At 42.6% G+C, this 522663-nt stretch overlaps 3 protein-coding genes and 1 long non-coding RNA gene across 16 annotated transcripts; 1 reads left to right on the forward strand and 3 right to left on the reverse strand.

Annotated features, from left to right (window-relative positions):
* Positions 1-6376: 6376 nt before the first annotated feature.
* On the reverse strand, positions 6377-140434 carry BCLAF3 (BCLAF1 and THRAP3 family member 3). Its single transcript, XM_073616474.1, has 13 exons — positions 140278-140434; positions 75240-75404; positions 65600-65655; positions 63795-64349; positions 62993-63685; positions 58324-58440; positions 56175-56347; positions 42086-42206; positions 41226-41292; positions 32295-32410; positions 28125-28239; positions 20014-20100; positions 6377-6869 (listed from the first exon to the last, which is right to left on the reverse strand). Exons 3-13 carry the CDS (start codon positions 65638-65640, stop codon positions 6840-6842), a joined length of 2115 nt encoding a protein of 704 aa, XP_073472575.1. The 5' UTR covers positions 65641-65655; positions 75240-75404; positions 140278-140434; the 3' UTR covers positions 6377-6839.
* Positions 107225-159177, forward strand: LOC141128872 (uncharacterized). The gene is made up of 4 exons (XR_012241743.1): positions 107225-107349; positions 110198-110256; positions 115019-115141; positions 158758-159177. It is a non-coding gene; the product is annotated as an uncharacterized lncRNA (long non-coding RNA).
* A 22533-nt stretch (positions 159178-181710) lies between these two features.
* MAP7D2 (MAP7 domain containing 2) lies at positions 181711-402749 on the reverse strand. Of its 13 annotated transcripts, none has more exons than XM_073616481.1 (18): positions 402498-402749; positions 281252-281329; positions 280334-280497; positions 243773-243884; positions 243058-243144; positions 237752-237862; positions 228998-229123; positions 224495-224643; positions 222218-222345; positions 210369-210598; positions 207127-207259; positions 202705-202909; positions 200118-200222; positions 197088-197141; positions 196555-196624; positions 195199-195388; positions 191463-191584; positions 181711-187101 (listed from the first exon to the last, which is right to left on the reverse strand). In XM_073616481.1, the coding sequence occupies exons 1-18, from the start codon at positions 402556-402558 to the stop codon at positions 187070-187072; spliced, it is 2157 nt and encodes a 718-aa protein (XP_073472582.1). In that variant the 5' UTR covers positions 402559-402749; the 3' UTR covers positions 181711-187069. The 13 variants fall into 13 exon arrangements, with proteins under 13 accessions (XP_073472582.1, XP_073472578.1, XP_073472577.1 ...); XM_073616477.1 differs by having other exon boundaries at positions 191430-191584; XM_073616476.1 differs by having other exon boundaries at positions 191320-191584.
* A 47165-nt stretch (positions 402750-449914) lies between these two features.
* On the reverse strand, positions 449915-462289 carry EIF1AX (eukaryotic translation initiation factor 1A X-linked). The gene is made up of 7 exons (XM_073616490.1): positions 462065-462289; positions 456770-456853; positions 455966-456069; positions 453888-453938; positions 452581-452662; positions 452393-452484; positions 449915-450532 (listed from the first exon to the last, which is right to left on the reverse strand). The coding sequence occupies exons 1-7, from the start codon at positions 462078-462080 to the stop codon at positions 450527-450529; spliced, it is 435 nt and encodes a 144-aa protein (XP_073472591.1). The 5' UTR covers positions 462081-462289; the 3' UTR covers positions 449915-450526.
* Between the last annotated feature and the right edge of the window lie 60374 nt (positions 462290-522663).

Below are 522663 nucleotides of genomic sequence, written 5' to 3' on the forward strand. Positions count from 1 at the left end.
GGGGACGTCCTAACCCTTTTGCCAGCTTCCAAGATGGCGCCGGAGTCGTCGCGACGCTTCTGCTCATAGCGTCATTTTTGCCGCGACGGTGGCGGTCTATTTAAAAAAGGGCTCTGGCTTCAAAGAAAGCAAGTTTGGTGTTCTGCTCGCTTTCTACTAACTTCTTTTGCCATCTTTTCCCCTGGGACCTGGTAAGTGCTCTAATCCTCCTTGATTCATCATTACAAGGGTTTTCCTTATTTTAAAAAAGAAAAAAAAAAAGTGTTATTATTTTGTCTAGATATATATATATATATATATATATGTATATATTCGTCTACCTCTTTAACCCCTTCCAGACTTCTTCTGTTCCTGCCTGCCTTCTTCCTCTCTGCTCATGGAGACCACTGCCCAAGCAGACCATCCACGGCTGATAAGGTAAGGGGCTGTCTGCATTTAATGGTTAGTATTGAAGAGAGAAAAAAAGAGCGCATATCTTCTGACAAAAACTCCTTCTAACAGCCCTTCCAAGTCTGAATCAAGACGCAAGGAGAGGTCAAGCCATACCTCAAGCAGAAGATCCCGCAGAAGCCGATCACGATCCTCATCTCGTCGCAGGCACTCACGCCATAGCCATTCTCATCATGGTCACTCACGCCACAGTCATTCTCGATGTAGCCGATCACATCATAGAAGATCATCTTCATCACGTCACAGACAAACCCAGCACACCCGTCCTGCAGCCAATTGCTGCTGGGTATGTGGCGCCACCGCTTTGCCAGATACATTAGCATGTCGCACGTGCTTCAATGAAGCTACGAAGGAAAGAGAATCGGACGTCAGAGAAGTAACTGACCTAATTCGGGAATCAGTAAGAGAATCCATAAAGGAGTCAACTGCACCCCTGCCGGCCAGGTCAGACCCAGGTACGTCTATGGCTCCTCCTCGCTCAGGAATCGAGGTAGGGACAGAACCAGAATCCCCTTCAGAGAACGAAGATCCAGAAGTACCAACAGGTTTTGACTTCACCTTGGTCGAACCTTTTGCAAAATCTGTCAAAGAGGCCATAGGTTGGGAAGAATCTGAAGAAGCACCTCAGAAAACGCGGAAATATTTTCCAAACCTGAAGAGGGATCCAGAAACCTTCTCTTTCATTGAGGAGTTGAATGATTTAATCAAGGATGAATGGGAGAGATCCGACAAGAGGCCTAACCTAAACAATAGACTTGCAAAAATGTATCCTTTAAAAGAACCTAAAGTCAGCTCCTTAATTAATGCCCCGGTTGTGGATGCCTCCTTGATGCCTCTGGCAAGACATGTCACCCTACCTATTGAAAACGCTGTCTCCTTCCGTGACGTTCTGGATCGAAAAATTGACCTAGAACTTAAAAAAGCCTACTCCACAGCGGGGGGCGCTTGTAGACCAGCAGTCACCACAGCAGCGGTTGGTAGAGCCATCTCGGGCTGGACTGTCAATATTGAGAAATCTCTCCAGGGGGAAGTAGACTTGGAGAAAGTAATTACGTCCCTACAGAAATTAGCAGGCGAAGCCTCCGTGGACATTATTAGGTGCTCGGCCCGGGCAATGTTAGCCTCGGTTATGGCAAGACGAGCTCTGTGGCTAAAACCCTGGGTAGCCGACGCAGCATCAAAAACAAATTGGTGCAAAATTCCCTATGATGGTTCCAATCTCTTCGGCTCCAAATTGGATACAGCAATTTCTAAGGTGACGGGGGGAAAATTGGGCCTCATTCCCTGACAGGAGACCCAAGAGATCAAGAGGTCCTGCTTACAAAGGTAACTTTCCCAAAAGGTACAGAGAAGCCAAAGCCTACAGACCAGGCAAAGAGTTTAAGAGGAACTGGAGGAACACACAGTCATCCCTTCCTGAGGATGCGAAAAACCAAGGCCACCCCTTCTAACGAGCAGCAGAAGTCCTTTTGAAGGTACGCCCGCTCATCTTCCAAGGGTGGGCGCCAGACTAAAGAGATTTACACAAATATGGTCAGAAAACATCAGGGACCCTTGGACCATTTCTACGATCAAGTTCGGTCACAGGTGGAGATTCATGAACAAGATCCCCAGGAACCACTTTCTGCCAACCAAACTCCCGTCTTCTCCAGACAAGAGAAGGATCCTTCTGAAATACATAATGGGATTAAAACAAAAGGAGGCAATTTTGGAGGTTCCGCTATGTCAAAGAGGCAGGGGATTCTACTCCCCTCTGTTTTTGGTGAAAAAGAAAACGGGGGATTCCAGTTCCAGTGCCTACCCTTCGGCATCTCATCAGCTCCCAGGACCTTCACCAAAGTTCTTCTGCCTCTCATCGCACACCTCAGAGAAAAAGGTCTAAGAGTACATCATTATCTGGACGATATACTAGCAGAAAGTCGCCAGGTCTTGATACAACACCGAGAGATCTTACTATCAACTCTGCAAATTTTCGGTTGGCTAGTGAACTGGCAGAAAAGCAAGCTTCAGCCCACTCAGAAGATGGTTTTTCTAGGTTACACACTTACCAGCCAGAGTATGTATGAGTGTCCTGGGTTCCATGTCTGCAACTCTGCCCATGATCCAGTGGTCCCAATGGCACACAAGAATCTTACAGAATTCCTTTCTGAGGCAGTGGAATGGAGTATCAATGCTTCAGAGAATCTACATACACAGGTATGTGAAACAATCGATGTGGTGGACACGACCCAGCAATCTCAAGAGATACAAACCTCTAGTTCCTCCACAGCTAGAGGTGGTCATTTCGGATGCCAGCCAGAGGGGATGGGGAGCTCATTACCAGAATCTGGCAGCCCAAGGGCAGTGGAAGTTTCAAGCCCATGGAGTAGTATCCAATATACTAGAACTCAGAGCGGCTTTTCAGGCACTTCTGGCCTTCACTCCATACCTGGTGGGGAAAAACGTTGTGATCCAAATGAACAACAGAGTCGCTGTAGCATATATCCAGAGGCAAGGGGATACGAGGAGTCGCACATTAATGCAGGAGGTACGCCCTATCATGGAATGGGCTCAAGTGCACCTAATAGACCTGAAAGCGGAATATGTCCCAGTAGCTCAAAACATGCTGGTCGACTATTTGAGCAGGGAACTTCTCTCGAACAACGAGTGGTCATTGAGCCAACAGGCTTTTTCCCTTCTTTCGAGAACTTGGGGAGTACCAGAGATCGACCTAGCAGCTACTCCTGCGAACACCAAATGTCGAAGATTCCTGTCAAGACGAGCCTTCCCATCAGCCGAGGGGACGGATTGTCTGACCCATCCGTGGAATTTCAAGCTGGGTTACATTTTTCCACCAGTACCCTTAATTGCGAGGTTCCTATCCAGGCTTCGGAAATCATCGGCGACAGTAATAGCTATAATTCCTTTTTGGCCGAGGAGGCTGTGGTTCACAACCCTACTACAATTCAGCCTACAGCAACCGCTTCCTCTCCCAGTAACATCGGACCTCCTGTCCCAGGGTCAATTCCTACACCCAGCTCCAGAAAAGTTACACTTGACAGCATGGAAATTGAAAGGACTCGGCTGCTAGAGCAGGGATGCTCGCAGGAGGTCATTTCTACTCTTTTACAGGCTAGAAGAAGCACCACCAAGACATACTCGCAAGTCTGGAATAGGTTTTGTTCACTGGCCCAACAAAAAAAATGGAACCCAGTATCACCAGAGCCACCGCAAGTTCTGAAATTCCTTCAGTTGGGTATTACTAAAGGATTAAGCTCAAGTACTCTTAAAGTCCAGGTTTCTGCCCTCTCGGCTAAAACGGGCATTAGATGGGCCCTACATCCTCTAGTGATTCAGTTCATGAAGGCTTGCTTAAAAATCAGACCTCCAAAAAAACCCACATTTCCGGCATGGAATCTCTCTACAGTACTCGATGCATTATCTAAACCTCCTTTTTGGCCGGTTGAATCAATTTCACTTTGGAACCTGACTTTGAAGGTAACCTTCCTTATCTCCATTACATCTGCAAGAAGAGTTTCAGAACTTAAAGCACTACTGATAACATAACCATACCTAGTCCTCTATCCTGATAGAGTGGTATTGAGACCCTCGGAACATTTCACTCCCAAGGTATCATCTTCTTTTCATTATAATCAGGATATCAACCTTCCATCCTTTACTAACGACCAGGGCGAACCTCATGCATTGGATGTTAAAACTATCATTACCAGCTATTTGAAAGCCACAGCTTCTTTCAGAAAGTCGGATATTCTTCTCATAATCCCTCACGGTCCTAGGAAGGGTCATCGGCAACTTCCCGAACGATCGCATCCTGGCTGGTCAACACCATAAAAAAGGCATACTCGTCTCAGCAGCTAGCTATCCCGGAAGGCATCAGGGCACACTCAACCAGGGCAGTGGCAACTTCATGGGCAGCATACTGCAGGGTTTCACCAGAAACAATCCGTAAAGCAGCAACCTGGTCATCAAGACATACATTTACTTCTCACTACAAAATTGACTCTGCGCAACTAACTACAGCAGACTTTGGCAGATCCATTATTAGAGCCAATTCCACAGCTCTTTAGAAACTTTAATTTTTTGGACCCTCCCGAATGGTGAGTTATTTCCCAGTGTGTGCTGCCATGAAGGCGTCAGGAAAATGGAAAATTGTATACTCAACTTTCCGTAATTTTCCTTTCCTGACGCATCTTCTTGGCAGCACACAGATTCCCACCCTGTTCTTAGATGATATATACAGAGAATGGTGGGGGTCATCTCTCTTCAACTTTTATAGCTAGACCAATCCTGTCAGGTTGTGGGGACGGAGTCACAACCCAGTGTGTGCTGCCATGAAGATGCGTCAGGAAAGGAAAATTACGGAAAGGTGAGTATACAATTTTCCATTTTTTGGATGCCTGTGTCCTGTTGAAATTTTCCTTCACTTTTTGTCCTGTAGACACCGACAGGAATGAAGAAGAAATTTTCCCAAAGTAAAGAAAAACTTGTATGGTAGGAAGAAAACCAAACAAATTGTACTTGACAACCACCACTCCAGTTTTGTTCAATAGGTGTTTTTGTAACATTTTTACACTGGATGAAAGAGGGATCACACTAATGTAAACTTGGTGAATGATTGTGCCTTGATAATGGTGGATCTCTCATGGATGTTAAAGTATATCAAAGGCCAAAGTTTTTTATTTTTAAACCAAAACCTTTAAAGTGTTTGTTAACTCACTCATACAAATGTACATAAGCCTGCTAGTTCCCTAATGACAGGCACTCCTTTCTCTGTGTTTTATAAAAAAAAATGCCTTATCTACCGGATTTCAGAGCGGTTCTCCACGATCACTTCACCAGTCGGCTCTCTCCTCTACCCGGCTGACAGATGCAGTGGGCGGGGCTGAGATTCCCCCGCTGATGTCAGCCGGGACGCGAGGAGGAGAGGAGAGAGGCGGCTGGTCACATGACTGCAGGGAGCCGCTTTAAAATACAGTAAAGGAGGCATTTTTTTTAATTAAACACAGAGAAAGGAGCACCTGTTATATAGCAGGATTATATACAAATTTTAAACAGTTATGAGAGCATCTGGAGCGGAAGGGGCTGGGACTGACACAGGGGCAGACAGACAGGGATAGGTGGGGGGGAGGAGGACACAAGAGCACATAGGAGGACAGGAGAACTGCGGATGACGGAGGCATGTAAACGGACCACGGTGTCAGGAAAAAGTAGTGAAAACAACTTTTGAAATTGCATTGACATGTTATATGAGATTTTAGTGATTGCTTTTAGATCTACTTCAAGGGTTCATTCCCACTGAAGTGCATTAGATTAACATATGTGCCACAACATACTTTATTGTGTATTATGGGACACTGCATTACCGCTGCAATTTTGTATCATAGCCCACCTCAAAGCACATCTTGTGTTGGGGTATATTGTAGGGTAATCGCTCTGTAGATGCATTGGGGTGGAAATAAAATACTGCGAGATCACACTGTGCTTGAATCATTATGGTAACTTCTTCTAGGCACAGTTTACCACACTCTACTCCAAAATGATGGTGTGAACGGGCTAGAAGTGTGTATATGCCCCTAAGAACAGGATTCCAGCAGCCATTTTTTTAAAAAATGATATAAAATGAAAGTCAACACCTGACTGTTAGACGATCATCACACACCTCAAGCTGCCCAATCGGTCCTTCGTCCTGTGAGACAGTTAGGTGCCTAAGCCCACTCCCACTCTGTACAGCGTTTCCATGCAAACAAATGGGCTTCACATCTATGATGTCATTTAGATCCGATCTGGATCTGGCAAACGCTGCATCGTTTCACCTAGGGCCCTATGTGTGCGCCCCGTTTGTTTTGCACCTGACTGGTTGTAATAGGCAACACAAAGACATACACCTATGCACGTCTGAGTATTAAAGCACAGAACCCAGCCAGCATCAAACAATTCAGGCACTTTATTAACATTAATAATACACAAACCATGAAACAGAATTTTACAACTAACAAACAAACAAAACAAAAAAAAAAAAACAGTATGGAGAAAATCCAAACAAAAACATGCTCTTATTGAGGAATATGCACAATAAATAGGACAGCTCCACAGGTGGGATGATCACTGCTTGAAAAACATTTTTTTACTGCTTTGCATATCTTTTTTGTTTTCTTGCAAAAAAAGTAACAAGGAAACTAGTAATCTTCCATCTCAATGCTGTCTTTACAAAAATGTGAAAACCGTGAAAAAGTTGTGCAGCATTCTACTACCGAAAAATAGTTATTTTCTTTTATCAAGACTATTGAGCTTGTAATTCCAATGCTCCTGAAAGTCACATATCTAAATCTAGAAGTCCTTTTTTGTTTGTTTTTTTGCAGCGCAATCTCTATGAAATCCAGGGAAAAACATTATATTCTTGCAGCGGGGTTCCCCCATCCCTGTGGAGAGAAATGACAGAATACATGAGTAAAATATTATCCAGCTAGTATGAAATACTGATTCATAGTACAGTCTTGCTTGTCTATTTTAATGTAATAGGAGGCCCAGCGACAGAAGGAGCAAACCCAGCTGGCAGCCAAACGGTGAAATGCTGATCAGCTCTGTAGGTGGTAATTGAAGCGCTCATGTAAACTATGTGTGTTTGTACACAACATTTAGCAGGAAGGTCAGACAGGTAATGATAAATACTTCTGGTAGGTGGAAAAAGTACACTTTTACTGGTTTAGAAGGTAAAGGAAATTTTTACTCTTTAGTCTCGTGATCCTGGATTTCCATCTCTGTAGCCTGTAGATACCTTTGGTGCCCAAAGCAATACCCCTCACTAAGATTACCTCTTTCACACCTAATTTACTTACCATAGCTACTATGATACCGAAAACCATATATTAGATGACATTTCTACTGATGGGAAAAATATGTGGCTGATAATTACACAGGGCGCCTTTTCGCCTACTGTGCCCAAAAGTAAATCTAGTCCAGGGTTTAAAAGCCCACCATAGACGATACCTGCAAAGATTTAGCTTTTATTGCTATGGGGTCTCCTACGACTCCTCCCCCCTAAAAACCCATAGCGGAAATGTTCAATTGCCTTTATTTTCCCTAGTATGTATGACTACAGTAGAGATATTGAGCTGTAAGCTTGTAGATGGCAGGGACTGCACCGTGTTGCAAAGTTTTCTGGTGCTTATAAATTTAAAAATGATGCCAAAAGCACTGTGAAGGAGACCTGCCAGAATAGAGATATGGAAGCTGCTACTGATGACATGTCAGCGAGGGAGCAGGCTCCAGGTAGACATATTTAGCCTTGCTTCACTACTTTGTCTTCCAGAAAGAGCATGCATCAAGCAAAGTGTTGGGACACCTAATATGCACATAAGTGTAAAAGTTTTTTTTTTTCTTTTTAGCATACAGTCCCTGGTGTCCAACATGTGGCTTGCTGGTGCTCAGTGCGGGGCCCCAAGTGCAGGATTGTTTATACTTCCACGAGAGCTGCTGTCAGAGCTCACCATCATCTTGTTAAATTAGGAGTGCTGCTCCTCTCCTGGTCATCTCCTCCCACCTTTGAAGCTGTTCCTCTCTTGGCCATCCCCTCTCCCCTATGAAGCTGCTCTTCCTCTGGCCATCTCCTCCCCTTTGAAGCTGTTCGTCTCCTGGCCATTCCCTCTACTCCGTGAAGCTACTTCCCTCCTGCCAATCTCCTCCCTCCTGTACAGCCTCTCCTATCCTGCCAACTCCCCCCATAGAGCCACGATAGATAGATAGATAGATAGATAGATAGATAGATAGATAGATAGATAGATAGATAGATAGATAGATAGATAGATAGATAGATAGATAGGCACAGGTTATAAAATAAAATAATGTCCTTTCCAAAGTAAAAAAAAGGGCCGTATTTGCTGCAATACTCTCCTAATCCCTGCTGCTGTTCCCCACAGACTTAATACTTTGTGGTCCAAGGCTGCTCATCTCTCAGGTTGAATAGTGGCTATTATCACCCAACCCTCTTCTTGAATGCCTAGGCTGTAATCGACACACCCTTGATAAAACGTCAGCCAATTTACAAAAACAAAGCTATTTTGCCACTCTCTGTACAGGTCAGGAGCCGTGCTTGGAAACCACTGTATTAACAAAGTTGACTGCCACTGTTTTAACCCCTCACCACAACAGTGCAAAAAGCTTTAGATCTGGCAATTTTGTCAGCCGGTCCATAAAAGAATGCATCGGCTTCCTGATTCCTCAACAAATAGGTTTTGCATAGCTTTGAAATATGCATCAGATAGTTGACATTCTGCATGATGAAATTAGCAACAATCAAGCGCTGACTACAGGGAATGCAAAATGTAGTAATCTTTCCGATTCTGTGTTTCTGCACAAGTCTCCCACTTTACCAATGCAGTTGCACCCCAGTACATGTTCTCCGTAATGCTTAACAGACAAATTATTTACTCCTCCGGCATCCTTTAGACTGGTTCTATGTCCCATATATCTTCTATATCTTCTAAACCCAAACACCTAAAGCGTAAACTCATCTGACCATAATACTATTTTCCAGCATTCATTCTGTGGGCTCTTTGACTTTTTTATTTTATTTTTAATCTTTTCTTGGCTTTTTCTTTATAACTAACCCCAGCATCAGAGAGTTTTTTTTTTTTTTTGCACAGAAGATAATACTGGTTTTGGAAGAGACTATTCATGGAAGCAGCTCAAATAAATTATAATTTAAAGGCATTGTAAACCTTCAAACCTGTACCCTGTGTTTCTCGCCATCATAAGGTGCACATTGATCATGTAAGATGTTGGTGTCATTTGTTGCTCTGTACGCACAGTCTATAGTGGGGTAAATCTTCACATTCCTGTGTCAGCAGTTTCTGTTCAAACATTAGTCATTTACAGGTTACATGGAAACATAGAAGACTGAGGGCAGAAAAAAAGATCAAGTAGTCCATTCAGTTGGCCCATTTTTGTTTTTGATTTGTATATGTGTGTGTGTGTTTTTTTTTTTTTTTATATTTCGCCCAAGTATCTAAGAAATCTATGTTTGTTCCAAGCATGTTTGAATCCACTTACTGTTGCCTGGTTCACTTCCTCTGCTGGAAGTATATTCCAAGCCTCAACTACTCTTTTGGTAAAATAATGCATCACTTCTGTCTGTAGTTTAAGAACTGACACTTCCTGTGAACAAAACTACATATACCATAATCCATGGGTCTCTCGGTCTAGCACTGGTGAGGGTGAAAGCCAAATAGTATTTAGATCTGACACAGACAGAAACAGGCAGAGCAATTAACAGAGAGCTCACAATGCTGGAAGAGATGTGTTTTCATCACATCACCCTTTCCACATTCGTGATGAAACACAGAGGAAATGGTGTGGCATGGACTGGATGCTTTGAGGTTGATTTACAAAAGCAGTTCTGCATAGAGACCAATCAGCTTCCATGTTTTTTTTTTTTTTTTTGTCAAAGCCTATTTGAACAAGCTGAAGTTAGAAGCTGATTGGCTACCATGCACAGCTGCACCAGATTTTGCACTCTCCAGTTTTAGTAAATCAGCCTCTGTGTGACCCAGAACAAGAAGTTGTCTGATTAGGGAATGGGACAAGCTAGCTGAATGAATACATGGCACAGGGGAATCGATCAGCCATGACTCTACAAACTGCAGCCACAATATGTGAGCCCATCATTACAAAGTAAGACAAAACAATACAGGGAATAGAACTACACTAATACCTACCTAATAACAAAACATCCAAAAATGTACAATGCCTTTAAACATTGTTATTAAGGTATAAGCTAAGAGAGTTACATTAGGACACACAGCTGCTAAAAAAGGGGCTTTTCAGTGATACAGTATGTGAATAAATGCAAGCTGTTTGTCTACAGGTTGTTGAATCACATGTAAACTGCTGCCTAATACTTCATGTGACCAAAGCACTAAAAAAGTTTATAATTTTTATTACCCTTTTGAAAAAATATTTTTGATAATACCATAATTATTATGGGGATTTTTAATATTTACAGCCACAATGATTAGTTGAAATGCATTGCTAAACCATGCCTGCCATCTACTGGCAATATGCAGTATTTTACATTTTTGCTAAAAACTTTTAAATTCATGTCTTAAAAAATACACTATACAATATGATCTGAAACAATTTCCATCCAATCTCCTTTTCATTTACCAAGCTAATATGAGGGTAAACCTAAACAATACTTTAAATTTGTATCCAAATCAAACAGGCTCTGGTACTACATGGTTGATGGTAGGTATAAAGGAGATTGTATACTGTATGGTTCACGCAGGTTTCAACTAGTGTAAAGGCTTGTTTACACCAGCTTTGCCTTCTGAAAAGCAACTCGTGTTTGGATTGCTCATCAGAGCATTTGCCAGGAATTAGGGAAGTGCCTGTTTTAATCTACTAAATACTGAAAAACCATGCCGCAACCAGGTTGTGGGACGGGTATACTTCCTGCTGCGAAGCAAAGCATTGAAGCCGCAGTATGTGTACACCACCGACCGCAGTCTCTGCATCAAATTGGTTTTACTGCCCCCCCCCACAAATCCCAAGCGTAAACAAGTCCTAAGAGCACTGTGAAAGCAAGCTTTAGAGAGCTTTCAGCAAACTTTTTCAAAGTAACTTAGCTCATGTTAGGAATGGTAAACCTTAATGGGAAAGCTGACTGTCACTTTAAACAAGCAGCTAACAGGCTTCAGAACAATGTGACGCTTGTTAAAACCGCAGAGGTGATCAAATACCACCAAAAGAAAGCTCTATTTGTGGGAGAAAAAAACGACTCAAATTTTGTTTGGGTACAGCATTGCATGACCGCGCAATTTTCAGTTAAAACGACGCAGTTCCAAATTGTAAAAAGTGCTCTGGTCAGAAAGGGGGTAAAATCTTCCAGGGCTGAAGTGGTTAAAAAGTTACATTTGCGGCACGTGCCAGCAATGTAACTGTCACATTGGCTGTGCTCTCAAACAAACGGTCAAACCATCCAATGGCTGGTGTCATAACTGATCACATGTGCAGCATCATGGCAGTTGTAGATCAAACAGAGGCCAAGATGGCAGCTTCCTTGGCTGGAAACGCTAGGGGGGTTTACTCCATTTTAAGGGCCCAACATTTCTAATATGAGCTAAAGGGTGCTTTAAAGAATGCATCTCGAAGCTTGCTGAAAGCTTCAAAAATCTGTTTTCACTGCTCTCATACAGGCTAAAGCCCATGTGAACAGGGCCTTACAGTGTTCTTGAAAAGCAATATCATGTAGGAAAGAAACATAAAATTGTGCCCCTGACTGGAGGTGGGACTGAAATCTGAATATAATAAGCCCCATAAAGAGGACTAGTGTGGCTTAAGCCTCCTACTGCCTGATCACTATGATATTCTGGAAAGCTGAAAATTCTAGTACACAAACAACTTAAAATAGGTTTTTGGAAGAAGTTTCCAGACACGGTGGTGCTAAACTCTAACAGACATGACTAAAGTTCTGTTGTAGGTGTGGGCAAATATCTGTCCAAAGGGTGTCTTCCCTCTTTAAAGGCTTGGTTCACAATGCCGCGACTTGTCATGCGACTTGAGAGTTCAAAGCCGCATGACACGTTGCACCCCCATTAACTGCAGTGGAACCATTTTAATTGGTGAAACTCAACTAGCAGCAACTTAAAAAAAGGTTCCTGAACTACCTTGGGGTGACTTCAACACTCTTTGCATTGACTTCTGTTAATGAAGTCGCAAGCAAGCTGCAATGAAGTCTTGTGGAAATATCGTAACTTTTTAGCTGCGGTAGTGTGAACCCAGCCTTAGACCAAAATGGCCCAAGTCTCACAGTAAGGCTTAATGTACACGGGACTTTTTACAACCTTCCCTGAATGATTTAACTTGACAGATAGTAAACGACGTTTAAAAACATCAGTTTTGCCGCGTTTACATTTAGAAGCGTATTTTTTTCAAATAAAAATTTTAAACGCCTGTAAACAAAACATGGCTAAATGCGAGTTACCGCATTTACACGCTGTTACGGCATTTGGCGTTTCAAATGCCTCTGAACATCCGTCCTGAACGCATTTTTTTGCTTTCCAAAAAAAGCTTCTAAACTGCCTAGAAACGATTATAAACGACCCTGTGTACATGTACAGAGAACAGAGGAGAGTTCAGGAGCAGTTGAAAAAAAAAAAAAACGTCCAACTGCTCCTAAATGTCCGCTTACCAGCAGCAGTGTACATGAGGCCTAAATACCAAAAGTGAACTGTGTGTCAATTAAACCAAAACAATGAGCTGGTAATAAGTGCAACACATAAAAAAAATGTAAAATCAGAGTGCATCATACTGCCAAATCTGTTAGGCTCCGTTGAAATGTGAGACAAAGTGCATGGAAACCAGCATCGCTTGTGGTGCCATTAATTGTGGGGGTATCAATGCGGGTAGCAATGCACGTTTGCAGCACAGCAAATGTGCCAAAATGTGCGGTACAAAACTTGGCAAAAAAAAAGATTTTGAAACATCTTCGTGCCATTGGTGGTGTATAGGGCAGCCTATTCATGTGGCTCTAAGCATGACCAGCGGAAACGCTCCAAAACGTGCAAAAAACATGCAGGCAGGAACTCAAGTTCTTGCTATGCTGAGATGTGAACCCAGCCTTAAAGTGTTTGTTACCCCAGCATTTCATATTCCTAATATGTACCTGCTGTACCATATACTTGTATGAATAAGTATCCTGTTCTCTTTGTATTACTTCTTCTGTGTGAAATCAATGGTGTTTCTGCTAGTCCCTCTGCTTTCCTATTAGAAACTGACCACATTAGGCATGAGCGCTCAGCGTTGTTAGTTCTTTAGCTATGCTGGGAACTTAGCTCCAATGATCCTACTTGTCCTGACATGCCCCCGCTGCACAACCATTTACTAGGAAGTTCAGTGTTCTGTTGTCCCCCCCCTCCCTCTATGCAGCTGAGAACAGAGGGAACCGAGGAAATGTGATCATGTCATCTCAGCCATGTTTTGCTATCTTTGTACCAATTTCTGCAGAAGTCTCTTCTATAATAGTTGTAATCAGTCTTGGATAGGAATAGGGAGTATCTCCATAAACACAAAAAGGCCCTCCAAGTTGGTCTTAAACCTCACAGTAAAAGAGGAATAGGCCTTGCGAATGATAAAAATAAGTGCATAACCCCATCTGCTCCGTGGGTGATTCAGTTTCACAGTTTAGGCAGCTCGATGTATCGGTTTTGGGGGTTTGAAAACCGCACTGTTTTTCCTCTTCTCTCCCTAGAGAGCCCAGGACGGAACAGAGCGATGGCATGTGACTGCACTGACCAATCAGAACCACTTTGATACGACCTGGCATCCCTAGGGAAATAAGAGGAAAAGCAGCGTGGTTTTCAACCCCCAGGACTGCTACACTCATGGAGGTAAGTCCATACTGGTGTATGGTGTTCACCATTTTTTCAGAAAAGGTTAACACACATTTTAATGTACGTCTTTACATAAAATGATCTAGATTTCTCCATAACCACTTGACGACCGCCGCACGCCAATGTATGCCCCCTTTTTGAGGATGGATATCGTTGTTATGGCAACAGCTAGCTGCCATAACCCCGGTATCCCCGTTTTTGGGCGGCGGGCAGGTACAAGATAAAAGTGGTCTCTGCGGCGAATTCGCAGCGAGACCACTTTTATCGGTGGCAGGAGTGGGCCCCCCCTCCCGCCGCGATCCAGTGCCCTCTGCCGCTTACCGGTGCCGTCTGCAGCGGCGGAGGCGATCGCGTCTGTTCCCTAGATGTGCATGGAGATGAGTGAGGGGAAGATGGCACCCACCAGTCTCCATGACACTGCAGGGAGGAAGCGACGTCATAACGTCACTTCCGCCCATACCTCTTAAAGCCACATTTTTTCAATGTCATTTTTTTTTTTACTGCATTTAAGTCCAAATATGAGATCTGAGGACTTTTTGACCCCAGATCTCATATTTAAGAGGACCTGTCATGCTTTTTTCTATTACAAAGAATGTTTACATAAAAGTAACCCAAATATTTTTTTTAAAAAAACAGTGTAAAAATAAATCAAATCAAATCAAATAAATAAGAAAAAAATATTTTTTTAAAACGCCCCATCCCGACGAGCTTGCGCGCAGAAGCGAGCGCATCTGTGAGTAGCGCCCGCATATGAAAACGGTGGTCAAACCATACATGTGCCACGATCTAATTAGGGCTAATTCTAGCCCTAGACCTCCTCTGTAACACAAAACATGCAACCTGTAGAATTTTTTAAACATCGCCTTTGGAGATTTTTGAGGGTAAAAGTTTGACGCCATTCCACGAGCGGGCGCAATTTTGAAGCGTGACATGTTGGGTATCAATTTACTCGGTGTAGCATTATCTTTCACAATATCGAAAAAATTGGGCTAACTTTACTGTTGTCTTATTTTTTTATTCAAAAAAGTTAATTATTTCCAAAAAAAAGTGTGCATGCAAGATCGCTGCGCAAATACGGTGTGAAAAAAAGTATTGCAATGACCGCCATTTTATTCTCTAGGGTGTTAGAAAAAAACAATATATAATGTTTGGGGGTTCTAAGTAATTTTCTAGCAAAAAAAAAAAACTGTTTTAAACATGTAAACACCTAAATTCCATACCTGGTCTTTAAGTGGTTAAAGTTGAGACTCTGGTGTCTCAAATGTCATTTTCACATCACATCACTATAACCTTGTTCCGTTTTTTTTTTTAATGGAACAAATATGCTGTATTCTAAAAAAGATTTATTTTATACAACTGTTCAGGCTACTGACAGCCAAAAGCCTAACAAAGAACATCCCAATAAAAAAATACAGGCTATTAGTGTATGTGTACATTGTGTGTGTTTATAGCTGGGCACAATAGAGATTAACCGGTTTTCTCTAATACAACAGTGCCACCCAGTGACAACAGAATGATGTTCCCTCATCTGCATCAACGTTTATTTTTACCTACAGTGCACTTTAACATGAGTGTTTTTCACATTTTATGGGGTAATGTGGGCTTTTCTTTCCTTTCCTGGCTAAAGATGTGACAGTAGTGACAGTCTATACCAGTAACAGACTCATGCATCACCCATTCCATTCAATGCCAGATTTATTGTGGTCAGATGAAAGCTAATAAAAAAATAAATAAAATGTTAATGGCTATTACTTTTCTGCATTAAATTGAGCAGAACATTGAGAAATGTCTAAGCAGGTGAACGTAATGTCTGTGTGGCGACTGCTGGGTGGGGATGAGGCAGTAAATTGACTTGGTAAGGATGGAAGTCCACAAAATAAGAGACATTAGATACATGAATTACAAAAATAATATACTTATTATGTCATCAATAGTTTTTGGTGCCTGGAAAGGTTTTTTTATTTTTTATTTTTTTTTAAACAAAGTTTATAACATTAACTCCTAGCACCAACATGTTAACCACTGTCAATATTTAGGCATTTGAAGCCCGCGTTTAGTTAATTCTTTTTTTTTTTTCAAAAAAGGGACGCTGTGCTTCTGGCTCCTGTTTTCGTTAAAATCTTCCATTCTCCGATGCGCCCCCCAACTGTGGCATGCAGGGGTTAATAAAGCCAAGGGACTTTTTCTATGCACTTATCAAAAGTGCCAACTATGCCTGCCCTTCTATGGTTTCCATGAATTAAATGCAATCTTTGAATGAAGATTTCAACTAAAGCAAGAGCCAGCAGCACAAGGGACACATCACATTTACTGTAAGTAATGTCCCTAGTGCTGATTTTTTTATTCTTTTCTCACTAATCTTAGGCTATATGTTTATGCTGATTTTGAATATATATTACCTATGATCTGTAAGATGTTATTTGGATCGAGTCACTATTTGCTAATTCTACTGAGATTTTATTTACAGCTATTTTGCAACAAATGAATCAGTTATAGAGATCACAATTGCAGTGATTAGACTGGAGGGGCAGAACACTCCCATAAATCATACCCTTCTACTTTTGAAAGATGGCCTATCTGTGTTCTATAGAATGTTTGCAGCCTCTCTATCGTGTTACACATACATTATTGCTTGTTTGCCTTTATAAATTTTGTCCATGCCTCACTCCATAGCTAGGGGTTGCTCTATGTAGATAGTCCCACCATTCTTCTTCATGCTTTAACATCTATTTATCACATGTACTGTATTCTGCTAGAGCTAGACACACTATGGGGTTGATTTACTAAAATCGGAGAATGCTAAATTTTTGCAGCTGTGCATGTGCTTCTTACTTCAGCTTGTTCCACAAAAAACGTGGAAGCAATTGGTTTCTATGCACAGCTGCACCAGATTTTCCACTCTCCAGTTTTAGTAAATTAACCCCCATGACTTTTTTATACCTATCTGATGTTCATCTGTTATGATCTGCACAAGTTTTGGATTAAAGCTTCCTATGATCTGTAAGATGTTATTTGGATCGAGTCACTATTTGCTAATTCTACTGAGATTTTATTTACAGCTATTTTGCAACAAATGAATCAGTTATAGAGATCACAATTGCAGTGATTAGACTGGAGGGGCAGAACACTCCCATAAATCATACCCTTCTACTTTTGAAAGATGGCCTATCTGTGTTCTATAGAATAGAAAAGGACTGTAAACACTGAGATCCACCTACTTTAAAGCAAAGACTGATAATCGTTTATAGGCCTGTGTTGTATACACTTGATAGTGTATAGATAGCGTTATAACAATTAGGAAAGGACAGAGGTTTATTTTAGAAAACCAGTTACTTAAATTATAAATGCTGAAGTCCAGCAAAAGAAGAACAAATACACTAAAGTATACACCAATCAGCCATAGCATTGAGATCACTGACAGGTAAAGGGAATATCACTAATTATCGCATTACAATGGCATCTGAAATTGGGTGGGATATATTAGATAGCAAGTAAACATGTTGTCCCTGAAGTTGTTAAAGCAGAACCAAAATTTGTTGTGTATGGGGCTATGTAGGCTATGTAGCTGCAGCCCAGTCAGGGTTCCCATGCTGACCCGTGTCCACAACCAAAAGTGCCTACAATGGGCACATGAGAATCAGAACTTGACCACGGACCAATGGAAGATGGCAGCCTAGTCTGATGAATCAGTTTTCCTTTTACATCATGTGGATGGCAAGGTGCATGTGTCGCTTACAGGCAAGCCGGTAAGGGCAGTGTGATGCTTTGTGCAATGCTCTTCTGGAAAACCTTGGTTCTGTCATTCATGTGAATGTGACATGTACTATCTACCTGAAAGATTGTTGCAGACTAAGTACACCCCATCATTGAAACAGTATTCCCTGGTGGCAGTGGCCTCTTTCAGCAGGATAATGCACCCTGCCACACTGCAAAAATGGTTCAAGAATGATTTGAGGAACACAAATAGGTATTGACTTGGCCTCCAAATGCTCCAGATCCCAATTCATCGTAGCATCTGTTGGATGTGCTGAAAAAAAAAATTCCAATCCATTGAGGCCCCCACCTCACAATGTACAGGACTTAAAAAATCTGCTACTGACGGCTTGTTGCCAGATAACACAGCATACCTTTAAAGGTCTAGTGGCGTCCAAGCTGCGACGTGTCAGGGTTGTTTTGGCAGCAAAAGGTGGACCTACTCAATTTTAGGTGGGGCATAATAATGTTATGGCTGATTGGTGTATATGAACATATTGTACATACATATACACATATATACACTGCTATCTACCTGCCAAAGGATTGATAATTCTCTGCATTCACCAATGCCTGCCAGACTTCAACCAACTCCCAGTTTGCTGAAAGGACAATAACCACTTGCCGACCACATAATGCCATTATATGACGGCAAAGTGGCTCTCCTGTGCTGGATCATGTACCTAGTACACAATCCGGCATTTCCGGGTAGGGGGTGCATGCGTTCCGCTTGTGCTGTGATTACTCACAGCACAAGCTGATCACCGGGTGCAGGCCAATGGATGACCACCGGCACCCTCAGATCAGCGAGGCAGAGCACTGTCCTGTCAGCGAGGATGTACTGGATTTTGTTTCCCTACAAAGCAGGGAGTAAAAACCGGCACATCCCTTAGTAAAAGCAGCACATAGTAAAAACAAAAACACTGGTTTGGCACATATTTAACCCTTTGATTGCCCTAGATCTTTAATCCCTTCCCAGCCAGTGTCATTAGTATTGCGACAGTGTATATTTTTAGCAGTAATCACTGTATTAGTGTCACTGGTTCCTACAAAGTGTCAAAAGCGTCAGTTAGTGTCAGATTGTCTGCCACATCAATGCAGTTCCGCTATAAGTCGCCGATTGCCGCCATTGCTAGTATAATAGAAATTCCAGTATATATACCATAGTTTGTAAACGCTATAACTATTGCGCAAAGCGATCAATATGCTTATTGGGAGTTTATACCACATATATGTAGCAGAATTCATACTGGCCCCAATTTTAAAAAAACGTGATTTTTGCAATAATTTTTATTGAACGTTTTATAGCAAAAAGGAAAAAATATTTTTTGTTTTTAAAATTGTTGCGTAATTGTCAGTTAAAGTAACACAGCACCTTATAGCAAAAAATGGCCTGGTCATGAAGGGGGGCAAATCTTCTGGAGGTCAAGGAACAGCAGCAGCATGGCTCAGCTCTCAGCTCTCTCCCTTAGCATGTTTATTGCCATCACATGTGAACTGCTGCAGAGCTTAAGTGACCCTTAGTCTAGGTTCACACCTATACGTTTATTTGCTCATTGTGCAAAAACGCACCACAGTCTATTTCACATGTTTTCCTATGGGACACGTTCACATCTATGCTTTTTTCAACTGCTGCATTTTTGGAAAGGGTCAGGGACTTTTTTCCCCACAGCAGATTGTACTTTGCGCGTAATAGACTTCAATGGACCCACACCAAAGTGTTGTGTTTTTGATGCAATTTTTTTGTCCTTAAATTGTGAAAAGCTGGTTGTTCAGGAGCGTCCTTAACAACTGATGACCCCCGCTGACAGCTAAATGTAAAAAAAAGAAAAGAATTGCAGGCAAAGAAATAATAAGGGAAAAAAATGGCGTGCCCTATCCATACAAGGCCCTACGGAGGAAAAAAAATGACGTGAGGTTCCTCCCAAAATCAATACCAGACCCTTATTGGAGCATGCAGCCCGGAAGGATATTTAAGAAAAAGGGGGGGGGGGACAAGCGAGCACCCCTACTCATTCACCAAATAATGTGTCAATATGTCAATAATAAATTAGTTATTTTAGAACTGTCAGACAGCGGAGCTGTCAGATGGTGGGAGTGGAATTGCATTTGGTCATATGATATCTGCTAAATGGGAGGATTAGACTAGACTCTGATCTTTAACAGAAATCACTTGTTTGAATGCCAAGGCTGAAGGAAGCCCGGGAAAAACCTTTTCTCTGGGAAAGGTAGCTATTTCAGTCTTTAAAAGAGCCTTTAAAAGAGATTTAAGTAGCATTTTATCTTTAATGTGAGACAAAAACTAGCAATTGTTTTTAAAGTATAGATATCCACCCTATAAAGTACAGCAGCCATTTATTTAACCTTCAGTAACTTGAAATGGTAAAAAAAAAAAAAAACTTGAATGTCTCTAAAATGTTACCTTGTAAGGCTTTCTAATCTCATCAGTGTCTTCAAAATTGTTCAGTGAAGAGTGGTACTGGTTGGGATTTCCTCTGTAATACGCACCCTGCAATAACCAAAGAATGGAGCATAACATAAAATACATGAGATAAAATGTGGTATATTTGTACAGAGTACCATGTCATAACACAGTATTTGATTTACTTGAAGGGACAACTATATCTTTGGCACAGCTGTCATAATCAATTGCACCCATGCCCCTAAGTACAGCACAGTAGATCAAACACTTGCCTTCTTTTTGACAAGTAGTTAAGCTGGCGGGGTGGGGGGAACCGAATAAAGGACAGTAGCAAAGGTACAGATATCTTTTAAGCAGTAGAGATTGGTGTTTAAAATGTATTTAAGATTTATTGTATACTACTAAGTCTGCAGGACCTACACCAGCTTGCAATCCAGTTTCTTTTGGTGCCAGAATTTCAGTGCTTCAGAATGGGATTGCAAATTCTTGGTACAAAGGTTCCTGCTGCTGGATAAGAAGAATAGAAAGGAATTAGTGTAAGGGCTTCAAAAGTTTTTGGGATTAAAACTGAAGTTCTGATGTGGCTTTTTTTTTTTTTGGATAATTACATTGGTCCAGTCTTGACCAACATAAGTATGCTTGTGCCTTACCTGGTCGATTCCTAAGGTAAGGGGATCCCCTGAAGGCTGGCACACACACTGGAGGCCTGCTGGTTATACTGAATCTGCCTGGGGTTATCCAAATAATTCATAGACACTTGCATCATTAACATTTACTTATCAAGGATCACAATGATATTCATGGCTTTTGTCCCCGGTGGTTGTCCCTTGAGCCAAATGTGGACAGTTTCTGTAGTCCCTTGTGTGTTCATTGGCTGTTACTGTGGACTCTTTGGTGTTTATAGGTTTGAGATGGTATTTTTTTTATTGTTCTGACCTATGTTTGCTGGTAACATATCTAAGATATTCAAATACCTTTTTCCCCTTGAAGATTTACAAAAAATAAATTGAAACGTGTTGTCTTCCTCTGGCAGGGGGTATTTCATGAAGAAATTCTATTGGTGGATATATATGTATGGTCCGCCCTGCCAGTGGGCACATGGGTATTGTGATGTGTCAGGGTCACCTTTTTGGTGAATGTATCAGGATGTCAGGGGTTGAATTGGATGGACTTGTGTCTTTATTCATCCAGACTATGTAACTATATGTCGGAACAGTTGTTTTTTTTTTTAATTTAAAACAACTTTTGTACAAATAAAAATGTATTCTTTTATACAACTTCTTTCCTCTTTGCCGCAAGAAGTATGGGAGAATACTGTATTGTTTGAGGTACTTTGAAGCCAGCAATCCCAGCCATAGGGCTAGAATTGAGGTGCGGCTTCCATTCTGGACACTGATAACAACAGATATTACACTTGATCTCAGCCAAAAGGACAAAAAAATAGGATTTTTTTCATCATACTTACCTGTAAAATCCTTTTCTTTGAGTACATCACGGGACACAGAGTGAGGCTATTATTCCTTACTTACTGGGTTATACTCCATCTCCAGGTGAATGGACACTGGTAGACCAAAGGTCTTTAGCCAGGAAGTAATCTCCTATATAACCCCTCCCATACAGGAAGTACTTCAGTTTTGTAGCAAGCAATTAATCCTCAAAAAGAGAGGAGGGACCTCTGTGTCCCATGGTGTACTCAAAAGAAAAGGATTTTACAGGTAAGTATGACGAAAAAATCCTATTTTCTTTATCATACATCACAGGACACAGAGTGAGGCTATTATTCCTTACTTATTGAGACATCCCAGAGCAATAGCCTTGAAGGGAGTGAAGACACCATGCCAAACCAATATCTATCAGACCTATACGGCAGCCCGCAGTACACTGTGGTTGAAAGCTGAATCCTCGGCTGCTCGACTTGATAAAATTTTGTGAACATATGCACTGAAGACCAGGTTACAGCCTTACAAATTTGAGCCACAGATACCTGATGGCGAAAAGCCCAGGAGGTTCCTACACCCCTGGTAGAATGAGCTCTCACCCTCAAGGGAGGAGCCTTACATTTCAGACCGTAGGCCTGAATGACCAATTGACTGACACAATGGGCAATGGAAGCCTTGGAAGCTGCCTGCCCCTTCTTGAGTCCTTCTGGTAAAACAAAAAAGGAGTCTGATCCTCGGATCTCTGCAGATCTAGACAAATAAACGCTGACTGCTCGCACTACATCCAAGGAGTGCAGTCGTTTCTCTTTCGCCAAACGAGGCTGAGAGAAAAAAGAAGGCAAAACAATATTCTGATTCAAACGAAAGGCCGACACCACCTTAGGCAAGAAGGATGGAACAGATCGTAACACAAACCTGTCGTGGTGAAGGATCAAGTATGGTTCCCTGCACGAAAGGGCCACCAACTCCGACACACTTCTAGCGCGAGGTGATGCCCATCAGGAAGGCTAGCTTGCATGACAGCAAGACTAATGGAATTTCCTTGATAGGCTCAAACGGCTGTTTCTGTAACACAGACAGTACCAGGTTGAAGTCCCAAGGACACATAAGTGACCTAATGGGGGGAAGCAAACGAGTTACCCTGTGCATAATGGTTCAGATCAGTGAATGGGAGGCTAAGGGCCTTTGGAAGAATACTGACAAGGCTGAAATCTGACCCCTGATTGTACTCAAAGCCAATCTGATTTCCACAGCCGACTGTAGAAAAGAGAGAATTCTCCCAATCATGTATTTCCAAGGATGACATTTTCTGGCTTCACACCAGGCAATATAGGCTTTCCAGATCCTATAATAGATCTTCCTAGTGACCGTTTTTCTGGAATTCACTAGGGTAATCACCACCAGTCCCGAGATGCCATGATCCTTTAACACCCTGGCTTCAATAGCCATGCCGTCAAATTTAAAGGATGTAAATTAAGGTGGAATATAGGACCTTGAGACAGTAGATTGGGGCGGCGCGGAAGCGTCCATGGCCCGTCTATTGCCAATCTCACAATCTCTGGGAACCAGGACCTTCTGGGCCAGGCTGGTGAAATCAGGATGACTGGGACCCCCTCTCTCCAAATCCTGCACAACAAATGTGGAAGGAAAGAGATCCGGGGGGAAGCAAAAACCAGGGAGAACTGGTACTATGGAACTACTAGAGCATCTGCTCCGATTGCCAGGGGATCCCTTGTTCGAGATACAAACTGCTGTAGCTTGCTGCTGAACCTGGATGTCAATAGATAGACCTCTGGCCATCCCCAACACTGGCAGATTTCCCAAAACACATTCGGGTGTAGGGACTATTCCCCCGGGCAGATCTGCAGGCGGCTGAGATAATCTGCCTTCCAGTTCTCTACTCCCGGGATATGACCGCCGATAGAACCAGCACATGTCCCTCTGCCCAGGTTAATATGTGGTTCACCTCCTCCTGAGTTGAATGGCTCCTGGTACCACCCTGGTGGTTGATATAGGCCACTGCAGTGGCATTGTCTGACTGAACCCTGATGGGGCAGTCCTGAAGCTCCACCGTCCAGGACCGTAGGGGCATCCATTTTGGCTAACAGCTTTTTCGAATGGATCCGAATGAAGTCCATGATTCTTAATATAACCGTACAGACCTCCAAGTATGCTCCAAGAGCACATGTATCAAATCAGTGACCACCACCTTACAGACAGTGGCGAAAAAACGGAGGTACTTCCTGTGTAGGAGGGGTTATATAAAGGGGGGACTTCCTGTCTTTTGGGTGTGCCAGTGTCCATTCACCTACACGTGGCATATAACCCAGATAGTAATTACTATAGCTGCTGTGTCCCGTGATGTACGATAAAGAAAAACAATATAGAATGTTTGGGGGCTCTAAGTAATTTTCTAGCAAAAAAGAAAAAAAAAAAAGAAAAAGATTTTTAACTTGTAAACACCAAATCTCAGAAAGAGGCTCGGTCCTTAAGTGGTTAACTTAACTCGCTGAACTGCAACTCAATTTATAACATTTGAATTATGTGTTTTTTCTGGATTTTTGGTTGATATTCTATCTCTATCATTTAAAATACACCTATGATGAAAATTATAGACCCTTAATTTCTTTGTAAGTGGGCAACCTAACAAAATCTGCAGGGGATAAAATAATTATTTTCCCCACTGTATGTATTGACACGGAAAGACGAAACCAATCTCTAAGACCAAAAGCTTGGATGTTGGTCTACCTGTTCCATCAGGACAGGGCTGTCTTTCACATGGGCACCGCCCAGGGGCCCAAGGTGCATGGGGAGCCCCTGAAGTCCCCCCCCAGCAGGGGAAAATGCGTGTGGACACTAGACAGAGCAGGTAATCAGTGCGGCAGATGGGAAAAATAACAGGAACTGTCTTTTGTAGTTCACCCTGCAGCTTCTGAAAGTCGGCTGCAAGGTGAGCCACAAAATAAATCAATTCTAGCCATTTCCCCCACCCGCAGCACTGATCATGATCGGATTTCACTCGCTGCCTGGGCCCCCCTCCTGCAGCCCTGTTGACATTCCTCCTCTCCCAACGGCAGGAGCTGCAGGCACACAGGGAGAGTCCCAAGATCTTCAGGATGGAGTGTGGGGAAGGGGCTGGTAAAAATGTAATTTAACGGCCATTTCCTTTTTTAACTGAACACAGTGAGTGATCAGTACCGATCACCCACTGTATTCATTCATAACTGAAGCATAATAAACTGTGTTCACAATCCTTCAGTTTATGAATGAATAATAGCCTCTGTCACCTGTTAATGCATCTGCAGTGCAGCTGAGGCTGCAGAGACAGGGACTAGGGAATGTGTTTCTACAGTACCTTTCTCGGTCTCAAAAGTGAGACTTCAGGGGTCTGTTTAGACCCCCGATATCTCACTAAAGACCCCCCCCCAATAGTTTTGTGAAAAATTAAAAAAAAAATATTAAAATTAAAATGAATTAAAAAAATGTAATTAAAAAAAGAAAAATTGTAAACAATCAGACAAATTACTAATCAGACTAACAGCCACGCCCAATTTGTAGCAACATTTAGCCACGGCACGCTATGTACACCTCAGGTCATCATATCCCTGGCAGGAGCCCCAGTGCATTACTTTGCCCAGCGGCCCGTGATGCTGTTAAGGTGTCACTGTATCAACAATGGGCCCATCCAGGATGATCAAAAAGCAGTCAAAAGCAAATAGATGGGAGACACACAGCCTGAACCATGGTCTAACAAGGAAAATAAGCTCATCTTGGTAAGCTGGGGCCAGACAGACTGACTGAGCACAATGATCTGGTTGTGAAAAGGATCAGAACTGCCCTAAGTTGCTTAGTAGAAGGTCCTAGGTCTAAACTCCTGATTCCGTTACAAGCCCAGACATGATACGAAAACCAGAATAGTACAAAAAATGTAGCCACTGCCCCCACCTATAACTGGCCTTTGCAGCAAGGAGCATTGGAGGGCAACGTATGTCAAAAAAAACCCTATTAAAAACAGGGGTTTAGTCTGCACACATTTGCAAATATATGCGTAAGCTACAGGCCCCACCAAGGCACCCTGTTACCTGTAGTTCCTACCTCTGACTTTTAAGAGGCTCCACAGTGGAAGCACATGCATTCTGATGGATAGATAGAGAGCACATGGACTGGAGGGAGCCCACCCCTCCTTAAAGTTACAGGGACACACTGAACACCCAGCACTTAGCACATGTCGGGGCCTGTAGCTTACGCATGTATTTGCAAATGTGTGCAGACTAAACCCCTGTTTTTAAATGCATACTGTTAGGCAGGTTAGTTTGGTTGGTCGCAGGCTGGTCGGTAAGTAGAGCTTGGATTTTTCCTTGGCCTTTTTTTTTGAAAAACCAGAATAGGTCTTTTGATGCATACTCAAACACTTAAAATTGCCCAATCATTCATGTTTCTGCCGATTTATGAGGCAAGCAGATACAGGCCTACTGGATTATCTCCTAGTGAACAAGAGTGACATGACAACCCAGGAGGGAAAGATGTTAGTGTCTATTTGTGCCATAAGAGTTGGTCACATTAGGCACCTTTTTTTCGGCAAAGCTCATTGCATGCCTATGGCCAAGTTCAGAAAGGCATATCAGGTTAACAGCATTACATCTTTGGAGCCAAGTAAGGAATAGGACAAGGTCTAAAAAACAAGCTACAACTTCACAAAGGCTGCTATGACTCATTAATAGGTGGTATCCAAAATGATTTCACTATGCAATGCCACTAAATCCTGAAATGACGTCCCCCCACCATAAAATATGATGAATGTTGCCGCAGAATAGGAAATACTGAATATGAATACACTTCTCAGAATAAAATACAGGATATGTCTGGGTGTATCATATGTCTGTCATTATGGAACAATCAGATAATTTTCAAAGAATTAGAAATGAATGGCAATAACCTAAGACTTGAACATTTTTCCATATTAATTATCAATCATTTAACATTTGGATAAACAAAAAGCTCTATTGTTTGAGGGCATACATACAGGTGAAAAAAAGAAGGGTGCCCTAACTTGATATCCCAGATTCAGGCCAAATGATGAGCTAACTCATTTCCATGAAAACACAGGAAGAAACTTAGTTTATTGGTTAACAAAAACCTCATAACATATTATAAGCTATGCCAAGGTATATAAGTCTGTCTTCTGAATATAAACCATTTTCATACAAGACTACTAAAGTCTGGCCCTGTATTCATTAAAGTTGAACTCTGGGGAAAAAGGACCCTTGCAGTGGGACAAGGGTTAAATGTTTTTTTTGTTTAGAGAGAGCATGAACAGAAACTTTACTTCCTGTATTCTATGCTCACACAGGCTTCCACTAAGGCTCCATTCAGACATTTTTTTTCTTGTACTGTCAACAGCCATTGTCCCTGATCACCACCACACCAGTTTTATGATGATGCTATGCACTGCACTGGTGACAGTATATAAAAAATAAAATAAAAATTGTGAATTGTGAACATTTTTTTTTTTTTTTACATTTCTTCATTCTCCAAAAAAATGACAAAAAATTACAACTTGAAAAACTTTGGCATGTGGCACCAAATACCTTGGACTGTCTACTTTCCAAAAAGGGGTCATTTGGGGGAGTTTTGTACTGTCCTGACATTTTTGGGCCTCAAGAAATGAGGCGGTCCTCAGTACATTGTGATTGATCTATTTTCAGATATATTGTATATCCCATAATTTGCGTTGCCTGTACCCGTTTACCCATGTAACCCAATAAAGGACTTTTATTCAAGAGCATCCGAGTCGCCAGCCCTTTTCTGTTTCAAGTATCCCATAATTTGTGGATTCTATTACTTTCCTACAGACTAAATATACACTGATTTGGGTTATTATCACCAAAGAAATGTACCAGAATACATTTGGAGCCTAAATTTATGAAGAACGATTATTTATTTGCAAAATCTTATAACAAAAGTGAAGAAATACATGCTTTTTTTCCCCAAAATTTTCAGTATTTTTTCGTTTATTTAGCAAAAAGTAAAAAAAACAGTGGCGATTAGATAACACCAAAAGAAAGCTCTATTAGTGTGAAAAAAAAGGATAAAATTTTGTTTGGGTACAGTGTTGCATGACCGCGCAATTGTCAAAGTGTGACAGCACTAAAAGCTGAAAATTGGCCTGGGCAGGAAAGGGGTAAAAGTGCCTAGAATAGAAGTGGTTAAAGTTAACCTCACACAGTAAGATTTTACAATGTGAGAGACCTAAACAATCCACTCAATTTAGACCCCAACTGGATACAGCTATTAGGTTGTCGTGTTAATTTGACAAATCAAATAAGGGTCTGTGCTGGGTAACTTCCTCTGCATGTGAGAGACTGTAAGGAGCCTACAGCAGATATGTTTGGGAATACCTCCATGCTCCCTACTGCACACAAGTAAGCAAAAAGTAAAGTAAAGTAAAAAAAAAGGGTTCTCAAATCAACAGGAAGAGGTAATGGGGTGGACTGGTATACTATTACAACACCTGGGTAAAAAACAGAAGAAGCACTGAGCAGGTAGGTAGGCAGGCTGATTTGGGGTTTTCTGTATGCATTCCAAGGCTTAATTTCTAATTTTGGCAGAAGTAATCATTTAAGCAAATTTAAAAGTAAGGATTTCTACCTTGAGGAAAAAACATTAACTCACCCTAACTGGAAGTCTTCCTGTTGATATTCGGAAAGGTGGCCTGCTCACCCTGGATGAACTCTGGAATTCTCTGGTTTCCTGGTATGGATGTGTATAACAGCTGCTTGAAGCATCACTTCAAAGGACAAAGGGAACACTGTCAGCTCTTTGCAATTGATATATTTTACAGAAACACCAACACAAAGATAAGCATCTCAAGTGGTTAAACCTTTGCAGAATGGAATTTATATTACCACCAGAGCACTTGATAGATAAACAATGCACCAGTTCTTTTCCAGCATCGACTGGACACATAGGGGCTAGACGCCTAATGTGCAAGAGCCCAACCTATATAATTTGTCTTTGCACCTCAAGCCTCTTACTACATTATAGGGGTGCTGAAATTAATCGCAGCATCGATGCACTGCGATTCGGGTGCCCCCGATGCGGCATCGATGCTGGAACCCTCATAATCGATTGGCGGGTGACATCATCCTGACTTGCCCCACCCCTCCTGGGAGAGCGATCAGAGCGTACTCTATAGGTGTTAAAATAAATTTGTCTTAATGAATCCCGTCTTATAGTACATTAAGTGCTTCACTGTATGTGTTTTTAAAAAAATATGTAGTTATATATCGCATTTCAGAGTGTCCACGCCGCTGGTCACTGCCTGGCCCGCTTCTCTTCTGATCTGATAGCTACAGTCAGCGGGCAGGGCTGAGAATCCCCAATGACGTTAGCCGGGACGAGAGAGGAGAGAGGCGGGCAGGGCAGTCACATGAGCGGCGTGGGCACTCTGAAAAATGCAGTATGTAGATACATATTTTTTAAAAAGCACATACAGTGGGGCACTTAATGTATTGTAACAAGGGATTCATTAAGACAGAGTTATTTTAACAGCAATAAGTAGAGTACATATGAGTTTGTACTCTACATACACCTGGTACACGCTCAGTGCTGACAGTTTCCCTGGGCTTCCCTGTTTGCACATTCCACTGTGTTAACTCATAGTGTGCTGGAATGTGCAAACAGGGAAGCCCAAGGGAGCTCTAAGCATGGAGCCAGTAAAGTAAACTTCACAGGGCTGTTTGTCAGCTGTGGATTCTATCCCTCCTGACCTCCCAGCAGCAGTGCGTTTTCCTCCTATGTGAAGCCTGCACCAGATTAGTGCACTTTGTAAGGGAGATTCTTTTTAATTCAAAGTGGAGTTCCAATCTATTTTGTTTATTATGGGCACTTTCACACTGAGCCGCGGACAGCGTTAGCGGTAAAGCGCCGCTAATGTTAGTTGCGCTTTACAGCTGTTTTAACGGCGTGGCGTTTAAAACCTGCTAGCGGACGACGAAATGGTTAAATGCGCCCGTGTAGCGCCGCTGCCAAATCGCTTTGCAGGCACTTAGGAAACGGTGCCCATTCCTTTCAATAGGCACTCGGGCATTCATATTGGGGTGGCAGGGGCTTGGGTTTTTCAGGCGCTATTTTTAGCTCTTTAGCGCCTGAAAAACGGCTCAGTGTGAAAGGGGTCTAAAAGTCAGCAGCTTCAAAAAGTGTAGCTGCTGACTTTTAATAAAAAAAGACACTCACCTGTCCTAGGATCCAGCGACGTGGCCGCCCAAACCCTCCATTCTCTCCCCTGCCTGTTCACGGCACCGGCAATACTAGCGTGGGCTATGACAGCTTGCAGCTTCACGACTGGGTGCACATGTCTCACTGCACTGTCCTGAATGGTCAAGCAATCTTCTCGGACCTGTGACATGTCCCAGAAGGATGCAGGGAAGGAGGAGCCGCCTAGGCAGCCTGAGCAGAAGTGGGAGCAGGTACCTGTCAAAACTAGGTAACCCCCCCTCCTTCCAAAAAACATTACATGCCAAATGTGGCATGTAAGGGGTGTCAGGACTCCTTAAAGTAGAAGTTCCACTTTGATAAAATATGTTTATACAGAAAGCACTATGACATCCCCAACCCTGGACTCCAGGAGGAGACCATCACTCCCCCAACCCTGCCATGTACCCTGCAGGACATGATGACCATCTTACCATTGTTCCCTTTGATTCTTCCATCCTTCTGTCCCCCCTCACCACCACCATTTTAATCTTTGAACTCTTCCATACTTCTGTTCCTATCCATGGATTCATCCATCTCCATCCCTAGCCTCTTCCATCCTTCTGTTCCTAGCCATGGATTCCTCCATCCCCATCCTTTTCCATCCTTCAGTTCCTATCCCCAGACTCTTCCATCCTTCCTTTCTTATTCAGTTCCTACCTGCCTTTTATCCTGGACTTTTCCATGTCCTTGTCCTGCTATATACAGGGAGAGTCCTTTTTTTTTAAAGCAGATAAAATGAAAAAAAATGGAGTTCTTCTAAATGCCTGAATTTTTTTGACAGAAACCATCGTCAGTAATCGTGATGCATCGTGGAATCGAATCGTATTGAATCCTTGACCAGACAATCGTAATCGAATCCATGAGACCAGTGAAGATGCGCACCGCTACTACATCATAGTTATTGTTTCCATACACTGCACTGTTGTTAGTCAACAAGCCTGAAATAGCTGGATGCAGTTTGGAATAAATGGCTCTATAATATTAGGCTATATCTGTACTATATACATTCACAGGGCCATAAATATTTTGCTGATGTTATTACACGTGTATTTTCTAGGAGAAAATTTCCAGCATAATCAGCAGTAAAATACTTGCGTTAAGATGCGTTTAATGCGTACATAGTGATAATTTTTCCTTCCCCTCTGTGTAGACTTAAAGTGGTTGTATAGGCTCAAGGTTTTTCACCTTCATCCAGCTCCCCCTAAAAAATTTACCTGAGCGCCATCTCGATCCAGCAATGTGCATGAAAGTCTGAGCGCTCCCGAGTTGCTCCTTCCTCATTGGCTGAGACAACAGTGGTAGCCATTGGCTCCCACTAGTGTCAATCACAGCCAGTGAGCCAATGAGGAGAGAGTGGGGGCAGGGCCGAACTGAGCTTCGTGTGTGAATGGACACACAGAGCAGCGGCTAGGGAGTGAGCCTGCTCGGGTGCCCCCATAGAAAGCAGATTGCTATGGGGGGCAAAAAGGGAGGAGGGAGGGGCCTGGAGTGCTGGCAGCGAGGATTGGGGCTGCTCTGTGCATAACCATTACACAGAGCAGGCAAGTATAATGCCCCGTACACACGGTCGGATTTTCCGATGGAAAATGTCCGATTGGAGAGTGTTGTCGGAAATTCCGACCGTGTGTGGGCTCCATCGGACATTTTCCATTGGATTTTCCGACACACAAAGTTGGAGAGCAGGAGATAAAATTTTCCGACAACAAAATCCGTTGTCGGAAATTCCGATGGTGTGTACACAAATCCGACGGACAAAGTGCCACGCATTCTCAGAATAAATAAAGAGATGAAAGCTATTGGCCACTGCCCCGTTTATAGTCCTGACGTACGTGTTTTACGTCACCTCGTTCAGAACGATCAGATTCTCCGACAACTTTGTGTGACCGTGTGTATGCAAGACAAGTTTGAGCCAACATCTGTCGGAAAAAATCCTAGGATTTTGTTGTCAGAATGTCCGAACAAAGTCCGACCGTGTGTACGCCCTATAACAGGTCTGTTATTTAAAGAACAAAAGAAAAATGAACCTTTAATATCACTTTAATTCACGCACTTACAAACGCATATTAATACTTTTATATTCGTAAGCGCATAAACTGCATGTTCTTAGATGCAGATTTTTGGATTCTGTGTTACAGATCTGAATGCAGTGCATGTATATGCACCTGTGTTAAATGGCTCTGTTGCATAATTAAAAAACACTTGCATATGCGTTTTTTTTTTTACGGTCATGTAAATGAAGTTGAAATGTTCTGTATGTACAGTTTGCCAAGGAACATAAAAGGAATGATTTGCAAATCTCTAATGACTAAAACCTTTAAAAAACCTTTCTTCTGGAAATTGTGATGGAAGTGAAACAAGTTGATACCTTCTGTTTTAAGAAGGCTTTGCTGTGCTTCATAAAGTGAAAAAACAAAAAAAAAATATATACAGTATAAATGATATAGTTAAGTGCTTCTCAAAAATATAAAAAGAAATACAAAATAACACATACATGTTATAAAAGTGAACAAGTAGAACTGATGAGGATTATATAACATATGTGACCAATCGTCAAGGTTGAGTTGTTTGTAGGTAGATAAGACTAACCTGCTACCATAGCTAGTATCTGCAGTACCATTCTGTTCACTGTGCAGTCTCTGTTTGCGCCTCCTCTCTATATCATGCCGTAAGTCATTTGGGTCTTCAATTAGTCTGTGGCTTCCCTAAAAATAAAAAAAGCGGCGGAAAAAGATAAAGTGTATGCAAACTCAATCAGTAAAATCTCATAAAAGCTTTAACATGCAAAATTCATTAAAGCAGCCTTTCTCCTCAACTAGGGTTGTGTTGAATTGTATGGTTCATCCAGAGTTTGCTAGGGGTTTCTTGAGCAAATAATTTCGACCTCTCCTAGAAATGACCAATGACACATAGCTATGTGTATAGGAGGCATTCTTCTCAATGACCACCAGCATAAAGGGATCTTTCTCACACTGATCACAAATGTAAAGCAACACTTCTTCCACTCAACACCAATGCAAGAGGGTCCTTTTCCCACTGACCACCAGTTTAGCTATATTAAGGGTTTCTCCGAGTTAGAAAGGTTGATCCTGCCATGATGGTTATTGTGCAGGTAGTTTCTGCTACAGGGTGACAATTCTCTGTCTTTCTCCCAATTAATCTCTGGAAAATTCTACCTGTTTCACACTCTCCCAATTTAGGCAAGTGGCTGTGCTGCAACACATTATGCAGGCACGTTCCATTGTTGTCACCATCAAGAATCCTGCCCTGAGAAATGACATGCAGCAGTTGCTGGAGTACATGCGTGTAAATAGAAAGTGGCTGCAATGAGGCTGTGGAAAATCAACATCACTGAGAAGTAACTAAGGATGAAAAGAATAAGAATTTTAAATATGGTCAGCTACCAAGAAAACCTCCTTCAACATTTTGCCTACAGGAATTTCTTTTAGGGCCCATTCACACTAGAATAAAGGGCTTCCCGCATCGCATTTCAATCGCAATGCCCTTGCGATCTGCTGCAGGGGTCAGTGCAAAGTTAATGACACCCCAAAAGCAGGTCACAAATGCAGGATTGCATGGTACAAAAGCCTTGAGTTTCAAAAAGTAGTGCATGCACTACCTTTTGTGCGGTGCTATTCCTGCCCATTCAAAATGAATAGGATTGAAATCGCACTGCACAGAACTGCATGTGAATCGCAGAGGAACACTGCATTCAGTTTCTAGTGTGAATGGGCCCTTAAAGTTATTTTTCAATGCCACAAAGCAGACAATTGCTCATTCATGGAAATCCCCTCTACTGAACTTCTCCACTCTCCCAAAAAGGACACCATAATAAATGAGAAACTCAGCAATTTCTTCCGATAAACATGAAACATTCCTGAGTCCCCCTGGATTTCGCACACCCATCCTAATCTGTGAGCATAATAATATTTTTAACATGATATCTTGTTCACGTCATCTGTGGGGGAAGAGAGCGTATGACACCTCTCTAACCCCAATTCTTCCTCAGCCCCCCGCCCCCCCCATCCTTTTTCCTCTCTTTCCATTCCATATTTTATCCACCACTCTTTTCTCTTTGTTTTCTTGACTGACGTATTACTCTACCCTCTTAAATCTCATAGTCCTGGACGTGTCCTAAAAATACTACTGAAATTGCTTTTGATAGTTAATATTTTTCTCTTTTCCTGACCTGTACTGTAATGGGTTTGCAGCTGCTAAATATGTTGATCTGTATTTTATAATTATGACATGCTCTGTATTATTGTACCTACTTTTGTCATAAGAGAATATGGGGTCAATTCACTAAAGGTTACCGCATGCGATATTAAGGTCAGGTGACTGATTTTACAGGAATAACGCACAAGATAAAAGAGAGCCAATTCATCAAAGTAAAGTATTGAATGTTAGGTAAATACCGCAAAAAAAAAAAAATAGATGAATCATTAAAGTCAATTCACTGAAAAATACACACCTTTGTTATTCATCACCTGGCAGAAGGCAGTCGGTCTTTTATAAATGTACAAAATAACAATGAGGGGAACTCTGCACCGGCCAGCAAATGAAAAGTATACAATGTATCAGTGTGAAAATGTTCCACGAGGGGTAGGCAACCTTTTGAGGACAGTGTGCCGAAAAATTTTTTCAAAGAAATTGAGTGTGCCGATTTTATTACAAAAACATTTCAACTTCACACTCTCAATGATGAAAATTATTTTTTATAAAGTAAATGCTGTAAACTACTTTAGTAGTGAGAAATTAACATCCTGCACTCTCATGCCTCAGCTCAGCCCCAATTCCTGCAACTTCACACCTCAGATCACTGTCCCCCCTGCACATCTGCCCCACCACTGTACTACCCTGCACATCTCCCTCAGCTTTGTACACCCCCTGCTCATCTGTCCCACCACTGTAACCACCTGCTCATCTGCCCCACCACTGTAACCCCCTGCTCATCTGTCCCACCACTGTAACCCCCTGCTCATCTGCCCCACCACTGTAACCCCCTGCTCATCTGCCCCACCACTGTACCACCCTGCTCATCTGCCCCACCACTGTTACCCCCTGCCCATCTGCCCCACCACTGTAACCCCCTGCTCATCTGCCCCACCACTGTTACCCCCTGCCCATCTGCCCCACCACCGTACCACCCTGCTCATCTGCCCCACCACTGTTACCCCCTGCCCATCTGCCCCACCACTGTAACCCCCTGCTCATCTGCCCCACCACTGTTACCCCCTGCACATCTGCTCCACTGCCGTACCCCCATGCTCTTCTTTCTCATCGCTGAACCATCTTCTCATCTGTCCTAACACTGAATTTATCTGCTCATCTGCCCCACCACCACCACCCGTACCTTCTTTCTCCTCTGTACATCTGCCCCACTGCTGTAACCCCTGCTCATCTGTCCCACCAATGTACCTCTTTCCTCCTCTTCCCACTGTACCCCCCTGTACATCTGCTCCACCTCCGTACCCCCTGCTCTTCTGCCCAACCACTGTAACCCCCTGCTCATCTGTCCCACCAATGCACCTCCTTTCACATCTGTCCTACCTCTGTTCCCCCTGCTCTTCTGCCCCACCACTGTAACCCTCTGCGCATGTGTTCCACCGATGTACCTCCTTTCTCCTCTGCACATCTGCCCCACCGCTGTAACCCCCTGCTCATCTGTCCCACCAATGTACCTCTTTTCTCCTCTGCCCACTGTACCCCCCCTGTACATCTGCCCCACCCCTGCACCCCCTGCTCTTTTGCCCAACCACTGTAACCCCCTGCTCATCTGTCCCATCAATGCACCTCCTTTCACATCTGCCCCACCGCTGTACTCACCTGCTCTTCTGTCCTAACGCTGAACCCCCTTCTCATCTGCCCCAACACTGAACCCCCCTTGCTCATCTTTCCCACCATTGTAACCCCCTGCTCATCTGCCCCATCACTGCACCCCCCTGCTTTTCTGTCCCACCGCTGAACCCCCCCTTCTCATTCCTCCCACCACTGTTCCTCCTGCATATCTGCCCCACCACTGTACCCCCTTGCTCTTCTGTCCCAACACTGTAACCTCCCTGCACATCTGCTCCACCACCAAATTCCCATGCCCTTCTGTATCACTACTGAATCACCTTCTCATCTGTCCTAACACTGAACCCATCTGCTCATCTGCCCCACCAATGTACCTCCTGCACATCTGTCTCACCTCTGTACCCCCTGCTCTCCTGCCCCACCACTGTAACCCCCTGCTCATATGTCCTACCAATACACCTCCTTTCACATCTGCCCCACTGCTCTACCTCCCTGCTTTTCTGTTCCACCACTGAACCCCCTTCTCACCTGTCCCACCACTGTAACCCCCCTTCTCTTCTGTCCCACTGCTGAACCCCCTTCTCATCTCTTCCACCACTGTACCTCTCAGCACATCTGCCCCACCGCTGTATCCTCCTGCTCTTCTGTCCCACCTCTGAACCCCTCCTGCTAATTTTCCCCACCGCTGTACCCTCCTGCTCATCTATATGCGTGATATGCAGAGTGGTGAAAGGAAGCAGAGATGAGACACATCTACCTGTCCTGGCACACTCATCCTGCTGATCCACCTCTCACATCCACCCCATGTGCTTGTATCTGATGTATGGGATGTCACATACAAGCATCTGGGATGTCACATACAAGCATCTGAGCTCATGTCAGGGATATTTTCTAAAAGCAGTGGGCCTGTGTTCAGGATCATAAGTTGGGCCCCCGCAGCTGAGAAAAAGTGCGACACTCTGCGCCACAGAAAAAGGTTGATTGTGATGTTCATTGCCCTGAATACTGGCTGTGGCTTAAAGGGACAGAGTGCAGGGGTTCAGTAGTAAGTGACGCAAAGGTTCAGGAATAATTTCAACAAAGTTCCCAGATGCGCAACAGTAATTCCACAAACTGTTACCTCATTGTAGTTTTCTCAATCACAGTGAAATCCCTTATTTCTGAGATTGGTAGGGGCAACCAAGCAAGCCATCTTCTTCCAGATGGTGGACTGGGCTAGCAGGACTGTGATTGGCTTTAGCAGTGGCCTATGACAGTCCTCCTTCTCCTGGATACAGGGACGCCCCCCCCAAGCAGAACTGCACCCAATCTCTTCCCCATCACAAATGCTGACGATTGCAGCCACAGCAAAGTTAGAGAACCAAACAATGTTTCCCATCTTTTACAATGTGTAGGGGCACAGTGCCTCCCCTCAGTGCAGGTGCGTCGTGGAGAATTATGAAACTAGAATGCATTAGTGTCTCACTGACACTTCCCTGCGCTGCTCTGCTGATGGGAAGAAAGTCGAGTGCTGGCAAAAGAGGCTTTGAGTGCCGCTTGCGCCACCCGTGATGGGGGTTGCCTACCCCTGGTTCTACTCTGAGCTCCGGAAATAAACATAAACTGTAATTTCACCAGAGGGAGATGGTTCTGTGAATGAAAGCACACTAGAATGTTTTCGTAGTTTCCGAATATCCCTGTGTGCCATCTGGTGCAGTGTTCGCCTGCAAAAATAAAAACTACAAAATGCGGGAAAAAAAAACCCGCCAAAAATAACGCAAAGTTTAAGTGCTAAATATTGCAAAACATAAATACTTAACGTGTTCGGTAAATAACGCATGTTTTTTAGTGAATTGACTACTTTTTAAATAAATACTGCATGAGTTATGTTAACTTAATTCATGCGGTACTTATCTCCTAGTGAGTTGACCCCTGTGTGTTGGGGCTTTAATGCCTTCTTTTCCCTTCTGTATTGAAACCTTAATAAATATAGGGAACAAGAGAAAATGAAAATGTTGACTTACCTTGTAAATTCCTTATCTTGGAGTATTGTACATGATTTATATTCATAAAAAATGGATAATACGCAAATGACCTATGAATATAAGTCCTGTACTGTTCGACTGAGATGATGGAAATTTTGACTAACCTGTAAATTCCTTAATTTGAAGTACAGTACAGGATACAGGACTTGTATTCACAGACTATGGGTTACATGCAGGATATCTATGGTCTATGAAGTCCTGTACTGTGCAATTAAAATAAAAGGTGCAAACCATATTTTACAAAAGAAAAAAAAAAACAAAAATACATGGCGACTGTTTATGATACATTTCACCTTAGAAAATGAAAGGTTTACATATACTTTAATATTTCTAATGTGCAAATTTAGTACAACCCCAAACATCATTTTAGTGAATTTGCTGGTGATGTAGATATTCAATATCTGAGATAAGAATAGCACAAAAGACAAATGTTCACATAGTCCCTTTTAGATTGTAAGCTCTAACGAGCAGGGCCCTCTGATTCCTCTTGTACCAAATTGTAATGTGACTGTAATGTCTGCCCTCATGTTGTAAAGCGCTGCGCAAACTGTTGGTGCTATATAAAACCTGTATTATAATAATAATAATATGGTATACTGGGAACTTTATTAAAATTATTTAAAGTAATAAAAAAAAATCTTAATCACATCAGTTGGCACAAATGGGAGTCATATCAAGAGGAGTGGAGAGTAGAGGACAAAGTCCGTGCTTAACTCTGGCTTACCCATACTTTTCATCCTCTATGGCAAATTCCAAGGAGTCTGCAGTCCCAATGGGGATTGTAAATCCTATAGAATGTCCTGAATCCTATATAAAGTCCTATAGAATGATCCCAGAAGCCAACCTACCAGTTTTTACTCTGTTCTGTTTCAGTCATCCTGAAATTGCTTATTTCACATTGAAGTTTCACACTGGGCATCAGATAAAACCCAATATATGCAGAAAGAAATTATTCCTAGACACATACTGTACATTAGAGACTGATACAGAATCTGAGGCTTCTTTTATCCAGTTTTTTCTACATAGCAAAGCACATTTTCAACTAAATATTTATGGGAGCTGCAAGCTTCAGCATTTGCTCTGTGCCAGATATCAATATCAGCATTTATTATTTACACATACAGAATATTTTGACATTCAATTACTACTACATGTTGCATAAAATATATCAGTTTCTCATTCTGACCTGACAGTTGTGACAAAGAAAAAATAGCAGTCATGCTATTTAAACTAACCTAGGGGGTTAACCAGTAAAACAATTTCTAATGGCATGCTTACTTTATTTCATTTGGCTAAAGGGCAAACTTCAGACAAGTAAAGTTGACATATAAAAAGCTAAAGAAGTCACTTTGGCTCAAGTCATACGCTGATGTCTAACCAAGTGTATAGGCAACAAGCTGACATTCTCTGTTAAGGAATGAATGACATGATATGTCTGATTGCAGCTACAGTATATGGTTATGTTTAGCTAAAGTGAAGTACATGTGGCAGTCGCACGCCATGCCGGCCAATTACCGTTAAATTATTTGCGGGTTCTGTAGTGCGTGAGGGGATGTGAAATCAACAACAAAAAAAATAATCATCGCTGGCATACCTTCTTCGTAAATAAGGATGGCTCTTTATTACAACGTCACTAGAGAGAAAGTACCACCAACCAACATTTCGAGAGCTCGCAGGGCCCTTTTCCCAAGGTTAAACGATGAGATAGGGACTCCCGAAATGTTGGTTGGTGAGATATTCCCTCTGATGATAATCATAAAATAAAGAACAATCCTTGTTTATGAAGAAGGTATGCTAGTAAGGATTGTTTCCAATGTGTAGCTAAACTCTCTTCTTTGCATTTCTATTATCAAGCATTACATACTGTATGTTAACATTTATTTTTGGTGTAAAAATTCAAATAAAGCTGTACTAGCTGTGGACCTCATAAGGAAAAGTATCTGGAATAATAACTGTCATACATAACCTTAATGTTCCTTCCTGCTATTCTTTCATATTGCACAGACTGTGATGGGTGACCCAGACAGTTTCTGTTGCTCCTTGATAAATGAGGACCATGTGTTGTTGCTCAAAGGCTAAGTTCGCCTTTTACAGAAATTAGCCTATGCAGTCAAAGGGCCCAAGGCGGTAATAAAAAAACGGAGCAGCTTTTGAAAATGTTCAATAATGTAAATACAATACCTGTAGACTATTTGCAACCCCTCCCCCCCAAGCCCAGAAACCTGTCCGAAAAACATTCATAGCTATCTGTCCTCCATTCTGTCCTACTCCTAGGATGCTGTAGCCATTAGTCGCTTGCCCCCAGCATCACTGGTGTGTATTTTTTGTTCAAATACATGCACATGCGCTGTGCGCTCTCTACTAAGAATGGGCTCGGGCATGTTCAGATCGCTGGCACTGCACACCACCAATCATAGGCAGTGTGTGTATGTGCAGCTGCCGGTTGGGAAATGCCTCACTGCCTATGATTGGCAGTGTGCAGTGACGGCTTCCTGGCGGGTTCGTTTCGACCATGCCCGAGCCCATCACTACTCTCCATCATCACTGCTAAGCTAAATTTGAATACCTGATAACTCCATTATTATATAGAACGGTCAATATCGCAATTATAAGACAATGGTCTCTAATGCCTACGAAGTTTGTCAAGCTGGGTGGTGTTGGCAGTGACCAACTTAACTTCCCTTTTAAATGGGCGCCAAACTGTAACGCCAACTCTGCGGTGTGTGGCAGAGCAGCAGCAGCTTCCAGGCAATCCTGTCACCTCCTGAATGCATGTTTTTTTTTTCTTTCCCAATCCCAAGGAAGTTTTTGGATTGAAATACTGTATCACAATCACAAACGAAGCATCTGTGCTGCAGACCCATTGACCTTAATGAGAGACTGACAGGTGGTCCCATCTGTCAAACTGGACAAGCCCAGTTAAAATTTGCTGGCCATGTTTACTATCCCAGGTGCCATGGTAGCTTTAGGTGGGTGGTCAGGGTGCAGTAACAATGCAGTTCAACCGTCTGTTTTTTTTACCAGTCATGGGAAGACCCACGAACTCTAACATTTCCATAAGACTGATAGAAAATGAAAAACCAAATGCATATATTGCCTGCATTTCATAAATGTGCACGTATAAGGCCCTGTTCAAATCTTACGTAGCAGGAATGCAGGTTCCCACTCACAACTTTTTTTGTAAGATTTACATACGCCCGAGTGCGTTGCACATAGGGCAGCCCATTCACTTAAATGAGCTGCCATATGTGCATTTGTCGCAGCAAAGAAGCTCAAGGGCCAATCGTCCCTGAGCCAGGCACGTTTTTAACAAGAACATTTTGCCACAATTCTTTTGTTGTGGTACCACTGTGGCAAAGTCACACCGCATTTGGGGTGCCATTAAGGATGAATGGCATTCAAACCTGCATTGAGCATTTTGCAGCAATTTTAGCACTAGTTGAAAACGCGGGCAGAATCGTGATGATTCTGCCCGCAATTCCAAACTGCTTAGGGTGGATGGGGCCTAAAGGAACATAAATATATGTAAAGATCAGTGTGACTTGACTGTTAACACTTATTCGTGTACACTCTCCTTAATTGAATTAATAAATATAACTAGAGAGAAAAGGAATAGAAAGGGAGAGAGATACTGTGGCTATGTATAAGATCACTTGGTCTGCGTCTTTACACTGACGCTAAATATTTTACAAATACTTACTGGGGCAACTTCCACTGTTTTGTGGAGAGATTTGCTCTGAAGTTCTTCCAAAGAAATATCAATTCTCCTAAAAGATAGAGAAAAAATATAGCAAAGGTTTATTGGCAGCAATGTACCGATCATCAAATGAAGAAAAAAAATTAAAAATTTGATATTTCTTATCCACTAAAGACTTGTGTATAAATATTGTTAGGACCATCAACAAAAAGAGGTAAATATAAATTATCATTAAATAATTTGTTTCACTTAGCAAACTAGGTATATTGCAAGTACCGATACCGTTGCTGTGCGATCTGAGCCCATACAAAATGAATGGCCTCAAATCGCACTGCAAGGAATCGCATGTGATTTGAACAGGAACGCGGTGGTTTTCCCCACCACACCTGTGTGAACCCAGGCTGAAGTCACTATGACAAGAAGCGCATGTGATTCAGGCAGGAATTGCATTTCACCACAAAGGTATAGGTTTAAGGTATCAGAGCATTTTCATGAGTACTAGTGAAAATACTCGGTATTGGAACAGATACTAGTATTGGTGCAACCCTAATATTTTTTATTCAAGCTGTACATGTTTGTTCAATTATTGTAACATTTCCTTTATCTCACATGTGGCAAATATATCTGCGAACAGAAAAATTCACAGAACATTTTTTTTTCAGATTTATAAATAATTTCAATTTGTTCCAAGCTATGTTATTATGGACTGGCAACAATCTGTTGGAAGGCTACTACTGCTGCTTAATAAACATTGGGGTTGATTTACTAAAACTGGAGAGTGCAAAGTCAGGTGTAGCTCTGAATAGAAACCAATCAGCCAATTCTAGGCATTGTGGTGTTGCGTCTTCCCCAGATCAGCTTACCTGTGAATCTCTGGATTGATTTGTGGTGTAGGGTTAAGGTTTAACTCCTGTTTATTGCTCTCTTCTTGCAGCTTGGAGAAGCGTTCATGAAGTGACAATCCAGTTGACCTGAAATTGTTTGCTAGAAATCGAAGGGCAGAAAAGAAAAAAAAAAAAATACACATTTATTTTTTCTTCAATATTATTCTGAATACCCAGTCTTAAAGTGTATACAAACTCTAACAATAAACCTCTCTAGCGTGTTGCCCTTCTCTGGTAAACATACCATTGAAAGGGTTAGGTTACATTGGTTCAATAAGTACAACATATACCTGTTGATCATGACACAAAATCTTGTCAGTCGATATTTAGTATTGTTCTTCCCAATTCTCTTTGTTAAGTATAGAACAAAGCTCCCCCTTCCCATGTCATTGGGAGGAGGAGATGGGGAGGTGTTCTGTAGTCTTAGCACACTTCCTATCCTGCTGTGACAGTGCTGCGCCTTCATAGATACAGTACAAAGAGTATATGTATGTATGTAAATGTTGTCACTCTATGATAGCAAATGTGTTACTGGCATGGTCATGAAAAAAATAAAATAAAACTAATGCAACTACCACATCTAAGAACTGGTAAACTACAATAAGTAACATTTTTGCTCTTTTCTTTTTGGATGTCAAAACACATTTAAAGCGGTAGTAAATGGCAGGCGATTTTTTTTTTTTAACCTGCAAGGCAAAAGTTATAATGTGCTAGTATGCATCACATACTAGCACATTATGTGAAACTTATCTTAGAACGAAGCCCTTCCAGCGGCGAGCTGTCACTGCTGACAGGGCTTCCATCTTCACCCATCTTCTTTCCGGGTTCGCGGACACCAGCTGTGTGAGTAGCCAGAGCTGCAATGACGTCACTCCCACACATGCGCGGGGGAGCCACCGTTTACGGCACAGGACTCTGAAGGAAAGGCCCGGGTGGCCGGTCCCCCAGAGTGCATGCGCCCGTGATGTCACTGGCTGCATGTACAGTGAAGATCTCCTAAACAGTGCATGTTTAGGAGATATTTACAGTACCTATAGGTAAGCCTTAGTATAGGCTTTCCTATAGGTAAAAGCCAGAGGTGGGAGTTTACTCCCACTTTAACACGGACTCCAGTTGTTATATTGCTTTTAGCGCCGCTCAAACTAGAGGTGAAAGCATATCCATGTCCCAGAGCATGGGGTGCAGGCCTGTCCTAATACCAGTCAAGGGGGTTAGTAAATGTAAAGAGGAAAGGATCGGCACTACTCCCGACCAGCCAAGACGAATAAACAATAAGGCATGGCCTCAGCCTGCATGTCTCCACCAAACCACATATTCTGATGCATTTCGACCCGGCCACTGGGGCTTAGTCATAGGCTATGACTAAGCCACAGTCGGCTGGCGAAATGCGTCAATATGTGGGGTAGGGTTGCACCGATATTGGTGCTGATACTAAGCATTTGCACGAGTATCGGTACTCGTGCAAATACGCCGATACCTGAAATGGATACCTTCAGGTTCAGCTCTTTCATCTGTAAGCGCGATTCCCCCGCTGGCAGATGAAATGTATACAAAAGAATACATGCAGTCATTAGTTGTTAGGGAGTGGGGCCGCCACGTCCTTAACAACCAATGACATATCAGCTGTCAGTGGGGATTTCCCTTTGTCGCAGTGGACCCGCCCCGGCTCCGCCCCTAGTGTTGGCTCCGCCCCATCTCACGGCGACTCCTCCCCCTCCCACACAGGCTCCGGTTTTGGTGTCCTCTGGCGATGTGCTTCTCCTCCTCAGGCTCCTCTGCGAGTGGATGCGGGGTGATAGATCTGCCTGCCTGGCGAGTAGTGTGCCCTGCACTGAGCCAGGCTTTGCTGCTGCAGAACTTCTTGGAGGGGGAGGGCAGGTCTAATGGGTGTTGTAGTGTAGCGAATGGGTTCCCAAATACCCCCTTCCCCTCCCCCCTCTCTGCCCAAAACAAGCCCACCTCTCCACCCAAAACCATAACTCCACCTCTCCACCCTAAACAATAACCCCCTCCCTACCTCTCCACCAAAAAAAGGTATAAAAATGTAAAAAGAAAAAAAATAAATAAATAAAATGTAAAAATAGGTATCGTAATCGGTATCGGCGATAACTTGAGGAAAAGTATCGGTACTCGCACTTGGTCTTAAAAAACTGGTATTGGTACAACCCTAGTGTGGGGTTACGTTGAGACATGTAGGCTGAACCGCTCCTTATTGTTTATTCAGTCCAGTTGTACTACATTCATACATTCTACTCTATGCACCGTATTTATAAAAGAAATAAAATCAAAATTACGTCCTATGTGACGCAAAATAATTTATGAACGTTAGCAATTCAGTTTTGTGTTCTACCTATTGACTGTTTTGCTATATGATTGTGTTAGCATGTTTGTAATTTTTGTACAGTGAATGTTCCTGATTTTAATATATGCAACCTCTGCATAGCAAGAGAACATGTGCCTACAGGCTGGGACTCTTGATAAGAAAACGCGTAAGCTCTTGGAGAACATATCTCTCAAATTTAGAAGATCTTGGCTGTGCTATCAAACACAAAGCTCTTCCTGAAGCAAAACAAGATCCTGGCTGCAGAACCTTTCCTGGGAGTTACCTAGACTTCTCACCCAAATCTGCATGGACAATGCTTCTATGACACTGCTAAACAAAGGCCACTACAGCTCAAACCATGGAACAGGAAACTATCTGGGCTACATTACAGAGGAGGGGGGTGCGAGGAGAACACAGTGTTTATTGAAAGTGGCTACATCCACAGGCAATATTCGCATGTTAGAAATCCAACATATAGTTTGTACACAAGTCGATAGGTCCATGCTGAACAAGCCGAAATTCAAACCATTCTCTTAGATTGTACGCTCTAACGAGCAGGGCTCTCTGACTCCTACTGTATTAAAATGTATTGTAGTTGTACTGTCTACCCTGAAGTTGTAAAGCACTGCGTAAACTCTCGGCGCTATATAAATCCTGTATAATAATAATCTATTGCCAGCTTAATACAAAACCCTCTACTTGAACATGGATGGTGGAGAGAAAAGAACCACAATTCAGGCTTGCAAGGACTTTATTAACGAGAAACATAGATCATGATGGTGATTGCCCTTCAAAACCTTACTCCTGAAGTCAAATAATAACATTTATTTTTTTTAGAACACTAAAACCTTATACCTTGAGTCTATCTTGCCAAAAAAAACTTAACTTTATTAATTGGTATTATCCAGGTTTTTCTTCCACCTTGTCCTACCCAGTGAGGTGGTATAAGCTTTGGCTTGAGGTTCATATAGTACTTTTTTCTATTAGGATGACCCTTGTGACTCGACCAACAACAAAAGTTGCAATCACTTCTCCCCTGCTTACTACTTCTTAAGGCTTTGATGTATATCCTATTTCAAAAATGATTTTATTTTCACAAAGCCCACCAAAATCCTTGGATCCAGACTTCCCATCAGGAGTGACACAGGACAGCAATAAAATTTAGTGTCACATTATAAAATTTCAAACTAAATGACAAATGTCTGAAAATATCACATATTTTACTTTCTGAGGCCTAATCTGTAGGGCTGTATGAATAAGCAGGTGGTGATATCAATATTTAGGTAAATAGTAGGCAAATATGCTACATGACCCTTTGCAAAAGAAGTAGTCAAAGTGATCTTTAATATTTCCATTAGCTACAAAGAGCCCATTATATTGTACTAGAAAGAATCCATAAAATTCCGCGGATTACAACTTTAAAGTGTTAAACCCAGGACCCTGCATTCACTATATCTGGCCTCGCACAGTACACAGAACATAGAAATGTAATTATTTTTGTAAATATAAACTGATAAATACCCTTTCTCATCAGCAGTATATAGCAGTCTTGTGACTTCTATCAATTCCTGGTGAAGCTTGTAGGAGGAGTTTTCATACTGCACTGGCTGTCCTCATGATCCAGGACCCCTGACACTATCTGGACAGTGCTAATTGGCCCTGTGCTGATCACATGCACTCTCCCAAGTAAAAAAAAAACTCTCTAGCAATACACACCAAACTGATCATGTGCAGCCTGACTCCATAAATATCAGGTTATTTTTTTGGAGTCAGCGGAAGAAGGAAATGATTTGTGCATGCACGATCGAACAGCCTTTTTACACAATGCAGAGGATTAACCCCTTAGGTTCCACCGTGAGTATAACAAGCATGCTCTACTGCATGTACAGACTGATTTTACTGTTGTGGGTTTAGTAACACTTTAAGCTTTTGTATTCTACCTGAACGTATTATATATATATATATTTTTTCAGGGCATATGGGACCTAATAGCAAATTTGGATACATATGGCCGTGGCCCTATGCCCGAGACAGATATGGAGCACATAAACATGCGACAAGACATACAACATAAATAGACCTGAAGTGTGCCTTGGTTGTCTGGTCAATATGCCAAGTAAAGGGGGCATACCCAAGACAAGTAATGGGTAGTTTATGGAGAAAGATGTGCTGAGAAGTCCCTGAAAAAGGGAAGGGCAGGAGGGTATCGCGCACTGGAACCGACAATGAGCATGGGTAAGTGGGCTACTTAAATACCCTCTGGGCTCCTCCCATAAATTCAGGCCACCATACTGGCCTTCTTATTTATGGTCGTGGCCCTATGACTGAGACAGATATGGATCACATAAACACGCGACAAGACTTACAACATAAATAGACCTGAAGTGTGCCTTGGTGGTCTGGTCAGTATGCCAAGAAAAGGGGGCAAAAAACTCAGATAGGGAAATAACTCTTTATTGATTCTTGTGGTCATTGAGCCATCTTAAAGGCATGTGTCATTTCCACCTGAGGATTTGGGACGTATGTGGCAAAGCAAGCGGACTTCCATCTGCCTAATTTTTTGATTACGAGGTCTGGTACTGACGGGGGTTGAAGCCCAAGTTGTTTAGGAGGATGCTGACATGCCTGATAAACTGAAAGGGTAGCAACGGGCTACCTTCAGATTGCCTGGATAGATGGGACAGTAGCCGGTCGAGCACCGTCACTGGGCACCAGGCGTTGTTAGTCTGAGACAGGTTGATGTCAACCCTGGGGCCGGTTTGTTGAGTTTGGAGACTGAAGGGTGTAATGTTTCGAAAGAGAGTCAGGTGGCGTCGGAACAGTGTCTGACTGCCGGGGTCATTGACGGCAAATTCCCTAGGTCATAGGAAACCGTAGAAGGCCAAAACTAGACTGGGCAAAGTCCCAAACGGAGACATGTCTCTGAAGATGGCATTCGTGATAGGTAGGTGTGTGGCAATATGATATGAAGGCTAGGACGTGTCCAACGTCACCTATCGCTGCCCTGGAGCAAGAGGCCAAAAACTTGCGGTAAGTGTTCCAAACTGTGCGATAGGCCTTCAGTATGTAGCGTGTCAAGGTTTGGTTGATGAGCTGGGTTGCGTTGGCGAGGTGCGATTTTAGACCATCAGCAGAGGCCAGGGTGGGACAGGAGTAGTCGTTGGGTCAGCTCCAGGCTCCTGCTGAAATAAAGTAAGCTTGAAACGGGACAGCGCATCAGCTGCGATATTGCAGTCCCTGGAATATGTCTACAGAAGATATTAAACTGGTGATGGAGTGACAGCTGCACGAGCCTGCGCAGGAAGGACACGATGGGGAGTGACTTGGATCCACCGTTATTGATTATGTCAGTGGTGGCCTGATTGTCTGTGGTGAGGAGCACAGTCTGTCCTGTCCAAGTGTGGCCCCAGACCTGGGCAGCTGCCACGATGGGATACAGCTCGAAGAGTGATGAAGACTGGGTGAAACCAGGGATTAGGAGAATTTCTGGGGGCCAAGGTTGGGCGAACCAGTGGTGGCCACGAAAATGGCCGCGAAGCCCGTGGAGGCAGCAGCATCGGTGACCACCCATGGTGACTCGGCTGACACTGTCGGGATGAACATTGAAATGCCGTTCCGGCTGGTAAAGAACTCGTCCCACATGCTAAGTCTGCTACTGTCGCTTGGTCTAGTTTGAGAATTTGGTCTGGCTCTTGCACTGGTGTGAGAAAGACTAAACACAAGGAGCGTCCTTGAGGAATAATCCTCATTGTGAAGTTCAGCATCCCTAGTAAGGATTGCAACTGCCTCCGGGTGCACCCTTGTGACCAGGTGAAATCGTGGATAACTGTGACACCTAGGAAGGTGCTAGAGTGTGGCGGGCCTTCCATTTTATGCTTGGCTATGGGCACGTTGAGGTTGCTAAACACTATTCTCAACCTGTCTAGATCTGCTAGGGTTGTCCTGGTTGTTCAATGAGCAGGAAGTCATCGAGGTAGTGGATGACTGTCGGACAGTGGGCCTGGTGTGACAGAATCCATGTAAGGGCCTGAGCGAAGATGTTGAGGAGCCATGGGCTGCTTTTAGACCCGAAGGTTAGTTTGGTAGCAAAGTAATAAGACTCCCTCCACTTAAAACAGTGCCCCAGCCAGAGGGATGGCTTGATAGGGAGAAGTTTGAACACATCTGAGATGTCTGCTTTGGACAGCCAGGCGCCAGGACCTATCCCAATAATGGCCTAGATGGCCAGGTCAACTGAGGCGTATTCGAGGGAAAATTCCTGCATTCGTGGGTGGCGAGTGGTAAGGTGACGAGGCCAGTGTGGACCCTGCTGTGAAGCTGTGCACCAGAAATATGGCCAGTGAGGGGATGGGGTGTGTAGAGAGGTAGAACCCCAACCAACTGACATCTATCTGGCCTAGTCAGGATTTCCCATCTTGTTTCAGTAGACAGGTGGCCTTCGGTGAGCTTTATGGGGCACAGAAACTCAGTTAAGAAAAAGACCCGTGAACTACACACCTGACTGGTGCCCTATTAGCGAGATCCTGGGACAGATCAAGACTGGATCGACCGGAAACCTGTGGTGAGGGTGACATAAGTGTAACATGTATACTCCTTTTGCCTGAAATGAACTGGCCCACCCCTGTCATTACCCTGGTAAAAATGCAAACTGTACGTTCTTCCCCGCCTGTTTATTTATTTTTATTACTATTTTTTTTTTTAACCTGGGGAGATACAGTCCAACCTGGTGCAGAATGGAAACCTGAACTGACCTCAGGGAGAAAGACAGAGAAAAGATGAGTGGTCCACATGCCAGTGGAGGTGAATGGCCAACTGGGTGCAGCTGCAAGATTGTGTGGTTGATTGTGTATTTGCAAGTTAGTTTTGTATGCAGGTTTGCATGTAGGTGCCCACATGCAAAGTGTTGGTCAGTCAGGTTGCTGAGATGATATTGCACGGTTGCAAGGGTCTCGATGAGTATGAGGTTGTTTTGAGACGATATTGCGTGGTTGCAAGGGTCTCAGTGAGTGTCAGGCTGCTGGGACGATATTGCGTGATTGCAAGGCTCTCTATGAGTATGAGGTTGTTTGGGACAATATTGCGTGGTTGCAAGGGTCTCAACGAGTGAGAGGCTGCTGAGACGATTTTGCATGGCTGCAAGAGTCTCAATGGGTGTCGGGTTTGCAGAGACGATATTGCGTTTGCAAGGGTCTCAAAAGAGTGTCAGGTTGCTGGGATGACATTGCGTGGTAGCGAGGGTCACGAGCGTGAGGTTGTTGAGACGATATTGAGTTTGCAAGGGTCTCAACAAGAGTGTCAAGCTGCTGAGACGGTTTTTGCATGGCTGCAAGGGTCTCAACGGGTGTCAAATTGCTAAGATGATATAGCGTAGCTACAAGGGTCTTCAAATGGGAGACGGTTTACTGAGACTGTTTTGTGTGGTTGCTGTTAGGAGGCTAAACCATACCTCTAAGCGGGCAGTATACGGGATAAGGAGAACGTCCATTCGATTTGTAGGTTCCCTAGGGGGAACTGACGAATGACATGGGAGACAACGAATAGTAACGAATTGATACAACATAATTATGTGGTAACGAATCTTACCTGCGACAGTGAGCCATGCGAGTAAGTTTGCATCGGACTGTAGCAGGAGTGCAACGTATCAGGAAGGTGAGGCATGGTGCCGTGCACGAGGCAAAACATCAAAAGTTTGGTCTAGTAAAATAGACGAGAGAAGAAGTGCGTACGAATGATTCGCAAGTTCCACTGCAGGAACCAAACACATGGTACGAGCGACACCGCAAGTGGCCATGAATTTGACACAAAAAAACATGGTAATGAATCTGACAGTGACCGGTCGTCTGGGTTCGCATCGGACTGAAGCGGGTGTGCAACACATCCGAAGAGTGTGGTGTGGCGTCGTGCACGATGCACACAAAATAGTTTTGGTTTGGTAAATAAATGAGAGAGGAACCGTGTACAAACAATTCGTAAGTTCCGCTGCAGGAACTGAAACACACGGCATGAGGGATACAACGGATGGCAATGGTAGAAAGTATGCAATGTATCTGATACTAATCAGTTGTAAAGAGAAATGACTCCGATACGAATCAGTTGTAAAATGTCTGAAATGAATCCGATACGAATCGGTAGTAAGGAGTATTAAATGAATCTGATACGAATTGGTTGTAGAGCGTATGCCACCCCTTACTCTGAAACCGAACACATACCAACCACCCAACCCATCCATGCTAATCAAAATGCAGACAAGGCACCAGGTGGGTCTAATTACCACCTCAATCAGCCACAAAACCCATACAAACAATACATGCTCATCTCCAAATGGATGAGACGGCAACCCCACGGACAGTGAATCCTATAACCAGTGAAGCCTATGTCGAGTGATATCGGACAATGACCAACAGCGGCTCGGAGGCTTGGATCTACAAAAGAATCGTATGTTTGTATATGGGATGACAAACAAGGTTTGAATCCCAACTCCAACAGTGAGCGGGAACCGCCGACGAAGACCACAAACGGAGAAGCAGCAACATACTTGCGATCAAATGCACAGACTCACGAACATGAGGTGAGCTGGGAAGAGTGAGCCTAGTGACGTGTAGTATCACGCACTGGAACCGACAATGAGCATGGGTGAGTGGGCTGCTTGAATACCCTCTGGGCTCCTTCCATAAATTCAGTCCACCATACTGACCTTCATATAATTATATATATATGCTGTGCTCAGACCATAATACGCAGCACACTGCATCAAATTGGTCTGCATGGCTGTTGTCCCAGAAGGAAGCCTCTTCTAAAGATGATGCACAAGAAAGCCTGCAAACAGTTTGCTGAAGACAAGCAGACTAAGGTCATGGATTGCTGGAACCATGTACGGTGGTCTGATGAGACCAAGATAAACTGATTTGGTTCAGATGGTTTCAAGCCTGTGTGGCGGCAACCAGGTGAGGAGTACAAAGACAAGTGTGTCTTGCCTACAGTTAAGCATGGTGGTGGGAGTGTCATGGTCTGGGGCTGCATGAGTGCTGCTGGCACTGGGGAGCTACAGTTCATTGAGGGAACCATGAATGCCAACATGTACTGTGACATAAATAGTTTGATAGTACACACAACCTAGATCGTGTGAGAGGCAGTGCTGCAGAGACCAGCAGTAATCTCCCACGGTTAGCTCAAAAGTGCCATTTAGTTATGTTGGTCAAAAAGTCCGAACAAATGTCTCATCCAAAATGCTCGGTAACAATGTTGCAAAGATCTTTCTCAAAATGCAGTATGTGGTATCTCTGTCAGTCAGTCAGGCACGAGAAACACTGTCCAGGCGCAAGCAAACCGCCACTGTCTCCAATATGTATGCAGGACACAGGTAAGGAATCCCCCCTAGAGATTCAATCCTTACCAGACAGTAGCGGGTTAGAAGGCATAAAACAATCATGGACTCGTATTAGCCGACTTCCCTTCAGAGGCACCACTGACGATTAGTTGCTAGCAGGTGGATCGGGTCACTATCCAGATCGGCTCATTCATGTGGAAAGGGGAAAATAAAGAGCTCCATAGCATAATCTCGTTGGTAAAAATTTATTAAATATCTCACCCCCCTGTAGCAAGTACACTTACAATTTAAAACAGCAGTTAAAGCATAATGTACCCAGTCATATCCTTTAAGGAGATCGCGGAGTTGAACAACAGTTGTGCAGCGCGATTTTCAAACAGTGGCTTAACTTCACGATAGAAATGATTCAAGGCTAGTCGTATAGCCACACCCAGGGTCTGTTGTTCAACTCCGCGATCTCCTTAAAGGATATGACAGTGTACATTATGCTTTAACTGCTGTTTTAAATTTTAAGTGTACTTGCTACAGGGGGGTGAGATATTTAATACATTTTTACCAACGAGATTATGCTATGGAGCTCTTTTTTTTCCCTTTCCCCATGAATGAGCCGATCTGGATAGTGACCTGATCCACCTGCTAGCAATTAATCGTCAGTGGTGCCTCTGAAGGGAAGTCGGCTAATACGAGTCCATGATTGTCTCATGCCTTCTAACCCGCTACTGTCTGGTAAGGATTGAATCTCTAGGGGGGGGATTCTTTACCTGTGTCCTGCATACATATTGGAGACAGTGGGGGTTTGTTTGCGTCTAGACAGTGTTTCTCGTGCCTGACTGATTAACAGAGATATCACATACTGCATATTGAGAAAGATCTTTGCAACATTGTTACCAAGCATTTTGGATGAGACATTTGTTTGGACTTTCTGACCAGTATAACTAAATGGCACTTTTGAGCTAACCGTGGGAGATTACTGCTGGTCTCTGCAGCGCTGCCTCTCACACGATCTAGGTTGTGTGTACTATCAAACTATTTATTTCTAGCTTGCCTTCAGCAAGTGTTTACGGCAGCAGCTCAAATCGTGGTTCTTTAATTGGACATACATTACAATATGCATTTCATTTGTTATTATCAATTTACACACCAATTGATATATTAATTTATATACTTCATTCAGGAGCGCTCATTATTTGTAGTCGGTGGCTTTTAGGGTATCTATAAGTGTTTATATATGTACTGTGACATACTGAAGCAGAGCATGATCCCCTCCCTTCGCTGACTGGGCCGCAGGGCAGTATTCCAACATAACGACCCCAAACACACCTCCAAGACAACCACTGCCTTGCTAAAGAAGCTGAGGGTAAAGGTGATGGACTGGCCAAGCATGTCTCCAGACCTAAACCCTATCGAGCATCTGTGGGGCATCCTCAAATGGAAGGTGGAGGAGCGCAAGGTCTCTAACATCCACCAGCTCTGTGATGTCGTCATGGAGGAGTGGAAGAGGACTCCAGTGGCAAGCTGTGAAGCTCTGGTGAACTCCAAGCCCAAGAGGGTTAAGGCAGTGCTGGAAAATAATGGTGGCCACAAAAAATATTTATACTTTGGGCCCAATTTGGACATTTTTACTTAGGGGTGTACTCACTTATGTTGCCAGTGGTTTAGACATTAATGGCTGTGTGTTGAGTTATTTTGAGGGCACCGCAAATTTACACTGTTAGACAAGCTGTACACTCACTACTTTACATTGTAGCAAAGTGTCATTTCTTCAGTGTTGTCACATGAAAAAGTGAAGTGCCATGGTGAACTTCCAGTGACCAGTATGAGAGAGTGAGAGCGATGACACCAAATTTAACACACCTGCTCCCCATTCACACCTGAGATCTTGTAACACTAACGAGTCACATGACACCGGGGAGGGAAAATGGCTAACTGGGCCCAATTTGGACATTTTCACTTACAGATGTACTCACTTTTGTTGTCAGCAGTTTAGACATTAATGGCTGTGTTGTTATTTTGAGGGGGCAGCAAAGTTACACTGTTATACAAGCTGTACACTCACTACTTTACATTGTAGCAAAGTGTCATTTCTTCAGTGTTGTCACATGAAAAGGTATAATAAATTATTTACTAAAATGGGGTGTACTCACTTTTGTGAGATACTGTATATATCTAGATATATAGATCTATATCTAGATCTCTCTTTATATATATATATATATATATATAGATAGATATATCTATCTATCTATTAAATATATATATATATATATATATATATATATATATATATATATATATATATATATACACACACGCACACACACACACACACAGTATATACATATATGGATATACACATACACATATAGACACACATTTTCATTTATTTTTTCCCCAATATAATGTTTATGTAACCCCATATTTGCCATACAATATAACTAACAGACCCTCCTGATTAAAATTATATCACATTAGCGTGACTTTTATGTAAGTTAGGGAAATGGTAGAGCTCAAAGTGAATGTATGCTATTTACTTCTGGAGAGCTTTATTCAGAGTGGCAATGTACTGAGAAAAAAAAATAGTCTGCATAAATTGTTATAAGATTTAGGGAAGTGGACAAGGGCACATATTAATATAACGGCGACTTTTTCAAAGGTTTGCAAACAATAACAATTTGAAAGACATTGGGCTTGATTTACTAAATGCATGGAAATGTTCCTTACGGCTTAGTAAATGTGGTGAAATTTTACTTTGCCCCATACCACATCACAAAAAAAACGAAATAATTTTGTCAACCCAGCTGGCTGAATGAAAAAAACTGGACAGATCGCTGTACTAATACACACAATGTTAGTGTGCCAATCTCCCCCGCTGTGCCTTTGTGTCCTAACAGGGAGACTTAACCACCCCCCCAAGAACACAATAATCAGCGATCGCAGCTGCAAGTGCTGATTGGAGGCTGGATTTCCAGCATGTCCATTGGATAAAAGCCGGTCAGTAGAACCGGACAATATGTGGCTGGTGTGTTCCCAGCCTTAGGATCCAGATCTCCCTGTGCAGAAGCAAATCACTTCTAATAGTGATCTGTGCAACAGCACTGCTAGAGTCTCTATAGTGACAGGAAGTGCTGTGATGTTACACACTCCCACTGTAAACACATTTGCATCTACATTGTGTGCTCCTAGGGAACTATGTGCTTAACCGGTTCAATACAGGGCATTTTCACCCCCTTCCTTCCCAGGCCAATTTTTAGTTTTCAGCGCTGTCGCACTTTAAACAACAATTGCGTGGTCGTGCGACGTTGTACCCAAAAAAAATTGACGTCCTTTTTTTCCCCACAAATAGAGCTTTCTTTTGGTGGTATTTGATCAGCTCTGCGGTTTTTATTTTTTGCGCTATAAACAAAAGAAGAGCGACAATTTTGAAAAAAACACTATATTTTTTACTTTTTGCTATAATAAATATCCCAATTTTTTTAAAAAAAAACAAATTTTTTCCTCAGTTTCGGCCGATACGTATTCTTCTACATATTTTTGGTAAAAAAAAAAAATCGCAATAAGCGTATATTGATTGGTTTGCGCAAAAGTTATAGCGTCTACAAAATACGGGATAGATTTATGGCATTTTTTAAAAAAAAATATTTATTTATTTTTTTAGCGGCGATTGCGATTGTTTTTCGTGACTGCGACATTATGGCGGACACATCGGACACTTTTGACACATTTTTGGGACCATTCACATTTATACAGCGATCAATGCTATAAAATTGCATTGATTACTGTGTAAATGTGACAGGCAGTGAAGGGGTTAACCACTAGGGGGCGGGGAGGGGTTAAGTATGTTTCCTAGGGAATGATTCTAACTGTAGGGGGAGGAGGGGCACAAGGGGAGGAGACCGATCAGTGTTCCTCCGTTCTGGGAACACAGATCGCTCTCTTTAGAGCTGACAGGCTGTGGATCTGTGTGTTTACACACACAGATCCACGGTCCAGCCCGGTTAACGGGCAATCGCGTGTGCCCGGCGGACATTGCGGCCGCCGGGCACACGCACCGGGTCCCGAGCAATGCGGCGGGCGCGCGCGCGCCCCCTAGACGGCCGGGAATCCCAGGACGTCATATGACGTCCACCCAGGATGGGAGATCCCATCCCAGGACGTCATATGACTATAGCTGGGTATTGAAGTGGTTAAACATTGGAAGCCTACTAAAAGCTCCTGGGCTTAATGCTGAACCCTAGCAGTTCCAGTGCTAGTTCCAGCGGGGGGGGCCTAAAGGAGCTGATGAGTCCAAATGCCTTTTTACAACTGTGCTGGAACATACATACAGCTGTTGTCCCAGATCCATTTTCAAACAGCACCCAGGACTGAAAAAGTAAAAAAAAAAAAAAAAAATCTTTGAATCTAAGGAGATGTCTCCTTACCTTTGACTTCATGAATGATGGTTATAATTTTCTTAGTAAATTCAGAATTTGTTGCATTAGCGCCACCCACCAATGAAGATTCTAGGTGTTCAAACACTGGATGGAATGTCTCCTTTCCAGCAACAGCTACAAGATCGTGAGATAGCTGTCTGTCCTTGGAAGTAGAATTACTCCTGTAAAGGGTAAAAATTGGATTAGAAACTCAAAACATAGTTTTGGCAAACATTCCATACTAAGACTGTAGGTAAATGCAAAACTCTGAGGAGATGCATATTTGCCAGCAGTAGCTAAGAGCTAGGACCAGTTCACCCAAAATGGATCATTTACTTATAGATGGTGGCTGGAAAGGGGCATCATCCCTGGGTTTAGAAGATACAATAAGGTAACAATTCTGCTGCTGCATTCTCCTTAAGGAACAATAAATTTTACCCCCTTCATGACCAGGCATTTCTTTGTTCAGCACCAGGCATTTCATTACTGTGCTATTTTAACTGGCAATTGCGCGTTCATGCAACACTTTATGCAAATTTGTATTATTTATTTTTTTTAACACAAATAGAGCTTTCTTATGGTGGTATTTGATCACAACTGTTTTTTTTATTTTTTATTACGGTATATAAATGAAAAAAGTCTGAAAGTTAAAAAAAAAAAAAAAACTATAAATTTCTCATTTCTGTTATAAAACATATCCAATAAAAAAAAAAAATTAAAAAAAAATATAAAATTTCTTCATAAATTGAGGCCAAAATGTATTCTGCTACCTGTCCTTGATAAAAAAAAATCCCAGTAAGTGTATATTAATTTGTTTGTGCGAAAGTTATAGCGTCTACAAACTGTGGAATATATACTTGAATCTACACAGCTATAGATGCTATACTATAATAGCTAAACTAAACGCTAAACTATAATGATGGTAATCAGCAACTTATAGTGGGACTGTGATAGGGTGGTAGGCGATCTGGGGCTAATAGATACTATCTGGGAGGGTCACTGACACGGACGTTCCTAGTGACACTAATACAATGATCAGTGATAATACTGTACACTGACACTGTACTAATGACACTGGCTGGGAAGGGGTTAACATCTAGGGGTAAACCGTGTGCCTAACAATGTGTAATGTGTGCTGCCTTTACTTTACTATTTGGCTGTTTATTCTCCCTACTTTTCAGGGAGAAGAAACAGCCAGATTGCTGTACTTATGCGCACATAGTTCTGTGTATTGGTAATTCTATGTGTGATTGGACACAGTACGGGTCAGGGAAAAGAAAGTGTCAACATACATGTACGCAATTGTACCTGCCACCTGCTCGTAGTGTAATTACTGTGAGCGGTTGGCGGGTGGCTAAAACAGAACTGATCAACGTACTTGTTTTGGGTCACTGACCAAGAAATTATTGAATATGACAGCCAGGTAATAAAAGTTTTTTTCAGACAGCTAGGCTAGCAATTGACAGCCTTCGTAATACACATTCGTAAGGCAAAAGCCTTGCCTCCAGTGTGCCTGTTGCAGTGGCGTGTGGGCAGTGTGCGCTGAAAAAAAAAAAAAGTACTGTGGGGTTTTTTTTAGTGCAGTGTGAGGCAAGCCACCTCATCATACCACAAAGCTGGAAAGCTGGCAGACAGGAAATTTGTTACTGGCCAGATCACCAGGTGAAAAAAATAAAAAGAATAAAAAGTTTAAAAGGAGAAAACGAATACAGCCACCACATTTAAGGATTGGTAAGATGCAATGCATTATTTATTTGTTTTGGATTTTAGAAAAGCTTTAGGAATATGTAAATAGTTGACTGTCCATAGCCTGGCCACAGTTTTATTTTAAAATGGTTGTAAACCCCAGTCCTGGATTTTGAACTAAGCACATATATCTGTAGTGTTTACTTATCCCTCTCCAAAGCTCTAATTGTCATTTCTCTCTGGTTCTTCATTCCTCTGTTATCAGCATGTTGACTTCATTGGGTATATGTAAGGGTTTACAACCACTTTAAGTATTATTCTCTGATTGGAACAGCCCCATCTACTGGTTTATACTACACACTTACTATACACTCAAAATAAAATTGGTGTCTTCTGCATAGAGCTAACTTTTGCTTTTCATAGAATAAAAAACTATATTTGACTGCTAATATAAAAGCACAAAAAGTGGTACCTTTTCTGTATATCCCCAACTAAAATCTGCTTATCTTCTGGAAACCCCTGTCCTTGGGTGGGGTTAGATAGTGATGGTGGCAGGTGTTTGGGTTTGTTCCTTTGCTCATGAGGCTGTCTAGAAAAGAGACAAAGTCCATGACATCTGAAACTCCGCAACATATTTTAATATGCAAATGTGTACACAATAACATATAATGGAACTAAAACTGGAGCATGTGGGTAAAATGTGCTGCAGAAGGTGTTTATGAATTGAAGATGGTTAAAGAGACTACAGCTGTGGTCAAAAGTTATCAGAATTACACAAAAATGAAATATCACAAAGTCTGCTGCTTCACTATTTTTAGATCTATTTTCAGATGTTACTATGGTATGCTGAAGTATAATTACAAGCATTTCATAAGTGTCAAAGGCTTTTATTGACAATTACATGAAGTTTATACAAAGAGTCAATATTTGTGGTGTTGACCCTTCTTTTTCAAGACCTCTGCAATTAGCCCTGACCACATCCTGACTGATGGCATCCCATTTTTGCATAATCAATGCTTGGCATTAGAAATTGTGTTTTTTTTTGTTTTATTGACCCACCTCTTGAGGATTGATCACAAGTTCTCAATGGGATTAAGGTCTAGGGAGTTTCCTGGCCATGGACCCAAAATGTCAATGTTTTGTTCCCCAAGCCAATTAGTTATCACTTTTGCCTTATGGCAAGGTGCTCCATCATGCTGGAAAAAGCATTGTTTGTCACTAAACTGTTCTTGGATGGTTGGGAGAAGATGGTCTCGGAGGATGGTTTTTGTACCATTCTTTATTCATGGCTGTGTTCTTAGGCAAAATTGTGAGTGAGCCCACTCCCTTGGCTGAGAAACAACCCCACACATCAAAGGTTTCAGGATGATCTACTGTTGGCATGGCACAGGACTGATGGTCCTTCTTTCTTCTCCAGACAAGGTTTTTCCAGATGCCTCAAACAATCAGAAAGGGGATTCATCAGAGAAAATGACTTTACCTCAGTCCTCAGCTGTCCAATCCCTGTACCTTTTGTAGAATATTAGTCTGACCCTGATGTTTTTTTCTGGAGAGAAGTGGCTTCTTTGCTGCCTTTCTTGACACCAGGCCATCTTACAAATGTCTTCACCTCGCTGTGCATGCAGATGCACTCACACCTGCCTGCTGCCATTCCTGAGCAGGCTCTGCACTGGTTGTGCCTCGATCCCACAGCTGAATCAACTGTAGGAGAAGGTCCTGGTGCTTGCTGGACTTTCTTGGGTGCCCTGAAGCCTTCTTCACACATGTAGTGGAAATGTTTTTTTATGGGATTTAGTTCATTTTCATGGCAAGGAGGGACTTTGCAATTAATTGCAATTCATCTGATCACTCTTCATAACACTCTGGAGTATATTCAAATTGTCACCATAGAAAAGGCAGCAGACTTTGGAAAATGAATATTTTTCATTCTCAAAACTTTTGGCCATGGCTGTAGAGAAGATGGTTATGGAAAAGCTTACAGAATTGTAATATTGTCAAGAGCTTAAGAAATGTAAAAAACGTCAGGTTAGCAAAAAAAAGAAAAAAAAACTATTGTAAAAATAATTTGTGTTATGTTTTAATGAACACATTATTTTTTTGTAGGTGTTGGCTCAGAAGCTGTTCCCTTATGAAACTTTGCTTACTTTCACTGTTTTTAACCTCTGCCATTAATAGAAATTGCAAGAGGTCTGGAAAAAATTTTTTCATGCAAAATTTTCAAGACAGGTCACCTCTTTGCAACAACAACCAAATGTGCATTCAATACTAACTGGAGGTAAGCAATGTTCCAGTCTCAAACCATTTAATGGCAGCACAGAGAAGATTTGGGATCCAGTGATAAACAAATACCAAAAAGCTTTGTTCCATAAGACAAATCAAACTATGAGACCAACCCTTTAAATCAGCGGTCGCCAACCAGTGGTCCGTGGACCACGGATAGTCAATGAGAAAATTTTTGTGGTCCCCAGGGGTTCTGCTGCAAATCAACATTGTGGCGGATGTATACCGCCCAAAGTTGTTTCCAATGTTGTTCTCAATGCGCACTGACAGTCAATACAGTCAGCAGTAGGGGGTGCAACGGATCAAAAAACTCATGGTTCGGATCGTTCCTCGGATCAGGAGTCACGGATCGGATCATTTTCGGATCAACAAAAAAAAAAAAATTAATTGAATTTACAAAAACCTGTGAAAATTCCACCACCATATAGTCCCCACTGTAATATCCACAATCTCCCCACTGTAATATCCACAATCTCCCCCCACTGTAATATCCACGTCATCTCCGTCCCCACTGTAATATCCACGTCATCTCCCCCCACTGTAATATCCACATCTCCCCTACGATTGTCTGCTTGCTTGCAGTTGAGGCGGGTGATGATGACGTCAGCGTGTCGCTCACCTAGGCCGCCACCGGGTGTACCAAGATGGCCGCCGCTCCGGAGCTAGGCCGAAGCTGCGGCCTCTCCTAAGGCCGAGGCAGCGGAGCGCTCTGCGGATCGCGTGTGTGCCGATCCGAACAGGTTGAACCGTTCGGATCACAGATTGGTGACGATCCGTTGCACCCCTAGTCAGCGGACACTGATACCCAATGCCACTTCTGTTGTTCCAATAGTGCAGCGGGAAGTGAAGGAGGAGGGGACTTCCAATGGCAGCCCTGATCACAGACTGTGGGAGGGAGCATGGAGCTCGAGCACATGGCTGGACAAGGTGGTGAGATCCAATGATGAGTCTGTGTAAAACAGAAGTGTGATGCAGAGGCTGGGGGGAAGGGGTGGTCAGAGAGCCTGATCACTATGCGTTTAAAGCAGCAGTGTGATCCAAGAGGAGGGGACAGAGAGCCGGAGCATTGTGTGTATAAGGCTTGTAAAATTCATGTTAGTCGTCCACGGAATTCAAAATTGTGAGTTTAGTGGTCCATGAGGTCCGAAAGGTTGGCGACGACTGCTTTAAATAATAGTTGCTACATATACTTATGTTCAATGATAAAAAGGTATGGAGTTTGATGGTAACACAGAAACAACCACTTACCTAGTCATCAATTCTTGCTCTTTCGGGTCACAAATAGGATCCAAATTGTTGATGTATATTTACACAGCAACATATGAAGCCAACCAATTATGAAATACTATATTAGGATTTTTCTGGGATTACATGTTTTAGTGGTGGTGGGAATCGGCACATTAGATTATTTCCTACTCTACCAAAAATTTGTGAGGCGAGAAAAATTTCATGCGACTTTCAATGCAGCCTTGTTTTCTAGGGCCATTATCAATGAATATAAATTGCATTGTAAGGCTGATCTCAAGTATAAAAAAAAAAAAAAAAACGTACAATTCTTTAGTGTATAATTTTTATCTGATATTCAAACAAAATGTGGCCTTATGGATCTTGTTCTCTAATCTAAAGATCATGCCTTCGTATTGATAGAAAGACATGGTCAAATAATGTCTCACTTGTTCCGGTGTTAATATTAGGTTCAAAGTCAATATAAAACTCAAAAGCATAGATCATTTTCATTCAATCCAGATTTCTTTCCCTTGTGCTCAGTAAACAGGTTCCTCCTAGTCATGGTATTCGCTGTTTCCTAACTTGTGATAAAATTTTTAATGCATTTTCTGAAAGCCAACAGACTTTTATCTACAACAAATAAGGTCATGGGCTAGTTGGACAGAGTTCAAGCAGCTGAAAAAATGTAAAGAAGCAAGCTTCTCTTCTGTAACATGGGCAGCTCTCATTGAACCAAAACTTGATGTCAGGACTTCATGACTTAATCTTCCTAAATAACGAACCTGTTGTAATCCAAAATACTCAAGGTTACAACAGATATGAGAACAACTGGCAAGATAGCAGATTTCAGTCAGTTTAAAGAGTTTCAAGCAGCAATTTCTTCTCCTCAGACATGGTTTGGCCCATCATCCAAATCGTACTTGATGGTGCGGCCAAAAATAAACAAGGTAATTAACAATGATGACTGTACAAGAGTTAGAATCTTGCTTTTAGAGTAAGACCATGTTAGCACGTTGCAAAGTTTCCACATATTAGAAAGAATTTGATTGACATAGTCTACGATTCATTTCCAGCAGTCCACCTCATGGAAACTTTTGTAAAATTTCTCCCTTTCTTTGGGGAATAAAAAAACAACATTTATTCAATCATCAAATCTTTAAACTGCTTTCCAAAGGTTAATTGGGGTGTGAAGTCATTGGGCGCGTAGGCCATTCCCAAATATGTTTTCCGCAAAAATTGTTAGGCTTGGATGGAGACTGTTCATATGATCCGCGTGTCACGTCATGTATGAAGGGGGCATGACCTTTTAAGTAAATATTTAGAAGTTCTTGATTTCTGTTTTAACTTGCTTGAAAGACTTTGATTTTCTTCCTTGACACAGATTATGCTTCGTTCTTTTATAATGAACCCCGCTTTGCGTTAATAGCTCCGATTTTTAATGCTTCGCTGCTACAGTGCCACCACTCACTGAATTTTTTTATCCATGTGTGAACATTTTTGCATGGTGCCAGCATGTTTTAAAACAGGATATTTCTCCCATCTTCACGGGAGAAAGAAGCATGAACTTTTACCTCAGCCTCACATAAAACCCAAGAAAAAAAAAAAAAATCAAGAATGGGATTAAGCGAAAATACCTATACTTATCCGACGATTTCTTCAAATCCAAATTAACAACGATAGATTCTTTTTCAGAAGTGATCTTCAATACACCTTTTGGGTCTGGAGTTTGGGGACTTTGACTTCTCAGATGGAGTGGAGATATTGGATCCTTCTGGTATTCATCTTCTTTTCTCCCGTGGTAATCACCTTCTTTTATCTTTTCCTTGTGCTTAGGGCTTGCCTGCTTCACGTCAATACCATTTTTGGAAACTATATTATTGTCATGTTTTTTTGAACTGTATTTGGACAATGGCTCCAAAGACCTATCATCATACCTCCTCCTTTCTCTGCTACTATCTGATGTTTTGTGGTATTGAGAAGTCTTGGTAGATTCATTTTTTCTCTCTTCATGCCGATTGTGCCTCTCAACATGGCTGTGCCTTTCGGCGTGTCCATCTTGCAACATAGGCTCAGTATATACATGTGTTGGTGATTGATGACCATAGTCATATTCGATTTTGATTAAGGCTCCTGAATGTTTCTCATGAACAAATGGAGTAGGATCTCTATGCTCCATGTCCTTTGACCACTCTTTGGTATAATATGTTCTTTCTAGATGGCCATCTTTCCAGTGGGAACTTTTCAGAGGTGGTCGGAAGTCATGACGCTCTGCTTCTCTGGCTCTCTTATGATGTGGTTCATGTTCTCTGTAATCATCCTCAGGATACCTATTTACACAAATCATCATTACATTTGTGAGCAGAATTAACAAAGATAATTCAGTGTCTATGTTTCAGCAAATATGGCTAGAAGGAAATAGCTATGTGCATATGTTACCTCTTCTGAAATGACTTTCGTTCATGTTCTTCAGGTCTTCTTCTATGAGGTGACAAATACTGGTTTGCTGGATCATGCTGATTCCAACAGCCATCATTTTCATGCCAGTTCTTATTATGGTCTCTGTTGTATGGTCTGTGAAAGTTGTTCTCGCGTCTTGCTGCTTTAAAACCGTTATTATGTACCATGGGATTATCACCATTTCTTTCATGATTTCTGTGGTTATGGAAGTTTCTAGTATTTTCTCTGTAATTTGCTTCTTCAGGAGATTTTGGTGGGAATCTTCTATTGCTTTCTCCCCTTCGCTCAGGGGAGTACGCTCTCTTCAGTCGATTTATTGCCTCGAAAGGGGATCTTCTTAGATTGGTGTCAAATGTACCTTGTTCAAACAAATTATCACCAAAGTGACTGTAGGAATCAAATCTGGAATTGTTTTGCCTATGCTGATCATCCTCCCAGTGTGTTGATCTCCTTGAGTCTCTATGGAAGTCATTGTTATTGTGGTAATAATCTTGTCTATGTCTGTTACGCTCTGGACTTCTCTGTGAGGGTGGTCTACAAAAAAAAAAAAAAAAAGTAATAATTAGGCATCTGTTCCCCTGCATGTGTTGACATTTACTGCGTAATATACTGTTCCATATTGTCTGCAGTATTTTTATAAGCAAGACACTCAAACATTATTAAATAGTAATCCTACCCCACACATTACAAAATGTGAACATTTGCCACTAGTCGCAATGGATACCTAAAAGAGTGATCCGCCTAAAACTATCTAGGAACTTGGCATTAAAGACCCCACCTTAGGTCTGTATGTGATAGAAGGCACTTTGCTGTCAGGTTAGATTTCTGCTCTCCATCGGGAGACAATCTCAGTATACTTCTACAGAGATTCCATGTGGGGGCCTGGAATGGACATGGCTGAATCACGTTTGTTCTATTTTCCCCAAAAGGATCTGACAGTGTGATTGCTTTGCTCAGTTAAAGCCGAACTCCAGGTATGAACTTTATTGCATTTATTCCAACATGGACCAATGTAAGCATGCATATCTCATACCCGATGGACCACCGTTGAAGGTGACAATACATTGATTGTCACAGTCTTTAGGCATATTTACATTGACCCAAGCTGGACCAAAGTAAAGACTGTATGCTATAAAGATCATAGCTAGAGTTCAGTTTTGAAACTGGCAATACACTGATCGAAATTCGGACGGTTCAGCAGAGACCGGGCAAACTTCGATTAGTGTGTGGTCATCCCTGCTCGCCAGAAGTCAATAGTTTTGATCAACTTCTGCAGCCGCTGAACAATGTTTTCTGACAGCAGCTCCCGCTCTCAGAATACAATGTCCCAGTGGAGGGGGGACATTCCTTCATCCACCTTCTTTGTATATATGAAAGAATCCGTTTTTTGTTTTGTTTAGCACACTGAATAAAAATTAACAGTGTGTGGCCAAGTTAAGGTTAAATAAACAGAAATGATATTCCTTGATATTGTGAACCCCTGTGGTAGCTCATCTCTTCCAAATCCAAAACCTTTTAGGCATTATTTGTAATTCCTATTAGGAGCATTGAAATAAAAGTGATCTGATAGGTAATAGGTTATGACAGCTAGCATCAGGCTCAGTATTAGGAATGTTAATCTACACGGTTTATGACAGAATAGAATATATTGCACAATTCAGCCATATTTCCTGACCTGCAGATGGTTCACTGATTATATAATGTAAGGAATCCCAGGGGAGTCCATGTCACTATGCATTGTACCCATGCAGTATATAATTCCCTTTTCCCTTGCTCTTATTTACCTGGGTTTCCACATGGGGGATCTTGATCGCGATTTTGCCATCTTCTAAATTATGACCTGAAAAAGAAATGTCTTTAACATTCATGAGAAAATTTCCCTGCAACAGAGCTTTAACCACTTGCCTACAGGGCACTTACAACCCCTTCCTGCCCAGGCCATTTTTCAGCGCTGTCGCACTTTGAATGACAATTGCGCGGTCATGCTACACTGTACCCATATTACATTTTTATATTTTTCTACAAACAAATAAAGCTTTCTTTTGGTGGTATTTAATCACTGCTGGGTTTTTAATGTTTTACTAAAAAAAAAAAAAAAAAAAAAAAGAAGGGGGGGGGGGGCAAAAAATGTGAAAAAAATTTTTTTTTACTTAGTTTCTGTCAGTAAATTTTGTAATTAAGTAATTTTTCTCCTTCACTGATGTGCACTGATGAGGCGGCATTGATGGGCACTGATAGGCTGAACTGGTGGGCATTGATGAGGTGGCACTTATGGGCACTGATTAGGAGGCACTAATATGCCGCACTTATGGGCACTGATATGTGGAACTGATGTGCACTCATAGGCGGCACTGATGAGCACTAATAGGTGGCACTGATAGGCGGTTCCTATGGGCCTTGATGGGCGACACTGATGGGCATTAATCCGCAGCACTGATAGGCGGGACTGATAGCCAGCACGGACTGGCATCACTAATGGGCACTGATTGGTGGCCACTGATTGCTGGCAGTGGTGGGCACTGATTGCTGGCACTGGTGGGCACTCATCGCTGGCACCAATTTGTGGCACTGGTGTCACCATTGTAATCAGGGCAATGATGATCAGTGCCCCGATTACATGTGTAAATGTCTCCTGTGAGGAGATGCCGCTGATCAGCTCTCCTCGCCACACACTCTGTCAGTGTGAGGCGAGGAGCGCCGATTACCGGCATCTCTGTGTTTACATGTGACCGGCTGTGATTGGACACAGCCGATCACATGGTTAAAGAGCCGCGGACGCGGCTCTTTACAGGAGATCGGGGTCGCGCCGTGTCCTAGCAACACAGTGCGGCAGCTGCGCCCCACGAGAGCAGCCGTCCAGAACGAGCGCCGCACCCCCCCGCCGTCATTTGACGGTGGGCGGGCGGCAACTACTTAAAGAACATAAAATAATATAAAAATATAATTATTTGCATGATTCGTGTATACTGATTATGTGGGCAGGATAAAAAACAAAATGTTAGTAAGTGCAGAATTAAGTAATTTTATATGTCAGCACAGTTAAAGGAAATGAACTTAATTTGTAGAAAAAATATATAATATAGTTTTTTTTTTTTACTGAATACATTTTATGATACTAGCCCGCATGGATTTGAGAAATATCAGTTACACTGCAGTGAGCTTGGCATGTTGCTGCCTTTTGTTTTCAACCACCAGTCACCCATAATCTATAGATTAACATTCTGGAGGTACAGTTCCCTGTGCGTTGGGAACTTTAATTCCAGTCGAGAACTAGGAGCTTGCATGTGTGGGTGATCCTAGTTCTAAGAGTGTGATGCCACCGACTACTATAAGTCTCAGACTAATGATCGGAAATAAATCAGAATGGTTCCCGATCATGTAAGAAGTACAATATTTGAAAATCATTAGTGTATATAAATAAAACCTGTTTTGTGTAAATGCGAATTAAATTACATTTTTCCAATTTTTGTCCTTTTTTCAGCTTATAATAAAAACCATAAGCATAATATTAAAAGTAAGTGAACCAAATAAAAATTTTATGTCTTTCAAAACACTGTAAACATTATTTAGGTAAGCAAATTAGTCCTAGTCAAGTTATAGATGATACTGAAGTTGATATATTTAGCCTGGGCATCTAGACACTATATTATTATAGTTATTATTATTATACAGGATTTATATAGTGCCAACAATGTGCACAGTGCTTTACAACATGGTGGCAGACAGTACAGTTACAATCCAATTCAATACATGAGGGAATCAGGGGGCCCTGCTCGTCAGAGCTTACAATCCAGAAGGGAGGGTCAAGTGGAACAAAAAGGTAATGGCTGTGGGGGATGAGCAGGTAAAGAAAATGAAAACATAGTTGTTAGGTGGGGGTAGGATAGGCTTTTCCTAAAGAGGAGGGTTTTCAGGGATCATCTGACAGCTAAGACTAAGAGATAATCGGACAGATTGGGGTAAGGAGTTCTGTAGGATTGAAGAGGCTCTGGAAAAGTCCTGGAGGCGAGCATGAGAGAAGCTGATAAGGGAGTTAAAGAGCAGGAGGTCTTGAAAAGAATGAAGAGAATGATTGGGTTGGTATTTTGAGACCAGGTCAGTGATGTAGTTTGGGGCAGAGTTGTGGATGGCTTTGTAAGTAGTTGTTAGTATTTTGAATCTAATTAGTTGGGTGAGCGGAAGCCAGTGGAGGGATTGACAGAGGAGTAGCAGACACAGAGCGATTGGTAAGGTGGATGAGTCTGGCAGCAGCATTTATGATGGATTGAAGGGGGGATAGACTATGTAGAGGTAAGCCAATGAGGAGGGAGTTGCAGTAGTCGAGGCGAGAGATGACCAGGGAGTGAATTGTTGTGTCATTGGTTAGAAAGGGGCGTATTTTGGGGATGTTGCGGAGGTTGAGGCGGCAAGATTTGGACAGTAATTGGACGTGGGGCTTAAAGAAGAGTTCAGAGTTCACAGGACTACACCTAGGACCTTGGCATGCGGGGATGGGCTAATAGTTGTGGGTTGAGGGGGAGGAAAAAATAGGACTTTTATAACAGCTTACCTGTAAAAATCCTTTTCTTGGAGTACATCATGGGATACAGGGCCTTAAATAATTACTTAATGGGCTATAGGCCACCTTCAGGTTATGGACACTGGTATACCCAATCCAAGAAGTTCACTTCCTATATAACCCCTCCTCCTTCCAGGAGCACATCAGTTTTGGTAGCAAAGCAATATACTTAAATCCCAAAAAAAGAGGGGAGGGACCTCTGTGTCTCATGATGTACTCCAAGAAAAGGATTTTACAGAGAAGCTGTAATAAAAATCCTATTTTCTTTATCGTACATCATGGGACACAGAGCCTTAAATAATTACTTAATGGGACGTCCCATAGCAATGCTACTTGAGGGGAAGGAGACATAACCCGGAGGGTACCCCCAGACTTGAGGACCTATACTGCTGCCTGCAGCACACTGCGCCAAAGGCGATATCCTCATACCTCCTTACATCCACCTGATAAAATTTTGTGAATGTATGCACTGAAGACCAAGTTGCGGCCTTAGAGATCTGAGCCATGGAGGCCTGAGGACGCACTGCCCAAGAAGCACTAACAGCCCTGGTAGAGTGCGCCTTAACTTGAAAAGGGGGGATCTTACCCCTTAAATCATAAGTTTGAATTATCACTTGCCGAATCCACTTAGCGACAGAGGATTTCGACGCTGCCTGTCCTTGCTTTGGACCCTCTGGCAGAACAAATAAGACATCAGTCTTACGAATCTGAGCACTTGCCTTTAAATAGATTTTCACTGCTCTCACCACATCCAGACAATATAGTGACTTTTCTTCCCTGGAACATGGTTTTGGAAAAAACGATGGCAGGACAATATCTTGGTTCAGGTGGAAACCTGAGACCACTTTTGGTAAAAAACCTGGACAAGGGCGCAACACCACTCTGTCCTCATGAAAAATCAAATATGGCTCTTTACAAGAATGAGCAGCCAATTCTGAAACCCTCCTTGCTGAGGATATAGCAACCAAAAATACCAACTTCCTTGTCAGAAGTATTAAGGGAATATGTTGTATCGGTTCAAATGGCTGTTTTTGTAACACAGACAAAACAAAATGCAAGTCCCAAGGGTTCAAGGGAGGTTTAACGGGCGGATTAAACCACGTTACCCCTTGCATAAAACCCCGGACTAAAGAATGTGTAGCAAGTGGTTTTTGAAATAAGACCAATAAAGCAGAGACTTGGCCTTTAATAGTACTCAAGGCCAATTTAATTTCTACCCCTAATTGTAGAAAGACAAGAATTCTGCCTATGATATATCTCCGAGGGTGCCAAACCTTGGATTCACACCAGGAAACATAAGCACTCCAGACTCTATAATATATAGTTCTGGAAGCTGGCTTCCTTGCATTAATCAGGGTAGAGATAACTGACCCGGAAAGCCCACGTTTCTTCAGAATGTGGGTTTCAATAGCCAAGCCGTTAAATTTAGAGACCGTAAGGAAGGATGGAATATCACTCCCTGTGAGAGCAGATCTGGCCGTAGTGGGAGGGACCATGGGCCCTCCACTGCCATCTTTACGATTTCTGCATACCATGACCTTCTGGGCCATGCTGGTGCTACCAGAATTACCGGTTTTCTTTCCAGCTTGATCCTGCAAAGAAGTTGAGGCAGCAACTGAATAGGGGGGGAATACACAGATCAGTGAGAACTGATCCCATGGGGTCACAAATGCATCCATTACGCATGCGAGTGGATCCCTTGTTCTGGCCACAAAGTTGACTAACTTCATGTTGAACCTGGACACTAGAAGATCTACGTCCAGAGTCCCCCATCTTTAGCAAACAGACTGAAATATGTCGGGGTTAAGAGACCATTCCCCTGAGAATAACTGCTGGCAACTCAAGTAGTCCGCCTGCCAATTCTCTACTCCCAGAATGAAGACTGCCTATAGGCATGGAACATTCCTTTCTGCCCAAGTTAGAATATGGTTCACCTCTCTCTGCGAGACTCTTGGTGCCCCCTTGGTGATTGATATACGCCACCGCTGTGGCATTGTCAGATTGAATCCTGACAGGACAATCCTGTAACCTTGAAAGTCCAGGCCTTTAGAGCCAGACGCACTGCCCGAATCTCTAGGATATTGATGGGAAAGGTTCTTTCGGTTCTTGACCACTGTCCCTGGACAGTTGTCTTTTCTAGTACTGCTCCCCAGCCTAAAAGGCTGGCATCCGTCGTTACCACCTTCCAGATAACTGGTCTGAAGGATTTTCCTTTCAACAGATTCTGGGTTATTAACCACCAAGTGACGCTTTAGGACACTCGTGGGGACAGCCGCATTGGCAAGTCTAAAGCTTGAATTGTTCTGTTCCAAGCAGACAGGATACCGTTTTGCAACAGTCTTAAATGGAACTGGGCATAGGGAACTGCTTTGAATGAAGCCACCATGGTTCCTAGCAACCTCATGCAAAGGCGAATGAGGGATCGCCTTTTGACCTGACTATCCGCACCGGCTCTTTTATGGAGTTGATCTTTGCCTGAGGCAAGAACACCTTTTCCTGGGCTGTGTCTATGATCAGACCCAAGTACTCCAGCCTTTTTAGCGGTATTAAGGAAGACTTCTCTAGGTTGAGAATCCAACCCAAACTTTCCAGGTATTTGGTTGTAGTGCGTACGCTTTGCTCCAAACGAGCCACTGACTGGTCTATTAGCAATAGATCGTCTAGGTACGCTACGACTGTTATGCCCTGTGCCCTTAACCTGGTTAGAGGTGGGGCCAGCACTTTTGTGAACACCTGGGGTGCTGTGGCTAGCCCGAAGGGCAGGGCTACAAGCTGGAATTGCTGCTGTTCTAACTCAAACCGCAGAGACTTTTGAGGAGCGGGAAATATAGGAACATGCAAATATGCATCCCTGATGTCGATAGATGCCAGAAGTTCTATTCTACTCCTAGAAGGAAACTATCGACCTGATTGTCTCCATGCGAAAGGAGGGGATCTTCAGGAACAGATTTAGAATGGGTCTGACATCTCCATTTGGTTTCAGTACCATAAAAAGGTTTGAATAGAACCCCAAACCTTGTTCTTTTGTGGGGACCTGTATGATCACCCCTTGAGATATTAATCGGTCTAGTACCTGAAACAGAGATTGTCTTTTCTCTGGATCTTTTGGAACGCTTGACCTCAGGAAACGAGACAGTGGAAAGAACCCAAAATTTCAGTTTGTACCCCAGCGTTACCGTGGAGATGACCCATCTGTCCTGAATTTCCTCTTTCCAGACTTCTGAAAACTGCAGAAGTCTTCCCCCCACCTTGGTGAAGGGGGTTGCCTCTTCATGATGAGGCTTTAGGATTCTGCTTTGCAGGTTTCCGACCCCAGGACTTCTTTTGAGCCTGGGTCTTACCCTGAGGTTTTCCTCTAGAGTCTGACGGCGGAGGCCGTCACCACTGCCTAGAGGCGGAAGCCCCTGATGCAGGGGGAAGAGCCAGTTTAAATGAAGGGCGTTTATACTTTCTTTTGACTGACCAAAGAGTGCTTTTCCCACTAAAAATTGTTTGGATATATTTGTCCAAGTCATCTCCAAATAGCCGCTTCCCATGAAAAACGAACCCAGTTAGGTGGTTTTTACATGGTGCTTCAGCTGACCAATTGTTTAACCATGAGATTCTAAGCATATGCACAAGCATAAGCGTAAGGCGGGATGCCTGGTGAATAGAATCTTTAATGGCATCTATGGAAAAGCATAATGCTTTTGGTAGTTCAGCCAAACCCATGTTGTGCAGGAAGCTCTCTAAGGGCCTGTTTAAATAGGTCCTTTAGGGATTAACAGACGCCTATTGCAGCGACTGCAGGCTGAGCAACGGCACCTGCCATGAAAAAAGAATATTTTAACAGCGATTCCAACTTTTTATCTGTTGGATCCTTAAGCATTTGTGCATTGTCTACAGGACAAGTTAGGCCTTTATTCACACTGGAAATCGCAGCGTCAACTGCTGGTACTTTCCATTTTTTGGAGAATTTCTCCTCCAGGGGATAAAGAACTGAAAATTTCTTAGGAGGGAGAAAATGCTTATCCGGGTGATCCCGTTCAGCAAAAATAAGCTGTTCTAATAATGCATGTGCAGGAAATGCATGCAAAGGCTGAGAAGGTTTTAAGGAACCCAAGGAAGAAACCAAGCTTTCAGGAGACTGCGTTAGGGTAAGATGAAAGTGGAACGAACTATCTACGTAAGAGTTTGTATCAGCAATTTCTCAGATTGTGAGGCTGAAAAAGGTTCATCCACCGTTGTTTCCTCCACAGATGAATCATCGGTTTGTTTTTCCTCCTGATTGACTGAGGGTAACACCTCATCCTGAGCCCACTGTTCCCCTTGCAAAGGTTCTGAAGTGTGGGAGGGTGATCTAGCACGCTTCCTATCCATTTGAGTGGAGGATGCAATTAAAGCCGCTAATCTTCCTTCCAGACCCTGCAGGGAGGAGGAAAGGACATCTTCAGTCATGTACACAGGGGTTGAGATGTGAGAAGCAGCTGCACCATCAATTTGTTCCAATGGCTCACCCTGGCTTGCTATAACTGGTAATTCAGGCGAGGATGACAGCATGCGGGGGTAATGTAAGGGGGGTACACCGCTGATGTACCCCTAACCCCTGGTCCCTTCAGGGGGGAGAAAAGAAAACATTTGGCAGATTTCTTTTACCTGAGAGGAATCTCCCTGCACGTGCTGCTGCAGCCATAAAACAGACTGACTGAGCTTTACAGTGAAAACAACAGAGTAAGGTATGTGCATAGACTCCCTCTAGTGGAGAATTAAGGCATGACAAAATTTTTTCCCTAATGGAAGAATACATAGGTGTTTTTAGTACCTAAGTTTCTTCCCTTACCTTACCCCCGCCGCAGGATTTGCTGAATTAATAGACAATACCAACCTTCACCCATCACGGCGGGCTGCGTTTAGCAAACCTTCAAGGACCGGGTCCCTAAAATGGGGTTCCAACTCCCTTGGACCTGTAAAGCACCCCATCAGGCACTTTGGATGGATCTCGTCTATGGAGGTTATTTAAATCCAGCATGGATCCCTCCTGGAGCTCCTCAGAGCACATCTTCACTTGTGACCAACACACTAGCGAAAAAACTGATGTGCTCCTGGAAGGAGGGGTAATATAGGGAGTGAACTTCTTGGATTGGGTATACCAGTGTCCATCACCTGAAGGTGACCTATAACCCATTAAGTAATTATTTAAAGCTCTGTGTCCCATGATGTACGATAAAGAAATGATAACTTCAGTTTTGGATAGATTAAGTTTGAGGAAGTGGTGCGACATCCAGACTGATATATCTGATAGTAAATTAGTGATATGTGAGGAGACTGAAGGAGTGAGCTGAGGGGTAGAGAAATAGATTTGGGTCTCGTTAGCATAGAGGTGGTATTGGAAGCCATGGAAGGCTATCAGCTGCTCCAGGGAGGAGGTGTAGATTGAAAATAGAGGTCCAAGAACAGAACCTTGGGAGATCCCAACAGAGAAAGGAAGAGGAGAGGAGGAAGCAGAATTGTAAGTCAGCGCTAAAGGTGCGGTTTAGGTAGGAAGTAGGAAGAGAACCAGCGAAGAGTACAGTCACGGAGACCAAAGGCGTGGAGTTTTTTGAGGAGGAGGGGGTGGTCAACCATATCATAGGCAGCAGAGAAGTCCAGGAGTAGGAGTACAGAATAGTGTCCATTGGTTTTGGCCCTTAGTAGATTGTTTGTTAGTTCTAGGAGAGCAGTTTCTGTGGAGTGTTGAGGAGGAAATCCAGACTGAAGGGGACTCTTTTTCCATGTTTGGATACAGTAGGGGAAATTTAAAACAGCTGCCAGTTTTTGTCTCATTAAAGAGATTTCCTCCTTCTTCCTGCCCTGTGATTTCAAGAGGAAGTGAGAGTACATATGGGAAGGTTGTTTTTAAAATGGTCCAACTCGGAACAGTTCCTACTAATACATAAAAACTAACCGGTTGGAATCCCCCTAAATCAGGGAATCTGGATTGTGACTATTTGGGGTCGCATTTAAAGTGTTACTAAACACAGGACCCTGCACTCACTATATCTGATCTCCCACAGTACACAGAACATGGAAATGCAAATATTTTATTAAATATAAACTGCTAAATACCTTTTCTCATCAGAAGTATATAGCAGTCCTGTTACTTCTATCAGTGTCTGGTTAAAGCTTGTAGGAGGAGTTTTTATTTTGCTCTGACTGTCCTATGAAGCTACAGAACCCGTGAGCCTCTGTTTTCCCAAGAAAAAAACAAAACAACTCTTTAGCAATACACACCAAACTGAGCATGTGTAACTTGCCCCCAAGGCACTGTTCTATCAGAAGATGGATTGGGGACAGTGGAAGGGGAGGATCAGAGAAGACAGGATCAAACAGACTTTTAACTCAATGCAGAGGATTACCCCCTTACGTTCCACAGCGAGTATAACAAGCATGCTTTACTCCTGCATATACAGACTGATTTTACTATTGTGGGTTTAGTAACACTTTAATATCTACTTATCTAGGGGTCCTTTCCCCTTCTTTATTTGTTAGTTCCCAAGATGGACTATGGGACCATACAGCGGTGCCCATGATCGCAACTAATGTGCCCTGCTTGTTCCACACAAACAAGGGAAGGGTAAAAGCAGTGGTTTGGGAGCTCATGCAGAATGTTACAAGGTGGTTAAAAAAAAGAGCAAGCAATGATTTCATGAAAAATAGATTACAAGGCCATTAGGTAGTGTATGTGTATGGATTATTTTTTATTTTCAGTGTCATTTTAATATTTAAATTTGAACCTACAAAAGACATTAAATACCATATATGGCCGGTGTCTTTATGATTATATTAATTGTATGCTGGATCTATGCATTACATACAGCATATCTGATGTTTATGGGATTGTGTCTTACCTCCGTTGACAGGCTATGTGCAAGTGTCACAGCTGTCAAGGTGTCTGGCAAAGGATGAACTTCCTTCATCGGGACGTTGTGTGCTGCCTTAGTCTTCAGCTATTCACAGTCAGCATGCCAGGGACAGGATCACCACAGGGGCCTTGTGTTGTCTTAGCTCTCAGCCTGTACAAAATAATAATAAGAGTAATTTAACAGCAGGTAATATTTCTCTTCATAACAATGAATGTTTATACTGTCTGAGAAGAGAACCATGCTCTGCACTGGGTAGAGCAGGCATTAGGAGAGATGTCTGGCACATATGAGAAGCTTTTTAGCTGTGCAGTATGCGGATACATGGAAGGCTGCTGACCTTACAACTTGCGGCTAGAACAAACATGCCCTTTATTGTCATGGAAAGACATTTGTACACAAGATATTGAGTTATAGGATAAGTACACATATAAAAAAAAAACTAAATAAATAAAGTCACGCTCATGGCCAATGTCACTGTCATGCCACTCTGCCCTGGAGCAGATTTCATCCCTCTGTCAACTGAGTTGAAGACACCAACTTGTCATATCTGTACAGCCTTTATCTCTGCTCAGACAGGTACATTCACACAGGACTTACAGCTTAGACCTTGTTTACATTTGCAGCCGGGAGGTGATAAAAAAATGTGCCTGTTTTTATCGCCCCTCAATCACTCCCCTGTAAAGGCAGCGGGCAAGGTTGTACACCTGCTGCGACCGCAATGCTTTGCATCATGGCGTAGAAAAAAAAATATTTCCCTCACTCCCACTCTGCAGACAATACCACCTGCCAAATGCAATCCATTCAACTGAATTGCACTGGAAGTGTGAGTGGTGCAACATAACATCTTCTCACTGCCTGTTAAATGTCCTCTGAAAAGCAATCCATCGTGGATCACTATTCGGAGGGATACGCTTTTGCGTAAACAAGCCCTGCCGTCTTGGTACCCATTTTTACCCTACAGATATTGCACCCAGGCTAAGGACAGGGAATGGCCCTGCTGGGCTGTAGACTGAAAAATCATAGGTGAGGCTGGGAAAAGAAAAACAACTTTTCTGATCATACACACATAGTTACATAGTAGGTGAGGTTGAAAAAAGACACAAGTCCATCAAGTCCAACCTATGTGTGTGATTATATGTCAGTATTACATTGTTTATCCCTGTATGTTGCGGTCATTCAGGTGCTTATCTAATAGTTTCTTGAAACTATCAATGCCCCCCGCTGAGACCACCGCCTGTGGAAGGGAATAACACATTCTTGCCGCTCTTACAGTAAAGAACCCTCTACATAGTTTAAGGTTAAACCTCTTTTTTTCTAATTTTAATGAGTGGCCACAAGTCTTGTTAAAACTCTCTTCTGCGAAAAAGTTTTATTCCTATTGTGGGGTCACCAATACGGTATTTGTATATTGAAATCATATCCCCTCTCAAGTGTCTCTTCTCCAGAGAGAATAGGCTCAGTGTTTGCAACCTTTCCTCATAACTAATATGCTCCAGACCCTTTATTAGCTTTGTTGCCCTTCTTTGTACTCGCTCCATTTCCAGTACATCCTTCCTGAGGACTGGTGCCCAGAACTGGACAGCATACTCTAGGTGCGGCCGGACCAGAATCTTGTAGAGCGGGAGAATTATCGTTTTATCTCTGGAATTAATCCCCTTTTTAATGCATGCCAATATTCTGTTTGCTTTGTTAGCAGCAGCTTGGCATTGCATACCACTGCTGAGCCCATCATCTACTAGGACTCACAGGTCCTTTTCCATCCTCGATTCCCCCAGAGGTTCTCCCCCAGTGTATAGATTGCATTCATATTTTTGCCACCCAAATGCATTATTTTACATTTTTCTACAATGAACCTTATTTGCCATGTAGTTGCCCACCCAATTAATTTGTTCAGATCGTTTTGCAAGGTTTCCACATCCTGCGGAAAAGTTATTGCCCTCCTTAGCTTAGTATCGTCCACAAATACAGAGATTGAACTGTTTACCCCATCCTGCAGGTTATGAACAAATTAAATAGGACTGGTCCCAGGACAGAACCCTGGGGGACCCCACTACCCACCCCTGACCATTCCGAGTGCTCTCCATTTATCACCACCCTCTGAACTCCCCCTTGTAGCCAGTTTTCAATCCATGTACTCACCCTATGGACCATGCCAACGGACCTTATTTTGTACAGTAAACGTTTATGGGTTACTGTGTCAAATGCTTTTGCAAAATCCAGATACACCACGTCTACGGGCATTCCTTTATCTAGCTGGCAACTCACCTCCTCATGGAAGGTTAGTAGATTGGTTTGGCAAGAACGATTCTTCAGGAATCCATGCTGATTACTGCTAATGATACCTTTCTCATTACTAAAAGCTTGTACATAGTCCCTTATCATCCCCTCCAAGATTTTACATACTAATGATGTTAGGCTAACTGGTATGTAATTCCCAGGGATGTATTTTGGGCCCTTTTTAAATATTGGTGCTACATTGGCTTTTCCCCAATCAGCTGGTACCATTCCAGTCAGTAAAAATTAGGAACAATGGTCTGGCATTACTTTACAGATATCCAGCGCTGACCTAATAGGGCCGTAAATAAAACTGCTAGCAAACACAAAAGGCTAATTCAAAATAAAAACCTCGGATAAACTTGTACATGAAAGAGTGCTGCGCAACTAAAAGTCCATGACATTAAAAAATAAAGCAATCCCAGTTGGCAAACATGTATATGACACTCCATAGAATGTCCATAGAATATAACAGTCCCAACAGGTGTGTGGAAAGAAACTGCAGTATGGCTAAAGTGCAAGGGGAAAAACCTCAATCCAGTGTCTGTGATCCCTCCACCACACAGAATGGCCTCTCACCTCCAAGATTCGACCTGAAACAGGTCACATAACAGTAATAGAACACCAGGCAGGGAATCCTAGGTTGGAGATCCAAGACTCGTCCACAGTCAGTGAGATGACAAATCATGTATGAGGAAAAAACACAGCGATCTAGTGCTCTCTGTATGCCGACGTATTAAATTAAAACACAATGAATTGCACTTACATGTATCTGCACTCAGTACCGAGTGCAGGCAAACGAGCGTGTAGTAACATGTGTAGTCTCAATTTTAGAGTTAATCATAGACTGTGCATACCCTCTCCACTGGGAGGAAGACGTTGTATTCCATGACACCCCCCCCCCCCAGTTATCATGTTACAAAAGGTACATAGACGATTTAATTATGATTTGGGAGGGGGGATATGCCCAGTCTCCAGTTGTTCATGAACAAACTTAATAACAATGATAAAAACATTCAGCATACCTGGACTATCGACCATCAACAAATTACCTTTCTTAACCTAGAAATTTTCAAGAGTGAGGTTGGTTTCCAGACTAGAAACCATTTTAAGGCTACTGACCGGAATGCTTACATTCCACTAACTAGTTGTCACCATAGGTCATGGCTATGTAATATCACCAGAGGACAATTTATCCGGCTTATGGGCAACTGTACCACGGAGGAGGAGTTTTTATCACAATCCCAGATCCTAGCAGCAAGGTTTAAGGAGAAAAAGTATGCACAGTCTATGATTGACTTTGAAATTGAGAAAATCAGACTCACAGATAGAAATACCATTGTGGCAGATAAGATCAAGACTTCTGATGCTAAAGACAATATGTCAGGTTTCAGAATTTTGTTGGATTATAATATCCAATAAAAGAGATTAGAGAGAATCATAGCCAAACATTGGCCGATTCTTAAATGTGATCGGACCTTGGGACCAATTCTTCCTCAAAATCCCAAGTTTATCTACCGCAAAGCACTTTCCCTACGGGACCGTCTGGCACCTGGAGTAGTGGACCCACCTAGATTGACGGAAAATAAACTTTTTAGTTTCCTGTCTGGTTTCTATGCGTGCGGGAGATGTGCTACCTGCAAGAATGCCAGTAGAAACATCAAGAAACGTAAAGAATTTGTGTCAAGTGTCACGCAGAAATGTTACCAAATAGATAGCCTTATTACATGTACATCTACAGGGGTGGTATACATGCTTGAGTGCGATTGCGGCCTACAGTATGTAGGCCGCACTTCAAGAGCTCTGCATGTACGGGTGGGTGAACATATTAGCAACATAAAAAGGGGAGTGAAGACCCATAGTGTCTCCAGGCATTTCAGAAGTTGTCATCAAAGAGACCCCAAATGCCTTAAGTTTTGGGGTATAGAAAAGGTCCCCCGTCACGGGAGAGGTGGCCACTTTATCAGACAGTTGAGCCGTAGAGAATCCTTCTGGGTTTATGAAACTAAGGTGACACCTGCAGGAATGAATGTGGATTTCGATCCCAACTGTTTTATTTCCAACATATAGTGTTTTTTTGGTCATTTATTTATTTTTGTCCATATTTTGATGTGTTTTAAATTTAAATTTTGCATATTTACTTATATGGATTTCTGAACATTTTTATTGTTGATTTTTTATATGTGGTGTTTACATTGAGACGGCCGTGGACTGACGTCTATTTATATATTAAAATTTTTTATATATATAATTTTATATACATTTTTAATTTTATCTATATTTATGCAAACTGAGGCGCTCGGTTTCTTTTTCCTTATCTTACACAATTTTTGCATCTAAGCGGAATAATCATTTCCTATATGCATTTTAAATAAATTAGCGTTATTAGTTGCATTTATATATATATACCAGTATTGTGTACGTTTCTATATTCAGTGTAAGTCAGAAGGGTTTCTTTGTATTGAAATCGGCCATTCGACCATTGTGTCCAGTTCCCCTATTGGCTCACTATAGGTTACTATAGCAATAAATATAACCAGCGGGCCATCTGCGCATATCCTACCCCACGCTGAGGAAGTCCTGCCTTTGGACGTAACACGTACGGAGGTAAGGGGTCAGGCATGACATCACCCGCGGTCGTCTCGTTGTTACTACACGCTCGTTTGCCTGCACTCAGTACTGAGTGCGGATACATGTAAGTGCAATTCATTGTGTTTTAATTCAATAAATCGGCATACAGAGAGCACTAGATCGCTGTGTCTTTTTCCTCATACATGCTTTGTCATCTCACTGACTGTGGACGAGTCTTGGATCTCCAACCTAGGATTCCCTGCCTGGTGTTCTATTACTGTTATGTGACCTGTTTCAGGTCGAATCTTGGAGGTGAGAGGCCATTCTGTGTGGTGGAGGGATCACAGACACTGGATTGAAGTTTTTCCCCTGTGTGTCACTTGCACTTTAGCCATACTGCAGTTTCTTTCCACACACCTGTTGGGACTGTTATATTCTATGGACATTCTATGGAGTGTCATATACATGTTTACCAACTGGGATTGCTTTGTTTTTTTAATGTCATAGACTTTTAATTGCGCAGCACTCTTTCATGTACAAATTAATAATTAGGCCCCATTCACACAGGCAAAGTTTGCTGCTGCATGGTGCTCCGATCGATCCTAATGTGTAGGACAGTATGCGCCCAGGATAAATTCTCACAACGCAGACTGCTTGCGTTCCAGGCGATTGTCCCTGGGCACATACTGCCCTAAATGTTTGTGCACTGTCCAGCTACATGCAGCCACAACAGCTGTCAGCCTCTCATTGAGTTTTAAAGGCTTCCACACCTAAACGCCAGATTCGTAAGCCTTGTACACACTTCATCTTTTTTTTGTTCAACCCAGCGGGCTGAACAAAAAAAAAAAAACAAAAAACTGACAGATCAGGTCAGAGCCGCTGTAATAACAATCTGATATTGGTACAGCAATCTCCCCAGCTGTGCTATTTTGTTTGACAGGGGGATGGCCCCCCTCTCCAGAACACTCCAGTCAGCACTCAGCCATTGGCTGGAAGGGCTGATAGGGAGCCGGCTGGCTTCTGTTGGACCGATCTCGCCCGACATTTGGCCCGTGTGCACTGGGCTTTATCCGATGGTGCTAAATGCCTATTGTGCACGGGGTCAAAGGCAGCACAGTCAGCTCACACAGAAATTAAGGATCTTGCTGGGTATATGGTGGATCAATAAGTATTTTTCTGTACTTTGAAAGGTGCATGCATTTCAGAGATACACTGACTGTTTTCCATTATTCTTTCCCCAGATATACACTATGGGAAAAATTTACTAAAACTGGCGCACACAGAATCTAGTGCAGTTGTGCATAGTAACCTATCAGCTTCCAAGCTTACAGTGTTACTAAACCCAAAACAGTAAAATCAGTCTGTATATGCAGTAAAGCATGCTCGTTATACTCACTGTGGAACCTAAGGCGTTATTCCTCTGCATTGTGTAAAAAGGCTGTTTGATCCTGTATGCACAGATCTCCCCCTTCTTGCATTGCCCCCAAAACATGTCCGACTAGGACAGAGTAAATGGAGTCAGGCTGCACATGCTCAGTTTGGTGTGTATTGCTAGAGAATTGTTTTTTTTTTTTCTTGGGAGAGTGCATGTGATCAGCACTGTCCAGGCAGAGTGTCAGGGGTCCTGCAACCTGATAGGACAGCTAGTACAGTATGAAAACTCTTCCTACAAGCTTTAACCAGGCACTGATAGAAGTCACATACACTGCTGATGAAAAAAGGTATTTAGCAGTTTATATTTACTAAAATGATGCATTTCCTTGTTCTATGTACTGTGGGAGACCAGATATAGTGAATGCAGGGTCCGGAGTTTAGTAAACACTGTAATTGAACAAGCTGAATGCTTACTATGCACAGCTGTACCAGAGTCTGGGTGCACCAGTTTTAGAAAATCAGAGAGAAGAGGAACACGCAGAGGCTAGAATGCAAAAAAATAAAAAACAAAATAACCAATTAAGCCTTTGACACCACAATAACCTCCTCATTGTTCTAGCACGCAGAAGCTAGAATAAAATAAACCTTTCCAGAGGGAGGCCTAAAATGTTTTGACAAAGAAGGAAGCAGTGATTGAAATGGGAGCAGTTCCACATTCTTCAATGACCCGAGGAGATCACACCCACTTAAGTCATTTACAAATGATTGCGCAGAGTGACAGATCTCCCAGACATTTTCTACACATGAGCTACAGCAGCTGCTCAGAAAATCATACTGGAAAAACAGGACGCCACAATTCACAGACTTGGAACGATCAGTTGGAGATCAGATTTTCTGCTGGTCACTGAGGCCATAAGTAAAGCTTCACAAGACAAGATTTATGACATACTAAAAATCATCGCCATGCACTACATTCAGGAGTGCCAGTAAAATAAATCCAGTCAAAGGAATAATAATAACTGCTGAAATCCTGAACCAGTAAGCACTTTCCTTGCAATGGGAGAGTAGTTCATATAGAACTGGAACAGCCTACTGGCTAACTAGTTAGCACTCCAGTCTTCAGCACTGGTAAACAATGTTCTATTACCACCAAACATTCTCTGTCTTAGTTGCGGCTTCACTTGTATGTGCAAATGAAACAAAAAAAATAAACTCTTTTTAACATAAGATGTTGAACATGATATCACAACATCATTTTTGTCACATTGGTGATATGTGAATGTGTATTTACATACTGTCTAACAGTATGCGTTAAAACAGGGGTTTAGTCTGCACACATTCGCAAAGGGGTGGGCTCCCTTCAGTCCATCTGCCCTCCACCTACTCATCAGAATACATGTGCTTCCACTGTGGAGTCACTCATCAGTCAGTGATAGGAACTACAGATACCAGGGTGCCTTGACGTGGCCTGTAGCTTACGCATGTATTTGAAAATGTGTGCAGACTAAACCCCTGTTTTTAAAAGCATACTGTTAGACAGGTTGATTTGGTTGTCCGCGGGTTGGTCGGTAAGAAAGCTTGGAATTTTTCCTTGGATTTATCTTTGGCCTTGTTTATATTTTCTATTATGTTGCATTTCTCTTTTGTGTTCATGTTATTTTTAACAAGCTGAAGGGGGACTGTTGCAGCCCCCGAAACGCGTTGTTCATAAACATCTTGAGTTAACTTGATTAAAGACTAAAATACAGGTTTTGGCCCCTTTCACATGGGGTGGACTCCAACAGCAGATCCACCTGCTCAGCAGGGAATCTGAATGCTGAGCAGGTGGATGACAGGTCTGTGTCCCCTCCGATGATGCAGAGCAGACGTGGACACAACACCACTGTTCTTTATGGGTTGGTGGAATGTAAATGGCCCGCCTGTCCGTTTCCATCCGACTGTTATCCAATCGGATCTGCCAGACGGATGGGGTCAGAATTGGATGCTGACGGGTGTCAGCAGACATCTGCCGCTCCATAGAGAACAATGGATGGTCCGATTTGATCCGTCAATGTGAAAGGGTCCTTGGAGAACCTTAGTTTGTTTGGACCAAACAAACTATTTTCTTCACCAACACATACAGCTGTTTAATAAAACAGAGTTAGGCTTTAAGGATCAAGATACTTTTTTTTTCCATACTCTGCAATCTGGCAGCTTGTTTGGCACTCATATTGTTTTGCTTTTGATATGATAAGATTATGAAATCCTCCAAAAAGCAAGTAAATAAATGCATTTACTTTATGTAGAAGCCACTGGAATATTGATACAATGCAAAGAGCAGAGACCGAAATGTTTTAATCATACATCCAATCAGGATTTTTAAAAGTCTAGAAAAAAAAAAAAAACCCGAAAACACATAATACAACTGTAATATGATCACCAATAAACAACTAATGCACCTCTATAAAGAAAACTTCTAGTTAAATGTTTGGGGAAGGAAAAGTGTTTTCTATTCTACAAAAACCAATGCTGTACAAAACAAAGTAAAAGCAATGTCACCATTTGTCTCACCAAGTTTATAATACTTCTTTCTTTCTCGGTGGTGCAACTACAGGACTGACATCTCAAATTATGCAGGGAATTTCCCACTCAAAAGCAATGCTTAAGGGCCGTACACAGAGGCCAAATATCGGGTGGCATCGGCCAGTTCAATAGAAACCAGCCAACATTCCACCTGTGTGTACAGCAGCCGGTCCGACAGAAGCCTCCCAGCTATTTGGGGTTTTTTTTCGTTCAGCCCGCTGGGTTGAACAAAATGAAAAACAAATAGTTTGTACCAGGCTTTACTCCAGAGATTACACCTATCAGGTTGCAAACCGAGAGTCTCAGATACAAGAAACAAAGAACTGTGACAAATAGCAATTTGAAATATGTTGTTTACAGAGAAAAAAAAGAAAGAAAGACAGAAAGGGTGGGCAGAGTCAGGCTCTCTTGATCAGTGCCAGTGCCTGCTTCCAGGATGTTCTCAGTCTGCAGTGGTCAGGACTCAGGAGCCATCAAAAGTTGACCAAGGAAGGAAAACCGGGGAACCGGGTCATGGACAGCCAAGGCTCATTGATAAATGTGGAAAGTGAAGGCTGGCCCATATAGTCTGATCCAAGAGAAGAGCTACTGTAGCACAAATAGCTGAAAAAGCTAATGCTGGTTCTGACAGAAAGGTGTCGTAACATACAATGCATCACATTTTGTTGCATATGGGACAGCGAAGTGGCAGACCGGTCAGGGTGCCTATGCTGACCTGTGTCCACAACCAAAAGTGCCTACAATGAGCACGTGAGCATCAGAACAGGACCATGGGGCAATGGAAGAAGGTGGAGTGGTATGATGAATTCAAGAAAGCTTTGAGGTATTGACCTGTCCTCCAAATTCTCTTGGATCTCAATCCAATGGAGCACCTGTGGAATGTACTGTCTGATCCATGAAGGCCCCACCTCGCAACTCATTGGACTTAAACGATCTGCTACTGATGCCTTGGTACCACACCATACCTTCAGAGATCTAGCAGAGTCCATGATTTGATGGGTATGGTGGATGGTCATAATGTTATGGCTGATCGGTGTAAATCTGTGGCAGATTTGACAGAACTGTAACAAGCATCTCCCTTGTGAAATGGCAGAGTTTTACAAGCAGGGAAGCGAACTGGAAAACAATTAGCTTAGTCCTCTCTTGATCCAGCACTGCTTTTTCTTCTTCTTCTCCTTCTCACAGACTACATTGAGAGCTGCTGTCAGTAAAATCATGTGAGGAAGGAGCAGGGGGCATGGCTAAGCCATGCTGTGTGCCTGTGGATGCAGACAGCCTGGCTCGGGACCACGCTTGCATGGGTACCTCCTCAGCACACTCAGAAGAGGAGGAGGGGAGAGCCGGTGGGGGACTCCAGAGGGGAGATAAGGGACCACTCTGTGCAATACTACTGCACAAAGCAGGTAAATATATTTTTTTAAATTTATTTGAAGAAAAAAAAAATGTGCCTAGAACAAATTCCAATATAAGTTCAAGAGGAACTGAAAGTGGACAATAAAAGTACTGATCTTCCTTACACAGGTTAGTCAGAACAGGCGTTAGGAGGGAGCATTTCATAAACCTAACTGTTTACAATTTTATACATTTTTCTACTCCAGCTCAGCCCCTTGCTGCCATTCTCACCTAGACGGGAATGCCATGTCCCTGCTCCTGCAGCCTCCTGCTCCTGGGATATCCCAGTCACATATTATCGGGGGCTGACTGCAAAAACCTGAAAGAGAGAGCCAGCATTCTATGTCCTCAAAAAAGAAGGCGGTGTGGGATCCAGGCTTTGGCAGGGAATTGTAGTCAGACAATGCTGGATTTGCTAGGCAGGCAAGTATGTGACTTGAAAACAACCTTGGATGAAATCAGGTACCCCCTCCAAAAAAAAAAGGCATTCCAAATATGGGAGAGAAGGTGGGAGGAGGAAAAGCAGAACTTCCCCTTTCGGGTGAAGTTCAGCTTTAATCCATCTTTACCTTTCAGGCAGGAACACAGACAAGCCATAAAAGCCCTATAAACAATCTAAAACTGCTGAGCGTAGATAAACATCTTTAGCACTAGTGCTATGTCCTCAATACAATATTGTTATTTATACACATTCATTTCATTAAAGACTGGACTGACTGGTTCTGGAATCCTACAACAATTTCACATCTGAATTATAAATAATTTCACTTAATTTAAACAATTAAAAGTAGAAACATTTATTTTGGTGAACCATATCAAAATTCAATCCCTTATTATTTCTTCGGCGCTGTGCCATATTCCTAGGGACAATCCACCATAGGGTACACATTAGAGTATGTTTATGCTCTGTACCCTCTAGGGAACTCTTGAAAGGTATCTATGGAGACTTCACACATGTCTGTGACAACAGTAGCTTAGCAGACAAGCTTAGCCTAACACAGTTGTCCCACAGGAGGTAGAGAGCTCTATGCTAGCATCTTAAATGTCAGCATAGTCCTGATGCAAAAATCAGAGCTTACTACGCCACCAATAATACCTTCTTGACGTGATCATACATATGATACAGTAATATGATTTTATGTTAGATCTGGTTCCATCAAGTCAAATCACTAATTACAACACATATCGCAAATCTACAGCTAACATCTAGTGGGGACGAATACCACGGACAGACTAAGCTAAGGGTGGAAAAACAATTATTTCATTTCTCCCAGATGTGAGGTTGGCACTGAATCAATCCATTGCCAAATATTTACATATCTCATAACTGGATTAATTTTTCAATCATACATATGATGCGGTTTATTTCCTATTATGTTGCTTGGCGACAATTATAAATAGACCTATTACGCCATATATACTTGTTCGTGTTAGATCCCTGTTGAAATATAGTCAACCAAGGATCAAACGTTTTCTTGGGTATAAGTCCCATGTTTGTAAAGCAAAATGCCAGCCAAAAATAGCAAGAAAAAAATGCATAAGTCCATTAAAATATATATAAAAAAACAGCTTTAATTGCAATAGTCATTTTCTGGTGCTCTTATTATTAATATAATAGGATTTATATAGCGCCAACAGTTTGCGTATCGCTTTACAACATGAAGGTAGACCATACCAGTTACAATACAATACCCTGCTCATTAGAGCTTACAATCTAGGAGGAAGGGTCAAGTGATACAAAAGGTAATAACTGTGGGGGATGATCTGATGGATAAAATAAAAGTACAGTTGTTAGGTGCTGGAGGATAGGCTTCTCTGAAGAGGCAGGTTTTCAGGGAGCATCCAAAAACAAGCAGAGTACGAGATAGTCGAACAGATTGGGGTAGGTAAATCCTTAGGATAGGAAAGGCTTGGGAAAAGTCTTACATGGGAGGAGGCGACGAGGGAACTAGAGAGCAGGAGGTCTTGGGAGGTACGAAGGGAATGAGTAGTTTGGTATATTGAGACTATCTTAGTGATGTAGCTGGGGGCCGAGTTGTGGGTGGCTTTGTAAGTTGTTAGAATTTTTCATTTCATTTGTTAGGTGAGTAGATGCCATTGGAGGGATTGGCAGAGAGGGATAGCAGACAGTGAACGTTTGCTAAGGTGGAGGAATCTGGCAGCAGCATTTATGATGGACTGAAGTAGGGATAGCCTGCGTAAAGGTAATCCCATGAGGAAGCAGTTGCAGTAGTCGAGGCAAGAGATGACTAGGGAGTGAACTAAGTGCTTTGTGGTTTCATTGGTTAGGAAGAGGCGTATTTTGGAGATGTTGCGGAGGTTGAGGCAGCAAGATTTGGACAGTGTTTAGACGTGTGGCTCCTACCCAAAGTACTTATTTTAATGCCACACGATGCCCTCAGTCTGATGACCAGCTTCATTTAATCAACATCTGAACCCTGTACCCTGGGCAGTGAAAGCTGAAGCAGCACAGCAATAGGTTCAAATCTTTGTCACTGTGCTTTTTCCTCCTAACTTCACAAGAGAGATGGTTGCCAGGGACTCTAAGAGGCTGATACTTGGTCAAATTCCAGAACACAGACTAGCCATACACTTTGATTCCTCTCGTTCAGCCCGTAGGATAGAAGAATCTCTCTGGCCGGCTGTTGTATTCATGGAAAAGTAGGAAGGATGGAGTGCCCAGTATGCAAACTTGAAGGTTTATGGAAGGTACTGGGAAGCACATCAATCCAACACATTTCGGGGGGAAAGGACTCTCCCTTCTTCAGGGCTGTTGCTACATGCTATTAAATGGAAACAAAATCCAAGCCGGAGGTGTGTTTGCAAAGTGTCAAAGAGCTGGCTGACAGAGTGACAGCTGTGAAGGCAGGTGCAGCAAGGACTCCTACAATAACTTCAATAAACACCTTTTAACCTACCTTTAAGTTTGCATTCCTTTTCAACACGGGCGCTCCTAGCTTCATACTTTTCCAAGTCTACATGTGGAAACGATCATAAGGCCGTACCCAAAAGGCAGCAGTCCAAACCCCAAGAGGGTCCATCACCATTATCCAATACTGGGTAAGACCTGTGAAGGATCCCCTTTCTACTTTCCAACACAACCATCCACCCATGACTAGTGACTGATCCAGTCAGTCCAGCGAGGTCTCCAGCACAAACGAGGTTGTTTTCAGACAGCCGTAGCACCTGCCGCTGTCGGAACACCCAATCACTGACTGCATCTGATTGGATGCAGTCATTGTTTGGCTAACATATTTTTTTATCAAGATGGGTGGTGCAAACAGAGCCACGCACAGCCTGAACTGCAGCCAATTCAGTAGGAATTGGGTGAAATTTTAGCTGTGTACAGCCAGCTTTACACTGCTGGCATTAAACAAAAAGGTAATATGCACACAATGACTGGTATCAGAGGGATTTTTGGTTTTAACAAATAGGATAGCCACAACTAGATACAAAATATAATGGGGCAGACCTATAAGGCCCCTTGCTCCCTGGAAATCATGTCAATCCTATACAAAACTGTCTGCATCTGAATACCAGCTGATCATGCCTCCAAGTGTGACTAATGCAGCTGCAATTGTGGGAATGGCTTAGGGCTTAGTGAAGAGAGAAGAGCAGAGCAGAAGGGATGGGAGTGGGACTTTAAAAGAGTGGGGCTTTCATCAGTGAATAAATACACATTACAGACACAGATTTAGCATTTACCTTAAGGTGTGGTGTATCGAGACAAGATTACTCACCCCATCACTGACTTCATCAACTAAGTAATAGAAAACAAAATACAAAATTCTCTATAAGTTAAAGTGGTTGTAAACCTCAGACATGAAATATGAACAGAGAATATCCCTCTATAGTGTGTACCTGTCTCAATGTCACTTTTGCTGCTTCATTCCTCTGCTATCAGCATGAAGGACTTCTGACAAGTTTTCCTGACACCAAGAGAAAAAAGGTGACAGGGGAGGGACCTACAGCTGATTGACAGCCTCAGCTCTGTTCCTGTGTGCTGTGTGAAAGGGGGTGTGCCTTCCCTCCAATCAGCTCTCAGAGCTCTTCTCGCTGAGATCTACAGTGTGTAACTTCAGCTCTCCGCCCCATTTTTCTGAACCCTCAGAAAAGCTTTACAATTCAGCACTTTGCGTGACTATAGAGAACAAAGGGCTGCACATAGACAGGTACAACGTATGTAGAAGGATTTGTTCCATCTCTGTGTGTCACCTGAGGCCAGTCACTTCACTGGGTGTATGTAAAGATTTACAACCACTTTAACTACTTCCCGACCAGCCGCCGCAGTTATACTGCGGCAGGTTGGCTCCCCATGCGCGAGCCGTTGTAGCTGTACGTCCACTCTTTAAGACGCTGTAGATGGCCCGCGTGCGCAGCGTGCCCCCGGAGCCAATGCGCGTGCTCAGCAGGCACAATGTCCGCCGGGCACCTGCGATCACTTGTGACAGAGCGAGAACCAGGATCTGTGTGTGTAAACACACAAATTCCAGTTCTGTCAGGGGAGAGGACAGAGATCGTGTGTTCCTACTAAGTAGGAACAACGATCTCTCTCCTCCTCTAGTCAGCCACATTCCCCCCACAGTTAGAACACACATAGGTAACACAGTTAAACCCCTTGATCGCCCCCTAGTGTTAACCCCATTCCCTGCCAGTGACATTACATTTATACAGTAATCAGTGGCCCTGCAGTGGTAATGGGCATAGAGTGGGTGTCTTAGGATGGATGTCTCTGTAGGTGTCCCGCTTCTGCTCCGCTCCTCTGTGGGTTTGCACCAGCAATCCGATTCAAGATTCCCGACAGACGTTCCAGAACTGGGCTCCTCCGTGACTCAGCACCACCAAACTTTCTTTTCCTATTTCCATGTGTTCATCTTCCATGTGTTAGGAGACGAACACATGGAAATAGGAAAAGAAAGTTTGGTGGTACTGAGTCACAGAGGAGCCCAGTTCTGGAACGTCTGTCGGGAATCTTGAATCGGATTGCTGGTGCAAACCCACGGAGGAGCGGAGCACAAGCGGGACACCTACAGAGACATCCATCCTAAGACACCCACTCTATGCCCATTACCCCTGCAGGGGTGACTGTTTTTGGTGAGTGGGGGAACATTGGGGGAGCACTTGGAGTCACCAGTCTGTATGAGCACAGAAGTCACCGTTCTTTATCCTTATTATCTTCTGGATTGCATATGGTGGGATCCCGGTTCAGTTTTTTTATAGAAACCCCCTTTTTTTCACAGAGACTCTGGTTGTTTGTTTGTTTTTCACAGAGACTTTTGTTTTTTCACATAAAATTTGTCACATACAGCCTATAAGAGGTTACATTAATCACTTAATCGTATACATAGTTGGTCTGGGCTTTTTATATACATATCTTGTCTATATATCACATGAGGCTTATTGGGGCTCAACTATATGATTACACATATTCACGGGTTTTCCGGGATTTCACTGCCCATCTCATTAGAAACAGCAATTATTGGATATTAATATTAATATACACACTGATGATGCACTCTAATTTTTTATCACTGTTGTTTTCCCTATAGGGGTGATACACTGTTACAAATGTATGGTTTTTTATAACTAGTGTGTATACTGTATGCCTAATTCACCTCTATGCATGTATATGGTACTTACCTTAACATTTGTCAATTGCACTGGAGTTGCACTATTTATATCTTTATCATGTTCATTTTTACTTTTATTATTTTTTTGATTTTTATTTCTATTGTAATTTAAACACTATGTTATAACAGGGTATCACCAATTTCCCCATTTTTTCTTTATATACGTCAATAGCTCCCAGTGGGAACTAATTAGGAGGAGGCAGCAACCCTCCATCTCCTGAGCGCGGACTTTTAACCTATTAGCTATAACTTTTGCGCAAACCAATCAATATATGCTTATTGCGATTTTTTTTTTTTTTTTTACAAAAAATATGTAGAAGAATATATATCGGCCTAAACTGATGAAGAATTTTTTTTTTTTAATTTGGGATATTTATTATAGCAAAAAGTACAAAATATTGTGTTTTTTCTTTTCTGTTCTTTTTTTGTTTATAGCGCAAAAAAAAAAAAAAAAAAAACGCAGAGGTGATCAAATACCACCAAAAGAAAGTTCTATTTGCGGGAAAAAAAGGACATACATTTTGTTTGGGTACAACGTTGCACGACCGTGCAATTGTCAGTCAAAGCGACGCAGTGCCGTATCGCAAAAAATGGCCTGGTCATTAAGGAGGAAAATCTTCCGGGGCTGAAGCGGTTAAAGAGATTTAAAAAAAAAAAACTTCTTCAATGAGAAATGTTAGCCCACAATGCACCACAGTTTGCTGTCTGTGTACCCACTGGAGAGATCTATCCACTCTTTGTCCTTGGTGACCAGAAATTTACTGTTAGCACTTGAGGGAAAATCTTCCAGCAGGGACACTAGTTCCAGTGACAGCTGTTCAAGAGTGGACTTCCCCTTACTATTAGAGAGATTTCATTTCACTTCCAGTTGTGTCTCCCTCCTAACAGGGGTTTTAGCCATTCTACAGCCTAAAAACTAAAACCAAACTAAACTAAACTACAAAAAAGTTGGATATAGACACAAGAACAGAATATCAGAGTAGAGCAGGGTAGAGCGATGGTGGTGGAAGACTGGAGTACAGATTCATGTTCATATATGGCGACGAGTGAAGATGCAGATCTGAACACTAATGGAAAGTACAGAAAAACATTAAAGGATAAGTTCAACTTTCATAACATGTTACATGTTACACTCATATTCAGGGTAAAATATGCAACATGTTATGAAAGCACCAGCCCCCACTCTGACAGCTAGCAGGGGATCTTCTCCTCCCCACTAGCTGTCAAAAAACAAAAAACAAACACGTGGTCGTGCGGGGCTCCACCTGCCCAGCCGCATCATTCATTCACAGTACTCTGTGAATTGAAAAGTCCCAACAGCCTTAGTGGCTGTCAGCTTTTAGTTCTCAATTAACTACCACGGCATTGTGGAGCACTGTGGTAGTTCAGTCATGCTTCCACTGACAGGACTGCAGGAGACCTGAACTGCACCAGTGATCTGCTGCTCACATAATTTGTAATAAAAACATCTTTGCCATTCTGAAGCTTCCCTCCAACCACTTTGCATATTATTTTATATATACTGTGATTCTGTACTTGCCAAATATGGTGCAGAAATCTCCCTCTACTAAGTCTGGCTGCAGCCATTTTAACTGTGGGCAGCTGAAGCTGCTGCCTGTTCACTTCCTGGATTTACACAGACACATACCTCCAGCTCTACAGCTCTCATTGGCCCCCTTATGACTCATCCCTCCTCCCTTCCTGGCAAACTCTCACGAGAGTGAGAACTGTGCATGATGTCATAAGCCTAGGATAATGACCAGACAAAAAACAGGGAGTGGGCTGTATAAGATGGCAGAAAAAAAAATGCTTTACTATACAAAGTTAAAACAACAAGAGCAGAAGATTTAATAGACGAAAAGTTGAAAAAAAATGACTGAAGATCCGCTTAAATGCTGTGGAAATGACACATACGTAATACAAACTTATGGAATAATTTCAATTATTGGAAAAGGTTTATGGTAATGTGACTGCAAAGTAACACATGGCAGTCAGTGTAGACTAGATATCAGGGACATGAAGGACACTCGAGTTATATTCGGAAATATGATAATCAGTCACAAAAAAAGGACAGATCTGCTGTGTAAACACTAACACATTGTGTCGCTGCAAAGGACAAGTAAAATGTCAAGATCTCTGGCAGCCTGGAAGGTGGGGGCGAATACTATATACTACAGTCAGCAGTCTGAGACTCGGAACATTTCACTATTTGTCCATTAGGTCTGCTACTTATTTCACTTCTATTGCTGTAACACGAACCTTGGAGTTTTTTAATATATCAGAAAACTTTTGTGAAATATTATGTGTATATTGCTGGCTTTAAATATAATTTAGCTGAAGATCAAATTTTAGGAGAATTTCATGCCAAAAGCCAGAACTTTCCTAAGGCTGGTCATACATGGATTTAAATTTGGCTGGTTCAACAGGGGCCAGACTAAATACTTATTCATGTAATGGCTAGCTGGTTGTACATAAGTCCATCTATTGATCAGCTTGTGTAAAATCAGCCTGTCAGGTTTTGAACATAGTCACCGACTATAGCTGGCAGAATACAACAGCTGATTCCCCCATCCACATTGAGAGTGTGGATGGGGGAAACAGATCATTTTTTCGATAAAAACAAATGTATGGCCTGGCTTAGGCCTCCTTCACAGGGGCAATTACTTGCAAGCTGCGAATTCCAGCAGCAAGAGTAGGCAGATTCCAGCAGCAAGAATCACAGGCTGCTCAGTCTATACAAAGAAATGCATACAAAAGAGAAACAAATCCCAGTATCTCTACTGAGATCAAAAAATGGCTACTTCGGCAACAAATAGTCTACACCTGGGTAAGTTTATAGAAAATTACAAAATTTATTTGATCCATCTAGGAACGTGCTGCAATAATCATAATTAAAATGCACCCGAGTTAAATAAGAACAGCTAAACACTGCATGCTCCATCGGGTACAACCACAAGGTCACCCGGGCAAGCAGGATTATGGTGAAAACTAAAGGAAACAGAAAGGAAAAAACATGCACATCACATAACATACAAAAAACATAAAAACAACCATAACACAGAAGGTCCGGACACCAGTCTGCCATTCACAGTGACATTGTGGTGCAATGAAATCGCATAGATGTATAAAACATGTATGAAAGAGAGAAAACTGGGAATAATCCCTAATTCTCTTATCCCAAATGGGATTTCTAACAATGTCACCGTGAGTGGCCGCCCGGGGGTGCCTGAGGCAAAATTTCAATGGTTGGCTGATGTTTGGTGTGCAAGGTTGGTTTTGGTGAGTGATGCTATTTTATAGATGTTGGAAACACTAATAGATTCTGTGTGTTGCCTTAGCGTTATATGGGATTATTCCCAGTTTTCTCTCTTTCATACAGGTTTTATACGTCTATGCGATTTCATTACACCACAATGTCAGCTGCTGCGGTTGGATGGGGCCAGGCGTTGCACCTAACAGTAGGTACATTTAAGGCAGTATGCACCCAAGAACAAATGCTCAGAATGCAAGCAAACGCCCAGTGTGCATAAAGGCCTTATGCTGTTACAAATGGCAGCATCACTGTTGTTACAACGACAAATTCAGTCACTGGAGGTGTATCTATATGCTGTGATCCGATTGCCATATGGAAACAACGATCACTTTATTTAACTGTGTTATATTTATCTAAATATATTACTGTATTTCTAACACCTCTGTGATACACAAATTGCTGCCTTCGCAAATTGCACAGCGATTTTTACATTCTTTTATGACCTGAGACAATGAAGGTTCTACCTGGTTTTGTACTTTTAAAGTGTTAAAATGGCTATACACACACACACACTTCAAATTTCTCTGAGAGAAATCCATAATCAGCATGGATAGAAGGTTAGCTACTGCAGCGGCTGCTGAATACCCATACAGTGCTTGTATATATGACTGGATGCAAGCGCTGGTCAGCCGAGAATTTTCAGACTGAATCCTTCGACAAGTTGATAAAAAAAAAAAGAAACCCCCAAAAAATGATATTATATTATTTATATATATATATATATTTTTTTTTTTTTGTTTTGTTTATATATATATATATATATATATATATATATATATATATATATATATATATATATATATATACACACACACACACACAGTATATCTCTCTCAACTTTTGTCAAGTAAAGGGGGAGGCAAATAGGCCACCCGTAGCTGGAATGTCAGCCAATTCAGTAGATAACTGAAAAATCTGAGGAGTACAGGATGAGCTTAAGGCGTCGTTCACACAGGCGTACCATTCCATGGCATCCATCTCCTGTACAAAGAGCCACCTTCAGCCACCTAGGATGCACAGTCGTTCCATGCAAGGACATGCAGGCAGCCTATTAAAATCAAAGAAAGGCGGCCAGCTGCACAGAACTCCATGTGTACATCCACATGGGTCTAATGCACAGATCAGGACACAGTCAAACAGCACCTGAACCATGCATTTGGACCCACACAGATGTGTGCTCCAGGATGCACATGGGGGTCCATGCAGCAGGCCACCTGTCATTGGTTTCAACAGGCTGCCTTGCAAGTCCTTGCATGGAACACCGGTGCAGCTAAAGATGGCCCTTCGCACAGGCGTATGGATGGGAATACCCATGTGAATAAGGCCAAAGTTACACCTTTCAGCAATTTACAGGACTACGTTATTCCCACTTGGACCGGAATAAAACTAAAAATGTCTCTAACTTTGCCTGCACAGAACACTATCTCTTACCTAATCTCTCAACTTTGTTTGCCAAAGCACTATGTCTCAAAAAGCAAATGCCATTTTTTTTCTGATTAAGAAAATTAATTATTTATTCGTTTCTTTCATCTCAGCGCTGCTAATATTCTCCAGCCTCTTTTTAGTCACTTCCTGTCCTCGTGTACTCGTTTAGGCAGCTACAGCACACTGTTGCCGGTGATCAGCTTCCTGAAGTTGCCGGCAATGGAAAACAGCTGAACAATGAGTATCCACATGGGTGCTTATATTCTCCAAAGGAAGGGCTTGTGACAGGGTGACAACACGGGAAAGTAAATGGAGATGGGGCCAGAGTGTTGTCACCCCATACGAGCCTTGAAGTGGCTGAACAAGGACTTGATGGTGAAAACTGTAGATTTATAAACACAGAAAATAACTTTTGAGACCATATAAAAATTATAAAATACCAAATGTTCCCTCTAAGGCCAAAATAGATACATTGAGGATATTGAAACCCCATTTAAAATGTCTTAAAGTTCAGTATAACGTTCACTCCCCTGGCAGCCATCTGCACACACAGAAGACTACTCTGTGGGAGAGCAGTTGTCTCTGTATAGTGGTCTGATACGCCCCCGCTGACTACAATGCTTGGGCTCCCTGCTGGTTGTGGGTGCGGCAGTGGCAATGGGTGCGGATCAGACCGCTATACAAAGGCCATTTTTAGCTAAGCAATGGAAAATCTTTTCTTGTGCAAACAACCTTTGTATGTGTCTATATTAAAGCAGAATACCAGACAAAAATAACAGCAAAAAAAAAAAGAGCCACCCATTAAAATCTAAATATAACAAAAACAACCTTTGGCTGGTCTGGAGGTTTCCCTTGCAGTACTTTTTTCTGCCACTAGATGTCCTCAGCCTGATCACCAGCATCCACTTCCTCTAAGCCAGCACATGAGCTGATTGGCCTTTTGTGCTGCTTCTACCTCCATCACTCAAGATACGCTGTACACAGGCTTTAAAATGTCAAATTCATATACTTACACTGCTTGCATTTAAAAAAAAAAAATGAATGGCCTATAGCAGTGGTTCTCAACTCCAGTCCTCAGGACCCACCAACAGGCCAGGTTTGCAAGATAGCTGAAATACATCACAGGTGATATCATTTGCTGCTCAGTGATTGCAGTATTCTAGTCTGCAACTCCCCAAGGTAATACTTAAAATCTGGCCTGTTGGTGGGTCCCGAGGACTGGAGTTGAGAACCACTGGCCTATAGCTACCTGCAGACTTTAAGGTCTTATTGACATGGGCGGATCAGGGCTGGTAAAAACAGGTGGTTGAACCAGTGTTACCACCCTCTGACCGCCCACCTAAAAGATAGCATGCCACAGTTTAGGATTAAACCCACACCATGCTGCAATGCTTTGCAATGGTGGCAGCAATTATACCTCCCAACGCATTCACTGAGGGACACCAGCACCAAATTCAAGTAAATGGGGCAGGGTCGCACCTGCAAGCCAAGCTTACTTCGTACTTGTGTGGCACAGTATTGAAATATAAAATCCCAACTCAGCTGTAAAAAAATAAAAGGCATTCAGGAGGCGGTAGTCCATAATGGCAGGCAGCCACGGTTCTAATGCCTTCTGAAAAGAGTTTCATTTCCAATCACTTTTCAGAGGAGAAGGACTGCCGCCCATCTGTAGGGAGCCCTAAGGATCCAGCTATTGAACGAGCCTTCTAATGGAAGCCTATGGTTCAGATACGGTAGACATTTCAAGCATCTGCCTCTCTTGAAGAAGCTTGGGAAGAGGATGTCATGCAATGGCCAGGTATAGCCTACAGACATACAAACATTCTCCAATCTGACAGTATATGCCAAGTTAAGCAAACGCTGACTGTTAGCGCCTTTAGACATAGCCTTTGCTCCCAATGCAGTAAAAACCTTTACACTAGAAACACCCTAATAATTATATGCTTTGTGAACACAAATTCCTACACTGACAAGTGATCAGGTCATATGCTTCTGTTCAGGAGAATTGACGACCAACAGTGGGAGTTGTCACAGTAGCGAAGCATGTGGGAACCAAGGTGCCATACGTGACATTTCCAGGAAGGCACCAGTTTCAAAACATTATATACAAAAATGTGAATTTTAAAACAAATGAGATGTCAGTATGATCTATAAATACAGACTTTATACGATAGGAAAATAGAAATGTGTAACTAGGAACACCATGGGCACCTGCACTCTAATGTTAGCCGCGCACTTTCCAAATTTTTGGAGTGATAACACCAGCTTCCAACCACAACTGTCACCCATGGATTTGTTTTCCAGTTCCTAGAGGCCCAAAACCAAATTGTGATGCAAATCCATCTAAAATACATTGAAATGTCTGTGTAAAAGAATATTTAATCAGTTTTGATGCCAGCTTAGAACAGTTCAATTGTCCTCTGCACTGAAAGATAAGTCCAAATTGCGGCACTAAAGTCTCATGAATTTATTGCAAGCTACAAAGATACCAATCTAAGACCCCTTTCACACTGGGGCCCCAGCAAAGCAATGCTCCTTTTAGCGGCACTTCACCGCTGTTTAAGCGGCGCTTAGCGGTGCTTTTCGGCCACTAGCGGGGCGCTTTTAACCCCAAAGAAGGGGTTAAAAACTCCTGTGTTGCGATGCTTCCGAAGCGCTACCCAATCATTCCAATGGGCAGGTCCCGCAAGCACATTGCCCGAGTGTGAAAAGTCACACTTGAATGAATGAGAGGAGATTTGCAGGCGCTTAGCAGAGGCTATTTCCAGCGCTACAGCGCCTGAAAACCGCCCCATTGTGAAAGGGGTCTTAGTGCATAAGAAGTGAAAAGAATAGTCCCGGAAATGTAAATAGAAAGTTCAAACTGGTGAAATTATTGTGAGAAAATCTTGATAACTGGATGCTCCAAACATCAAAGTGTCACATGACACTTTGTCAATATGTCACCTGTTGAAGAGCATGGGCCAACTCTAGGTCTCCATATTTGGTCACCAGAACACCTCATCTAATAAAGCAGGATATTCAACAATAACATACAAAGAGAAAAAAGGATGCCAACATAGTTTAAAACTGTACGCAAAAACTTTTATGTAAAAGTACTAATTAGTCACATAATTAAAAGACAATAAATGCTCAGCTGTGTAAAATTCTGATCCTGGGAATCGAACCAGTCACTTCATGGTATTTGCGTGCGTGGTGATGTCACGAGCGGTAGCTCTTCCCTACGCGTTTCATCACGTGATGTCAGCCCTCTGCACTGGCACCACAACAATTAATTGGATTAATTGCTTTTATCAGTTGATTTTTGATTGCTAGGAAGTGGCAAATACCTGATGTATGGGTGGAAAACATCTTCAGTACACACAGACATCTTTTTAGTCTGAAAAGCATCACATGTGGAATTATAATATCAGTTTATCTGCACCAAAGGGGATGCTCTTCAGACAACAGCTTACAAGCCAAGATGATACAGAGCTGTGTCTAACTCTGAATTTGTAACTAAAGGATAAAGCACTTCCACGTGGAAATAATAACACAGATCATGTGATCAGCCATTCGGAAATTAATCAAGTGAAGTCAGTCATTCATGTGCTCGTAATATATTGAGCTTGATATGGATATTAAATCAAAGTCCATGTGAAACATCAATGGGCACAAAAAGGCCATACAAACATTCTTTTAGGGCTAGTTCATACCACATGCGTTCCAGTGATTTTTTTTCTTCATCCAAAATGCATAGAAAGCAAGTTACATGGTTTTCATTGGCATAGTTCACACCAGTACGTTTCAGTTACAGAAAAAAAGTAGAAAATGCGACATTTTCCTGCACAGAACTGCACTGGAATGCAGTAAAGCGCATCAAAAACGCAACGGAAAGCACCTACACGCATCAAAAATGCATCAAATATGCACTGAACCAAAGTACATTGAAAAAAAAACAAGAAAAAAAGCATCTGGAATGCACCCAGAAATGCGACAAAACAACGTTCATATTTCTCCCACTACAGGTTTTCCTTTAACATTTGAATATTTGCACTGAAAGCAGTATTAAAACCAAAAATGTAATATATTGTAGCTTATCAATCATTAGATGTGGTAGCTGTATTAGTTTTCTTATTTAGGATTTTTCCTTCTGTTTTCACCTGGTGATCTGGCCAGTAACACACCTCCTGTATTAGAGTGCCCTCACTCTGGATGAAGGAGCACAGGGACACAGCAGACAGCAGCATCGTCCATCGGGAGGGGAGTGTTGGATGGAAACGGAACCCAAACTCCAGCAAACACTGCAGGTACAGCAACAGTTTTTTTTTACTTTTGGGATAAATGTTTTACATGAATAAATAAAAGCTGACTAAGGTGTGTCACCCCTGTCAGTGTTAAATGGTTTGTCTTAACACTAACTACAGTTGTAGAACAGCTTGTTCTGTTGAAAAAAAAAAAATAACAGACTTGCAGACTGGTTTACCAGATGAAAATTAATAAAATAAAGACTAAAAAAATAAAACGAATGTAGCTATCACATCTAAGAATTGGTAAGCTTCAATATAATAAATGTTTGCTTTTAGGTTTGATACCACTTTAACTACAGTAATGGGGACAGGCTCAACTGGTAGTGGCAGTGGGCAAACCATGCATGAGACAAGGACACACAGATATAGTCCAAGCAGGTTTGTGCTGCACTTTTCAGCAATGCAGCAAACTGACACAGTACAATGTAGGAGGTATAGCAAGTTAATTGCATAAAACAAATATCTGCTCGCCTGAGCCACCTTCTAAACTTTGGCTAGTTTGTGACTAACAAGGTGCCTCTTAATACATGCCTCAAACAACCAAGCAGCACTTGTACCTTTTTAGTATTTTGTCTACAGTCAGCCCTTTCACCCAACAGCAGAGACAGTAAACGAGAAAGAGATTTGAAAATCTGTCTGCTCACATAATAAAAGGCTTGTGGCCCTACAGCTGTTGTGGAACTACAAGTCCCATCATGCCTGTGGGAGTCATGCTTGTTACTATCAGCCTTGCAATGCCTCACAGGACTTGTAGTTACGCAACAACTGGAGGGCTGCCAGTCTGACAACTGTAGGTCTTAGACTAATGAACATGGTAAGGTAAGATGTGGACCAAAGATGCATGCTTTATCACACTCAAAGCTCTGCAGAGTCCCCAGGTCCCACTAATCAAACCAGATTGTATTAGGATCTAAAAAAAGAAAAATAATTATCGCCACATCAGACACAAACTCTCAAGCCTCCATAAGCCAGAGGTGGGCCATGAAGCAGGGTGCTATCACAAAAGGCTAGAAAGCCAAGTGTTCCAGGAGAGCTGACAACACAGTCAAAGGGACTGGAAAGAGGAGCAGCAGTGCTGCCAATTAGTGAGCCGGGTGGCTTGGTATTTTAGTTTGTGCATATTGTGTTGAAGAAATTCCTGTGTGGGCAACTGCTGTACACGTGAACTTTTACATTTATTGATATAAAAGTGGGCTGCCATGCCCTAAAAGAGTTTACTACTCATTGTAACTAACCTACTGCTTGAGTTTAATCACCCAATCCCACAGAGTTTACAATCTAAGGTCCTCAACTCACATTCATATACTAAGGGCAATTTAAGCAGGAGCCAATTAATCTACCAGCATGTCTTTGGAGTGTGGGGGAAAACCGGAGTACCAGGAGGAAACCCAAGCTAGGACAGGGAGAACATGCAAACTCCAGGCGTGCAGGGTCATAGAAAGTACTTCCATTTGGTCTGAGCGAAGCTTGGTAGAGTCCACTGGACTGAAATTAACAAAGCCGATTAGGCTTTCAAAGTTTAATATCTACACCGGTAGTGCTCATCTATGGCAACCGGACATGTCTGCCTCTTAGTCCTAGCTCTTAGGTGTGCAGCAAGGCTTGGAAATAGTGACATATGCCTCTCCAGGACAAAATCCATAGGCTCATTTAATATGGGGCAACTGACAGCCACCTTTGCCAGTCCATAGCACTGTAAGCATCTAATATGCTGTTTCTCTCTCAAGGAAGAGACTGCTTATGTTGGAAGCCCTTTATATCTGGCACCTACTTGTTTTCCCCCAACTTCAGAAGCCTGTTTATCCCTTGGGAAAAAAGCATCAATCTCATCCCATGGTTGATGTTTTCCCAATTACAGAGGTTACCAGCTTAGCCCTACCCAGATACCCCTAGGTAGCACTATGAGGTTTCATAATAGACACAAACGAACAGTCCAAGCAGGTTTGAGCTGCAGTGCAGGAAAAACACTTTAACACAAGAGGACTTTGTAGAGCAAGTTCATTGCAAAAAAATAAAAAAGCAAACATCTTCCTTAAGCCGCTAACTACTTAGATCAGTTCTGGACTAACCAGGTAACCTCTAACAGGTTCCTAAAACAAGCAAGCAGCTCATGTACCTTTTTAGTGTTCTGTCAGCATTTTCACCCAGCAGCAGGCTTTTACATCAGAGATAGTGGTGGAGAGTTCCGTGAGCATCAGTCAGCTCACATATAAAAAAGCCAGTGTCGAGTTGAGACTAATTAGTGACATCTGGCTAACAGGTAAGACGTGCACTAAGGAAAAGAGCCTTTATCTCACCCAAAGCTATACAAAGCCTCTATGCTCCAGGACCCAGATCAGAACTTAGTGGGCCTCCTTCACATGAGCGGTAACAGGCAAACACCAGATTCTTGTGACTGCGATGACAGGTGTACGTTAAAAGCAGCAGCCGCTCAGCCTGTACAAAGCAATAACAGGCTAAGAGCAGCCATCATTGTTTGCACATATCGGCATAGCAGCAACTCCCCTCAGCCTGTCGTCATTACCTTGTACAAGCTGAGTGGATAGCTGCTGTTTGAATATACAGGCATACCCCGCTTTACGGACACTCACTTTACGTACACTCACGAGTACAGACATACCCACCAGGGTACGTAAAGTGTCTCCCAAGTACGGACAGTGGCGTCGCACCTGGGTGACTCCAGGCCCACATGACCTAACAAGCAGGGCGCACTCCCAGGCACCAGCATTAGGCAGCCACATTTCAGTCTCACATTCTCCACCAACGTCCTCGGCTGGCCCCTCTGTCCTGCCCCATAAATTGCCGCTCAGTCCAGTATCCTCCCCAGTTCTGGGACCCCTCGATTCACCCCATTCCCTCCTTTGCACAAAGCCCCCCAAAGTGCATACTCCTGCTGGACAAACTTCCAGCACACTGGTGCAGCCTATAAGAGCCGGCTTCACGAAACGACGGAGGACAACACAGGCTTGTCTCCCAGCCCTGCCCCTTCACGGACATGTCCCTTAGAGAGCCCATGGAGATGTGGCCTCCAATGCTGATCATGCGCTCTGTGCTGCAGCTGAAGGGAGCAAGTGCTGGGAGGGCAGCCAGCCGCAGCACTCCTACAACAGCCAGGTGGACATAAGTGCCATAGCCAGACCATGCTGGCCGGAATCTACACCAACCTGACCCTGCACCATGGTCACAGTGAGTGAGATCACCCCACCTCCTCTGGGGAAAGGAACCACCCCACTTCCCCTGGGGACAAAGACCACCCCATCCCCCCTGGGGACAGGGACCACCCCACTTCCCCTGGGGACAAGGTCCACCCCATCCCCCCCTTGGGACAAGGACCTACTACAACATATTCAATTTTTGGGTTGGCCAGCTTGCCTAGGTAATCAGTTAAGCCTGTAAATGACTACTGCAATGCAACACATGCATTGAGAAGTGAAAAAAGGTATTGCTTCACTTCAAGTACATTTTCATTTTACATATGCTTCACATGCTTTGGTCCCATTATGTACCTAAAAGTGGGGTATGCCTGTACCTGTCATCCCAGCCACAAAAATCTGCTAATTTGTGCAGCTGCAATCTAGTATATTCATGTAATCGCTGTATAAAGGAGGCCCTCAGATCTGAGAAACCAAAAATCTTGTTTATTAATATATCAGACTCGAAGAATAATTGAGAAACCTACAGTAGGTGACATATACACCGTTCACCATCCAGCAAGTTAATGGCTCACACTACATAAACATTTATGAAGATACATTTATTTCTTGATATTTGCAAACCTCTGCCACGTAACTGAGGTCAAACAAATTTATAATCTCAAAGCAAACAAGAAAAAAAAAAAAACTAGTTAATAAAAGAACAGCTATGCAGCCTGAATATCAGCTCAAATATGAAGTGACTCAGGCTGATGATACACTGGTAAAACCAGAACAATGAGCAGTGCTTGTGCGTCCTCTGATCACTGGACTGCTGGGACTATGTGCAATTTCCTATTGGTTAACTTTACTATGAGGCTGTTGCAAGGTGATTTAACCACTTCAAAACCAGCCTCGTTTTGGATTTTAGGTGTTTAAGAGTTTAAAACAGGTTTTTTTGCTAGAAAATTACTTAGAACCCCCAAACTTTATATATTGTTTTTTTTCTAACACCCTAGAGAATAAAATAGCGGTCATTGCAATACTTTTTTTTGCACCGTATTTGCGCAGCGGTCTTCTAAGCGCACTTTTTTTGGAAAAAATTCACTTTTTTAAAAAAAAAAAAATAAGACAACAGTAAAGTTAGCCCAATTTTTTTTTAATATTGTGAAATATAATGTTACGCCAAGTAAATTGATACCCATCATGTCACGCTTTAAAATTGCGCCCGCTCGTGGAATGGCGTCAAACTTTTACCCTTAAAAATCTCCATAGGCGACGTTTAAAAAATTCAGAGTAAGTCTAGGGCTAGAATTATTGCTCTCACTCTACCGGTCGCGGTGATACCTCACATGTGTGGTTTGACCACTGTTTTCATATGCGGGCGCTACTCACGTATGCGTTCGCTTCTGCACGCGAGCTCGTCGGGACAGGGAGCTTTAAAAATTTTTTTTTTTTTATTATTATTTATTTTACTTTATTTTATTTATTTTTTCACTGTTTTTTAAAAAAAAAAAAATTTGGATCACTTTTATTCCTATTACAAGGGATGTAAACATCCCTTGTAATAGAAAAAAGCATGACAGGACCTCTTAAATATGAGATCTGAGGTCAAAAAGTCCTCAGATCTCATATTTAAACTAAAATGCAAAAAAAAAAAAAAAAAAAAGTCGTTTAAAAAAATGACACAAAAAAAAATTGTGCCTTTAAGAGAAGTGGGCGGAGCCGTCGTAATGACGTCGCTCCGGCCGTCACATGGTATAGAGACGGGTGGGGGCCATCTGGGCCTCACTCGTCTCAGTACCTCAGCAGTGACAGGTCCCGATCTTCTCCGCCGCTACCGACGGCTCCGGTAAGCGGCGGAGGGCGCGGGAGAGCGGCGGGAGGGGGGGTGGCACCTCTCCCGCCGCCGATAACGGTGATCTCGCGGCGAACCCGCCACAGAGACCACCGTTATCGTGTACAGAATCGCCGGCCCTAAAGATGGATACCTCGGTTGTGGCAGCAGCTGCTGCCGTTACCGAGATATCCATCTTTAAAAAAAAAGGACGTCAATATACAGTGGGCGGTCGGGAAGCGGTTAAAGTGTATCTAAAGGCAGAACCTTTTTTTCCCCCATTTTGAATAGAGTAAGGGAGAGTAATAAATCCCTTTCATTTTTGTTTCCCCATCTGTGTCCCATAGGGAAAATTTGCCTTCATTTCCTGTCGCATAGCCAAAACAGGAAGTGAGAAGAAACCCCTCCATAATGAGGGAATCCCGGAGTGTCAGCGAGGTCACCATAAGTAATGTCCCCATTGGAAGTTTTCCCCTCTATTCTTGTTATGGCAACAACCCAAAATTTGGGGATTTTCCTTTTACTTTCACACCAAACAGGACAAATATAGAAGGTGAATCTCCCTAATGAAGGCACAGACAGCAATAATTGGATTAATGTTCTAATCCCTCTCCACTCTATCCAAAACAAAAACAAAAAAAAAGAAGAATTTGCATTTAGGTACACTTTAAAAGTAAAACTAAACTCTCTGGAAGCTGTGCTAACAAAAAAAGGCAAGCAGAGGGCATAGGGCCAGTCACCAGCATGGTCTGTGGCCTACCTTCAGCTGATCTGTCTTGTTCTGTACTGAGTCCCGAAGTGGAGGCGGTCATCTTGGTGTAGGCAGGGTTTTGCTTCCTTGTCTCAGAACCTCCAACAAGGAGAACAATGAGCAGTACACAGTAGTGAATCCACCAAAACTCACCCTAAATAAGGTGAGACTAGCAGTCAGAGGCAGCAGTGTCCTAGATTTCACACTGCAGATATACAGCTGCAGGCCCAGGAATGCCAGACACACTTACATACCGGGAAGTATACTGCTATTTTTAGGAAGAAATCAAGGCAGTGGAACACTTTTTGGGGGGTATCACTTAGGCACAATTAACATTTCTAAAAGTTTCCAAAAACATAGCAAGTCTTCACTTTTTGAATTCAAGTGCAAATGATATAAACTGAAAACTGAAGAGTTTTAAAATAGCACGTTAGAAGTATAACACTGCTTGTTATTTTTGCAATCCTCGCTCAGGAGAGAAAGATTACTGTTCACTGTATTGAAGCAGCGGTCTCTCTCCAGCGGTCTGACAGGCCCCTCGTGCAGAGTCAGACCTACAGCACTGAAATCACCAAAACTCATGCTCTGTTCTTGTCAGAACATTAGTCCGTATTCATATGTGTGTGTTGCAGTTAAAGATGCATCTTACTATGCATTACTGAATCCACAAGTATATGCGCATGGAGGTGTGCGGCTATTCTTTTTGAATGGTACAAAAAGCAACTGTGCTATAGTGCACCGAAATGCGCAAACATGCATACCTTGTGCATCGTGGTACAATGCACTGGCAAAACATTGCAGGGGCATTACTTTGTGTTGAGGCACACTGACAGCCCATTCAAAATGAGGCTGCCCTAATACAACGTGCCTTATCACACAACATCATATGTTACAGCATGCACAAATAAGAATGGCCCATAAAGCACTTTAAGGTAAACCTGTACTTTTCCAATTAAGGGTGTCCACTACTGATACTTGCCTTTCACTTGCTACCTCTTCACTTGATTCACCTGCCCAAAATTCCTCTTTGGCTTGGAGTCAGATCCTACACTCCCCAACATGCTAACAACTAGGCCTGACAATTAGGCATTCACGAATCCAGCACTGCAATAAAGAAGGGGAGTTGTATGTCCGCCTGAATGTTCCCTGGAATCTCCCTAAATTTTAAGGGATCTCGATGAGTGAACAGGGCAGTGGACAAGATAATTGAAGTAGTAGCAACATAGTTGTCAGGCTGAAAACGTCTGAGGGTCGAAGATCATCGGACATTAACGTGTTGAGTACAACACCTTGGGTGATTTCTATACAAAGTGCCTGAAGTTCAAAGCACAGGACGTTACAAGGACAGAGCATTTTTGCCAAGATCGACCTCACTCGCAGAAGAGAACTAATAAACACATCTAAGGAGTAGGAGAGTTGAAGGAGACTCATATCTTACACCGCAAACACGGAAACAACCAGCTGAAACAGGAGGAGGCCATTTGTTTGCTGCACAGTGGCAGATACTGTGAAGGCGTAATACCCCTCTGCAGGGTGAATTGTTCCGGTGAGTGTATTACCTATAGGGGAATACAGCTTATGAAGAGCACCTTTCACTTTTTATTTTTCTGCTATTTTTCACTTTTATGGCATATGGACTATTTGTGCACATAGTATAATCTACTATTCGGTACCGGAGGGTATCACCATAAGGATGTCAAGTTTTTTATGTTCTCTGCGTTTTAAACACAGGCACTGTCGTTCACATACTTATGGGACTGTCTGCATTTTTTTGAATGTTTATAAGCCACATGGAGATGTTTAAAATTGGTGCCACACCAGATTGTTAAATTAGAACATAGGTCATTTTCAATTAATTTTTCTATTAATTTGGATTTATTTGAGGCTATTTGATTAATGGCACATTAGATTGTTGTATTAGGATACAGGCTACACGTGCATTGGGTTTTCACACTTTATATATCTTTTCACGTTTGGTCCCAAAGTAGGGATATTTCTCATTTCAGGGGTGTAAGATATTCCACCCCAGAACAGCGCCACTTCTACCCTCCTATTTTTACATAGTTGTCAGGCTGTCCACTAAACCTACCACTTCCCTCTGAATGGGCAAGGTAGGAGCTTGCTTTCACTTCATCTTATATTATCTTCTCCAACTTCATTTCATTCACTTGGCTTTAGACTACTAGTTGCAAAGATTCTTCAAATTTTTTACATAAGAATAATTCCGGGCAAAGCTATATTTTACTTTGGCCCCGCACTGGTCCTTTGAACGCAGGAGGTTGGCTATTCAGTATGGGCGCAATTCAGAGAATGCAAAGCGTTCTCTGATTGGACAAAGTGAAGAGGTTGACATCACTGCCCTGCCTCTCTGCCTTGTCTAATCAGAGAACGCTTTGCATTCTTTCAGTAAATGAAAAGCAGTCTCTGAATGGCACCCATGCCCAGCGGAGAACCTCCTGTGTTCAGTAAGCGGGAGTGCAGGCGCTAAGTGTGGGACCTGGTAACAGTGACTACTTCAGTGATTTCCAGATTCTAGAGACCAGGCCAACTATGATATATACATAGTTATATTGGTCCAAGCTGAACTAAGTAACTATGAATAATAAATCCATGCCTGGAGTTATTCTTTAAAGTAAAGCCCCAGCAAACATAGCAAAAAGAACAGTGGGAGTGTAATGAGTTAGTTACTTACCACCAATGTCCTTTCCATGAATATTTTCTAGCGCTCTCCCCTCAGAGCTCTCTGATACGGTCCTTTATATATAAAGGCTCGTGCATAACGCAACTTTTTATCAGTAAACTTTTTTTTTTTAAGGATGTATAGTTCAGTACGCACACAACTGTGAAAAGATCAGTAAACTTAGGCTGCATACAGATTTGAAAAAAAAATGTAATTTATTTTACAAATCTGCATCCCATAGCCAGTAATTTAGGTGTGTACTATGTGCTTGAGAAGCGCCTGTGTCCTAGCAAAGGAGGGATGCTAGATGGTTTCCTTGAAAAGCTACCTCTGTTCTTGAGATGGAAGGACAATAGGCCGCTTCCTTGAGAAGTCACCTACTTCCTAGTAATAGAAATATGCTAGGTAGCTTCAATGAAAAGCAGCCTGCATCCTAACAACAGGGCTATGTACAGTGTATATGCTGTACATATGTAAATGTTGCTTTTACACAGGATAGAACTGCCAACTTCTGCGTGCAAGAGCCCGCATACTAGTTGCCATACTTTCTTATGACCGTGTAAAACATACCAGCAGGTTTGTTTCATTCAACACGGCAATTTTTTTCACAAAATGAAGACTTCTTTTGTATACTGTGCTTCACTTAGCTGCCGTCAGTAACCTTGATACATGGAAAGGGGTGGCCAAAAAGCTCAATTTTGGTCTCATCACTCCAAATGACTTTGTGCCAGAAAGTTTGAGGCTTGTCTCTGTGCTGTTTGGCGTATTGTAAGCGGGATACTTTGTGGCATTTGCGTAGTAAAGGCTTTCTTCTGGCGACTCGACCATGCAGACCATCTTTCTTCAAGTGCCTCCTTATTGTGCATCTTGAAACAGCCACACCACATGTTTTCAGCGAGTCCTGTATTTCACCTGAAGTTATTTGTGGGTTTTTCTTTGCATCCCAAACAATTTTCCTGGCAGTTGTGGCTGAAATTTTAGTTGGTCTACCTGACCGTGGTTTGGTTCCTACAGAACCCCTCATTTTCCACTTCTTGATTAAAGTTTGAACACTGCTGATTGGCATTCTCCTTTCCTTGGATATCTTTTTATATGCCTTTCCTGTTTTATACAGTTCAACTACCTTTTCCCACAGATCCTTTGACAATTCTTTGGCTTTCACCATGACTCAGAATCCATAAACATCAGTGCAGCACTGGATGAAAGATGCAAGGGTCTGTCAAAAGTCCAGAAACTCATTGACCTTTTATACACACACACTAATTACAAGCAAACAGATCACAGGTGAGGACAGTCACCTTTAGTAGCCATTGAAACCCCTTTGTGTCAACTTATGTGCATGTTATCAGGCCAAAATCAAACTTACAACTGTAATATATATATATATATTAGAGCTGCACGATTAATCGTTAAGAATCATTATCGCAATGTTTTCCCCGTTGTGATCTTGACAAACTATTTCCTGATTCTTTCTATGCAGAGAATTCTCTCTGCTCAAGCCCACAGCTGTCAAAGGAAAGGGGAAAAAAACTGGGCAGTCTGCCAAGAATCACAACATTCTTTAGCAGTGAAACTTAAGTATAAACATTGTAACAATTTGTCCTTTAGATCAAAGGAATACACTTTGGTGTGTAAATGAGGGAACCCCTTCTACCCTGTGCCTTTATAATCAATACTGTGCCATATTACCAAATATATACTTTTTTCATCCTAGGTACATTGTTACACACATCCACCCCTGAAGAGCGAGCTGGATCTCGCGAAACTAGTCAGGTAGTATGATGCCCGTGTACTATGACTGCCATTACATCTATGTACCAATATCTCTTGTTTACGTATCTTTTTTAAATTGGCAACTGTTGGTTTTATCTATGCATGTAAACAATTTTACTTAAATAAACCTTATACTGTATTTAGTACTGTTATGTTTACTGACAGAAACAGTACCCACTTCATTTAAAGTCCCGGGGCGAATCTTCCGTTTTATTAAATGAGGGAAGTTTAACCACTTAAACACTAAACCTTTTTCTGACATTTATTTGTTTCAAGCTAAAATCTTTTTTTTTGCTAGAAAATTACTTAGAACTCCCAAATATATATATATATATATATATATATATATATATATATATATATATATATATATATATAAAATATATATATATTTTTTAGTAGAGACCCTAGAGAATAAAATGGTGGTTGTTGCAATATTTTATGTCACACTGTATTTGCGCAGCAGTCGTTCAAATGCAATTTTTTGTGGAAATATTACACTTTAATGAAGAAAAAAAAAACAAAACAAACAAAAAAACAAGAAAAAACAAACAACCAGTAAAGTTATCCCAATTTTTTTTGTATAATGCGAAAGATTTTACACCGCGAGAATCGTGAGAAAATCGTGATTCTCATTTTGGCCAGAATCGTGCAGCTCTAATATATATAATTTATTTTATTTTATTTACAAGCAACAGGGGACATTAAAAGGTGGAGTAAATTAGTTAAAAATAATGAAGATCTATTACAGTAAAGAAAACTAACACATATATACTGCCTATTTCATGAAAACTTACTCAAAGATTGCCTTTACTACGAGACTATAAAATAGTTATTTTACTCATACTGCTGCTTCTAACTACAGTTTCCATTAAAATTAATAGACTTTTACTTTTCAGTGCAATGAAAACCACATTACTAGCAGATTGCATCAAATGAAGCAAATGCTTTCACTGTAAAGCAGTTAATACAAATAGTTTAGGCTACCTGAATTTTCTTTTCAGACGCACAGACTGAATTCCAATACATCTGGCTTTCCATGGTGATGGCCACATCAAGCATATGTGGGCAGTGCAGGTAGGTGACAACTGCCCAAATCAGGTAGGGGGCAACAGAAATGGTTAAAGTGCATGTTTACCCTAAAAATAATCAAATCTAGAATGAACATCCATATGCTACGTGTACCTTCATAAACGTATAGCACCAACTTTGGATTGGCCGGGCTCCCCTTTTTTACGGAATCAACCTGTAAAAATGTCAGCTACTATCAGTGACACCATGCAACTCATGGCATCACTCAGTCTCTCTCTTGCCATCAACGTCCTGTGACTGACACCACAGGTGTAAAGAGGAAATCTTGGTCTATTGACAGACATATGTCCCTAGAGATATAAACTAAGTGGGTATGTAAATATGATGAGGACTCATGGACTGTGCTACATTTGCTATTCATTGCTTGTTGGGTTTATTGCAGGGAGTGCCTTTGTCATCATGTGCCCACCTAATGCTTTCCGAAAGCAAAACAAAGCAGATTATGGACTAATTGAGAATGCTACCAAATAAATACAAGTGCAGAAATCAATAAATTGAATATGTGGGCAGGGCTTGACAAATTTGCTTTGAATCTAGGAGCCAGCTAAAAAAGTTAGGAGTCAGTTTTTTTTTTAAACTAACAAGACTTTAGGATGCAATTTCTAGTCACCGGCAAGCCCTGCCCTAGAGAATAAAATAGTGGCAGTTCCAATTACCGCAAAGGTTTGAGTAAAAAACATATTAAAGTAAATTTTAGGGGGCACAAAATGCAATAAATTAGACATGAGAATAAAAGGATTTCACGCATCGAATCTATCACCTGAAGAGTGAAAAAACATCTAACACATATGCATGTGCAAAGTATAAAAAGAGAGAATTATACACAAAATATAAAAAATAACTAAAATAAAATGTACTAGGTATCAATACGTGAATGAATGAAGGAAAAAAAGTTCATATATGGTGGATATCCTCAACTGGGACTATGGAAAAATATGTAGATGATAGCGTTGATCTTCTTATATAGAGTGCCGGTCTATTTAGGCTCTCAGAACTCTCACCTTAAGAGAAGTGGATACAGGCATCGATGGGTCTCTTTAAGTTGACACTAAACGTTGTGGCGTAATGGTTGTCCAAAATAGGAATCTACTGATGGCTGAATGTCTTCTCAGTAAGGGGATAGCCTATAGACCAAAAAAAAAAAAAAAAGGAAGGAAGGGAAGGGGGGGGGGGGGGTTGCCTAACCAGGCTCCACCAGCCCGGTGGGGTAAAGACTAGGGGTGCAACGGATCAAAAATCTCACGGATCGGATCGATCCTCGGATCAGAGTCACGGATCGGATCGATCCTCGGATCAGCATAAAAAACAAAAAAAAAAAAAAAAAAAACACACAAATCTTGTTACACCCACCGGAGTTTTAGATTTAAAAGCCATTTTCAACACAAAACCGAGCTTATATGCATAAATACAGTATTTGTGCATATAAGCTCAGTTTTGTGTTGAAAATGGCTTTTAAATTTAAAACTCCGGTGGGTGTAACAAGATGTCCGCTTGCCCCCTTCTCACTCTATCATTATTGTAGTGTGCAGGAGTGTGGGGTGTAGCAAGATGGCGGCGACGAAATGTCACTTCCTGTCGAGACAGCGGCCACTTCCGGGTGTACCAAGATGGCCGCCGCTCCGGAGCTAGGCCGAAGCCGGGGCCTTTCCTATGGCTGAGGCCCGAAAAGTGCTCCGCGGATCGCGGGTGTGCCGATCCGCGGAGGGTGATCCGTACGGATCACGGATCGGCAACGATCCGTTGCACCCCTAGTAAAGACAGAAGGGAGGAGAGAGAAAAAGTCTCCAATAGTGTAGTACGTTTGAATAAGGTATTTATTAAAGTCTAAAAGGTGGTCTCGTACATTGAAAATTATTAAAAACAGCATATAACAGAAGGAGCGGCGTCTGGGGCGCCTCCTTACGTGACTTCCGGTTACATCTGCTCTCTGCCACGCCCTACGCGTTACGTCACTGCTCGTGACTTCATCTGGGGAACCGGATTGGCCCGAGAGGGATGTCATTTATATTAAGAAATCGGAAATAGTGCGGCAGCCATTTTGGTTGTGGTTAGTCTATCTGTAACATCGCAGCCATCTTGCAGGTGGCATTGTGTGTGGACCGCGGCAATTCTTTGAAAGATCAAGTTAAAATGACCATATAATTGTACGCAATTTCTAGAATTTTTCTGAAATAATTTAGATATCGATTGTTGATCTGTGTGTATGGGGGTAATAAAATTTATACTTATAAATGTGTGGTTCTCAGACTGTAAATGATGTATGGTGAATGTTATAATACAGCGGCCATTTTCTTGTGGTTGGTTGGTATGTATTCATGTAGCCATCTTTATGGTGGTGACCCCACTCTGGTGGCGGCCATTTTTGGGTGGATAAAACCAATAAAATATGGCGTACTGCAGTACGCAATGAGGTGAAGGCTTTTTAAATGTGATTTATCAATTTATAACAGGGAAGTATAGAACTAAAATTAGAATGGGCTCTAGAATTTATAATAGGCTCGTCAGTCGTACACCTTGGTACTTAAGGAGATGCCTCTTACACATATATATATATATATATACATATATATATATATATATATGATAATATTGCTAATATATCAAAACATATTCAAAATATACAAAATTGACAGATGTATATTATGTTGTTAAAATTCAATTAAATAACAGTGATAGCCAATATGTATATATCTCCTTGCTTAAAATGAATTTTGTCATAGATCAAATAATAAAATCTATAAAATGTTAGAAATTACTTAAAAAACAATTTAGGTCGAACTCCACGTTCATACCTCTGGGGATTAATGTACGCAATGTATGTATCCAATATGACTCTCTTTGACTAATACTCCTAATCTTGTGACTTCCTCTCCATAAACCTTTGTACCTTTCTATCCCCCAAAATTGAAGGTGTATAGGATCCTTATTATGTACTGTTGCGAAGTGTTTTGATACGTTATGTTTTGGGTTACCCTTTTTGATGTTTTGGATATGTTCCTTAATTCTAACTTTAAGGGCTCTCTTGGTCCGTCCTACATATTGTAGTTTGCAACTGCATTGAAGCACATAAACCACTCCTTCCGTGTGGCATCCTATGAAATCGCTAATTTTATATGTTTCTTTTGTGGTGGTAGCTGTGAATTCCATCCTTTGACCCAAAAATTTCAGAGCATGTTGGCACGCATAACAATTTCTACATGGAAAAAACCTTTTCCTGAGAAGAAGGAGTATGGTGCTTGTTGTGGGGGTTCAATAACTGATTTTACTACCATATTTCTAATGGTCGGAGCTTTCTTATATGTAATATTTGGCATTTTTGGTAGTATTTTGCTAAGGTCCTTGTAATTTTTTAGGATGTGCCAGTGTCGTTGAATGATTTTTGATATTTGCTTATATTGTACACTATAGTCTAAAATTAGACTAGGTGTTTCCTGTTGAAGCATTTTTTTAGGATGTGTTTCCAGCATTTTGTCCCTATCCATATTGTTCACTTCTTCAATTTGTTTATCGATCCATGTGTGTTCATATCCTTTTTCTCTGAATCTGGATCCAATTAATTGGACCTGTTCTTTGTAATCTTCTTCTTTCGTACAGTTTCTTCTGATTCGGACAAATTGTCCCTTTGGTATATTATACAGCCATGATTTGTGATTTTTTTTTTGGTCTATAGGCTATCCCCTTACTGAGAAGACATTCAGCCATCAGTAGATTCCTATTTTGGACAACCATTACGCCACAACGTTTAATATCAACTTAAAGAAACCCATCGATGCCTGTATCCACTTCTCTTAAGGTGAGAGTTCAGAGAGCCTAAATAGACCGGTACTCTATATAAGAAGATCAACGCTATCATCTACATATTTTCCCATAGTCCCAGTTGAGGATATCCACCATATATATCCTTTTCCTTCATTTTTTTCCTTCATTCATGTATTGATACCTAGTACATTTTATTTTAGTTATTTTTTATATTTTGTGTATAATTCTCTCTTTTTATACTTTGCACATGCATATGTGTTAGATGTTTTTTCACTCTTCAGGTGATAGATGAGATGTGCGAAATCCTTTTATTCTCACAGCTATTTGAGTGTAATGTGAACACTTTTTGATTTTGCTGCAGTCACATTAGACATCATCACAGTCAGTTCACGGATATATATTATCATTTTTGTTGATTTGTTGTCACTACGTTTCTTTTTTTCACATTAGCGCGAAGGACACTATCACTAATAAATTAGACAATATTTCGTAAAATATACAAGCTGAGGTTGCACCGAGTAAATAGATACCCAACATGTCAAACCTTAAATTTGCGTGCACCCGTGAAATTGCGACAAACCTCAGTACCCTATATTTTCCATAGGCGACACTTTAAAATCTCCGTATTGGTCATCAGTTTAGCGTTATAAAGGAGGTCTGGTGCTAGAAATATTGCTTTCACGCCGGCGTGCGCGGCGATATGCAGCGTGTATTGCAATCAACATTTTCAGGAGTAGGCGTCCTGATGTGTGTGTTTATGTTTGTACATGCGTATATGTTGGGGTGGAGTCTTTTTTTTTGGGGAAGGAGATTTTATGCGCTTGGATGTAACTTTCGTTTTTTACAATTAGAAACTTTTTTTATTTACTTAACTTTTTTTTCATCACATTATTGATTTTTGGTGATTATTTTTTAATGAGACATCCAGTGTCTAAAAGGATGGATGTCTCCCCTGTGCTCCACAGAATGTAATGAAACTGTCAACAGGGACCCGGAAGTGACATCATACACAACACTTCCAGGCCAGCGGCACCTGCTATGCCAGTCTCGGGCCTGCAGATGGGCAAGAAAAGACCGGGATACATATCGCGCGGGGGGGGGGGGGGGGGTTGGAGCATGGGGAGTGTGTGGAAGCGCTCACCAACACCCTTGCAGCTCATTGAGAACTACAAGCCATCAGCAGTAATGGCTGATAGTACTTGTAGGAAGAGGTGCCAACAGATGGGCCCTAGTAAGTCTTTGTGTGACACCACTGCTCCCAGGCATTACCAGCCATTGTTGAGTGCTCTCTGCTCATCCCTGTAGCTGGCGCTGGATGACACAGGGGATGTGACTGCATCAAAGCAACCTGAAAATAGGTACATATACTGATCTTTCCCACTGAGATTAGTCAGAATAGGCATCAGGATTTTTCTGTATATCCAGTCCTGAGATTTACACAGCCCCTTCTCAATGCAAAGTGAGGAGGAGGACCTGACTCTCTCTGTTAGAGAAATACAGTGTTGTCATCTCTCTAACCCCAGTCTGCTGACTGGACAGTGAAAGAGCAGCAGCAGATTGCTGAGGTCACCCCTTTGATCTCTCTTTCAGCATGTTCCTCGTCAACAGATCTGCATGCAGCCACCTTGTTGGCCCCAAGTGATCTCCCTTTCTCTCCCAGTCTGAATGCTGTCATACGGTACATCAGATGACAAGAGGCTAATACCAAGTCAAAAACAGCACTTGCACCAGTTGAATGATCACATACATGTGCTTAAAGTGGAACTTCACACTTCCAATCAATATTGGCTATTTTAAATCCTTATGCTGCTAGCAATAGTAAATGGATAGGAAAGTATATCAGATTTTTGCCTGGGCAAATTATGTCATACATGCCAGGACTATGCAGGAAGGGGTTTTCTCAGCTAAGCACACCCTCCTGTCTGCATGCCTGAGCTAAGGGCAGATGGAGTCCAGGAAGCAAATACTATGGCTCAATCTGCCCTTATCCAAGATGGCAGCAGGCCAGAAATGCTAGGGGGTATTTTTCTAAACGATTTCTCAGTGAAATAAAACACGGAGAGACATGGATGGATAGGTGAGTTTGCATTTTAAAAATGAATTAAAATAGAGCTTTTGGTTTGTGGTGCTCAGATACGGAGTAGTTCAACTTTAATATTGGTAGGGAAAATTTAAAACAAGTTCCCTCTACAAAAAAAAAAAAAAAAAAAAAAGGAACGGTGTATGGTCTTCATAAAGTAGATATATAGCTAACCCCCACCCCATCAACCAAACCACCTTGTCACATTCTTTTTATAAGGGAATATAAGTCTTGTACTACTTACCTAGTGCTGAAGAAAATTCTGCTCTGGTTGTACATGGTGGCTCGTCTAGACATTTGGTCCAATGTTCCTAGCTGCAGGGGCTTAGGGATTGACATCCAAGTAGAGATGGCCAATCAGTGACTCTGCCTGAACCCTGACCCTCCCCTCTTCAGAGATACTCCCTGAAGCTGCATTTTCTAAAGCAAAAGTATTACAATACTATGATTATCTTTTACAAGGTAGCAGAGCGGTCAAGATGGGAGCCAGGTTGTGTCTTACCTAGAAAAGTTTGTTTTACCCAAGAACTCTTCCTGCGTTCTCAATAAACCTACCAGCTATAGACTAACCACTTTAAGCAATCAAAGTGATTCCCACAATTAAGGGATTAATGATGCCCTTAGAAGATGAATCACAATAAAAAGGGGTGGAAAGAAAAAGGTACTTTGCACTTCTGACACACAGGCGCGGTGACATATTAGGACAATGACAAAAGGAATGTGTGGATAATGGAGATGATTAAAAATAGCATTATGCCACACCACTGAACATACCTACAACTAACCACTAAATGTAAAAATAATCTTACAGTTATTGATTTTGAATCAATCTTGTAAGACAGGGCTAGGTAACTAAGCTAAGCAGGGCGATAACTTCTCCGCAGGATGTGGAAACCTTGCAAAAAGATCTGAACAATGTAGAAAAATGTAAAATAATGCATTTGGGTGGCAAAAATATGAATGCAATCTATACACTGGGGGGAGAACCTCTTTGGGAATCTAGGATGGAAAAGGACCTGGGGGTCCTAGTAGATGATAGGCTCAGCAATGGCATGCAATGCCAAGCTGCTGCTAACAAATCAAACAGAATATTGGCGTGCATTAAAAAGGGGATCAACTCCAGAGATAAAACGATAATTCCCCTGCTCTACAAGACTCTGGTCCAGCCGCACCTAGAGTATGCTGTCCAGTTCTGGGCACCAGTCCTTAGGAAGGATGTACTGGAAATGGAGCGAGTACAAAGAAGGGCAACAAAGCTAATAAAGGGTCTGGAGGATCTTAGTTATGAGGAAAGGTTGCGAGCACTGAACTTATTCTCTCTGGAGAAGAGACGCTTGAGAGGGGATATGATTTCAATATACAAATACTGTACTGGTGACCCCACAATAGGGATAAAACTTTTTTGCGGAAGGGAGTTTAACAAGACTTGTGGCCACTCATGAAAATTAGAAGAAAAGAGGTTTAAACTTAAACTACGTAGAGGGTTCTTTACTTTTAAGAGCGGCAAGGATGTGGAATTCCCTTCCACAGGGGGTGGCCTCAGCAGGGGGGGGGATTGATAGTTTCAAGAAAACGATTAGATAAGCACCTGAACGACCGCAACATACAGGGATATACATTGTAATACTGACTTATAATCACACACATAGGTTGGACTTGATGGACTTGTGTCTTTTTTCAACCTCACCTACTATGTAACCTTGGAGAGGAGGAGTTCTCTCCAAGAAAAACATAAAACACATCAAAGATCTCCAGGGTGAAGCGCTTCAAAAGATAGACTAGCAAGAGCCAATTAACAAGTAAGGGAGGTTTTCCGAAAAACCTAAAACAGATGTTGCTGTAAAAATATGAATGAATTCTACCTTCAGTGAAAAACTTGGCATTCACAATTATGGTTCATGTCTACAGAGTAATTCATTACCCCAAGTCTAATGCTGGAGTCCAGGCAGTAATCTGTCGGCCTGCTCCCATATTTGTTCTGATCCAGCTGGCTGGGCTGACATCTGGCCTGGCTGGTTGGGCTGGGTTTGGCCTTTCGTAGGTATACATTGTGATCAGGACAGTGCGGGGGTCCAGAGTAAGTAACACAGAGTTCAGAGGTCAGAAGTAATGCAGAGGCCGGAGTTAACAGTGTGTATTGCAGAGTTCAGTAGTTTGTATTGCAGAAAGAAGGGGTCAGGAGTAAGTAATGCAGAGTTCACAGGTCTATAGTATGTAACGCAGAGTTCAAGGGTTAGTAGTATGTAAAGCATGGTTCATGGGTCAGGAGTAAGTAGTACAGAGTGTAGTGGTCAAGAGTAGCACAGAGGCCAGTAGCATGTAACGCAGAGCACAGGGGTCAGTAGCATGTAACGCAGAGCGCAAGGACCTGTAGCATGTAACGCAGAGCGCAGGGGTCAGTAGCATGTAACGCAGAGCGCAAGGGCCTGTAGCATGTAACGCAGAGCGCAAGGGCCTGTAGCATGTAACGCAGAGCGCAAGGGCCTGTAGCATGTAACGCAGAGCGCAAGGGCCTGTAGTTTAGAACGCACAGCGCAAGGGCCTGTAGTATAGAACGCACAGCGCAAGGGCCTGTAGTATAGAACGCACAGCGCAAGGGCCTGTAGTATAGAACGCACAGCGCAAGGGCCTGTAGTATAGAACGCACAGCGCAAGGGCCTGTAGTATAGAACGCACAGCGCAAGGGCCTGTAGTATAGAACGCACAGCGCAAGGGCCTGTAGTATAGAACGCACAGCGCAAGGGCCTGTAGTATAGAACGCACAGCGCAAGGGCCTGTAGTATAGAACGCACAGCGCAAGGGCCTGTAGTATAGAACGCACAGCGCAAGGGCCTGTAGTATAGAACGCACAGCGCAAGGGCCTGTAGTATAGAACGCACAGCGCAAGGGCCTGTAGTATAGAACGCACAGCGCAAGGGCCTGTAGTATAGAACGCACAGCGCAAGGGCCTGTAGTATAGAACGCACAGCGCAAGGGCCTGTAGTATAGAACGCACAGCGCAAGGGCCTGTAGTATAGAACGCACAGCGCAAGGGCCTGTAGTATAGAACGCACAGCGCAAGGGCCTGTAGTATAGAACGCACAGCGCAAGGGCCTGTAGTATAGAACACAGAGCGCAAGGGTCTGTAGTATAGAACACAGAGCGCAAGGGTCTGTAGTATAGAACACAGAGCGCAGGGGTCTGTAGTATAGAACACAGAGCGCAGGGGCCAGGAGTATATAACGCAGAGTGCAGGGGCCAGGAGTATATAACGCAGAGCGCAAGGGCCTGTAGTATAGAACGCAGAACGCAAGGGCCTGTAGTATAGAACGCAGAGCGCAAGGGCCTGTAGTATAGAACGCACAGCGCAAGGGCCTGTAGTATAGAACGCACAGCGCAAGGGCCTGTAGTATAGAACGCACAGCGCAAGGGCCTGTAGTATAGAACGCACAGCGCAAGGGCCTGTAGTATAGAACGCACAGCGCAAGGGCCTGTAGTATAGAACGCACAGCGCAAGGGCCTGTAGTATAGAACGCACAGCGCAAGGGCCTGTAGTATAGAACGCACAGCGCAAGGGCCTGTAGTATAGAACGCACAGCGCAAGGGCCTGTAGTATAGAACGCACAGCGCAAGGGCCTGTAGTATAGAATGCAGAGCGCAAGGGCCTGTAGTATAGAACGCACAGCGCAAGGGCCTGTAGTATAGAACGCACAGCTCAAGGGCCTGTAGTATAGAACGCAGAGCGCAAGGGTCTGTAGTATAGAACACAGAGCGCAATGGTCTGTAGTATAGAACACAGAGCGCAAGGGTCTGTAGTATAGAACACAGAGTGCAGGGGCCAGGAGTATATAACGCAGAGTGCAGGGGCCAGGAGTATATAACGCAGAGTGCAGGGGCCAGGAGTATATAACGCAGACTGCATGGGCCAGGAGCATATAACACAGAGTGCAGGGGCCAGGAGTATTTAACACAGAGTGCAGGGGCCAGGAGTATATAACGCAGAGTGCAAGGGTCAGTAGTACGTAACGCAGAGTGCAGGGTCAGTAGTACGTAACGCAGAGTGCAGGGGTCAGTAGTACGTAACGCAGAGTGCAGGGGTCAGTAGTACGTAACGCAGAGTGCAGGGGTCAGTAGTACGTAACGCAGAGTGCAGGGGTCAGTAGTACGTAACGCAGAGTGCAGGGGTCAGTAGTACGTAACGCAGAGTGCAGGGGTCAGTAGTATGTAACGCAGAGTGCAGGGGTCAGTAGTACGTAACGCAGAGTGCAGGGGTCAGTAGTATGTAACGCAGAGTGCAGGGGTCAGTAGTACGTAACGCAGAGTGCAGGGGTCAGTAGTATGTAACGCAGAGTGCAGGGGTCAGTAGTATGTAACGCAGAGTGCAGGGGTCAGTAGTATGTAACGCAGAGTGCAGGGGTCAGTAGTATGTAACGCAGAGTGCAGGGGTCAGTAGTATGTAACGCAGAGTGCAGGGGTCAGTAGTATGTAACGCAGAGTGCAGGGGTCAGTAGTATGTAACGCAGAGTGCAGGGGTCAGTAATACGTAACGCAGAGTGCAGGGGTCAGTAATACGTAACGCAGAGTGCAGGGGTCAGTAGTACGTAACGCAGAGTGCAGGGGTCAGTAGTATGTAACGCAGAGTGCAGGGGTCAGTAGTATGTAACGCAGAGTGCAGGGGCCAGGAGTATTTAACACAGAGTGTAGGGGTCAGGAGTATGTAATACAGAGTGCAGGGGTTAGTAGTAACACACAGAGCAGAGGTCAGTAGTATGCAACACACAGAGCAGGGGTCAGGAGTGCTTGTTAAAACAATTATGTTCTTTTTCCATTGGCCACGAGCAATTAGGAATGTTATGCACCGACCAACCATCCCACTGGTTAAAAAATGTCCTTCTGTACTGAGCTTCCACATTCCCACCAGCTGGACTGACCTACTACTGTACATTTAATTCACTGCCATCTAGCAGTCCCCATAGGCACTGCAGGAAGTGGTCCCAGTGGGGTTTTGTGCACAGAGTCGCCCATCCAGAGCAAGAAGCTGAAGGAAGAGAGTGCGATTCTAATACTGTGAGTTATCAAGCACAGTGTGTTTGAGATGTACCTAGTACAGATAGTCCGGAACAACCAGCTGACGACCCTCAATGTAGGATAAAAATGAGATGAAAATAAGTGACTTTTAAAAAGCATAAAACCCAATTACAGAGATCATATATTTTGTAGGTATATGCACGGTATGTTTCCCTTTATTGTAGATATCAATTTAAGCACGAGCCAGGTAAACCAGACACCTCAGCACTACTATAGATTTACTGGAATCATTTATTTATAAAACCACCAAGATAATGCACAGCACAGCAAACCCACAGGAAGAGCGAGGAGCCGCGCTCAATATAGTTCACAAACCGTCCTTTTCCCCCAAGGTCTACACTGCTTTGACACAGCAGAAAATAGTTTATATTCTAATGTAATACCATAAAATACAGGAACATAAAAACACAAACATGCGTCATAGTCGAGATCAGCGATCCATAGTTAGTGACTAGCAAGTTAAGTGCCTCTTGAGTACAATGTATTTCAAATGAGCACATATATTAAACAGTGTTTGTTTTAAACCTGAATGCCACCTTTCCTGTGATTTTAATGTGATTTTCACATATTTAATTGCTTATTCTTCCCTGCTGTATTAGAGCTTTGTAGATGAACTTCTAGAGTACAAGAGGGAGCCCTATACTGTATTTGACTTTTATTGGTTTGCTTAAAGCCCAATTCTGGATTTAGGCAGCCCATAGAAATTTGCACAACTCTCCCATCAACACAAACAGTGCTGACAGGGGAATCTCTCCATCCAAGACATTGTCTTCTCCTGGCAGGGGGGCGGGGGAAACCATCTCCCCCGGGAGAAGACAGTGATTATCGCTAGGGGCTATAATGGCCCCTAGCGATAATCACAAGTACAGTGGGGACAGAAAGTATTCAGACCCCCTTAAATTTTTCACTCTTTGTTATATTGCAGCCATTTGCTAAAATCATTTAAGTTCATTTTTTTTCCTCATTAATGTACACACAGCACCCCATATTGACAGAAAAACACAGAATTGTTGACATTTTTGCAGATTTATTAAAAAAAAAAACCCTTTGCTGTGACACTCATATATTTAACTCAGGTGCTGTCCATTTCTTCTGATCATCCTTGAGATGGTTCTACACCTTCATTTGAGTACAGCTGTGTTTTATTATACTGATTGGACTTGATTAGGAAAGCCACACACCTGTCTATATAAGACCTTACAGCTCACAGTGCATGTCAGAGCAAATGAGAATCATGAAGTCAAAGGAACTGCCTGAAGAGCTCAGAGACAGAATTGTGGCAAGGCACAGATCTGGCCAAGGTTACAAAAAATTTTTTGCTGCACTTAAGGTTCCTAAGAGCACAGTGGCCTCCATAATCCTTAAATGGAAGACGTTTGGGATGACCAGAACCCTTCCTAGAGCTGGCCATCCGGTCAAACTGAGCTATCTGGGGAGAAGAGCCTTGGTGAGAGAGGTAAAGAGGATCCTAAAGATCACTGTGGCTGAGCTCCAGAGATGCAGTCGGGAGATGGGAGAAAGTTGTAGAAAGTCAACCATCGCTGCAGCCCTTCACCAGTCGGGGCTTTATGGCAGAGTGGCCCGACGGAAGCCTCTCCTCAGTGCAAGACACATGAAAGCCCGCATGGAGTTTGCTAAAAAAACACCTGAAGGACTCCAAGATGGTGAGAAATAAGATTCTCTGGTCTGATGAGACCAAGATAGAACTTTTTGGCCTTAATTCTAAGCAGTATGTGTGGAGAAAACCAGGCACTGCTCATCACCTGTCCAATACAGTCCCAACAGTGAAGCATGGTGGTGGCAGCATCATGCTGTGGGGGTGTTTTTCAGCTGCAGGGACAGGACGACTGGTTGCAATTGAGGGAAAGATAAATGCGGCCAAGTACAGGGATATCCAGGACGAAAACCTTCTTCAGAGTGCTCAGGACCTCAGACTGGGCCGAAGGTTTACCTTCCAACAAGACAATGACCCTAAGCACACAGGTAAAATAACGAAGGAGTGGCTTCACAACAACTCCGTGACTGTTCTTGAATGGCCCAGCCAGAGCCCCGACTTAAACCCAACTGAGCATCTCTGGAGAGACCTAAAAATGGCTGTCCACCAACATTTACCATCCAACCTGACAGAACTGGAGAGGATCTGCAAGGAGGAATGGCAGAGGATCCCCAAATCCAGGTGTGAAAAACATCTTTCCCAAAAAGACTCATGGCTGTATTAGATCAAAAGGGTGCTTCTACTAAATACTGAGCAAAGGGTCTGAATACTTAGGACCATGTAATATTTCAGTTTTTCTTTTTTAATAAATCTGCACAAATGTCAACAATTCTGTGTTTTTCTGTCAATATGGGGTGCTGTGTGCACATTAATGAGGAAAAAAACATGAACTTAAATGATTTTAGCAAATGGCTGCAATATAACAAAGAGTGAAAAATTTAAGGGGGTCTGAATACTTTCCGCCCCCACTGTAAAACCATCAGGCAGGCTGTACCCAAGTTGATCCATCGATCAAATTGGTACATTCAGCATACCCACACACGATTCGAATGTCTATGCCCGGCATTAGTCCTCCAATCCCCCAGAGGGCTACCACAGTGTATGTTAGCTTTACTTATTTATACTTTTACCAAATGTCTTCAGGATGCTTATGTGACATGCTGGGTATTTTTAACAACTTTCAGCCTGGCTCTCTGCTTAAAAACATTTTTTTTTTAAAAAAAAGAAGGGCGCTGGGGTTGACACTACACTTGGTGGATGTCATGATGCCTATTTATTTTTAGTATGGAATGAACAAAGCTGTCATTCAAACAGGAACACTGAGGACATCTAGTGGCAGAGTAGAAGTACCGTGTGGGACATCTCCACGCTAAACGTGATTATTGCAGCCAGAGCTGCTTTCTTATTTTGTACGGTGTCGTGGAGCCAATTTTATGAATATAAAAATACCAGATTTGGGATTTAGCAGTTGCTTTCTGTGTGATAGCCAAGTCCTAGGCTTGCATTATGAAAAAAAAAACAGTAGAAGCAAAAACAGTAGAAGCAAAAACAGAAGAGTCTGTGTACATAATGAGAAAATGCTGCTGCCCAATGCACACATATTTATATTCCAATCTGTTTATTAAAGCGGGGTTCCACCCAAATTTTGAACAATATCTATGTATTCTCTTCCTTGCCTAGATGCTGACATGCCGTTTAAAAAAAATTTAAATCGCCATAATTACCTTTTATTTTTCTATTCTTATTTGCACTTCCTGGTTCTCCTCCCATGGGAGTAGGCGTGTTTCTAGGCCTCTCCCAGACTCCGCACAGTCTCCTGGGAGCTAGTCTCAGGCTTCCCAGGATGCCACTGAGCATGTGCGGGAACGAGCGGTGAATGCTGGGAGCACAGCATTCACCACATCCAGGAAATAAATGCTTGTGGGCTTCAAATGCCCACAATGAAGATGGAAACCGCCTGCAGTGAATAATATAAGTTATTCTTTCCGACGAAATCTGACACAGGCGGACATATTACACACAATATGTGAGTATGTAATGCTGAGAAGAAAAGTTTGTGAATGAACTCAAAAAAAAAAAAATTGATAGATAGGTGGACCCCCGCTTTAAGTTTTCAACATGTACAGGGTTAAAAAAAAAAAAAAAAAAGAAGACATTGTCTGACCCAAAAGAGTCACATAAGAAAAAACAAAACAAAACACAAGAACATATCAAAATAGACAATAATCAGTACAATGGGAGAACACAAGGCAGCAAGCATCGGTATCTAATAGGCCTTTACCTCCTATTATGGTAAATAAACTAAATAGACCACGCCCCCACTCACAATGTGATTTCTCAGAGCAGAACGTTCCATGCGGTGGGGAGGGCCAAAAGTTGTTTTCCTGGTTATACTGACCAACAACAATAAACTCAGTGTACCGTATATACTCGGGCTGAAAGTGCCCCCCTCGACTTATACTCGAGTCACCGCCGTCTGCCTACATGATCAGCGTGTCATGCAAGCAGACGGCGGCCAGCGCGTGCTACATAGCACTCGGCAGCCTCTCACTGCTCAAAAGCTGCGCCTCCTCATCTGCGATAGGCAGTCAGTGTACAGCCTATCACGGACATTTTCTTATCCTCGTCCGTGGTATGAGGATGAGAGAATGTCCGTGATAGGCTGACCGCTGACTGCTGGGAAATTGAGTTTTCTGCCTATCATGGACGAGGAGGAGGTGCGGCTTTTGAACAGTGAATGGCCGCCGCACACGCTGCTCGGTACAGAGCGGCACACGGAGGATGCACAGGACACAGGTAGGATGCACACAGGTACATATACACATGACACATGCACACATACACAGGACACAGGTACATGACACATGCACACATACACAGGACACAGGTACATATACACAGGTACATGACACATGCACACATACACAGGACACAGGTACATATACACAGGTACATGACACATGCACATATACACAGGTACATATACACATGCACATATACACATGACACATGCTCATATACACAAGACACATGCACATATACACAGGACACAGGTACATGACACATGCACATATACACAGGACACATGACACATGCACTTATACACAACACATGCACATATGCACATATAAACAGGACACAGGTACATGACACATGCACATATACACATGACACATGCACATATACATATATACACGACACATGCACATATGCACAGGACACATATGCACAGGACACATATGCACAGGACACAGGGAGGTATACAGCTGCAGATGGGCATTGTTGACCCTCTTTTTCCACTTACAGTAGCTGCTGCATTTCTCACCCTCGTCTTATACTCGGGTCAATACGTTTTTTCCATTTTTTTGTGGTAAATTAGGGCCTCGACTTATACTCGAGTATATACGGTATTCTTGAGAGACCAATGGTAATTTAAGGAATCAAAACACAATGTCCATTGGTTCTTTCATTTCATTTCATTTTCTTCTCCCACTGGCCACGGTTCAGCCCCCCACCCGCACCCAAATTTGAAGGACGGTAAAATGGCCCTTTGTGGATTAAGTTTGGAGACCCCTGGTCTAGTCCATTTAGGAATGGTTGAGCCTAATTTCTGAAACAAGGCCACTTCTGGAAATTGGGATATATTCCTGCCCATAACTGACCAGATAAAGGTAAAGAATTTTATCCATAATCAGGTTACTTTGGGGCATTGCCATCAGACATAGTACATAATACTCACAATATCTAAAACAGGCTGAAGATGTCGATGGATGCATTGGAGCGATCCTGACTGGTATTAGATACCATCGTAAAAGAGTTTTATAATTAGCTTCTATTAGGCCTCATGCACACTGGACGTTTTTACAGCTGCTGTTCTTGGCCTCAGCTGTTTTTTCTGCAGCCAGTAAACTGCATGTAATCCTATGTGTCCATGTACACACTGGCTGTTATCAGCGTTTTTTTGGCAGGTGTGTTTTCTGGTTGGGAAAAACCTCCCAGAAACTAGTGGGTTTTAAGAGGCGTTTTTCAGCTGTAAAAATGCTCTAACTCTGATAAAAGCTTAAAAACGCTGAAAAATGTGGCTATTCTGCGTTTATCAGCGTTTTTGAGCCATAAGCTTTTGTGGGAGGATAGTTTTGTAGAAAAAAAAAAAAAAAAAAAAAGGTACAAAAACACTACAGCTAAAAAACACATTCTACAGTTGCAGCTTTTTACAGCAAACTCTACTGGCAGTTTTATAATGTCCAATGTGCATGAGGCCTAAAACCCACTAGTTCTGGGGGGTTTTTCCAGCCAGAAAATACCCCTGCCAAAAAAACACTGATAACAGCCTATATGTGCATGGACACAATCAGAGTTGATCTGATCTGTCCAGAAGCTGGCTGAAGTGGCTGTGAGGGTGCCGACAACTCAGTAACCCCGGAGGCAAGTACAGAAGGGAATAGGGGGGTGGGGAGTGTGCCCGCTGTTAGTTCACCCTTACAGTAAAATGTAAAGGTGAATTAACACTTTAAGGATAAGACTCCTTTCACACTGGGGTGCTTTGCAGGCGCTACAAATAGCGCCTGCAAAGCGCCCTGAAAGAGCCGCTCCTGTCTCTTCAGTGTGAAAGCCCAAGGGAGCAGTGCGTGGCAGGACAGTAAAAAAAATCCTGCTAGCAGCATCTTTGGAGCGGTGTGTATACCGCTCCTACCCATTGAAATCAATGGGGCAGAAAGGCTATACCACCCGCAAAGCGCTGCTGCAGCAGCGCTTTGCGGGTGGTTTTAACCCTTTTTCGCCCGCTAGGGGGGTTAAAAGCGCCCCGCTAGCGGCCGAATACCCCAAAAATACGACGTTAAAACGCCGCTAAAAATAGCGGCGCTTTACCGCCAACACCGTCCCCACCCCAGTGTGAAAGGGGCCTAATACATAACTTGGGAGAGCACAATTGCTTAATATTAGTCCTTATGCCTTGCAGTACTGGGGTTCTTGGATGGAATTTCGGCCACAACATTTTCTGCATTGAGTTTGCACATTCTACCTGTGCTTGCGTGGGTTAACTCTGGGTACTCTGGTTTCCTACCACATCCCAAAGACTTGCCGATTGGCTTCACTTTAAAGCGGAGTTCCACCCATTTAAAATTGACTTTTAATTATCAGACACTCACCTGTCCCACGGTCCAGAGATACGGGCGTACAAAGCCCCGCTCCTCTCTGCGGCACCGGCATTGTAAATGTGAACACACTGCGCATGTGCGAGCTGTGCTGTGATTGGCCGGGCAATCTTCTGGGTCCTGTGACGTGTCCCAGAAGATTGCAGGGAGGGAGGGGGGAAGAGGTGATCTACCTTCCAGGGAGGAAGTGGAAGATGGGTGCCTCTAAAAACAAGGTACCACCCCCCCCAAAAAAAGAACGACATGCCAAATGTGGCATGTCAGGGGGACACCTGCACTTAAAGCGGACGTTCCATCTTTGAGTGGAACTCCGCTTTAAACTGGCCCTAGTATGTGTGTATAAATTGCCTATGCATATGCGTTTTCACATTCTGCATGCTGGTCCCAAGCATGTGCAAATGGGAAAAGCTGAGGCAAGACCTGAAAAACTACCTTGCAAAAAACTTGCCAAATAAAATATTTTGGAAAACGATCAAGCATATTGAACACGGTGGCCAGAAAGTTGGCACATAAAACCATTAACAAACAAACTTGAGTACATCAACCTTGATGACATACTGCCTACTCATCCATTATCGCAACACACATTAATGCATACCTCTATGTGCTTTGCCAATAGCACCCAGAATACATACACGTGAGCCAACTCTGCTTTGTGGCATCCTGTGTTGAAAAAATGTGTAGGTGTGTTAAAATGGTTCTAAATCCTCTGACATAAAATACAGTATGAACAAAACATATCCCTTTAGAGCAGGGGTCTCAAACTAACGTCCCTCCAGCTGTTGCGAAACTACAAGTCCCATGAGGCATCGCAAGGCTGACAGTTACAAGCATGACTCCCACAGGGAGAGGCATGATGGGACTTGAAGTCTCAAACAGCTGGAGGGCCGCCAGTTTGAGACCCCTGCTTTTAGAGTGTGTACTTGTCTCAATCCAGAGCACGAAGTGTCATTTCTGTCTGCTGCTTTGTTTCTCTGCTTTCTGCATGAAATGGTGATGGGAGGGATCTCCAGCTGATTGACAGCCTCAGCTCTGTTCCGGTGAACTGTGTGAAGGGGGGTGTGTCCCTTCCCTCCAATCAACTCTCAGAGCTCTCCTCACTGAGCTCCCCAGAGTGTAACTTCAGTTCTCTGCCCCCTTTTTTTCTGAACTCTCAGACAAGCTTTATAATTCAGCATTTTGAACAGATGTAAAGAAGAATTGGCTACAGATAGAAAAGGTACATAAGTAGGAGCTGTTTCATATATCTAAGGGTTTACAACCACTTTAAAATCTGCATGGCTGTGCATTGACAGCACAATCGAAGTAATAGGCATAAACAAAACACAATGTGTAAATCCAGGAGCTGCCTTTCTTAACCAGGGTTCCTTGAGCAATGACAACCTGATCTCCTGGCAGAGACAGCAGCAGTGTAAAAATATGTGAGGGCCACTCATTCTAGGAGTACTGTGAGATAACATCCCCAAGGGGTGTCCTTGGCAGCATGGATTTACAGGGAGTGAGAGTTTGATGCTCCTGGACCATCAGTCAACGCAGAAGAGGACCAGCAAACGAACATGGAGCTTTTCTGTGGAGCATGGAGAGCGTGAGTTATTTGGACTTTTTTTTTTAACTTGGGGTGTTTTTTTTTTAATATATTTTGGGGTAAGTTTTTTTTTTTTTTTTTTTTTAGATTTTGGGGTAAGTTTTTTTTTTTATATTTCGGGTTAATTTTTTTTCATAAAAATTGACTTTTGCTTTAGTGTTTTTCAGCACTTGGCCCATTTTATTACATCCTCCAGCAACATTTGTTTTTGTCTAAATCAACAAATTTGGCAATAAAATTGAAGAATAAAAGGGGACATATTTACAAAGGGTAGAGTAGTCTAATACATATACTGTATTGTTCTGCACTTTCACAACAGACCATACACACACTAACTAAGGGTACATGTTGATGTTTTCATTAAAACACATGCAGCCATATTTGAAAGGAAAAGTCAGAATTCCACAAGAAAAGACTGTGCTTGACCTACAGCTTAAACGCACCTAGGACATGCTGTGTCCAAATTCATAAAGCGCAATGCAAAGCAGGTTAAACGCAGTCTGTAAACGGTCATGTGTACTGTTCCGTTGGTAGAATTTCTGACAACGAAAAACAATTCCAATTGGCGTAAACCCTAAAGATTGCCACGCTTCAAAAGTAATAGAGACAAGTTCCCAAATCCAGCAAGTTGAAAAAACATGTCCGATGCCTGTTCTTCTATGATGACACTGGCACCACTGTCAGCCGCCCATTTGAAAAAGATGCCCTTATATAACAGCAGCTGAAAAGTGATGTCTGCTGCCATTATTTCCTACTCAGAATTTGAAGTCAGCAACTCTGAATACTAACAGGAGGTGGAATTCCTCCTAGGGAAGCAGCATGGGGTAAATTCCAAAGAGCAATACAACCTCAACACAGCCCCTAAGGATACACCTGGGTACTATTACTCTGCTATATCTCTGTAGTCACTGACACAGAACCTTAGCTTACATGCACACAGATGTTATAAAAGCATATTACAGAGATGGTCCTTGTAAGGAATGCATCTTCAGCCATGGCCAAAAGTTTTGAGAATGACACAAACATTACATTTTCACAAAGTCTGCTGCTTCAGTCTTTTTAGATCTATTTGTCAGATGTTAATATGGTATACTGAAGTATAATTACAAGAAATGGGCGAACGGTTCGGCCCAAGCATGAGTTCGGGCCGAACTTTGGTTGTTGGGACGTTCGGCGAACATTATGCAGTGTTCGCGGCAAATTCCAAAGCCGCGGAACCCTGTAAACGGGTGACCTCATCTTCTTCTGATGTCACATGGTGTCAGAGGAGGGGCCGGGTCACCTGTTTACGTCACCGAGTGGCCTCGCCCTCAGCTATATAACAGCTGTCACCGAGAAGATGCATCACTCGGCGGGAGCCTCCCATGGAGGCTGAGATGTTGCGGCTTTTTTTTTCTTTTTTCGGTCCATCGGGCGATGGATCTATATCGCGGGACATTTTTATTTTTTAATAAAGAACTTGTCCCAAAGTGCCTCCTGTCTTTTTTTACTGTTTTTGACACTTTGTTTTTTGTGAAATGGTAGGGGTACAATGTACCCGTTACCAATTCACATAGGGGGGGAAGGCTGGGATCTGGGGGTCTCCTTGTTAAAGGGGGCTTTCAGATTCCGATAAGCCCCTGCCTGCAGACCCCCACAACCACCGGGCAAGGGTTGTGGGGATGAGGCCCTTGTCCCCCATCAACATGGGACAAGATGCTTTGGGGGGCTACTCCAATGCACCCTCCCCATGTTGAGGGCATGTGGCCTGGTACGGTTCAGGAGGGGGGGCGCTCTCTCGACCCCCGACCTCTTTTCCTGTGGCTTGCTGGGTTGCATGCTCAGATAAGGGTCTGGTATGGATTTTGGGGGGACCACTACGCCATTTTTTTTTTATTTTGGCTAGGGCTGCAACTAACGATTATTTTCATAATCGATTAGTTGGCCGATTATTGTTTCGATTAATCGGTTAATAACATAACTTAATTTAGTTAATATGTAAAGTTTTTTTTTTAAAAAGGCAATTTATATTTAAATATCTCTATGCAGTGGTAAATATAAATAACCAACTATAAGGTTAGGGAGCAAAATATCTAATCCACTCTGAGAATAACAGACAGAAGATATACTGTATATACTATTAAAGAGTAAATCTGGTAAATATCAGACTCGGAGATCAAATTTTTGTATTAAAAAAAACAATGTTCCTTCAAAAATAAATGTAATTTTAAGAACTTCGTTTTCGATTTTCTAATTGTTAGTGGGGTCAAATTGACGTTCATTTTCAACCACAGTGACGGGAAAATTTGGAAATAATAGAAAACTTCTTGGTCAAAGGAATTTTCAGACAGTGTATGTGGTTTTCGTTCAGAAATTACATTCATTTTAAACAGAAATGTTAAAAGCAAGTGAAAATTTCAAACAACATTCTTTCATTCAGCGAATGTATAAAGATTTTTCGTATGAATATTCTCGTCTGAAAACTGATTGGTGTGGCCAGCATAAGGCTCGGTACACACCTATGCAGTTTGCTTGTGATCTGTTTCTGCTGTGCTTTTTGATTTTTGCGCACGTGATTTTGCTGCAATTTGCATTTTTGCATTTTGCTGGCCAATTTGTTGTTGGGCAGATTAAAAAACACAAATTGCTGCAAAAACGCATTACATGCTTTTCTGCAGCTTCTCCATTGAAGTATATTGAACCAAAAAAGCACCGTTAAAAAAAAAAAGTCCCTAACCCTTTCCAAACACGCAGTGGCTGAAAAAAGCATAGATGTGAACGTGTCCCATAGGAAACCATGTAAATGAACTGTAGTGCATTTCTGCAGAAAACACCAAAAAACACACATAGATGTGAACCAGGAAGTTTAGTAAAATAATGGGGTTAAAAAAAAAAAAAAATTAGCCCTTTATAGTACAAAAAAAAAAAAAAAAACAGATAATCACTACTGTAAGAGGTTAACTTTTTTACTGTAGAACTGTGAAAGTAATATTTACAGTAGCAATTTGCTCTTTTTGTAATATAAAGGGCCCATTTTAGGCTTTTTTAACTCCATTATGTTATTGGCCGATTAATCAATTATGAAAATAGTAATCGATTATTTTCATAATCGATTAGTTGCCGATTAATCGATTAGTTGTTTCAGCCCTAATTTTGGCACAGGGTTCCCCTTAAAATCCATACCAGACCTGAAGGGCCTGGTATGGATTTTGGGGGGACCCCACGGAATTTTTTTTTTTTTTTGGTTTGGGGTTCCCCTTACTATTCATACCAGACCCAAATGGCCTGGTAATGGACTGGGGGGGGGTTGTTTATCTATATTGCCGAGACCCGACAATTCATTACAGCCACGATCAGTTTTAAAGGACATTTTGCTGCGGTACTGTTCTAAACACGGGAAAAATGCGCCACTTTACAGGCATACTATAGACACCCCCTAGGCACGATATTTAAAGGAATATTTCATTTTTATTGTTTCACTTTAAGCATTAGAAAAGAAATGTTTAGGTATCAGTATAGCACCCCCCCCTTTTTTACCTACCTAAATCCTCACTCGATCCAGTGCTGTGTCTGTCTGCAGCGGCTCTGGCTTTTCTGAGGCAGCGAGAACCACTGTCGGTCAAATCATGTGACTAGGGAGCAGGACTGAGCTGTCTGTGTCTATGGCCGCAGGCAACGCAGCTCAGGATCGAGGCTGCAGGTGTCCGCTGTTTCTTATGGCAGCACACTGAGAAGAGTAGGAGCACCGGCGGGGGAACCAAGAAAAGGGGGTTTGAAGCTGCTCAGTGACTATAATATATATATATATATATATATATATATATATATATATATATATATATTATATCTCTTTCTGAAAATGCCAGGAGCCGGGCTGTCTTTGGTTTCTTTTTCTTCTTAAAAATGATTGTGAAGAATCTTAAAAAAATATATATATATATATATATATATATATATATATATATTTATAAAGAAGAAAAAGAAACCAAAGACAGCCCGGCTTCTGGCATTTTCAGAAAGAGATCAGCACAGGTCTCTTTAAATAATCTAGTCAAAAGTAAACATTTTAAAAACACCCCAACAATGGCCAGTATACACTGCCAAACAATTATTGTAAGCTCTTGTCAGCCTGGCCCCTCCAAACCCTCTTGTCTTGAATTGTAATGTAACTGTACTGTCCCCTTATATGTAAAGTGCTGCAAAACTGTTAGCGCAATATAAAGCCAGTATAATGTTAATACTAATAAAATTATATGTGCATCATTGCAGTTCTAGGGGACAAAATCTCCAATGTGATTCGTTCTACCTAGAAACCCCTTCTTTGGATTCCTATAGATCTATCTGCAGCTCCCTGGGCTCTAAACACCGCATGACTGCTGGATGTGACACAAGTCCGTCATGCATGAAGAACCTTCCATAAAGCCTAGTTTATACAATATGAGGAGATATATATAAACTGCAAAACAAAAGGAGATGAGAACGATGACAACCATACAAAGAAAACCATCACATTAATAACAACTAAAGGAACAAAAACCACTAACCGCAAGAAAAGAATAGAGAAAAAAGGCAAATCAGGAAAGAATACCCCTAATCAAGGAGGCCATACACATAATGATCTGATCTAATCCAAGGATCTGATCTGAGGATTTTTCACACAATTGGAAAAAAAATTAAAAATCAGATCTTAGAGTTGTCAAACAGACACAGTGTTGATTCACTAAAACTGGAGAGTGCAAAATCTGGTGCAACTCTACATAGAAACCAATCAGCTTCCAGGTTTTTTGTCAAAGCTTAAAGTGGACCTTCAGTCATTTTTTTCATCTTTCCATCTATTAAATCTTCTGCCCTTGTTGTTTTAATTTTGAATAGTAAAACATTTTTTTCTGCCAGTAAATACCTTATACAGCCCACTTCCTCCTTCTTGTCTGGTCATTAGCCTAGGCTTATGACATCATGCACAGCTCTCTCTCACTCTTCTGAGAGTTTGCCACGAAGGGAGTGGGGGGTGAGTCATAAGAGGGCCAATGAGAGCTGCAGAGCTTGAGGTGTGTGTCTGTGTAAATCCAGGAAGAGAACAGGCAGCAGCTTCAGCTGCCCACAGTTAAAATGGTTGCAGTCAGACTCAGTGTACGCCGATGTACGTCGGCAGAATGGCACGGCTGGGCAAATGGACTTACAGGTACGTCCATTTGAATTCCCCGCCGTGCCATTGCGTGCGCGCCGGCCGGGAGCTCTGTGAGTTGGGTCGCAGGTCCCGCGGACTCGATCGCCACGGGGATACCCGCGATCGCCTCACGGAGAGGACGAACGGGGAGATGCTGATGTAAACAGCATCTCCCCATTCTGCCTAGTGACAAGTATCACTCGATCTCTGCTCCCTGTCATTGGGAGCAGAGATCAGTGACGTCACACACCAGCCCATCCCCCTACAGTTAGTAATCACTCCCCTAGGATACACTTAACCCCTCCCCGCCCCCTAGTAGTTAACCCAGTTAAGCCAGTGTCATTTACACAGTAATCAGTGCATTTTTAATCGCACTGATCGCTGTATAAATGACAATGGTCCCAAAAATGTGTCAAAAATGTCCGACATAACGTCACAGTCACAATAAAAATCGCTGATTGCCGCCATTACTAGTAAAAAAAAAAATTATTAATAAAAATGCCATAAAACTATCCCCTATTTTGTTAACGCTATAACTTTTGCGCAAACCAATCAATAAACGCTTATTGCGATTTTTTTATCCAAAATTATGTAGAAGAATACGATCGGCCTAAACTGACGAAAAAAAATGTTTTTTTATATATTTTTGGGGATATTTATTATAGCAAAATGTAAAAAATAATGCGTTTTTTTCAAAATTGTCGCTCTTATTTTGTTTATAGCGCAAAAAATAAAAATTGCAGAGGCGATCAAACACCACCAAAAGAAAGCTCTATTTGTGGGGAAAAAAGGACGTCAATTTTGTTTGGGAGAGACGTCGCATGACCGCACAATTGTCAGTTAAAGCGACGCAGTGGTGAATCGCAAAAAACGCTCTGGTCAGGAAGGGGGTAAAATCTTCCGGGCTGAAGCGGTTAACTGAACAAGCTGATGTTAGGCTGGCCATACAAATTTTCTTTTACATTTACCATATAATAGGAGGTCAAACCTAAAAACATTCAATTGTATGCAATCAGGCAGGCCCTTGCACTACATAGTTGAAGGTAAATCTAAAGGAAATTGAATAAGGAAATTGTATAATGTATACCCAGCTTAAGAAGCTGATTGACTACCATGTACAGCTGCACCAAATTTTGCACTCTCCGGTTTTAGTAAATCAACTCCACAGTGTGTCATCAATCAATTCTGAGCAAAACTGCATGATTTTATCCAAATTATTCTCGACAGAAAATCTGATTGTAGGAAAATAGTTGACCGAATATGATTTTTGAGAGTTTGGCGCATTGAACAATTTTTTCGATTTTCAAGGTGTATTTCTGATCAGACAGTAATGGTGGCCATACATGGAACAATTTTAATCCTGGTACATTTACTGCCTGATTTGAAATACAATTAGAAGATCAAAAGAGATAACTGAGTGCCTCATATACTTAATGATCACATCAAATTATCTACTTTCCACGTTTAAAATTTCTATTCAGGCCAATCAGAACAATTTGGAATAAATAGATTGGTTCTGCTTGAAGTAGATGCTTACAGTATGTGTCTTTCCAATGAATCATAAATCCCAATCATATTATCTGATTCTGAAAAGATAAGATTGTTATGTGTGTGGCTACCATAAGTCTAGGTTCACAGGGGTGGGCAACTGCAGCCCCTCCAGCTGCTGAAGAACTACATGTCCCATGAGGCACTGCCCACCCTGCCTAGCTCAGAAAAGGGATTTGTGGTTGATCATTTTTCAGTTGCTCTGGTGTTCAAGAGGTGATCCCGCTGCCTTCATATTTATTGTTTTACAATAGGACTAAGGCATTGCAGCCACAAGCCAAGCATTTAGCTTGTGGTTGCTGTGCTGCCCTGTTGACTTAAATTGTTACTAAAACCCAGGACCCTGCCTTCACTATATCTGATCTCCCACAGTACATGGAAATGCAATTGTTTTAGTAAATATAAACTGCTAAATACCTTTTCTCATCAGCAGTATATAGCAGTTGTGTGACTTATATCAGTGTCTGGTTAAAGCTTGTAAGAGTTTTCATACTGCACTGGTTGTCCTATCAGGATGCAGGACCCCTGACCCTCTGTCTGGACAGTGCCGATTGGCCCTGTGCTAATCACATGCACTCTCCCAAGAAAAAAACAAAAAAACTCTCTAGCAATACACAACAAACTGAGCATGCGCAGCTTGACTCCATTTACTGTGTTTTATGCAGACATGTTTTAGGGGCAATGCAAGAAAGGGAGGATCAGAGAAGACAGGATCAAATAGCCTTTTTAGACAATGCATTCCGCAGTGAGCAAGCATGCTTTAGGCCCGATTCACACTTATGCATTTTTAGCGCTTTTTGCAGATTTGCACTACAGTCCATTTTACATGGTTTCCCAAGGAACACGTTCTGTAGTGCAAATCTGCAAAATGCAAAAAGCCCTAAAAACACAAAGGTGTGAATCAGATCTTACTGCACATACAGACTGATTTTACTGTCGTGGGTTTAGTAACACTTTTAATGGCCCAGTTTGACAGGCAATGGAGCCCATCAACTCAACATGTCAAATTAAATTTGCTGTGGCATAAAGCATGACTGTATTGTGGTTGGTTGGGGGGGGGGGGGGGGGGTTTAAAACCACAGCTCAACTATTATTACCGCTCATGTGAAAGAGGCCTAAATATAAATAGAATACAGTTGTATATAAAATCGTCCTGTGCATGGCCACCACCAAAGTTATTAGGATCATACGAGGGAGACAGAATTCTGACTGTAGAATGAGATCCGGGAAAAATCATAAAAGTTCTTCTCCCCAGAAACGCCATGCAGACAATGGGCAGAGTGCAGGGGTGAGAATGATGATCTGATAGGATATGGTGAAGATGATGATCTGATCTGATATGATATGAGGACGATGATCTGATATGATATGAGGACGATGATCTGATATGATATGGTGAGGATGATGAACTGATATAATATGGTGAGGATGATGAACTGATATGATATGAGGACGATGATCTGATATGATATGAGGACGATGATCTGATATGATATGGTGAGGATGATGAACTGATATGATATGGTGAGGATGATGAACTGATATGATATGGTGAGGATGATGAACTGATATGATATGAGGATAATTATCTGATCTGCTATGGTGAAGATGATGATCTGATATGATATGAGGAGGATGATCTGATCTGATATGAGGATGATGATCTGACATGAGGATGAGGATTCTGATATGATATGGTGAGGATGATGATCTGATATGATATGAGTAGGATGATCTGATATGATAGGAGGATGATGATCTGATATGATGATCTGATATATGATATGGTGAGGATGATGATCTGACATATGACATGGTGAGGATGATGATCTGACATATGACATGGTGAGGATGATGATCTGACATATGACATGGTGAGGATGATGATCTGACATATGACATGGTGAGGATGATGATCTGACATATGACATGGTGAGGATGATGATCTGACATATGACATGGTGAGGATGATGATCTGACATATGACATGGTGAGGATGATGATCTGATATATGACATGGTGAGGATGATGATCTTGATGATCTGATATGAGGATCTGATATGGTGAGGATGATGATATATGATATGGTGAGGATGATGATCTGATATGGTGAGGATGATGATCATGATGATCTGATATGAGGATCTGATCGGATGAGGATATGATCAGGTATGTCAATTATATGATATGGTGAGGATGATAATATGATATAGTGAGGATGCGCTCCGGCGTGTTCGCACACCCCACATGCAGAGCCTCACAGGAAGTCGGCATTGCGCTAATCACAGGCAGTGAGACATTTCCTGATCTCTGCAAGCCGCACATCGGGAAAATGTCTCACTGCCTGTGATTAGCGCAGAGCAGTGCCGACTTCCTGGCGGTCTCTGCATGTGGGGCGTGCGAACACGCCGGAGCTCATCCCTAATGGTGAGGATGATGATATGGTGAGGATGATGATGATGATATGGTGAGGATTATGATGATCTGATATATGGTAAAAATGATGATGATCTGATATACAGTATGGTGAGAATGATGATGATCTGATATATGGGGAGGATGATGATGATCTGATATATGGTGAGGATGATGATGATCTGATATATGGTGAGGATGATGATGATCTGATATATGGTGAGGATGATGATGATCTGATATATGGTGAGGATGATGATGATCTGATATATGGTGAGGATGATAGATGTCCCTCTACATGACACCACTGATCAGAAGATAGATAAAAGTTTGCAGTCACTGTGCTGGAATGTGCATGCCGCTGCTACATATGGTAGAGAGGTCAGGGGGAAGGGGAACAAAAGGAAACTAGAAAAATGAAAGGAGAGAAAGCTTGCAGAGTGGAGGAGGAGATAACACGGGGCGATCCGACATACCAACACTAATGGGATTAGAGGAGGAGGGGGCCCGCACCGGCTACAAGGTGATCTTCCCACCCCAGTCCTCATGGGAGATCAGCGAGCACCGGACTATGTGCTGCAGCAGGGATCAGCCTGTCAATGCCCCGTATAGAGCACATCACCGGGGTGATCCGAAGACAAAGTACAGGGAAACACCCCACTACAGGAGAACACTTACCTGTGCTGGGGGACCAATGCGATCCGTGGACTGTGATCCAGTGTGGGGAGTCCAATGATCCGATGTGATCACAACTGTACTACAGCCTTGTGTGTGCGAGAGAGTGTGTGTGAGTGTGTGTGTCCTCCCCCGGAAGTGAAAGCTGAGCTCAGCCCCGCACTACACACTGCAGAGACACACCGAGTACACTGCGGGCTGCACTCTACGGTGTGATGGACACTGCGGTCATTTCCCCGGTGTCCTGTCACTTTCCATGTGCAATGGCTGTGTTCAGTATAAGGGGAAACCTCTGCAGCCCCAAGGACTGCTTAAAGGGACTGTCCACCCCAGAACACCATTCATCCTATAACAATGTACCCAAATAATAAAGTACAAACACAATATTCCCCACGTTCCTGGAAATGCCTATTTGTTATTCCTGGGTGCTGTAATGACCACAGGCTGAGAACCGCAGACAATCCAAGTGAAGAAATGTCACCAACACACCAAGGATTCCTCCAAATGGGTCCAAAGCTTTATTTACATGGTAAACACAAGGCAGGGCCCCTTCGTCATGTGAGGAAACGTGGCCTCGTGTTTACCATGTCACCACAACAATATAGCTTTGGACCTGGTTTGAGGAATCCTTGGTGTGCTGGTGACATTCCTTCACTCAAATAAACAAAATACATCACACGGATTGTGCAAAAGTTTAGTCCGCTCCCCCTTTATTCATTTTGTAAAGCACCGCATATACTGTTGGCACTATATAAGGCTTGGTTCACACCTGTGCATTTTTTAGTGCGTTTTCAGAAACACACTACAGTCCATATAACATTTTTTCCTATGGATGTATTTCACATCTGTGCATTTTATGGAAAGGGCCAGGGTTTTTTTTTCTGGTTTTTGGTTCCATAGACTTTAATGGATTAAAGGTGTGTATTGAAAAATGCAAAATTCACCTGCAACCTGCATAGGTGTGAAGCAGGCCTTAATCCTGTAGGGTCACATATATGCGGTAGCGTGAAGGCATGTGAATGGCGCATGCTTCTTCTTTTTTTTTTTTTGATACTATGTTATTAAAGTTTTGGACGCAGTTTTGGAGAGCCTGGTGTGCTGGTGACACTTTCTTCTCATGATTGCAGTCGGTTCCAGCCGTCGGTCATTTCAGCACCCAATCTAAGATACAGCCGTTTGTGCAGGAACGTGTCTGTTGGGAGTATTGCATTGGTGGCACATGATCAGGCACCCGCAGCCAAAAATAGCTTCTCTTTAAAGCCTTGTACACAATTAGAGTTAAACAAACTTTTCAGTGGATTTCTGTCCAAAGGGCGTTGGCTGTGAATATGTATTGCATACACACGGCAGGACTTTTTAGGCAACAAACACGAACGTAATGACGTTTCAATGTACTGACGACACTTCAAAAGAGGACGTTCAATTCTCTGACGCTACCCTTTGGTCAACTTCTGTATTGTTGTCTGATCTTTTGCATTGGTTCTGAGCATGGGTGTTTGTACTTTGTACTAAAGTCCGATGGTTTTGTGTACACGCGATCGGACTTGCCGACGTCGGACTTTTGTTGCTGCCAAGTTTGTCTGTTCGCACAGCCAACATTTGTCCGATGAAAACCGAAAGCTTGTCCGATGGAGCGTACACACGGTCGGATGTTGCCTTGAAACAGCTAATTTGCATGTTGTCAAAAAGTCCGATCAAGTGCATGGGCCTTTACAGACATGCAGAGGTTCCAATGAACCTTTTTTCCTGTTTTGAATAGAGAGGAGAGGGATTAGAACACCTGTCAGGTTTTTATTGCTGTCTGTGTCCCCCTTAAGGAGAGTCACCCTCTCTATTTGTCCTGTTTACCATTATCATTGAAAGTAAAAGAAAATCCCAGATTTTAGGTTGTCCCCAGAAAAGTAATTGAGGGAAAATCTTCCAATGGGGACACTAGTTCTGGTGACCTGGGGGCTCCCAAGGTATTCCCTTAAAGTGGAACTTTATCCATAACATCTTGATACAAATATAATGTTCTTTAGTAAGGAACCTACATTAATAATTATACTACCAAAATCAATGTGGGCTGTAAATTGACTCCAGCATTGCTCCTGTTTCTTCTTACTGGAGGCTGCCATTTTGCTGAAGCCCAAAGCCATAGCTCCTAACTATCCCTGATTTCGAGGGACTGTCCCTGATTTGGAGCAATGTCCCTCTGTCCCTTATTCCTCCTCATTTTTGTCTGATCTATATAGATGTATATAAAATGCACTTTTTATCTATCAAAAAGTGTTTGCCAGTACTTAACCTTTCATCTGATTTCTAAATTGCTGCATATGTAAATTCCAAAAGCCAATATAAAGGAATAGTAGTGGCAAATAAAGCACCTATGGGTTTAACCAATCTTGTTTTTTTTGTACAATTCTACTTTAAGGGGGCGTGGCAAGGGGTGTGTCCTATGCCTGCATACTTTTGCTGATAGGTGTCCCTCATTCCCATATCAAAGGTATGTGAGGTATGCCAAAGCCCCAGCAGTAAATCATAGAGTGGAATTAAACCCATAGATTTATCGGTTTAAAACATTTACGTTCCTAGAATGTTGGAAATGGTCACATTTGATTGTGTCTTCAACCAAACTTTCAAACCATCAAATGGCTGGTGTCATAACTGATCACATGTGAGGCACCATGGCAGTTGCAGTTCAAACATAAGCAGCTTCCTTGGCTGCAAAGGATAAGAAGGTTTTATTCTGCTTTAACCGCTTCCTGACCTGCTCCTGTATATATACGAATCACCGTATATATACACTGCGGCTCCTTTAAGAGCCATAGCAGGCGCACCCGCTGCATGACGTGGGACCTGATGCACGAGGCCGGCGGGCGCGATCCCTGCCAGCCACAAGCGATTGCAGGCACGAGAGCAGGAACAGGGATTTGTGTGTGTAAACACACAAATCCCTGTCCTGTCAGGGGAGGAGAAACAGATTGTGTGTTCCTACTAAGTAGGAACAATGATATGGCTCCTCCCCCAGTCAGTCCACTCCCCTCACAGTTAGAAATACACATTTAACCCCTTGATCACCCCATAGTGTTAACCCCTTCCCTGCCAGTGACAGTTATACAGTAATCAGTGGCTATTTTTAGCTCTGATCGCTTTATAAATGTCAATGGTCCCAAAAAAAGTGTCCGATCTCTCTGCCGCAATGTTGAAGTCCCGATAAAAATCGCAGATCGCCGCCATTACGAGTAAAAAAAAAAAAACAATAAAAATGCCATAAATCTATCCCCTATTTTGTAGACGCTATAACTTTTGCGCAAAGGACTCAATATACGCTTATTGCATTTTTTTTTTACCAAAAATATGTAGAAGAATACATATTGGCCTAAACCGATGAAGACATTTGTTTTGGTTTTTTTTTAAGAATTTTGGATATTTATTATAGCAAAAAGTAAAAAATGTGTTTTTTTCAAAATTGTCGCTCTTCTTTTGTTTATAGCGCAAAAAATAAAAACCACAGAGGTGATCAAATACCAACAAAAGAAAGCTCTATTTGTGGGAAAAAAGGACGTAAATTTTGTTTGGGTACAACGTTGCACGACCGCTCAATTGTCAGTTAACCGGTTCCCGACCGGCTCCTGTACTTTTACGTCAGCAGAATGGCACGGCTGCGCAAAGTAACGTATACCTGTACGTTACTTTGAAATAGCTGCCGTGTGCGCGCGCGCGCCTGCCGCAATCTCCGTGAGTCGGGTCGCGGGTCCCGCCTGACTCGATCGCCGCAGGCATACCCGCGATCGCCTCACGGAGAGGATGAATGGGGAGATGTCATTGTAAACAGCATCTCCCCGTTCTGCCTAGTGACAAGTATCACTCAATCTCTGCTCCCTGTCATCGGAGCAGAGATCAGTGACGTCACACACCAGCCCAACCCCCTGACAGTTAGTAATCACTCCCCTAGGACACACTTAACCCCTCCCCGCCCCCTAGTGGTTAACCCTTTCACTGCCAGTGTCATTTATACAGGAATCAATGCATTTTTATAGCACCGATTGCTGTATAAATGACAACGGTCCCAAAAATGTTTAAAAAATGTCCGACATGTCCGCCATAACGTTGCAGTCACAATAAAAATCGCTGATCGCCGCCATTACTAGTAAAAAAAAAAAATACTAATAAAAATGCCATAAAACTATCCCCTATTTTGTAAACGCTATAACTTTTGCGCAAACAAATCAATAAACGCTTATTGCGATTTTTTTTTACCAAAAATATGTAGAAGAATATGTATCAGCCTAAACTGAGGAAAAAAAAAATTTTATATATTTTTTGGGGATAATTATTATAGCAAAATGTAAAAAATAATGCGTTTTTTTCAAAATTGTCGCTCTTATTTTGTTTATGGTGCAAAAAATAAAAATCGCAGAGATGATCAAATACCACCAAAAGAAAGCTCTATTTGTGGGAAAAAAAGGACGTCAATTTTGTTTCGGAGCCACGTCGCACGACCGCGCAATTGTCAACGCAGTGCCAAATCGCAAAAAACACTCTGGTCAGGAAGGGGGTAAATCCTTCCGGGGCTGAAGTGGTTAAAGCAACGCAGTACCGTATTGCAAAAAATGACCTGGTCAGGAAAGGGGTAAATTCTTCTGGGGCTTAAGTGGTTAAAGTAGAAGAAAAGTCCGCTACAATTTTTAAAAACATTTTTAAGGCCCCCCCAGGTGGGTTATGCCCAGGGCTTTTTTTCTCAGATAATGGGTGCAGGAACTCCCCCTTTCCAAGTCACACCTTTTCTCCTACCCACCTCTGAGTACCATTCCTTGGTTCCACCCCTACCCACCTCTGAGCACTGTCCCTTGCTTCCACTCCTACCCACCTCTGAGCACTGTCCCTTGGTTCCACCCACTACCCACCTCCCAGTACCACCCCTTCAGAGAATACAGAACCAGGTATCATTTTGTGGTGTCATTTGTATGGAATTTGGTAATAAAAACAAGAAAAGCAGTTAAATAGATCCCTGCAGCCAGTAACAATATGCCACCCCCCCCCCGGCAGCAACAGATCCCCCACAGCCGGCAACAATAGACCCCTCCATCAACAACCGACCCCCTCAGTAATATAAGACCCACCCCTAGCAACAGTATGTCCCCCAGCTTTGGCTGGACTTCTCCTTGAAACAGTATAAGCACTTATTTTTAAGTGTTTTACATTGCTGTACCTGCAAAAGGGGTCAGCCTGAAGTGATCTAGCAGGACTTTATTTTCTGACTAAAGTTCCACTTAAATTTGCAGGGAGTGAAGGGAAATCTGCGCAATGGGACACAGATGGTGGAAAAAAATTCCACAGGGGTTATAACCCTTCCTTGCTCTATCCAAAATAAAACGTTTTGACTATAGTTCTACTTTAACCACTTCCCGCCCGGCCTACAGCAAAATGAGGGCCGGGCGGTGGTTCAGTTATCCTGACCGGGCATCATATTAAGTCCAGCAGGATAAGTGCCGGCGTGAGCCCGTGGGGGCACGCAGCGCGGCGATCGGTGGTATGGTGTGTCAGTCTGTCACACCGCTACACCGATCTTGGTAAAGTGCCAGTCAGTGCAGCCCCATCAGTGCCCGCCAGTGAAGGAGAAAACGTACTTATTGACAACATTTTATAAAAGAAACAAAGAAAAACATTTTTTTTTTTTTCAAAAAATGTGGTCTTTTTTTATTTGTTGCGCAAAAAATAAAAACCCCAGCAGTGATCAAATACCACCAAAAGAAAGCTCTATTTGTGGGAACAAAATGAGAAAAAATTTGTTTGGGTACAGTGCTGTATGACCGGCAATTATCATTCAAATTGCGACAGCGCTGAAAGCTGAAAATTGGCCTGGGCAGGAAGGGGCGAAAGTGCCTGGTATTGAAGTGGTTAATGGCACCTCCATGCAACAAAAATCGCAGCATGTTTTTAGGGGTGCAAAACCACATGGTGCCGCCGTTCTGTGCAGCTGCCCTGCGGGTGTTTTTGGGAAAAGGTTCAGGGACTGCTGGGAATGGCCTGCGCAGTACAAAGATGTGAACCTAGCCTACTTATAATTATGAAATACACTTTAAAGTGGGAGTAAACTCCCACTGAAGGATTTCTACCTATAGTAAGGCTTACCTATAGGTACAGTAAATATTTCCTAAATGTGCACTGTTTAGGAGATATTTACTTGTGAAGCCACCAGTGATGTCATTGGCGCATACGCTATGAAGGAACCGTATACCGTGCCATTGCTTCAGAGCCCTGTGCCGTTAACAGCAGCTCCCGTGCACATGTGTGGCTCCTCCAATCAAAGGACTGGAGCCCGCCAACCTTGAAGAAAGACCAGGTGAAGATGGAAGCCCTGTCCGCGGTGACAGCGCGCCACTGCAGGGCTTCGTTTTATCGTACGTTTCACATATGTGCTAGTATGCGATGCATACTACCACATTATACCTTTGCCTTGCAGGTTTAAAAAAAAAAAACGTTGATTTACTACCGCTTTGAAGTGGACCTTCACCCTTCTCGTGAAGTTCCTCCACCTCTCAACCCCATTCTCCCCAACTCCACACCAATATGTTTTTGTTACCTTTTCTTTCCTTCATAAAAGCGCCTAGACGAATGAAGCGCATAGCCTTAAATCTTTCATTCAGCTAGTAGGAGGGGGGCGGGCAGCGCGTCAGAGGCCCGTCGGCTCTTCCAGGTTTAGATGGGTTCATATGCAAGATGGCGACTGAGCTGTCTCTGGTCACAGAAGGTTACCTGCGGGACAATGCTGGATCTGGTGGCTGGGTGAGTATCCATACTGTGCCTACAACACCACCAGGTAAGCAGGGGTATAGAAAAAAAAAAAATGAAAGCAGGGGGTATAAGCTGGATTTCCTCTTTAACCACTTCAGCTCCAGATTTACCCCCTTCCTGACCAGACCATTTTTTGCGATACTGTACTGCGTTGCTTTAACTGACAATTGTCGTGCGACGCTGTACCCAAATAAAATTTATATCCCTTTTTCCCACAAATAGAGCTTTCTTTTGGGGATACTTGGTCACCCCTGCGGTTTTTAGTTTTTGCGCTATAAACAAAAAAGTTAATATTTTTTACTTTCTGCGGCAATCAGCGATTTTTAGCCTGACTGCGACATTGCGGTGGACAAATCTGACACTAAGTGACACTTTTTGGGGACCAGTGACACCAAAACAGTGATCAGTGCTAAAAAAAAATGCACTGCCACTGCATAAATGACACTAGCAGGGAAGTGGTTAACATCAGGGGCGATCAAAGGGTTAAATGGGAGTGGGAGTGCTTTCTTACTGTGTGGGTGATGGCTTAACTGAAGAAAGACCGAGATCAGTGCTCCTGCTTAGCAGAAACACAAGATCTCTGTCTTTCTTACTAGCAGAACGGCGATCTGCCTGGTTTACATAGGCAGACCTGCCTTTCTACGAATGATCGGCAGGTTCCTGGTGGACATTGCGTGCGCCGGATCCGCTGATTAGCTTCCACTGTGTCCACTCACAGCGGGACCATGTCTCCAGCGGCACGCGCCCCAGACCTGGAAGAAGGAATCATGTACAGGTACGTGATTTTGCCCTCAAGGGCCATCGTAAATGTACGTTGGGTGGTCCTTAAGTGGTTAACCTGTATTACCAAACATAAGCATTAATATGTTTAGTCACAAAGACCCCAATATCTTACACCAACCACAGTTTACCAACCACTGTCTGCCCACAAAATGGGTGACGTTAACCCATAAAGAGTCAACACAAGGGAAAAAAATCAATCCAAGGGGAGTTTGAGAGGTTTTGCAGGTCAAAGGATCCAAAAGGAAGGGTGAAGATAACCCAGAGAGGAGTTCAGATGACAGACTTGAGGAAACCGCACCGCATTCCTGTGCAATTCACATGTGATTCAGTGCTGTGCGATTTGAGCCGTTCATTTTGAAGGGGCTCAAATTGTACCATATCACATAAAAAAAAAAACACAGGCACCTTTTTTTGGAGCCGCATCGCATGGTCATTTTATACTATGCAATCTGGTGTGGGCGAACCGCACTCTGTGATCCTTTTGGGGTGTCGTTAACTTTGTATTGATACCCACAGCAGATCACAAACACTGTGCGATTGCAATGCGGTGCGGGAAACACGCAGGGATCGCAGTGTTTCCAGCACCGCATATGTGTGAACCTAGGCTGAAGAACAAAAAAAAATAAAAATTTAATTAAAAAATTGAAAAATAAAATCTTACACACCTAGAAAACATATGAATGCCCAACTATGCATGTTATTTTTTTTAGTCTTTATAAAAGGCGGGACATGCGTAAAAAGCCGGGATGGATATAAAGTTTGAGGCTGGATTCACATTAGAGCACGGAGCGGCTCACAGAAGGGGGTTCAGTACGTCTCCAGTCACTGGTTCAGGTCTGATGTCATACCGAATTTTTGGCAAAATTTCGATCTGAAACAGACCAAAAGATGCACAGGGCTCCTGAGCAATTTGCACCGGAGCCTCTCCGGAGATGTGTAAACCGGCTCCATAGAGAGCTGGTCACAGTCTCCTGACATGCAAATTGGATGCGGGGAAACTCACATCCAATGCGCAATAGTGTGAAGCCAGCCTAAATCTAGAAGACATCTATCTACCCAAACACTGGATGCAAGCATGATGCGTTCCCAATGTAGCAGCTGCATATCCTGCACCATTAGCATCTTTAAGACCCCTTTCACACTACGCCGCCACCGGCGTCAGCAGTAAAGCGGCGCTATTTTTAGCGCCGCTTTACCGTCGTTTAACTGTGCTGTTTGGCCGCTAGCGGGGCCGGGTTTAACCGAAAAGGGGTTAAATCCACCCGAAAAATGCGCCAGAGCAGCGTTTTGCCGGCGGTATCACAGCGCTGCCCGATTAATTTCAATGGGGAGCAGCGGTGGAGGAGCGATGAGTTCCCGGCTCCAAAGAAGCTGTTGGCAGGACTTTTTCTGACGCCCTGCCAGCGCGCCGCTCCAGTGTGAAAGCCCTCGGGCTTTCACACTAGAGTGAATGGAGCAGCTGTTTTAGAGCGTTCTGCAGGCACTATTTTTAACGCTATATTGCCTGCAAAACGCTCCAGTGTGAAAGGGGTCTTAAGGACGGAATTTATTATTCTGATAAAGGAGAGTCATCAAGATGTGAAAGAAAAAGAAGGAGAAGCCTTGTGAATAGTTAAAAAAGCTGCAATAACTCTAATGGGCAATGTGAATAATGTAAGGCATGAAAATGTAACTACCTACCAAAGAAAATGCAAACACTTTTGTCCAGCAAGTTAACAAGCCTACCTGCAACTAAATTAACTACTTACCGACCAGCCGCCGCAGTTGTAATGCAGCAGGTTGGCACGGCTGCGCGAATCGCTGTCATTGTACGTCGGTCGCTTTAAGAAGCTATAAGGGGGTGCGCGCCCGTGGCGCGATGCCGGAGCCGATGCGATGTCCACTGGCCATCCGCGATCACTCCTCAGAGAGTCAGAACGGGGATCTGTCAATGTAAACAGACAGATCCCCATTCTGACAGGGAAGTAGAGAGAGATCTGCTGTTCCTAGTGATCAGGAACAGCGATCTCTCTGTACCCCCAGTCAGTACACTCCCCCCACAGTTAGAAACAATTCCCTAGGGAACACTTAACCCTTTGATTGCCCCCTAGTGTTAACCCCTTCCCTGCCAGTGACATCTATACAGTAAATCAGTGGCTAGTTTTAGCTCTGATCACTGTAAAAATGTCACTGGTCCCAAAAAGTGTCCGATCTGTCCGCTGCAATTTCGCAGTCCTGCTAAAAATCGCAGATCGCCGCCATTACTAGTAAAAAAAGAAAATAAATAATAAAATGATATAATAAATAAATGGATTTCTAAGGGTGTAAATTTTTGATTTAACTCTTCACTGCCTATCACAGTTTCGGAGGCCATGGAATGCCCAGGTGGCACAACCCCCCCCCAAATGACCCCATTTTGGAAAGTAGACACCCCAAGCTATTTGACGAAAGGCATGGTGAGTATTTTGCAGCTCTCATTTGTTTTTGAAAATGAAGAAAGACAAGAAAAAAAGTTTTTTTTTCTTTTTTCAATTTTTAAAACTTTGTGACAAAAAGTGAGGTCTGCAAAATACTCACTATACCTCTCAGCAAATAGCTTGGGGTGTCCACTTTCCAAAATAGGGTCATTTGGGGGGTTTTGTGCCACCTGGGCATTCTATGGCCTCCGAAACTGTGATAGACAGTGAAGAGTGAAATCAAAAATGTACGCCCTTAGAAAGCCTGAAGGCGGTGCTTGGTTTTCAGGGTCCCGTATGCGGCTAGGCTCCCAAAAGTCTCACACATGTGGTATCCCCGTACTCAGGAGAAGCAACAGAATGTATTTTGGGGTGTAATTTCACATATTCCCATGGCATGTTTGAGCAATATATCATTTAGTGACAACTTTCTGCAAAAAAAAAAAAAAAAATTGTCTTTTTCCCTTTTTCCTGCAACTTGTGTCACAATATAAAATATTCCATAGACTCAACATGCCTCTCAGCAAATAGCTTGGGGTGTCTACTTTCCAAAATGGGGTCATTTGGGGGGTTTTGAACTGTCCTGGCATTTTATGCACAACATTTAGAACCTTATGTCACACATCACCCACTCTTCTAACCACTTGAAGACAAAGCCCTTTCTGAAACTTTTTGTTTACATGAAAAAATTATTTTTTTTTTGCAAGAAAATTACTTTGAACCCCCAAACATTATATATGTTTTTAAAGCAAATGCCCTACAGATTAAAATGGTGGGTGTTTCATTTTTTTTTTCACACAGTATTTGTGCAGCGATTTTTCAAACGCATTTTTTTGGGAAAAACACACTTTTTTAAATTTTAATGCACTAAAACACACTATATTGCCCAAATGTTTGATGAAATAAAAAAGATGATCTTAGGCTGAGTACATGGATACCAAACATGACATGCTTTAAAATTGCGCACAAACGTGTAGTGGCAACAAAATAAATACATTTTTAAAAGCCTTTAAAAATCTTTACAGGTTACCACTTTAGATTTACAGAGGAGGTCTACTGCAAAAATTACTGCCCTCGATCTGACCTTCGCAGTGATACCTCACATGCATGGTGCAATTGCTGTTTACATGTGACGCCAGACCGACGCTTGCGTTCGCCTTAGCGCGAGAGCAGGGGGGGACAGGGGTGTTTTTTTTTTTCTTTTTTTTTTTTGCTTTTTTATCTTATTTTTAAACTGTTCCTTTCATTTTTTTTTAATCATTTTTATTGTTATCTCAGGGAATGTAAATATCCCCTATGATAGCAATAGGTAGTGACAGGTACTCTTTTTTGAAAAAATTGGGGTCTATTAGACCCTAGATCTCTCCTCTGCCCTCAAAGCATCTGACCACACCAAGATCGGTGTGATAAAATGCTTTCCCAATTTCCCAATGGCACTGTTTACATCCGGCGAAATCTAAGTCATGAAATGCTCGTAGCTTCCGGTTTCTTAGGCCATAGAGATGTTTCGAGCCACTCAGGTCTCTGATCAGCTCTATGGTCAGCTGGCTGAATCACCGGGCTGCATTCTCAGGTTCCCTGTTGAGACAGGAGAGCCAGAGAAAAACACGGCAGATGGTGGCGGGGCATTCCCTCCCACTGCTTGTAAAAGCAATCTAGAGGCTAATTAGCCACTAGGATTGCTTTTACATGAAAGCTGACCGCTGGCTGAAAAGAATGATACCAAGATGATACCTAAACCTGCAGGCATCATTCTGGTATAATCACTCAAAGTTGTGAATGGCGTACCTGAAGACAAAAAATGGTTAACAATAAAACACAGTAAACGGTAAAGTATAAAAAATTGCATACCTGAAAAGCAAACATGATAAAACATAATAACAATAAAACATTGCAGAATAGAATACAGTAAAAAAGAGCAGAACAATAGAGAGAGAATAGAGAGAGAGAGAGAGAGAACAATAAAACAACAACTATTTTTTTTTTTTTTATATATTTTTTTTGTGGGTTTTTTTTTTTTTTTTCACACTTTTTTTTGTAACTAACTTTTATAACTGTAACCAGTTCCAGGTTAGGGTCTCTCAAAATGCGATGGCATCTTGGGAGACCCTGTGAAAGTGTGCCTAGTTTGTGCAATGCTGTACCCTACGCTAATACTCAACTAGTGTATGGTAGCATTCAAAACATTCACCAATGCAAAGACCAGGATTGTCAGGACAGGAGGGACAATAATAGCGGGTGTCACGCCTATATCCGCGCTTGCTGCAGACACAACATCTTTTTTGGGGGGGTTCATTGGGTAGGGGTACTTGAGAGGACATAAAGAAAATGTCTCTCATGCAGCTGACTGCATTTGGTTGGGGATGTGAATGGGGGAAGTACGGGTGCTGCAGAAGTGGTGGGTTCCTAATTAGGATTGGCGAATGCAGCAGGAAGGGCATTATGGGCACGACGGGCCTGTGTTTGTCTTCTTCTTGGTGGCAGCGGGACACTACTTGTGCTTGCCACCTCACCAGCTTGAACTGCACTTATGGGACTCGCCACGTCACCAAGTGTTACTGCAGTGCTGGTTTGACTACGAGTCCGACCGACTAGGCCGCTGGTGCTTGCCAGTTCACCAAAACGCTACCAAAAAAACTGTTAGCGATCGCAGTTATCAGGCTTGACTCTGTGAACGCTGCAGTTATGCATTTAGTGTTTTGTAAGTGACAGTGATCGATCGATACTGCACTTGGGTGGGCTGGGCTGGGCTGGGCCGGGCGGAGGGGCAAAACGCAGGTGCTAGCAGGTATCTGGGCTGATCCCGCTAACACTGCGTTTTTGGGAACCCTAAACTGCTGGGGACGCTAGTATAGATCTGATCGGATCAGATATTGATCCGTTCAGATACTATACCACTAAGGGAGGTGCACGGTGCGTGCATGGGTGTTAGCGGTACTGGCGCTAACCTGACGCTGCCTGGGGCTGGTGCTTGCCAGTTCACCAAAATGCTACCAAAAAAACTGTTAGCGATCGCAGGGATCAGGCTTGACTCTGCGAACTCTGCAGTTATGCGTTTAGTGTTTTGTAAGTGACAGTGATCAATCGATACTGCACTTGGGTGGGCTGGGCCGGGCGGAGGGGCAAAACGCAGGTGCTAGCAGGTATCTGGGCTGATCCCGTTAACACTGCATTTTTAGGAACCCTAAACTGCTGGGGACACTAGTATAGATCTGATCGGATCAGATATTGATCTGTTCAGATACTATACCACTAAGGGAGGCGTATGCTGCGTGCGTGGGTGTTAGCGGTATTGGGTCGGGGACACACTGGACACCTTTGCTGCCATTGTGCTCGTGCTGGGTGTCCAGTGTGCTCCTGTCCCTTTAAGGGGGCTAGGGCCACCTCCAGGCTCACCTGTTTCACACCTATCCATTCAATGCATGTGCTTCCACTGTGGAGACACTTATAAATTTAGTAGTGTTAGGACTGCAAGTAATACAGGGTGCCTTGACGAGGCCTTGCAGCTTTCACATGCGTTTGCAAATGTGTGCTAACTAAACCCCTGCTTTTAACAGATGGTTAGACAGGCTAATTTGGTTTGTCAGCAGACTGGTTGGTGAGTTGAGCTATGGAATTGTCTTTGTCTTACGTGGGTGTTGGCGGTACTGGCGCTAACCTGGCGCTGCCTGGGGCGACGCATATCACCGCCGGGCGATCAGGGGGCTAAACCTTTATTAGGTAATAAACGGCGGGTGCCCTGACACTATAAAAAATAAACAAACTAACCAGCGTCACCCATAACAGTTATACGGTGATCACTGGTGAAAGGGTTAACTAGGGGGCAATCAAGGGGTTAAAACCTTTATTAGGTAGTATATGGGGGTCCCTGACGCTATAAAACGCTGACGGCGAACCTAAATATTTACCTCCCTAACTAGCGTCACCAGTGACACTAATACAGCGATCAGAAAAATGATCGCTTAGTGACACTGGCGACGGGGGGTGATCAAGGGGTTAAAACTTTATTAGGGGGGGTAGGGGGGTACCCTAGACCTAAAGGGGGCTAATACTAACTGCCCTACCACACTGTCACAAACTGACACCAATGCAGTAATCAGAAAAAAAAAAAAAAAACTGCTTGGTGTCAGTGTGACGGGGGGGGGAGGGGTGATTGGGGGGTGATCGGGGGGGTGATGGGGGGTGTAAAGTATGCCTGGCATGTTCTACTGTATGTGTGTGTGTTGTGCACTCACATTGATGTCTTCTCTCTCCTCGACGCCGGAACGGAAAATACCGAGCCAAGGAGAGATGACATAATTTCCTCTGCTGCTGTTTAATATACAGCAGCAGAGGAACGATTCTATTGGCCGGGAGCGTTCGCGAGGGGGGGGCCCCAAATGGATGGCCTCCCCCTCACCTCCGATCGCCGGTTGACAAATGCCGACCGCCTCGGGCACCAGGGGGGTCCGATCGGACCCCCCGCCGGCGGGAGGCGCAGATCACGTACAGGTACGTGATTCTGCCTGCCCGTGCCATTCTGCCACGTATATCGTCGTGAGGCGGTCGGCAAGTGGTTAAAGCGGGATTCCGGCCGTAAAAAAACAAATTTAAAAGTCAGCAGCTACAAACACTGTAGCTGCTGACTTTAAATAAGTACTTACCAGTCCTGGGTGCCCGCGATGTCGGCCGCCCGAGGCCGACCCGTCCCTCGGCTCTCGGGTCCCGGCACCGCCATCCTAGGTAAGGGAAACAGGCAGTGGAGCCTTGCGGCTTCACTGCCAGTTTCCTGCGGCGCTGCGCTCTGTGAATGGCCCCGTGGTGTTCTGGGAACACACACAGTTCCCAGAAAACAACGGGGCCACTCACCGAGGAGCAGAACAAGCGCGGAATAGGAAGAGACAGATTAGGAAGACTGCCTAGCAACAAGGGTTTAGGTAAGTTTTTAAAACATTTTTTTTTTTTCAAATTTTTTTTTTTAGGATTTTTGGTGATTTTTTTTTTTTTCAGGGTGGCCTTCCACTTTAAGTGGTTAAAGTGGTAGTAAAGTCTCTTCCTGTATTTAAAAAAAATGGTCTCCCCCCCCCCGTGCAGGCTTAGGTCATAATGTACTAGTATGCACTGTGTACGAGTACATTATGACAGACTTCCTTCTGGGTTCCAGATCTTCAGGCGCTTGAATGGCCGGGCTGCAGGCGACATCACTCCCATGCATGTGCACGGGAGTCACATCGCTGCGGCGTGCAGAGCGGGTCATAAATGTGGTCTGAGCTGCGCATGTGCAATTTAGATCGCATTACCTGCTGACAGGCATTAGGGTCTCTTCTGTTATAAAAAGCCTGCCTGTCAATGGATTTTCAATTCCAAGGGTTTACTACCACTTTAAGTGAGGCAGTTTTAAAGTGTTTTATATGCAGAAAAGCTTGCTTCCATAGCAGTAGTGATATCAGCTGACATCTTGAGTATGTAAACACTGCTCACAGCCCTTTCAGGAACTGCTGAACCAAAAGGGAGAATTATATGCAAAACCATTGTGCATCTTTCCAAAGAATCTAAAATCTAATTTCTTCATAAATCACAGGCCAAAATGTATTCTGCTACATATTTTTGTTAAAAACAAAACCTCAATAAGTGTACATTAATTGGTTTGTTTGAAAGTTATAGCATCTGCAAACTATGGTATATACAGTATATTTTAAAATTGATCAAGCCTGATGTACTGAAGGCCTGTCTCATTAAGGCCCCAACATGCCTGGACAGTACAAATACCCCCCAAATGTCCCCTTTTTGTAAAGTAGAGTCTGAGGTATTTAGTAAGAGGCATGGCGAGTTTCTTGAAGTTGCAAATAAAGAAATGAAAATAATAAAAAAAAATTTTCACACATACTGTCACTAGTGCTGTACAGCGTCATCATATGACTGGTGTGGCGTTGATCAGGGATACTGACTGGTGACAGTATATAACTATTTTTTTTTACATACGTTCATCAGAGTAGTTCAGGGTCACCATAAGAACACTGTATTACCAAGTTTTTGGATGTGGAGGAGTGGGATTATAATGGTATCAACAACTGAATCAAAATATATTTAAAATTGTAGTTAATTTTATTAGTACAAATAACATATGACAAACAACAAACAGGATATACCAATATTTGTTAAAATCAATAACTGAGCATATCTAGTACAATGGGTTGCTGGCGGCCCAGAGGAGAAGAGAAGAGTGGTCACAAATGAGTGTTAATTCCCAACATGTTTCGCCAGTGATGTCTTCCTCGGGGGATAAATGTGAGACCACCACACTAGTAATCCAGCTCTAACAAAAGAAAAAAATGACATAAGTAAAATAACAAACATGACAACAAAGTTGTCATGACCTCCAGTAAACGCACAACACATACCTCTATGCGTCCGGAACCACGGATAGAAAAGGCTCTGTTGCTAATATGCCTCCCCCAACTGTACTACCAAGGATTTTTTTTTTTTACACATTAATTGCTGTTACAGTGATGATCATTGTAATAGCAATGTTATGAACTGGCATGAATGGGATACATTCATAGCAGCTGCGATTCACTATTGTGTGCTGTAATTGACCCACAGCTATCACATTGTACAGTGTGCTGTGATTGGCCCAAGTACGATGGGATAGCTGTGGGCCAGTCAATAAAGGAAACAATGCTGGTATGAATGAAATTCATTCATAACAGCTTTGTTGACATTGTGATCACATAGCAATCACATGATGCCCTGGCTGTTCAAAGACCAACTCTTTTGGTGTAAAGAGAGAAAACCAGACTCAGACAGATTTTGCGAAAGTGTTTTGTGTGCATTCTAAAAGTGGGGCAGCATTCACCACTTTTAAAATGTATAAGAGACATTTATGCAAAATCTGCCTGCGCCAGTCTTTATGAATTCCAAGGAATGTGTAAAACCAAAAGGCCAAGAACAACTGAATGAGATGAACAGTATACCAGTTTCTGAAAGCATTAAACATACCATACACACAGGAACAGAATAGGTGCAGGAACTTCCCTGGACTTCGACCCCCTACCCTCCTCTGAGCACCGGCCCCTTGGTTCCACCCCCTACCCACCTCTCAATACTGCCCCAGGTATTACCTTGTGGTGCTAAATAATTTTTATGGAATTTGTTTTTGTCTAATAAAAAGATGAGCAGTAAAGTAGATCCCCTGGAGCCAGCAACAATAGATTCCCCAGCAACAATAGACCTCACCCCAGCAACAATAGATTCCTCACACAACAATACACTTCCCCAGCAACAATGGACCCCACCCAGTAACAACAGGTCCCCCAGCAACAATAGACCCACCCCAGCAACAATAGTTCACCAGCTGTATATCCCCTGCAGGGGTAACGAGTAGTCACAGTATGTGCCACTGTGCAGCAGTGCTTGGCAAGACCAGGACCAGGATGATATCATAAGGACATAAGAAGAAAGGATTCCATAGTGTGAAACCGTTTAAAACCACTATTTATTAGGTCAGATAAAAAGGGTACTCACATTGTAATGGAAAAAATGAGCGGTGTACAATGCTTACAAAGATGTTCCTAAGCGTCAGCTTTGCAGGGAGATGTCAGCAAGGCATTCAGTCAAAGGCCACGCCGTGGCCTTTGACTGAATGCCTTGCTGACATCTCCCTGCAAAGCTGACGCTTAGGAACATCTTTGTAAGCACTGTACACCGCTCATTTTTTCCATTACAATGTGAGTACCCTTTTTATCTGACCTAATAAATAGTGGTTTTAAACGGTTTCACACTATGGAATCCTTTCTTCTTATGTCCTTATGATATCATCCTGGTCCTGGTCTTGCCAAGCACTGCTGCACAGTGGCACATACTGTGACTACTCGTTACCCCTGCAGGGGATATACAGCTGGTGAGTCTCTGCACAATCACAACGCGAGACACCAGCACTGGATTAACACCTGTTGTATGCTTTGAGGAATCCCACAAAGGACGCCTTTTTTCACTTATAGTGCACCGGGGACTTACCCATATGAACTGTTTACTATCATAGAACCATTTGCATGGCACGTGTGTTTAGCACTTTTCAGAGTGACCTCTTCATAGGGCACTTGTCACTTTGTTATTTGCAACATTTGTAGAACAACATTTTAATATTTATTTATTTAGCACTAGACACTTTAGAATTTTTTGCATGTCACGTGTGATGTATTTATTGCAACTTTGTGTTTTCTAGTGTTTAGACACAGACCGCTTCATGCTCTTAGCAATGGTTAATACTGTTTTTTCCTTTTGAGGGAATATAGCACTAGACACCTTGGATGCGATTTATTGCACTCATTATGCTTCTCATGTTTAAATCACCAGTCACTTTATTCCACAGGAGTGGTAATAACTGCCATACATATTTCACTTAAAGGAATACACACGTGACACTTTTGATAAAACTGTATATATGCAGACATTTCTTCTGCAACTTTGGGACAGCGCCACACTCACACACTTTTCTTTTTTCAAGGATCCAGAGATACCTGTCGGAGCCATCTGAGGGTCCCGGTCTATCTTGCAGAGCGGAGTGGTGTAACGGCGCTGGCTGGTGAGGAGCAAGACTGAGTGCACCGGAGCGGAGCTGTTCTATTCATTCTCCAGACCTGGTTAGGTGAGAGGGCTCCCACCCACAGTTTAACGCACTTTTATACACCTAAACTTATAACACAGTGTTGCTGGGACCTGTAGTCCCACAGAGAAGATCTTAAGCAAAAAGACTGAGTTTGAACAGGCCTCAAGCCTATCCTTCACTGTACTACTGACACCGTGTTACTAAAAGCCAAATTGCAAGTTGCAGGTGTACTGCACTACAAGAATAGTTCCAGCATCCATTTTCCTTTAATCCTGGTTTGTTCAACTGTTGGATTACAATTAGCATCACACAAATAGCTAGCAGAAGACAGAAGAAAGAAAGGACTGCATCTCTCACTACAAGGCCTTGCATCCTATTAATGATAAGAGGGACTGCATTATAAAGTAGGGGGAGCGCCCTAGAAATTGTGTTGTGCATGATTGATTAACTTTGCATTTCTGTGGTTACCAAGGTGTGCTGGAAAGGGTTAAGGCGTCTGTGCTCTGAGCATTAGTCCCACTTGGAGACGCACTTTCAGGGGTCATCTAAGACAACCTTATATGTACGAACTGTTGGGAAAACCTATTGAACTGTTGCATTACATTTGTGTGACAGTGCAAACAAATGTAATTACCATTTTATATCAGTTCCAGTAAAAATACGTTCCTAGTTAAGTACAATTGGTGTGGAGTGTTGTTCCTTTTCCAGCAGGTGGAACATCGGATACCCAGGTAATAACAAAGGTATACTATTGTTATATTGCACATTGTGGGATTATCCTTTACTATTAGCTTCACATCAACACTGCACCACAGCTGTGTCAAGTGGATTGAGTCAAGTAATTGGGGGTGTAAGAGCAGAGTACAGGCCCAATCAAATACCATCAGCTCCTTCGGGGGTCAGTGCTACATGTATATATTGAATAGACACAGGTTTTTATTTTGAAGAATATACCTATATTTTTATTCTTGTGCATTTGTTTTGCTATTTTTTTGTGCGTTTATTCTATAAAGACTCTTTGCATACAATTATTTTTAGATTTGCACATATTGTACTTTATATTTGCACATATAATAATATACAAGTATCAATACATACACTATATTACCAAAAGCATTGGGATGCCTGCCTTTACATGCACATGGACTTTAATGGCATCCCAGTCTTATGCCACGTACACAAAAAAAAATGAAGTTCAATAGCCAGAGCGGGTCTTCTGCTCTTCTGCGTGGAATTTTGTACGTCGGAATTGTGTACACACCTTTGGAATTTCCAACAACAAATTGGAATTTCCAACAACAAATTTTGTTGTCGGAAAATTTGAGATCCAGCTCTGAAACAGTTGTTGTAGGAAATTTCAACAGCAAATGTCCGATGGAGCCTACACACGGTCGGAATTTCCGACAACAAGCTCACATCGAATATTTGTTGTCGGAAATTCCGACCATGTGTACGCGGCATTAGTCCACAGGGTTCATATTGAGTTGGCCCAACCTTTGCAACTATAACAGCTACAACTCCTCTGGGAAGGCTGTCCACAAGCTTTAGGAGTGTGTCTATGGGAATGTTTGACCATTCTTCCAGAAGCACATTTGTGAGGTCAGGCACTGCTGTAGACAAGAAGGCCTGGCTCGCAGTCTCTGCTCTAATTCATCCCAAAGGTGTTTTATCGGGTCAAGTTCCTCCACCCCTAACTCGCTCATCCATGTCTTTATGGACCTTGCTTTGTGCACTGGTTGGAACAGGAAGGGGCCATCCCCAAACTGTTCCACAAAGTTGGGAGCATGAAATTGTCCAAAATGTCATGGTATGCTGGCACCTTAAGAGTATCCTTCACTGGAACTAAGGGGCCAAGCCCAAGCCCTGAAGAACAACCCTACACCATAATGATACCATACATGACACCATAATTCCAAATGATTTAGAAGAGTGCACAAAGTAAGGTCCATAAAGACATGGATGAGCGAGTTTGGGGTGGAGGAACTTGACTAGTGACTCTGACATCACAGGGCCAGTCAAGGCTGGGGAAAGATCACAACCATGTGGTCGGAATCCACCTAGATGCCTGGACTGGCACCTGGCTCAGCATCTCTGCAAGCCGCTCCTGCCTCCTCCACAGCCCAGCACTCCAGCGAGCGTGGGGGCAGAGCAGAGAGTGGTGACTGACCGTGCTCTCACTCAGAGAAGGGATCAGTGGTCCTTGAGCCAGCAGGGGACTGATGCAACATCCGCCTAGGTAAGTATGTTTACTTTTTTTGTTTTAAAAAAAAAAAATCAAAATTGACAACCCATAAACAGTCCGATTCTTGAAAAAGGAAATAAATAAAACCCTTCCGGAAAGCTAGTAATGTTAAACTGACTGATCAACCTGTTAGGTACACATTTAACCAGGGTATCACTTTTTCAAGCTCACTGGTGCTGATGGAGAGAGGGGCCTTTCTCGGCCTGAATATTTTTGCATAGTAGCTCCTAACTATTCAGCCTGTGTGCTGACACTTCTAGTCATTGGTCCTACTCTTCTGGCCTCCAACAACTCCTAATGGCCACCTGGCCCCAGCAGTGATGCAATGCTCAGGTACTGCTCGTTTTTGTCTAGGGCAGAGGAGAGCAGAAATATACTTACCTAATCCTCCCAGCACAAGAGCACCCCCACGTTCCAGCAGTCTTAAATATTGGACTGCCCTAAGCAGGCTGAATAGACCAGGAATAGAACACCGCTGGACAAGGGGGAATGCTGTTTTCCAGAGGATCGAAGGATCAGACGAGTATAAACTTTGTGCTCACCCCTCGACTAAACGAGCTGTTACCTATGCAGTGCAGGCCCAGCCCCACTGCCCCACTGCATAGGAGAAAAAAAATTTGCCCAGAGATGGGCTTTAATGGATTTTGATATGGGTTTTCAACCCATTATGTATATTGGCAATATAGCGGTCTTGTGGCCAGTCCCTCCCATCCATGAATGCGTGGCCTCCTCTGGGCAGAGAAGTGGTTGTGCCACCAGGATCACCAGAATCCCCTTTACTTTTATAAAGAGTAACAGTCAGAGCAAAAGGTTTACCAGTGGATAAGCTTATATCAGAGTTTGCATTCCCACTGAGCCACCAATCATTAATGCATCCACCACTTCTGCCCATGGGTCCTTTGACTTTGCTGACATTTTGATTGAGGCATATCACACCAGAAGATTACATCTAGTGTTCCCTGTCACTGGCATATTTGTTAAAAGACTTCCAAATGAAGTCTACTCTCCCTGATCCAGTCCAGTGGTCCAGGTTTTCAGCTGTTCAACATGTCCCTTCCCTGAGCTGTTGATTGGAGTGCAGCGGGTGTATTAAACCACTGAAGACTTGGACCACTGGGCTCTTATAAGAGCAGCCGTCCGGCTCTCTAGCAAACAGCTGAAAGACAACAGCTTGTTTAGTCGAGGGGTGAGCACAAAGTTTATACTCGTATTCATTTGTTATTGTTTTGTGTTTACAATGTGTTTGTGCTTAAACACATTGTAAACACAAAACAGACTGCAGTGCGCTGGGCCTGTCTGTTTTGATTCTGAGGCTGGGAGTGTTTAGAGTAACAGTGGGTGTGACCACCTGGCTCCAGTTCTGAGGCGCCTCCCCTGCTTCCAGCCAGAATGTTCTGGAAGAGGAGGCTGGGCCTAGAGCTGGAGTGGCAGGCAGCACAAGTGGGAGCTCTGACCAATCCCTAACTGGCATTGGCAGGGGGCCGGCCTCCTATATATGCTGAGGTCACATGCTGCTGGAGAGGAGTAGTCGACTGGGTTACGTGAAGAATGGAGTGCTAGACAGCCGCAGGATCACATCCCCATCTGGGGGGGTGTGGGATCGCAGGAGAAGGCCCGGGGAGAGCTGTGAGGGAACATTGCCTTCACACGGTTGTTGGCAATGTCTCTGTCACCACACGGTCGGTGGCAGGGAGCTCCTGGAGCAGAGAAGGCAGGAGAGACTGTCGGAACGCATGGTCCAGGAAAGTTCCTCATCAAGGACTCAGGGCTGGAAGATTTGTGAGTGTTACCACAGTGGATGGCTGGAGGTGCCAGGGAGTCTGTGAAGGGAACTCTGTTGGTACACATTCACTAATAGAGTCTGCATCAATACACATGGTGGATGATGGAGAACCCTGGATCAGAGAAGAAACTGTAGGGATGTGTGTATCAAATCAGTGTGGCCGGGGAACACGTGATTTGCAAGTTGGATTGGCTGGGAGCAGTATTTCATTTCCTAGAACATAGACTTTAACCTACTAGGCCTCCGGGAGAGGTTCTGCAGGCCTCAAGCCTAGTAGCAGCGAGTCACCAGAGCCAGTAGAGGGGCTTATTCAGAGTGAGTTCTTCATAACCATTAGAAGAGGATTGTTATACCCTAAAGTAATTACAAGTTGCGCAGGAGGAAACCAAGTGTGCAAGGAGAAGCAAGTTTGGGCAGGTGGTGAAGAGAACTAAGACCGTTACTTTTACACGGCCAAAAGTGATGTTTCTGTTCCTCACACGGTGATGGATGGAGAACTCTTAGTAACAGCAGTCTGCATGGAGATGCAGGGAGCAATAGTCTGCATAGGAGATGCAGAGGGAGTAACAGTCTGCAGGCAGCTGCAGGAGAAGATTTCTACTTAGTCAAGTGTACACATTCAATCTTCAGGCTCTAAACAGATCACAGTATACTGAAACCTGTAAATATGATGGCAATGATTAATTCTATGGACATTCCATATCCCAATCCCTATCCAAGTTGTACCCCCCCCCCCCAATAAAACAACAAAAACAAAGCTCGCAAATGACTGTTCATTGTCTCTGGAAAGGATGTATGAAGTCTGGCAGTGGGGTGATTTGGCGGATTGTTTGTCAGTAGTGCTAACACCATGGCTACATATACTTTAACTATATACTGCTTTGTGGAATTCTATTGAAGTTGACTGATAAAAAAGATAGATAGCAAGATTTGCTTCTAAGAAAAAGATGTAAATTAAACGGTGGCCTGTATTTAGTCCACGCTTCTGACATGGTTACTATCACAAAGCTGGCTATTACAGTGTTTGCAGTTTCACACAAATAAATCATGTGAAAATTAATTTGACAAGCTAATTCTAAGAGATTGGGTAGCCCTTGTTTCCTATACTATACCTCCCTCTAGTGGCCAAACAGGGTCCAAAAAAGGCATTTCTAAGCTATGAAAGTCATCTATGTTTCTTTAAGAATAGGAATATCAAACAATACTAAATAGCATTTATGCATAAAATAGTTTTGGTCGGTTAATAGTTCAGGTCTAGCATGAATAGGGATGGGGTTCAGGTTCACTGCTACCCTGGATTCACAGCAAACACCTGCAAATCTCAAAATTTGAGCCAAAAAGTTCATAGGTTAGCCTCCAGAAATAAGGAACAATTTTTAATTATAAAGACAGCGCATAGCCTTTTCTTCCAGTCAGCCAATACATTGAAGGAATGGGTAATTGGGCCCCTTGCTGTAAAAGTGTACTCACAGCAGCCGTATTGTCAGTGTGTGCTGGAACGTTTATGGAGCATTCACAATTATGTTTAAAGAGAGATATTTTTGATTATTGTTTGACAATAGCTTGCTTATCATTCCTACAAATGGACTTAATTCAAAAACAAGATTCACTCCCAAATTCTTCAATGAGGTTCTGTCAGACACCATAAACCAGGCGGAGACAGAAAATGCAGTTAAAAAAATTAACACACCTTTAATGGAATGGCAAAAATAACAGTTTAGGAACATAGTCAAAAACAGAAATTAAAAAATAATGTGTCTGCGCTAGAAAAAAATCACTACACTCAAAGTGCAGTATTAATAAACATAAGCAACCTGAGTGTTGAAATAAAATATAAAGTGCACAATACTATATAAACAGAGAATGTGAATGATCAAACAAAGTGACATATCAATTAAAATAATAAATAAATACTGGAGGGTATAGCAAATGGTGAATAAATAAAGTCCAAAAACGTGAATATCCAATGATGTAAAAGTGCCCGAATAAATTAGTCCCAAAATTAGGTGATTTTCACATATTCTATCTTCCAAAATGTGCCACCAAGAAACATGCTGTAGTGTCTTCCAGCCGCCCCCACAGGTGTATATGCTCACCTTCCTGTGTGTGACACAGCGATTAAACTATGCCAAACAAAGCCTTGGAGCCACTCCTGTGCTCATTAGGAACCAGCTGTGTAAACTTCCAATGTTCTCAAATGGAGATGGTTTATGCAAGAGAAAAAAAAAACTCCATAGCGCAATATGTAGGTATAAAGCATTTAATAAAATAATTAGCTCCCCTGTCTGGGGTACTCACATATTGTGGGTGCGTGAGTGCACCAACCATATCAAGCATAAAACGGATAATCTCCCGGTGTGGCGTGCGGTGTAGCGTGTGTAACGAAAAGACTCCTTCTCTCTCTCTGCTGACAGCTCCGTCCAGGCCCCTCCCCTACGCGTGTTCGGCACCGGGACCACGTGCCTTCTTCAGGGGGACTAATTTATTCGGGCACTTTTACATCATTGGATATTCACGTTTTTGGACTTTATTTATTCACCATTTGCTATACCCTCCAGTATTTATTTATTATTTTAATTGATATGTCACTTTGTTTGATCATTCACATTCTCTGTTTATATAGTATTGTGCACTTTATATTTTATTTCAACACTCAGGTTGCTTATGTTTATTAATACTGCACTTTGAGTGTAGTGATTTTTTTCTAGCGCAGACACATTATTTTTTAATTTTAATACTATACACGAATATGGAACGTGATTGAGTGTTTGCAGCTGGACTCCACTGTTCACTTATTACTCTATAGGCATTTGTCCGTAAGTGGCTCGCAAGGTTTTTAGCTATTATTCTGTAGTCAAAAACAGAAGCCAGGGTTTTGATGCCAGAGCGGGTAATCAGACGAGCCGGGATCAGGAAGCCAGGAGTCAGCTAAGTAAGCAGCAAAATCAGGAACAGGTAAGGGAAGAGAAATCAGCCAGGCCAAATCATACATAGGGACACAAGCAGGAACACACAGGAGGTATTGACTACGCAATGGCGAGGAGAGAATGAGCTAGGCTGCATAAAGGGGTTGTAAAGGTACATGTTTTTTCACCTTAATGCATTCTATGCATTAAGGTGAAAAAACATCCGACGATTAGCGGCCCTCCAGCCCCCCCCCCCCCCGTTTACTTACCTGAGCCCTCGAAAGTCCCGCGTTGTGAACGCGCTGGCTTCTCGGCTTTCATTGGATGATTGATAGCAGCGCAGCTATTGGCTCCCGCTGCTGTCAATCAAATCAATGACGCGGCGCGCAAGGGGCCCAATGATACAGTACAGGAGCGCGCCCGCAAGCTAACCCCCCAGGAGAGCGCTTCCCCAGAGGGGGGTTAGCTGTTGCGGGGAGGAGCCGAAACAGCCTCCGAGGGACCCCAGAAGCTGAGGATCAGGGCAACTGTGCAAAACGAACTGCACAGTGGAGGCAAGTATGACATGTTGTTTGTTATTTAAAAAAAAAAAAAAGAAACCTTTACAACCCCTTTAACCCTTTTGTGCCTAAGGGTAAAACAAATCTAAATGCTTAAGCACAATTTTGCAACATTTACATGTGTTAGTAAAACCGTACATATCACAACTACTTTGTGCATCCAGGTGGATTATACCTTGTTTTTTTCAGGACAAATTGGGCTTTCATTTGGTGGTAAATGGTAATGGATATCTCCTGATTTATTTTTTTGATTATCAAAAGGAAAACTGGCCCAAAATAGTAAAAAAAATATTTTTAAAAGCTGTATTATTCTCTGTACTACCATAACCTTCCACCAAAGAACAACCCAAATTTAATTCTCCTGATCCTGACGATCACATCGGACGTACAGCCCAAAAACAATAGTGAGCATTTTGCTTTTTTTATCCTACCTAAAGAACAAACTGACACTGATACTACAAAAAAGTAAAGCATTCTGTCCAAAAAAAATACTGACCCTGACCTTGACCTAAACACTAACCCTGGCACTGACCTAGATCAAAGCTTGACCTAGGTTTTTTTTTGTCCTTTTTTTATTATTCATTTTTTTATTTATTTTTATTTTTTATTTTTACACACACTTTTTTTTCTCTGCAAAGAGAAAGAAAACACAGGGGCGGGCTTCACGGTGACTGATCACTGTGATAGCCAATCAGAGGCTGTCACAGCGATCAGGTGACCAGGAATCGGGAGTTACCAATCCCCACAGAATAAAGCACAGTCTAGTGAGGCTGCATATTTGTGTTACGTCAGGGTGAAGGGGGTTAAGTAGCCAAAAGGGGTTGGCTGTGGGCTGGACTAATGAGGCAGGTTAATGGTAACCAGGTGAGTCACTATGGAAATGAGTGGCAGTAATTAACCAACAGCTGAGCAGCTCTAAACACTGAAAGAAAAGAGCTGCCCGTAAGTAGCAGAAGCCAACCTTGACAGGTTCACTGCAATATTTGTGAACTTTGATCAAGATTCACAAAACAGCCTCTCACCTTTTGTTTTTCTACCAAAACATAAATAGAAAAAAAGGTAATCTATGTTTTGACTGAAAAAAATCCATCCTTTTTGGCAATTAATTTTTACGGTATAAAACGATATTTGTGGTGAAGCCCTTTTACCGACCCCACGTGGCATTGCTCTCTGTCCTCCCTGGATCAATCACCAAGCAAAATCCTGGCTTTTACTACACTTTTCCTTGGCACAAGTTCTAGTTGTCACTTTTCCAAATTGTGCGTGGCAAGTCTCTAGCAAGAGCAAAGTTGTAGTGGTGAGTCTACAGCAAGAGCTCTGCAAATCACAGTGACCCCTGTGGTGGGATGATTATTGCACAACATAACTGAACCAGAACTTGCAGCAGACTTACAGAATGTGTATAAAGAAAGTTAATCTGGAGTCATGCAATGCGGACCTGTGAAGCCTGGCAAGTCTAGCAATAAGCTTAGCAAGTCATTTTCAAATGTGCAGCTCAATCTTGCTTTCTATCTGGGATGTAATTTTTCCATTTAACCTCCTTTTACATTTATTGTCCTTTTTTATATGCTATTTAAACCCTTTTTTCCCCTCTGCAGTAATAATTGACATAACAAGCAAAACACGATGCTCCCGTAGTGACTCAAGTATGGACTCCTCTCTCTTTTTCTCCTTTCGTGCTCTCTTTTTGCTGTCTCATATTTCTCCCTTTATCTTATCAGTTTATATGTGAAAAATTGCGAGGCTCATCACGACCTATAGCGTATAAGCTTTGTATTATATGCTATGGTAACATATGTTCATCTTCACTAGTCCTTTGGCTTATTTTGATCCATGATTCAGGTTGCTTTGCCCTCCTTATGACCGTTTTCGTATGTAGTGCCATCTTGATATATACTTTGGTATGCTACATCATTTATGACATTGTGAGCCACCTATCTTATCGTACGTTTGACCTGCTATGTTCCCATAAATATATATTTTGGCACTGTCACCACAGTACACTTAATGGTACAGCATACCACGTCCTAATTATTTCTGCAAGACCTGCTATGTTTGTTTCTTCTTCCATAAAAATATATTCAACCTTAAACAAAAGGGTAACACCCCCACCGCTCCACAGGGTAGCAGAAACGCTTGAGAGTCCCCTGTGTGTATTGTTACTTGCTGTTCATATGTACATCCTTTCTCCCTCCCCCCAATCTTACATCCATACCCTAAAATCATCAGTCCATATGGAGCATCAGCAGAGGTTTTTCTCTACTGAATCACATCGTATACAACACTTATGCAGATATACCAACCCCCATCCCCCTTATTTCCTGGTAACCGGACCACAAACAGGCAAGGCAGCCATTCTTATTGCTTGATAACAAGTTTAAAGCATGTTAGACCCTAAAAACAAAAACGTATCGCAGCTTACCAGTCCCTAGATGTGGTTGCTGAATTTGTTTTCTTTTATAGGCTTTCTTCCCTTTATGTTTACCTGATAATGCTGTGAATAATCATGACAGCTTGGCGAACTGATACAGTCTAAAATACATCAAATTGCAGTGACCTTCACATGAAAGCTGGAAAGAATAAAATCGGGCAATCATCTACGTATCAATTTACAGTACAACACAAAACATAACTAAAAACAGGTTAATGAATCAAAAAGGCATTGGATGACAATAGTCTCTCTGGTGAAATCCATCTCTGCATCACTGCTTTTGCCAGAAGTATTTTTAGAAGAGCCAAGCCAGTTAAAAATACTCTGACTCCTAGCCATCTGCCAAAGTCAAGCATTAGATTTAAGGCATGAATAATACGTAGCTGTATGTGTAGTCATCTAAATGCTTGCCTTGTAATACATAAAACCAATTCTTTCTAATCTTTTGTCAATGAGGAGATTTTTACATGGATGATTTTATCATCGGATATATATATTTTGTCAATATCACTTCTTCAGTACCAACATTTCATATCCTACCTTCAGGGCCAATATGTGGGCTGAACATCGAAACCAATTGTCAGATTTAGCTGATGTTGCAGACATAAAAAGAAAAAATTCCAAGATCATAGTATATCTGCACATCAGTTTTACTGATGGTTTATGCTTACAATACATCAGTAAAACTGAACCTGCACCATTACTTTTTTTCAAAACTTTTGTTTATAAAGCCAAACAGACTTGCTTACTGGCTAAGTAGTCAGAAACAATTAAGTACTGTCTGATACTTTTTTATTTGCACTACAATTTTTCAGGACAAGCTTTCAGGGTGAACCCCCCTTCTTCAAGGTCCAAGCAGTACTAACACAAAGTTTTAGCAGAATGGGGGGGGGGGGGGAGAGACATCGTCGGTTAAAAAAAAAAAAAAAAAAAAAATGGCCGACATTCAGCCGATGTGTATGTTGGTCTGTCTGACAGAAGCTGACCGTTTGGCCAGGTTCTGCCGGATGAGCATGCTGGAAAACCGGCAGCCGACCGACTCCTGATCAGCGCTCTCTGCCATTGGCTGATCTAAGTGTTCTGATGGGGGGGGGGTCCATCCTCCTGTCAGAACACAACAGCTTAGCGGGGGGAGATCACTGTGCTAATGTCAAATGGTTAGTACAGCATCTCCGACTGGAGCTGGCAGCTTTTCGTTCAACCCGCTGGGTTATATGAAAAAAAAAAACGTGTAGTGTGTACCTGGCTTAAGAGAACCCAGGTCTAGATTTAGGCCATTATCTTTTGTGTCAAATAGAACCATCATTCTTCGTTCAAAAGTTTTCCATTCCTGAATAATTTTGAAATTCCCTTTAAGAACTAAAACATTAAGGTCTTCCATAGTGTGGTTGGTCCGGTTGTGATGGCTACAATCAGCTCAAGCAAGATGGCCCAGTAGTGTAACTCAATTCCAGATTCCATTGCCCTGCCCACTTTACTTTATGTCATCAGTGGCATGATTTTATTTCCTTAAACTAAATAAAGGTGTAGCGCTTATATAACAGAAATCAAATATATAAAACTATTTATATTCTACCACGTGTTGATATCACTTGTAACATTTAGGCCTCATGCACACTGGACTTTTTTGCAGCTACTTCTGGGGGCATCAGGCATTTTTTTTTCCTGCCTCTAAACTCCCCTGCATGTTATTCTATGTGTCCATGCACACAAGCTTTTAGCAGCATTTAGTGGCACGGCTTTTTAGAGGCAGGGAAAAAAAAAAACACTGCCTTTGCATCCAGGAGCAGCAGAGTTTGGGCAGAAAAGACTCTTGGCACTGCTAAACACACCTAAACACTAGGTGCCCAAAAAGCTTGTGCATTAATTCATTTCAATAGCCAGAATTGATTATTATTCTGGCCAATTAAATAAATTAACGCCCAAGCTCTTAATGCCTGTAAAACATCCCTACAAGCTTTAGACACTTTTACAAGCGTCAGGCTTTTTTTCTGCCAAAACGCTGCTGCCAGAAGAAAAGGCTTCTAGGAGAGTCTGCAAAATGGTCTGTGTGCATGAGGCCTTAATGTTCCACATGCAAATAGTCTCTCATATAGATCACTTAAATCGTTCCACCACAACAATCAGTGCACGTCAGTTCATTAACCATTAATGATTCCACCCAAACTTGTGTCTTCCACCACTCCCCCACACCGTGTACCTAATTTCCATCAGATGGGCTCTCACCTGATAGATTTGACCTGCAAAAAAAAGGAAGGGTCAAATAAAGCTTATGTCCCTCTTTAAGTGGGATCAGCACTCCTTCATATAGATAGGTGTTCTTATTCAATAATCATAGCAATAGCAATGTCGTTTTGTAGCAACACTCCTGCACTCAGGGGCATACCTAGAGCATTTGGCACCCAGGGTGGATCCTATATCTGGCACCCCCCCCAACTTTAAAATGTAAAAACACCCACAAAAAATTGTAATGTTTTTATTTATTGCACAAATTTGTAAACTTAAGGTCAACTTGAAAAAACAAAACAATGAAAAATAAATTATTAACTTATTTACTTAAACTTATTTAATTTATTTAGAACGTTTACTGAACAGATAACACTGTTTTTTATAAACAAAAAACACAGATCCAAAGTCCAAAGTGACCACTCAGTCTATATTGAAAGGATTCATTCACATCCTCTGCCTTCGAGCTTTCCGTTCCGCAAATCGATTAATCACTGCATCAAAGTTAATCTTCTTGGCATATTCATGTTTAATTGAAAGTATGACCAGATTTGTCAATCTTGTCTCACTCATGGTGGAGCAGAAGACGTTATCTATTCATTTTGAAAGCAATGGACACACAGAGTAAAAAAGACAAGTTAGGCAAAGATTCACAAAAATCCCATTTAACAATGAACTGCAGGAACTGCAAAACCATCCAGGTCTGTGCCTCTTTAACGCTGATCGTGGCAGCTTCCAAATGCCTCCGAAGGCGTTCAATCCCCACACAGATGTCTTCATTTGAGAAACCGTCAAAAACCTCAGTCAGTTTTGGAGAATAATTGCGAAGTTCTTTTTCTGTTGCAACAACAAGTGTTTGGGTGAATAACAGCAAACATTGAATTAATTTTTTTCAATTGCCTTAGTATGAATTTCCAACTCCTGGTGAAACCGATCAAAGGCACTCAAACATAGCCCTTTTAATTTCCTCTGGCAATGCGAGACCAGCATCCTTTGCCTTCTCTCCTGGCATTGTTTTCTGGAGCTTTACTCTCCCTCTTCTCTTTATAGAAATGCCCATTTCCTCAGACATGGTAGTTGCAAAATTAATGGCCTTTTCCACAATTTAATTTCACTGATCTGCAAGAAACACTTTCAGAGCTTGTAGCTTCACATTGTACTTTTCAAGAGCGAGTCCCACTGTTTGCAAATACTTCTGTGCGATATTAAATTCTTCCAGAACGTCATACCCGAAAGAAAGATAACACAAAAAAGTAAAAATCACATACGGCAGGCAGCAACATCTGAGCGGATCCTCTTGTGTCCACATTTTCTTTGGGATCACACGGCTTTTCAAGGGCTGAAGTCAGTTTTTCTAAATTTGCCCTCACTGGCTTCACAGCATCATAATGAGCACTCCATCTTGTTTGGGGAGGTCTTTTCACTGTCACAGCTAAATTCTCCAGCAGCAATTCTCAACGATGTGTAGAAACTAAAAAGAAGGAATACACTCTCTCCAATGTTCCAAAAAAAGTCATACAGGAAGCAACACTTCCAAATGAGTGCATCCCACAAAGGTTCAGAGAATGGCTTGCACATGGGATAAACAAAGCCTTGGGATTAATCTTTGCCTGAACATAACTATGAATCCCTGCCATAGTTGAAGCATGGCGAAGGCTTATGTCCAGTCCATCTTCCTCCAGATGCTGCAGGATATTTTCTGTGAGCTCAGCAGCAGTCTTTTACTTCAACATTATCACCTTCAATATGGACATATCTGATCACTTAGGGATCACAGGGATAGCACTAGAGCCCACCTAGGTATATGTGCATAAAATGTATGTTTTTTATAATTACTGAATTTCATGTAACTAACTTTGGTTAAACTGCGTCTTATATTTGTTATCTATCCGCACACTCCGGGAGTGCCATTTGATCTGCACATTTACCCATTGTATTTATGGAGGAGAGGGGCGGGTTCTTAGGCACAGTGTGGAGGGTATATTTTGGGTGAGTGCAGCGTAACCTCCAGCTTTTGGAGACGTCACGTTGATGATGAAATGCGTCAAGATGGGACGCACATTGCATTACATTGTACAGAGGTGGAATGCACGCTGACACCAAGCGGGTCCTGCTTCCCCTGCACAGTGCGGATGTTCGCACAGGAGGGATAGTTAGCCATTTTTGTATGTATAGCCTACTATGGAGGCTTTTAATAAAGCTACCCAAAACTTTTTTACGTTATGAGTCTGTACTTTCTTCTGCCATTGACATCCCACACTGGAACCTTTGACCGCCTCAAGGAGGGCACACTGGGAACTGGCTGGAAGATTAGACTTTGGTCACGGAGACCACCAAAGCCTTTACTGATCCTTTTTGTCATAACACACAAGACAGGTCAACATCTGGCGAGTGCCGACCTTCACCTTACTTTTTACATGTGGCGTTTCCTTTTTGGAGCTAATTATTGAAGTAATTTGCTGATCACTGCAGGAAAGATTCCACTTACTGGATGTCACAAGATTATTTTGGTACTTTGCGCTTTAATTATCACTATATGGATTTCACTTGTTTCTGTTTTTAGTCCAATTTGTGTTTGTTCCATAAGGTGTAGAATGTTTTCTTCCCTTTAAGCACATTAATATACGTCACTTTATATATATATATATTTCTTTAGTAGCAAGCGCTATTTTTTATAGCACATCACTCTTGCGGACTATAACTCAGTTTTAACCATTAGGTTTGGGAAAACAGCTGCAAGTACTAGATTATTAATTAGTGCAGGTTTATATGTTTTTCACTATTGGTGAGAGTGGATTTACATTTTGCACATATCTGATCACTTCACACACCTGATAAGTGTGTGACACATGAGGAGTGCTGTCAAAAAGAATCCCAAAGTACTTTGCTTTCTTGATATCAGCCACTATTTTCTCTTTCGCATGATTCCCCAGAAGAAAAATGAATTCATTCTGAATTTTTGGAGAGAAATAAGAAGTCATTCTCTTCCCAGATGCAATAGGATGTTTCAGCCTTATGAAATGTTCCTTTGAAAATGGATCATAATTTGAGAGCAATTCTACCAATTCCAGGAAGTTTCCTTTGCTGATGACATGGTCTCTCTATGACCACGAAAATGGAGATTCTGGTGAGCCAAAAACAAGGTTACAGCCAAGAGGCGATGCAAAATATCCCTCCATTTCTTTTTCTATTTCACCACCGTTTGGTGGACACCATCAATGCATTTTTGTAGCCTCAGTCCTGCTCTCAAAGTCTTCCATTTCTCCAAGCATGTACAGTTGCAATAAAAAGTATGTGAACTCTTTTGGAATGATATGGATTTCTGCACAAATTGGTCATAAAATGTGATCTGATCTTCATCTAAGTCACAACAATAGACAATCACAGTCTGCTTAAACTAATAAAACACACAAATAATTAAATGTTACCATGTTTTTATTGAACACACCATGTAAACATTCACAGTGCAGGTGGAAAAAGTATGAACCCTTGGATTTAATAACTGGTTGAACCTCCTTTGGCAGCAATAACTTCAACCAAACGTTTCCTGTAGTTGCAGATGCAGTTCAGCAATATTCTTGGGATGTCCGGTGTGAATCGCTTTCTTGAGGTCATACCACAGCATCTCAAATCGGGTTGAGGTCAGGACTCTGACTGGGCCACTCCAGAAGGCGTATTTTCTTCTGTTTAAGCCATTCTGTTGTTGATTCACTTCTATGCTTTGGGTCGTTGTCCTGTTGCAACACCCATCTTCTGTTGAGCTTCAGCTGGTGGACAGATGGCCTTACGTTCTCCTGCAAAATGTCTTGATAAACATGGGAATTGATTTTTTCTTTGATGATAGCAATCCGTCCAGGCCCTGACGCAGCAAAGCAGCCCCAAACCATGATACCTCCACCACCATACTTCACAGTTGGGATGAGGTTTTGATGTGCTGTGCCTCTTTCTCCACACATAGTGTTGTGTGTTTCTTCCAAACAACTTCATCAGGGGGATCATGAGGAGTGTGTATATTTTAAAAAGGTGTGACATCACGATGTGGGGTGGGGCGGCGGGTTGCTGAGCAGGAAAGGGATCAGGTGGCTGGTGCACAGCGCTGTCTGGGAGGATCTGTTTGCATGTCCAGAGGGCTCCTGTGCTGACTGCGGGATTAAAGGGATCCGGACACCTGGGATGGGATCGGCATCACTCCGAGAAGTCCAGACTGAGCTCTTGGTAAGGAGGCAGGGTGCAGTCATTGGAGGTCATGCACTGGCTCCCCAATGACAGCCATCTCCTGCTGAGAAAATTAGCTTAGGACACAGCTGGTGGAAATCATCCCCATGACTAATCCATGGGAATACGCATGGGCCGAACACCCCCGGTTCGATTCGCATCAGAACACCTCAAACAGGCAAAAGTTCAAGCGAACATGCAAACCCTATTAAAATCTTGGGGACATGAACATGAGAAATCAAAAGTCCTAATTTAAAGGCTTATGTGCAAGTTATTGCCATTGAAAGTGTGTGGGGACCAGGGTACTGCCCTAGGGGACATGTATCAATGCAAAAAAAAAGTTTTTAAAACAGTCGTTTTTTCAGGAGCAGTGATTTTAACAATGTTTAAAGTAAAACAATAAAAATAAAATATTGCTATAAATATCGTGCCTGGGGGGTTCCCTTAGTCTGTAAAGTGGTGCATTTGTGCGATGTGTAGAACAGTGCCGCAGCTATAATGACATTTCTAAAGGAAAACATTTTATATAAACTTGCTTGTGGCTGTAATGTATTGCCGGCTCCCGGCAATATAGATGAAAAATCAATAAAAAAAATGGCCCTACCAAAAATCCATACCAGACCCTTTATCCGAGCATGCAGCCTAGAGGTCAGGATTGGGGGAGGACAAGCGAGTGCCCCCCCAAACCATACGAGACCACATGTCCTCAACATGGGGGGGTGCTTTGGGGCAGGGGGGCTCTGCCCTCCAAAGCACCTTGTCCTCATGTTGGTGGGATCACGGGCCTCTTCCCAACAACCCTGGCCGGTGGTTGTCGGGGGTCTGCGGGTGGGGGGCTTGTCGGAATCTGGAAGCCCCCTTTAACAAGACTTGAAGATGAAGATCAGATCACATTTTATGACCAATTTGTGCAGAAAACCATATCATTCCAAAAGGGTTCACATACTTTTTATTGCAACTGTAAGATGCTGCTCAGAAGCTTCATGATCAGACACCTTTGAATTCAGCTTCAACCACACCTGAAACCCGGTAACAAAACTGGATGTTACGGTTACTTTTTCATCAAGAGGAAAAAGTCTGCAGCAAAAACTTTCTTTTGCTGGCGAGTATACTATCCTCATTCTAAGAACCTTCTCACCATTTGGCAGAGCCTTATAGAACCATACAGTGGTGAGCTGTCGACTTTTCCCTTTTGATTTCTCTTCTGGTCTTTCAACAGCACTGAAAGGCCCATCTCTATTTTGGGAAAGGTTCACTTCCCCTCTTAATAAAAGGTCCACTCTTAATTCATCTGGAACTGGCCAAGCAGCAACATCAGAATAAACTGGTAGTTTCGCCTCTTCTTTTGCATGAGTCTTGCTGGGGGAGGCTTCTGCTGGCATCTAATTCCTCTACATAACTGCTTGGAGATAAGTTGATCTTTTCCAATTCTTGTCTTTTTACATGTGAATGTTCTTGAGAAGATGCTTCTGGAATTTTCCCCTTGAATTCACCAGACTGAATGCCTTCAGCACTTTCTCCTACTGCAGTAAATTTTGAAGGCGTGACATATTTTAAAATGGATCCAGACACTGCCTCAGCTGATTGTTCTTTTGACTTCTTCATTTTTGTTGCTGAAACCCACTTGGTCGATTTTGACTCATATTGGTGTTTTCTGAAAAATATACTTTGACTCGATCGTAGCCCCATGACGTTTTTTTGTTTTATTTGCTATTTTTCAGGTCCGTTGTGCGGCGTGATTGACGGAGGTACATAGCGGGACACTTTTCTCTTTTTTAATAAAGGAATTGTCAAAAACTGTCTCTCGTGTTTTTTAATTTTTGACACTTTTTGGTGAATGGGTAGGGGGTACAATGTACCCGATACCCATTCACATAGGGGGAGCCAGGATCTGGGGGCGCCCTTGTTAAGGGGGGCTTCCAGATTCCGACAAGCCCCCCACCCGCAGACCCCCGACAACCACCGGCCAGGGTTGTTGGGAAGAGGCCCGTGATCCCACCAACATGAGGACAAGGTGCTTTGGGGGGCAGAGCCCCTCTGCCCCAAAGCACCCCCCCCATGTTGAGGACATGTGGTCTCGTATGGTTTGGGGGGGCACTCGCTTGTCCTCCCCCTATCCTGACCTTTAGGCTGCATGCTCGGATAAAGGGTCTGGTATGGATTTTTGGTAGGGCCATTTTTTTCATTGATTTTTCATCTATATTGCCGGGAGCCGGCAATACATTACAGCCACAAGCAAGTTTATATAAAATTTTTTCCTTTAGAAATGTCATTATAGCTGCGGCACTGTTCTACACATCGCACAAATGCGCCACTTTACAGACTAAGGGAATCCCCCAGGCACGATATTTATAGCAATATTTTATTTTTATTGTTTTACTTTAAACATTGTTAAAATCACTGCTCCTGAAAAAACGACTGTTTTAAAAACTTTTTTTTTGCATTCATACATGTCCCCTAGGGCAGTACCCTGGTCCCCACACACTTTCAATGGCAATAACTTGCACATAAGCCTTTAAATTAGGACTTTTGATTTCTCATGTTCATGTCCCGAAGATTTTAATAGGGTTTGCATGTTCGCTTGAACTTTTGCCTGTTTGAGGTGTTCTGATGCGAATCGAACCTGGGGTGTTCGGCCCATGCGTATTCCCATGGATTAGTCATGGGGATGATTTCCACCAGCTGTGTCCTAAGCTAATTTTCTCAGCAGGAGATGGCTGTCATTGGGGAGCCAGTGCTTGACCTCCAATGACTGCACCCTGCCTCCTTACCAAGAGCTCAGTCTGGACTTCCCGGACTGATGCCGATCCCATCCCAGGTGTCCAGATCCCTTTAATCCCGCAGTCAGCACAGGAGCCCTCTGGACATGCAAACAGATCCTCCCAGACAGCGCTGTGCACCAGCCACCTGATCCCTTTCCTGCTCAGCAACCCGCCGCCCCACCCCACATCGTGATGTCACACCTTTTTAAAATATACACACTCCTCATGATCCCCCTGATGAAGTCATGTGACCCTGTGATGAAATGCATAGGGGCGGGGACCATAGTTGATGATGTAATCAGGCACAGAACAGCAAGGAGAAACTGTATTTGTCAGTGTAGCTGGAGTAAATATAAAGTGGTTCTGTACATATTTAATGCTTTGTATTGGTAGTACACTGGAGCACATTTTAATGTGAGTGACATTTTATGGAGTGTGTGCATATTTAAATAAAAGGTGAAGCACTATGCGATGTTTTTTCTTTATATGATATTGAGTAGAGGAATAGAGCTGGAGAGTTGGAGACATTGGGAGCCAATTTAAAGTTAAAGTGCTGCTACAAAACGACAGAGGGCTTATTGCCGAGTACCTGCGTAACAGGATGGGTAATAGCTTGAATGAACATATAGAGTATAACTGTAACTTGCAGTTTACCAAACAGATTAGTTAGAATTATTATTTCAAAACAGGGTCAGAATGGCAAAGAGTATGCATATACTGCAGAATAATAGAAAACCGATCATAAAAGCCGCACAAATATGGACTCTTCACAGCACTGTTTCTGATACACAATTAGAGTAACGTGGTCGCATAGCAATGAGACAGTTGAGAACACAGAAATAGTTTATACACACACACACACATACACTCTTACAGTGGCAGGGCCTTGTACTCTCACAAGTAGGGAAAAAAATTGGGGGCCTCTGTTCCACAGCGTGTACGTACCACTTTAGTTTGTTTATGCAGGGATCCATCAGATGGAATTACAGGCTGGAATTTTCAAAACCTTCTCCACAGAGGTATCTGGATTCCAAGAAACCAGGACAGTTTTTTTTTGGCTATGATATACCTCCTGGAGGTATAGTAGCTGTAAAAGAGGGCAGTTTGTTCGCTAAAGGCCTAGCGAACAGAGTACAGAAATGAGTGCCTGCAGGCCATCGTGAAGCATTTCTTGCAGAATTGGGGTTGCATTTACGCACATGTAGTTAATTTTGTGATCAGAATAATTAGTTGTTTTAATGCTGAAAAATACAGGCAAATACTCATCCCTTATGCAATACTACCAGGGAAATGTCTGATCGGTCCAGCATTCATTTTCTAGCACATTTTCAGCATATATATCAAAATTGATCAATCCTGATGTACTGAGGATCCAATTTCTTGAGGCCCCAAAACGCCAGGACAGTACAAATACCCCCCAAATTACCTTTTTGGAAAGTAGACAGTCTGAGGTATTTATTAAGAGTCATGGCACTTTTTTTTGAAGTTGTAATTTTTTGTCACTATTTTATTTTAACTTTATACTTTAAATGTAATTTTTTTCTTCAATTTTTAAAAATATTTTTTTATACTGTGACCAGAGCAAGTGTGTTACCATAGCAACACTATACCACTCTGGGGAGTTGATGAGGATTTTATTTTTTAACATACGATACTTGCTTATAGCAGTGAATTTCACTAATACAAGTAAATATTTTTACTGAACAACAGTGTGTAGACACAGTCTATTGTGATTAGTCACATCTAATCACATGGTACAAATGGGCTGAGATTGGCTCTGTCTGTACCATGTGATCGCTGTGACATATCACAGCTAGCAACGCAATTGTATACAATGAATGGCATGAAAGGAAGCCATTCATTGTTTACAACTGTCATGTGATCTGCTGTGATTGGTCACAGCGATCACATGATACTGGCAGCTGGCCGGTATAGTGATCAGTCACCCGCTGTGTCCAGTAGACGCAGTGGGTGACAGATCGTGCTAGAGAGCGGCCACACTAGGCACGTTCTCGGGAGGTTGTCATTTGACATCCTCCCAGAACAATTGGGTTCCCACCTGTCTGTCCAGTGTCACAAAGTTGGGTCTCCATCAGAGGTCATGAATCTTACAGCAGGACAATGACCCAAAGCACACATCAAAAAGCACCCAGAAATGGTTAAAGACAAAGCGCTGGAGAGTACTGAACTGGCCAGCAATGAGTCCAGATGTAAATCACATGGAGCACCTGTAAAGAGATCTCAAAATAGCAGTTGGGAAAATAAACCCTTCCAATCTGAGGGACCTGTTGCAGTTGGCGAAAGAAGAATGGTTCAAAATTCCAGTAGAGACGTGTAAAAGTCGTTGATGGTTACAGGAAGCGATTCATTTCAGTTTTTTTTTCCAAGGGGTGCCAATAATTTTATCCAGTCCATTTTTGGAGTTTTGTGTGGAATGTGTCAGATTTAGTTTTTTGTTTCTCCACTTTTTTGTTTTATACCAATACAAAGAACATGAGAATGCCTAAACATTTTTAATTGCAACAATTTTCTGTACAAAGTGGTGCATTATTAGAAATGTAGGGGTACCAATATTTTTGGCCATGACTGTATATATATATACACACACTATACTATACTTCTGTTCTCTAAATGACTCATGTTTGAATGTTGTCTGAGTGTATGGCCACCTTTAAGGATAAGCTGCAGGCAGATACACAAATAATTGCAGTTCTATAATCTTTAAATGTATGTTAAGCAAGCAGTGCAGTTACCCGAATTTGACTTGGCATCAGCCTTTTGCAGTTCCTATACAGCAAAGCTCAGACTGGGAGAGCTAGTCAGTTGAGCCGCAGAGCAAAGGGCATGATGATAGAGAGCAGAGCGAGAGAGATGAGCTCATCAGACTGCCATTTCTTCTTTCACTGTCCTGTTGCAGAGTAGGAACACGACCTGCAAGTGAAGTTACAGCCAAGAAAAATCAGGTCCCCTAAACAGTGCTATGTTAGAGAGCAGTGTAAATTTTGGGCCCAGATTGGCAGAAACACAAAACCTTTGGTAGGTAAAACAGCATATCATATGCATATCATTTTTGTTTTAGCTATTTGCTAAACAACGTGAATTTCATGCTGATCTATACATGCCATACACACCATGGCAACTATGACTCAACAATGTATAATAAACCATCACATAACAGACAGTTTTTGAAGTACAGTATAACACTTATAAACATTGAGCGTTTTATTTTCAATATCAACTTACAGGAACATGCTTAAGCTTTACAGCACATTCAGCAAGATTGTTACCAACAGCATGGGTATATCAGGATGCTGGCTGTTTTACATAGAGATGTGTTATTAAGACAGAGCCATCGCTTACATTTGAATCTGGTGCAGTTTTGCAATATTTACACTGCTGTAATTAACCATGACACAGTTCCAACTTCACTTATCATTAATATCATTACAGTCATTCCTGGTTTTTAAGTATTTGCCTTGTGTTTGCAAAGTGGTGACTGCTAACTCCAAGAGCAAAAAAAAACACCACAAGAAATAAAATCAGCTCAGAGGTTTCCGGTTTCATTATATTCTGACTGGTCGCATTGGGTTATAGATCATTGCTCTTTACATGGGATTATTATGACCAAGAGTGCATTACGGTTTTTGCTTCCTTGCTTTTTTTTTACCATGAAAATCTTCTTGCATGTCACAAATTTTAAGGGCTTATAGCAAGCCTGTCAGAGAAAAAAAAAAAAAAAAAAAAAAGCTTAAAATGTATTGCAAGGCATGCTAGCAGTAACCCATATGTGTCTAAACATACCGCCTTGCCGTAGTTCCTGGCACGCACTACAAGTGGAACAGCTACATTTCAGTTGTTTTACCCTATTGCTGCCAAACTTCCCTGCTTCTATTCCATTGGGGGTTGTGTGTACAATGGGGTATTTTATAGCCATATGCAGTATTAGCCCAATTTGCATTATGGAGCAGCACATGAGCTAAAGCCCTCAAATCCACCAAGTTTCCCGATTTGTATACAATGCACATTAGAAGGTCCCGGTGAGCGTACACAGACAGTATTTCATAGAAGCAAAGGCAGATATATATAAACCTCTGGGTGGCAACTATCACAGTTCATAGTAAAATGACATTATGACTTGTTACAGGTCCAACTAGTAGTAATTAGTCAAATTTAACTTGACTTTTGCAATGTTGAAGACGTTTCATAGCTTATCCAAGCCACTTCTTTAGTTTCAATGAGAGTTGGGATATGCCTCAGCATTCTTATCCACACAAGTAACACAGACAGCGGGTTTTGTCCAACAAGATGGGAAATGTAAAAGTCATCAAAATAAATTTTACCCTTTGCCATGTAAATCGATGCACACTTCTTGATACCAAGGATATGATCATGTAACTTGAACAGGTTGGGAACACAACTTTTGCATCTCCCATTCTGTCCTTGGACAATCAGCATCTGGTTAATTGGATTAAGGCTACTTTCACACTGGGGCATTAGCTGTAAAGTGCCGCTAATTTTAGCGGCGCTTTACCGATGTAATAGCGGCGCTTTTCGACCGCTAGCGGGGTGCTTTTAACCCCCGCTAGCGACCGAATAAAGGGTTCAAAGCACTGCTGCCGAAGAGCTTAGAAGGCGCTCCGGCAGCAGTGCCCATTGATTAAAATGGCAGTGGTGGTGGAGGAGCGGTGTATACAGCGCTCCTGCACTGCTCAAAAGATGCTGCTTGCAGGACTTTTTCTAACGTCCTGCAAGCGCACCGCCCCAGTGTGAAAGCACTTGGGCTTTCACACTGGGGCTGCAGGGGAGGCATTTTTCAGATGCTATTTTTAGCCCAAAAGCACCTGAAAAACTCCCCAGTGTGAAAGGGGTCTAATGTGTTTGTGCTACCTGTATAATGCAGGGGTATTTTCTTGACACTCACCAGAACTGAAGTTGCCTGGATGAGTTACAAAACGTCTTCAACAGGACAGAACAAATCCAGTTGAATGTGGCTACTACATATATCATACTCTGGATAAAGTTGACTCTTCACAGACATATTGTTACAGGTTTATTTTAATGCTCATTATAACGTAGCTCACTAAATCTTTATGACCCAGAACATTATGTGCCTTGGTCATGTCACTGCTTCTTTGTGAATGGATGTGCTACATTGTAGTGAACATTACATTAATACAGTATGTACAGTATATATATGTACACAAGAGGTTAAACTAAAGTCCATCACATGCTGGAGACCTGTTCTCCAATTACAGCCTTGTATGCAATGGCAAAGCCCCGGTCATATTGCGGCTGGCAAAAAAGTGGCATTAGAAAGCTCCACCTTTTGCCATCAATGGTCGGGCCATAAACAGTGGTCCTGCTGCAATTTAAACAAAAAATAAAAAAACAAAAACAAAAAATTGGATGGAGTGACCCCTTGTATTATTACATAGTCTGTTCTTTAGGTGGTGTGAATTTACCCTGTATAGCCTATTTAAACTGCTTCCAAAGATTTGCACCATCTAGCTAGAACAAAACTGTATCTTCACTGAGGTAAATATGCTGTGGTTTAGTTGAATGACAAATAATAATATAATATATACAGCTTAATGAAGTAACCAGCTTACAGAAACAAAATTACATTTACATCTTATGGCACTTCATATTTATACAGTATACATTCTTATTATATTAGATCTATACATTAATTTAATAGGCAGTGACATCACTTACTGTCATGTGTTGCTGGTTTAACCTTTTCCCCACTTTTTACAGCAAATGTATACTTTCTTTTTGAAGTATTTTTTTAAATTTTCATTTGCAAACTAATTGTCTAATTTGCCAGTTAATCATTTCTGAGGATTAGTATGGTATATTAGATCGATTTTTGAACAGGAAGTGTAGGCTTGTACTTTAATATGAAACCTAAAGGAGAAAGGTTTCTGTCTTTCTATAAGTAGAGCCGTTTTTGTGAATATATTTACTAAAGTGAAACTTTAATGTTTTAATTTGTAAATGCTTATCTGAAACATAACTTATGTCAGATTGTGTGGGGAAAGATCTCGGTCTAGTTTTTATTGCTGTGTCCCCATCAGATGTTTCCCCTCACTTTCCGACCAGGTGGAAATAGATATGGAGAAAGGAGCTAAAGGAGATCTCCCCAACGGGATAACAAATAGCAATGAAAATGTGATAGCGGTTCAAACCCCACTATCCAAAACTAAAAGGGCTTTGGTCGGGGGTTCCAGGCCTTAAAGCAGTGGTTCTCAACCTTTCTAGTGCTGTGACCCCTTGATAAAATTTCCCAAGTTGTGGGGACCTCTAACAGCAAAATTATTTTCGTAGAATGGGTTGTCAGCACCCAAGGCAAGACAAGTAATTTGCACCCCTAACCCACGGACATTTAGCGTTCCTTGAGTCCCTTCCACTCGTGCAGTATTAAAACCCCTTTTGGTACATTTTAGGATCTACAACTCTTTATCTTTGTTCTCCTTACTTTCCCTTTTATCTCTATCCTAATTTCTTTTTTGTTCCCCCCCCCCATCCCTCTCTCTAGCTATCTTTCTTGTTCTTTTATTATTTCTCTACCTTTTCTTTGTTCTTCCCCCTCTTTTCCTCTCCCTTCCATGTATTCTCTATTTTTATTCCTTCTCTTACTCCTTGGTGGGGGGTCAGCTGACATTTCTCACCAGTCAGCCGACTTCTAGTCTCTGCCCTCTAGCCATGCCGTGAACTGAATGGGCGGCTGCGAAGAGGCTGAGTGGGCGGCCGCGGGCTCCAGGAACAGCCCAGCTGGGAGGCCACAGGCTCCAGAGACGGCCCTGCTGGGTGGTCACAAAAAGGCTGGGAGAGCAGTGCAGGCTTCAGGAACAGCCCAGGATTCGGTGACCCCTGGCAAATCCTCATTCGACCCCCAGGTTGAGAACCACTGCCTTAAAGGGTAGTTTAAACATTTCTGGTAAATTCTGGTGGGGTCAAGTCAGCAACAGAATTGAAGTGTATGTAAAATCAGCTTAACAACACTAAGACACTGACTCAACAGTAACAACAGCATTGTCAGACTGCCGCATGCAATCTTTTAATTGTTGGGCTATGAAATAGCCAGCAACTCACTTACTGAAGGAGCTTGCACGGCAGGCTGCCGATGCTAATGTAAATTTTGAGGCAGTGTCTTATTGTCAGTTTGCACCAGAAGTTCTATTACTGTCAGAATCTCCAGTTGAGAAACGATACAACATATTTACATAAAATTAAAAAATGATTTTCTTAAAAAAAAAACAAAATAAAAAAAAAAAACCAGCATACAGTTAGGCATGATGCCACACATTGAAAAAGAGATTTTGGATTTACATACACCAAGCCTATGAGGGAAATCTGTCTCATAATACCCAAGTGCCTGTTTATCCAATGCAACTAGATGGTCTCACTTTTACATCATCCAGAATGCATCAAGAGGAATGATAGTTCATGGCAGTAATAACCAAACAAACTCTAGGAAGAGCTCAGCTAAAACAGTTGGAGAATCACCAGCATCTACCTATAACGGCCATGTCTGTACCTGGTAGAATGTTCCCACCTACCTATTTAGAGGCTGAACCTAGCGTTACTGTTTACATGACATTTGACTATTATATTATTAAAATATACTCTTTATGGACACGGACTGGTTTATTTAAATTCATAATAACAGTGCAGTATGATACGAGAATATCCAGATGTCAGCTCAGCTAATGATTTCCGCATTCAGATGGTTGCTGTGGATTACTACAAATGAGGATTGTTTACTCCATGTTTTTAACCTTTGTAGGATTAGTAAACAATGCAAAGTTCTCTGATCTCTAGCAAGGAAATGCCTGTCACTTTTCATAACTAAAAGACAATTGCCATTAAGTTGCTATAGAATGGTGCACATTACTTTATGCCAATTGTCTAATGAAATAAGCTTGATTGGGTCCAAAAAACGTAACCGTTTAGTAATTCAAAGCACCTAAACTGGAATCAAAAACAGTACCTTCATACAGCAGCACTTGAGTGCTACATTTTTTGCAAATCTCAACTTTTGCAAGAAAAGCCGGGCTCAGTCCAATTCCACATCTCCCTATTGATTCCCCAAGGTGACTGACACCCTTAATTACCAATAAGAAGAGAAGGGAGTTGGGAGGGGCAGGCCACCAACAGACAATATTTGTAAAGGTTGATGTTTGCACATTTAAGCTCCTGGGCCACTCAGGAAAGCATTTTAATTTGCTTTTATGCCATATAATGACATATTTGGTTTGTGACCTGCCATCATATATCCTATGGTGTTCTCAATGGTGCTACCATAAACCACTGCTACTGTCCTGCAGCATCTGAAACAAAGGTAAAAGAAGGTTAAACAGATCTACATTTATATCAAATACCAAGTTTCAGTCTTCAGTACAGTGACTGAGAACCACGAATGTAGCACTGTCTAAAATATCAGGTTTGAACTCTCAACATAGCCATTAATATGAACATGTTACTATCTCTGTAAGGTTTGGTTATTAACATTCGTACCACTTAAGCATCTGAACTGCACCAAAATGCACAATTGAAAACTTTAAAACAGTCCATATTCTTAAAAAGAACAATGCCATAGAACATAAAACGTATATTAGACCTTCAACTTAAATAATTTAATAGTGGCCTTTCAGGGATTGTAGGGCTACGATATCCATCTTCTACTGGCTGGGTAATAGAATGGCGGTAAAGTCCTGTTCAATCATAATGCTTACATCAGTTTGTTTCAATGATCAAACTATTTGAACAGTTTCTTTATAGAAGTCCGCACTCTGTTTTGTATTATTAATACACAACTTTTACTTTTCCTCCACAGAACAAGTCAACCAAAAGTCCAATACACGAGAAAGTAGATCCAGTGAAAATGTATCCTCTAACATGATGAGCTGTAGTCACAATCCAATATCAACGGTAATACTCCAGAGAACTGGTCGGCTTGGTCCTTCGCCGATGCAAACATTTGTTATGGTATAGATAAAGACTTGCAGGTTATAGTTGGCTCTGGAGTAAAATCCAGTTTCAGCTCTAGCTTGGTGTTTTACTGCCAGCAGCGTTTGTTGCTTCAAAGCTTGTTTGCTGAATTATTCTGCCAATCTGTCAAAAATAGACAAAGAAGTTACATTTATACATCTCCCAATTTGCCAGGACAGGTTTAACATTCTAAAGTAGTGCTGAAATCTAAAGATGAACTACTCCAGTGTATTTAAAACATACAATGCCATTTTGAAGAGAACTTCTCATTAGAAATATCCTATCCATCCATTTACTGTAAGTTACAGGCATGATCTATTTTACTTTTTTTGGCCAAAAAAAGACTTTAAAGTAGAATTCCAAGATAAACATTACTAGTCTTAAAAATGTCCCCTTCCTCCTAACACCTCTGCTGACTAACCTGTGAAAGAAAGATGTATATACTTACCCATTTTCAGCCTGCACCAGTCTGGTCACGCGAGGGAACATTTTTAAGACTAGTTGGTTTTGGCCTGAAACTCTACTAAAAAAAAAAAATAACTCCAAGCAAGACACTAATACACAATTGAACTATATTTACATTTTTGAATTTCTATTATCTCCTTTTAAAAAAAAAGACATTAAGGCTACTTTCACACTGGGGCGCTTTACAGGCGCTATAGCGCTAAAAATAGCGCCTCTCCTGTCACTCCAGTGTGAAAGCCCTCGAGCGGTGCGCTTGAGGGGCATTAAAATAAGCCCTGCAAGCATCATCATTGAGGTGCTTTAGGAGCGGTGTATACACTGCTCCTAAAGTGCTCCTGCACATTGAAATCCATGGGCAGCGCCGCTGAAGCGCCTGCAAAGCGCCACTTTTAACCCTTTTTCGGCCGCTAGCAGGGGTTAAAAGCACCCCGCTAGCGACCGAAAATCACCTCTAAAATGAGAGTAAAGCGACGGTAAAACTAGCGGTGCTTTACCACCGACGCCCCCACGCTTCAGTGTGAAAATGCCCTAATAATTTAGGGTTTTGTACACTATATGCCCACCATCACAATAAATATATATAGCATCTAAGGCAGTGGTTCTCAACTCCTGTCCTCAGGACCCACTAACAGGCCAGATTTTAAGTATTATCTTGGGGAGATGCAGACTAGAATACTGCAATCACTGAGAAGCAAATTATATGACCTGTGATGTATTTCAGTTATCTTGCAAACCTGGCCTGTTGGTGGGCCCCGAGGACAGGAGTTGAGAACCACTGATCTAAGGGAACTTTTGGGAACCATTTTTTTTCCAACATAATGGAACAATGAAGCTGAATTTGAGGAATTCAGACACTTTGTAAAATGTGCTTGATTACTAGGTATTAAGTCCAATGAGGCTCATGCCACCACTTGGAATTCTCTATTTGCAATGGACACTTTACTGAGCCCTCGGAGCATAGCTATTACTATATTTCTGGGGCTCTGACACTGGACTTTCTTGAATCAGCTTCTGTAGCTGCATGCAGCTGCTGTGCCCATCCCTCCCCTCCTCCTGCCCAATCATAGAGAGTTTTGGATTTTATGTAAACTCATTCACAAAAAAAAGGCTTCTGTGAATGAACAGCAGAGGGGAGGGACAGGCAGAGATGCTGTGGTGTGAGAAGACAGATAGCCCCAGGAGTGTAGTGATAGCTGTACTCTAGGAGCCCCATACAACTGTCAGATGCAAATTAAAAAGAGAAGTCTACAAGGTGGCATGTACCTCACTGGACTTAACTCATTGTAATTCAGCACATTTTACAAAATGGCTAAATTCCTGGAGTCCAACTTTAAATTTCAATTTGTTTATTTGGTTGATCCAAAAGACATAAACATTTATAATGGAATAAAAAATAAAAAAGTATCCAGACTCGCTAGCTGTCAGATAAGCCTCTTTTACAACAACTTATTACAACATCCTAATGTTTATATTGTATTCCAGCTCCAGTCCCCCAGGAAGCCTCATTTACCTTTACCAGATTCAGCAAATATCACCCAAGCAGCCATAGAATTAAACTCGTTTGAGGCAGGTTATGCAATCCCAAGGATTATATGTACTCTAATGCACTTTAATAGGGATATATTCTATCTAAAATGTAAAAAGCCAGTTTATAGTAGGATACACTGTCTCCATTCTAAGAACGTGCTGACTGCGAAGAATTATTTCTCATATATTGTAAGTAAAAAAAAATGGTGCACAATTGTCTCCCTTGGTGCTCTATATGATCACGTTTACTGGATATGTAACTTTGTGCAGCCAATCTTGTGTTTTACGCACTTTTCGCATATTGCACAGCTGGACAGATGACATCTGTCCAGCTGTGCTTTATCAAATCACTCATATCAAATAATTCATCCTCATGATTTAGCAATTTTGCTTTCTAGATCTCCTCTCTGTCTCCTTATTGGACAGTGAATCAGTACCCTCGGAGCAGTCCAGTAAGCAGGGAGAGAGATGACCTACAAAGCAGTAATGCTAAACCATGAAGTAGCATATTGAGCTTTAAAGGTAGAACACTAAACATATACAGTATATAACTAACAAAATATCTTTTTAATAGTTGGCCCATCTCTCAGCTGACAACTTGTCTTTTGTATCCGTTTTAAGGAATACTTTCTACCTTCCCTTTATTTCTGCCACAGCAGTGAATAAATCAACTAATGTCAGTCGGTGGAGAAGTGGAGCCTGAGACTGATCATTAGCATAAGGCTGAACTCCAGACAAAAACTTTAAATATATTCCATTGATAGCCCCAAAGAATACAAATCTACTTTGTGTGCACTAAATACTTTTGCAAACCCAGATATTACTTGAAAAAGTAGCGGTGACATAATCGGTGTGCTGATCGCCTATGCAGAGCGCAGAGCTGTGGGTGGGACTCAGTAGGCCCACCCACCACAGGCTGCCTTTAGAAAACCATAGAGAAGGTCTGAGACATTTGGATTGAATCTCCCTCCACTACTACTACTGAAATCTGATATGTGTCTACTCACTATGAAAATTCCATACCTACTTTTCTAAAACGAATAAACTATCTTTAAAAAAAAAAAAAAAACCACATAGGGGTGGACACAGGACTAGTCACGCTACACAAGGAGAGAGCGCAGCAGTGACTGGTCTGTATTCCAGTAAACACCTCTATGGCTTCTAAATACTAATATCTGAAGATGAAAATGCCTCTAAAACAGACAAATTAAAAAAGGTAAGCAGCTAATTTGGATTGGAAGAGTATGATCCTTTCATAAATGACTCCTCTGCTCACCTACTCCATAACATCATTATGGCAGAAAGCATAAAGCAGCTCATGCGCTGCTTCATTGGAGCAGATATGTTTTCCTTATATGTTTTCATGACAAACATTTTTTTTTATAAAAACAAACTTTGTTTAGACCTTCCTATTCTATAATAAACTGAGGATCAAAAGTGCCTACACACAGATAACATTCTTGTACAAGTACAAAACTGATGTACGAGATTGTCACGATAACATAAAACCCAGCTCCAGCCAAAAATGTTTTTATTCCATTTTGGATTGTGCAGGGAAGGTTTTTACTTTTGTTGCCCTGCCAAATATTTTAACCCTTTCCCACTTTATCAAAAACACTAAAATAAACGTCAGGCTTCAACAATCATGAAATAAACCTATGGTGCAGGCTTAGATTTGTATTCATTAACCAGTCGCCGGCCGGCAGCTACAGGCTAAGTGGAGTACCAGTACGTCGCCTAGCACACGCACACAAAACACAGCAGATTGCAATCATTTGATCACAATGTCAACAAACCGGTTAAGAATGAATTTAATTCACAACAGCTGTGTTTCCTATAGTGAGCGGTGATTGTCCCACAGCTATCACATGGTACTGAACTTCACAGTAACAGCAAAGTGTAAAAAAAAAATCCTTGATCATGCCCAGATAGTAGTGCAGTGTTATTATGGTGACACTGAACTACTCTGATAAAAGTATAAAAAAAAGAAAATAAGAAAAAAAAAAAGAAGAGGTAAATATAGTAAAAAAAAATGTAATAAAAAAAATGTTAATTTTTTTTTTTTTTTTTACATACTGTCACCAGTAAGTGTCCCCGATCACCGCCACACCAGTCATATGATGACAATGTACTGCACTGTATGTAAAATAAATTTTGTTAGTTTAGCACCACTAGTGACGCCATAGACGTCTTAGAAAAAAATGTAAAAATAACATTAAAAAGTAAGTAGTGAACAATAAATGTGACATTGTGCCATACTTAGAAGACAACGATCACAAGATGAACGTATATTCCTAAGTGGATTTTGTCTTTTCTCTACATGCATAAGTACACTAAATTAAACATTACCCATATTACAGTGTGCTGTGTAAATCAGCAGATTGTGTTAAGTTTGGGTTCTTGTCCTGGACTGTTAAATCCATCAATAAGGTTTCTATTACAGTCATCAATGTGTATACTTTCGCTCGAGATCTTGGAGTAAGTGGCCTGACCAGTGAAATCCAGAAGATCTTCCAAGGCTCTGGAATTATTAGTCCCATTCTCCAAACTTGGATTGAGGTCGTTCAGCGGTGAAAATTCTGGGATGGATATGAGCTCTTCTTTAGATACTGGACTGCGAGAAAATATTGACAATTACTTATAGAGATAAACATTGTACAAAATGAAAGTGTTCATGTTCTATACAAAAGAAAAGGGAAGAAAAGGTAGGCAGCTGCATATATTAATTATATAGGGGTTTTATGATACAGTATACTTGAAGGAAATTAAACCCTACATCCCATACCAATCAGGTCCTCACCCCATACTTGGTAAACTCTACCTCTCACCATTTAAATAAACCTAGCATTAATTAAATACAGGAAACATGCGTTTTCAAATGCCGATTACCTGGTGGTTGTGCTGAGCCATTGGCTTCAATATTCTTCAAGTCACTGACCTGTACCAGGCATGCGGATAAGAAACCAGGATTCCACATCTGCATGCGTGTTCAAGGTCTGTAAATCGACTGGAAGGCTGACAGGATCACCAGGTATTTTTGAATTTTGTGGTTATATTTATGAATTTTCCTAGGAATACGTGGCAAATAGTTCAATTAAGTATAGTTGTACCTTTCAAGTATATATGGAGATTTTTCAATTTCCAGAATAGCTGTACCTAAAGCCCTACAGTATGGATATGGTTAATATATGGAGGTTAGGCTGTAATTTAAAATAATAAAATAAAAAATTACATACAGCAACTGCTTTAACCATTAAAGCCAGCCTACAGGAAGGGCTATATCTGACTTTTCCAATAAGCTCTCTTAGCATCAGGTCTTTGGGAAAATGGGGACAGTTGCTTTCAGGTAAGGTATATTTACTAAGCATTTAGTGGAATGTCAAGGTAGAGTAACAGTAACCATTTACTGGAGCTGTCCTCATCTCGTGCTCAATTTATTCAGATATATTTTCTTAACAAAAATTGCCTCTCCACCCCATTGTAATGAAGTGACGTAGTCTAAAGATTCTCAAGGGCACTGCCAAAGAACTCCAAACCCATATGCACTATACATGCCCAGCCTTTATTTCTGATATCATGTGTAAATTCAATTTAAGTTACACAAGGAGCTCTTGCACGGACCCTTCTGTTTCTAAACTTGTAATGGAAAAAACACATTTGAAAACTGTCTGAATGCTATAAGCAACAAACGTTTATTTCATGATTTTTTCCATACATGGTCCATTTTAGGAATTCTGCACTCACTTTCACCAACGCAAAAGCATTAACATTTCACATCATGCGGTGATAAAACAAATCCTCATCCAGCCAATTATCCTTTTAGGGCTTACTTCTAAAAGGCCGATACTGGTATTCTGACAGGTAGTATAACTGTCTTTTTATTAAATAATAATAAAATTATAGAGAAACAATTCTGAGCATGTAAAAAAATTTGCTCAATGTTAAAGCTGAAGTTTATGTATGGACTATTTTGCATAGTTACATTGGTCCAGCTTGGACCAATGTAAGAACAGTGGCGGCCTGTCCATTAGAAGCGCCAGGGCGCCGCCCCTTCTATCCATGCCACCTATATGGTTAATGGATAGATTCATGCATAGCATGAATCTATCCACAGCCGCCGCGGCCACCCCTTATTCATGCATTCAGCCCCTTTCAGGATGCCGGGTGACCGGAATTACAGTGACAGGGGTGTTTTTTTGAAGCACCCGATTAGAGCCATAGGTTCTAAAAGGCTTCAAAATAGGGTGGGCTCTGAGCGCAGAGCAGTGCGCCATGAGCCCACCCAGGTAAATGAACATTTGCTATTGTAACACTGATCCTCAATCCGGCCAATCAGAAGCAGGTCTGAGACCCATTTTCCGATTGACCGTAAAGAGAAGACTCCCAATTGGCTGCTGAGGAGAAGGGAGAAAACGGAAGCCGCCGATGCCCGTGGAGAGCAGAGTAAGGGAAAGCCGTCTCCGCTGAGCAAGGGAAGCCGCCGTTGAAGCACTGCACAGATGGGGTAAGTGCACCAGAATCACACGCTAACCGACGGGGGGGTGTTACTGCTTGCCGCCCCCCCCAAAAAATGTACCCTCGGCTACCGTTGTGCAAGAATGCGTGACATACTAAAGCCTCGTTCACGTGGGCTGAATGTTGGGAATGTTGGGAGACATTGGGCGGTTCAAAATAAACAAAACAAAAAACGGCTGAAATTCGGCCGTGTGTATGCCACCCTGTTCGACAGCTTCTGTCAGACAGGCATGCTGGAGAACCAGCAGCCATCCGACTCGCGATCAGCGCTGATTGGAGTGTTCTGGAGGGGGCCATCCCCAACAGCTCAGCAGGGGAGATCACTGTGCTAACCTTGCATAGTTAGTACAGCGACTCCAACCGGAGTCGAGTGTTTTGTTTTTTTTTTTTTTCAAAGAAAAAAATACTGTGTACCAGGCTTTAGCTAATCCCTGTGGAAGCTGAAAATCACTGTAGTAGGCACTTCTACTACAGCTATCGCTGCTAGCCTCCGGGTCCTATGACGAGCACTGCCCTGCTGCCTAGTGAACACAGGTGGTCACTTGTGTGGCCCAGGCACCATTCAGAAAACACTCTGCGGGTGTTCTCTGAAAGGACCAAGGAGAGATCATGACAGTACTTCAACCTCCACACTTTACATTCATTGAGAAAATACATGTTCTCAAAATGTGTTCTTGAAATGGGACCCGTGCATATGCAAGTGATGTCCTGTGTATATTAAGCAGCAGAGCAACCTGGCATGGGGCCCGGAAGCTAGAGGCCATCACTGTAGTAGCAGTGCCTACTACAGTAATTTCCAGCTTCCATAGGGATCAGCCAGGTATGCCACATACATCATTATTCATTTTACATTATTATATGTATTATATATATGTATTATATTTTTCCAGTTTTTAACATGGGAAAACTTAAGTCTCCTTATATATAATTCTGTTTAGGGCAACTTATCTACAAATTTTTAGCAGATTTCTGCATGCAAAAATAATTCAGTTAAATGTAAAAAAAAAGTGTTACTAAAGACAATACATTTATTTCACTTAGGGTTTATACCACTCAAAGCGAAGTCTAGTGTAATCCACTATTTTCCTCGGTGAGAAACTGGAGTGGGGGCTTTCTGTAGAGCAATGTAAATTGTATCCCCCTTCACAATTACACCACATTTCTCAAGTTTTCTACTTTTTTGCCAATGTCTAATTTTGATCTTTTTTCTATACACTTAACGTGAATATCAGAGCTTTCAGTTTCAAGCTTTTATGAACTGCAGGAGAACAAGCACATTTATTAGTTTCTCAAAATGAGAAATCTCTAGGGGATCTTTATAAGAGAAACAGAGCCCCTTCTGTGCTAGATAGAGAATTTCACAAGGCACAGGGACCAAGCATTAGTCTCAGTTTTCCACTCCTACAGAATCATTTTTATTTAGGCTTCTATAGGTCAGACCCTATTCTTCAGAACTCCCTATTCTTCTCCTCTCTCCACCATACTGGACCCATCTTGACATATTTGCCTTCTAACCTAACCAATTTTTATTGTGCAACTCTCACTACCTTCTGTCACTGCCATTTCCTATACCTAAATGATATAGTGCCTTCATTACATCATCACCTTGATAATACGCTTGTATAGGAAGGGCCCTCATCCATCATTGCCTGCAATCTAAATGAGTGACATTTGGTAGACATGCAGTGTATTATGTTGCTGCTTTTTAAGTACCTCACATCCATTGACTGAACTTCATCCGTGGAATCATCCAGACTGTTACACTTCCCTTCAAATGCATCAAGTTGTATAAGGCTAACATTTGTTTTCAGGCCACTGGAGAACAATTCTTTAGGCTTTGTTTCAATGATTGCAACAGCAGGTTTCATATCTTCTGTATGAGAGGATAACCCATTGACTTGCACTAAAATACCAGCAGCAGGGGGGAAAACGATAAAAGAAATCAGCACCAATATATGTGTCGAATTGTAATTGTTATTTACAACACACCCCACTCTACTGAAGGGACTACCCTGTAAGTTATATTTGTTCAGGTTGTTGGTGCAAAACAGGGAGCACACATGGACTTTCTGCGACCGTACATGGGAGAATATTTCTCATTATGGTGGAAGGTGTCTGTGTGGCTGTTACTGGAAGTATAGTGAAGTACTTAAATAGAACTCCCTGCCCTCCTACAGCACCAAGGAACAGATCTCCAGTGTATTTGGGGAAACAGGTTTGCAATAGAACTCCACCTGTTAAGATATTATAAAGAAGGCAGTAAAATAATACAGTTTGTAAATGGTATTTTCTGCTTCTTGGGGCTTGTTTCAAGTTTGAAAATACTTTGTTTCTTACTACATGGATCTGTCCACAGGTTCCTACATAAATGCAGCATTCCATGTGTCTACAGATTACCCCTGGGCACTTAGGATCGGTTCACATATGTCTGGCCGCGGTTTCAGTACGGCTTTTAAAAGTAGTCCAGTGCAGTTTTGTTCACCGGTTCAGGTGTGATTCGGGTGCAAAGTATTACTTGAAATTGCACAGGACTCTTTTTTTTGAAAAACAGACCATGGCCGGCCTACAGATGTGTGAACAGGCTCCATAGAGAAAACCTGAACTATGTAGGGCTGTATGCCCTCCTGCCAGCTTACATTTCTTGAGGACTTCAGATATTTTTCTACCATAGTTTCTGGAATGGTTCTCAGCCACCTTTGCACTTAGAGTGTTCCCACTCATCCTAAGGCATTCTTCATATTATATAAAAAATAGATAAAACTTTTAACAAGGTGAGTGGGACAACTTCTTGTAACAGTAACAGCAAATGTGAATCTCAGGAAATAGATCTTGCCTCCAGAGCTCCTAACAGGTGTAAGAAACCAATATCTAATTGAAATATAATTGTTGGGTGGACTTTCTCCCTAAAAACAAAGGATATCACAAAAGCCAACAAACACTTAAAATATAAATTACTTATACTACAGTAGCCTGTGTGTCCCCAAAACATTTTTATATCATACATTAATTTCCTGTTCCATGGTATACTATCTAATGCTAAACAGTTTTTTTTTATCTAAAATTACCAACCTGTTTTATTATCCTTTGGTCTATTTTCAGAATTTAAAGATGACAGAACCTCTGGTCTTGGATCATCTTTCTGGAAAAATTAAAAAAAAAAAACTAGTGACAATAGAAAAAAGTGGAATGGGACAAATAAAGCTTTAACCGTATGTAGTATATTGGTTATTTGTATGTTTATTAACTCAGGCAATTATACAGAATTAACAAATCTAAGGTGGTAAAAAAAAAAAAAAAAAAATGTATTTACTGTACATCTTAATCAACCATTCACATCTATGCCTGCCTAGATGAGCTTACAAATGAAAATACTGACAACCTTACAAGCACCTACACAATCATTTTAGAGGTAATTGGCAGATTTTTGAGCTAGCAAAAATATACCCGTTTGGGCATAGGAAAGGCATTCTGGGGTTTGGCAAGTCACAGCCTACAGCCTGCAATTGGAGGGGGAAACCAATGGCAGATCAACTTAATGTTTTATTTTATATAGCAGTTCAATGTTCTGAAGAAAACCTAGAAGCCATCCCAAGGAAGCATACCTTTGTTTCTTGACTGTCGCCCCTCCTTGTCCTTTTCATGATCTCGTCAATTCTCTGTATAAAAAAAGAATTATCATCAGAATATAGAAAGGTGGACAGATGAGGTCACAATCTCCACCTCAGCCAATCAGAGGAAGATTTGGACCCAATAACACAAAGTTGCTCGTGAACGGCTGAGCAGATCTCAGACTGAATCGACTTTGTATGAAAATGAGAATGAGATGGGAAGGTACCGTATTGCTGCCGAAACGCAGCGCTGTAAACTGTATTTCCCTGATGCAACCTACAGTGCTAACAGCCACTGCATCGATTTCTAAAGGAAATAGCCAGCTTGGTCCAAACAAAATATTTAAAGTCATAGTATACTTGGAGTTAAGCTTTAAAATCAACCTGATCTGGCCTACAAAAAGCAACCAACAGCACTAAAATACACGCTATTATTACTATTTGGTTCCCACAAGCATTGTGGCGACCTAGGGGATTAACCAAATGAAGTTTTAATTTCCTCACTTTGGTCAAAATGTAAGAATGTTTTGTGAAATACCCTTTTCGAAGATGCATTGAAGTCAATTTGAAAGGTGAAGGGTGGTTTTTAAGAGTGTGATAGGCATTAAACCACTTGCCAACGGGGCCCTAGTCGAATGACTGGTACAGCACGGTCGGATAATTTTGGGAAGGCGTACAATGACGTCCTCCCAGAATCACGCTTTTTGCGCGCCCCCTGGGGCACGCACACGGGACTCACGGATCGGGGTAAAGGGCGTCACAGATCGGGGTAAAGGGCGTCACAGATCGGGGTAAAGGGCGTCACAGATCGGGGTAAAGGGCGTCACAGATCGGGGTAAAGGGCCAATCCCAGCAGGCCTTTACCATGTTATCGCTCCGTCCAAACTGTCAACAAACTGCGTCATGTCCGGTTCTCTCTCTCCTCACACCGATCATGTGAGGAGAGGGAGAGAGAAGCTGCAGCGTGAGGCTGCTTGATTTTTTGTTATTCATTCCAAGTGCCCAGCAGTGCCACATCTGTGCCTCTTCTGTGCCCCATCAGTACTCTACAGTGCACCATCTGTGGCCATTTGTGCCCCAATACAGTGCCCATCAGTAAGTGCTCATCAGTGCCACCCTATCAGTGGATCCTCAACGGCGCTGTAAAAATGTGTACAAAAAAAGCGTAGAAAAATGTGCTTATTTTCTTTCCATTTTCCAAAAACTTGTGGAAAAAATGAGATGTTCAAATAACTCATTGTGCCTCATAGAATATACGTTGGGGTGTTTTCTTTCCAAAATTGAGTCATTTTGTGAGTGTTTGCATTGTCCTGGTGCTCTAGGGCCTTCAGAAGTGTGATAGGTTGTTTGGAAATGGTGTGTAATTTATGTCCCTAGAACACCTGACGGTGCTACCTGCATGTTGGGCCTCTGTATGTGGCCAGGCTGTGTAAAAGTCTCACACATGTGGTATCACCATACTCGGTTTTAAGTGTGTATATGCCATGTGAGAGAAATAACCAGACATAAAATAGCCTAATAATAATAGAAATAACCTAATATGACAATTTTGTGAAAAAATGTAAATAAAAAAATAATTCCTCATTTTGCAAAGAATTGTGGGAAAAAAATGTAAACGTGAAAAAACTTGCTATGCCTCTTACTAAATATCTTGGAATGTCTACTTTCCAAAAAGAGGTCATTTGGGAGGTTTTTATACTTTCCTGGCTTGTTATGCCGCGTACACACGGTCGGACTTTTCGACCGGACTTGTCCGACGGACGCCAACATGCCAAATCCGGCGGACAATCTGATCATGTGTGGGCTTCACCGGACCTTCAGCGGACTTTTCCAGTGGCAAATCTGACGGACTTTAGATTTGGAACATGCTTCATATACAGTATTTTCCTATTGCCACACTTTTGCACGTTATTTTATCACAATTTGTCTGATTGTTGTGTTGGCTGCTCTCCTCACCTTTTGGGTTGGCGCATTATTATTTTAGATTTTTTTCAAATCTTTACGTCGTAACTCCGCCGGACCCAATAATCCGCTCATCTGTATGCTAGTCCGATGGACAAAAACCAACGCTAGGGCAGCTATTGGCTACTGGCTATCAACTTCCTTATTTTAGTCCTGTGTACGTCATCACGTACGAATCCGTCGGACTTTGGTGTGATCGTGTGTAGGCAAGTCCGGTCGTTAGAAAGTCTGTCTAAAGTCTGTCGGACGGGCTGTCGGACGGGCTGTCGGACTTTTGTGGCTGAAAAGTCCGACTGTGTGTATGTGGCATTAGTGTCTCAAGAAATGAGATAGACCATCAGTACATCAGGTGTGAACAATTTTCAATGATTGACACCATAGCTTGTAGACTAACTTTGACAAAGTCCAAATAATATACACTGATTTTTACGAAAGATATGTAGCAGTATAAATTTGGGCTAAATTTATGAAGAAATTACTAATTTGCTAAATTTTATAATGGAAACGAAGAAAATGCATTTTTTTTTTTTTTTTTTACACAATTTTCAATCTTTTTTTATTTATAGCGCAAAAAATAAAAAACCCAGTGGTGATTAAATACCACCAATAAAAGCTCTATTTGTATGAAGAAAAGGACAAAAAATTCATATGGGTACAGTGTTGCATGACTGAGTAATTGTCATTCAAAATGTGATAGCACTGAAAGATGAAAATTGGCCTGGTTAGGAAGGGGGTTTAAGTGCCCCCTTCCTAAAAGTAAATCCAAAACCCACTAAATGAAATAAGCTAAAACTAAGCTACATTCACTTAACAAACCGGAACCCTCTAAATAAATGAAATTTTTTTTTTTACATAAGCAGCTCAATGAACGAATATGAAAGCGGAGGTTAAATTTCACCAATGGTAAAATTGGTAAATATGCCAAAATCACTCTGTTCATCCCTACATTCCTATTAGTCATATTGATCACCATGGACTGATGTAATCATTATGCTGTGACAGGGCACGATAATGCTGATGCTGTTCTGCCAAAACATATCCAGTAAACAACAGAAGGCTTACCTTCTTTCTCTCCAGTCGTTCTTGTTCAATCTGCTGTATGATCTGTTCTCTCTCTACTCTCATGGCTTCTGCTGCTTCTCGGGCCCTCATTTCAGCCTCTTCTTTCTAAGAGTGACACAAAAGTGAGTCACAAATATAACACTAGGTTTAGCAGGCTCTATGGTGGTTATATGATTTATGAATACCATTGTATCATATTTATTAGGCTGAGGATGGCATTTTATCAAGCTAAAATAATGAACTGAATCTTTGAGAATACATACCATCTATATTAAAAGGGAAACAAAGGTTTAAGATACATTTTATTTTTTTATTTTTTTTAATGTTTATTACACATACATACATATATTGATCCACACACACACACAATCTGAAAATAAAAACATGCAGGCAATAAGCACAGCGTACAGGCCAGATTTTCATATATAACAGTGTACTAAGCTTTCAAGTGACATTAGAGTTATAATGTACAGTATTGCAGGAAATGCTTCCAGAAAATGCCAATAGCCTGGCTGTCATGCAGACCCATTATCTTGAAAAACCAAGGTTTCCTGAAATGGGAAAAATACTTTTTTTCTGGATTTATAATTACAGTGAGACTAGGTGCCACCATCGGTTTAAAAAAAAAAAAAAAAAGTCCTCTGTGCTTTGCAACGGTTTAGTAGAGGTCTTTATGGTTGAATTTTTATTCTGCGTCCAAAGTGTCAAAACATTTTATGACATGTACTGTATAAATCATTAAGGCCGGGTTCACACTGTAACCCGCTGCGGATCGCACAGGAGTGATGTGCGTCCCTGTTGCCCATTTCAGGAGAATCAGGGCCAATTCTATGCCTGAATTCGGCCCTGAAACGGAACCAAAGACACACAGTGTTTCTGTGCAGTGCGCTCTGCAGCCGCAACGGATTTATGTGACCCGGCTCCATAGGGAGCCAGTCACATTCTCCTGCTATGCGAATTGGATGAGGAAGAAATCCGCATCTAATTCGCATAGGTGTGAACCCGGCCTAAAATACCACCAAATTGATCCCAAGCAGGATTTTTTATTTTTATATAATTTATGAAATGCACATAAACTAATCTTTGTAAAAACAAAACGAAAAAATGCAGGAAAGCAGCCATAAACTGACTTCTCAAAGATTTGGATCTAGCCTAAAAATACAAAACTCAGTAACCAGGGAAAAGCCCTTTTACTTACCTACACCAGGAGGCTGCTAGACTGGTCCCTGCAGCCTCTTTTCCCTTGCACTCCAGCAGTCAAATGCCCCTGACATCATCAAGACTGATGCAAGGACCAAAGCCAAACATGAGGACACTGAGGGACAGTCAACTGTTGAAGCATGGGGGAGAGCCGTTTACTGGGGGAGTGGGGAATCAGGTAAGTAAAGGTCCTTTTAACACCCCCTAAACAAACGAGCAGTGAGCCCCCAGGCTTAAAAAAACAATGGGTGGCAAAATGTTTTTTGTTGCTGGTGCTGTGCCAGCATTCACCGGATTGGAACTATTGCTGCAGCTGACCACCTCCTTCCAGGTCTCCTTCCCCACCACTGAATGAAAGAAATATTGCCCTACCTCTGCCTCCCCCATATATGTGAGCAAGTAACACTTGAAGAAGTCACCCACTAAAGGTTCTGTAAGCAGGAATCCAGTGTACAGACACTGGCGCCGGTATGTAGAAGGTTGGTATTTTTGAGGGGGTGGAGGGGGGCCAAGACTATAAAAGCAAAGCCTCATATGGAGGAAGGTGCAAGGATCACTGATGAGAAGGTACTGGTTAAAAACGACTTTTCCTCACTATGGAATTACATTTTTTTTTTTTAGGGCATGTGACTGATAATTGTCTGCTTCAGACTGGTCTAAAGTCTGGCGCTAGAAGATTAGAAAAGAGCTCTGCACAGAATTGGAACTTGCTGCAGGTATGGGTGGGGCATTATACTTTGTGTGCATAGCTGGGCTCATTCTTGCAGGGAAAAAGATCTATAGGCAAAAGTTTTTTCATTTTGGATAGAGTAAGGGAAAATTATAACCCGTCATTCCTTTTGCCATCTGTTTCCAATTCAGATGATTTCCCTTCACTTCCTGTCCCATAAACCAAAGCAGGAAGTCAGAGTAAATCTCAGCAAATTAAGGGAATCCATTGGGGCCCTCCAGGTCTCTAGAACTAGAGTCCTCATTGGAAGATTTTCCCTCTATTACTTTTCTGAGGACATCTCAAAATCTGGAATTTTCGTTTACGGTCGTTTTCAATGATAATGGTAAACAGGACAAATAGAGAGGGTGAATCTCCCTAACAGGGGCACAGACAGCAAATAAAACATACTAGGTGGTCTAATTTCCACTCTGTCCAAAACTAAAAAAAAAAAAAAAAAAAAAGTTTTTAGTTCTACTTTAAATGCCTCGCGTATCAGGTGCAACTTTGGGGAAACATATCAGTACTTATATACAGGCCTGCCATGAAAACAACAGCATTACGCAAAGTCCTTGCTCTTTTTCAATTTCAAAAATGTGAAAGTGTGTGTTGCACACACAATCACTTTACCAACAATAATCAAAAGGTTACCTACGAAGATGCCATTATATCATGTACCTGCTTTTCCAGATAGGCCTGCAATTCCTTTTCTTGTTTTTCCTTCAGGAGTCTTTCTTCCTCTGCTTTTCTGTTTGCTTCTTCTTCTGCTTTCCTTCTGGCTTCCTCCTCTTCTTGCCTTTTCTTTTCTGCCAGCAAAGCTGCTTCTGCTTGTAGACGTTGCCTCTCCTCCTCTGCCTTCCTCCTTTCCTCTTCCTTCTTCAACCTAGAAGCACACAGTACAATACAAGAAAATTAGATTGGTTTTACAGGGAAGAAATAGGAAACATCTTGTGAAAGAAACATCAGTAAAATGGAATTGGGTAACCTGAAACTTTTATTACTGGATCGGTTCATATCTAAACTACAAAGTAGTCTCCTTAAGGTGATCACATACAAAATGTGGAGCTTAAAAACCCGGTATGAGAAAAATGAGGAGACTGCTTTTGCTAATACTTTGTCTTAATTACGTTGAAATCACTGGCCTGGAACAAGTATTAAGATATGAAGAGCTAACTTATTTGCTGCATGCATGTGTCAGGTCAATGACACAGAAGTATCAATAGCCAGATAGCTATCATCTTCAAAAGAAGCAAATGGAATCCAATTTCCCTCATAACAGGAGAATAAAGCAAAAGATTAACTTTATATATCAATAGTTTCTGATTTGCTTAATCAACCCTTTATTGATTAAGGCTATATACATCAATAGTTTGGATAAGGAGATATTGATGATACTTGGCCCACAGATTACATTTTTGTAACTATGAATCCCTGTTACTAGAATAGCCATCGTTAACACTTGCTAATTTTTAAATTTTATTTAGCTGTATTTGGTAGAAAGGATCTGTGGGCCAATTATTATCATCAATATTTCTTTATCCAAACTATTGATATATAAAGCCTTAATCAATAAAGGATTGATTAAGCAAATCAGAAAATCAGGTTAATCGCCAGCATAACATAAGAATATATCAGAATAAGGACAATAGTTATCCAAGTAAGTACAGGTTGTTCAAATAATGATATATACAGTGGATCTAAAAAGTCTAACAAAATGAGACAAAAATAAATCATTTCAGAACTTTTTCCACCTTTACCAAGTTGAACAGCAAACTGAAATCTTTTAGGTGGAGGGAAGTAAAAATAAAAAAATAAAATGATATGGTTGCATATGGTTGCACCCTTAAACTAATACTATGTTGAAGCACCTTTTGATTGTACTACAGCACTCAGTCTTTTTGGGTATGAGTCTATCAGCATGGCACATCTTGACTTGGCAATATTTGCCCACTCTTCTTTGCAAAAAACACTCCAAATCTGTCAGATTGAGAGGGAATCTCCTGTACACAGCCCTCTTCAGATCACCCCACAGATTTTCAATCGGATTCAGGTCTGGGCTCTGGCTCAGTCATTCCAAAACTTTAATCCTCTTCTGGTGAAGCCATTCCTTTGTTGATTTGGATGTATGCTTTGGGTCGTTGTCATGCTGAAAGATGAAGTGCCTCTCCATGTTTGACTTTCTAGCAGAAGCCTGAAGGTTTTGTGCCAATATTGACTGGTATTTGGAACTGTACATAATTCCCTCTACCTTGACTAAGGCCCCTATTCCAGCTGAAGATAAACAGCCCCAAAGCATGATGCTGCCACCACCATGCTTCACTGTGGGTATGGTGTTCTTTTGGTGGTGTGCAGTGTTTTTCGCCAAACAAATATTTTGGAATTATGGCCAAAAAGTTCAACCTTGGTTTCTTCAGACCATAATACATTTTCCCACATGCTTTTGGGAGACTTCAGATGTGTTTTTGCAGAATTTAGCCGGGCTTGGATGTTTTTCTTCGTAAGAAAAGGCTTGCCACTCTACCCTATAGCCCAGACATATGAAGAATACGGGAGATTGTTGTTGCATGTGCCACACAGCCAGTATTTGCCAGATATTCCTGCAGCTCCTTGTTGCTATAGCCTCCCTGACCATTTTTGTTTGTGTCTTTTCATCAATTTTGGAGGGATGTCCAGTTCTTGGTATGTCACTCTTGTGTAAGGATGAGCTCCGGCGTGTTCGCCAGGAAGTCAGCACTGCGCTAATCGCAGGCAGTGAGACATTTCCTGATCTCTGCAGCCACGCATCGGGTAAATGTCTCACTGCCTGTGATTAGCGCAGCGCAGTGCTAACTTCCTGGCGGGCTCTGCACATGGGCTGTGCGAACACCCCAGAGCTCATCCTTACTCTTGTGCCATATTTTCTCCACTTGATGATGACGGTCATGGCTTTTGCTGTAGGATGCGACTAAGAAAATGTAGGGAAAGACCTACTAGAACAGCTGAACTTTTTTTGGGGTTAATCAGAGGAACTTTAAATGATTGCAGGTGTGTACTGACTCATACTTAACATGAGCTAAAATGCGACTTAATTCTGAACACAGCTACATCCCCAGTTATAAGAGGGTGTGCACACTTATGCAACTACATTAATTTTAGTTTTTTTATTTTTACTTTCCCCCTAAAAGATTTCAGTTTGTAGGTCACATTAAAAGGTGGAAAAAGTTCTGAAATTATTTATCTTTGTCTAACTTTTTTACATCACAGAAACCTGACATTTTAACAGGGGTGTGTATACTTTTTATATCCACTGTATATATAATGAACAATCTGGAAAGTCAGGTATCATATAGTCAATTTGTCAATAATTCCAACTTCTAACAGTAGTAGTGATTAGGTGGAAAACCACAGGAGTGGTTAGGATCGTTAAAGTGATTGTAAAGTTTTTGTTTTTTTTTTCTTTAAAAATAACAAACATGTTTTACTTACCTGCTCTGTGAAATGGTTTTGCACAGAGCAGCCCAAATCCTCCTCTTCTTAGGTCCCTCGCCGGCGCTCCTGGTTCCTCCCTCCTGCCGAGTGCCCCCACAACAAGCAGCTTGCTATGGGGGCACATGAGCCGAGCCGCAGCTCCGTGTGTTGGGGGCATTTGGCCCCACCCCCTCTCTCTCCTGATTGGTTGACTGACTTTGACAGCAACGGGAGCCCATGGCACCACTGCTGTGTCTCAGCCAATCAGGAAGGAGAGTCCTGGAAGGCCAAGGCATCCGTGCAACATCGCTGGATAGAGATGGGAATCAGGTAAGTATTAGGGGGGCTGCTGCACACAGGATTTTTTTTTTATCTTAATGCATTAAGATAAAAAACCTTCTGCCTTTCAACCACTTTAAAATACCAGAGAAGGGGGGACCAATAAAGGGGAGGTAGAAAAAGGGACAAGAGGTTAATGGTTATAGGAAAAATGGTGTTCCCATGCCTTAAAATTACAATCTTAGTGGGAATCCCACAGGGTCCCGCAATCTTCATCAAAGTAAAAGTAAAGAAGAAAACAAAGTGAAGAAAAAGGAAAAAACAAAAGGGGGGGTTAAGGAACTGGCAAGTACCAAATCCATGGGTCAGACGTGCTGTCAGATTTCTTAGTGTTGTTATGGAGAGTAGAGGTGGGTTTGTCATTGACCAGAATCCAATAAAGAAAGATAAAAAACAGTACAGTGCTGGACTAATTACAAAGTGAATGGATGTGTAGTTAAGTGAATATGAGAGAGTGGAGGAAGGTGAAGTTGGAGCAGTGGCTGCTAGAACTTGGCATTTTTACACTATGGAAGTTTCCTTCTTTTTCTGGCATGGTCTATCTCCGCTGGACTGTTTGCTGCTATGAGTCATTTTGTCATCACACTCTCTTGAGCATTCCCAATTGCCACAAAGGAGACATCCGGAAAGGAGAAAGGAGATCTGAGGGCCAACAACTGGTATCCTGTTGCGATTCTTTTGGTAACCTACTAAGCCTGTACTGACGCCCCTGAGTAAGGGCGGTCGCAGGCTTTCTGGTAAGCCTCCATCTTGTTTTTCACCTGGTGACGGGCAGCACAAATAAGCTGGAACATCAGATTTGGATCTGCTTCACCTTTATATTATCACATTTGTGGACTTTTGTTTGAATTCTTTTTTCATTTGAACATTTTTTTTGGCACTTTTTGGAACATTTAAGTGTAATAAGTGTTGATACTTCATGACCTTTTAATATTATTATTTCATATTTATCATGTATTTTTTCTAGTTTTTTTTATATATATCCTATTATTAATTTTCATATTCACTTAACTACACATCCATTCACTTTGTAATTAGTCCAGCGCTGTACTGTTTTTTTATCTTTCTTTATCTATGTGCCCTCGTATTGGGGTTATAGTACGTAGCTGCAGGACCTCCTTCATGGTTCTTTGATTTAGAGAAATTTTATTTCAGCACCTAGCGCAATTCTTCTTTCTTTTATATCAGAATCCAATAAAGCTTATGTTAATACATATATATCACACACACACACACACACACAATATACGCATTTGTAAGTTTATTCTATACGTCCTTATTATATTTTGCCTTTCGATCATCAACCTGACCCACCTCTCTGCCTCCTCACGTTCACGTCTTTCTTGCTCTTCTTGTTCTTTCTGGAGTCGTGCCTGACGCCTCTTCTCTGCCAGTATCTTTGAAGCCTCATCAGCATCAGTTGTCCCTGCTATGATCTTTCCAGAACCTGGAACAGGAAAGGAATATAAATTGCAGACAGTGTATAAAGTCCCTCCAAACCCCTGTTGATAGGGAATGTGTTGTTGGCGAAAGTGCAGCAGCAGTTTTGTAAGGCTAGCGCTGTCCACAGTGCTGAACCTGCTTTTTTTACATTTCTACAAAAAATATGTAAAGAGTCACATAGGCACCTTACTCACTAGTGTGTACGAGTAGGCAAATCGTAAAAAATGTAAATTTTATTAATTTAGCTTCAATATATCTGCCGATGTACAGAATATCTTGTGTTAGATCTCCGTCAACCATTCCTCTACAGAAACCTTAAAAGTACAACTATAGGCAAAAATGCTTTTTTCATTTTGGATAGAGCAAGGGAGAGTTAAAACCCGTCAGATATTTTTCCCCTATCTGTGTCCCATTGCAGAGCTTTACCTTCACTCCCTGTCCCATAGCCAAACAGGAAATACCTGCAAAAAGAAATTCTTTGGGACCCTCAGGTCACCAGGAACTAGTATCCCCATTGGAAGAGTTCCCCTCCATTACTTTTCTGGGGGGGGCAAAACAAAATGTGGGGGTTTCTTTTACTTTCAATGATAATGGTAAACCTGACAAGTAGGGAGGGTGAATCTCGTTAACGGGGACACAGACAGCAATAAAAACTGACAGGTGTTCTAATCCCCCTCCACGCCATTCAAAAAAAACAAAAAACAAAAAGAAGTTTTGCCTTTAGTTATACTTTAAAGCAGTGGTCTCCAGCCCTTTGCTTGCTTTTATCCACTGATACCAACAATGGGGCATAATTCCCCTCTACTGAGACCAGTGAAGGGGCACAATTCCTCCCAGTTACACCAATGATGGGGCACAATTCCACCCAATGACATCAACAATTGGGCCAAAATGACATCAATGATGGGGCACGATTCATCCCTCCGACACAAAGAATGGGGCACAACTTCTTACACCGACACCCAAAGATGGGGCACAATTCCTCCCAATGACACCAAGGATGGGGCACAATTCCTCCCAATTACACCAACAATGGGTTGTTGGTGTCCCACTGACACCAACAAAGGGGCACAATCCCTCCCACTGACACCAACAAAGGGGCACAATCCCTCCCAATGACACCAACGATGGGGCACAATTTTTCCCAGTTACACCAATGATGGGGCACAATTCCACAAAATTACACCAACAATTGGGCACAATTCATTCCACCGACACAATGGGACGCAACTCCTTACACCGTTATCCAACGATGGGGTACAATTCCTCCCAATGACAACAATTGGGCCCAATGACACCAACGATGGGGCACAATTCCTCTCAATGAGACCAATGATGGGGCACAATTCCTCCCAATGACACCAACCCCTCCCACCGACACCAAAGGGGCACAATTCCTCCCAGTTACACCAATAATGGGGCACAATTCCACCCAATGACACCAACAATTGGGCAAAATTCATCCCATCGACTCAATGGGACACAATTCCTCCCAATGACAACAAATTGCCCAAAGACACCAACGATGTGGCACAATTCTTCCCAATGACAGCAACAATGGGGCACAATCCCTCCCACTGACATCAACAAAGGAGCACAATTCCTCCCACTAACACCAACAATTGGGCACAATTTTTCCCACTGACACAAACTATGGGGCGTTGTTTATTCCCACTGATGTCAGGACCTTTTCTACTCCCAATGGCTACAGTCCAGCCCCCCTTAAGTTCGAGGGACAGTAAACTGGCTTATAAGGTTTGGAGACCCCTGCTTTAAAGTATAACTAAAGGCAAAACTTTTTTTTTTTTTCTCTTGAACAAAGTGGAGAGGGATTAGAACATTTGTCAGTTTGTATTGTGGTCTCTGCCCCTGTTAGGGGCAGAGACAGCAATTTGTCCCATTTATCATTATAATTGTAAAAGAAAGCAAAAGAAAATCCCACATTTTGGGTTGTAACCAGAGAAGTAATAGGAGGGGACGTCCTCCAATGGGGACACTAGTTCTGGTGAATGCCTTCAATTTGCAGGAATATCCTTTCATTCCTGTTTGGCAATGAGACAGGAAGTGAAGGAAAATCTCCAAAATGGAACACAACTGACAAAAAAAAAATATCTGACAGGGGTAATAACCCTCCCTTGCTCTATCTAAAAAAAAAAAGTGTGAAATTGCCCCACACAGTTAGTAAGCACCTACCTAGGGAACATTTAACCCTTTGACTGCCCCTGGTGTTAACCCCTTCCCTGCCAGTGCCATTAATACAGTAATTAGTGCATTTTTATAGCACTGATCACTGTATGTGTGACACTGGCCCCCAAAAAGTGTCACTCAGTGTCAGATTTGTCCGCCTCTATGTCGCAGTCCCGCTAAAAAATGCAGATCACCGCCATTACCAGTAAAAAATAAAAAGCCCCATCTATCCCAAAGTTTGTAGATGCAATAACTTTTGCGCAAACAAATATACAGAAATAACGTGGTTTACGAGCGTTTCGCAATACAAGCAATTTTTTTAAAATCCTGACTCTGTTTTCCGAGCGTTGTCTTGCAAAACGAGCAGGGTTCAAGCCTCTGGGGTGTGCAGTACCACATTTGCCCAGAGGTGCGGGGGCGCCGGTGACACTCTGAGCCGGTCAGAGCTGCTCGGAAAAACTCAGAAAAACACTCCGTTCGAGTGTCTCTGAGCCTCTGAGTGCATCCGAGCGACTCCGAGAGCTCGCCAAGTGTTTCTGAATGTCTCCGACATCACAGGGAACTCCAGAGTTCCTTGACCTCTTACTGTTACTTGGCAGGAATATAGTTCACTTCTCCACTGGGGTCTGAGATGTGAAAAAGGATGCCTTTGCTGTACCAGTCCTTTAGGTAGGAGACACATTGGGGTTGATATACTAAAACTGGAGAATGCAATATCCAGTGCAGCTGTGCATGGTAGCTTCTAACTTCAGCTTGTTCAATTAAGCTTTAACAAACAAACCTGGAAGCTGTTTGGTTTCTATGCAGAGCTGCACCAGATTTTGCACTTTCCAGTTATAGTAAATCAACCCCAGTGTGTACACCTTTATATCTCTTGTGAGAGATCCTAGAAGTGTCATTATAACACGGAAAATGATATTACTCACTTTCATTAGCATCTTTCTTCTCACTAGGGGAGAGACTTTTCTCTAGTTTGGATGATTCTGCTTTCGGTACCACAGAATGTTCCTCCGTTTCAGGACTTGTTTTTGGTTTCTCAGATCTCTTTTTAGGTGCATCTTGGCTGGAATTTGGGCTAGATCGAGTTTTCATAGGAGATGCTGGGAACGGCTTGTTGTTTTTCACTGGAGACTGTGCATATGACTTTGAAAGTGATCTGCAAATAAAAATATATGTACAGGAAATGAACAAACATTTTAATTTAGTCTAAAAAAAACCTAAACATTTGAGTTTACAGTGATGACCTGGAATTTAATAGAAGCAATAGCTTATAGCAACCGATCAGATTTCAACTTAGTGTCTTTTCTCTTTTTTTCACATAGCTTAGAAACAAAGCATACAGTATCTCACAAAAGTGAGTACACTCCTAACATTTCTGTAAATATTTTATTATATCTTTTCATGTGACAACACTGAAGAAATTACACTTTGATACAATGTAAAGTAGTAAGTGTACAGCTTGTATAACAGTGTAACTTTGCTGTCCCCTCAAAATAACATCACAGCCAGTAATGTCTAAACTGCTGACAACAAAAGTGAGTACATCCGTAAGTGAAAATGTCCAAATTGGGCCCAATTAGCCATTTTCCCTCCCCGATGTCATGTAACTCGTTAGTGCTACAAGATCTCAGGTGTGAATGGGGAGCAGGTGTGTTAAATTTGGTGTCATCGCTCTCACTCTCTCATACTGGTCACTGGAAGTTCAACATGCCACTTCATGGCAAAGAACTCTGAGGATCTGAAAACAAGAATTGTTGCTCTACATAAAGATGGCTTAGACTGTAAGAAGATTGCCAAGACCCTGAAACTGAGCTACAGCATGGTGACCAAGACCATACAGTGGTTTAACAGGACAGGTTACAGTCAGAACAGAAATCGCCATAGTCGACCAAAGAAGTTGAGTGCAGGTGCTCAGCGTCATATCCAGCAGTTGTGTCTTTGCAAAATAGACCGATTGTTGCAGGGGTTGAGGGGGTGGGGGGGTCAGCCTGTCAGTGCTCAGACCATACGCCGTACACTGCATCAAGTTGGTCTGCATGGCTGTCATCCCCGAAGGAAGCCTCTTCTAAAGATGACGCACAAGAAAGCCCGCAGTTTGCTAAAATACAAGCAGACTAAGGACATTGATTACTGGAACCATGTTCTGTGGTCTGTTGAGACCAAGATAAACTTATTTGGCTCAGAGGGTGTCAAGCGTGTGTGGCAGCAACCAGGTTAAGGAGTACAAAGACAAGCGTGTGTTGTCTACAGTCAAGCATGGCGGTGGGAGTGTCATGGTCTGGGGGTGCATGAGTGCTGTCGGCACTGGGGAGCTACAGTTCATTGTGGGAACCACAAATGCCAACATGTACAGTGACATACTGAAGCAGAGTATGATCCTCTCCTTTTGGAGACTGGGCCGCAGGGCAGTATTCCAAAATGATAACGACCCCAAACACACTTTCAAGACAACCACTGCCTTGCTAAAGAAGCTGAGAGTAAAGGTGATGGACTGGCCAAGCATGTCTCCAGACCTAAACCCTATCGAGCAACTGTGGGGCATCCTCAAACGGAAGGTGAAGGAGTGCAATGTTTCTAACATCCACCAGGTCTGGGATGTCATCATGGAGGAGTGGAAGAGGACTCCAGTAGCAACCTGTGAAGCTCTGGTGAACTCCATGCCCAAGAGGGCTAAGGCAGACCTGTAAAATAATGGTGGCCACACAAAATATTGACACTTTGGGTCCAATTTGGACATTTTCACTTAGGGGTGTACTCAATTTTGTTGCCAGCGGTTTGGACATTAATGGCTGTGTGTTGAGTTATTTTGAGGGGACAGCAAATGTACAAGGTTATACAAGCTGTATACTCACTACTTTACATTGTAGTAAAGTGTCATTTCTTCAGTGCTGTCACATGAAGATATAAAATATTTACAAAAATGTGACGGGTGTACTCACTTTTGTGAGATACCATATGTTTAATTGCTGTAGGCTCTACCTCCACCTAAGGTACAGTTTAAAACTCCACATCCCTTTAGTCAAAACCTATTTTTATCCATGATGCAGCCATCTTTTTCATGTCCTGCTCCTTTTACTGTCTCCAGTGGCGATTCTGGTGAAATTATTAAATGTCTAGCACTATTTTCAGCCTACGTTAGGGCATCCATTTTCCAATGTGGTAGAATAAGCCCCCTCTTCACTTTAGTCTGCTGATTTTAATAATGGAGATATTGCTATACTCCACAGTAATACTCATAACCAATCTGCAGGCAATACTGTATATTGCCTGTATCGGTATATACCAAGCATCTGTTAACAAAATGAAAATAAGAGTTACTATTTTATAATAAAGTTTGTGATTTTAACTAATACACTATGGGAGGTCACTTAGCTTTACTTTAATAAATGAATACTGCGTGGTGGATGGAGCCTTAAAAAGGGACCACAACAAGGGAATTACCCAATATCTCGAAACGCACCAGGAAGACCAGAAACCAAGCCAGGACAGGAGGAACATCGCCTTAAGTACCAATAGGATTGGTGAAACATCACCCTGAGATTCATAGTAATCAAAAAGCGCATTTGATTACTCACGAATGCGAGAGTCCTGTGAGCACAGAGGTGTCAGCAGGAGGAAAAACACCACTGCGTGATGAGCACAGGTTTGGGAATAAGTGATCATCCAGCCATATCTTCACTAGAATATAAACTGTCACATATTTTGAAAGCTATTCACTTGCACTTATAGATGGACTGCACTATTATGCACTTTATAGGTTTATACCACAGTGTACGATACTATATATGATTTCATGTTACACACTACAGTTTAGAGTGTGTGCAACTTAATTTTTTTTTACTATAACATTGTTCGAACTGGAGGGAAAAGTGGGAGGTTGCAGCAACTCGCCTATATATTTATATATATTTTTATTTGATATGTATCCTTTATTTTTCACGAGGACACCTTATTTGGATCATTATATTAGCACAGAGGTAAACATTTACCTTTTATCATTGAACAGATAATATCCTTTAGTTCCCTCTGTTTTACATTGCAGACTGATTATGCGCTTCCATGTTTTTTCCCCTCCAAACTCCCTTCATTTTAAAGGGGAAGTGGATCACAGGAGTGCAGATGTCAGGTTGCTCGGTTCTCAGCCTTAGAGCTGGCAGGGGAACAATGCTGCATCCACCTAGGTCAGGGACGTGCAGTCAGGTGAGGCAGAGCCTCACCAGCCATGAACATTAAAAAAATTAAAAATTGAGCTTTAAGGGTCATAGCTCGGCGACCTGAGGTCACAGAGACCCCAAATTTGGGGGGGGGGGGGGGGTAGGTAGCCTAAGTCCTACCCCACCACTGGGACTCCCATGACCTATGGTTCCGGAGATACAGGGCTCCTTTTTCAGCCTGCAGAAGCTACATACAGAGCGGCCAGTTTAAATACAAGCTGGCACACTGTTTGCAGCAGACTGAGAGGTTGAGCTCACAGTGCCTCTCCTCACTTCTTGTCAGAAGCACTGAGCTCAATGGACAGCTTGGAGTCTTGGATTAATCGTAATGGTACCATTAGCCCCAGCTGTCCAATAAAACTGCGCAGTGGAGGCACACCTCTCACTGCAGTGTCATAGAAGGGGCATGAGGCCAGCCCAGCCCTCCTAACTACAAGGAAATACATGGGTTTACGAGTATAAGATTTACCGACAATCCCATGTTTTTTTCACGCAGTTAAGAGGGAGAATGAGAATCTGCTGCTGTTGAAAAGGTACGGTCAATCAAGCTAAATCATATTTATATGCTATATGTTATAACACAATAATTTATTTATTTACTGTGAAATCACTGGTTTGAGTTATAACTTCAAACTTCAGTATTTTGTCCGTTAAGCCACATGCTTGAGTACAGCTTTTGAAAATATAGTAAATTACCTTAAAAATAATATATAATTATTTGTATATTACTTATAATAATTAACCCCTTGACACCCAGGCTAATTCTGACACTTCTCTCCTACATGTAATAATCATTTTTTTTTGCTAGAAAATCACCCCCAAACATTGTATATATTGTTTTAGTAGACACCCTAGGGAATAAAATGGTGGTCGCTGCAACTTTTTCTGTTGCATGGTATTTGCACTTTTTCCACATTTGTATCTGGCTCTGATACTAGCCAGTGCCTCACCAGCCACTGACCTCACCGCATGTCCCTGACCTAGGTATGATTTAAAAAAAAAAAAAAAAATTCCCATACTTTTAATAGCACTCCACCAGCTTCCCTAAAGCCAGCAGGGCAATAAGCTTCTTTGTAAAAACACATTTGTACTTTGTAAATGTAATGTGTATATATCAATTTTATTTAAAGCAGCAGTATGACCATGTTGAGACCACGCCACAGCTTCATAAATGCCCTCCATCAGGTCAGAAACAGGAAGTAAAGGCTCTCTTTAATGGAGACATGAATAGTAATGTTTAACTACCTCCTGCCCGCGCTATAGCCAAAAGACGGCTACAGTGCGGGCCTCAATTACCGGGAGGGCATCCATGTACGTGCTCCCATTCATCACAGAGCTTGGGCACGCTCTGTGATGAACGAGTCAATGAGACTTGGCTAATCACAGATCGGAGTAAGGAGCCGATCCTGTGTAAGGGGCCCGATCATGTGATTGTTGTCACATGTACCACGCAGCCAGTACTTGCCAGATATTCCTGCATCCAGTTCTTGGTGATGTCACTTTTGTGCCATATTTTCTACACTTGATGACTATCTTCACTGTGTTCCAAGGTATATCTAATGCCTTGGAAATTCGTTTGATACATTTTCTTGTACAAAGGTTTTTATTGATCAAATAAGTCAACATATCAATACAGAGAGACAATGAAAGACACATTTTGGGTACATGTTTCGGAAAATGGTAGGCTGACAATTATAATGATCTAGAAAATTGGAATCTGTGACAGGGCATCAAATTACAATTGACTGCATATAAAATCAGCATTCACTAGTACTCGAGGTACCAGGGTCTGCCACATTGCAAATATAATGGTAACATTTAATGTAATGTATATAATACCGACTGAAAATAAAAAGATGAATTTAGATAATGACTCAATAATGCGAAAAGAAAAAAGAAAAAAAAGTGGCAAATATTCATAGGATAATTCACAATATATGTCTGAGCCCGGCAGGACAAGGTCTGCGGGGTATAAGGGCTTAAGAGGGAGGGGGTAGAAAGGGGGAAATTACAGAAGATAGAACCCGAGAGAAAACAAAATAAGAGTAGAGGGTGTAGAAAGTGGGAAAGTATCAGAAAAGGGAGAAAGGCGAAAAGGAAAGGAGGGATAAGGGTAGTCCACAGGGTGGGGAGGATGGAGACATACTAAAGGGAGAGTAAAGTGGAATCAAACCGGGAGGGGTGGGAATATGTTACCCACGGTTGCCAAACCCGAAGAAACTTATCATGTGTGTCTGATGCCACTGCCATCAGCTTTTCATTAACCATAATGTCATTTATGCGATTTTTAACTGCCTCGAAGCTGAGAGCCGGGGTTTTCCAGGCCTTTGCTATGGTTAATTTAGTTGCAGTAAAAATATGGGATGCCAGTTGGCGTTCTGGTCTTAGCAGTTCCATGATCGGTTTCCCCAAGATCGCTTCAAAAGGATTTCTTTTTATATTGGCATGGAAAAGGTTGCGAAGCAATGCATAGACTCTGACCCATAATCTGCAGACCCTGGGGCACTGCCACCAGATGTGTGCCATCATACCCTCCCGGGAACACCCGCGAAAGCATAAGGGGGAGTATGTTGGAATAAAACTGGCTAATCTGGCTGGAGTGCAATACCATCTGTATAATACCTTGTAAGCATTTTCCAAAAAAAGTACATTTTTGGAACACTTAGACAGTGCAATAGTCACGACCTGCCAGTCCTCTGGGTCCAATCTCTTCCCCAATTCCGCCTCCCACTGAAGATGGTATGGTCGCAGGGGTGGTCCTTTGGAGCGTATGATAGCTGCATATATTAAGGAAATCAAGCCCGAGGACTGGGGTCGCGATCTACAAAGACTTTCGAAGGGAGTTAACGTGTAGTGGGTGGATTGAGATTTTATGAGGGTGTGGAGGAAATGGGAAATTTGTACATAGCTGTAGTGCTCTCTAAGGGGGATATTATGGGAGGAGCATAAGGCTGCAAATGGGATGATCTTAATAGGGGTAAGCATGGAGTGAACATCAATAAGATCGTTCTCAATCCACCACGTAAATTGTAATGTATTATCACGGCCTGGAGGAAATAGTGGACATTGAAAAAGGCGCAACAGGGGAAGGTGCGGAGAGATCAAGCCCGCCGAATATTTGAGAGTGGGCCAGGCATGGACCACTAGTGGTTGGACAATGGACTTGAGGGAGCCAAGGGAGGGAAGCTAGAGGTATCGGATATGTATCCACCAGATCAATAGTGGCCTATAGTGGCATTTGCTGCTTTTCATGAAGATGAGATCATGGGGCAATAGCCGCTGCCGTATAATAGGCGTGCAAGTTGGTTACCGAAAGGCCACCATTGATCCTATGGGCATACAACACCTGCCGATTAATCCTGGGTTTTATGGAGCCCCAAATAAATTGCATGATTTTGCGTTGATGTACACGGAGGACATATGAAGGGACCTGGACTGGTAAGACCCGAAAGTAATATAGTAGCTTCGGAATATATGCCATACGGATGGTCGCAATCCTACCGAACCAGGATAATGGAAGAGTGGACCAGGAGTCAAGCATGGCCGTCAGTTTACGAAACAGTGATGGGTAGTTGGCTTGGTATAGATCAGTATATTTTGGAGTGAGCCGGATCCCAAGGTAGGGTAGCGCTTCCAACCATTGGAAGGGAAATGTGGATCGTAGAGTCCCTAACACAGAGGGGGATAGGTTGACAGACATTGCTCTGGATTTAGTAGGGTTGACTGATAGGCCCGAGAAGGTGGCAAAAGTGTCTAAAAGTGAAAGCAAGTTCGGGAGGGAAATTAATGGTTTAGTGATGGTCAGCAGGATGTTATCCGCAAATAATGATAACTTATGCGAAGTGCCTGCCACCTCCACCCCCGCTATGTCGGGGTGAGATCAAATGGCCTCCAAAGGGTTCCAGTGCCAGGATAAATAAAAGTGGGGATAGTGGGCAGCCCTGGCGGGTACCCCTTGTTATAGGAAAGATAGTTGATTCAAACCCGTAATCTTTCACCTTGGCTTGAGGGGAATCATAAATGGCAGAAACCCACCGCATAAAGGAGGTACCGAATCCATAACATTTAAGTACCTGTGTCAAGTAGGGCCATGACAGTGTGTCAAAAGCTTTGTTGATATCTAATGACAAGAACATTGTTTCTAGGGACCTGTTATGGACAATATGCTGTATTTGAAGGAGGCGTCTTATAGCGTCTCCAGCCTGTCGTCTTGGGACAAAGCCCACTTGATCTTTTTTTATTAAACGTGGTAAGAAGGAATTGAGGCGAATGGCCAGGATTTTGGTTAAAATTTTCATATCAATGTTGATTAGTGAAATTGGTCTGAAGTTAGCCCACGATGAATGATCCCTGTCAGGTTTAGGGATCATAACCACGTTGGCAGTCAACATATTGGGTGGTAAATGAGCGACCATTCTTAACTGAATTATGCATATTAGTTAGGTAAGGGGCAATGACATCTGCTAGTTTCCTGTAATAAAGTGCCGTAAAGCCATCTGGGCCGGGTCTTTTACCCACCTTCAATTCCTTGATACATTGGAGGACTTCCGAGACTTGTATGTCTCGACCCATCAGAGATGTGTGGGTTTCAGACAGGGAAGGTAGTGATAGGTTTGTTAAAAAGGGGTCAATGCCTTGAGGGGAAGAACGCTCGGGTTCAGAATACAGTTTAGTAAGGCGGTACCGGAATTCTTCCAGAACTCGCTGGGGATTGCCAGTAAGAGTATTGACGGGTACGTAATGTAATGGGAGCAAACTTGGGTGCAAAGGTTCGCAGTCTGTTAGCCAACATTACACTTGGTTTGTTAGCCCTAACATACCACTTTTGTCGTGCCCAACGCAAAGTGCGTTCCGCTTTGTCAGTCAAGCATAAATCAAGCTCTGTACGTGCCTTATCTAAAAGTTTGCGGTTAGCAGGGGTAGGGAATTGTTTGAATGTGGTTATCAAAGCCTCCCACTTCGACTCCAACTCAAGACGTGCTTGTGCCCTCTCTCTTTTGCGTTTGGACGCTAGGGGAATAATTTGGCCCCGTAGCACTGCCTTATATGGTTCCCACAATATAACTGGAGATGACACAGAGCCTGAGTTAAAGTTAAAATATTCTACCGAGGCCTTATGGATGTCTTTTAGAATTTCTTTATAGGACAACAGAAAGTCATTCATCACCCAGGGGGAGAATTGTGGTTTACGGAGTAGAGAATTACAGACCGTAAGAACGGGGTCATGGTCCAACCATGGAGCCGCCAGTATAGAGGTTGATCTTATTAGGGGAAGGTGTTTGCGGAGAACAAACATGTGGTCTATCCTAGATTGTGAATGATGAGGGTGGGAGTAATGTGTGTAATCCCTGCCCAAGGGGTGAAATTCCCTCCAAACATCAACTAAGTCGCTATTTTGTAGTGAGTGTGAAAATTTTTTAGCTGCTGGGGAAGGGGGTTTATGATCCGAAGGATAATCATCAAGGGAGGGATTCAATGACACATTAGAGTCTCCTGCTAGGAGTAGTGTCCCTCTCAGGTGCGGCTTCAACAGGGCGCAGACATGGGTCAGAAAGGGGCCCGGGTTTTTATTCGGGGCATAATAAGTCATAATCCTAACCTCGGAATCTTGGATAGATCTCTGAAGGATTAGATACCTGCCATTTGGATCTGCTATTTGTTTACTGCAAGTAAATGGGATGGATTTGCGTAGGGCAATCATGACACTCCTCTGTTTAGTAGGGGCATTGGCCAGAAAAACGTGGGGGTAATCCGCTGCAAAATATTTGGGACATGAGGAGGAAGCAAAATGTGTTTCCTGCAAACATGCGATGTCAATTTTTTGTTGTTTGAGGTATTTAAAAACCTTGACTCGTTTCTGGGGGGAGTTCATGCCCTGGACGTTCAGGGACAACCAATTAAGGGTCATTTGTGCGGAGGGAGATTCGTAGCATTACTCCAACCAAACACCCGTGGACTAGGGGAAAAGAAAAGAAAGAGGGGAGAGAAGAGAAAGGGAGAGCGAGAGCAAAACAAAGAAAAAAGACAATTGTATTGTGGAGAGCTCGGATAAGAGCAAACCATAACAATGTAGATGCAACTTTTCGTGGGTTATACATCCCAAAAGTGGGTGGGACATTTGCTGAGATTACTATCTCAGCCAAGTGCCAGCACATGGGGGGGAGCATTGATCCGACGGAACCACCGGCCTGGTGTGCAATATTGTAAACATTTAAGATATATTGTGCACAGAAACTAAGAAATGGCTAGGGAAACATTAAGCTAGATCCAGCATGAACAATGAAAAACCAAAAACCCTCAAAATAAAACATTTAAAGATAACTTTATATGAAGCCCCCAGGCACCCGGAGAAGGCAGACAATCTGCCTCCACCCCCGGGCGGACAGGGAGTCCTGCCCGACGCCACTACTCTAGCAGCTCCACCCAGCCCACAAACAGAGCTGGGGAGCTGCCACGTAGAAACCAAAGCCATCACCCGATTGATAGACCTATATTATCACCCCTACAAAATATACATACATGACCCCCCTCCCCCACATTTATTATAAAAAAAAAAGTCACAAAACGAAAAAGAAAATAACAGAAAAAGTCAGTTAGGAAACTTCAGATTATCTTTGGTGTGGAGGGGGGGTCAAACGGATCTGCCATTATCCCAAACCCTGGGTTCGTCCTAGAAATAATAACGCACACCCTCCACTGCCATCTCGCAAGTGGGGTGGCCTAATGTAGGGTGTTTAATAATTCCTCCTGGGCAGGGGGCTGGATACAAATCAAGGTGCCAATAAATCGAGGGGGGGGGGGGGCAATCCAAGTGTTCCCAAATGTCTAGGGTGATAAGCAAACAGGTAGGCTTTAAACCTCGGCTGAGGCCTATGGGCGGGCAGTGAAAGAATTCCAGAGTCACACAAATATAAGCAAAGTACCTTCAACCATTATTAGACTTTTTAATGCGTTGAGCCTGTAGGTCCCTCAATGCCTGAGATCCTGGCTGAGAGCGCTGTGAAGATGGTCGTGGAGGCCTAGATGGTCCCGGCCTGGAAGAGGAGGTCGTCGCTTCCGTCTGGGACATGGGGAGGTCCAGCTGGAGGTCCTGGAAATGGCGTTTCAAGACGGATGGGGAGGTAGCATGAAACTGGAGGCCCAAGTAGGAAAAAGACAACTTAAAGGGGAATCCCCATCTATATTTAATCTCCTGGGACTGAAGAACTTGAAGATAAAGTTTAAGTCCTCTCCGTCTGGCTATGGTGACCGGAGATAAATCAGCAAATAACTGGAGAGAGTTGCCTTAAAAGGAGAGGCTTTGTTGGTTTCTTGTCGCTTGCAATAGTTTCTCTTTGGTGCGGTAGTAATGAAATTTTATGACATCTCGTGGGGGGCCATCTGAGGGTTTGGGCGCCAAGGACCTGTGAATGCGGTCAAATTCGAGCCTCTCCACTGGAATCTCGGGGGCCAATTCTTGAAAAAAGGCAGTGGCTGTGCCCTGTAAATCCTTGATATTCTCTGGGATACCGCATCCTCAAGTTTATCCTTTAGGGTCTCTATCTCGGCTGACATTTTATCCACCTCCTCCTTATGCCCTTCCAGCACTGTAGTATAGCAAGATCCATGCGTTGCTCTAATTGATTGGTGCGATGACCTATCTCCTTAAGGCCTCTCACCAGGTCTGAGGAGAGCTTACGGGAAGCTGCAGTAATTTCATCCCTCACCATGCTGTGGATCTTCTCTAACATGTTTTCTGGGTCCGTGGGGAAAGGACTCCGCAGATCCGTCGGGAATTGGTGCAAGCTATCCGCCGGGGACGCTGGATCCTCAGCTGAAAACTGAGTGGCGTCGTCCGACTCCGGAGGCTCTGACACCATCTTGGATTTCCCTTTGCTAGGGCCTGAGGGGAGTCTTTGGGGCTGCCGGCTCTTAGGCTTGTTTTTGACAGATCGGTACATTACCGATCGCTGCCTGGGGAGTTCCGGATCCCGGGGAGGTATGTGGAATGTGTCCCCGCTTAGTCTGTGCAGCGTTCGGCCGGTCTCAGGTTCCGTCGGCACGGAGCGAGTGGATTAAGCGGCCATCTCCGTTTGATACATTTTAACAAAGGAGATCCCTATAATGCTTTGGAAGCTCTCTGCAGACTATGGCTTTTGGTGTAGGATTTGAATAAATGTCAGCAAAGACCTACTAGTACAGCTGAACTTTATTTGGGGTTAATCAGAGGCACCTTAAATGATGGCAGGTGTGTACTAACTCCTATTTAACATGAGTTCAAATGTGATTGCTACATTCTGAACACAGCTACATCCCCAGTTATAAGAGGGTGTGCACACATTTTAGTTCTTTATTTTTACTCCCCCCCTAAAGGATTTCAGTTTGTCTTTCAATTGAGATGTACAGTTTATGGGTCACATTAAAGGTGGAAAAAGTTCTGAAATGATTTATCTTTGTCTCATTTTTTTTACATCACAAAAACCTGACATTTTAACAGGGGTGTGTAGACTTTTTTTATCCATTGTATAAAACCTAGCAAAGAAGAACATAATACATCCATAGTGCTCTATCTGAAATCATACTTTGGTGTTGCTGGAGAAGATGATCTTTTGGACAAGGTTGCAGGTGATTCAGATCTTCTAAGAGGAGAACCCAGGGCACTAGCTTGTACAGGAGTTGTAGCTCGTTTTTCTTTCTTTAACTTTTCAGGCTATAAAATTAGAAAAACAAACTAAATCTGGAGCACTTGGGAAAAGAACAATTAATATAAAAACCACAAATCTTTTAAAAACTGGTCATGGTTACGGTTGAAAATGAACCACGCAATAAATGTAACGTTACATTTTAGTACAATCACATAGATCAAACATCTTTTCACAGTCAACATAGGGTGATCCCTCACCTGGATAGATGCAGCCTGATCTTCCCTGGATCAGGTGATAGTTGACATGTTTGCGCAGATAGAAAGCCATATAATCTTACATGGAGGAAGTAAAAGTGCACTAAAATGTATAACTGTCTAAATTCCAATAAGGAAAATATGGTAAAGGGCAAAAACAGGAAAAGTCTACTAATGAAAGATTATTATGAAGTTAATGTTAGGTAAAAAAAAAAAATCCATTTCTATATTCTATGATCCTATAATAAATGATTTACATTATTTAGCTAAAATGTGTTCAAGCCCAATATTGGCGGTCCCCTAGTTACAAACATCCGACTTACAAATGACTCGTACTTACAAATGAAGGGAGACAACAGGAAGGGAGAGGAAAATCTACCCCTAGGAAGGGAAATTTACTCCTGTAAGAGTTATGGGAAAAAGGTACCTCCGTTGATGCTTTATCACCAAGGCTTGTTTCCAGAACAACCCAACATTTTCAAAATCCAATTGTCATTGGGACAGAAAGGAAGGTGAAATATTCTGAACAGGGGCACAGACAGCAAAACAAACATTACAGGGGTGTTAACCCTTCCTATGCTATCCAAAAAGCTTAAAAATAGTGTTTTAGGCTGGAGCTAAACTTAAAAAATGTACCTGTTCTGACTCTTACAAACAGATTCAACTTAAGAACAAACCTACAGACCCGATCTTGTTTGTAACCCGGGACCGCCTGTATAAGGTTCTGCTCTATTGTCTTATGTGAGCGAGACCATAAAAGGCAGATTTTTCCTGAAGTGCAGTAAACCATAAAAACTATTTAGAACTCACTCTTCTCAGACAAGATGAATTTTTACTTGGTTGCTGTAAGCTACTACACTGAATAATAAGTACTCCTGAAAAAGACTAAAAATGCTCATCTCAGTAAATCTGTATTTGATTGTTCGAAAACACCACTTACTGTCTTAACTGCCAATCAAAAACTCCACATAGCCATAATACAGGAACATGGGAGAAATTCCTCCCTGCCACCATTCCTGCAAGTCTCGTTTTTATAAATACCAGAGGGTATATCCAGCAAAATTGTGATCATACCCACCCCTATAAAACATAAATATAAACCTAGGTGACCCAAGATTATTCAGTATCCGAGCTATAAAATTTTAAAAAAATTATAAAATGTATTTCTTAAACCCAACCTCTCTCTTAATCTTAATACAAACTATAAACCAACATTGTTAAAATTTACCACATTTCTAAACCTAAGATAAAGCAAATAGTTTAATTAAGCCCTCTGGTCCTTGCTTTGTTAACATTTGATTAAAAAGACAAGATGTGAGGAGAAGAGTCAGATTAGCTGACCAAACTAATCTAATAACTTTATACATGAGCTGGTTGAGTCACAGATCACAAGACATGATATGGACTGGCTGTCAACTCACTATGAAGATCAGATGATGTATAAAGTGGTAAACCTTGTTGCCATGCTCATGAAAACAAAAAAAATAGGCATGCCTAACCTCATAGCATAGCCATTACTAAAGAATCACACAATTAAGGCAACACATTGACCCATTTCAACGGATATGCCTGAACTGAACATATTACAGGTATTGGCAGACAATTACAATCAGGCTTGAAGTCAAGAAGCCATCTTTTGATTCTATATATGATAAAATAAATTAAAGAATAAAATTTAAGAAGCAACCATGCCTGTTAAATTTTCACTGGATAAAATCATTTTAAATAATTTTATGTGCAATAATTTTCTCTAGGTACTATCATGCTATAAAGCTTTAGGTGATGCATTTAGTGTGGAAAGCAGCTAGGATGTTCACATGTACACACAGCACTTGGTGTGTCCCAAACAAGACTACTGGGCAAGTTGTGACAGCATGTAGAAATGTAATGCTTTGTTCAAACATATATAAGTAGGATGTTTCAGGGTGAAATGAAAGCAGTAAAGAATAAAATTGTTCACCTGTGCCTCTGGGGTAGTTGGTGTCTTTGCTCCATCTGTTGCGCTAGGGGACGGCAGGGTCTTCTTCCGCTCAGTGCTCCGTGAAGGGGAAGACTTGTAGGGAGATTTAAGAGGACTAGCAGGGGCTACACGAGGACACACATGATAGACTAGAGAGTTAGAGTGTAAAGGCAAGGAACACAAGATGGTAAAGTGGGAAAATTACAGCAGAAGGAGGAAGGAAGGGCAAATACAATAATATGTTAAATTCCTATATCATAGAACATATGGTCACTATCCACCAGAAGAATGTCCTACAGACAAATCAATTATGGAAACATATCATGCTTATTTCACATTTCACTAGTAAACTTATGCTTCCATGATATTGATTTTGTATGTGAATCAAGTAACCCCACAGCTTTGGTTAACAGACCGCCAGAAGAACGAAAAAAGGAAATAGTACACAGCAACTACGGACAATGTTAGGTTTTCTTCTTGTTAATTAATTAAATGCACTCACCATTAATTCAAGTGAAAATAACACTTGAGATGCTTTTTCCTGGACACCTAATATTAAATTACATCTCCCAAAGAGCCTTTTTCATGGACTCATAATTTTTTTAATAATAGAAACGGAGAAGCCAAAAGGGCCAATAAACCCAGATTTCAGCTTGTCCAATATAAAAAAAAAAAGATACATTTCTGACATTCACCCTGTTTTCAGTTATACTTGGTAAGGCAGTGTAACCATTATTTGTAGAAGGCAATCAAAAAAAACAATCTACAGTAATGGCCCTTTCACACTGGGGCGGTTTTGCAGGCGCTATTGAGCTAATAGCACCTGCAAACCGACCCAAAACAGCCGCTGCTGTCTCTCCAGTGTGAAAGCCCCGAGGGCTTTCACACTGGAGCGGTGCACTAGCCGACTTTTACCGCCGACGCTGCCCCCGCCTCAGTGTGAAAGGGCCCTTAGGGAACAAAAATACATTCTGATTTGTTGTTATGCATTACTGCACTTGTTTCTTGACTAAATAAATCTAAAATGTTAAAGTGGTTGTAAAGTAAAAAGTTTTTTTTTCGCCTAATGCATTCTATGCATTAAGATAAAGTCTTCTGTGTGCAGCAGGCCCCTCTCACACTTACCTGAGGTCCCTCTCTGTCCAGCAATGTCCACAAGTTTCTCAGCCATCTGAGAGTCTCCCTCCTGATTGGCTGGGACACAGCAGCAGCGCCTTTGGCTCAATCAAAGTCAGCTAGCCAATCAGGGGAGAGAGGGGGCAAGGCCCATGAATGGACACAGGGAGTTGTGACTCGGCTCTGGTGCCCCCATAGCAAGCTGCTTGCTGTGGGGGCACTGAACAGGAGGGAAGGGCCATGAGCACAGAAGAGGGACCCGACAATAGGAGGATCCAGGCTGCCCTGTGCAAAACCACTGCACAGAGCAGGTAAATATAACAGGTTTGTTTTTATAGGGGAAAACAAAAACGAGACTATACAATCACTTTAAATACCTTGCTGGTATATTGCTACTTTTACAGACGAGCTACAAGTTTATGAAATGTAATTTGTATGATGGGAAAAAAATGATTAGGTCTACTGGCCCTTTTAGAAATGTTAAATAAAAAACATGAATAAATTACAACAAAAAATGAAAATGATGGGTTGGAAAATGAAATGAAATAAGAAAACCATCAACTGTGATCAACTGTATATGCAGCTTACTATACACCTTAAAGTGGATCTGAAAATTTGCTATAATAGGTGCCTTTTAGAAATGTCAATTGTGGATAAAAAAAAAAAATGATGTAAAAACATGGCACGCCTATATGATATGTTATCATATTAAACACAAGGCCTTAACCTTTCCCACTGATCTACAGCTACCTGACTGTGATAAGAGGTTGACCCATAGAATCTATGCAAATCCTCTGTCATCCTGACAGGGGACTCTGGAAGACAAGAGAAGCGGGGTGCTCTGGAATAATGTGTGTGATGAACTGGAATGAAGAGAGTGAGCCATATTTACAAAATCATCCTACCCCTGTCAAACACATTGTGCAGTAATCTTTTAATTAAAATCATCACACAAATTAATGTCAAGTTTAGTCTTAATTGAATTTTTGTCTATTAATCAGTTGCATGCTGTAACCTAAAATAGGGCATATAAAGAGGATTTTGTGAAGGAACACTGTTAGGAGTTATAAAAATGCTGCATCTTATTGTCTGTTACAGGTTAAGCTGTTCAATTTAAAACCCAAAGTATATAAACCTATGCTGTGTGAACATAAAGGTGAATTAAATTAGGAACTGCAGCTGTGTTCAAATAAAAAAAAACATTAAAAAGGTGTGCTGTCCCTTTCAATACAAAAAACTCAATAGGTGTAAAAAAAAAAAAAAAAAAAAAAAAAAATCACCAAATCATAAATGCATAAACATTTAATCAATTCATAAGGTGCTTTTCAGAAATAAAACAGACGTTAAAAAAAAAAATTACATAAATATACACAATTCATATTCATTATACGTAGACGTGAAAACAGTCTCAATAAGTGAAAAATCAATTTCCCAAAGTTCAAAAAGGGATGTATTCCCCAAAAAGTGATCAGCTTCTGTATAGACATATGGAGAAAAAGGTACCTTCGGGGATAAAAGACGTGCCACAGGACTACTCCACAAGAAACGGTTAATAAGCTCTTTACCGAATGGACAGGGAGATCATTAAGTGCGCTGTTCCTCTGCAGCCACTAGTGCCATGGTCTCCTTAGAAATAGCCAAGCCTCTATTCGATAAGGAGCTAATTAACCCTTTCTACTGGAGTGGTCCTGTGGCATGTTATGCCTGGTGGTACCCTTCTCTCCAAATGTCCATCCAGAAGCTGATCACTTTTCGGGGATCACATCTCTTTTGAACTTTGGGAAATTCAATTTTTACTACAATTAAATATGAATTCTATATATTTATGTCTTTTTGAAGCGCAATTTATGAATTAGTTAAATGTTTATTCAGTTATGAATTGGTGATTTTTTTTTTTTCATTTTTACATCTATTTATTGAGGTTTTTGCATTTAAAAAAGGCACAGCCCCCGTTTAACACTTTTTTTTATTAAGTTGTTTAATTTTTGAAGATGACTACATCAAAATCTGATAGATCAGTGTTGTGTGGTTCTAGGCGAGTTGAATCACATTCTTGCTCCTTAAATTTCCTTAGCACTTATTCCTAAAAGAGCGTGGCCCAGCTACTGTTGCCATTCAGATCTTCGTGACTGTAGTCTAAAGCTGCCCATAGCTTAACCCAGCTGAACAAAAAAAAAAAATTTAACAGATTCCCCCATCCACACAAGAGAAGTGCATGAAGGAATCCTTACCGCTGTACCATTGTAGTGACTCCCTCGACTGGCTGCATCTGCTGATCAATAAAATTAGTCCAGTATTCTGGTTTTACAAAATTCAGTCATAAGACAGACGAGCAGGAACGGCTGTAGATGATCAAAGTTCATCATCTGGTTCCTGCTGAACTGGCCAAATATTGATAAAGCTCTAGCAAGGTATCTTGTGGCAGAAGCAAGACTCATTTAATTATGGTCTTGTGCGAGAAGCAAAGGCACAAATCGCTTAGCCATTGTGCCAATGGAAACTGAAAATCATATGAACAGCCATGCTAACCCATTATGTGGAAAACAATTCTTTGGATGAAGTTAGTTTTAAAGCCCAATGCACTTCAAAACCATAAGCATTAGCATGCCATGGTTTTGTTGTTTCTCAAGTCACACTTTATTTGCCTGCACAATGTGGCAGATAAATCTATATAGGAAATTAACGTCTTGCTCAAAACACTGTTAAAGTGTATATAAACTCTTTATAAACTTGACTTAACTTATGTGCTCCCTTTTAGTCTGTTAAATATATCAATTGAAGGGTTTTGATATATCTGTCGAATGAGTCCGAAAAAAAAAATACCTGCTGATCTTGCCAGAAATCTTTCTGTCCGTTAATAAATTCAAGTGCGCTCTGCCTATGCTGACTGTTATTAAAGCGGAGGTCCGCCCACCGCTGAAAAAAACAAAAAAACAAAAAACACAGCAGCTACACATACTGCAAGGTGCCAATTGTGGCACCGGAGGGGGGGAGGAAACAAATGAACGGAAGTTCCACTTTTGGGTGGAACTCCGCTTTAATTACATTGTTTTTTGACAACTACAGAACCACATCCTCCTACGTTATCGACAATAAACGAGGGGCAGGGCTCCATAGTCTTTTCTGGTTTCTGCTCTCCTGCTACAGAAGGAAGGGAGAGTGAGTGTTGTCACACTAGGACTGGAATTGGTAAATTCACCAAGGGAAAATAAAGGAAAAAAGAAAAATAATGCTGCCACCACCAAGGATTGGTTGATGTGCTTGAAGGACTAACAAGAACAAATGTTTGGAATGAACTAGAGAGCATACATGTCTCCCTCATTTACTTTGCAGGTCAAGATAGCATGGCTGTTCACCTAATCACTTCTATTTTCTTTAACACATTACCTGACATATAATGGCTTGACTCATTTAGCACGGCTGCACTCCTGCTCCTGGATAAGGAAGAGTGCGTTGGAGTCAGCAGTCGAGTAACAATGAAATTTTCCATGGGACTAAGATACAAACGATGGGCTGAAGGATGGAAGCAAATGAATGTTAGAACAAAAAAAAACAAAAAACAAACAAACAAAAACAAAAAATTAAACGCAATGAATGGCAAACAAAATCAACTGATGAAAATAAACAGAAAGGAAGGATGATATATAACATGTAATGAAAGGGCAATCAATTTCAGTATTTCAATCAATTTCAGCTATGTGTTCGTTAGCTACATTTCCAAAATTCTAATTTTACAATTAAATTTAGTTCCTATACGAAGGACAAGTGCTCTAACTAATGTATCTAGGAGATATATATTTATTAGTTAAAGCGCTTAGCCTTCACTTTACATACCTGCCATACCAACATAGTACATAATTAAAGAAACCTGTCCCAAGAGAAACCATGGAGGCCACCATTGCTGATTTCATATGCTGCAAAAGTGAAAAATTCCCAAATTTTGGTTTGTCACTGGAACAGGAATAGAGGGGAAATCACTAGTTCTGGTGACAACCAGGTATTTCCGTCACTAGGGATTTCTTTTTTCTTCCTGTCATGGCTAGGGGACAGAAAGTGAAGGGAAACTCCCCAATGGGATACAGGTTGCATAAAATAAAAAAAAAAAAAAAAAAAAAAAAAAAAGTTTATGTATTCTATTTCCTTAAATACAGGGCGTACTAGGAGTGAGAATCCTGTATCCATTGATTTCTGTAATATACAATAATGGCTATACATGGGACCACCACTTGTAAAGTGAAATAATACATTTAGCGTAGCTGTAATTCATAGCAGAGCAGGTCTTGATAATCTAGAAAAATGCACTGCAGTTTTGGCTCCTGTACAAGCTGTCTGAGTCCGAGTCCAACCTTCATTCCGGTCTGCTGCACAGCACCAAACAATAGCACTTTGACACACCTAAGCAAGGGAGACGTGTGTACTCTGTACTGCAAGGTCACCTGTCTCGTGGCAAAGATACTTACTCTACAAAAACAGAAGCCAATGTAGTATTTCTTTATGATCAGGTCTGGTACACTACCTATTCCGAGTAAAGAGGAGTGCTATTTAGCAAAAAGAATGTTGATCATTTATTAAATGGATATCTAAGGCAGAAAATCAATTTGGAAAATATGGTATATGCTTAATGCAAACATTTCAATTTGACTTAATTACAATTGCTCTGATAGCTTCTGACACTCTGGAGACATGTCAATATTTACAGAGCTGACCTTACAACTTCATGTAGCACTCCAATGCCGCGTACACAAGATCGGACATTGATCGGACATTCCGACAACAAAATCCTAGGATTTTTTCCGACGGATGTTGGCTCAAACTTGTCTTGCATACACACGGTCACACAAAGCTTGTCAGAAATTCCGAACGTCGAGAACGCGGCGACGTACGACGAGCCCAGAAAAATGAAGTTCAATAGCCAGTGCTGCTCTTCTGCTTGATTCTGAGCATGCGTGGAACTTTGTGCGTCGGAACTGTGTACACACGATTGGAATTTCCGACAACGGATTTTGTTGTCGGAAAATTTGAGATCCAGATTTCAAATTTTGTGTGACGGAATTTACAATGGAGCCTACACACGGTCGGAATTTCCAACAAAAAGCTCCCATCGAACATTTTGCATCGGAAAATCTGACCTTAAGTACGGGGCATTAAGCTTCATGTACACATAGCCCACTTTGACTGCCGGCCGCGGGAAAATGCAAAACCTGGCAAAATCACATTGCGATTTTACTGCAATTTTGCCACGTTTTAAAGGCCAGTCAAAAGGTTCCTATCACAGAAGAATCACGTTCAGGAGATGGTGGTTGAATCCCCTTTGCGTTTTCCCGTAGCCGCCGTAAAAGACAACTAAGTGTGCATGAAGCCTAAAGCTGCTTATAGAGGAATCCTTTTTTTTTTTTTTTTTTTTTTTAAACATGGAAATTGGGAAAAAAAAAAAAAAAGACTCAATTCCCCCATTCATGCATCATGCATTCAAGGTGGATGGGAGAATCTTCCTCGCAGAGCTATTGTATCCAAGACTTCCCTACCATCAGAATACACTGATCAGAGGTGCTTGCTTTAGCCTGCAGTGCTCATGAAGAAAGAATAACCCATCAGAGTGGTTTTAGAGAACTAATTTAGTAGATCGCCTTGTCTACAACCCCCCTGCCCATACATGGATCGAAAAGCTGTAAAATAAGTCAATTGTACTTACATGCCTGGTCCCATATATACAGTGAGGGGAAAAAAGTATTTGATCCCCTGCTGATTTTGTATGTTTGCCCACTGACAAAGAAATGATCAGTCTATAATTTTAATTGTAGGCTAAACAGTGAGAGACAGAACAAAAATATCCAGAAAAATGCATTTAAAAGAAAAATCAATCAGCAAGATTTCTGGCTCCCAGGTGTCTTCTATACAGGTAACGAGCGGAGATTAGGAGCACTCTCTTAAAGGGAGTGCTCCTAATCTCCGCTCGTTACCTGTATAAGACACCTGTCCACAGAGGCAATCAAAGTCCAATCTCTCCACCATGACCACGTCCAAAGAGTTGTCCAGGGATGTCAGGGACAAGATTGTAGACCTACACAATGTTGGAATGGGCTACAAGACCATCGGCAAGCAGCTTGGTGAGAGGGCGACAACAGTTGAAATGATTATTCTCAAATGGAAGAAACACAAAATAACTGTCAATCTCCCTCGGTCTGGGGCTCAAGGCAATATCTCACCTCGTTGAGTTTCAATGATCATGAGAACAGTGAGGAAACAGCCCAGAACTACACAGGAGAATCTTGTCAATGATCTCAAGGCAGCTGGGACCATAGTTACCAAGAAAACAATTGGCAACACACTACACTGTGAATGACTGAAATCCTGCAGCGCCCGCAAGGTGCCCTTGCTCAAGAAAGCACATGTACAGGCCCATCTGAAGTTTGCTGATGAACATCTGAATGATTCAGAGGAGAACTGGGTGAAACTTATGTGGTCAGAGGAGACCAAAATCAAGCTCTTTGGCATCAACTTAGGAGGAGGAGGAGGAATTTTCCTATGACCCCAAGAACATCATCCCTACTGTCAAACATTGAGGTGGAAACATTATGCTTTGGGGGTGTTTTTCTGCTAAGGGGACAGGACAACTTCAATGTACTGTCAAATCTTGGGTGAGAACCTCCCCCAGCCAGGGCATTGAAATTGGGTCATAGATGGGTATTCCAGCATGACAATGACCGAAAACACATGGGAAGGGGTCAAATACTTGTTTCACTTATTAAAATGCAAATCAATTTATAACTTTTTTGAAATGCGTTTTTCTGGATATTTTTGTTGCAATTCTGTCTGTCACTGTTAAACTAAACCTACCATTAAAATTATAGATTGATCATTTCTTTGTCGGTGGGCAAATGTTCAAAATCAGCAGGCGATCAAATACTTTTTTCCCCTCTCTATTGTTAGCCGTAGGCAGACCATACAGGAACCAAATTTCTTTCCTGCAATCACGAGTTCCATCTCAATTCCCCCATCACACAGAGAGTGTTGAAAGGGGAATATCTCCCACCAAGCCATTGTATTCTCCTGACGGGAGAAGACAGAGACTGTTGCTAGCGGCTATACCAGCCGGTAGCGATGATCGTATGTACAATCCGGTACATTCAGTCTGCCCCATACATGGTTAGAATCTTGGCCGGTTCCTGCTGAAGCGGCCAAGATTCAAACCATCTATGGCTGGCCTTAGCCAGTGCAATACGCACTCATCACATACAATGCAACTAGACAGCATCCAACTGCATGTAGGCTTTTTATAGTCAGATCTATTAATTACTAAATGTCCGAGATAGGTTATCACACTTTGTACATCACTGTTTTTTTTATACTGGTATATCCTGGGGCAGCAGTGACATTTTGCCACCATTGCGCCTAACCTTGGTTTCAACTTTTTGCTCTCTCCCACTCCGCCTACAACAGGAGTATTCCCATTCCTCTGCTAGCACCCTCCATAAAATACAAAATCTAACAAGGTGAGCTTTCAACCTCAGTGGCACCTGTCTATATCTAAGATCTCATTACTGAGGTCCATGAGAGAATTAAACTGTGATTTTAATTTACCCATAAATAACTGAAATATGCAAACATCACTTAGTGTATAAGCAGAATTATTTTTATTACACGGATGGCTATTCTTTAGAAAACCGCCTCTAATGTCTGTTTTCTTATCAACTAGTGCTAAAGTCCACACAGTCGACATGCCCTTATACAAGATAACCTACATGTACACATGACGCGATTTCTTCATAACCTACAAAGAGGCAAAAGATCTATTAATAGTATAATATGCCGAGTATAAAGGGACATATACTGTGCCTCTGCTTCCAACATTTTGGTATAAGCTGCACAAAGAATTTGAATTGTATGTCAGAGTGCCACCTAGTGACAGAACTGTGAACATCATCTTGAATCAAACCTCACAACAAGTTAAATGACACTGAACAGTTTCCTTATTCTCCAAAATAATCTATACACATCTACTACTTAAAGCGGAGTTCCACCAAAAAATGGAACTTCCGCTTTTCCGATTCCTCCCCCCCTCCGGTGTCACATTTGGCACCTTTCAGGGGGAGCAGATACCTGTCTAATCCAGTTATTTGCTCCCACTTCCGGGCATAGATCGCTGCAGGCTCCGCGGCTATCTACGCCATGTCCGGCCCCTCCTCCACCCCCCCGCTCTGTCTTCTGGGAGACACACAGGACCCAGAAGACAGCAGGCACCAGTGAGGACGCGCAGCACAACTCGCGCATGCGCAGTAGGGATCCAGGCTGTGAAGCCACAAGGCTTCACTTCCTGATACCTTTACCGAAGATGGTGGCGCCTCCACCCGACAGCCGAGGGACAGATCGGCTTCGGGTGAGGACATCGCGGGCTCCCTGGACAGGTAAGTGTCCATATTTAAAAGTCAGCAGCTGCAGTATTTGTAGCTGTTGACTTTAAAAAAAAAATTTGGGGCGGAACTCTGCTTTAATGGCCTTCAAATCTATTTTTCATGAAACTGGTCCTTACTGTGCTTTCTGATTCTTTGTAACATCCTCTGATTTCCCAAAACTCTGCTTTTGCACTTGGTTTGGAACGAGCAGTGCACAATAGTTGCGGATATGTATATGACACTGCTCTATGCACACTACAAATCCGATAGTCCTTTGTTCCCAGTCCATGTCAGAAGCAAGCAAGAGAGAGTGGCTGCTTTCCTACATACACTGTGGCCATGGGGTGCCAACGTAGCCACCCTCTAACAGTCCGATCACACCAGCTCAAAAGAAAAAAAAAAAATAAAAAGGAATTTGGAGATTTGGAGGAGGCTGAGAACACTAAAACATGCTTTTATGAGTTAATATTTAAAAAAAAAAAAAAAAAAGGCTTTTTCTTTTTAAACCGGAGTTTAGAGTCACTGTAATGCTGTTATGTTGCATAGAATTTGGAATGGTTAGAACCCCTATTTAAGCTTTTATTGCTGTCCGTTTCCCATTAGGGAGATCCACCCTCTATTACTCTTTAAGACCATTGACACCAGTACAGAAAATAAACTCCAACATTCACAGCTGTAAGCTCAACAGGAGGTAAAAGGGAAAACTTACTATAGGGACACCGGTTGTCATGAACAATGGCTTCAAAGGGTATTTCACTGATGTCATTTTGTGCCCCCAGGACAAGTTATTAAAGTGGTAGTAAATGCTTTTTTTTTTAATTCATACTTACAGGTAAAAACCTATAAGGCTCACCTGTAGGTATAGTAAATAAGATAATTACTTTAGCAGTGCCAGTGATGTCGCCAGCGCATGCGCACTGCGCGATGGATGGCGTGCGTTCATAAAGAGAGCTGTGCCATGGCCGTGACTCCCACGTGCTGGAGTAATGTCAACGTGGCTTGGCCAGTAACGGTGGCTGCTAACGGTGACGTCACCACGTCGCCCCAACGAGGAGGACGGGAGTTTGTCTGTTGCCGGCCGGCATCGTTTTATCCTGTGTCGTTTAAACATAAATGTTTGTAAGTGGATTTTTACTTTTATAATAAATTAGTTTGTACGATATCACACTATTTTGGCATTGTTCCTTTTTTTGGGATTGTTCTAACATCGTGTGAATCATGGAGCCCACAGTTGAGGCTGTAGCGACGGAACATCCACCTCATTCAATCAGCTGTACATTCATCCGGCTGACCATCAATTTGCCTTTTGGGATCTGGCATCTGGTAAGCAGGTCCATTGTGCGGTGGTGGTGCCCTCTCTGTACAGTCACTGATTTAAGATCGGTTCAAGACCCATACTATTGCAGGACTCACTACTTATTATTTATTTTCTGGTAAGCAGGTTCTCTGTCAGGTGTTGGGTGCACTATGGATCTTCTCACTTGCAGCTGATTATACTCACCTATATGAATTTCACCTATTAAAAGTTATCTGGTAAGGAGGCCTTTCGGGTGGCATCCATGGTTATCAATCTTTATAAACACCGGGTGTTTAATTAAGAAAAAAATATTTTTTCCCATTCACTGTGTGAGTGTCACTCTTTTTATTTAATCACCTATTTATATGTCAGTGTTACGCTATGTTTTCACTTTATTTTTTGGGATAAATGCATTTCCGTGGATTCAACATACACCATATGTGAGTGCGAATCATCATCCCCCACTGTGACTGGTCTGCATCAAAGCCCAGGCTGGGTTAAGCCACCTGCCCGTTTTGGCTTACAATCTGGTAAGCACGCCACTCATCGGTTGGGTATTTTCACATTTTGTTTTGACATATTCCTGATTGTTGTTGAGCGGATAATTGGGACTATTTTGGACTTTCAGCAGCCTACTATCACCCAATAAGGCTTTCCAAGGAGATTAATATAACTTTAGATCTTTATTGAAGTCTCACTACATGGACTATTGATTAGGATTTGATTATCCTTCACTAATTTTTCATATAGATTTTAGCGCGGCATTTATTTATTATTTTACCTGTAGGTATAGTAAATAAGATAATTACTTTAGCAGTGCCAGTGATGTCGCCGGTGCATGTGCACTGCGCGTTGGATGGCGTTGGATGGCGTGTGTTCATAAAGAGAGCTGAGCCGTGGCCGTGACTCCAACGCGCTGGAGTAATGTCATCGTGGCTTGGTCAGTAACGGTGGCTGCCCGTGAACGCGGTGACAGCACGCCGCTAGAGAGCTTCGTTTTCAGGCAAGTCTGTCATAATGTGCGATGTATACTAGCACATTATGACATTACATTTAAGGGAGAAGATTTTTTTTTTTTTTACTTTTTTTGCAGTTTACTACTGCCTTTAGGGAAATCTCCCCAATAGATAATAGACCGCAAAACAAAAACTGACAAAAGGTCTTATGATCCATTCATTCATCCACTTCAAATCGAATTCCCTATCTAGAACTGAAAAATACAAATACTATTTACTCTAGTTACACCACGTGTATAGGAGACTCAATGATATTAATCCCATGACCAGCCTGTGTCTGCTTTGACCAGTGATAATAGTCAACTGTTGCATTGTATAACATTCAAGCATGACTTTCATGCAACTTTTGAGGGTTAACATTGAAGTCTATGGCCCTCAAGATGTATTAAAGTTAGACCAAAGTAGTGCATGAACTACTTTGAAGTTGCTGCAACGTTAAGTCGCACATATGTGACAATTGAGCCTAAAAGAAAGTCATAGGTGCCCATTAGAAGCTTCCTAGCCAGGTTACTTCCAGATTAAACAAACAACCCTTTGCCTGTTTTTTTACCCTTGTAGCAACAACGTACACAGATGCCTTACCAGGATCCCCAACGCCAGCTTACTTAAGTATTACCACATCCAGCTCGTTACTGAGGCATAAAAAAAATCCAGATGACGGCACTCCAATCTTGATTTCATTAAAATGGCAGGCAGAGTTCTCATGTAATCAGTTAGATTGCATCTAACATTGGAGTGTATTTAGAGACAACATGAACACTACACAACCTGATGAGGACAGTAAATGTAAAATGATTTTCCTGTAAAATCTCTAGTTTTTGTCTCTTTAAAAAACACTTTTCAATAATGTTCTGCAAATTCAAAATCCTGATGTTTAATAAAAAAATTCACTTGATTAAAAAAAAAAAAAAAAAAAGTGCGTTTTTTTTTTTATCTACAGATGCATGACATAATAGGATACCATGTGTAGAAGACTTTAATAAATAAAACATAACATAACATTCAAACCAGAAAAGCACAAGAAAAAAAAAAACAAAACAAAAAAAAACACAACAAGCCAAAACTTGACTTTTTGGGATTATAGGATGTAACCTCAGACTTTTGCCAATTACCGAATTACCTTTTTCTAGCTTATTTACAGTAATAAGCAAGTCATAGGGCATTGACCCAAAGCAACCAATCATATTTTATCCTTCATTTTAACTTCTACAGCTTGGCTCCTATGGGTTAATGCAGCCTGCACTTTTTCACTGATGTTTGTACTGCTTATGTGTCTGAGAAAATACAGCAGCACACCAGAACTTTTATTGACAGCTTTTGGAGAAGGATAAGGAATCCAGAAGCAATACAGGCATGACAGCTGAGAAAGCTAGGGAAATGTGGAAAAGAAACAAGCAGATGGATAGGCAGGGGGACAGCTGGTAGGTACACTTGCCTCGGTCAGGGGAATGTGTGATTGCTGCGGTGGAAGCGGAGAGCCTCTTACTGATTGGCGAGTCCACTGGCCTTTGCAGACTCATAGTAGATGATGACATTTTGTCACAGGCTGCAGAGAGATGTATCAGACATTCAGGTAAGAGATTACTCATGTAATGCAAACACTCCTTTTAAACAGCCCATATTACATTCCTGTTAAGAGTTACTGAGCAGCAATGCCACAGAGAACTTTGTAAGTTTAACAATATTACCATGTAGCAGCCCTGCTCCAGAAGTCAACCGCCCGATATATAAAGTGCTATAGAAGACATATACCATCTAAGCCAGGGGTCTCCAAACCTCTCAGTACAAGGGCCACTTAAAATATCTTACAAATATTTGTAGGTCGAAAAAAATAAAAGAAATCAGTGAGCCCCCCTTAATTATTAGAGTCCCAATGTCCTCCCCCCCTTACATTAGGGTTCCAATCAGAGTCTCCCCCTTACATTAGGGACCACAACAGAGTCCCCACTTACATCAGGGACCACAACAGAGTCCCCCCTTACATCAGGGACCGCAACAGATTCCCCCCCTTACATCAGGGACCACAACAGAGTCCCCCCCTTACATCAGGGACCACAACAGAGTCCCTACCTTACATCAGGGATCACAACAGAGTCCCCCTTATGAAAGAAATGCTTACAGTGTGGCTGTAGCAACAGGGCGGGAGGCAGGACAGGTCTGGACAAAGAAAGTTCCACCTTCCAGTGAGTGCTGGGGCAAGAATGTCACTGGCTCCTAGTACACCGATGGTCTTAAAAACCATGGATGGGAATGAGGACAATGCAGGCAGACCAGACAGCCTCTGCTGACCTGAATGCTCAATCTGTGCACCACTGAGGACATGCCACTGATCCTAGCTGTGGACCCGATTAAATATTGTAGCGGGCCAATGTGGCCTGTGGGTTGTAGTTTAGATCCCAATCCAAGCTACTGTTATATTAATCATTATTGTTTTAACCAGTAGGAGGCGCTCACATAGTGTATATTGTAATTCATTGACTAATCACAGGAGGAGCTATAGTCATAAGAATGCAGCACTTCATTTTACCTAAAAGCATTAAAAAGGTGGCTCCAAAGACAGGGGCACAAAGATACAAAATGCCTCTGTGTAAACTGACAGACTGGATGCTCATGAAGATTAGATAAGCCAACATGATAGCCGCCTCCATGGCGTTTTAGGCAACCTGCAGATGGATGCTTGCTGCATAACTGAGCATAGGAGAATTTTATTGTTTGCTAAGCAGTGCAAAGCAGTAAGCAACATGGCGCATTATAGGCCAATTAATGAGCAGAAATATGAAAAACCAAATCACAATATAGTCATTTGATCGACTTGTGTTGAAGGGACATGTTGGAAATTTTTTTTAGATCAGCATATTCCGACAGGGGTGGGCACTGCTATCAAAATGCAATGTCCCAGAGGGGGAATTCCTCCATCCACCTTGTTTGACTGGATGAAGGAATCTGTTATTTGTCTATTTGTCTATTTCATGGTACAACTAGTGCCATGGTCGCAGTAGCAGAGTCATTAAGGCTACTCCAAAAAAATTCACGGAGGCTCCAAATGCACATGCTGTATGCAATTATGTCATCCGGCTGCACCCATGATTAATGTCATTATCCTCTGGCTACTTCGGTTTCCTCCCACAATCCAAAGACATGCTGGTAGGTCAACTAGCGCCTGTCTAAATTGGCCCAAGTATGTATATACAGTATGTTAAGTGCTGTGTCAATTGTCAGTACATGTAAATGTCTAATATTAAATATTAATAATATTTATGCTGCAGTCACGATTATGTCCTCGCTGTACCAGGGACCATAAAACCAAAAGTATCTTCTTGGGCTCAGTTTGTTCTCTATATAGTGCTGTGACAAACACTGGCAGTAAAGCATGGTAAAATAAATAGAATAGGATTATTTTAGCCGACACAGATTAAGTTTCCCATAATATTCATCAAAATAAAAGGCCTATATTGATGTGCAGAGTTTAAACCTCAACAACGTCAGTACCAGAGAATACAATAGAAAAAAAAAATGAAGGTAATCTCTGCAGTCTAAGCAAAAATTATTCATACCACATTATGCATTAATTGCTCTAAAACCTCAGATGGAGATTTTTTTTCCTTTTTTGCATCAAAGTTTGACAACATATCTGTAAACGGATTGCTGGATTCTGTGCCAGTGACATAATATGGTATGTTTTACATTATTCAACAGATAAAGTCATGGGGGATGGAAGAAGGGATTATGACTAGGCAGGAAATCCTGACAGGGAAAATTAATTAAACCTACAGCAGAGAACCAGATTTATGTACTGTAATACACAAATACATACTGTATACACTGCAAAATATTTGTGTCAAGGCAATCTAGGATTTACTCACAAAGTAATAAAACAGGGATATGCAATTAGCGGACCTCCAGTTGTTGCAGAACTACAAGTCCCATGAGGCATAGCAAGACTCTGACAGCCACAAGCATGACACCCAGAGGCAGAGGCATGATGGGACTTGTAGTTCTGCAACAGCCGGAGGTCCGCCAATTGCATATCCCTGTGATAAAACAAGTAAGGCCTCTCTACAGTTTGTCGCTGCCTCTCCTCTACCCTGAAGTGACGCTGGGAGCCGATCACGTGACTGGCATCTTTCCTTTTACAGGGTAAATAGAACAGTCATAGAAGGGGGGTGGAAGAAGATTTAGGCCTAGTTAGAATTTGACTGGAATTCCACTTTAAATATGATTTATGGTAAGTAATATCTGGCAGGCCTAAATTGTTCTGTAATTTGTGGCTCAGGACTCCCATAGAGTCCTATAAATTAACTTCTCGGGTCTATAGGGAAAAACCTCTTTCTGAGGACTCTTAACAAGAAAAATGAGAACTGATGTCCCATTTTTAAAATATTAGGCACCACTGAAAGTGCAACACTTAATGATATAATGCTCAAAGAGATCATCAAAAATTCCCAACAACTAGAAAAGGGGATTAGGCCTAAGCGTTCCTTCACACAAAAATAGATTTGTTCTTCCATGTGGCAGCAAAATGAGGGCTTAAGGTCTCATGCACACTGGACGTTACAAAAATGGCAGTAGATTTAGCTGTAGAATGCACTGTTAAAAATGAGTTTTGCCGCATTTTGCATTAGCGTTTTTTAGCAAAACTATACTCCCACATAAGCTTATGGCTCAAAAATGCTCATAAACGCAGAACAGACGTGTTCTTCAGGGTTTTTGATAGTCGGAGCGTTTTTACAGCTGAAAAACTCCTCTTCAAACCCACTAGTTCTGGGTTTTATTTCCAGCCAGAAAATGCCCCTGCCAAAAAAACACATTTAACAGCCTATGCATACATGGACACATAGGATAGCATGCTGGGGAGTTTTCATGGCTGCAGAAAAAAAAAAACCCTGAAGCCGAAAACAGCAGCTGTAAAAACGCCCAGTGTGCATGAGGCCTTATACTCAGTATTTAAAAAAAAAGAAAGAAAAGAAAAACTAAAACCCTCTGATTGATACTACCCAAACTTCATCTAACCCTGGCCTTTTTGAACCTTTATAATCTCAGGAGGAACCCTTGAAATAATGTTCAGGTCTCAGGAAACCCCTGCTACAATCAATTCATCAGGGGTCAGTGTGAAGAATGCCATACGGTGGTAATCAATGGGGGGTACGCTTCCCTTACAGTACTGGCCAGTGGGAAAATTGTCCCCCTTACAGCGGTGGTCAGAATGCCCCCTTACAGTGGTGGTCAGGGGGGTATGCTTCCCTTACAGTAGTGGCCAGTGGGGAAATTGTCCTCTTTACAGCGGTGGGAAGAATGCTTCCTTTAAAGTGGTAGCCAGTGGGAAGAATGCCCCCTTTACAGTGGTGGCCAGTGGGAAGACTGCCCACTTTACAGGGGTGGCCAGTGGGAAGAATGCCCCCATTACAGTGGTGGCCAGTGGGAAGAATGCCCCATTACAGTGGTGGCCAGTGGGAAGAATGCCTTCCTTGCAGTTGTGGTCAGTAAGAATGCCCTGTTTACAGTGGTGGTCTGGAAAGAATTCCCCCTTTACAGTGGTAGTCAGAATGCTCCCAGTACAGTAGTGGACAGTAGGAAGAACGTGTACCTTACAGTAGTGGCCAGTGGGAAGAATGCGTCCCTCAATAGTGGTGGTCAGTGGAACAAATGTCCCCATTACAGTAGTGGCGAGTGGGAAGACTGCACCCCTTTACAGTGGTGGCCAGTGGGAAGACTGCACCGCTTTACAGTGGTGGCCAGTGGGAAGACTGCACCGCTTTACAGTGGTGGCCAGTGGGAAGACTGCACCGCTTTACAGTGGTGGCCAGGCGGAAGACTGCACCCCTTTACAGTGGTGGCCAGGGGAAGAATGCCCCCCTTTATAGTGGTGGCCAGGAGGAAGAATGCCCCCCTTACAGTGGTGGCCAGTGGGAAGAATGCCCCCCTTACAGTGGTGGCCAGTGGGAAGAATGCCCCCCTTACAGTGGTGGCCAGTGGGAAGAATGCCCTCCTTATAGTGGTGGCCAGTGGGAAGAATGCCCTCCTTATAGTGGTGGCCAGTGGGAAGAATGCCTCCCTTACAGTGGTTGTCAGAATGCCACACTTACACACATCTAAAAAGATCACTGGTGTCATTCTGCTGGCTCTGGCAAGTGGCATTGGACACAGAATTATGCAGGCACCAAATGGGCGGTCAATCAGCCACAGCTCGAGGAACTCCTTGCCGACTCTGGAGGAACCCGGATCAAGAATGGCTGTCCTAACCTGCTGCCATAATGCTTTTGTCAGAGAGCTACACCTGTCATGAATGTATATACAGTGATAGCACATGTTACAGAGTTGGGCTTTTTCCAGATAATAGAATATCCTGACTATGTTTCAGCAAACTTTCACAAAAGTTGCCAACTATAATTAATTTCAGATACATAACAATAACAATATACTGTAGATACTACAGCCATAAATGTCAAAACTATGAAGTCACCAATGTCACAAGCCATGTTTTCAATGATTTTTTTTTCATAAGCAATGGAATCATAAAGCACATGTCGGTGATGGCCAGCATGATATGGGATGCATCACAGGACAGCAACGTCATGCATGATGTTCTGGATCCATTTGAAACAGTAATGTACAATGTGGTACACAATACACTTGTGTGAACACTAGGCTATACACCGTTTAGGGTAGACAGCTGGGCTGATGATGAAGTTGATGTGATCAAACACTTAGACACACAGTGGTTCTGGGGTTCTCATAAAATACCATTGGAAGACTCATCAGCGGCAGCAGAGGTCACAGGCTCTGTGTCAGTTAAATCTAGCACAGGGGGTGGGGGGGTTTCTGAGTCACCTGCACAGCACAAAACCAGAGCAAGACAAGAATGGGAAAGAATACGTGATTTTGCATTAAAACAGAAATACATTGTGCTAAATATGCAGATAAAAGGTTCTAGATGTAATAAAGATGATATATACAAAGCCCATTGTTAACATAATGAACCCCCAGCTTTTAAAAAGTAATACAAAGGAGGTTGAAAGGAGTAGCCTAGAGACAATTTAGATGATTAAATTATATAAATAGTAAATGTAGATCAACACTGTTCACATCAAAGGATCATGCACCGCGATTCCATTACATCACCTCTATCTTTTTTTGCAGAGTCACAAGAGTTTAACCCATCAACTGCAAGGCACACCTTCCAATGGAGAATCAATGCCTCTGCTGTAAGGATTTAACTCCTTGATGACTATTCTTACAAGGATTGCAAACATACAGGGAGTACTAGTCAGCACAGAACAGTAGTGAAACATGTCTGTATGTCTACTTTTTAGGACAAAATAGAGGAATATACTAGCCAACTAAAATACCAGTCCAATACATATAAGAGAGGATATAGGTCACCCCAACACAAACTATATAGCTGTATCCTTTTGCATGTAAAATGACATTAACTGCAATGCAGGCTGGAAGCACTCACCGTCTTTTCCAGATCCAGCTACCAGGGCCCCACCCCAGGACCATCTCTTTTGCTTCTGTTCCAGCTGCTGGTTGCGTTCTTGGGACCGACGCATCATAGCCTCAAATCGCTCCTGAAAGGAAACAGAATAAAAAGATAGTTGCTTTGGTAGTCTATCCAGCTGTAGATTCAAGTGAGGATTCTAAGTGCCTTGAAGGTGACAAGTGCTGCCGATAAATGACTTACAGTCTAAAATCTGAAGGGAATAAGCTCATACCCAGCAGAAGAAAAGAAAAAGAGGGGGTGGCTACTTTTGTTCATCGTCACTGGCTGTCACTAGAGGGGCTGTAGGAAGTAAATAATATAAGTTGCATCACTGGCTTTAGCATCTGCTCCCTATGGCATTGCAGCCAATGATCTTCGCAATCTGATGAAGGATACTTTACAGCATTAACTCATTCCAACCACACACAGCCTGCTACACAGCATAGGATTGTCACACGAACCTGCACTTTCAGTTGTGCAGAATTAGACTGTACATCAAAGCTTAAAGTATTTTTAAACCCCCAAGTACCAACAAAATATAGATCATGCCAATGCCCTACACTGAAATGAAAAGTATGTTACACAGCAAAATAAGTGACCCAAATACATTTTTGAAAAGATCATATACCTGATCATGTGATATCTCTAAATTGCACCCCCCCCGCACTGTGGGACCTGGAGGAGGTGCAAGGAATAATCCTGTCTCACAGCTAGAAATGTCACTTTAAGAGAAGTTTTCCCGGTGTTGATGATTTTGCGGTCACATGATAGATAAAAAAACAGAAGACAAAAAAAACTTTATAATTTGAAGAAGAAAAAAAAAAAAAAAGTTTCTTCTGAATCTGAATGAGAGACCTTTTTTTTTAATCAATCAGCTGATGCACTTGCAGTGTTCTAATTTGCAGTGCCCTTTAGAAGTGATTAGCTATATGGGAGTGTCTCACAAAAATAAATTTTTATTACAAAGAACACCTAAAATCTGACTTGCATCTTGGTGCAGAGTTCTATTAAAAATCAGTAAGCCAATCAAGCAGGAAAATTACATTGGAAGGGGGGGTCTGTACATCATCTGTGTACAGAACGCCTCCAGGTAGCCATATTGCATTGCATTTTACAAAATATTACAGTGCTGCAGTTTGCAAAGGTAATTTTTAATGACATACAATTATAATATGACGCGTGTAGCAATTGTATATGCCATATTAATTTTTTTACCTGCCATTTGTTTCCCCACAAAAGCGGAGTTACCCTTTAAGCAGGTTTTATTTTCAAGCATAGTCTTGTTTGCATTCGTTTGCACATAACCATGGAATCTGCTAAATTAATGCACCTTTATCATGTAGTCCTACTCTAAATTATGAGTCCTCCCAGAGAGGGACTGGTAAATTGCAAGACTGATTTTTAGTATTCTCCAATTTCTTTATGAAAAAAAGGAACAGAAAGTACAAAAAATGTGCCTACGAAAAACACAGACAATTTAAGACACCATAAATATATCAGCTGGAGCGCACAGCCCGGCCTCACAGGGCCCAGTTACAGAAAAAGGGTCAAAACATAAAAACCTCTTTCCCCCCCTCCCCAGCTCCCCCATGCAGTACCATCCCAACTTCGATAAATATAATGTGCTGGAATGTATAGGCAACATCACAAAATATGCATTGTTTAGCAAGGGTCAAAATTTCATCAATACACAGGATATCGCCAAAGGCTTAATACAGGGATCACTTTTGGCCTGGAACAAGGTTCTGAAAAATGGAGGAAGAAATGAGCAGTAATGCCAAAATGACTGTACTGTATCAAAAGAAAATGATAGGTTGAGCAAAAAATTTCATGCATTTGTGGACAGGGCAGACAACCAAGACTGCCAGACTATGTCAGTTCAACCCGTATTCAAATAGATAGCCGTATAAAAAACGGTATAATAGAACTGACCAACACCTTCCAAAAATCTAGTGTGGTGGCTGCTACTTTTTCAAATGTAGTATAGTATGATCACCTTAAATGCATAGTATAATAAAATGTAATGTTCTATCCTCTGTAATGAAGGCGACATTCTCCACCAATCCTAATAAACAGAAATAGTCAAGGTGATTGGCAAGGTCAGAAAGCCAGTTATGCACTGAGACACCTCACACCAAAATTGCTGGATTAATAGACAATGCCAAAATATATGACTAAAAGTGACCAAGGAGTAAACTCAACGCCAACATTCGGCCAAAAGGGAATTATATATTCTGGATAGTTTGGCAAGTGTTAAATAAAAATTCAACAATAAAGGTGATTTCGCGCAGTGATCCAATATGCTAGGGATATCTCCTCTAAGTGTGATACAGTGAGAAATGATAACAGGTCTGCAAAAATCGCATAAAGTGCATTCAATAAAAAGAAATCATAAATTCATAACTAGTAAATATATTATATCTCTCTCTCTCTATCTATCTATCTATCTATCTATCTATCTATCTATCTATCTATCTATCTATCTATCTATCTATCTATCAAAGATCACAGCAGTGCTAGTGAAGTGATGTAGATAAAATATTAATAATAATCAATCAAGTGAAATATTAATAATCATATATATTATTCAATGTGCAGTAAAACTAAACAGTCCAAAAAGGAAGGGATGGGTGGAAATGCACCCCTCCTTTTTGGACTATTTAGTTTTACTGCACATTGAATAATATATATGATTATTATTAATATTTCACTTGATTGATTATTTTATCTACATCACTTCACTAGCACTGCTGTGATCTTTACTAGCCCATATATATATATTTTTTTTTAACTAGTTATGAAGTTATAATTTCTTTTTATTGAATGAACTTTATGCGATTTTGGTAGACCTGTTATCATTTCTCACTGTATCACACTTAGAGGAGATATCCCTAGCATATTGGATCACTGCGCGAAATCACCTTTATTGTTGAATTTTTATTGGTGTCACTGTGAACACTTCTGATTTTGCCGCAATCTATATATATTTTATATATATATTTTTAACGATCTATTTTTGATGTAATACACATTCTAGATAGCGCGAAGGCACATTTATCACTTTAGGTGTTAAATAAATTCTATTAAAAAAGTTTATAATGTATGAGACAATCTCCAGCAGAGACTAGACACTAGATGTTTTAACAGGTAGTCCCCTATTTCTTCCGGCAAGGAAACACTGAGGGTGGAACAGTGCCTTATAGACCCTGACATAGACATATGTATATGTCTCACTTGTTGGTGCTCTTATAGATTAGGGGTAGGAATTTCACAACAAAAAAGGCATCTTGTATTTTTCATGTAGCATATAAAAATGTGTCAAACCAGAGCGCTTTTAGGTAGGTCCTCTTTATTGGTTACTAACTTGAAATTTAATAATTTTCTATTACCCAGTGAAGAAATACTAACTCTAAATTTCCAGCTCAATTGCAGCAGTTATGAAAAAGTTCCCCATTCCAGTAGCCTCTGGAGCAGGAGGCAAATTAACGCCGCTCCTAAAGTGCCCCTGCCCATTGAAAACAATGGGGCAGTGCCGGCAATCCGCCAGCAAACCGCCACTGCAGTGGCGATTTGCGGGTGATCTTAACCCTTTTTTGGTCGCTGGCTGGCGCCACTTTACCACCGACACCCGCCCCAGTCTGAAAGTAGCCTTTTCCACTCCTGCAAATAAATTCACACTCTGATTAGATGCGAGAACCCCAGCAGGGATTCTCAGGATTAGTTGCAGGAGGCAACCCCATTGGAAACAATAGGAGGTTTGCAGTTCCTGCAGTTAATCGCGGACACTCACATGAAATCACTCATGCAGCAGTCACATGTGAGTGATCGCTGCATGAGCGATAATATGTAAGTGGCCTCAATTAACTTCAGGAGCTGGCAGCCTCCTATTGCTTGGAATAGGGCTGCCTTTCGCAGCTAATCCTGGGGATCCCCACTGGTGTTTTTGCATTTAATCCGAGTGTGGGTGTATTGCACCCTTAAGTCATTTCAATGGTCTCAAAATTTAGGAGTTACCAACGGATAACAAATAAGCACATACAGTCATGGCCATAAATATTGGCACTCCTGCATGTCTGTCAGATAATGCACCACTTTGCCTAGAAAATTGTTGCCATTACAAATGTTTAGGCATTCTCATGTTTATTTCTTTTGTTTGTATTGGTAGGACACAAAAAGTGGAGAAACAAAAAGCCAAATCTGACATTCCACGCAAAACTCCAAAAATGGACTGGACAAAATGATTGGCACTTTCTCAAAATTGTAAGAAATAGTTGCATATTTGCATTCCAAGTTTGTGATGCTCCTGTAATTTGTAATTAAACTCACCTGTATCAATTAAGTTCCGACAATATAAAAATCACATCAACAACCAGTTAAAAATGGTGAAAAACAGATTCAACCTCTCTGTTGTGTGTCTGTGTGCCACACAGAGCATGGAGAAGAGAAAGAGCAGCACAGAATTGTCAGAGGATTTGAGAACATAAATTGTGGAAAAGCACGGACAATCTCAAGGATACAAGTCCATCTCCAGATATCCTAATGTTCCTGTGTCCACTGTGCGCAACATTGTCATGAAGTTTACAGTCCATGGCACTGCACATAATCTCCCAGGAAGTGAATGAAAGAGAAAACTTGAGCAAAGATTGCAACAAAGGACTGTTCAAATGGTGGATAAAGAACCTTGATCAACTTCCAGACAAATTCAAGCTAACCTTCAGGCACGGAGTACAACTGTGTCAGCTTGCACTGTACGTCGCCATCTGAATGAAAAGGGAGGCTATGGTAGGAGACCCAGGAGGACCCCACTGCTGATACAGAAACATAAAAAATTCAGATTGGAGTTTGCCAAAACTTACGTGAGGAGCCAACATCCTTTTCAGTCATAAAGCCTTATTCTATACAGTCTTGTTTACAGCCTACAGGCGGCTCAGGGAGTGAGGAGGTTTTTATGCTGCCACTGGATCTTCATTAAAAACTCGATAAAAAGTACGACATTTAAAAAGTTGTGTTTTCCTGCACCATCAATTTAAAGTGATACTAAACACACAAATGTTTAAAAAGTGTTTGTAAAAAGTTTAATGGTCACTGGCAGCCCCTCTCTTGTATCCAGGCATAATGCACTCCAAGTGTTTTTTTAACCACTTCCCGCCCGCCATATAGCAAAATGACGGCTGGAAAGCTGTTCCAATATCCTGACGGGGCATCATTTGACATCCAACAGGATAACCGGGGGCGCGCAGCAATTGGTGGTGTGTCAGTCTGACACACTGCATCTCTGATCGCGGTAAAGAGCCTATGACGTATGTCACCTCATCAGTGCCCATCAGTGAAGGAGAAAACTTATTTACAAAGTTTAACAGAAACAAAGAAAAACTTTTTTTTTTTTTTTAATTTCGGTCTTTTTTTTATTTGTAGTGCATAAAATAAAGACTCCAGTGGTGATCAAATACCAGCAAAAGAAAGCTCTATTTGTGGGGAAAAAAAATGATAAAAACTTTGGGTACAGCGTCGCATGACCGCGCAATTGTCATTCAAAATGTGATAACGCTGAAAGCCGAAAATTGGTCTGGGCAGGAAGGTGTATAAGTGCCCTGTATTGAAGGGGTTAAACAAAGCCTCCAAATACATTTTTTCAGCTATATTCAGGCCGGTCACACAACTCCTGGCCACTTTGCTACTCTGATTCAGGGCTACAGCGGGAGGGTTCGGGTTGCCACGTCCCCAGCTAACAGAAAAAGTTCTCGGCCCCTCCTGCCATAGCCCTGGATCGGAGTAGCAGAGCAGCCAGGAGTTACGTGAGCGGCCTCAATATAGCTGGAAAAAAAAAAAAAAGTATTTAGAGGCTTCGTTTAAGAAAAACACACAGGTTGCATCATGCCTGGCAGTGACATTTTTTACAAGATAATAACCACTTTAAATTACATTGTCCCTTCTATTTCTATATGGATGATGGCACTGTAATTATTCGTTACATGTTCACAAAAAAAAAAAAAAAAAAAAAAAATGGGGGAATACAGAGTAGAAATAAATAATATTTATTATATATAATATAAAATGTTTTAACCACTTCAGCTCCTGAAGGTTTTACCCCCTTCCAGACCAGGCTATTTTTTTGCGATGCGGCACTGCGTTGCTTTAACTGACAATTGCGTGGTCGTGCGACGCTGTACCCAAATAAAATGTCTGTTTTTCCCCCCCAAATAGAGCTTTCTTTTGGTGGCATTTGATCACCTCTGCGTTTTTTATTTTTTGCACTATAAACAAAAAAATACCGATAATTTTGAAAAAACCCTATATTTTTTACTTTCTGCTATAAAACACAGCCAATAAAAAACAAAATTTAGGCCAATATGTATTCTGCTACATGTCTTTGATAAAAAAATCCCAATAAGAGTATATTGATTGGTTTGCGCAAAAGTTATAGCATTTTTAATGTTTTTTATTACTAAGGGCGGCGATCAGTGATTTTTAGCGGGACTGGGACATTGCGGCGGACAATTCTGACACCAATACAGTGAACAGTGCTAAAAAAATTGCACTGTCACTGTATAAATGACACTGGTAGGGAAGGGGTTAACATCATGGGTGAGTGCTTTCTAACTGTGGGGGGAATGCTGTGGCTGGAGGAAAACAGAGATCCGTGTTTCTGCTAAGCAGAAACACAAGATCTCCATTTCCTCCCTCACAGAATGGTGGTCTGCCTTGTTTACAGAGGCAGACTGCCATTCTGCCTCACCTGTAAAGGATCGCGGGTGGCCGGCGGCCATCGAACCCACTGATTGGCTCCTGCTGTGTACAATCACAGTGGGAGCGGGGCTCGGGCGGCGCTCACACCCCAGAGCCAATCACAGGAATCAGGTACAGGTATGCGATTTTGCGCTGAAGGGCCGCCCTGCCGCAGTATATGTATGTGGGGCGGTCCTTAAACCCGAGAGCCAATCACAGGAATCACATACAGATATGCAATTTTGCGCTTAAGGACCACTCTGCCGCAGTATATGTACGTGGGGCAGTCCTTAAACTGTTAAATTGGCATGCAAATATATATATTTGAAATCAAATACTTATTATTTTTGTGGAAATAACATGGTATGGACGGATTGCTGCCAGTCACAGGCTGTGTCACTCCCCTTCAGCCTGTGTTTTAGATTAATAGTGGCAAAGCCACTATTAATCTACATGTAATATCCTGCCCCCATTGTGTTTAGCTGGTTAGTAGGCATTGAGAAGAAGGGCGGGCTGTGATTTACCACTGTGTATACACCCACGTGACTCTATAGTCACATGGGCCGCTCAGATGTGATAGGGAGGAAATACTCAGCATAGAAATGCACTGCAAACGAAGCATGTGCAGAGTTGCCACCACAGCTGCAAAATCCAGAATACAGAAAATGAATCCCATAGCGACTGAGTATGAACAGCATATAATAGAGCATGTATTGATAGTTTTTTTGTGGGTTTAGGGACACTAATTAACTTAAAATTTCCAGTTCATTCTGAGTGAAAGCACAACTGAGCTTTTAAATATTTTAAATTGATAAATTCCCCTTTACATTTTTATATGGAAAGCAAGGATCAAAATCAAACTGACATTACCAATAAGCATTTTAAACAAATAGGAAAAAAAAAAAATCAACTTGCAAAAAAACTTAAATAGAAAAATACCTGGCAAATTTTTTTCCTGGACTACTTTAATTGTTGCTGTGATTATTTGTTTCTAATACACTCAATCATTTTTGTTCTTGTATCAGCAGATGGGCATCCTGGCAAATCTACAGTTTTTTACAGGTTACTTTGCACACCAAATTCATCGCATCAAAAAGTTCCCTTTTTAATACCAAATTTCCTATTACGTTCTACACGATCTGCTCTGACAAAAGGACAGAGAAAGGTTAAATGTGATGTCTCCGGGGAGACCAAAGAAGCCTGAAGTTACCATGACAGCTTCACACACCATCAATGATTTTTTAAAGGCTGGCTGGAAGAGCAAGGAAAGTCCCAGGAGAGTATAATGCTAGCATTACAGGGAATGGCTAGGCCTCTGGGAATGTAGTGTTGCTTTTAGTTAAGGCTTCCCTGAAAAGCAGAATCATTCGCATACTGATGAGAAGCAAGAAACATTATGTACATCTACTGAATGACAAATTAAGCTGATACAGGAAAGTAGAGGTGGATACATAAAAACAAAGGTTTCACAAGTAGAATTTGGCTTATCTGTTGGTTATATCCATGTCCCATATACAACATGGCTATTTTACTTGGAGCAGCAAGACTAATGATCAGTTCAACAGAAAATGGCCGACATTGGGCAGTGTGTACGGCATCCTGTCTGACAGAAGCCGACTAAACATCCAGCTTCTGTCGAAAGGACATGACATGACCATAAAACATCTGCTGATCAGCATCCAATCAGCGTTCTTAGCCAATGGCTGTGAGCACTGACCAGTGTGTTCTGGCAGGGAGACGGTCCTTCTGTCAGAACACAATAGCTCCACGGGGAGATCGCTGTACTAACATTGGATAATTAGAACAGTGCGCTCCACTCAAGCTCCTCTTTTTTTCATTCAGCCTGCTGGGTGATGGTGTGTACCTAGCTTAACACTAGCACATAATATGACACTGCCAAAGCTACAGATAAGAAAGAATGTGAACAGCGACTGGAGAGAAGATTTTGCTATCACTCTGTCTCTTTCCATTTCTAATGTAAAATTTCAGTTTTTGTGAAGATGAATCTAGACTATACAGTAAGAGGTCACCACATACAGTACAGTCGAAAAACTGTTGTAGCACCCTCTTAGTATAGGTGCTAGAATATAAATAGTTAGATTAGTGTAATTTTCTCCTCCGCCTAATGGTGAAGCTAGAGGCAAATCTATCTTCGCGTGTCTGCTTAACATATAAGGAGAGGTGTAGCGCTAAAAAAATAAAACCAATAAATAAAAAGTTAATCACAAATAAAATTGGTTGAAGATGATCGAAACAAAGTCCTCTAGTTGATCATTCCTGATAGGGGCGTGTGCGAGGATCTAATTTATAGGGACAGGCCGACTTGAACACCGGAAGTTAAGGGTGTTCCACAGGCCAAATGTTACCTCCATCGCAGAAACCGGAAACCACACAGAACTCCGATACCCGTTACACACGGCTAGTAATGTAAAAATATGCTGCAAAAAACATTAAAAATCAAATCACTCAAAAGTGAATAACAAGCAAAAGGACAATGTGAATGTTATACTAAAAAGAATTAGATTAAAAAAAAAAAAGAAAGTAGGACAAACGGACTCGGGAAGCGGCGGCATCTTGTGGTGAAAAGGAATTATTACACCAACATATAGTAAGGGGCAAATTTACACAGAAAATACAGGGTAATTCATTACAAAAAATCTAAAACAGTTGATTACAAACCAAGGGATGAAACTACTATACATCATAAACAATTTACAATACGAGCATATATATGAAAACTACAAACATTTATAGTGCAGAAAATAGCGCCAACATAGACTGCAATAAATTCTATCCATTCTTGATAAAGGAATTTATATCCCATTCAACATTCATTCCAAACGGAGTTAGATAGATCCACCTCGTTTCTAGTCTGGAAACCTCTCTAACCATATTACTCCCTCTCCAATGGACAGAAAACTTGTCAAATTCCCAGGAAGGTAGTACCTTTAGACCCCTATCACGCTGAGCCGCACTGGGCGTCAGCGGTAAAAGCGGCGCTATTTTTAACGCCGCTTTACCGGCCGCTAGCAGGGCAGTTTTAACCCCCCGCTAGCGGCCGAAAAGGGGTTAAATTCGCCCGCAAAATGCCGCTGCAGCTGTGCTTTGCTGGCGGTATAGCAGCGCTGCCCCATTGTTTTCAAAGGGGAGGAGCGGTGTATTCACCTCTCCACCATTGCTGCAAAGAAGCTGCTGGCTTTCACACTGGGTTTGCAGCTGAGGCTTTTTTCAGGTGCTTTACAGGCACTATTTTTAGTGCTGTAGTGCCTAAAAACGCCTCCAGTGTGAAAGGGATCTCTTGGTTACAGTCATGCTTAAGAGCATAGTGCTTAGAAAAGCTGTGCTTAAGGAAACCTTTCTTTATATTGGCAATGTGCTCCCCCAATCTGGTCTGCTTTGTTCGATCGTCTTCAACTAATTTTTTTGTGATGAACTTTTTGGGGTTTTTTTTAGCGCTACAGCTCTCCTTATATTTTGTATCATTGCATCCAGCAATATAGTGACCCTGGTGCTTCCGGTGAGCTGACTGAAGGGGAGCCATGCCTAAGAGGATCTGTTTGTGACTCCTGCAAGTACAGACCCAAGATCTGTGGGCCTGTTCTATTTGGCTACCCCCTTGTGCTAGTACAGTTAACCACTTCAATACCGGGCTAATTCTGACATTTCTCTCCTACATGATAAAAATCATAATTTTTTTGCTAGAAAATTACATAGAACCCCCAAACATTATATATGTTTTTTTAGCAAAGACCCTAGAGAATACAATGGCGGTTGTTGCAACTTTTTATCTCACACAGTATTTGCGCAGGAATTTTTCGAACACGTTTTTTTGGGGAAAAAAACTGTTTTGTATTTAAAACAAAAACAAAACAGTAAAGTTAGCCCAATGTTTTTGCATTTTGTGAAAGATGAAGTTACGCCGAGTAAATAGATACCTAACATGTCACGCTTCAAAATTGCACACGCTCGTGGAATGGCGCCAATGTTCGGTACTTAAAAATCCCCATAGGCGACGCTTGAAATTTTTTTACTGGTTACATGTTTTGAGTTACAGAGGAGGTCTAGGGCCAAAATTATTGCTCTCGCTCCAACGTTCGCGGCGATGCCTCACATGTATGGTTTGAACACCGTTTTCATATGTGGGCGGGACTTACGTATGTGTTCGCTTCTGTGTGCGAGCACACGGGGACAGCGGCGCTTTAAAAAATTTTTTTTTTTTTTTTTATTGTTAATTATATTTTATTTTTTTTATTTTGACACTTTTTTGAAAAAAAAAAAAAATTGATCACTTTTATTCCTATTACAAGGAATGTAAACATCCCTTGTAATAGCAATATGACATGTCAGGTGCTCTTAATAGTGAGATATGGGGTCAATAAGACCCCATATCTCATCACTAGGCTGGGAAGCCTGAAATAAAAAAAAATAAATAAAACGATCGCCCCTTTCCCAGCCGAAGCGGCGCTGTTTTTTTGAATGGAGAGGCCGGGCGTGACGTCATAACATCGCGCCCGGCCTCCGACGATCATAGAGACTCCGGGGACCATCTGGTCCGCCGGAAATCTCTATGATCTACATCCAGCGCCCTCACTGATCGTAACGGTGAGTCGGAGCAAGCACCGGAGGGCGGCGGGAGGGGGGGGGGGACGTCCCCTCTCGCCTCCCATAGGAACGATCAAGCAGCGGAACGGCCGCTATAATCATTCCTATGGTGTAGAGATTCGCCGGCTGAAACCGGCAATATCTGAATGATGTCTGTAACTACAGGCATCTTTCAGATATACCCGCCCAAAGCCCAGGACGTCATATGACGTCCATGGGCTGGAAGTGGTTAATCAAGGGTCCAACTAAAGGGATCACTGGCTAGTGATCCGGAGACTCTGTCTATCTGTCCTTCACTACAAGAGACTTTGCTTGTGCTCTTTATTTCTGCACTGCTGCACAGGGGGAGAAGTCTGCCATGTGCTCACAGCAAGGGACTTCACCTATTGCTCAATTTTAGATCAGCTAGAGCCCTCAATCTATGCAGAGTTTTGTTCTGGAGTATCCTACTACAAATCCCCTACCTTATCCAATTTCCTCCAAAATAAATCTACTAAACATCCCCTAGACTGGTCTTTGACTACATCGAGCCTATGCTTGTGTACCTGGCTGCAGAAAATACCTTGTGCCTGGCTGCCTCCTACAGGGGTAGTGTTACACAGTTATTGGAGCAACCGTTCATATCCGCTGAAAAAAATGGACAGGAGGATCTGAACGGTCCGCACGTGTGAAAGACCCCCAACTTTCATTCACTCTGACACCAGTGTAAGCCATGAACTTGCAGCTCTGAAAATACTTATTCCTGAAGTGCAAAAAATAGGAATTTTTACTTACCTGGAAATTCTTCATCTTGGAGTACAGTACAGAACCTGGATTCTTAGACCATGGTCATGCAGCTATCTTCAGGTTTTTTGGAGACTGGCAAAAACTGCTAGTGTCTGCAAAAGCAAAATGATATCACCCTGCCCACTTCATGAAGGCTCAGAAGGAAAGACCCGTGTCTTGTACTGTATTCCAAGATAATGAGTATACAGGCCAGTCAAAATTCCTATTATCTTAATCTTACAGTACAGGGACTTGTATTTATAGACCATGGAACATGCTCAAGCAATAAAACGAGGCGGTGAGCAAAAATGTACCAACATAGACGTGCTAACAGGTCCATAAGAAACACAAGGGTTTAAAGAGCCCAAACAAAATACTCAGGTAACAAGTTTCTGTACGAGGAAGGATAAGGCTGAGACCTGTCCTTGAGGCCAGATGCTTGAGACCAAACTGAAGGCAGGCCACGATTCGAGTAAGAGTATTCCTTGGGATTCAGCCTTCTGTCCTCAGATCATGCAAAGAAAGCCTTCAATGTGGGCTGTTAAACCTAGCAGGAGTTGGATTATCTTGCCCTGAGTAAAATGAGAATAACCAAATCGGAGTTACTTCCTCAAATCTAAGCGTTGCCAGTCTAGGAAGTCTACCTGCCAATTATCTACTCCAGGAATGTGGATGGCCAAGAAAGATGGAATGTAAGCATCTGCCCATGAAAGTATTATACTTTTTTTTTTTTTTTTTAGGGCTTCTAAGTTTCTGGTGATTGACGATTTATGTAGGTCATTGCTGTGGCATTGTCTGTCTGTACTCGGACTGGGCGACTTTGCAGAAGGGAGAGCCAATGTCATGATCCAAAATGCCATGGAGATCTTTGTTTTGCTTGGCAGAAGTATTGTGAGATCCAAGGATTAGATTTGCTTGTTCCATTTCGTGAGGATGTGGGATTAAAATGGGTCTGGATTTCAAATGGACAGAGGAAACTTCCTTGAAGGAGGCCACCATAAAGCTTACAATACTCATGCAGAAGCAAAAAGGGGTGTCGCTGTGACTCGAGGGACCAAGAGCTGGATCTTAGGTTGGCAATCTTCTCCTGAGGAAGATTCCGGCTTAAGCAGTCCCCAAGATTAAACCAGATGGTGAGGGAAAGATGATTATCCAGCCAAAGGTTTAAAGGAACTGGAAGGTCCTTTGGATGTTGGCAGATAGGGTGCTGAGAAGTCCATCAGAAAGAGGTCATCCAGGTAACCTGTAACACGAATGCCCTGGGCTCGTAGAAGAGCCAGAGTTGGGCAAGCACTTGTGAACATGTGGGGTGCAGAGGAGAACATGAATTTGGGGAGCAGAGGAAAGCACAAACTAGAAGTACTGGTCTCCTAGAGCAAAATGCAAAAAGTGTTGGTGTGATGGGGAAATGGGAATATAGAAATAGGCATCTTGTATGCCTACTGACGCAAGAAATCCCACTTGTCTGAGAGAAGCAATGTGGGGTTTTGGATTTTAAGTCCCAATATTGGGTGGAATTCCCCATTTGGTTTTAAGATTGTAAAACAGGTTAGAATAGAAAAATAGGTTTGGGCTTCGAACTTTCTGGGCACAATAATCACTGTAGTATATTATATTAAAAATTAGATTTATTCAAAATTAATTAAAAAGCGAGAATACAAAAAGGACAAATACAATACAAAAACAATAAAATGTACCTGGGGAGGTGGGAACGGAACATCTTTTCAGATGACTCATTAACTCTCTTTACTGACCACGCCCTCACTTGGCGACGTTATATTGATGACATATTTTTGGTATGGACAGGCACCCAGGACCTACTTGATAGATTCATTCAAACCCTTAACCAGAACTGCCTTAACCTCAAATTTACGGTCTCCACTAACCTCCAACGGATAACATTTTTTAGACTTAACTATCTTCAAAGACAACGAGAACTGCTTAGCCTCCACCCTCTATAGGAAGGAAACGGCAGGGAACACCTTGCTACATGCAAATAGCGCCCATCCTAGACCACTTATCAAAAGTATCTCATACGCACAATACCTAAGATTGCGTCGCAATTGCACTCACATAGAGGAATTTAAATCCCAAGCTGATGTGCTTCGCATCAGGCTCTTGGCGAGAGGTTATACAAAAACGTTACTACGTAGCGCCTACAATAAAGCTATATGTCAACCAAGAAGCTCCTTACTATACAAAAAGAAATCAATCGCTACTAACTCCCCGTTGAGATTTATCACGAGATTCTCGCAACAACATGAACAACTTCGTGGTATTCTAAGCAATCACTGGCCGATCCTTCAAGAGGATCCCATCATCAAAAAATATATCGGTCCTTTTCCACAAATCACTTTTAGACGGGCTAGATCCCTAGGTGACAAACTAACCTCCAGTTACTACTCCACAACCCCTAAACACAAACTCAAACTCAAACAGGGGATCTCACAATGTGGCAAATGCTCATTCTGTCCATGGATAAAAGTAGGTAAAACATTCATACTCCCGAATGGTGAAACCTTCACCCCAAAATTCCATGTAAACTGCGACACTGAAGGAGTTGTGTATCTTATGTTATGCCAATGCGGTGCCTTTTATGTAGGCAAAACTATTAGACATCTACTATGCAGAATAAAAGATCATGTCTACTATTCAGCGGAAGGCAAGATGGTTACGGCAGTCAGTAGGCATTTAGATTTATACCATAAGTTTGACGTATCTCTGATATCATTCATTGTATTAACAGTGGTCCCAAAAGATCCCAGAGGTGGAAACTGGGACAAATATATTTGTCAAAAAGAAACCATGTGGATAGAACGCCTTGGCGCCTTATACCCCCCTGGCATCAATGAGGCTCACACATACAAGCCTTTCTTATAGTATACCTCTTGCCACTCTAGTTCCTTACTGCAATTTTTCCCCATTTGTCCTCCTTTTCATAGTTGTCTATCTTGCTCTATATCATGCAAGCTAATAGAATTAAATTATGGCAACTTCTAGATATCTCAGGGACTGCTACTTAAATATTGCTTATTGTGTCTACAGTTTGTTTTTTATTTGTTTTGTTTCTAAAATCCTGATTATTGTTATTTAAATATAGTCGCTTTTAATATCAATACTTTGTCACACTGGTCTATCAAGTTTTGTATAGATTTACTCTAATTGTGATCCTGCTATTATTGCTGGCTTAGTAACCCACGATAGGTGTACCCTGCATTGCTCTGGTTCAACTTCATCACTATGCGGCCGCCCAGCGCCACGCCCCCTCACTAGGGTGGTAGGCGCACTATGGTAATACTGGGCTATCCAGTATACCTGGGGCTGCAGCCGTTCTCTCCCTGTCTCACGCGTCGGCGGTTTCCATGCCGACACTGTGAGCTGGGACATGCGCGGTATGCACCCGGCAGCCGGCTTGGATGACGTCACATCGGCTCCTCCGATTGGTGACTACAAGCGGGGCGTGTGTACAAAAGACGCCACTCAGCATCCCTTTATCCACGCTCTACACCGCAGTCGCTCTTTAACCGAGCGGCTGTGTGGACGCCATTCCTGGCTACAGGTGTCTGTCTATATTGAATCGCCAACAGGTAGGTGTCTGCATAGCAGACACCTAAGTCAGTGTCTATACTTTAATATGCTATTCTGACATTTTTTCAGTTGATCACTACTATTTCCCTCTTTTGGTTTCGCTTGTTCTCTCCATCAGGAGATACTTTCCTTGTAAACATTTTAGCTAATTTATATTATGCACCCCCACTAAATAATTGCTATATGCTCTGCCTGTTTGCACTACAATCGGTTCGGTACTACAGCCAAATGATCTGGATACCGAATCATCCCCTAACACCATACACATAAGCGAGGCTGACTGGATGCCTGACATACTCCTTTTTCCGTTTTTGGCCAGTGCAATTGTCCTTTTTGGCTACATGTCTTGCTGGATCACCCCAGCAATAGACTGTTGAACTTAAAGACACATAGTGAAGACTCTTTTTATCAATACCCGCTGTTCATATATGTTTCCAACATACAAACATGATAATGGTAAGTGAAATTTATGTTCAAATTAATTATTCACATTGATATCCAACTGGCTTGATATCCAGACGAATATCTAGAGTACATCGAAAACCTAGAGCTAATATTTACATCTATTTCATAATGTTTTGGTTATATATTATGTACCAGTTATTTAAGCAATTCATTAACATTAGCCACCAAGGAAACTGATGGGGTTGTGAGTCTCTGCTCTGTTTCAGAAGAAAAAAAATTCAATGGTTTAAAAAATAAAAATACCTCTCTGGAGCAGAACAGGTTCATCACTCACTCAAGGACACTAGCAAAAAAGGTTACATGGCAAGGTTATATGGGTATGGTCTAGAGGCAGCCCTAGCAAAAGTCCATAATCAAGTAATTTGTCCTGTACGAGTACTATAAAAGGACTTTTGTACTCTGTAAAACCTTTTCGGTCACAATCTGAGGCTTGGAAAATCTGGGACTGTAAAACTCCAGGTCTAGCGGGGCAATAGGAACGACTAAACGGGTGTACCGGTTCTAGAAGATGCAGGAGCAGTGTGACTACACACAGAGGTGTATTAAAATCAGTTTCTAAGGAGCCACTGGAGGTTGCATTGCGAAGCAGCTCCCAGGTTACGAGAGAGAGAGAGAGAGAGAGAGAGAGAGAGAGAGAGAGAGAGAGAGAGAGAGAGAGAGAGAGAGAGAGAGAGAGACCACAGCAACAGAAAACAAAGGGATACACAGACACCTATAGGAATAAGAGTGGACCAAGAAAGAAAAACAATGGGAACAGAGACAAAACCAAACACACAGAATACAAGTGTAGTAAAAGCACAGCAAACGCCATTGGAACAGGGAGGTCCAGCTTCAGTGTAGAGACACATTGCTCGATCACTAACCCACAGGGGCAAACGCTTTACTACTTACCGACCAGCTGCCATCATTGTACTGCGGCATGTCGGCTCGTTCCTGTGAATCGGCGTCATTGTACTTCGGCTCAGGAATGCTAGCTAGTGGGCGTGCGCGCGCCCACTGGCCAGCGGGGGAGCCGAACAGGTGGGGTGGAATCGCTATCCACCGGCCACTCGCGATCGTTCCCTGCAGTGACATAACAGGGATCTGCCTGTGTAAACAAGGCAAATCTCCATTCTGACAGGGGAGATCACACAGATCCCATCTTTCTGCTATGCAAGAAGACAGATCTGTGCGCTTCTTCTAACTGTATGGGGGGTGGACTGTTTGAACACACATGCAGGGAACATATTTAACCCCTTGATTGCCCCTGATGTTAACCCCCTTCCCTGCGTGTGTCATTAGTACAATAACAGTGCATATTATAGCACGGATTACTGTAATAATGTCACTGGTTCCCAAAAAAAGTGTCAAAAATGTCAGTAAGGTGTCCGAACTGTCCGCCGCAATGTCGCAGTCTATTACTAGTAAAAATATATATATATATATCAAAGCAACCTGAGCTTCCATAACATCTCAGCAGTGCCAAAGGCTGATCACCTCCATGCCACGCCGCATTGATGCAGTAATTCATGCAAAAGGCCCCCGACCAAGTATTAAGTACATACTATACTGTACATGGACATACTTTTCAGTAAGCCAACATTTCTGTATTAAAAATCCCTTTTTTTTATTGGTCTTATGTAATATTGTAATTTTCTGACATAAAGAATTTTAGGTTTTCACTAGCTGTAAGCCATAATCATCAAAATTAAAAGAAAGAAATGCTTGAAATATATGTGTGTGGAATGCATCCATATAAAATATGAATTTCACTTTTTGAATTGAATTACTGAAATAAATTAACTTTCATGATATTCTAATTTTATGAGATGCACCTGTAAATACTTTTTTTCCCTTTTTTTTTATAAGTGATCACATTTCCTCTGTTCTCCGCTGCATAAGAGCTGGGGGACCGAGAAGCAGCATCACTCTGAGCTTCCCAGTGAATGGCTGTGCAGCGGGGGCGTGTCAGGACAAGTTGATAATTGGAGGAGACCACACTGAGTTCTCAGCCTACGTAGGAGAATGGACCAGTGTGTTCTCCTGCTTATTGTGGTCAGTTTAATAGGAAAGCAGAGAGACCGGCAGGAACATCAGGGATTACACACAAAGGGAGCAATACAAAGAACAGGAGACTTCTTCATACAAGTACATGGTATAGCAGGCACATATCAGGAATATGAAGTGTTGGATGCAATGCTGTAGTGGACTTTCTATAAAAACGTTTTTGTTAGAATAAGGCTTGTAGTGTTTTCAAGGATAGGAGAATAATATTAAAAGCAGACAACATTATACGGAGAGAACATTTTGTTTTTTCCTCCATCAAGGCTGTTAACAAATGAAATTCTGCCTCCTCTAGAAAACTAATACCAAAAGACAGACTGTTTACAAAGTACGGTAACCCAGACACCCACCAAGAACTCCGTTAGTGAACACACCCTCTGGGCCCATTTACACATCTGTGTCATGGTAATGCATGTGATCTGTGTTTCTGCATTGCAGTGCCATTCATTTTAATTGGCATCCCAGTGCAAGAAGACACATTGACAAACCTGCGATTATAAGCATTAATATTTATAGGACATTTTTAATATGTATAGTTTGATTTTCAATGGAAAATTTCAAACTATGCCTTGACCTGCATTTTGGTGCGTTCAGTTTGGCTGCATTTAGAGAAAATAGGTTTCTGTGCGTCCAGTTTAAGGTACACAAACGCATACGTTTACATAAACGCATAAAAACGCAACAATGACAATTAATGCAGGATAACATAATTTGGGATGCATAAAGTTTGTTTATTTTTTCCACATAAATTCTCCTCAATTTAAATAACCTAAATGCAAGTGGCATAAATGTAGTCCAAGGCAATGCACCTATGTTGCAGCACACTGCAATGGATGGTGGTGTGTTGCGTTACAAAAAAGGGCCATGGGCAATTTTTATTGTGATGGGCTGTATTGGCAGTCCCTTCATTTTCAATGGGCTGCCTTAACATAATACACGTTACAGCGCAAAGACGTAAATGGACCGATCTGTGAGATTTGTAACAGGTGCAGTATACGTTGTACTCTCCACCAACTGCCCTGGTTAGTAGATACTCAAATGGAAACAAAAAAAAAATAGAAAACAAACTATGAAGCTAGCTGATCTGGGTTATTGGGTTATGTTGTGGTTCCCAATTCTGCATTCTCAATTAAAGTGCAACTCCAGTCCATTTTAGGTTTTAAGCTATGGACAAAGTGGGAATGAGAATATCTGCCAGGTTTATTGCAGTCTCTGCCCTCCTCATCAGGAATTCACTCATTTCCTGAGGGAAACCTCACCAGGGGAGAAAGAGAGCAAGACAAAATTTAAATCAGTCCAATCCACCCATTAACATACCCTTCTCACCCCTTAGGGGGTGCATGGCCAACAGTGATACCATATACAGTGCCCTGAAAAAGTATTCGTACCCCTTGAAAATTTCCACATTTTGTCATGTTACAACCAAAACCGTACATTTTATGTGATAGACCAACACAAAGTGGCACATAATTGTAAAGTGGAAGGAAAAAGATAAATGGTTTTCAAAAGTTTTTTACAAATAAATGTGAAAAGTGTGCCGTGCATTTGTATTCAGCCCCCCTGAGTCAATACTTTGCAGAACCACATTTCACTGCAATTACAGCTGCAAGTCTTTTTGGGGATGTCTCTACCAGCTTTGCACATCTAGGAGAGTGACTTTTTAACCCATTCTTTGCAAAATAGCTAAAGCTCTGTCAGATTGAGCGTCTGAACAGCAATTTTCAAGTCTTGCCACAGATTCTCAATTGGATTTATGTCTGGACTTTGACTGGGCCATTCTAACACATGAATATGCTTTGATCTAAACCATTCCATTGTAGCTGTGGCTGTATGTTTAGGGTCGTTGTCCTGCTGGAAGGTGAACCTCCGCCCCAGTCCCAAGTCTTTTGCAGACTCTAACAAATTTTGTTCTAAGATTGCCCTGTATTTGGCTCCATCCATCTTCCCATCAACTCTGACCAGCTTCCCTGTCCCTGCTGAAAAAAAGCATCCCCACAACATGATGCCACCACCTTGATTCACAGTAGGGAAGGTGTGTTCAGGGTAAAGTGCAGTGTTAGTTTTCTGCCTCACATAGCATTTTGCATTTAGGCCAAAAAGTAAAATTTCGGTCCCATCTGACTAGAGCACCCTCTTCCTCGTGTTTGCCGTGTCCCCTACATGACTTCTCGCAAACTGCAAACAGGACTTCTTATGGCTTTCTTTCAAAAATGGCTTTTTTCTTGTCACTCTTCCATAAAGGCCAGATTTGTGAAATGCACAACTAATAGTTGTCCTGTGGACAGATTCTCCCACCTGAGCTGTGGATCTCTGCATCTCCTCCAGTTACCATGGGCCTCTTGGCTGCTTCTCGGATTAATGCTTTCCTTGTCCAGCCTGTCAGTTTAGGTGGATGGCCATGTCTTGGTAGGTTTGCAGGTGTGCCATAGTGCTCCCTGAGATGTTCAATGCTTGGGACATTTTTTTTTGTTATAACTTAACCATGCTTTAAACTTCTCCACAACTTTATCCCTGACCTGTCTGGTGTGTTTCCTGCATGATGCTGTTTGTTGACTTAGGTTCTCCAACAAACCTCTGAGGGCTTCCCAGAACAGCTGTATTTATACTGCAATTAAATTACACACAGGTGGACACTATTTACTAAGGGAGCTGAATACAAATGCATGCCACACTTTTCAGATATTTATTTGTAAAAAATTTGAAAACCATTTATCATTTTCCTTCCACCTCACAATTATGTGCCACTTTGTGTTGGTCTATCACATTAAAGATCAATAAAATACATATACGTTTTTGGTTGTAACATGACAAAATGTGGAAAATTTCAAGGGGTATGAATACTCTTTCAAGGCACTGTAATAATTCATTCATATGAAAGGCCAGCGCACTGCATGGCTGAACCTCAAAAATACTTTATTTTAAAGATTTCATTTTAACCACTTAAGCTCAGGAAGGTTTATCCCCCTTCTTGACCAGGCCTTTTTTTTTTTTTTTTTTTTTTTTTTTTTTTAGATAGATATGGTACTGCGTTATTTTAACTGACAATTGCACGGTTGTGCAACGCTGTACACAAATAAAATTGATGTCCTTTTTTCACCACAAATAGAGCTCTATTTTGATGGTATTTTAGTAAAAAAATTCTAAATTTCTTCATAAATTTAGGCCAATATATATGTTGCTATAGGTTTCTGGTAAAAAAATTCCAATAAGCGTATATTGATTGATTTGTGCAAAAGTTATAGCGTCTACAAAATATGGGATATTTTTCTGGAATTGTTAATTTTATTCATCTTTACTACTAGTAATGACGGCGTTCAGCGACTTGTAGCAGGACTGCGATATTGCGGCGGGCAAAATCGGACACTTTTTTTGGGGACCAATGACACCATTACAGTGATCAGTGCTAAAAAAATATGCAATCATTCGTCAGATTTTCTTATAGTATTGGGCTTTACACACAGCTTGTAGCAAAACACACAGTAGGTTTTTCCACTTGTTTTCACAATTCACAAAGTTAGAGATGGTCTTAAAAAAATAAATAAATAAATAAATAACGGGACATAAATCAAAACTATCAAGTAGTGAAGAAATGTGTTTGTGTTACTCATAGTCAGACCGTTTTCTTCTGTTTTTTTTCTAAGCAAGTCAGGCTAAAAAACATCTTTATTTATTACACTCTTATACGGTTAGTTTAGCCTTTCAAATAATCAATGTGTAGTGCCTGCAGCAGAAAGTCACCTTGGACTGTGGAAGGCCCAGTCAATCATTAAAAGGGAACCTATACTGAGTGAAATACAGTACTGTAAGTTTTCAATGCTGACATCTCTTCCTGAAAATGCTGTCTGGTTGTCGTGTTTTATTACGATTTTGTAGCCAGATTTTGCTCCAGTAAGAACGTCTTTTGAATTTGAGAACCCATAACCAGGTAGTTTCATATGAGATGTGGAGGGCTGGAACAATCAGCGTTTTGGTCCAAGTCAGTATTGCATATTAGATACACGTATGTACTGTACATATCTCCAAGCTTAACGTCATCATCACTGTAGTACATAGAATTGTAACCCAGGAGCAGCGGTAAATGGAAGTTTACTATTGCTGTGACAGTAGTGATAGTGTAGCATTATTTTGGATTGTCCTCTACAAATGCTAGTTTGCCATCCATTATAAAAGTTCCTGTTGATCCTGCCAGAAATCTACTGAGCTCCTATTTTCCTGTAGTGAGAGGACAACTCTGCATCTGTTGCACTGAAGTCCCAAGCAGTGTGGTCAGCCCTCCCCGAACTCACTGAAGAGAGAATGAAGTGTTCTGTAGCACGGGCCCGGCATAGAGAAACATGGGCCAAACAGACAATATGAGATTTCAGCGCAACAATGCAGAATTAGAGCTCATTGGATTTCTAGTAGTATTAAAAAGAATATTTTTACTGTTCTTCCGGTCTTGAAGCGTTTAAAAAAAACAAACACATAGGGAGATTGGTATATATTGCCGAGTTATACTGAATACATTTCTTTTTTAAACATTTTTCTGACACATAATCATGCCGGGAACGAGAATTGCATAATATACAGTATGTGTTTGTTAAATAACTAGACTAGCTATTCCTCCAGAGGTTGCTAGGGGTTCCCTGAACAGTGGCAAACTCGCCTTTCATCATATGGTGCCTGCATAGCGCATCGTTTCAGCATTTTTCCCACTGACCACACACATAAGGGCCATCTTTCTACCCATTGGCCACAATGTAAGGGTGTCCTTCTCTATCTTTTAATGAAATGGTGGAGTCTTTTCATTGTCCACCAATGTAATTGGCATTCTTCCTCTCAATGAGCACAGATGTAAAAAGGCACCATTCTTAACTGACCATAAAGTCAGGATGCCCTACTGTCACGGACCACCAATGTAAGGATGCTATTTTCCACTCACCACCGAGTTAGACCTTTCTCCGCTGACTAGGCATTTCTCCTCTGACGGCCAAGGGTAGGGAGCCATTTCCCCACTGACGGCCAAGGGTAGGGAGCCATTTCCCCACTGACCGCCAAGGGTAGGGAGCCATTTCCCCACTGAGCGCCAAGGGTAGGGAGCCATTTCCCCACTGAGCGCCAAGGATAGGGAGCCATTTCCCCCCCGGGCAATAGGAGATTATGGGGCCCCCAGGCTTAGAGATGGCCGCCATGCGGTAGCCATTTTTTGAGGCAACATGAATGTGGGCATGCCCACTGAGGGGAGGGGCACCAAGCTCGGCGACATGCTGAATGGCAGGAGACTCAGTGACCCAGTAAATTCACCAGGAGCCTCTCATGGGCATTGCCACCTTAACAGCATCATGGGCCTCTGGGCAAGATACTGCACTGGGACCCCTACCAGGGAGATGATGACCTGAGGCATACATAGTGCACCATGGCGAACAATGGGCATGACCAGTGGGAGAGTCTTAAAAGAGGATTGAACAGAATCGGCATCTGCTGTATACAATGCAAACATACCACAGACCTTGTACCCATAAAATTCTAATTACTGTGTCGCAGCTGATAATCTCAGACACAAATGAATCTCAGTCAAAGGATCATTTGTTTTTAAAATAAATGTTTCCATTATATATGTTTTTTTATGCACAAAAAAAGGATATATTTTTGGTTTACTGAGGCAACATTACAGAAGAACTTAATTAAAACCAGCAACTGTTGAGACAATGAACACCCTAGTCATGTCTATGTACAGTATAATGTACAGAGTACGGGGGTCATGAGTAAGTAACAAACAAAACAACATCAGTCAGGATAAGCGCCATGCTCACATCAGAGTCCTCCCTTACATCAAAGTCCCAACATTCTCCCTACATATCAGTCCACAGAGTGCCACACTACGGGAGAGCCCCCATTGTGCCACCCTACGGCAGAGCCCCACAGTGTGCCACCCTACGGCAGGGCCCCAAAGTGTGCCACCCTACGGCAGAGCCCCAAAGTGTGCCACCCTACGGCAGAGCCCCACAGTGTGCCACCCTACGGCAGAGCCCCACAGTGTGCCACCCTACGGCAGAGCCCCACAGTGTGCCACCCTGCGGCAGAGCCCCACAGTGTGCCACCCTGCGGCAGAGCCCCACAGTGTGCCACCCTGCGGCAGAGCCCCACAGTGTGCCACCCTGCGGCAGAGCCCCACAGTGTGCCACCCTACGGCAGAGCCCCACAGTGTGCCACCCTGCGGCAGAGCCCCACAGTGTGCCACCCTGCGGCAGAGCCCCACAGTGTGCCACCCTGCGGCAGAGCCCCACAGTGTGCCACCCTGCGGCAGAGCCCCACAGTGTGCCACCCTGCGGCAGAGCCCCACAGTGTGCCACCCTGCGGCAGAGCCCCACAGTGTGCCACCCTGCGGCAGAGCCCCTCCAGAGTCCCAACCTGCGGCAGAGCCCCTCCAGAGTCCCAACCTGCGGCAGAGCCCCCAGAGTCCCAACCTGCGGCAGAGCCCCCAGAGTCCCAACCTGCGGCAGAGCCCCCAGAGTCCCAACCTGCGGCAGAGCCCCCAGAGTCCCAACCTGCTGCAGAGCCCCCAGTGTCACCTTCCATCAGTGTCCCCTTACACACACCTTTGCACCTTGGTGCGGTAGGCAGCTGGCGGAAAAAGGCTTTTAAATAAAATCCACTTGTTGCAGGCTATGAACTGCGCAAGTGAGTCGTAGAGCCAGCGAAATAGTGAACTGCTGTGGTTGGCCTCAGATCTAGCAGTGGGGTATGTGAAAAAAAAGCCATGCTTGATGTGTGCCATGATATCACCGCACAGGCATGCACCCAGCCCTGCTCTGCTGCCTGATCCGAGGCTGGGCTCAGCAGAGCACTATTCAGATGGCCCCGAATGGCAACAAGTGGATTTTCCACGGGCATGGGATTGTTAGAACGACTTCTGTTGAGCAGCAGTGGGCACACATTGATCATACAGTATACACCAGTGGCGGCTGGTGCTCAAATTTCTTTGGGGCGGAGGCGCAAACAAAATGGGAAAAATGCTGAAAATACTGGGAAAAAAAACATCAATTGCAGCCCCACTGTGCCCATCAAATGCAGCCACTGTGCCCCATCCAATGCAGCCCGTGCCCCAATAAATGCAGCCACTGTGCCCCATCCAATGCAGCCACTGTGACCCCCCCGGCGGCATTTAACCAGCACCCACGCCCATTGCCTGACCGGCACTTACCCCATCTTGGTGGTGGGTCAGACAGCGGGTGATGGCGTTCAATGGGAGCGCCTGTCCTTTCAGCCAATCGCGTGGTGGGAATAAGACCCGCACTTACTGATTGGCAGAGAGACGGTTCAGTGTTAGAAAAGCAAATAATTTGCTTTTCTGACACACCTGGATGGGCTCCGAGCACTCTGCGCTCTGAGGCCACCCTATTTTGAAGCCTATTAGAGCCCATGGCTCTAATCAGGTGCTTCAAAAAAAAAAAAAAAAAAAAAAAAAAAAACACCCCTGCCGATGTAATTCAGGCCCCCAGTGACCTGAAAAGAGCCGGATGCCCGAATAGGGGGTGGCCGCAGTGGCCATGGATAGATTTATGCTATGCATGAATCTATCCATTCTACATATAGGGGGTAGCGTGATAGAGGGGGCGGCACCCTTAATGGATGGGCCGCCCCTGGTATACACACAAATGCACAGTATACATATATATATATATATATATATATATATATATATATATATATATATATATATATATATATATATATATATATATACATACATACATATATACACACACACACACACACCAGAACTTTTCACCCAAAAATCATCCAGATAGAACACACTGCTACTGCCCCCTTCTCCTGGCATGCAGGGACTTGTAGTAATGTGGTAATACAGGAGAGGAGACTGTGCCTGTGTATTGGTGGGCAGGTAATAAGTAGGGATGTGTAACAGAGATTACAGAAGTTCAGCACATCCTTCCCCCAGAAGCATGGCACTTCTCACACACAGAACATCGATCTAACAGCAGCCTAAGAGACAGGAGGAGCCCTGCTAGAGGTAACACAGCCTTCCCCCTCCCCCTCATCACCAGGGTAAGCACTGATAAGAATACATTTAGTTCAGCTCAGCCAGCTGTACCCACACTGCAGGCTGTCCCCTCCTCCCCTCCTCCACCTGTCGGCTGTCTCCTGCTCCTGTGTCAAAAAGGCCGCGCTGGAGAAGTGGGCGTGTACACTGTGCTCCCATTGGCTGAGGAGGCAGTGGAGAGGTGGGGCAGCTACAATCTCAAGATTTGTATAGCAAAATGATGTCGGTAGTGGCCATTTCAGGGACAGATGTAAAAAAATATACAGATTTTTACAAACTGTCCCTGATTTTACTGAGGCTGGTAGCCCTGATGGGGCCCTCTTGTGGCCGGCGGGCCCTCGGTCAGTGCCCGAATGGTCAGTCCGCCCCTGTTGTACCGTGATCTGTCAATATAATTTTTAGCATAGATTACCTAAAACCTGAAAGTTATTTCAAGGTTTCCTCGGAGCTAAAAAGATTGAGAAAAGTTGAACGAGACTATTACCATTAATGACTATGGCTAAAATGTTTGTGAAACTGGATGAGATGTTGGTTTGACTTGAAAATACAGTGTAAGCAAGTTCTGAACATAAACAATTATCTGTATGTACAGAATCTCCAGTAGAATTACATATGTCATCTCCCAAGACCCGTCAGAAAAGGAACCTCAGGACCAGAGAAGGAAGAAATCGCTTTAGGTCATCATTACATTAAGCTGCTTAAAATGCAATCCCTTTAAACAGGAAATCAATATTTAATTTCCAGGTTTTTCCTGAGATACAAGGCATGTACGACAAAAGACAAACAAATCATTATCGTCAACCTATTACTGATAAATACTAAAAAGCTGCTACTACTTAATACAGTGTTGTTTTTGAAGAAGGTTTACTAAAAATTATGGTTTATTGATAAGCGGAAGTTTACAAGTCACTTATAAATTATTAACAATCAGTGGCCTAATATTCCATCTCTGAAGCATCCCATAATAAAAGAATCCTGTAGTGAGGGAATATGTAACCTACCCATTGGTGACTTCTCAATCAGAAAATGTTAATTGCTTGTCTACCATATTGATCGAGTAGGCTTAAATCTTGAGTCAGAAGAATGCAAATTTGCCTTTAGAGGATGCATGCTTGATCTAAATTAGTGATTTGAGAAATATTGAAAGCAGACACAATCCTGCAACTAGTAGCAATGGGAGAATATACACTGAGCAGCCATAACATTATGGCCACTCACAGGTAAAGTGAACAACATAATTTCCTTACAACAACAACACCTGAAAGTGGGTGTGACATATTAGGCAGCAAGTGAACAGGTTGTCCCTGAAGTTGATGTGCTGAAATCAGAAAAACGGGCATTCCAGTTTGTTGTGTATGGGGCTATGCAGCCACAGCCTGGTTAGGGTGCACATTCTGACTCGTTATCATGGGCAGGTGAGCATCAGAACTGGACCACAGAGCAATGGAAATAGGCGGCCTGGTCTGATGTATCGCATTTTTTTTTTACATCATATGGATTGCTGGGTGCGTGTGCGTCACTTACCTGGGGAAAAGCTGGCACCTGGATGCAGTAAGAGAAGACGGCAAGCTAGTGTGATGCTTTAGGCAAAGTTCTGCTGGGAAACCTTGGGTCCTGCCATTCATGTGTATACTACTTTGATAGGTCATGGGTGTATTGACAGCAAAAGGGGGACCTACTCAATATTACGTGGGTAGTCATAGTGTTATGGCTGATTGCTGTATATTTCTCTGTACTCTACATTGACCGACTAATAAGAACACAAAGTAGCACACACCTTCTTCATTGAAGCATTAATGTACATGTAAACCCTAAATGAATGACATTTGATTGGCTAAAGCACTGTGTATTAAACAATTGCTATTGATTTTAATAAAAACAGGATTTTTGTACTTATTAATATATTTTGAGGTGGGCAATAGTTTAAAAATAACAAAAAAAAAAAAAACACAGTAGCATCCACGCAGCATGCTCATTAATGAGCCTTCACAGGCTGGATCACACCAGAGGCTGTGCCATGGCTCCGGACCTGGAAAGTGCTTTGTGGCCAACACAAGTCACAAGGGTCTGGAAAGTGCCAAAAGCAAAGCCCAATGACCAAAGGACACATTCCTTGCAATCTTTGGTCCAGGAAGATGTAGGACTGGCCTCCAAGGCTATTGCAGAAGATATGCTGCATAAAGAGTCCAGCTTAGCTGGGTGTAGATGAAGTCTTAATTGAAGGAAAATCTCAGAGAAAATCTGTCCATTCTCCTAGGACAGTGGATTTTGGTTTGACAGTTTCCAATCCCTCCTGTAGGCAGCAGAATAAGCCAGTTGTTTCAAAATAACTGGACCCACTGTTTTTCACATATTTTTCAACTTGTGTTGCAAATTAACACTGCTGATCGCATGCAGCCTGCTTGTAGTAATTTCCCATCGACATACATGGCTGCGTGTCATCTCAGGGCAATTTTCCTAATGGTCAGAACAGTGGAACATACTGTACCTGTGGAATGTGGATCAGCATAGCCACTTGCAGCCTCTATTGAAAGAGCGTGGCAGGGCAGCAAAACAGAACAACAATTGGGACGACAGACAAAGAGATGTCAACTTATATAAGGTATGGTCATATTCAATGCACAGGGGGTGGGTCCTTTTTCTCTGGCTGGGTGATGTGGGCACTTGCCATTAGTGGTTAGTGGCAGGGTCCTCTTGGGCATCTGAAGACCATACAGTGTGAGGTCATGAAGAAGCGAACCCTCAGCCACAGGCAAAGACTGCAAGACTGGATCGCCCATTGTCACTCACTGAAGCAGCAAGGGATAAGGATGACAGATTTAGGTAAGCTTCAAAAGGTATCAGTGAATGGGTAGAAGGGGGAGAGCACTGTCAAGAGATGGGCTTGAAATTTGCCTGGCATAACGCAAGCTGGAAAAACCTAGAAAAAAATGGTCCAAAAGCCAATTTCTACCACTCAAATACATTTGATATCACAAGGCAAGAAAGGATATTAACCTTTTTTAAACACTACCTTGTTCAAATATGCCCATAAAGGCATCTGAAATATCCATACAGCCCAGTCATTTAAACTTTGGATGAATTGCGGGAAAGCTTTATGTTTGTCTACACAATGTTAACAGACGCTGTATTCCGTTAATCTACAGTTTCCAAGCAACAAGAAAAAAAATTGAAATTTTTCCCATTATGCCTCTAAGGTTCTATGTACAGTACACAACAATATTTTTAAGAAGACAGAATATATCCCTAAAAGATTTACATGTGCAGCCAGATTGTACAAAATAGGAAAGAAACTGACCATGTCAAACATTTAAAGTGATTGTAAACGATCACCTTTTAAAAACAACCCATTCAGTTTAAAATAGAAATGAAAGGCAAAACATTTTTGTATAGATATACAAATATCTTTTTTCACTCTTTTATAAATGATCACATTCCCTCTGCTCTCAGCTGCATAAAAGCTGGGCAGAGAAGAAGCAGCATCACACTGAGCTTGGCTGTGCAGTTGGGGGGCCATGTCAGGACAAGTCTGATCTTTGGAGCATAGTACACGGAGTTCCCAGCACAGCTAGAGAACGTACCATACTGTGCTCTCCTGCTTAGTGTGATCAGTTTTTAATAAGAAAGCAGAAGGACTGGAAGAGATTTCACACAAAGGAAGCAATACAAAGAGAACAGGATACGTTCTCATACAAATAGATGGTACAGCAGGCACATTTTAGGAATATAGGGGTAACAAACGCTTTAACAATAACAGCATATTTAAATAAAATAATAAATTTTTAATAAAACCAGGGGACACCAAGTTATTTTGTAAGTATACCCTCCATTTCCTTGTTCTTTAACCACTGAAAGTATTAACCTGTATATACAGTGCCTTGAAAAGGTATTCATACCCCTTGAATTTTTCCACATTTTGTCATCTTACAACCAAAAATGTAAATGTAGTTTTATTGGGATTTTGTGTGATAGACCAACACAAACAATGCCATATTATTGTGAAGTGGAAGGAAAATGATAAATTGTTTTTAAAATTTTTACAAATAAATATCTGAAAAGTGTGGTGTACATTTGTATTCAGCCCCCCTGAGCCAATACTTTGTAGAACCACCTTTCACTGCAATTACAGCTGCAAGTCTTTTGGGTTACACGCTACCAGCTTTGCACATTTAGAGAGTGAAATGTGTGCCCATTCTTCTTTGTAAAATAGCTCAAGCTCTGTCAGATTGGATGGAGAGCATCTGTGAACATCAATTTTGAAGTCTTGCCGCAGATTCTCAATTGGATTTAGGTCTGGAATTTGACTGGATTTTTTTTTTTTTTTTTTTTAACACCTAACCCTGCTTTAAACTTCTCCACAACTTTACCCCTGACCCATCTGATGCGTTTCTTGGCCTTCATAATGCTGTATGTTCACTTAGGTTCTCTAACAAACCTCTGAGGGCTTCACAGAACAGCTGTATTTATACTGAGAGTAAATGACACACAGGCAGACTCTATTTACTAACTAGGTGATTTCTGAAGGCGATCAGTTCCACTAGATTTTAGTTAGGGGTATCAGAGTAAAGGGGCTGAATACAAATGCATACCACGCTTTCCAGATATTTGTAAAAAAAGAAAATTGAAAAACATTTATAATTTTCCCTCCACTTCACAATTATGTGCCACTTTGTGTTGGTCTATCACATAAAATCCCAATAAAATACATTTACGTTTTTGGTTGTAACATGACAAAAATGTGGAACATTTCAAGGGCTTTGAATACTTTTTCAAGGCACTGCACCACTTCATTACCAGGCCACTACTGTGATAGTGTAGTTTAACTCTTATTTATTCAGTCATGTAACCCTCTACCTGAATTAAAATAGGATTTTTTTGTCATACTTACCTGTAAAATTATTTTCTTTGAGTACATCATGGGACACAGAGTTAGCCTAATATTCATTACCTGCTGGGTTATACTTCATCTTCAGGTGAATGGACACTGGTAGACCAAAGGTCTTTAGACAGGAAGTGATCCCCTACATAACCCCTCCCATACAGGAAGTACTTCAGTTTTGTAGCAAGCACTGAATCCTCAAAAAGAGGGGAGGGACTTCTGTGTCCCATGATGTAATCAAAGAAAAGGATTTTACAGGTAAGTATGACGAAAAAATTTTCGTCATACTTACTGCGCTGTCTGGGCATCTGCTTCAGACATGGCCACGCTGGTGGTTGCTCACGCTGCCTGTGCCGTGTTCCTGACTCCTCTCCAGCCTGTGCCCGGCACGCTATCAGCACCGGAACCTGAAGTCGCGGATCAAAGGGAATCATCCCCCTCCACCGGAAATGACATCACCTGCCACTCGACCCGCCCTGGTTCCACTGCGGTCTGCACCAGTGTATGGGGAGAGCGGAGCTGCCTCCCTGCTGCATCCCTGTGAATGCGATGGCGGGCTCCCGGATCTTCTGCCCGCACTCGGCGAAGATGGGGTGGCGGACTGTGTGGTCAGGTATGTACTCTGCCGTGTCCCTGGGAGTGCCCCGGCCCACCCTACAGGACTTTAAAGCCACAGTATTCCTGACTGGCTAGCCAGGTTCCTAACAGTGTCTCCCCACAGGGGAAAACACAAATAACTGAAGTCTAGCAGGGGGAAGCGGAATTTTTTGGGCTGGCACAGTGTTTCTTAGGAAGGGGAGGAGCCAAGGTCTCTCATTGTGGCTGTCCTGAAAGTGAGTGAGGGAAAAATTACTCACAGAGGAGAAGCAATCAGCGGCAGACGCATAAGGGGGAGTGGTTTACATTTTTGTGTTTACACCTGTGATTGCAGTGCATTCCTGTGTTGATACTTGTGATTGCGCTAATTGGTTTACAACAATTACAAGGCGCATGGCTAATCTGATTGGCCTCTGTGCATTTTGCCTATGATCTGCGCCAATCTACGACAGCTCAATCACAGGCATTCAAAGGGTACAATGGCCACCCCTGAGTGTTTTCTGTAGTGCAGTTTACAAATGGCACTCCAGAAAAGTTTTTTTTTTTTTTTACAATGGCACAGTAGTAAGGTGGTCATCGCAGGCTCAGGCCAGTGAAAAACATTGATGCATTTACATTCAGTTGGTCTTCAATCTGCACTGTGACTGTGAAGTGCATCAACATGATTGACAGCAACATGTTTGTAGACCAGGACGACTCCACATACCTGTTTGATTTAATATTTTGAATGCCAGAAGCCATAAATGACATCACTCCTGTAATCACTAGAGATAGAGATTCACAAATATTTAAAATAAGGTAGCCAATGCATGCATTTGGATAAATTCTGCCCATCGCACGTGATACCTGTCAGCCAGTTGTGTAGGACAGAATGCAGGAGAATCCTAAGGACGCATGCACGCTGGACGTTTTGCAACTATCGTACACTACTTTCCTCTTGGCTGCAATGTTTTGGCAGAAAAAAACACTTGTTATCATACATGTAAGGTGTTCAGGTGCATTTAGGCACGTTAAATGCTTGGGTGTTAATGTTACTGGCTGAAACAACAACGTATGCAGGCCATTTAAATGTAATGATGCTCAAGCTCTAAACACACCTAGCATTAATGCATGCTTACACGCATCAAGCATTTCTTCTACCAAAACACTGCTGCTCCTGGATGCACTGGCTGTGTTTTTTTTTCCAGTCCTAAAATGCCCCTACATTTAAAAGCCCATGTGTGCATGGACACATAGGCTAACATGCAGTGTAGTTTACAGGCAGAAAAAAAAAAAAAAAAGCCAGACGCCCCTTTCAACCGAAAAAAAAAAAATGTCCAGTCTGCATGAGGCCTACAGACTTCTTCATCGTTAGTCCTCGTCTGCACTCTGAACAGTGAGGACTGCAGACAATATACACAACCCAATGTATACACTGGCCTGGTCCTGCAATAAGGTACAAGGAAAGAAAAAAACCCCAAGAGAAGAGATTATATATGTATACAGCACTTGCTTTTTGTCCATCAATTAGAGCTGCACAATTAATAGTTAATAGAGATCGCAATTTTCCCCCCTCACGATTTTAACGCATTTTCCCGATTCTATGCAGAGAGTTCTCTGATCAATGCGGACAGCTGTCAAAAAAAGAGACAGTCTGCCAAGTTTCATAAAACATTCCTTAGCTGCAGAGCTAACTATAAACATTCTAACAATTTGTTCTTTAGATTAAAGGAATGAACTTCAGTCTGTAAATGAGGGCAGTTTAACCACTTAAAGACTAAACCTTTTTCTGACACTTGTTGGTTTCAAGTTAAAATAATTTTTTGCTAGAAAATTACTTAGAACCCCCAAACATTATATATATATATTTTTAGCAGAGACCCTAGAGCAGTGGTTCTCAACCTAGGGGTCGGGACCCCCTCGGGGGTCAAATGATGATTTGCCAGGGGTCACTGAATCCAGGGCGGATCCTGAAGCCCGCACCGCTCTCCAAGCCTTTTTGCGGCCGCCCAGCAGGGCTGTCCCTGGAGCCTGTGACCTCCCAGTTGGGCTGTTCCTGGAGCCTGTGGCCACCCGCTCAGCCTCTTCGCAGCCGCCCATTCAGTTCACAGCATGGCTGGGGGCAGAGACTAGCGGTCAGCTGACTGGTGAGGAATGTGAAGTGGGAGGGGCTGGGGCAGACCCTATCTCCCGATTTCGGCATATGCGTCACTGCCACGAGACACCACAAAGTTGGAGACACAGTGAGTAAAACTACCTGTGATTAATACAACCTCTGGCAAAAATTATGGAATCACTAGTCCCTGAGGATGTTCCTTCAGTTGTTTATTGTTGTAGAAAAAAAGCAGATCACAGACATGGCCAAAAACTAAAGGCATTTCAAATGGCAACTTTCTGGCTTTAAGAAACACTAAAAGAAATCAAGAAAAATAATTGTGGTGGCCAGTAACAGTTAGATTTATAGAACAAGCACAGGGAATAAATTATGGAATCACTCAACTCTGAAGAAAAAATTATGGAATCATGAAAAACAAACAAAATAACACTCCAACACATCACTAGTACTTTGTTGCACCACCTCTGGCTTTTATAACTGCTTGCAGTCTCTGAGGCATTGACTTAATGAGTGATAAAGAGTATTCTTCATCAATCTGGCTCCAGCCTTCTCCGATTGCTGTTGCCAAATCATCTTTGCAGGTTGGAGCCTTGTCATGGATCATTTTCTTTAACTTCCACCACAGATTTTCAATTGGATTGAGATCCGGACTGTTTGCAGGCCATGACATTGACCTTATGTGTCTTTCTTCAAGGGATTTTTTCACAGTTTTTGCTCTATGGCAAGATGCATTATCATCTTGATAAATGATTTCATCATCCCCAAACATCCTTTCAATAGATGGGATAAGAAAAGTGTCCAAAATTTCAATGTAAACCTGTGCATTTATTGAAGATTAAATGACAGCCATCTCCCCAGTGCCTTTACCTGACATGCAGCCCCATATCATAATTGACTGTGGAAATGTGCATGTTTTCTTCAGAAAGTCGTCTGCATAAATCTCATTGGAACGGCACCAAACAAAAGTTCCAGCATCATCACCTTGCCCAATGCAGATTCGAGATTCATCACTGAATATGACTTTCATCCAATCATCCACAGTCCACGATTGCCTTTCCTAGCCCATTGTAACCTTGTTTTTTTGTGTTTAGGTGTTAGAGATGGCTTTCTTTTAGCTTTTCTGTATGTAAATCCCATTTCTTTTAGGCGGTTTCTTACAGTTCGGTCACAGATGTTGACTCCAGTTTCCTCCCATTTGTTCCTCATTTGTTTTGTTGTACGTTTTCAAGGCATATTGCTTTAAGTTTTCTGTTTTGACGCTTTGATGTCTTCCTTGGTCTACCAGTATGCTTGCCTTTAACCACCTTCCCATGTTGTTTGTATTTGGCCCATGTTTTAGACACAGCCGACTGTGAACAACCAACATCTTGTGCAACACTGCGTGATGATTTACCCTCTTTAAGGAGTTTGATAATCCTCTCCTTTTTTTCAATTGACATCTCTGGTGTTGGAGCCATGCTTCATGTCAGTCCACTTGTTGCAACAGCTCTCCAAGGTGTGATCACTCCTTTTTACCTACATACTAACAAGCAGATTTAATCTGATGCAGGTGTTAGTGTTTGTAATGAAAATTTACAAGGTGATTCCATAATTTTTTCCTCAGAATTGAGTGATTCCATAATTTATTCCCTGTGCTTGTTCTATAAATCTGTTACTGGTCACCACGATTATTTTTCTTGATTTCTTTTAGTGTTTCTTGAAGCCAGAAAGTTGCAATTTGAAATGCATTTAGCCCTGGTTCACACAGGGGCGGCACGACTTGCAGGTCGCCTCACCGAGGCAACCTGCACACGACTGCCACGGTGACTTGCAAAACAACTTCTGTATAGAAGTCTATGCAAGTCGCCCCAAGTCGCCCCCCAAAGTAGTACAGGAACCTTTTTCTAAGTCGGAGCGACTTGCGTCGCTCCTATTAGAACGGTTCCATTGTACAGAACGGGAGGCGACTTGTCAGGCGGCTAGGTCGCCTGACAAGTCGCCCCTGTGTGAACCGGGGCTTAGTTTTTGGCCATGTCTGTGATCTGCTTTTTTTCTACAACAATGAACAACTGAAGGAACATCCTCAGGGACTGGTGATTCCATAATTTTTGCCAGGGGTTGTAGTTGCCATTAAAAGTCCCCACTACAGTTCTCAGAGGACCTTGCTCGAGAGCACCTACGTTGGCTGATCAGAACTCCCCCCAGCACTGCCACTCATCCCATTCCCCCCACCACCCCCACCAAGGAGTAAGAGAAGGAATAAAAATAGAGAATACATGCAAGGGAGAGGAAAAGAGGGGGAGGAACAAAGAAAAAGGGAGAGAAAGAATAAGAGAAAACAAGAAAGACAGCTAAAGAGAGGGATGGGAAAAAAAAACAAGACATTAGGATAGAGAAAGATACAAGGGAAAGAAAGGAGAACAAAGAGAAAGAGTGGTACATCCTAAAATGTACCATAAAGGGTTTTAATAGTACGAGTGGAAGGGACTTAGGGACGCAAATTACTTGTCTTGCCTTGGGTGCTGACAACCCACGTTACGAAAATAATTTTACTGTTAGGGGTCCCCACAACTTGGGAAATTTTATCAAGGGGTCACGACACTAGGAGGTTGAGAAACACTGCCCTAGAGAATAAAATGGTGGTTGTTCTACCATCAACATATTTTAAAAGAGCTTATAGGTTTTAAAAATACAGTTAAAGGTTCCAATTCTGTTTAATTAGGAATTGTCAAAAACAGTAAAAAGGTTTCTTACTTCTTCCTCCCTAAACTTAAGCTTTCTCTTTTCCTCTACGGCAGCTCTTTTCTGCTCCTCCCTCAGCCGTTGCTCCTCCAGCTTCTTCCATCGTTCTTCAATCTGTTTCTCATACTGTCGTTTTGCTCTTTTTTCCTTTTCTAGCATCTGTTGTTCTCGGACAGCTACAAAACAAACAGGAAGAAAAATAGTACATTGCAAATAGTTTAATGAAAGAAAAAGAAAAAAGTTGGTTTTGGGCTACTGCCTCGTCAAAACTTGCAGAGGGTGCTGTATGGAGTGGTTCGGGTCAGATCCTCTATGGGTAAGCTGTCCAGGGAAGCCACTGATGGCCGGCTCAAAGCACAGGGATGCTTCCCCATGTGTCCCCTGAGCTTTTTCAGCTGACATTGCTTGACCATATGCAGGAGATGCAAGGGGAACGGACACTGTGCAATCATTTAGTTTTGGGCAGACTGGGAAAGATTTAAAGCTTCTGTTACTTTTCCATATCGGTCTGTGACCCAACTGGGGGAATTTACCCCAACTTCCTGTCCTTGTGATGCCTGTACATGAAATGGGAGGATGGGTAACTTCCCCCTTAGTTATCACCAGAACATTTGCCTTAACTGGAATATTTCCCCATTCTTGTTCCAGTGACAACTCTACGATTTTGGATTTCCCCTCAATTTCCATTACTGTGACAATGGTCACCAGGACAAAGAGAGGTGAATCTCCCTAACAGGGATACAGAAAGCAGTAAAAACCTGAAACCAGATGCAAATAAAGTGCATGTCTGCCAATAGCACTCATTTAGTTATTCAATTTTACTTCCAAAACTACAGTTAAAAATAATCTCTACATATTACGATTGAAAACACCTCAACTTTTCAACCTTTTATATATCAAGCTCAGCAGTGATGGCATGGATCAACTCACCAAGACATTTTTCTCTTTCTTCTCTTCTTTCTTTTGCCAACCTTTGTCTTTCATCTGTCTTGAAAAGGCTATCCATACCTTAAAAACAAAAAACAAAACATAATAAACTTAAAGCTAAAAATTTAGGTAACACACTACCAAAGAAGGCAACTAACACAAATGGATACACAGCACCACGTTCAGTAATCTGGATCTTTTGCAAGACTACAGTGGATATTTATCAACACAAATATACCCTGTTGGACAGTTGGTATCCATGTTAAAACCTCTAAAACCAAAAAAAATAAAAAAACACAAAGAACCTGAGCTATGAAGCGGTGCCCAAAAGGCAAGTAGATGGCAAAGGAACGGTAATGGTTGTGGGCTCATTGCAGCTATCTTTTCCCATCACTGACTGGCCAGGTCTTGGTTTTGAACAGTATTTTTGTGTGGAAGTGGTTATCTTAGTGGAGACGAATTCTGTGTTTCCATTATGTCAGACAGCAGCAGAAACAAAAGCAAGGCACAAATCCACGAAATGAATGAATCAGGAGATTTTTTCATTACAGGTCTTCAGGCACAGCTTTCACTCCAAAAACCCTCAGGAGGGGAACAATGAGCAGCACAATAGTCTCATGAGATTTGGTAATGTTACTATCAATAGAGACAGCAGTGCCCGAAGTGATCTCACACCACAGATACAGTATGCAGCTAGAAGGCTAAAGGCAAGTCGAGCAGGAAAAGGAAGAGTCATGTTATTTTTAGGAGGATTTCTAAGTAAATTTTCCTGGCTACTGCTTAAGCACAATTAACATTTCTTAAAGCAGAGCTCCACCCAAAAGGTGATGGTCCGCTTGTTTGCTCCCCCCCCCCCCCCACTGCCATATTTGGCACCTTTTCGGGGGGAACGGATACTGACAAGGGGCAGGATTGCTTTCTAATTACTGAAAGATTTCAACTGATGTCTTTTTGCAGCTCCCTTTTTTCACACGTTCAATACTTTTTCCCTGTCTCGTTCCATTTTATTATTACATATAACTTATTTTCTGAATTTATTTGTTTTGGTTTCTTTGTATGTATGGATTGCATGGGTTGTTACTGACAAATGGTGAAAATTCCATGTCAATAGCACCTTTAGAAATATGTTTATCTAGAAAAAATGGTGACATGTTCAATACTTATTTTACCCGCTGTATATCCTTTTTAATGTATAATGTATTACATGGTCATATACTGCTGGGAATTGTGTATATTGAAAGTTAGCTATCAATGCAATCATACGTTGTTCTACTTTTTATCTACAAGATGTCGTTGATTTCACATGTGAGTGGATGGTACCATGGAGTACTTTTTGATGTTTCAACCATACAGTAAGGGAAAAAAAATATTTGATCCCCTGCTGATTTTGTACGTTTGCCCACTGACAAAAATAATCAGTCTATAATTTTAATGGTAAGTTTATCTTAACAGTGAGACAGAATAACAAAAATATCCAGAAAAACACATTTCAAAAAAGCTATAAATTGATTTGCATTTTAATGAGTGAAATAAGTATTTGATCCCCTATCAATCAGCAAGATTTTTGGCTGCCAGGTATCTTCTATACAGGTAACAAGGCGAGATTAGAAGCACTCTCTTAACCAGTTGCCGCCCACCCACCGTCAAATGACGGAGGGACAGTGCAGCTCTCATTCTGGGTGGACGTCATATGACGGCGCACCAGAACGGCCACTCCCGTGCGCCCCGAGGATGCGCACTGCGACAATCCGGGCCACGCCATGTTGCTAGGACATGGCGTGACCCCAATCTCTGTAAAGAGCTGCTGACGCGGCTCAACCATGTGATCGGCGGTGTCCAATCACAGCCGGTCACATGTAAATACAGGAAGTGCCAGTATCTTGCCGAGAAAGTTCCCTCGGCGGATAAGGACCCCCCTGTACTGCGCAGGCGCAGCACCTGCGCAGTACAAACTACTATCAGCGCCTGCGCAGAAGAGGGGGGGTCCTTATCCGCCGAGCGGAACTTTCTTGGCAGAACACCGGTAATCGGCTCTCATCAGGAGAGCAGCATCTCCTCACAGGGGACAAGACATGTAATCAGGGCACTGATCAGTGCCCCAATTACACTAAAGTGCCATCAGTGCCAGCAATCAGAGCCCAAAAGTGCGGCATATTAGTCCCTCCTCATCAGTGCCCATAAATGCTGTCTCATCAGTGCAGCCTCTCATTGAAGGAGAAAAATTACTTATTTACAAAATGTACTTTCTGCCTCGTAAATACACGTGAGCCGGTCGGGAACCGGTTAAAGCAAGTTCTGTGGTCTCTGTTGCAGATCTGTGATTGAGATTTTCCTTAAAGGGTTACTAAACCCACAACAGTAAAATCAGTCTGCATATGCAGTAAAGCATGCTTGTTAAACTCTGTGGAACCTAAGGCTACTTTCACACTGGGGCGTTGGTGGTAAAGCACCGCTATTTTTAGCGGCGATATTCGTCTGCTAGCGGGGTGCTTTTAACCCCCGCTAGTGGCTGAAAAAAGGGTTAAAACTGGTTCGGCGTCGCTGTCCATTTATTTCACACTGGAATGAGAGGCTCTTTACAGGCGCTATTTTTAGCGCTATAGCTCCTGTAAAGCGCCTCAGCGTGAAAGCAGCCTAAGGGGTTAATCCCCTGCATTGAGTAAAAAGGCTCACCCCCCTACAGTTAGAATCACTCCCTAGGACACACTTAACCCCTTCACTGCCCCCTAGTGGTTAACCCCTTCACTGCCAGTGTCATTTACAGAGAAATCAATGCATTTGTATAGCACTGATTGGTCCCAAAAATGTGTCAAAAATGTCTAATGTGTCCGCTATAATGTCGCAGTCCTGATAAAAATCTCAGATCGCCGCCATTACTAGTAAAAAAAAAAAATTAAAAATAAAAATGCCATAAAACTATCACCTATTTTGTAGAAGCTATAACTTTTGCGCAAACCAATGAATAAACACTTATTGCGATTTTTTTTACCAAAAATATGTAGAAGCATATGTATCGGCCTAAACTAAGGGAAAAACGTGTTTTTTTTTTTTTTTTTATATATATTTTTTGGGGCTATTTATTATAGCAACAAGTAAAAAATAATGCGTTTTTTTCAAAATTGTCCCTATTTTTTTGTTTATAGCGCAAAAAATAAAAACCACAGAGGTGATCAAATACCACCAAAAGAAAGCTCTATTTGTTGGGAAAAAAGGACATCAATTTTGTTTGTGAGCCACGTCGCACGACCGCGCAATTGTCAGTTAAAGCGACGCAGTGCCGAATCGCAAAAAGTGCTCTGGTCTTTGGCCAGCCAAATGGTCCGGGGCTTAAGTGGTTAAGAAATGTTGTATGCATACCTATATTTTTTTTTTTGTGTACCAAAGTCCCACTGTGCATGACCAAGCATCACCTGCTAAGGGGAGTCAGAACAGTATTAACCCACCAGTATGTTTTTGGACTATGGTAGCAAACTGGAGCCTTTGAAGATAAGCCATGTTCATATAGGAGCAGAAGAGAAATTGTAAACAGACTTCCTCCAGGAAAATGAACCCAGAGCCCTAGCGCTGAGACCATGCTAACCACCAACACACCATGGATCAATAACATATCATTATTATATCTTATTTCCATGTATCAGAGGATGCCCCCATGCTCCCAATAAATAAAGTTAAAATACATATCAAACATTAGAGGTTCTAGTTATAAAGAAAAAAAAAAAAAAACAAAAACACACCACATGTAGCAAACATGTAGTTAACTGAAAGTAAAAATGTCAGAAGATTACATTCTCCCTCATATAGTTACAAGGGTGAAGGGTGTGTTTCTTTCCTAGCAAATAATTAATGTACACTACCCAAGCACACATACATTACAACCCATACTACGGTCTTACCCAAAGCAGCACTAACAGCAAGAGCTCGTTAAATCGGAATACTGATAACCAACCATGTGAGAGAGTGAAAGTCTGCAAATACCCAAGAGCAGTGTAACTTGTAAGTGGTGAGTAGGAGGTTAAAGTTCGGCCTGCAGATTAAAGGTCGGCCCGAAGATTTAATTTAATGCCTTTTTTCCCGGTTCTGGGTGCAATACTGCACGTAGGTTATACCTTAGGCAAAAGGAATTTAATGTCATTTCAAAATAGGAACAGCTTGATTTACATAATTTCATGACCCTTTTGCCAAAAAAAATAAAAAATAAAAAGAACTGTAAAAAGGAAGAGACTTTTATACTTCGTTGGTCTGGCAACTGCTCATGGAATAATTGCTCTGCTGTAGAACTAAAACAGCACAAAGAATCTTCACATCAGAGATGCTGCTGTGTCCTGTGCTCAAGTAGGGGCCAATGAGCAGAACCACCAAGAAAGGCGAGGGGTGCAGGCATCCAACCCTGTCAACGGCTCCATTTACATATATGTGAATTGGATGCATTTTAAACCGCAACCGTTTTGCATGATGTGTGAACCAAACCGGCATTCTATGGAGTCCTGTGCGTTTTCTGAGCACTGCGTGCGGTTCAGATACACACTCCAGGCTCATTGCCTTCTATGGGAACGCTTCTAAATCACACATCATCAGTTTTGAACACGAATTGGAAAAACAATTCCCCAATCCATACCAGGTCCTTCGGATTTTAAGAGGAACCCCACGCCAAAAAGTAAAAAAAAAAAAAAAAAAGGCATGCAGCCTCAACACCCATGATAACATATTAATGGGGACATGGGCATCTTTCCTACAACTGTGGCCGGTGGTCTGCGGACGGGGGAGCTTATCAGAATCTGGAGGTCCCCAGATCTTGCCCCCCCAAGTGAATGAGTATGGGGTACATTGTTCCCCTCTTCATTTACCAAAAAGTGTCAAAAATAAATAAAAACAGACAGTTTTTGACAATTCCTTTAGGTGTAGGTCCAGTGTAAATCACAATGTTGCCACCGCGACCTGGTCAGGCAGTAGAGCCAGCAATGGTTATAGAGCTCTTTAGTCAGGTCACGGCAGCGGCATTAGTGATTGATGCTGGATCTATATCAGGGGACAGTTCTTTTTTTTAATAGAGGAATTGTCAAACACGGCCTATTTTATTTTTGACACTTTTTTAGGTGAATGAGTAGGGATACTCATTCACATGGGGGGGGCCCGTGATAAAGGGGGCTTCCAGATTCCGATAAGGCTCCCGCCTGCAGGCCCCCACAACCACTGTCCAGACCATTCCTTTTTTTTATTTTAACATGGTGTTCCCCTAAAACAGAACTCCAGTCTTCCCAACAACAAATTAAAAGTCAGCAGCTACAAATACTGTAGCTGCTGACATTTAATATTAGGACACTTACCTGTTCAGAGATCCCATGATGTCGGAACCCCAGACCATTTTTCAGTCGGCTCTTGGGTGCTGCCGCCACCATTCTTTCTAAGGGAAACTGTCAGTGAAGCCTTGTGGCTTCAAAGGCGGTTCCCTACTGTGCATGCACGAAGCGCTCCGTGCTTTCTGAATGGCTCGGCAGAGGTGGAAGGAGGAGGAATGCCGCACATCCGGGGGACCTCACCGTGGTGAGGTCTTCTGGAAGTGGGGACGGGTACCTGTCAAAAACAGGTACCTGCTCCCTCCCTAAAGGTGCCAAATGTGGCAGCAGAGGGGGGAGGAAGCAAACAAGTGGAGCTTCCCCTATTGGGTGGAGCTCTGCCTTAAAATCCATACAAGACCCACTCAGCTGTCAGCGGGAACTGAGTCATCAGTTGTTAAGGACAGGGCAACAAGCTTCCCGGCCCGCTCCTTTAACAACCAACTATTGTTAAAGATGCTGGTGGCCGCCCACGTCGAAAATTTGCATTTGAACTGTATCTGTAATCGCAGCTGAAAAAACTAACCTGAATTTCGCACCGCACATGTGTGAACCTAGCCTAAAGCAATCTTCCTTAATCAGGGTTTCTTCAGAGGTTGTTAGGGGTTCCTTGAGAAGAAGGCAATAGACTGGTCTCCTGCCTACACTGGCCATGTAAGGGGGTAACTACAAGGTTTCTTTTCTAGCCATTGTTATTCATTTAAATTTATGATTATTAAGGAAACCCCATTATTATTTGATGTGAAACTCCGTACAACCTTCTGATCATGCTGTGAGGTTGCACATGTAAATGCTATAGGTCTGATAAATTTTGGTGGGGTTCCCTGGGATCTGAAAACTATTTCAGAGGTTCTTCCATGGTAAAAAGGTTGAGAAGGGCTGCTCATTGGGCTGAACATTATTCGGCCATCAACATATCTGTAATCTCCTCTCAAGGAAGCTCCAACAGAAAATGATGAGGGCATTATCCACTCAGCAGGACAGGAAGCAAGAGGACAGTCTACATGCATCTGCAGCCTTGTTCCAGGTCAATGAAAGCATTTCATTTTGGGACAGCCAGGCAATTAACATTTTCAGGAGGCCAGCAGTGGCAATCCCATTATTTCTTGCAGTGCAGGTTACCTTTAATACATTGTTTATGAAATAGCTGCCTTATAGCAGTCATTTGAAGGCTGAAAAATTGCTTACAAATCAATCAATAGATTCCAGACTGGGGGGGGGAGGTTTGAAGTTTTCAGAAGCAAGCGTCTGACACTAGCACACATCACAGTGACCTCCAGCTGAGGCATGAGGAATAAAGCGTGATCCTGTGACCGCCCCATTTTATAGGTGTTCAGCAGATCTGAAGCATCTACACATCACCTGAAACCAACTTTAAGAAAAATGTATAAAAAGCTTGGTCGATAGTTATTAGTCTCAATAGACCGCAGTTACAGCAGTGAAATCTCAATTTTATTCACACAAAGTCTTAGAGTTAATAATTATAAATAATATACAATGCATCTTTCCCTCAGATGTATGTTAATTACAATATTACCTTGTAGCTGTAGTCTATGAGCTTTGATGGAATCTCAAGAGTACTCGCCAGTCAAAGTCTAAAATTATATCAAACAACCAGTAAAAATAAAAATATATATTTTTAAGTGTGGAAGGGTTACAGACTAATCAGGTTTTTACTGATGTCTGTGTTCCAAGGATATTTTCCTTTGCTTCCTGCCTCAGAGACATGACAAGAAGCAAGTGGAAATCTCCCCAAAGAGAGGGGAAATATCACTTTTGAGATTCATTCCTGAATGGGTGTCCTTGTGGGAAAAATCATAGAATTAGATTTTTGCCTTTTTGACCCAGTATGAGTGGTCACCATGACTGATATTGGTGAATCTCCACAATGGGGACAGACAGCAGAAACAATGAGAGAAAGGTTTCAATACTTCCTGGTTTTATTCCAACCTAGAAAAAGTTAGCTTGAGTCTGATTTTAAAGAATTCCAACTTTGTTCTGACTAGAATAGTTTGGTTGGGAAAGCTTGGCCTTTTCCTTTTCATAACTATGCAGCTGCTGTGTGGGCTGTAACATACTGTTGTAGCATTAACAGTGTGCAGCAAAGTTTGGGCAGCAGTACAGGTGACTTCTAATTTACTACCGGGACAAAAATATATGTCAACCTGAATGTATCCACCATTCAGGAGAAGCCTTGTATTTTTTTGTATTTATGAATAGAAAAACTTCCTCAGACTGGCTAAATTGGAGAGGCGGGTGGATAACGTCATGATTCCCACCTTGGCCAACCATAGGAAGCCTTGTATTCATTGATCAATACAAAGTTTTACCGGAAAAGGAGGAGATGTATTCAGCCCAACCCATTTTGTTTTGATAGCAGACAAAAAGTTACCCATGCCACTGCCAGGGCACAGTGCCGCATATTATATGTAGCGAATGTTACAATAGTACGTTACTGCACACACAGTGACCACATGGTAAATAAAATATCATTTTGGGCCAAGATGGGACTATGAAAGACTTCTCAGTACTCCTAGTTTTGTATGTGAGAGACAGCAAGTAGTCTGCAGTTGATAGAAGTATTGAGAAGACGGTCTTTCACAGTCAGCAGATTCAAATTTGCCTTGGCAGCCTGAACTTGACTGGTCCACAAGTCATACCAGAAAAAGTGCTTTAGAATGTCTCGATAGTCCAAATAACTATTTTCACATATGGCAACCAGAATACGAAAGAGAACCAATGTAATTTAAGGGTCAGGAAATCCTGAGATTTACTTTTGACACATCGCCAAATCCCTGATGAAGGGGTATTTCCTCATCCCCGAAATGTGTTTGTTGTCTTTCGTTTTCTTTATTATTATTATTATTATTATACAGGATTTATATAGCGCCGACAGTTTACGCAGCGCTTTACAACAACATTAGGGCAGACAGTACAAGTACAATACAATTCAATACAGGAGGAATCAGAGGGCCCTGCTCGTTAGAGCTTACAATCTAGGAGGGAGGGTCAAGTTATACAAAAGGGTAATAGCTGTGGGGGATGAGCTAATGGAGAAAATAATGCAGTTGTTAGATGGAGGCAGGATAGGCTTCTCTGTAGAGGAAAGTCTTCAGGGATCGCCTAAAAGTGGATAAATTTGGAGACAGTCTGACAGATTGGGGTAGGGAATTCCAGAGGATGGGCGAGGCTCGGGAGAAGTCCTGGAGGCGGATATGGGAGGAGGTGATGAGGGAGCTAGAGAGCAGGAGATCTTGGGAGGAACGGAGATGGCGTTTAGGTTGGTATTTTGAGACTAGGTTAGTGATGTAGCTGGGGGCACAGTTGTGGATGGCTTTGTAACTTATTGTTAGTATTTTGAATTTAATTCGTTGGGCGAGTGGCAGCCAATGGAGGGATTGGCAGAGAGGGGTAGCAGACACTGATCGGTTTGTAAGGTGGATGAGTCTGGCAGCAGCATTCATGATGGACTGAAGGGGGGATAGTCTATTTAAAGGTAAGCCAATGAGGAGGGAGTTGCAGTAGTCGAGGCGAGAGATAACCAGGGAGTGAATCAGGAGCTTTGTAGTTTCACTGGTTAGAAAGGGACGTAGTTTAGAGATGTTGCGGAGGTTGAGGCGGCAAGCTTTGGAAAGTGATTGGATGTGGGGCTGAAAGGAGAGTTCAGAATCTAGGATAACACCTAGCACCCTGACATGTGGGGACGGGTGGATGGTTTTGCCATTGCTCTTCACAGAGAAGTCAGGGGAAGAGGCACGTGGGGGAGGAAATATTATAAGCCCGGTTTTGGACAAGTTGAGTTTGAGGAAGTGGTGTGACATCCATACAGATATGTCAGTTAGTAAGTTAGTGATGCGTGAGGAGACTGATGGAGTGAGTTGAGGGGTGGAGAGATAGATTTGTGTGTCATCAGCATAGAAATGATATTGAAAGCCATGAGAGGCTATCAGCTGACCCAGGGAAGAGGTGTAGATTGAAAATAAAAGAGGTCCAAGAACAGAACCTTGGGGGACCCCGACAGAGAAGGGAAGAGGAGTGGAGGAAGTAGAATTGTAAGTGACACTGAAGGTGCGTTGGGATAGGTAGGATGAGAGCCACTGAAGAGCACAGTCACGGAGACCGATGGAGTGAAGTTTTTTGAGGAGGAGGGGGTGGTCAACCGTGTCAAAGGCAGCTGAAAGATCCAGAAGTAGGAGTACAGAATAGTGTCCGTTGGTTTTTGCAGTTAGTAGGTCATTTGTGAGTTTTAAAAGAGCAGTTTCTGTGGAGTGTTGAGGGCGAAATCCAGATTGAAGGGGATCAAGAAGGTTGTTTTTAATGAGGTGGTCACTCAGTTGGTTGTAAACCAGGCGTTCAAGGAGTTTAGAGGAAAAGGGGAGCAAGGAGATAGGGCGTAGGTTGTTAAGATTGGTAGGGTCCAAGGATGGTTTTTTGAGTATGGGAGTGACCAGTGCATGTTTTAGAGCATCGGGGAAGACGCCAGAGGTGAGGGAGAGATTGAAGATGTGGGTTAGAGAGTGTAGGATGGGGTCAGAGGGTGACCGTAGCATTTGAGAGGGAACAGGGTCCAGGGGACAGGTAGTTAGGTGGGCGATAGAAAGGAGTTTAGCAACTTCGTCTGGAGTAGTAGATTTGAATAGAGGTAGTGTCAGTTGTATCTGTTGACATGGGGTCTTAGCTGGGGGAGATACCTGTAGAGTGGAGATTTCATCACGGATTGTATCAATCTTGTTTTTGAAGTGATTAGCGATTTCCTGGGCAGTGAGTAAATCAGTGGGGGGAGGCGGTTTTCTTGATACCATATGTAGAAATAAAACAATTTGGACACTTGAGACATTTGTTTGGTTCTTTTTCTGGTACAACTACTTGTGGACTTCTGAAATCGGTTGTCCCCTATATTTTGTGGGTGCCCTTCTTTGTGGAAAGCTGTCAAATACAAGCCACCTGGCACCAATAGAGATTTGCTTCTGCCAACTAAAGGATTGGTGTCAAGCTCCTTTACATTTCTTTGTGTTTGAATAGGGACACTAGAAGGAGAATGAGAAAGTTAACAGCACAGGGAAGTTTATTCTTAATGGTCCTGTGAGCTACTCGCTGAATTTCATGTCAGACTTCTTCCTGCCATCCCCTATGGCCTAATGGGGTACACTGCCTTTATTCTACTACAAAAATGGCCAATGACTCTCAAAGTGCCAGCTCCCATTAGAAATGTTAACTCCTCTCTCTTGTACATAGAAAGACACTTCTGGGTCACAAAATAAAGTAGTTTACCCCATTTACTGCAGGTACCTGCTATACATTACTAGATGGAATCCTCTCACAAAACTGTGCTGTAAATCATCAAGACTGAGGGAAAAGATTAGAGCTTTCCACATTCTACATTAAATTACAGATAGTGTAAGTCTCAAACAATGGTGGCCTCAATTACTCAAAGTACCTGAAGGAAACCAAAATAATTTTATGTAAATAAGCAAAAGTAAGGCAATTAAAGAGAATCATACCGATTGCTATGGACCACAAGATCAGTTCTTCATTCAGATATTTAAATATGCAAAGTGTATTTTTATAGGATGCTTTACAAACAGAAGACATTTTATAGCTGAAAGCACACAAATATCCTGTTTCTTACAGAGTATGCATAATATAGAAAGGTAATTCATAGTCTACACCTAAACTGGTTTGGCATTCAAAACACCAATGTAGCCAATTATGAAAGTAAACATTACAGTGGTAGTAAAGCCTGGGTTTAAAAAAAAAAAAAATTAAGTGGTTCTAAAGCTTTGATACATTAACCACTTCAGCCCCGGAAGGATTTACCCCCTTCCTGACCAGAGCACTTTTTACAATTTGGCACTGCGTCGCTTTAACTGCTAATTGTGCGGTCATGCAATGGTGTACCCAAACGAAATTTGCGTCCTTTTCTTCCCACAAATAGAGCTTTCTTTTGATGGTATTTGATCACCTCTGCCGTTTTTATTTTTTGCGCTATAAACGGAAAAAGACCGAAAATTTTGAAAAAAAATGATATTTTCTACTTTTTGTTATAAAAAAAATTAAATAAACTCAATTTTAGTCATACATTTAGGCCAAAATGTATTCGGCCACATGTCTTTGGTAAAAAAAATGTCAATAAGTGTATATTTATTGTTTTGCGCAAAAGTTATGGCGTCTACAAGCTAGGGTATATTTTCTGGAATTTACGCAGCTTTTAGTTTATGACTGCCTATGTCATTTCTTGAGGTGCTAAAATGGCAGGGCAGTACAAAACCCCCCCAAATGACCCCATTTTGGAAAGTAGACACCCCAAGGAAATTGCTGAGAGGCATGTTGAGCTCATTGAATATTAATTTTTTTTGTCCCAAGTGACTGAATAATGACAAAAAAAAAAAAATTTACAAAAAGTTGTCACTAAATGATATATTGCTCACATAGGCCATGGGCGTATGTGGAATTGCACCCCAAAATACATTCAGCTGCTTCTCCTGAGTACGAGGATACCACATGTGTGGGACTTTTTGGGAGCCTAGCCGCGTACGGGGCCCCGAAAACCAATCACCTCCTTCAGGATTTCTAAGGGCGTAAATTTTTGATTTCACTCTTCACTGCCTATCACAGTTTCGGAGGCCATGGAATGCCCAGGTGGCAAAAAAACCCCCCCAAATGACCCCATTTTGGAAAGTAGACACCCCAAGCTATTTGCTGAGAGGCATGGTGAGTATTTTGCAGCTCTCATTTGTTTTTGAAAATGAAGTAAGACAAGAAAAAACATTTTTTTTTTCTTTTTTAAATTTTCAAAACTTTGTGACAAAAAGTGAGGTCTGCAAAATACTCACTATACCTCTCAGTAAATAGCTTGGGGTGTCTACTTTCCAAAATAATTCATTTGGGGGGGGGGGGGGGGGTTTGTGCCACCTGGGCATTCCATTGCCTCTGAAACTGTGATAGGCAGTGAAGAGTGAAATCAAAAATTCACGCCCCTTAGAAAGCCTGAAGGCGGTGATTGGTTTTCAGGGCCCCGTACGCGGCTAGGCTCCCAAAAAGTCTCACACATGTGGTATCCCCATACTCAGGAGAAGCAACAGAATGTATTTTGGGGTGTAATTTCACATATTCCCATGGCATGTTTGAGCAATATATCATTTAGTGACAACTTTGTGCAAAAATAAATAAATAAATAAATTTGGCTCTTTCCCGCAACTTGTGTCACAATATAAAATATTCCATGGACTCGACATGCCTCTCAGCAAATAGCTTGGGGTGTCTACTTTCCAAAATGGGGTCATTTGGGGGGGGGGGGTTTGAACTGTCCTGGCATTTTATGAACATTTAGAAGCTTATGTCACACATCACCCACTCTTCTAACCACTTGAAGACAAAGCCCTTTCTGACACTTTTTGTTTACATGAAAATATTTTTTTTGCAAGAAAATTACTTTGAACCCCCAAACATTATATATTTTTTTTAAAGCAAATGCCCTACAGATTAAAATGGTGGGTGTTTCATTTTTTTTTTTCACACAGTATTTGCGCAGCGATTTTTCAAACGCATTTTTTGGGGAAAAAACACACTTTTTTAAATTTTAATGCACTAAAACACACTATATTGCCCAAATGTTTGATGAAATAAAAAAGATGATCTTAGGCCGAGTACATGGATACCAAACATGACATGCTTTAAAATTGCGCACAAACGTGCAGTGGAAACAAAATAAATACATTTTTAAAAGCCTTTAAAAGCCTTTACAGGTTACCACTTTAGATTTACAGAGGAGGTCTACTGCTAAAATTACTGCCCTCGATCTGACCTTCGTTGTGATACCTCACATGCATGGTGCAATTGCTGTTTACATTTGACGCCAAACCAACACTTGCGTTCGCCTTAGCGCGAGAGCAGGGGGGGACGGGGGTGCTTCTTTTTTTTTTTTGCTTTTTTATCTTATTTTTAAACTGTTCCTTTCATTTTTTTTTTTTTTTAATCATTTTTATTGTTATCTCAGGGAATGTAAATATCCCCTATGATAGCAATAGGTAGTGACAGGTACTCTTTTTTGAAAAAAATGGGGTCTATTAGACCTTAGATCTCTCCTCTGCCCTCAAAGCATCTGACCACACCAAGATCGGTGTGATAAAATGCTTTCCCAATTTCCCAATGGCGCTGTTTACATCCGGCGAAATCTAAGTCATGAAATGCTCGTAGCTTCCGGTTTCTTAGGCCATAAAACTGTTAGCGATCGCAGGGATCAGGCCTGCTAGCAGGTATCTGGGCTGATCCCACTAACACTGCGTTTTTGGGAACCCTAAACTGCTGGGGACGCTAGTATAGATCTGAACAGATCAGATATTGATCCGTTCAGATACTACACCACTAAGGGAGGTGTACGGTGCGTGCGTGGGTGGGTGTTAGCGGTACTGGCGCTAATCTGACGCTGCCTAAGGCTGGTGCTTGCCAGTTCACCAAAACGCTACCAAAAAAACTGTTAGCGATCGCAGGCATCAGGCCTGACTCTGCGAACGCTGCAGTTATGCATTTAGTGTTTTGTAAGTGACAGTGATCAATCCATACTGCACTTGGGTGGGCTGAGCCGGGCATAGGGGCAAAACGCAGGTGCTAGCAGGTATCTGGGCTGATCCCGCTAACACTGCGTTTTTGGGAACCCTAAACTGCTGGGGACGCTAGTATAGATCTGATGGGATCAGATATTGATCCGATCAAATACTATACCACTAAGGGAGGTGTATGCTGCGTGCGTGGGTGTTAGCGGTACTGGCGCTAATCTGACGCTGCCTGGGGCGACGCATATCACCGCTGGGCGATCAGGGGGCTAAACCTTTAAAAGACATCAATTTGGTTTGGGTACTAGGTCACATGACAGCGCAATTGTCAGTTAAAGCGGCGTAGTGCCGTATCGCAAAATCCTTCCGGGGCTGAAGTGGTTAAAACTTTTTCCCATACAGACTTGTAGTGCCATAGTGTGCCTTTAGCATATCCACTAGCTGCTGTTGAGATATAATCTATTGCAGGCCTTCAATTGTTCTGACCAGGCTGACAGACAGCAAAAACAAAGCACAATCACTGTACAGAATTACTTTACAGTGTTTATGCAACACGCAAAAAAAAAATAGGATTTTTATATTAGCTTACCTGTAAAATCCTTTTCTTGGAGTACATCACCAAGAAGGGAGGTTAAAGTGCTCGTTTTTCAGGCACTTCGGAAGCGGTGCCCATTCATTCCAATGGGCAGGGGCGGTGTGGGAGCAGTGTATACGCCGCTCCCACACCGCCCCAGAGATGTTGCTTACAGGACTTTTTCCCATCCTGCAAGCGCACCGCCTCAGTGTGAAAGCACTCAAGCTTTCATACTGGGGTGGATTGAGAGGCAGGTTTCAGGCGCTTAGCAGGCGTTATTTATAGTGCTAAAATGCCTGAAATCTGTCTCAGCGTGAAAGGGGTCTAAAAGTTAAAACAAAAAAAAAAAAAAAAAGACAAAAAAGTAATTTCTCCCTTTACATGAAGATCAGGTTACTATCTTCACACAGAGTTTCCCCATACATCAGAGTGTGCAGGATTTCCTCTTACAGTGCAAGGCGAACTCTGATGTGAAGGGGAACACTGCAGATAATGATCTAAGGGGAAACTCTGATGTAAGAGGGGACCACCTTATATCAATCCACTGCATTCCCCTTTACATCAGAGTTGCCACCTATATTGTGGTCTACAGCATTGTCCTTCACATTAGAGTTCCCCTTTACATCTGAGTCCGCAGCGTTCCCCCTTGCACTTTAAGAGGGAATCCTGCAGACTCTGCTGTAAACAGGAATGCAGGGAACTCCGGTGACCAGAGACCACCTTCCGCAGAGTGAATACGCTAATGTTGGGGGGGGGGGGGGGGGGTTACTAATATGAGGGGAACCATTATATCAGTGCCCCCTTACATTATTGTATTCACTCCCACCTTACACTGGCCTTGCGGCGCTGTCACTGACCTCCTCTCAGGTGCACCGTGCATGGCTCGGTCAGGCGGTCCTCTCCGGGCTCCAGCTTGGCGGCTCTGGTTTTATCCTATAGTCTCCTCCCCATAGTGCACACACACACACACACACACACACAAGTTGACTCCTCCTGTGACCCCCATTCCTGGCCGCGCTCTCCTCTCTAGGCTACCCCTCAGAGACTGCAGACATGATACAAGACAAGAGATGGTCAGAGACTGCAGACATGATACAAGACAAGAGATGGTCAGAGACTGCAGACATGATACAAGACAAGAGATGGTCAGAGACTGCAGACATGATACAAGACAAGAGATGGTCAGAGACTGCAGACATGATACAAGACAAGAGATGGTCAGAGACTGCAGACATGATACAAGACAAGAGATGGTCAGAGACTGCAGACATGATACAAGACAAGAGATGGTCAGAGACTGCAGACATGATACAAGAGATGGTCAGAGACTGCAGACATGATACAAGAGATGGTCAGAGACTGCAGACATGATACAAGAGATGGTCAGAGACTGCAGACATGATACAGGAGATGGTCAGAGACTACAGATGGTCAGAGACTGCAGACATGATACAGGAGATGGTCAGAGACTGCAGACATGATGCAAGTATTGGTTCAAGGCTGTGGACATGATAAAGGAGGTGGTTAAAGGCTGCGAACAGGATACGGGAGGTGGTTAGAGATTGTGGCATGTGGACATCTGTGATACTTTATAATCTCATCAGGCACTACCGCTCATCTGGAAACTGCTTTCTATGCAGTAAAACCAGGGACTCTCCCAATCTACTCATACCAGTGCCTTTCATCTCTTACCAGACTCCAGAGAGCCATGGAGTCAGCAGATGCCATTCTACCAGGAGTGAAATCTAAAAATATGCTCCATTAACTAGAACACATAATCATAAAACTGCACACTGCAGAGGCGCACTCACATTGTGCAGGAGCACTGACTCCCAGTCTCCCACTCACAACAGCCTTCAGCTTCAGCTCAGCTCCTGGCATGCAGGGACATCTTCACTCACCTCGAGTAGGCGCGCAGCACAGCCTGCTTTGCCAGACCCACCCACCGGCGACGAGCGAAATAGAATACAAGATCGGATTGACTCGGCTATGCGCAGTTCCGAGCCGAGCACAGCCATTTTTACTGGCACTTTTCCCCTGCTACGGGCATTTACTGGCAGGAGAAAAATGTGCCCTGTTTTTACGGGCTGCCCATAAAAATACTGACGGTTGGCAACACTGCCTTATATACACACACACACACACACACACACTCTTTATTGAAAAATTTGTTGAAACATTACATAAATATACATGCACTGGCAAGAATATTTAAATAAAGCAGATCACATTTACCAATCTTAAATATGTTAAAAAAAAAAAATACTGTATATTGGCTCAACTATAGTGACTGACTATCTATGCTGCATTTTAGTAGACCACACTGCCAGGGTGTTGGGTTTTCCTCATCACAGCATCCCTTCTGTGAAACACAAGACCTCTAACCATGCCCACTATAAATTCATCTGTTCACCTTCCGTGTATTGTTTACTTAATTACCAGCCACACATAAAACACAGCTACAAAAAGCCAAGCTCTTATGACCGAGCCTCACAAGATCATGGCTGGTATAAGATCTCAGTTACTGAGTAACCACATCAAAAGACTAGAACAACAAACAAGGCAGTGTAGGGATTAATCAAACAAAAACACATTACAATAAAGAAAACATATTTAATCACTCTAATGCGGAGCCCTATAGTTCCACAGCCAACAAAGGAAAGCACCTGTTCTACATAACATGGGAATACGACTGAACAAGGAGTCTGCTGGCACCGCACTCAATCCTCTCTAGGTTTTGCTTGATAATCTGTGATTAATAAGGAATCTGTCCCTTCAATGTCATATAAGGCCCAAAGTCTCCCAATACACAAAACTACAATATGTCATAATTAATCACGTGACCTCCGGGAAGGTTTTACCGCCTTCATGACCAGGGCATTTTTTTGTTATTCAGCATTGTGCTACTTTACCTGGCAATTGTGTGGTCAGGCAACACTGTACCCAAATTACATTTTTATCTTTTCACACAAAACAGAGCTTTCTTTTGGTGCTATTTGATCACAACTGGGTTATTTTTTTTTTGTATAAAAATTAATTGAAAAAAAAAAAAAAAGTGTTCTACTTATAAAACATATCAAATAGCATATACACTGGTATTTTGTGCTGCTATACTGTAATGGAGGTAATCAGTGACTTATAGTGGGACTGCGATAGGATGGCAGGCAATTTGGCACTAATAGACACTGGCTGGCAGGGTCACTAACTGACATGGACATTATTAGTGACACTAATACAGTGATCACTAATACTGTATACTGACACAGTAATGAGACTGACTGGGAAGGGGTTAACATTTAAGGGCAATCAAGGGGTAAACTGTGTGCTGCTTTTACCTTTCTTATCTGGCTGTTTTTTCTCTCTGCTTTTCAGGGATTAGAAACAGCCAGTTCGCTGTTCCTACGCACACACAGTTGCATACAGCCAATCAGCAAGTTTCATCCAAAATGATTGGCTGAAATCTGCTGCCAAACTTGTGCTGTGCCTGTGTCCAATTCACCCATTCACGGTGTGTTAATCCTGATTTTTATCTGTTTTTTCACTGGTGTGATATTTACTGCGATCTGCGGATATATTCCGGTCACTAATACCATTCACATTTTATTTTTATACAGTTTATCAGTGAATATTTTGTTTATAGGTTACAGCGATTTCTGTGGCTATAATTGCCCATATAATCGCATTAACACTTATAGATATATGCTTCATTACATAAATTATTATTATTTTTCATTTTTGAGTGTCACCATCACGGTTTAGATACTGTATACATGTAGATTTACATTTGGATCACTCTCCAATGTATTCACCTTTTACTGGAAAGCTTGTTTTTTTTTTAAACAGAAATTAAATATATATTGTTTTTTACTTACCTGTAAATTTTATGGGCAGAGGGATATAAATTGTGCATCTATTTACATTTTTTTACCGTCGATTTGGCAAGTTTAGGTGCAAAACACAAAAAGATGCAAACTTTTTTTTTTTTTTTTAACACGTGTAAACACAAAAGTGTTACGTTTATAATTTTAGTGTGCGTGCGTGTGTGTGTGTATATGTGTATATATGTACAGTTGTGCTCATAAGCTTACATACCCTGGCAGAACTTATGATTTCTTGGCCATTTTTCAGTGAATATGAATGATAACACAAAAACTTTTCTTTCACTCATGGTTAGTGTTTGGCTGAAGCCATTTATTATCAATAAACTGTGTTTACTCTTTTTAAAATCATAATGACAACAGAAACTACCCAAATGACCCTGATCAAAAGTTTACATACCCTGGTGATTTTGGCCTTATAAATATGCACACAAGTTGACACAAAGGGGTTTGAATGCCTATTAAAAGGTAACCGTCCTCATCTGTGATCTGTTTGCTTGTAATGAGTGTGTGTGTGTATAAAAGGTCAATGAGTTTCTGGACCCCTGACAGACCCTTACATCTTTCATCCAGCGCTGCACTGATGTTTCTGAGTCATATGGAAAGCAAAAGATTTGTCAAAGGATCTGTGGGAAAAGGTAGTTGAACTGTATAAAACAGAAAAGGGATATAAAAAGCTATCCAAGGAATTGAGAATGCCAATCAGCAGTGTTTAAACTCTAATCAAGAAGTGGAAAATGAGGGGTTCTGTAGAAACCAAACCACAGTCGGGTAGACCAACTAAAATTTCTGCCACAACTGCCAGGAAAATTGTTTGGGATGCAAAGAAAATCCCACAAATAACTTCAGGTGAAATACAGGACTTTCTGAAAACATGTGGTGTGTGCACAATAAGGAGGCACTTGAAGAAAGATGAGCTGCATGTTTGAGTCCCCAGAAGAAAGCCATTACTACCTAAATGCCACAAAGTATCCAGCTTACAATACGCCAAACAGCACAAAGACAAGCCTCAAACCTTCTGTCACAAAGTCATTTGGAGTGATGAGACCAAAATTGAGCTTTTTGGCCACAACCAAACACGCTACATGTGGAGAGGAGTCAACAAGGCCTATGATGAAAAGTACACCATTCCTACTGTGAAACACAGAGGTGGATAGCTATTGTTTTGGGAATGTGTGAGCTACAAAAGGCACATGAAATTTGGTCAAAATTTATGGCAAGATGAATGCAGTATGTTATCAAAAAATACCGGAGGAACATTTGCATTCATCAGCAAGAAAGAAAGGGACGTACATGGACATTCCAATATGACAATGATCCAAAACACAAGGCCAAGTTGACCTGTCATTGGCTACAGCAGAATAAAGTAAAGGTTCTGGAGTGGCCATCTCAGTCTCCTGACCACAATATCATTGAGTCACTCTGAGGAGATCTCAAACGTGCAGTTCGTGCAGGACAGCCCAAGAGGAATGGGCAGCTTTACCACCTGAGAAGATAAAGAGTCTCATCCACATATACCACAAAAGACTTCAAGCTGTCATTGATGTTAAAGGGGGCAATACACGGTATTAAGAACTGGGGTATGTAAACTTTTGATCAGGGTTATCTGGGTAGTTTCTGATTGATTGATAATAAAATGGCTTCAGCCAAACACTAACCATGAGTGAAAGAAAAGTTTTTGTGTTATTCATATTATCTGAAAAAGGGCCAAGAAATCATAAATTCTGCCAGGGTATGTAAACTTATGAGCACAACTGTATACACACACATATATATATATATATACACACACACACATACTTTTGTGTACGCACTTTTGTGAGAGATATATATATATATATATATATATATATATATATATATATATATATATATATATATATCTCTATCTATATCTATCTATATACACACACACACATACATATACACACACACACACACACATACACATTATCTCACATTTTTATATATTTATATATTTATTATATCATTTCATGTGACAACACTGAAGAAATGACACTTTGCTACAATGTAAAGTAGTGAGTGGACAGCTTGTATAACAGTGTAAATTTGCTGTCCCCTCAAAATGACTCACACAGCCATTATTGTCTAAACCGCTGGCAACTGAACTGCCTTAACTCTCTTGGGCATGAAGTTCACCAGAGCTTCACTTGTTGCCACTGGAGTCCTCTTCCACTCCTCCATGCCGATATTACGGAGCTGATGGATGTTAGAGACTTTGCGCTCCTCCTACCTTCCGTTTGAGGATGCCCCACAGATGCTGAATAGGGTTTAGGTCTGGAGACATGTTTAGCCAGTCCATAAACTTTAACCTCTGCTTCTTTAGCAAGGCAGTGGTCGTCTTGGAGGTGTGTTTGGGGTTTTTATATTGGAATATTGCCCTACAGCCCAGTCTCCGAAGGGAGGGGGTCATGCGTTGCTTCAGTATGTCACAATACATGTTGGTATTCATGGTTCCCTCAATGAACTGTAGCTCCCCAGTGCCGGCAGCACTCATGCAGCCCCAGACCATGACACTCCCACCACCATGCTTGACTGTAGGCAAGACACACTCGTCTTTGTACTCCTCACCTGGTTGCTGCCACACACGCTTGACACCATCTGAACCAAATAAGTTTATCTTGGTCTCATCAGACAGGACATGGTTCCAGTAATCCATGTCCTTAGTCTGCTTGTTTTCAGCAAACTGTTTGCGGGCTTTCTTGTGCATCATCTTTAGAAGAGGCTTCCTTCTGGGACGACAGCCATGCAGACCAATCTGATGCAGTGTGCTACGTATGGTATGAGCATTGACAGGTTGACCCCCCACCCCTTCAACCTCTGCAGAAATGCTGGCAACACTCATACTGTGAAGGAATGTGATGTAGATAATAATAATAGTAATCTGAAAATGTCTATTTTCTTATGTGCATACATATTTTCCTCCTTACTCATTATATAAGTATACAGATTAGCTCTGTTCCTATATTTTCTCAAGATGGCGGGTACCCCCTACATCCCACACATCAGAGGAACGCGGAACTAAAGATAAAACCAAAGACAGTCAGACCTCGTTATGAAGATTCTCCATTTTCTTTTTCTATCTTAACCAATGAAATGTACCTATTAGACTAACATAGCAATGACGTATTTGTGTGTATAAAACATTAACACCGCCTTGAATAAATTAGAAGTGTAAAAGGTAACGGTGCTGAGCGTGTCTCAGAGTGTTTACTTTTATATGCATGCATATCAACACTTTTCAAATTAGAGACAGCAGCAGATAACCTTGGGCTCGATTGGAGCTCTTAATCATTTCCATAACAGATGGTGCCGAAACCCGGGACCTCAGGCTACAGTCGAAGTTATACCGCGACAAGCATTCGGGCGTTAACTGATTGATGAGAGTGGGGTTTGCGCAGCCCTAACAGTACCGGTGAGTTTGATTTATATTCTTACCACTGTACGACTTTCTTATCTTTCGGTTGACGGCTGGATTCTGTCGGTATGCTGAGACTGTCTTAGAGGCAGGTATTTCCTCGCCTGAGGTTGTTTAACGAACCTGCTGATGGGTTTCTGCTGACTGTATTTGTTCACTGTCTGCCATTCTTTGGGCTACGAAACTCAGCAGTCTAAGGGTGCTACATGTGTGAATGTGTGTTCTCATTTCCAGACGAGCTGTCGGCTTCTGGAATGAGATGGGTCATTGTGGCAGTCGGTTATAGGACGGGTTACTCAAGGATTTGTCGGATCTTTAAAGGGAAATCTCAGCTGCTGGCGTTGCAGTCTGAAAGCATTACAGATGTGTCACCCCCAGATGTGCTGTCGGCCTCTGGGAGGTAACTGTAATGACGGCCTATAACTGGATTGTGAAGGGGGTGATGTCTGCCCCTGGGGTTATCTTAGCCTGCTGAAATTTTGCAGTTCGAAGAGTGGCAGGTGTAATGTCCTGTCGTGAGTGTATTTGTGATTTACTGTTTGCTATACACGAGAGGGGTTGGGGAGGGGGGGCTGCCCGGGGGATCTGTTGGGTCGCGGGCCGTTGCTCCTCACTACCCCTGATGTGTTTGTTCTTGTTCTGAGATTAACCGTACATTAGTCTTATGTGCCCCCACCAAAGGAATTTGCTGATAAGAACGCTGAGAAAAATATTAACTCCTTGGTTGTATGTATTCCCCTCTCAAGCCGTTAGCAGAGAAACAGAAAGTGATATTGTAAAGAAAGTGATATTGCAAAGAAGAAGATGTTGAAATAGTTAAAGTTAAAAGAAGTGGCGAAAGTTATGTTGCTGAAGAAACAGGGAGAAAAATCCTGTGTGATAAAGAAAATTGGATAAAGGAAGTTAAGAAAGATGGCGATGACATATTATGTATGTGTATCACAGAGCTGATGATATGTTGGAACTTGAAACAAAGGAGGGGAGGGACAGCACTGCCCTCCGTCTAACAACCACTCCTTTCTCACCACCCAAGCACAACCCACTGTGACAACTCAGCCCGGCGGCCATCTTAGTGCACCCATGCCTTCACTTTCTACCCAGAGCAGTGCACTTCCTGCCGGCGGCCATCTTGGTACACCCAGTAAGCTTAAACAGCCTGTACCCAGCCCTCCCTGTTTTAAACCAAGATGGTTCATACCACACACCTGTCTTCCCCAATACGGGAGCATCACATTCCCAGGCCGGATATGTTAATGATGAAGAAGCATCTGAGTGGGAAGCCCAACAGCAGGCAGCAAGGTCACCCACTGATTTAACCCCCAATCCGGCTCCAGACTCTCAGTTCCGAGAGGATCTCAAACACATGCTGGCAACCGTAAGGAACAGTGCTTCTTGCCAGCCCCCGCCCCAACAACAGTCTTGGTTACCAGAAGGGGCACCAGTGATGTATGTCGCTTTTACTCTATCACAAGCAGCGGCCTTAGTGACAAGTCTGCCTGACCCAGAGAAGCAGCCAATTCCCTTCTACAACAGGATAGTGCAGATACAAGAAACTTACTCAGCTGTCTGGAGAGACTTGATCAGCCTATGCCAAATCAAAGCAGGATATGTCTTTTGGCCAGTCATGCAGACGGCCTTCAATGATGCCAGCCTGACAAGTGCCACTTCCTACACCTCAGGCGTGGAGTTCTGTGCACAACTCCACGACTGGGCAAAGGAAAAGTTGACGGATCAGAAGACCACAATCCAAGATATTACCCAAGATAAAGGGGAGTCTGAAGAAGTATCATACTAAACTCGTACAGGCCTTTGATGATCTGAGTTTCTCCCACTATGAAAAGAGACACACACGTTTCCTGCGTGGGAGTGGATGGGGTGCTCCGCTCCAGTTCATTTGTAGAGCCACTCCAAGTGGGGACATTTCCTGATTTGCTTGCCAGATTTGTGGTGTCCTCTACATGTCCCTTGAATCTACTAGGAGCTGATGTGTTGTCCGGACTACAGGCCTCAATCAGGGCACGCCTGAAGGGGGGATGAAGTTACATACTCCCCTATCTTTAGAAGACTCATCTGCCTTGTGTTCTCTGCCTCTCCTGATGACACTTAATGAAGAAAAAAACTTCAAGTTCAATACTGCAGGAAGTACTTGACAGAATCCCTGCGTGCCTATGGTCCACAGGACCGGAAGACAACGGTCACTTAAAGGTGCCACCAGTTTCAGTCAAGCTAAAAGAGGGCGCATCATTGCCCCGGAAACCACAATAACCCCAAGAAGAGAATCCTAAAAAGAGAACCAGGTACCTGCTGTGGATGCCTTTGACTGCAAAATACCTCACAGAGGTGGACCTTACAAACGTTTTCTTCAGTGTCCACCCTCACCCCTCCTGCTGGTATCTTTTTGCATTCATCCACGGAAAGAAACGGAAACATACCTAAACAGTTGTGCCACAAGGGGTACAGAACTTTCCAAGCCAGTCTGCAAAAACTATGGCTATCATCCTTGACACATGACAAGAGGAACAGCCGGAAGTGATTCTCTTCCAACATGTTGATGACCTTCTCCTTTGTGCAGCTGACTTACCCCCTGTTGAAGTCACCTCAGAAAGCCTGTTGTGCTATCTTGCCAACCAGGGCTGCAGAGCCTCAAAGCCCAAATTGCAGTGGTGCTCAACACCTGTCATTTTCCTTGGACTAATTTCCTAGTGCAGAGCATGGATTCCAGAAGCCTTCCTACTGATGCTCTGCAATCAGACCCTTCCAGATGTCTCCTGAAGAAATATCTAAAGTTTGAAGCCTTTAAGTGCGCCACCCCCGGCGCTAGGGCTCCCAGACTACGACAAAACGCTCAAGCTCTTTGTATCCGAACATCTGGGACATGCTGCAGGTGTACTCACCCAATCACACGGCATCAGCCTACGCCCCGTAGGATATTATTCCCGTCGGCTGGATGCGGTAGCAAGAGGAGGCCTATTGTGTCTGCGAGCTGGATTTGCTATACAAGCCTTGCTTGACAAAACTTTGAACTTGGTCCTCGGACACTGCCTCGTTCTGCTTGCTCCCCATGACGTTGTTGCCATATTCAACCAAGATCCAGCCGAAACACTTTTCCACTACCAGACACTTGAGACTCCTGTGTTCCCTCCTACTGGACAGCATTACTCTATTAAGTTGTCAAACACTGAACCCTACCACCCTTCTTCCACTTCTCGAGGGGGGAAAGGAGGAGGAGGAGTAGAGTCTTGACTTGTCACCCCATGACCACACAGGACACGCGGTCACCACTGAAAACACCGTTCTGCAAGCTGAAGCCTTACCACCGGTGATGTCTACACAAGAGGCAGAGCTGTAAGCACTTACTACAGCATGTAAATGGGCAGAGGGAAAAAGAGCCAACATTCATATGGACTCAAGATATGCTTTCAGCATTGCCCATGATTATGGTGTTATCTAGGACAGAGGATTCCTGACGGCTGCAGGAACACCTGTGAAAAATTGATGCCTTGCTTCTCCCAACCCAAGTGACTATTCTGAGTAAAGCACACGACAAAATGAACTCAAAGGAAGCTCGAGGCAATCATCTAGCCAATTCAGCTGCCAAACAGACAGCTGGTGGTCCACGGGAAGTGGACAGCAGGGTGGTAGAAGAAGACCACCCCGTGCTTACCTTACAGACTTTCCCAGTGGACAGAGTTTATCTAAAAGAACTACAGGAAACAGCAAGTCCGGATAAGAAGGAAAGCTGGAAACGGAGAGGAGCAACTCTCAGGAATGGACTATTCGAGTGCAACAAGAAGCCTTGTCTACCCAGGAGTATGTACCCAGCCGTGGTGCAATGGGCACATGGAGCTGCCCACTTGACAAAGACTTTTATGAACTCTCTTATCAACAAGTGTTGCACCAAGAGTTACTCCACTGACCGACAGCTTCTGCAGATCATGCATTATCTGCACCAAATGTAACCCAGGATGCACAGAAGAAGCACAGAAGAAGCACAGAAGAAGCACCTGGCAAAAGCCCTATACCCCATTCCAGAGGATGCAAATTGATCATTCTCAAGTGCCAAGAAGTGACAGATTTGAAAACGCCCTAGTGGAAGTGGTCACGACGGCCAGGACCACAGCTAAGAAACTACTAAGTGAGATAGTATGTAGATTTGGGGTCCCAGAGGTGATATTGAGAGATCAGGGACCAGCCTTAACAGCAACCCTTACTAAAGAGATTTGGGCAGCACTGGGGGTTCAGTTGACACTACACATCCCATACCACCCTCAAAGTAGCGGGAAGGTAGAAAGGATGAATGGGACACTAAAAACAGGATGTTAAAGATGGCCCAAGAGACTAGCATGAGTTGGCCAGACAGTTAGCCCATTGCCCTGTTCAGTGTCAGACACACCCCCAGGGAAAACATGCCCTATACCCTTATGAAATTTTGTTTGGTTCAGCTCCCAGACTTGGTTGTTACTTTCCACAACAGTTACAGTCTGATGTGTTGATTAATTATGTAACCACTTTATCACGAGAATTAACCTGAATGCATGTCCAGGTGTTTTCTTCCATTCCAGATCCTGAATTAGATACAGGAACACACCAACTACTGTCTGGAGATACTTGAGCCAAGTTATGATGGTCCATTCCAAGTTTTGCTGACCACAGCCACCTCAGTCAAGTTGGCCAGGAAGAACACCTGAATGCACGCTTATCACTGCAGGAGAGCGTGTTTTCGGGTGCTGCATATCCTTTTTCTGTTTGATCTAGGGGGGAGGGGCCCGGGAGGTGGCCATCACAAAAATGATAACATAATTACGTTTTAGTGTAACTCTTCAGGTACACATGTGACCACCTTTACCTTAGATTACTGTGACATAGTACCTTGTCCGTTTGACCCTTCATGGTGATGCCATTGGTACAGTTATATCCCTGACGGTAAGGACATATATGTATGCCACACAGACAGTTACTGGGGACAGAGTTGTGGTTTTTGTGGGGGCCAGTGGGTTGGAACCCAGGGCCAGACTGGGCGACCACAGAGTGCATTAGACAAAAAAGATGAAAATAGAAAGCCCCCATATCCTAACCAAAGATACCCCTGATACATACACTGACCCAGCACACAGTCAGAGGAGGAAGCGAGCAGCTCTCTCCGGAAGCTTTGATCCTCATGTATACATACATGTCATAGGGGTTACGAGGGGGGTCCCTGATGAGTTTAAAGCCAGGGATCAGGTAAAAGCTGGTTTTGAGTCTTTGATCCCCATAACAACTGTCAGCAAGAATGTAGATTGGATTAACTACATGTCATGGTTATGCAATAGAGTTTGTCGATCAGCATACCTGTCTCCATGTGTTCATCTCTAGAGACCAGCTGACCCTGATGTTCCAGCCTGCTGCCTCCTTCCTCTTCTCCTGTAGTCTACCGTGAGCGTGAGCTGTGAGACCCTGGGGGCCGCGACCTGGAGCCAGACTGCAGCGCAGTCCATCCTCACCACTAGAGGCTCTGGTGAACACCTGCTGGCTCTTAGACTCCGCGCCCTGGGGAATCTATGCTCTAGCTCCCAGTGGGATCTGTGTCAGTGATCCAGTAGACCTGCTTCCCGAACCTCTCAGGGTTCAATCCGCAGCAGTCAGCCGTAGGGTCCACTACCTTGCGGTGCACTCCTGATCCCGACGGTGTGCATCTGTCACCCAGCCTCTAGGTGACCTGACACTACACATATTATAACTAACAGATTTGTAAATTACACTAAAGATGCCCTCCAGCGAATTGCTGACCAGTTAGCCCCCACTTCCTACATGACATTCCAGGACCTGATGGCCTTAGACATGGTGCTATCTGGGAAAGGAGGTGTTTTGTAAAATCATAGGAAAAAAACGGGAACCTGTTGTACATACATTCCTGATAATACTGGGCCAAATGGTAAGGTTACTTTAGCTATAAAGAAATTAGAAGATCTGTCACTGGAGTTGAAGAAGAACTCAGGTATCACAGACCCATGGGACCAATACTTTAGCTGGATGAGTGGGTGGCAGAAGGTGCTCGCCCAGATACGGGTAACAGTATTAATAATCCTGGTTCTTTTAGCCCTGATTGTATGCTGTATTCTACCTTTCATAAAAAGTTAATGAGCAAGGCTGTAGACAATAGCACACCTACATTTCTCCACCAAGAAGAAGAGGACCTCCTTATGATGGAAGATGACAAACCGTTCACTCCTCTACAGTCACTGCCTGTCCAAAATCTCACAATCCTATAGGGTTATAGGGATAGATAGCGCCTGACTGCACCTCTCCAGCTGTATCGGGGAGGGAAGTGAACAGTTGCTGCCCAATTCTATATACAGCCTAAAAGAGTTGCTGAGGAGAAGGGCCAGGCCAAAGTGGGACCTTTAGTATTAGGGACAGAAAAGAGAAAATAGTCATTTTAGGGGGGATTGTGAAGGAATGTGATGTAGATAATAATAATAGTAATCTGAAAATGTCTATTTTCTTATGTGCATACATATTTTTCTCCTTACTCATTATATAAGTATACAGATTAGCTCTGTTCCTATATTTTCTCAAGATGGCGGGTACCCCCTACATCCCACACATCAGAGGAACGCGGAACTAAAGATAAAACCAAAGACAGTCAGACCTCGTTATGAAGATTCTCCATTTTCTTTTTCTATCTTAACCAATGAAATGTACCTATTAGACTAACATAGCAATGACGTATTTGTGTGTATAAAACATTAACACCGCCTTGAATAAATTAGAAGTGTAAAAGGTAACGGTGCTGAGCGTGTCTCAGAGTGTTTACTTTTATATGCATGCATATCAACACTTTTCAAATTAGAGACAGCAGCAGATAACCTTGGGCTCGATTGGAGCTCTTAATCATTTCCATAACAATACGTCTATTTCCCAAAGTCAACCTCTGGATATGATGCTGAGCATGTGCACTCAACTTCTTTGGTCGACCAAGGCGAGGCCTGTTCTGAATGGAACCTGTCCTGTTAAACCACTGTATGGTCTTGGCCACCATGCTGCAGCTCAGTTTCAGGGTCTTGGCAATCTTCTTATAGCCTATGACATCTTTATGTAGAGCAACAATTCTTTTTTTCGGATCCTCAGAGAGTTCTTTGCCACGAGGTGCCATGTTGAACTTCCAGTGACCAGTATGAGAGTGAGAGCGATAACACCAAATTTAACACACCTGCTCCCCATTCACATCTGAGACCTTGTAACACTAAAGAGTCAAATGACACCGGGGAGGGAAAATGGCTAATTGGGCCCAATATGGACATTTTCACTTAGGGGTGTACTCACTTTTGTTTCCAGCGGTTTAGACATTAACGGCTGTGTGTTGAGTTATTTTGGGGGGGGGGGGGAGAGCAAATTTACACTGTTATACAAGCTGTATACTCACTACTTTACATTGTAGCAAAGTGTCATTTCTTCAGTGTTGTCACATGAAAAGATAGAATAAAACATTTACAAAAATGTGGGGGTGTACAGGCATACCCCTCTTTAAGTACACTCACTTTACATACACTCATGGGTATGTCCTTACTCGCGAGTGTATGTAAACTGGCTCTCAAGCTAAAGCTGCAGCTGAGTAATCCGTGTCCGGATAGTTCCGATTCCCCACTAGTTAGAATCACATTCCCTGACCCCCCCCCCCCACTACAGTCCCTGACCCCCCCTCTACAGCCCCTGGCACCCCAGAAGTGAAACAAGGTATTTTTTCACTTTACATACATGCTCCGGTCCCCGGTGTGTATATATATTATATATATATATATATATATATATATATATATATATACACACACACACACATACATATACACACACGCACACACATATATACACACACACACACATACATATACACACACTGTATTTATTTGATTATAAATAAGGAGGACTTTACTACCGCTTCTAGCTAGCCATAAGCTATTAATTTTTCAGCTAGCAGGCTGAATGGAAACACACTGATCGAAATTCAGCTCATCTCTGCTGCTGGTGATCTTCCATTCAGATAGGTCTGAAAGATTGACAAACGGATCTGATTGGAATGCTGGTGTTGGAATGCTTGTAACTTCCTTGCCTTTAGGCCAAAAAAGGCCTAAAGGCAAGGAAGTTACTGCTGCTATGTGTTTTTTTTAGATGTTTTCAGGACTAGAAGGTTTTTTGTTTTTTTTAACTGGGGCCAAACAAACTATACCATTCGCACATCCACACATTCTTGTTTATTAACCCTCAACATGGTTGGAGGAGCTGAATGAACAAGACCATGACTATCAGGTCTGTGGCCTGACAGAAGCCATCTTTGGAGCGGTGTATACCGCTCCTCCACCATTCCTGCCCATTGAAATGAATGCGCACCGCTGCCGAAGCGCCTGCAAATCGCTTCGGCAGCGGCGCTTCACAGGCGCATTCAACCCCTTCCTCGGTCGCTAGCTGAGTTATAAGCACCCCGCTAGCAGCCCGAATAGCGCCGCTAAAATGACGGTAAAACGCTGCTAAGACTAGCAGTGTTTTACTGTCAACGCCTGCCCGCCCCAGTGTGAAAGCAACCTTAAGTAATAAGTGATACAGAAAATTTCTTACATTTAAACAGGTAATCAAAACTTTTGGAAGAAAAAAAAAATATGGGCTAACTTTACTGCTTGTTTTTTTTTTTTTTAGTCATTAGTGTATTTTTTCCCAAAAAAATTGCGTTTGAAAGACCGCTGCGCAAATACCGTGTGACATAAAATATTGCAGCAAGTGCTATTTTATTCCCTAGGGTCTCTGCTAAAAAAATATATATATATAATTTTTGGGGGTTCTAAGTGATTTTATAGCAGAAAATACAGGATTTTTACTTGTAAGCAACAAATTTAGTCTTTAAATGGTTAAACTGAGAACTCCTCCACACTGAGTTCAGTTCATTGACAAGTGGAAACATTGTATCTTTTTAGTTTCTTTTATCAGACTTGGCAGGCTGCCCAGAGAGGATAGAAGTCTCCACAGAAGACTTCAGGCAACTTCTATTGACTTCTATTACAGAAGTCATTTGCAAGTTGCGCTGAAGTTATAATCGGCCTTTTTTAATCAGCACAATTGGCCGATGGCAATTAATTAAAAGACGCCAAATATCGGCAGATCTATCGGTCGACCTCTATTGCCAACCATTATCTCGTTTTCAGAAGGTCACCAACAGAACTGTGAATGCACTCACTGGACAGTTACTGGTTGGTCTGTGATATACCAGCATATCCTTTAATACCAATGCTTGGTATGCCACATTTCTGGTTACAGTCTGAAAAGACAATAATGAGGAAGGAGGACCACGGGTGAAGCCAGGCCTCATTTAAAAGGCCACCGAATTACAGGCCTGGTGTAGATAAATGGTGGAGACACTCTGTGTACAAGGGACCAGACCTCATAATTAGTACAGTGGTTCTTTCGGCTGTTTTTAAATATTAAACATTTGAAAGTTGAATAGCTATTCGCACATTTAGTTTAGGCATGTGCCATATTCGCATTTAAACGGGACTAATCAACTAACATAGCTCAAGGGCCACAACCTAATATAATATCCCTGCGGAATGAAATTACAAAATTCTGTTAGAACAGAAAAAAAAAAAAATCAATCTAACGTGATAGAGTTTATGCACATTTTTTGTAAATATATGTGGCCCTGAAGATTAATTACAACTTGCTAATTAACTCTCTCAGCCAATAGGATTCTTTTTTTTTTTTTTTTTTTTATATTCAATCTGTACAAGGAGGGACTAAAACAGATAATATTTCAATATAACATTTAAAAATGTTGTGGTAAAATGTCCATTTTGGTAAAGTCACTGTACATCACACATGGCTGAGAGTGATTTCTTTAGGAAATATGTTCCTAAATGGAACATGTTTCATTGACGGATGGGTCCACATTATATGGGTTTTATTTTATCATCAAGTATCCATAGAAAGCAGCGAACTATGGGTTCGGTCACATGGGCAGTAGCACTTGTAACCCTCTAAAAAGTGATTGCAGTGGGATTGCAGGTTGGGCACCAGGGTTCTAAAAAGCAAATAAAAAATAAACGCAACACCGCACATACTTGAAAAAATATACTTCACCACCCACTCTAATGATATTTTCTGTAAATGTATTCTGAAGTAATGAATCCGCTACATGCTACACTAACCACACACACTGTGTAACAACATACCAGTACAGAGAAGACATTCACTACTGAGCCTGTGACTTGTAACCCAAGGACAGAAAACTGTCACTTCATAAAAGGAAAAGTCACCTCCTATAGCTGAGGGCAATGTGCTAAAGATCCTGTGTTGTATAAATCGGTGCTGAATATTTCATCACAGAGTCAGTTTTAAAACACCTAAAAAGAAGGAAAGGTTTTATTAGCAGCTTTTCTATTGAAAACTGAAACAAAATAAGCTTAGGCCCCCACTGTGCTGAGCTTCTTTGGTTGTTTTTTGGGCATTTTTTATCTTTAGCAGTACTGGTATTTTTGCATGTGTTTCAGACTTCAAGGGGTCCTATGTGACTCTGAAACGTTGCACTACTCTTGTGATGTGATCATGTAATAAACAATTCACTTGGATGCTTCCTTGTTGATCCATGGTGTGCTGGCAAACATTTTCCTTACAGTGTTTTTAGGTGCTCTTGAGGTTTTTTATGGCCAAACACATGACTCTGCCCCAAAAGAAGCTCATGTACTTTTTTTCAAGCAACACCACACTCCATTATCCATATAATGGAAATCCAAGTGTCACACGTTTAAGAACTTTTGGTGAAGCTTGGTTCACACCTATACATTTTTTTAGTGCGCTTTCAGTTTTGCAGAAACACACTACAGTTAATTTAACATGGTTTCCTATGGGTCATGATCACATCTATGCATTTTATGGAAAGGGCCGGGGACTTTGTTTTGGTTTTTGGTTCCATAGACTTCAATGGATCAAAAATGTATATTGAGAAATGCAAAATGCACCTGGAATATACAAACTGCAACCTGCATAGGTGTGAACCAGGCCTTAAATGGTGCTTCAAATTGATCAGGTGTGAACGGGGCCTAAAGCTATACAGGCAGTTTTGAAGTCGCACATTTGGGTTGAGGAAATGGCTGCAAAATAATTTTACATTTCCTACAGTCAGATGTCAAGGCTTCATGCACACTGGATGTTATAAAAAAAAAGCCAGTAATGTTAGCTGTAGAAAGCTGTAGTGAGTTTTTCTGCATAACTATACACCCATAAAAGCGTATGGCTCAAAAACGCTGATAAAACGCTGAGTAGTAGAGCTGCACAATTAATCGTCAAGAATCGTTATCGTGATTAATCGTCAAGGATCGTTATCGCGATCTTGACTAAAGTGTTTCACAAATCTTTCTATGCAAGAATTCTCTCCACCCTTCTGAAGCCACAGCCCTCAAAAGAAAGGAAGAGAAAAACCAGGCAGTCTGCCAAGAAACAAAACATTCTTTATCAGTTGAACTTAAGTATAAACATTGTAACAATTTGTCAATGGAATAGACTTCCTGTGGAAGTGAAAAAAGTTTAACCACTTAAACACTAAACCTTTTTCTGACATTTGTTTCAAGTTAAAATCATTTTTTTTTGCTAGAAAATTACTTAGAACCCCCAAACATATATATTATTTTAGTAGACACCCTAGAGAATAAAATGGTGGTTGTTGCAATATTTTATGTCACACTGTATTTGTGCAGTGGTCTTTCAAATGCAATTTTTTTGGAAAAAATTACTTTAATGAATTAAAAAAAAAAAAAAAAAAAATATAACCAGTAAAGTTAGCCCATTTTTTTTTTTTTTGTATAATGTGAAAGATTTTACGTCGCGAGAATCATGAGATAATCGTGATCTTTTTATTCTAAGCAAAAAAATTGTGATTCTCATTTTGGCCAGAATCGTGCAGCTCTACTGAGTAGCCATGTTTTTCAGTGTTTTTTGGGGGGTTTTAAGCGGTTTTCAGCTTTTTTCAGAGTTATGCCACGTACACACGACCGGTTTTGCCGTCGGAATAAACTCTGAAGGTTTCTCTGACGGAACTCCGACAGAATTCCGCTCAAGTGATCTTGCATACACACAGTCACACCAAGTCCAGAACGAGGTGATGTACGACGGGACTAGAAAAAGGAAGTTCAATAGCCAGTAGCCAATAGCTTCCGTCTCGTATTTCCTTAAGAACATGTATCATTTATGGTCCGTCGGAACAGCATACAGATGAGCGGTTTTCCAGATAGGAATTGGTTCCGTCAGAAATATTTAGAACATGTTCCCTTTTCTAGGTCCATCAGAATTTTCGAAAAAAAAAGTCCGATGAGGCCTACACACGATCGGAATAGACGATGAAAAGCTTCTGTCTGACTTTTTCTGTCGGACATTCCGCTCGTGTGTACGCGGCTTTAGAGTATTTTTATAGCTGAAAAACTCTTCTCAAAAACCCTACTATTTCTGGGTATTTTTTCAAGCCAGAAAACACCCCTGCCAAAAACTGCTGATAACAGTTTATGTGTGCATGGACACATAGGATAACATGCTGTGGACTGCAGAAAGAAAAACTGAAGCCAAAAACAGCAACTGTAAAAACGTCCAGTGTGCACAAGGCCTTAAGCTGACCTCGGGCTTTAGCCTCATACATACTGGACGTTATAAAAACGCCAGTAGCGTTCGCAGTAGCATGAGCTTTTCAGTGGTTTTTAGCAAAACTATACCCCCTCAAAAGCTTATGGCTTTAAAAACGCTCAAACGCTGAATAGCCATGTTTTTTAGTGTTTTTCAGAGTTAGAGCGTTTTTACAACTCCTCTCAAAACTCACTAGTTCTGGGGGTTTTTTTCCAGCCAGAAAACACCCCTGCCAAAAAACGTTGATAAAAGCTTATGCATGCATAGGATAACATGCTGAGGAGTTTACTGGCTGCAGAAAAAAAAAAAAAACACCTGAAGCCAAAAACAGCAGCTCTAAAAATGTCCAGTGTGCACAAGGTCTTCTAGTGAAATCTAAATAGTTTGTTTGGACCAAGCTGGTTCAAACAAACCATTTCCTTCACAAACAAGATGCAGAGACTGTATGTGGTGTATAAACTGTATGTAGCCTTAGATTTATACAGTATACAAGCGCTGTGTTCTGGCAGTGGGATGGAAACAACAAAATTGAATCAGGCATTCATAAGGAACTTTGTATTCTATGAATGAATACAAAGCTTCCTCTGATTTGTTGTGATGGACAGACGGGCGGATGTCATCACAATCTCCAACTCAGCCATTTAGAGGAAGCTTTGTATTTATTCACAGAACACAAAGCTCCTGGTGAAAGGCCAAGCAGCCCTCAACCCAACTCAATTTTGTTCCAGGACGTTCCCATCCTATTGCTGAAACACAGTTGTGTAGCTGAAGCTACATATGTTTACGTGCTGAGAATTGCGCATCTCTGAGTGAAGTAAAAAAAGTTTGTTCGAACCAGCTTAGTCTAAATGAACTATTTAAACTTCATTAAAAGCTGGAGATAAGCTTTAATAACTGTTTTTGGAGACAAACCATAATAAGTAGGTGAGCATTCGCTGCCCTTAGCAGTAGCAATTGATTGTGCAAAGTGTCAATACTGTGAACAACCAATTTTACCTCTGGTGCTTACTGTGGACTTCAACAGGTGAAGTTATTAGCAACTGATCAAGGCAACCAAGATCAGTGAAGAGAAGGTCTTTTATGCGTTTTGTTTTATAACGTTCTTGAACGACCACCTATTGACACTGGTCGTTTAGTCCTGGTATATGAGATCTTTTGCGTTTTAGTGCAGGCGGAAGGCACAAGCCCCGTTGCTGGCAGCCTGTAAAACTCTCAGATAGTGGATAGTGCACTGAGTGGTACTAACGTTTAGGCTACCTTCACACTGGGGCGGGCAGGCGTCGGCGGTAAAGCGCCGCTATTTTTAGCAGCGCTTTACCGGCGTTTTAGCATGGGTATGTGGGCTGTGGCCAAGCCCTGTTTCTCTGACCCAACACTGCAGAAGCGCAAGCTTGCCACAACCCTCCCTCGTGCCTGCGCTTAGCCTGGCATCTCCAGCGTGGCAAAGGCCCCAGCTCTCCCTCCCTGCGCTGTGTGTGTGAAGCGGCAGGAGCTCGGAAGAGGGGACGGCGCCGTGTGTTGTAAGCACCCTCTTGGAAGAGTTTGTTGAGGAACCATCCTACATATCCCCAGATCAATAGATTACTGCCTTTTTGTTATCCCAGACTGCAAAGCTGAGGGTCTATTGCTTCTGGTGAGTGGGGTCACCGAAGGAGGAGTCACCTCACATTTTGCAAAGTTTTGCAGCACCATTGCACTTTTTTTATAGAAGCACTAAGCACTTTACAGATTTGTGCATATTATATTACATTATATATAATTTTGTATGTCACAAACACATTGATGTATATGGAACTAATTACTAGGATGTGTATTGTATAATATAGGCTTATACTTTCTATCACTTTTAAGGCTGTAGCACCTTTGTACAGCGGCTGCAGTCTTATTTTGATTTAGTACTTCAGCGCGAGTTTTGAATAGATTTATAATAATCTATAATAACCAATCACTGGCTAAATCCTGCCGCCTTAACCTCCGCAACATCCCCAGAATTCGACCCTTCCTGACTAATGACACCACAAAGCAACTTATTCACTCCTTGATTATTTCCCGCCTTGACTACTGCAACTCTCTCCTTAATGGCCTACCCTTAAGCAGGCTATCCCCCCTTCAGTCTATTATGAATGCTGCTGCTAGACTAATACACCTCACTAATCGATCCCTGACTGCCGCCCCTCTCCGCCAATCTCTTCACTGGCTTCCTCTACACCACCGTGTAAAATTCAAAATGCTAACCATAACATACAAAGCCATTCACAACATCGCCCCCATCTACATCACCAACCTCATCTGCAGATACCGCCCAAATCATCCCCTCCGCTCCTCCCAGGACCTCCTGCTCTCTAGCTCACTTGTTACCTCCTCCCATGCTCGCCTTCAGGACTTCTCCAGAGCCTCTCCCATCCTCTGGAACTCTCTACCCCAGTATGTCCGAGCAGCCCCTACCCTGTCCACCTTTAGGAGATCCCTGAAAACTCATTTATTCAGGGAAGCCTATCCCACATCCACATAACGACTATCCCCGAGCCACCCCCATCAAATCATTCTTTGCAGCTATTACCTTTTGTACCACCACCCCCTCCCTTTAGAATGTAAGCTTTACGAGCAGGGCCCTCCTGTACCTTTTGTATTGAACTGTACTGTAATTGTTTGTCCCCCCTATACATTGTAAAGCACTGCCTAAACTGTTGGAGCTATATAAATCGCATATTATAATAATAATAATAATAACACACACTGCTTACCAGAGATCCATGGCCTTATATTTTAATGAGTGGCCATAAGCACTTGTGGGATTTATCCCAATAATCCCGAGGAAAAGGTTGTTCCCCGCTTCCTACTAGATGTCATAGGGCAAAAAAACAAAAACAAACCAAACCTCATAGTGCAGTATGATGAATAAAAAAAACTTCATCAGAAGACGAATTGTGCATGCATGTCTAAATCTACCCTAAAGCGAAACTCTAGGAATTATTTTTATTACATACCTAGATTGTTCCAGTGGCACAATGCAAGTATGCATTACTCCTACTTGATAGACCACTGGAGAAAGCTAGAAATCACTGCCTCACTACACAACGACCACAGGGTGCGCACACTTAACACTGCCAGCATACATAGAATACCTTTTATTTATTCAGTTAATATAAGAAGTTCTCTAATTGGATGATTTTTAGAGGAAGGATTGTTACGTTGCAATCTATACCTCGTCCAATCAAAGAACGCCTTGTGTTCTTGGACAAAATTTTTTTTTTTTACTAAATGGAGAGAAACAGCAAATAAACGAGGCAATTGCTAAGCGCCTACTGAAAATTTCAAGTACCCATCTGTCTGTGGCTAAAGTACTTTGAGCAAGGAAAGTCATAACTACAGATCTTCATACTCATTTCAAAATACCAAAGCTGATGATTAGCGTAACAGCTAGGAGCACTAAAAATCCACATATTTTATAGGTTTCCTTCAAATCAATAACCTTTTGCAAGATGGGCACATAATCTGATTTACTTTCAGAATTGATTGGTTAGATAAAAAATAGGAACAATTACTAAGCAATCCATTTAGGTGATAGCCAATCTGGTAGACCCTTTTACTACAAAGTTTGAAAGATCACATATAGAGTAAAACTAAAACACTCATCTATGGAGTCCAAGACGACAAATGAAAAATGTGTACAAATTAGGGGCCTTTGATGGCCATAATGGCCACATTTGTTTGTCACTCACCCTATAGCAGATTTTCCTTGGAAATACATGGTTCTCAACTTGAAGATTTAGCCTTGCTGTGTGTTTGGAAAAATTGGTCGGTGGAGGCCCCAAATAACTGACACAGCAGAGTCTGCCTCAGTTCTACCAAAAACAGAAAAATCCTTTGTGTCCACACATTATACACATGCTTGTTCTATGTTAGTGACTCGCCAAGCTGTGAGGGGTAGGGTTCATAACCCTAAAGCTTGGCCCTTCAAAAACAATCAGCCAAGCTCCCTTATTTCTATTCTAACAGGTTCTTTTAAACTAAAGCCACTGTGGAAATTTCATGAAATATTGCTGTACTAAAACAGCATTTAAAAGACATGCCATCAGGTCAGGAAAAGAACTCACCAATGTGCACAGAGGAGTCAATTTCTTTCAACATTCCTTTCAATAACCATTTCCTATTATCAGACACATTCAGATTTATAGTGGACCTTTCAAAGTTGATTAAGCAGAACAAAATTAAACCCTATTCATGCCAGTAATTCAAAGGAACTTGCGAAAAGAACAAGTTCATCATGCCCTGGTCTCCATCTGTGATCATGGGAGGTCAAGCAAACTAACAAAATTTACTTACAATCTCTGCTCTGCTACAATCTCTATCAGAGTCTTGCCATAAAGTCTGCAAGCTTAAAGGATTTGTGGTCAACATAAAAATGAGGTTAAATATGGCACAAAAGCATAAATAAAAACATTTAAAAAAAGCTCCAGCCCAACACAAAATTCATGTTAATTAATATATATATTTGCACTTCTGTGGTACCAGATTATAGTAATAAATAATAATAATAAACAAATAATTCAATTTTTTATATCTTACTGAATATGGTTTTTCACCTTCTCCATAAAAAAAAAAAAAAAAAAAAAACACAACTGCAAAAAAAAAAGAAGAAGATTGAAAATTATTCTGCAGATACCAATATTTATACAAAATAACAAAATATACATATATACAGTTGTTCTTTTAAGTTTACATACCCTGGCAGAATTTATGATTTCTTGGACATTTTTCAGAGAATATGAATAACAAAAAAAATTTTATCACTCATGGTTAGTGTTTGGATGAAGCCATTTATTATCAATCAACTGTGTTTACCCTTTTTAAATCAGAATGACAACAGAACCTAGCCAAATGACCCTGATCAAAAAGTTTACATACCCTAGTTGTTAATTTTGTGTATTGCCCCCGTTAACAACAATGACAGCTTGAAGTCTTTTGTGGTATTTATGGATGAAGCTCTTTATCTTTCCAGATGGTAAAGATGCCCATTTCTCTTGGCAAAAAGCCTCCAGTTCCTGTAAATTCTTGGGATGTCTTGTATGAACTGCAAGTTTGAGATCTCCCCAGAGTGGCTCAATGATATTGAGGTCAGGAGACTGAGATGGCCACTCCAGAACCTTCACTTTATTTTGCTGTAGCCAATGACAGGTCAACTTGGCCTTGTGTTTTGGATCATTGTCATGTTGGAATGTTCAAGTACGTCCCATGTGCAGCTTCCTGGCTGATGAATACAAATGTTCCACCAGTATTTTCTGATAACATACTGCATTCATCTTTCCATCAATTTTGACCAAATTTCCTGTGCCTTTGTAGCTCACACATCCCCAAAACATCAGCGATCCACCTCCGTGTTTCACAGTAGGAATGGTGTACCTTTCATCATAGGCCTTGTTGACTCCTCTCCAAATGAAGCATTTATGGTTGTGGCCAAAAAGCTAAATTTTGGCTTTATCAGTCCAAATGAATTTTTCCCAGGAGGTTTGAGGCTTGTCTCTGCGCTTTTTGGCGTATTGTAAGCTGGATACTTTGTGGCACTTGCATAGTAATGGCTTTCTTCTGGTGACTCAACCATGCAGCCCATCTTTCTTCAAGTGCCTCCTTATTGTGCATCTTGAAATAGCCACACCACATGTTTTCAGAGTCCTGTATTTTACCTGAAGTTATTTGTAGGTTTTTCTTTGCATCCCGAACAATTTTCCTGGCAGTTGTGGCCGAAATTTTAGTTGGTCTACCTGACCGTGGTTTGGTTTCGACAGAACCCCTCATTTTCCACTTCTTGATTAGAGTTTGAACACCACCGATTGGCATTCTCAATTCCTTGGATATCTTTTTATATCCCTTTCCCGTTTTATACAGTTCAACTACCTTTTCCCACAGATCCTTTGACAATTCTTTTGCTTTTCCCATGACTCAGAATCCAGAAATGTCAATGCAGCACTTGATGAAAGATGCAAGGGTCTGTCAGGAGTCCAGAAACGCATTGACCTTTTATATACACACACACACACACACACACACACACACACACACACACACACACACACACACACACACACACACACACACACACACACACACTAATTACAAGCAAACAGATCACAGGTGAGGATGGTTGCCTTTAATAGCCATTCAAACTTTTGATCAGGGTCATTTGGGTAGTTTCTAGTGTAATAATTATTTAAAAAGAGTAAACACAGTTGATTGATAATAAATGGCTTCAGCCAAACACTAACCAATGACTGAAAGAAATGTTTGTGTGTTCTCATTCATATTCTCAGAAAAATGGCCAAGAAATCATAAATTCTGCCAGGGTATGTAAACTTATGAGCACAACTATATACACACACACACACATATATACATAAACACACACACACACACACACACACACACTGTATAGTCACAGCTTAATAGTAGGAAACATAAGTTGCAGCTGGACCTTTTCAGCAGCTTTAGGTTTATACAGTTACTAGTTATTGGGGTTGCCAACCTTTTTTTTTCTGAACAGTTCGTATAAAAACAGACTGATTCCTCCCATTCGTAAAAGTCTGGGCAGGAGAGTTTGTGTGTAAAAATATGGTGGCTGGCTGCACCCATCAAGACTGAATGTCTGACACTCAGTGCCCAGCCATTGAATGAGTTTACCAAAAATTATAATATACAGCCTCATGCTACATAACCAAGCTCCATTTCATGTTGAATAAACTAAATTATTAATGTATCTTAAATAGAAAACTATCTTTAGATAGATTTTTACTCAAAAAGCATTTTATTAAAATAAATTTAATAAAAATCAAAAAAAATCGATTTAAAATAAAATTTTAATTAAATTAAAAAAATAAATCAGATTTTTAATTTTTTAAAAGTCTCTGTAATTGCAATAAGGTCCAAGCTGTTCCTAGACATAACCGTCAGCTCAGAAAGCTTGTTGCCTAAACTACAAGTATTAGTGCACATGACATGACAAACCCTGCTGTTTACCGCATTATTTTTACCACCAGTAACTTTAAAAACGGAAGTAACCGCCCCATCAGCCCAGTCCTTAGAAACACAACCCCTCACATTTGTTTTAACCTGCTGGGGACAGAAACGTTCCTCATCAATTACATCTCTGCCCCCATTTTTCAATTGTTTTGAAGCTTCTAGGAGAGGAATTTTTTTCTTGCCTTTTTTTGGAGTGACTTGCCAGCAGAAAAAAAAGCTGAATGTTCCCAACTGCTGCTAAAAGCCGACACAAAAACGCTATTATGAGCATTTTCCATCCAGCGTTTTTCTGGCAGTTTTTTTTTCTTATAGCGTACATGGAACCCTAAGCCTAGGTTCACACTGAGCTGCGGGAATGAAGCCATGCGAGTTCAGCTGAACTCACGATTTCACTCCCGCATGTCAGTCCTAATTTCACAGGCATCTATGCGGGTTTCTGCACAGATGTCAATTGAAAATCGCAAGCTGAAATCGCAAAAAGTAGTACAGAAACTACTTTTTGAAATTGGTGCGGCGCCGCACCGATTGGGACGGTGCTATTGCCGGCAATTGCCGCCGATTTGACATGTCAAATTGCACTAGTGTGAACCAGGGCTAAGAATGAGAAGTTGAATATAATCAGTCATAGGGAAACGAGCAGCAAAATGCTCAAGTGTGAATGGAAGCTTAGTCACATGTATTCTCTGCACAAACCCAAATTAGGGGGAAAAAAAAAAAGGAAGAGGTTAAGGCAACAACAATGTAATTATTTCAGCTAGGTATAATTTGTAGTCTTACATTGCTACTGATCTCCCCTCCAGACAGCAAGTAAAGCACTGACAGGTTGATACTCGCTCTCTGCTGCAGTCGTAAAAACCAAAACAATGTGTTTTCCTTTTTACTGGCATGCAGGCTCATTTATACATTTTCTTGCACACAGTGAGCATATGTGTAGAAAAAAAAATAAATAAAAAAAAAAAAAAGTCCAGTTATCCAGTTTTGCATCCAATATCACCGATTGATGCTATTGCGTTAAGCTAGCTAGCTCAAAATTTGACCAATTCTTGCTGAACCCGGCCAAATTTCTAGCCATGGGTGGCCTTTCTGCACCACCCTGCTAGACAAAAGTCGACTGAGCAGATGAAAAATTATTGGCTGAACAACTGAAATCACTGTTTGTCTATTCAGACAATCATGGGTGCAGCGTTGTCTGAATACTATCGCCAGCAACACAGAATCTACTGTTTCTCTTGTTCAGTGAGAAATAGTGGGGTTTGTGGTGTTGAACGCTCTCATGGAGGTCTCTACAGCCAGCTACAGTTCTTGTAACTACTTTTGGTTTTTCACTCATGTTTGGTGCAGCTCTTCATAGATCAGCAATCAGCTTCAAGGTTTTAGGCCGCGTTCACACTGGTAGAACAAATGCTTCGACATTGGGAGGTCATGTCGCATAACGTGTGAAAATCAATGTTTCCCTATGAGAGCCGTCTTAACTGGTCCGACACAAGTCAGTCTGACTTTGAAAATGCACACTGCACTACTTTGGTCCGACCGTGATCCTACTTCAGCCCATTGAATATCACTGAAGTTGGATCAAAGTCGGATCGCCGTCCGTTCAAGCTGATCAGACTTTGGCATGCGACTTGTGCTCTGATGATCTTGAAGGGGAACTCCACGCCAAATTAAAAAAAAAACAAAAAAAAAAAAAAAACAAAAAAAGGCATGGGTTCCCTCTCCAAGAGCATACCAGGCCCTTCAGTCTGGTATGGCTTTTAATGGGAACCCCCACGCCAAAAAAATGGCGTGGGGCCCCCCCAAAATCCAAACCAGACCCTTATCAGAGCACACAGCTTGGCAGGTCAGGAAAGGGGGTGGGGACGAGCGAGTGCCCCCGCCCCCTGAACTGTACCAGGCCCCATGCCCTCAACATGGGGGTGGGTGCTTTGGGGAAAGGAGGCCCTGCACCCTCCCTCCCCAAAGCACCTTGTCCTCATGAGGACAAGGGCCTCTTCCCGAAACCCTGGCCGTTAGTTGTCGGGGTCTGCGGGCGGGGGGCTTATCGGAATTTGGAAGCTCCCTTTAACAAGGTGGCCCACCGTATGGGGTACATTGTTCCCTGTTCATTGAAGTTGGACGCATGTCGGACTTCAAGTCGCAGGGTAAAGTTGGATCCAAAGCAGTACGACTGTCGTGCCGTACCAGTGTGAACCCGGCCTTATTTTCAAAGCTTAATTAAATAAGCTGCAGTTAGTAGCTGATTGGCTACCATGTACAGCTGCTCCAGTTTTAGTGAATCTCCCCCACTGGGTGAACAGGGGGGGGGGTTTGAAGGCTTAGTGTAGAAGCTGAAGCTTCCTTTCAAACCATACCATCAGAAAAGGGAATTAAAATTAGGTTTTCTATACAAGTGAGGTAAAAGCATGTACGACTTTTTTTAAACACTCAGAATGAATGATAACGCCCATACGCACGATCGGACTTTTTGACAACAAACATGCAAATTAGCTGTTTTGGAGCAACATCTGACCGTGTGTACGCTCCATCGGACAAACTTTTTCTGTTTCCACCGGACTTTTGTTGGCTGTGCGAACGCACACATTTTCCGGCAACAAAAGTCCGATGGAGCAAAGACCGATCGTGTGTACACAAAGGCATCGGACTTTTGTACAAACTATACAGTACGCAGCCGCGAGAATGTTTCCAGCGCGAACCCATCGCGCTGGTTCTCAGCGACAGGGTACTGTACATCTTGCGCTGGCTGCAATAGGAAAAACACATTTTCCTATTTCGGCGAGCGCGAGAGGGAATTCCCCTCTGGGGGCATACTAGGCCCTTAGGTCAGGTATGGATTTTAAGGGGAACCCCCTACGCCGAAAAAACGGCGTGGGGGTCCCCCCAAAATGCATACCAGACCCTTATCCGAGCACGCAGCCCGGCCGGTCAGGAAAGGGGGTGGGGACGAGCGAGCGCCCCCCCCCCCAGCCGTACCAGGCCGCATGCCCTCAACATGGGGGGGTGGGTGCTTTGGGGGAGGGGGCGCCCTGCAGCCCCCCCACCCCAAAGCACCTTGTCCCCATGTTGATGAGGACAAGGGCCTCTTCCCGAAAACCCTGGCCTTTGGTTGTCGGGGTCTGCGGGCGGGGGGCTTATCGAAATCCGGGAGCCCCCTTTAATAAGAGGGCCCCCCAGATCCTGGCCCCCCACCCTATGTGAATGAGTATGGGGTACATAGTACCCGTACCCATTCACTTAGGGAAAAAAGTGTTAATAAAAAAAAAAAAAAAAAACACACTAAAAGTAAAAAGTAATTTATTAGGCAGCTCCGGGGGTCTTCTTCCGACTCCGGGAGTCTCTCCGGCGTCTTCTCTCAGTGTCTGGATCTTCTGCCGGCTCCTCCGCTATCTTCTGCCGCTCTTTTGCTAGCGGTGGCCTGGACATCTGGATCGTCTCCTTCCCTCTACACTTCCAGAGATATTGACACGACGCTCTCTCCAGCTGTAATGCTGTCTGTGCGCTCTGCTATGACTTATATAGGATGACATGACCACGCCCCCTTAGGACCTCACAGTCCCAGCATGCCCCGGGACTGTGATGTCATAGGGGGGCGGGGTCATCGCCTATATAAGTCATAGCAGAGGGCACAGACAGCATTACAGCCGGAGAGAGCGTTGTGTCAACATTTCTAGAAGAGAAGAGGGAAGGAGTTGATCCAGATGTCCGGGCCACCGCTAGCAAAAGAGCGGCAGAAGATAGCGGAGGAGCCGGCAGAAGATCCAGACACCGGGAGAAGACGCCGGAGAGACCCCCAAAGTCGGAAGACCCCCCAAAGTCGGAAGAAGATCCCCGGAGCTGCCTAATAAATTACTTTAAAAACCTGTGTACTGTGCTTTTTTCTTGACACTTTTTTCCCTAGGTGAATGGGTAGGGGTACGATGTACACCTTATTAAAGGGGGCTCCCAGATTCCGAAAAGTCCCTCGCCCGCAGACCCCGACAACCAACGGCCAGGGTTGTCGGGAAGAGGCCCTTGTCCTCATAAACATGGGGACAAGGTGCTTTGGGGTGGAGGGCCGCAGGGCGCCCCCAAAGCACCCACCCCCCCATGTTGAGGGCATGCGGCCTGGTACGGCTCAGGAGGGGGGGCGCTCACTCATCCCCACCCCCTTTCCTGACTGGCCGGGCTGCATGCTCGGATAAGGGTCTGCTATGGATTTTGGGAGGGACCCCCACGCTGTTTTTTCGGTGTAGGGGGTTCCCCTTAAAATCCATACCAGACCTAAGGGCCTGGTATGCCCCTGGAGGGGAACCCATGCTGGCTTTTTATTTAAAATTTGGCGTGGAGTTCCCTCTCAAGATTCATACCAAACACAGTGCCTGGCATTGGTGGGGATCCAAGTCGGATCCCCGCACCAGTGTGAACCCGGCTCGCAAGGTGTCAATCTCGCCGATAAAAGTGGCGAGATTGACATTTATCAGACAACAATACAGAAGTTGACCAAAAGGTGGTGGTAAAGAGCTGAAAAACCACGTGATTTGGTGAAAGTTGGCTGGAAAAGTCCTGCCGTCTGTATGCAAGACAAAACTTCTGGCCAACGCCCTTTGTACAAAAATCCAAGGGAAAGTTTGTACAAAGTCCTATCGTGCGTATGGGGCTATAGGTTAACTTTAAAGCCCCTTTCACACGGGCAATCCCTCCAGTCTCTTCTATGGAGCGGCGGATTGTCAGCGTACACATGTCCACTGGCACCAGCCGCCTTCTAATCCACTCTACCAAAAACAGGCAAATAGGGGACCTGGCGGATCGGATGAAAGCGGACAGGCAGTCCTTTTTTATCGGACTGCCCCAAAGAGAAGAGCGGGCTGTGTCCATGTCTGCTCTGCATGGCAGAGCGGACACAGACCTGTCTTCCGCCTGCTCAGCGGGGATCAGCAGAAAGATCCCCCGCTGAGAAAGCAGTTCCCGCTTCACAGAGTGAAAGGGGCCTAAGGGGAAACCGACCCATTTATATTGTTATGTCATACATTAACCCACTACATTTTAAAGTGGCTGGCTAACGCACCAAAATGCACAAAAGAGTGCATAATTATTAGCAACACAGTAGAGCTGCACGATTAATCGTTAAGAATCAAAATCGCAATCTTTTTCCCTTCCCGCTCTTCAAAACAGCATGAGTTCTCACAGATGGAGAAAAAAAAAATCCAGGCAGCCTGCCAAGTTTTAGCACAACACACAATAAGTAGAAACAAAGTATCTTTTTGTGCTTTCATCAAAAGGAAAGAACTTTGGCGTGTAAATGAGGGAGGTTTAACCAGGTTTATTCTGTAGAGACCCTAGAGAATAAAATGGTGGTTGTTGCAATATTTTATGTCACACCGCATTTGCGCAGCGGTCTTTCAAGCGCAATTTTTTCTTTTCCAATGGTTTTTATTGAAAATAACATATAGCAAATATACAGTATACATTCCTTGAGTATAAAAAAAAAAAAAAAAGAAAAAAAGGAGACATATCTCGGCCAACATGGCCTGCAAGGATCACACAAACAGAATATGTCATCTCTACTATCTCTGCATGAAGTGAAAACGGCTATCCGGTTGCTCACAACTAATTCTGCCACTTTCACTCTCATATATATGTATTCAGATTGTAGAGTGTCGTAAATTTGGAAGTATAACTGTCCCTCTTTGTATTTTCGTTGCCCCTAGAACTATTTCCATACCACTCGTGTATTCATTGGAGATTAGGTATGAAGCCAGGGACCCGACCATCCACCCCATTCGGGATCTGCTCTGTGGATGGGAGGGCCCCAGCCTTATAATTAATAAATCTAATACCACATCTTGATCCTTCGCATGTAGTGCTAGGATAACAACATGAAACAGGAAAACCTGCAAAAACAAACAAAAGGGGGAAAGGAAAGAATAAGAGAGAAGAGGAGAGTGAGGGAGAGGAGAAAAGGTGGGGGAAGGGTTGGGGTTGAGTGCACCCCTAGGGAACTCCACTAAGATCCGTTAACTGTCAATGCCCGTAGACAGATAGGACAACCACGGTTCCCAAATCTTATCGAAAGCCAGCCGTTTAGCCAAAAGAATCGCCGAGAGGCGTTCATTAATCATAATCCACGTCAGCTTCGCTCTTACCAATTCGAAGGGGATCAGAGGCTTTCTCCAAGATCTAGCAACCGCGATCATAGATGCTGTGAAGATAAACGATATGAGGTTTTTTTTTGTGCTCAGGCACTCCTTCCACTTGACCCCCCAGTAGCGCCTGTCGTGGAGATTTGGTTAGATTGACTTGAGTCAGTGAGTAGATAAAATTATAAATGCGTATCCAAAATCGTCTGACTTTAGGGCAAGTCCACCAAGTATGATATATTGTACCTTCCTTGCCACATCCCCTGAAGCATAGTGGGGACGCGCCAGAGATATGTGTCGCAATTCTCGCCGGAACCATATACCACCGTAGTAGAACTTTATAATTTGCCTCTATCAGGGAGGTAAATATATAACCTTTTGAGGCCGACTGTGCCATATTAAACCAAAAATCCATTTCCATGGTTACCTCTATATCCTGTTCCCACTTTTGCATATAAAATTATTTTTCCATCTTAGAGGTCAAGATACTATATATTTTTGATATGTGACCTTTATGTTTATCAAAAGACCTGCATAAATGCTCCATTGGGGTGAAAGTCGTGATATCGGTCTTGCGCTGTAGAGTTTTCATAAAGTGCACTATCTGGAGGTAATGATAAAATTCTGTATTGGGTAACTGATGCTTTTCTATGAGAGATTGTTTCGATAATATACCTCTATGATCACATAGGTCAGCTATACTTATCAGGCCCTTGTTAGTCCACCATGATAACCTGTGAGTATTAGAGACCCGGGGTGAAATCTGGGTTACCCTTTAACGGTGCTAAGGGAGCATGTGTGGAGCGTAAAGTAAAAGGCCTTTGTAATCTTTCCCATAAACTCAATGAGAAAGATAATGTAGGGCACATTATAGTAGGCCTGTCTCACATATTGAGCCACATCAAGTGACTAATCGGTTTTGTGGGATAAGGAGATGATTCCATTTTCATCCAGGATGGTTGAGGTAGCCCGGAGTGGGAGCGAATTGGGCCAACTGGGCTGCCTCAAAATATTTGACCAAGTCTGGGACCCCCAGACCTCCTTTAGTTTTGGGGGTATAGAGGGTTCGCTTATTCACCCTAGGTCTTGTATCCCCCCAAATAAACTTCATTATCTTGTTCTGAAAAACCTTAAGGTCGGGTCTGTTGACAGCTATTGGAAGAGTTCTGAACAAATACAACAGTCTCGGCAAGAGGTTCATTTTTATGGAGTACAGTCTGCCAAACCATGACGGAGGGGTATTAGCCCATCTCAATAGATCTGCTGTCAGTTTCCTATAAAGAGGGGAATAATTGGCTTGGTACAGGGTCTGTAGAGTGGGAGTTAGAAAGATTCCCAAATCAAGCACAATTTTTTAAAGAAAAATACACTTTAATGAATTAAAAAAAAAAAAAACGAAACAGTAAAGTTAGCCCAATTTTTTTGTATAATGTGAAAGATGTTATATTGTGATTCTCGTTCTAGCCAGAATTGTGCAGCTCTACAAAGACAGCTCACCGCAGCACATGATAATGTGTTACTGTGTGTTGAGGTGTGCCCATTGCAGGTGCATCAGAAAGGTGCAATGGGGTACCACTCCAAATAAATAACAGAACACCAATGCACGTATCATGCATGGAGGCTGCCATTACCATTTTTCTAAAATTAATGGCATGGTATTCTTCCTCAATACAAAGTCATTGATCAGGAACAAGCATAACGATAAAAAACTCCTAAATAACATACCTGTTTGTGGTCAGGTAATAAAGCCACTATTTCAGCATAACAGCCAGCCAACTAGCATTTTCAGAAGAGAACAGCAATTACAACCGCAACACTGCCTCAGTACAGACTTTCTTTAAACTCTACAGAGGGTACAGGATTTCTCTCAGTTTACTCATATTCCAATCAACTCATTTCACAACTAAAAAATAGTGACATTTACAAGTTTTCACATAAGACAAATACATATTTTCTAGTGTGCTTACATAAAGCAAAAATTTGCTAATCCCATCTGCTGATCCTTACTCTTTGCACACTTGAGCGTTTTGTTGTGCTTTTTCCAAAGCGCAACAGCACTCATGATGAAGAGTCTCATTCTCAATGAGCCCATTCACACCTGACATTTGAGCCCCTTGTCATCTAAAGCTAAAAAAAACAAACAAAAAAAAACAAAAAACTACATGACCTTCCATGGGGAAAAAAAATCACTCATTGTTACCCCATAGACTTCACTGGGAGCCCTTGAAAAACACATCTTTATGTGTGTTTTTTCGAGTGCTCCCATTTAAAAAAAGACTATGGGGTAATAAACCTGTGTGTTCTGCTCCTGTACTACAAGTTGAATGCGCAAATCTCTAAATCTGGATACAGTCTCGCCCAAGTGTAGATAGGACTAAGATGTCAACACAGGTTACAACCTGACTGTAAAATCTCCTTTAGATTTAGAACAAAGAAAACTTTTGAAGTCCCCAACAATACAACTTGCATGATATAAAATCAAGTGATTTTATTTATACCACACAAAAAAAAAAAAAAAAAAGTTTCCTCCTTTAGATTTCATTCCGTTAGATTAAAGCTTGATACACACTATACAATTTTCTGTAGATTTTTTACTTCAGATTTACCAAAACCATATAAATATATGAGGTCAAACCTATAAGAGTTTCAATTTGTATGCAATCAGGCAGGCCCTGCACTACATGGTTTTGTCTAAAGAAAATCAGACAACAAAAGTTGTATAGTGTGTATGGGGTCTAAAGCCTTGTACACACGGTACGATTGTTGGCAGGGGATTGTCTGTTGACAGACTGTTGTCCTAAAATCTTACCGTTAGTACGCTCCTTTTCACAACTGTTGTCCAACAAATGTTGGATGACAGGCTAGTAAATTTTCGGCGGACAACGATTTGACGTCACATTTTCGTATGTACAGTACACAAATCCGTCACACGAAAGTCGAAAGTACAAACACGCATGCTCGGAATCAATGCTCACCAAACACGAAATTAGCAGAAGGGGCACAAAGGGTGATGCTCAAGAGCTAAAATTCTTCATAGTACGTCACTACGTTTGTTTGTTGCACGACAATTGTGTACCGTTATGCAAGACAAGATCCTGGCACACTCCCTTTTGACAAAAATCAGATGATCGGTTGGCCAACAATCATAGTGTCTGTACGAGGCTTAAGGGAACTTTCACACTGGGGCGGGGGCGGCGTTGGCGGTAAAGCGCCGCTAATGTAAGTGACGCTTTACCGTCGGTATTTGGCCGCTAGCAGGGCGGTTTTACCCCCCACTAGAGGCCGAGAAAGGATTAAAAACCACTGCAAAGCGCCTCTGCCGGCGGTATAGCCGCATTGTCCCATTGATTTCAATGGGCAGGAGCGGTATACACACCGCTTCTTCACCACTCCGAAGATGCTGCTAGCAGGACTTTTTTTTCCGTCCTGCTAGCGCACCGCTCCAGTGTGAAAGCCCCGAGGGTCAGTTTGCAGGCGCTATTATTAGCCCAATAGCACCTGCAAACCGCCCCAGTGTGAAAGGGCCCTAAGACTGGGTTCACATATATGCAAATTGGATGCGTTTTAAACCGCATCCAATTCGCATGACATGTGAATGCGACTGGCTCATATATATATATATATATATATATATATATATATATATATATATATATATATATATATATATATATATATATATATATATATATATATACATACATACATACATACATATATATACACACACACACACACACACACACACACACACACATATATATATACACTGATTTGTTTGTCTATTGGGTTTAGCGCAGATATCCTGCTATACATATCTTTCGTTGCATGAGTGATCACATGCGAGTGGACGCAATTTACTGCGGGGGGGGGGGCTCTGCCAGCCTCCCATTGCTTTCAGGGCTGCCTTCCACAGATAACTGCTGGGAACCCCCTGTGGGGATCTTGTATGTGATCTTTGTCAGGTATATAGAGAGTGTGAATGTACCCTTACCAGAACTATGGAAGGCAACCAGTCTATTCAGTTGGCATCCAATCTGCCAAGCTAATGCTCATAGGTCTGAAGGATAATGTACAGATTATAATGCGTTTAAAGCAGATTTTTTGCAGTCAGATGGTGACGTGTTTTGTCAGTTTCAGTGAATATTTTCAAGAACTGCAATGATTTTTTTTTAGCACAAAGCAATACATAGTTCACACCCCAGTACAACGTCCATTTACCTTCAAGTATATTACACTTCCTACACACACCTGGAGAAGGAATGAACACTTTAGATCACTTCGTCATACAGATAATTGATATTTCCAACACACTCATTAAATAAGGCGACATTTTAGGACAGACATACACCATTAGACAAAGCTCACAAACAACAAATACCAGCAGCGATTGTTTGAGCGACCGTCCGAAGGGAACACGGAGGAAATATGCATTGCCGTCTGCCCAAATTCTGCACATTCCAATCTTTCCATGTCGGTTTATTACACACATACCTGTATGTTGATCGAACAAACAGGAAAACAAAACACAGATCGAGAAGCGGAATGCTCACCTCATGGGGAGTAAGGTTTTCCTACCTCCGGCACAAAAGGAATTTGAAAATGTAGACTAAAATGGGAGGCTTAACAATTCTGCTCTCCTCTGCTATTGGCGCTGCATGCCCTAACCCATCTTCTACAGTCACCTTGGAAACCAGTTGAGCAAATGCTAACCTCATTCAAACATGTCTGCTGCCTGCCAGACTATTAAAGGGAAAGTATGAGAAACGAAGTACATGCAGCTAGCTGTCTGTCTTTTACACACGGCGCTAAAACTGTCGCCGTTTTTATATTGCTTTGCTACCTGCTCAAGCATTTAGCATTTATATGGTAATATAAAGCTATGCTGACAGTCTTGCTGTGATGAATAAAGAAACAGCAACAGAAGAGCTGTTCTGGGCTCCATTTAGGACTAGTCATATGGTGAAAAAACTACGCCAGGGGTAGACAACCTCAGCACTGCAGCTGTTATAAAACTACAAATCCCATCATACCTATGGCTGTCGGAGTCTTGCAATGCCTCATGGGATTTGTAGTTCAACAGCTGGAGTGCTGAGGTGTCCTACACCTGACCTAAGCATTTGGTTGCAGGACTTCTGCTGAGCTGTAGATCCCCTAAATTCTAATCATTCCATTCAGCATGGATAATGTCACCAGGTATCCAGGCTTTTAATGACGTGGGAAAAAAACATAAGGCAGTCTCACTGGACTAGGGGATAAGTGGTCAGCACTTTGCAGCGTCTATCCTTAACCACTTCAGCCCCGGAAGGATTTACCCCCTTCCTGACCAGAGTACTTTTTACAATTTGGCACTGCGTCGCTTTAACTGTTAATTGCGCGGTCATGCAATGCTGTACCCAAATTAAATTGGCATCCTTTTCTTCCCACAAATAGAGCTTTCTTTTGATGTTATTTGATCACCTCTGCCATTTTTATTTTTTGCGCTATAAACAGAAAAAGACCGAAAATTTTGAAAAAAAATGATATTTTCTACTTTTTGTTATAAAAAAAAAAATCCAATAAACTCAATTTTAGTCATACATTTAGGCCAAAATGTATTCGGCCACATGTCTTTGGTAAAAAAAAATGTCAATAAGTGTATATTTATTGGTTTGCGCAAAAGTTATAGCGTCTACAAGCTAGGGTACATTTTCTGGAATTAACACAGCTTTTAGTTTATGACTGCCTATGTCATTTCTTGAGGTGCTAAAATGGCAGGGCAGTACAAAACCCCCCAAATGACCCCAATTTTGGAAAGTAGACACCCCAAGGAAATTGCTGAGAGGCATGTTGAGCTCTTTGAATATTAATTTTTTTTGTCCCAAGTGATTGAATAATGACAAAAAAGAAAAAAAAAAAATTACAAAAAGTTGTCACTAAATGATATATTGCTCACACAGGCCATGGGCATATGTGGAATTGCACCCCAAAATACATTCAGCTGCTTCTCCTGAGTATGGGGATACCGCATGTGTGGGACTTTTTGGGAGCCTAGCCGCGTACGGGGCCCCGAAAACCAATCACCGCCTTCAGGATTTCTAAGGGCGTAAATTTTTGATTTCACTCCTCACTACCTATCACAGTTTTGAAGGCCATAAAATGCCCAGATGGCACAAACCCCCCCAGATGACCCCATTTTGGAAAGTAGACACCCCAAGCTATTTGCTGAGAGGAATGTTGAGTCCATGGAATATTTTATATTTTGACACAAGTTGCGGGAAAGTGACACTTTTTTTTTTTTTTTTTTTGCACAAAGTTGTCACTAAATGATATATTGCTCACACAAGCCATGGGCATATGTGGAATTGCACCCCAAAATACATTTAGCTGCTTCTCCCGAGTATGGGGATACCACATGTGTGGGACTTTTTGGGAGCCTAGCCGCGTACGGGGCCCCGAAAACCAATCTCTGCCTTCAGGATTTCTAAGGGTGTAAATTTTTGATTTCACTCTTCACTGCCTATCACAGTTTCGGAGGCCATGGAATGCCCAGGTGGCACAAACCCCCCCCAAATGATCCCATTTTGGAAAGTAGACACCCCAAGCTATTTGCTGAAAGGCATGGTGAGTATTTTGCAGCTCTCATTTGTTTTTGAAAATGAAGAAAGACAAGAAAAAACATTTTTTTTTTTTCTTTTTTCACTTTTCAAAACTTTGTGACAAAAAGTGAGGTTTGCAAAATACTCACTATACCTCTCAGCAAATAGCTTGGGGTGTCTACTTTCCAAAATAGGGTCATTTGGGGGGGGGGGTTGTGCCACCTGGTCATTCCATTGCCTCAGAAACTGTGATAGGCAGTGAAAAGTGAAATCAAAAATTTACGCCCCTTAGAAAGCCTGGGGGCGGTGATTGGTTTTCGGGGTCCCGTACGCGGCTAGGCTCCCAAAAAGTCTCACACATGTGGTATCCCCATACTCAGGAGAAGCAACAGAATGTATTTTGGGGTGTAATTTCACAAATTCCCATGGCATGTTTGAGCAATATATCATTTAGTGACAACTTTGAGCAAAAACAAAAAAAAAAAAAAATTTGTCTCTTTTCCGCAACTTGTGTCACAATATAAAATATTCCATGGACTCGACATGCCTCTCAGCAAATAGCTTGGGGTGTCTATTTTCCAAAATGGGGTCATTTGGGGGGTTTTGAACTGTCCTGGCATTTTATGCACAACATTTAGAAGCTTATGTCACACATCACCCACTCTAAACACTTGAAGACAAAGCCATTTCTGACACTTTTTGTTTACATGAAAAAAAAATTTTTTTTTTGCAAGAAAAATTACTTTGAACCCCCAAACATCATATATTTTTTTAAAGCAAATGCTCTACAGATTAAAATGGTGGGTGTTTCATTTTTTTTTTCACACAGTATTTGCGCAGCGATTTTTCAAATGCATTTTTTGGGGGAAAAAAACACTTAAATTTTAATGCACTAAAACACACTATATTGCCCAAATGTTTGATGAAATAAAAAAAGATGATCTTAGGCCGAGTACATGGATACCAAACATGACATGCTTTAAAATTGCGCCTTTAAAAGCCTTTACAGGTTACCACTTTAGATTTACAGAGGAGGTCTACTGCTAAAATTACTGCCCTCGATCTGACCTTCGTGGTGATACCTCACATGCATGGTGCAATTGCTGTTTACAATTGACGCCAAACCAATGATTGCGTTCGCCTTAGCGCGAGAGCAGGGGGGGACAGGGGTGCTTTTTTTTTTTTTTTTTTGCTCTTTTATCTTATTTTTAAACTGTTCCTTTCATTTTTTTTTAATCATTTTTATTGTTATCTCAGAGAATGTAAATATCCCCTATGATAGCAATAGGTAGTGACAGGTACTCTTTTTTGAAAAAATTGGGGTCTATTAGACCTTAGATCTCTCCTCTGCCCTCAAAGCATCTGACCACACCAAGATCGGTGTGATAAAATGCTTTCCCAATGGCGCTGTTTACATCCGGCGAAATCTAAGTCATGAAATGCTCGTAGCTTCCGGTTTCTTAGGCCATAGAGATATTTGGAGCCACTCTGGTCTCTGATCAGCTCTATGGTCAGCTGGCTGAATCACCGGCTGCATTCTCAGGTTCCCTGTTGAGACAGGAGAGCCAGAGTAAAACACGGAAGACGGTGGGTGGGTGGGGGGGGGGGGGCATTCCCTCCCACTGCTTGTAAAAGCAGTCTAGAGGCTAATTAGCCGCTAGGATTGCTTTTACATTAAATCCGACCGCTGGCTGAAAAGAATGATACCAAGATGATACCTAAACCTGCAGGCATCGTTCTGGTATAACCACTCAAAGTCGTGAATGGCGTACCTGAAGACATAAAAATGGTTAACAATAAAACACAGTAAACGGTAAAGTATAAAAAATTGCATACCTGAAAAGCAAACATGATAAAACATAATAACAATAAAACATTGCAGAATAGAATACAGTAAAAAAAAAAGCAGAATAATAGAGAGAGAATAGAGAGAGAGAACAATAAAACGACAACTATTTTTTTTTAATTTTATATATGTATTTTTTTTTTTAACACTTTTTTTTGTAACTAACTTTTATAACTGTAACCGGTTCCAGGTTCGGGTCTCTCAAAATGCGATGGCATCTTGGGAGACCCTGTGAAAGTGTGCCTAGTCTGTGCAATGCTGTACCCTGCGCTAATACTCAACTAGTGTATGGTAGCGTTCAAAACATTCACCAATGCAAAGACCAGGATTGTCAGGACAGGAGGGACAATAATAGCGGGTGTCACGCCTATATCCACGCTTGCTGCAGACACAACATCTTTTTTGGGGGGGGTTAGTTGGGTAGGGGTACTTGGGAGGACATAAAGAAAATGCCTCTCATGCAGCCGACTGCATTTGGTTGGGGATGTGAATGGGGGAAGTACGGGCGCTGCAGAAGCGGTGGGTTCCCAATTAGGATTGGCGAATGCAGCAGGAAGGGCACTATGGGCACGACGGGCCTGTGTTTGTCTTCTTGATGGCAGCGGGCCACCTCACCAGCTTGAACTGCACTTATGGGACTCGCCACGTCACCAAGTGTTACTGCAGTGCTGGTTTGACTATAACCGGGGTGTACTAGGCCGCTGGTGCTTGCCAGTTCACCAAAAAAACTGTTAGCGATCGCAGGGATCAGGCCTGACTCTGCGAACGCTGCAGTTATGCACTTAGTGTTTTGTAAGTAACACTGCGTTTTTGGGAACCCTAAACTGCTGGGGACGCTAGTATAGATCTGATGGGATCAGATTGATCCGATCAAATACTATACCACTAAGGGAGGTGTATGCTGCGTGCGTGGGCGTTAGCGGTACTGGCGCTAATCTGTCGCTGCCTGGGGCGATGCATATCACCGCCGGGCGATCAGGGGGCTAAACCTTTATTAGGAAATAAACGGCGGGTGCCCTGACACTATAAAAAATAAACGAACTAACCAGCGTCACCCGTAACAGTTATACGGTGATCAGTGGTGAAAGGGTTAACTAGGGGGCAATCAAGGGGTTAAAACATTTATTAGATAGTATATGGGGGTCCCTGGCGCTATAAAACGCTGACGGCGAACCTAAATATTTACCTCCCTAACTAGCGTCACCAGCGACACTAATACAGCGATCAGAAAAATGATCGCTTAGCGACACTGGCGACGGGGGGTGATCAAGAGGTTAAAACTTTATTGGGGGGGTTGGGGGGGTATCCTAGACCTAAAGGGGGCTAACCCTAAGCCCCGGTTCACACAGGGGTGGCACGACTGCCACGGCGACTTGCAAAACAACTTCTGTATAGAAGTCTATGCAAGTCTATGCAAGTCGCCCCCAAAGTAGTACAGGAACCTTTCTCTAAGTCGGAGCGACTTGGGTCGCTCCTATTAGAACGGTTTCATTGTACAGAACGGGAGGCGACTTGTCAGGCGGCTAGGTCGCCTGACAAGTTGCCCCTGTGTGAACCGGCACTAACTGCCCTAACACTAAAGCCCCATACACACTATCAGATTTTCTGCTGATTTTTTCCTTCAGATTTAACAAAACCATATAATATGAGGTCAAAACTTAGGAGTCTCAATTTGTATGCAATCAGGCAGGCACTTGCACTACATGGTTTTGGTAAATCTGAAGACAAAAATCAGCAGAAAATCTGATAGTGTGTATGGGGCTTTACTGTCACAAACTGACACCATGCAGTAATCAGAAAAAAAAAAAAACTGCTTGGTGTCAGTGTGACGGGGGGGGGGGGGGGGGGGAATCGGGGATGTAATGTGTGCCTGGCATGTTCTACTGTGTGTGTGTGTGTTGGTGCACTCACATTCCAGTCTTCTCTCCTCGGCGCCGGAACAGAAAATGCCGAGCCCAGGAGAGATGACATCATTTCCTCTGCCTCTGTGTACAATACAGAGGCAGGGAAATGATCCCATTGGCCAGGAGCGATTGCGAGGGGGGGGCCACGAATGGATGGCCTCCCCCTCACCACCGATCGCCGGGGAGGATTTGCCGACCGCCGCAGGCACCGGGGGGGGGGTTGGGGTCCGATCGGCAAGGACGTACCTTTAAGTCCTTTTGCCTGCCCGTGCCATTCTGCCGACGTACATCGTCGTGCGGCGGTCGGCAACTGGTTAAAGAGGTACTGCAGTCTGCTCATAATTTGTAATAAAAACATTTTTGCCAATCTGAAGCTTCCCTCCAACCACTGTGCATATTATTTTATATATGATGTGATTCTGTACTTGCCAAACTTGCTGCAGAAAGCGTCCTCTACAAAGTCTGGCTGCATCCATTTCAACTGTGGGCAGCTGAAGCTGCTGCCTGTTCACTTCCTGGATTTACACAGACATGCAGAGGCACACCTCCAGCTCTGCAGCTTTCATTGGCCCTCATGACTCATCCCCCCTCCCTTCCTGGAAAACTCTTACGAGAATGAGAGAGAGCTGTGCATGAGGTCACAAGCCTGGGCTTTTTACCAGACAAGAAAGAGGAAGTAGGCTGTATAAAAGGTATTTACTGGCAGAGAAAAATGTTTTAATAGCCAACGTTAAAACAAGGGCAGAAGATTTAATATATGGAAAGTTGGGGAAAAAAAAAAAAAACACGACTAAAGGTCTGCTTTAAGCTGGCCATACATTATACAATTTTCTTATTCAATTTCCTTTAGATTTAGAGCCCTTTCACACTGCTGGGGCGTAGTTTTTGCGGCGCTTTTCGGGCACTAGTGGGGAGCTTTTAACCCCCGGCGCTGCCCATCGATTTCAATGGGCAGGGGCGCTTTAGGAGCGCTCCCAAAGCACCTCAAAAAAGCTGCTTGCAGGACTTTTTCTGACGTCCTGCCAGTGCAGCACCCCAGTGTGAAAGCACTCGGGCTTTCACACTGGGATTGCAGATGAATCTTTTTTCAGGTGCTTTACAGGCGCTTTTTTTTAGCGCTAAAGCGCCTGAAAAACACCTCCAGTGTGAAAGGGGCCTTATGCACACAGGGCGTTAGAAAAAAAAAAACGAGCTGCAAAGCCACTATCAACGCCAGGAAAAAGTAGCCATAAAAACGTGCTTTTTGCATTGCACGTTTAGCCTTGTTAGCTTTTAGCAGCGTTTCTCTGACTCTATTCTAAATCAATGGTTCCCTATGAGAGCCCATTAATTTGAATAGAAGTCGCACCACAACAACTCGGATCATGAGGATCTGACATTGGGTGCGGCTTGTGCGATGAGGATCTTGAAGAGGAACCCTCCCCAAAATCTGTGGCAAACCCTTATCAGAGCATGCAGCCCGGCAGGTCAGAAAAGGGGGGGACCTCCTGGACCATACCAGGCCACATCATGCCCTCAACATGGGATATGGGTGCTTTGGGGCCTCTTCCCCATAACCCTGGCTGGTGGTTGTGGGGGTCTGCAAACGGGCGGCTTATCGAAATCTGGAACCCCCCTTTAAAGGAGGGGGCCCCCAGATCCCGGCCCCCCACCCTATGTGAATGAGTAAGGGATATATTATACCCCAACTCATTTACCCAAAAAAAGTTACTAAAAAAATAAAACAGTACACAGGTTTTTGCCAAAGTACTTTATTAAAGCAGCTCCAATCCGCCATCCGCCCCCTTGTGATGTCACCGTTCCTTCATGCCCTGGGTGGTGATGTCACAAGGGGGTGGGGTCTCCAGATGACATCACCTGGTTGCCCCGCCCCATGGCTATATATGTAACGGCGCACACCGAACCTAACACAACAGTGGGAGCTAGCATCGGGAGAAGACATGAGAGGAAGAAGAACTGGAGGCAGCAGAAGAACCAGAGGAAGAACACAGCAGAAGAAGACAGTGGAGAGAGAAGACATCACTGGAGAAGGGAGAAGAACCAGAGAGAAGACATCACCAGAGGATAGAGAAGACACGTTGGAGCCGCTTAAATAAGGTAAAGTACTTTGTCAAAAACCTGTGTACGGTTTTTATTTTTTTTACACTTTTTTGGGTTAATGAGTAGGGGTACAATGTACCCCTTACTTATTCATATAGGGTGGGGGGCTGGGATCTGGGGGCCCCCTCCCTAAAGGGGGCTTCCAGATTCCAATAAGCCGCCCACAGACCTCCCCACAACCACCAGCCAGGGTTGTGGGGAAGAAGCAGTTGTCCCCATCAATATGGGGACAAGGTGCTTTGGGGTGGGGGGGTGCAGAGCCCCCCCGCCCCAAAGCACCCATCCCTCATGTTGAGGACGTGTGGCATGTGTGATATTGGGGGATGTCTAGCTCAGTAGTAGATGCATTTTCAGTGAGTTCACAACCAACAGGAACTTCAGTTTAAGGGCGTGGTAGCCCGCTTTTATTAAAAGTAACAAAAATGAAAGTTCATATATGCACGGGTTGCCCACACAGGGGTTCTTCTCCCAAAAATAACAAAAACGAAAATGCCAAGCCACCTGGCTCTCAAGGCTCACTCAGCCTTGGTCGCAGTACAAAGCTGCGCAGGCCCACTTCTGGCCTCTAGGAAGGGGCTCTCCTGACACTTCTGGCTTTTACACTCCTCCAAGACTCAAAGTCCCCTCTGGTCCCAAACTCTTGCTCTTCCAGTTGTCTCAGCTATGGTCTCCCGACTCTCAGCTGGCCCAATTCTCTCAGTCCACTGACCTGGAACCTCTCCCACATAGAGTGCCGTCTCAAGGGTATTGCCTGGGTTCTTAAATAGTAGCACACCTCCCTCCTGGCCGCAGCAACTGCTCCAACACCCACTCCTTTCCCAGCTCTGAGCTATGCTCAGCTCTGCCTTATAACGGGTGTGTGCACCTGCACACACACACAACCGGCAGAACTTCTGGAAAGCCCAGACACAATACTGAAGACTCCATCCCTCCCAATGCTCTTTTAAGTCTTCAAGTTTCCAGCCCCAATCCAGACTTACAAAATCCAGAGAAAACTTAAAGCAAAGAAAGCAAAACTTAACTGCTCACAAATCTGCCTCTTTGAGAGTTCTGTGTCCATTTTACCCTCATTTTCACTGAGACAGGGGCGCTCACACCTGGTATGGTCAAGGAGTAGGGGTGTGACTTCTATTCAAAAAACGCTGGACGAGGCTTAACACAGCTGTATCCAGCATTAATTTGTGTTTAGCAGCGTCAGACGTTTTTACAGCTGTATAGCCGGTCCTCAGAACACGCTGGCCCTGGGGTTTTTTTGCAGCTTGAAAATGCCTATGCCACTTACAGCTCCTAAAAGCCTGTGTGTGCATGTGTGCGCACATGCACGAGGCCATAGAATAACTTGGAGAGGTGTTTTTAAACTGCAAAAAAAAAAAAAAATCTGATGCTGCTAAAAGCAGCTGTAAAAACGCCCTGTATGCATAAGGCCTTAAGCGCCACTTTAAGAGCCAAAAGCACTTCTGTCAGATTAAGCGGTATTTTGTGTTTGCAAGGTCTTTAACCGCGATAGGTCTTAAAACAGTGGATTGGTGGACGATTATTTAGGTCTATAATTGGATTTGGATTTATCCATCAAGTGGCCGTTGAGCCCACCACTTGTTGTGTACCGAGCCGATCCAACAGTTCAGTACTATGTGATCAATGATGACCCATCACAACAATGAAATGCAAGGCTGGGTTACACATACGTGAATTGGATGCGGGTTTCCCCGCATTCCAATTCGCACAACAGGCGAGTGTGACCAGCTCTCAATAGAGCCGGTTCACACAGGTCCAGGGCGGCCACAGAGCAGATTGCAAATATGGGGCAGGTGCGTGTTTGGGTCCAGTTCAGGTGCGAATTCCGGCGAACAGACACGCACCCAGGCACGAACCTGCGTCCACACGTATGTGAACCCAGCCTGAGTATTTACATGGTTGATCCTTCCGTTTTTTCTTACAAAACAGGGGAAGGAAAGGAGTCAGGCCGCGTACACACGAGTGGACTTTTGGGCAACAAAAGTCTGACAGCCATTCCGGCAGACTTTTGAACAAACGGACTTGCCTACACACGATCACACCAAAGTCCGACGGATTCGTACGTGATGGCGTACGACCGGACTAAAATAAGGAAGTTCACAGCCAGTACTCAATAGCTGCCCTAGCGTGGGTTTTCGTCCATCGGACTAACATACAGACGAGCGGAAAAGTCCACCGAAGGTCCGATGAAGCCCACACACAATCGGATTGTCCATCGGACCAGTCTGGTCGAAAAGTCAGCTCGTGTGTATGCTGCATCAGTTATCTGTGACTGGGGAATGAATTAGTGCATGCGACTTCTGCATGCATCTAGTGCATTATTACCATGCTCCATGTTTTGAGCCCCTTAAATATTTCTTAAAACGTGTGCAAAAAAAAAAAAAATAGGATTCATGTCGGTGGTGTTTACACTGTCCTGGCATTTTGTATTTAGGAGGTTTTTTTCCTTTTTCTAGAGTAAAAAATAAACCCAAGTAGTAATTAAATAGAAACTTTACTCCATCATACATTTCCCCCACCCCCACTGTCCAGCTGGCTGCCTCTTCCAGGATCAGGGTGCTGAATTTGCAGCAGCTCTAACCCCAAGCCCTTTTGTGAAAGGGCTCCCACAGCCTCCAGGAATATGCGATGGGGTACGTAGGTCAAAACAGTGGTGCCGCCAGAAAAAAAAAAAGAAAAAAAAAAAGAAAAAAAAAGCTCTACCTGTCTCAAAACATAATATAAAATTCATTTGGGAACAGCGTTGCATGCAAGAGTCATTGTCAGTCAAACTATCACAGATAACTATTGAGCTGCTGGAAATGCACTATTTTGCATACTTTTTAATGGTTTTTCAAAAGGATAAAAAACAAAGAGAAAAGAATTGTAGGGTATGTATTGCTGAGAAGTAGTGCAGAGGGTTTTCTTTTGCCTTGACATATGCTTTAAGCTTCTACCATAGCAGCTTGCTTGGGTTTAAAGTGCTTCACTTCCAACTACATAGTAGTGGTTGCTGGTCTGCTAGAATTTCACATATTAAAAGAAGGCAAGGCATGGAGTAAGCAGGGCATAATATCATCTGTACGCAGATGGTATGCAAAGCGAAATGAGCTGATTACCCATGCTGGATACAGCACATGAAAAAAAAGATTAGAGGTCCTACAATAAGCCTCAGGGACGTCTAATGGGTCTGCCAGAGAAGGGCTTCATACACGCACGCACACTGAACCAGTGCAGAAATTGATAAGATGATCCTTGGAACCTTCTGCTTTAAACTGACTTATACCATAAAGAGAAGAAGATAATCTGCAATGTTAAATGCTGCCGGGAGATCCAAGAGAGTGGAAATCAAATAGAAGCCATGGAACAGAACAGTTTGAAAACAGCTGTAATGAGCCATTTCACATCTGTGAGCAGGAATTATGACAGGTTCTCATAAGGGCAAGGCCAAATCTGATACAGGCCCTCTGATCTATACAGTGTGAGGCAATATCCTCATGAGCAATTACAAACATTTAGTCAAATATAAAAAAGATAAAAATGTGAATTTTGTGCCCATAACAGAAAAGTGTTAAAGTACGCTAATATATAACGAAAGGCAAAAACCTTTTGGGTTTTTAGTTTTGGATAGCATGCAGAGGGGATTAGAACCTCTGTCAGTTTTTATTGATGTCTGTGCCCCTGTTAGGGAGATTCAGCCTCTCTATTTGTCCCGTTTACCATTATCATTGAAAGAAGAAGAAAATCTCAAATTTTGGGTTGTCCCAAGAAAAGTAATAGGAGGGGAAATTTTCCAATGAGGACACTAGTTCTGGTCACCTGGGGGTCCCTCACAAATTCCCATAATTTTCAGGCATTTCCTCTCACTTCCTGTTTGGCTATGGGACAGGAAGTGAAGGGAAATTGCTGCAATGGGACACAGCTGGCAGAAAAAAAAAAAAAAGTTTTGCCTATAGTCCTACCCTGTTTCCACGAAAATAAGACCTAGCGCGATTGTCGGTGATGGCTGCAATATAAGCCCTACCCCCCCAAATAAGCCCTAGTTAAAGTCCTTGTAGGTCTTATTTTCAGGGTAGGGCTTATTTTCGGGGAAACAGGGTACTTTAACGTTCAAATAAGTGTTGCAGACCTCAGCACTTACCACATTTGCTGTGTGCCAATTTCCTTGCTTTCCCTCTGTCAAAATCCTCTTCAGGTTCCTGTTTACAGGATCTCATTGAGCCAACTTTCGGCTGGTGGGCCAACTCCTCCCTACCCTTACTCCCCTGCACCATTGCTGTCCCTAATGAACTAAGGCAGTGAAGTGCTCAGTATATGCAGAGGTTCAGGAAAGCGGCACTGTGACCTGGAGTTAGTGTCTGCATGCATCTAAAGCATAAAAAAAAAAATAAAATAAAATAATAATATATGCAGGAATGTTGCATTGCTTATATAGAATGCATTTACTGAAATCCAGTAAAAGAAAAGGGTGCGCTGGAAAGGAAAGTGCTTAGTGATGCTGGATGTCCAGCCAGGAAAATCGGGTGGGCTCCCATCTTACTTGCTGCAGCTTCTAATGCCCCCAATGAGACACTCACAATGTACAGTGAAATCTGAGTAAAGAATTTTAATAAAGAGAAGCCCCTAAACCTGAAAAACCTTCAAGTGACATTAAACAACTTGCAGCAGCAGATTAAAACTTACTTAGTATGGAGCTTCTTTATTTTTTAGTTTCCTGTGTTCAAGTGTAAGCTGGCACCATGACTGCTGTCTCAGGTTTCTGGTTTAAGGGTGGCTCCTTCATCCTGTAGCATCCTATGGAGCCACCAATATATGCTGGGACTAGTGCTGTGTCTTCATACACAGTGTGCATCAATATAGACATACATACTTGTAGTCTAGGATGCCAAGGCACTCCCCTGCTCCTTTTCCCTGCATTAAACTGACTGCCCTGTTTACTGCTACCTCTTTCCTGCCAAGACCAGAAGTTCAGGGAAGCAGCACAGAGAGCAGAGGCTATCACCACTGAAAGTTGTGAACATCTTGAGTAGGGGAAAATGATTCATGTAGCATTTACTTCCTGGAATCCATTTGCACAAGCATGCAAGCAGAAGGGTGCGCTTAGCTGAGAAAACCCCTCCTTCTCTCCTGAAGACTCCCAAGTTACTTAAAAAGTAACCCAGTTGTTGACCCACCTGAAAACTCCTGTGATGTATGACATTTGCCTAGGCAAGAAACCAGGAAGTAACTGAAGAAATGTAAAGAAAAAAAAAAGTTTAAACACAAGTAAATACGACATACTTACCTACCCATCCATTTAAGAATGCTAGTGGCAAGGGGATTAAAAATAATCAATGTTGATTGGGAGAGTGAGCTTCACTTTAAGCTAATAAAATGGTGAAGGTTTAATACTACTTTAAAGCGGAACTTCAGTCATTTTTTTTTTATCTTTCCATCTATTAAATCTTCTGCCCTTGTTGATTTAACTTTGGATAGTAAAACATTTTTTTCTGCCAGTCAATACCTTATACAGCCCACTTCCTCTTTGTCTGGTAAAAAGTCTAGGCTTATGACATCATGCACAGAACTCTCTCACACTTGTAAGAGTTTGCCAGGAAGGGAGGGAGGGTGAGTAATAAGAGGTCCAATGAGAGCTACAGAGCTGGCTGTATGCACTTGTAAATCCAGGAATTGAACAGGCAGCAGCTTCAGCTGCCCACAGTTAAAATGGATGCAGTCAGACTTAGTGGAAGGAGATTTCTACAGCATATTTGGCAAGTACAGAATCACAGTATATATAAAATAATATGCAAAGTGGTTGAAGGGAAGCTTCAGAATGGTAAAAATGTTTTTATTACAAATTATGTGAACAGACTATCGTTCCTCTTTAAAAGGGAACGCTGGATTTATCTTTAACCCAGGGGTCTCAAACTGGTGGCCCTCCGGCTGTTGAAAAACGACAAGTCCCATGAGGCATTGCAAGGACGACAGTTACAAGCATGACTCCATCAGGCAGAGTTATGATGGGACTTGTAGTTCTGCAACAGCTGGAGGGCCACCAGTTTGAGACCCCTGCTTTAACCACTTCAGCCCTGGAAGAATTTACCCCCTTCCTGAACAGAGCACTTTTTGCGATTTGGCACTGCGTCGCTTTAACCGACAATTGCGCGGTCGTGCGACATGGCTCCCAAACAAAATTGACGTTCTTTTTTAACCCACAAATAAGCTTTCTTTTGGTGGTATTTGATCACCCGTGCGGTTTTTCTTTTTTGCACTATAAACAAAAAAAGAGCGTCAATTTAAAAAAAAAAAAACGCATTATTTTTTACATTTTGCTATAATAAATATACCCCAAAAATATAATATAAAAAAACATTTTTTTTCCTCAGTTTAGGTCGATACGTATTCTTCTACATATTTTTGGTAGAAAAAAAAAAAAAAAATCGCAAGCAGCATTTATTGATTGGTTTGCGCAAAAGTTATAGCGTTTACAAAAATTGTTTACATTAGCATCTCCCCGTTCTTTCTCTCCGTGAGACGATCGCGTTTATCCCTGCGGACATAGAGTCCGTGGGACCTGCGACCTGACTCACGGAGCTTGGCGAGTGTGCACCCGCAGGCCGCCTCTTAAAGGCCAACGTACAGGTACGTGATTCTGCCTGTACGTGCCCTTCTGCCGCAGTATATTTGCGTGAGGCGGTCGGCAAGTGGTTAAAGACCTTGTTATGCATTTGACTTACAAAAATGGGAACTGCATTAACAGGATATAGTGAGGTATGTTATGCAGTGCATCCAGTTTATATGTAAATAGTGTTCAGTGAAGTTCTGGAATTGAATGGAGTTTAATAGAAAAGCTGCTAAACACAATTGATATTTGCCATATATTAACACAGTAGCTATTCTTAACAATCATGATAAAAGTGTTAGACAGTATCTATTTTAATTCTGAGCTGTAATTCACAGGAAATGAGAAAACAGAACTGCTGCAGTGGATTACATGGTCAACCTTGAGTTGGCCGTACATGTAAATACACTGGATGTACTATATACAATTTTGTGGGCACAAAGGGCCTAAGCACTATTTGAGAAGATGGTGGCTTAAAGGATTTCACCCAATTCATGTTTTTCTCAGTTGATACTGCGGAAGCAAGCCAGCACTATACTTACACTCCCGTAATGAAAATGCATCATAAATGGACTGGGATTCCTAGATAGGGAATTTTCTAAGCCAGTGGTCTCCAAACTTTCCTTACAGAAGGCCAGTTTAGGGTCCTTCAGACTTTATGGGGACCTGACTGTTGTAGAAAATGCCCCGGCCACAGTCGGAGTAGACATGGTCTCAGGCTTGCTGATCAGTGGGATTAAATTACATAGCCCCTGTGGTCAGTGGGAGGAGGAATAGTGCCCCATTGTTGGTGTCAGTGGGAGGAATAGTGCCCCATCATTGACGTCAGTGGGAGGAATAGTGCCCTATTATTGGAGTTGGTGGAAGAAATAGCTCCCCACTGGTGATGAAAAAAAATGTTGCCTCATGTTTAGCATCAGTGAGAGGAAGTGCCTCATATCAGTAGAAGGAACAGTGCCCCAAGGGCCAGATAAAAGGCGATCAAAAAGTCATCTGGGAGACCACTGTTCTAAACCATAGACTACCACACTAGCAAAATGTCATAGCAATTGTCAGTGGGATTTTTACTCAGGTAAACCTACTTTTTACTTCTACTCCTCCTCCCCCACCCACCTTCAAGCAATGCAACATGAAATAGTAAATGTAACATTGGATACATTTATTTGCTAAATCTTGCTAGTGTTCTCTAGAATTGCTACATATCTGTTGTTACAAAGACATATTTTCTATGCTCCTCAGCTCCATCTAGTGGTCATTATGCTTCATTTTCTTACCGCAGCCAATAATAAAACAATTAGGTCTCATGCATATTGGGCTTAATAATGCTACTTTTAGAGGCGTTTGGCTTTTTTTTTCCTTTCAGCCTGTAAAAACAACTCTATGTAAGCCTTTGTGTACAGGCACACATAGGCTTTCACAGGTGTATTATAAGAGAAGCATTTACAGGCCGAAAAAAAAAAAAAAAAAAAAAAAAAAAACCACACACACTCCAAAAGGCACGTCCAGGAGAGGAGATGAAAAACGCATGTTTAAGCATTACTGCACTTAAATGGCCAGAATAAAATATTCTGGTCAATGGAATCCATTAATGCTGAAAAGCTTGATGCACCTAAGCATGTCTAAACGTGTAATACATAGCTTTAGGTGCATTTTTAAAGCAGCTTTCCTCCTGCTAGGAGTTCTGGCATTCATAGGGGCTAAACCGATGACCAACGTGCATAAGGCCTCTCTCTTATATGAGAAAATAAATAAGGGCTCCAGTACCTGGGTAGGACTAACTGAAAATTAGCCAAGCCTATAAATGAACTTATTAGGCATATTCAGAGAGGCTAAAAGGAGCACAGTGTATCAAATAATTTCAGATTGGTTCATAATAAAGATCCCACAAGATTGATATTTTACGCAATTGATAGGGTGCCCAGTCATAGGGAGGGTAACATTCTTTGAAGAGAAATTTTGAGGAATGAAACACGATGGATATATGAATAAGAAACACTCACACTGAAAGGATTGAATACATAAATAGACCTGAATTATTGCCCTTTTTAATTGTTTTTGTTAATACTGCTTTGATTATGCACATAGCACTTTCGAAGATTTAGGACAACCCACACTAGCCCGGGCGCTTTTCATAATTTATGAAAAATTGGTTCATAACATGCAAAAGCTGCGTGTTAGATGGTTTGTTCTCGTGTTTTCTTTTAGTTTTGTCTTCATGGTTTGATTTTTAGGCAAGTCACCTTAACACAAAATGTTGGTCACTTGTTTATTCACAGACATCAGCACAGGTTGTTTAAATTTTAATACAAATTTTATCCAGCCAGTCAAAGCACATCACTGAAATACTAGAGACTCCACCTATGTGTATTCGACACTAGAGGCAAATTCCAACTCTACTGGTATAATTGCATTTACAATTATTATTTTTTTAACCCCCAGCACCTCCTGCTAGTCTTACACACACACCTGTCTCTAATCCAGAGAGATCTCGGTTGTGCAGTCTCCTCTGTGTCACTTGTCAATATCTTCTTCACTGGGCCAGAGCATGCACTCTGCAATTTTCATTCAATCCTATGGACTGGGACTGAATGAGATTTCAAAGAGCAAGCAAAAACCTGCATGAAGATTTTCACAATAGGTTTAAGGAACCATGGAAGCCAAACAGTTGGAATCTTGCTAAATCAGAGGAAGGCAAGTATAAAACTGGTGTTGCGGCTGGAGTAAAACTTAACACTTGAACGGCCTCCCCAGCAGATGCATGCTTACTCTCTGTGTAATTCCCCACCACTGCGAATAGGAGAAGAGGATATCCTGTGTAAACTCCAAATCACAACTTAGAACATAGACCAGGCCTGAGCACCCATTCCTTGCCCATAAGTGGCAGCACCTAAGAGGCCAATCACTAAGCACTAGCGCTGTACCTTGGGGGAAAAGGGAAAGTCACATGTCCCCTGTACCTGAAAGCAAGGGCTATTTTTTTTTTTTTTTGCTCCCAGCAGCTGAACAGATAGTGAAAGTAATGGTGGTGCCATCATTAAAATAAACAAGCTGTGAAATTTGCTTTAATGCTGACGTTTAGTATTTTGGGGTTTTTTTTTTGGGGGGGGGGGGGGTACAGCACCAAACACATTAATTATGTGTAATGGTGTTTATGCCATGTCCTGTGGGCTGCTGCTATTTGTTATCATGTTGTTATCTTCATGACAACAGTCACTAGAATAAATACAGGGGGAATTGTCTTCTCCAGTTGGGAGACAGAGGGTCTAAAACAGGGGTAGGCAACCTGGGGCCCTCCAGCTGTTGCAGAACTACAAGTCCCATCATGCCTCTGGGAGTAATTGTAACTGCCAGCCTTGCAATGCCTCATGGAAAATGTAGTTCTACAACAGCTGGAGAACCCCAGGTTGCCTACCCCTGATCTAAAACATCCCTACCCTGTCCAAATCTTTAAAAAAAAAAAAATTAAAAGGCCTTTACATACACTAACATACAATTTTTCTTGTTTGTCAGAGCCTGAGAGTTAGGACAGAGTCCAGGAGTAAGCAAAATTAAATTTCATTACAAGATTATCATATTAGGCATTTGCCTACAGGAGAGGTTTCCTAAATGTATACATACAGTGGCATTTCGTGCACAATGCTAATGGCAAAGTATTCCATTAATGACCTGTGGAAGGCTCATTCAAGCATGCGGGGAACCTTTTAAATCAGTATCAGAAATCTCATTAATTATATTGTGGTGTTGTTCTTAAGGGGGCAATTAATTTTCTTTATTGAATACTAGATGCACTTTAGAATCTATTTTGTCAGATGGAAGCACAAGATTGTTTTTCCATCCTAACTACTATATCCATTTTCAGAGGTGACCTTCATCTGTGCGCAGGTATGGATCAACGAAACCACCAGTGAAATTAAAAAAAAAAAAAAAAGAAGACTTCTCACAACTTTCAGCTTGACTGACTCACCAAAGTGAACCTGTCCGCTCTAAAGCCAAAAGGGTTTCTTTTTCATTTTGAGTAGAGCAGGGAAGGGTTCAAATTTATTTAATTTCCTGTCCTGCAGACACTACAGGAAGCAAGAGAAACCTCTCCAAAGTGAGGGAAATGTCATTTTAGACAGTTGTCACCAGAAAAGGTGCTCTTATTGGAAGCTCTTCCCAAATCTTGTTCTGCTAAACTCAAAATTTGAGATTTTCCCCTTAATTTCATTCCTAGTGAGGGGAAAACAAAATCAAAAACCCTAACACGGGCTCTAAACCCCCGTTACTTTAACCAAACCAGTTTTAGACACTGTAGAATCACAATTGAATGCAATGCTACAGAAAACGTGTACATTTTGCTAACTGCACATATGTATTCAGCCATCCAACAGCCATCCAACCCCAACTGTATTTTATGTGAAGTAATGTGTCACCCCCTGTGCTGAATTCTCTGTAGGTATATATGGAGAATATATCACAGCTCAACAAAAAGTGGAATTGAATTTGTTATGAATGTTATTCGTAGTGTTTTGAAAGGATCTCCGTTGTTCGATTTCTTGTAATGTCCATCAAAATTTGGTTTGGGTATTGCACATATGTGAATTTTCATAAGTACTGAACAGACCGACTATTTACTGTCACAAAGAAGGCTTATTTTGCTGTACCAAGTTCTGGTTAGCCCTGCATAAAAGAGCCTCTCGTGTTCTCCAGTAATATATATATATATATATATATATATATATATATATATATATATATATATATATATATATATATATATAATATATCTCAAAGGCATGGACTCGCCTTGCTGTAGAACTATATGGAGAACTGAATTATATATGCATCACATCAACTTTGGGAAATACAGATAATAAACTTGGCTTTAAAATTTTGAATATACAGTGGATATAAAAAAAAGTCACACACACACACACACACACACACACACACACACACACACACACGCTAAAATGTCAGGTTTCTGTAATTAAAAAAAAAAAAAAAAATATGACAAAAAAGGGAAATAATTTCAGAATGTTTTCCACCTTTGTGACCTATAAACTGTACAACTCAACTGAAAAACAAACTGAAATCTTTTGGGGGGGTAAAAATAAAAAAAACTAAAATAATGTGGTTGCTTCAGTATGCACACCCTCTTATAACTAGGGGTGTAGCTGTGTTCAGAAATAAGCAATCATATGCAAACTCATGTTAAATAGGAGTCAGTACACACCTGCCATAATTTAAAGTGCCTCTGATTAACCTCAAATAAAGTTCAGCTGTTCTAGTACGTCTTTCCTGACATTTTATTAGTCGCATCCTGCAGCAAAAGCCATGGTCTGCAGAGAGCTTCCAAAGCATCAGAGGGATCTCATTGCTAAAAAGGTATCAGTCAGGAGAAGGGTACAAAAGAATTTCTTTTTTTTTTTTTTTTAATATATTTTTATTAAAGTGAAATATAACAAAAATATACATATATCTCAGAATGATTGCATTCTTGAAAATACAGCAGCAAGAGTTTCAGCACTCACAGATTTCAATGAGTATTTATAGGTTAACCCTCCAATAATTGGTTCAGAAGCTTAACAAAGTGTTGATATAGCATAGGGTTAATACTTTGTGAGCACCTGAAATAAACCAAGATAAGTGTACATAGGAAAAAACCTTACTTTGGTATATAGAAACTGAGAGATAAATAATAACAGAAAAAAAATAAAATAAGAGAAATTATATGAAAGAGAAGAGAGTAGGAGAATAAGAAAGGTAAAAGAACAGAAGGTAGGAGGGGGGGTATGGGGGGGGGGTTGTTGCTGGCATGCATGTCTACGCACCAAAAGGGAATGATATGTTAAGGTGTAGTTGGCTAAGCTTAGACTAGAGGTTTAAGAGGTTTGCGTTATAAGTTCCTTATAGGCAGATGTAGATTGAAATTTTTTCCAAGAATCCCAGGTTAGAGAATGTTTCTTAGAGGTACCTCTAATGTCGTGGGTGATGCTCTCCATAAGATGTACCTTATCGACCATTTGTAACCAATCTCTTATAGAAGGGATTGTTGGTTGACCCCATAAAGTAGGAATTAAAGCTTTGGCCGTGTTTAGTAAATGTGGAATAATTGAACGTTTATATGTTCTTATGGGAGTTTTTGTGGAATGGAAAAGAATAGTCCATGGGTCGTTGGGTATATTGACATCTGAGATCTGTAATATTAGATTGCGGATAGTGTCCCAATAAGGTCGGATGAGTGGGCAAGACCACCAGATGTGTGCGTGAGTGGCTTTGTTCCCACAGTTCCTCCAGCATAATGGGGAACTGGCGGGGAACATTTGTTGTAATCTGACTGGGGTATAGTGCCATCTAGTAAGCAATTTATAGTTGACCTCCGACATTTTTGAGGCCAATGAGGAAGTGTGGACTAATTGGAGGATCTTTTCCTTTTGATTATCTGTAAGGGAAGAATCTAAGTCATGCTCCCATTTGGCCAAGAATGGTGGGAAGTTAGGGTTTTGAAGTGTAATGAGAGCTTTGTAAAATAAAGAAATTCCATGTGAAGGGGGATCTTTTGGATAGAATATTTCTTCTATGGTATTTAATTCACTCAGACCTCTAAGCGGATTGGGAAGGGATCTTAAGAAATGTTGTAATTGGTGATATCTCCATTTATCTAGAAATGTGGTGGGTTTAGGAGTAAGTATCATGTTTAATGGTTTGAGTATATTGTCACAGAGGACATGGTGTAATAGAAGAGGTTCTTCCGTTCCCCATGATTTAAAGCCTGGATCTAATAAACCTGGTAAGAAATATTTATGATTGAGGAGAGGTAGTAGAGGAGAATCATACTTCCATGAGAATTTTTTATGTAGGGCGTCCCAAATATCTAGGGAGGATATAGTGAGAGTCGAGGTAGATCGAGCTAGGTTCCTACAAGAGCGGGGTATCCAGGGGGCTACCGAGAGATCCACACCACTTAAAAAGTATTCAATTTGTACCCATAGTTTCGATCTAAAAGCGTATTTCCAATCAGCCAGCCTGGACAAGATAACTGCTTGATAGTATGCCTTAAAATTAGGAAGTGCCAGACCGCCTGAGCATTTGGCGCGAAATAGTAGCTCTCTCGATATCCTGGAGTGACCGCCCTTCCAGATATATCTGGAAATCAGAGTTTGTAATATAGTGAAGAACCCCACTGGTACTCCCATTGGAAGCATTTGAAAGAAAAAAAAGGATGCGGGGTAGTATGTTCATTTTGATTATGTTCACTTTCCCCAACCATGTGTGTGATAAATTGGACCATTTTCGTAGATCCTCCCTGATCCTATTTAGCAAGGGAATATAATTGTGTCGAAATAAAGAATGGAGATTGGGAGTCAGATATATACCTAGGTATTTCATGCTTTTTAATACCCATTTAAAGGGAAATAAGGGCTTAAGGGAGAGAGCTTCGGACTTGGAGATATTGATGTTTAAAATTTCAGATTTGGATAAATTTATTTTGAAGTTAGAAATGGATTGAAAGGTAGAGAATTCAGACATTAAGTTGGGAATTGAGATACGTGGTTGCTGGATAAAAAATAGTACATCATCCGCATATGCCGCGTATTTATGGGATCTTTTGCCTATTTGTATGCCTTTAATATTATCATTATGCCTAATTGTAGCTAGGAAGGGTTCTAAGGTGATAGCAAAGAGGAGAGGGGAGAGAGGGCAGCCTTGTCTGGTTCCATTATGTAAGACAAAGGGGTCACTCAACGTCCCATTAATTCTAATTTGTGCTGAGGGGTTTGAATAAAGGGATGAAATTCGGTGGAACATCCTAGGTCCCAGCCCAAAGTGGCGTAAGGTCATCTTAAGATATTCCCAGTCCACCCTATCAAAAGCTTTTTCAGCATCAGTGGAGAGGAGTAGGGTGGGCTGGGCGCATCTCCTAACGTATTGGATTAGGGATATTGCACGAAGTGAGTTGTCTTTTGCTTCTCTATTGGGTATGAATCCTGATTGGTCTGCTGATATCCAGCTGGGCAGAAGAGGGAGCAGCCGGTTTGCGATTACTTTAGCAAAAAGTTTGATGTCAACGTTAATTAGTGATATTGGCCTAAAACTGTTACATAGAGTGGGGTCCTTATCGGGTTTAGGGATGACAGTGATGTGAGTTGATAGAGATTCTGGGCGTAGACCTGAAGAGTGAGATATAGAGTTTGCATAAGCGGTGAGACGAGGGAGTAGGATATCGCTGAATGTTTTATAATATAGAATGGTGAACCCATCCGGTCCAGGAGCTTTGCCGGATGGGGATGATTTCAATGCTACCAGGAACTCCTCTACCGAGAAATCCTCTTCCATTTCTTTGAGGGCAGATATGGGCAATTTGGGTAGGTTAGCTGCTCTCAAGTAGGAAAGCAGGCGGCTTCTTCTTTCTTTTTGTGGTAAAGAAGACAGGTCATTTTTAACATTATATAGGCCTTCGTAATACTCTCTAAAGGCCTTAGCAATATCTGGGGTTGCATGGGCTAAATTCCCTGTTGGAAGTTTGATTTTGGGAATAAAGGACTGTGATTGTTTAGTCTTTAAAGACCTGGCTAGCAGCTTGCTTGGTTTGTTACCCCATTCATAAAATTTCTGTGATAGACGTTGGAATTTTCTTTTAGTATCTAAATTGAGAAGGGATTTTAGTTCTTCACGTTTGAGTGTGAGGGATTGAAGGTGCTCTTTATGCATGGAGAGTTTGTGTTGTTTGTCTAGAGCTGCTATTTGCTGTAGAACCTGATCAATCTGTTGACCATGCTCCCTCTTTTTCCTAGCCCCGAGCTCGATAAGACGACCCCTAATAGTAGCCTTATGGGCTTCCCATACAACAGAGGGAGAGGTGTCAGAGGGTTTATTTTCTTTAAAATATTGTGAGAGATGAGAGGCTAACATGGAAACTTCGGCTTCATCAGAGAGAAGGCAATCATTGAGTTTCCAATTGTTAATGCGTCGTGGTAAGGAAGGCACGGTCAACGTCAGTGATACAGGTGCGTGGTCTGATATAGATGCGGTGCCAATGTGAGCAGATTGCAGGAGGGGAAGATGAAAATGATCTAGGAATATATTATCTATTCTGGAATAGGATTGATGTGTTGTGGAAAAGTGTGAATAATCCTTCTCCTTAGGGTGGAGAAGGCGCCAGACATCCATCAATTGAAGATCCAGGAGCTTTTTTTTAACAAGTTTCAGTTGTTTAAAGGAAATATTAGAGCGGCCTTGGGATGTGTCAATTGTTGGATCCAATGGCATGTTAATGTCGCCCGCTAGGATAGTAAGGCCTTTGGCGAAGTTTGAAAGTTTAGTTAGTGTTTGTGAGAGGAAAGTTGACTGATTTTGATTAGGACAGTACACGTTTGCAAGAGTACATTGAGTGTTACCTATGAAGCCCTTTAAGAAAAGGAAGCGACCATGGTCATCTGCCAACATGTCAGATAACCTAAAGGATACATTTCTGCAGAATCCAATGGCCACTCCTTTAGCTTTATTAGTGTCTGATAAACTATAATACCACTGTGGAAAGTGGGATGAGGTTAGCTTAACGGGTGTTGTGTGAGTTAAATGCGTCTCTTGGAGAAAAGCAATTGAACATGTGGTTTTTTTAAGTTCACGTACTAATTGATGTCTTTTAGCAGCAACATTAAGACCCCTAACATTATACGATATAACCTTTAATGTAGCCATTGTTAAAGCATAGTACGTACCTTCAGCCTATATTTCCATGCATACCAGCCAGAGGGAGGGAGTGGAAAGGGAAAAAGGAGAGGGTTTTTTTGGAAAGAAAGAGAGAGAAAAGAAAAACAAGAAGAACACATGTGAGAATCACATATATAAGTTAAACAACTTGTGGGAAACACATATTTATCACGCAGAAAACTGCAGTGTTCCCATTGGGGAGAGAGAGAACTAGAGGCCGACCCAATCCTTAGATGAGAACTGGATAAGGCAAATATAAGGCCAATCGTTCTCGCCAACCCCAGAAGGAAAGGGGGTGTCAGGGTTGCGCTGTAATGGAGGGGGGTAAGCAGAGGAAGTGTGTCCCCACAGCGCGCGACCTATGAGAAAACGAATAACTTATAACTATAAGTAAGTAATTAGTTCCATTTAGGAATGTAAATATTACCAATTTGTAACCAGGATCAGTTTGATCAAAACAAAACCCCTAGGCAATAAAGTGCAAACTAATTCGGTACTTAAATTACGTACCCAAGAGTAAAAAGTAACAAAGCACGTTGGTCATTACCACTGTATGACGGTTTCGGCCATATTTAGTCAGGCACACTGACAAAAAAAAAAAAAAAAAAAAAAAAACACCAACTGCGGCCGGAACCTGACTTAGTATTGACAACCTGTAGGTAAAAGATTATCCATGATAAGAAAATTAGTATGTGTAAGAAGTTACATATTTCAACCGTGCTTTTGTGCTGAGCCTGGAAGAGAGGTACGCCTTTTCTTTGAGGGGGTCTTTCTCCAGGGTGGGTCCGGTAGGCTCAGAAATTTAGGGACTGGGTCTTGCCAGCCTGGGAGTTCCATGGATGGAAGATTAAGATCTTGCAGGAAGGTTGGGAGTTCCTCTGGAAATCTCAGCGTGTGTGACCGACCATTTTTTGTGGCAATTAGGCAGGCTGGGAATCCCCATCTGTAGGTGATCCCGTCTGAACGCAGGTGGTCAAGGAGCGGTTTCAGAGCTCTGCGGCGGTCTAAGGTTTCCTTAGAAAGGTCTGGAAATATGGTGATGACTGCTCCGTCAAAGTCTACGTTAGGCAAGCCCCGCATCTTCATCATAATAGCATTTTTGTCTTCAAAATAATGCAAGCGACAAATAACGTCTCTGGGCTGATCTGACTTAGCATTACGGGGTCTTAGGGCACGGTGTACTCGGTCAAAGCGTAGCGGTGCAGTGGCTGAATTGCCTAAGATGGTATTAAAGATGCCTCTTATAGATGGTTCTAGGTCATTATCACCCGTTGCTTCTGGCAGACCTCTGACACGAATGTTATTTCTACGGTTACGGTTCTCGAGGTCTTCGAGTTTATACAGGGAGGCTCGGTGGGCAGAGGCCAGCTGGGTAACAGTGTCCTGTAGTTCTTTAATAGCTAAATCATGTGTGTCTTGTCGCTGTTCCGTTTCCTCAACTCTGGTCAGAATATGTGTCATATCAGATCTGACAGCAGATATCTCCTTTTTTATGGATTTCTCCAGACTGTGAAACATTCCCGCAAGTTCTTTTTTGAGGCCGCTCATTAGCGTGTTCATTTCGGAACCCGCAGGGGATCCTGGATCATCCATGAGGTCTGAGCAGTATGAGGAGGTCGGGGAGCTGTCTCGCACAGATGCAGCGTGAGATGATGGAGAGACGCTGGTCCGTGAAGTTCGGACCTGATCGTCTCTTGCGTTAGCCAAGTACTGTTGAATAGAGCCAGTGGAGACTGGAGCGGGCAGAGATCTTTTACCTGAACGTTTACCCTTGGCAGACCGGGGTTTGGGTGTTTTGGCGGGCATTACTGGAACTATACGGTCGATCGCCGTGGGGGATGCCCCCTACTCACATCTGTTTAGAGACATGTTTCCATCATAGTATGCAAGCAGTGTTAGAAGTGCTTCAACATTCACTTGGAAAAGCAATGATAGTTGTACCGATGGAAGTTTATGGGAGCAGAAGCTATGTGTAAGATATAGTAGTAAGAAATTGGTTTAGGAGTACTTGGAGCACCAAGATGGCCGCCAGCCTCCAGAGGTAGGCCGGAAAGAGGACTTTGTTTGCGGAAATAAAGTATGCTGTCTGTCACTGTATGAAGGGGTCAGTTGATGGAGTGCAGGAGAGTTCAGCAATTATGTTATTAGCTGGGTAAGGTTAGCAGAGGAGATGGTTTGGAGTACCAAGATGGCCGCCGTCTTCCATAGGTAGGCCGAAGCCGCGGACTTTCCTGAAATTCGCGGCCGGCCGAGTAAGCACCGTTCGCTGTGGGCCTAATACAGCGCCGCGGGGCACCAAAACTGGGGTCCTGGCGGAGTGGGAGCGTGCCGATTCGGGCCAATGGGGCTCTACAGAGGGATGGGAAGGCAGATGCCTCTGTACTCACTGCGCCCGTTTGTAGGAGAGGCCGTTCCTGTAGGCCGCAAGATGGCGTCCGGCGGGGAGCAGTCCGAGGCAAAGAAGGAGATCACCAGGCAGCTCCCCTCAGGCATCCAAGGCTCTCCCGACCGCCGACGGCGGCACGATCGGGTAACCAGGCACAGGCTCCTCTTGTCCGCTTGACTGTAGGCCTGATGGGCGGCGTACACGGAGCTCCCCGCAGGCCTCAAGATGGCGGCGGGCACACAGGGCCCAAGTCCGGATGGAGGCCCGGGGCCAGATTGAACGCAGCACCGGCGGCCAATTTCCCCTGCCAGCCACAGCGGAGGTAAGCTAAGCGCTTCTGAGGGTGGAAAGGTGCTCCACGGATTGAGGATGGGCTAGGATGGCGTTGGATGGGAGTATGTAGAGCGGAGCTCAGCTTCCACACGTCCTTCTCCTAGCTCGTCCGGACACGCCCCCCGGGTACAAAAGAATTTCAAAGGCATTACATATACCATGGAACAGTGTCATCAAGTGGAAAAAATATAGTACAACAGTGACATTACCAAGAACTGGATGTCAAGAACTGGGAGGCTGCCAAGAGGCCTACAGCAACATTAAAGAAGCTGCAGGAATATCTGGCAAGTACTGGCTGTGTGGTACATGTGACAACAATCTCCCGTATTCTTCATATTTCTGGGCCATGGGGTAGAGTGGCAAGACGGAAGTCTTTTCTTAAGAAAAACATCCAAGCCCGGCTAAATGCTGCAAAAACACATCTGAAGTCTCCCAAAAGCATGTGGGGAAATGTGTTATGATCTGATGAAACCAAGGTTGAACTCTTTGGCCATAATTCCAAAAGATATGTTTGGTGCAAAAACACTGCACATCACCAAAAGAACACCATACTCACGGTGAAGCATGGTGTTGGCAGCATCATGCTTTGGGGTGTTTTTTCTTCAGCTTGAACAGGGGCCTAAGTCAAGGTAGAGGAAATTATGAACAGTTCCAAATACCAGTCAATATTGGCACAAAACCTTCAGGCTTCTGCTAGAAAGCTGAACATAAAGAGAAGCTTCATCTTTCAGCACAACAACAACCCAAAGCATACATCCAAATCAACAAAAGAATGGCTTCACCAGCAGAAGATTCAAGTTTTGAAATGGCCCAGCCAGAGCCCAGACCTAAATCCAACTGAAAATCTGTGGAGTTATCTGAAGAGGGCTGTGCACAGGAGATGCCCTAGCAATCTGACAGATTTGGAGTATTTTTGCAAAGAAGAGTGAGCAAATATTGCCAAGTCAAGATGTGCCATGCTGATAGACTCATACCCAAAAAGACTGAGTGCTGTAATAAAATCAAAAGGTACTTCAATAAAAGTATTAGTTTAAGGGTGTGCACATTTTTTTATTTTTACTTCCCTCCACCTAAAAGATTTTATATCCACTGTATTTTGTCATGTTTAACCCTTAGATGTGTTATTTTCAATTATGTACTCCACCCCTGAAAAGAAAATATAGCAAAATGTTAAACACAGTACTACAACCAAGATGCTTGTCTATACATGTGTGCTAAAGAAATAAAAGTTTAATTTATACAGGTACCATTTCTGTTCTCTATCTGATCACCCAGACTTCTGTTCCGTTACATTAATGTAGGATCTTCAGAAGCACTGCATTGTGGCCTTTTTTATACAGAAAACTGCACAGTTGCCAACATACCTGAAAAATTAGGACATATTCCTGCAAAAGGAAAAATGGCGCTCCCTTGCCTGGACTTTGCTAGGACTGCCTGGCCTACAAAGTAAATAGGATTTTTATAACAGCTGTAAAATCATTTTCTTGGAGTACATCACGGGACGCAGAGCACCATAGTAAATCACTATGTGGGTATATAGGCACCTTCAGGTGATGGACACTGTATACCCAATACAGGAAGTTCACTCCCTATATAACCCCTTCCTCCTACTAGGAGTTTTTGTAGCAAAGCAATATATCTAAACTCCAGAAAGAGGGGCGGGACCTCTGTGTCCCGTGATGTACTCCAAGAAAAGGATTTTACAGGCAAGCTGTTATAAAAATCCTATTTTCTTTATCGTACATCACAGGACAAAGAGCACCATAGTAATCACTATGTGGGACGTCCTATATCAATGCTATTTGAGGGGAGGGAGACAACCCGTAGGGCACCCCCAGACTTGAGGACCTATACTGCTGCCTGCAGCACACTGCGCCCGAAAGGCGATATCCTCATGCCTTCTTACATCCACCTGATAAAACTTGGTGAATGTATGTACTGAAGACCAAGTTGCGGCCTTACAGATCTGAGCCATGGAGGCCTGGTGACGCACTGCCCAAGAAGCACTAACCGCCCTGGTAGAGTGCGCTTTGACTTGAAAAGGTGGAATCTTACCCCTTAAATCATAAGTCTGAATTATAGCTTGCCGAACCCACTTAGCGACAGTGGATTTAGACGCTGCCTGTCCTTTCTTTAGGACCCTCTGGCAGTAGAAAAAAAAGACATCAGTATTCTGGATCTGAGCAGTCGTCTTTAAATAGACCTTGACTGCTCTCACCACATCAAGACAATGTAGTGACTTCTGTTCCCTGGAACAGGGTTTTGGAAAAAACGATGGCAGGACAATATCTTGGTTCAGGTGAAAACCTGAGACCACTTTTGGCAGAAAACCAAGACGAGGGAGCAACACCACTCTGTCCTCGTGAATAATCAAGTATGGCTCTTTACAAGAAAGAGCAGCCAATTCCGAAACCCTCCTTGCTGAGGATATAGCAACCAAGAACACCAACTTCCTTGTCAGAAGGACTATGGGAATATGCTGTATCGGTTCAAATGGCTGTTTTTGTAACACTGACAAAACTAAGTTCAAGTCCCAAGGGTTCAAAGGTGATCTAACTGGCGGATTAAGCCACATCACCCCTTGCATAAAACCCCGGACTAAAGAATGTGAAGCAAGCGGTCTTTGAAATAAGACGGATAAAGCTGAGACTTGGCCCTTAATAGTACTCAAGGCCAACTTCATCTCTACCCCTAATTGTAGAACGGCAAGAATTCAGCCTATGATATACCTCCAAGGGTGCCAACCCTTGGACTCATACCAGGAAACATAAGCCCTCCAGCCCCTATAATATATAGTTCTGGAAGCTGACTTCCTTGCATTAATCAAGGTAGAGATAACTGACCCAGAAAGCCCACGTTTTTTCAGAATGTGGGTTTCAATAGCCAAGTTGTTAAATTTAGAGTTCATATGGTAGGATGGAAATATCGGCCCCTGTGAGAGAGTAGGTCTGGCCGTAGTGGAAGGGACCATGGACCCTCCACCACCATCTTTACTATTTTTGCATACCAGGACCTTCTGGGCCATGCTGGAGCTACCAGAATTACGAGCTTTCTTTCCAGCTTGATCTGGCAAAGAAGTCGTGGCAGCAAGTGAATAGGGGAAGATGCATAAATCAGTGAGAACTGATCCCACAGGGTCACCAACACATCTGTTCTGCATGCGAGTGGATCCCTTGTTCTGGACCAACTTGATGTTGAATCTGGACGCCAGCTACGTCCGGAGTCCCCCATCTTTGGCTCAAGTAGTCCGTCTGCAAATTCTCTATTCCCGGAATGAAAACTGCTGATAGGCACCGAACATTCCTTTCTGCCCAAGTTAGAATATGGTTCACCTCTCTCTGCGCTGTGAGACTCTTGGTGCCCCCTTGGTGATTGATATAGGTCACAGCTGTGGCATTGTCGGATTGGATCCCAACAGGACAATCCCGTAACCTGAAAGTCCAAGCCTTCAGAGCCAGACGCACTGCCCGAATCTCTAGGATGTTGATGGGCAAGGCTCTTTCGGTTCTTGACCACTGTCCTTGGACAGTTGTCTTTTCTAGCACTGCTCCCCAGCCTGGAAGGCTTGCATCTGTCGTTACCACCTTCCAGACAACCGGTCTGAATGATTTTCCTTTCAGGAGATTCTGGGTTAGTAACCACCGACTGAGGCTTTGGGACACCCTTAGGGACAGCCGCATTGGCAAGTCTAAAGCTTGAACCGTTTTGTTCCAAGCAGACAGGATACTGGTTTGCAACAGTCTCGAATGGAACTGGGCATAGGGAACTGCTTCGAATGAAGCCACCATCTTTCCTAACAACCTCATGCAAAGGCGAGGGATCTCCTTTCGACCTGACCATCCGCACCAGCTCTCTTATAGAATTGATCTTCGCCTGAGGCAAGAACACCTTTTTCTGGGCTGTGTCTATGATCAGACCCAAGTACTCCAGCCTTTTTTAGCAGTTTTAAGGAAGACTTCTCTAGGTTGAGAATCCAACCTTGACTTTCCAGGTAACTGGTTGTAATGCGTACGCTTTGCTCCAAACGAGCCACCGACTAGTCTATTAGCAATAGACCATCTAGCTACGTCAAGACTGTTATGCCCTGTGCCCTTAACCTGGCTAGAGGTGGGGCCAGGACTTTTGTAAACACCCGGGGTGCTGTAGCTAGCCCGAAGGGCAAGGCTACAAACTGGAAATACTGCTGTTCTACCTTGAACCGCAGAAACCTTTGGTGAGCAGGAAATATAGGAACATGCAGATATGCATCCCTGATGTCAATAGATGCCAGAAGTTCTCCTCCTTGTAGGATAGAAATCACTGACCTGACCAACTCCATGCGAAAGGAGCAGATCTTCAGGAACGGATTTAGATTTTTTAGATCTAGAATGGGTCTGACATCTCCATTCGGTTTTGGTACCGTAAAGAGGTTTGAATAAAACTCCAAACCTTACTCTTCTGTGGGGATTTGTACAATCACCCCCTGAGCCATTAATCGGTCTAGTGCCCGAAACAGAGATTGCCTTTTCCCTGGATCTTTGGGAATGTTTAACCTCAGAAAACGAGACGGTGGAAAGTCCCAAAATTCCAGTTTGTACCCTAGAGTTACCATGGAGATGACCCAACTGTCTTGAATTTCCTCTTGCCAGACTTCTGAGAACTGCAGAAGTCTTCCCCCCACCCTGGAGAGGGGGGCGCCCCTTCATAATGAGGCTTTAGAATTCTGTTTTGCAGGTTTCCGGCCCCAGGCCTTATGTGCCTGGGCCTGACCCTGAGGTTTTCCTCTAGAGTCTGATGGCGGAGGCTGTCGACACTGCCTAGAGGCGGATGCCCCTGGCGCAGGAGAAAGAGTCCACTCAGATGAAGGGCGTTTACTCTTTCTTTTGACTAGCAAAAGAGTACTTTTCCCACTGGAAATCGTTTGGATGTATTTGTCCAAATCATCCCCAAATAGCCAATCCCCATGAAAAGGAAATCCAGTCAGGAGTTTTTTGCATAGTGCTTCGGCTGACCAATTTTTTAACCACAGGATTCTTCGCATGTGTACTAGCACAAGTGCAAGGCGGAACGCCTGGTGAATAGAATCTTTAATGGTGTCTATGGCAAAACATAATGCTCTTGGCAGCTCAGCCAAATCCCGGGCTTGCTGTACAGGAAGCTCTTTAAGGGCCCATCTAAATTGGTCCTTTAGGGATTGACAGATGCCTATTGCAGCGACTGCAGGCTGAGTAAGGGCACCTGCCAAAGAAAAAGAGGATTTTAGTAGGAATTCCAATCTTATCTGTTGGATCCTTAAGCATTTGTGCATTGTCTACTGGACAAGTTAGACTTTTATTCACACTGGAAATCGCAGCGTAAACTGCTGGTAGACTCCATTTTTTGGTGAATTTGTCCTCCATGGGATAGAGAACTCAGAATCTCTTTGGAGGGAGAAAATGCTTATCCAGGTGATCCAATTCAGCATAAATGAGCTTTTCTAGTAATGCATGGACAGGAAAAGCATGCAAAGGCTGTGAAGGTTTTAAGGAACCCAAGGAAGAAACCGAACTTTCAGCAGACTCCATTAGGGGTAGCATGAAATTTGAACAAACCATCTCCGTAAGAGATGGTACCAGCAATTTCTCAGATTGCGAGGCTGAAAAGGGTTCATCTACCGTTGTTTCCTCCGCAGAGGAGTAATCGGTTTGTTTTTCTTCCTGATCACCTGAGGGTAACACCTCATCCTGTACTTACTGTTCCCCTTGCAAAGGGTCTAAGGTGGGGGAGGGGGATCTAACACGCTTTCTATTCATTTGGAGGATGCGATTAAAGCCGCTAATCTTCCCTCTAGGCCCTGCAGGGCGGAGGAAAAGGCATCTTCAGTCACGTATACAGGGGCTGAGATGTGAGAAGCAGCTGCACCACCAATTTGTTCTAATGATTCCCCCTGGCTTGCCCCAACTGGTATTTCAGACGAGGATGACAGTGTGGAGGCACGGCTGGAGTTCCCAGCTGTGCGGAGGCCCGGCTGGAGGTGGAATCTTTGGTACCTTTTGTGAGGTTTTCGTGGTGTCTTTTTTGACAGACATAGTCCTAAGCACAAAAAAGCAGAGGCACTATTTAAAATGCACTAAGCGCTGAACAATAGTCTGACAGTATAATGCCGCTATACAAGTTCAGTCTAGAGCTGGGAAAAATGTCCTTTCCATATTAGGAATGCCTTTGCAGCCCTTACGTGCTCCACCGCTCCTGTGTCCCGGGTGTAGCCAGGCTTGCTTCTCCTCGCTATCAGCCGAGGAGAGAGTGCTCCAGTTTATTTCTTAAGCTTGTGTCGTGCGTCCTCGTGGACGCTACGTCTTACACACAGCGCTGCACCTAGGCCCCACCCCCTTCGTCAACCCGCCCCCCCGTGAGTTTGAAATTAAAAACGTTCCCGCACGGCCTACGGGTCCGCAGACCCAACACGAGGGGGGGGGGGGGGAGAGAAAGGCAGAGCCTAATGACACAAGCAGGAAAGAAAAAAACATGTGGACCTCCGCACCCCCCACGGGGGGGGGGGTGGGGGGGGGTTTATTGCAAGGGGGGTAACAATGCCGATTCCCCAACCTTCATGGTTCCTTCAGGGGGGAGAAAAGCATGGCAATTCTCTTACCTCAAAAGGAATCCCCCTGTGCAAGCTGCTGTGGCCACACGCAGACTGACACTGAGATTTGAAGTTAAGACAACAGATTAAGGCATGTGCACATACTCCCTCCAGTGGAGAATTAAGGCATGACAACATTTTTCTCTAAAGTAGAAAACTATAGGTGGACTTTTATAGTTCCTGGCCTTCTTCCCTTACCTTATCCCCGTCGCAGGATTCTGCTGAATTAACAGACAGATCCAACTAATCGATCGACAACTAATCGATTATGAAATTAATCTCAGCAAAATCACGTGCGCAAAAATCAAAAAAGCACAGCAAAAAGCACTGCATAAACAGATCAAAAAGCAAACTGCATAGGTGTTTACTGAGCCTTATGCTGGCTACACGGATCAATATAGTCAGTATATCTCCTCTAATAGTATATACAGTATATCTCTTCTGTCTGTTATTCTCAGACTAGATTACATATTTTGCTCCCTAACCATATAGTTGGTTATTTATATTTACCACTGCATAGGAGGTATTTAAGAATAAATTGCCTTTTTTTAAAACTTTACATATTAACTAAATTATACACCACACTTTTCCTTAAGGTTATTAACCGATTAATCAAAAACAATAAAATCAGCCAACTAATCGATTATGAAAATAATCATTAGTTGCAGCCCTAGATCCAACCTTCACCCATCACGGCAGGCTGCATTAGCAAACCTTCAAGGACCGGGTCCCTTTTTAATCGGGGTTTCACTCCCTTGGACCTGTAATAGCACTCCGCCAGGAAAAACTTAAGGTAAAGTAGGCATGACCAAAGCCCTGGGTCCAGCCCTGCAAAGAGAGGCGTTACAGGCAAAACCTTGTGCTTTGTATACGAGGCCCGGGTACCATCCACCTTGGCCTCAGTGGCACTTTGGATAGATCCGGTCTGTGGGGGCTATTTAAATCCAGGAAGGATCACTCCTGGAGCTCCTCAGAGCACATCTTCACTCGTGACCAACACCTTAGACACTGACGAAAAAAAACTGAGGTACTCCTGGTAGGAGGAGGGTTTATATAAGGAGTGAACTTTCTGTATTTGGTATACCAGTGTCCATCACCTGAAGATGCCTATATACCCACATAGTGAATACTATGGTGCTCTGTGTCCCGTGATGTACGATAAAGAAAGGAATACTTGACAACTACCAATTTAATTGTTGTCAACTATGCCGCCGCCCCCCCCCCCCCCCCAAGCCATACCCTTAATGCTCCCTTTCCCAGGGTAGGTTGGAACATCCAATTTTAGAGACCCTGTTGCTCTTTAAAAAAAAAAAAAAAAACACACTTAAAGAATATATAAACCCAACATGTTGTATTCTGTATATGTGCCTGCTGTACTATGTACTTTGAGGAGAGGCGACCCAATGTCACGGTGTGTATTAGCACCTTCAGCCTGGTTTTTGCAAAGACAGGCATGATGATTGCACACCTGTGGGCTGGGATTATATTCCCGTCAGGAAGAGAGCTCAGGGCTCACACTTGAACAGCTCCACCCTACAGGCAGGTGGCCTGGTGTAGGAGTCAGGTGGGCTTTCAGGTGGAGATGGCTCCAGGAAAGAGAGAAAGGCGGTCTCTAGGAGTCTGAGCGTGTAAGTCTGCAAGAGGCAGATGTGACCTGCGACCAAGCAGCACGCAGCTGAGCAAGTAAGCTCCAGAAGGGAGTTTGACTAAGTAAGAGTGAGTGAGCCAGGGAGGCTGAAGTTTTTCTGTTATACAATGATGGTGGAACCCCTTGCGAGGGAAGACTTTCTGTGAAGTTTGTTTCGTTTAAATAAAATTGGGCTGCCACGCCCTTAAAAATACAGTCTGGACTGACCGGTGTTCCTGAAAACGCATACACCACTTGAGCATAATCACCCCAGATCGTTACACCTTGTATGAAAAAAGTATCCTGTTCTCTTTGTATTGCTTCACCACACATTTCCTGCACATTCAGTACACCTGGCTGAAGTGATGATTTATTACATTTCACACCAAACTAGCAAATGTATGCACATTTCTCAAACATGTAACTTAAAGTGATTAATTTGATCCAGATAATGTTCCATTGACCCAATAAAAACTGTGGTGAAGTTATAGCCTACTGTCCAGATCCTTGTTTAGTTACCACCAAATAAAAACTTATTGTGAAATTTATTGCCCCACACCCAATGCTGTCTGCCGCCACACCCTTCGAGAAACTTTGCATTATGGGTGCAAAATGCAAAGGTCTAGTCTCCAAGATATACAAAATTTACATGACCACTAACTACCTGACTGGATGGGAACACATTTTAAATGGGGTTAATACGATGAAGGAATGGGGCAGTATCTGGGAAACTGCCCACAAAATATTCTCTAGCTTTATAGTTTACAAAGCAAATCTATTCAAAATCCTTTACCACTGGTACCATAGCTCTGCCCTTCTATATTCCATCAATCCCAACATTTCTGACCAAAATTGGGAGATGTCTTCAACAATCAGGGATTTTGTTCCATATTTTGGTCTTGCTTCAAGATATCCTCGTTCTGGCAAGGCACTGAATATCTCATTTATAAGCTTCCACAAATCTGAATCACACTTGACCCTGCCACCGCCTAGTGTGTCCAGAAAGTTACTCTAGCACATTTTAACTGGTCGCATGGTCTTTAACTGCCTACCACTGGTCGGCAGACACACAGGCCTTCATTTTCAACCTGTATCCTCATAATAGTGATGTAAGCTATTCCAGCCAGACTGAATAATGCTCTTACTAATTATGACCATGTGTGGGGCCCCTGGGTCTACTTTAACACCCGTACCTAATTGTATATGCTACAAAACATCTCCCGCTTTGTACCCAGTTGTCATCCACTCCTCTCTTGCTCTTGTTCCCAATCCCCCATCCTTTACATTTTCTCACGCTCCTGTTTTACTCAGGTGGCTACCTAGTTCCTACCTAATCACCTATACTCCTCTTTTATATTTATTATAAGTCATAGTATCTTGGATGTTATGTAGGTTGGAATTGCATGTGCAGTCATCTGTTACTATGCATACAACCTTCAGTGATTTGATAGTCATGGAATATACGTATTTAGAGGCTTCTAGGATCAAATATCTACATAGATCACTGGTCTGTACATGGTTGGCTCCCTTATACCTCTTGAGAGAGATTCGCCACTGGCATAGATATGGGGGAGTAAATTGTGCATCCTAGAGAGGGGAGCTCACTGGTGGTTCACACTGGGAAATGAGCCCTGTGTGAGGTGTGCAGATCCCACTAGTGACATAAAATACAGGCGAGTCATTTGTGAGTCATTTGTGTGTGCAGATTTTACCAGGGGCATAGATGGAGAGGACTCAGTTGTGTTTGTTTGGGTGCAGATCTTAGCAGTGGCACGCATAGTGGGAAATAAGCTGTGTGCATGGTCTATTGCAGACCTCAGCGTTAGCATGGATACCAAAGAGACCTGTGTGTGTGCTGGAGAGGAGACCTCAGTGGTAGCATGGATTCCAACGAGTGAGCTGGAATGCAGACCTCAGTGGTAGCATAGATACCGAGTGAGCTAGAGTGCAGACTTCAGTGGTAGCATAGATACCGAGTGAGCAGGAGTGCAGACCTCAGTGGCAGCATGGATACCAAAGAGTGAGCTGGAGTGCAGATCTCATTGGTGCTGTGGATATCAAGGAGTGAGCTGCAAGTGCAGATCTCAGCAGAGGCATAGATACCATAGAGTTAGCTGCGCGTGCAGAAGTGCAGATTTCAGTGGTGGCATGGATACGGGAGTGTCAGCTGTGTGCTACAGTGCAAATCACACTTCTCTCACATTTTACTTATGGATATGTGAGTTAGTATCACCATGGCAAGCTGGTAGCCAGTCCCCACCACTATGCTGCATACCCTTTGACACAGTGTTTTGTTTTTTTAACAAACTTCTAAAAGGAAAAATCACCTCTAAAGTAATCATGCCAGATGCAGACAGGCATGAGCTTTTTGGTACTAAATCAGTGAACTGACTTCTAAAACAGGCAACTGTTTACAGTGAGTTTGTCATGGAAAACCAGATGAGGAAAATTGCCTTGATCAGCTCATTACTAATGTGCTCTCTGGCCGAAGGATTAATTTATCAATATACACCAGTAATAGGAAGGAGTGTGTTGTGGGTGTTGGGGTTGGGTTTTTGTTTTTTGTGCAAGTCAGTTGCGCAAGCAGGAGGAAAAAAAAAAAAAAAAAAGTTGAACATTTTCTGTGCCAAATAGGCTCACCTAAAATAAAACATAAAGCCTTCAGGCAAGTGACAGGGAGGAAGTCTAACATTAGTGGAATGTAGCTAGTTCAACAAGCCTTTAAACCGACATGCCACTACAGCGTAGAAGCACCTATGTAAAAATAGGAATGACCAAAACAAATACAGTATGGTCAAAAGGGTCTAAACCGTACAGCTGGCCATACACAGAGCACATTTCAGCCAGTTCCTGACAGACCGGCCAAAATTCATTCAGTGGGTGGCCCTGGTGGCCCTGTCGGCTGCCTCCCACCTGACATCTTTCAAATGAAAAATCAAAGGAGCTGGCTGGAAAAATTGTGCCAGGGGTCTAAGAGGCCCTTGGTCTCTCAGAGTACTTGTTACTGCCCAGCTATGTTGTTCATCCCTTGTGACAGCAATAAAGTTGAACGAAAAAAAATATTAAAGAAACAGTGTAAAAAATAAAAGTAAATAGGTTTTTTAAAGTGCCCCTCCCTCCATGCTTACACGCAAAATGTGAACGGACACATAGGTCCAGCCCTGCATATGTAAAAAGGTGATCACACCACACATGAGGTACCATCAAGAACATCAGAGAGCAACAATTCTAGTGCCAGAAGTCACCTAACTCCAAACTGGTAACCTGTAAAGGCTTTTAAAGCGTTGCCTAAGGATAATTTAATGTCAGTTTATGCCATTCCACTGTATGCACAATTTTACATTCAAAAAGTTTTATGGATTGTAAACAAAGTCATATAACAAACCAGACACCATACATGTAGCCATAGAAGGTTAGCGCATTAAAGGGTACACAGAAGGTAACAGTAGGGTGAAGGAAACCCCAGCCCATAATCTGAGTACTGTGTATGAGAGGTAGTGTGCAAATCAATCAATTATAGTTCCCAACAATTAACACATCAGATGTACCTTGTATGCGCAGAATGCTGGCAGTAGTCTGAACGTAGAATTAAATCCAAAGAAATCAAAAGCATCAAAAAGAGCGTAGACGAGAAGTCAAAAAGCGGAAAAGAAAAAAAGGAAAGAAGAGAGAAAAAGGGAAACCCAGGAATCTCAGAAGACAGCACTATCTTGTATTTGTCAGAGTGGAAGCAAAAAGGTACCTTCACATAGGCTTCCCATGGGTTTCAAGTTTGTTTAAATAAAGCTTGTTTATCATTCACCACTCTATAAATCTTTTCATGAATCATGATCCAGGACATTTTATGCTTCAGACTATGAATGGATACAGAGGGCGTTTTCCATGATTCCGCAATGGTGATCTTGGCCGTCAGCAGTATAAAATAAAGCAAATGCTGCATAGAGCGTGGTAGACCTACCGAGAGATAATTGAGTAAAGATATATCAAGACTGCTGCGCGATTGCAATGCCAGTTATTTTATGAATAATGGAAAAGACCCTACTCCAATAACTTCTGATCCGAGGGCACTCCCACAAGATGTGGAGCATGGCGCCCCACAAGGAACAACCTCTAAAACATTCTGCTATTGATGATGAGCAGTGGCGTCGCTAGGGGGTGGCTTTTGGGGCTATAGCCCCGAATCTGGGGCCCATAGCCCCGAGTCTCTGCAGGGGTCCCCAAGGGGAGGGGAAGTTCTCTGGAGACCCTGATGCAAGGGGGAGGCTCTCTGGAGACCCGGATGTAAGGGGGGGCTCTCTAGGGACCCGGATGAAAGTGTGGGGCTCTCTGGGGATATACACACACATATATAACCGTATATGCATGTGTATGCCCGCCTAAGCGTATGACTTTCTTTACTATGCTGCTATGGGCTCTAGCTCCAGATCTTTTGTAGACCTAGCAACACCCCTGATGATGAGTACATACTGGATAGGCGAGAAGGGACCAAGTACCACCTTGTCAAAGCTTTGATACCAGCCTCTATCAAAGAGACATTCAATATGCCCTTGTAGGAGACCTGAAGCCTGGAATATCAGGTCACCGATTGCAGCGTAAAAGCAAGATCCCTCTCCCAAGCTAGCATGTAGGGATGTTTCTGAGGGGAGGTGAGCAAGGACGCATAAGCCATAGGAGATACCACCCTGGAGCCCTTATCTTTAGTACACCACTGTTCATAAGCTGTAAGGAAGGGGGCTCTGCTAAGGATTGGAGGGTCCTTAAACTAGCAATTTGGAAAAAACTGAACAATTAGGGCATGCATAATTTTAAAGCATGACATATTATTAGGTATCTATTTACTCTGCATAACAGCTTTTATATTTTACAAAAAAAAATTGGGTATGGTGTCTGAGTGCACTAAAATTCATTTAAGTGTATTTTCTCCTGAAAACTGCATTTGATGTGGCTGTGCAAACATGGTGTGACAAAAATAAAAAAACAAAACAACAACCACCATTTTATTCTCCAGGGCTTTTGCTTTAAAAAATATCACCTTTAGGCATTCCAAGTAAAATCTAGGAAAAAATATGCAGATTTTTTACATATACTGTATGTGAGAAATGTCAAAATTGGCAATGGGTAAAGTTAAAGCGTTTGTTACCCCAAAACTTCATATTCCTGATATGTCCCTACTGTACCATGTACTTGTATGAGAAAGTATTCTGTGCTCTTTGTATTGGTTTCTTTATGTGAAATCCCTGATGTTTCTGCTAGTCCTCTTGCTTTCCACCAAGCAGGAGAGCACACCGTGGTCAGTTATTTAGCTATGCCTGGAACTTCATGTACTCTTCTCCAATGATCAGACTTGTCCTGACACGCCCCTACTGCGCAGCCATTCACTCACAAGCTCAGTGTGCTGCTGCTTCTTTTCCCCCAGCTCTTATGCAGCTGAGAACAGAGGGAATGTGGTTTATTTATATCTATACAAAAATGTTTTGCATTTAATTTCTATTTTAAACTGGATCTTTACAAGGTGATCATTTACAATCATTTAAGTTTCAGGTGTATAAGCCAATGACACAATTTTACCAGCAAAAATTGCACAGGCAGGGCAGAAGTCGGGAATCTTATTACACACGGAAGTGTGTTACCAACAGTCAGTGACGTGTCACGATTGTGTGCCACCCTTGACACCCCAGGCCATGGCTTATGTTGGCTATGCAGAAATCTAGCCTGCTCATGTTACAAAGCTTTGGTAAATCTAAAATATTGTTAACTGCAAGGTCAGCTTTAGAAAATAAGTCCAGTAGGACAAACAAACAAGGGGCAGCCTGCATAAAATTTTGCAGCCAAATTCTGATGCATTTATAAGTTAAGTTCAGTCATAGTTTTATTAAGCCATTTTGTTTAGGTGATAATTCTTTAAAATGTGAGTGCCATTAAACTGCTAGAGATCTGTTTACACAGCATTACCCAGGAGGGTTTCTAATATAAAGTGGAGCGTTTACAAAATGACAGAGATTTCTGATGGCACTGACATTTAGCTGCTAGCAGTCTTGTCTTCTCGGATATAAAAGCACTAGTGTCACTGTTAGCCAGTTGTGGGATTTTCCTCCTCAAACAATTGTGCATCCAGGCACAAAAGCCATGCTTGACTGCACTGGGGTAAATTTGTATGTCACTCACAAAATGGCAAATTTTTTTTTGTTCAGTGAACACACCACTACATCTTTTAGTAAATTCTCAATGGCCTATAGTAGGGAGATGCACCATACAATAGTACCTTGGATTACGAGAATAATCTGTTCCAGAAGAATGCTTGTAATCCAAAGCACTCGTATATCAAAGCGAGTTTCCCCATAGGACTCAATGGAAAATCAGATAATTTGCTCCAGTGTCACTGCTAGTGTATGCAGTACTGCATGTGGCCAGAGGTGGTGGTGGTGGGGGGGGGTTTACTGTAGATTACTTCACTAGCAAGTAAACAATCAGTGCCAGATTTGCAGGTTCCAGGAGTAGAGGACATAAGCCTAAATTAAAGTCTGGTGAATGCAAAGAGAAATGTTGTCCACCTAGCCTTTCTGTGACAAAAGGGTAACCACAAAAGTAGGAAACCATTCGGCAGAAAGAGGCTGTAGCATTCAAATATACATGAATAGTCCAGACTAGGGCTTTTTTTCTCAGATAATAGGTGCAGGAACTCACCCATGCCCTGCATCCCCCTTCTCCCCATCCTGCACTCAGTGGGAGCCACTCAAGAGATCAGATCTGAGGGAGCCAAGCTGTCACAGAGCGATAGTGGTGTGCAGGAAGCAGAGGGCCTGAGCTGGAGGTGGTGGAACCAAGTTCCAGCTAAAAAAAGCCCTGGACCAGACCATGTCTAGGCAAGGGAAAGCCATCTCCTACTTCGGACAGAAAGTGTATTGAGCAAAGCACGACTTTGGTCATGGGCCTCCAACTCAAACTCTCCAAACTTAAAGTGGTTGTAAATTATAACCTTGTAAAACAACCCAATCAGTTTGAAATAAAAATAAAAAGGCAAGGGGGGGGGGGGGGGGGGGCGCAGCAGAACACTGAGTCTGATCAATGGAGAATTGTAGGCAGAGTTCCCAGCATAGCTAGAGAACGAACCATGCTGTGTTCTCCTGCTTAGTGTAGTCAGTTTTTAATAGGAAATCAGAGACTGACAGGAACACCAGGGCTTTCACATGGAGGAATATAAAAGAGAACTGGATACTTTGTCATACAAGTACATGGTACAGCAGGCACATACCAGCAATAAGAAATGTTGGGGTAACAAAGCTTTAAATGACAGCAACCAACAAAGGAAATCTTATTGGAAGGCGATAAGGGATAACAGCAAGAGAGACAGACCCCTATCCTGCAGGACCTGGCTTTTAAAATGGTAAGGCCATTAAAACCAGACACTGTAAAGCAGTATGAAAGATGGGTCCCTGAGACAGCAAGTCTGGATGAACAGGAAGGCGACAGGGAACGTGAAGACCAGACAAACAAAGACCCACCCACCAACAAGGCCATTCCAGTGACACAAAATAATTGGAATCCCTTCAGCTTTGAAGCTTGGAGCAGCCAAGGTATCCATCTTCAGAGAAAAAAAAAACATATCAGAGTATCACTGAGGCATCAGTGCATTTGTCATTCTGACCAGGAATTTGTCCAACTTGCTGTTCAAGACACCAATAGGTCCACATTTGGTGTTCCCCACCACAGGCACAACTGGATAAAAAGGTTTCCAGGTTGAGACTAGCCCCCTTTATCTAGACTCTGTTGACTTGGATAATAAGCTCACCATTATTCAAGTCAAGAACGTACACTGTGGGAGGAGCTGGAATGTAAATTTTTGCCCAATGCAAGATATAGGACACGACCAGCGCTGCAGCCCTCTTTTTTCCTCCTTGGCGGTTCACATGCACATCAGTCTTGCTGTTGTCAGACTGCACACCCACTAGATGTCCAGGGGAATGGTTTAATGCAGGAATGACAGGCCGCCTAATGGCCCAAAGTTTCATCAAGAGATGGGAGGAAGCTCACATTCTTGGGACCAGAAACCCTGAGCCAATTCCCAGCCCAGAAGTTGGCATCCATCATCACAAATTTCCAGCACTCAACAGTGGTGAGCAAAGCCACCAAAAGTAGTGAAGCCTTTGACTGAAGACTCAGCAGGATCTTCCTCGTCAAAGAGATCCACTTGGAGAAAATGATTTCTCTTTAAACGGCTCAAGTGTGGCGTTGCGCATTAGGATGTTGCCTTAAACAAGGAGAACATGAGGCCCACAACTTAAATGCAACAATCAAATCTATGCACATCTGTGTGGGCACGCCTTAGCCAATATAATGGGCAGGCCCAAATCCAGGTAATTCCAGGTGGAAATAGGGAGTCAAGAATTCTTTTTTTTTTTTTTTTTTGAGGATAAAATTAAAACCAATTTCCTCCAGAGGCCAGATGGACCGCAAGAGACTGGATTTCAAGGCAGAAACTAACTTGGATAAAAGCAGGCACCCAACTATCGAGATCCCTCAGTCATAAGGCCAGAACAGGGAATAACAGCTATGCAAATAGATACCAAGCTAAAAAGAATGGCCACAAATGTGTAATAGTCCTCATAAAGTGGAGGAAGAGCTGGTGGGCGGGGAAAATAGGAACATTTATGCAAGCATCTTTGATGTTAATCAAAGCCAAACGGGTGCCGCTGATGGAAAGAGACCTCCTTCAAAACAGTCTCCATCCTAAATTTGCAAATCATCACAAAAGGCATGGAGTCTCTTGAGGTCCGAACCCCTTGACTCAATACCTTTGAGACTGAGGGGGGAAATAGAGGAAAGACTACTCTAGCGAAGAGTATAGGTTCTTGTATCTGTAGACCACCAGCTAGCAACCCACTTGTCTGAGATGTGGGTCACTCAGTAGTCTGCAAAAGGGAAACATCACCCACACCTGGAGAAGCAAACTGTGGGACATGCACTAAAAAGGGGAGAGGGAGGACTGGGTATAAATTTTAGTCATGGCTGGATATACAATTTATTTGTTTATTTATCCATTTAATTACCTGACAGTAAAAGTTTACATAATATTCAATTTGAGCATCCATAAGCTAAGCTCCATTATGTTCATAGTTCTGGCTTTCCTATATAAAAACACTTATAATTACTATAAAATACATGTGTAAGATGTAAATGCCTGTGATGTTCTATAACCAAGCAATTCACACCTACAAAACACCATGCATATACATATTATTCCGTCTTTATAAGTTTACAAATGCATTGCCTATAACAGATTTATTGGGAGATGGTGCAAATGACCCAGTGACCAGCTCCATAATTTCAAATACACACTGCAGAAATATGTAAGGATTCATTGGAAGCGGGATAGAACATATGACGCATTGCATTTATAATCGCAATAACTCATCACTCAAGTAGTTTACAAACTAATTTTAGCAAATTATTGGTACAGCCATTAGTTTACGTGCACATTCCATTGTGAAGAACACAAAAAGATATTCCAAGCATTTGGAAAATTGACAGAGAAAAACAGATTTGTAGGAAAGACATGCTATTTTATTAGCATGTTTAAACCAAATTAGTATGGCATATAGATTAAAAGCAGCAATAAACCCAAAAATCTAACATTGCAGTTTACCATTAGATGTGGCGGCTGAATTAATATATTTTTTAGGCTTTTTCTCCTCTGTTTTCACCTGGCGATCTGGCCAGTAACACACCTCCTGTATTAGAGTGCCCCTAGTCTGGATGAAAGAGCACAGGAGGCACATTTGGACAGCAGCATTGTCAGTCTGGGGAAGGGGATTGTTAGGTGGATTAGCGGGTTTAAATACACTGAAGTCAAACTCCAGTTCAGGCTGGGTTCACACTTAAAAAACGGATGCGGCTCACAGCAGGGGTCCGGTGCGTCCCTGTTCTCCATTTCAGGGACGAATCGGGCCCAAAATTTTGCCTGCATTCGGACCTAAAACTGAGCCAAAGACACACAGGATCCCTGTGCAATATGCTTCACAGCCGCCCTAGAGATGTGTGAACCGGCTCCACTAAGAGCCAGGTGCACTCTCCAGTCGTACGAATTGGATGCGGGGAAAGGTGCTTCCAATTCGCACTAGTGTGACCCCAGCCTCACGCTTTATAAGCAGTTACAGCAGGTTTTTTTTCCCTTTTGGTATAAAGGTTTTACGTGGATAAAGCTGAGCATTGAAATCACCCCTGTCAGTGGTCAAAAGTTTTCTCAACCCTGTAACAGTTTCAAGCTCTCCTACAAAATGCATCACCAAATAGAAAATAGAAGTAGAAATGTCTGATAAAGAAAATACGTCCATCACATTTATAAATTGATAAGCTGCAATATAATAAATGTTTGCTTTTGGGTTTATTACCCCTTTAATATTTAGATGGAGTCACCATCTGTTGCTCAAAGGCTAAGTTCACCTTTTTTTTTTTTTTTTTTTTTTTAAATAATAATAAAGTTTGCAACTTCACATCTTTTGCAGTAAAAAAATAAATGTGCATTCATTTTTTTTTTTACTCTTCAGCCTATAAGGAATTGCCTGGATCCTGCAGACTCTCAGTACACTGTCTGCCTGTACCTCCGATATGGGCATACAGTTACTGAATGGCAGGAGGAATCCATGGACTATGAGTGCTCACAAGTCCCCTTGAGAACTACAACCCGTCAGGCACATAAGCCAATAGTACTCGTAGATCGTGATCCCTAAATAAAAGATATTTTTGGCGTGGTCATATTTTCAATATTAAATGCTAACATTTCTTCCAGGGTATGCAAAATTTTGAGCACAACTGTAACATGTTACAAAAGGTGAACTTATCCTTTAACACTCTCTGTAGTAACCTTATCAAGTCTTCATTCCCCCTCCTTTCCTTACGCATTGTTGCAGTAACCCTGTGGAAACTTAATCCCACCCCTACTGCCTCTGTGTAGTGATACTGATCATAATTAATTTCCTACAATGCTACGGTGTAACAACTTAAATGGGTCTTTATCCCCCCCAATACTTTGGAGCAGTTAATATTTTGCAGCAACTTGGACCATTTTTATTTCCCCAAACAATTTAATGTAGCAATAGGCACAATTCCTGACTGTCCACTAGGCATCAGTGAAGGAACATGGACAAATCTTGATTTTCACCCTACATCTTGGAATGGTTACATGGACATTTATTTCTCGCTATGCATGGATGTAGGTACATGGACGATCCTTGCTTTTCCTTCATGCCCGGATAAAACTTCATTCCTCCCTCCAAAAAAATCCTCTGGATTGTAACATGTATGATTATTCATTTCCCACAGTGCCCTTTTATAAAGCCATAGAATAACCATCTCCCTATTCCATGAGTAAACTTTGCATGGTAGAGGGAATCAAGCCCTACTGTTTAGATTCAGCTCTACAGAAACCCAACTCCAGAAGACTTAAGAGTATGCAGGGTTAGAACATGTCGGTATCAAAAGAAAAAAATAGATTTTCATGCTTCATGGGAGAAACTAAGTGTCCCTACTTCTAAAAATGCTAACTGCCATGCTGATTTAGTGGATTCAATCTGTTCTGAGTCACTGACCTTAACCAAGAATGGGGGATCAAGTATTCAGTTTCACAGCAAGTTCACTTTCTGTATACTTTTCCTGGGTGAGTGAAGTGACCAAGAAAGACAGACAAAGACCAGGAAGCATCTTCATTAGTAGCAGCATTTTTAAGGACACATTCATTCCTTTGCTGTGAGAGTCAGAAAAAATTATAAAATTTGCCTTTTTTACTTAACGTTTAGGCTTTAAAAAAATGGTATTAGTGATGAAGTACAGGCACTTTTGTGGTGCCTGCAAACCAATTTCTATATCAATTGAGAGTGGTGATTATTCTCCACTCTATTACAGCACTAAGCCTGACCCCTATTTTTCAATTTTAAAATTCTAGAATTACACTGGGAATTAGAGGCTCTAGTACTGGACATAGATTTTGGGGGGGTGCGCACAAGCTTTACTTCATTTCCAGATTTTGGTCTAGAATTGAAAAGGTTGACACAGGGCACAAACTGAAAACCTTAGTTAGACTTACTGGTTACGGTATTTCTACGAGTCTAAGCAGAACATAGCAATAACACCACATTTTATAACACAATTAGCGTAAGGTCTCTTCCTAAATGGAAGAAACCAGTGGGGTTCCACTGCCATCTTCTGTACGAGTGAAAACCATGTCCTCTTGGGCCAAAATGGAGCCACTAAGATCATTCTTGTAGCCTCCCTTTGCAGTTTGAGTACCAACAAGATCATCTGGAAAGGGAGAAAGGCATAGCACAAGCGGAAGGTCCATGGTTGCGCTAGCGCGTCCAGTCCATCCGCTTGATTTCGCCTGTTCAGGGAGAAATAAACCTCCACCTTTGCGTTGACCTAGGATGCGAACAGATCTGGGGGGCTCCCCATTTTCCTATTAGCATCTAGAATACTTCAGAATTCAGACTCCACTCTGATTCCAGTACTCTTTCCCTGCTTAGAAAATCTGCTACTAGATTCAGATCTCCCTTTAGGTGTACCGCCGTCAGGAATGCTAGGTTGCCTTCTGCTCAGGACAGAATCTGAAGGGCCAAGGACAGCAGCACTCTGCTTCTCGTGCCTCCCTGTCTTGTTATGTAGGCCACTGCTGTGGCATTGTCGGACAACACCTGAATGTGGTGACCTGGGGCTTGAGCTTTGAAGGCCCATAGTTCCAGAAGAATGGCCCTTAATTCCCTCCAATTGGAGGATCTCTTGGCCTCTGTTTGTCCATGCTCCTTGGGCCATCTGTCCTTCCAACCCCAAAAGCTTGCGCCTGTTGTCAACCTCCCTTCTACAGGAGATGTCCAGAGTAGGCCTTTGTCCAAGTTTGACTGTCTCCTCCACCACCACAGCTTTCTCTGAACCTGAGGGGGCATCTTGCTCAACCTCTCCAGAGACTCCCCATAGGACCAATTCATCAGAATTGCCTGCTGGAGACCTCTTGCATGGAGACGTGGCCATTGCATTGCTGGTATTGATGCTGAGGAGTCCTAGTACTGACATGGTTGCCCTGATTGAAAATGGCAGATTTGTTTGGGTCTTTTTTACTGCATTTTGGACTCTCTATTTTTTCTTCTGGGAGAAAAATTATTTCCTGTATGGAATTGATGGTATACCCCAGAAACCTTATTGTTTGAGACGGGATTTCTCTTTGTTTATGATCCAGCCAAGACTCTCAAAGTGTCTCTGTCTCTTTCAGATCCTTCTCCAACAGACCCCTTGTTTTGGCAAATAGCAGGAGGTCATCCAGGTATGGTACGATCGATATTCCCTTTAATTTGAGGGGTGCTAAGGCTTCTGTTATAACTTTTGTGAATATCCTTGGCGAGGAAGACAGTCCGAAAGGAAGGGAGATTGACCCTCCCATCTTGACCGCTAACCATAGGTATTTCTGTGATGCTGGTGCTATAGGCACGTGAAGGTATGTATCCCTTACATCTATGGATGCCAAAAAAAAAAAAAAAACAAAAACAAAAAAAAACAGCCTGGCGCCAGAAGACTCTTTACTGAAAAAATTGTGTCCATCCTGAACTTCTTGTGTCGGATGGATTTGTTTAATATTTTCAGGTTCAAAATTAATCGGAATTTCCCTGATGGTTTCCTTACTAGGAATACATGCAAATAGCACCCTCGTCTTTCCTCTTCGGTGGGGGGGACACAGTTATGATCACTTCTTGTTGAATGAGTTCTTGCAGGAGAGATGATATTGCTAGAGATTTTTCTAGGTCTCGGGGAGCCTGGGTTATGTAAAACCGACTTTGTGGGGACAGAGAACTCCAGTCTGTAGTCCTCTGATATTGTTTTGAGGACAAATGGACTGGTTGTTGTTGTCTTCCACTGTGGGAAAAAAAACTTGCAGCCTTCCTCCCACAGTCAGAGGACTGTCACTGATTTTTTGTGGTTTGGCCAGGAGGTCGGAATAGTACCCCTGACTTGCCCCTCCCTCTTTGGGACCACCAGTGTTTTTTGTAACCTGTCTCGTTTGTGTCCTGGGCTTGCCGAAAAGTACAAAAAAATTTTCTTGCCCCTAGGGATCACCTTCTTTTTTACTGGGAAGGCCTTCTTTTTATCTGCTAACCTATCCAGTACGGCTTCAAGATCAGGGTCAAACACTAAATTCCCCTAAAAGGGAAGACCACATAGCTTCGCCTTTGAGGCCATATCCCCTGACCACATTTTAACCCATAGTGCTCTACGAGCTGAGTTTACCAGGGCAGAGGATCTTGCAGACATTTTTATAGATTCAGCGGAGGCATCTGCCATTTACCCTAACACTCTCTGTAGTACTGGCAGCGTGTCTAACAGGTCCTTGCGGGAAGTCCTGCTTCAATAACTGTTCAAGCCAATGCTCTAGGTTCCTGGCCACCACAGTTGATGCCAAAGCTGGTTTTAAATTGGCTAGGGTTCTTGCGGGAAGTCCTGCTTCAATAACTGTTCAAGCCAATGCTCTAGGTTCCTGGCCACCACAGTTGATGCCAAAGCTGGTTTTAAATTGGCTAGGGTTGAATCTCAGGCTTTTTTCAATAGGGAATTTGCCTTTTAAGCCATTGCGTCTTTTAGGACGCCCATAGCCTCAAAAGCCAGGTCTGTGTTCCTTGACACCTGTGAAAAAGCTGCATCAAGCTTTGATTTTTTGATTCCATACTTAAGAACTATCCTCCTCGAAAGGAAATTTCCGTTTGAGAGATTTGGAGAAGAAATGGGCCTTTCTGGGTACTTCCACTCTATTTTCACAGTTTGATCAAAATGTATTTACTGGAAATACCCGATGTTTCACTTCTCCCATGCCTTGAAACATTTTATCGTGTAAAGACAAGTGGGCTTTGTCCTCTTTAAATGTTTAAAGTTGTATGGATAGTCTTTAATAGATCATCCACCTCTTCTAAAGATAATCTCATCCACCTCTTCTAAAGATAATCTATATCATGAAGAAGAAGTCTCTTTCTCTTCATCCTCTTCTTCCTCAGAACCTGGGGAAACACTTCCCTCTTTGTCCTTTGAATCACTGCCCCCTCTGGGTGCAAAAATACTTGGACGAGAACAGTATTGCGAGCTGCCTCTACTGTTAGCCTGTGCAGCCGGGCGTTTGTCCAAATAAGAACGGAACGTCCGCAAGTTCTTTCCGGAAGGAGCTTAATAGTTCTCCTGGTTGAATAGCAGATGTAGCTGAGGAGGTCTCCTCTTTAACTAGATCTGCTATACTGCATAACACTTTGGTCCAAAACTCCCTAAGTGTATTTTTGCAAGACGGGCATTTCCTCTTAGGAGGAGGGGAGAAATGCTTGTTTTTTTCCTTGGCTTTTGTCTGAAATACACCAAAAGCCCACTCCATTAAAAACATATCTAAACAATAAAACCAGATAAACAGTTAAAGCCCTTTAACCCTTAGGGAAAATATACTCCCACTGACACTCCCACTGAGTCACCACGCTAAAAACAAACACACTTCTCCTTGGACCAAGCACTAAGGAGAGTGATGCAGGCTCCCTTCCTTCCCCCCAGGGGAGTAAGAGGGAAAACACAAGACCCCTAAAGGAAAATATACAGGGACCTCTGCCCCTGCTTACCTGGGTCTGACTGGTGTTAGTGGCTCCTGCTCCTGCCCCTGCTTACCTGGGCCTGACTGGTGTTAGTGGCTCCTGCCACCGCCGCTTGTTCCTCTGGATCCATTGCTGCCGAGGTCCTAGTGGTGTCCGGCTGCTGTTTTATTCGATTTTCCTGGTCCTTTCGCCACTGGGAGGACCGGTAATGACACCAGTTTAAGGCTGCCTCTTCCCCCTGCGTTCCAACGGCCAGAACCGGAAGGCGCACGCACCGCCGGAAATCCTGCCCCTGGCTGGAAATTATGCACCCGGGACCCGGAAAGCATGGGAGGCTGAAAACAGAGGAGACACTGCTCTCACCGCTGTGGAGCTCGCCGTCCCTCCTTCCAACCCGCAGCCGCCGGTCTGAAGAGACCAGGGACCCCTAGCAGCCTGAATCCTCGCCGGGTATGAAGAGGAGGAGACACTGGAGCACCCCCTCCCGTAAGGGGGGGGGGGATGCTGGGCTGGCCTGTATCACAGACTACACCACAGGTATGCCCTTATACTATCCCCACCTGGAGAGAGCGTAGCACACCCTTGGTTCCCTGCAGTGCTTCCACCACGGCGGAGGAAACACTACAACTGAGGCCATGGTGGAAGTGACCGGTCTATAAAGAAACTGACTTCAGTGTTTCCTAGGTAAATGAGTGGAGCTGTACTTTTACCAGCTTTACCAATCAGTGATTGGTTAAATTCTAACTTAAAGTAGTGTTTCCTATAGCAAGTTACTGTAATAAGAAAACATGACTGAGGATTTCTGCCTGGCAGCAGACATAGATGGTCATCAGCTAATTCCCGTCAGCTAGAAGGTTGTGCAGCTTAAGAAGGATTACATATTAAAGATAAATGATGTCTGCAGGATAGGAAAGTATATATCCTTTCGTAATAGACCTAGACAGGTTGCAAAAGGAAATACAAATATAGCATAACTGTACAATGCAAATGAACATATAGGGAATTGATCAGCAGTAGTGCACAATGACACACAATCTTTGAGATTATATTCTGTGAAATCTTCTGTAATTATCATATTGAGGCTAGAAAAGTTCCATTGACTCTTACTGTCAGGCACAATTCATTGTAAAACCATGCAGATCTACAAAACCAGCCCACCGCTCAATTATAAAATCGACAGAGGCTGAACAAAGCATTGACCTTGGTCTGTCACTATGATGTGCATGCAATACATCCGTTTTCTCTTTGCTGCTAGTACTAGGATATTTGATCTCTTTACTTTAGTCTGCAAGAACACCATAGATGAAGACGCATTTGGCCACCAAACCCGAAGGAACAGTCAATATAAAATAGATATGTCAGTCTGTCACAATTTAATCATTCATGGATTTCAGATACATATCAGGGCCTTCAACTGAGCAAGACATCTTGGTGCCGAAAGCAGACCGAAAGTCGAATTTTAGGTATTCAGGTATTCCCATTTCAAAATTCCCTCTACCCTTGTTCCCCCAACACCAAAAACTTACAAAACTATTAAACATTCACTCCAGGCCTAATCCTGCCTTTCCCCACTCCAAGTGCAATTGGGTAGGACCACTATCATCATCTAGACATGCACACCTATGACCTTCTTCTATTGTCTGCTGCAATGAATGGCAGGCACTTGCACTAGTGATTTCTTTATTAAGCACTCCAGAAGCCACAAACTAGATGGCGATGGCAACAGGACACCAATAATGAGGTTATAGAATATGTAAACCCAACATTTCATATTCCTGACATGTGCCTGCTGTATCGTATACTTGTATGAAAAAGAATTCTGTTCTCTGTATTGCTTTCTTTGTGTAAGATCTCTGGTGTTCCTGCCAGTCCCTCAGCCTATTTTCTTTCTCTAAAACTGACCACACTAGGCATGTGAGCCCAGCATGGTCAGTTCTCTAGTCTAGATGTGCCAGAACTCCGTCTGCTCTGCTCCATTGACCAGACTTGTGCTGACACAAAGCCACCCCCCCCACCCTTTCACAGGGAAACTCAGCGTGCTGCCGTTTCTCCTCCCCAAGTTCTTATACAACTGAGAACAAAGGGTATGTGATCACGTATTAAAAAAAAAAAAAAAAAAAGGGGGGGGGGGGATTTGTCATGTCTTTTTTATATACACAAAATGTTTTGCCTTTCATTTCTCATTTCCTTTTTAAAAGGAATATGTTCTTCTACAAGGTGAGGGTTCACATGTACTTTAACCGGTTCCCGACCGGCGCACGCCGATGTACGTCGGCAGAATGGCACGGCTGGGCAAATGGACGTACCTGTACGTCCATTTGAATTCCCCGCCGTGCCACTGCGCGCGCGCCAGCCGGGAGCTCCGTGAGTCGGGTCGCAGGTCCCGCGGACTCGATCGCCGCGGGGATACCTGCGATCGCCTCACAGAGAGGACGAACGGGGAGATGCTGATGTAAACAGCAACTCCCCGTTCTGCCTGGTGACAAGTGTCACTCGATCTCTGCTCCCTGTCATTGGGAGCAGAGATCAGTGACGTCACACACCAGCCCATCCCCCTGACAGTTAGAAATCACTCCCCTAGGACACACTTAACCCCTCCCCGCCCCCTAGTGGTTAACCCCTTCACTGCCAGTGTCATTTACACAGTAATCAATGCATTTTTAATCGCAAAGATCGCTGTATAAATGATAATGGTCCCAGAAATGTGTCAAAAATGTCCAACGTGTCCGCCATAACGTCGCAGTCACAATAAAAATTGCTGATCGCTGCCATTACTAGTAAAAAAAAAAAAAAAAAAATTTAATAAAAAGGCTATAAAACTATCCCCTATTTAGTAAACGCTATAACTTTTGCGCAAACCAATCAATGCTTATTGCGATTTTTTTTTACCAAAAATATGTAGAAAAATACGATCGGCCTAAACTGAGGAAAAAAAAAATGTTTTTTTATATATTTTTGGGGGATATTTATTATAGCAAAATGTAAAAAAAAAATGCGTTTTTTTCAAAATTGTCGCTCTTATATTGTTTATAGTGCAAAAAATAAAAATCGCAGAGGTGATCAAATACCACCAAAAGAAAGCTCTATTTGTGGGAAAAAAAGGACGTCAATTTTGTTTGGGAGCCACGTCGCACGAACGCGCAATTGTCAGTTAAAGCGACGCAGTGCCGAATCGCAAAAAACGCTCTGGTCAGGAAGGGGGTCAAGTCTTCCGGGGCTGAAGCGGTTAAAGAAAACTTGTTTGCAATACAATATTAAAAATGGGGACATTTCCTACCCGACACTCCAGCCTTAGCTAGAGCAGAAACCTGCTGATATACAAAGGACAAAGCCTGGAGTGATCATCAGGTGAGTAAAAGATTGTGTCTGTTTTTGATAGGTGAGCAAAGAGCATTGAATAAACAAATATCTTAGGATTTAATAAATCAAAGATCGAGGCATATAACCTAACAGCTAGGGTCTCCGCACAACATATACTGGTTATGGTTTACTTTGCATTAAACTCCTTGTACTCTTTATTGAAGAAAAAAAAAAAAAGGGGGGGGGGTATCCTCGAAATTATTGTGAAATGGCAAAAAAAATTGAGTTTTAACTTATGAATGCAGGCTTTTGTTTCCCACAATACCCATTTTCCCTTTACTGCTCTGATCACCGTGGCCATTTGCCATAAGAACAGAGGAATCTTTCACCCTTTACTTTCTGGACTTATTTGGGGGCCATTTTGTTTGACTCCCCAGTTAACGTGATGCCTGAAATCCTTAAAACTCCTGGGATATATGATGTTTATACCCCCGAAGTTTGCAGGCAGTGGGCAAACCAGGCAAAATTAACCTTGCCTAGGTGAGAAAAGTGAAAATTGGGCAAACATCAACATAGAAAAAAAAAAAAGTATTTATATATATATAAAAAAAAAAAAAATACAATTTTGTTAAAGGAGGGGATAAAAAAATAAGACTAAAGAACGTACAAAATGAAGGCGAAGGTCTGCTTTAACTGAAGATCATGTTAGGCACAGAGTTTAAAGTGTTATGCAGGGGATGATCTCGTTGATCAACTGATATAGATTTGGCAAAATAAAAAAAAATACAAAATGCTAAATACATACAAGGGATAGGTTTTACTTGACAAACGATGTGCAATTCTGTCCATAGACTTATGAGCTTTATAAAGCCATATGCCGCGTACACATGATCGCACACTCCAACAACAAAATCCTGGATTTATTTCCGACGGATGTTGGCTCAAACTTGCCTTGCATACACACGGTCACACAAATGTTGTCGGAAATTCTGAACATCAAGAACGCGGTGATGTAAAACGAGCCGAGAAAAATGAAGTTCAATAGCCAGTGCGGCTCTTCTGCTTGATTCTGAGCATGCGTGGAATTTTGTGCGTTGGAACTGTGTACACACGATCGGAATTTCCGACAATGGATTTTGATGTCGGGAAATTTGAGAACCAGCTCTCAAATTTTTGTTGTCGGAAAATCCGACAACAAATGTCCGATGGAGCCTACACACAACAAGCTCACATCGAACATTTGTTGACGGAAATTCCGACTGTGCGTACGCGGCATTACTATTGAGCCAGACCTGGCAGAGAAGGAGACCTGATTTTTCAGTGCTGCAGTTCAGTAACACCTATAGGTCTCCACCATTTCCCCCACCCTGTGACTAGACAGTAAAAAGTAGAAGCCAAGCTCTGCTCTACAGGGACTGCGAGGGCCTGATACCAAGTCAAAATTTAAGAACCTACACATCTTTCAAGGGAAAAAAAAAAGAAAGTTAGAGTAAATCAATAAATATATAACTGCATTTATTTGCATCTTTTATATCTTTTATTTTTTTTTTTAAGATCATATAATGACATATAAGTCAGGACTGCTTGTTAAGAATTTGTAAATAAGCAAACATAAGCCCAGTCTATGGACATTTTGGTCTTACATTTTTGGTAAACAGCCAGAACTTCTCCTCTGGGGGTATTTTACATAACAATGCAATATACGATATTGTAGTAAAGGCCAACCTGTCCTTTCTCAAAGAGAATTCCTACTTCTGGTTTAATATGAACCCGAACCCCCCCCCCCCCCCCAAAAAAAAATAGCCTTTTGTGTACAACAACCATTAAAAGGACATTGGCAACCCAGTCACTTTGATATCTGTAGTCTATATGAGGATGCTTCAAGGTTTTGTCATGAATAATCTCAAGAGCGGATGGAAAGCAGTGCTTTAAGACACAGGACAATTCGGTTTACTTAAAAAGTCTTTGGCCAAGACAAATATTGAGAATTAGGGAGAGAACCAGCAGTTAGGTAAGCAAACAATATTAACTATGGGAAGCACAAGGATATCAAATACTACATGCCTTTATTATACAAACCTTGATTTACTGATTCCTGATAGCAATATGCTACTGCAACAACAAATTCCTACTTCTGCAAGTTGGGCGAGAACAGATCTTTAGGTATATGTAAGCCCAAGGCCTCCTATACATGGCTGTACAGCATGCGGAGCCTGCGTAATCACATTCCGGGGGGGGGAAGCTGCTGCGTACAGCCAACCACTGAGAGGAGTTAGAAGACATGGATGAATGCGGTAACGCACTAGGGGCGGTGTAAATCTGCATTTGAAGCATACGGTACATCCCTGTGTATGCTTTACACAATCCCCACACATAACTACATACAGCGGCATCTTTTATTACAGCTCAACGGGCAGCTGCTGTGGGTCCCAGGAAGGTGATTATGCAGGCTCTGTACATCGTACAACCTAAAAATATAAATCATAAAATATTAGCTTACCTCTCTTAAAATTCCAGCACTGTATTTTTCCTTCCCTTTGCCTTTTACCTCCTAGTGATCCTGACAGTTCCTTCACTTCCTGTCCTAGCATGACAACATTCTCTGGGATGCTCCCTAAGCAGGACCAGCATTGTCACCATAGTACATGCTGTGGATTACAAGTTCTATGTGCCCGCATGTACAGATTGATTACTCCTTTGGGGTTTCAGTGTCTCCCCCCACGGCCCTGGCGATTTACAGCAGCTCCTAAGGCTCTACAGACTGTACACTGGCTGGCCATGTCATTGAGGAGAGACAAGAGACATGTACATATGTAAGATAACATGCATAGTCAACTGATTATTTGGGATTAAATTTTTGAGTCTTAAAGTGACACTAAAGGTTTGTTATGTTACTTAAAAAAAAAAAAACAAAAAAAAAAAACTGTCATACTTACCTCCACTGTGCAGCTCGTTCTGCACAGAGTGGCCCCGAACCTGCTCTTCTGGGGTCCTTCCCCACATCAGATAACCCCCTGGGAGAATCGCTTTCCTGGGGGGTTATCTTGCGGGCGCGCTCCAGAGTCCAGCATTCGGCGTCCATATAGGCCAAATGCAGGACTCAGCCCCGCCCCCCCCCCTGGCACTCGCGTCATTGGATTTGATTGACAGCAGCGGGAACCAATGGCTGCGCTGCAATCAATCTGTCCAATCAACAGCCGAGAACCCCGGGCAGAGAGGCAGCGTGTCCCCGTGGGTCAGGTAAGTAAAACGGGGGGGCTGGGGGGCCGGTCACTGACAGATGTTTATTGCCCTTAATGCATAGGGTGCATTAAGGGGGAAAAAAAAAACAAGAAACTTTACAACCCCTTTAAGCATAATGAAAGGTTTGCTCCATTTCACAAGATCATTAAACAGCATTATTGAGGATCTATATTGGGGTCGACTAATTATCGGTGCAGCCGATATTCACTTTTTTTTTTTGAAGCATCGGTCACAAAACTTAGCAATATTGCTTCAAGGGTGGTAACGGGATGATGCCTGCAGCTATCACCCCTATACCGCTCTTTAGAGCGGAAGTCAGCTTACTTGTAATAACAACCGGCTCAGCAGCCGCTCGGCTGTTATTACAAGCAGCGGGAGGGGACATCCCCACCCTCTCCCACCACTTTGCACCGCTCGCCCAGGCTCTCTCGTCCCACAGGAGACCCGAGCAACCAGCCGGCACATCCGCCAGCTGGCCGAAGACCCAAACAAAGCCAATGCTTTGTTCGGGTCTCTGATCTAGTAACCTGGAAGCGATGTCATGACTGGCATATCTATAAAGGCGCCAGTTTTAAAAAAAAGAAAGTATTCAAAAACGCAGATCTTTACGTTTTGAATACTTTCAAGTGTAGAGGAGGGGCTCGGGGTCTTATTAACCCCAGATCCCTCCATAAAGAGTACCTGTGCTTAGGGCTGGATGATTTTCTCAAAAAAAAAAAAAAAAAATTTGCCGAATTTTTATTTTTTTTTTTGGACACCGCGCCTGTCCTGAGGAGCTGCGGGCAGGAGTTTTTAGGCGAGGCCGCGGCCTAGTCCGCGGCGTGCGGCCTCGCGGACTAGGCTGAAGCCTAGCCTAAAAACTCCTGCCCGCTGCTCCTCAGGACCGGCGCGGTGAAAAAAAAAAAAATAAATAATCTAAAAAAAACTCAACTCGCAATGGAGCGGAGAGCCGAAGCGGCTCGCAATCGGAGGCAGATGACACTGTTCCCCTGGAGGATCCGCACGCTGCTCTGCTACCCTGGGACACTGTGAGTAATTTACCTATGCCCCAAAGATCACACAAGGCCCAAAGCACGAGCTCGCCTGAACAGGAACCCACACTGAGGGATATCTTTTCCGCTGTTACCTCTTGTAATCTCTCTATTGCTGCACTTGCATCGGAGGTTAAGGGGATGAAGGCAGAGGTGTCTTTCCTGCGTCAAGATATGCAGAAATTAAGGGATCGAACCTCTGCTATTGAGGGACGTATTAGTACCATAGAAGATGAATGGGCCCCCATGCAAAGGGATACACATGCTCAACAAATAATGGTGGCTAAACATGCTGTGAAACTCGATGATTTAGAAAACAGGCTTCGCAGAAATAACGTCAGAGCTATTGGCATCCCTGAAAAAATGGAGGGCAGGAATCCGGTCGATTTTATTGAAAAATGGCTGCTGGATAAATTTGGGAAGGACTCATTCTCCCCCATGTTTGCAGTGGAGCGGGCGCATCGGGTTCCGTCTAGGCCCTTGCCCCCAGGCAATCCCCCTAGAGCATTTCTTTTTAAAATGCTCCATTATAGAGACAGAGACATAATTCTATCAAAAGCCCGCACTCTGGGAGATGCCCTGGTGATCGAAAATTCTAAAGTATCACTGTTTCCAGACTTCTCAGCTGATGTACAAAAGCAGAGGGCCAAGTTCAATGATATTAAAAAGAGACTCCGTTCTCTGGAACTACAATATTCTATGCTCTATCCGGCTCGTCTTCGTGTGGTAGCCAGGGACGAGGTTCACTTTTTTGAGAGGCCTGCGATGGTGGTGCAGTGGCTGGACAGAGAGGAAAAATCCTTACGAGAAGATTTGGGCAGACGGCGCAGAAATACCTGAAGATCAACGTTTTTCCCCATATCCTGAGAGAAACTTTCTTTTACTTAAGCAATAATGGTGCAACTATTATCCGCTCATAATAGTTCTGGTCAATATTCTTTTCTTTTCAAGGCGGAGGATGCCGCACGAACAGTCTGTTAATGGTATCTACGTTTATGCAAGTAAAACAAGGCCTGTTGCCTTCTGGTTCTTCAAAGTCGGCTACTGAATCTAGCCCCCCAGTTGCGGGTCCTTCATGGACACTACAGTTTCTGTTCTTTTTTTCCGTTGCTTTCTTTTTGTTTTTTGTTCCCAGGGACTCAGTTAATTCATTGGTCCTGGTACTGCCTTACCTACTCTCATCTGGCTCAAGAAATCTACACCAAAGACTGCCTAATTCTTACAGTCTTGCTAGACACAACAATGGTGGCTCTCTGGAACATCCTTTATATGCCTTGCACAACTTGGCCTCATTTATTTATGTTTTAATGTTTTATGGCTAAGCAGATAGTGCTTACTAGTTGGAATGTTAGAGGTCTGGGAGACAGGGTGAAACGCCTAGCTGTACTACACATGCTTCAACGCATGGGATCTTCAGTAGTGTGTCTTCAGGAGACACATATGTTACCTGCTCAGGAATCCCCATTCTCTACTAAATTGTTTAGCGTTCAGTTTCACTCTGTCTTCTCTTCCTATGCCAGAGGTGTCAGCATTCTGATAGGCAAAAATATTAACTTTACTCATACATTATCGGTTATTGACCCTTATGGTCGTTATGTTTTTCTAATATGCTCATTAGATGGGTTACAATGCATTATCGGAAATTATATATATATATATCACCCCCTTTTTCGATAGAGGTCATTAAGACGCTAGCCTCCTTCCTCTCACAACACCCGGGGATACCAGCACTTATTGTTGGAGATTTCAACAATTATCTGGATGCCGAGCTAGATAAGATGTCCGCAAAAATCCCTTCGGGTGGGATGAGAGGGGAACAGACTCCCTTTGCCCGCCTTGTTGCGGAACTGGGATTGAGGGATGTATGGAGGATGAGTCATACGCTAGTAAAATGTTACTCATGTTTTTCTGCTACACACAAGGGCCTCTCCAGGATTGATCTCGGTCTGGGTAATGACTTGATGCTATCATTAGTAACCTCCACAAATTATGAAGCCAGAACTGTCTCTGATCACTCCCCCCTATGTATAGAGATTTTTACGTTGGGTGTCTTAAAGAAGAATTACTGGAAACTTAACCCGTTTTGGTTGTCATTGTTTCCTACGCCTGACCCCATTTTTGACAACTTAGATTCTTTCATTAGGTTTAATAAACATTCTTCTCGTCCTGGCATTTTTTGGGACACATTAAAAGCATTTCTGAGAGGACAATTCATTAAATCTATTAATACCATTAAGATCGAGACCAAGAACTGGGAGCAAACTGTTTTAAAAGAGGCCAAGAGGGCTGAATCTGCTTTTATCGAATCCCCCTCAGAGAGTACCGAGAAATCTTTTCTTGAGGCTCAACATATGGCCAACCATCTGATGTTAACTACTGCGGAAAAGAAAAGATTTTTTCTTCAACAAAAATATTTTGAAGAGGGAGAAACCACAGGGCATATGCTTGCCATGATGATACGCTCACAAAAAGGCTCATCCCACATAGAAGCAATCACTGGCTCATCAGGCACTCTGGTTTCTACCCATGCAGAGATATTGTCCACGCTTAGAGATTTCTATGCTGATGTGTACTCCTCTAAGGTCAATCCCACACTGACAGAAATTAACTCTTTTCTAGATCAATGCCAATTACCGCAACCCCCGACGCAGGATGTAGTTCAGTTGAACGCTCCCCTTAGGGCTGAGGAGTTCTTGGAGGCGTTGGCACTCTCTTCTCCTGGTAAGTCTCCGGGTTTGGATGGCTTGCCGGCGGAAGTATATAAGCGCTACTCTGAAACTCTATTATCACACTTAAAGGAAGTATTTGAAGATGCCAAAAAAACAGGAAGTTTACCTCAATCCATGAATGAAGCTATTATTGTCCTCCTTCTTAAACCTGGTAAAGAGGCCCATCTACCAGACTCTTATAGGCCCATATCGTTGTTGACAACAGATGTTAAACTGTTGGCAAGGGTGTTGGCCACAAGACTAGCTAAAGTTATCCATAGGGACCAATCTGGGTTTATTCCATCGAGATCCACAGCTCTTAATATAAGAAGACTTTTTCTCAATCTCCAGATCCCTGTTGACAATCCTGGCAAAAGAGCAATACTATCATTGGATGCTGCCAAGGCTTTCGACAGCGTTGAATGGCCGTACTTATGGGAAACTTTGAAGCGTTTTGGCTTAGGAGACAATTTTATTCAATGGGTTAGACTGCTGTATTCGGCCCCTACGGCTAGAATCCGCGTAAATGGTGATCTGTCAGATTCGTTTCCCCTTTTTAGGGGTACGAGACAAGGGTGTCCACTTTCACCCCTGTTATTCGCATTGGCCCTTGAGCCACTAGCAGAGATGGTAAGATCCTCACAGTCTATTGTGGGTTTTATCAGAGGACCAGTATCTGATAGGATCTCTCTTTATGCGGACGATACTTTACTCTACCTAGGGGATGTGGAGGCATCACTTACAAATGTGATGCAGCTAATACAGCACTTTGGCTCATTGTCGGGATTCTCCATTAACTGGAGTAAATCTGTCATTCTCCCAGTGGATGAACCAATGGTTACTTTGCCGGATAGTGCAAGACCGCTTAAAGTGGTCTCCTCATTTAAATATCTAGGAATTCAAGTATCGGTCAATCCAAAAAAATACTTGGAAGATAATTTGCTACCCCTTTTTAAAAAACTTCAAATGACATGCAATACATGGTGTAAACTCCCCTTATCAGTAATTGGTAGAATAAATTTAATCAAAATGGTTTGGGGGCCTCAACTTTTGTACATTATGCACAATTCTCCACAATGGATACCCCGTAGGTGGTTTAATCGTATTGAGACACTGTTTAGATCCCTAATCTGGAGGAAAAAAGTTGCTAGAATAAGTCTTTCCACTTTGCAGACGTAGATGGATAGAGGATCTGGGGGAGGTGAGTGAAGACATATGGGACATGTGCCTCCAGACAGGGCCATTAACTTCTGTATCACAAACACATAGACTCTCACATTTATTTTTGCTACATAGAGCTTATCGTACGCCAATACAATTACATAGATGGGGTAGCAGAGACTCTTCCTTGTGTCCTAAACGTTGTGGAGAAGAGGGGTCACTGATTCATTTGATGTGGCGTTGCCCCAAATTGCATCGTTACTGGGGAGATGTCACCGAGATAATTTCATCAGTATTCCAAATTAGGGTACCCCTGGATCCCCTGATATGTATTCTAGGAGCGATCGATGAAGAAATATATCCCCCTCCCAGTAACATAGCAATAATCAGATTATTATATCTGGCTCGTAAGCTGGTGGCCAGATTCTGGCTGTCAGTAAATGTTCCAACCAAAAAACAATGGATAGAACAGGTAAATTATATCCTTATCAGAGAACATCTAACATATCAGCATAGAAATGCACCTCGGAAATTTAATTCTATATGGCAACCCTGGCTGGATTCCCCGGGATTGGCACCCCAACAACTAATTATGAACAGGATATTTCAAGTCTAAGAGAGTACTACTTGTTTGACAGGGGTAACATTTGGTGTATTCATATTTTATTTCCATGTGATTGTACCTATATGTGCAGACCAGGAACAAGGTTTATGGTTAGATGACCAGTTGGTCGCCTGGTAGCTGTGTTGGGTGGGAGAGTTTTTTACTCTCTTACACAACACGGTTTGTTGTTATATAGATGTAAAATCTAGTTGATGCCACTGCTGTAATAAGCTTTATTTACCTTAAATGTACACAGCCGAGAGGTAATTTAATGTTTTGAGATTACAATCTATACGATGTCATCTTCAATGCTCGGATGTCTGTTATGTAACCTGTCACTTGTGGCTCAATAAAATAATTTTCTGATTTAAAAAAAAAAAAAAAAAACCTCAACTCAATTCAAGATTTAAATCGATTTTTTCCCCAGCCCTACCTGTGCTGCCTATTACTGTCACAAGGGATGTTTACATTCCTTGTGACAGCAATAAAAGCGGTATAAAAAAAAAAATAAAAAAAATAAAGTGTAAAAATATTACTACAGAATATCAGCACCCGATATCGGCTACCGGCCTGAAAGACAGCCAAAAAAAATTAAAATAAAATAAAAATCGGAATCGGCCATGGAAAAAAACAACGATATCGATCGATTCCTAACCTATATATAGAACCAACAGTTTGCACAGTGCTATACAACCTAAAGAGACTGGATACAATACAGAAGATTAAGACAGATGTGGACAAATTGCAACACCAGAGCCACACCAGGCCCTCGATGTCTCCACTGTCAGCATGCCTCTTTGAGCCTCACTGAGGAAGTGGACAAGTTCAGAGAGGCACGCTGACAGATGTGCATGTGGAGAGCTGCAAGAACTAGATGGAGTTCTGAGGAGCTGATCAATACAGTGGGGAGGAAGTTCTGGTGGGAGAGCCTACCTAGGAGATAACTGGCTTGACCAAGCCATGCTATGTGTGTCTCTGGATGCACACAGCCTGGATCAGGGGCAAGCCTACAGGTGCGCCCCATAAGAAGCAGCTTTCTTTGGTGGCTCACGGACAAGAGGAGAAATGGAGAGCTCCAGCAGGGGGACATGAGAAGAAGAGGAGGATCATTGCATGGAGCAGATAGGTAATGTTTGTCTTTTTTTTATTATTTATATTTAAACTTTACAGCCACTTATCAGGTGCCATCCCCTTATAAAAAGAATGCTTGCATTTTTCTTTCCCCAACTAAGTAACAGTCCTTAGTCATTATCTTCACCAGTAATAAGCAGCAAAAATGCACATTAACAATGCTAGTAAATAGTCCATTAGTACAGCAAACAGTAATTTGTTGCATCACTACTGATATAAATGCAATGCTAATTGGCAAGCAAACTGCTAACTTGCACTAATAAAATGAAATCCAAACACTACCTGCACTAGGATTTTTTTCCCAGTCATTGCTGGTCACAGAGAATTCACACCGAGGTTATCATTCAGAGCTAAACGTTGTGGTAACATGTACGGTTGGTACACTGCCATTTTGAACGGCACCCCAACCAGTGTTAATTTAATTCTGACATCAAATTTCGACTTAATTTTAGTCATAGTCTTTTGACTAAAATGCTATTATAGTTTTAGTCGTAAAATTGTGACTGGGCCTTAAAAGGAGAAACTCTGACTTCATTTTTCTTTTTTTTTTTTTTTTTTAAGTGTTCTATTGTGTATTTTGTTTATACAAAAATGAACTTAGCCTTTAAACTTTTCTGCAGACTATTTATGACTTGACCATTTACAACTGGGCATCATCAGCAGTCATTTGAAGACCATGCCAAGAAAGGTTTATAATGCTTTTACATTTCTTTTTTTTGTCAAATGTGTCTGAAAGAGAAACTTTACTCTAACCCCCACTTTTTTTTTGTCACCATAAAGTCTTTCTCTATGACCTCATTGGGAGCGGGCTGTCTGTTTTGGGTTTAGGCAGCCGCCTCCTGACGACATGCTGCCAGGCCCACCCCCCTACTCCTTTCAGGGATAGATAGGAGAGAACTCCACACTGTCACGAATCTCTGCCTGTCAAAAGAGACAAGATGGGGCTCTCATGAATCTCTGCCTTTCAGAAGAGAGACAAGCATGCACTCACAAATCTCTGCCCACAAATCTCTGCCTGTCAGAAGAGAGACAAGCTGGGGCTCTCATGAATCCCTGCCTGTCAGAAGAGAGACAAGCATGCACTCACAAATCTCTGCCTGTCAGAAGAGAGACAAGCATGCACTCACAAATCTCTGCCTGTCAGAAGAGAGACAAGCATGCACTCACAAATCTCTGCCTGACAGAAGAGAGACAAGCATGCACTCACAAATCTCTGCCTGTCAGAAGAGAGACAGGCTGGTACTCTTATGAATATGCCCGTCAAAAGACAGACCAGTAAGCACTCATGAATCTCTGCCTGCCAAAAGAAAGAGAAGCTAACACTCATGAATCCCTGTCAAAAAATACAAGTCGGCATTGTCATGAATCCCTGCCTATCAAAAGACAGACAAGCATGTACTCACGAATCTCTGCCCGTTAAAAGGGAGCAGGCTGGCACGTTCATGAATCTCTGTCTGTCAAAAGACAGACAGGTAAGCACTCATGAATCTCTGCCTGTCAGAACAGAAAGAAACCTGCACTCCTGAATCTCGGTGTCAAAGGTAAGACAAGCCGGCACTCCCATGAATCTCTGCCTGCCAAGAGAGAGAAGCTGACACTCATGAATGTCAAAAAAGACAAGTCGGCACCGTCATGAATCCCTGCCTGTCAGAAGAGAGACAAGCATGTACTCACGAATCTCTGCCTGTTAAAAGGGAGACAGGATGGCACTCTCATGAAACTGTCTGTCAAAAGAGACAAGCAAGCACTCTTTAATCTCTGCCTGTCAGGAAAGAGACAAACTGGCACTCATGAATCCCTGCCTGTCAGAACAGAAAGAAACCTGCACTCCTGAATCTCTACCTGGCAGAAGAGAGACAGGCCAACACTTTCGTGAATTTCTGCCTGTGAAAAAAAGAGACAAGTCTGCACTCATGAATCTCTGCCCATCAAAACAAAAAGAAACCAGCATTCACTGCCTGTCAGAAGAGAGACAAGCCGGCACTCATACCGTCATAACCTACACAGATAGGAATTACAGTTGCTGTGTTTAATCAACATGGGCCTTCTGCTGTACCTTGGCTTTGCTGAACTGCTCTTGGGGAGAAGACAAAAGGACATTTCTTACCCATGTGATATAAAAAGGATCCAGCTCAATACATTACAATAGAAACACACATCATATGAAAATGATTTAAATGCTTCAAGGCAAATACCAAAGAAAGCTACAGGTGATGATAGACACTGGGTAGATTATTAAACATGAAGCAGCAGGGACAGGTCTGTCCAGTCCAGCACATGTCATACCCGTGTCTAATGCAAAGACAACCGGCGAGTCTAGCAGCATATTGAGAAAGCAGTGAATCTGACATTCAACAAACAAACTGCAGGTGAATCCTCCTGGTGTACAGGGATTGATTCCACACAAGTGAAAGTCATATTCACTGCTTTATAAATAGGCCCCTTGTTGTAATACTCCTGGTGTCCCCAGAGACTACATTCAGGTGATTTGTAAGTGTAGCATGTTAGGGTATAGATGAATGAGCAGATTCCTGGCAGAAAATTCCTGCATATAAATGAGAGGATAGGCAGCATAGTAAACGCACATATTTGCCAACATGCGTGTAAAAATTCTTTAAGCTTTTCTTGGGATGTGACCTACCTGCATATCCACATCTTTGCACGTAAAATACTATCCGGCTAAGCAGATTTATGTTTTTTGTTCACCAATCAATATGCAGTTTATGCACCCAATAAAAACAATAGGCTGCATTTCCGATCATAAAAAAAAAAAAGCCTGAATACCTAAAAATGTGGCATTTCTAGGCATATGTGTTCGAAGGGCCTTAAAGGGATTTCACAACTTTTTTTTTTTTTTTTAACTTTTATCAAGGGAGCGCCCAAAAAACATGTACTTTAAGACCACCCCATAGCAGTTTTACTGCTACAGGGTGGCTCTCCTGTGCAGAATCACGTGTGTATATACACAATATATATACCCCGTTTCCCCAAAAATAAGACCTAGCGTGATTGTCTGCGACGGCTGCAATATAAGCCCTATCCCCCAAATAAGCCCTAGTTAAAGTCCTTGTAGGTCTTATTTTCAGGGTAGAGCTTATTTGGGGGTGGTAGGGCTTATATTGCAGCCATCACTGACAATCACGCTAGGTCTTATTTTCAGGGAAACAGGAGATATATTATATATATATATATATATATATATATATATATATATATATATATATATATATCTATATATATATATATCTATATATATATATATCTATATATATATATATATATCTATATATATATATATATATATATATATATATAGATATATATATATATATATATATATATATATATATATACACACACACACACACACACACACACACGTGATTCTGTACTTCCGCCTGCGGGGGGGGGCGCTCTTGCTGTGATTATTCACAGCAGAAGCCGATCTACGAGTGCCGGGCACTGGATTCCTGCCAGCAACCGCAGATCGTCTGTAACTGAGATCTGCCTATGTAAATAAGACAGATCTCAGTTCTGACAAGGGGGAAGAAAGGGATTTTGTGCTCCTACAAAGCGAGGGGGAAAAAAAAAAAAAGTGATTGCTTCCCTTAGTAAAAGCACTTAAACACAGTACACAAAAACACTAGCTAACCCTTTGATCACCCTAGATGTTTAGCCCCTTCCAAACCAGTGTCATTAGAACAGGGACAGTGAGCATTTTTAGCACTGATCACTGTATTAGGGTCACCGGTTCACGCAAAGTGGCAGTTAGTGTCCGATTGTCTGCCGCAATATCGCAATCCCGGTATAAGTTGCTGATCGCCTCCATTACAAATTGAAAAATAAATAAATAAAAAGTTCCAGAAGTATATCCCATAGTTTTTAGACGCTATAACCTTGCGTAAACCAATCAATATACACTTATTGGGATTTTATTAACAAAAACATGTAGCAGAATACATATTGGCCTAAATTGATACTTTTTTTTATTGGATAGGTTTTAGAGCAGAAAGGAAAAAAAAAAATTGCGTTTTCAAAATTGTCGGTCTTTTCTTGTTTATAGCGCAAATCAAAAGCAGAGAGTGCTCAAAATCTCTATTTGCATGCACAAAAGGACATACATTTTATTTGGGTACAGCGTCGCACGACCACACAATATTCAGTTAAAGTAACGCAGTGCTGTATTGAAAAAAAAAAAAAGGGCCTGGTCATGAAGGGGGGTAAATCTTCCGGAGGTTAAATGGTTAATTGGAATTTCACAATTTTTAATTTTTTTTTTTAGGCTGGGTTCATGGAACAACTCGCAGTAGGGGATCCGGTGGGTCCCGTTCACCGTTTTAGGTCCGATTTCAGTTCGAATTTTGGGCTGAATTTTAACCCGGAAATGCAAATGACTCCTGTGCAATTCGCAGCGGAGCCGCTCAGGAGATGTGTGAACCGGCTCCATAGAGAGCTGGTCACACTCTCCTGACATGTGAATTGGATGCGGAGAAAACCCAATACAGACTAACTGCACAGCTGCTGACGCGTTTCACACCAGATATGGTGCTTAGTCATAGCTAGAGTGCTAAAGATACATACAGATATCTGTATAGCTGTCCCCTGCGTGGAGATGCCGCTGATCGGCTCTCCTCTCACGCTGTCAGTGGGAGGCGAGGAGCGCCAAATACCGGCATCTCCGTGTTTACATGTGACCGGCTGTGATTGGACACAGCCAATCACATGGTTAAAGAGCCGCAGGCGCGCCGTGTCCTAGCAACGTGGTGCAGCTGCGATCGGCGCACGAGAGTGGCTGTTCTGGGAAGCCATCATATAACGTCAACCCAGAACGAGAGCCGCACCGCCCAGCTGCCATTTGATGGTGGGCGGGCGGCAAGTGGTTAAAAGTGTTTAGGTGTGACCTCATATTATATGGTTTTGGTAAATCTAAAATGTATGACCAGCCTTACAACCCCCAATAAGTAATGGGAATGAAGATCTGTGTGTATAATATACGTCTGTGGTTAGACATCAATAGACGCCCTGTTATAGCACCATACAGCGCTCAATCGATCGTCTATTTCCAGGCCACATAGACATCAGCATTAAAGATGGATTATGATGGAAGGGAATCATGTCCTCTATGGTTAGATCAGTCCAGACTGGTGACAGCTGGTTCCCTCCCCCCCTCCTTTGTACTTTGATCACATCTGAATACACCGCCATGGTATAGATCAGCACCATACACACCTCTAGGTGATGACTATAATAATATATTGTGATCCCAGTCCTACCTGCAGGTGATGTCCCTCCTCTGGGGCTCTTAGGAGACATCCTGTCTGCGCCCTCCGCCATGATGACAGATCTCAGTGTATATCCTCCAGTCCGGTGTCCGATCCCCGGTACATGTGTGCTCCGCACTGCTGATCACTCTACATACGTGACCGTCCGCCCGCCGCACTGCAATCCCAGCACCGAGCGGGGAGGGAATGTCAGCCGGAGGAGGCGCAGTGCGGGGGAGGGGGGAGAGGAGGATCACTCGTCTCTATACCTTCTATTAGGTGCTTAAAGGGGACTGGAGGCTGCAGGTAGAGGCTGGAGGACAGCTGGAATTTAAAGGGATTGTCCTCTGGTAAAAACAAAAAAAAAACAAAACAAAACACTGTTGAACCACTTCCTGGCCAGGCCATTTCTTTGCGATTTGGCACTGCGTCGCTTTAACTGACAATTGCACGGTCGTGCGACACTGTACCCAAACAAAATTGAGGTCCTTTTTTTCCCACAAACAGAGCTTTCTTTTGGTGGTATTTGATCGCCTCTGCGGTTTTTATTTTTTGCACTAAAAACAAAAAAAAAGGCCGACAATTTTGAAAACAAAAAAAAATTTTTTTACTTTCTGCTATAAAACATTTCCAAAAATAATAAAGGGAAAAAAACGAATTCATCAGTTTAGGCCGATAAGTATCCTGCTAAATATTTTTGGTAAAAAAAAAAAAATCGCAATAAGCGTATATTGATTGGTTTATGCAAAAGTTATAGCGTCTACAAAATAGGGGATAGATTTATGGCATTTTTATTATTTTTTACTACTAATGGCGTTGATGTGCGATTTTTAGCAGGACTGCAACATTGCGACGGACAGATCGAACTCCTGACATTTTTGACACTTTTTTGGGAACCGGTGACATTATTACAGTAATCAGTGCTAAAAATATGCACTGTTATTGTACTAATGACACTGGCAGGGAAGGGGTTAACATCAGGGGCGATCAAGGGGTTAAATGTGTTCACTGCAGGTCTAGTCTAACTGTATAGGGGACTGTGTGACTGGGGAAGCACACAGATCCCTCTTCCTGCATAGCAGAAAGACATAATCTGTGTGATCTCCCCTGTCAGAACAGAGATCTGCCTTGTTTACACATGCAGATCCCTGTTCTGTCACTGCTGGGAACGATCGGGGGTGGCCGGCGGATATCGAGTCCACCGAACCCGCTGACTGGCTCCCCCACTGGCTAATGGGAGCACGCGTGTGCCCACAAAAGTGAGTTCCCGAGCAAACGTACACCTACAGCGATTTGTGGGATCGTGCCACCCTGCCACAGTATAATGAGATCGGCTGGTCGGCAAGTGGTTAACCACTTCAGTACCAGCCTGTATGTATACACCCTCTCATTACCATCAGTGGCGGCTGGTGCTCTACTTTTTGGGGGGGGCGGCAAACAAACCACCAGACCCCACCTCCCCCTCGCTCAGTCAATCAGCGAACAAACCCCCCCCATCGCTCGCCCACCAGCCCTGCACTTACCCCATCCAGGTCACGGGCAGCTTTGGTAGCTTCCCCCTGTGTCTCCTCCTCAGCAGCTTCCCCCCTGCTTCTGCTCCCAGCCAGCCAATACGATTACTTTTCCTCTCGGCCAATCGGTTCTTAAGACCCGCTTCCTGATTGGCTGGGAGGAGAAGCAGGAAGACAATAGTGAACATTAATTTGCTATTGTCACACAAGTGGGTGGGTTCAGGGCGCAGTGCTCTGCACCCCAAGGCCACCCATTTGAAGCCAATTAGAGCCTCAGGCTCTAATCATGTGCCCTGCATGTAGATTAGAGGCCAATTAGGGGCCAGGCGCATGGATTAGGGGGGCGGCGCCCCTAATGGAGCTGCTACCACTGATTACCATACCTGGGAATTTTTATATCTAAAATTTCTCAGAATGAGGATGGTACAGCAGAGGAACGGTGGGCAGGCTGGTGGTCAGCGGCGTGGCAAAATTACGCTAACAGTGGGAGAGGCTTCAAACTTGAGCCTACCTACAGAGTGCAGGTGTCAGAAGTATAGAATGTACATAGTGTTGGAGAAGTGGCATAACTAGAACCTTCAGGGCCCCGGTGCAAGAAACCATAAAGGCCCCCCTGACCCCCAGCCAGGGCCCTTCACTCTGAGCCCAGTGGCGGAATGCCAGGGCCCAGTCAAAAGTGCAACCTTTGTGACCCTGGTAACTCCTCCACTGGTGCCAGTAGTTTTTTTATTTTTGTTTCTTATATTTTTTTTTACCATTTAAAAAAAAATTACATTATCATTTTTTATCATTTTTTTTAGGAGCCCCGTTGAGGGTTTTTGGTGAGATATCAGGGGTCTAAACAGACCTCTGATGTTTCACTTTTGAGACAGAGAAGGGAGATTTAGGAAACAGCCCTAAGCCCCCATTCACATTGGCATGCTTTGACATGCGATTTGACATGTCAAATTGCATGCCAAATCGCAGCCTATTGCCGGCAACGGCACTGTCCCAATCATTTCTAAAAGTAAAAGTAGTTCCTGCACCACTTTCGGTGACTTCGGAGGCGATTTCAATAGCCATCTGTGCGTGGACCCGCACAGATGTCTTTCAAATCGCCCCCGAACTCGCACTGAATGAATGTAACAGGAATAGCTTTGTACAGAGCTTCCCGTTCATTCACACTAAAGTGTACAGTAGTAAACACAGTTTTTCTTACTATGTTATGAATGGACAGAGTTAGAGATCCATATGGATTACTATCTCTCCATTCAGAAAAGGAAGAGGCCGGTAAATGACACATTTACTGTCCCCTTCCCAACTCTCCATCCTGACAGATCCCCCACAGCAGCCGGTGGGAGAAGGGAGTGGGGAACCCGTTAGAGCTGCTGGGGACTAGGGGGGAGGGCCAGGAAAAAGCACAGGGGGAGCTGGAGAGCACACGGGGGCAGCAGAAAAAGGCTGTATAGGAGGAGCAGCAGGAGAGGCTGCATAGAGAGGAACTTCTCTCTTCATCTCCCTCCTGCAGCGGTTCAATGCCTGTTTCTCCTCTTTTCCCTCTTCTCCCTCCCGCAGGCATTCAGTGGCTGCAGGAAGAAAATGGAGAGATCGGTGCCTCTATATGCAGCCTCCCCTTGCTGCTCCTCCTATCCTAGTGAACAGGGGGGCCCCTGTGTTTTGGTCAGGTGTGTGTGACATACATAGAGCAAGGTTCAGGGGTGGGTCACATACATAGAGCAAGGGTCTGGAGTGGGATGTTTAAACACCTCAAGCGCCCAGACACTTTGACCCCCTTCCAGTCCAGGTAATTTTTCAGCTTTCAGCGCTGTCACAATTTAAATGACAATTGATCAGTCATGCAACATTCTACCCAATTGAAATTATTTATAATTTGTTTTTGTTTTTTTAGAAAGTAAGAGCTTTCTTTTGGTGATATTTACTCAGCAAAAGAATGGCTTTTTTATTTTTTTGCTATTTAAGCAAAAAAACATTTTGCAAATAAATAATCTTTCTTTATAAATTTAGGTCAAAATGTATTCTACTACATTTTTTGGGTTCAAAATAACCCTAATCCCTGTATATTGTTTAGTCTGTGTGCAAGTTATAGCGTCTACAAACTATAGTACTGTATATTCTTTTGAAAATCGATTAGTCCTGATGTACTGACTGCCTAGCTCAATTCTTGAGGCCACAAAATGTCAGGATAGTACAAATACCCCCCAAATGACCCCTTTTGGAGAGTAGACAGTCCAAGGTATTTAATAAGAGGCATGGTGAACTTTTTTAAGTTGTATTTTTTTTTGTCACAGTTTTTTCGAAAATGAAAAGGTTAAATAATTTTTTTTTTCACAAAGTTGTAATTGTAAGTTATTTCTCACACACTGCATGAGCATACTTACAATTACACCCCAAAACACATTTTGCAATGGCTTCTGGGTATAGGGATACCACATGTGGGAGACTTTATTACAGCCTAGATGCATAGAGGGGTCCAAAATCCAAGGAGCACCTTTAGGCATTCCAGGGACATAAATTACGCATCAAATTTCCTGACTACCTATCACATTTTTAAAGGCCCTGGAGAACCAGGGCAGAGAAAATACCCACACAATGGGGGGAGGGGTTTACTAAAACTGGAGCACACAGAATCCGGTGCAACTGTGCAATCAGTTTCCAGGTTTTATTGTCAAAGCTTAATTGAACAAACTGAAATTAGAATCTGAATGGTTACATTGCCCTGTTTCAGCAGATTCTGGGTACTCCAGTTTTAGTAAATCTCCCCCATGGACCACATTTTGGGAAGCAAACGCTCCAAGGTATTTTCTGAAAGGTACAATGAGTCTTTTAATCATGTATTTTGTTGCCACTAGTTTTTGAAAAATGTAGGAAAGAAAATTAAAATGTATTTTTTTACACAAAGTTCTCAATTAATAAGATATTTCTAACAAATATAATCAACATACAAGATTTTACCAAACGTATTGGGACGCCTGCCTGTACACTTATATGAACATTGTTGGCATCTCAGTCTTAGTCTGTAGGGTTCAACATTGAGTTGGCCAACCCTTTGCAGCTATAACAGGGCCAACTCTTCTGGGAAGGATGTCCACAAGGTTTAGAAGGATGTCTATGGGAATGTTTGACCATTCTTCCAGAAGCACATTTGTGAGGTCCGGCAATGATGTTGGACAATTAGGCCTGGCTTGCAGTCTCTGCTCTAATTTATCCCAAGGGTGTTCTATCGGGTTGAGGGCAAGACTCTGTCCAGGCCAGTCAAGTTCCACCCCAAACTCGCTCTTCCATGTCTTTACGGACCTTGCTTTGTGCACTGGTCCAAATCATTTGATGGAGGGGGATTATGGTGTGGGTTTGTTTTTCAGGGTTTGGGCTTGGCCCCTTAGTTCTAATGAAGGGAACTCTTAAATTGCTTTCACACTAAAAGCGCCGGCCATTAGCGTTAAAGCGCCACTCGTTTTAGCAGTGCTTTCGTTCTATTTAAGCGGCGCTTTTGCACTGCTTTTTGGCCACTAGTGGGGTTAAAAACTCCCATTTTGCAGCGCTTTCAAAATGCTTTTCAGGTGCTTTGGAAGCACTGCCCATTTATTCCAATGGGCAGGGCGTTTTGGGAGCGCTAAATACAGCGCTCCCAACCTGCCCAAAGATGCTGCTTGCAGGACTTTTCGGAACGTCCCGCATGCGCACCGCCCGAGTTTTAAAAGTCACACTGCAATTAATGGGAGGCTGTTTCCAGCACTCAAGTGCCTGAAAACCGCCCGAAAGTGAAAGGGGTCTTTAGGCATCAGCATACCAAGACATTTTGTACAATTTCATGCTTCCAACTTTGTGGGAATAGTTTGGTCCATAAAGACATGGATGAGCGAATTTGGGGTGGAGGAACTTGACTGGTCTGCACAGAGTCCTGACCTCCACCTGATAGAACACCTTTGGAATGAAATAGAGCGGAGACCATGAGCCAGGCCTTCTCATCCAACTTTCTCATCCAACATCAGTGCTTTCTAGGGGCATAAATTACCCATCTAATTTCCATACTACTTATCAAATTTTTGGAGGCCCAGGAGCACCAGGACAGTAGAAACACAAACCAAAATGACCCCATTTTGGAGAGTAAACACCCCCATGTATTTTTAAGAGGCATGGTGAGTCTTTTGAAGACTTAATTTTTTTGCCACAAGTTTTTGAAAAATGCAGAAAGAAAATGAAAATATTTTTTTTTTACACAAAGTTTTCAATTTAATAAGATATTTCTCTCACACAGCATGGGCATACTTAGAATTACACATCAAAATACATTCTGCTACTCCTCCTGAGTATGGGGATACCACTTGTGTGAGACTTTTTCACAGCCTAGCCACACAGAGGAACCCAAAATCCAAGAAACATCTTAAGGTGTTCTATGGGCATAAATTACACAGCTAATTTCCTAACTATCTATCACATTTTTGGAGGCCCTGGAGCACCAGAACAGTGGAAACAATTGGGGACACTGGCTCTGTTAACACTGGTACTGGTATGGCAGTGATCAGGAAACTGGTATGACAATGATCAGGACACTGGTATGGTGGGAATCAGGACATTGATATGGTGTATGACAGTGATCATGGCGCTGGTTATTTATATATTGCAGTGATCAGGACGCTGCTATGGCATATGGTGTTGATCAGGACACTGGCATGGAGTATGGCAGTGATCAGAAAGCTGGTATGGCATATGGCAGTGATCAGGATGCTAATATGAAATATGATTGTGATTTGATCGGGACACTGGTATGGGGTATCAGAACCCTGGTATTTCATATAGCAGTGTATAGGATGCTGGTATGGAGTAGATCAGGATGCTGGTATGAGGTATAGCAGTAATCAGGACACTGGTATGAGGTATGGTGGTGATCAGGATGCTGGTATAAGGTATGGCTGTGATCAGGATGCTGCTATAAGGTATGGCGTTGATCAGGACACTGGTATGGCATATGGCGGTGATCAGGACTCTGTTATGAGGTATGGCGGTGATCAGAATGCTGGTACAACGTATGACGATGATCAAGATGTTGGTATGAGGTATAGCGGGGTCACTGTGAACACTGGTGACACTGGGACAGATGACAGGGGGCGGGCTGTACTGTTAATTGGCATTACATTGTGGGCAGGCTCGCACTGGAGTCTGAGTGTGCATGCAGTGTGAAAGGCATGGTACACTCACAGGCTGCAGTAACAGTTCTCTATCCTCTCACAGCCTCTCTGTGAGAGGAGAGAGAACCAATATTTACTTTCGGTTTCCATGTGATCGCTGTGATTTGGCACAGCAATCACATGGTACAAGACCAATTTAATTGATCCTGTACTCTGTAATGAGATCTGCTGTGTCCGGTGGGCTATCACCGGGCTTGTGGGTGCATGCTCTGTGAGCCACGCACAAGCCTCTGATGTGGGGTAACGTGCAGGTACGTCAACCTTCATCAGTGCTGATCCTGTCCTGCCATTTATGTGCTATGGTAGACGGGAAGGTGTGTAGTGTACTAAGTGCAAAGATCATGGGTGGGTAACGTACATAGTGCAGGAATCAGGTGTGTAACGTGTATGTGAAGAGGTCAGAATTATATTCAACAGAGCACCCCCTGTAATTCTTTCTACCACCACCCTCTTATAGGGGCTGCTTTCTGCCTTAGTGGAGACCTCCCTGGGGAAAAGGAAAATGACTGTCACCAGCAGGAAAAAGGTAAGTATAAAGGCTTTTAAGCAACTGTGTTTCTTTCTGCACTACCTTGTGAATGAAGCGGGTTTATGCTTCCCTGTCCAGAAGCTGGTGTGCCCTAGGTATGGCCACAATATTCCATCAGAGAGAAATATCAGAAATCACAAGACCCCTTGGCCCCTATTTAACAGTCATGTGAAAATGTAACTACACCCCATGGAAATTGTTGATGCAAACAGTGCTTACTTAACCAAATGGCATAAATTTGACACTGTATATTTTTTTAATGATCTAAATTAACAAAAAAACAGATGTATCATATGAAACAGCAAGAGCACCCCTCATTTACCACCATTTTAAATCCATAAAATAAGAATCTGCTGTTCCATATTAGATGCCAAAGTTGAAGAACCTCCTCAGAGAGTATGCTGGTGGAACCTGTCTTATTTAAACATTAGATTATCCAGGGCAGGCCGCAGGGGTCTTGAATTAAAATTTACAGAGGACCGAATCTGATGTTTGCGCAATAACACATCACAGTCCCCCCTGTACATCAGTGTCTTCAACCTACCCTGCACATCACAGTCCGCTCTTTACATCAGCGTCCTCAGTCCCCCATTTACATTGACACCCACAGCAGTTCATAAGAACGGAGTGCGATTGTCATTTGGTGCGGGAAAACGCACAGGATTCGCTGCAAATCTTACATCGCATCGGTGTGAACCAGGATTTAATGTAAAAGGCCACGTCAGACAAAAGAAAGCAAACAACTTATCCAACTCTTGATTACCATTATTCTATTTATGGTAAACTCTCTTTGTTTTATACATTTTATTGAAAAAAAAATCTGTAATAAAAACAGATCTTGGAAAAAAATTCCTAAAAGTTCCACTTCAGATTCAAGATTACAGTCAATGAAGTGTTAAACCTTGTCGGGTTAAATAGTTACTAGAATCTATTCCTGTTGGATTTAAGATTAGATCACCCATTAAATTCTGACCCTGAGACCTGCTATTCTTTTTATTTGCAGTCTGAAAACATCCTTCTGTGTTAACAGTGGCCCTGCCCTGCTCATTTAGTCTGCCACTGAAAGCAACCTTCTTTGTACTACAGGCAATAGAAATGGCTGGGCTTTATTCTACCATCCTATGAAAGTAATGCTTTTATTTCCCAGGTGACAACTCTAAAAGCCATTACTGCTTCAATTATCTTAAGGCCGGGTTCAGATATGTGCGAATTGGGTGTGGTTTTCCCCCCGCATCCAAATCGTATGACATACAAATCTGCCCGGATCGCAATGGAGCTGATTCACACATGTCCGGGGCGGCCGCAGTCCGCATTCCAAAACGGTCCTGTGCGTGTTTGGTCCAGTTCAGTTGCAAAATCAGGCAAAAATTTGGACCTGATTCGCACCTGAACCAGTGAATAGGGACGCACCAGACCCCATGCTGCGAACTGTGGCCGCACATAAGTGAACCCGGCCTTAAAGGGTTTACAATGAATTTAGCAAAATGTGTCCTTCTTTCAGACCTCTGCAGGTATTACAGAAGGGTACAGCTGGACCCCAAACCCTTCAGAGCATACACAGCTGAGTTATCTGATAAGCGGGGGGTACAGTGCTGAGATTTCCAACAGGAAGAAATCTAAAGCTAAACAGACCGATATTAATTTGTGAGATAAATAAACTTTGCAAACAGTTATGTACCTGAAACTGCAAGAACTAGGGGTTGTGCAGGTGACATTTCTCCTATCTAAAGTTGTAACATATCATGAGCTAGCTAACAAAAGGTGGCACTCGGTGAATGGCAATATGGCAGGGGACCTGAACCTTTGGCTTTAATTCATGGCTCATTCAGACTATTTCTTGCATTAAATATGCATTATTGTGCATTGAGGCAGCCTATTATTTTTTAATTGCTTGCCAACACACGCAAAAAATTTCCCTTGACCCTCATTTTGTGATGCATGTGCATTGTGGTGTGCTGCAGTATGAATGTGTTGTCCACTACTGTTTTAATGCACCATGGTTACACTGCATCACAGTTTGTGCATTAGTGTGGGTTGCGGTAACATGCTGTAAAACACTGAACACCACAACACATATGTATCACCCTCTACCGTAGGTAGGTGCTAGAGTGAGGATTTTTGTAAGGGAAACTGCCAGTACAGGTAAATTTGGGCAGGCCTATGCTTTAGGCTAGGCCTGCTTGTTTTGATCTGAGGGGCAGGGAGTGGTTAGTGCAGCAGTGGGTGTGACCACCTGTGCTTTAGTCCTGAGGCGTCCCCTGCTTCCAGGAAGAATGATCTGGAAGAGGGGCAGGGCCTAGGACTGGAGTGACAGGCAGCTCATGTGAAGAGCTCTGACCAATACCCAACTGGAATTGGCAGGGGGCAGGCCTCCCATATAAGCTGGGGTAACAGCCCACGGGAGGGGGAGTACTAGGCAGCAGCAGGGGCACCATCCCCATCTGGGGGGGGGGGTGGGGTGTGAGGCCTAGTGGAGGAGCCCTGAGGAGCTGGGAGGGAGCTTCATCTTTACACGGTCATGAATGAAGTGTTCTGGAACTGGAGAAGGGGCTGGAGAAGCTGCCGGAACGTATGCCCAGATAAAGCCCTCCATCATGGATTTGGGGAGTGAGAAGGTCGGTGAGTGGACCACAGTGGAGTTCTGGATGATGAGGCATGCCAGGGAGCTAGGTGCGAGGCCAGAGGAGAGACTGCGGGGAGAGTGTCAAATCACTGCAGCCTGAGGGCGCAGGATTTGCAGGCCGGACTAGCTGGGAGCAGTAGTTCACCAATCAGCACATGCTACTAAATTACTAGGCCACCGGGGAGAGGTACTACAGACCTCTGGCCTATTAACAGTGCAACCAATTCTAGCCAGCAACTGAGACTGTTCAGAGTGGTCTCTTTTGTCAAAAGAGGATGATGTGACAGGAAGAGTAATGATCTACAGTGGAAGTTTGTGCAGGAGGGTGGAAGTCCTGAGAGCAACAGTCTGCAGGAGATACGCAGAGGAGGAGAAATAGTCTGCATGGTGTTATGCAAGGGAAGCACCTGTAGATGTGTACATCAGTACTTCACCGCTCAACCTTTTGTTATAATTCTTAATTATGATGGCAAAGCAATTGTTCTATTGGCATCCCATATTTCCTTTCCCCCAACCAAATTATATTCCCAATAAACAAAACAAAAGCAAAATGACTGTTCATTGTCTCAGAAGTGATAGATGGAGGTTTGGCAGCAGGGTGACATGGTGGATGTTAGTTACTAGTAGCAACTAAGTGCTACACATACAGTAAGTGTGAATGGGTCCTCAGTTTTTCAGAGCTGTGTTCAGGTTTTAAAAGAAATAACCCCACTGTGTCCTCCTAGTTTCGACTCCCAAGTTGAAGTTTCATAAGAGCTCTCTTTAGATCTCATTTTGATTTTGGGTACCATTTATACCTATACAGTCTGATGTGTTGTGTTAAAAATCTGACATGCATTTTTTCCTACGCAGTACACCACAGTGCACGGTAGTGCATTATCATGCATAGTGTTGTATTGGGTGCCAGTTGAAAAAAAGCATTTAAAAAAACGTATAGTACTGAAATGCATTAACACATGCATGGTGCATTGAAGTAATGCATGTGTGACCACTAACTAGTGTTGCCACCTGTCTGGGATTCACCCGGACAGTAAGGGTTTTGAATCATGTGTCTGGGTTCCAGTCTGCCTAAAACCTGGACACATTATACGGACAGAAATGTGGCTTGGAACAGGGCTTGACAGGAGGGCGACGGGGCACTATGCACGCCTATAGTGTATACAATAAAAAAAAGAGGCTGTATGCCGCTAAAATGTTCGGATTTGGCTAGAAGAAAATATGGCAACCCTAGTCACCACAACGCACCATATTGGAGAGGTGTAAATCATCCCTTAAAGCTTAGTTTTGCAAGGCTGCATCAAAAATGTAATTCCAGTTCTTTTTTTTTCCCCAGAGTGCAGCTCATCGGGTATTACTGAAAGACACATGAAGCTGGAATGAAAATAACATATGAATTTTGGATTTTATATAGCTAGTCATAGTTAATACACATATTTAAGGTTCCGGAAATAACAGAGATTTACAGTCAGACGTTATTGGTGACAGGGTGATTGAGGTTAAATTTGAAGATACTAATTTGCTGTAATGTTAAAAAGCTTCACCTTTATTGCTCAGCTATGTCTTTGACTAATTCCATCACTTTTTTAAACTCAGTTTACAAAATAAGTGTGTAGGTGAGTTCTTACGAGCGTCAGTTTATGGTACATTTTCCAATATTTAGAAAATACTACTTAGAACTATATTCCTAACCAACTATATATTGATTAAACAAAATGGACCCCTCTATGTATATACAAACTAGCTTTTAGCAGCATACAATAAAGTAGCCTTCAGCAAATATCCCACCTTTAAAGTGCACCTGTAGTTTTGGAGAAAGTGTTATCCTGTATAGGTGGTCTGTAAGAAAAGTTAGCCCAACAAGCCCCAATTCATTAAAAACATGAAGTTGTTTTGGAGTTTGGTACACAAAATGACATTATCAGACGAATGATCATCCGTTTTTGGTATATCGAAAATGAAGAGTTTACTAAAGTGACGAAATTTCTCGTACGACAGAATAAAAGTTCAGACGTGATATATTGTGTTGTAGTGTATTTGTATTGTTTGTATTCGACAACTGTACTGATTAAATGAAAATCGTACGATCTGATATCGCACAATTTTTTTTTCATGCTTGTCCCATCAGATAATTTAGCATGAATTGTCGTGATTGTTGAAAAGAACAACAGCATGGTTGTTAATAAACTGACACTACTGTATGCATTATACCTATCTATCTAGCAGGTGGCACTGTAGTGTGTATCTATGGTAATGTAATCAGAGGAAGTGTTATCTCTCTCTGTGTATGTAGTTGTATCCTCCTTGTTCCTGTTCACTGATAAAGACATGCTGTAAGACATGTTCTGTAATCCTCCATAAAAGTAAAATATTCTCTGCATCCAAGAAGCTTACTACTCTGATATAATACTCTGTTGTGCAGAGTATTATATCAATACTCTGCACAACAGGTTATGGGCCCAGCACACCCAAGCACTGGAAAGAGAACTCTGAAACTCAATGAGTACAGTGAGTACTGTATAGAAGCTACTGAAAGATGGCAAGCAGTTCAGATGTGAAGTTTGCAATAGCAAAACTGAACAATGCCAATTACCAGCTGTGGAAGTTCAAGCTACAAATGTTTCTCAGCAAGGATGACTTATAGCAAGTGCTGAATGCAGACAGACCAACAAATGGAGAGAAGGAGGCAAAAGCCAGAAGCAAAAGCGACCATAAGCTTATTCGTAGAAGATGACCAGCTTATCCACATAAGAACAGAGAAAACGGCCAGAGGTATGTGGACTTCATTAAAAAAACTGCATTAGCATTCAAGCCTAAACAACAAGTTGTTTTTATTAAGAAAGCTATATAAGATGAGACTAGAAGAAGGCCAGCAAATGTGTAACCACGTGAAAGCTATGCTAGAGATCATAGAGCAGCTATGCACCATCGGAGAGGACATCAAAAGATAACCATACTGTTGCCCTGCTCCTCTGCAGCCTTCCAGAGACATATACTGCTCTTATTAACGCTTTAGAAACCCGACCCAAGCAGGAGCTGACACTGGAATATGTCAAAGGCATATTAATTGAATATGACAGAAGGAAAGAAAATACGCACCATGATGACAAAGCTCTTAAGATGTACAAAGGCACAAAGCACAACAAAGAAAGCAGAGCCTGTTTTTGCTGTAAAAGGACCGGTCACTTCAAAAAGGACTGTTCTATCTGGAAAGCTGAGCAGAGAAAGCTAAAGCTATCCACAAAAGAGTCAAAGCAGCCACAAAGGAAACTGCAGACATATCATGGAGTGGCACCTTTAAAGTGGCACAGAGCGGCAAGCTATGTTGCTGGTGCATAGACTCAGGAGTGACAAGCCACATGACTAGCGATGAGACCTTCTTCACAAACATTGATTACAGTGCAAAAGACAAAGTTTTCCTAGCAAACAGAAAAAGCATCACCACAGAAGGTAAAGGCCAGGGCTTCCTGAACTACATTACACCACAAGGCAAGCAGACTATCCTTGTAAAGAAAGTGCTGTATGTTCCAGAACTAGAAGGCAGCCTTCTATCAGTAAAAAGTCTTGCAAACAATGGTCTCACAGTCTCACCTTAGTTCCAGGCTGATGAATGCACAATTCACAATAATTAGCAATTCCTCGCAAAAGGAAAACTGGATGATCACCTATACAGGCTCATCACCACAGACCAGCAAGCCAATACAGTCTCTATTTGACATACACAACAAATATATTAATTTATGGCACAGGCGGCTGGTGCACAGAAGTCCAGAAGCTATACAGGACATTATAAAGAGAGGTTTATCAGAAGATTTGACAATAATGCCTTGCAAAGTGCTCATGAAATACAGGTGCTGTATTGAAGCAAAAGCTACACATGCTCCCCTCCCACGGGCATCTCAAAGAAAAACTACCCACCCCCTGCAGCTCATTCACAGTGATGTATGCGGTCCAATGAAAACTCCCACGTTAGGCAGGAACAGATATCTACCGACTTTCATTGATGATTATTCCAGGTACACAACTACTTATCTGATGAAACACAAGAATGAAACATCAGAGAAACTTCAAGAGTTCGTTGCCACTTCTAGCAACAAATTCCAACGGAAAACAGAAATAATACGCACCAACAATGGGGGAGAATACATAAGCAAAGAAGTGACCTCATACCTGAAGAGACAAGAAATAGTACAGCAGACAACCACTCCATACACTCCTGAACAAAACGTTGTAGCAGAAAGAAAAAATCGCACTCTTATAGAAATGGTCAGATGCATGTTGTCGGATGCCAGCCTACCTCAGAAGTACTGGGGAGAAGCAGTCATGACTGCAACCTACCTACAGAACAGACTACCCTGAAGAGCCATTAAAAGTACTCCATTCGAAATGTGGCATGGATCAAAGCCTAGCATAGGGCACATCAGAGTGTTTGGATGTAAAGCTTATGCCTATATTCCAAGTAAGAAGCGATACAAGTTGGAGAACAGAGCCATAGAGGGCATTCTAGTAGGCTACAGTGAACAAACTAAGGGTTACAGAATCCTACACCCAAAGACTGACAAAGTGACAATAAGCCATAGTGTTTATTTTGATGAAAGCCCATTACCAGAAACACAGATCCCTGAAAGCTGTGAAGTAAATATACTAAGCAAACCAGAAGAAAAGGTTGACCAAAGCGAACCTGTGCAGGAGTCAGAACAAGAGGTGGAACTCACAATGCCTAAACCAAGTTCCCCACCAGATCCTGCTGAACTGCCTGAAGTCAGAGGATCCACGATCGGACTACAAAGGGGATGCCACCCCGCAAGCTACACATACTTGCCAACTGTCCCGGATTTCCCGGGACATTCCCGGGACTTAGACGCCATTCCCGAATTTGTGGCGTCCCGGTAAATGTCCCGAGAAATCCGGTTCTTCACGAATTCGCATCTGCCGCCGCCGCTGCCACCGCTACCGCCGCTAGAGGTCCGCGGCCGCCATTTTTCTGTGGTTTAGGAAGACGACTGGGGAGAGACGGAGCTCCTGCGTCGCCGCCCACCCTCCGCCCCGCTCCACTTTGCCCCGCCTCGCCCCGCCTTCCCCCCGCCCCGCTCTGCCTCGCCCTGCCTACCCCCCGCCCCGATGCCAGTCTAAAATGGAAAGGGGCGGGGGTTCCAGCCATGCGGAGGACACCTCTGAGGTGGGGGGGCGCACCGCTGTGGGACTCCTGATGCAAGGGGTGCTCCATTGGGGACACCTGATGTGAGGGGGGGTCTGCCGGGGACACCTGATGTGAGGGGGGCTCCACTGGGGACACCTAATGTGAGGGGGGCTCCACAGGGGACACCTAATGTGAGGGGGGGCTCCACCGGGGACACCTAATGTGAGGGGGGCTCCACAGGGGACACCTAATGAGAGGGGGGGCTCCACCGGGGACACCTGATGTGAGGGGGGGCTCCACCGGGGACACCATTTGTGAGGGGGGGCTCCGCCGGGGACACCTGATGTGAGGGGGGCTCCGCTGGGGACTCCTGGTGTGAGGGGGGGCTCCACTGGGGACACCTGATGTGAGGGGGGCTCCGCCGGGGACACCTGATGTGAGGGGGGCTCCGCCAGGGACTCCTGGTGTGAGGGGGGGCTCTGCCAGGGACTCCTGATGTGAGGGGGGGCTCCGCCGGGAACACCTGATGTAAGGGGGAGCTCCACTGGGGACACCTGATGTGAGGGGGGCTCCACTGGGGACACCTGATGTGAGGGGGGCTCCACTGGGGACACCTGATGTGAGGGGGGCTCCACTGGGGACACCTGATGTGAGGGGGGCTCCGCCGGGAACACCTGATGTAAGGGGGAGCTCCACTGGGGACACCTGATGTGAGGGGGGGCTCCACTGGGGACACCTGATGTGAGGGGGGCTCCACTGGGGACACCTGATGTGAGGGGGGGCTCCGCCGGGGACACCTGATGTGAGGGGGGCTCCGCCGGGGACTCCTGGTGTGAGGGGGAGCTCCGCTGGGGACTCCTGGTGTGAGGGGGGCTCCGCTGGGGACATCTGATGTGAGGGGGGGCTCTGCCAGGGACACCTGATGTGAGGGGGGGCTCCGTCGGGGATACCTGATGTGAGGGGGGCTCCGCTGGGGACACGATGTGAGGGGGAGCTCCGCCGGGGACTCCTGGTGTGAGGGTGGGCTCCGCCGGGGACTCCTGGTGTGAGGGGGGCTCCGCTGGGGACTCCTGGTGTGAGGGGGGGCTCCGCCGGGGACTCCTGGTGTGAGGGGGCTCCGCTGGGGACTCCTGGTGTGAGGGGGGCTCCGCTGGGGACATCTGATGTAAGGGGGGCTCCGCTGGGGGCACCTGATGCAAGGACGAACTCTGCTGGGACATCTGACGCAAGGACGGACGGCTGGTGGCAGGCGACGTGGCAGGTGACACGCTCAGGGATCCCACTGATTCTGCATTATGGTGAGTTGAATGATTTCATTTTATATTTTTATATTAATAATAGAAATAATGCACTTCAATCATCCTGACACCATAACAACCATGGTGCCGGGATGATTGAAGTGCTAACACCAAGTGTTTGGAGTATCTTTATTTGCTGATTGTTAAACTTTCTAGAATACACACATTTTTATTGTTTAGGATCTGGGGCTGCTGTCCCGTCATTTCCCTCTCCCCCTCTCCCCCTTTCCCCCCCTTTCCCCCTCTCCCCCTCTCCCCCTCTCCATCCCTCCCCCTCTCCATCCCTCTCCATCCCTCATTCATCTCAGACTCTAACCACACCCTCTTGAGCCACGCCCATTTAAGCCATGCCCACTATGACGCGTAAACCACACCCATTTTTCGTTCGCACGCCGCATTTGTACGTTTTCCATAAGCCACACCTACAAACGAATGCCCCGCCCACTAATTATTGTACGGCTCCGCCTACAGCCACAAAAGTGTCCCACATTTTTTTTTTTACAATGTTGGCAACTATGCATACACTGTCAAAACACAGAGCATACTTGAACCAACATCCTGGGAAGACATAGAAAAACTGCCAAAATGTGAAGCCAATAAACGGAGAAAGGCAGCAGAAGAAGAATTAAAGTCACTTCAAGAAAATAAAACCTGAACACTCACAGAGCTCCCTCCTAACCGCAAAACTATAGGAAGTAAGTGGACTTTAAAAGTAAAGCCAGACGCAGAAGGGAATATCCACAAATACAAAGCCAGACTAGTTGCCAAGGGTTATGAAATTCGGTGAAAATTATGTTGAGACATTCGCTCCCATCGTAAAACACTCCATCATCAGAGTGCTTTTTAGGGTTGCAGCTGGGAAGGGCATGCAAGTGAAACACCTAGATGTTAAAACTGCTTTCCTATATGTTTCCTACATTAAGGAAGACCTCTACATGGAGCAACCACCAGGGTTTGAGCAAGGAGACAAGCTCGTATGTAAACTTCAGAAAAGCATCTATGGTCTTTAGCAATCTGCAAGGATGTGGAATGAGAAAGTGAATGAAGTACTTACCAGAGAGGAATCTCTAGAAGTAAAGCATAAAGTTAAAAATTCAGGTGCAAGAATTGCATGCCAGGAACAAAAGCTAGTTCAGGTGGAATTACAGCACTGGGAATTAGTCTTTGGGTTGAGGTGGAATAAAGGGCTGTGTAAAGCACTTCAGGCTGCTTTGAAGGAGCAGTGAGCTCCGAGAGCATAGCCTGCCCATTTAGTACAGTGTTCCCAGCTATCTTCCTAATTCCGGTGACATAATTTCGGTGCATTCCATGCTGGTTCAGTTTGACTTCCTGGTGGCCACAGGATGTGCTTCAGACCTCTCTCTACCACAGCAGCCCGTAGATGCAGTTTGAAAGACGTCAGGAGAGACCAGAGTGACACTATACACCAGATGAGCCCCTTTGAACTTCCATCCTAGGGTTCACTCCTCCACATTCAGCCACTGTGGACCAGATTCCGACGGCATCTGCAGGACACAGGATCCTCAGCTGACATCCTCAAAGATGTGAAAGGCGATCTACTCTGTTTTTATCCTGTGAGAGCTTTTATTCTTTATATTAAAATCCATCCATGATACTGCACTTATTGGCGCTTTCCTTCTTTCTCCCTTCAAGAAGTAAAGCAGACCCCTGTCTTTACTCCAGGAATCAAGAAGACAGATGGATATACATCCTTAATTATGTCGATGACATTATTACCTGTTTTGAACAAGAAGGGGATTACAATCAGATAGTTCACAAGCTGAAAGAAAAATTTGAAATCAAAGAGCTAGGGAACATTAGCTACTATCTGGGAATCCAAATAGAGAGAGAAGAAGGTGGAAGTTATCTTCTCAACCAATCTCAGAAAATCTCAGAAATCTTGGAATAATTCCATATGCAAGATGCAAAGGAAGTGAAAACTCCTATGGAACCAGGCTATCAAAAGAGCAATGAAGCAGAAAACTTGCTACCCAACAATGACATGTTTCGCAGAGCAATCGGTAAGCTGCTATATGTTGCCACTGTGACAAGACCAGACATAGCTGCAGCAGTGGGCATACTATGCAGGAAAGTTTCAGCTCCCTGTCAGTGTGACTGGAATGCAATAAAAAGAGTGATGCAATACCTCAAAGGAACAATTAAGATGAAGTTACGGTTACCAGCAACATCAAATCCAAAACTGCTCGGATATGTGGATGCTGAATGGGACTGCACAGACCGCAAATCTACAAGTGGATTTATCTTCCAGTATGGGGAAGAAAACATAAGTTGGTCTAGTCGAAAGCAAACAACTGTCACTCTATCTTCAACTGAAGCAGAGTACATTGCAGCAGCACACGCTTGTCAAGAAGCGATATGGATTCGTCAACTTTTTGTGGACATTGGGATAGACATGTCAAAACCAATTCCCATTTTTGAAGACAGCCAGGAATGTATAAAGCTTACGCAATCAGAAAGGGTCAATTCTAAGACCAAACACATCAACGTCAAGTATCACCTACTGAGGGACAATCAAGAGCAAGGTGTTATTGACATTCAATACTGTCCGTCAGAAGAGATGACTGCCGATGCCATCACCCAGCCTTTGTTGAAGGAACGTCATAGTTATATCCAGAAAAAGCTGAATATAATTTGACAAAGCACATGCTGTTGAGAAGGGGTGTTGGAAAGAACAACAGCATAGTTGCTAATAAACTGACAATAGTGTATGTATTATACCTATTGTCACAGACCTAGCCAGAACAGAGGCTGTTGGAGAGGACTGTATGCAAGCCTCTTGCCCACAGATTATGGGCCATAGCATTTGGGGGAATGGTGCTCTCTGTGAGCTGTATGCCTGGGGACCCTGGGGTTGGTGTTACTTTGGATTCAGCTCCATGTCCCCCCAAAACACACAGACTCTGGAACCCGTTATATGCCATATTAGAATGATAAGACTGAATTATACTGTTGGGACACATCCTGTGAGGAGATGCTAATGTCATCATCTCCACTCACCTGTCTGATGTCAGCTATAATGGGTTTAATGTAAATAAGTTTAGTCTAGGTATTCAACTCATTGTTGTTTGTTCTAATTAACCTTGTGTTGATGTTTATGGTAATGTGTGTTAATTGAATGAGCTGATCACATTGTCCTCTATACAATGTAGGAGACGGGACGACTCCTATTGGAGCTCATGTTAATTAGGTTAATTAGGTTATGTTTGTATTGTTAATTGTAATTAGCCCCAGCTATTGTGTTTATATTCCTGTGTGAAGCTCGGTGACCACAAGTCTGGGCGAAAGGTCATGTCTCAGCCACCTAGGCTGTATAAAGGATGAGATAATTAGCTCATGTTAATTAGGTTAGCTTTGAGTCAGCCTGGTGTATAAATGTGTGTGATATCTCAAATAAAAAACAGTTCTGATGTACTCCAAGACTGGTGTTGTCTAGTTCTTGGGGTTCCTATAGCCAGATCCATTGGACTCGTGTTCCAGAACTTAGGAAGCGGTATATGACGGAAGCACTCAAGCGGAGTGTGGGACGTTCCGTGACATTGGTGGCAAGCAGCGGGAAAGCTTCCTGAAGTCTGGGACATCCAAACTTCCATCTGGATCCAAGGTCCAGATAGCAGGAGAGGAGAGGTACAGATACCAGCCGCCATGGATGAGGAATTCAGAAGGAGGTTGCGAGAGATGCAGATACAGCACAGAGGACCAGTATCGGAGCAGGTCCTGCTGGGATGGTGTGATTCTATTCGCTGCAAACTCTGGAAGGAAGCGCTAGCCCGTGAGCAGCGACACCAGGGAAAAGTTCTCCCCTCCATCCAGGAAAGGTACTGGTCGCAGTACGGACTGCGGGTGCGTTTTTTGGGAGAAAAACCACACAAGAAGCAGACAGCTGAATTAAGCAGGCTGGTCTGGGCAGAGATAAAGCTAGATGAGAGCTAAAGAGCCCTCCGGTGGCATGTATCCCAAGCATGTCCCTGGATAGCGGATGACAGCCCAACGGAAGGCTTAAGCTACGGCGGCTTGGGACTGTTGTTTGTGAAGCTGACAGAGGACCCTAACTTTGGGAGTGATTTGGAGCGGCGGGTGGACGAAATCATGGATTTCAGAGAAGGGCTACTGAACATTTCGGAAGTGCACTGGGCACAGGAAGATTTGGAGTTTCTGGCCGTTCAGGAATGGGAGCTAGAGATCGCCTACAGACGGCTGCTAGACATTGCTCAGTGCCAGGGCTGGGCTCCCTTTGCCTGGGACTATCAGGAAATACCAGCTGAAGATCTGGTAACTGAACAGAGGGTCCAAGACCTCTGTCCCACACTTTTACCAATTCCAGAGACTGGGGATTTAATAGACGTTTCTGTAGAGGAGGAACCACCTGGTAAACCCCCAGCAGAAGTGCTGGCAACCGGACAGAGGGTCCAAGACCTCTGCCCCACACCTGCAGCAATTGTGGAGGCTCAGGCTGAGAAGATGGCAATCACTTCCCAGCAGCAGATACAGGGGGAGAAGGGAGAGGAGGTGTGTGTTGTCCCTCCCCAACAGTTGGCCAGGGTGGAGGAAGTGGGCTTTCCTCCCCAGCAAAGATCCATGTACCTGGGAGACAGTACCATCGACATGTCGTTCCAGCAGCCAGATGAGGGAATGGAAAAGGAAGCAGCCGGCTCACCTCCCCAATGGCAGCTACACAGTTTGGGAGTGGAGGAAGCCAGCCTCCTGCCCCAACAGTTAGCCGGAGCAGAGGATGCGGAGTCCCCAGCAGAAGTGCTGGCAACAGGGCAGAGTGCTACCAACCTCTGCCCAGCACCGGCAACAACTACAGAGTTCCAGGGAGGCGGGGCAGTCGGCCTCCCTCTCCAACAGTTAGCCGGAACAGATGGTGTGGGGTTTCCAGCAGAAGGGCTGGCAACAGGGCCGAGGACTGCTATACTCTGCCCTCAACTAACAGAGGATGGATTTCCTGTGAAGGTGGATGGGACTTCAGTCTCCACCTGTATACCCCAGGGATGCTGGGCAGTGGGCCCGATCCCCAACAGCATGACAGAGTGAGCCCAGACACCCTGTCTTCTCTCCAGCGGCAGAAAGGATTCCAGGGAGAAAGGCCAGTCCAGGCCTCTCCCCAGCGGCAGATATGTTCTCTGAGAGAGGCAGAGGTTGGCTGGGTGAGTAATGCTTTGTTTGGAACAATTTATTTGGGGTACTGTGTGGGTACAGGCAGTAGAGGACTGGAGCTGTTTACTAACTTCGGAGTCAACCCGTCTGGGGTCTCCTCCTGTGTTAGTCTCCTGCCGAAAGGGGAGAAATGTCACAGACCTAGCCAGAACAGAGGCTGTTGGAGAGGACTGTATGCAAGCCTCTTGCCCACCGATTATGGGCCATAGCATTTGGGGGAATGGTGCACTCTGTGAGCTGTATGCCTGGGGACCCTGGGGTTGGTGTTACTTTGGATTCAGCTCCATGTCCCCCCAAAACACACAGACTCTGGAACCCGTTATATGCCATATTAGAATGATAAGACTGAATTATACTGTTGGGACACATCCTGTGAGGAGATGCTAATGTCATCATCTCCACTCACCTGTCTGATGTCAGCTATAATGGGTTTAATGTAAATAAGTTTAGTCTAGGTATTCAACTCATTGTTGTTTGTTCTAATTAACCCTGTGTTGATGTTTATGGTAATGTGTGTTAATTGAATGAGCTGATCACATTGTCCTCTATACAATGTAGGAGACGGGACGACTCCTATTGGAGCTCATGTTAATTAGGTTAATTAGGTTATGTTTGTATTGTTAATTGTAATTAGCCCCAGCTATTGTGTTTATATTCCTGTGTGAAGCTCGGTGACCACAAGTCTGGGCGAAAGGTCATGTCTCAGCCACCTAGGCTGTATAAAGGATGAGATAATTAGCTCATGTTAATTAGGTTAGCTTTGAGTCAGCCTGGTGTATAAATGTGTGTGATATCTCAAATAAAAAACAGTTCTGATGTACTCCAAGACTGGTGTTGTCTAGTTCTTGGGGTTCCTATAGCCAGATCCATTGGACTCGTGTTCCAGAACTTAGGAAGCGGTATATGACGGAAGCACTCAAGCGGAGTGTGGGACGTTCCGTGACACCTATCTATCCAGCAGGTGGCACTGTAGCGTGTATCTATGGTAATGTAATCAGAGGAAGTGTTATCTCTCTCTGTGTATGTAGTGGTATCCTCCTTGTTCCTGTTCTCGGATAAAGACATGCTGTAAGACATGTTCTGTAATCCTCCATAAAAGTAAAGTATTCTCTGCATCCAAGAAGCTTCCAGTGCATTATATCAATACTCTGCACAACAGGTTACGGGCCCAGCGCACCCAGCACAACAGTGATCGGGTCTTGAAAGCTGTGTAACAACGCTCAGATCTCTTCGAAAGTGGTATTTTTAATACGATTTTCTGATCATGTGTATGGGCCATAAAGATGGACTTCAGGACATCACCCACCACTAGGGATGAGCCGAACTTCCCCCCGGTTCGGTTCGCATCAGAACATTCGAACGGCAAACTTTCGGACCCCATTAAAGTCTATGGGGCTTGAACGTGAGAAATCAAAAGTGCGAATTTTAAAGGCTAATATGCAAGTTATTGTCCTTAATAGGGTTTGGGGACCTGGGTCCTGCCCCAGGGTACATGTATCAATGCAAAAAAAAAGTTTTAAAAACGTCCGTTTTTTCGGGAGCAGTTATTTTAATGATGCTTAAAGTAAAAAAATAAAAGTGAAATATTCCTTTAAATATCATGCCGGGGGGGTGTCTATAGTATGCCTGTAAAGTGGCATGTGTTTCCCATGTTTAGAACAGTCCCTCACAGGCCTCACAGTTACTCTTGGTGGGTGCAGGAACAGGCCCTGCTGTGAAATATTAGATCAAGAATTGTAATTACATGCCCTTGTTAAACTAGGGCTGAAAAATTGGGCCTAAGGCACTGGTGCTGGTGCCACAACACTACAACCCCTCACAGATACTCTAGTTGGAGCGCAGGAATGAGCCCTGCTGCAAAGTATTGCATCAAAAATTGTAATTACACACTCCTGTTAAACAGGGGCTGAAAAATTGAGCCTTAGGCACTGGTGCTGGTGCCACAACACTGCAACCCCTCACAGATACTCTAGATGGAGCGCAGGAATGAGCCCTGCTGCAAAGTATTGCATCAAAAATTGTAATTACACGCCCCTGTTAAACAGGGGAAGAAAAATTGGGCCTTAGCCACTGGTGGCGGTGCCCAGAACCAAAAATGTTCTTACAAGCTATCAGCATGAACATTGAGGAGGAAGAGGATAGTCACTCAGCATAACAGGATAGTCACTCAGCATCAGCATAGGCAGTCTTGAAGGGATCTCACATAAAAAAAAAAAATATTCGGTTACATCAGCATCAGGTGCTTGGTAGCTGGTGATCCAAGACTGATTCATTTTTATGAAGGTCAGCCGATCAACCGATTCTGTGGACAGGTGCACCCTGTGACAAAGCCTCCAGCAGCACTGAATGTGCGTTCCGAAAGAACGCTGGATGCAGGACAGGCCAGTAGCTCAATTGCATACTGTGCAAGCTCTGGCCAGTGATCCATCCTCAAGACCCAGTAACCCAGAGTATTTTCGATGGGAAAGGTGTCCAAGTCTGATCTTGCCCCTAGGTATTCCTGCACCACATGAATCAGAGGCTGGCGATGGTTGCTGGAACCGATCATACCTTGGGGCTGCGGACTAAAAAATTGTCTGAACGCATCAGTCAGACGGCCACCTTCTCCACCGCTTCTTCTGTGACTGACCGAAGCCTCAGCAACACGTTGTCCAGGAGGACCAGGAAATTGTAACCTCCTAGGCTCTGGAAACGCGTTGCACAAACCTTTCTGCAAGACCTCCCGAAGATGTTTCATCCTCTGCACCCTCTGCGATGGCAAGATAAGGTCTGCAACCTTATCCTTGTAACGTGGATCAAGGAGGGTTGCCAGCTAGTAATGATCCCTCTCCTTGATACCACGAATACGAGGATCCTTCTGCAGGCTTTGCAGGATCAGGGAGGCTATGCAGCATAGGTTTGCTGAGGCATTCGGTCCGGAGTCCTCTGGGTCACTAAGGACGACATGATCCGCAGCCACCTCCTCCCAGCCACGTACAAGTCTATGGGTTTCTTCGGACTGTAAATGATCCCTTGAAGACTGCTGCTGATGCTGAGTGCTAGGCTCCACCTCCATGCTGACACAATCCTCCACAATCCGCAGGAACACTGTCTGGATAAAGGGGGCCTTGAGAGGTAAGGAAGTCCTCCTCCTGCCATTATTCCACGCAGCGTGTGCTCCAACAGGTGGACAAAAGGGACAGTGTCACTGATGCATGCACTGTCACTGCTAACCATCCTCTTGGCCTCCTCAAATGATGACAGGACAGTGCATGCATCCCTGATCATGGCCCACTGACATAGGGAAAAAAACAAGCTCCCCTGACCCTGTCCTGGTGCCATAGTCGCACAGGTACTCATTGATGGCCCTCTGCTGCGTGTGCAGCCGCTGCAGCATGGCCAACGTTGAGTTCCATCTGGTGGGCATGTCACAGATTAGGCGGTTCTTGGGCAGGTTTAATTCTTTTTGAAGGTCAGCCAGCCGAGCACTGGCATTATATGACCGGTGGTAATGCACACAGACTTTCCTAGCCTGCCTCAGGACATCCTGTAAGCGGGGTACCTGCCCAAGAACCACTGCACCACCAAGTTAAGGACGTGAGCCAAACAGGGCACATGAGCCAGTTGACCCTGTCGGAGGGCGGAGGGGAGGTTGGTGCCATTGTCGCAAACCACCATTCCTGGCTTAAGCTGGCGTGGCATCAACCACCTCTGAGCCTGCCCCTGCAGAGCTGACAGAATCTCTGCCCCAGTGTGGTTCCTGTCCCCCAAGCACACCAGCTCAAGCACCACATGGCATCTTTTTGCCTGCGTACTTGCGTAGCCCCTTGAACGCCTACAGAGCACTGCTGGTTCAGAGGACAAATCAGCACAGGAAGAGGCCATGGAGGAAGAAGAAGATGAGGGGGTGGAGGAGAGAGGTGTGGCAGAATCACCACTAGTAAAATTTTGGTGGCGTGGTGGCAGTACAACCTCCAACACTACTGCACCCTGTCCTGCATCCTTCACAGCTGCCAGCAGAGTCACCCAGTGTGAAAGATAGGTAACGTCCCTGCACCTTACCGCTGACCGCTCTGTCCAGCGAGGCATGGACATTGCCTTCCACATAACGGTAGAGAGCCGGAATCGCCTTCCGTGAAAAAAGTGGCGTTTGGGAACCTGCCACTGAGGTACCGCACATTCCACAAACTCACGGAAGGGGGCAGAGTCTACCAACTGAAAAGGCAGCAGTAGAAGTGCTAGCAATTTAGCCAAGCTAGCATTTAACCGCTGGGCATGTGGATGGCTGGGAGCGAACTTCTTTCGCCGGTGGAGCAACTGGGGTAGGGAAATCTGCCTGCTAGAATCGGACGTTGGTGTACGGATAGCAGATTGCCTGCAATTACTTGGCAGTGGCACACCTAATTCTACACCTTCATTCCTCTCAGTACAGGTTTCTGAAAGGACTGAAGGTATAGTGGGGTTGGAGATCCCAGCTGATGAGGAGGAGCAAGGAGAGGTCCGCCTTGTTCTTTGGTGTGGGTCTTTTAGGTAGTGTTGCCAACAAGCTGCATGGGAGCTCGACATATGTCTGATTAAGCATGTGGTGCCCAAGCGCTTGCTGTCTAGTCCACGCTTGATGTGCTTCAGACATATGCTGCACACGTCTCAAAAAAGGCCCACACCAAAGAACTTTTGGAATAACGCACGGAGTCACCAGCGCCCTGCACTTGCGGAGCTCTGCGGTGTGATGCAGTCAGTTGGCCGCCCTTAAGCTGGCCCCTGGAGGGCATCCTGCCTCGTTGGAGATGTGCCTCCTCCTCCCCCTCCTCCTCCTCTCTCCTATCAGGCACCCACGTAGAGTCAGTGAGCTCATCATCCCCTCCCTCCTCGTCACTGGAGCAAACCTGGCAGTATGCTGCAGCTGGGGGAACATGACTGCCAGTTTGTTGTCCTTCTTGGGCAACCCCTCTCTCTGGGCTCACTTTACTGCCTTCCTCAAGCTGGGTACCATCATTGGAGCCTTCAAAACGCTGCGCATCCTCCTGCAGCATATACCCGACACTGTGGTCGAACAGTTCAGGGGACTCCTCCGGTGGAGCTAGGGAAGGAGTAACTGATGATGACCTTGAGTCCAAGGAATAGGCCGCTTTGGCACCTGCATTGGCAGCCAAGGTAGCCTGGGTGACAGAGGATGAGGAGGATGAGGATGGCTGGGTCATCTACTCTACCAACTCTTCAGCATGTTGTGGCTCAACACGGCCAGCTGCCGAGAAAAAGGACAAGCATGCCCCACGGCCACGTTCTGATGAGGATGCACTGTGTCCACGACCAGCACTGTTGCCTCTAGACACAGAGCCTGCTTGCCCTTTTTTATTGGCCTGTGACTGTCTGCCTCTCCTTGTTGGCCTTCCAGACATACTGTCTTTGATGTATTGGAATAGGTACACAAGGAATGGCCTGCAGTGAGATGTAGCTGCACAAAGCTAGGATGTATATATATACCAATTATACTGCAGCTAGCTGAATCACCTGCCTGCCTGTAGTATTATTAGGAAGAAAACAACAGGAATTGTCTGCAGTGAACTTTAGCTGCACACTGTGCCCAGCATACAGTACACCAATATACTGCAGCTAGCTGAATCAACTGCCTGCCTGTGGTATTATTAGGAAGAGAACACCAGCAATTGTCTGCAGTTAGCTTTAGTTGCACACTGTGCACAGGATACAGTACACTGACTGAAAATACTGCAGCTGCCTGCCTGCGGTATTATTAGGAAGAGAACACCAGCAATTGTCTGCTGTTAGCTTTAGTTGCACACTGTGCACAGGATACAGTACACTGACTGAAAATACTGCAGCTGCCCGCTTGTGGTATTATTAGGAAGGGAACACCAGCAATTGTCTATAGTTAGCGTTAGTTGCACACTGTGCACAGGATACAGTACACTGACTGAAAGTACTGCAGCTGCCTGCCTGTAAGTACATTAGGAAGAGAACACCAGCAATTGTCTGCAGTTAGCTTTAGTTGCACACTGTGCACAGGATACAGTACACTGACTGAAAATACTGCAGCTGCCTGCCTGTGGTATTATTAGGAAGAGAACACCAGCAATTGTCTGCAGTTAGCTTTAGTTGCACACTGTGCACAGGATACAGTACACTGACTGAAAATACTGCAGCTGCCTGCCTGTGGTATTATTAGGAAGAGAACACCAGCAATTGTCTGCAGTTAGCTTTAGTTGCACACTGTGCACAGGATACAGTACACTGACTGAAAATACTGCAGCTACCTGCCTGTAAGTATATTAGGAAGAGAACACCAGCAATTGTCTGCAGTTAGCTTTAGTTGAACACTGTGCACAGGATACAGTACACTGACTGAAAATACTGCAGCTGCCTGCCTGCTGTATTATTAGGAAGAGAACGCCAGCAATTGTCTGCAGTTAGCTTTAGTTGCACACTGTGCACAGGATACAGTACACTGACTGAAAATACTGCAGCTGCCTGCCTGTAAGTATATTAGGAAGAGAATAACAGGAACGGATCTAGCTAAACTGAATACAATGTATACATATATATACAACACCTGGGATGCATATATATACTAAATACACTGACTGCAGCTAACTGACTTGCCTGCCTGCTCTATCTAACTCCAATGAAATGACACTGTCTCTCCCTCTCTCTATCTCTCAGCACACTGGAACACACTACACAAGGCCGACTTCCAGGCGGCCTTATATAGTGTGGGGCGTGTACTAAAATCCCCTGAGGCATAATTGGCCAAAGCCACCCTGCCTTTGGCCAATTATGGCTCTCTGTTCTTACCGCGCTGTGATTGGCCAAAGCATGCGGGTCATAGTGCATGCTTGGCCAATCATCAGCCAGCAATGCATAAATAAAGTTTTTTAAAAAAAAATTGCAATGATACATGTCCCCTGGGGCAGGACCTGGGTCCCCAAACACTTTTTCCTGACGCCTTCATGGCAGCACACACTGGGTTGTGACTCTGCCTCCACAACCTTCCAGGATTGGATAGCTATAAAAATTGAAGAGAGATCCCCCCCCTATTCTCTTTTTTATCCTCATCTGACGAGATTGGATGGACATCGCAAGCCTCTTACTGCATCGCCCCAGCAGGTTCAAGCCTCCCCTGTTTGGAAGTCCCTCCTCTAAATGAGCTTCTATGGAGGGAACCCTGATCTGGTAGTCTCAGGGGCATCTGCAAGAAATATCTGGCATCAAAAGTAAGCTTTAAAGAAGCTTCATTATATTGCAGTGGTCTCCTATTCTTAGTTCATATTGCACATCTGTCTATTTTTCTCTTTAGTCTTACTGGGACTTGTTGTCCCACACCCTGGGTCTGTGGCTGCCATGGCCGACACATCTCTCCCTTCGCTTTGCGCATGCGCGGGGGGAGGAGATACAGCCATTCTGAGCCCTTGCCCTATTCCAAGATGGCGCCGTCGTGGTCGCGACGCTTCTGCGCATGCGCAAGAGTGTCATTTTCGCTGCGTCGGCAGTTGGCTATTTTAAAAAGCCCAAAATGTTTATCAGTGACTCTGGGTCACTGCTTTACATACTACGCTGTAGGCCATACCCACGTTTTTTTCAGGTATGTGGACATAGATGCTAATATGATCTCTCCCTGTATATACTGGGGGTTTTTATGTCTCTACCCCATTTTTTTAAACTTTCCTTATACTGTTCCAGGTTTCTTATTCCTCCTATCTGCACTGTTCATGGAGGCCACTGCCCATGCAGACCACCCTCATCCAATAAGGTAAGAGGCTGTCTGTCATCTATGGTAAGTATTGAGGAGAGAAAAAAAGAGAGCGCAACTTTAATACGGTATTTTCTGGTAGCCCTTCCAGGTCAAGATCAAGACATAAAGACAGGTCAAGCCATGCCTCAAGTAGAAAATCCCGCAGAAGCCGCTCACGATCTACATCTCATCACGGCCATTCACGCCATAGCCATTCACGCCATGGTCATTCACGCCACAGCCGTTCACAACATAGCCGATCGCATCATAGGAGATCCCCTTCATCACATCACAATCAGAGCCACCACACCTGACCTGCAGTAAACGCCTGCTGTGTATGTGGCACCCCCGCCTTGCCAGATAAATTGGCATGCCGCACATGCTTCAATGAAGCCACAAAGGAGAGAGAATCTGATGTCAGAGAAGTTACTGACCTGATTCGGGAATCTGTGTGGGAATCCATAATGGAAACATCAACACCTATGCCAGATAGACCAGCTCCAAGCACATCATCAGCTGATCCCCTTCAAGCATTAGAATCCCCTTCTGAAAGTGAGGATCCAGAAGTACCAGCTGTTTTTGAATTTTCTTTGGTGGAACCCTTTGCAAAATCAATCAAAGAGGCCATAGGTTGGGAAGAATCTGAGGAAACTCCTCAGAAAATCCGAAAATATTTTCCAAATCTAAAGCGGGATCCAGAGACCTTCCCCTTCATTAGGTAGCTAGAAGACCTCATTAAAGATGAATGGGAAAGATCCGACAAGAAGTCTAGCCTCAATAATAGGCTAGCAAAGATGTATCCCTTGAAAGAAACTAAGGTTACCCCTTAATTAATGCTCCAATAGTCAATGCTTCCCTAATGCGCCTGGCTAGACATGTCACCCCACCCATCGAGAATGCAGTTTCCTTCCGGGATGTATTAGATCGGAAGATTGATCTAGAATTAAAAAAAGCATACTCCACAGTGGGAGGCCCATGTAGACCGGCAGTCACCCCAGCAGCAGTGGGTAGAGCTATCTCTGGCTGGGCTTCTAATATAGAAAAATCATTTCGGGAAGGAGCAGATCAAGAGAAAATAATTACCTCTCTGCAAGAGCTCAAGTTAGCAGGCGACTTTGTCGCAGAAGCCTCAGTGGACATTATCAGGTCCTTGGCACAGTCAATGTTAGCTTCAGCGATGGCAAGAAGAGCTTTGTGGCTAAAGCCCTGGATAGCCGACGCAGCATCAAAAACGAATTGGTGCAAAATCCCTTATGACGGCTCCAACCTCTTTGGCTCCAAATTGGATGCAGCCATTTCTAAAGTTACAGGGGGCAAGTTGGGCCTCATTCCCTCTGACAGGAAACCTAAAACCCCAAAGGGTCCTTCTTACAAACGAAACCTTCCTGAAAGTTACAGAGAAGCAAAGACCTATCGACCAGGGAGAGAATTTAAGCGAAACTGGAGAAATACTTAGTCATCTTTCCTGAGAGTGCAAAAAACCAAGACCACCCCGTCTGGTGAACAGCAAAATCGTCTTGAGGGTGCGCCTGCCCATCCCCTAAAGGTGGGCACCAGGCTCAGAAAATTTACACGAATATGGACGGACCACATCAGAGACTCCTGGACTCTTTCCACAATCAAATTCGTCCACAGGTGGAGATTCCAAGCAGATTTCCCAAAAACCACCAACCAGAACTCCAGGCAAGAGGAAAATCCTTCTAAAATATATAGCAGAGTTAAAGCAAAAGGAAGCTATTCTGGAGGTTCCGCTATCTCAAAAGGGAAGAGGGTTCTATTCCCCCTTATTTCTCATAAAAAACAAAACAGGGGATTTACGACCAGTACTGGACTTAAAGAGACTCAACAAGAGTATCAAGATAGAGTCCTTCAAGATGAAAATACTCCAGTCCATACTGTTAGCAGTGAATCTAAACGACTGGATGCTGTCCGTAGATTTGTCGGACGCCAATCTACATATTCCAATACACCCTGCCTTTCAAAAATGTCTCAGTTTTTCAACCACCAGCACTTCCAGTTCCAGTGCCTACCATTCGGCATTTCGTCAGCTCCCAGGACCTTTACCAAAGTTCTTCTACCCATTATTGCATATCTCAGAGAAGGGTCTAAGAATACACCACTATCTGGACGACATACTGCTTTTAGCAGAGAGTCGCCAGATCTTGATCCAGCACCGGGAGATCCTACTGACAACCCTGCAAGATTTCCGCTGGTTAGTCAACTGGCAGAAGAGCAAACTATAGCTTACACAGAAGATGGTATTCCTGGGTGCAGAATTGGACACCAAACTAAGCAAAGTACAGCTTCCTCAGGAAAAGTTATGCCTCTAATTCAGAAGATACAGAGACTAATCTCAGCAACACATTTACCAGCCAGAGTTTGCATGAGCATCCTAGGGTCTATGTCAACTCTACCCATGATTCAGTGGTCCCAGTGGCACATGAGAATGTTGCAAAATTCCTTTCTGAGGCAGTGGAATGGAGCATCAATGTTTCAGACAATTTACATCCACAGATACGTGAAACAATCAATGTGGTGGTGGACACATTTGAGCAACCTCAGGAGACACAGACCTATAGTCCCTCCTCAGCCGGAGGTAGTTACATCGGATGCCAGTCAGAAAGGATGGGGAGCTCATTACCAAGACCAGGCAGCCCAAGGTCAGCGGCAGTTTTGATCTCACGGTATAGTTTCAAATATACCGGAACTCAGAGCAGCTTTTCAGGCGCTCATGGTCTTTGCTCCATACCTGACAGGGAAGAGCGTCCTGATTCAGATGGACAACAGAGTTGCGGTGGCATATATCCAGAGGCAGGGAGGTACCAAGAGCGGCTCTCTAATGGAGGAAGTTCGCCCCATCTTGGTCTGGGCACAAGTACATCTGGCAGACCTGAGGGCAGTGTATGTTCCGGCAGCACAAAACATGTTGGCCAACTAAATCAGCAGGGAAATTCTCTCAAACAACGAGTGGTCGTTGAGCCAGCAGGCCTTTTCTCTTCTTACAGAGACCTGGAGAATACTGGAGATAGACCTGGCGGCTACACCTGTGAACGCCAAATGCCAGAGATTTCTGTCCAGAGCAACCTTCCCGATGGCTGAGGGAATAGACTGCCTGATCCATCCGTGGAATTTCAAGCTGGGATATATTTTTCCACCAATTCCCCTAATCGCAAGGTTTCTGTCCAGACTCAAGAGAACATCGGTCACAATAAAAGCGGTAATCCCTTTATAGCCGAGGAGACCTTGGTTCACAACACTGTTGCAACTCAACCTGCAGCAACCACTACCCCTCCCGGTAATATCAGACCTCCTATCCCAGGGCCAATTCCTGCATCCAGCCTTGGAGAGGTTACACTTGACAGCATGGAAATTGAGAGGACTCGGCTGCTAGAACAAGGCTGCTCACGAGAAGTAATTTCTACACTTCTACAGGCCAGAAAGAACACCACTAACAAAACATACACTCAAATCTGGAGAAGGTTTTGTTCAATCGCCCAACAAAAGAACTGGAATCCAATATCACCCGACCCCTCGCAAGTTCTGGAGTTTCTCCAACTAGGTATTAATAAGGGGCTATGCTCTAGTACCCTTAAAGTCCATGTATCCGCCTTATCTGCAAAAACAGGCATTAGATGGGCCTTACACCCCCGGTAATCCAGTTCATGAGAGCATACCTGAAGATCAGACCACCGAAAAAAACAACGTTCCCGGCATGGGACCTTTCAATAGTACTTGATGCACAGGAAACCCTCCTTTTTACCCGGCTGATTCAACCTGTCTATGGAACCTAACCTTCCTTATCACCATTACATCTGCGAGAAGAGTCTCTGAGTTACAAGCATTAATGATAACAGATCCTTATCTAATCCTCTATCCTGATAGAGTGGCACTAAGACCTTCAGACCATTTCATTCCCAAAGTATCATCCTCATTTCATTATAATCAGGACAACATCCTTCTATCTTTCACTAACAGACAAGGCGAACCACATGCATTGGATGCGAAATCAGTTATTACCAGTTATCTGACAGCTACAGCTACCTTTAGACACTCTCTTGATAATTCCCCATGGGGTTAGGAAGGGTCAACCAGAGCCAATAGAGCCAATTCTACAGCATTATAGGATTTATAGGAAATAAATATTATTTGTTGCACCCACCCAACTGGTGAGTTATTTCCCAGTGTGTGCTACCATGAAGGCGTCAGGAAAACGGAAAATTGTATACTCACCTTTCTGTAATTTTCCTTTCCTGACACATCTTCATGGCAGCACACAGGAACCCACCCATTCTTAAATGATAGATACAGAGAATAGAGGGGGGGGGGGGTCTCGCTTAAATTTTTATAGCTATCCAATCCTGTCAGGTTGTGGAGGCGGAGTCACAATCCAGTGTGTGCTACCATGAAGATGCGTCAGGAAAGGAAAATTATGGAAAGGTGAGTATACAATTTTCTGTTTTATGACAATAACCTGCATATAAGCCTTTAAAATGAGCACTTTTAATTTTTCATGTTCGTGTCCCATAGACTTTAACTGTGTTTGTGAGTTCTTCCAATTTTTTTGCCTGTTCGGTATGTTCTGGTGTGAACTGAACCGGGGGGTGTTCGGCTCATCCCTACCCACCACAATAGCTACCAATGTACTGTGTCTGGACAAACAGGGCCGTTTGGGCTCTCAGACCATGGGAGGAGAGAGGTGCATCCACCCAAATTCACGCTGAATGCTTGTTACCAGTGCAGTGACCATTGTAGGATATACCTGAATATCTTTCTCTGATGCTCCATTAGCCCTTCTCCAACTTTTTTGATGCTTCTCTAAACATAAAGCAATTGCTACTTCTCCTAAGTCCTCCTTACTCCTTTAAGAGTTGTTTAGAGGCTGCTTGTCCTCCCCATATTTTCTCCCATTCCTTAAGAAATCAACAGAAAAGTTGATAAAAATGACTAAAGTTGATGGACAAGCATAACAATCAACTAGCATTTGCAGGAGGGGATCCGAAATGGCAGCCCCTAATTTTTCTCATGATATTTCTCACAAGCTGTATTTGAGCACAAAAAACATCTACAAATAATATAGTTGTCTATGACAGAGCCAAGCTTATGAGGGCCATATTGTATATATTAAAAATATTTGTGAACGAAAAAAAAAGTTTTATAAATGAATATGTCTTTGTGTATACGGTTGCAGTTGCCCGTGCAGCATAAATACGCTGCATGCGCACAGATGAAATTTTCCGAATGCACACTACCTGTGTTTGGGACATTACATGTGTGTGCATGTGCTACTTTACACTATTAGCAGCACAAAACTGCATACAGCCGCCTTTATCCATTCGTATCTATAGATGGCTGTATGCAGCGCCAAGGCATTCTGGGCACCAGAGTGTTTATGCTGGACAGGTAAATGTGCACATAGCCTAAATACTATAGCTGTTGTATCAGCAACAGGAATGCTGCATGCTGAGATGCAATATAATCTTTCTTAGCAGAAACAAGCTCCATTTATTGCTATATCTGTGTGGTAACAAGGAAGGAGCTGGGAGGCGGAGCAGATCTGGGTGGAGGAAGTTCCATCTTCCTGTGAAAGCTGGGGCAAGCACATCATTGGATACCAGGATGCCAGTGGTTTTAGCAACCAATGACACAGCACAGCGGGAGGGGGGAGGGGGAAAATGTCACTTGATACTATCTGTGGGACTGATAGAATCTCGTAGTGGGCTATAGCTTGGAGACCCCTGGCCTAGAACACAAACTTTATAGGGTCAACAGAAAATTAAGCACACTCTCCTCCAAATCTAACTATAGTAAAACCCACTATGGTTTGTATGCAACAAAAAAAAGGAAATCGCCCCAGGACTTTAAATGAGGTGAATGCGGTTAGCCAACAATTGACAGAGTAAATGCAGTTACAACATTTATTAAAATTGTCATGCAAACATAAACAACATGAATCATAGCCAAGCCACTGAAATGATACATACAGTAAAAAATGTCATTACACGTATCATGGTATAAAATATGAATTGCAAAGTACACAGGCATGAAAAGTATCCCAATGCGGTTTGCAAGACCATGCTCGCTTCATCAGGGTTGGTGCGTGTGTAGTACATCTGGGGGGCAGACATGGCTGGGATGGGGGTGTGTGTCACCAAAGATCTCCCAGTATCCATTAATAATGTCAACTGAAACATAAATACATATGTATCAATAGATGCTGTTATAGAACATAGAAGTAAAGTAGTATATGTAGTATATGATATAAGTATGTATATGCATGAACCAATCTGGTTCAATAATGGTATGGGCTTAGAATCTAGGGCACAATAGAGAAAAATAAATAAATAAATGAATAAATAAATAAAATATGTAAATAAAACAAAATAAAAATATGACAAAAACAGTGTGATATAGTGTGTCCCGCATAGCATGTATCCAAGTCATTTGTATATGTCAGCTAAAATAAGAATATATGTATATCAGTTGGTACTATACCAACAGAGTAACCATAAAGTATACAATGTAATGAAAAAAATATATATACATATGAATCAATGTTGTTCAAAGCTTGGACTTCGAAACTCGGAGACAATGAAATAAATGAGATTAATGTGTAATGATGCGGGCCTTAATGAACCATTTGAGTGAACATAACAATGTGTGAGACAATGTATATGGCAAACCATGTTAAAGTTAAGTGCTCAAATGTGAAGGGAGTGAATGGATGATTAGCATCCATCAAGGAGTGTGGACTCACCTTGAAGTGAAACTGCTGCGTGTGAGTGAAACAGGAAGTGACAAACAGATCCCAGGAAATGACTAGCCCCCAATTTATATCTCCAGAGGGCCCAGTGAGCTCTGCCTCCAACGCCATATGTGCGTGACAAGGCACGCGAACGTGAATCATGTTCGCCGCCAAATTGGGGTGCACCTGTGCAAATGCCCCCAGTCACACGTGCTGACATACCACGTAATAGCGAGCCGATGCCACAGCTGCAGACATCGCCCTGTGGGCATGGTTGCATGGTGCCGATGTGTAGATGGCCCCGCCAGTCCAGACAGGGCAGAGGAGGACAGCAGGAGGTATGAAAACCTCCCTTGTACACATCGCAGCTCCCGAGCCGGACGATAACCAACACCACCAACCAGGAACAGCACTAAGAACCTAGATCAGCCCATGGTAGAGTTGGTACCTGAGTGTTGGACGAAATGGCTGAAAGGGCTACGGAATAGAATAATTGTATGTAATGAATAATAGGCTAATGGTGGCAGCAGACCAGGTTTGGGCTAAATGGGTGTCTTCCACTCGGGCTCAATAGACAAAAAGGAAAAGGTCTAGTGTCACCCGCAAACCACCTTCATCCCTATATATGCAACAAAAAACAGTAATTAGCCCCGGGACTTTAAATGAGGTGAATGCGGTTAGCCAACAATTGACAGAGCACCTAACTTTAGCCACATACATTGTCTCACACATTATTATGTTCGCTCACATAGTTCATTCATGCTCACACATTACACTTTCATCTCATTTATTTCACTGACTCCGAGTTTCCAAGTCCATCTAGCTTTGAACAACATTGAATCATATGTATATATATATTTTTCATTACATTGTATACTTCATATTTACTATATACCATGTATACATATATTCTTATTTTAGCTGACATATAAAATGGACTTGGATACATGCTATGTGGGACACACACTCTATCACACTGTTTTTGTTATATATATATATATTATATATATACACACACATATATATATATATATATATATATATATATATATATATATATATATTTTTTTTTTTAATACATTTTATACATTTATTTTTATTTACACGTTTTATTTATTTCTTCATTTATTTTTCTCCATTGTCCCCTAGATTCTAAGACCCTACCATTATTGAACCAGATTGGTATGCATATAAGTATGCATATACATACTTATATCATATACTACTTTACTTCTATGCTGTTATGACAGCATCTATTGATACATATGCATTTATGTTTCAGTTGACATTATTAATGGACACTGGGAGATCTCTGGTGACACACAACCCCATCCCGGCCATGTCTGCCCCCCGTTTGTGCTCTGTTGGGTTGGTTTGTCCTCTGCCTCCTCAGCTCCCGAGCTGGACGCTCATTACTGCCGTCTCTGGGTATTCAGCATTTGGTAGTCTGATCCAGCCTTTGGTGAGTATAGAGCCATGCGCTTTGGACCCTCTTGACTTAATTGTCACGATACCATCTCCGTGTTGATACTTATTTGGCTCATTATACCCCCTACAGATTTACTACACACGCATCTACCCCTGATGAAGCGAGCATGGTTTTGCGAAACGCGTTGGAATACTTTTCATGCCTGTGTACTTTGCATGATACGTGTAATGACATTTTTTACTGTATGTATTATTTCAGTGGCTTGGCTATGATTCATGTTGTTTATGTTTGCATGAGTATTTTAATACATTTTGAAACTGCATTTACTCTGTCAATTGTTGGCTAACCGCATTCACCTCATTTAAAGTCCCGGGGCGATTTCCTGTTTTTTGTTGTATATATTGGGATGGAGGTGGTTTGCGGATGACACCAGACCTTTTCCTTTTTGTCTATGGTTTGTATGGAGTGTCGGTCCGTCCATAAGGGGCGCAGGGGCGCCGCCCTCCTAATCCATGCACCGGCCCCTAATCTACATGCAGAGCGCCGAACACATGGATTTCAATGGAGTTTTTCTTTTTTTTTAAGCACATGATTAGAGCCCGAGGCTCTAATTGGCTTAAAAAAAAGTGAGCCCATCCAGTTGTGTGACAATAGCGAACTAATATTCGCTATTGTCTTCCTGACTCTCCGCATGGCCAATTAGGAAGCGGGTCTTAAGACCTGATTAGCTGTGAGGGGAAGCGACTGTATTAGCCGCCGAACAGGAGACGCAGGGTGAAGCTGATATGAAGCCGCCAAGGAGGAAGAAACACAGGGTCAAGCCGCCGAGGAGGAGACGCAGCGAAGCTGCCCGCAACCTAGATGGGGGTAAGTGTGGGGCTGGTGGGCGGACGAGCGAGTAACGGGGAGGTGGGTTTGACTGACCGTTTGATTTCTGCCCCCCCCCCCAAAAAAATGGAGCCCCAGCCGCCATTGGGTACAACGCACCAGAATATGCCTGTCTAGGAAGACATGGTCTACAGGTGGTTTAACTTGCCTCTTTTACTTGCAAAGATCTCAGGAGACAGCGTTAAAAATGCTTGAACCATGCACCACTTACTGTATATCCAAACGAAACAGGGGAGAAAACATACTTTAGAAGGCTTTTCATTATTCATGTAATGTTTATTAGTTTTTTGTTGGTTGGCAACCCTGGTAGCTGTATTGAAAATGTGTACCAGCCGTCACCTGACAAGGCTATGTTCGTTGGAGTCCACAAGGAGCTGTCTCATGGTACACCTAGCCGGATATTACAGCGCTTCTGGAGTTCGTTGCTGGGGAATCAAGGACCTCTTACCTGATCCATCTCCTGCACACAGCACTGGATTTAGATTCTTATGGATCACAAGCTCATTTGACCCACTGTTGTAAGACATGTCTGTCCACACCAGCTGGTAAGAGTATCCAACTTATCTTACAAGAGTTATTTTAGTGACTACAGACCACCTATTTCCTTTTTTTACTGTTTTGGTGCCATCCCAACAGGAAGAAGCATATCTTGTTTACCCTTTTATTTGTGTGGACTATATTTTACATGACCTATTACAGTTTATTTACCACTGGATTTTTGCTCTCTGTGTGCTTTGCACATGCCTTTTAATTATATTTGTCCCATTGTGAAGTTCACATTACGTTTCTGAACACATGCATTGGTATTGGCACTTCTTTATTCATGCTATTCTACATTGTGTAGTCACATACTATTGTAAATGTAGGTGTCCTTATATACCCATTTACGCGACAGCGCAGTGCAGTAGTACTTATTCAAAAGAACATCAATAATCAGGGAAGAACATTTTATTTATTTAATTATTTCAAAGCCTGAAGCACTTGTCTACCATTCATTGGCACCATTTTTCTGTTCCCCTCCCTGCCTCTAGTGCTGATTAGGTGAATGGGGATTGACAGTGACAATGACAGATTGCTGGAGTTAGCTCAGTGGAAGTAGGATGCAGGAATTTTGTGCCAGGCAGCACAGTCAGACCCCCCCCCCCCCATCCTCCACTGTCACCACAGCACAGGTTGTTCAAGAACCCTAACCCATCCTGATGAGATTAGTAGTCTGCTTAATTTCATTCCTACTGTTAGCAGTCTGATTAATTTATATTGCTGCCCTTCCCATCCTAGTTGCCATGTGCTGCTGGAGTTTGTCAATTTGAAGATTCAGGAGTTTGCACTATTTGCAATTTAAACATGGAATGATTTTTCACACCATTGCATATTTTTATATTGGCCTAAAACTCAGTTTAGAAATAAATTACTTCTTCAATAAAAATCTAAGACTAAGTGTTAACACAGCGACATAGTATGGCCTCTAGTTATGGGTTAAAAACTATTTTCTGTCCACCAGTGTTTACCTAAGTCGCTTCTCTTTAGCAGATAACTTGGGTTTTAAAACTTCTACTGGTACCAACACCCTAAATTTGACGGATACATAAAATCACTGGATACACTATATTTAGGAGGTTTAAATATGATTCCTTCCCAAAGTACACTGACTCACAGAAACAAACTATCTTTCATTCGTTAACTAGCATACATTAAACAGGCATGAATGCTCCCTTCATGCTTTTGAATTACTCCACTTTAGGTGCCTACAAATAAAGATTCCTTTGTCCCCTATATTCTAATACCTGGAACAGCCAGACATAAACTCACAACATCTTATTTGAATGCCAACCCCAGATAAATTATTTATATTAGCTTTGGATAGCATTGGGGGTGGGAGTGGGACCACTCAACTCTCAGTGCCCTTATTTTTTTGCCCTCCCTACTTGCTATTTGATAGTGTCAGGCAGAACAGGAAAGAAGTAGGATCCCAACATGTCCACATGCAGTAATAAAAACATTCGTAAAAAGTACAGATTTAGACCCTCAGTATTTTTTTGCTGTCCACATGAGGGATATTCGCCCTTACCATTCACAACAGGATAAAAAAATCACAGAGACAGAGAATTCAACATGTGTGAAAAAAAAGGGGGCAAAAATAAAGGCAGTAGGATGAAGCTATCAACAGATTTATTGAAAACTAAATGTAACATTTAATCAGTCATATTAGCAAAAGCTTGTGACATCTCAACCAGTGGATCCAGGATGTATCTGGAGAAGCATGATGAATTCCACCTGCCTAATTTTTTAATCACATGAACAGGCACCCCTTGGCGAGAAGCAGCGAAAGCTGCTCCTATTCTGAAAGAATGGCCAGAATATGCTTTGGGATCCAAACCCAAATTAGACAGTAGGGTGCAGCAATGTTGCATGAACTGAGCTGTAGAGACGGGAGCACTAGGGAAAGGCAACAGTGGCCTATCCCTGGGCTTGTCCGTTGTTATAGATCATAATAGAATCGCGCTACAGCATTGGCTCAATAATGCATAGTCAATTGATGATGATATCCCTAAACCATAAACAAATATAGCATGAACAAATACCCATAAATGGTATAGTCTCAAATTAAGAAATTTAAAATTAATAAATGCAAAAATGTGTAATAAAGTGTCCAAACATGTAATCAAACACCTGTGAAAAAATAAATGAAAAAATTAAAGAAAACTGCCACATTAAAAAAAGTCCATCAGTATGAGACACACATGAAATCTGTCATGACGTGGAAAATGTTGCGTGCAGTCTACCACCAGTGATAAAATTGGCTGCTTACGAGAGCCCCATGACCCCCCACTACAGAGGATCAGGGGAAGCTTGTGTAAAATTAGCCCTCCGGAGCTGAATAGATGGACTCAGATACAGGAATCGTAGGTGGTCAAACATCCAAGGACACCAAATGGATTTAAAGAAACTCAGATCCCATCGTATCTCCCTCGCTGGTCCAAGCTGTCAGAGTGACCATCGGGTTCTTGGTCACCCCCCTGACTAAGGCCCTTCTCCCCCGATTGCTCTTTTTGGCCGTCTGGCCCGCTCTAGGAAGAGTCCTGGTGGTTCCAAACTTTCTTCCATTTACAGATGATGGATGCCACTGCGCATTGGGACCTTCAATGCTGAAGAAATGTTTCTGTACCCTTCCCCAGATACAATCCTGTCTCGGAGGTCTACAGACAATTCCTTGGACTTCATGGCTTGGTTTGGGCTGACATGCACTGTTAACTGTGGGACCTTAAATAGACAGGGATGTGCCTTTCCAAATCATATCCAATCAACTTAATTTACCACAGGTGGACTCCAATCATGTTGTAGAAACATCTCAAGGATGATCAGTGGAAACGGGATGCACCTGAGCTCAATTTTGAGTGTCATGGCAAAAGCTGTGAATACTTATGTACATCAGATTTTTTTTATTTTTAATAAATTTGCGAAGATTTCAAACAAACTTCTTTCACGTTGTCATTATGGGGTACTGTTTGTAGAATTTTGAGGAAAATAATGAATTTAATCCATTTTAGAATAAGGCTGTAACATAACAAAATGTGGAAAAAGTGAAGCACTGTGAAATACTTTCCGGATACACTATCTCCTCTTCCAAACTCAGCATATATATGAGCAAGGAAAAAAGTCAGGCAGACTTTTGGCCTGGTTGGCTACGGAATGGGTGGGATCCGCAAATATTGCCTGCGTTAGAACTGAGGATGGCACCCTATCGGACCCCTCTCAGATCAATGAACGTTTTGCGTCATACTATGTACACCTATAGGACTCTGGAGTGAACTATGCCCCCGAGATGTTGGGTGATTTTTTTGAACACTATTGATTTCCCTGTATTGTCAGAGACTGCTAGACATCGCCTAGATGCCCCCATTACTTTAAAAGAAGTAGATCTTCAGGCTAGTAAAACACCAGGCCCTAATAGTCTCCCCACTGAATTTAGAAATGACAGGCCCCCATTACTTTGAGCTACTACAGACAGCTTTGGATGTTGGCTGACTCCCATCTGCAATGTTGGAGGCTATCATTGTCATAGTGCCCAAGCCTGGAAAGGACCCAGAGTTCTGCACCTCATATTGACCTATATTGTTACCTTATGAGGATGCAAAAAATTTTGAACAAAATTCTAGCCAATCGCAGAGGATACCCTCATTAGAGGGTATTTTAGAGACTATTGATTTGTATGGTAGGTTTTCAAGGGTGAGAATCAACGGGGATAAATCGGTATTATTTCCCCTCTCAGGGGCAACTCCCCCCCCCCCCCCCCTTCGGACCCAGTACCACTGAACTAGGTATCCAAATACTAAGGTATAGTAATCCAAGCTGATCCTTCCTGTTATCTTAAAAGATACTCTAGTCTACAGCAGTTAATTAGTAAATGTCAGGTCTGCAAGACGTTACCCTTAACTCCAGTGAGTTGTGTAAATCTTATCACGATAATTTTCCTTCCTAAGTTTTTATATGTGTTTCAGAATACTCTAATCCAGTTTCTTTTTTGCTAAATTAGATATGATTCTTACCTCCTCTATTCGAGCAGGTTCAAATTCCTCAGATAGCTAGCTCTACTCTGCAGCTGCCCATGTCACTGGGAAGTCTAGCTGTGCCCCGCTTTAGGAAATACTACTAGGCTGCCGTGCTGCTTACAGTGCACTGGTGGTTCTCACAGAAGCGCTGTAACCCTAAGGTTAACCTGGAGGCAGACATTCTAGGTTCGTATCCAGCACTGAGTAATCTGGTGTATCATGGCCCAAAAGTCTCGCAGGATGTGTCACAATTGAGTGCAACAGATGATGCTGGCCAGGCAGCTTCTATCTTTTGACTCATTTCCACTCTCATCGTGGATGCTTTTTAGATACCCACAGCTGTGTCACGCAGTGCAGGTGCAGTTCCTGCGAGTAATGACAGTAGCCCCTCAAAGTAGAAAGATTCCTCACTACCCATAATGCGGATAAGCTTCTCTCCTCAATCTATCTCCGTGTCACTAGTGCAGTCACAGGCGGAGGGACCCTTCTGCTTCATTCTTAGCAGAATATCCCTAACTTATCAGAGGATGACTGGGATGAAGTGCTTCAGCAGTATGTGCCCATGGTTATTTTGGCCAAAGATGAGTTTATTCAGCTTAAATTCCTCCACAAGGCATACTATACCCCTCAACATATTGCCCGCATCTACCCTACCCGCTCTGAGAGCTGTCCCAGATATAAACAGATGGTAGGGACGTTTATCCATATGGTCTGGGAATGCCCACTTCTCAAAACTTACAGCTCTTGACTACACCCAACTGCACTGATAGCACCTCTATAGTCATCCTATAGAGTGCTTACCATTTGGTGATTACTCTGCCCTTGCTCCCCATTTATGTACGTTTCTCTGGGTCCCTTTATTTCTTTTCCTCTTCTCCTGTGTGTCCTCCCTCCTCCCCCTCTTGCTCTGTTATGCCCTGTTGACTTATTGGGTAAGACTGTTTTTTTTTTTTGGAATTTATCATTTGGTGACATTCCTTTGTAAATGTGCTGCCATAACATGTCCTAGCTATCTTGCGGTTTACGATTTGTGGAATATTCTGTATACTGCAGCCTATATTTTCAGATGTTCCTACATGTGTGGTCACTTCCTAGACTATTGTGCTTCAATGAATGTGAAATTTTCTAAAATGCTTTCTTCAAATGGCTTGCCTGGAGTTTAGCTTAAAAGTAGAAGAGCTTTCTTGAAAAGTAGAACTCTGTGTCAGAATTCAAATGGAGATGCTACATCATTCAAGGCAAAGCTACACATGAAACCTGATAGTACAACTTTTGTTTCCTAAAAGGCAGGTAGTAAATAGTAGGGATCCCTTTTTACTACAAGGAAGGGGTGTCGTGTTTTGCAGAATTATGCTGAAAACTAAATTATGTGGGGAGACTTTTAAAGCAGTAATGTTGCTCTACTGATGTCAGAATGCTTAGAGTACCCAAGTGAAAAGCCATAGTTTAGAGCATGTTGAGATTTGTAGCCATTTAGCAGCTAGATAACTATCACTCACTCAATAGTTTCAAGTGCATGTCTGAGTGGAAATTAAGAAATTCAGTACATCTCTGCAATACATTACCATTTCCCCATGTTATCCTTTTACAAATGCTGTATAAAAACACCTGTAAATCAGCCAGAAATTCAGGGTGCTCATAACCTCTTGAGCTCTCAACCTAGTGCCTCTCTGTACCAAAATCCCAACCAGTGTTGTCAGCCCTGCCATAGCTCTCATCTGCTGGACTACAGTTATGCTACAAAGGAGTAGGTGTGCTGCAATCCAGAATATAACTGGGCAGGGGCTTATGATTCAGGCAGTTTTGAAAGCCCAAAGAAGTTATGAACACAATTCCTTTTTGTTTTAAACCAGATGCTTCACAAGCACCAGTTCACCACCTTTACTATTGTGAACAAATGTCAAGCCGAAAGGTTGTGTAAAGAAATCCTGTTAAAAGCACATCAACATCATACACAAGTACACTTAATTTTCACAAAGAATAAACTAAAGAAGATGTATGCACAAATCTTTATTATGCATGTAAGTTAAATTTTTCCATTCAGAAGTCGCATGGTATCTTTCCATTAGAACATTTTTGAATATGTCTGAAACATAGGCCCTTATAAGTTCCACTTATATCCATCTGTACACAATATTCAATTCACATACTATACAATATTATGCAGCCAAAACAAGCTTGCACACCGAAGGGAAGGCGAATATCCAGTGCTCACCATAGCTGAAAGGGAGTCTGTAGCCTTTTTACTTTTAATATATACACATACACAAACGGATGCGATCAGTTTTATGTAAATAATTCTATCAATGCGTGTTGCATAAGGGGGCAGCCACCACTAAGGCACACTGCATACAGACTATGCTTTTAAACTGGAGAGATTATGCTTAAAGTGATTTTAAAGTTTAGTTTTACTCCCTTGCACAGAGCAGCCCCAATCCTCTTCAGGGGTGCCCCGGCAGCACTCCTGGCTCCTCCTCGTCATCAGGTGCTCCCACTGGGAGCCGCTTTCTATGGGGGCACCCGTGCAGGCACGCTCACAAGTCTCGCTGCTGCATCCATTGACACAGACCGCAGGACTCTGCCTCGTCCCCCGTGTCACTGCATTTGATTGATACATTGCTGGAACAAATAGGCTCAGGTAAGAAAAAGGGGGGAGGGCTGTGGGGGCAGCTGCAGCACAGGTTTTTCACTTTAATGCAAATAATGCATTAAGGTGAAAAACCTGGAGACTTTACAAATCCTTTAACTGTATCTCTCTGGGCAAGGGCATCAGTCTGGTTAAACACACTGTGGATGATATTCTCTCAGTAGCTGTTCACCAAGGACACCAAATGTGCAGCCACCAGAGGAGACCCTACAAAACTTTCTATGAAATACCATTACTGAAATGTGGATCAATTATGTTAAAGTTACGTCAAAATCACTTTCAGGTATGTATGTCAAAAGGTGTACTCACTCAAAATATACTATAGTTACCCCTTTAATGAACATAAACGTATTGGTTTAGTCTGGTAATAGATTGCTTTCATGGGTCTTTACCAAAGTACCGATAAGGCTTCAATTAGTGTTCCTTTCAAGTTCTCATGGACTGCTGACAGTCAAGAGTTCTCACACTTGCAGGTTATTAAGCACATAAAAGGTGTGTTGGACCTTGTACATACCATTGTCACACTCCACAACATTCAAAGTATGCCCTACCCATCCCTGAATGGGATGCCAAAGCAAGATTTTAGTACAAGACCATAATTAATGCTTTGACCTGTGAATGAAGAAAAACACATGGGGTTAAAAGGGAATGGGAGAAACATAAGAAACACTAGTGCTAAAGCCTTATGCACACTACGCAGCACTAGCAGCGCTATTAGGAGCCAGTCAGCTGACCTCTTTCCATTATGAACCTTCAACAGAAGCCGGACAGCTTTTGTCAGATCGTTTACACACAGGCTGAATGACATTTGGCCCATATGCACTAGGCTTAAAGTGGTTGTAAACCCACATGGAGAAGAAAAAAAAAAAAAAAAAACACGACCTGCAAAACAAAGGCATAATGTGCTAGTATGCATAGCATACTAGCTCATTATGTAATACTCACCTGAGATCGAAGCCCCCGCTGTGGTGCCCGTACACAGCACCGGCCGGCAACATTTCTCCTCAGAGTTACTTCCGGGTATCGCGGCTGCAGCGCTGTGATGGGCTGGAGCCACGATGACATCACTACCGCGCATGCGTGTGGGACCTGCCGGTAACAGCACACTCACTGAAGCCAACGTGCGTGCCGTTGGCTTCAGTGCGCATGTGCCGACGACGTTGACACATGCAGATACAGGGGATATCTCCTAAACCGTGCAAGTTTAGGAGATAACCGGGGTAGCTACAAGTAATCCTTATTATAGGCTTACCTGCAGAAAAAAGTGGATTGTAAAGGTTTACAACCATTTTAAGTTTTGAGAACTGGAGCAAAGATGCAGGGTTTCACAGCCCACATCACCACTTTCAATCTATAATGTTCTGCAGAAAAATAGAAATGTGACTGATCTAATCAACTGTAAAACATTTCTTTGCAAAAAGTTTCTCCAAGCAGAATAGTGTTGGAAGGATTTATTTTGCTACAAGTTTCATCTGGAGCAAAAGTATTTTCCCAAAAAATGATGAAAAGCAACCAGTTTTCAAGCGCAAACTTGAAAATGGTTGCCAAGGACAGCCTCTAAATTTCATAGAATTTCCCCATTAATAAAATACACTAGAAATGATTTTGTTGGTTAGGGCAATGACATCAACTTGCAGCATGAGGGACCCATATGTGGTGCTTAACTCCCTTTCAGCAACAGCATATGTCTATCTGAATACCACCAGTATCATGCACTTCTCATTAGGTCAACAGGTCCAAAACCTAGTGTTGCTATAGACTGTAGTCATTCTTGAAAAATGTTTACCCTAGCGATTCCTTGAACACATCGAACATATTTAGATGTGGCTCACAAGCTGGCAAATTTTGCACACATGCATTTTGGAAGGCAAGCAGCATGTAGTAAATTCCATTGCCCTTATTGGTGTGCAATTCCTGCATAATACAAGTAATTCCTGTATAGTAAAAAATATTTATACAGCTCTTAAACAAAAGAGAAAAAAACATATGGTTAGGCATTTATTTACTGAAAATAAAAATACATTCTGGTATTTTAATAAAAAAACGAAATAGATAAATGAAAAGGGAAAGTCAGTAGGTAAGACCTCATCACTTCACTGATGTAGTTGTAAAGTGGCATTCAAATTCAAGCCCAGAGCTGAAAGATTATGAAGGAAAACAGGACTGGTCTCTTCAGTAAGTGTATAAAACTAGTCATGAGGTAAAAACATACGTTTTGGGTCATTGTCTGGACTGTGATTGGTAACACCGCAGAGTCCAATAGAGAGTGAGAATGAATTTTCCAACTTAACTTCTTTAATGTTTTTATAGGAATCAAATAGGCATGATAGTTACAATAGGCTTTAAAAGTCATGAACACAAGGCGTGCCAAACTGAAAGGCCGTACATTACCATAGAATATTTTAATGCACAGGTGTTCCAATGACTCCAGCATGAATAACCTCTACTGAAGGAATATAAATACTTTAAAAAGTGTGAAAATAAATTTTTCTTGAGCGGCGGGAGAATATTGTCTCAACAGGAGTACTTCACTCAAAATCAAAACATCAAAACCAGAACAATCTGCAGCAATTGGAATGGAATAAACTTCTCTTCGGTTAAATCTACAAAAGGAAAAAAACACAGCAATAAAATTAGTTCCATCACCTGGCTCTTAAGCACAATTCGTACAATACTTGAGGGTTGAATTATGTTTAATTTTAGGTAGCACAATGATCAAGGTCATCTTGCACATTTAGGGGAACATGTTAATGTGCTGCAACATAAAATTGAATTCAGTGCATGACAAATCAACAGGGTTACTTTGATGTAGGCCTTAAAGGGGTTGTAAAGTCAGAAGGATTTTTTTTATCTTCATGCATTCTATGCATGAAGATAAAAAGCCTTCTGTGTGCAGCAGGCCCCCCCATACTTACCTGAGCCCCATCTCAGTGCAGCAATGTCCACGAGTGTCTCGGCCATTCAGGACTCTCCCTGCTGATTGGCTGACTTTTGACAGCAGCGAGAGCCAATCAGGAAAGAGTGGGGGCAGGGCCGAACCGCAGCTCCGTGTCTGAATGGACACACTGAGCTGTGACTCTGTTTGGGTGCTCCCATAGCAAGCTGCTTGCTGTGGGGGCACGTAACAGAAGGGAGGGGCCAGGAGCAAAGAGGCACCCGAGAAGAGGAGGATCACAGATGCACAGAGCAGGTATAATTTATATATTTATATATATATATATATATATATATATATATATATATATATATATATATATATAAAAAATAGTGAATCATCTGCTCCTTTGTATCAGAAGTACAAAGTGAGGAGGATCTAGAACCTCAGTTTTTATTATTTTGCCCCTAGTGGGGGATATATCACCTGTCATTAGAAGGTTGAATGTCTTCTCTCATATATATTACACACACACACACACACACACACACACACACACACTTCTCTCAAAGATAGATCTATCAAAAATTATTTTGGAGTTACTAACACTGGATACAGTGTTCAGTGATGTTTTCCTTTCTTCCTGACAGTATTACACACTAGTTAGATGCTGATAATCATGCATCCTGCTGCAGTACTTGACAAGCCCCCACCCCCCCCCTTTGCTAACCAGGCCATTTGTTGTGATACGGCACTGCATTACTTTAACCGACAATTGCGTGGTCATGCGAAGCTGTACCCAAAAAAAAAAAAAAAAAAAAATTATGTTTCCCCCCCCCACAAGTAGAGCTTTCTTTTGGTAGTATTTGATCACCTCTGCGCATTTTATTTTTTGCGCTATAAACAAAAAAGGCTGACAATTGTGGAAAAAAAAAATTGTGCTATAAAAAAAAAAAAAGAAAGAAAAAGAAAAGATAATTTCTTTATCAATTTAGGTCAATATGTATGCTGCTACATATTTTTGGTAGACAAAAATCCCTATACGCGTATAAGTGGTTTGCGCAAAAGTTATAGCGTCTATGCAATATTTTTATTTTTTACTAGTAATAGTGGCGAAAAGTGACTTATAGCGGGACTGCGATGAACATTCTTACACTAATTGACACTTTTTGGGGACCAGTAACAAATACAGTGATCAGTGCTAAAAAATATGTACCGTTACTGTACTAATGACACTGGCTGGGCTTAAACAATAAGGGCGATTCAAGGGTTAACTGTGTGCCTAGCCAGTGTCTGTACTATGGGAGGAGACATTGAAACTTGTCCCTGGCTTTGCAGGAACACAAGAACCATGCCTTCCCTACTGACAGAAAGGCAGACTGCCGTTCTCCCTCTGTACCGAATGATTGGCGGGTGTCAGCGGACATCACGTCTGCGGTACCTGCTAATCAGCTCCCGCTGCGGCTTCCTACCCAGAGGAGCCACATAACTGTTGCCCTGTAGCTATAAAACTGCTATGGGGTGGACAGAAAGTAATTAATCACAACTACACACACTTGAAAACACTGTCACATTACAGAATACTTACATCATCAATGTCTTCATCATCATCTCCAATATCATCAAATTGGATTTCATCATCATCACCAGGGCCAAATGTGTCCGTTTCATTGATTTTAGCTAAAAAACAAAACAAAAAAAACAAACTTATTGCAGAATAGCTGTCAAAATAGCAACAGATCACATAATGTTCTGCTGTACTGTAGCTGCAATTACCATGCTCTGGGAGTTCACCATAAGCCTTAAGACTTCTTGCTTCATCTGCATTATACTTTAGAATAACATCTGCTTTGTTGTCCTGGTAAGAGAAGACAGCTAATAAAATAACATGCAAAGGTAAAATTCTATTAGCCAATGTCATGCGAGCAATTCTGACAACTTATGGAGGTACCCAATAGCTGGCATTTGACTCATCTTTTATAGTGTCTGTCCCTTACTGGCTAAAAGTACAAGATATTCTCCTGCCATTGCTCCCTCTGTTTGACACTCCGTAGTGTTGCAATATCCATTAGAGGCACTTCGAGGTGTTGAAAGTGGCAGAGCTCACAAGTTTGGCTTGGCCCTTATAGGCTGATGGATGTTGTGCTATTGTGTTCTCACGGCAGAGTCGTCCCCGTCATCAGAACACAATGTCGGTGTTGTCGGCTATGGCCGGCGGCACAGATAAGGGGGAAAAAAAAAAAAGGGTGGCTGTACAGAAGTTGGTCAATAGAGCGACTTTTTTACAACCAGGGTGCCTATACATGGATCAAAATTCGGCCAGTCCCTTTTGAACCAGGCAAATTTCGATCCATGTATAGCTGGCTTAAAGTGGTTGCAAACCTCAGAAGTGAAATATCAAGAAGGTCTATCCCTCTGTAGTGTGTACTTGTCTCAATCCAGACCACTAAGCGTCATTGCCATCTGCTGCCTCGTTCCTGTTATCAGCATAACACTTCTGACAAGTCTTCCTGGCACCAAGAAACAAAAAAGGTGACGGGAGGGAGCTCCAGCACACAGCCTGTGACTGACAGTCTCAGCTCTGTTCCTGTGTTTAGTTGGTGTGTCCCTTCTCTCTAATCGGGTCTCAGTGTAACTTTAGCTCCTTGCCCCCTGCTTTCCAGAATCTTAGACAAGCTGTATAAATTCTGGATTTTGAACAGATGTAGAGAAGAGAAGTTTGCAGATTAACATGTACAATTTATGTAAGAGGATTGGTTTCATCTGTGACTAGTCACTTCACAGGATATATATGTGAGGGTTTACAACCACTTTACCAATTAAGTCAGACATCCTATACTGCATACTTTCTCCTGGTACAGGACACAGTGTATTAAAGCAAATAAAAGTTTTTAGAAAGATTAGCAATCACACCTATGTCTCTCAGAAATAGATTCCTTTAAAAGGAAACTGGTACTTATAGGTTGCTGTTACGCTCCTAAATTTTTTTTTTTTTAAAAAGCAAAAAAAAAAAAAACACAAATTTTATTATACAACAGTTTATACTTTTTCCATTTTTTGCGCAGTGGACTCAAAGTACTTACTTGATAGTCTCGTAAGCCCACTAGTATAATATCAGATGTGTTAATCCACACCTAATGGAAGAAAAAAATAATTATTATATAAATTCTTTTGCATGGAGTACAAATAATTCAGATGAGGTTCAAAGAAGTTAAACCTTAGACCTTTTCTGACTGCCAGAAGGCACCCAAGAAACTTTCACAAAATATGCCAGAGAGCTGGGCACAAAGCCCTAAAACATAACTTTTTTTTTTTTTTAAACTGTAAATGAATAAAGTATATTGTCGAAAACGTAACAATCATGAACCTGCAGGTGTATGCAAGGGGTAAAAAATCTGGTTGGGGTACTCAAAATAAGTTTTCCATGAAGAGAAACATTCTTTTGTGTGATTTGTGGTCAGAACCAACAGTGTTGCATATGCTTTCATGAATTCGGTGCAATACATTAACGAGAGAGTAATGCCAGAAACGTGGTGCAGCAACTTTATTAAATTCCCCCCCAATGTATGTAAAGAAAAATGTAAGTGCATTATGAAAAATGTTTTAATAAACTTGTACAGCTATCATGATGTGATGCAGTTTAGCAGTATCAACCCAATCTTTTAGAAGAAGTGTTTAACACCTGGGTTAGGCCCCTTTCACACGATCGGACCGATCGTGTCCGCTTGTCTGTTTAACCCAGTGGTCTCAAAGTACCGGCCCGTGGAGTGGTTATAAATGGCCTGCAGGCAGGGCCGATCCTGGACGGTTTTGCACCGCAGAGGGGGGAAGCGCCGAAGAGCTTTGTCTCCGTCTGCTCTCTGCTGCAGCCCAGAGAGAGAACAGAGCGGAGGAAGGATCCGCCCATCGCCCCGCCCACCTAGGCACTGGTGATCGATCAGAGCCCCGGATCCAGGGTCCTGCTGCCACCTCAGGGCGGGAGATTGTGTCCTTCTCTGGGTGCCCTGTGTTGAAGTCAGGAGCTTACTTGAAGAGAGGTGCGTAAGCCATCACACTGAGGCAAGTCCTTAGTGGGGTGACTGGGGTAGATATTGATGTGTGGGGTGCATTTATGCGGGGGGGGGGGGGGGGGGGGGGGCAGCAATGCTGGGTTTTAATAATGCGTTTTGCTGACATCAGTTCTGGGTTTTGTTAATGCATTTTGCTGACATCAGTGCAGGGTTTTATTAATGCATTTTGCTGACATCAGTGCTGGGTTTTATTAATGCATTTTGCTGACATCAGTGCTGGGTTTTATTAATGCATTTTGCTGACATCAGTGCTGGGTTTAATAATGCGTTTTGCTGACATCAGTGCAGGGTTTAATAATGCATTTTGCTGACATCAGTGCAGGGTTTAATAATGCATTTTGCTGACATCAGTGCAGGGTTTAATAATGCGTTTTGCTGAGACCAATGCTGGGTTTAATAATGCGCTTTGCTGACATCAGTGCTGGGTTTAATAATGCGCTTTGCTGACATCAGTGCAGGGTTTAATAATGCGTTTTGCTGACATCAGTGCAGGGTTTAATAATGCGTTTTGCTGACATCAGTGCAGGGTTTAATAATGCGTTTTGCTGACATCAGTGCAGGGTTTAATAATGCGTTTTGCTGACATCAGTGCAGGGTTTAATAATGCGTTTTGCTGACATCAGTGCAGGGTTTAATAATGCGTTTTGCTGACATCAGTGCAGGGTTTAATAATGCGTTTTGCTGACATCAGTGCAGGGTTTAATAATGCGTTTTGCTGACATCAGTGCAGGGTTTAATAATGCATTTTGCTGACATCAGTGCAGGGTTTAATAATGCGTTTTGCTGAGACCAATGCTGGGTTTAATAATGTGTTTTGCTGACATCAGTGCTGGGTTTAATAATGTGCTTTGCTGACATCAGTGCTGGGTTTAATAATGCGTTTTGCTGACAGGGTCACCACACATGTGCCAATTAAAATATACAGTATATGCCTACTGGGCCCCTTGTCCTGAAAACAATAGGTTAAAGACTTATGGCTTTATGTACTGTCCTGTTATCATAGATGTGTCATTTATGCGTCACAGATGCTTACAAAACTAAGTCTTTGATAGCGCCCATTCATTTCATGGATCATTTAAAATGTCACCTACCTTTTTTCTCAGTTTTCCTCTAATGTGACATAGTCTCTTCACGCCATCAAAACACATAGCTTCCAGTCTACCATTTCCCAACATCTTGATCACCTGTGCATATTCTGGGGAGAGACATCAGGTAAATCACGTCATTTTGTAACAATAGTAATGGAGTTTAACAAAAAAAAAAAAACACACACACACACACACACACACCATTTAGCATTTAACGCAGTAAGGAGATGTATAGTGAAGCAGATTTTAAACATTAAAAGTACAAAGTTTGTCATAAGTTTATTCATAACAGATATACATTTCTCTTACTGTTTCTAATGCAGGCAAGATTAAACAAACTTGCCAAACAATATTCTATAAGGCCTTTTCCTACCAACATTGTGTATTAGGGCAAGAATGATGGATTCTAGTGTGTGACATGGGGGGCGGGCCTTAAAAGATGCACAACACAACATCTGAAATGCAAATCAATGCAACAAAGGGTTAAGGCATGCACTGTGGTATGAATGAACTGTAGAGCCTATTTAAATGCACACAATCTCTGCCACTTCAGCATAGTACTTGCAGTGTAAAACAAAATATTAAGGCTATTTATAATCGCTAATAAAGACTTACTGGCTGGATCACCAGATGAGATTAAAGGAAAAAGTCTAAAAATGAATGCAGCCACAACATCTAAGAACTGGTAAGCTGCATTATAATAAATGTTTGCTTTTGAGTTTATTACCACTTTAATAGAGATAAAGCTGTAAAGAAAACAGGTATTTGGTATTACGTAATTTTCAAAAGAAATGTGATGGTGCTTACCTTGCCCATCTTCTTTAAACACCAGTTCTCTCTTTTCAGATTCATTTTCATTCTTACCACGCCTTCTGTTTTTACCTCCCTTACCTGCAAGCAAAGACAAAGATGTTACTAAAACACACTCCACGTCCATGTGTCCACCTCTTAGCACTTATCAATCGAACGCCAACTTTTTTTTCTTTCACATCAATTTTTGGGATTGGGGTTGAAAAGCAATTCCCAAAACAATTAACTAGAAAAATTGCCTTTAGAAACACTTTAATCAGCTTCCTCTACACCTCACGGTTTACCAATTCACTTTCTTTAGCCACTTGACTTCCGGAAGATTGACCCACCTTCCTGACAGGCCATATTTTTGGGATATGGCACTGCGCTACTTTAACTGGAAAAAAAAAAAAAAGTCTGTCATTCCCCCCCCCCAAACAGAGCTTTCTTTTGGTAGTATTTGATCACCTCTGCCTTTATTTTTTGTGCTATAAACAAAAAAAAGACATAAAAAAAAAAAAAAAAAAAAAAAAAAATTTAAAAACCCATATCCAATAAAAAAAAATAAAAATAAAATTTCGTAATCAATTTAGGCAAATATGTATTCTGCTACATATTTGTTAAAAAAAAAAAAATTCCCACACGCATATATTGGTTTGCACAAAAGTTATAGTGTCTGCAAACTATGGGATATTTTTTATTTATTTATTATTTTATCAGTAATGGTGGCGATCAGCAACTTATAGCGGGACTGCGATATTGCGGTGGACATTGACACTTTTTGGAGACCGGTGACACTAATACAGTGATCAGTGCAAAAAATATGCACTGTCACTGTACTGACACTGGCTGGGAAGGGATTAACATCAAATGTGATCAAAGGGTTAACTGTGTGCCTAGCCTGTGTCTTACTGTACTGCCTTTTACTAGGGGAAGACATGGATCCTTGCCCCTACTTTCCAGAGCCACGGGAGCCATGCCTCCCCTCCTTGTCAGAACAGCACTCCCGTGGGAGTCTATGCCAGAAGTGGGTGCAAATACCTGTCTTAGACAGGTATCTGCACCCCCCTCCCCCCTGAAAGGTGCCAAATGTGACACCAGAGGGGGGGAGGGCTCAGAAAAGCAGAGGTTCAATTTTTGTGTGAACCTCCGCTTTAAAGAGGTCGCTCGCCCAGCACCTCAGCCATTTGTTGCTTTTCTACCCTGTTCACTACTAAGTTTATATCGGACAAGCCAACTGTCAGACGGAAGCGATCCAATGGCTGAACAGCCGCCCAACTTTTTGCCAACACCCCCCTCACCGCCATATACCCCAGGCTCCTTTTCACCTTGTGGGTCTCATTAAAAACAAACTGTCACAAACAAAAAAAAAACCCACAACACAAATATGATGAAAAAAGTTATAAATATATATAAAAAAAAAAAAAAAAATATTGTAAAAATAAAAATTAAAGTTATACTCAAGAAAATAAAATACTTCCCCCCGCGTCAGGGGCATCTACGCACAGAGCAATGATTCTAGCACCAGAGCTCCTGGGTAAGGAAGGAGAAGAGACACGTCCGCTCTCCTCCCCTGCTTGCTGTAACCCAGAAGGCGACGTGTACGACGTCACTGCTGGGTCGGCCTCTCAATATCCCCGGCTAGGTTAGCTGGAAAGGAATGTTTTGCAGTACGATCTGCATTGCAAAATATTCAGTGGAGCCAAGAAGAGACATGCAGGGTCTCATTAAAGAGAACCCGTCACCTAAAAAACATAACATGATGGAAAAAATTAAAGACACCCAAGCAATACCCCCCCCCCCCCCCTCCATATATACGCATGTACAAACGGAGGGACGCCTGTGTGTGAAAACGTCGATTGCCATACACATTACAGATCACCGTGCACGCTGGAGAGAGCAATAGTTCTAGCAAAAGACCTCCTCTAATACTAAACTGATACCTAGAGGGGGCTTTTAAACGGTCGCTTGCAGAAAATATAGGCTACTAAAATTTGTTGCCATTTCAAGGGCGCACACAAAATTTAAGTTTTGTTATATTGGGTATTACCCACAACACTGTCTTATATTTTACCAAAAGTTTGGGTAATTTATTGCGTTTATTTGCCCTAAAATTCACTTTAGGTGTTTTTTATGGAAATGTTGCGTTTCCTAGACCTTTGCGGTAATATCATGTGGAATAAAAAATTGGAACTGCTTTCAGAAAATATATAATCTTTGGGGGTTTAAAAAAAAAAAGCAAAACGCCTCTGGCAGTGAAAAGGTAAAAGAGGAGCTACAAATACTGTAGCTGCTGATTTTTTTATCCACTTCCAGCCCAAGCCAATTCTGGCAGTCTTCTCCTACATGTAAAAACCTTTATTTAATTTGCTAGAAAATTACTCAGATAGAGAGATAGAGAGATAGAGAGATAGAGAGATAGACACACATATACATACACACGTGTATAAATATTTTTTTTTTTTTTTTTTTTTTAGCAGAGACCCTAGAGAATAAAATACCAGTTTAATGTCGCACTGCATTTGCGCAGCGGTCTTTCAAACGCAATTTAAAAAAAAAAAAAAAAAGTGCACTTTAATCAATAAAAAAAAAAAAACTAAACAGTAAAGTTAGCCCTTTTTTTTCTCATTTTAGCCAGAATTGTGCAGCTGTAATATATGTGATCCTGCACTATATATATATATATATACACACACATACATAAATATATATACACACACACACACATACATACAAAGACCCTAGGGAATAAAATGGCAGTTGTTGCAGCAATTTTTCAAACAAGTTTTTTGGGGAAAAAATAATCATATTTAACTCACTTTTTGGTATAATGTGAAAGATATTACACTGAGTAAATAGATGCCCAACATGTCACGCTCTAAAATTGCGCACGCTAGTGGAATGGCGCCAAACTTTGGTACTTAAAAATCGCCACAGGTGTCAATTTTTTTTTTTACAGGTTTCCAGTTTAGAGATAGAGGCAGTCTTGTGCTATAATTATTGCTCTCGCTCTAACGTTCATAGTGATACTTTAAAAAAAGTTATTTTTCCATTTTATTTTTTACACTTTCCCATTTATATTTTTCATCATTTTATTTCCATTACAAGGAATGTAAACATCCCTCGTAATAATAGGGCATGACAGGTCCTCTTTACGGAGAGATCTGGGGTCACTAAATCCCTGCATCTCTCCTCTATGCTGCAAAGCCTGAAGAAAAAAAAAAAAAAGGAAGAAGGAAGGAGTGTTTACACCTGCAAGCGCCAAAAGTGATGTTATGACATCGATTCTGGCCTCCAAGGGTCATAGAGATGGCCAGGGACCATCCCCTCCCACCGCCTCTAAAGACAATCAAGCAGCTAAATAGTCGCCATGATTGCTTTTACGTTGCAGGGAAACGCCTGCTGAAATTGCCTGCAGGCATCAATCAGATATCGCTACTTAAATTCCAGGACCTCATACCTAAGGATAAGTGGTTTATATAAGGACACTTCCTGTTCAGAAATCCAGCAATGTCCTCGCCCAAGCCGATTCCTCAATCCGCTTCGGGTGCAGGCATCGTAAGTGAAGCCTTGCGGCGAACTTACGGAGCATCTGACTGGAAGTGGGAGCGGGTTCCTGTCAAAACCAGGCACCTGCTCCCCCCAAAAAGTGCAAAATGTGGCGGTTGGGGGTATAAACAATCAGAGCTTTCCCTTATGGGTGAATTACCGCTTTAAGTTTCCAATCATTCCCAATGGGCCTATCCACACCTAAACATTGAGTCACTTGGTGAGTGAAACACAAAAAAGTACATGAGCTAATTTGGGCCGGAATCCCACTTTTTTACCCCAGGGACTTTAATAAGAATGCTCGAAAAAATGCATGTAAGCAATCCCCCTGAAAAATTTACGGGGTCAAAAATGTGCTGTACTGCTTATGTACAAATACAAAACCAATCTTCTCCCTACGCTCAAGTGCGAATGGGACCAAGTGCCAACCAAGATGATTCTGCTAGCAAATGTGCCCTGGGTTTTGGGGCTCCCATTGTGTGCCTAGGCCAGCGATGGCAAACCTTGGCACCCCAGATGTTTTGGAACTATATTTCCCATGCTCAACTACAATGCAGAGTGCATAAGCATCATGGGAAATGTAGTTCCAAAATGTTTGGGGTGCCAAGGTTCACCATCACTGGCCTAGGCTGATGAGAAGCCCATTCACAGTCCAGCTTTCCAACCGATAGCCCATACAGAGGTGTGGGCAAGAAAGCTGGAGTAAAGGCTTGTTTACACTTGCTATTGGAAGCGTGATCCACATTTCGCTCTTCAAACAGGTGGCAAGGAAGCTTTCTCATCTCCTTAGCACCCGCTTTAACCCCTGCAGTTGCAGTGAGGCTGAGTGTAACAGAATGTATCATTTCTGCCGCAAAGCATTGTGCCCACGGCATGTGTTCACCCCCAGCCACTGCAGCAAATAAAAAAAAAGGGGGGGGGGGGCAGTAAAATCGCAGCCCAATTGCAAATGTGATGAGAGCCCAAGTGTTTGCAGGATCCTGACACTGCAATCTACTGATCACGAGTGCAATGCTCTGCTGGCTCCTGTGGAAAAATAAATGTTTTTTTTTCTACAAAAACAAATGATTGTTCCTAAAAGGTGAACTTCTTCTTTAAAGAGTTAGTAAACCCTGATGGGTTTTACTTCTTTTTCCCCCCTGCAAAGTAAAAGCATAATGGGCTAGTATACATCGCATACTAGCCCATTATGTGCCACTTACCTGCAAACGAAGCCAGTGATGTCCCCGCTGGTGGCCGTGTCCACCTTCACCCCTCTACCTCCTGGGGCCGTGAACTCCGGCTCTGTGACTGACTGGAGTCACGTGCGCGCAGGACCTGACGGTCACGGGCCCTTTCTTCAGTACGCATGTGCCAATGACGTTGGTGCAAGCGTATATGGTAAATATCTCCTAAACCATGCCATATTATAGGCTTACCTGTAGGTGAAAGTGCTGTGTAAGGGTTTACAACCACTTTAAGCTGCATCTCTCCCAATAGGAAGCAGAAACCAGCATCATTTGGTCTGATGTTAGAAGCCAATGTTAGGCTCCAGGATCTTTTATGTAATGGAAGGCAGAGAACAGGGATTCTCTCCTAATACTGCTTTCACGTTTCCTGAAGACAGGTCCCCTTTGAAGTGTAAGAACACAGAGGAGATGGCCGTCTGTGTCTATGACCGCTGTGGTCACACAATGTCCACTAATACAGCCCTCCCCTCCCCCCTGGAAACACGGAAAGGCCGAGGTGGCCTTTATCTGCCCTCCTGCTTTTCCTGGGCCTCACCTTTATTCTTCGGCATAATGCAAACTACCGGCTGTGTGGATGTATCAGAGCGGGTGGATCAGGTACCCGGGCGGGGGCTGCGCTCGATGATATCGGTTGTCCTGTAACTTGCTTCACCAAACACCCAGAACCGACCAGAACGGACTCAGCTGCTGATCCCGCGTGCGTAAAGAACCGGCGTGCGCAGCCGTAAAAGGAGCGTCATTACGTCGGAAGCCACGACGTACAGGTCACATGGCGTCCGCAGGAAGACGAGGCTGCTGTGGAAGCTGCTAGCCAATCAGCTGAGAAAATTTGCTCTTTTTTTCCACCAACTTTATTCGTACAAATGGTTCTGTGCATTGTGAATGTTCATGTTTCATCAGATTTGGTGACCCGTCAGAATGTGTACCGGAAGTGACGTTCCGTCGCCCCCATCTTGCTACACCCGCACTTCTCCATAGTAAGGATACGCTGAGAAGGGGGAAAGCGGACATCTTCTTACACCCACAGGAGTTTTGCATTTTACACTTATTTTTAACAATAAAATGAGTTTATATAGTGAAATACAGTACTTAGAATTCCGTCTGAGTGGTTAGATGTTGAATTTTAAAAGCAGCGGCAAGCCTGCACCTTTCATAGGTGTGCTAATCTGAAGGAAGTTCTCTGCTTTTAAAATTCAACATCTAACCAGTTAGACGGAGTTCTAAGTACTGTATTTCACTATATAAACTCACCTTACTGTTAAAAATAAGTGTAAATGCAAAACTCAAGTGGGTGTAACAAGATGTCCACTTCCCCCTTCTCAGTGTATCCTTACTATGGAGGAGTGCGGGGAGTAGTTAGATGGCGGCGACGGAACATCACTTCCGTTAAAGATTCTGACGGGTCGCCTAATCTGACGAAACAGTGGCTATCCTCTCTGATTTAGGGATGGTCATCTTTCATGTGGTGTTTCGTCACATTTTGCTACCCGCTGGAGTGCGCATGCACGACACCGCCATATGCGTTCCAACACTGTTGTAAGACACCACTTTGCCACAGGGCCCCTCGTGGGTTCGCTTCGCTTGCCACGCTTTGGGGACGGCCTCGCTTCGTTCGGCATAATTATAATCTAACTCTATGTCCACTTGGATGGTGGGGCTTGAACCTGGACTCAGGGGTGTGGCCACAAAATTCTGAGTAAGCGCAGATCGCCACAGTGTTGGAACGCATATGGCGGCGTCGCGCATGCGCAGTCCAGCGGGTAGCCAAATGTGATGGGTCGCCATATGTGACGAAACAGTGGGCCTCCAGTACGACTGCTGCAATCACTAAAGGACCACACATTATATTCAGTGAATGGAAATCTACAGAAAGCTGTCAGAGGGTGCAAATATTAACCACTTACCACCCAGGCCAATTCTGACATTTCTCTCCTACATGCAAAAATCATAATTTTTTTGCTAGAAAATTGCACAGAACCCCCAAACATTATATATGTTTTTTCAGCAGACACCCTAAAGAATAAGATGGTGGTCGTGGCAACTCTTTATCTTGCATGGTATTTTCATGCTTTAAAAAAAACCAAAACAGTAAAGTTAGTTTTTTGCATAATGATGAGATGATGTTACACAGAGGAAATAGATACCTAACATGTTACGCTTCAAAATTGCACACGCTCGTGGATTGGCGCCAAACTTCGGTACTTAAAAATACCCATAGGCAACGCTTTACATTTTTTTACTGGTTACATGTTTTGAGTTACAGAGGAGGTCTTGGTCTAGAATTATTGCTCTCGCTCTAACGTTCGCGGTGCTACCTCACATGTGTGATTTGAACACTTTACATATGTGGGCACGACTTACGTATGCGTTTGCTTCTGCACACGGGGACAGAGTCACTTTACATTTTTTTTTTTTATTGTTAATTTTACTTTTATTTTTCTAGTTTGACACTTTATTTTTACATTTTTTTAATCACTTTTATTCCTATTACAAGGAATGTAAACATCCCTTGTAATAGGAATAAGCATGACAGGTCCTCTTTACAGTGAGATATGGGGTCAATAAGACCACGCATCTCACCTCTAGGCTGGGAAACCTGAAATGAAAAAAAAAGAAAGATCTCAGCTTCCCAGCCAAGGTGGCGCCATTTTTTCGAATGCAGAGGCCGGGCGTGATGTCATAACATCGCACAAGGCCTCCGAACGATCATAGGGACTCTGGGAACCATCTGGCCCACCAGAAATCTCTTATCGTCAGCATCTGGGGCCGGCGGATCCATGCTTTGACTCACTGGAGGGGGGGGGGGTCAATCGATGCTGCATCCAATTAAGTAAGTGGCGTTTCGTGATAGAGTCATCCAGGTGCCCCTGGATGATGTGACTTTATCACGAAACGCTGCATAGGGCAGAGCGTCGTGTTCTCGTCACCTCCCATTGCTGCTGTTGTTTCCAGTAGGACGGGCTGTCTGTGAGCTTCCGGCCGGCGCTCCAGACTACACTACATGCCTACTATTGTCTACTAACATTGGGCTGATGTCTGAGTACCTGTCAGTGTGAACATCTTTAGCCTGACCCTGCAGTCTTTGATGTCCCATCTTGGTATAAGGTCTCTGATCCATTGGTCGTGGTTCGAAGCAGTATTAACAAACAGCTTTCTCTGATCCTCTGTAATGGGGGATCATGAGTTTCTGGTAAGCGGCCAGTCTGATTTCATGGTGGTGGAGCAAGCACGCTTTTTTCTTCTCACAGCAAGAATTTATGTTTTTTGGAACTTTTTTAAGATACTTTCATATCACTTGGGTGATTTATTTTTTATACATGGACTTTTTATTATCACTTTGAACATTTTATTTTTGGATTGATTATTCATTTGACATGTGTTTTGTATATTATGTATACACTAAAGGGGAACTCTTCACTTAGTTCTAAATATTTGGTTTGGTGATGATGTGTATGCCCCCTAGTTAACCCTTTCACCAGTGATCACCGTATAACTGTTAAGGGTGACGCTGGTTAGTTAGTTTGTTTTTTATAGTTTCAGGGCACCCGCTGTTTATTACCTAATAAAGGTTTAACCCCCTGATCGCCCGGCGGTGATATAAGTTAAGTTTTAGGGTCAGATAGGGTCTGCGTTGCCCCAGGCATCGTTAGGTTAGTGCCAGTACTGCTAACACCCACGCACGCAGCATACACCTCCCTTAGTGCTATAGTATCTGAACGGATCAATATCTTATCCGATCAGATCTATACTAGCATCCCCAGCAGTTTAGGGTTCCCAAAAACGCAGTGTTAGCGGGATCAGCCCAGATACCTGCTAGCACCTGCGTTTAGCCCCTCCGCCCAGCCCACCCAAGTGCAGTATCGATCGATCACTGTCACTTACAAAACACTAAACACACATAACTGCAGCATTTGCAGAGTCAGGCCTGATCCCTGCGATCACTAACAGTTTTTTTGGTAGCAGTTTTTTTGGTTTTGATACAGTCGCTAACAGTCAGGAGCTTTTTTACCTGTGAGCCTCACTAGTGTATCACTAAATTTGGAGCCCAAAATGGCAAATCAAAGGTACACTAGTGAAGAGGCCTACACATTTCTGAGCATGACAGATAGCGAAGAGGAAGTCACTCATCTGTCAGATTCAGGCTCAGAATACGATCCTGTAGAGGACAGCGGCTCCGTGACAGATAGCTTTGATGACAGAGTTGTGGTCCCTGCCAAGGTCAGGCATACCAGACCCCGAACTTCTTCTTCTGTCGTTGATGTGCAAGAACCGCAGGTCTCTCGTATGGAGCAGAGCAGTACTAGCCATGATATTCCTTCTGGTGAACTGGCAAGCACCAGCGGCCTAGTACACCCTGGTCGTAGTCAATCCAGCACTGCAGTATCACGTAGTGACGTGGCGAGTCCCATAAGTGCAGTTTAAGCTGGTGAGGTGGCAAGCACAAGTAGTGTTCCGCTGCCACCAAGAAGACGAACACAGGCCCTTTGTGCCCATAGTGCCCTTCCTGCTGCATTCGCCAATCCGAATTGGGAACCCACCACTTCTGCAGCATCCGTACTTCCCCCATTCATTGGCCAACCCGGCATTCAGGTGGAGACAGTTGATTTTACGTCACTTGATTTTTATTCACTGTTTTTCACCGAAGATCTCTATAGATCTATTGTGGACCAAAGCAGTTTGTACGCTGGTCAACACATCGAGTTGCGGTCATATTGGTCCACTGACCCAATTCACCATATGCCCTTGTTCTCTGCCTCCATGACCAGGGCAAGATACGAGCAGATCTTGCGGTTCATGCACTTAAATGACAATGAACTCGTCGTCCTCGTGGAGACCCTGAATACGATCGGCTCTACAAAATTCGGTCCCTCGTAAACCACTTCAACCAACATTTTGCAGACTTGTTTACTCCCCATCAAATTGTCTGCGTTGATGAGTCCCTGATTAAGTTTTCTGGCTGCTTGTCATTCAAACAGTACCTTCCCAGCAAGCGTGCCAGATACAGGGTCAAGATGTATAAGCTCTGTGACAGGGCCACAGGCTATACATGTAGTTTTATGGTTTACGAGGGAAAAGATAGCCACGTAGAGCCGACAAACTGCCCTGACTACATAGGAAGCGCTGACAAGATTGTGTGGGACTTGCTGTTACCCTTATTCGGAAAGGGGCACCACTTATATGTGGACAATTATTACACGAGCGTGCCACTTTTTAGTCACTTGTTTGATCAGCAGATTGGAGCATGTGCCACCGTGCAACCTAATCGCTGGGGCTTTCCCCAGCGGCTTGTAGATTCCTGTCTTAGGCTGGGGGAGAGAGCCTGCTTCAAGTGCAATAACTTGCTCGCTATGAAGTGGAGGGATAATAAGAATGTTTTCGTTTTTACCTCCCTTCATGCATACAGGACGGTCCGAATTACTACAGTGACTGGTGTTGTGGAGAAACCCCTCTGTGTCCACGAATATAACCAAAATATGGGAGGGGTGGACCTCAACGACCAGTTGTTGGCGCCGTACCTAATTGCCCGTAAGGCCAGACACTGGTACAAAAAAGTGTCTGTTTATTTATTTCAATTGGCTTTGCTGAATGCTCATGTGCTATACAGAGCTTCAGGATGGACTGGATCCTTTCTTAAAATCCAGGAAGAGATCGTCAGAGCCCTTCTGTTTCCATAGGGTGCTCCACCTCACCTTCCCCAACCAAATGCAGTAAGCCGGCTGCATGAGAGGCATTTTCTTTATGTCCTCCCGAGTACCCTTACCCAACGAGCCCCCCAAAAAAGATGTTGTGTCTGCAGCAAGTGCGGATATAGGCGTGACACCTGCTATTATTGTCCCTCCTGTCCTGAAAATCCTGGTCTTTGCATTGGTGAATGTTTTGAACGCAAGTGCCGGAAATGAAACTGTTTTATGGATGGGTTTACTTCCACTTTAAGCAAGCTCCGGGAGGCAGTGGAGGACAGAAAATCCTGATGCACTATGGTCCATGAGGTCACGAAGAGTCGGACAAGACTAAATGACTGAAAAATAAGAAATGTATAGAAAATTAGAAATGCTTTTCAGCTAGGACTTTTTCTTAGCAGGGAAGGTGTTGCATGTATTAGTCCCCCCAAGGTATATTTACTTGTTTATCCTCTTAACTGCTACTGACCACCTCTATGACAAAATCTCTCCCCTGTCCTGCCCCAACCAAGCCACATCCATCTACAATAAATCTCTGTCCACCTCCCTGGACATGCTCGCTCCCCTTACTACACGCAGAATCAGGCCTCGACCCCTACAACCCTGGCAAACAGATGACACCAAAAGTCTCAAAAAACGTAGTCGTGCTCTTGAGCGTCTGTGGCACAAGACTAAGTCTCTCAAAGACTTCAATCAATACAAATCTACCCTCCAAAAATACTATTCTTTCCTCCACACTGCCAAGCAAACCTATTTTACAACTCTTATTAACACCTTCTCATCCAATCCCCGTAAACTCTTCTCTACCTTCAACTCTCTACTTTGTCCTCCACCCACTGACTCACTCACTGCCCAGGAGATTGCTAATCACTTCAAAAACAAGATTGATACAATCCGTGATGAAATCTCCATTCTACAGGTATCTCCCCCAGCTAAGACCCCATGTCAACAGGTACAACTGACACTCCCCCTATTCAAATCTGCTACTACAGATGAAGTTGCTAAACTCCTTTCTATCGCCCACCTAACCACCTGTCCCCTGGACCCTATTCCCTCTCAAATGCTACGGTCACCCTCTGACCCCATCCTACACTCTCTAACCCACATCTTCAATCTCTCCCTCACCTCTGGCATCTTCCCCGACGCTCTAAAACATGCACTGGTCACCCCCATACTCAAAAAGCCGTCCTTGGACCCTACCAATCTTAACAACCTACGCCCTATCTCCTTGCTCCCCTTTTCCTCTAAACTCCTTGAACGCCTGGTTTACAACAAACTGAGTGACCACCTCATTAAAAACAACCTTCTTGATCCCCTTCAATCTGGATTCCGCCCTCAACACTCCACAGAAACTGCTCTTTTAAAACTCACAAATGACCTACTAACTGCAAAAACCAATGGACACTATTCTGTACTCCTACTTCAGGATCTTTCAGCTGCCTTTGACACGGTTGACCACCCCCTCCTCCTCAAAAAACTTTACTCCCTCGGTCTCCGTGACTGCGCTCTTCAGTGGCTCTCATCCTACCTATCCCAATGCACCATCAGTGTCACTTACAATTCTACTTCCTCCACTCCTCTTCCCTTCTCTGTCGGGGTCCCCCAAGGTTCTGTTCTTGGACCTCTTTTATTTTTAATCTACACCTCTTCCCTGGGTCAGCTGATAGCCTCTCATGGCTTTCAATATCATTTCTATGCTGATGACACGCAAATCTATCTCTCCACCCCTCAACTCACTCCATCAGTCTCTTCACGCATCACTAACTTACTAACCGACATATCTGTATGGATGTCACACCACTTCCTCAAACTCAACTTGTCCAAAACTGAGCTTATAATATTTCCCCCCCGCACAGCCATCCACCCGTCCCCACATGTCAGGGTGCTAGGTGTTATCCTGGATTCTGAACTCTCCTTTCTGCCCCACATCCAATCACTTTCCAAAGCTTGCCGCCTCAACCTCCGCAACATCTCTAAACTACGTCCCTTTCTAACCAATGAAACCACAAAGCTCCTGATTCACTCCCTGGTTATCTCTCGCCTTGACTACTGCAACTCACTCCTCATTGGCTTACCTTTAAACAGACTATGCCCCCTGCAGTCCATCATGAACGCTGCTGCCAGACTTATCCACCTTACAAACCGCTCAGTGTCTGCTACCCCTCTCTGCCAATCCCTCCATTGGCTGCCACTCGCCCAACGAATTAAATTCAAAATACTAACAATAAGTTACAAAGCCATCCACAACTCTGCCCCCAGCTACATCACTAACCTAGTCTCAAAATACCAACCTAATCACCATCTCCGTTCCTCCCAAGACGTCCTGCTCTCTAGCTCCCTCATCACCTCCTCCCATATCCGCCTCCGGGACTTCTCCCGAGCCTCGCCCATCCTCTGGAATTCCCTACCCCAATCTGTCAGACTGTCTCTAAATTTATCCACTTTTAGGCGATCCCTGAAAACTTTCCTCTTCAGAGAAGCCTATCCTGCCTCCATTCAATAACTGCACTATTTTCTCCATTAGCTCATCCCCCACAGCTATTACCCTTTTGTATAACTTGACCCTCCCTCCTAGATTGTAAGCTCTAACGAGCAGGGCCCTCTGATTCCTCCTGTATTGAATTGTATTGTACTTGTATTGTCTGCCCTAATGTTGTAAAGCGCTGCGTAAACTGTCGGCACTATATGAATCCTGTATAATAATAATAATAATAATAATTAAGTAGCTTTCCTGGAATGGGCAAAAGGGTACCAGCAGTAGTGGAGCTTGCAGCTTAACTTGACTCGACATAAGAAACCTCAACTGCCCTGCACATAAAAGGGATTGACAAATTGATAGCTCTTTCTCAATTCTGTGGGTGGTGGAGCGATTTGTCTGGTTTATTCTGATAACCATTGAGACTTCTCCAAGCTAACTAGATACACAACAACGGAGGTCTGCGACCAACTTCTTAGATGGACAAGTGACGTTAAGACACGAGATTGAGTGATAAAAAGTCTGTGATGCCCTTAGATTTCTGGGGCTGCACACGTGCTCCATGAACAGTGGGTATTTACACTTCGCCAACAGGTGCTGGTAACCCCATTCATGATAGGAATTGGGGATTGCAATTATTTCCAAATAACGTGGAATTCTGTGTAAGTGCGGGTCATAAGCTCACATTGATTAAGTCCAATGCCCTTTGTACACACTGCCTATCACTACTACCCATTGGATGATTTAGTGAGGTCATCACAACAGCACCCGCTGGTGTCAGCAATGGCCCTGGCGGAGCGCAGAGACAACAATCCAACTTCACTATTTAGAGAAAGTAAAATTTGTAACAAGGTTTACATAGTTGAATGTGCAGAGGGGTCGTTAATGGAGGAGACTGGAACCTAGAAAATAAAAGCCACCAAGGAAGGAAGGGAGGCACTGAGTCGTGGCACCTGCTTCCCACCATCCTGATGCAAAAGATTGAGCCAGCAGGGGGACAGTGGATAAGGGGGAGACCGTCTGTGCCTCACGCCCCTCTCAACCTGCAGGCCGAGCCGGGTACCACTCATGCCCCGCCACTCCATCCTTGGCAGGCAGCTGATGCTTAGAGGGATGAAAACCTTGAGCCCAGCCTCACGCATACGTAAACACATGCAGATGCAGCCACTGTGCCCCATCAAATTTAGCCACTGTGCCCATCAAATGCAGCCTCACTGTGCCCATCATATGCAGCCTCACTGAGCCCATCAAATACAGCCACTGTGTCCATAAAATTCAGCCTCATTGTGCCCATCATATGCAGCCACTGTGCCCATCAAATGTAGCCTCACTGTGCAGTGCTCATCATATGCAGCCACTGTGCCCATCACATTCAGCCAGTGTGTCCATCATATGCAGCCTCACTGTACAGTGCCCATCATATGCAGCCACTGTGCCCCATAATATTCAGCCACTGTGTCCATCAATTAAAGCCAATGTGCCCCATGATATGCAGCCACTGTGCCAATCACTTGCAGCCACTGTGCCCATCATATTCAGCCACTGTGCCCCATGATATGCAACCACTGTACCCCATCATTAGTGCATTAAATTACATAGCAAGGAAATATTGGTCTGGTAATAATACATGAAGAATGATATCTTTTGAATTGTGTGAGGGTCGAGGTGGATATACTGCAGACGCAGTGCTTACCAATTCAGATTCTGAAATAGCTCCGCTCGGGCGGTGCGTTCCACGGAGCTGCTGACGTCACTTCTGGTTTATCATTGGCACAGGGAAACCGGAAGTGACGTCGTAACTCAGAGGGAAAGCACCACCCATGTCCTCGGGCAGTGCCAATCAAAGACAATATGACTGCCGGGGGGGGGGGGCGCGCCATGCGCCCCCTATGGACGGGCCGTCACTGCATAGACACCTACTTACAAAACCACGGACTGCAATATGCATGTTACATATCGCTACACATGCCGAAGTGAGAGCAACAATTCTAGGGTCAATATTTGTTAACTTTAAACTGATGACCTTTAAAAGCTATTGACCTATTGACCTATGGGCAATTTTGGGTGCTGAAGTTTTGTTGCCATTTTACAGGTGTAGCGGACCCCTGACTCTGTCCGTCGATATGATCACAGGCTCTGATCCCTTACTGGAGCTAGCAGCCAGACACAGGGTTTTTCACTGAGTTCTCAGACAGTAATCAGGCAGATAGTGCATAGCTCCCAACTGTCCTTGATTTCGAGGGACTGTCCCTGATTTGGAACAAAGTCCCTCTGTCCCAATTTCCTCCTAATTTGTCCCTCATTTTGGTCTGATCTATATAGTTGTATATAAAATACACTACTGATCTTTCAAAAAGTGTTTCCCAGTGCTAAACCTTTCATCCAATTTCTAAATTTCTGCATTTATACATTTAAAAAGCGAGTATAAAGGAATAGTAGTGAGTTTAACTAATCTTTTTTTTGGTAGAAATCTCCGTTAAGGAGGCGTGGCAAGGGATGTGTCCTATGCCTACGTACTTTTGCTAATAGGTGTCCCTCATTCCCATCTCAGAAAGTGGGGAGGTATGAAATAGTGTCTTTGTTTTTTGTTGTTTTGAAGAACTGGGATAGGGATAGAAAAGATCTTTGGGATGCCCAGAACTAAATTACTTGAATGAGGACACTATCTTGAAGCAGCTATATACAGTAGAATAAAGCAGAGTTTCCCTCCACAAAAAGGTAGCACACGGTTATAGTGCAGAGGCTTTTTCTTTTCCAAGGCCCACACTGGCAACAAGCCTGAAACGTTCTCTCTAACCAGAAGGGGTGTACAGGCAGCAGTCTCTCTCTTGAGAATTCTCTAAGACCTACTCACTGTGACCCAGACAGTCTGAAGACCTGCTCTCAGCTTCAGCTTGACTGCATGAATATGGATCCCCTCTGAGTGTTGCCTTGAATGTTCCTGCAACTTTAGAGGTGATCCTATGGCTCCTCACTGAGCAAGAATCATCCAGGACTTCTTAAGGCTTCTCCTATGCCTTGTAAGGTTTAACAGCATTTCCAGGCTGGGTCACTCTCAGCAGGCAAAAGGATCCCCCTACCCTTTGCTCTCAGCATATATACATCTGTCACCCCCCTGCTGGGCATGCTTCTCGACCAGGGATTACCTGAAGCTGTATCCAGGGCCAGCTTAGACTCTGCCCTTTCCTTACACCATTATGCAAAAATTAACACCGTTTATTAAATGTTCAACGTTTCCAGAAGATTCTGGAAAGACAGGGGAAGAAAGACAACCCTGCAGCTGCAAACAGCAGAGCCAAAAAGTAAATTTGCCTCACTTCTAGCACCTGACCTAGTAGGGTGTTACACGAGCATGCAAATTTTGAGGCTTGACATGTTGGGTATATATATTTACTCTGCACAACCTCATCTTCTATTTTATAACAAAAATTGGTTAATACATTGTGTTTGTGTGTGCTTGAGTTAACTAAAAATTTGGATCTTCCAACATTTTACTCTCTATATTCTCTGCTTTCAGAAAAGACATAACTTTTGGGGATTTAACCACTTTCCGCCCGCGCTATAGCTGAATGACCTCCCCGAGATCTCCCAGAGGAAGTCACGAGGAGTGACGAAACTAGTAGGAGGGACCTGAGAAGCTGACAAACGTGGAACCAGGAAGGGATACTCAGTGTGTAACGCACGACAGAGTGAGCACTGACGACTAGGTGATACATTTGTCCTAGCACCGTTGGCATTTACACAAAGGCCTGATTTAGTCATTTTAAATGTGAGTGTATATTTGTTGTATGACGATTTTGAATACATTTTAAAAGGTTAAAGCACTATTGCAAGATCTGATTGCTTTGCATGTGGCCGATGAGACTGGAGTTCACGGGCAGCAATAAGGAGGCATTATACTAAAGGGTGATTAATGTGACCTGAGCTTGTGGGCAGTCTATGAGAAGGAGGAATATTAGGAGGAGCACCCATAGGTATGAATATTCACAAAGGCGCATTTATATAGCCTATAAGGTGAGGGCACAACCGGCGGAGGGAGCACAAGGATTTTGAGTATATACACAGAGGTGGATGAGTGTGGAGAGATCATTTTATTTAACTGTTTCCAATATTCTCAAAATGGACTGACACGCTGTTTTCATAATCAATTTAATTTATATATGGACACTGCGTGAATTATCTGTGCACTTTATTGAACATCAGACAGTTTAATTTATATAAGGACATTGTGTGGAGTTTTTTGCACATTGCACGTTAAAGTATTATTTTATCATTGTATATATCTTTGCACCTTATATCCTTCGTGGATATTATTATGATTTATTTGGGGAATGCAAAAGCAGTAGTAAACAGAAACATAAAACCAGAAAAAAGTATTATATTGCAGGTTACCAATCATTAGATGTGGTGGCTGCATCACTTTTCTTCTCGGCTTTTTTGCCTCTGTTTTCACCTGGTGATTTTGCTAGCAACACACCGCCTGTATTAGAGTGCCACCACTCTGGAGGAATGAGCAGAGGAGGCCCAGCAGAAAACAGCATTGTCAGTCAGCATTGGAGGGTAGTATTAAATATAGTTGCAGATTTAGATACACTCATAAATTGAAGCCAAACTCTAGCTCACACTTCATAAGCAGTTACAGCAAACTGTTTTCCCCCCTTTGGGATAAAGGTTTTACATGAATAAATACAAGCTGATCATTTTAATCACCCCTGCCGGAGTTACATGGTTTGTCTCATCCATGTAAACTAATACATTCTGCTGGAGAGCTTGTGCTTTTGAAAAACAACAGACTTGCTGGCTGGTTCACCAGATGAAATTAGAAGAAAGCATGCCCCCCACCCCACCAAAAAAAAAAAACAAATGCAGCCACCATATTTAAATATTGGTAAGCTGCAATATAATAAATGTTTGCTTTTGGGTTTAATACTGCTTTAAATCTAAGTATCATCCCTTGTGCTGTTTTTTTTTTTTTTTATTTCAACTAAACTTCTGCTTTAATGTTAACTGATCATTGTAAAACAGCGGTACAGTGATCAGAGAAGTAGGATGTGTTTATGTCTCCTCTGCACAGACTGGAGCCTTGACAGTCAAAACAAAAATGAATCTTGCTGAGTGTTTGCATCTAGTGGGGAGGGCCCTGTAGGGTGTATACACACCTATTACTTATAAAAGGTAGTACCTCGTACTCCCAAAGTCTTAAAATGACAATGGCCTTGTATTTAGGGCCTTTTATTTGTCCTCTCACAGCCATGTTATATGTCTTCTATAGTGTGTGTTTAAAGCATTTTTAAACACTTCCATACCGGTGCATTGTAAAATGACACCGGTAGAAACATTCCCTCCCTCCGGAGTAAGGAACCAATTAAAATGGCTCTTTACCATGGGACAGGCTGGGTCCAATAACAGCTAGTTACATGCATTGTCTCTGTGCACATTGCTCATGTGTGCAGTGTGGTGATTGGAAATGAGGCGTGACACAGCCCATCCCTGATCAGGGTAAAGAGGCAATGAATTTGGCTTTTTACCCACGTGACTGGCTGTGTCCAATCACAGCCGATCACAAATGTCAACAAACTGCGGTAACTAGCTGTTACCGGGTTCTCCTCCTCACACACCGATCCCGTGTGAGGAGGGGATTGCGGTAACAGCTAGGTACCACCTACAGTGCACACTAAAACACACTGATTGCCCATAAAGAGTACCTGTCACCAACCCCTTTTGAGTATCTGTCACCAGCCCATCTGAGTAACCGAGTACTTATCTGCAGCCCATCAGAGTACCTGAGTACCTGTCTCCAGCCCATCAAAGTACCCGAGTACCTGTCACTAGCGAATCAGAATACCCAAGTACCTGTCACCAGCCCATTAGAGTACCCAAGTACCCATCTCCAGCCCATCAGAGTACCCAAGTACCCATCTCCAGCCCATCAGAGACCCCGAGTACCTGTCATCAGCACATCAGAGTACCCGAGTACCTATCTGCAACCCATCAGAGTACCCTAGTACTTATCTGCAGCCCATCACAGTAATCAAGTACCTGTCTCCAGCCCATCAGAGTACCCGAGTACCTGTCACCAGCCCATCAGAATAACCGAGTACCTGTCACCAGTCCAACAGAGTACCCAAGTACCTATCACCACTGTACCCGAGTACCTGTCTCCAGCCCAGAGTACCCAGGTACCTGTCTCCAGCCCAGAGTACCCGGGTACCTGTCTCCAGCCCAGAGTAAATTGTTGTACCTGTCTCCAGCCCAGAGTACCCAGGGTACCTATCTGAAGCCCATCAGAGTACCCGTCTCCAGCCCACAGTACCTATCTGCAGCCCATCAGAGTACCAGAGTACCTATCTGCAGCCCATGCCTCATAGAATATACGTTGGGGTGTTTGCTTTCCAAAATGGTGTCATTTTGTGGGTGTTTCCGTTGTCCTGGTGCTCCAGAGTCTTCAAACGTGTGATAGGTAGTCATGAAATTATATGTGTAATTTATGCTCCTAGAACACCTGACAGTGTTCCCTGCATGTTGGGCCTCTGTATGTGGCCAGGCTGTGTAAAAGTCTCACACATGTAGTATCACCATACTTAGGTGTAACAGAATGTATTTTTTACTATGTACATGCTATGTGTTAGAAAAATCTTATAAACTGACAACTTTGTGTAAAAAAAGAATACGCTTTCATTTTCTTTCCACGTAATGCCTCATAGAATATTCATTGGAGTGTTTGCTTTCCAAAATGGGTTCATTTTGTGGATAATTCCACTGTCCTGGTGCTCCAGGGCCTTTAAAAGTGTGATAGGTCATTAGGAAATGATATGTGTAGGTGCTCCTTGCATGTTGGGCCTCTGTATGTGGCCAGGCTGTGTAAAAGTCTCACACATGTGGTATCGCCATACTCCTTAGTAACAGAATGTATTTTGGCGTATAATTGCAAGTTTGCATATGCTGTGTGTGAGAAATAACTTTGTTATTTTTGACAATTTTGTGTAAAAATAAATAAATAATTTCTTAATTTTCCCAAGAATTGTGGGAAAAAAAATTACAACTTCAAAAATCTCACCATTCCTCTTACTAAATAGCCTGGACTGTCTACTTTCCAAAAAGGGGTAATTTGGGGGCTATTTGTACTGTACACTTCAGTGCCTCAAGAAATGAGATAGGCTGTCAGTACATCAGGTTTGATCAGGTGTGATCAATTTTCAATTATTGGCACCATAGCTTGTAGACTTATGGCTCGTACACACGATCCGAAAATCGGACGAAAAATACCGCTTTCGACGTGATTGTATGATAATCGAATCATTAGTACAGAGCTTTCGAGAGCCGATCATGACAAGTCATCATTATTCGACTGGACAACCACGAAAATGTTCCTCGTATGATACCAGATCGTACGATTTTAGTGTAGTCAGTACAATTGTCATCCGAAAATACAATACAAATACATTACAACATGACATCACTTCCAATTTTTTTTTTTTTTTTTTGTCGTACGAGAATTTTCGTGACTTTAGTAACCTATTCAATTTCTACTTTGCGACTAAGCAAAAAAAGTCGTACAATATTCGGATCATGTGTACGGGGCCTTAAGACCCCTTTCACACTGAGGTGTTTTTAGGCTAAAAATAGCTCCTGTAAAGCACCTGAAAAATGCGTCCCCTGCAGTCCCATTGTGAAAGCCAGAGTGCTTTCACACTGGGGCACTGCGCTGGTAGGACGTTAAAAAAAGTCCTTCAAGCAGCATCTTCGGGGCAGTGAAAGAGCGGTTCATACACCGCTCCTCCACCTCTCCTGCCCATTGAAATGAATGGGCACTGCTGCCGAAGCGCCTGCAAAGCGCTTCGGCAGCGGTGCTACACGGGCGCATTCAACTCTTTATTAGGCCGCTAGCAGGGGTTAAAAGCGTCCCGCTAGCGGGCGAATAGCGCCGCTAAAACAACAGTAAAGCGTCGCTAAAACAACAGTAAAGCGTCGCTAAAACTAGCGGTGTTTAACCATCAATGCCCCCCCCCGTGTGAAAGCAGCTCATCTTTCACACAGACTAAATAATATACACTAAATTGTGTTATTTTTACCAAAGATATGTAGCAGTATACATTTTGGCCCAAATTTATGAACAAAAATGACTTATTTGCAAAATTTTATAATAGAAGCTAAAAAAAGTTTTTTTTTCAGAATTTTTTGCTTCTTTTTATTAATATAGCAAAAATAAAAAAAAAACAGTGGTGATTAAATACCACCAAAATAAAGCTCTACTTGTGTGAAAAAAAATGATAAATGATGATTGTCATTGAAAGTGTGGGAACACTGAAAACTGAAAATTGGTCTGGGAAGGAAGGGGATGAAAGTGCCCTGTACTGAAGTGGTTAAAATGATGTCAGTGCACTACACGGGTGTCATTTTACTTCTGACCCATAAGAGATCCAAGTATTTTCCATGTGCAAATATACAATCAGAAAAATATTTTATTATCCACTAGATGGCAAGAGTGTTTCACGTATGTAAAGATACCTTATCAGGAGAATTGCTGATTCATCACTGATTCTTCTGAATGTTTCCATATAGACCTGTCTAATCGGCAGAGATCTATGTTTAGCAAACCAGCTAATCCTGATTCCTCAATTTTAGGATTATCTGCAAATTGAACATGCCAATAATCAGGAGAAATTGATTTGCTACTCAACTTGAAGTATATGGTCATATCCTTTCAACAGGCATAGAGGAGAAATTAGACCACTTGGGAAGATTTCCAAATGGCACTCAAACCAAAACTTATTTATGGGTTAATGAATAACTATTAGCCTTTTACATGGGAACTTTTACTACTAAATTGATATAGGATTTTTACAACATCTGTTGTGGTTGGAGTAACAATGGTTTGTTAAAGATAACTTTTCCTGAAATAAATATGTAGACCGCTGCTGCTGACCCCTTCTAAAGATGCCCATTCTCTGATTATCTCTGGATGCAGCACTTTCAAAGGGTCTGACCTTGAATAGGAATGGAACCAGTAGAGTCGGGTGTGTGCTTGTGGTTAGATTGCAGCTTTCATTAGTTTAGCATATTTTTCAATGAACTACTGCTGCGCTGTGGTAGTTTATTCTCTCTACTTGTCAGATTGCATCTGCTTGCCCATACGGGATGTATGTGAGCGCTTTATTTATGTATTTTCACCTTTCAACATGACAACAATCCTAAGCACACTGCGAAGACAACACAGGAGTGACTTAGGGACAGCTCTGTGAATGTCCTAGAGTCAGAGCCAGAGTCAAGTTCAAGTCAAGCCAGAGTCCTGACTTGAACCCTATTGAACATCTTTGGAGAGACCTGAAAAATGCTGTCCACTGATAGTCCACATCCAACCTGACTGAGCTTGAGAGGATTTGCAAAGAATGGCAGAATATACCCCAATCAAGGTGTGCAAATCTTGTCTTGTCATACCCAAAAAGACTTGAGGCTGTAATTGCTGCCAAAGGTGCTTCAAAGTACTGAGTGAAGGGCCTGAATACTTGAGTACATGTGATATCTCAGTTTTTTCTTTTTAATAAATCCACAGACATTTCTAAAACTCTGTTTTCACTTTGTCATTTTGGGGTACTGAGTGTAGATTAAATAAAACAAAAATGTAAACATCTGTAGTATCAGGCTCACAACATGACAAAATTGAAAAAAGTGAAGGGGGTCTAAATACTTTATGAATGCACTGTGACTTTCAGCATTGAGTGTGGCTTTCCAGATGTGCAAGCTGCCCATTCCATACACACAAATGCACTCCCATACCATCAGAGATTCAGGCTTTTGAAATGAGCGCTGATAAGCTGAAAGATTCCTCTCCTCTTTAGTTCAGAGGAAGTGGTGTCCACGGTTGCCAAAAAGAATGTCAAATTTTGATTTGTCTGACCACATAAGTTTTCCACTTTGCAACAGACCATTTTCAGTTAGCTTGGCCCAGAGAAGATGGTGGAGTTTCTGGATCATGTTCAGATATGGCTTTGATAGAGCTTTAACTAGTATTTTTGGATGGCATGGCAACCTGTGTTCACAATATTTAGGTTTGTTCCTGGCCTATGTGGAGATATCCATCACAGAATCATGCCCGGTTTAAATACAGTGCTGTCTGAGGGCTGTAATATTACAAGTATCCAATTATGCATTTTAGCCTTGATCATTACACCCAGAGATTTCTCCAGATTCTTCATTATTCTGAAATTGTTCGGCAATTTTTAGACACAGTTTTTTCACAGATTGGTGGAACCTCTGCCTATCTTTACTTCTGAGACACTCTGACACTCCAAGATGCTCGTTTTATACCCAGTCATGTTACTAACTTGTTGCCAATTAACCTAATTAGTTGCAAAATATTATATATATATATATATTTTTTACTATAAGCCTACAAATCATTGCACCCACAATCAGTAGATTGCGGGTGCTATGCAGGCCGTTTGCAGACATTCTGTGTAAGCTATCTACTAGTAACGAGCAGGCAGGCAGTCTCAATGAACTACCTAGAGCGCTCAACAGCACCCTGGTAGTTCAATGAGAACTACAAGCAGACAGCCGGGGGCCGGTGCTACAACATGTTATACCCTGAATATGGGTGTAATATGGTACAAAAGGATAAGTTCACCCTTCAGAACTTCTCTTCAACTCCCCCTCTCACACATCCAAGGACCAGCTTTCCACATTTGAGCATCTTTGTGAAAAAGGAACAGATTTCCACTTTATCTTAAGATGCTTTCTAAACTCTTCTCAAAGCCCCTAACCTATGTTAGTAAATGGGAGTCTGATCCCAGTATTACTGCTGAACCAGTAGATTGGACTAATATATGGCAGATCACCAAATCCTGCTTAGTGAATGTTGCTGCGCAGTGTTATCGAAATTAGGCTGCACACAGAGCACACAGCCAAATCTCCTGTTACTAATAAAAACAATTTCGTCTAATGATATAAATGCATCTCACCTTCTGATCGTATGCCATCCTCTGCCGTAGCCCATCGTCTGGTGTGTGCCCCATTACCCACAAACAGACATCAACACATCCTTACGTTCTCAGCTCAGCATCACTTTGCCAGCAAGCTCGCCCTCAGCTGTGAGTGAGTCCCTTTATTAACATAACAGGAAGTCCCAAAACTCAAGGGTTGGGCTTCCAACAGCCAAACACCTCTTACAAAGCTTGTGACCTCACAGGAAATAAACACATAAGGACATGACCAAATAAAGACATGACTTTCAACACAGGAAAATACAACAACCAATGACTACCGTTCCTGCTGATGGGAGCTTATCTGCAGGTGTACATCATGGCACCCCAAATATGTTGATCAGGCATACCGGGGTGACAAGAGCAAACAACCGCTAAACCGATGTCTTTGCAGAGCGAACACCCCCCCACCAGACGATCGTTCTGTGCATTGCACAGGGGCCCTTTGCTGGCGGACATGTCTTCTCTCCGCAAACACCTCTCTCCAAACACCAGGAAGTTTTCCACTACCTAACAGGTCTCAACCAGCGTCAGTCTGCCCCAGTCAGCTGTTTAGAGCGGGCTGCAAGAGAACAGACACTGGGAGACTCTTATGAAAATACATTAACATAAAATTTTCCACAACAGTCCCTCCTCTTGTCATATGATCCCATGTGTCCCTCAATGAATCCTGATCATCTTCTTAGTCCATAAAAAGTAAAACACGGCTTGACATGTAGACTCTGTTGGAGATGACGTGGTGAGCTGTAGTAGTCACAGGTCGGTCTGGGATCCTCTGTGTCTTGTACGTGGGTCGGGCTTCGGGGCATCTCATCAGGGAAGATGTGGTCATCTGCTCAGGCTCTGGTCACGCGTCCAATCAGGCAACAGGAGCACCTAATCATGGCATATAGAAGGAATAGAAACAAAAACATCATGAGTATATATACCCCTACTTCCTTCACTATGATCCGCTGCAAAATAAAAATTAAATCCCCAACGATTCCCAAACCCTTAAAAAGGATTCCGACCTTCACTAGCTATAGCTCTGGCTTTGCCTTGCAGGGATCTAAGCCTTATTCATATGGGCCTGAACTTTGTCACTACTATCCCTGATCCAGATATAACAATCTTTACTTATGAATTCCCAGAAACTCCCTTGGACTGTGGGAACATCCTTGTAGCTTCAACAGTTACATGAAGACATCCCATCTTCAATGGATGAGAAATTGTTCAAGCGTTTCATAAGCTCAAACCTCCACTGTGTACAAGCAATTCCCTTCCAGCTGTCCCTGCCATTCTTACCTTCTCTCGCGCCATCAGATCCTCGCGATCGGCCGCGACATAAGATGCTGGGACAAGTTTCACCAGCACACATGAACCTCTTGCCTTAGGGGAATTACCTTATAAGCTGTAGATCCACATTATAACCAAACTACAGTTGAAGCACACTTGTGGGCTACCTAGTTATCCCGATACCAAAGCTGGCAAGAACCAGAGCTATTGCCTCTTAACCACTTGCCTTAGGGGAATTACCTTATAAGCTGTAGATCCACATTAATACCAAACTACAGTTGAAGCACACTTGTGGGCTACCTAGTTATCCTGATACCAAAGCTGGCAAGAACCAGAGCTATTGTTAAAATTATAATTAGTTTTATCCTCTAGAAATGTTTTGTTAAGTTCTATTGACAAGTGTCTGTTGATTTTACTAGTCTGTCAAAATATGAACGTCACATATAACATGTTCTGCCGTCATCCCTGGGGCACTAATACCCGACCATGTGTCCTGTTCTGTTTCTTAGCTAGTTGGGATGTTTTTCATCGTTACCGTTGCTAAAATTTATTAAACAAAAAAATATAAATAAACGAAGATACTCCTCTACTCTTTGTGGTTGATCCGCTTCTTGCAGTTGCTGGCGTGGTCTCATCCAAGCTTCTTTACAATGACCCAGTCACCTGGTTGGAAAGAATGTAAACTGGTTATTGTGTCAGGGTCCAGGATGGACTCGTGAACCCTGTGTTGGACCTTTTGAAGTTCATGTTACAGTGATTGCACCCACCCCATCAGCTGAGAATGTAGGTGACAGCTAATGAGGAAAGTACAATTCTGTTTTTGGTTGACCTCCAAACCTCATATGACAATAACCCAGACATCGGGACTGCGGTCACTGCATAACCTGTGCGTGGCTTATCATCTGGGGTGTAATACCTGGAACCAGTGAAAAAAAGGTTCTTAGCATCTGGGATGGGAGCCTCTTTCACCAGACTGCTGCTTGCCGATTCAAATTCCATCAACGAAAGACAGTCTTGGCACAAACTTGGTTAGAATTACAAAGGTTAGTATTGTTGGTTTGAAAATGTGTAATTCCCACCACTCTCATCCCTCTTTTCTTCCCTCCTCATTACAAACTGGAGGAAGACATGCAGGGTTTAGAATGGTGCAGAACAAAACAGTGAAATAGCCTATGATACTTTTACCGTCTTATACACCTGTACACACACTTTCAGAAACTCTTTGGACCTGAAAAGATACTTATAAACAAAGGTTATTACTCTATCCTTCAAAGAATTGTAAATAAAACAACATTCGTGTACATTGGCAAATTGTCACTTGACATTCCACAAAACCGATAACTAAATCCTCTGTAAATCTGACTTTCATGTTTTTACTAAAATACAACAGCCGCGACACGCAAGAGGGCTATTGCGGTAGGTTCACACATCTTACTACATACAAACAATGAGACAAACATTTAGATACAAATGTGGGGGAGATATTTCATAGTTCCCAAAAACGAAAATGAAAAAAATTAAACACGACCAGATGGAATGCTGCCTTCACTCTTTTAGCGATAGAAAAAGAATACAAATTGAAAAGCACGAGAGCATTTTGAAATCTTTGCATGGACCAGCCACACAAAGTTCAAAAACAGGCCTGTGTATTTTTAATACTACGCATCCATCAACTCACTCAACATTACAGATTTCTGAAGCCGCAGTTACGCTACATCAACTCTAGAGGGATACCCAAAATAGTATCCTTGGACCACCTATGTCAATCTTTCTGGGGTTTAATGGCCTTTTCCTCAGAACTAGACTCCATGCTCTTGTGCATCCGTTTGACTGTGGGAAGCCTCGCATTCCTTCCCTTGCACGGACTGCCACTGCCCATGGCGATTCGAATCGGCGTATCGTCTTACCCCTGCGTCCAGGGAAACCCTTGCACCCATTTCGGAGACCACCGCCCGGTGTCTTCTTACACGGTGGATTAACGGACTACAACCACTATTAGTCACTCAACTAGAAACACTAAAATGAGGCATCAACTCTATGGCTTGTTGTCCCAACACTTTTGGCACAGAACTACAGAGTACCACTCTTTTAACAACCAAACTATTAACTATGCCAAATGATTCGCCAACAACCACAGATCAACCCCCAAATTAAGTCTCTACCCCTCACAGTGTATGCATACACAAGCGCATTGCGCTGTACGACCATACACTGCGTCGCCAGACGAATCTACACAGAGCACTTTTGCCTGCTTCTTTTACAAAACACTGCAGCTTCTCTCTGTACCTTGATATTACAACAATAACTTGGATGCCTCCTGTTTGCTCTCTACCCAAAACTGTATTACAGTATAAAACTAAAAAGACAGCTGGGAGATATTTAAAACACAACAATGACTACCGTTCCTGCTGATGGGAGCTTATCTGCAGGTGTACGTCATGGCACCCCAAATATGTTGAGCAAACAACCGCTAAACCGATAATGTCTTTGCAGAGCGAATACACCCCCACCAGACGATCGTTCTGTGCATTGCACAGGGGCCCTTTGCTGGCAGACATGTCTTCTCTCCGCAAACACCTCTCTCCAAACACCAGGAAGTTTTCCATTACCTAACAGGTCTCAACCAGCGTCAGTCTGCCCCAGTCAACTCTTTAGAGCGGGCTGCGAGAGAACAGACACTGGGAGACTCTTATGACAATACATGAACATAAAATTTTCCACAACAGCAGGAAACCTCATTCAAGACCCTCTCCTACTGGCACCTGGTCCCAGCTTGTATCTCTAAATATGTACTGCACTACTCAGCTGAGTGCATTCGGGGCTGCAAGGATTGGGAATGCCCCATAGTTCACAGGTGTTGGACTGAGGTTTTTGATCGCCTCTCTATTGCGCTATGCAAATCTATTGCTTCAGATCCCAGTATTGCTTTACTACATTTACATCCCCCGGATAGAACTATTGCTTAATTCAAGCTTCTTTTGCAAATTATTACAGCAGCTAAACGGGCAGGATGGCTGCCTGGAAAACCCCCAACCTTAGCCTAATGAAAGTTAGAAACCAAGTTACATGCACCATGATTCATGGCAAGATTGACATCACCCTACATGACTGTGTCCCCAAATTTACTAAAATCTTCCAACCGTGGATAGACAAGCTTTTTCCTGCTCGAACTGCCCCACTCCCAACCTGTTTTTTTTTTTTCCCATTTTCCTATTATTTTTGCAAGGGACACCTTGATTTCCACATATACCATTCTCACTGTATTCGCTGGCTAAAGATTTATAGGTTTATAGCGGTCTTTTATACTTATTATGGATCTGGGGCCTTAGTCTTGTGTTTACAGCCAATGCGTGTTGTTTTTATTATGATTATCTATACAGATAAAGATCAATGCAGATATATGAATTTATTTATAAATACTGTATATAACACATAATCGTATTTTCAATAAGATTCTTTATTTCCGCTTCTTGGATATGCACGACATGTTTCAGATCTGTAGTAAAATTATTTGGCCTTGTTGATAGTCTTCGCCTTCTATAATAGAAAAGTGTCCAGGTTTTTTTTTGTTTGTTTTTTTTTGCAACGCATTTGGAAAGCTTTCAGCAAGCCTGAAAATCAGCAATAAAACTTCAGCTGCAGTGGCTTTCAGCAAGCGTAAAGCAGTTCTCTTCTACTGTATATCCACCTTTTTCAGGCCAGGCATCTTGGGATCTGACTTAGGTAGAGATAGTGGAGCTGGGAAAGGAGCCTTGAGATTTGAAGTCCTACACAGGGCCTTAATAAAGTTATTAGTTGTCCAAGGGTTTGTGACATAGTTGCGGTAAGATCTGCCTTTGTCAGGTAGATTGCTTGTTGCGTGCCTGAAATTGGATGCAGAGACAAAACGAATGTTTGCGAAGAGTGATTTCTCCATAAGGGCAAAGAGGTACATCACCTTAGGATACTAGCAAAAAACTGAGGATCAGGGGTCAGAGACCCCAGGGGCATGTCATCAAAAACGTTGCCAGTGTCCAATCACCTGAAGTAACAGCCTATAACCCAGGGTCTATACTCAGCCTGTGCACTGTATTGTACAATTAGGATAAACAGGCACCGGATACACTGAAAAATTCAGGTTAAAGTGGATCTGCATTGTATCTGAACACCACAAAACAAACACCATTTCATTTATTTATTTTTTTTTTTGAAAAATGTTTATTGAAATATTAACATTACAAGCAAGAATTTATGAGGCATGTACATATTTCAGAGTTCAGCATCTCTGGTTCACCATTATGACTGTTTCATTTTTAGTATTCAAGACCCATGTCTCCATGCTTTATTTTGTTGAGAAATCACCTTGAAAAACACTGTCTAGCATTTCTGGGCAGCACAGTGGTGTAGTGGGTAGCACTCTCGTCTAGCAGCAAAAGGGTCACTGGTTTGAATCTCAACCACGACACTACCTGCCTGGAGTTTGCATGTTCTCCCTGTGCCTGCGGGTGCTCTGGTTTCCTCCCACACTCCAAAGACATGCTGGTAGGTTAATTGGTTCCTGTCTAAATTGGCCCCAGTATGTGCATGAATGAATGGGACCTTAGATTGTAAGCTCCTTGAGGGCAGGGACTAATGTGAATGTATAATGGTGCTATATTAAGTACCTTAACCACTTCAGCCCCGGAAGGATTTACCCCCTTCCTGACCAGAGCACTTTTTACAATTTGGCACTGCGTCGCTTTAACTGCTAATTGCGCGGTCATGCAATGCTGTACCCAAACAAAATTTGCACCTTTTCTTCCCACAAATAGAGCTTTCTTTTGATGGTATTTGATCACCTCTGCTGTTTTTATTTTTTGCGCTACGAACGGAAAAAGACCTAAAATTTTGAAAAAAAATGATATTTTCTACTTTTTGTTATAAAAAAATCCGGTAAAAAAAATGTCAATAAGCGTATATTTATTGGTTTGCGCAAAAGTTATAGCGTCTACAAACTAGGGTACATTTTCTGGAATTTACACAGCTTTTAGTTTATGACTGCCTATGTCATTTCTTGAGGTGCTAAAATGGCAGGGCGGTACAAACCCCCCCCAAATGACCCCATTTTGGAAAGTAGACACCCCAAGGAAGTTGCCGAGAGGCATGTTGAGCCCATTGAATATTAATTTTTTTGTCCCAAGTGATTGAATGACGACAAAAAAAAAAAAAAAAAATTACAAAACGTTGTCACTAAATTATATATTGCTCACACAGGCCATGGGCATATGTGGAATTGCACCCCAAAATACATTTAGCTGCTTCTCCTGAGTATGGGGATACCACATGTGTGAGACTTTTTGGGAGCCTAGCCGCGTGCGGGGCCCCGAAAACCAATCACCGCCTTCAGGATTTCTAAGGGTGTAAATTTTTGATTTCACTCTTCACTGCCTATCACAGTTTCGGAGGCCATGGAATGACCAGGTGGCACAACCCCCCCCCAAATGACCCCATTTTGGAAAGTAGACACCCCAAGCTATTTGCTGAGAGGCACGGTGAGTATTTTGCAGCTCTCATTTGTTTTTGAAAATGAAGAAAGACAAGAAAAAAAAAATTTTTTTTTCTTTTTTCAATTTTCAAAACTTTGTGACAAAAAGTGAGGTCTGCAAAATACTCACTATACCTCTCAGCAAATAGCTTGGGGTGTCTACTTTCCAAAATGGGGTTATTTGGGGGAGGGGGGGGGGGTTGTGCCACCTGGGCATTCCATGGCCTCCGAAACTGTGATAGACAGTGAAGAGTGAAATAAAAAATTTACGCCCTTAGAAAGCCTGAAGGAGGTGCTTGGTTTTTGGGGCCCCCTTACGCGGCTAGGCTCCCAAAAAGTCTCACACATGTGGTATCCCCGTACTCAGGAGAAGCAACAGAATGTATTTTGGGGTGTAATTTCACATATTCCCATGGCATGTTTGAGCAATATATCATTTAGTGACAACTTTGTGCAAAAAAAAAATTTGTCTCATTCCCGCAACTTGTGTCACAATATAAAATATTACATGGACTCGACATGCCTCTCAGCAAATAGCTTGGGGTGTCTACTTTCCAAAATGGGGTAATTTGAGGGGGTTTTGAACTGTCCTGGCATTTTATGCACAACATTTAGAAGCTTATGTCACACATCACCCACTCTTCTAACCACTTGAAGACAAAGCCCTTTCTGACACTTTTTGTTTACATGAAAAAATTATTTTTTTTGCAAGAAAATTACTTTGAACCCCCAAACATTATATATTTTTTAAAGCAAATGCCCTACAGATTAAAATGGTGGGTGTTTCATTTTTTTTTCACACAGTATTTGCGTAGCGATTTTTCAAACGCATTTTTTGGGGAAAAATACACTTTTTAAAATTTTAATGCACTAAAACACACTATATTGCCCAAATGTTTGATGAAATAAAAAAGATGATCTTAGGCCGAGTACATGGATACCAAACATGGCATGCTTTAGATTTACAGAGGAGGTCTACTGCTAAAAGTACTGCCCTCGATCTGACCTTCGAGGTGATACCTCACATGCATGGTGCAATTGCTGTTTACATTTGACGCCAGACCGACGCTTGCGTTCGCCTTAGCGCGAGAGCAGGGGGGGACAGGGGTGCTTTTTTTTTTATTATTTTTTTGCTTTTTTATCTTATTTTTAAACTGTTCCTTTCATTTTTTTTTTAACAATCAGGAGTGCTTTATTGAAAAGAATAAAATACAGTACAAAAAAAGAAATAAACAAACATATGTAGAAACTTACATTATCATGCGGATCATATATATAACTAGAGGTAAACTCTTGCTCACATAAGAGATATCATACAGTATCCAATGCAATTACATAAACTCCATTTAGTACATTAATTAAAGATCATGCTAGGTAATCCTATCAGGCAAGTCAATAAGCAAAAGAATAAGGAGCCGGAGGGGGGCAACATCCATATCAGAGGAAATATATAAAGGGAGATTTCACACCCGGAACAGCGATATAACAGATCAGTCCATCCCCTCCCACCCACCACCTCATGACCTGTCAGCCATCATAGGAGTTCAAGGACTACACTACTAATTGATCCATGGGAGCCATACCTTGTCGAACTTCCAGGGGCAACCCCGACTAATATATGTCAGCCTTTAGAGAGGCAAAGCAGTGTTGATTCTATTTTCCCAAGAGGAGAGGACCGGAGGACTAGCAGAGGTCCATCTACTAAGGATCTCCTTTTTGGCATAATAAAAGAGGAGCGAGATTAAGATTTTACTATGATGAGATCTGTGTTCGTCCTCGTGTATTCCCAATAGGGCCAGCTCAGGTGTTTTGGGAACAGACAAATCCATCCCAATATTTAAGTAATCATATACTCCCAGCCAGAACTTTGACAATGCAGGACAATCCCAAAACATGTGAAGATACGTGCCAATCTGGGTTTGGCATCTAGGGCAATGTGGATCCCTATCAGGGTATATTTTATATTTTATTTTAGTCTCGCCGGAGTGAAATAGACCCTATGTAGAAATTTGGTTTGTGTCAGTTTATCTCCGGCCGAGATCACCAGTTTGGGACCATGCTCCAGACAGGTCTCCCAATCCTCTCTATCCAGAGTGGGGATATCTAATTTCCAGGCATTCCACAGCCTGTCCATTTTGGGAATTTCCCTAGGTAGCAGCGTACTATATAGGGCCGAAAGAGGCTTTTCTAGATCGCTACTGGATAGCAGATCCTCCAAAGGATCTAATTGGAGGAGAGGAGGGACAGGGAACTGTGCCCTAGTCGCGTGGCGCAGCTGAGCGTAGCGGAAAAACATCCATCCCAGGAGCCCATATGCCCTTGACATAAGCGCAAAGGACATCAGTACCCCATTAGGCATTATGTCTCTTAGGGTTTTGATTCCAAATCTCGCCCACAACTGAGGATCAGGGATTGTTCGAAAATGGGGCAACTGAGGATTTCCCCAAAGAGGCTGGACAGGTGCCCAACGCCCCGCAAGGGAGAAACTCCTTCCAGCCATCCTCCATACCTGAAGCGTTGCTCTAGTTGGAGCAGGCAGCTCTGCATATGCTTATACCCCTCTGTAAACCAAATTTTGCAGGTCTTGTATAGATCCTAGCCGAGCCGCCTCCACACACACCGCAGCATTAGAACGTTTCCCCTCGAACCACCAGTACGTCGTCACCAACATCGCCGCCCAGTAATAAATTCTGAAGTTGGGGAGAGCGAGCCCCCCCAACTGTATAGGTAGTTGCAACATGGATTTGGCTAGTCGTGGAGTAGCTCCATTCCAGATAAAGGAAATAATATGTTTGTCTAATTCCCGAAAGAAGGACGCCGGGAGCCACATCGGACTATTTCTAAAAAGGAGCATCATTTTTAGAATGTTTATACGTCCCAGTAAGTTAAGAAGTCCGGACCATGCATGGCACCTTTCTTTAAGGAGACGGATCAGAGGAAGCATATTTAAATTATAATACTGGGTAACATCCCTGGATACCCGAACCCCGAGGTACTTGAACTCCGATACCCACTGAAGAGGTGCACTGCCCGCCGCAACAGGAGCCCCACTATCCAAGGGAAAGAGGACCGATTTAGACCAATTTATTCGGATCCCTGATGCACTACCAAATTTGTCAAAAATAGCCAGGGCAGCCAAAAGAGACGGCCCGCATCATTCAAATAAAGCAGTGCATCGTCTGCGTATAGGGATATTTTCTCTTCAATTCTACCAATCTGCAGCCCCCTAACCTCCGAAGATTCTCTAACTAAAATCGCCAGAGGCTCTAAGGCAAGGGCAAACAAACTAGGCGACAGTGGGCACCCCTGGCGAGTGCCTCTGTGGAATGGGAACGGATCAGAGATCCTATCATTGGTGCGCACCCTAGCCCTCGGTGCATGGTATAACAACTGTAGCCATCGGAGAAAACCAGGGCCAAAACCAAATCGTTTTAGCACTCCCCAAAGATATTCCCACTCCACAGAGTCAAATGCCTTTTCAGCATCAAAGGAGGCGATCACCCTTCGTCCACAGTTATCATGGGCAATGGACAGGTTGAGGAAGAGGGGTCTGATATTAATATCTGTCCCCTTGCCCGGCATAAAGCCAGTCTGATCAACATGAATCAGTGTCGATATAGTTGACGACAAACGGGTGGCAAGGATCTTGGCCAACACTTTAGTATCCACATTAAGTAGTGAAATGGGCCTGTATGACGCGCAATCCTGAGGGTCCTTGCCCGGTTTATGGATCAATACAATGATCGCCTCCTCCGTAGATTCCGGCAGAGCATTACCACCAGCAAGTTTAGAGAAAAGGGACGTGAGTTTAGGTGCAAGAAGCTCCATATTCTGAGAATAGAACTCCGTAGGGAGTCCATCCACCCCAGGGGTCTTTCCTATCTGCAGATTCCCAATAGCAGTCTGGACCTCCTCTAGGGAGATATCCATATCCAACATTGCCCTATGTTCATCAGATAATGTAGGGAATGGGATATTGTTCAAATATTCCTGCAATTCCGATGGGCCGCCACTGGTTCTGGAGGTATATAGATCATGGAAAAAGGAGGAGAATCAATCATTAATGTCTTCTGGTGAGGTCAGCAACTCCCCTCGAGCACTACGTATCCCCGCAATGTGTGTAGATCCTAATTGGCCACGTGCTAGCCAGGCCAACAATCTCCCATTTTTATTGCCATACTCAAATATCCTTTGCGCAGAATGCATCATAGACTTCTTAGTTTGTTCTACATTAAATAAGGAGAGTTCCCTCAAAGCCCTCTGCCATGTTTGATAATTAGGTTCCGTTGGGGATCTTACATAAGCAGCCTCACTCTCCCCCGCCTCCCCCTCTAACAGCTCCAGGGACCGAGCAGCCTCCCTCTGTAGTGAAGATATGCGGGATATACATTCACCCCTAACCCAGGCCTTAAATGTATCCCAAAGGATCAGTGGATCCGCAGACTCTCTATTTCTCAGCCAAAAGTTACATATAGCTTCCGACATTGCCTCCTGAATCCTGTCATCCAGCGCCCAAAACCTGGAAAGATGCCACAGCCTTGGACCAGAAGGTCTGTCCAAGGAGATGACAAGACTAAGGGGAACATGGTCTGATATTCCCCGAGGGAGATGTTTAACCTCCCTCGTCCAACAAAGTGCACTCCTGGACACATATGCCAAATCTATACGGGATAGAGCTCTATAGGAGGCTGAATGGCAAGTGTATTCTCTGTCTTTATAATGGAAATGTCGCCATGCATCTGTCAGTGCAAAAGTACTTATCCAATTCTGTAACTCCGATGAGATGCGGGCCCCGGGGTTGAGCCTATCCACCTCCCGAGAGGGCACCAGATTGAAATCTCCAAAGATGAAGACTTCTTGAGTATGGTAACCCATGACATTTTGCATAGTATCATAAAGAAGCTGGGCCCTCGCAGGAGGGGGGAGATAAAGGCCCACCAGCACCAGTCGTCTAGAGTGTACAGTCATATGGATAATCATATAGCTTCCCCCAGTGTCCGTTTTAACATCAAGAATCTGAAATGGGAGGGACCTGCGGATCAAGACGCTCACCCCCCTGGCGTAATTGGAGTAGGTAGAGTGGTAATGTGCCCCCACCCAAGCCTTTTTTAACCCAAGAATTTTGGAGCCGATCAGATGCGTCTCTTGTAAAATGCATATGTGTGGTACGTATTTCTGTAGATATTTAAAAACAAGAGACCTCTTAACGGCTGAGTTTAACCCCCTGACATTCCACGAAATAATAGAGATGTCAGCCATCTGACAAATCACAAAGGCAAAGTGTGTCGGATCCGCAAGTCCCACCCACCCCCCTACGTTGCTGCAAGGACATTACCTCTATTCTATCCGCCTTCTTGAGATTATGTACTATGTAAAAAGGCAGATCTAACTGCATATCTGTAAGTAAAAAATACAGTACTGAAGGGCAAAAGAACCCAGTTGTATTAAAAGCAACTCCAAGTTTAAGCAAAACACATATAATTCCCCAATGTCTGCAACGGCAGAAACCTCCCCCCCCCTTCCCCACACCCCCTTTTTAACTGGTGATGTGTAAGTACCCATAAATCCCATCTGTTACAACCGTAGTAGGGGCGTGAACTTATGTTAGATGGTGTTGTCTAGCCAGACAACAGAGATGCTGGAGAGACATTAATTATTGAAAACATTTCACCTGGACTATTACAGGGGCACAAATATTAGTTACAAATCTGAGACACTAGGCTCACTCTCTCTTTACTCAGATACCAGCATAAGGGCCTATGCAAGATGAAGCAAAAAACTCATCAACCACCTGTGAAAGAATTGTTTCCCTGCGCATGCCCTTGGCATTTGTAGGGCAATGACAGGTGACAGTAACAAAAGTTCAATAGTGCACTGTATTTATTACCACTATGGCGGAGTGTTGCACACTCGTCCGACATACATCATTATCTCGTGTGGCTAACATAACTCTCCGCATCTGGAACAAATCCAAAACCGCAGAAGTACTTCTTCCAATAAGGGAAGTCCCACATTGTTGAAAAATAAAAATTAATAAGAGAAAAAAAAAAAATTCCAAAAAGTAAAAGGGCATGCAGGTCCATGCAATCTTGATCGACGCCCAGCAATGCATCCAGGGCCAAACAATCAGCACGAACAACCTTACCAGTGGGTTAAACTTCCTCTGTCCTAGGAGCACAGTAGAAATTTCTCAGCCGAGTCCTCCAGTACAGTAGAGTTTCATGACGTCAAAGGCATACGCCAGGGTCTCCATCATGTCACTGATAGCAGTAGGTGGCAGCCAACAAAACAAAAAGACTTCTACTCAATAGCATGGTTTCCAGAACGGCCTGGAGAGAATGAAGATATCATCCCAGTTAACGGTGCTGTGGCAGAGCCTCAAGCCAGGTGGCAGCATCACGGGGAGATGTAAAGAATTTCACTGTCTCACCATCCTGCACCCTCAATCTGGCCGGAAAAAGTATGCTATACTTGATGTTCTGCGCCCGGAGCGATGCTTTAACTTGATCAATTGACCTACGTAGTTTCTGTGTTTCCACAGAATAGTCTGGGAAGAAAAGTAGGTTTGCATTTTGGAACTTTATTTCTCCAACCCTGCGCGCTTCTCTCAGAACTGCATCCCGGTCTCTGAAATTAAGCATACGGAAGACCAGGGTACAGGGGTTTGAGCCAGGTGGACCGGGGACAGGAGGGATCCGATGCGCGCATTCTACAGTGTAGAAGGGAGAGAATTGAGCAGTTGGGAGCAGTGTTATCAGTAACTCTTCCACAAAGACCGTAGGGTTTTTCCACTCAGCTCCTTCTGGCATGCCCACGATCCGAAGATTGTTTCTTCGGTTCCGGTTCTCTGCATCGTCCACTTTATATTCTAGAGCCCGGACCTTAGTCTGCAACGTGCGGATGGATGCAGCGTGGTCTGTGACCGCATCCTCTGTCAGCCCCACTCGCTCCTCCACCTCGGACACCCTCGACCGGAGCTTGTCCTGGTCCTGCCGGATCAGGCTCACCTCAAGATGCACCGACTCGATCTTACTAGTCAGGGCAGCCTGGCAAGAGGCAATCGCAGCCATCACCTCCGGGAATCCGAGCTGTGACGACTCAGCCGGGCCGTCAGCCTCCGTCTGCGACGCCATGTTTAAGAGCCGCCGGGGAGATTCTGCCACGTGTGGGTCCGCAGTCGGGGCTGTATCCTCCAGGATTTGCGGGAAACGTAGCTTTTTTGCCCGCCGCCGTGTTTTGTATGGCATTCAGGCTATTTTATTTTAGCCAGGATACAGGATATTTAGGAAGTGCTTCAGCAGAGCTCCGACAGACACGTCCTCCTAAGTTGCCATCTTGGCCACGCCCCCTTCATTTTTTTTAAAAATCATTTTTATTGTTATCTCAGGGAATGTAAATATCCCCTATGATAGCAATAGGTAGTGACAGGTACTCTTTTTTGAAAAAATTGGGGTCCATTAGACCCTAGATCTCTCCTCTGCCCTCAAAGCATCTGACCACACCAAGATCGGTGTGATAAAATGCTTTCCCAATTTCCCAATGGCGCTGTTTACATCCGGCGAAATCTAAGTCATGAAATGCTCGTAGCTTCCGGTTTCTTAGGCCATAGAGATGTTTGGAGCCACTCTGGTCTCTGATCAGCTCTATGGTCAGCTGGCTGAATCACCGGCTGCATTCTCAGGTTCCCTGTTGAGACAGGAGAGCCAGAGAAAAACACGGAAGACGGTGGGTGGGGGTGGGGGCATTCCCTCCCACTGCTTGTAAAAGCAGTCTAGAGGATAATTAGCCACTAGGATTGCTTTTACATGAAATCCGACCGCTGGCTGAAAAGAATGATACCTAAACCTGCAGGCATCATTCTGGTATAACCACTCAAAGTCGTGAATGGCGTACCTGAAGACATAAAAATGGTTAACAATAAAACACAGTAAACGGTAAAGTATAAAAAATTGCATACCTGAAAAGCAAACATGATAAAACATAATAACAATAAAACATTGCAGAATAAAATACAGTAAAAAAGAGCAGAACAATAGAGAGAGAATAGAGAGAGAGAGAGAATAAAACAACAACTATTTTTTTTATTTTATATTTTTTTTGTGTTTTTTCACTTTTTTTGTAACTGTAACTTTTATAACTGTATCCGGTTCCAGGTTCGGGTCTCTCAAAATGCGATGGCATCTTGGGAGACCCTGTGAAAGTGTGCCTAGTCTGTGCAATGCTGTACGCTACGCTAATACTCAACTAGTGAATGGTAGCGTTTAAAACATTCACCAATGCAAAGACCAGGATTGTCAGGACAGGAGGGACAATAATAGCGGGTGTCACGTCTATATCCGCGCTTGCTGCAGACACATCTTTTTTGGGGAGGTTCGTTGGGTAGGGGTACTCGGGAGGACATAAAGGAAATGCCTCTCATGCAGCCGACTGCATTTGGTTGGGGATGTGAATGGGGGAAGTACGGGTGCTGCAGAAGTGGTGGGTTCCCAATTAGGATTGGCGAATGCAGCAGGAAGGGCACTATGGGCATGATGGGCCTGTTTGTCTTCTTCTTGGTGGCAGCGGGACACTACTTGTGCTTGCCACCTCACCAGCTTGAACTGCACTTATGGGACTCGCCACGTCACCAAGTGTTACTGCAGTGCTGGTTTGACTACGACCGGCGCTTGCCAGTTCAACAAAACGCTACCAAAAAAACTGTTAGCGATCGCAGGGATCAGGCCTGACTCTGCGAACGCTGCAGTTATGCGTTTAGTCTTTTGTAAGTGATAGTGATCGATCGATACTGCACTTGGGTGGGCTGGGCTGGGCGGAGGGGCAAAACGCAGGTGCTAGCAGGTATCTGGGCTGATCCCGCTAACACTGCGTTTTTGGGAACCCTAAACTGCTGGGGACACTAGTACAGATCTGATCGGATCAGATATTGATCCGTTCAGATACTATACCACTAAGGGAGGTGTACGGTGCGTGCGTGGGTGTTAGCGCTACTGGCACTAACCTGACGCTGCCTGGGGCTGGTGCTTGCCAGTTCACCAAAATGCTACCAAAAAAACTGTTAGCAATCGCAGGGATCAGGCCTGACTCTGCGAACGCTGCAGTTATGCGTTTAGTATCTAACATATGGAAAAGCCGCCTACACCGGGTAGGGTACAACCTGCCCCTAGCTATAAGATAAATAGGTAAGAGTGTGGTGCTGCGCTAATCCTTACAATGTGTGTGAAAAAATCACAATGGAATAGCTGTGTACGTAGTGACACAGTAACTATAAGTGACTCTGGAGTACAAGTGTATATAAATATAACATAGCGTGAATATCTATACGTGACTCTGAAATACAAATAACGTGATACTACGACCTATATAGAAAAAATATATATAAAATAAATAATAAATAATAAAGTGACAGTATTTGGCTAAAGATAATAGCCAGGCATATACTAAACGAGTGTATACAAAAAGTGACTAGTGCTCATAGACACATAATATAAGTGACAGTTACACCCTTATGCACGAACATATGGTAACATCAAAGGAATCTAAGAGTAATATATATAGCATAATAGTCTCTGACTGGACTTATATGCACCTGATACACCTCGGCACACAACAAATGGGTGTATATACACAACGTGAATGGTGCTCATACATACATAACAAAAGTGACGGTTTGAAAAGAACCGTGTGGTATTAAAGCAAATGGAGTCCACTAATGAACATGCAAAAAAACAGTGATCTACTTGAAAATAATAATCAGCTTAAAGTCCAAAAAATTGTATATGCAAGTGATCCACTTGGTGCCAGTAAACGTGACAGTAGTAATTATTCTCTCTTCATGCAACACGGCACACAATGGTGGGCAGTGGCCCCTTACCTGAGGGTAATGGGGTACTCGCGTTTAGCCACTTTTAGGCATGGCAGCCTTTAGTTGGTAAAACCATGGAATCAACCAACAGTGGGGGCGGTAGTGGTACAATCCTATCCTGGCTTGTCTCCTTTAAGGACATACGTCTCCTCAAGTAGTGTCCCGGGGTCACCAAGATAGAAACCAAAAGGAAGATCCCACAATGGTGTAATATTGTTTGGCAAAAGTTCAAATTTTATTAAAGCACATACATACTCACATTAAAAACAAAAATACTGGGCGGAGATCCGACGAGCAGCGAGCTCGTAATACAAGTCAAACATAGAGTGCCTGTCCCGTCCCTACGCGTGACGTCACGACCCACGTGACTTCTTCAGGGGTAACAGAGAGGCACTATGGATGTCCTTAAATAGCTCTCCCATAGGCTATAATGGGCGGCCATTTTCCCGAAGTCTCAAGGAAGTGCTAAAGCGGTCATATTGCCAAAGGCAGATGGGCGCGGCTGTAGTGTAGGTAATCCAATGGTAACAAAAGGGGCGGGTGCCGTTCTCTGACGGCTGTACTAGACTTGGCCAATCGGTAATCATGCTAATCACCACTGTCAGCAGAAGGGGAACACAGCTATGCCAGCGAAAAGGCATGTATAATCACCTGTGTGTAGCGGCAAGCAACACACAGGCCGATGTCAGTCGGGGACAGATAAAGAGTATGAAACAAGATGTTACTATACAGAATTAAAGATCAGACTCAGTCTGCTGTATGCCCGCAATCGGCCAGATCACATAATTAAAAGATATATATATATATATATATATATATATATATATATAATTTATATTGATGCCAAAAAATAAAATCAGTAAAATGGTATAAAAAATGGTATAAAAAAAACGATCGGTTGGGGAAAAACATCTATGTAGACTGGGATCTGAACAACAAGTATAGCATAACACATTTTGGAAAATCGGATATCAAAAGTTCACATGATAGGCACTTAGCACACGGCATGAAGACACATATACAACTGAATGAAAGGTAAACAAAAACATGAATATCAAGATAAGTATATGTGAACTTTATGTATCTGTTGCATGATCGTGGAGACAAATACTCCTCTGTATAAGTAATGTAAAGTGGTACAGTTTAAAAATATAATGTAATGTCTAAGCCTCAAATGTACACATGGGCAAAAATAACCTCATATAACTGGTAGGGGGGTGTAAACATATTTAGAAGGATATTTAAAAGATATTACAGAATATATTATTATCAGTAATAATGCTCAAATATTAAAATATTCTAAAATATATAAAAATTGATATTAAAAATTGCTAAGGAAGCAGTTCAGGTCAAATTCTATGTTTAGTCCTCTTGGCAAGAAAGTGTCTAAGGTAAAGATCCACCTGGATTCCAATTGGCTGAGGGTCCTGACCTTATGTCCCCCCCCCCCCCGCCAGTGCCTCACATAGGGTTCAATACCCCAGAACTTCAGATGGGAAGGATCTTTGTTGTGACATAACAAGAAGTGTCTGGATACGCTGTGTTTATCGTATCCATTTATAATGTTCTTTACATGTTCTTTAATTCGCACTTTTAACGGTCTTTTCGTCCGGCCTATATATTGCAAACTGCAGCTACATTGTAGGGCATATACAGCCCCCTCCGTGTTGCAGCAGATGAAATTTTGAACTTCATAGGTGTCCCCCGTAGATGTGGATGAGAAGTGGAACACTTTCTCATTGGGACATCTAGTTCTAACGCATGCGAAGCATCTTTTACATGGAAAGAATCCTTTCCCTGAAAAGAACGTGAAGGTTTTTTTTGGTGGGATTATCACGCTTTTCACCAATTTATCCCGAATCGACGGTGCTCTTTTATAAATAAATTTGGGGTTTTCTGGTAAACTCCCCTGTAATTGTATATCTGCCAACAAAATATGCCAATGACGTCTGATGATCTTTTCCTTGTCAAAAGAAGTTTATTGAGTATACAATATTATAAAGATACATAAAGTAAGTTTACAAGGATCTATAAAGTAAGCTCATTGTTTTACAGTAGGGATTATATAGGTAAATATCATGAAATTTCAAATATTAAACATTGGGTTCACGTAAACCTAAATTAAAGATATATATCATTTCCTTAGTTACTTTTGTAGGTATTTAAATGATTTATACCTACTATACATATTGTTTACAGGTAGAGTGTATATAGGTCAAATAAATTCTGATAATGAGCTTTAATCGTAAGGTGGAGAAAAGGAAAGAGAAAGAAGAAAAAGGGTAGAAAGGCAGAGGTATGGTCCACAAGGTTGTCCCGCTCGTCAGTTTATTATTCTTTTTAGTTCTCTTTGAAGCCTTAGAATGGGTGTCTCTGTAAGTCATTTAATCTGTTACCATGACAACAGGACAGAGTCATTGAAATTTGACAGGAACTGTTGTTTTATCCAAGGATGCCAAAGTTTTTCAAATTTTGGAATTTGATTTTGATCGATGGCTACCATCTTAGCATGGGACATTGTATTATTCATTCTGTGAATTGTTTCTGCTAGTACCAACGTAGGAGATTTCCATGCTTTGGCCACTGTTTGTTTTGCAGCCGTTATTAGTTGGATCATAAGTTTGAATTGAGAGAGTGTTAACCATTCCGGTTTTAGATTAAGTAAAGTTATATATGGATCTGGTTGTATTATTTTTTTAAATATTTTAGATGCAATCACGAAGACTTCCTTCCAGAAGGTTTGGATTACTGGGCACGTCCACCATATGTGTAAATGTGTGCCTATTTCTGGGCATCCTCGAAAACAAAGAGCTGAGGTATTAGGTGAATATTTTGCCACTCTAGCGGGTACAAGGTACCAGCGAGTTAGAACTTTATAATTTGTCTCCAGTGCTAAGATGTTGGGTGAAGATGACTTAGATGTGAGCCATATGTTAGACCAGTCCGTGTCTTCTAAAGTTCGTCCCAGGTCCTCCTCCCTCTGAACGTAAGAGGGTCTATTAAGATTTACTACTCCATATAATTGATTATAAAGTGATGAAATTGTACCTTTAGCAAATGGATCTTTTCTACAGATTGATTCAAAAATGGATAATTGGGATAATGGTGTATCCCCCTTTAGGAATGGTGTATAGAAATTTTTGATTTGGAGATATCTAAATATCTCAGAGTTTGGTAGATCATATTTTTCTCTAAGCGATGGGAATGAAAGGAATGATTTAGATGCTATGAAGTCATTTAGTGTCTGAATGCCTGATGTTGCCCAAGCTTTAAAAGAATTTGGGTAGATCCATGCCGGATAAAAGGCCGGATTTCTGATAAAAGAAAGGAGAGGATTGTGTGAAGATTGTAACTGATATTTGGTTTTTAGTTTATCCCAGAGAGATAAGAAGTGTTTAGTTATGGGATTATGAATTTTAAAGCGGTCTTTAGGATCAAGCCATAACAAGTTTGATATTAATAGAGGGTCATTTTCTGAAGCCTCTATAAATACCCATAATGGAATTTCCTGTTTTGCATGGTATTTGGACAGACTGGCCAAATGTGCTGCTCTGTAGTAGTTAGTAAAATTAGGGTATCCCAGGCCTCCTTTATTTTTGGGAAGATGTAGTGTGTTGTATAGGTATACGTGGTTTAGAAGAGCCCCATATAAACGAAGTTGCTCTTTTTTGTACTATTCTCAAAAAATAGGAAGGAATTGGAATAGGGAGGACTCTGAATAGATAAAGCAATTTGGGTAGAATAGTCATTTTGATTGCATTAATCTTCCCTATCCAGGATAAAGGAAGTTGCGACCATTGTTTTATTAGATTTGTGATCTGTCTTAATACAGGAGGATAATTGGTTGAAAATAAGTCAGAATGAGATGCTGTTAAATGAATTCCAAGATATGGGATTGATTTTTCTGCCCATGTGAATGGGAGTGCAGCCCTAGCCGGGATCAATTCCATGTTTGTGAGCGAAATATTAAGCACTAGGCATTTCTTAGGATTAATCATAAGGCCGGATAGGGCTGCAAATCCATCAAGAGCTGGTATTAAGTTAGGACCAGAGACCTGTGGTGATGATAGAAAAAGTAATATATCGTCTGCAAATATACATAATTTGTGTGTAATACCTCCTACTTCAATGCCAGTTATAGTTTGGTTTGTTCTGATGTATTGGGCCATGGGTTCGAGTATAAGGGCAAATAATAAGGGAGATAATGGGCAACCCTGTCGGGTACCTCTTTCGATATTAAAGGCATCAGATTTGTATCCAGCATATTTTATATAGGCTTTGGGTTTATTATATAATGCTTTGATCCATGTTAAAAAGTGGGGTCCAAAACCCCATTTTTGTAATGAATATTGCATATATTGCCAGGATACTGTGTCAAATGCCCTCTTAATATCGAGAGATAGAAAACATAAAGGGCTTTTCCGTTTTTTAGCAATATGTGCCAATAACACTGCCCTGCGTATATTATCGCCTGCCTGTCTATTTGGCATGAAGCCTACTTGATCTCTATGTATTAATTTTCCTATAATGCTATTGAGTCGTTTTGCTATTATCTTTGCTAATAATTTAATATCAAGGTTTAACAGAGAGATAGGCCGATAATTCACACAGGAAGTATCATCAGAAAGGGGTTTTGGGATCATACAAACAATTGCCATTAGTGTTTCTTGCCGAAAAGAATGTCCTTCTAGAAGTTTGTTAAAAGTTTCAGTGAGAATGGGAGAGAGTATTTCTGAGAATGTTTTATAGTATAAAGCCGAGTAGCCGTCTGGGCCTGGTCTTTTGTTAAGTTTTAGGTCTTTTATGGCGTTAGCAACTTCATCTATAGTTATAGGCTCATCCAAACTGCTTTTTTGATTCTGAGACAACTCAGGTAAGGTTATTTTTGAGAAGAAGGATTCAGCCTCTGTAGGATTGAATTCATTGTTTGTCTTGTATAAAGTTGCGAGATGTGAGTGAAATTTATGGACTATTTTAACTGGATTACAAGTATAAACATTTTTTGATAATTTCAAACGTATTGGTTTGAAAGATTTGTTAGTTGAATTTAATGCCCGAGCCAAATATGTACCTGGTTTGTTTGTATTCATGTAGAAATTGTGTTTGGAGCGTTTGAGGGATTTATCAACTGACTCAGTGAGAAATAGATCGTATTCCAATCTAGATTTTTCCAGATGAGATTTTGTACTCTGAGATGGATTATCTTGGAATGATATGTAGGCTGCATTAAAATTGAGTTCTAGTTTTTTTGCTGGATTTTTGCGTTCCCGTTTAAATAGTGCCATTTGTCTTTGTATTGTACCACACAAGACAGGCTTATGAGCTTCCCACAGTGTTATTGAGGAAATGTCTGTTGTATTATTAATTGATATGAATTCCTTTAAAGCTTGTTCAATGGCCATCTGATGTAGTGGGTGTTTGAGCATTATGTCCGGTAAGTACCACGTTGGGTCATGCGCTTTTGGTATGGCTGAGGCTATAGTAGTGTATACTGCATTATGGTCAGACCACGGAATCGGAATTATATCTGATGCAATAATTTCTGGTATCATTCCTATTGTTAGAAAAATATGATCTATTCTGGTGAAGGTTTGATGAGGGTGCGAGAAATAAGTGAATTTCTTTTTCATTGGGTTACTTTCTCTTCACGAATCTACCAGATTGTATTTGGAAAGAAGTTGAGAAAAAGGTAATCTAGAGGTTATTTTGGATGGTGTAAAAGGTGATTTATCTAGAAATGGGAGGAGGACCTGGTTCGAATCCCCGCACATTATCACTGTTCCTATTTTGTGTGTATTAATCACTTGTAATATATGTGAGAGGAATGGTGTAGGTTGTTTGTTAGGAGCGTAGTAGGAAATCACTGTGATTGCTGTATCCATTATATAACCCATGAGTATCAGGTATCTACCTTCTGGGTCTTTAATTTCTGATGATAAGGTGAATGGTGTGGATCGGTGAAATGCAATTAGAGTACCCCTTTGTTTGGTACAGGCAGAAGCCGTGTAAATTTGTTGAGAAAAAGGAGAAATATATTTTGGAGTAGAATCTTTGGTGAAGTGTGTTTCTTGGAGGCATACTATGTGAGCCTTCTTGTTATGGAAAGTACGGAAGGCTTTGGTCCTTATTTGAGGGACATTTATTCCCTGAACATTCAGGGAAAGTATATTCAGTGGTGCCATGGCAACAGATCAAATAGTTTTGACTTACTTTTTGTTATGCAGAGCTGACTGCGCAGATCAACCTGTGTGGACTGAAGAGATGAAAAGATAGAAAAGAAACCAGTGAATTCTGGAGTAAAGAGTAAACAAAAAACATATGAGATTAGATGATACATTGTATAAATTATTTTTTGCAAGTAATCACAATTTACCCGTGAAAGAGAATAAATATCTCTCTCAGGGGAATAAGTGCCTTCGTCACACTCCCACATAATATGGTTGGGAGAATGAGGAGGGCTAATGGGGGTACACAGATCTTCCGCTTACAGAAGAGAAGTGCTATGTCAAAAGACATCAAAATGATCATTAATTAATTGGAGTGCAGAATATAGTTTTTGTTGAAATTATTTATTCCAGGGTGGTTGTATATGGTTAGTCTTGCCCTAGGCTAAATAATTCAGTTAGAAAGGTACTGTTAATAACTTTGGTATTGATGAAGATAGTTTGAATTATTTTGGGATTTTAACCCTTTTAGAGTAAACAATTACATGTTTTATTCATATGTAACTGTTTAGATATGTTAACTCATAAAATTGAGGTTGTATTGCTTCAGATTAGAATAAACAAAAACATAGTTCTAGGAACTAGTTAGGTAATAATATATTTGTTTTAAGAAAAGAAAGAAAAAGCTTCCATTACTTCTGGATTATTGAACATATTTGTCCTAAAAAGTAATACATCTATTGTTATTACCTGAAAATATATAACTGAACAAGAATTTCCTTATTTCACTTATATATTCTAAGGCTATATGAATCAGAAGTAATAAGAAATATAACTGGAATGTAACATGATCCCATACAGTGTGTGACTATCAGAATGCAGTTACATTCAGTTATAAATACAGGTTTTTTTTATAGAGAACCATCTCTTAGTATAATAAATGAAGAGATATCAGGAATTAGGATATCAGTCCATTGAATCTTCTTGGTCCATGGATGATGTGGCATAACGGCCTCTTTTGTGAGAATGATTCCCATTTTGTTCTGAAATTTTCTGGGTGCTGCCTGAAGGTGAAGATGATGCCATTCTTCTGCGTGTGGGAGTGTTGCTGCTTGTGGGTTCTGTCAGATTTAATTTTAAAAGGGTTTGTTGTAGTTCATCTGCTGATCTGCTTCTGTAAATTGTACCTTGGTAGTTATATCTGACTGAAAAGGGGAAGCCCCATTGATACATAATGTTGTGGCGTTGCAGTTCCATTAGTTGGGGTTTCATGGATCGTCTTTTAGTAATAGTAAGTTGGGATAGGTCAGCAAAAATTTGATAATTGTGTCCTTGAAAATCAAGTTCCTTTTTTTCTCTTGCAGCAATTAGTATTTGTTCTTTCGTTCTGTAATAATGAAATTTTGTGATTATATCACATGGGGGTCCGTCTTTCTTTTTGGCTGTGAGGGCTCTGTGTACTCTGTCCAGTTCTAAACGTTCAATAGGGATATCTGGCTTTAGTTCTTGTAATAGAGCAGTAATAGTAGATTGCAGGTCTGTCACAGTTTCAGGTATTCCCCTTATGCGCAAGTTTGAACGTCTGGCTCTATTTTCGTAATCTTCGAGTTTAGTTTGAAGTATTAAATTCTCTTCTTTTAATTGTTCCAATTCTGTTATATTTTCTTGGGTTGTCATTTCAATTTCATCAATTTTTATTTCTAAGGCTGCGGTGCGGTTTCCCAGCTCTCTTATTTCTTTGGTTAGGCTGTTTGTTATTTGGTCTGAGGTTTGTTTTAAAGCCTTATGAAGCATCTTTTCAAATTGTAATAATATTACTGGGGATGCTGAGGAGGCTTGTGGAGAAGTTTGTGAGAGGATTTGTTCTGTATTTGACTCAAATGGAGAGTCTTGCTGTGACATTTTCTGTCTGTGAGAGCGCCCTGATGCTGTATATTGTGAGGTGACTGGAGCTGCTTTAGTTGCAGTAAATGCCTGTGAGCTCTTTGTGAGGCGATTTTTATTTCTGCCACGGCTTCCTCCCAGTACCATATTTCCTGCCCAAACTTTCACAGTTTGTTCCCTGGGGCAAAAAGGTTCAAATGGATACCTTTTGAGCCTGCAGGCTCCGCTTTGTCCTTCTCTTCTCTCCTCAGCAGTGCGGAGCTCTAACAATGCATGTCTGCTCCGCTAGACTCCGCCTCCTTTCCCCCCGTCTGATGATCTTTTTAATCTTCTTATGTTGTGCGTTGTAGTCGAGGATAAATGCTGGTCCCTCCATTGGGCGTTTTTGTACCATTTTGTCCTCGATTAATGCTTTTCGATCCATCACTGCTACTTCTGCAGTTTTCTTATCTATATATCCTTGGTCATATCCTTTCGCAGTGAACCTGGCTCCAATTTTCTCTGCCTGTTCAAGGAAAACTTGAAGTTTGGTACAGTTTCTCCTCAGTCGGATCAGTTGACCTTTAGGGACATTGTAGAGCCAATTTTTATGGTGACAGCTCTCTATTGGGAGATAACTATTCCTGTCGACATTTTTAAAGTGCGTTCGTGTACTAAATATTGAATCTTCTTGCAGAATGTCCAGGAAATGATCTAGGAAAGTTACCTTCTCCTCACTTATGTCCCATGAGAGTCGAATGTTTTCCTCATTTGTGTTGAGTTTCTCAAGAAAGTTCTTTAACTGACTTACATCGCCTTCCCATAATATAAAAATATCGTCAATATATCTTTTATAAATTAATAGTTCTTCTGGTTGGTTATTAAAAACAAATTCTTCTTCCCATTTAGCCATGAAAAGCCTAGCTATGCTGGGGGCAAATTTGGCTCCCATGGCTACTCCGGTTTGCTGGTGGTTATACGTATTATACCAGAAGTAATTGTTTTTTAAACTGAAGTCCAAGCATTTTACCAGGAACCTTCTTTGCAAACATGACAACTCAGAATATCTCCTCAGGCCCCATTTGGCAGCTTCACACGCCAAATGGTGGGGTATAATCGTATAGAGGGATGCGACGTCTGCGGTGGCCATAATGCACGTCTTACCTCTTTGAGGAATCCCATTCAAGATTTGTAAAATATGTTTGGTGTCCCGCAGGTACGCCTTCGTGCTCTGGACCACTGGTTGCAGAAAAAAAATCTATGTATTCACCTATCCTAGATGTCAGTGAATCGATCCAGTTCACTATTAGCTTCGGGGGTGGATCTGTTCCATTTTTGTGGACTTTTGGTAGTGAATATATAATGGGGGTGCGACATGAGTCAGGTACAAGAAACCTTGCTTCTTTTTTTACTTAGAATACTCTTCTTTGTCCCTAGATGTACTACTTGCTCAAGCGCTTTCCTGCATCTGAACATAGGGTTACTTAGTAATTTCGTATAAGTATTTGCGTCATTTAGCATATTCATCATTGATTTGTGGTATTGTTCTTTAGACAGAATCACGATACCTCCTCCCTTGTCCGCTGGTCGGATCACAATCTCTTTCCTTTTCATCAGTTTGCGTATCCCGCTCTTAATATGTTTCGGGTCTTCTCTCTTCTTGATCTTCAGATCCTTGATCTCATTCAGCACGACCCTTGTAAAAACCTCAATATATTTATTGTCTTTGATCGGTGGATTAAAAACTGAACTATTCCTTAATGTGCTATGTAAAATATTGCCATTCTCCATTTCTGTATATCTCATGGGGTTTCCTGCAATGTATTTCTGAATATATACTTTCCTCACAAATTTTTGGATCCCAATATAAGTTTCAAATTTATCCAGGTTCTTAGTCGGCGCATATTTCAAGCCTTTATCTAAAACTCCAATCTCTTCCGGGGTGAGTACCTGGCCACTTAGATTAAAGATGCCTTCTCCCTTCACTCTCTTTTTCTTTTGTTCTCTCTTCCTGGCTCTCCGTCCTCTCTTCTTTCTGGACTCCTTCTGGGATTTCTGGTCTTGTCCGGATTTCTCGGTGGGTGGTTTGGCCTTTCCCTGTCTAAAAAAGGCTTATTATGATCATAGTATCCATAGTGTGTCGGGTACTGTCTCCCTTGTCTCTCTTCTTCTTCTCTGTTCATTAGGGGGGCATAGTAGTTATACGTCGGTATTGGGCTCCGTTCATGCTGCCGGTAGTAGTTTTGTTGTGGACCTGTCCTTTGGCCTTGACCATAGTCTTGGAAGGGGCTCCTATCCCTTGGTCTATGGTAGTCATAGGGTGGTGCCCTGTTGTCTCTCTGATCATGAGTCGTTCTTCTCTGATCCCTATGATCATATGGCGGTCCACGCTGATCCCTCTGCTCGTGTGGGGGTCTCTGCCATTTGTTCCTATATGAAGGTTTCCTATTATTTTTCCAATTATACGGTCTCCTCCCTCCATTCTGTGGAGTCCGATTGTAATATTGAGGTCTCCTTTCGCCTCTGTATGGAGTATATTGATAATATTCTGTGTTTCTCTCAACGTAATCTGTATTTCTTGGCGTATTTTCAAGTGGATCACTGTTTCTTGCATGTTCATTAGTAGACTCCATTTGCTTTAATACCACACGGTTCTATTCAAACCATCACTTTTGTTATGTGTGTATGAGCACCATTCACGTTGTTTATATACACCCATTTGTTGTGTGCCGAGGCGTATCAGGTGCATATAAGTCCAGTCAGAGACTATTATGCTATATATATTACTCTTAGATTCCTTTGAGGTTACCATATGTTCGTGCATAAGGGTGTAACTGTCACTTATATTATGTGTCTGTGAGCACTAGTCACTTTTTGTATACACTCGTTTAGTATATGCCTGGCTATTATCTTTAGCCAAATACTGTCACTTTATTATTTATTATATATATATTTTTTATATAGGTCGTAGTATCACGTTATTTGTATTTCAGAGTCACGTATAGATATTCACGCTATGTTATATTTATATACACTTGTACACCAGAGTCACTTATAGTTACTGTGTCACTACGTACACAGCTATTCCATTGTGATTTTTTCACACACATTGTAAGGATTAGCGCAGCACCACACTCTTACCTATTTATCTTATAGCTAGGGGCAGGTTGTACCCTACCCGGTGTAGGCGGCTTTTCCATATTTTAGATACTTCTTTATATTTTTTTATTCCCTATTCCCCTTCCCCCATATATGATAGCGCAGGAATACCCTCTATTTTTTTATATATTTACTCTCCACCCATTCCCGCTGCCATCATGGAGGTGTTTTCCTATATGGAGAAAAGGAAAGTCAACCTAGATGAAATCTTCAGTACTACAAATATAAATACCAGTAGAAATCTAGATTTAGAAAGTTTGATGAGGAAATTGGGACACAACATGGAAAAAAAGTGAGCCTGTGGTGGGACATATGTACTTTTGAGACCTACTTGAAGGAAAATATAGTCCCAAGAAGATTAAGATGGGACGTCCCCCCGAATGATGGCCTGATGGATCAAGAATCAAATGAAGAATGGTTCAAATTCTTCAATGATAAAGGCCTAGAGCTATTGACTTTTCTCCTAGAAAGAAAGCAAAGAAAAAATAAGAAGATAGATCAAAATATTCTAGAAATAAGAGAAGAATTAGAACCATATAAATATACAGCTGAATTTAAAAATTTAACCACACAACTGAATAAAGTTGTGAAAAAGGACAAAGAAGTCCAGCAAAGTAAGAGCAAGAAACAAATCAGGGATACGAATGACTTTCGGAACAACCAAGTTTTTAAATGGCAAAGTCAAATAGGGAAAAGTGATATATGCTCAACATACTCCACACCAGAGAAAGTAGTGAGGGTATACTCACAACAGGCCAATGCCACACCTGGGCCCGATACTCCATATCCTGACTATCAGGCCCAAAGAGATGGAAGTGGAGGCCCAACACCAAGAAATACAGATTACGTTGAGAGAAACACAGAATATTATCAATATACTCCATACAGAGGCGAGAGGAGACCTCAATATTACAATCAGAATGGAGGGAGGAGACCGTATAATTGGAAAAATAATAGGAAACCTCCATATAGGAACACCTGGCAGAGACCCCCACACGAGCAGAGGGATAAGCGTGGACCGTGGCGTGGACATATGATCATAGGGATCAGAGAAGAACAACTCATGATCAGAGAGACAACAGGGCACCACCCTATGACTACCATAGACCAAGGGATAGGAGCCCCTTCCAAGACTATGGTCAAGGCCAAAGGACAGGTCCACAACAAAACTACTGCCGGCAGCATGAACGGAGCCCAATACCGACGTATAACTACTATGCCCCCCTAATGAACAGAGAAGAAGAAGGAGAGACAAGGGAGACAGTACCCGACACACTATGGATACTATGAACATAATAAGCCTTTTTTAGACAGGGACAGGCCAAACCACCCACCGAGAAATCCAGACGAGACAAGAAATGCCAGAAGGAGTCCAGAAAGAAGAGGACGGAGAGCCGAGAAGAGAGAACAAAAGAAAAAAAGAGAGTGAAGGGAGAAGGCATCTTTAATCTGAGTGGCCAGGTACTCACCCCGGAAGAGATTGGGGTTTTAGATAAAGGCTTGAAATATGCGCCGACTAAGAACCTGGAAAAATTTGAAACGTATATTGGGAGCCAAAAATTCGTGAAGAAAGTAAATATTCAGAAATACATTGCAGGAAACCCCATTAGATATACAGAAATGGAGAATGGCAATATTTTACATAGCAAATTAAGGAATAGTTCAGTTTTTAATCCACCGATCAAAGACAATAAATATATTGAGGTTTTTAAAAGGGTCGTGCTGAATGAGATGAAGGATCTGAAGAGAGAGAGAAGACCCGAAACATATTAAGAGCGGGATACGCAAACTGATGAAAAGGAAAGATTGTGATCCGACCAGCGGACAAGGGAGGAGGTATCGTGATTCTGTCTAAAGAACAATACCACAAATCAATGATGAATATGCTAAATGACGCAAATACTTATACGAAATTACTAAGTAACCTTATGTTCAGATGCAGGAAAGCGCTTGAGCAAGTAGTACATCTAGGGACAAAGAAGAGTATTCTAAGTAAAAAAGAAGCAAGGTTTCTTGTACCTGATTCATATCACACCCCCATTATATATTCACTACCAAAAGTCCACAAAAATGGAACAGATCCACCCCCGAGGCCAATAGTGAACAGGATCGATTCACTGACATATAGGATAGGTGAATACATAGATTTTTTTCTGCAACCAGTGGTCCAGAGCACGAAGGCGTACCTGCGGGACACCAAAACATATTTTACAAATCCTGGATGGGATTCCTCAAAGAGGTAAGATGTGCATTATGGCCACCGCAGACGTCGCATCCCTCTATACGATTATACCCCACCATTTGGCGTGTGAAGCTGCCAAATGGGGCCTGAGGAGATATTCTGAGTTGTCATGTTTGCAAAGGAGGTTCCTGGTAAAATGCTTGGACTTCAGTTTAAAAAAACAATTACTTCTGGTATAACAATACGTATTACCACCAGCAAACCGGAGTAGCCATGGGAGCCAAATTTGCCCCCAGCATAGCTGGGCTTTTCATGGCTAAATGGGAAGAAGAATTTGTTTTTAATAACCAACCAGAAGAACTATTAATTTATAAAAGATCTATTGACGATATTTTTATAATATGGGAAGGCGAAGTAAGTCAGTTAAAGAACTTTCTTGAGAAGCTCAACACAAATGACGAAAACATTTGACTCTCATTGGACATATGTGAGGAGAAGGTAACTTTCCTAGATCTGGACATTCTGCAAGAAGATTCAATATTTAGTAAACGAACGCACTTTAAAAATGTCGACAGGAATAGTTATCTCCCAATAGAGAGCTGTCACCATAAAAATTAGCTCTACAATGTCCCTAAAGGACAACTGATGCGACTGAGGAGAAACTGTACCAAACTTCAAGTTTTCCTTGAACAGGCAGAGAAAATTGGAGCCAGGTTCACTGCGAAAGGATATGACCAAGGATATATAGATAAGAAAACCGCAGAAGTAGCAGTGATGGATCGAAAAGCATTAATCGAGGACAAAATGGTACAAAAACGCCCAATGGAGGGACCAGCATTTATCCTCGACTACAACGCACAACATAAGAAGAGTGAAAAGATCACAAGACGTCATTGGCATATTTTGCTGGCAGATACACAATTACAGGGGAGTTTACCAAAAACCCCAAATTTATTTATAAAAGAGCACCGTCGATTCGGGATAAATTGGTGAAAAGCGTGATAGACCCACCAAAAAAGACCTTCACGTTCTTTTCAGGGAAAGGATTCTTTCCATGTAAAAGATGCTTCGCATGCGTTAGAACTAGATGTCCCAATGAGAAAGTGTTCCACTTCTCATCCACATCTACGGGGGGCACCTATGAAGTTCAAAATTTAATCTGCTGCAACATGGAGGGGGCTGTATATGCCCTACAATGTAGCTGCGGTTTGCAATATATAGGCCGGACGAAAAGACCGTTAAAAGTGCGAATTAAAGAACATGTCAAGAACATTATAAATGGATACGATAAACACAGCGTATCCAGACACTTCTTGTTACGTCACAACAAAGATCCTTCCCATCTGAAGTTCTGGGGTATTGAACCCTATGTGAGGCACTGGCGGGGGGGGGGGGGGACATAAGGTCAGGACCCTCAGCCAATTGGAATCCAGGTGGATCTTTACCTTAGACACTTTCTTGCCAAGAGGCCTAAACATGGAATTTGACCTGAACTGATTCCTTAGCAATTTTTATATATTTTAAAATAATTTTAATATTTGAGCATTAATACTGATAATAATATATTCTGTAATATCTTTTAAATATCCTTCTAAATATGTTTACACCCCCGTACCAGTTATATGAAGTTATTTTTGCCTATATGTGTACGTTTGAGGCTTAGCCTTTTAGACATTACATTATATTATATTTTTAAACTGTACCACTTTACATTACTTATACAGAGGAGTATTCGTGCAACAGATACATAAAGTTCACATATACTTATCTTGATATTCATGTTTTTGTTTAACTTTCATTCAGTTGTATATGTGTCTTCATGCCGTGTGCTAATTGCCTATCATGTGAACATAGAGGGCTATATTTGTACACTTTGCACCAGCACTTTTGATATCCGATTTTCCAAAGTGTGTTATGCTATACTTGTTGTTCAGATCCCAGTCTACATAGATGTTTTTCCCCAACCGATCGTTTTTTATACCGTTTTTTTATACCATTTTACTGATTTTATTTTTTGGCATCAATATAAATTAATTATATATATATATATCTTTTAATTATGTGATCTGGCCGATTGCGGGCATACAGCAGACTGAGTCTAATCTTTAATTCTGTATAGTAACATCTTGTTTAATACTCTTTATCTGTCCCCGACTGACATCGGCCTGTGTGTTGCTTGCCGCTACACACAGGTGATTATACATGCCTTTTCGCTGGCATAGCTGTGTTCCCCCTCTGCTGACAGTGGCGATTAGCATGATTACCGATTGGCCAAGTCTAGTACAGCCGTCAGAGAACGGCACCCGCCCCTTTTGTTACCATTGGATTAACTACACTACAGCCGCGCCCATCTGCCTTTGGCAATATGGCCGCTTTAGCACTTCCTTGAGGCTTCGGGAAAATGGCCGCCCATTATAGCCTATGGGAGAGCTATTTAAGGACATTCATAGTGCCTCCCTGTATCCCCTGAAGAAGTCACATGGGTCGTGATGTCACGCGTAGGGACAGGACAGGCACTCTTTGTTTGACTTGTATTACGAGCTCACTGCTCGTCGGATCTCCGCCCAGTATTTTTGTTTTTAATGTGAGTATGTATGTGCTTTAATAACTTTTGCCAAACAATATTACACCATTGTGGGATCTTCCTTTTGGTTTCTATCTTGGTGACCCCGGGACACTACTTGAGGAGATGTATGTCCTTAAAGGAGACAAGCCAGGATAGGATTGTACCACTACCGCCCCCACTGCTGGTTGATTCCATGGTTTTACCAACTAAAGGCTGCCATGCCTAAAAGTGGCTAAACGCGAGTACCCCATTACCCTCAGGTAAGGGGCCACTGCCCACCATTATGTGCCGTGTTGCATGAAGAGAGAATAATTACTACTGTCACGTTTACTGTCACCAAGTGGATCACTTGCATATATAATTTTTTTGTACTTTAAGCTGATTATTATTTTCAAGTGGATCACTGTTTTTTGCATGTTCATTAGTGGACTCCATTTGCTTTAATACCACACGGTTCTATTCAAACCGTCACTTTTGTTATGTATGTATGAGCACCATTCACGTTGTATATATACACACCCATTTGTTGTGTGCCGAGGTGTATCAAGTGCATATAAGTCCAGTCGGACACTATTATGCTATATATTACTCTTAGATTCCTTTGATGTTACCATATGTTCGTGCATAAGGGTGTAACTGTCACTTATATTATGTGTCTATGAGCACTAGTCACTTTTTGTATACACTCATTTAGTATATGCCTGGCTATTATCTTTAGCCAAATACTGTCACTTTATTATTTATTTTATATATTTATTAATAGGTCGTAGTATCACGTTATTTGTATTTCAGAGTTACGTATAGATATTCACGCTATGTTATATTTATATTCCAGAGTCACTTATAGTTACTGTGTCACTACGTACACAGCTATTCCATTGTGATTTTTTCACACACATTGTAAGGATTAGCGCAGCACCACACTCTTACCTATGCGTTTAGTGTTTTGTAAGTGACAGTGATCGATCGATACTGCACTTGGGTGGGCTGGGCGGAGGGGCAAAACGCAGGTGCTAGCAGGTATCTGGGCTGATCCCGCTAACACTGCATTTTTGGGAACCCTAAACTGCTGGGGACGCTAGTATATATCTGATCGTATCAGATATTTATCCGTTCAGATACTATACCACTAAGGGAGGCGTATGCTGCGTGCGTGGGTGTTAGCGGTACTGGCGCTAATCTGACGCTGCCTGGGGCGACGCATATCACCGCCGGGCAATCAGGGGGCTAAACCTTTATTCGGTAATAAACGGCGGGTGCCCTGACACTATAAAAAATAAACGAACTAACCAGCGTCACCCGTAACAATTATATGATCACTGGTGAAAGGGTTAACTAGGGGGCAATCAAGGGGTTAAAACATTTATTAGATAGTATATGGGGGTCCCTGTCGCTATAAAACACTGACGGCGAACCTAAATATTTACCTCCCTAACTAGCGTCACCAGTGACACTAATACAGCGATCAGAAAAATGATCGCTTAGTGACACTGGCGACGGGGGGGGGGGTGATCAAGGGGTTAAAACTTTATTAGGGGGGGTACCCTAGACCTAAAGGGGGCTAACACTAACTGCCCTACCACACTGTCACAAACTGACACCATGCAGTAATCAGAAAAAAAAAAAAACTGCTTGGTGTCAGTGTGACGGGGGGGGGGGGGGGGGGAGGGGTGATCGGGGGGGTGTTATGTGTGCCTGGCATGTTCTACTGTGATGTGTGTGTGTTTTACACTCACATTGCAGTCTTCTCTCCTCGGCGCCGGAACGGAAAATGGCGAGCCGAGGTGACATCATTTCCTCTGCCTCTGTGTACTATACAGAGGCAGGGGAATGATCCGATTGGCTGGGAGCGATCGCGCGCGGGGGGGGCACGAATGGATGGCCTCCCCCTCATCTCTGAACGCTCCCAGACCAAAGCCGACCGCCTCGGGCAGGCAATCACATACCAGGTACGTGATTTTGCCTGCCCGTGCCATTCTGCCACAGTATATCTGCGTGAGGCGGTCGGCAAGTGGTTAAATACATTTCTGGCCATGGCCATCTTGCGTAAGGACAGATGACCCATGTTCAGTGAGGGAAAAAAAGTATTTGATACCCTGCTGATTTTGTACGTTTTCCTACTGACCAAGAAATGATCGGTATATTTTAACCACTTCCCATCCAGACCAATTCTGACATTTGTCTCCTACATGTAAATTTCATAATATATATATATTTATTTATTTTAGCAAAGACCCTAGAGAATACAATGGCGGTCGTTGCAACTTTTTATCTTGCACGGTATTTGCGCAGCAATTTTTCATACTTTTTTGGGGGGAAAAAAAACCTGTTTCATGCTTTAAAAAAAAACATTAAAGTTAGCCCAATTTTTTGAAAGATGAAGTTACGCCGAGTAAAGAGAGAACAAACATGTCACGCTTCAAAATTGCACACGCTCGTGGAATGGCGCCAAACTTTGGTACTTAAAAATCCCCATAAGCGATGCTTTAAATTTTTTTTACTGGTTACATGTTTTGAGTTACATACAGAGGTCTGGGTCTAGAATTATTGCCCTCACTAACGTTTGCGGCGATACATCGCATGTGTGGTTTGAACACAGTTTTCATATGTGGGCGGGACTTACGTATGCGTTCGCTTCTGTGTACGAGCACACGGGGACAGGGGCACTTTAAATGTATTTTTATTTTATTTATTTTTATTTTATTTATTTTTTTTACTATAAATTTTACTTTTCTTTTTTTTAGTTTGACACTTTAAAAAAAATAAATTTTTGATCACTTTTTACCTATTACAAGGAATGTAAACGTCCCTTGTAATAGAAGTATGGCATGATCGCTCCTCTTTACAGTGAGATATGGAGTCAATAAGACCCCACATCTCACCTCTAGGCTGGGAAGCCTGAAATAAACGATCACAGCTTCCCAGCCGAGGCGGCGCCATTCGCCTGAATGCAGAGGCCGGGCGTGACGTAATAACATCGCGCCCGGCCTCTGAACGATCATAGAGACTCCGACGACCATCTGGTCTGCCAGAAATCTCTATGTCACCATCTGGGGCTGGCGGATCCTGTCTCCGGCTCACCGATGGAAGTGGCGGGTCGTCCCCTCTCGCCGCCCGTAAGAACGATCAAGCGGCGGAATAGCCACTATGATCATTCTTATGGTGTAGGGAATCGCCAGCACTAAAAGATGATATCTGAATGATGCCTGTAGCTGCAGGCATCATTCAGATATATCCGCTCATAATCAAGGACGTCATATGACGTACCTTGGGCGGGAAGTGGTTAACAGTGAGAGACAGAACAAAAAAAATCCAGAAAAACGCATTTCAAAAAAGTGATGAATTGATTTGCATTTTAATGAGTGAAATAAGTATTTGACCCTTTTACAAAACACGACTTAGTACTTGGTGACAAAACCTTTCTTGGCAATCACAGAGGTCAGAAGTTTCTTGTAGTTGGCCATCAGGTTTGCACACATCCCAGGAGGGATTTTGTCTCACTCCTCTGTGCAGATCCTCTCCAAGTCGTTAAAGTTTCGAAGCCGTTTGTTAACTCGAACCTTCAGCTCCATGCACATTAGCTATGGGATTAAGGTCTGGAGACTGGCTAGGCTACTCCAGAACTTTAATGTGCTTCTTCTTGAGCCACTCCTTTGTTGCCTTGGCCATGTGTTTTGGGCCATTGTCATGCTGGATTACCCATCCATGACCCATTTTCAATGCCCTGGCTGGGGGAAGGAGGTTTGCACCTAAGATTTGACAGTACATGGCCCCGTCCATTGTCCCTTTGATGCAGTAAAGTTGCCCTGTCCCCTTAGCAGAAAAATACCCCCAAAGCATAATGTTTCCACCTCCATGTTTTATGGTGGGGATGGTGTTCTTGGTGTCATAGGCAGCATTCCTCCTCCTCCAAACACGGCAAATTAAATTGATGCCAAAGAGCTCGATTTTGGTTCAACTAACACTTTCACCCACTTCTCCTCTGAATCATTCAGATGTTCATTAGCAAACTTCAGACGGGCAGGCCTGTACATGTGCTTTCTTGTGTAGGGGGACCTTGCGAGTGTTGCAGGATTTCAGTCCTTCACGGCGTAGTGTTTTACCAATTGTTTTCTTGGTGACTATGGTCCCAGCTGCCTTGAGATCATTGACAAGATTCTCCCGTGTAGTTCTGGGCCGATTCCTCACCATTCTCATGATCATTGAAACTCCACGAGGTGAGATCTTGCATGGAGACCCAGACCTAGGGAGAGTGACAGTTTTGTGTTTTTTCCATTTGCGAATAATCACACCAACTGTTGTCACCCTCTCACCAAGCTGCTTGGCAATGGTCTTGAAGCCCATTCTAGCCTTGTGTAGGTCTACAATCTTGCCCTGACCTCCTTGGACAGCTCTTTGGTCTTTGCCATGGTGAAGAGATTGGAATCCGATTGCTTCTGTGGACAGGTGTCTTTTATACAGGTAACAAGCTGAACTTAGGAGCACTTCCTTTAAGAGAGTGCCCCTAATCTCAGCTCACTACCTGTATAGAAGACACCTGCAATCCAGAAATCTTGCTGATACTTATTTCACTCATTAAAATGCAACTCAATTTAAACCTTTTTGAAATGTGTTTTTCTGGATATATTTGTTGTTATTCTGTCTCTGTTAAAATAAACCTACCAAAAAAACTAGACTGATCATTTGTCAGTGGGCAAACTTACAAAATCAGCAGGGTATCAAATTTTTTAAATGCACCCTGTCCCGCCGAGCTCGCGTGCAGAAGCGAACGCCTATGCGAGCAGCATCCGCATATGAAAACGGTGTTCAAACCACACGTGAGGTATTTTAGCCCTAGACCTCCTCTGTAAGTCTAAACATGCAACCTGTAGAATTTTTTTTAAACGTCGCCTATGGAAATTTTTAAGGGTAAAAATTTTTTCGCCATTCCACGAGCCGGCGCAATTTTGAAGAGTGACATATTGGGTATCAATTTACTAGGCGTAACATCTTTCACAATATAAAAAAAAAAAAAATTGGGCTAACTTTACTGTTGTCTTATTTTTTAAGTCAAAAAAGTATATTTTTTTCTAAAAAAGTGCGCTTGTAAGACCGCTGCGCAAATATGGTGTGACAAAGTATTGCAATGGCCGCCATTCTCTAGGGTGTTAGAAAAAAAAAATATATATAATGTTTGGGGGTTCTAAGTAATTTTCTAGATTACGTTGTTATAGAACGTCTTTATTTAAGTAAAACCATTTCGTCAAGAACATTGCTTTTTCGATAAAAGGGTAACGTAAAAATACAAAAAAAATAAACACTCTTTACATAATCATGATGATGCCACCAACCATGCACTGCACAATCATTAACAGTTTAAGAAACTCAAACTGAACAACAGAACACAACAAAACATTTCAGCAGCTTGGCTGGCCTGGTGTCAAGGACAGCAAAGAGGCCACAGACCAGGCCACTATCTCACTCCAGGAAAAACATCAGGGACAGACTGATATTCTGCAAAATGTACAGGGATACAGGGATTGGACTGCTGAGGACTGGGGGAAAATCATTTTCTCTGATGAATCCCCTTTGATTGTTTGGGGCATCTGGAAAAAAACATGTCCAGAGAAGGAAAGGTGAGCGTTACACTATCAGTCCCGTGTCATACTCATGCCAACAGTAAAGCATCCTGAGACCGTTCATGGGTCAGTTGCTTCTCAGCCAAGGGAGTGGGCACACTCACGCCATGAATAAATGGTACAAAAACATGCTCAGGGCCTAAGAACAACTTCTCCTACCCATCCAAGAACAGTTTGGTGATGAACAATGCCTTTTCCAGCATGATGGAGCACCTTGCCATTGCCATAAGGCAAAAGTGGTAACTAAGTGTAACAAAACTTGCACATTTTGGGTACATGACCAGGAAACTCCCCAGACCTTAAGCCCATTGAGAACTTGCGTTCAATCCTCAGGAGGCGGGTGAGTATACAAAAACCCCCCAAAAAAGTATGACAAACTCCAAGCATCGATTATGCAAGAATGGGCTGCCAGTGCCATCAGTCAGGAATCAGGATGTGGTGCAGAAGTTGATTGACAATGACAACATGCCAGGGCGAATTGCAGAGGTCTTGAAAAAGAAGGGTCACCTCAACACTAAAAATATTGACGGTTTGCATAAACTTAATGTAGTTGTCAATAAAAGCCTTTAACACTTATGAAATGCTTGTAATTATACTGGAGTATACCATAGTAACATCTGACAAAAAGATCTAAAACCACTGAAGCAGCAGACTGTGAAAATTAATATTGGCGCCATTCTCAAAACTTTTGGCCACAGCTGTACATGTACAAAGCCAAGCACAGCACACACAGACTGGCACAGGCACAGCATAATAAACCAATAATTGAGGGTAATGCTTATTTCTACAATAAGAATCAGTTTACTGTCAGTTTATTATTTATTTATTTATTTTATTTATTTCAGGTACTTATATAGCGCCGTCAATTTACGCAGCGCTTTACATATAATACATTCACATCAGTCCCTATACCCTCAAGGAGCTTACAATCTAAGGTCCCTAACTCACATTCATACCTATACTAGGGCCGATTTAGACAGGATCCAATTAACCTACCAGCATGTCTTTGGAGTGTGGGAGGAAACCGGAGTACCCGGAGGAAACCCACTATTTAAACAGTTCTAATTCTCAGATACATTCAAAGAAAGTGCACAGTCCACAATAATGCGATTAGTGTGTGGATTAGAACAGTCACTACTTTTTATCAACTCCTCTCTCTCTCAGCATTCACAATGACAATAGACTAATAAAAGGTAAATATCACACTAAAAAGACTACTGGGGCAGGACCCCGACGTAAGGCATCCCCTTTTGGCCGTTACTGACCTATTTTTGTTTTTCATTAGTGTGATATCTACCGCTATTGTCAAATTTGTCAATGCTAAGAGTAGTTGATAAAAAGTGGTGGTTGTTATTGCTCCACATACTAAAGGCATTTGTAGCCTCAGCCTGTGCATTTTTCTTATGAATTTAATTGACAATTAAAACTGTTGTTTAACATTTGATTCTTCCTATCACAATAAGCACAATCCAGAAGTATTAGGTATGCTTCTTATGTTAGATATATAAATACCCGGAGAATAAAACACTTTTATTTTGTCTCGATTCATTTTAAGGAAAGCACTTCATGCCAACATAACCCTTGCTTTATTCTGCCAGCCTCTAGCGAGGTCCCCTGTGAAACTGAATACACTCTCTACAAAGGTTTGAGAAACTGGCATAGCCAGCAGGTCTAATGCAAAAGGTTTTAGCTGGTGATAAAAAATGTCACTCTTTGGCAGCCAAGAAACTGTTGCAGTGTCCTCACTGATGGTGGCAACTTGGTGCAAAAGCTCTTCCTATTATTTTCTGATCTGCTGCTCTATGCGGTTTGGGGAGATCCTCTGCCTGGGTCTTCTGCGGCATTTAGAAGGAAACCAAAAGACTCCTCTGCCTTTTTAAGCAGCTCCTGAATATTCTCATCCGCCACATCAAAAAGGGTTTCACAGACATTAGGGTTGACAAAACAAGCAGCTACTGCAAGTGGCGAGAACATTTCATCAGTTGGATCTAAGAATGAAGCAAAATGCTGGTTCACACTCCTTTATTTTCTGTACAATTGTTGCAAGGTCTTGGTAGCTAGTGTTCGGTTTAAAGTCCTCAAGGTGGCTGAGCAGATCAAAGAGCCAGGGACATGGAGTCACTCTGGAGGGTTTTAGTATGTTCTGCAAAAGGCAGCAGTAGGTCATGCAATGATTTTTTTTTTGAGCTTTTGCCATTCACTAGGAAGCAAGCTGTCCCATCCCATGTTTGCGATTTGGCAGACTGACTTTCAGTTTGAGGAGTCTTGCGATCATGTTGCATGGACTTGACCAGCGTGTGGGGCAGTCATTAAAAAGAGTAAGGCCACAATGCTCCAATAGCTTCTGTGTTGCAACTGAAGTCTTGTGGAGGAGGTTCACTATTGATCTTGCTTTATCCAGTATTCTCTTCACACTTGCCTTCTTCTGCCCCTTGTGGACCACAAGTTGCAAGTTATGCACCACACATGGTGTCCAGTCCATGTCGATCTGTTGGTACCTAACAAGTGTTACACAGCCTAACACGGTAAAGGTGCACAACAGTGCAAAGAGGAAGTTCCCGGGGCTCGACCTGCTCACTCTACTCAACAAAGTGAGTCTTCAGAGACAAGGCAAGTGTTGAGGCAATGTCAGTGGCTCTGAACCTGGAAAACGCTCTGGGACTTTTAATTATTTAGATTTTTAAAAAGTTTACAGCAAAACAGAAAAGAGAAATATGGTTATTACAAAAATCCAAATGCTTGCGGTGGTAGGTGTTACATGGAAAAATCTGTATTCACATGAAAAAGCTGCCTCAACTTGACAGCATACAATATACATTATACAGAAATGATAAAATCCCTATTTAGTTAGCATGGTAGGTACCTGTCCTCTCAGTAGAACAGCGCCTTTATTGTAGTAAATTCTGGTTTGAGAGCAAATCCTGTTAGAGATGGGGATCTGTATTGCTAGGCAGGTTTTAAGTCATGTATTTTGTGTTCAAGAGTTGGGAGAGGGCAATGTACTCTAGGTGCAATAGGGTGTCCAGATCAGTTCCATTACAGATCTAATGTAGATAAAAAAAAAAATGAGAATGAGACACAGGGCCAAAAGAAAAAGGAAGACGGATACAGAAGTCCAGAGATTAAAAAAAAAAGAAAAAAAAAAGGGAGATGGAAGACAGTTGGGGGAGCGAATCTGGTGTGAGCCACCAGTAGGGAGAAAGGGAAGGGGGACTCCTATGGATGGCCAGCACAGAGGGACGGACATCACTTACAGAGCTATATTCCAAGAACCCTGTATGTGAGAGCATGAGAGCATGGTAGTCATCTGACCCCGTAAAGTCTAACCAGTAAAAAAAAAAAAACATGATTTCTGAAGTTGGTCCAACTTATGGTTAGATGCCGCTATAAGTTCCTCCATCATTTAATTTCTTTAACATTTGCTACTTATAAATAGAATAAAGGAGGGGTGACTTGTTTCCAGTAGAGTGGGATATATGCTTTTGTGGCATTCAATATGAGTAGCAACAGATCTTTTTTGCTGCTTGATCATCAGTGTACTGCCCTGCGGCTTTTACCAGTACATGTCGTCTGGAAAGTACCACAAGCAGAACCTAGTGCCCGAACATAACTTCCAGGCGAGTCTCCCACACATCCACTCCAGCACTGCACAGCTAGGAAAGGCCCATCCTTCCAGCTAGAGACCAGCTAAAGCAGCAATGTAGTAAGGAATCTTGATTGACGTCAACTTGAGACAAATCACACAAAAAAATAAACAAAAAACAGAAAAAACAAAAACAAAAATAAGTTTGATTTTGATTAGC

Source organism: Aquarana catesbeiana, linkage group LG02 (assembly GCF_042186555.1).
Source record: "Aquarana catesbeiana isolate 2022-GZ linkage group LG02, ASM4218655v1, whole genome shotgun sequence".
Taxonomy (NCBI): domain Eukaryota; kingdom Metazoa; phylum Chordata; class Amphibia; order Anura; family Ranidae; genus Aquarana; species Aquarana catesbeiana.

Excerpts from the sequence above, each read along its gene's own strand:
- BCLAF3 (XM_073616474.1), bottom strand. The coding sequence starts at position 65,640 with ATGGCAAAATCGCGATCAAGATCCCCCATGTGGAAACCCAG. Across the intron at positions 64,350-65,599 it reads TCCCCCATGTGGAAACCCAG|ACCACCCTCACAGAGAAGTC; the intron begins GTAAATAAGAGC and ends TTTTTTTTGTAG. Across the intron at positions 20,101-28,124 it reads CAGGAAGACTTCCAGTTAGG|GGTGCGTATTACAGAGGAAA; the intron begins GTGAGTTAATGT and ends TGGTTATTGCAG.
- MAP7D2 (XM_073616476.1), bottom strand. The coding sequence starts at position 402,558 with ATGGCGGAGGGCGCAGACAGGATGTCTCCTAAGAGCCCCAGAGGAGGG. Across the intron at positions 222,346-224,494 it reads CAACTACCCCAGAGGCACAG|CCTGAAAAGTTAAAGAAAGA; the intron begins GTGAACAATTTT and ends CTAATTTTATAG. Across the intron at positions 210,599-222,217 it reads TCTTCTCCAGCAACACCAAA|ATCACTTTCAAAGTCATATG; the intron begins GTATGATTTCAG and ends TTTTATTTGCAG.
- EIF1AX (XM_073616490.1), bottom strand. Across the intron at positions 452,663-453,887 it reads TGGGCTTACGAGACTATCAA|GACAACAAAGCAGATGTTAT; the intron begins GTAAGTACTTTG and ends TTCTCTTACCAG. Across the intron at positions 452,485-452,580 it reads TGGTGAACTCCCAGAGCATG|CTAAAATCAATGAAACGGAC; the intron begins GTAATTGCAGCT and ends TTTGTTTTTTAG.